Source organism: Podarcis erhardii (assembly GCF_964252035.2).
Source record: "Podarcis erhardii genome assembly, chromosome: 15".
NCBI lineage: Eukaryota > Metazoa > Chordata > Lepidosauria > Squamata > Lacertidae > Podarcis > Podarcis erhardii.
In genome coordinates, this window is record NC_138505.1 from 39,843,546 (window position 1) to 40,419,622 (window position 576,077).

The 576,077-nt window shown below is 43.7% G+C and overlaps 14 protein-coding genes and 5 long non-coding RNA genes across 60 annotated transcripts; 9 read left to right on the plus strand and 10 right to left on the minus strand.

Moving 5' to 3' along the window:
• Nucleotides 1–3,120: 3,120 nt before the first annotated feature.
• ANAPC7 (anaphase promoting complex subunit 7) lies at nucleotides 3,121–14,104 on the minus strand. Of its 3 annotated transcripts, none has more exons than XM_081842364.1 (11): nucleotides 13,849–14,104; nucleotides 10,374–10,515; nucleotides 9,774–9,893; nucleotides 9,284–9,395; nucleotides 8,170–8,323; nucleotides 7,340–7,482; nucleotides 6,539–6,656; nucleotides 5,688–5,884; nucleotides 5,220–5,444; nucleotides 4,338–4,488; nucleotides 3,121–4,165 (listed from the first exon to the last, which is right to left on the minus strand). In XM_081842364.1, exons 1-11 carry the CDS (start codon nucleotides 13,947–13,949, stop codon nucleotides 3,976–3,978), a joined length of 1,653 nt encoding a protein of 550 aa, XP_081698490.1. In that variant the 5' UTR covers nucleotides 13,950–14,104; the 3' UTR covers nucleotides 3,121–3,975. The 3 variants fall into 3 exon arrangements, with proteins under 3 accessions (XP_081698490.1, XP_081698489.1, XP_081698491.1); XM_081842363.1 differs by having other exon boundaries at nucleotides 10,329–10,515; nucleotides 13,849–14,102; XM_081842365.1 differs by lacking the exons at nucleotides 9,284–9,395; nucleotides 10,374–10,515; nucleotides 13,849–14,104 and having other exon boundaries at nucleotides 9,774–9,895.
• A 4,153-nt stretch (nucleotides 14,105–18,257) lies between these two features.
• ARPC3 (actin related protein 2/3 complex subunit 3) lies at nucleotides 18,258–29,614 on the minus strand. Its single transcript, XM_081842587.1, has 7 exons — nucleotides 29,462–29,614; nucleotides 26,175–26,274; nucleotides 23,296–23,372; nucleotides 22,098–22,166; nucleotides 21,313–21,439; nucleotides 20,325–20,419; nucleotides 18,258–18,535 (listed from the first exon to the last, which is right to left on the minus strand). The coding sequence occupies exons 1-7, from the start codon at nucleotides 29,465–29,467 to the stop codon at nucleotides 18,473–18,475; spliced, it is 537 nt and encodes a 178-aa protein (XP_081698713.1). The 5' UTR covers nucleotides 29,468–29,614; the 3' UTR covers nucleotides 18,258–18,472.
• A 3,114-nt stretch (nucleotides 29,615–32,728) lies between these two features.
• Nucleotides 32,729–49,324, minus strand: GPN3 (GPN-loop GTPase 3). The gene is made up of 8 exons (XM_081842585.1): nucleotides 49,184–49,324; nucleotides 47,942–48,050; nucleotides 46,186–46,353; nucleotides 45,486–45,610; nucleotides 43,961–44,076; nucleotides 41,653–41,749; nucleotides 34,159–34,287; nucleotides 32,729–33,186 (listed from the first exon to the last, which is right to left on the minus strand). Exons 1-8 carry the CDS (start codon nucleotides 49,229–49,231, stop codon nucleotides 33,124–33,126), a joined length of 855 nt encoding a protein of 284 aa, XP_081698711.1. The 5' UTR covers nucleotides 49,232–49,324; the 3' UTR covers nucleotides 32,729–33,123.
• Nucleotides 49,325–49,374: 50 nt separating this feature from the next.
• On the plus strand, nucleotides 49,375–50,649 carry LOC309330752. Its single transcript, XR_014151574.1, has 3 exons — nucleotides 49,375–49,416; nucleotides 50,251–50,378; nucleotides 50,601–50,649. It is a non-coding gene; the product is annotated as an uncharacterized lncRNA (long non-coding RNA).
• Nucleotides 50,650–50,880: 231 nt separating this feature from the next.
• DENR (density regulated re-initiation and release factor) lies at nucleotides 50,881–61,246 on the plus strand. The gene is made up of 8 exons (XM_081842588.1): nucleotides 50,881–51,072; nucleotides 53,343–53,457; nucleotides 54,515–54,534; nucleotides 55,874–55,958; nucleotides 57,693–57,776; nucleotides 58,933–59,049; nucleotides 59,427–59,566; nucleotides 60,934–61,246. The coding sequence occupies exons 2-8, from the start codon at nucleotides 53,352–53,354 to the stop codon at nucleotides 60,976–60,978; spliced, it is 597 nt and encodes a 198-aa protein (XP_081698714.1). The 5' UTR covers nucleotides 50,881–51,072; nucleotides 53,343–53,351; the 3' UTR covers nucleotides 60,979–61,246.
• Nucleotides 59,557–67,762, minus strand: LOC309330750. Its single transcript, XR_014151572.1, has 3 exons — nucleotides 67,534–67,762; nucleotides 62,797–62,945; nucleotides 59,557–59,688 (listed from the first exon to the last, which is right to left on the minus strand). It is a non-coding gene; the product is annotated as an uncharacterized lncRNA (long non-coding RNA).
• CCDC62 (coiled-coil domain containing 62) lies at nucleotides 64,425–83,068 on the plus strand. 8 transcript variants are annotated; one of them, XR_014151552.1, is made up of 15 exons: nucleotides 65,100–65,364; nucleotides 66,050–66,226; nucleotides 67,050–67,242; nucleotides 68,346–68,512; nucleotides 69,823–69,924; nucleotides 70,907–71,078; nucleotides 72,101–72,202; nucleotides 72,671–72,759; nucleotides 73,629–73,729; nucleotides 74,653–75,357; nucleotides 79,022–79,199; nucleotides 79,914–80,042; nucleotides 80,291–80,383; nucleotides 80,609–80,674; nucleotides 82,729–83,068. XR_014151552.1 is itself a non-coding variant. In XM_081842580.1 (14 exons), the coding sequence occupies exons 2-13, from the start codon at nucleotides 66,191–66,193 to the stop codon at nucleotides 80,375–80,377; spliced, it is 2,061 nt and encodes a 686-aa protein (XP_081698706.1). In that variant the 5' UTR covers nucleotides 64,425–64,806; nucleotides 66,050–66,190; the 3' UTR covers nucleotides 80,378–80,383; nucleotides 82,729–83,068. The 8 variants fall into 8 exon arrangements, 6 of the variants coding, with proteins under 6 accessions (XP_081698706.1, XP_081698705.1, XP_081698707.1 ...); XR_014151553.1 differs by having other exon boundaries at nucleotides 80,618–80,674; XM_081842580.1 differs by lacking the exons at nucleotides 65,100–65,364; nucleotides 80,609–80,674 and adding an exon at nucleotides 64,425–64,806.
• On the minus strand, nucleotides 75,364–77,374 carry LOC309330751. Its single transcript, XR_014151573.1, has 3 exons — nucleotides 77,305–77,374; nucleotides 75,593–76,983; nucleotides 75,364–75,542 (listed from the first exon to the last, which is right to left on the minus strand). It is a non-coding gene; the product is annotated as an uncharacterized lncRNA (long non-coding RNA).
• Nucleotides 83,069–89,853: 6,785 nt separating the features above from the next.
• Nucleotides 89,854–155,687, plus strand: HIP1R (huntingtin interacting protein 1 related). 3 transcript variants are annotated; one of them, XM_081842574.1, is made up of 32 exons: nucleotides 89,854–90,031; nucleotides 116,334–116,397; nucleotides 117,113–117,255; nucleotides 118,467–118,523; nucleotides 119,131–119,211; nucleotides 120,937–121,013; nucleotides 121,813–121,874; nucleotides 124,524–124,664; nucleotides 128,326–128,383; nucleotides 128,900–128,975; nucleotides 129,268–129,408; nucleotides 130,749–130,810; nucleotides 131,858–131,930; nucleotides 134,567–134,750; nucleotides 135,521–135,609; nucleotides 136,001–136,117; nucleotides 136,649–136,750; nucleotides 138,083–138,277; nucleotides 139,167–139,314; nucleotides 139,884–139,970; nucleotides 141,125–141,232; nucleotides 142,103–142,239; nucleotides 143,207–143,317; nucleotides 144,191–144,249; nucleotides 145,787–145,817; nucleotides 146,128–146,190; nucleotides 147,167–147,267; nucleotides 147,369–147,474; nucleotides 148,994–149,117; nucleotides 150,386–150,447; nucleotides 151,573–151,773; nucleotides 152,521–155,687. In XM_081842574.1, the coding sequence occupies exons 1-32, from the start codon at nucleotides 89,939–89,941 to the stop codon at nucleotides 152,557–152,559; spliced, it is 3,192 nt and encodes a 1,063-aa protein (XP_081698700.1). In that variant the 5' UTR covers nucleotides 89,854–89,938; the 3' UTR covers nucleotides 152,560–155,687. The 3 variants fall into 3 exon arrangements, with proteins under 3 accessions (XP_081698700.1, XP_081698702.1, XP_081698701.1); XM_081842576.1 differs by lacking the exon at nucleotides 89,854–90,031 and adding an exon at nucleotides 96,610–96,802; XM_081842575.1 differs by lacking the exon at nucleotides 89,854–90,031 and adding an exon at nucleotides 112,304–112,402.
• Nucleotides 155,688–159,920: 4,233 nt separating this feature from the next.
• VPS37B (VPS37B subunit of ESCRT-I) lies at nucleotides 159,921–186,825 on the minus strand. The gene is made up of 4 exons (XM_081842586.1): nucleotides 186,563–186,825; nucleotides 165,618–165,789; nucleotides 164,610–164,692; nucleotides 159,921–162,091 (listed from the first exon to the last, which is right to left on the minus strand). Exons 1-4 carry the CDS (start codon nucleotides 186,665–186,667, stop codon nucleotides 161,597–161,599), a joined length of 855 nt encoding a protein of 284 aa, XP_081698712.1. The 5' UTR covers nucleotides 186,668–186,825; the 3' UTR covers nucleotides 159,921–161,596.
• A 9,649-nt stretch (nucleotides 186,826–196,474) lies between these two features.
• On the minus strand, nucleotides 196,475–228,629 carry ABCB9 (ATP binding cassette subfamily B member 9). Of its 8 annotated transcripts, XM_081841606.1 has the most exons (14): nucleotides 228,343–228,629; nucleotides 227,150–227,294; nucleotides 220,265–220,357; nucleotides 218,783–219,520; nucleotides 216,504–216,618; nucleotides 215,245–215,375; nucleotides 209,642–209,847; nucleotides 205,785–205,982; nucleotides 202,671–202,799; nucleotides 201,398–201,586; nucleotides 200,975–201,148; nucleotides 200,229–200,388; nucleotides 198,779–198,915; nucleotides 196,475–197,800 (listed from the first exon to the last, which is right to left on the minus strand). In XM_081841606.1, the coding sequence occupies exons 4-14, from the start codon at nucleotides 219,399–219,401 to the stop codon at nucleotides 197,510–197,512; spliced, it is 2,349 nt and encodes a 782-aa protein (XP_081697732.1). In that variant the 5' UTR covers nucleotides 219,402–219,520; nucleotides 220,265–220,357; nucleotides 227,150–227,294; nucleotides 228,343–228,629; the 3' UTR covers nucleotides 196,475–197,509. The 8 variants fall into 8 exon arrangements, with proteins under 8 accessions (XP_081697732.1, XP_081697731.1, XP_081697736.1 ...); XM_081841605.1 differs by lacking the exon at nucleotides 220,265–220,357; XM_081841610.1 differs by lacking the exons at nucleotides 227,150–227,294; nucleotides 228,343–228,629 and adding an exon at nucleotides 221,093–221,178.
• On the plus strand, nucleotides 221,458–231,280 carry LOC309330268. The gene is made up of 3 exons (XR_014151399.1): nucleotides 221,458–221,540; nucleotides 228,972–229,044; nucleotides 231,111–231,280. It is a non-coding gene; the product is annotated as an uncharacterized lncRNA (long non-coding RNA).
• A 9,577-nt stretch (nucleotides 231,281–240,857) lies between these two features.
• OGFOD2 (2-oxoglutarate and iron dependent oxygenase domain containing 2) lies at nucleotides 240,858–251,001 on the plus strand. Of its 4 annotated transcripts, none has more exons than XM_081841634.1 (8): nucleotides 240,860–241,485; nucleotides 242,574–242,809; nucleotides 243,657–243,713; nucleotides 244,852–244,962; nucleotides 245,864–245,963; nucleotides 246,943–247,067; nucleotides 248,513–248,770; nucleotides 250,577–250,749. In XM_081841634.1, the coding sequence occupies exons 1-8, from the start codon at nucleotides 241,440–241,442 to the stop codon at nucleotides 250,604–250,606; spliced, it is 963 nt and encodes a 320-aa protein (XP_081697760.1). In that variant the 5' UTR covers nucleotides 240,860–241,439; the 3' UTR covers nucleotides 250,607–250,749. The 4 variants fall into 4 exon arrangements, with proteins under 4 accessions (XP_081697761.1, XP_081697760.1, XP_081697759.1 ...); XM_081841636.1 differs by having other exon boundaries at nucleotides 241,464–241,485; nucleotides 250,572–251,001; XM_081841635.1 differs by lacking the exon at nucleotides 248,513–248,770 and having other exon boundaries at nucleotides 240,858–241,485; nucleotides 250,572–251,001.
• Nucleotides 251,002–254,390: 3,389 nt separating this feature from the next.
• ARL6IP4 (ARF like GTPase 6 interacting protein 4) lies at nucleotides 254,391–262,608 on the plus strand. Of its 2 annotated transcripts, XM_081841644.1 has the most exons (6): nucleotides 254,391–254,621; nucleotides 255,841–256,055; nucleotides 257,827–258,192; nucleotides 258,512–258,629; nucleotides 259,609–259,678; nucleotides 260,278–262,608. In XM_081841644.1, the coding sequence occupies exons 2-6, from the start codon at nucleotides 255,854–255,856 to the stop codon at nucleotides 260,332–260,334; spliced, it is 813 nt and encodes a 270-aa protein (XP_081697770.1). In that variant the 5' UTR covers nucleotides 254,391–254,621; nucleotides 255,841–255,853; the 3' UTR covers nucleotides 260,335–262,608. The 2 variants fall into 2 exon arrangements, with proteins under 2 accessions (XP_081697770.1, XP_081697771.1); XM_081841645.1 differs by lacking the exon at nucleotides 254,391–254,621 and having other exon boundaries at nucleotides 255,553–256,063; nucleotides 257,844–258,192.
• A 1,341-nt stretch (nucleotides 262,609–263,949) lies between these two features.
• PITPNM2 (phosphatidylinositol transfer protein membrane associated 2) lies at nucleotides 263,950–450,298 on the minus strand. 8 transcript variants are annotated; one of them, XM_081841582.1, is made up of 27 exons: nucleotides 450,279–450,298; nucleotides 444,645–444,747; nucleotides 367,318–367,494; nucleotides 338,464–338,678; nucleotides 337,635–337,756; nucleotides 334,360–334,593; nucleotides 333,061–333,387; nucleotides 326,583–326,678; nucleotides 319,792–319,896; nucleotides 317,519–317,589; nucleotides 315,196–315,440; nucleotides 309,215–309,404; nucleotides 307,704–307,823; nucleotides 305,199–305,410; nucleotides 301,422–301,597; nucleotides 299,827–299,997; nucleotides 295,822–295,947; nucleotides 289,018–289,182; nucleotides 287,339–287,548; nucleotides 282,860–283,008; nucleotides 279,878–279,994; nucleotides 278,310–278,426; nucleotides 275,949–276,097; nucleotides 275,642–275,791; nucleotides 273,180–273,363; nucleotides 271,186–271,314; nucleotides 263,950–269,553 (listed from the first exon to the last, which is right to left on the minus strand). In XM_081841582.1, exons 3-27 carry the CDS (start codon nucleotides 367,393–367,395, stop codon nucleotides 269,206–269,208), a joined length of 4,206 nt encoding a protein of 1,401 aa, XP_081697708.1. In that variant the 5' UTR covers nucleotides 367,396–367,494; nucleotides 444,645–444,747; nucleotides 450,279–450,298; the 3' UTR covers nucleotides 263,950–269,205. The 8 variants fall into 8 exon arrangements, with proteins under 8 accessions (XP_081697708.1, XP_081697706.1, XP_081697709.1 ...); XM_081841580.1 differs by having other exon boundaries at nucleotides 295,798–295,947; XM_081841583.1 differs by lacking the exon at nucleotides 295,822–295,947.
• LOC309330272 lies at nucleotides 375,105–381,714 on the plus strand. The gene is made up of 3 exons (XR_014151402.1): nucleotides 375,105–375,378; nucleotides 377,956–378,065; nucleotides 381,609–381,714. It is a non-coding gene; the product is annotated as an uncharacterized lncRNA (long non-coding RNA).
• A 36,662-nt stretch (nucleotides 450,299–486,960) lies between the features above and the next one.
• MPHOSPH9 (M-phase phosphoprotein 9) lies at nucleotides 486,961–536,490 on the minus strand. Of its 11 annotated transcripts, none has more exons than XM_081841592.1 (25): nucleotides 536,387–536,490; nucleotides 531,483–531,543; nucleotides 522,459–522,591; nucleotides 521,100–521,250; nucleotides 519,029–519,118; nucleotides 515,746–516,263; nucleotides 512,630–512,753; nucleotides 511,927–512,020; nucleotides 509,609–509,712; nucleotides 505,914–506,036; nucleotides 504,361–504,803; nucleotides 502,007–502,162; nucleotides 501,371–501,458; nucleotides 500,011–500,226; nucleotides 498,896–498,943; nucleotides 498,048–498,112; nucleotides 496,744–496,845; nucleotides 494,862–495,014; nucleotides 494,054–494,235; nucleotides 493,027–493,191; nucleotides 492,300–492,420; nucleotides 491,576–491,679; nucleotides 489,410–489,654; nucleotides 488,219–488,287; nucleotides 486,961–487,755 (listed from the first exon to the last, which is right to left on the minus strand). In XM_081841592.1, the coding sequence occupies exons 3-25, from the start codon at nucleotides 522,560–522,562 to the stop codon at nucleotides 487,654–487,656; spliced, it is 3,567 nt and encodes a 1,188-aa protein (XP_081697718.1). In that variant the 5' UTR covers nucleotides 522,563–522,591; nucleotides 531,483–531,543; nucleotides 536,387–536,490; the 3' UTR covers nucleotides 486,961–487,653. The 11 variants fall into 11 exon arrangements, with proteins under 11 accessions (XP_081697718.1, XP_081697717.1, XP_081697723.1 ...); XM_081841591.1 differs by lacking the exon at nucleotides 536,387–536,490 and adding an exon at nucleotides 535,990–536,107; XM_081841597.1 differs by lacking the exon at nucleotides 536,387–536,490 and adding an exon at nucleotides 533,476–533,746 and having other exon boundaries at nucleotides 488,234–488,287.
• On the plus strand, nucleotides 536,440–541,542 carry MTRFR (mitochondrial translation release factor in rescue; the record flags this gene model as incomplete). The annotated part of the gene is made up of 3 exons (XM_081841648.1): nucleotides 536,440–536,631; nucleotides 539,643–539,948; nucleotides 541,288–541,542. The coding sequence occupies 3 exons, from the start codon at nucleotides 536,440–536,442 to the stop codon at nucleotides 541,498–541,500; spliced, it is 711 nt and encodes a 236-aa protein (XP_081697774.1). The 3' UTR covers nucleotides 541,501–541,542.
• A 2,104-nt stretch (nucleotides 541,543–543,646) lies between these two features.
• Nucleotides 543,647–559,961, minus strand: CDK2AP1 (cyclin dependent kinase 2 associated protein 1). 3 transcript variants are annotated; one of them, XM_081841655.1, is made up of 4 exons: nucleotides 559,637–559,961; nucleotides 547,879–547,985; nucleotides 546,261–546,387; nucleotides 543,647–545,002 (listed from the first exon to the last, which is right to left on the minus strand). In XM_081841655.1, exons 1-4 carry the CDS (start codon nucleotides 559,707–559,709, stop codon nucleotides 544,935–544,937), a joined length of 375 nt encoding a protein of 124 aa, XP_081697781.1. In that variant the 5' UTR covers nucleotides 559,710–559,961; the 3' UTR covers nucleotides 543,647–544,934. The 3 variants fall into 3 exon arrangements, with proteins under 3 accessions (XP_081697781.1, XP_081697779.1, XP_081697780.1); XM_081841653.1 differs by lacking the exon at nucleotides 559,637–559,961 and adding an exon at nucleotides 558,860–559,166; XM_081841654.1 differs by lacking the exon at nucleotides 559,637–559,961 and adding an exon at nucleotides 549,321–549,935.
• Between the last annotated feature and the right edge of the window lie 16,116 nt (nucleotides 559,962–576,077).

Here is a 576,077-nt window from a genome sequence, read left to right on the forward strand (position 1 = left end):
CAGTAAACACAGCCAAGGATTCACATTTCTTTGCTGAAGGAATATATACATTTGTCATCAGTAGGTGTTTGGTTTGGTTTTCTTATTAGCTATTTGGCTTTGGTTTTGGGAGGTTGTCGCTTCTTTTGACATGGCAGTGCTCAGACAGCCCTGGGGCAGGTGTCCACCTTGGAGCCTTACGGAAAGATTTAGAAAGCCACTGAATCTGCGACAAGGGAAAGTGCCTTTGCAAGTCCATTAAGGCCCTCTCTGCTGCTGTGCTGGAGGGAGAAGGGAAGGCTGGCAGTAATTTTAATGATGGATTTCATGATATAAACATCCGTCACCAGCTGCAGTGAAATTTCCAACGCTCCTTCCGTGTAGAGCATTAAAAAGCTATTAAATCCATCATTAGCAGCTCTGGAGGCAGCTAGTCTAGAGACATTAGGAGCTAGTGCTTATCGACAGTGCAAACCACCCACCAGTATTGTATTGTTTTTCAGGAATATTAGCCTCAAGGGAGACTTCTATTAGCCTCACCTGTTAGTTCTAAAAGGCTTACAGAAATCGAAGATCCAAACCCAGCTCCCTGGAGAAAGCCCAGCTGCCTGCAATTCAATTAATATCATTTGTTTTAAGAGCAGACTCAAGACACATTAACCATTGCCCCTCCAGCAGCATTTCAGGTTTATTTTTAGCAGAGTGTTGTGCACCCAAGACGAAGGCAGGGGTGATGCACATGACCTGCTGTGTTTTTCCATGCCAGCAACCCCTAGCCCTGAACACATTAAATGTATTTATATCCCACCATTTTCTCTAAGGAGCTCAATGTCATTTATGTGGTTCTCCCCCACAACCACTACCCTGTGATGTAGGTTAGGCTGAGAGGCAGTGTCTGGCCCAAGGTCACTCAGTGAGTGTCTGAGTGAGGATTCAAACCCTGGGTGCCCAGGTCCTAGCCTGACACTCTAACCACTATGCCACACTGCCATTGCACTGTACAGTGGTTGCATAAAATGCACACGCCAGCTTAACTACAGCTTGTGTTTTCAAACCAGAGGGAGGCTGGTTTGAAGGAAAACACATCAATCAACAGAGGTTCTCATGAAACTATGGGATACAGATGAATTGTGGCTAATGTCTTGTTCTTCTCCTCGTCAAACACCTGCAGTGGGAACTCTGTTGCACAGCCAGCAGCTTTGGCGGCCTGACACCTATGACTGTGCAGTGTGGTTCCCAGGCTGGCTGTCAAGGCACTTAAAGATCAGTGCTCAAAGGCCTTCTTACATGTGAGTGGGCTTAATCTACCAGACAATAATCTGGTGTCACTAAGTCAGGCCAAAGACAGGTGGGTTGTCCCACCCATCAAAAATAGGTCTGCAGGGGTGGGCTGCTCATCCAAAAAGGTTCCCTGTCCTTGGTCTAAGTGTCTTTTGGGTCTCCACAGTCCAGGGCATAGGCACACTCCTTTTTGTATGGTCTCCTGCAGGTGAGCTGAAAGAGGCCAGAGTACAAGGCAGCTGGATGCATATTTCCTCTTCCACACAACTATGATGGGAGCAGGAACCCTGGCCTCGTCATTCTTCACTAGCAGCAGTCCCACTAGCTGAATTCCACTCTCCCCAGGACCTCTCAGCAGTCCCTTTTATGTACCATTTTTCTTAAGTCTTCTTCCAAAAGGATGTGATGAGCCGTCTTCCTCATTCTCCTTTCCGTTTATAAAGACTGACATTATGAGAGGGTGTGTAAAGGGTGGCACAGAACTTGCTGTATTACACCACTAGTAAAATTTCAACCAGCAAAATGTCTAGCTGGAGCTCTTTATCAGCATTGGATCTGAATTGATTTGAACTATGTGCTATTCTTGTTTTAAACTGTTTTCATTTCATATATACAACTGCTTTTACATGTGCAACTGTTTTTTTTTAAAAAAATGTTTTACTGTGGGATGCCTCATAGGAAGTAGTTCATAAGTGAAATAATTTTTTAAATCACAGGACAAGGACTAGAGTGTTTTCTTCCTTGTTTATGAGTTTTATGAACCATTGTAATGTAATGGTACTATATAAATAACAATGGACAACTAATTTACATGCTCCAATTAAGATAGTTTCCCCCCAGAAAATAAGAATGCCCACACATTGAAAATCAGCAGCTTGTCTAGCAAATAATTGTGTGCCTGATTTTACTGGTGGTGGGTGATTACAAGAGCTGGAGTGGCATCACAAACATGAAAGGCCCCAATTCAAATCTCATCTTAGCCACAAACTGATTTTGACAAGCCATTGTTCCCTTTCATTTATCTACTGGGCCTGGAATCAGGAACCAACTGTGTGAACCAAAGGGTGATTTTAGACATTCTCCTCCAATTTCCAAAACGGTTTGTGGAAAGGGGGGAAGAGTGGTGCTTCTTCTGTTTAAAGAGAAAGCAATACATTTCCATTGTAACAGCACTATTCCCTTAAAGTATCTCTTTGTATCAACGTGCATCTGGCATCCTGTGTTCAAGAATGTTTCTGTACAGGTAATGTTGTATCTCCATTCACAAGAACCCTATAACAGTATCAACAACCACTAATTCAGTGGCGTAGCGTGGGTTGTCAGCACCCAGGGCAAGGCAAGTAATTTGCGACCCCTCACCCATGGATTTGCGCCCCCTAACGCTAACCCCCAGATGTTGCGCCTGGTGCGGCCGGCCCCCTCTGCACCAACCCACGCTACACCACTGCACTAATTCATTACCTTCATGTTTCCTTGAAGGCAACTTACTTTTCCATCCTGATCTTTGGTAGTATTAGTAGAGTTTTCAGCAGATGATCAAGACACGTTGGGTCTTTTAAATTCTTCTGTGATTCAAAAGAGGAGGGTGGGGAGCCATGACTCTCCAGATGTTGCAACTTCCATCTGCTTCAAGCTGATGGAGTCAATTACGGATAATAGGAGTTGAGAGTGCAACATCTGGAGGGCTGCAGGCTAGCCACCCTTGTGAAAGGGAAGGTCACATCATTAAAAAAAATAATTACTTAACAGAGAACACAGCACTGTGGTCTTGTGCAGATGGGGCACCCAACAGAAGCTGCTGCTGGACTGTGCTTTGAGGAAGTTATTGAATGCAGCCAAATCAAAGCCAGAAGCACAGTATGTTAGCAAGGCTGCTTTTAATAGTCATGTATGCAGGAAAGGATTATGTGGTTTAGATATTGTTAATTGGTATTACCCAGTAAGAAGTAACCTTAAGAACCTTTCACTGGCTGTAATTTCCTCAACGCTGCTCCATTTCACTTTCTCTAATATCCTTACAGAGGCTTAAAAGGAGTGGCACTTGTTAGCACAGAATGTGAAAATAACCAACTATTTCACAGGCCACAATTTCTTGTGTTCATCAGCTATAGAATTGCTCATCAGTTAGGAGCCTGAAGCAGCATGCTTCTATTTTAGAGTGTGCATGTAAATATCCTGCACAAAAAACACTGGGGAGGCCAGGAAAAGGCTGGAAAGAAATTTACTAACCCTGTGTGAGATTCCAGCAGCTTTCTGGAGGAGTTTGTGTATCTAAAGACACCGTACAGGCTTTGCGAATAAAGCCTCTTTTATAAAAGGATATAAAAGCAGCCTACATTTATGCACCACTGGGGATCAAGCATAATTAGTTTACAACATGATTCTGACATCGTTTTAGTCATTAACAAATGTTTCAGAAATGCTTTATATCATTTGAAAGCTTCTAATTTTAGAAATAAGAACTCAAAATTGCTGCTTGGCACGAATGCCTCCCCAGCACTTAAGTTGCTCAGACTTCACCATGAAATAAGGAGCACCGAGAGCATAACACAGAAACAAAAAAGGGACAGAAGGGGCTGCTTGGATCTTGCCTCAGTCCAGTTCTTGCAGCAGCACACAATGTCCCCTTGGCATTCTTCATTCCAGGGAGAAGAATGTCTTATTGGGCATCACTCATCAAGGGCTATGGTCCCAGGTTAGTTCAGGAAGGCGATTTCACTGCATGCCAAACCACTGTTCCTGATCCGCCCACTGGGCTGCCTCACTGTCACTGCCTTCCAGGTCACCTTCCTCTCCACTTCCTTCCATGTCATCCACATCTTCCTCCTGGGTGGCATCCGTTGGACTTTCCTCTTTTTCCATTTTCTGCATTCCCTCCAGTGACTTTTGATCATTGGGATCCAAACTGGGGGAACAGAAAGTAAGAGAAAGACATCCTGGAGTCAGGGAGCAGTAGCAAGAACAGGACAGGCTGGCTCATGCACAGCTCCATTTCAGCTCAGTCACATCTATCAGCAACCCACAGATAAAGCTCCTACAACTCATGGCCATCACAAGAGGATTTTCCATAAACTTACCTAAGAGCAATACTGTACTGGTCCATGGCTTCCTGATACTCATTAACAGCCACAAGGAAGTCCCCTAACATTCGATGGAGAATGCAATCACTCTGGTTGGCAAGGGCATTCCTCAGCAAAGCTATTCCATCTTCATATTTCTGTTCTCGGCCTGTCAATAAGAAGGGTTATTTCAAGCTATTTATGTTGAGGCTATCACCCGAAAAAGAAATCATAACTGATTAACTGTATGAGGCTTTATTTTAATTTGCAGAAGTATAGATTGCCTCACAGCCAAAAGCTGATCTTGCTTTTTTATCTTGCACAACAAGATAAAAATAAGAAAAAACACAGAAGTCTATGCACCCAGCAAACTAAAACCATTTCTGCAATTATGCATTCAGATACACATTTTTTGCAGTTAGGTTTTCAGAGGAGGAAACAGTTTGTTTCAGAGGATGCCGAGATTGTGTCTTCCTGTGACATATACAAGAAGTTGCCATCGTCATCACCCTTCTCCTGTGACAGAGAAGGAAGAATGCCTATTCTAAACCACCTAATCACCTATGGATTTGCAAACACTTTGAATTTTAAAGAGACACGTTAAAAAATATCTATTTAAAGATAATGACAAAACCCTGCATCTCTAGTTCACATGACTTCTTGCCAAAATGGAAAGCTCGAAATGTAATGAGTAATTCAAGATGGGCATTTTCAGCTGGTTGTTCACAACAGGAGTGAGAGGGTGCTGTAAGTCTGATTATGGCTATAGTATGGAGAGATGTGGGTGAAAATTGCTGCCTTCCACAATCTTCAAGACTTGGTGGGGGTTGCATCTGCATACATCTCTATTCATGCTGAATAAGACTAGCACACAAGAAAAGAGGAGGGGGAAAGACTTACTGAGAAGTTCTGCCTTCTTTACCACTGCTTTGATGTAATCAGGGCGCTGTGTCAGTGCTTTGTCCAGCAATGTCTTTGCTTTCTCCTGTGCAACAGGATCTTCCAGACAAACAGTTGCCAGGAGGGTAAGTGTCTGTGCGTTGGCTCCCAGGGTTTTGTAGACATTGTTAGCCATGACCGTGGCTTCACGAAGACCATTGGATGCTAAGTAGCATTCAATGAGGCCTGAGGGTCAGAGACAAAAGTCATATTTGAGAGAATATTTGCTTTTTTTCAAAACCAGCACTCATCTAAACAATGGTCACCGAATTTAGCACAGTAGGCTGACAGTTCATGACTTTAAGGTGGGGTCTTGGCATGTCAGAAAGACATCTTAGTGGTGACAGTCATATGTGGGCCTATAGAAACTTTCATTTCACTACCAGGTTTAACAACTCCTGTTTGGAGAAGTCCATCCTTTTTACTTGCCTTCATAGCAGTCCAGCCTGCAAGGGGCAAGCCGTATCGCTTCACGGAAGTGGATGATTGCCTCTTGCACTCTCCCCATGTTCCGAAGAGCAGCGCCTTTCAGCAGCAAAGCCTGCACACTATTGCTGTTCAGCTGAATGGCTTTGGCTCCTAAATATAGGGCACGGGAATAACGCTTGCTGTAGAAGCTATGACACCTGCAGAAAGAAGGGGGAATTGTGGTTAACATGCTCAATCTGTTCCACCTCAAGAGGACAAGCAGAGAGTTTTTCAGCCATGGCAACATTGTCATTGTATTATTAAAGGGTGTGGGCAGAACATATTGCCAAAGTAGGATGGGCTATTCTGTTATAGACCCACAGCACCCCCAACTCCTACAACCTTCCATTTCAATTACTTTTGATGATGGGGTGTGGAATATACTCTCTCTCTCTCTCTCTCGTTTTGTAATTTTTGTAATCTGCCTTGAGCAGTGTTGCTGAGAAGGCAGTGTTACAAAATATATTAAAGGCTATTTAGCTCCCTGCAGAATTTTATTTCAGACAGTGGCTTTGGATATTTTTGGATCCAACACCTCTTTGAATTTCAAGAATAGCAAGATGTGCTTTGAAAGTGGCATTTCAATAGTATGCCAGTTAGGGAGACTCCAGGACATCTTACACAAAGCTTTGGTCAAACTCCCACAGACTTCAGTGAATTCACCAACTCCATGTCAGTCAAGATTTTGCTGCCCGACACTAAGCCATTAGCAATAAACCCAAGATCATCTGACTCTCCTCATTAATAGGGTAGATTCTGCCTTCAGAAAGTTCAACGTAAAAGCCAAACAGGAGCAAGAAGCAGCCCATTACCCTGATACCACCCACGGCTCAGCATGCTGGTCAGAAATATTGAAGAGCCGGCAGCCGAGATTCTCCACATCCTCCAGGCGACCCTCGCGGGCTAACAAGTAGCCATATACATCCATCCCTAAAGACAAAGCATGAAGGAGTTGGACACACACACACAAAAGCTACAAAGGAAAAAAGATCAAGGAAAACTAGAGGACAAGACTGTTCACATCTTTCACCTAAAAGGCAGGAACAGTGCTTAGATCCAAATGTTTTCTCAACTTCTATATTCTATACAGGTATTCAAAATGAAGATTCAAAAATATTTTCCATAAAACTGGTTGCTCCAGTTCTAATCAGTTGTCATGTATTTTCCACATTATTTGGAGCTCCACAGTGATTCAAATGTGCAATTTGTGGGGGAAACAAACAGCAGACCTGCCATTCAAAGGCCATTGTATTTCATTGACGTAATGCTGTTGTTGCATCAGCTGTTTACAATATAAATGTGTCTTCAACCAATTACAAGTGTTTTTGAGGTTTAACCATTTCTGATTTTAGTTAAGTGTAAGGACAGAAGGAAAAAATCCCTCTCTTTGCCTCATTTGTACTAGTTTTTCTTTCAATCTTACCAACAAAAAATAAACTAGTGAGAATTTTTTGCTCTGTTAAAAATATAGTTAAGGTTGCAGTACTACAAATACCTACATGGGAATTCAGTAGGATGTTTTTCTGAATAAACATGCATAGGATCGAACTATAAAAGTTGAATACAGAATACAAATTATTCTAACAAGCTCTCCATATTTTCTAGAGACTTACCTTTTATCAAATAAGGATCCAACATTTGCGCCTGTTCAAATTTTAGAATTGCATTCTTATTGTCACCCGCTCTGAAATAAAGATCAGCTAAGCTCCCTAGTATATCCACATTGTCCCTCAGCAGTGACTTTTTCTCCAGCGAGCTTTTGTGGGAAGAACAAATTGAAAGAGAAGATCAATATATTGGAACCTCTTGGAGCATTTTTATTCTATTTTATGGGAAAAGGTACATTTCCTTAAGGCAAACATATCTACATGTCACAATCTATCTTTCTCTACTACAGCACATCTAGAATCAGAGCATCTTCCACCCAAAGAGGATTAAAAGGAAGGGCATGAGACAAATCAAGTCAGTAAGAGAAAGGTGTACGCTTTGCTTTCTTTCACAGTGGAACATCTCCAAATAATACTTGGACTGCACACACTCCTCTAACAACATTAAGAATGCAACCACAATCAACTTGTTTCTAGGTCAGCTTGGTGCCCATGGGGTATAGACTTCTTTGCCCATGGTAGGAGGGGAGGGGGCCCCCGCTGCTGCAGCTGTGCAACCTGGTAAGCCATGCAACTCTGGCTTAGGGGGGGCATGGGGGGGCAGCGGCTGTAGCACCTTCAACAGCATGACTAATAGTTGACCACAGGTTCCCCATCCCTGTTTTAAAAGACACATGTATGTGGGATTTAAATTCCATGAGCATTCAAACACTTCGCATTGTAACTGTCTAGCTGCAAAGGGGAAATAGCCTTCAATACCCAAGTAGTAAATCTTACAAGATACCAGGCTAGAGGTTCTTTGAGAAAGCTCATTTGCATTTGCTCAAGGTTCTTACCAGATGGTGTTGATTGCTCTGGTATTATCACCTGTGTGCACAAATGCGTATGCCTTGATCCAGACTGAAAGCCAGTCCAAGTTTGGGACACTCTGGATTACATTCATTGTCATGGAAGCGACTTCTGCACCTTTCACTGAGAGTGACAGCAAGCCTAAATGAGAAGCAACAGCTGTTGTGACTACCATTTTGACAAAATGTTCTTGGTAGTCCCAAGGAAATTAAGTGCTCAGGCACCGACAACAGCAGATAATTGACCGGAGAACCTGTGATCCTCCAAATGTTGCTGGATCAGTGTTAGAAACTGAGATAGGAAAGCTAGGAGCTAAATGGCACCTTAAACCCAGGCTATGGGTGCAACAACGGAATGTCTAGGCAAGCTTTTTTAATAACAAGAATAGAAAGCTAAAAATGAATGAACTGTAACTCAAATATTTTGTTCATTTTTCACATGATCTAGTCCTTCCCCTGCCCACCTCCCTAATAGTCTTAAGAGGGTGTCTTCTCCAGTCTTTAGAGAGTAGCTGGAAATGGGGAAGCAGAAAAAGGCCTTCCTTTCCTTCCACTCTCCTGTTTTAATCTGAAATCTTAGGTGCAGTACTGCGCCCAGAGCTCAGAAACTGCTCGAGCTAATGAAATTCCATGTGGCAAAAAGCACCTAGAACAATGGGAGTTTTGAGCAGTGCTGGACTACAACTCCTATAAGTCCCAGCCAACATGGCTATTGGTAAGCGATGAGAACTGAACACCAACAACATCTGAAGAGTCACACGTTCCCTACTGCTGGACTAGTGATCAAGTCCTGCAGACAGGTGCATTTTGTAAAACTTATCCACACCAATTGTCTTGCCATCTCTAGCACCACACTCTTCCCTCAGATCAGAAAGAGCATTGCAATGCTATTGTTACTGCCTCTCCCAGCCCTTATGTCTTCTAAGACACAATACATGCAGTCATAACAAGCACCCCTTTAATGTCGTAAGTCATGAGGAGGCCAATGGCGGACTGCACTAATTCATATTTTGTTCACCTGCCCATGCTAAGACTGTTCAGATAGGCCAACGTCTCAATCACAGTTTCAACAATAATCATTGATGGGAAGAAAAGTGGCTACCTAGGATGGCATCAAGGGCTAGTGGGCACTGCCTCAGCACTTCTTTGTAACTCGTCACAGAAGAGCGTTCCTGACCTGCCTTCTTGTACAAATTTGCCAGCATCATGTTAATCTGCAACCCACAGAAATCCAATGATGAGAACAATCATGTTTTAATGTTGACATAAAGACATAACATTTTGCACCACTATGGATTTGTTAATTCCACCTGCTGATGCACAACTCTCTGGGCTTGCAGTTATTAATGGCAAGTTTTTACCTTTATTCAAAAAACCTGGGGATTTGTGTCAGCCAAAGGGTGTTGAAAAAATGGGTTGTATTCCGTACTAGTTTTCCTGAGGGTAGATCCACTGAGGCACATGGCTGTCTTAGGTCCATTGATGTCAATGGATTTATTGAGTAGGAACAGCACTGGTTACAACCCTATAAATTGTATCCATATCTCAGCCAAAGGCTCCCAAGCAGCATAACTTAGCTAGGAAAGTACTACCTTTGGGGTTCTCTGTCTTGAAGGGATTCCATCAAGTATAGCAATAGCATCTTTGTCTTGCTTCAGCATTGTATAGCACTCCGCCATTTTGTACTTCACTTCAATTTCAGAAGGCAGGCACTAAAAAGACAACATACAAAATACAACAGTGGTCCAATAACATCTGGAGGTGCCACAAGTTCCCCACCCCGATATATGGAGAGGATAGTCAAGATCTAGGAAATACCAAGTTGTGTGTTGTAAGGTGCTTGGGGCTGTCAGAGGCAATCTTTACTTTTCAGGAGTTTACTCCAAGGCTGGGACACTTTCCACATACGTTATGAAGGAAAACTACAAGACCATAACATCTTTCTTAGGCTGTCAAGTCTCTGCCAGCCCATTCTGTCTATTCAAGGCGAGTGTTAAACCACATTCAATTATATATTTAATTTCTCCCAGAACTCACATAAGGAGGAAAAAACTTTTCAGATATCTTTTGCCATGTATAATAAACAGTGAATGCAAGACTCTTGCACTGAGGCACCAAGCTATAATCAGAATTTAAGCTATGAACACCTGGCTCTGAGGAGCAGATGCAGCATTCCCAGTTGAGGGTCTCACTTTTGAAGTTTTACTCAATGCTTTCTTCTGCTGCAAAGCCATTGTATACTTGCTGACAGCATTTCTATATTCCTTGTCATGGAAGAGAGAATCTGCGTGATATACAAGAAGCTGATACTTCTGCGATGGAGAAAATAACTCACTGTAAGAAACACAAGGCAAACCAGTGTTAGCTGACCACATGAGGAAATCCTGGAGCAAACATCCCTGAACTAGTGAAAGGTGAAAACAATAAACAGAAACGTGTCTGTATTCAGAAACCACCTGTCCATTCCATTTTCTATCTATGCAATGCTATCCTACAATGACAGCATTAAGCATCCCCAAAATCTATAAAGTTGCTAAACTTTATCTGTCATCCAGGAAACTATGAACTTACCAAGTGACCTTAAGCAAACTATTATTTCAAGATACCTCTTCCAACTATTATTATTTATTAAATTTCTATACCACCCTTCATCTGAAGGTAACAGGGCAGTTTATTAGTAGTACTATTAGTATTACAAATAGGGAGGACCTACAGTGGTACCTTGGTTTACGAACTTAATCCGTTCCAGAGTCCCATCCTTAAACCAAAGCGTTCTTAAACCAAGGCATGCTTTCCTATAGCAGTGGGGGACTCAATATACAAATGGAACACACTCAACAGGAAGCGAAACATGTTCTGCTTCCAAGGCAAAGTTCACAAACCAAAACACCTACTTCTGGGGTTGCAGCATTCTTAATCCAAGTTGTTCATAAACTAAGCTGTTCTTAAACCAAAGTACCACTGTACTTATAAAGCTTTTGTAAGATTTACTGAGATAACAACTATCTCACTATGTGATAAAGCATCACATAAATGCTATCATGCTTGGTTGGCATCCATCTGTCTCGGGAGACAATGGAGGATTGAGCCTTTGGGGGCGAGGTGAAGCTGCTGGAAGGTTGCAGTGCCTGCTGTGGCTGTAGGGATAGATGCGGGATACACGTTTTGTTGCAGTTGGGGCAGATGAAGGTGTTCAGTTGTGATGCTGCAAATGCACCATGGCGTTTCTTGTCTTTGCACTCCTCCGAGCGGTCATTTCTCCTCTGGTCACTGCTATGGATACACAACTTGACTGCCTGTCTACTGTGAAGTTCACTGGATGACCATGGGTAAGCCAGCCGCTCGCTCTCTGCTCTCTGAGCCTAAACTACTCTACAGAATTCTTGTGAAGATAAATGGAAAGGTGTGTGTCCCTGAGCCAACTGTCCCTGTTGGTGCCTTTTGCACTGGTGCTGAAGATGCCTTTTTTAAATATACTAGTATTCTATATGATTCAACTCATTTCCAAGGTCTCTTGCACTTAAACCCATGAGAGGAGAGAAGGGTGAAGCACATGTACATTGAGATACCATGCAGTGCACAGCTTGCCATTTCACACACGCCACAGGCCTTCAAATGTATTGGAACTACCAATAACCCACGGTAGGGAAATTAGGTTTTTGATGGTCTAATTCTTAACCCAAAGTACCAGCGCCCTCTAGGCTTTTAAATCAGTATGGGTAGGTGTAGCAAGCATGTCAGTTATTTCAACAAAAATCAAAAAGTCTTGTAGCACCTTAAATTCTAAACAGGTTGATTAAATGAGCTTAATCTTTTGAGAATACATTCATTTGTGCTTAGTTAATGTAAAGATGCCCAAAAACTGTTTAAATACATGCAGCACAGGCCTATGGATGTTTACTGGGATTTACTACTGTGTTTAGGAAGTGTGCAACAAACTGCAGCCTGAACAGATTTAGTGTAGTCCTCTTAATTAGCTGCGTGAAGTATTATCAGCAGTCATTAGGTACCAGAATTGGCACTACTGCAGGTGCCACATAATACCTGTTCTTCTAACTCTGGTCATTTAGTGTGGCAGCACCAGCATTTTGGATCTCCCTGCCTATTAAAGTCAAGAAAGCGCCATCACTGTTCGCTTTGCGGCACCTGCTAACAACATTCCTGTTTAGACAAGCCTACCCAGATGCTTAGAAAGTTGCGGCAATTTTAATCTGCTTTAGTATTTTAACCTTTTTATGTTTTAAAGTCTGGTTGTGAATTTTTCTTGATTTTACTGTTTTTTCTTCCGTAAACCACTCTGAGGTTTGTTTTTTACAATGACGTAATGTATAATTTTTATGAAATAGATAAACACTATAAAGAAAGATGGAAGAGGGAAAATGGGGTCAAACAACTGAAAAAATGAAAAAGCTACCATCCATGAAGATTCTATGGAGTTCTTTTAATAGTGCGATCCTAAATGTGTCTACCTAGAAGTAAACCCTGTGGAATTCAATAGGGCTTACTCCCAAGTAAACAGGGTTAGTAGGATGGAGCTTAACTCTTCTCTGTGTCTGCAGGCAGGTCGTATTTCCTGCAAAAAATGTGGCACTGATTGCATTCATTACAGACTCCAGGGCTAGGGAGACCTGGGTTCAAATCCCCACTTGGCATCCTGCTCACTGGGTGACCTCAGGCCAGGGCCAGAGAGCCTATGGCCCTCCAGACATTGCAATTTAATTTCTGATGTGCTTTTTTGCTGTTACTGGTGTGTTTGTGTGTGTGCATCTTTATCATTAAAGACCTCATTGTGACTTATGCGGGGGCTGCTTAAATTTTGCTGCATACTTACCAAGATGGTTTTAATTTACTGCTCATGGCTACTTTCTGTTATATTTTTGCAGTTACGTAAATCTTGAGCGCGGTTTTAACTATGGGAAGGGCAGCATGCAAATAGAACGGTGATGAAGATGCTGCAAGGCTCCCTCCTCTCTTTTTCTTCACTTCATTAAGTCAAAATGGTGGGAGTTGGGGGCCCAGTCGACATTTGGGGAGCCACAGGTTCCCCACCTCACACTCTCAGCACAGCCCCAGCCTACGTCACTTGGCTGCATTATTATTATTATTATTATTATGGATTTGACTTCACTCCCAAAGGCAAACTCTTCCATTGTCTCACAGGCAGATGGATGCCATTGCCAACCATCTATTGTTAACAATTATAACAAAAGAAAGGGGGAAAGCGAAACTAGAAGGCGGGGGCACAGAATGGGTGCAACTGCCAAGGGGTTAAAACAACGTGGTTGTTTTTTTTTTGTTCTTGTCATGCATTTTGCGTTTTTATTTTGCCTCGTATTTTTATGTGGCGAACTGCCCTGAGATCTACAGATGAAGGGCGGTTTACAAAAGAAAGCAGAGTCCCGGGCTTGTGGCGAGGGTTGCCTTGAATGTCACATTTAAAAAGGGACCGGAGGCCCCGGCCCTTCCCGGTCGAAGCCTCAGCTCAGGCGCGCTTTCGCCCAACCTGGCAGGGGTGTCGGGACGGCGGGGGGAAGCCAGGGAGCAGAGGCGGAGCGGGGGGGGGGGAGTTCGAGGACGGGGAAGCGCGAGGGAAACGAGCCCTTTGCGGGGCTGCCGCCGCCGCCGCCGCCGCCGCCGCCTCCCTCCTGGGGCCGCCCACCAACTCACGGGTTGTTGCCGCTCATGGTGAGCAGAAGCCCACTGAGGAGCCGCACGTTGGAGTGGAGCCCGGCGGCCGCCATCTCCCGCACATGGTCTACCACGCTCATCGCCGCGGGCGAGCCGAGAGAAGGGCGGAGGAGGAGGAGGAGGAGGAGGAGGCGGCGGCGGCGGCGGCAGCGACGAACTCGGCGGCAGGGAAAGCTCCGGGTCGCCTCAGGAACTCTAAAATGGCGCCTCTCCGAGGGGTCCTCGCGGAGAAGGCAGCCATGACACCCGCGCAGAAAACGTCATTGCACGAAGCGCCAGCCCGACCGCGGGGGGGGGGGTAGGGGCTGCCCTCGACCTTCGCCTGCGTAGGATATGACCCAGTTATTCACCGCGGGAGCCGCAACTCTAACTCTGGTCTCGCTATGCGCTTAAAAAAAATGCTGTATATTCTTGTTCACGCAGAAAAGCGCGATAAGAAATATAAAGAAATGAGGCATTAAAGTAGACACCCTCCGCTAGCTAAGACCATTAGACTTAGAAAGGGGGCGGCGAAAGAAAGGCCTGAGCATGCGCGTTAGGCGCCACTGCTGTACCTCCAGAGCCACAGGCAGCCCTGGCAGAGGGCGAGCGAGAAAATATCTGAGCATGCGCGTTAGGTACTCCCAGTTATGCCTCGGCTTGGTACAAAGCCCTTTGGCGGATTTTACCCACATTTCAATAAAAAAGGCACGCCGTTGGTGGAGGACAAACACTGCTCGTCTTTAATTTGACACAACAATAGGGCTTTCTCCTAAGATTTCACTGCTAAAACACAACTGTAGAACATGAATAAGTAAAGGGGAGATGTTAATACAAAACAAGGAACGGGAAGGTAAAAATCAGCTACTAAAAAGCTGCACAAATTTAAAGGTGTTGAAAAGATACAAATTGCCTCAGACAAAGCCTCTTGTGAGGTGGGTTCCTCAAGAGTAAGAACATCAGAGTTCTGCTGGGTCCCATCTAGTCTAGCATCATTTAAATATATTTGGTTATGGAGGCACATTTCTGCGGTAGAAATGTGTCCTGCATTGCTTAGCTTTATAAATATAAATATAACCTCGGAGGGATGGTCAGGACAGGGAGAAAGATAATAATAACCAGATGCAGGTAAATTAACAATCTCAGAACTTAAAACTTGGCAGAGGTAATAAAATAATAATAATAAAACGTAAAGATAATAATAATAAGATCCTAGGCGAGGAATCCGGGTGACGACACTAATGTCATTCAGATAGCAGCTCTCAGTCTCATTGCTCTCTCGATAAATTTGGCAACCTTCTCTGTTGTCGAGCTGTTCTGGTCAGCTAGGAGTGAGAACAATTTGGCTTCACAAGAACGGCCCGGAATGGCAGATAGGAGCGGCGTGATGGTCTCGTCCCTGAGATCTTTATAAAGGGAGCAAGACAAGAGAACGTGTGACACAGTCTCTACGTAGCCAGCTCCACAGGGGCAGAGCCGGTTTTCGAATGAAATTTTTTGATATCTACCTTCAAGAACAGCTGAGGGTAACATATTTAGTCTGGCCAGTGTAAAGGCCCGCCTGAGTTTTGGAATGGTTAAGGTAGACAAATAAGGTGCCCGAAAATCAAAGTGGGAGGGGGGCAGATAAGTGTACCAAGCACTAAATTTCTTAATACAGTGGTACCTCGCAAGACGAATGCCTCGGAAGACAAAAAACTCGCAAAACGAAAGGGTTTTTCGCTTTTTGAGTTGCTTCACAAGACGGATTTCCCTATGGGCTTGCTTCGCAAGACAAAAACGTCTTGCAAGTTTGTTTCCTTTGTATTGCAAGTTTGTTTCCTTTTTCTTAAAACCATGCATTCACTTTGAGGAGCAACTCATAGCACGCGGTGTGGTAGCCTTTTTTGAGGTTTTTGAAGACTTTGGTGATTTTTGAAGCTTTTCCAAAGTCCGTGCTTCGCAAGACGAAAAAACTCGCGGAACGAATTAATTTCGTCTTGCGAGGCACCACTGTATAGGCCAGATTATTCTGCTGCTAAATATCCTTCATGCGCTGGTCAATAAGGGTTTTTGCCTTGGGGAGACCCATTTTCAGGAGATGCTGTGCTTGGAGGCCACATGTAAGTAGTTTTTGATGCACTACTTTGGACCACCGACTTCTATGAGCATCTCGTGCTACTAGAGGTAGTAGTCTGGATGGGTTTAAATTTAAGCGAAGCCAATAGTTGAATGTTCTTAACCAGGTCCGGGTTTCGACGGAGAGGAGGCCAGTCTCCAGCCGTAGGGCCGCATTTGGTGCGCATGGTGGAACGGCTAGAATCTGTCCTAAAAATTTAGACTGGACCGTTTCAAGTGTGCGGCAATGATTTCCCGTCTAGATTTGGGCCCCGTAGAGTAATTGCGCCAAGGGTTTTGCTTGAAAGACCTCCAGAGCTGCTGGGATATGTCTGCCCCTCTTCGTAAAGTAAAAGCAAGACAGTATTTTGGCGCTTTGAGATGCTTTTTCCCTAGCATATTTATGATGGGCCTCCCAGGCCCCTGTTGACTGGAAAACTACTCCAAGGTATTTGAATATTTTGACCTGTTCTATTGGCTGATTGTCCATCTCCCATCTGTGATGTCTGTGTCTCCCAGCGAAGACCATGACTTTGGTTTTTTTGGTGATTAACCACCAGTTGATCTCTCCTGCAGTAGGCTGAGAATTCTCTTAGTAGCCTTTTGAGGCCTACTTTAGTTCGTGATAAGAGTACTGCGTCGTCCGCATAGAGGAGCGCTGAAATTGATTTTTCAGCTAATTTGGGGGCATGAAACTCCGGGGATGTTAGGTATTTGACCATGTCATTTATATATGTTGAATAAGGCCGGGGCTAAAATACAGCCCTGCTTGACTCCTTTGGTGGCTGTCGGCTACACAAATAAAGTCTATATCTATCTTGCTTAGCTTTGTTGCAGGATTTCATTATATTTATACCCAAATAGCTCAAGCTGATGTGCATGCTTCTCTCTTCCTGTTTTATCCTCACAACAACCCTGGGAGGTAGGCCAGGCTGAGGGTCTGTAACTGGCCCAAGGTCACTCAGTGAACTTCACTGCCTAGTGGGGGATTAAACCTTGGTTTCTCCCAGGTCCTAGTCTGACATTATTCACTGCACCTCGCTGGCTCTAGCTGATTTATTGTCTGGTCTGAAAAGCTATTCCAAATTTTATGTTATGAGTTTAGTCAGGGGTCACTAGCTAGGCAGCCACAGCATGTTTCCATAAATATCCCCTAAAAAATATGGTGCGTGAGAGGACACAGAGGATGCCCCCAGCAGACTGTGCACCTGTCTTTTTCTGCTCTTTTAGATATGGCAGCCTTCTTGTATTATGCCACACACCCTGCAGCTGCCATTGTGTTATGCCATATCCCGCCCCCCCCTACAACAGCCATTTTGGGACTGGCATCCACACTCATGGATTTCTAAAAATGCCCACTTGCTGAAAAGTTTGGCAACCCCTGAAGTAAATTTACCTTGCTCTTCTTAAGCAAAAAGAGAATCCTTCGCCCACACTTGCTGGTCTGTTTAACAACCCCCAGCCTGTCTCCAGCGCTGGCCCAAGCCATTTTAGCACCCAAGATAAGGGATCCTCTTTACCCTGCTGCAACTTACTGCAGGCATTGCGGAGAAGCTGTCGCAAGCCATTTGTGTGGCTTTGCCTGGCCACAAAACTGCCAGCAACGGAAGTTCAAGCAGTATGACAGCAACAGACAAGCAGCCACACTCCTTCTGACACACAGGTGGTGTGCACTGGGGTGGGTGTCCTGATTTTGCTGCTCCTCCCAATCTGCCAACTGAGATAAGCATTTGGGATGAGCCAGCTTGTCTCCCATAGAACCCAAAAGATCCTGGGATGTATTATTGGTCACACAGTTCACTGGTGTGTGGGCTTTGCAGCCAAGCTCTCAGCCAAATTGAGCATGTGCCCCAGCTGTGCTGGGAGATTCGCAGTGCTGGGAAAGCAACTGTCTTTCAAGTAAACTTGTTGATCGCTGCTGATCTTCCAACTGAGAACCTCCCCAATAAGCTTCTGAGGATCCCCAGGGTACTCCAGAACAGTCTGAAAGGGGTGGAGAACCTTTTGCAGCCCGAGAGCCGCATTCCCTCCTAGGGAACCTTACAGGGAACAATATGAAAGCAGCAGGCAGGGCGGAAGTGGGCAAAGCAGGGGATGTGGCTCTTACTTTTGTAAAGTAGCCACATAAAAGCCAGAGGTGTTATCATAGTTGATGGACATACTCCAGCCAGGCAAAAGCAATAAAAAATACAGAGCAGGCCAGTGAGGATAATCTTAAGGGCCAGACAAAAAGGCTTGGAGGGCCACAGTTGACCCATGGCCTAAAGGTTCCTCACCCATTTTTGTCAAGGACACAAGAACAGCCAAAACGATGCTAGAAACCACATTTTATTCCTCATCGTCATCAAGCTCCAGTTCAGCAAGGTTTGCACATGATTTTAGCTCCACCTTTTCATCCACCGGTGGGTATCTTTCCCCCACAGAAGCGCTTATTCTCTCTCTCGGTAGAAAACATATATTAAAACAGAGGCAAAATTTTATACATCTGGCAGCAAAGTGCTTTGGCAAGACAGCCACACGCCGCTCTTCACTGCCCTGGTCCTGACAGGCTCTTGTTCATGAACTGCCTTTTCACAAAACACATCCACCACTAGGAGACAAAGGGGAAAGAAGACAAGGTGTGAAAATGGAGCGAAGAAGTGGAAATACACCCAAGTTTCCACCCTGCAACTTGTCTTCAAAGACATCGCAGTGAAAAAGACATCCCTACACTCCCCAATCTCTCATTAACGTCTAACAAAATTCATAATGTGACATGACATTGTCACACCAGGAGCACGTGATTGGCTGGTGTAACATCTCAGTGAGATGACATCACATCATACTGTGGGTTAGTATTATCCGTGCTTTTACTTCACAATGTTTTGTAAATTACTTTACAAAATAAATAATAATAATAATAAAAAATTTCTATACTGCCCTTCATCCGAGGATCACAGGGCAGTTTAGTTTTAAAACACAGGCATACTTAACATAATAATATACAGAATAATAACCCCCTCCATAGTTTAAAAGGCCATAGATTGTTTAACCAGCCAAAGGCCTGGGATAAGAGGAATGTTTTTGCCTGACGCCTAAAGATATGTGAAGAAGGTGCCAGGCGAGTCTCCCACCAATGGGGAGCCACCACAGAAAAGGCCTGTTCTCATGCTGCTACCTTGCAGACCTCTCATGGAGGAGGCTCACAAAGAAGGGCCTCAGACGCTGATCTCAGGGTCCGGAGTTGTTCAGGTGGGGAGAGGCAGTCCTTGAGGTGTTGCGGTCCTGAGCCACTTAAGGCTTCCAGCACTTGGAATTGGACCCATAAACTAATTGGCCAGTACAGTTGGGCCTGGATTAGCATTATATGCTCAAACTGCCTTGCACCGATCAGCAACCTGGCTGCTTTCCAAACAGGCAGCCCCAGGTATAACTAGACTTGATGGCAGACATGAGGCTGCTGTGAAAAACTGAAGCTGTGTGCCACGTTCCTCTCTGATCTCCCACAAGAGACTTTCGGGGGAAACTAAACACACAGCTTCTGTTTGGCAGCCATCCTGGCTCTGCAATCAAGTATGGTTCTGCTCTAGCTAGATGTTGTAAAGTAAAAAGATAGTCATACAACACACCCTGATTACCGATAGACTCTCTGTATTTATTTGGTTAATATACCACACCATATCCAATTGGATTAAGGTAAGGTAAAGGTAAAGGGACCCCTGACCATTAGGTCCAGTCGTGGCCGACTCTGGGGTTGCGGTGCTCATCTTGCTTTATTGGCCGAGGGAGCCGGCGTACAGCTTCCGGGTCATGTGGCCAGCAGGACTAAGCCGCTTCTGGAGAACCAGAGCAGCGCACGACTTAAGGTACAATGCCATAAAACAGCCTGCCCCCGCCTGGGGCTCTCCAGATGTCCTTGCACTGCAACTGTCATCATGCCTGACCAGTGACAATGTTTGCTGAGGCAGGGGGTTGGGAATCCAACACCTTGAGGGCATTGCCATGGATGTACACAACTGATACATAGATATGAACAGAGGATTTTAATTTAAATATATGAATAATTTGCCAAATTCCGCTGGTCCTTCTAAGAAACCCAAAAAACATCAAGGCAGAGGTGGGGAACCTGTGGCACTCAGAAGGTGTTGGACTTTATCCCTCATCAGCCTGAGTCAGTGTGGTGGCCAGTGATCAGGGATGATGGGCTCTGTAGTCCAACATCTGGAAGGCCACTGGTTCCCCAGGCCTGACAGAAAGGAAGCACTTCTGTTCTGTCAGGAGTCTGCCAAGACAAGGATGGCTAACTTGGCTGGGACTGAAGGGAGTCCCCACCGCTGCCGCCACAGGTGAGCCACTCCTAGCTCAATAGAACCAAGTCACAGAGGAGATCAATATCTGACCTTGCTTGGTTTGTCGCTCTGGGGATCAAAGACCTTTTCACAAAGCCTCAGGCCGGTTTCCTGCCGCAGCTGCTGCAAGTAGGCCCTCATAATCTCTGAAAAACAAAGATGTACACTCCACAACCAAGGCCAGATCATATTAAAGCTCCCATTCAGTCACACGGTTTTGATGAATTTAATAATAATAATAATAATAATAATAATAATAATAATAATAATAATTCCATTTATCTGTTGATCCCAAAAATTTACAGTAGATATAAACACATTAAATATATACACACAACAAGTACAATAAAAACAATGTTAAAAGATTTTCTCTCATTCTCATACTAAACAGCCTCATGGTGTCCTGCTTTCCCAAATAATACTTTCAACACCCTGCAACTAGTTTTGCTATGCCACCTCCCAAAAGGTGGTTTTGGCAGCCAGCCTGCAGCTGAAGCTGGCTTTGCTCCTCTCCTCTCTTTGAAAGCTCCCTGCAAAACAAGCTGGGGTGTTCTCTGCTGGACTAAGTGAACACCTGAAGCCTGTGGTTCCTAGGAAAGTGATGCCGGTTCATATGCAGCAAGCTGCCCTGAAATGTCTCTCCGATCAGATGGAGAAAGCCCATCTGCCCATTCCGTTGCCCAGGCAGAGCTGCTCTTTCCACCAGACTGCATGGGGCACAGGCACACCCAGACCTCTAAATCAAGTTGTAGGTTCGCAAGACTGAAAGAGTAGAAGCTTGAGGAAAATGAACACTGAAAATGAGAAGAAAATGAACACTGAAAATGAAGTTGTGGAGAAATGGGGGCAGAAGCTGCTTTGTGTCCTACTCTAAATGCAATGAGAGGAAGGATCCAATCCTATACTGTACACCCTTAATCCAGAGGTAAGCCCCCTTTAATTCAGTAATGCTGATGAATGAGCATGTTTAAGATTCAGATGTAAGTGGATTAAATCCACCAATTCAAGCTTGCAGTCCACATTGTTACCTTGCCCTTACCTTCTTCCTGTTTGCTGCTAGGTCTGGCATAGAGAGCGTTCAGTGGAAATCCTGGCTCTCCAGGGATGGGGAAATTTGTTATTCCTAATGTATACATTTCTTTTTCTCCCTGGCCTTTGGAATTACACTGGAGGAAAAGAGAGAACAAGGAAGCATGAGCCACTTAAGACAACACAAAACGTAATGTACACGCAACACACAGTATTACAGCAGGATCCTATGTGTCTTTACTCAGAAGCAAGTTCTGCTGTGTTCAAAGGGACTTGCTCTGAATTGGGGCTACAGCCTTAAGAGCTAAAACTCTACAGTGGTGATTGGCACTTCTTGTGGCTAGGATTTCTGCATAATAAATAATTTCTCTCTCTCTCTCTCTCTCTCTCTCTCTCTCTCTCTCTCTCTCTCTCTGTGTTTGTGTGTGTGTGTGTAAAATCCCTAAGAAAGGTTACAATTTTATTTTGATTTTCAACCCCACCCCCCAAAAGGACAGACATAGGAAAATAATACATTTATATTTTCTTGTTTTTAAACTTTTCTTTCCTTCGGCTTAAAAGCAACAACCAGCTCTCAGCACATAAGGAACACCCTCCTGGCTGGTCTGAAAGCAGTATCCTGTTCTCACAGTGGCCAACCATTTACTCCTGGGAAGCTCACAAGCAGGGTGGGGACCCAAAGGCATTCTCCCCACCGGTGCTTCCTGGGAATGAAAGCAACATCCCGACTCATTACCCTTGACAGACAAAGTTCATGGAGGCAGACAACGCCAGTGCCCTTTTCAATGCTGTTACCTTCTGTAGCTTTTTCAAGCACTCCGTAATGTAGAGTGTTATGTAGATCAAAGTTCTGTCAGCCTCATTCTAAAAATAAAAATAAATCCAAGTCATCTCCTGGGAAAACTTAATATCTCTTCTCTTCACCTCTTTCTGCAATCTTAGTTTGCCCAAACCAACTGGCACCTCCTGGTTGTGTTAAGATGGCGCCATAGTCTCTATCTGTTTATTTAAAATCTGTAAGCAGCATACAACCCTTTTTAAATAAAAAAATAGTTCCTAAAAATGCAGTCTAGAGTCAATAAAACAGCAATATGAAAGCAGATGAAACAGACAAAGTGGGAGTAAGGGGATTCAAACAAGTGAACCCTAAGCATTGCCACTCATCGTGTGAACGTCATGCATGGGGATTATTCGACACACACTCCGTTCCTCTTCTATAATACGAGAGCTGATTGAAAATCATTGGGAATGTATTTGTTCAATACATGATTAATGCTTCAATATTTTAAAAGACTTTAAAAAGGGATCAGACGAGGGACAAGTTTATTAGCCATAATAATAATAATAATAATAATAATAATAATAATAATAATAATATAATTTTTATTTATTCTCTGCCCTCCCCAGCCAAGCTCAGAACGGCTTACAAGCAATAAAAAAAATAAGTTGAATGATTACAACTTAAAAACAAAATTAAAATACAACATTAAAATATTGAAACATTAAAATATTAAAATGTAGCCTCATCGCAAAATGGATGCAAAATGGAGCCTCCTTATCCAGAGGCAGTCAACCTCCGCACACCAGCTGACGGGGGGGGGGGGGAATTGCCTTCTTCCCTTATTGGGGGCCTGCTGGAAACTTCTGGCTGGCCTATTTTGAGAAAAGAAGCCCTGGATAAGGGGAACCTTCCAGCAGGGCTGTTCTAATAGCAGGAACAACTGATCCCTTTAATATGCAAATCACAGGTTGTTTTGTTTTGTTTTTGGGTACTTAAGTCACTCTTATGTCTGTATTTATTTTCTTTGGGTTGTGTCCATTTAAGTTCTACTCAGAGCAGAACCACTGAAATTGATGGAACTAAGTTAGCCATGCTCATTAATGTCAGTGGGTCAGCTCCAAGTAGATACAATCCTATGTTTCCGAAAACAAGTCCCTGGCCCTCCAGAATGCACAGCAAGCATTTTAAAGCAGGTTTTTCCATCCTCCTTACCTTGATTTCATAATTTTTAAAGAAGACATTTGCTTTGAAGTAGTAAATGGCTTCATCTATGATGTCTGTATCTTTTGCTACCAAGAAAGAGAAAGAAGATAGATGTACTCGGAATATTATAAGAAAACAAGGCATCCCAAGAAATGCAAGCTGACTCCTGAAGATGTCTGATTGACAATGCAAAAGTACCGTATTTTTCGCTCTATAACACGCACCTGACCATAACACGCACGTAGTTTTTAGAGGAGGAAAACAAGAAAAAAATATTCTAAGCAAAACAGTGGATGTATGATTTTTGTGGTTCATGCTGTGGCCACAGACATGTGATCTGACGGTGAGTTTGGGGTAGCCCAATGCAAAAATCCTGAGGATCCATGTGGATCCATGCTTTATAACCACGTTTTTGCGCCATTGCGGCCCCATGAAACAGTGGGTGCGTGTGTTTTTTGGTGCAGGCTGTAGCCATGGATATGCTATGTGATCTGATGGTGAATTTGGGGTGACCTAGTGCAAAAATCCTGAGGATCCATGTGGATCCATGCTTTGTAACCACGTTTTAAGTGGGGAGGGAAGGAAAAGAACTCAAGGGACAAGGAGCACGCGTGGGGGGTGTGGAGAAGGCTGCTGCTGATAATGCAGGAGAGGCTCCTCTCCGGCTTTGCTCCTTTAGAACAAGCAGGCTCTGCGTCTCTCCCTCCTCCCCGGCAAGGAAATCATGATAGTAACCACTCTGAGACAAATCAAGAAAAATTGCGACCAACACTATTCCCCAACAAGTGCAGTGAGGTCAAAACACACACACACGCAGAGAGAGAACTGGCCCTAAAGTCGCAGGGCGCTGGGGGAGTGAACGGGAAGCAAGAGAAGGAGAAGGAGCCCTCACACACAGAGAGACACACAGAGTGTCAATTCTAAAGTCGGAGGGACAGCGCAGGGAGAGTGAAGGGGAAGCAGGAGGAGGAGAAGGAGCCCTCTCTCTCACACACAGACACACAGAGTGTCAATTCTAAAGTCGGAGGGAGAGCGCAGGGGCGCAGGGAGAGCGAAGGGGAAGCAGGAGGAGGAGAAGGAGCCCTCTCTCATACACACAGACACACAGAGTGTCAATTCTAAAGTCGGAGGGAGAGCGCAGGGGCGCAGGGAGAGCGAAGGGGAAGCAGGAGGAGGAGAAGGAGCCCTCTCTCACACACACAGACACACACAGTGTCAATTCTAAAGTCGGAGGGAGAGGGCAGGGAGAGTGAATGGGAAGCAGGAGGAGGAGAACGATAGCTCAAGCACACACACACACACAGCCCCTATAGTGGCTAATCCAAAATCGGACAGCAAAAAACTGCAGGCAGGGACAGAGAGCAGGGGGTTGTTTTAAAGCAGCCAATCCCACTCTGCTTCTCTCCCTCCTCCCGGCTAGGCTGGCTGAAAAGCTTTGCTGCTACTTAGCAGCTCAGTGGGGAGGAGAGACGAACATAGAGGACGGGGGTTGTTTTAAAGCAGCCCAGCCCGCTCTGCTTCTCTCCCTCCTCCCCAGCTCGGCTTGCTGACAGGAGCCGCTTACACCCGCTTTGCTGTTTCAAAGCGAGCCACAGACTGCTCACAACTGCAGCAGATTCCCCCGCCATCTGTAGGCATTCGCTCCATAACACGCACAGACATTTCCCCTTACTTTCTAGGAGGAAAAATCTGCGTGTTATGGAGCGAAATTTACGGTAAGCCCCACCAAGTTCAACTGGACTTACTCCCAGCTAAGAATGCATCTTAAAGGATTGCAGCTTCAGTTTCTAGCACTTTAAATAATACACATAAGGTTAGGGTGGTGCTATGTTCCAAACCACAGAGCCTAGGGCTTGCCGGTTGGCAGTTCGAATCCCCACAATGGGGTGAGCTCCTGTTGCTCGGTCCCAGCTCCTGCCAACCTAGCAGTTTGAAAGCACGTCAAAGTGCAAGTAGATACAGTGGTGCCTTGCAAGACGAAATTAATCCGTTACGCGAGTCTCTTCGTCTTGTGGTTTTTTCGTCTTGCGAAGCACGGCTATTAGCGGCTTAGCGGCTATTAACGGCTTAGCGGCTTTAAGAAAAAGGAAACAAACTCACAAGAACTCGCAAGACCATAGGGAAATTTGTCTTGCGGAACGACTCAAAAAACGGAAAACTCTTTCGTCTTGCGCGTTTTTCGTCTTGCGAGGCATTCGTCTTGCGAGGTACCACTGTAAATAGGTACCACTCCGGCGGGAAGGTAAACAGCATTTCTGTGCGCTGCTCTGGTTTCGCTAGAAGCGGCTTAGTCATGCTGGCCACATGACCCAGAAGCTGGCTGCGGACAAATTCCAGCTCCTTCGGCCAGTAAAGCCAGATGAGCGCCGCAACCCCAGAGTCGTCCGCAACTGGACTTAACTGTCAGGGGTCCTTTACCTTTACCTAGGTAGAATACAGAGCTCAGGAAGTACCCATGTGAAATGCATGCCTACACAGAATGCTTTGACATGCACCCTAAGCCTCATTAATGGTGCTGCTTTTCAAAATATGTTGCCTGACAACAACACAGAAAGGGGACTTCTCTGTAGGGGAGTCCCCTCTTAGAAATACCTCTTCCTATCAGGGCTCTTCCGAGAACTATTAAGAACACATTTGTTTACATAGGCGCTTTTTTTTCTAGACCCAATTTGCAGTGTACCTTTAAAGCAGTACCATACCACTTTAAGCAGCTTCCCCCAAGAATCCTGGGAAGTGTAGTTCCCAAGCAACCCAGAGTGGCTGGGGTAACTCTGTCAGATACAAATGATAAACTGCTTCAGGATCCTAACATAGGAAGCTGCCTTATACAAAGCCACAGCCCTTCCGTGTTGCGGAAAACACCCTTTTGAGGCCTGCTGTGAACTTACTTTCCCTGGGTGCCGGCCCTTTGAACTGACTCCTGATAGGCAACAACGCCATGTTCCCAATCAGTTTGGTGTCTGGGTCCATAAGAGTAGAATGATAAGCCTGTAAGAGGGAAGAGAAGGGATAATCAGTAACAAAAAGCCACAGGCACACAGAAAAGCTGTTTCTATGCTTTCCCAAACATGTACAGAACCATCAAAGTTCCCCAGTCCCTGGAGGCTCTTTAGATGGTCACAGCACCCAAAGGTTAGAATAGGGGTTGGCAAATATTGGCCTCCTGGCCCACAAGTCATGTGGCCAAGTGGAAATGAAGGCAGAGCTCCTGCACCTTTACTAGTTGTGTAAAAGTGGGGGTCGCAGCAGGTTCAAGCTTGCTTCACAAAGCAATACCTGTTGAAATCCCCTCTTCTGCTGCACAATTATTAAAGGTGCTACCTGAGTGCCACCTGGGTTAACAACTGCCAGGTCCTCCAATATATCTTCTTTCTCTGTTTCTGTTTCTGTCTGCTTCCAGCAAGGGGAGCAAATGGGAAAGAGGCAGCGGCAAAGAGCAGCATTCATGGGAAGAGACAGCTCATTGGCAGAGCACCTGCTTTGTGAGGAGCAGGGTCCTGCTACAATCCTTGACATCTCTGGGTAGGACTAGGGGTGTCCCCTGCCTGGAACCATGGACAGCAGCTGCCAGTCGAGCTGGGCCAAGGACAGTGGGACCTTTTTTATCCCGAGGGCCGCATTCCCTTGTGGGGGAACTTTCCGGGGGCCACATACCAGCAGTGGGCAGAGCCAGGGGCAAAAGTCTGCAGGGCAGTGGAAGCCCCTCCTTCCTGTGTATGGCAGGCTTCATTTTAGCCACACACAAGTCAGAGGGTTTCTCCCTCCTCTGTTAAAGTCACACACTTTTCAGCCAAGCAAATGTACTCAAGGAGAGTATGAAGAAGGTCCAGCGAGGGGTGTGGCCTGAGAATAATCCTGAGGGCTGTGGAGAGGGGCCTGAGGCCTGTCTCTCCCCAGTGTAGACAGTACAGATGAACCAATGATCTGACCCAAATAAAGCAATTTTTAAAGTAACAACCACCTAAGCATTCTCCTCCTTGTGGTGCAGCAATAAAACTGCTAGCATGTTTGCAAAGCTAAGCAGGGTCCGCCATGGTTTCAAATTGGATAGGGAACCACGTGCCAAAATTCCTGCATTGCAGGGGGTTGGTCTAGACCCTCGGGGTACCTCCCAACTCTACAATTGGAATTATTATATTATTCTTGCTCCAGGTCAGTGGGTAGCCAGTGTGGGACCCTCAATGCTGTAGCCTACAACTCCCATTATTCACTGGCATTGGCTAAACCAGTTGATGCTAATGGGGCTGGTAGTCCAAAATATTTCAAGGGCTACCCCTGTTCTGGGATGGGCTTCACTCCCTCAAATTGCTCAGCTGCTCAGTGGAATAGATAAGTTGTGGCTCTCCAGATATCCTTGGGCTCCAACTCTATTAGTCTCAGCCTTGTTGCTGGCATCTTGAGACAATGGAGTGCACCTCTGGGGGTTAAGACAAATTGCTGCAATAGCAGCACCAATGTGACCTCCCTGGGGCGCAAGCCTGGGCAGTGTGCATTGAGGTATTGGGCTGCCCAGACAACAAGACCCCCCTCTCAGCCTCACTGATGTGGTCCAAAGGAAAGCAGAGCAAGACGTTTGGCATCAGCTTGGCTGCAGGAGTCGCTGGAAGGAGGCGTACAAGGCGCCATCCAACCCCCTTAGGGACTCCACTCTGGATTCGTGTAAGGTTTACTTACTCCTTAGCCTTTGCTTCCCCCAAAGATATCCCGCAAGGCAGCAGAGGTTTAATGTCAGTCTACAAAACCAATAACTGGGGATGATGGGAGTTGGAGTCTTATGACATCTGGAGACCCAGAGTCAGGTTTCCCACCCCTGGGTGAGAAGGTCAACAAATCCAACCTCTGTTGCTAGGCAGGACCAACCCACATAATACAGAAGTCAATGTGTCTAAAGCATGGGGGGGGGGGACTTTTGGGTCCTCCAGATGTTGCTGAGCTACAACTCCTGGGCAATATGCCTTGCTTTCTGGGTCTGATGGGAGTTGAAGCTCAGCAACATCTGGAGGACCCAAAGGTTCCCCACACCTGGTCTAGAGTGAAACATAAGGTGTTCATTAAAGTACAGTGGTACCTCAGGTTACATATGCTTCAGGTTACAGACTCCACTAACCCAGAAATATTACCTCGGGTTAAGAACTTTGCTTCAGGATGAGAACAGAAATTGCGCACCAGCGGTGCGGTGGCAGCGGGAGGCCCCATTAGCTAAAGTGGTACCTCAGGTTAAGAACAGTTTCAGGTTAAGAACGGACCTCCAGAACGAATTAAGTTCTTAACCCAAGGTATCACTGTACCTGGTGCTCTGGCTGATGTAGGTCATTTGGGGCAAATGAGTACAGTTAAATAAATAATAATAATAATAATAATAATAATAATAATAATAAAGCACTCTGGGCAGTTTACAAAATAGATAAAAACATAATAAAAGATCAAACACTAAAAAAATTCCTGATACAGGGCTGCCTACAGATGTCTTCTAAATGCCAGTCTTTTAAACTCCAAGAAATCTGATAAACGGTACTGATTCACAGGGGACCCAGCAAACCAGGGATGGATCAGGGTATCAGCCTAGCGTCCTTTTAGTAACCTCCAGCCCACAGGTCCAGACACAGGACTACAGGTATCAAAAGTTGTATTTGGGTCAATGTTTTTCAAATAGCAACTTTTAAAAAAAGAAAGAGCAACTGACGTTTCCTTTGCCCTGCGAATTTACTGCTGCCGAGTGTGATTATTTGATGCACATTTAAAAAACATCCCTTATTTTTCAACAAGGATGTTGCAGTGCGAGAGAGGATGCTTTTTTTTATAGAAAAGAAAAACCCGCTGGCCATATAAGGAAGTTCTTCTTTCCCCTGCCATCGCCAGCAATTCACAACACAAGGCTAATTCGGGCGCAGAGACCCAGAAATTAGAAACCCAAATGGATCTATACCCTGAGTGGGGAGGGGAGGGTTTTAAAAATACACCCCAGCTTCCTTGCGCACGTTCTGGATCACAGGAATAAATCAAAGGGGCTCAATTAACAGGCCGCCTTCCATCTCTCCCCGGGCCCAGCATCTCACGCCCACAGTTCCTGTTTTTAAAAATTCCTATGAACTAACATTTAAAAGAATAAATAAATGCTGTTTCAGGCAAGTGGACCAGCTGCAGTTCTAAAAGGAACGCGGATCTTTCCCCTTACCGGCATATTTGGGGCGCAGCAACGCAAAGCGACCCAGCAAGGAGAGGTGCGAGGCGCCCTTCCAGCGAGCAAGGCAACGAAATCTTGCAAAATGCAAAGCCCTTCCTGCTCCACCCAGGCAGGAAGTGAGAGGCAGGCGAGGCGAAGGCAGCGCACGCGGAGAGCCAGCAGGGGGCAGCAGAAGCCAAGTCCCATTGAATTCCACGCAGCTTACTCCCCGGTATGTGGGGTTGTTAATGATTGACAATAATACAGGAATTAAAAAGGCAACCACCTCTTTTAAACCTCATTGAACTAAATTAAGCTTGCTTCTGAGAAACCCAATTTAGGACTGAAGCTTCATGACTAAGTAATGTGTAAGTCTTCTGGTGTGCTTACTTCTGAGTAAATGTGCATGCAGGTCAGGCTCCACATTTGTTTTCCCCACAGAAGCCTACATCAATATTTGCTGTTTCTTTCTTCTTCTTTAACAACACAGAAAACTGTACATTGCAGCAATGCAAATAGGATTTAATATGTACAGTTCTGAGGCGGCAGAGAGAGTTGGACCATCAAAACATAGCTGTCAACATTTCCCATTTTTTAAGGGAAATTCTCTTATTCCAAATAGGATTCCTCGCAAGAAAAGGGAAAAGTTGACAGCTATGCATCAAAGAGCCAGTGCATGAGGAAGCAGGCCTTAGCCCCTCTTTATCTATCACAGGGGTGTCCAGCTTCCAAGAGACTGCCATCTTACTCCCACTATAAATAAACTGGCAGTGATTGAGCTGTATTTGAGAGGGGTGAGCCAGTTTTTTCAGGGTGGTGGCGAGGCGATTGCTGGAGATCATGTAACCAACCAGGATCCACCAGGGCCTCCCATGATTGACCGCCTGATCTCTCACATTGGCATCATACCCTTTTTCTAAGTAGCTTTGGGGAGTGTATGTGATATTGCTCAATTTTCTCCTCACAAGAACCTTGCAAGGTAGGCCAGCTTGACACGACCTCCTGAGCTTCACTGCTGAGCAGGGATCCAAAACCAGATACTCTTCTCATAGTCAGGGCTGGTCCTCCCCATTCCTTGTACAGAAGCCAACTAGACTGGTGGCTGGATCTTATTTCAATGATTTTGAAAGGACAGCATCCTTCATCACACCTGAGGCTGTACAAGTTTAGGGTGACTCCCAACACCTGCCAGCTCACTCTGCCTAATGGTAGGGCTGGCTCTGTTCATATTTATCTGAATTAAACACGCACAGACCTTGTCCATCAGGAGCAAGGAATCTAGGAGAGAACGTGGGCTGGTGGTGGAGAGCAAGAGGATGTGTGAATGGGGGTCCGGCAGTGCAGGTCTACTCAGAAGGAAGTCCCAACAAGTTGAGTGAAGCTTGCATACAAGGGGTTGCTTGCTTAGACCCATGATATCTAAAGCAAGGTCAAGGAGGCTGTGGGCTTGTGTCAGCCTCAGCCAGCATGGCCAACAGTAGTCCAGCAGGATAGGGGGGGGTCACAGGCTCCCCCTCCAAAGGACCAGCTCCTCTCACATGAGCCTGTCTCCTCATTAAGATAAAAAAGAGAGGCTCTCTTTGAGTTCCACCATCTCCTGAACTGGGGAAGGTCTCTCCATATATCCACACAGTGACCCTGTAACAGAGGGGTCATCCTCTGAGGCGGATTGACACCGTGCAACATCATGACGTCATGGCATGGCCACCTTGACATCGTACGCTGCAAGGAGCCAGGAGGCAGAGCTAAATGCCTCAAAAAATACAGGGGGGGGGGGCTGAAACTGTATTGGCCCCTAGGAGTTGGCGTGCCTGTGCTGTAAGGTAGGGCACTGTTATTATTCCCCGCCCATCTATAAGTGAGGAAGGAGGTGCCTTGAGGTTGGCAAAGTGGGGCTTAAAGGTAAAGGTAGAGGGACCCCTGACCATTAGGTCCAGTCGTGACCGACTCTGGGGTTGTGGCGCTCATCTCACTTTATTGGCCGAGGGAGCCGGCATACAGCTTCCGGGTCATGTGGCCGGCATGACTAAGCTGCTTCTGGCGAACCAGAGCAGCACACGGAAATGCCGTTTACCTTCCTGCTGGAGCAGTACCTATTTATCTACTTGCACTTCATGCTTTCGAACTGCTAGGTTGGCAGGAGCAGGGACAGAGCGACGGGAGCTCACCCCGTCACGTGGATTCGAACCACCAACCTTCTGATTGGCAAGTCCTAGGTTCTGTGGTTTAACCCACAGCGCCACCCGTGTCCTGCCCTGTAAGGTAGGGCACTGTTATTATTCCCCACCTATCTATAAGTGGGGAAGGAGGTGCCTTGAGGTTGGAAAGTGGGGCTTACTGAAGGCCATTACAGCATTTCTGACGCAGCCCTTCCTGTTCCAGAGTCCAGCCTAAGATGCTACTTCACACTGACCTCTTTATTGACTTAACAATGCAGCCTTCTGGGTCTACTCAAAAGGAAGCCCCATGGAGTTCAATGGAACTTACGCCTAGCTAGGCGTGCACCAGATAGCCTAGGATGCAACAACATATTCCTGCTTCCCAGGCATGCAGAAGAAGCAAAAAGATAGTTAATGCAGGGACTGCTTCTGCTGGATTGTGGGAAATAATTTTTAGTGCAGGCATGGAAAGTCTGTGGTCCCCCAGATGTTGCTGGATTCCAACCCCCTGAGCCCCAGACAGGATGACCAATGGGCAGGAGATGATGGGAGTTGAAGTCCAACATCATCTGTATGGCAACAAGTTTCCTCCACCCCTGTTTTACTGGAGGCTAAGGAGAGGGAGAGGGAGAGAGTCCCATGGACTGCAAGAAGATCAAACGTATCCATTCTTAAGGAAATCAGCCCTGAGTGCTCACTGGAAGGACAGATTGTGAAGCTGAGGCTCCAATACTTTGGCCACCTCATGAGAAGATAAGACTCCCTGGAAAAGACCCTGATGTTGGGAAAGATGGAGGGCACAAGGAGAAGGGGACGACAGAGGATGAGATGGTTGGATGGTGTTCTTGAAGCTACCAGCATGAGTTTGATCAAACTGCGGGAGGCAGTGGAAGACAGAAGTGCCTGGCGTGCTCTGGTCCATGGGGTCACGAAGAGTCGGACACAACTAAATGACTAAACAACAACAAGAAGGAGAGGGAAAGTTCTGTCTTAATTTTCAACATAGGCCATGGAGGGAATGACCTGAATATACATGAGAATTATTTTGTTAAAAGCTGCTGCCCTTCACAAAGCACAGAAAGGCAGTGCTGAGCAGCAGGACCACAGCACTGCAGTTCAGTTCAGATTAAACACACTCCCAATTTATTTGTACATATTTGCTCCGGTTGCTTAAGTAAATACCACCATCAATGGTTACAAGGCTAAAATGAAAATGCTCCATCTTTTTTGTAGCTCAGAAAGCAACCAAGAAATGCAGAGAGTCAATAATTTATTTCTCATGATGCCCCTTCTTTGCCTAGTAACTTCTACAAATAATACAACTGTGTGAAGTGGCATTATATACACTTAATGTATTACACACATATACACATATTAAAACGCTTTGCAGTGGGGGGAAATGCCCCTACTTCAATTGCTGCCTGAGATTTATCAAACAGTTTGTTGTTTTCAAAATACAATGCATAGAAAATCTGAAGAGTCCTTTTTCTTTTTACAAAATAACCCCTTAAATCTTCATTCGTCCACTTGATCTTGGAAGTATTCATCAAATGCAGATGATTTATCTTCCTCATTTTCCTGTTGGGGGAAAAACACACACAAACCTTTAACATTTTGAGTAGTTCAAGACAGCAAAAGATACACACGCTGTCAAAAAAAGGAAGAAACCCTGTTGTAATCTTTCCTCATGAAAATAACAACCCCGACACAAAATTTCTTATGGTCCATAATCCACAGTGAGGACACCAGAGTAAATATTTCTACCTGAAAATGGTGATAGGTTGTCTTTTCTTTTGTCTCTCTCACCATTTGACAAGATTTAAAAAAGATGGAGAACATACTGAATGGACCCCAAAAAAAGATGCAACACCCACAATTTGGGGCAGCCTTCTTTCATGGCAACCCTATACATGCATACAGTGGTGCCTCGCAAGATGAAATTAATCCGTTCCATGAGGCTCTTCGTAAAGCGGTTTTTTCGTCTTGCGAAGCAAGCCCATTGACAGCTTAGCGGATTAGCGCTATTAGCGGTTTAGCGGCTTTTAGCGATCAGCTGTTAAGCGCGTTATCAGCGGATCAGCTGATAAGCGGCTTAGCGGCTTAGGAAAAGGGGGAAAAAGGGGGAAACCCCGCAGGAACTTGCAAGACATTTCCCCATAGGGAAATTCGTTTTGCGAAGCGCCTCCAAAACGGAAAACCCTTTCGTCTAGCGGGTTTTCCGTCTTGCGAGGCGTTCGTCTTGCGGGGCACCACTGTACCTGGGAATAAACTCCACTGAACAAAATGGCACTTCATGCATGAGACTGTGCTTTTTAGGGGGCAAACTCAAGGTTATTCAGGTTAACCCCCCCCCCCATCGAACAGCAGCTAACCCTTTTCAGGCTGAGGTCTACCTTGGCACAAGGTCACCCCTCCTGGGCGTGGCCAGTACTGGAGGGAGATCATATCAATGTCTACTAGCCACAATGGTTAAGGGCAGATTTGTGGTATTAATGTTCAAGGCTGGCTGAAGCCTAGCTAATGTTGCAGGAGGACCTTGGAACTTTTTACCTTTGGCTCTTTGAACTCCAGATCCTCCCCGTATTGAATGGAGAAGTCTATGTGCTGCAGTACAATATTAATGCTTTCCTCATCGGAGCGATCAAATGGCAAAAAACGGACCATGCTGTAGTCGTCAATCTAAAAAAGAGGCAATAAACAGATGTGGAGAGAGTGAGTGGCAATGACTTCAAGCAGCAACAGTTAACAAGCAAAACGCTTAGCCCCAGAGTGCTTTACAAGTGGGAGAGGCAACTGTATTGTGAATCAAGCCAGGTTATGAATGACCCTTGTGTTTGCATGTCCACCTTCTTCTCTCCTCCCTTTGCACCACACCTGGATCTGGTGCAGAAGTCTCCAATTAGCCACGGTTTCCTGTTTCATCAAAACCAGGACACTGTGGTTACTGGCTATGCAACAATACCAGATCTCAAATCAACTGCAAACCACAGTTTATGATCCTGGCTTGTTCTGAAGCTGGGAGTTAACCACAGTTTCTTTTTTTTAAATAAATTATTTTTATTCAATTTTTCCAATACAAAATTTATACAAATCATACATCTTTTTTATATCCATTCTCTTTTTGACTTCCCTCAACTTGCCTGATACTCCTTTCCTTCTTAATTTCTTACACATTTCTAAAGCCTTTCTTCAATTATTTTTATAAACTATTTCTTAGTTTTACTCATATTCTAACATTTCTTCTTACAGAGCTTCATTAAAGCTTACAAACGTTATTTGATTATCACTTAATTTATGCATATATTCTGTAAACTTTTCCCAATCTTCTATAAATCTCTGATCTTGTCGATTTCGGATCCTTCCAGTCAGTCTATCGAGTTCTGCGTAGTCCGTCATCTTCATTCTCCATTCATCTAGTGTAGGCAACTCCTCTTGCTTCCATTTCTGAGCCATCAGTATTCTTGCTGCAGTCACTGCATATAAAAATAACTTCTTTTCTTTCTTATTAATCTCATTCCCTGTAATACCAAGTAACAACGCTTCTGGTTTCTTAACGAAAGTGTACTTAAACATTTTCTTCAATTCATTATATATCATTTCCCAATTCATTATATATCATTATATATCAATTCATTATATATCATTTTTACTTTCTTACACTCCCACCACATATGATAGAATGTACCCTCTTTTTCTTTACATTTCCAACATTTGTTACATCCTTTATACATCCTTGCTAACTTCACTGGTGTTACATACCATCGATACATCATTTTCATCACATTTTCTTATTGTTGTACATGCAGTGAATCTTAAACCTTCTTTCCATAATTTTTCCCAATCCTCCATTTGTATATTATATCCAAAATCTTTGGCCCAGTCAATCATAACCGATTTTATCTCTTCGTCCTTTGTGTGCCACTCTAGTAATATCTTGTACATTTTAGCCAGCACTTTAAAATCACAATTTATTATTTCTTTCTGAAATTTCGACTCTTTATCCTCAAAGCCTCTTAATCTTAAATCTTTTTTAAACATTTCATTGATTTGAAAATAATGCAGCCATATCATTAACGTATTCCTTAACTACCTCAAACTCCATTTGCCTTCAATTTTTGTTATTAGGTTCTGATAAGTTGTCCATCCCCCTTTCATATTGATTTTTTTCACACTCAACACCTCCAATGGTGATAACCTATTCAGAGTTTTGGCTTCCAACAAGTTTTTATACTTTTCCCAAGCCTCTATCAGAGATTTTCTTATGATGTGGTTTTCAAAACCTTTATGTACTCGCTTTTTGTCATACCATAAATAAGCGTGCCACCCAAATCTGTTATCAAATCCTTCTAGGTCTAATAAATCAGTATTTTCTAATTTCATCCATTCCTTCAACCAGCAGAGACAAGATGCTTCATAATATAATTTCAGGTCTGGCAGGGCGAAGCCTCCTCTCTCTTTCGCATCTGTCAATAGCTTAAACTTTATTCTCGGCTTCTTACCCTGCCATATAAACCTTGAAATTTCTCTTTGCCAATTTTTAAAAATAGCTGCCCCCCTGATTACTGGAACGGTTTGGAATAGAAATAGCATCTTAGGTAGCACATTCATTTTTATTATTGCAATTCTTCCCCAAAATGAGAATTTCATTCTTCCCCACACCTCTAAATCTTTTTTAATTTTACTCCAGGTTGGTATATAGTTGTTCTGATACAAATCAATACTTCTGGGGGTTAACCAAACTCCTAAATATTTAACCTTCTTAACCACTTCTATTTCTAGTTGTTGCTGCACTTTATCAATAGTTTCTCGGTCCATATTTTTACTAATCATTTTTGTCTTTTTCTTATTCAAAATAAATCCCGCTAATTGGCCAAACTGCTCTATTTCATTCAGAACTTCTGTTACAGTGTTTGTCAAATTTTCCAGAGTTAGTACCAAGTCATCAGCAAAGGCCTTAACCTTATATTGTTTACTTCCTATTGTTATCCCTTTTATCTGTTCATTACCTCTTATTGCTCTTAAAAAGACTTCCAGGACCGTGATAAATAACAATGGTGAAAGTGGACACCCCGGTCTTGTACCTTTGGTTATTTTTATATTTTCTGTTACCACATTGTTCACTATTAATTTTGCTCTTTGATCTCTATATATTGCACTAATACCATTCATAAATCCTTGTCCAATATCCATGATCTCAAAGTTTTTAAACATAAATTCCCAAGAAATATTATCAAAGGCCTTTTCCGCATCCACAAATATCAACATAGCTTGCTTGTCATTCCTGGCATTCAAATACTCCAAAATATTAATTACATTCCTAATATTATCTTTCATTTGTCTGCCAGGAAGAAAACCTGCTTGATCTTCATGTATCAAACCCTTCAACACCTTTTTCATCATGTTAGCAAACAGTTTATAATCATTATTTAGAAGCGAGATCAGCCTATAATTCTTAACTTGAGATAAATCTGAGTCTTGTTTGGGTATTAAAGTAATATATGCTTCTTTCCAAGTGTCTGGTATTTCTTTTTTTGTTAATATATCATTCATTATTTCTCTCAGTGGTACAACTAGGATGTCCTTCATTTCTTTATAATATCTTGCACTAAATCCATCCGGCCCTGGAGTCTTTCCGCTTTTTAATTCTTTAATTGTGTTTCTTATTTCTTCTATTTCTATCCTCTCATTTAGTTTACTTTTCTCTTTTGTCGGAATCTTCTGCACCCCTTTCTCTTTTAAATACCGTATTTTTCGTTCTATAAGACGCACCAGACCATAAAACGCACCTAGTTTTTGGAGGAGGAAAACAAGAAAAAAAATATTCTGAATCCCAGAAGCCAGAACAGCAAGAGGGATTGCTGTGCAGCGTAAGCAGCGATCCCTCTTGCTGTTCTGGCTTCTGGGATAGCTGCACAGCCTGCATTCTCTCCATAAGATGCACACACATTTCCCCTTACTTTTTTAGGAGGGGAAAAACGAGTCTTATAGAGGTTCTGCCTTTTATTTCCACTCCCTTGATGTCTGTGGCTGCTCGGATGCAGATTGCTAAGGGTTCCAGAGCCAGGATAAATAAGAAACGAGTCTTATAGAGCAAAAAATATGGTATTTTTCTATTTTCTTTAAATTGTCTTTCTCCTTCTTCTTATATAGTTGTCTATAAAAGTCCACAAATCCTTTCCTTATTCCTTTCGGGTCTTCTATCTCTTTATCTTCAACCACAATCCTATGTACCGTATTTTGTTCTTTCCTTTTTTAAATCTGTAACGCTAGTAATTTCCCAGATTTATTTGCATATTCAAAGTTCTTTTGTTTCATCCTCTTGATGTTCCATTCCACTTTCTTATTTATTATCATAGAGAATTGCGCTTGTAATGTCTTTATATTAAGTTTCAGTTTTTAATCGTTAGGTCTGTCAATAAGTTTCTTCTCGTTTTCCATAATTTGTTTTAGGATTTCTTTTTTCCCTTTTTCTCTGTAATTGTTTTTGATTGCATTCTGTTGTATGAAAAAACCTCTCATAACTGCTTTGCCAGCGTCCCAAACCATACTTGTTTTTGTTCCTTGATTCATGTTGTTTATAAAATAGTCCCTCAAATATTTTTGCACATTCTCTACTATTTTTTGATCATCGATCCTCGAAAAGATTTTCATTTATTCTCCACCGCAAAGATTTTTCTTCAAATCCTTTTAAGGTACATTTTATTGGATTGTGGTCCGAAAGACCTTAGGTTGTATTTCGATCTTTAAAATTCTTGTTGTAAGATTGTTATCCAAATTTGATCGATTCTTGACATTGATTGATTTGCTTCTGATTGATAGGTAAACTGCTTTTCCAATGGGTGTTTCAATCTCCAAATATCAATTAAATTGCAGTTTTCTACCATCAAGAAGAAAGTCTTTGGTAATTTCCTTTCTTTTGATTTTCCTGTTGCTCTTAATCTGTCCATCTCCATCGAAACCACTGTGTTCATATCACCCATAATTATAATCTTTTGATCAAAATATTCAAATAGTTTCTCTTCTAGGTTTCTAAAAAAGTCCATTTTGTTTTCATTAGGTGCATACACTCCAACGATTATTATTTTTTCACCTTGCCAATTGACTTGTACTGCCACAATTCTGCCTTCTTCATCTTAAAAAATTTGTTGGGCTTCTATTTTATTTTTAATATATAGAACCACTCCTCTTTTTTTTAGTTTTATCCGATGAAATAAATTCGTTCCCTAATTTTTTATTTATCAAAATTTTTCTGTCTTCTCATCACATGTGTCTCTTGTAAACAAATAATGTCCAAGTTTTGCTTTTTCAAATATTGTTGAATTTTATTCCGTCCCCCCCCCCCCATTTATCCAGGTCCTTAATTTCAGCGCCATGGTGTCTTCTGGTTAAATTTTTAATAATAGTCTTTAATTTATTTTCCCTCTTCTTCCTCTTCCTCCGCCTTCTCTTCTTCCGAATCCTGCGAGTCCTCTCCTTCAGTTCCTGCCCCCATTGGTGTAGTTTCCTCGCATCCCAATTCTTTGTATCTTCTCAGAAATTTATCCAATTCATCCGGTCTTGTTATTCTGTGTCTTTTCCCTTTGTAAGCAAATGATAGTCCTTCTGGAAACTCCCATCTAAATTCAATATTGTTCTTCCTGAGAGCTTGCACTAACTGTTGGTATTGATTGCATTTTTTCAACAAGCGAAGTGGTATGTCTTTAAAGATAATTATATTGTTCCCACCAATATTCAATCTTCTCTCCCTATTTTTCTGCAAAATTATATTTCTCATTTCTCTATCCTTAAATATTACCAAACAATCTCCTGGGAATTTCTTTGCTTTATTTGTCCTTACTTTGATTCTAAAAGCATTCTGTACCGTCCTTGCCACATCTTCTTCTTGCATTTCCATCCAAATGGCAATTTCTTTGATCAGTTTTTCCTTTATTTCTTCTCCTTGTGTTTCTGGGACCAATCTGAATCTCAGATTAGTCTCCCTCTGTCTCAATTCATTCATTGCAATAGCATCCCACAGTTCTTCCTGAGTTTTGTTAACCTCTAACACCTCTGCTTTAATTTTTTCCTCCCCTTTCTTCAGTTCTTTAATCTCCATTTTATTCTTTTTAGCCCCCTCTTCCAGATTTTGTGTCCTTTTTGCCATATCTTTCATCTGGCCCTTAATTTCATTAATAGTTTCATCTATTTTTTCCACCGTCACATCTATTTTTTTATCCACTTGTTCCAATTTTGTCTCAATATTCTTTTCACTTTTATGTATTTCAGATTTAAGCTCAGATTTAAGTTCAGTAAACATCTTAATTAAATCTCCTTTAAGATCAGATTCTTGCCTAGAGCCTTTCCTTTCTACTGGTGTGCCTTCTCCTTTCTTTTGTGTATACGCCATTTCGAAACTATATATAAAAAAAATGAGTTGTACCACTAAATTTGTCCACCAGGGGGAGTTGATCAAATGTTCACAGATTATATAATTTAATGTCAATAACAATAAAAATCCACCAGGGGGCGCTCGAAACCTCTCCAATCGAATTAATTAACGCAATGGTGTTTTTGTGTCACTTAAAATAGAAACAAAAAATATAATTAAATATATTTAATTTCTTCTTTTCCCCCCCGCCTCTTGGATGGCCAAATCCAATGTTTGGTTATTTGTAATTGTGTCCCACTGCACCAATATATTTGTAATCCACTTCCGACTATAAAACAAAGACAAAAAATCCAACTTTCAAAATTATAATCTTCAGGACCTTCAAATCCCCAACCTTCAGTCAGTCCCAAGCTCTCCTTTCGATAACGGATGTTATAAGTTCCCAAAAAGAAGGTTGTAACCCCCACTGCTTGTTGCAGGAAAAGACAGTAATCACAAAGGAGAAAAGAGGAACGAAAAAACAAAAAACAAAACAAATCCCGGTTCTCTAAAGTCTCTTACAATGGCGGTTCTTTGTTCCCTTTAGCAAAGGAAATAAAGAGGGGCGGTCTTTCTTTCTCCCTCCATCAAAGTAAAATATAAAGTACTTTTACTAAGCTCAAATCCACTGTAATCCTCAGTCCAACCAAATCAGTCACTAAAAAGAATTCTTCTCTTCCTTGTCTAAATCGTTTCAAGGGCGAGAGTAAAAATTATAAATAAGAAATGGAGTTTCAAAACTCATTGCACAGTTCTTTTTGAAATCGAAAGTAATGTAAAACACTCCACTCCAGGGATCCTTTTTTCAATGTTCTAATATATCTCTCAGATGAGAGGAAAAAAATACAATCGAAGTAGGGGAAATAAAAATATATCTTCTACCCCCTTAGTTCCAAATAGTTTTTATACATCAGCACAGGGGATAGATCTTTTTTGCCGAAAACAACCCCCGTTTGTTTTTTACTCACGATTCCGTTCACTCTGTAAATAGTCTTTGTGTGTTCTCCGGAGTTCAGACAAGGTTCACCTCCTGTTTATCTCTTGTCTACATCGAATTAGATCCGAATCTGTTATTTTTAATCCTTTTTTAAAGTTACCAATTCGATTTCTTTAATTTGGAAAGCCGCTCGCTCCAGTGGGAAGGCTCGGGGCTTCGCTCCTGGAGGCTGGCAATGGCATCCCGCTGTCGGCCCATCTGCCCGCCGTTCTCGTCTCCTCTAAAAGGAGAACCCGACGGCCGGGGGAATCGCTCTTCTGACAGCACTAGGATCCTGATCCACTGAATCTCCTTTCAGCGGTTTTTGGGGGGTTACGGCGCCCTTGTAGCACCCCCTTTTGCCTCTTTGGAGCAGGTTTCCCTCTCCCGAGGGAAAACTCGCCTGTTTCCACCTCGCGATCCGACCGGAAGTCGTTAACCACAGTTTCTTGGTGTGGATGAAACAGGAAAATTGTGAAACAGGAATCTTCCATTGTAGCTGTGGCTTAAATTAAAGCCAGAGCTGCAAAGGAAGAACTAGAAAAAACAAAAACTAGAAGCTACTGCATTGGGTTATTGCAGGTGGCAATTTTAAGGTATCAACTGCAGAGCAATAACTGTACTAATCTCCACTGCCGGATCTTAAAACACATCAACTTACCAACCCACAAATCGCCTGAGTTAGCTTCTTAAACCGTTTGCTTTTGAGCAAATCTGTAGAATCCTCCAGGGTAGAATACATGTCAGGGTCCAGATACCTGAAAGGTGTTGGTTGAAAAGTTAAAAAAACACAGCAGTTTGAGAAGATCTTCATACTAACTGTCCATTAGCTGTGCCTTATACTAGTTACTCCCCTCCCCAAAATTTCTGTTTGTGTTCCCTGACACAGGGGAAGAAGTCGATGAGGAGCTTTTGGTAGATCTCTGGGTGATTTGCAGTTAATCAGCAAGCGTTTACAACTCCCAGCAGCTAACAGAACAACTTTCCCCACCTAAGTCAGGCAGCTGAAATGAAGAGTGCTAGTCAAGAGTGGATTTGTGTGAATGTGTGTGAGATGGAACTGCGAGCTCAGCTCAGTTCTGATACCACAAGCAACCTGCTTGGATTCTAACTGTACATCTTTGACAAATGACTCTGCTTCAGCAGATCTTGGCGTTCTAGTAAACAAACAAACATGTAAGTAGATCCCAGAAGTTCGTCCCTGCCCTAAGCGGCAATCCAGGGCTGTTTCCCCTCACAAATAATTGTGCACAGGATCAGGTGCACAAACCACTGCAAGCTGTCACAGGGCTAAGAACCCAACCCTGGAGGTTTTGTGAGTGGCACCAGATGTCAACCTCCACCACATGTATGAAGGTGTTCTGTATCTCCAGGTAGATAACCTGTTGCCCTCTGGATGCCGTTGGACTCCAGCTCCCATCATTCCCAACCACTGGCTATGTTAGCTGGAGTTAGTCCAACTACCGTATTTTTCGCTCTATAAGACACACTTTTTCCCTCCTAAAAAGTAAGGGGAAATGTGTGTGCGTCTTATGGAGCGAATGCAGGCTGCGCAGCTACCCCAGAAGCCAGAACAGCAAGAGGGATCGCTGCGCAGCGCTCCCTCTCGCTGTTCTAGCTTCTGGCTTAGCCCCTCAGTCCCTTCCCCCACCTCCCGGAAAAGCCCCCAAGAGCCGCACTTTCCTTGGGGGAAAGCCTGCAAGCGCCGCACACACGCGGCTCGCGAAAGGGAGCACTGAGCAGAGCCTGGTGTGCATACAGGCTCTGCTCAGCGCTCCCTTTAAAGAATATTTTTTTTCCTGCATTCCCCCTCTAAAAACTAGGTGTGTCTTATGGTCAGGTACGTCTTATGGAGTGAAAAATACGGTACATCTGAAGGGCAAGAAATTAGCCCTTTCTGCTCTTCCGAGACTTTTTTTTTTTAATTCATTTTTATTTTGGGGTAGGGAACATCTTCACCCCTCCCTTCCATTAATGCAGTTTCCTCCGTTCATTGGAAGCTGAACTCAAGTCTTCTAGTGTGGCTGGACAGTTCTGGAAGGTGGAGCTGATGGGAGTTGGTAGTGACAGGTTAGGAATATGCTGCCATATGCTAAGACAGGGTCATTGGTGCATTTAGCTTAGCACTGTCTACACTGACTGGCAGTGTCTGTCTAGGGTTTCAGGCAGGGGCCATTCCCAGCCTGACTGGGAGATGCCGAGAATTGAACTTGCTCGGGACTGGAAACTGCCACTCAGTCCCTTCCTTCCCAGATAGGTCTCAATGATATAAACTTTGCTATATACAAAGAAGGATGGGAATTACCATATTTTTCCATCTATAAGATGCCCCCAATTTTTGGGGACTCCGATTTAAGAAAGTGGGGGAGATGGACCCCCTTTATAAGACACCCCCAAGTTTTGGACATTATTTTAAAGAAAAAAAACCTAGTTGGAAAAATAGTACTTTTTTTCTCCTTCTCATCTCATTCCTTTTGCCTTTTTATTATTGCATCGCTTAACCATTAATTTTTTTCCAGTTAAGAGTCACCTTAAACACTTAGCTTTTCTGCCAAACATGTGGTAAATAGGGCAGCCTGAGCCTCATGCCAGGATTTCATCCAGAGCATGATGAGGGAGGCTTTGAGATTGTGGCAGAATTGAATGTGCTGCTGCTACCTACAAACAGAGTCTTCTGTATTTGGTGGGTGGTTGTCTCTGTGGTATTCTGGGTCTGCTAGTTGTTACTGTGTTCCCCATATCTTATTTGTTTCATCTTATATTACTATTTAAGAGGATATTTTGCATAACTGATATCTATGCTGCTGTATTTTGGTATTTGACTTTTATTTCCGACATTTTTAGGATGTTACAAACCACTGAGAGATTTTCTTTGAAATATGAGGCAGTGTGTAATTTGCATAAATAATAAAACATGAGATCTAGCCCCACAGCATTGAGGCAAAAAGGCCGCATTTCCACATGCTTACTTTTCAATTTCTGCTTTGGCTTTCTTGCTCAGCAAGTCCATCTTTGTCATGACATTGACTTGGGGAATCTCTAGTGATATCATTGCACTCAGGGCAGCCATGGCTCCGGAAATAAACTGGCGAGAGGGAAACACACAAAAATGAACGGCATTTGAGAAGAGATGTGAAGGTGCCCCGTTCCGAAAATGCCGCCTGTTTAACCGCTGCTGCAGGGATGTCTCGGGCCAGCCATTCAGCAGGGTGGAATAGGTGGCACCTGGAGGTCGCAAGGGATAGATGAAGGCAGGGATATTGTAGAGCTGGAAAGGGTGAAGAAGAGGGCAAGCAGAAAGATCAAGGGGGTGGAGCAAGCCCCCTGTGAAGAAAGCTTACAAAAATTGGGACTTTGCAGTTTAGAGAACAGGCAAGGAAGAGGATGATAATAATGATGATGTTATTATTTGTACGCTGCCCATCTGACTTATGCATGATGTGGAGAAAGCTGATAGAGAAAAGTTCCACACTTTCCCATAATACCAGAACCAAATGAAGCTCAATGCTGGAATATTTAGGAGACACAAAAGAAGGCAATTGTTCACACATAGTTACACTATGGCATTCACTCCCCAAAAGTGGAAGTGATGGCTATCAGCTTTAAAATGGGGTTAGGCAAATTCATGGAAGATAAGGCTATGTACTACTTCCAATATCAGAGGCGGGATAGCTCAGTTGGTTAGAACAGGGGTAGGCAACCTAAGGCCCATGGGCTGGATACGGCCCAATCGCCTTCTCAATCCAGCCCGCGGACAGTCCGGGAATCAGTGTTTTTTTGTACATGAACAGAATGTGTCCTTTTATTTAAAATGCATCTCTGGGTTATTTGTGGGGCATAGGAATTTGTTCATATTTTTTTTCAAAGTATAGTCCGGCCCACCACATGGTCTGAGGGACGGTGGACTGGCCCACTGCTGAAAAAGGTTGCTGACCCCTGGGTTAGAGTGCGGTGCTGATAACACCAAGGTTGCAGGTTCAATCCCCGTATGGGCAGCTGCATATTCCCAGGGGTTGGACTAGATGATTCCCAGGGTCCCCCCTTCCAACTCTATGATTCCCGTTGCTGGGAATCACATATGGAGAAGAGGGCTGCTGCACCCGGTCCTGCTTACAAGTTTCCTTCCCATAGGCATCTGGTAAGCCACTGTGGGAAAAGGATAGGCCTTGAGGCAAAACCAGTTGCATTGCTCTTATTTATGTTCTCATCAACTGGTGTCTGAATGGTGCAGTGAGACTTTTTGTAGCACTGGCCCAGCGGGGGGGGGGGGGAGGAGATTAGGGCTCCACTTGAACCAGCGCAAAGTCTTCCACTGTCCAGAAATCCAGTTGCTACAGCAATACAAGAAAGCAAGCAGCCAGATGGTTAAGACAGCAGGTTAATTTTCCTCAAGAGTCATATTTAGATGCCAAATTGTGTTAAGACCCTAAAAAGAAAAAAAGGGGGGGTGTCTAGATTCGTCACTTGTTGGGCGTGGGCAGAATTATAAGTTACCTTAAAGGATTCCACCATAAACTGAGAATCAACGAGAAAAACGCCACAGACGCGGAACTCCCACTGCTGAAGCTGTTCGACAAGCTGCTTCATCACTGGCAGGTGTGTGTAGAGCTCAATCTGACCTGAGGAAGGGGTCACAACTTTTAAGAAATGTATTCGTTTCATGGACTTGCACCCTGCCCTTCCATAAAAGGTTCAAGGTAGCTAAACTTCTTCATTTTTTAAACAGCCAACCTATTTGAGACCAATAAAAACAACAATATGTAATTAAGAACTGAAAACAGAAATAGACAAAAATGACAGTGGCTTAAAGACAAAGGCGAAAGCAAGTGGGGCTCAGACTCAGAGCAGCAGGCATGAATTTTACCCTTATAGAGCAGGTGACATTCTAGTCACAAAAAAGCCAAATTGGGTTTCTAAAGCTCCTACACCCGCCACCACACCAGATCTTTTTCCGTTCAGGCAAGCAAGAGGAACGATCACAGTTCAAGGCCGGATTCCACCCAGGTAAAAGCACCTAAGGAGGGTGCAGAACAGAGCTGAGGGAGGGGTTGCACTAGTGGAAGGAGGCGGGGCCTGGAGGGGCTCCCAAGGGCTCTGCTGCAAAGCAGTGGTTCCTCCCCCACAGTGTGTGTACTAGGGCTCCCCCACAACTGTACTAAGCTTTTGTTTTGTTATTTTAAAATTATTTGCTCACCCGGGCAATCAAAGAGTATATAATCGTCTTCCACGTGGCCAAGACATCCTTCCAGCCAGTCAAAGTTACTTGCAAAGTATTCCATACAAAATACTAAGCCACCATTGGGGCCAAACCTTAGAGAACTGTCTTCCATGACATCGTCCACTTCAATTAATTCCCGGATATCTGAAACAAAACAAAAAAAAGGGGGGGGGACACAACAGTTTTGCTTGATTTCTCTCTCTCTCGTGTGTGTGCATTATATTTTTTTATATCCTGCCTTTTCCCTGGACCAGAACTCAAGGTGGCTTACAAATAAAAATACAAAATACAAAAGGCAGGGGCAGGAAGGAGGAGGAGGAACCTCATGTCTGTAGTAAATGACTTGGGAGAAGGGTTTCTCTGTGCATGACAGTTGGTGACTGGGGAAGAGAAAGGAGGAATGAGAAAGGGAAGTTGGAAGTGGGTGAAGGAAAATGTGGCATTTGGCAGAACGAGGGGGCATGTGGGAGGAAGGGTGTGTGTGTGTGTGTTAGAGAGAGTGTGTTTTAAGGCTCTTTAGATGGAGAAGAAAGCTGAAGAGAAGGAATTGGGGAGGAGGCAAGTGGAAGTGGATGGGGTTAAGGGGGCATTTGGAGTGCTGTGAAGGAGCAACAAGGAGAAATGAGGAGGAATATATCAGTGTCCATCCCTTCTGATTGTTGTTGTTGTTAACAACAGATCTTACAACAGATCTAAAATATAATAAAAACATCAATGCTTAAAAACTTCCCTAGACAGGGCTGCCTTCAGATGTTTTCTAAAAGTCAGATAGTTATTTATTTCCTTGACATCTGAAGGGAGGGCGTTCCACAGGGAGGGCGCCACAACCGAGAAGTCCCTCTGCCTGGTTCCCTGTAACTTTGCTTCTCGCAGTGAGGGAACCAGCAAAGACCCTCGGAGGATGACCTCAATGTCCAACTGTACTAAACTGTCTCCCCCTGCCATTTCTCAGCTGCCTCATATGAGAGAGATAAAGGATATGGAGCCCTCAAATATTCCTTAGTATCTTCACACAACATATTTTACTCCTGATACCATGTGTTATCTACAACATGCAGTTCCAGATTCAATGAAGTGATTTAGCAGAGATATTTCATTAACAACCAAACACCTAAACATGTACATCAACAAAATATAACCTCTAACCAAACAAGCTAACTGACAGGCTTGCACTAAAGACGCTATTCATCTTAAATATACAATAACATGTATTATCATGGGTGGGTGTGCAAAAGGGGCCGCAGAATAGGAGAGTTGGCAGCATGGTAATGATAGTGGTCTGTGTACAAGTGGGAATTGAGATAAGGGAGCAGGAGGAGGGAGAAAAAAAGGGCTGAAGGTGAAAACGGGGGTGTGCAAAGGGGAGTTGTGAAAAAAAGGAGGCATGGAGGTGAAGACGAAAGCGAGAGTATTAGAAGGGCTGTAGAATAAGAGGGGGTGGTGGCTTCATAATTGGGCAGAAAAGGTGAAAAGGGTGCTCAGTAGCTGCAACATGTGGGAGATGGAAGATTCCAGAGATTCCCATGTGAGTGGTCTGTGTGCAGGGAGGGGCATTGCAGAAAATACCAGCTGTTGGGGAACTTGAGTGGGAGGCTGCTATTGCACTCATCCTGTGAGAACAGAATTCAGCAAGCCTCTGCTTATCATAGAACCATTGGTTCAACCCCCTGCAATGCAGGAATCTCAACTAAAGCATCCATGACCCGCTGCATGCTTCAAGCCTTGGCCTTACCTGCCATGACATCATAGTCAAAGTGTTCTGCAGCGGGATCAAGGTTCACTACCTGGACTGAGCGATTCAGTTCTTCGCAGTGCTGGACCATGGTGGAACAGTAAGTGCTCTGGAATTTAAAAAATCCAGAGCATTAACAAACTAGCAAAAGTCACCAGGAGAGTTTCTATCAGTGGGCAGGAATCCAACATCTGAGGAGAGGAAATAATTGAGACATCTCTGCCGACAGTCTCCTTTGGAACATGGGGCAATGAATTATGACCCATTAGTCATTTGCTTTCCATAGAATAACACTGAGCACAATCTGTCTGGGTCCCTAATAGGCATGATCAGACGGTTTTACAGGAATTTTGTTTAAATTTTATGAATACCACCATGGTTATTAATTTTACAGAGAAAATTGGTATTCTGAAAAGCTCTGAAGAAACAGCTGCCTCTACATCAGAATGTCCATGTGACAAGAGGATCCAAGGCCTCATCTGTGTGTCTCTACCATGTGAGGCCAGATGGGTGAGAAATGTGGAGAAGACTTTCTCAGTGCTGCCACCCTATTTATGGAATTCTTTCCACCAGTTTGGATTGCCTTTGGCTATCTTTTTAACACCAAGTTTGGACTTTAAAAGAAAAGATTCTAGGCATTATTATTTTTTCTAGGCAATGATATCCCTGCCAGTTTCCCCCTTTCATTCAGTTTTATCCCTTTAAATTTTTGCTGCTCTTTCCGCTGCACTGTTGCTTTTTAAAAAATTTTTACCGCCAACCCCAGCCAATGAGAGTTGTGGTCCAAAACAACTGAAGAGCAGCAGCAGGAATAAGCAGCACTTAAAAACCAAAGTATACTAAGAAGCTTTTACTTTGGTAAAATCGACTGAAAGTGGTTTTCGTCTGCCATCAATACTGTACATACAACTTTTTGGAACGGTGACTTTATTAGACTGGGTGAGACAACACTGACTTTATTTGCCAAGCTCTGTATTCCCTTTTTGACGACTGTTTTGTTAGCTTCTTGTTAGCTTCAATATTGTTAATTTAATAATTCGAAAATCGATTAACGAGGGGTAAAACCCCTTAAACGGGCAGAAAAAGAAGCAGCAGCTTTTAAGAACATCGGTTATAAACCGAGTTGCTGTGAATAGCAAGGACGGCATTTTTGGGTAGCTGGAGAGGATAATCTAATGCAGAGCCCCTTTGCAGGGCTCGAGCCAAGGCCAAAGTATCCACAAGGCCTCGGCCCGCCCTCACCTTTCCGCTCCCCGCGGGACCCATAACCAGCTGCGCATAGCGAGGCATCTCGGCCTCCTTTCGAGCGCAGCTCCTGGAAAAGACCGAGCGCCACTACTTTGGCCCAACGCGCCATCCGTAGCGCGCACGCGCTTCAACTTCCTATCCGGCTCCACGGTCTGCACGTCACATCCGCAACTACGGCAAGCCCAAGGGCCCAACCACAGAAAGTCAAACCTGGAGCCTTTGGGCAGGTTTAGTAGCTGTTTGAAGAGCCGCCAGAACCCGATCGCTCTTCTGGAGTGTTGAAGAGGGGGCGGGGCTGGGTTTTATTTCATGCCTTGGCCCCGGAGGGTTGAAAATGTGGTGGGGTTTTTGGTTGTTTTTTTTTTTGCAAATAAGGCTCCAGTCCTTAAAAGGGATTTCTGATTAAGTAAAAAATATTTTTATTATTTATTTTGGACTCTTACTTTCTGTGATAAATACACACACATGTATCTTTAAAAAAATGTCCTGTAAAGCCCCACAGAGCTCATCTGCACTTACTCTAGGGTCAGGGAGCATCATAGGATTTCTATATTGGGCTGCAATCCTGCATCCACTTACCTGGAACTAAGTTTCATTGAACTCGACACATATTTAGAGTTGAATTAGATACAATACATATGTATGAAAGTGTTCATCAGGGCATATACAGAGTACACAAAACCAAATGCCACAGGGTTAAATGAATCCATAGGTCTTCTAAGGTGCCCGCAATTATTTTTTAAAAAACAAAAATTATTTATTTTACATATTTTCCTGATCGTGATAAAACCTTGCAAGCGGCTTGCAAGAAATATTAACATTATTGGTTTAAAAAAACTGGTTAAAAACCTTTAACATAATTAAACCCTATAAAAATTATATATATATAGGTGCAGAATAAAAAAAAGGTCTGCAGTAGTGCAGATACAGTATTTTAATTTTTGAGGTTAGTAAGTAATAGGAAAGCAGTAAATCAAGTAAGCAATGGAACAAATAATAATTTACTGCCCCACAATAGACCCCCCCCATAAAATAAAATTATTTTTTGTTTTGTTTGTTAGCAACCTACCCAACAGTGCACCTGCCAGAACCACATTTCCAGCAAAACTCTTGGTTGCAAGTGGGAATAAAGAAGATAAGACCAGAAGATAATGGGGGTGTTGTGTCTGTTATTCTTGTTGGGAAACGGGTAAAAGGCGGATCCAGCTGATTTTAAGCAGATCCTCGTGGATTCATATGATTTTTTCTTTCAAATTAAATAAAACTCCAATGATACTGTAGACCATGTCTTAGTCTGTAGGCAGCATCAAAAAAATCATGCACCCACTTTTTCGTGGTACCACAATGGCACAAAAACATGGTTAAAAAACACGGATCCTCATGGATCCTCATGATTTTTGCACTAGATCAGCCCGAAGTCACCATCAGATCAAAAGTGTCCAGATCAATGGAAGATAATAACAGAATGAATAACCAAAGATAATTAAAGTTCATTTCGACACAGAACATTTTAACCACAATACTAAAGTCCAGCAACACGAGGCGGGGCTCGAACCGCCGCAGCGCAGCCGAAGGTGGGCGGGAGAGGAGGAAGGGAGGGAGGGAGGGCGGGCTTCGCTTGAGTACGGCGGCCGGGCCGGCCCATTCCGCGCAGTCGCAGGGAAGGCGGAGCCGCTCCTAGAACGAGAGTCATCGGCAGCCGGGCGACTCTCCGGAAGGAACCTCGCGAGAAGCGGGCGGCTCTCGCGATATCTCCCTGTCCCTACCTGAATCTGCTGCTTGCTGCTGCTGCTGCATGTGCCACTCAGGAGGGTGGGAACGGCAGGAGGAGGAACCACCGCCCCCTTCCTCCCCCCAGAGCCCGGCTGAGGGCCCCCCCTCGGGTAAGAGACGCGCCCCCCACCCGCTGGCTCCCCCTTGGCACTTGGTGGGCAAACTTCGGCTGCTGCCCAGCCCCGAGGCTGGCACGGCTCCTTCCCCCCATGCCCTGCCCTGCCCAGCCCCTCCCTGGCATCTCCCTTCCTCTTCCCCAGCCCCCCCAAAAAAGTTGGCACCTGCAGCCCTGCCTGCAACGTGGCCCCCCACCCCTTTGGGCGACACCCCACCCTCAAAAATGGCTCTGCTGGTGCCCGGCATTCAGGGCTGGGTGCTGCCCCCCCCCCCACCCTGGGCTACTGTTCCGGTGCCAGCGTCCCAAAGCCCTGCAGGTGGCTGTGGAGAATTGGCCCCCACCTAAATCAATTCCTGAAGAGCTCAGTGTGAGAGAGGGGAGGTGGGCAGAAGCGATGGAGGAATGAAATGGAACCTAGCATAAAGCAGTTTAAAAATATCAGATAACAAGAAGAAGCAGCTTAAATTGAAACCGCTTTGGTTGGTGGAATTGGCATCACTGAAGGTGCCACATAATACCCGTTCCACTTTTGTAAGAACTTTGGAACTCCCTGCCTATTGAGATCAAGCAGGCGCCTTCAGTGTACTCTTTTTGGTATCTGCTGAAAACATTCTTCTTTAGGCAAGCCTACCCAGATGTATAGAAAGTTGAGGTGATTTTGCTCTGTATTTTTAACCTATGTATGTTTTAAAATATGATTGTGAAATTTTCTCATTTTTGTTGTTTCATCTTTCTGTAAACCACTTTGAGGTGTTTAACAATCAAGCCATGCATAAATTTTATTAAACAAACAAACAAACAATCAGATGACCTTACACAACAACGTAATGCTGTAAGTGTAGTGGCATCTGCTCAGAATTAAATCCTGTTGAATTCAATGGGGCTTACTACCAGGTAAGGGTTTAGGACTGCAGCCTTATTCTGGCTCAGCCTGTTGGTTGCCTTGATTTAGACTTTAATTTCAGAGTCGTAAGCTTCCTGTAGGGATATTAAAAGACAAAACAGTCCTTGATGCAAAAAGAAAAAGTAATGGAGAGGAAAGAGGAAAAGTATCAGATTTATTTACTAATAGAAAATTTATATACTGCTAATTCTCCCTCCTGTGCCCCATTGTGGCCCATTTGCTCTCTGTTCACTTTGTTTTATTGCGTGATTTCTTTCTTCTATGACTTGATTTGTTGTAATGCAGTTTGGAAAATTGTTTTTATCATACTCTATTCTGCTATGGGACGTGGGTGGCGCTGTGGGTTAAACCACAGAGCCTAGGACTTGCCGATCAGAAGGTTGACGGTTCAAATCCCCATGACGGGGTGAGCTCCCATTGCTCAGTCCCTGCTCCTGCCAACCTAGCAATTCAAAAGCACATGCTGGACACATGACCCGGAAGCTTTACGCTGGCTCCCTTGACCAGTAAAGCGAGATGAGCCCCACAACCCCAGAGTCAGCCACAATTGGACCTAATGGTCAGGGGTCCCTTTACCTTTACATTCTGCTTTAATACATTGTGCAAAAGGTGGTATATAAAACTTTTTATAAATAAACAAATTAAAAACCTAGCACACACACCACCCAGATCCTGGCCCAAGCTCCCTCATACTGTAACATCCACACACCCCAGTGCCCAAACCTCCTTGTTTTGCCAGGACCTATCTTTCTTCTAACTGGTTCAGTTGCCACACACACTCCTTTTTTGGCTCACGCTTGGTATTTGTAATCAGTAATTATTGTTCATCTCCCACCACTGTGCTTTGCCTGCCTCAAGATTGGTACCCCGATTTATAACCACCACTTTCACATTCAGTATCTCCCCTCCTTATTCAAACTGGTACCTTGGGCTGTTCCTTCGACACACAAATGCCAGTCCTTTGGCTTTCTCTACTGCCTCTGCCCCAAAAATTCAGATCCATCTCCCCATTCCCACATCTGTGCTTTGCTTCCTGGTGGTAGTAGCAGCAGCCACAGTAATCTCACTTTGCCTCGCACACTTACATCTATGCTGTCATCGCTCAATACCTTCTCCCTTCACCTTCTCTTTTTGGGCCCAAATCCCATATACAGGATTGCAGAGTAAACCAGCCATCTCTTACCACACCTTTGGTCTTGAGCAGCCTGTTGTCGGTTATTACATTAATTCAATTTATATCCTGCCCTTCCTCCTGAAGGAGGCCAGGATAGCAGTGCCATGCCAGCTGCCGCCTCTGGTTTGCGTTGGTTTCTAAGGCTGAAATATGTACTGAGCTCCTCTGCTTGTGTGATTCCTAGACTTGTGATATGGCAATGGATGCACCTGAGTCTGCACTTCTTGATTGTAAAGGAGACCAAAGGTGCCACGCGAGGCCAGACGCAGACTATCCTCTCCGAGTTCTCTACTGTGGAGGCAAGTACTAACTAAATTGTTACTGTAAATAATAACAGCCCAGGATAGTTTACAAAAGAAGGCAAGTTGCTGATTATTTAAAAAACAGAAAGGAGTCTTGTGACACTTGAGAGCCTAACTATTTTTTCACTGTGGCTTCTGTATATTTGATCAGTGATTTGTACCCCCTGATTTGTACTCAGTTATGAAGTTTGCACATTTGACTAAATCGTGATTTAGCATAGTGAGGACTGGCTGCACCAAAGCCTTGGGATTATCTTCTCCCATCTCCTTCTCCCCCCCTCTCCCCAATAGTTTTTATTAAAGTTTGAAAAAAGATCTACAAAGATTAATATCAAATATCCAATAAACGATTTAAATAAAAACACAAACCAACAAGAGGAAAAGAAAAAATAAAAGGGGAAAGATAAAAGAATAGAATTTGTGGAATGCCCTCCCTGGTGAGGTGCTTCTATCTTCCTCATTATGAACTTTCAAGAGGAATTTTTAAAACATTCCTGTTCAGCCAGGCATTTGATCACTGAAATATACTGTTTCCTGCAACCTTGAAGTTAGTAGTTGTGTGAGGGTATGTTGCTGATAGTTTTAAACAAGTATCTATTTTACTTTAATGGTTATTGTTTTTACTGCTTTGTTGTTTGCTGCCCTGGACTCTCTTATTTCCTTGGTCCTTTGCTATAGCTTTGGAGGAAGTCTGTGGCATCATTTTGTCAGCTTAATGTGTAAAATGAGTAACAAAGGAAGCTGTAATATACCAAGTCAGTCCATTGGCCCATTTAGTTTAGTATTACTTACACTTCCTGGAAGCGGCTGTTTAGGCATTCAGACAGGAGGAGACACTGCTAGCCCTACCTGAAGATGCTGGTGACCTTCTGCATGCATAACAGGTGCTTTTTTGCTAAGCCGCAGCCCCTCCTTGATTTTTCCTCAGAGAATTCCTCTTAGTAGGAATCAATAGACTATTTAGAAGTGTTTGTCTTAAATGTTAATTTTTTAAAAATATGAAAACTGCAGAGAAAACAAAGAGAAAAAACTTGCTTCTTTTTTCTTTCCACAGTCTGCTCGTTGCCAACAGAGGTGAGTTGCCTTAATTTTGATTAATTTAGGCCTGGTCTACCTATGGAAGCAGTGGAATGAGGCAATTGCCTGGAGTGTGTGCCACTTCTTCCCAGGCTTGTCTGATGTTCTAGACAGTATATCAGCCCCTTGCTCTTTTCTCTCTGTGTCTTTCATCATTCTTCAACATGATGCCCTTAAGTGGTTGCTGGAATACAACTCCTATCGTCCCTGACCACTGGCCATGCTTGCTGTGGCTGATGGGAGTTGGAGTCTAACAAATACTTGGTGGGCCACAGCTCCCCCCCCCCCTTAGATATTCTGGGCGGTCCAAGACTTTACTGATTTTGGTAGTGAGAAGTGGCAAAAATAGAGGGGGAAATTACAATAGACACAAGTGCTGTCAGTGATGTCAGGTGCAAGGACAGGTGGGCATGTTTTGCTGGACTTAATTAGACCTGCTCCTGAAGGTTCCCCACCCCTGGTTTTTAGCTTTCCCTCCCTGCACGAAAGCCAAGGATAACAAAACATATATCAAGATTGAGCGAATGTGAGTTATGCCAGGTAGGGCATTCCACAGAGCTGCGGCCATTACTGTAAAGCAGGTCCCCCAGATGTTGTCTAACTACAACCCTTACCATCCCTGGCCATTGGCCATGCTTGCTAGGGTTCATGGGAGTTGTAGTTGAGCAACATCTGGAGGACCAAAGGTTCACCACACATGCTGTAAGGCAGGGGTCGGCAAGGCTTACCGAGCATGGGCCGGATCACTCCCGCGGAGATCCTCTGTGGGCCGGGCCGGTGCAGCGCGACACCAGAAATCCCGTCTGTGGTGCTGGAAATTGCTTCTGCACATGCCCAGACGCCAAAAATTGTGCCTGCACAGAAGTGATTTTCGGCGCTGCAGACATGCGCAGGTGCGATTTCCGGCGTTTGGGCATGTACAGAAGTAATTTCCGGAGCCATGGAAGAGAGTCCCCACGTCGTGCTGCACCAGTTTAGTGCAGTGCATGGGGACTCGCTGAGCGGGCGGCTTGGTTCGGGAACAGCTCTTGGGCCGGTTAAACGGCCTCCGTGGGCCACTTCCAGCCCATGGGCCTTAGGTTGCTGACCCCTGCTGTAAAGACTCTTCCCCCCACTGGTGGGGTGGGGAATTTGCACCAGGAGCAGAACTTCCTTTGATGGTGCTCAGGAGTGGGAGAGGCACGCTTTAATAATATGCTGGACCCAGGGTGTGTGTCAGCTCTTATTGTACAGGGACACTATCATCAATGCTACTATTATACCCTGTGAAAATATGTGTGTGTCTGTGGAGGGGTTCTCTCAACTAACAAACTTATTCTGTGTGCTTTTTCCTTAGTATTGCGAATACATGCCGGATGTGGCAAAATGTAGGCAATGGCTAGAGAAAAATTTTCCAAATGAGTTTGCAAAACTTACTGTAGGTAAGAAGATCTCTGTACTGTTTTTAATGTGAGATTGCAGGACAACGAAAAGGGTTGAGATGCTCAAGAGAGGATAAAATCAAGGGAAATTTTGCCACAGATATAAATAGGAGCAGGATGTGCGTCTTTACGTGTAAACGATCTGTAATTATACTACCTGTAATTAGAACTGAGCATAACTGCACAAAAGTCTTCCAGGATAGTGTCCCTAGTGCAGCAGGGGCAGGGAGACTTGTGGTATCCATGCTTTCTTTTACTAGAACTCTGAGATCCGCCAAGCAGAACCAGGTGGAAAATACGTACACTTGGGGCTGAAGAATTATGATCACAGGAATATGTTCTGAATACCAGCACTGAACTGAATCCAGCCCTTCCACACAATCATCCAGTGATGGAGCCTTTGCCAAAGAGGTGCCCTTCAGATGTTGGTGGACTACTGCATGCTGGGCAAGGCTGATGGGAGTTGTAGTCCAACAATGTCTTAAGGGTGCCAGGTTGGTCAAGGCTGCACTACTGGCTGCCTCACTTCCCTTGCAGCATTCCACATTTCATGGTATGATTTCCACCCCCAGGTAGGATAGCTATTTTATTTTGGCCATTGATAAAACATAGGGCGTCAGAAACCGTCAGCGGGCTACATCTCACTAGTAGTAACTAACTGCTTCTTTCCAAACTTCATATCCCCTTTCACTCTGGACATAACTGTGTATTACTCCTGGATTTACTGATACATGCCTCTTGTATCCCACAACCCTCTGTTTGGATTAGCGACAGACACAGAAGGTCTGCTAAGCACAACTAACCTGGACCAAGGCTTAAATAGATTATCTACAAGAGCCTGTGTCTTAATTAATTAGTTTGTCTTGAAGGTAGCCCAGGACTACCTGGGCTACAACAGGTTTTTGCTACAACAGGTCAGCATCACTACTCTTCTGGAATATGTTCCATGAAAGCTGTGTTACACTATCCCAAATTTCTCTTCAATTTCTAGAGAAGAGGTAGTCTTCCTTTCTATGGCGGATGCTTACTGGGGAGTAAATCCATCATTTTATTTGTATGCCACCTTTCCAAAGTTAAAACTGAAGGCGGCTTACAACATATAGGCAACCCCTGTTTTGCATGGGGGTTACATTTGGGGTCACAGTGTGTCTCTGTGGAGCATGCGTAACCCGTTCCACCCCATTATACCCACTTTTCCAGCAACTTCTGAGTTTGCGACAGTGCGTGTGTACACAGTTGCACATTCTTTGAACACACGCAGAATGGGAATTGCCTGTATTTAAAAACTTCATAACTACAAACATAACAAAAGTAGTCACAAGCAATAAACAAATCATGAGAAAGAATATAACCAAACTGAACAATTTTCACATAAATAATAAGATAAAAAAATAAAGCTACAAAAAATTAACAGCAGCAACTCTTCCCCTGCTAAACAATACCCCAGCCCAAGATTCTGTTCAGCCGCCTCAGCTTTTATAGCTGGAGTCAGTCAGGGACCTGCCTTCCCAGGCCAGGCGAGAAAAGGTCTGCAAAGGGAGGGAGCAGGTCTTCCAGGACTCACAGCCAAGATGGTCACTGTTGATGTTCCACTGTTGTGGGAGTGTGTGTGTGTGTGTGTGTGTGTGTGTGTGTGTGTAGCCAAAGTACCGTTATTTGCAAAGTCACTTTGCACTCAAATTTCTTTTCTCCCCCCAAGCTCAATTAATTAATACCATTTTTTTCTTCATACAGAAAATTCTCCTAAACAAGAATCTGGTGTTGGAGAAGGACAAGGAACAGTGGGTGAAGAGGAAGAGAAAAAAAAGCAAAAGAGAGGCAAGGTCTAAACCAGGGGCAGGGGATTTTTTTCAGCCTGAGAGAATCATTTCCCTCATGGACACAGCCAGGGGGGTGTAGTTGTTAGAGTGTCAGACTAGCACCTGGGAGACCAGGGCTTGAATATCCACTTGGCCATGAAACTCATCGGGTGACCTTGGGCTAGTCAATCACTCTCATCCTAACCTACCTCACAGGTTTGCTGTGAGAGTAAAATGTGGGGGCAGAGACCTATGTACACCACCTTCAACTCCACCACCACCAACTCCTTGGGGGAAAAGGTGGGATATAAATACAATAGATAAATAAATAACCTTCCAGGGTTGCATGCTAATAGTGGGCAGGATGGGGGGGCAGAAATGGGGGGGGGGCTAGAGGCAAAGGGTGTGGCTCTTAACCTTCTTAGGGTAGGCCACAGTCAAGCCACATAAAAGTCAAATTATCACACTTTAAAGAGACATGCCTGGAGAAAGAGTGAGTGGCCTGGGGAAAAATAAGTTTTGGTATGTTTAGCCTGGAGAAGAAAAGACTAAGAAGTGATATGATAGCTGCCTTCAAATGTCTGAAGGGCTGTCACATGGGAAATGGAGCAAGCTTGTTTTCTGCCGCTCTGGAGGGTAGGACACGAACCAATGACTTCAAGTTACAAGCAAGGAGATTCTGATCAAGCATTCTGAAGAACTTCCTGATGGTAAGAGCTGTTCAGCAGTGGAACAGTCTACCTGGGAAGGTGGTGGTCTCTCCATCAATGGAGGTTTTTAAACAGCACTTGGGTACCTGAGATTCCTGCATTTCAGGGGTTTGGACCCTTGGGGTCCCTTCCATCTCTCCAATTCTGTGATATTCCTGAGGGTCAGATGAAGAGGTCTGGAGGGCTGCATTCACCTCCCGCCCACCCCAAAGGCCTGAGGTTCATCTCAGGAATTCTTGGTCTAACTAGCTGATGATTTATGAGTTTGATAGAATAGCAATAATAAGGGGAACGTTAAAAGAATAGCTGGGTCTCGGCTATTTTGTGTTGGGGTGGTGGACAGCAGTGCTGGGGGAGGGATAGGAAACTACAAAACCCAGCCAATCCCTGACGCTTGTGTTTCTTTAGACTGAAGAGCAAAGTGTGGGTTCTGAGGTGTTTATTGATAATGATTTCTGTTCCTAGGTGGAAGAGGTCAGATAAAGCAGAAGAAGAAGACGGTACCACAAAAAGTTACGATAGCGAAAATTCCTAGAGCAAAGAAGAAATACGTCACAAGAGTGTGTGGTCTTGCAACTTTTGGTGAGTCAAGAAAGGGCCTTGTTCACATGGAGGTATCTGTGACATTTAAACAATTTTTTCATGCAGAGCATAGTTAAACAATGGAACTTGCTACCCCAGGAAGTATTGATGGCTTTAGAAGAGGATTAGACAAAATAATGGAGGATAAGGCAGTCAGTGAGCCGTGATGGCTTTGCTCTGCTTCTGAATATCAGTTGCTGGAAACAGCAGGAGCAGAGAGGTGGTCTTGCTTGTGGGTTTCCCAGAAGAGTCAATTGTTTGGCCACTGTGAGAACAGGATGCTGCTGTCCTGATCCAGCGGACTGTTCTTCTGTTCTTAGAAGAAGCAAAGATGAAATCAGTATTGTTTTATTTGTGTTCTTTTCTACTCCAAACAGAAATAGACCTTAAGGAAGCACAAAGGTTCTTTGCTCAGAAATTCTCCTGCGGTGCCTCAGTAACAGGAGAGGATGAAATAATCATTCAGGGGGACTTTACAGACGACATCATTGACGTCATCCAGGAAAAGTGGCCTGAGGTAAATAATTTCTCTCCCCATGTATTTCCTTCCTTATCCACTTGCATCCAATTGAACTTCTGGTCACTGTGAACTTTTAAGTTTTGCACTACCAAGACACTTCAGGCAACATTGTCAAGTGTCTGTGAGAGGAAAAAGAGTAAGCGTTGGTGAGAGGAGTTGATGGCTAAGTTAACTACAAATTTAGATCTCATGACGACTAATAACTCTGCATGACACTTTCAGCAGGGTTGCCATATTTCAAAAAGTGAAAATCCAGACACAAAAGTTGCAAAAAAGTTTTTGAAGTTTTTGAGGTAGTTTTATGGAACATTGCCAAAAACAATGCTGCTGACATGGGTTGCCATATGACCAGATTTTCCCAAACATTTTAAGCAGTTTTTGCTCAGCAGTTTTCTGACTGCAGTATTCTAGCTATGTCCAGGAAATTCAAGACGTATGGCAACCCTACTTTTAGGATTCTCTGGGTGTGGAGCCACCATAAATTTTTGCAGCCTAGCTGTGGTCATGCATGTTCCTAGATGAGCAACACTCCAGAGTTTCTGACTGGAAGCTCTGCCGTGTAGCCGATCCAAACAGGGCTTGGAAGTCACTGCCAGTCAGTGGTGCTTGGCTTGCTTTGAACCCAAGCTGTGCTGCAATGGGAAAATGGGTCTCCTGACATAGAATCATAGAATCATAGAGTTGGAAGAGACCACAAGGGCCATCGAGTCCAACCCCCTGCCAAGCAGGAAACACCATCAGAGCACTCCTGACATATGGTTGTCAAGCCTCTGCTTAAAAACCTCCAAAGAAGGAGACTCCACCACACTCCTTGAGTGAGACTCCACCAGCCCCCTTCTACCATGCTGGCCAAAGCTAGTGAAAGCTATTCAAGGCCATCACCACCACCATCATCTAGACAACCAAGTAATGTTGGGGTCCAGGATTTGATTGATTATATTTCTATGCCACTTTTCATTCAAATGAATCCCAAAGCAGTTTACAAACAATAAATAATATGATAGAACATAACAGAATATCACAAATACAGCATACATCATTTAGAAAAACTAGCAAATCGACATCATGACGACATGGGACAAAGCAGTGGTGAGGGACCTCAGTTTCCAACCTGCTGGGCTGAAAAGGCTCCCCACCCCGGCTCAAAGGAAAGGTGCTGCAACTTCTTTGTGTGTGGCCCCCGAGAGGCTTGCCAGGTGCCTCCACTGTGGTCTTTTAAGCACCAGCTGACCTTGTTACCTTAGGCCTTTTTAATTACAATCCATTGAGTGCTTTAGCATTTGCACCAACTTCTCCCTTGTTGGGTTTTATACTGATTTTAGTTGCTTTTTGTGTTTTTGATAACAGAATTTCGTATCTTGCAGGTTGATGATGATAGCATTGAAGATCTAGGAGAAGTAAAGAAGTGATGCTGTTTTTTTAAACGAAGAAAAACAACACTGCCTTCTAACAAACACCAAGTTCTAGTCAACGTAGCCAAAGCAAGGCTTCTACGTGTGTTCGCCTGACAGCAGAACTGTTAAAGGGGCACCCTTATTACTGTTGGCATTTTCACTGTTCTGTATTGGCTGCTTATTTTCTGTTTGTGATTTTTGCCAAAGTTTAAACCTGGGGGAAGTGAGACACTCATGCCTCCGCATGAAGTAGAGACTTAAATAAAGAAGTTATTGTTCCTCACCAAGTAAGCGGTTCCTTTTTTCCTAACACAATTCTCAGTCTCTCAGAAATACCGATGTATTCTCTCAAAGCTCAATCTACTAGGTATTTAAAGTAGCCTTTAAATCGGGCTTTTGTCTTTGAGGTGCTGCAAAGCACTCTCTTTTTTGTGTCTGTGCTGCAAGAGGCTAACCCAGTTGTTCCTTCTGGGATTTGTAGGTGCAGAGTTTGCCTTCAAGGTGCTTGGCGTTTTGCATCTGCACAGTCACCAGAAGAATTCTGGCCTTCATGGCTATCGAAAGGAACATTTGAACATAGGTTCAAAAATCATCTTGACAGATCTGTGTTGGTTTAGGGAATGGGTAGTGATGAGGACTTACTACATTGGCTGGCAAATTAAAAATCCATGCCACAGTAGGGTAATACCTTTAGACCAGCTAACCTGCCACAGGATATTGAGCAAGATAGGGAGTTCTCCATAACTATTGACATCACGTGGCTTTTGAAAATAGGTAATTTTGAGAGGTTTGCAGACCTGAGGAGGGCTTCCAGCAGTAAATGAATTGGGGTTTTCATACCATGCTTACCCCTTCATTTCTGCCCACAGCTAGTAGAAGGAAAATGAAGTATGCCAAATAAGCACTATCGCACCCCTGTTCTTGATATACAGTAATACCTTGGTTTTCAAACGTAATCCGTTCCGGAAATGTTTGAAAACCTAGACGCAAAGGGCGGTCTGCCAATTCAATAGAGAAAATTACGAGAAACAACAGATACACGTAGTGGAACCCGTTCAACTTCCGAGGCACTGTCAAAAACGGAAGCATTTACTTCCGGGTTTTCGGCGTTCAAAAACTGAAACATTCGCCAATGGAAACGTCCGAAAACCGAGGTACCACACTATATGTTTTTGGTGCCTTTCATTTTGGATTTTTCTTGGCATGGAACTTTTGGGTGCTTTCTGGTGTTGTTGTTTACTATAATACATGGATGTGCTTAATGATTATGTTTACAGCTGCTTAAACCGTACAGCTGCAGTCTTTCAGTATGCCATATTTACTCACCCTGCAGAGAAGAATTAATTCTCTTTACATTTGATCTGATAAAGAGTTGTGTATGAACTGAAAGTTCACATCTTTCTACACTGTGACCAAAAGCTGGTCAAACAAAGGATTATCTCCATCTTTAATTAGGACCTTGGAAACAAAATTTTAATATATAGATGTTGTTAATTTCTATGTTTCATTTCATTCTCATGATAGTACAGTTTTTGGAAATTAAATCCCAAATATATTCAGGGAAAGTTGTGTGATCCAGCTGCCGTATAATATCTGAACTGTGTATTGCCTTGGACAAGCACAATTCACAGATCAGTTCTACTATCACACCTTCCACCAGTCAGGTGAAAAATGTAGCTATTTGCTCTGTGACTTGAGCTATTTGGGGAGACGGCTGCTATGCTACCATGACCTGTTTAAAGAATGCAGTTCTAAACAAAAGTGGGATAAATCAATCTGGTTAAGATATGTATGTTAGGAAAGAAGTGTGTAGTGGGAAGGGGTGTGCTCTACCTGGAATGATTTTAACACAGGAATAGGAAACCTGTGGTCCTCTGGATGTTAGGCTACAGTTCCAATCATTCTTGACCATTGGACGTGTTAGCCAAGTCTGATGGGAGTTGGATTCCAGCATCATCTGATGGGCCACAGGTTTCCCACTCCTGTTTAAAAAGATGTAGAATCTGGGGTGAATTTGTATATGTGCTTATGGACAAAGTGTGGATTCTGATCTGTAGCAGTCATTTTGAATTAATTTCGAGAAAAATATGGAATAAATCAGTGTGGGGTTAATGCATGTTTTAACAGGGCTTGCCTGTTAGGAATAAATTCTGATTCTGCATAAACAGCTAAAGCGTATTTGGCGGAGGAGGAAGCAAAATTTTAGTCTGCAATAGTCACTCCAGGTTATGTTCTACCTCTGCTTGTGAAGGCAGCATGCCTCTGAACGCAAGAGCCCTGGCAGATGCAGCCAAGAGCCCATCTATGCCAGCATCCTTTCCTCACAGTGCCCAGCTAGGTGCCCATGGAAAGCGGGGCCTGAGTGTGACAGGATGCTCCACTGCTGTGTTTTACAGCAACTGATATTCATAAGCACGCTCTGAATACTAGTTACTGGGAATTCAAAGTGGGCTTCCCATGGGCCTGTGGTTGGCCACTGTAAGAACAGTGTGCTGGCCTAGATGGGCTGTTGGCTGCATCCGCCAGGGCTTTATTTTGTTCTTACTAATTAAACAGGAGTACAATCCAATGTACGGGACGCGGGTGGCGCTGTGGGTAAAAGCCTCAGCGCCTAGGGCTTGCCGATCGAAAGGTCGGCGGTTCGAATCCCCGCGGCGGGGTGCGCTCCCGCTGCTCGGTCCCAGCGCCTGCCAACCTAGCAATTCGAAAGCACCGCCGGGTGCAAGTAGATAAATAGGGACCGCTTACTGGCGGGAAGGTAAATGGCGTTTCCGTGTGCTGCGCTGGCTCGCCAGATGCAGCTTTGTCATACTGGCCACGTGACCCGGAAGTGTCTCCGGACAGCGCTGGCCCCCGGCCTCTTGAGTGAGATGGGCGCACCAACCCCAGAGTCTGTCAAGACTGGCCCGTACGGGCAGGGGTACCTTTACCTTTACCTTTACAATCCAATGTGCTCTGGTGCTAAAACACAGCTGTGGCAGAAGAGGAGATTCTAGTCCAGGATAAAACACTGGGAAACATACATACGAAGAGCTCTGCAGCTGGATCAGGCCAGTTGCCCATCTATCTAGCCATCCTGTTGTCACAGTGGACCACCAGTTGCCCATTACAGGAAGTCAGCAAGCAGGGCATGACTATCCCAAGCTGTGTGGCTCAGCACCTGGCATTCAGTGGCAAAGAAGAAGAGCTGAGTCTCCAAGACTGTCTCTCCCCATATGAGCCAACCTAGACCCTGCAGTCATTTCCCAAACTTGGGGTCTCCAGCTGCTGTTGGACTACAATTCCCATCATCCCTGCCCATGGATCCTGCTAGCTAGGGATGATGGGAGTTGTAGTCCAACAACAGCTGGGGCCCCATGTTTGGGAACCCCTACAATGGGGTTTTTCCTCCGGAGGGTGACATCCTGAGGGGTCCGGAGGGTGAGCCATCCTTTTCGGTGGTGGCTCCCCGTTGGTGTCATGTTTCTCTTCCCCCAGGTCTCAGGCCGATGAAGGAATGTGTTGGACGGGGCTTGTGGGTTTGCTTTTCTTCTATTTTGGGATCTTGATGTTGCGGACCGCCCTGGGATCTTTGGATAAAGGGCGGCGCACAAATTTAATGGACGATAATCGCAATGATCTTAAGAATCGTCTGTGCGGCGGTGGCCACTCCGCATTAAAGAAACCGGAGTAAGAAAACAGAAGCAAAGCCACCCCGGTAGGCGGGTTAAAGAGCGGCTGGCGCGGGTCTGGGGGCAGAGCAGCCGTTGGAGGCGGAGCGCGGAGGCTTCCCGGGGAAGAGGAGACGGGAGCTCCGAGGCCGCTCCGTCCCTCTTTTCCCCTCGCGGCGGGCGCCGCAGGCGGGTAAGCGGCAACTTCGCCCGCCGCCATTTCCCTTTCCCTCAGTGAGAGAGAGAGAGAGAGAGAGAGAGAGAGAGAGAGAGAGAGAGAGAGAGAGACGCCCCCTCAGTTTTCTAAAGTTAGGGTCGGTCTCCCGCAGCCCCACCCGGCCTGACTCCCCCCCCCCCCCGCTCCGCACCCACTTTCTGGGGGACCCCCACTCCCTTGGGTGCTCTGTGGGTGAACTCTCTGCCCCCCCCGGTATTCAGAGGCGCACCTTTAGAGCACGTTATTCCCCCCCCCCCGTATCCTGGGATCTGTAGTTTATCCCCCTCACGGTGCTGCAATTCCCAGCACCCTCAGCAAACCGCAGGGCCCAGGATTCTTTGGCCGGGCGGGGGGGGGGGGGATACTTTAATTCGCCCGGGGCCTGCCTTAAATCCTCAGGAGACAAAAGCGTGCCCTTAATATTTCCTCTGCTCCTGCCTGTCTTTTAAAAAAAAGTCTTTATCAAAAGATTTGCATAAGTCACAAAAGTACATTCAATGTCCCTGCTTTCAAATCGTAGAATCTTCCATACAGGTTAGTTACAGTCCATTTAAGACATTTTTTTGGTGTAGGCAATGTGGGGGAGTGGGGGGAGGAAAGAAAGAAAGAAAGAAAGAAAGAAAGAAAGAAAGAAAGAAAGAAAGGAGGAGAGTGAGAGAGACAGTATACTTTCATTCTTTACAGAGTATTTGAGTGGTGTGCCTGTCTTATCTTTCTAAGCCACCTCGCACTTTTCATCTCACATGTCCCTGTATGTAATCGATTTACTTGGAAATTTCTGCTATGCCTCTTCAGTTAAAAACTTGGGGTGGTACACAGTTACATGTATAGGTGGGAATGTATGTATTATGTGCATGTATTTGGTTATAATACACATGCACTGCATTCAGAATGTCTTTCACTGTAATCTACTTTTATGTTAATTGTGTGTTTTAGAATGCTTTAGGTGTTTCATGTCTGAATTTTGGATGTGGCCTATAACAAAAATAAAAAATAAAAAATGAGCAAATGTTAAAATTGATATAACTATATTAAAAACAAATTAGTATATAATAAGGCAACAACAAACAAATTCAGCAAACATTTAATACAATTCAGTGTCTCCTTCCTCATGAGTAATTAAAATTTTCCATAATGTGAGGTGGCCTCTTACTATAAACTTACTATAAGTTGTTAGGACACTTTTTGATTTATCCCCACTCAGTCTCTCTTACAGCAGTTACCCTCTGAATTGCTGAGTTGCAGTGCACAAGAATAGGGTTCTTCATTGCTCTGGGAGAGCGAAACTACAGTTAGAAATTGTCCATACCATTTCTGCAAGAATTGTACCTGTTACGGTCCTGACCCCAGCACAGTCCTTATGGAATCATCATTGCCTCTCTCCACTTCACAGCAGGTAACAAAACCAAGTAAAATCTGAAAGAAGTATTTAATACCTCACATTTCACTAAGCACCAAAGACTGATGGACCTAGATGTGTATTCATTTTTGTTTCAAGGTTACTTCTAGATTAGAGTCTAGGAAAGGTCTGTGGTGGTTGTATGTTTGTAACAGCTTGCTGTATTAGGCCACTGGCCCATCTGGTCAGCATCCTGTTCTTGCAGTGGCCAAGCAGGCCAAGACCACAAGCAGGACCTGAGTGCAACGTAACTCTCCCCTCCTGCAGCTTCCAGTGGAGGTAGAACATAGCTACTGTGGTTAGTCACTATTGATAGAATTACAGTGGTACCTCTGGATGCGAACAGGATCCGTTCTGGAGCCCCGTTCGCATCCTGAAGCGAACGCAACCTGCAACTGCGCATGCGTGGGTCGCGATTCGCCACTTCCGCACATGCACATGACGTCATTTTGAGCATCTGCGCAAGCGGCGAAACCCGGAACTTTCCCTGTTACTTCCGAGTCACCGCGGAGCACAACCCGAAAAGGCTTAACCTGAAGCGACTTCAACCCAAGGTATGACTGTATTTTCCATTAACTTCTTTAATCCCCTTTTAAAAACATACAAGTTGATAGGCAACTCGTCAGAGTGAATTCCATAGTTTAACTATGCACATGTCTCTGAGCTTTCAATGAAACAGTTGCAAGCTTTTAATGGAATAGAAACAAGCCACAGCGCTGTTAATAAATGCTTCGTATTTCGAACTGCATACTTCTGTAACAGCTACCTAATTTGTGATGTGATGTAGGTGGGACTGTTTTCTCCGCCCTTCCTCTTGTAGAATACAACCTCTGAACTGGAGAGCAGTACCATTCAGAAGCAGAGGAAAGAACTTCAGCTGCTAATTGTGGAGCTGAAAGATCGTGATAAAGAACTCAATGATATGGTTGCAGTTCACCAGAGGCAGCTGCTGGCTTGGGATGATGATCGTCAAAAAATACTGACGCTGGCGGAACGGTGCAGCAAATTGGAGAGTGAGTGCCATGCAGACTACAGGCTGAGGAATTCAGCCTGTACAGTAGTAAGAGCATTGTGCCCGTTTTGCAGATGAGGGAACTGAGCCTGACAAGCGACCTGAGAGCACTGGTTAGGTTTTTTTGAACTGTGATTTCCTGGTTTACATCTCTGTCCACAGCTTCATGGCAGTGGGCATGGCTCAGTGGCAGAGCACATTTCACATGTAGATATCCCCAGGTTCAGTCACTGGCATCTCCAGTTGAAAGGATCAAATAATATCCCAGAAGAGGGGAAATGTCTACCTGTGCCTGATCATCTGCATAGCCACTGCCGGTCCAAAGTAGAAAGCAGTAGAGAAGATGGATTAATTGACTGACTCTCTATAAGGCAGCTTGATATGTTCAGTCCCTTAGCGGTTGCGATATGATTGTGCTCTAGGTTACAGACAAAAGACATTAAATAAAAGGTAATAAGCCCTATTAAAGCATATGATGTGCACCTCTTCTCATATACGCCCTAAGCTGTTGGTTGGAACTTTAAAGATGCTGCAGTCCAGGGGCTTGGAGAATATTTGGCTGGTCCCACAGGTGCTGGCTGGCTACAGAATGGAGTTTTTATCTGAACAGAAGCACCATGGAAATGCTAGAATGTTGTGAATGGCAGGAAACATGTAGAACCTTTCGTAAGTGATGCTGTAACAATAGCAAAATGTCAGTAGTTTCCTAAAAGGACTGATATCACATAAGATGGGTGCTGTTCAAAAAGAGCTTCATGTTTTTGTATTGGGTTAATTTTTATATGCCTAACATCTGTATGTAAAACCTTCAAATATAACCCCAAAGATGTGCTAAGAATTCCATTCAAACTCCCAAATTGTGGAATTTAAAAGGGGGAAAACATGGCAGGTAAAAAGATCCAGGAGAACATAAAACATTTTTGGATGACTCTTAAGTAGACATTTCTTTATAGAATTAAAATATCTGTACCTATCTGTACCTCTCTCTCTCACTCTGCCTTTTTCTTAACATTTCAAACGTCAGCTCAGTTTAAGGAAGTTTTGTGTGTGCATCGTTGCTCTCAGTTGCTTTCCAAGAAACAGTACCTGTCATTTATCCCTCAGATGAGCTGCACAAGAGAAATGAGATGATTAGCACACTGACTAGAAGGCTAAAGCACCTTGAATCCCAGCAAAATGACCGCAAAATAACACTTGAGAATACTCAGCAGAAGCTCCAGGAACTCTCTCGGAAAGCCTCTGATACATCACTTCACTGCCAGGCCCTTGAGGTAAGCTTTAGTTCGTGGCTAGATTCTGAATGCTTTGGGTGAATTTGAATGTAACTCTGAGTAAGGGACACACTTGACCTAGCGCTGCTCCCAGGTGTTTTGTGGGTGGTCCCTCCAGCAAGATGCTCTCAGCATGCCTCCCTTCCCTAAGAGCAGCCCCTTCCCCTCCCTCACTATCATTGCACCACCCCACCTCCCTTAGGAGAGGATAAAGTCTATAGGGGTTACTGTTCCTTCTTGCTCAAGATGTTTGAAGAAGGATTGAAGAAGGTAGATCAACAGAAAGGAGGAGGAGGACCAGGAGGCTCCAGAGATCAGCAGTGCACCCCATACATGAACTTAGGCCTTGGAAGGTGCCCAGAAGTTCCCGCTGCTGGCCCTGACTAGGCCTGACATTTTCTATGACTGACATATCTCAGTTTCTTTATTTGGCTGAAGACAGATGCACGGGACATGTGTGTGATTGGACTGGACCATAGACAGGATAGTTTATGAAATAAAACATTTGCCTCCACACAGCTTCCCCTATGAAATTTCTTATATTGTAGGTTTCCTGTGTTTTCTCCTTTGTGGCTCATGCCAACTTTAGGGAGGAGGGGAGTAGCTGCTTTTAGCTAAAGGACAATATTTTGGGAGATCTGGCCATGGATATTCCACTTCTAGGTTAGTGTGCTAATAAGGTTCCGGTGAAATAGGAACAGCAAATGCAGGTTACAGTAGGTGGATAGGAAGAATGGGAAGTGAGGGGGAGAATTAAGAGCTAGTTCACATTGAACAGTTTGGGGTTGTTGTTAGCAGACCTTGCAGCATGGGTGAATTAGATTGTAATAATCACTTCCAGTTTCTGGAGTTCAAAGGCTTTATTTATGCAGAAACTCTTTGCAGGAGGAATAATGATGAGAGAGAGAGAAACAGCAGGCATTGTCTAGACAAGTTGGGAGAGAACAACAAAATGGCTCAACTTTTAGGAGTGGAGTTATCTGACAAAGAAGCTACAAACGGGGTGGCTAGATCACTAGACAAACAGTGCCATTGTGTGGTCTAAAGTAACACATGCATTAACCACAAACTCAAAAGAAGGAAATGTATTTGTTTTTCTCCATCAGATGTTGTGAGCTAAGATACTGCGCTCACACCAGTGTGCTGAATTTGCAGTAAGGTGGCTCTTCTTAAGTCATCCTTAAGTGATCAAGGATGTGGGCTGCTAGGGTAGCTTTCTGCTTGTGGTGCAATAGGGCTGGGAAGGCCGCACAGGGCACAGGGTTTAGATTTCACTGTCAACACTTTTTCCTTTCTTATCTGTTTCCTAGGAGAAAAATCAAGCCCTCAGTTGCTCAGTGATGGAGCTGTCCAATAAAGTAGGACAGCTGCAAGCCAGAGAGCAGGAACTGCTTACTATGTTAAAGTTAAAGGTAATTTTACAACAACAACAACAATTTATTATTTGTACTCCGTCCATCTGGCTGGGTTTCCCCAGCCACTCTAAATGTTAGGAGCACCCCTGTTTCTGGGTACACTTAAATAAGACAGGGACAGGGCTCAAACCGGATGCTGCTGATTTCCTTCTAGAGCCGGGGAAGACGACTGGTATTTAAAATGCAGCATCAGTAGCAGGGAGTAGAACCTTTCCCATCGCCACCCACTGTCTGCAGTTCTCTGTCCAAACTGATTTTTAAGCTGGTTTCCCACCCCTGCTAGTAGCAGGTTACTTTCAATTACGGGGCTCTACATGGAGAAAAGGGAGGTAAGAAAACCCTGGAGGGGAGGGAGGTGTTCAGCGGGACATGAAATCCCCACTCCCAATACGAGGTTTTAAATTTCTTGGTAGGGATTTGGTGAAAGGCTTGGTTCTGCTCACAGGTCTGCTGTCATCGGGGATTTCAGACGGAAGTCTCTCCTGGCCTTACCTGCAAATGCTGGGGTTCCAACCTGGGACCTTCAGCATGCAAAGCAGTGTTCTTCCACTGAGCTTGGGGAAAAGACAGCAACTTTGGGAGTTTTTAATTTCTTTGTTTTGTTTTCGAGTCCAGTATTTTAAATGGTCCCCCCCCCAACCTGTTCTCTTCTGGTCTCCCCATTCCTCCCCTAATATCTTCATTCATAGATACATTTCTTTCATGGTTTTAATTTTAGAAGCAAAAGATTATTAATGGAATAGTTCTATTTTGTGAAAATTGTGAGCCAATTTTGGGGACTTTGGTCAAAAAGCAGGATACAAATCTGTTAAATAAATAAAATGTACATTCAATCAGATGAACACTGCCAAGCTCTGAGCTAGTTTTTGAAATGAGACTAAAAACTTGCAGCATTCAACATATAAAATGAAAGAGGCACAGATGGCAGCAAACAAGGCAAAACAATGGACCAAATTGTTTTTGTTTTTGTTTTGGTTAGGATAATGACATACTTGAAGCAACGAATCATATTACTGAATTTACATGTAAATTTAAAAAATTAGAAAATGCTCTGCGTGCAGCAAAGATGGAGGAATCAAGCGTCAATAGGGAAAAGCAGGATTTTAAACTCAGGCTGAAGGAACTTATGTTGGAAACAAGCAAATTAAAAGGTAAACGATGCTTAGAATTTCATATTCATACTCTAAAAACTGAGTTGGAGAAGGACAGTGTTCCTGTTTGCATTTGCTCCAGCCAAATGAACCAGGCTATCCATCAATCAGAGAATTTTCAGTTCATTAATCACCTGCCTTCAGATTTAAGTAAATTTGAAGTTTTCCCCTAAACTCAATATGTAGGTGCCTTTTTTCAGATATTGAATATACGGGGACTTAGAATTTAAAGAGCAGAAACTACAACAATTTTTTTAAAAGGAAAGAGAAGCATTTAATAATTTTCCCCCATTCCTTCTTGTTGGAATGCATCAGAGACAAAAGATCCCCTCCAAAAAAAGTATATGCTATTTTCTATAATCAGACTGCAAGTTAACGTACATTTATTTTATTTAAAACCTTTGTACCCCACCTTTCCACCAATGTTGGTCCCAGGGCAGCTTTCAACAAACCTTTTACAAATAGCTAATTGTATAAATACAATCCATCACAATGAAAGAGACAATAGAAGCAGGAGCAAAATAAGACAGCAGATTAGCTGGAAATTTGAGTGCCACCCAAAGTTCAGGCATTAAAAAAAATAAATTGCTGTGCTTAATGATAATATCATGGGTTCTTGACGGATGTTCCCAATGAGTGTTTGACCACAGAAAAGGCCCAATGCCTGGTCACGACTCCCTCACTTCTGACGGTGGGGTACCCAGAGCAGAAAACCTTAATGTGTGTGCAAGCTATTACGGTAGCCTGCTGTCCTTCAGATACCCTGCAATGAATGAGCCAGTTATAGTTAATGTACAATTTTGTTGGTAATACTGTACAATAAACTGCTAATGATAAACTATATATTCAGTGTATAGTTTTAATCCTTGTTGCAATGATAAGAATTTTAGTGTTGCATTTGCAACAAAAAGTTCTTGCCGGACATTTGGTTTATCACCTCATGCTTATGATAATTTAAATAGATGTGAACTGTCTTTAGAAGATATTTCATCTCAGCAACACCCTCTCTTTTTGTTTTATAGGTGACCTCAGCGAGAAAACAAAAGAAAACAATGAGCAGAGGGAAGAAATCATACGCCTCAAGCAAGAAAACAGTTATTTGAACAATGAATTGATGCTTAGTGGTGAGTAGACAAAAACTAATGTTTGGACTACAGTCCATCTGCCTCTGATTTAGCAAATATGGTGTTGGAACTTTTGCCTGTATTCTTTTTTTAGGTATCAGCTGTTGATCAAAAATACCCAGCCAGATATCAGGACTAGTTCCCATATGGAGTGGAACCATTCCCTCCAACCTTTGATCGGATGTAGGTGGACTCCAACACCCTTCAACCTGCATGACCAGTGGTCAGGAATGATGGGAGTTGTAGTCCAACAACATCTGGAGAGCCACAGAATCCCCATCCCTGCTTCCCAAGAGGGGAAATCACTCCCCTAAGGACCTGATTCTAAAGAAATCCCTGTGTATAAAAAAAGAAAATGTTAGCTAAATTAGCTTTCATTTTCTTTATGATTATTGCTTATTTATTGTTTCTCTGTGCAATTCTTTGTTGTGGAAAATCACCAACCATTCAACCCCTCTCTCCTAACAGCTGAAAGAGCAAACAGAAAAGACCAGCTGCTTCAGTCTGCTAAATCTAAACAACTGCGAACTGACACAGAACTGAGCAATTTGCGACAGGTTTGAATCCAGTTTCTGGGGGTGGGGGGTGGGGGAGGGGATTGCACTTGTTTTTGTCCTTTTATGTAGCAATGAGGAACATAACAAAAATAAAACGTGAACAGAATTGGCTGTTGCAATAACTTGTTTGAAGAACCTGTTTTTGATACTGGGGCTCAGTCTTGGAATATGTGAACTAAACAGAAAGGCGGAATGTCTCTAAAGCATCTCCAGTGAAATATAGTAAAATATTTTAATTTCAAATGCACTGGAGGATATCTCCAAATGCTTGTGGTTAAATAACAGCTTGGTATAGTTTATTTGTACATGGTGTTAATTATCTGTATGCTGCTCTGAGAGAACAATAAAGTAGCTAGATAGTCCAGGCCATGGTATAGCCATGAATCTTATTGGGAAACGGTAGTCTGACCTGATCTTAAATGGAGGCTAAGAATGGCCAGAACCATTCTGGAGATCCTCGAAACAGAGTGGGATACTTAAATAACTAAAATTGGAGCACTACTTTTTACATGTACAGAGGAATTTTGTTTTGTTTTCTTTTAGTCTTGAATTCTCTATGAAAACAAAACAAAAAATTTCTCTCTCTCTCTCTTTTTTTTTTTACACAAATCTTTACAATTGTTATAGGAGCATGTCCTGAATATGGAAAAATTGGAGTGGGAGGTGTTTCTGATAGTTCTCTGAAATCTTAAAAACAAACCATTTAAAATTTCTATGAACTCTGTCTGGAATGCCCTCATTATTATGGTTTTTATTTTAAATTTCTTGCTTTGTGTGTCTGTGAAGAGAAAAACAGGGCAAAAATAGTGTATCAAAGGGAACTGCTTGCTCTTCTGAGGTTTGTTGGTTGTTTTGTTGTCTGCCTTCAGATCTATGTGAAGCAGCAACGAGATCTGCAGTTTCTGCATTTCAACTTGGAGAGTTCCCAGGAAACGAAGCAGAAACATAAGACACAGGCACACGAGGCCAGGTAAAAGTGGCAAATGGCTTTCTGGAGAGAAGGTTGCTTTTAAAGGGGACTTACATGTTGCACAGAGGCAGAGTTAGGAAAACATTTCAAAATCCTAACCCTGGTTCTTCCAGCCCTGCATAGAGCATATTTAAACACTAATACATCAACACTTGTTAAGAGGAAACCCCTAGAAATGCACCATACCAATCCTAGTACAGCCATAGGGGTTGGGAGAAACAGTATTTGTTGAAATGCTGCCTTCTGCTCCATTCTTGGAGTGGGGTCACTTAGCAGCTGACTATGCTCCTGCTCTTGGTTCGACACACAACTTGAAGCAGCCTTGAAAAGACCAGCAGTGGAATCTGTACAGCCAAAAGACTGAATCGGGGTGCCCCAGCTGTGCCATGTTAGAATGACTCTGTTCTCCTAAATTAGAGCCACTTGGCATTGCCTGCCTTGAGAGCCACCAGGTTGCTAAGCTGTCTCACAGCATGTAGTTCATGTAACAACTTTAATTAGGGCTAACTGATGACATTACAAGGATTTTCCCTTGGGCTCAGCTTAAAAAAAAGATGGGGGCAGATGTTTCTGTTAAGTTCTGTAGAGTTTATGCCAATCTGAAGAGGAAACTCTTGCAGGCTAAATAGGCATGCTAGGGCAGAGAAACAGATAGAGGTTGTCCCTTTACAGATCCAAAAACCAGCAGTTATTTGATTATGTATTTAGCAGTACCCGCAACTCCCAGTTCCCTTGAAACTTATTGTGAAGCAACAGTAGAAGCCGAGTGGGGCAAATCCTCAAGGGCTGGAAGATCCTGGATGTCTGAAACAGAAATGACACACCCTTGGGTGCAGATTGATGGGTGCAGATCAGATAATGTATAGGCTTAAGTTGTTAAATGCAGTCTTGATAACGTGAGTTCCTTATTGTGCCCTTTATAGCACAGAGATAGTTTTGTCAGATCCTGGAAGTAGCGGCGACAAAGACACAGTGTGTAGCGAAGCCCATCAGAAGATACACACCCGGTTTGTGCATTCTCCCAGCTGTAGTTCAAAAAATACCTGCGAAGCACACAGAGCCGAGAATAGGCAGCAAAAGGGCCCCGAGGAGAGACAGCCAGCAAGCTTGGATCAGTTTCAGGAAGGGCTGTTTTATGGGCCAAGAACTATGCATAGGGAAGAGCTGGATCAGAGCGGATCCTTGAGTTCTGGGGAGACAGACAGCAGACCTGCCTCCCAGTCAGACAGCATGTGGAAGGCAGAAGGCAGGGAAATGGCCCGGGTGCCGGAGCAAAGCTTTGCGGCATCTTTACCAATTCATGAGCATTGGCTCGACCTAAATTGCCACACCGAGCCCACAAACTGCCAGAGTCCTGTGTTGAAGCTGTCTGACAAATCCAGTGAGGATTGTAAAGATAAGGAGATGGGCACATGCGGGCTGAGTCCAAGCAAGTCTCCTAGTCCATTTAAAGGGCTGGAGTCGGGGTACTGCTCCCGCAGCTCCATAAACAAAGTCGCACTGTACCAGCCTGTAAGTGACCAGCGGTGGATGCAGATTTTCAAGCCTGTGAAGGGAGAGGCAGGTTCATGGCACGGAACTTTTCCCAACGGTCCTCAGGCTGCGATTAGAAGCGGCAAGTCGAAAAGGTTCAGTATTTTGCTAATTGCCTACAAAATTAGTCCATTCTCTTCTTAGCTATGACTGTCCCTACTCCAAATGAAAAACCTATCAACAGTCTTTTAATAAACCTGCTAGCTAGTCTTCATCAGACTGTTTAGAGCAGGGGTCTGCAAACCTTTTCAGCGGGAGGCCGGTCCACTGCCCCTCAGACCTTGGTGGGGGGCCGGACTATATTTTTTTGGGGGGGTGGGGGGAATGAACGAATTCCTATGCCCCACAAATAACCCAGAGAGGCATTTTAAATAAAAGCACACATTCTACTCACGTAAAAACACCAGGCAGCCCCCACAAATAACCCAGAGATGCATTTTTAATAAAAGGGCACATTCTACTCATGTAAAAACACGCTGCAGGCCGGATTTAGAAGGTGATTGGGCCGGATCCGGCCCCCGGGCCTTAGTTTGCCTACCTATGTCTTAGAGCAAAAAAGGAAAGGAAAGGAAAGAGGCAGGCAGGTGGCTACCTGGCTAGTCTGCTGCTAGACATGGACAAAGGCTGTTTTAATCAGATTAAACTGACAGGCAGCACAAAGCTTCTGGTCCAGCCAATCTTGGTCTGTATCTGAACCGCCGGAGTCTTTTGTCGCTGCTTGCTCAGCAGAATAGTGCCTTCTGCCTGCTGCACTTCAGGCAGCAGCTCCAGCTCAAGTCCTCGGCTCCTCTGGTCTTCTTTGTCATAAAGCATTACTCTAATTATTGGGGGACTGGGCAGAGGGGAGAGAGTCCTGGATGAAATCCACAGGCCTCATTCTGGGACCCCCCCCCCCATTTTGGTCAACTCCTGCCCTCCTTGACCAGAAACTAAAGGGGCAAAATCACCACCCTGTGATTTGAGCACTCTTATAACAAACCAGTTGCAAACATGGCCTGCAATTTTAACCTTCACACTTTGCACTTTTGATATGTGTGAGCTTCTGTTGGCCACTTTTTTGCGGGGGTGGGGGAGAGAATCAAGCTGTGCAAAGGGCCTGGGGCTGGTCAGAGCAGCATCGGTCAGCCACACAGCTGCTTTCAAGGGCGCATGACTTAAAATGGAATGTGGATCTGGAGCAGCCCCATCTAGCTCACCTTGGAATTCATACCCAGTCCCCTCTAACTTAGTACACCAGCTGTAAATAAATCTCTTTACTTTCTTCCAAAGCCCATAAAAAGACCTGAGACTTCACATTGCTTGTAATCTCCTTTCATCACATGACCCAGCAGCAGAGCTGGTTTGTGCACCTGGGTGAGTCTGGCCATTCCCCTTGCACAGTTGCAGGGGCAGATCTGCGTCCCACTGAATGCTGTCAGGCCCCAGGCCCCAGCAGCTCCACCAGCGTGGACAAAGGTCAGGGACTGGAAGTTGAAGCCAAGCAACATCTTGGGGGCAGGGACCACATTGGCCATTATTGGAAACAAGGTGGTAGTCCACTAAGTGTTACTCAGAGTAGACCCATTGAAATAATGAACTTTTCCCCCCTGAGAATTTTGTTCTTTTTGTAAACTGCTTCAAGGTTTTATTACAGTCAAGTGGTATATAAATGTTGTGAATTAAATAAGCATGTCTGAGTTACGGTAGGTTCCTTTATTTCAGTGGATCTGCTCTGAGTAAAACTTACAGTGGTGCCTCGCAAGACGAAATTAATCCGTTCTGCGAGTCTCTTCGTCTAGCGGTTTTTTCGTCTTGCGAAGCAAGCCCATTGACGGCTTAGCGGATTAGCGCTATTAGCGGCTTATCAGCTTATCGGATCAGCTGATAAGCGGCTTAGCGGCTTAGAAAAAGGGGGGGGGGAACCCGCAGGAACTCGCAAGACATTTTCGTCTTGCGAAGCAAGCCCATAGGGAAATTCGTTTTGCGAAGCGCCTCCAAAACGGAAAACCCTTTCGTCTAGCGGGTTTTCTGTCTTGTGAGGCGTTCATCTTGCGAGGCACTACTGTAGTTGAATAGCACCCATATCCTGCAACTACTGCCATTCTTCATGGTTCAGCTCGCTCACCAAGAGAGAGAGAGAGAGAGAGGCAGGCATCTTGTCCCTTTTTGGCCCCCTCAGGGTTATGCAATGGGGTGCTACAGGGCACTGTTTTATCCTCAGTGCTATTCAATGTCTATATGAAGCTAAATGAATGAATGAATCTTTATTTGCGTCAGCCATTGGCCATAGCAATAAAACAACAATACGATATAAAAAGAATAGAAATACAAATAAAAAGTCGATTATATAAGATACATTTTAGGGTTTTGAATCAATAGTCAAATAGTGGATCTTATTCTGATTGCCCCAGCTAAAAACCTTGCAGCCTTTGCTGTCACCTGCTCATCTTCATCTGCCAAGAGAAAGGACAGTGTGGCAGTGGCTGGGCTACCCAGAAGGGACAATACAAGAAGGGTGATAATCTCATTCCTCAAGTTTTTATAAAGAGTGCAAGCCAGAAGGGCCTGCGCCACTGATTCGGTACTGCCATCTCCACAGGGACATAAGCGTTTTTCGTGTGGAATCTGTTGGAATCATCCCTCAAGAACAACCGAGGGCAATACATTCAATCTTGCGAGAGTAAAAACGTGTCTACGTTTTAGAATTGCTAGGTTATGCAGATAGGGTGCCAGAGAGTCAAAATGGGAATGTAGAAAATAGTCATACCATGGACAAAATTTCCTTATTGTGGCCAAGTTGTTCTCGTTCTCGATATCATTTAGGCATTGACAAATTAGACTATATGAAGCTGCCAGGAGCAGTCACTGGGAATTTGGGGACAAGGTTCTATCAGTATGCTGACGACACTCAGCTCTGTTTCTGCATAACATCTGAATTGGAAGAGGCTGTGTGGAACCAGGACACAGTGCTGGGAGGGATGAAGGAAAATAAGCTGAGCTTGAATCCTGGCAAGACGAAGCCACTGTTACATTTCTTTGCTCCTAGGCCTCTGGCTAACTACACAATCTATGGCCTTTTAAACTCCGGGGTGTGGGGTTGTTTTTGTTTGTTACTATGTTGTGTATTTTTGGGTTTTTGTATTGTAAACTGTCCTGGGATTCTCAGATGAAGGGTGGTATAGAAATTTAATAATAATAATACAGGTGCCACACACTACTTGTTCTGCATTTGTCATAAATTGTTCTTTTAGTATGGCAGCACCTACACTTTGGAACTTCCTGCCTTCTGACCTCAGCCTTTGAAATACCCTTTTCAGTACCTGCTTAATGCATTTTTGTTTAGGCCAGCATTTCCAGAAATGTAGGTCTTGATGTGTTTCCATTTCTTTCTCTTTTTTATTGCTGATTTTAATTGTCTTTGAAATGTTTTTAATTATTTTTATGGGTAATTCAAATACTTCTTGTAAGCCACTTAGAGGTTCTGTTACAATTAAGCAGTATGCACATTTGGTAAATGAAATAAAATAAAGGGCCCTGGTTCCTCCACTGCAAACCAAGTTTCTGCAGTCATAAGAAATAGAAACTTATTTTTCTTTAAAGGGAGTTTAAATTAGATTCCACCAGTCCAGAATTGCCTTATGAACCTGCATGTCTGTTGCTTTCTCATCCCCTTTATGTTTTAAAAAGCATGGTGCTGTACCTAACCCTCATATTTATATTCTTTCCTTAAAATGTGTGCTGGAGATGACTTTCTAAAAGTATTATTTTCAATATTCACAGTGACCATGATGTGGACCTGCATTTTTCGGACTTGGGTGCTCCCTGTCTGACATCCACCCAAAAGACAAGCGGGAGCAAGGGAGACGAAAAGTTGTTTGAAGAAGAGCTGCCTTCAGAGTTCATGAGCTTAACAGACATCCAGGCAGCCAACGGATGCTGCCATCTGACCATCCACAAAGTGAGTGTCTGGTTTTGTGAGGCAGCATGTTTTGTTGGGTCATCCCTGGCTATTGTAGCACTCTTGATCTACATCCATCTGTTGGTGGCCACAGTTATCCCATTTATCACTTGTGCAGAAGTCTCACAGCTGCCCATTTCCCCCTCCAGCTCCTCGCTAACCTTTGCCAGAGCTCCATCCTCGGGCATTTTGCTGGGTCTGGGGCACAAGGATGTGGGCGTGTGACTCCTAAGTAGCTACACCATCTGCAATGCAATTAATAATTTTTGGGTTACATTCCCCATCTTGCCCTGAATCTGGAACTCGGAACCTTAGGTTTCATTGCTAGGCTTGGCCCAGGGCCGGCCCAAGTCACCTTGGCACCTGAGGCGAAACCACAAAACGGCATCTCCTCAAGCAGGGAAGAAGAGGTGAGTGAAGATCTACATCAAGAACAAAGGTACAATAAGACAATCTTACTCAGCTACGAGTGTTTGCCAAGGAAAAAGGCTGCCAAGGCAGTCCAAGGCTGCCACAGGTTCTTGATCCTGCTAATGCTGCTTCCCATTGCTGCCTGCTTCCAGAGTACCTGCTGGCTTCCCTGAAGGCATGTTGAAATATTCCAAAGTTAGGCTGTCTCTGTGCTTTCCTTCCCAATGATCTCTTGTGTTCAAACCCACCTTGTGTCTCTGGTTCCAGGTCTTCCTTAACACATTTTGTTCTGGTTCATCCTAGGATTCTTGCTCGCCCACCAGCAAGCTGCAGCGGCTGCTGGCAGAGTCCCGCCAGATGGTAGCAGACCTGGAGCTCAGCAACCTGCTTGGTCCCAGCCCTGGATGCAGTCCCAACAACAGCCTTCATATGGTAATTTCTGGCTTTCCAAACAGTTTTGGTGACAAAGAGAATTGACTTAGAACAGAAGTATCTATATCTATCATCTATCTATCTATCTATCTATCTATCTATCATCTATCTAAACTATACTAATTGCATACTGCAAAACAAATGTATTTATGAGTAGTTTTTAACCTAGCTTATGCCCTCAACCACACATTTCTTTTTCATGGTTATTTTCTTAAGGATGTAATACAGACGTTAATGTCCTTTGACAGGCAGGAGAGTATAGCGAATCCCTTTGCAAAGGGCGATTGCCAAGTGCGGAGGAAAGCGAGATGAAGCTCTCCCTTTTTTCTTTATGACTTCAGGTCAGTCGTTCTTGCCTTTCCTCTCCATATTTGTTGACTTTGCACAACACAGAGCTGAAGAGCACAGTAAAAAAATGTATATGAACACCTGCTGGTATAAAGTTCCAAGTGCAATTGCAAAGCAGCATTTCGTGCGAAAAACTGTTGTGCTAAAGTTATCTCTAAATTGTCTGTTGTGTTTTATACATATGTTCCCTACTCATAACAAGTTATTTGTTTTTTGAGTATTTGCAGGTGAAGATGTGATATGCAGAGAGTAATGCGTGTTGGTTGCCACAACATACATTTAAGGTACATCTAGCACACATTTAAAGCGCTAGAGTTAGTTCCTGAGCTGTAGTTTCCTCTGCACAGAGCCACATTTTTCTGCATCATTAACAACCCCAGGATGCTTTGGGGAAAGTTATGTGCACTGGATGTGCTTTCAATGTATGTTGTGGAAGTTTGCCCTTAGGTTCCCCAAAACCACAGCAACAGTATTATGGCAAGCCTGTTGCTCCTGGGCTGCCAGACCCTTTGAATTTTGTTTGTGTGATCTGTGGGCACTTAAATGCCATGACAGTGGCAGGATTTCCTTTCAGCAGAGGCTGGGAATCAGGTTCCAGTGTGCATACAGCACTTGCCCCCAAGATTTAAGTAATTTTAGCCATATTACCTAACTGCACTTCTCCAATGGAGCACTGCCAAGAGTACTGCATGCCCCCAGGGTCCACTTAGTATGCACTAGAAAACAGACTTTTAGTGATGCAGATGCAGTCCTCTGGAATCTAGCAGGGGAGCGCAGCTATCGTATACCCTTGACCGAAGAACGGTACACTTCTTCTATCTGGGATGGTCGTCCTCTTCCACCGAGCGCGCAGCTTCGGGAGGGACGCACATGGAGCGGTGAGGGAGGAAGGGGACACCCGCCTAGCCAGCCAGATCAGCCGAATCAACCCTGGCGATCAATGGGGTGACAGATGTCGCAGCCAGTTCGCCCTCACAGTCCTCTGGAATCACTTACTGACTAAAATCTGGCCAGGACAGGTGGGCTGAGCTTAAGAGCAGACCAGTGTGGAGCAGGCTTTGCTCTGGTCTGCCCCCAGCCGATAAATGTCGGCTGCACCTGACCTCAGGACTGTAGTCAGTTGAAGACCAGATAAGGCATTGGGTGGAATCCTTTAGTCAAACATCAGGCAGCGGGTGAAGTGGTGCGTCACTCCAACCTCAAAAGAGGTGTGTTCACTGGGTACCATGTTAGAGGGGTCTAGTTGGAAGTCTCTGTCCAAAGCTGAGGTGTACAGCTGGTGGGCCTTAGAGCTGCCTTCAGCGGCTTGGGAGTGCCACCTGTAGAGTCTTGCAGTTGACTCATTAATCCTAGGCTTGAAACAAAATAAAAAAATTCCCTCCAGTAGCACCTTATAGACCAACTAAGTTTGTTATTGGTATGAGCTTTCGTGTGCATGCACCCTTCTTCAGAAAGCTCATACCAATAACAAACTTAGTTGGTCTCTAAGGTGCTACTGGAAGGATTTTTTTTTATTTTCTTTCGACTACGGCAGACCTACCTGTAACTAATCCTAGGCTCGACCCTGTCATTCCTCAGCTCTCCACCAGGAGGCTGGGAGCGCTATACACCTAATGCCTAAGCCAAATCCTATCTACCGTATATCTGGAATCAATAAAGTTGTGACCAGTTTTTTAAAAAACCCCAAACGTTGTCTTGTCCGGTTTGTTCACCGTTCTTAGGTTAGGCCTTGCTCCCTCAGGAGCAGTCACTGCAATTAGGTCTGCCATTGGTTTTATTGCTTTTAGTTTATTGAGTCAGTAATCTTTTGTCTTTTTATTTTATTTATTCTTATCGTACACAGTTTAAGCAGCTTTTGGTTGTGAACCATTTTATAAATGTGCAAATAAAATGAATAAATAAGTCGATCTGCCACAGCCTAGGCTTGTGTTGGAAAGGAGTTTAGACAAATGTGAAAGAAATTAGAAATATGTTACACTGCAGCCCTTGGCATCTCTGGCATGCCTCACGGCTTGTAAATGCTGATGAACCTGATGTCAGCCGTGAAGGAAAAATATCTTTGTCAACATGGAAACTCCTCAACTGCCAGCTGTTTGCGGAGCACTGGAAATGAAAGTTTCCGGCAGTGACACAAAGGCAGCTTTGTGGCAGACAGTTCATCCCATGAAGTAAATACACCTTTAAAGCAAACAAAAAAACCCTCCAGGCGTCACTGAGGTTCTAACTGGCTGTGTTTTTCCATATGCTGTCATAAAACTGCAAAGCCTGGAACTGAATTGCGGTGTGGAGTTTCAGCGTGTTTTGCTTCTTCAAAACTTTCCTTCTCTTTTCAAAGCAGGTGTCTCCCATGTTTTGTCCACAAGAGCAGAGAAATGCACCCTTTCTTTCAAAGACAAAGATAATCATGGTGTGTTAAACTCAGTGGACAGTCACTCAGCGTTCTTCTACAGCTCCGTTTATTTAAATCTCTGAAAAGCTCTCAGTGCCAAAGACCCGTGACAAAATGCTGAGATTCATTCCCTAATTTTTATTTTAAAAACTAGAATTATGCTGAATGAATAAAAACGACTTCATATGCTCAGATTAACTGCCAGTATATTTTCGGAAGGTTATTTAAATATGTAACTGGTCATTAATAGGTGATTTTTAAGAAAAGAAATAAATATGTGTTTGTGGCTTTTCCTTGTTTTTGTACAGATATTTTGCATTTACCGTAGGACTACAGTTAATTTATGCTCAGTGTTTTTAACGCCAGAATCTTTCATCCCTTATATGAAGTATTTCTAACTAAGGTCACATCCACATCATACATTTAAAGGACATTCAACGTACATAGCTTCTCTCAAAGAATCCCAGGAACTATAGTATGTTGAGGGTGCTGGGAATTATAGCTCAGGGAATGTGAAACTACAGATCCTCCATTGTGCTTTAAGTGTTTGGTGTGGGTGTAACATTTGTATAGTAACAAAGGAACGCTCTGTACAGTTTTTGGAATACATTTTATATGTAAAAGTCATTATCCACAATGTGGAGGAAATATTTCAGCCACAATCCAGGAGGAAGTTCTCTGACACAAAGCTAGGGCTGCCATACGTCCAGATTTTCCTGGACATTACTGGAATTTCAATGGCAGCATTGACATCTGGGGGGAATTTCCAAAAGGCAGCACTTTGTCCTGGATCTTAGGCAAGTCAATTGAAAATTTGTGTTTTTGTAAAAAGTTCAACATTAATTTTGGGCAAAACAAAATAAAAAAATTCCTTCCAGTAGCACCTTAAAGACCAACTGAGTTAGTTCTAGGTATGAGCTTTCGTGTGCATGCACACTTCTTCCGATTAATTTTGGGGGTTTCCTAAAAAAAAGCTTTTTGAAATATGGTAACCCTACACAAAGCTCCACTGAAACCGACATGACCTGTAGACTTCAATGGGTTTTGCTCAAGGGAACCTCTTGCTTGATTATGCATTTTTGCTTCTTCTTCTTTTAATATGATTTTTATTAAATTTTCTGTATTACAATTTCAGATAAACATTTTACATAAGATATCAGTGACTTTCCTTCTCTTTCCATGGGTCATTTTACATATCTTATATTTTACAAAAACTATACCAATTGGTTTTCCATTATTACCGTATTTTTCGTCCCATAGGACGCTCCGTCCCATAGGACGCACCTAGTTTTTGGGGGGGGAAATAAAGGGGGAAAAAATTCCCTTTATTTCCCCCCCAAAACCAGGTTGGGGAAACCGAACCAGGTCGAGGAACAGCGGGATGGCGGTGCTGTGCCTCCCTGCTGTCCCCCGAGCTTGTGGGGCTGGCCGATGTCTGCCCGGCGCGCGGGGCGCTCTGCTTCAGGGTGCCCCGCGCGCTGGGCGGCAGGCTGCTATCCGCACCGTGGGGAGCCCTGCAGGGAACTCCTGCAGGGCTCCCCACGCTGCGGATGATAACCTTTTGGGGCCCATGTATTCCAGGAGTCCTACCTCCAGCAGAGTTTGAGAGGCATTGGTCTTTTCCAGGAGAAATGTGGCCAGCAATTTCGGGTGCTGACGAATGCCAGGCAATTAGGTCTTTCCCCATCGAGATGCAGTGGTCGAACTTCTCTCTCCACTTGCTCTGTAGCCCAGTCACTCAAACAGCAGCTTTCAAGTTGGAACTAGAAGCCTTGAGAGCTGTTTGTCAGCCAAATACAGTATAGTTCTGTGCATGTCGCACTACAGCTGAGGAGAGTGATATGGGAGAATTCTGGTACAGAATTCTGGTACAGTTAATGTGAACATACCTAACCCCCACTTTGCAAAACAATATGCAGACCAAAACACAGCTGTGCTTCGAATTATGCACTTCTCCAAATTTTGTGATGCAGTTCTTCAACCCAATAACATCACGTTTATGTTAGGGGAATGTCTGCATTCATGAAAATAACACAAAAGAACATTTTGTTATGGGAAATTGCTTGCAGAAATGTGTATATTAGGAAAAATATGCACTGAAAGGCTGGTGAATTTTCAATAGGACTTTTGGTTTTTTGCAAACTGTTAATAGAAATGTTGTGTACTGAAAAGGCTGGAGAAATGAGAGACTGAGAAAAACCAAAATTCTGCATCCCTACCTGCGGCTCACAGTCATTTTTGTGTGGACTTTGCATGAGTTTGCTTTCAAACATTTGTCAGAGGTGTCCCAAATGTGTCCTGGTATGTGCTTCAGCTGGCTTAGAATGAGGGCGTGTTTTGGGAAAGGCAGTAAATGAGGGTAAGGCTGCCTGCCTTGTGTTCACATTCTCTATTGTTATTCAAGGAAAACAAAGCTCCCATTAATTCCTGCCTGCCTTCAGCTTGGGTGTGTAGGCTTCCCCCGCTCCCTGTCTTGTGTTTAATTAGAGGGTCAAGACACAAGAAGGCGGTAGAATAGAGTGGTAGAACAGAGCTGGATCAAATATTCAATCGTTTCTGTAGCAAAGCGAAGCAAGAAAAAGCAGAATAGGCACCACCTTTTCTTTTAACAGCTAAGCAAAAAGCAATAATCAGTCATAATATCAAGATTGGGGCAAAATGTACAGACTGTTGAGATGAGTTTTGCTACCACTGCTACTATTTATCCTACACCATCAATGCGCACAGCATTTACATAGCAGGATTAGATAGGCCCTGCCCTGCCACAAAGAGCATATACCGGTAATTGAAAATCTGAAACGAGACAACAGAGGGAGGGGATGTGATGGGACACATACTGAATCCTCATCTCCTAAAACAGCCTAAAGTTTGTGCCAAAGACAAAATTCAAAAATACATGTACAGTATTTACAAGGCTCCTGGAGCAACTGATGGTTGCTGCTTCACATATGGCTTAGGGCATTCCACAGCCCATGGAGGATTGACTGGAAATGCCCATTTTGAGGTCACTGCCCTATAGTATTCTGTAGGTTTGCAGTGCCATGAGTACAATTTCACCAAATTAGCTAAGTGATCCTACAGATCTCTGTAGGGGCAGACAGCCTTACAAGGTATATTCAGACTTGAAAGGCCACTAACTACCATTCTAGAAATACAGTACTTTGCCGGTAAATTACTGCTGGAATATTTGGGACTGGTTTTCCACTCCCAGCTTGGAAAGCTTGATGGAGAAAGTGTAGTTCGGTTTGGGATTCGGTTTGCAATTACTGCTGTTCTTTTGGCCAGAAATAGCTGGGCAGAGTGACATGATCAAAGACTTTTAACAGTTTATTATAATGATTTCTGGACCATCTTACAGGCCACAAAAGTCAGGTGAGAATCTACCGTAAGTAATGAAATCTTAAAGGCTGCACCCTCCCATCTACAAAAGGAGAGCAACATGGGGAAACCCTCAGCAGCAGATGAATTTTTCATTTGCATTCCTTCATATGACATCTGCTAAAGTTCACTGTGTGTGTAAAATACTCATTTTTGCAAAAATAGTTATAAACATACCATCGTTAGGTGTGTTTGTATCTCTTACTAATTTCCTTTAAATTGGCAGTGTGGTGCAATGAGCAGAGGAGGGAACAAGAAAGAAGCCATAGTGCCGGTAATATCTCTTAGGCCTATGGGTGTTCACAGTGGGGCCACCTCCCCTACCCCAAATGAACCACGACCTCTTTTCTTGAGAGAGCAACTTTCTAGTGTATATAGAACCTGGTCTAACCCTATTTAGAAACCTCAAAGGAAGGAGAGTCCTCCACCTGAAGTTGTGTGTTCCACGGTCCAACAGCTCTTGTGCTCAGAAAGCTATTCCTAGTGTTTAGCTGGAATATCCCTTCTTGCAATTGGAATCCATTGGTTTCAGGGCCATCAGACTAAAGCATTTCGGTACCCACTCGCTGCTAGGGAAGAAGGGGCAAGGAAAGGTCTGCATCAGGAACAAGGAGGGGGGCAGAGTGACATTGGGATCTGCTGCCCTGGTGGATCCTGCTGCCTGAGGCAATTGCCTCACCTTGTCTCATGGGTGGGCTGAACCTGACTGGTTCAAGTCCTGCCCTCTGAAGCAGCAGAAAACAACCTTGCTCCATGTTCTGTGTGACGAAATTAGCCTGCTCTTTCCCCAGCTCCATAAAAATCCTTGAGGACACCCGTCCCCTTGGCTTCCATCCAGAAGGAGTCGCATTCCAGTGATGGGTGGGGCCAGAGGCAAAAGTGTGTGGGGCAACAAATGCAGATTTTGACCTTTGTACACTAGCCTAGTGTCTACCCAGTCCTACATCCTTCTCTAGCCTCCCACGCAGGCAAGTAAGAGTCATCATCAGAATTCAAGGACACATTTCCAGCAAGCGAAAACACACAAGGTACAAAGGTTCTACGAGGGTATAATCTGACAAAGGCAAACTTCACCTTCACAAGTGTACACACTCTCATTACTTGGCCGCTGCAGCTGAATGTGTTGAATGAGATTCCATTGCACTTGATTGGATAATAAAGTTCTGCCTCTAATATTGTCGAGCAACCAACATTTGTGTGTGTGCAACCCACCTTTAGGAAGAACAGGGCCAGGCAGGTAAATTATGTGATATCTATTTGCAGCCAAATCCTAAACTTGTTTGATTTGGTCATGATTTAAGTTGTTCTAGATGGTTTTTAACATTGTTTTTAATGCTGTAACCTGCCCTGAGACCTTAGTGAAAGGTGGGATGCAGTCAACTAAGTAATAATAATGTTAATTAATAATTTGACTGTGACTGTCAAGCTACAGTTTGCAAACCCCACATTAAAATGGTCAAGGAGCTTAACCGGTAAGGTCCAAGTAAGAGGATTTGGCTGTATTTAAAAAGTCACTTAAGCGGTTTTTTAGTCCCACTAACTTTTGAAATAACAATGCAGGCTATTAATTGTGCCTTCTGGCCTCATGCCCTGGAGGTCTGATAGAGCCATGAAACCAAATAATATCTTATTAGTGCATGCACATTGCAAGCTTCTGAATATCACTAGGCTCTTCTTCAGCTGGAATGAAAAAAAACTTTAGGTCATTAACTACACTCAATTAAATTAAACTGACACCTGTAGGCATGTAAACAGGTCTTCTAAAATTAATACATCCACAGAGTTTTATTAGTCTTGAACACAAGCAGATACTATCAAATGATTAAAGTTTCATCTTCTCCAGCATCTTGTTTCCCATGGTGGAAGTCCACATATAAAGGCAACAGTCTTCGCTTGTTTGCCCCCAGCACCAGATATTCAGAGATATATTACCCCTGAATATGGAGGTTTGGGTTTGTCATTCTAGCAAATAGCCACTGAGAGACCTATTTTATGCAGAGTTTGTAAGACATTGCATCCTTGTTTTGCTGTGTAACTTTCTTTATAGATGTCCAGGTTACTTTAAAGGTAAAGGTACCCCTGCCCGTAAGGGCCAGTGTTGACAGACTCTAGGGTTGTGCGCTCATCTCACTCTAGAGGCCGGGAGCCAGCGCTGTCCGCAGACACTTCCGGGTCACATGGCCAGCGTGACGAAGCTGCTCCGGCGAACCGGCACCAGAGCAGCACAAGGAAACGCCGTTTACCTTCCCGCCAGTAAGCGGTCCCTATTTATCTACTTGCACCCGGGGGTGCTTTCGAACTGCTAGGTGGGCAGGCGCTGGGACCGAGCGACGGGAGCGCACCCCGCCGCAGGGATTCGAACCGCCGACCTTTCGATCGGCAAGTCCTAGGCGCTGAGGCTTTTACCCACAGTGCCACCCGTGTCCCCCCGGTTACTTTACTTTTTCTTAAATGAAAGCTAAGAGTCCAGGCCCCCTGAAGACGAATTAGAAATTGTTCCAAGTTCTACCCCAGACTGAACTTAATTTACCATTAGTTCACTTGGCAATTATGGGAACTAATTTCAGGTGTAGTTTGGAGATGTTTGAACTAGATTAGAGAACTTTTGTTCAGCCAAAACCTTCCAAGTCCTGGCCCCCATGGCCAACATTCTGGGATTCTGGGAGTTATAGTTCAGCATAGAAAGCGTCATGGATTTTCCACCCCTGTCTATAGGCAAAGACTCCATCAGATACAACCCTTATAAATTAAATATAAGAACCAGAACATCAGTACCTACAAGATGAAATAAGACAAATAAGATAAAATTCTACATACCCAATTTTCCTTGCTCGAGTAATGTTGTTTCCAGTTTTTTGCGGGGGGGGGGGCTACTGCAAGTCTAAATCACAGAGCCTAGGGCTTGCTGATCAGGTCAGCTCCTGCCCACCTAGCAGTTTGAAAGCACGTCAAAGTGCAAGTAGATAAAGAGGTACCGCTCTGGCAGGAAGGTAAACCACATTGCCATGTGCTTTTCTGGAAAAAAGGTGGGGGAACTGATCACAAAGTTAGTTTATTGCAGGCTCAGTTGCAGTGCCGCCACCCTACCCTGGCAGAGGCAGAGGCTAAATGTAAAATGTAATAATGAACTCAAGCAGACAATGATCTGGATTAGAAGTGGTCACAACTTTAATGATTATATACATATAAACTTTAAAAAACAGAGGCGGGTGGGTATCAAGCTCTACATGCCCTGCGTTCCTTGCAGGCCGGGCCGGATCCCGCCGCCAGAGGCAGCCGCCCCACCGGGCCTCCAGGAAGAAACCTGCGCGCCAGGTTTGTCCGGCTTCCTTCGCCATGAGGCAGCTTCCGAGGAGGCGCCGCCGCCGCCGCTGCGCCAGGCGAGCCTTTTGCAAGGAGGCGCCTCCTGCCCGCCGCGCAGCCCGGGGGGCGGGGCTCGGCAGGGAGGCGAGGGCGCGGGTTGGCTGCCGCTCGGCCCGGGGGCGTGGCCCGCTTCGCCTTGTGAATGGCCGGCCGCTGCTCTCGGGCCAGAAGGAGCGCCTCGAGGAGGGAGGAGGGAAGAGGCGGAGCAGCAGTTCTCCGTCAGGCCAGCAGGGGGCGCCCTGGTGCGAGCGCGCCTTGGCATTCCCGAGCCCGGGAATAATCCGGCCGAGTCTCGCAGGCCGAGCCGGAGTTGTTGCTGCTGCTGGTCTGGCGGGCGAAGCGAGCGAGGAAGGGAGCGGGGCCGCCGAGAGCAGCTGCTGCCAGCCCGGGCCCAGGAGGCTTCCTGCCGCCGGGCACCATGAACACCATCAAGAACGTGCCGGCGCGGGTGCTGAGCCGCCGAGGGGGGCACAGCCTGGAGGCGGAGAGGGAGCAGTTCGACAAGAACCAGGCAAGGGATTTCCTGGGGCTGGGGTTTTTTTGGGGGGGGTGGCCGGGTGGGGGGCGTGTTTGCGTCCTGGGGGTGGAACTGCATGGCAGACCTGGAGGTGGCATCGAAAACGGGGTGCAGAGTGGGTGTTTGTGTGAAGGAGACGGCGCGTGCATGTTATTTTAGTGGGGGGCGAGAAGAGAGACACCCCCCCCGTTGCATGCATCTCTCTCTCTCTCCCCCCCCCCTCCCCCACTTGACCCTGTGCAGGATCCGTCCTTCTTCCTGCTGGGCTGCCCCCCTCCCGCCGCCACCCAGTGAAATGAATCCTTTAGCTTGACACACACGACTTCTTCCTTAGCGGGGGGGGGGGAGTCTTGCCAATAGGAAACACCCCTGCTTCTCAAATATTGAATGCACCCGGTGGGGGGAGAATGGAGAAGATCCGTGCACTGCGGGGGGGGGGTGTCTCTGTGTAGGATTTGAGGTCGATTTGCTACGACTATGCACAGGATTTGAAACATGCACAGAAGCTGGGAAGGGAGGGGGCAGGAGAAAGGCAGAGCGGGCGGGGGGGGGGAAATCACCTTGATCAGAACTAGGTGAGAGAGAAGGAGGGGAGCAGGGAGGTAATCCTAAGAATAGCCGGAATCCCAGATTTCATTTAAAATTATTAATATTAAGGTTGCAGTCCTCGTGGTAGGGAGTGGAAAGAGAAAGAACTCTCCCACATCCTGGGAGGAGGGCAAGAAAATTATTTTTTTCTTCTGAGGTGGCAAAAGGAAAATTGAGAGGCTATTCATTGAAACATACGGTTATAATTAATCATAATAATGTTGTAGCCCTCTTGGTCACAAGGAGGAGAAAGGAGAGCAATTTTCGCATGTCTTTGATGTTGCAAAGGGAAAATGCTTCTGAGGAGGCAAAATAAAAATTGAGGGGCATTCATTGTTGTTCTGCATGACTGTGAGTTTTTGAAACTTAAAAATTAACAAATGCACACGTTTAAAAAATAGTGTGAGGAGGTATTGGTTGGAACAGCATGTGTTTTGGGTATACATAAGGCTGAATAAAGGGTGCTCTCTAAAGAATGTATTGGGGATTGAGTGATACTTGCAGACAGGAGTTTCGGAGAGGGAGCGGGAGACTGTCTATCATGACCCCCAAATGTAGGTTTGTGATTGTCATCCACCTCAGCCCACCTGCAGTCTCCATGCCCCTCAGCGGCCTGCTTTTTGAAACATAGAATAGTTCAGTCATCAAACCATGGAGTTGGAAGGAGCCACAAGGGTCATCTTATTCTAGTCCAACCCGTTGTGATGCAGGAGTCTTTTGCCCAATGTGGGGCTTGAACCCACAACCCGGAGATTAAGTCTCTCTTGTGGCAGAAAAGCACTGGTGTGTGTCTTCCTCTGCTGAGGATTGGGGTGTCCCCTTGTGCAGCAATGTGTTCTGTGTTTGTCTTATCTGTGTGTGTATCGTCCAGGACATTCAACCCTGATGGTTTGAGGTGGGAGGCTAGATTTATAATTTCCAAGAATGACACTTTTCTTTTTTAAAGGGGGATGGTGAGTGGAACAAACACAAACTTGAGTTGTGACTTTGACTTTCCATCCATTTGTAGTACTTTGCCTCTGGCCTGGCCTGTTTTTGGGTGTGTCTGGGGATATTGCTAATAGATTCAGCCTGTACATTTCTCTTTGACATTCCTGGGCTATCATGTTTGAGGCTGGGGTGTAGCTTCTCAACTTTAGAGGAGGTTCTGGGGTTCCTACAAGCCACACCCTGTGAACCGGAATTCCTTTCCCCTGATTCTGACTGGGTATGTGACTAGTGTTTGTTTCAGTGGTGGTGAGGGGGGAAACAAGGCACTCTGCAGATGCTCAGAAATGCTGGTGTTTCTTCCGACAGAGCCTGACAATGAAAATAATGTCTGGGGCCTGAATCCCTGTCTGTGTGAGATTCCCATGGCTTCCTTCGTTGCCCGTATTGCCCTGTATGGCCTTTTTGATGTTCTATGCATGTGTAGATCAGGGATGTACACAATCTCTCTTCTACCCTGTAATTGAATTTTGCATGTATCTGTGGACGTGTGTATGTTCTTACATATATACCACTGGGATAAACAATATGGATTTATATATGGTTTGGGTAATAAGAATTTGTCTATTGTTTCAGGGTTTGTAGGGCTGATTCTGTGTAGATTATCCTGTGTACACTTTTTGGTGTGTGGCTTTTCCTAGAGACAAACATCTGGTCATGTTTCTATCATAGGCAGAAGTTGCTTAGTTTTTCTGAAAACAAACAAATCAATGTTTTGTTAGTTACCTGTGCAGTCTTGAAGAGGAACGTATATATTGAGGCAGAAGTTTGTGCAACCTGTGCAGGAACCTGATAAAATGACCCGTATTCCACAAAAGCTTCCAACATGCCATATCTTTTCCATATTACCATGCCACAATGAACCTGCTTCCCCAATCTGGAGCCTTTTCTGCTGGCCTAGATCTTTCGCCATGCCCCAGCTTTAAGGAAACAGGTGTGAAATAAGGTACAGTGAAGTGGAGTGCCTCTGAACATGTGCAGAGTCCCTTGCCTTCACCAAAGACAGCCTTTCCACAAACACATAGAATGAAGGAGGGCCCCTCTGAGGCAGATGGCACGCATCTCAAAGCAACAGGCTCATGGCACCAGGCAAGATGGCGACCCTTTTCTCTCTCCCCGTTTTGCACTCTCAGTTCCATATACAGAAATGGACCATTGCTTCAACCCTGCCAGCAGGACATGCATCTGGCACTGGCAGCAGTTTTGAGGGTGCAGAAAGCAAAGGCTGAGCTCTGCCTCACCTTTTATCACAGCAGAATCTAAACACTTTTATTTCCTCCTTAGAAACTGTTGGAAGCAACTCCCATCATTCCTTGCTATATTGGCCCTGCTGGGCCTGGCAGGGGCTGATGGGGGCCGGAATCCAACAAAGTCTGGAGGGTTATAGGGTCTCCAGAGCCATTCTGAAGCTTTCTGTGATGCTCCAATGTCTCTTCTTAAACTTACAGCCACTGACTTTCGAGGAAGGTCATTTATGTCCATTTCCAGGCAGGGAAAACCAGTGCTTTTTGGGTGTGAAATACGCTGTGTTTATTGCCTCAAGGTATCTTGGAAAATCCTCCCTTAGAAGGAGAGGGAGGGTGCTTTGACAGCCCAGCAATTTTTCACTGCAGCGCACCTGTACACCATAGGTACTCAGTGAACAGCCTATGTTGACTCTGTGCCTGTCTGTGTGTCAGGGATTCAGTGTGTGTTTCTGAGCCTCGAGGAGAAATAGTGAGAGTGTTTGTGGGCAAATGTCAGGAAGTGTGTGTGTCGGGGGGGGGTGTCTTCCTTGAAACTCCCATCTTTAGTTGTCAAAAATGAACACTGGTGGCCCGCTGGAATGTGGAGTTAACCAGGGCTATTGACTGTTTGGCTCCGAAGCGCCCTCTCCGATTGCATGGAGCCCGGAGAGCCCCGTGGTTTTCCACGGATCTGAGGGCAATGAAACAATCGTTGAGACGGCTAGAGCGCCGGTGGCGGATAACTCATTCTGAAGCTGACCGGACACAGGTTAGAGCTCAATGTCGAGCCTACCAAGTGGCGGTAGCGACGGCGAAGAAAACTTTCTTCGCCGCCTCTATTGCATCTGCAGAAAACAGCAGCAGGAGACTTTTTCAGGTGGTCCGCAATTTAGCGGAACCACCTGCTACATCGGGGCCCAGTACGGGCCACATGATCTCCTGCAATGATTTTGCAAAGTTTTTTGCAGATAAAGTCGCTCAGATTCGGGAAGAGGTAGATGCCACCGTGGGAGCAGGGCCGGGGCGGGAGAGTGCTAGAGTCCTGTCTAGTCAAATTGCATGGGATCAATTCCAATCTGTTACCACCGAGGATGTGGACAGGCTGCTTGGACGAGTGAAACCAACCACCTGTCTCCTTGATCCTTGCCCATCCTGGCTTATAAAAGCTAGCCGGGAAGGACTGGGTGATGGGCTTCGTGGGGTGGTGAATGCTTCCCTCCGTGAGGGAGCCTTCCCAGACCCACTGAAAGAGGCGGTTATCAAACCACTTCTTAAAAAACCATCTTTAGATGCGGCCACGATGGCCAACTATCGCCCAGTCTCAAATCTTCCATTCTTGGGCAAGGTGATTGAGCGAGTGGTTGCTGAACAACTCCAGGCACGCCTGGAAGAAGCGGACCATTTGGATCCCTTCCAGTCGGGATTCAGGCCTCATCATGGGACTGAAACTGCCTTGGTCGCACTGGTTGATGATCTCCGGGGGGCCAGGGACAAAGGTGAGAGCTGTTTCCTGGTTCTGCTGGATCTCTCAGCGGCGTTTGATACCATCGACCATAACATCCTTCTGGACCGTCTTGAGGGGCTGGGAGCTGGGGGCACTGTCATACAGTGGTTCCGCTCCTTCCTCCTGGGCCGTGTTCAGAAAGTGGTGGTGGGGGATGAGTGTTCAGACCCCTGGGCTCTCACTTGTGGGGTGCCTCAGGGTTCTGTCCTCTCCCCCATGCTTTTCAACATCTACATGCAGCCGCTGGGAGAGATCATCAGGGGGAGATGATCACTCGAACAACAGGGGGAGATGATCATTGGGCTGGGTGTTCATCAGTATGCGGATGATACCCAGCTCTACCTCTCTTTCAAATCAGAACCAGTGAAGGCGGTGACAGTCCTGTGTGAGTGTCTGGAGGCGGTTGGAGGATGGATGGCGGCTAACAGATTGAGATTGAATCCTGACAAGACAGAAGTACTGTTTCTGGGGGACAGGAGGCGGGCAGGTGTGGAGGACTCCCTGGTCCTGAATGCGGTACCTGTGCCCCTGAAGGACCAGGTGTGCAGCCTGGGAGTCATTTTGGACTCACAGCTGTCCATGGAGGCACAAGTTAAATCCGTGTCCAGGGCAGCTGTGTACCAGCTCCATCTGGTACGCAGGCTGAGACCCTATCTGCCTGTGGACTGCCTCGCCAGAGTGGTGCATGCTCTGGTTATCTCCCGCTTGGACTACTGCAATGCACTCTACGTGGGGCTACCTTTGAAGGTGACCCGGAAACTACAACTAATCCAGAACGCAGCAGCCAGACTGGTGACAGGGAGCGGCCGCCGAGACCATATAACACCGGTCTTGAAAGACCTACATTGGCTCCCAGTACGTTTCCGAGCACAATTCAAAGTGTTGGTGCTGACCTTTAAAGCCCTAAACGGCCTCGGTCCAATATACCTGAAGGAGCGTCTCCACCCCCATCGTTCTACCCGGACACTGAGGTCCAGCACCGAGGGCCTTCTGGCGGTTCCCTCACTGCGAGAAGTCAAGTTACAGGGAACCAGGCAGAGGGCCTTCTCGGTAGTGGCGCCCTCCCTGTGGAATGCCCTCCCACCAGATGTCAAAGAGAACAACAACTACCAGACTTTTAGAAGACATCTGAAGGCAGCCCTGTTTAGGGATGCTTTTAATGTTTGATGTATCATAGTATTTTAATATTCTTTTGGAAGCCGCCCAGAGTGGCTGGGGAGGCCCAGCCAGATGGGCGGGGTATAAATAATAAATTATTATTATTATTATTATTATTTTGCTTCCTAGTTCGTCTGGTCTTGATTCCAGTTTGGCATTCTCCAAGACTGGAGAGGTGAAGAGTTCGTCAAAGGTTCTGTCATTGGGGCCCAGTTAAGCGGTGTACTTATTGAGCCCTATAGCCTTGCTTTGAACAGTTGGGTGGCACAGGTGTTTTGCATTTTTAAAAAAATCAATTTACATACACTTTTTTTTAATTAGCTGCTTTCTTTGTAACAAATTGGCTGCCCTCTTTTTAGGAGATGAGAACAATTTATATTTCATGCATAAACCTCTGGGCAAAAAATCAACTCTTACTCAGTTATTTATTGCTTTTACAGTCTACCTTTTCCTCAGTGAGTTCAAGGGAACCTAATTAGTTCTTTCTATGCCCTTAGGATCTTTGCAACAACCCTGTGAGGTAGGGTAGGTCGAGAGAGACGGGCCTAGTTTCCACAGAACACTAAGCCATGTTTAATGCTAACCATAGTTAATAAACATTTGTTAAACCTGGGATTCCTGGCAGTCAGTCACTTAAACCTCATTTCATTAACCCTTCCCCCATTAAAGCAGACACAAGCCAAGAAGATCCACTCTTCAGCCATGGCTCGGCTGCTTTTGGGTGGTGACAGTTATTTATATAGGAGGTTCAGGTTCGTACCTCTAAACTCTGGTTAACTGAGGTTTGCAAACCAGCTGGGTTAGGTTCTCACTTAATGCTAAGCCACGGTTTGCAAAAACATAGTTTGGTGCTGTGTACAAACCTTTTTTTATATGTATATACCTTTTTACAAAACAGGCCAGTCATTGGCTTAAGGTTCCCAAGTTAGCTTCATGGCTGAGTGAGAAATTGAACCCTGTTCCCACATGGACTCTCTACATTGGAACTCAAGGGTGTGGATTGTGAGATATGGCTGATCTCAAGCCGCTGTTGATTGGCCTGTCTGTGCAAATGATATGCAAATGATGCAAGTTATTAAAATAGGCAAATTGTCCACAGCCCTATAGCTTACAGAGTGGTAGTTCTGGGTGTCACGGAGGTTGTCTGTTGAAGCTGCATTATGGTTCTGGGTGGTGATGGAGTCCTGGTAATGATTTGCTGACCTGCTCTGATGTCAGAGAAGGACAAAAGGAGGAGGGCCATCAGACACCAGGATCCTAGGAAACAAAGAGCGGAAGATGAGCGTATACACAGGAACAAAGGTAAGAGGAGAAGATCAGAGTGAAGAAAATGAGGGGGTTATTTTGCTGACCTATGCTTACAGCCTCTGGTGATAACAGTAGATATTTAAAGTTTAAAATGTGCTGCTTTTTTCTGCCACCTTTGAGCCCCATTTAGTCACTGAGTAAATTGCCATCATGTCACGAAATCTTTACAAACAAACATTTAAGGAGGATTATTTTGACAGGAAGATTAAAATCAGTGCAGCTGCTGCAAAGGAAGCAGAGCATTCATTTGGCAGGGTGAAAACCTTGCATGGGGCCTAGAGATGGAAGGGATAGGGATAGAGATGGAAGGGATAGGGATAGAGATGGAAGGGATAGGGATAGAGAAAACGAAGGAATATGGCGTGCCTGTAAGGCCAGGAAAAAGATGGATTAAAAAAAATATAGAATTGTTCGGCAACTGAAGTCACCTGTTCTAGATGTGGCCCACCACCTCACCCCTTTGTTGATACCTGAGAGGCAAAAGTGGGTTGCCAATATAGTGGCATCTGTGGCAACAGCCACCTGAGAGGGTGCCCCTATGGAAATTGGGAGATGAGGCCTTGGTCTTTCAGCCCAATTCCATTGTCGAAGTGGTTCTCTGAGAATAAGCACACACGGCCGTCAAGGCAGCTATCAAGACAGACAACTGGTCCGTCTTGCTAGCCCAGTACTGATGACCCCCCACGTCCAGGAGTTCTGCAAGATCTCAACCACAGAGGCACCTTTCTCAGCCCTCTCGCGAGCAAATCGGCTTGAGCTGGCGTGACCTAGAACTTTCCACGTTCAAAATGTGTTTTCTGCTACTGAGTCCCTGTAGTTGCTGACCAGGGAGCAGCAGAGAGATGAAGAAGCTGAATGCTTATAGGCTGTAAGGAAGCTGGGGGAATTGGGGCAATAACGGCCTGCGGGGGGGGGGCACGAGGGTCACATATTCTGTGCTTAATTGCTTCTTAAAACGAATCCATCCCTGCTGAGCAAATCTGGATTTATTCATCTGTTACAATTAGCATTTTAAAATACCCTTGTGAGTGTGGAAGATTTGGGTTTCTCTGGGAAGATCTTCTGCCTGTGGGGTTTATTAACTGAAGTCCAAGGTAGTTGCTAGATTTGAGTAATGGAAGCAGTGGGCAGAGGGGGATATGTGTTGCCGATTGGTAACTGTTTCCTTAAATACCTATTCACTTGGAAGTAGGGAAGGGGGATTTGATTCACTTCTCATTTAAACGTGAACCTACCTTATATGCTGTTTTCAGAACAATACAGGAGCTGAAATGCAGGCACCTTTCAAAATCTGCTCTTCTCTGAATTTTTCAGTGCTGTTCTGCACCCAAGGAATGTGTACCAAAATGCATATACAGTGGTATCTCAGGTTACAGACACTTTAGGTTACAGACTCCGCTAACCCAGAAATAATACCTCTGGTTAAGAACTTTGCTTCAGGATGAGAACAGAAGTTGCATGGTGGCGGCACAATGGCAGCGGGAGGCCCCATTAGCTAAAGTGGTACCTCGGGTTAAGAACAGTTTCAGGTTAAGAATGGACCTCCAGAACGAATTAAGTTCTTAACCCAAGGTACCACTGTACTAGGACACAGTTTGCACCAACAAACATATATCACTGAAAATAACATACACGTATGCATTATATTAGGAGAAAAGGCATACCAAAACTTGTATGTTATGAAAATCCATCAGCAAATTTCTCCTGAGGATTTAAAAATATGTATGTTTTCAAACTGATGTGAAAATGTGGAGAACTGAACCTCAACACAGGAAACATAAGAAACTTAGAGAAATCTAAATGGAGAGATTTGCCCCACCCTGCGTGGATGTATACGGTCCTTGTCTCCCTGTGAATAACTACCCTGCCTTGTCTGCCTGTCCCCCTCCCGTTCTGAACTGAGGAGAAGATTTAGGAGTCGTAATACAGTGGACAATCTCTTTCATCCCAACCCAGTTTATCTGCTACTACAAACATGCCTCAAGTGTTTGCGGAGAAGGGATTAGAAAGTTTTATGGCAGTGTGCTAAGAAGGGAGAAAAGAAGTGGAATCTCTCCCAGCAGAGAAAGCCCTCTGAAGGTTACAGAAACAGCAGCCCTGGCAGCAAAGAATGCTGAGATGGCGGTTTGTTTGCTTGCCACACGTCCAAAGCACAATTCGGGCAAATCCCTGCCCTCCCACTGACCTGACTGCTATTGCAGTTCATAACCCTGGCTGGAGATGAGGAAATCTCAGCTGTTTTTGTCCCAGCAACATATTAAAAGATGTTGTATGGATTTTATGGACGTAAGAGTAATCGGCAGTTTATAAGCTTCAGGCACAATCTGGCTGGAAGCTTTCCTGGAAAAGGTCTATTAAAATGAATGGTGGCTTCCTGATGGACTTTTATCCATAAGCCACATTGAGTCACTATCAAAGAAAAAGCTTGAGTATAAATAAATGTACAACAACAACAGCACCCTGTGCACCAGCCAACACACAGGTATTTCAATCCTGCTTGATTTGGGTAAACTGAGCAGAAAGCAGGATTGAACTCTCTGCTCATCGTCATCTTATGGGCAGAGAGGTCAGTCCTTCTCACTCTCCTTGGGCCACCTTGGACAGGTGGACAGGATAGTCATTTGATGCCTTTATGACATCAGAAGAGTGATAGATTTGACCCCCCCTCTCTCTAGGGCATTAGAGGAGAATCTTTCCCAGCCATATTTAGAGATGCCAGAGGTTGCACCTGGGTCTTTTGTATGCAAAGCATGCACCCTGCTGCTGAGCTTGGCCTCCCCGGCAAAATGTACAATTTTAAAATGCAGTGGAGCTTTTGAGGTGGAGCAGGATATAAATTAAGCAAATTATGTAAAACAGAACATGCAAGGGATAGCACTGGGAATCCCAGGAGCAGATTTGTCCCTATGAGTGCTGCAGCAGCTCCTGCCTGCTTCCCCTCATTCCAGGGGCAAAAGAAGTGTGGAGAAAACTAATGACTGAACTAGTAGGCTGCTTTGGCTAGTAGGGTTGACATGTAAGATCCCTTACCTGTGAGCTCATCCTCCATGGCTAGCAAAATATCTACCATGGAACAGGGACAGGTTGCCGGTCTCTTACTTTCAGAGCGAGGAGAACCTGGAGGCAACATCAGAGGTGGAGCACAAGTTACAGGCAAATTTGAGGGGACGAGGTCTAGCCACCACCAGTGTATCTTGTGAACAAAAGGGGTTCATTGGGTCCCTGACAAATACTCATTTCCAAGTCCATGACTGAATCATTCCATTTTCACCCTTGTAAAAGTTTAGATTTTTAAAATGTTGTAAATAGAAACCATTTTTTCTGCTCCAAAAGAAAACGGAAATCTTTCCAAAATAGGTAAGTTTGCATATAGCACAAAGTCCTAGTTTAAATTCTTAAGAACACCCCCACAAGTCTTTGCTGTGGTCAGCCGCACAGAAACATGTTTAATCCATTGTTTTGGTATGCGGCCCCTTTTATTCTCATTCCATTTACGGTGGTGCCCCGCAAGACGAATGCCTCGCTAGACGAAAGAGTTTTCTGTTTTTTGAGGTGCTTCGCAAGACGAATTTCCCTATGGGCTTGCTTCGCAAGACGAAAATGTCTTGCGAGTTCTTGCGAGTTTGTTTCCTTTTTCTTAAAGCCGCTAAGCCGTTAAAAGCCGCTAAGCCGCTAATAGCCGTGCTTCGCAAGACGAAAAAACCGCAAGGCGAAGAGACTCGCGGAACAGATTAATTTCGTCTTGCGAGGCACCACTGTATTTCCTACCTTTTTCCAAGCTCAAGGTGGTGTACATTTCATCCTCCTCTCCCAACAACCCCGTGGGGTAGGTTAGGCCGAGAGGTAGTGTCTGGCACAATATTACCTAGTTTGTGTCACGTCTTGAGCAGGGATTTGAACCCTGGTCAGCCCGTTCCTAATCTGACATTCTGTGATACGCTGCCACTTCAGCATACAAGTGAGTAGAGAGGGACAGCTCTCACTTCCTATTCCCATTTGAAAGCTGCCATTTTGATGACAGGAGTGTATTCTAGACAGGTGGAGGAACTCTCTCCTTGTATCTTTATGCCAAATTCAGAGGTGAGCTGCAGCAAGCACAGGAAATGGTGGCCAAGCACAGACTGAAGCTGCATTTCCTCTTGTTGGCCACCGAAAACCTTTCAATAATTACTGTAACTGCTGTGGGTGCACCCATTTTGGGGGAACCTGTTGGGTCTGTAATAATTCTACTACTAATAATAATCTGTAATAATACTAATACTACGCTTCCCACCTGGCTGGGTTTTCCCCGCCACTCTGGGTGGCTTCCATCACATATAAAAACATAATAAAACATCAAACATTAAAAATTTCCTGATAAAGGGTTGCCTTCAGATGACTTCTAAAAGTTGTATAGTTATTTATCTCCTCAACATCTGGTGCGAGGGCGTTCCACAGGGAGGGTACCACTACTGAGAAGGTCCTCTGGCTGGTTCCATAGCTTTCAATTCAAACCAAAACTGGCCCAAGCAATTATTTTTGTCACACCAGCAGCATTATTTGGAAAGCCTAAGCTAAAAACAAACCTCTTTGCTCCCTTATTCATCTCTGTTGTTGGTTCTTCCCACTGTGATCACGAGGACTATAGCCTTTCATTGATGCATACTGAAATCTGTGATTCTCGTGGTTTTTACATTAGCTGGTTTAGTGTTGGAATGGCAAAGCTGCAGAAAAGTTATGATAATAATTTTAAAAACTATGAATTCAGCCTAGATTGGGTGGCTGCTGTGTGCCAGAGTTACCCTGGAGACTCTGCCTGTCACAGCAGACGGTATTGGGCCCCAATGGACTAATGGTCTGACTCAGTTTGAGGCAGTTTCCGGTGCTTGTAACTAGTACAACCTGCTGAAGACTAGAACTCGCAGCTGCTGAAGAATGTAACTCAGCACGTGAGTTAACCTCTGTACTCTTTGCAAGCTTCTTAGTCTGCAAACGTTGTGCAATGTTTTGTTATTTGGAAATGGTATCTATGAGCTAAGCACTGCTCATTGGTTCTCCTTCACCCCCTGTGCCTGTCGCTTAGTGTGCACACACAACTAGGTTTTCCATAATTGCAGGTCTAGTCAGTCTTAATTGTATCTGTTTTAACGGCAGGAAGGCTGGGTGTTGTGGGGGGCAGGGAGACACAAATTGACTTTTTAAACCAGAAGTGGGGATCCAGATGTCCCTGACCATTAGCCATGCTGGCTAAAGGGGCTGGTGGGAGCTGCTGTTGCTAATTTATTTACCACATTTTCTCCAAGTTTATACTCGGAGCAGTTTACAATGAAATAACAGACCAAAACAATGCCACAATAACCACAATACACACAATTAAAATTATAATACAATTTACAACACCAAATGAACAGTTCAGTAATGACCAATTATTGTTGATTCAGTTAAAATGCATCCAGAAAATGAAACCTTAAAGACATCAACAGGCCAGTTAATACACCCCCCAGTAGCCATAAAGCTGATGAAAGTGGGGACTACAACAGTCAGATTTCTCTTCAACAGATATATTCATGAAAGGGAGCACCAGGGATGGCCTTGCCAATTCTTGTGGGTAGCCTTGCAAGACTGCTGAGCCAACTTATAGTTCAACAAGAGCTGGAGTGCCTCACGTTCCCCCTCCTGCGTTTGGGGCTACAGCTCAGCTGCTGACGACAGGCGTTGCGCGCAAAAGGTCCCCTGTTCCGTCCCTGCTGCCTCCAGCTAAAAGGACTTCCAGTTCTGAGAAAGTTTCCCTCTTGGGGAAACTTGCATGAGAATTGGACAGCAGGCAACTAGATGGACAAGAGTCCAGAACTAGCATTAGGCAACTTCCTTCGCTTGTAGATGCTCAGGCTGACTGATAGCTGTGATGAGGCCTGGTCTGGCTTTGGGCACATCCACACCATACATTTAAAGCACACCCCAGAAACATTTAAAGGATATGACTTCTGCCAAAGAATCATGGGAACTATAGTTTCCCACCTCACAGATACAGTTCCCAGCACCCTTAGCAACTGACAGATCCCAGGATTATAGAATCATAGAATTGTAGAGTTGGAAGAGACCCTGAGGATCATCTAGTCCAACCCCCTGCAATGCAGGAATATACAGCTGTCCCAGACAGGGATTGAACCTGCAACCTTGGCATTATTAGCACTGTGCTCTAACCAACTGAGCTGTCCAGGCTTTAAAGGTATGGTGTGGATCTGCTTGGAAAAGTTTGAATGGCACTGCGGGAAATTTTTAAAAACAGCAAGCCAAAACAGACTTATTTACACCCTCATTCTTTCTGTTGAACTTTGAGTTGGTGATCAGAAAGGAAATGAGGTCACGTTGAAGGAAGTATCCTTTTCTTTTATTTGCAATCAGGAAGGCTAAATGCGTTTGCCACCTGCGAACCAGAAATACCAGTTTAGTTTTGAAAACAAAGCAATTACATCCTTGCTTCGTGACTGCATCACCACTGTGGTTCCGAGCTGTTTCTGAGTCACTTCCTTTCCCTGGGTTGGCTTGGGAGAGCAGGGTGGGCGGGCACATTGGCTTCTCGGAAGCTGGAGAGTGGGGCTGGCACAAGATGCTTGGACCTGGGTAACACATTGCTAAAGAATCGGCCAAGCATCTGGATTGTGTTCATGGAGGAATAAGTGTCTGTTAGCTTGGATACTGATGCAAAGCTTAAGAAGGGACAAATCGTTATCCAAATGAGGAGGTTAATGCCCAGATCCTATTTACCATATTTACTTGAATCTAATGCTCACTTTTTTTGGCTAAATTACGTTGCGAAAATTTAAGATGCACATTAGGTTTGATGTCATATTTACATTCACCAGCAAATACTTTTTTTGATTTCACATTTATATCCCACCTCTCCTCCAAGGAGCTATATACAGTGGACCCTCGGGTTGTGAACGTGATCCCTGCGGGAAGCACGTTTGCAACCTGCAGCGTTCGCAGCCCGCAGCGCCGCATGTGGGTCGCGATTCGGCACTTCTACGCAAGCGCTGAAACCTGGAAGTAATCAGCTCTGGTACTTCCGGGTTCTGCGCAGTGTGCAAACCGAAATTGCACAACCTGAAGTGTCTGTAACCTGAGGTATGACTGTACATAGTTATTCCCCTCAGCATTGTATTATCACAACAACAGTGAAAGGTACGTTAGGTGCACACACACACACACACAGACAGACAGAGAGAGTCACCCTGTGAGCTTCATGGCTTGTCTAAGTGGCAGTTTGAACCCTGGCCTCCCAGGTCCTAATCCAACACTCCTCCACTGCACCATGTTGGCTCACTTCATTTGGATTTTATTTGAGTTTAGTTGGATATAAGTGCCCCTTCTGTGTGTTCTACTTGCCTTGTTATGCAATGCTTTGCCTAGTATGCCTTCAGCTGGGGACTGTGAGCTTTGGGGTGTCCTGTGGTGCTGTAACGAGCAATTCGTCTACGCAGGGAAGCATTGCCTGCTCTGTTTGTCTTTGGAGGCTGCATGCCAGGGAAGGCCAGTTGCCAAGGAGCCACAGCAGGAGAGGGCTTTTGTGCCCCGCTTGTGGGCTTCCAGGCAGCATCCGGTCGGAAAACAGGGATGGAGCTAGCTGAACTTACACTAGGAGAGCCTGCTGGATCAGGCCAGTGGCCAGTCCAGCATTGTGCTTATTGTCCCTGCCACATCCTGTTCTCACAGTGGCCAACCAGATGCCTGTAGGAAACCCGCAAGCAGGATTCAAGCATAAGAGCACTTGCCCCTCCTGTGATTTCGAGCAACTGGTTTTCAGAATCAGTTCAGCCTCCAACTCGGAAGGCAGAGCATAGCCACCTTGGCTGTTAGCCATCAATAGCCCTGAATTCGCCCAATCTTCTTTTATAATATATGTTTTTATTGGTTTTTGAAAATACAGCTGTAAAAAGATGTACAGATCAATAAAAGGAGAATAGAAAACCATAGCTGTAACAGTGTCCATTATTCTTTAAAGCCATCTAGATTGGTGGCCACCACTACCTCTGCGTGAAGAAGCGCTTAATTGTGATCTAATCCACCAGGGCTCTTTGTATATCTTTCCCTATTCCTTCCACTCCTCCCTGGCTGAGAGACCTAGCATTCAGAGCCAGTTTGGAAATAGTTGTGGTACTTTAAGGCTGCTATAATCCTAAGTCTTCATATTTGAGGTTGCTCCTTTTCAGATGTTGTGCAGATGAACAACCCCTACCTCTTACTATCCAGAGGTGCATGCCTCCAATTTTCATCGCATCTCCCAATAGTATTTCAAAGGCTGGAAAGGCTTGGTTGTGTTAGATGGCAGGGACAATAAGCACAATGCTACTCTGCCTTGCATGCTGCCCTTGCTGAGCCTCTGATCTAGCTGTCATGGAAACCTGCTCATTAAAGATACTGAGCAGCAAACAAAGCGTAACTTTAATAACGATCAGTGTATTTGCATACTCCGTGCACAATTTGTGTCGCAGTTGAACCACCTTAGTTACGCTCCTGGCACACTTATTCAACAATGTACAGTGGTACCTCAGGTTACATATGCTTCAGGTTACATATGCTTCAGGTTACATACGCTTCAGGTTACAGACTCCACTAACACAGAAATAGTGCTTCAGGTTAAGAACTTTGCTTCAGGATGAGAACAGAAATCATGCTCTGGTGGCACGGCGGCAGCAGGAGGCCCCATTAGCTAAAGTGGTGCTTCAGGTTAAGAACAGTTTCAGGTTAAGTATAGACCTCTGGAACGAATTAAGTACTTAACCCGAGGTACCACTGTAATGGAATTTAACACAAAACCGAGGCCTTTTCAGTATCACACCATATTGTAAAAGGGGTCTGGCAACTTTGTTTTCCTCTTAGAGGCCACACTCCCGGGGGGTGTGTGTGTGTGTGTGTGTCAGTCATTCTCCTGCTGATGGACAGAGAGGCTAAAAATGTCCTGGATTTTCAGTTTTCTCTATGACTACCTCATATTAGTAGGTGTCTATGGGGTGAGGTGCTCTTGATACTTTTATATTTACTTTGTGGGAGCCTATCCTGGCCTAGCTGTTGAAGCAGGACATGTTTGTTAACAGATCTTAAGTTTACTTTTTTTTTTTTAAAGCAAAGCACTGGTGTAAGTTTAATTTCAAAATTTACTACAGAATAGCTGCAGATCAAACTCCTCCAGGAATATTTGTTGTCTGGACAGATAGATGTGAAGAAGGGAAGGGTCAAAGAAAATAATGCGCAAGGCAGTTTGTGTGTGTGCTTGAACAATCACATGAACGAAAGTAGAGATGCATGTGGGGCCCAATTTTAAAGTTGATGATGAGAGCATAAGGGGGGGAAAACAGCATATTCATTCAAGATCCTTGTTCTGGGCCGATGATCTATCCTGGCAATGGCTGAGGGCCTGGTTTTTACTGAGTCACCAGTCTTTTTACTGAGTCACCACATGGTGGTGGGGTTTTAACTGATGCTGTAATCTGTCTGGAAAGATGCGCAGGGCCTCCTCCACCACCCCACTAGTGGGTGTGGTGGACTGTTCTGTTTTTCTTTTCTTTGGTGCTAAATCAAGCTTCAAACTGTTCACTCCTATAGCTTAAGGGGTCAATATAAATGCTTGCCAGATGCTGCTTATTACGCAGAGAACATGATGGATCATGCATGTGTGTGTCTGCAGAGAGAGGTTGCCTTGCTTCCCCTCAGCTGAGATGCACTAACCGCAAGACCTTCCACAGAAGCATCTACATTAGTATATCTAGTCTCTGTGCTGGGAGTGTTGTTGGTGTTTTTTTTAATTACCCACTCAGCGAGGAAGTTTACTGCTGTGTCTCTGCACAGCCTATACCTAAGGTGTTGCCTTCTTAATGACCCAGTTCACACTTTAATGCTTTGCTGTGAACACACCTAAAGTGGACTTCGTCTTTTCTGCACTTGTGCTGGGAGGAAAAAAGCCATGATGATGCCTGCTAGGAAGGGCAAACCTGTCTGTTTTGGCTTCTCTCACTTCCTCATTTTTCCAATATGAAGTTCAGTTCTCCACATTTCCACATCAGTTTGCTATAACGAAAGAAAGAAGTATTCATCAGCATTTTAAGGTGAATTTCTCCTAAAATCACATTTTTGCAGAGCAAATTTCCCCAATATAATGCAGTTTTGTATGCTTCTTAAACAAGTATATGCATTTTTTTCACACTTCACCTCAGTAATATGCAGTTCTGTACACATTGCTTGGCTGAGGAATGGCCTTGCTGAAGTTTGAAAATTTTGAAGGATGGTTGTGCTCCGGTTCTCGAATTTGTTTTGGAAAATGCAAATTGCATTGGATTGCACATTACATTGCAAACTGAATCAGATTTCTTCCCCATCCTTATCCCTGGTGTAGCGTTGTGTTCCAACCAGGGAGTGTCCTTTTGTTTATAAAAGTATTTTTGCACTGCCATTCCATAAAGTAGAGTGGTGTGCAACATTAAAACATAAAACACAATTAAAAACAATACAGGCAATAAAGTGACTAGCTAATTTAAAAAATGAAAAATGAGATGGCTACAAAGACCTGTTGGTGTAAAACAGCCTTCAAGAGCACCTGAAAGTCAAAAACAGGGTTTGCCTCCTGAATCTTTGCTAGAAGAATGTGCCACAAGATGTACAGTGGTGCCCCGCAAGACGAATGCCTCGCTAGACGGAAAACCTGCTAGAAGAAAGGGTTTTCCATTTTGGAGGTGCTTCGCAAAACGAATTTCCTATGGGCTTGCTTCGCAAGACGAAAATGTCTTGAGTTCCTGCGGGGTTTATTTCCTTTTCTCCCCCTTTTTCTAAGCGGCTAAGCCGCTTATCAGCTGATCCGCTAAGCCGCTTATCAGCTGATCCGCTAAGCCGCTAAGCTGCTTAACAGCTGATCCGCTAAGCCCGCTTATCAGCTGATCCACTAAGCCACTTAACAGCTGATCCGCTAAGCTGCTAAGCTGCTTAACAGCTGATCCGCTAAGCCCGCTTATCAGCTGATCCGCTAAGCCGCTTAACAGCTGATCCGCTAAGCCGCTAATAGCGCTAAGCCGCTAATGGGCTAGCTTCGCAAGACGAAAAAACCGCAAGACAAAGAGACTCGCGGAACGGATTCTTTTCGTCTTGCGAGGCACCACTGTATATCACTACAAGAACCTTGAACCTGTTTGCTTGTTCTCAGACAAACTGCAGATGGTAAGTCAAGAACAACCCTTGACTATAGACACTGTTTTTGGGGGAGTAAAACAAACCGCAGTCCCTGATTTCAAGAGAACGCAAGGCCAGGGATTGTGGTTGGTTTTGTCCCAACACAAGCAGGGAAGAATGAAGTGGGTGCAATTCATTTCTGCACAGTAAGCCTTATGGCTTATGGCCTTCTATGAACAGGCAGAGTCGAGTGCTCTGGAGGGCAGGCAGTGCAGCTGTATTTCTGGAGCATAGATGCACAGGAGCAGAGAAAACTGTCCTTTGCCCACTGGTCCATCAAATCAGAAACTGGGACGGGTTCTCTAAATCAGGGACATCCCTGGAAAATAGGGACACTTGGAGGGTCTGTGCTGTGGCTCACCAACTGATGCAGTAGACAGGCAAGGGAAATGCTGAGGATTGACCCAAGAACCCTCCCAATATATAGGTCTATAGGTTTGCAAGTGGTGGAATGGCAAGCATGCTGCTAGATCCATTAAGAGGGAGTGCTGTTCAGACCCGCCTTGTGTTGTCTGGCCATCTACTTCCCCTGGCTTGCCTTACGTCACCTGCTGCCGTGTGGTTCAACAGCTGCCACTTACGATATTCAACACTAGGCAACAAATCTGGTACATATTACTCCGAGGTGGAAAAAGATCACAGGTGCGGGCAGTTCTTATTTTTCCAAGGCTATCTATGCTTGCATTTGTGCAACCTATAACTGACTCTGTTTATTTGCAGCTTGGATCAAAATGTGGAGCACTGCCAATTTTGTAGGTTTGTGAAGGTATTGAGGGGTTCCTAACAGAATGACAAAGCTGAAATGCATAGGATTCTTTGCTTCCTATTTTATATAGATTTTTAGTGGGCTTTAAAAATAAATAAATAAATAAATAAATAAGCATTTGCTTCCTCCAGTGCCAAGCATGATACTTATGTACAGTATTTATTTTTAACACTGATAATTGACTGTAACAAAGAGATTGATTGAATTATGCACTTATTATTTGAAAATTTACAATTCTCTCTTGCATAAAATACTGTATTACAAGATGGCTTACAATACGTATATAAAATACAATAAAATACGGTAAATATAAAACATAAAAATATCAATAGATACTGCTTGATTTAAAGAAAAATTCACATTGTGAAGGCCTGTCTAAACAGTGCAGTTTTCAGAAGACGTCTGAAAGAAGGCAGGGATAGTTCCTATTGAACCTCTACTGGCAGGGAGTTCCACAGGGCAGGGTTGTCACTGCATGTGTCCTACAAATGAGCTGTGTGGTTCCTCCCCCAAAATGAACCAGGTCACGCTTCCACGCACAGTATATGCTGTTAAAAGGGTTCCAAATATTAGCTGAATCCAGAACTTCTGTGTCCAGATGTCGGCCATCTTGATGTTTCCAGAATCTTTATGAAGGCAGACTATGATAGTTACCTGTTATTACTACATTTACCGGTATATCCTACCTTTCTCTCAATATATGTGCATGGTTCTCCCCACTCTCCATTTTTATCCTCATGACAGCCTTGTGAGGTAGGTTAGACTTGAGAGACCATGACTAGCCCAAAGTCCTCCAGTGAGTTTTATGGCTGAATTGCAACAGGGGTAAACTGATCCTGAATTTCAGGGTTCTTGTTAGTTGCTGTAGATTGTATAGATGGTTAAAGTTTTATTGGTTGTGTTTGTTGCAGCTGGTTTTCATGCTTTATTGTGTAAGTTGCTTTGGGTCACATTTATGAGGAAAGTGACTAATGACTAATGGTCTGTGGTAGACTTGTCCTGGATTGAATTTCAGTGTTCTCTAATTTCGGTTTCTGTGGGTGGTGAATGCTAATTAACATCATCTTGGGTCATCTCCTTCGGCCACCCAATTTCACTGGCTCTGGGAATGTGCTGGTATCAGTGAGTGACATATTTACATATATTGCTGAAAATTCATTTAAAAATTAGCATTTCTACAGCACTCTCTAGCTCTTCAAAGTGCTTTGCAAACATTTACAGCTGCCCTTATCCTATCAGCAGTGTTATCCCTGTTTTATTTTATTTATTTTAAAGATTTATATCCTACCTTTCCCAGAGTGCGACCATTCCCAGAGTGGCTCAACGAGTATTAAAATGAAAAAACCGAACATTATAAAAAGCTCCAAAAATAAATGGATCCAAATTTTATTTATTTCAGGTATTTCTTACATGCTCTTCACCACAAAGTCCAGGGTGGGTGATATTTTAAAACAAACAAACCCAATTTATAATTAGTATAACAGAATATGAAAGAATATGAACGTACAATTTTGAAAGAGAGGAGCAGGAGAAACTCAGCCACAGCAGAATTAATGTTTTATTTATTGGCTGATGGGCAGCGAGCTAACCCTACTGGGTTGCCTGCACGACCCAGTTCTGCATGGGGAACTTCATCATGTACCTGATCCCTGAAGAAAGCAGATTTGCTAGCCCTGTGCCCAGTGCTGTGCTTGGAAAGACCCAACTAAGGGACTTTGATAGGTGGGCAGGATAACCTACCTTGCAATCATCTGGCAGCTTAATGATGCCAGGTGATTGACAGGTGGGTCATCTCACCCACCTGTCAGAGTTTACCTGGCTTTCCATGCCAAAAAGGTTCTCCACCCATGCTTCAGAGCAACTGAAACAATATTTTAAAAATATTGTTCAGCTGCTTGAAGAGTGGGCAGCATGTGAGGACCATAACACACAGGTATGGGACTTCAACCCAGAAGATACCAAATTGGCAGTGTGCCATCTTCAAGGGACTGGCACCCATTGCTTGCTTCTTCTAGACTTGGCTGGGTTGGGATGGTTGTTGGTAGACCAGCAGGTTTCTCTGCCAGTGTTTGAGGGCTCATCCAGACTTCCACTTGCCCTCTCAATCAGAAAACCACGGGAAAACCACTTAGACCCGTGCCTAGAAAGAATGGGACAAGCAGAAAACCACTCATGGGACATGTGGAAGTGTGGATGAGCCCTTGAGTCTGGCAGAAGGTTACCATGTCCTATTAAATTCTGTTACTGTATTGTTATTATTTTTTAAAGGGCCCATTGAAGTTGAGCCTGCTTAAGAGGTTGTGCCAACTGCTTTGAGTTGCACAAGGCTGACAACCTTGCTAGCCTTTTTAAAGCGTAATTTCTTAGCAAAGTGCCTTGTTAAGTATTTAATATCGCATAGAAATGAGAGAGAGGGAGTTTTATGTGTGCTAGGCCCACCTTGCTTGGGTAAAACTCTGTCACAGGCAGGATGCGGTGGTGACGTTGTAGAGGAGTGGTTAGCTGAGGAAATACTTTGGATTCTGAAATCGAGTTCCTGGTAAAATGACAGCTTAATGAGAAGGTGCCAGAGATCAAAGGCGGAAGGAGCTTGCTTAAATTAACCGTCACAACTTTGCCCTAAATCTGTAGGTGGGGAGTTGCCCTTGTGGGCGTTTTTTATCATAGGCTGTGTAAATACTGTTTCGGTTTTTCATTGTGTTGGCTGAGACTAACCTATCTTCAATTTGCATAACATTTTAAAAAAAAAGTTAAAACACTCTCATTTAACATGGTCAGACTAATCTCTACCTCCTCGCTCTTGCACAAATCTTTGAGGAGATTCCAGTTTATTGATTTAATATTTCTGGTATTTTGATGTTTTAATTGAGATGGCTGTAACCATTGTTTGTCTTTATTTTTATGCCAGTAGTTTGGCTTATGAATTGCTTCTTGTTTTTACAGTGTTACCTGCCTTTGATTTTCTTCTGAGTTTTATTAATAATATTATTATTTGCATTTTTTATTATGAAGGAAGCATTATATGTTTTGAAAACAAATGGTCAACTTTTCCAAGTATTGTACAGCAGCAATCCCTACGCCCCCACATGTGTTCATTTTGATGGTATATATTGAAAGTGGGGGACTTTTTTTTTTCACCTGAGGGCCACATTCCCTTCTAGACAACCTTCTGAGGGGCCACATGCCAGCGGTGGGTGGGGCAGAGGCAAAAGTGAGCAGAGCTGCAGGTGTGAATTTTGCCTTTTGTTCAGTCAGCCAGTTTCTACTCAGGCCCAGAATCATAGAATCATAGCGCTGTAGAGTTGGAAGGGACCCTGAGGATCATCTAGTCCAACCCCCTGCAATGCAGGAATATGCAGCTGGTCCATACAGGGATCGAATCTGCAACCTTGGTGTTATCAGCACCATGGTCTAACCAACTGAGCTATCCAGGCCCTTTGTCCTCCATCCATTCAAGCAAGCAAGAGACATTCCTGTTGTTCAAGGACACATTCCAGTCAGGCAGAAACAGTCAGGGAGGGTGTGAAGCAGGGCTGGTAAGAGGCATGGCCAGAGGAGGGGGGGAAGAGTCCAAGGGGCCAGATAAAGATACTTCGGGGGCCACAGTTGCTTCTGGTTCCCCATGCCTGGTATGAACAGGATTCCCGTGAGAAGGAGTGTAATGCAGGGCTTTCTCCACACAATTGGGGAACCTGCTTTTCCAGGGTTTCTGATCCTGTGGAGAGAACCCTGCAGTCATGTAGAGAGCCTTGCAATAAAGATGAGTGCAGAGAGGTTGGGGTGCTGCCACAACTCCCCTCTCACATTTATTGAATGTACGAAAGGGTGAATATTGGCATTCACCCTTATTGATCCATGAGGCAATAAATAATGTTGAAATATCAATCTGGCGAGGAAATAATTGTATGTAAAACTTCTAAGAATTCAAATTCCATCTGAATGTGGAAACAGAGTGTTCCAGAAGTTTCCCCACAAACCTTGTTCTAACTCTACTTAACAGACAAGATATTAATAATGAGCGCCATGACAGAAGTTTATGTCAAGTCAAGCCAAGAATTCACTCTCCCTCGCTCTGCTTTGACAACCAGAGCAACAAATAGCAGTTTGCACTAACAATGTGTAAGAGCATGTCTAAGATGACTCTGTCAGGAATGGATATATAATGCTTTTTTTTTTTTTTTTTGCTACTGACCTGTGGAAGTTTTGCAGGTTAAGAAGACAGGACAATTAGTCATATATAGCTCTCCAAAGAGACATCTTCATTCATTTATACAGTTCAGCTGCAGGGCTAGTTCTTGGAATCTAAATGAATTGGTGCGACAATGGACTTCTGTATGAAACGAGGTCAGGCCTGGAGCGATTGAAAGGGAGCCCCTCTGGCTAGTCCTGCCAGTGACGGAGAAACGTCCACAGAAGGCCATCATTTTTGGAGAGCTTTCAGATAAATGCTCATCCAAAATCTGATGGCTGAATTGCACCTTTTAAATATCTCAGGATGTGTGCCGACAGCGAATTCTGTAAATTAATCACATGCTGTGTGAAGATGGCTGCCCCGAATCCCATGCCATTCAGCTTCTTTGGATTACCTCAAGTTGTAGTGTAATGAGAGAGAAGAAGAATAAATTCTCTCCACCATAGCTGTCAACTTTTCTTGCAAGGAATCCTATTCAGAATAAGGCAATTTCCCTTAAAAAAAAAAAAGAAAACGTTGACAGCTACGCTCTCCACCCAAAGCATGCATAAATTCTATAAATCTCTTTCATGGCACATCGGTATTTAGCATCCTTTTTAGAAACTAACACCACCACTGCAAATATTTTAGTCTTTCCTGTAGTCCTACTGTTGACACTGAATTTTAAGGTTACAGTGACCCTGGGGAGGATATTCTAGTATCAGTTACTCCTGTCTTGTTCTTGGTTCATGAATGTTTTAAGATGGCTGCTGCAGCAGCTTTGACTTTTTGCAGCAATATTGTGAGAATCCTATCTTTAAGGTAGAAAACAGGATTTTGCATATATATATTTTAAAAAAGAGCTTAATAGGAAATTTATCCTGATGCAGGGATAATGTTTTGGACGTGGTCCATAGAAATCTGGGTTTAATTCCTCTCCCAGCCAGGTATCTTGCTAGATGATGTTGGGACAGTCACCTTCTCTTGGTCTAAACTCAAGCAGTGACAGAGCCATATGAATCTCTCAGGGCAGGGAGTTCCTTAGGCAGAGGGTGCCAGCCCAGAAAAGGCTTCCTGGCTCATTGTCACCCTGTTAATACCTGAAGGGATAGAAAGAAAGGGTATCTGTGGTTGATCTCAATTCATCTCAGTGTTTTCATAAATAAATAAAATGTCAATTGGAGTGGTGCTTAGAATGGAGTGAGGCATTTTGTGTGTCTGTGTGAGAGAATGGGGAGGGGGCAGCAGTCCCACATGTCAGATGAACATAATCTCAAAATCCTCTGCTTTCATTTAACCAAAGTTTGTAGCATTTGTAGAACCAGAGACGTGAAGCAAAATGTTCTCATTTTGCTGTGAGAACATAGCTTGCTCCACCTTTCAGTGTTTTATCCCCACCCCACTCCCAGAGGCAGGGGGATTCTGAAGATGCTTTAATGACAGGTTAGGTAAAAATCTGCCCTGATGAACATGGCTCGGGTGGTAATTCTGTCTCGGTGGGGGATGCACCCCGTGAGACCAGCTTGAAAGATTATTTTTGGCACACAGACCTTTGTTAGAAATGTTTCCTGAATTGTGGCCACAACTCTTGTCCCCAAGTGTGTGGTTTTGAGACTAGTAGAGCCTTTTTTAAAAAAGAGATGTTCTGGAGTTGCTCAGCAATAGAATACAGAAGGAGCCCTGCTGGATCAGACTTAAAGGCCCATCTAGAGTCCAGCATCCCATTTTCTACTGTGGCCAAGCAGGACATGAGCTCAGGAGCCCTTGCCTGCCTCCCCCCCCCAAAAAGGCCTTAGGCTGGGGGTGGTACTCGGCCATCTTGAATAGTACCCAGGAGTAGATGCCAGCTTTCATTCTTGTAAATGCAAATGTTTTCACATAGACTGCAACCCTTTGAGAGTCAATGCATCTCCTTGATTCTGTGTCCATGTATACTTTGAGCATTACAGTTTTCTCTGCAAGCATGAGGCCTAGAAAGCTATTTTTTTAAAAAAATAGAGGGAAGAGTTACATTTACTCTGCTTTGAGGTATTTTCCCTGGATGTAATTTACTGGAATAAGATTTTTTAAAGTCCTATGTTAACCTTTGCAGTGCGAAGAATTATTTTTGTGTGTCGTGTATCCTGCCCTTTTCCCCAGGGAGATATAACCAATGTATGTGGGAATATCTCATTTTATTTTTCTTGCAGCAACCCTGTGGGATTAATTTAGGAGAGTGAGTGGCTCTAACGTCACTTAAATCGAGATTTGTGATGGAGCTAAGATTTGAATTTGGGTCCAAGCCCAACATGCTAACCATTATGAAAGAATGGCAAATATGCTTGGGTGTATTTTTTCTTCTAATTCAGAAATGGGAATATTTTGAGCACAGAACCACTGAATTCATGCTTAACTATTCTGAATGGTGCTGCCTCCCCCCCACCCCAAGTCTTATCGAAAAGCTCCATCTGTTCTTGTATTTCCTTGGGTTAAATTCACAAACATACCTGCTGCCTGATTTTCCAGTTCAGCCAGGATAAGTATTTCGATTCAAAATGCACACTTCAAAACATTGACATGAGAAACTAAGATTCGTACAGTGTGAGAGTGAAGAGCAGAAAATAGTGTGTATGGGTGTTCTCTTTCATCAGTGGGCCACAGTTGAAAGGCAATTTGTCATCCAAGAGCTGGAGAAGGACCTTTTTGTCTCCAAACCTTGCTCAGGGGCTCACAGAAGTACAGTAAGTGGCTGCCTAGTGCTGGAAACAGGATGTTGGGGGAGTGTGATGTGATCATCAAGCTCAGTGGGCTTCACACTCTCTTTTGGGGAACTCTTGGGTTCTTCAGAACATTCTTGGGCATACCTCAATTAGATGATCAGTAACAGCAGATAAGCCTCACTGGAAGATTGGTCATCCCTACCCATCTAGCTGTGACAGTATTGCCATAAAATTCATTTCTGATGTTGTTGAACTACCTCTCCCATCATCCTTGCATATTGGCTATCCTGGCTGGAGTTGACAGGTTGGAGTCATGAAACACCTTACATTTCCCACCCCCGATTTATTGGGGTGGCTTACTCACAATTTCGATATATTCAGTGCTTTTTGTGGTAAAAAATGAGCTCCCGGTACTTATATATTGATAAGAGGCTTGTGTACTAGCACAAAATGGCTGCCATGCGCAGCTGATGAAAGGTGCCAGGACTCTGTACCAGTGAGTATGTCACCAAAAAGCCATTTATACATTTTATTTTAAGTTTAGGAATCCTGTGGGATTGTGCACTTAGTCATAGTGTTATCGTCATTGTTACTAGTTGATAATTAGATTCCATATAACTTATCATTGTATTTGCTAGAAATGTAAACATCAGTGCTATTCTTAATACTGGCTTTCTCTCCCCTTCCCAGGCTATGAGCATCAGCAAAGCAATCAACACACTGGAAGCACCAGTCAAAGAGAAACATGCCCGCAGTATCCTTTTTTCCTCCCACGTCACTTGTTCGCTTGGCTTTCTTAAGTTAAATTTGTTATTAGTGTTATTTAATAATAACACTAATTTAATAAAGTATTAAATTTCGTAAAGTACACTTAAGTACAAATTTATTAAAGTAGACATTTAATAAAGTACACATTCAGTAACGAATATACTATCTGGTGGTTTACAGAGGAACTTCCAAAAATGACAGACCAGTGTCTCATTTCCTCCTCTTCCTCTGTAATATGTAATGCCTCATGTTCTGGGTGCCATTTGCTGTGAGTTTTTCCCACTTACATATCAGAAGATGAGGTAAACCATAGAGTGTATCACAAGAGGAAAACTCAGCAATGCTAAAAATCAAATCCATAAAAACTGTTGAAAACAAACATATTTCTATCAAATTTTGGTGAATACAGAATACAGGATTACTTATGATGTTCTTTATTTAGAAGACAATCCTTCATTGATTTGGTGATGTTCAGAGCAGTGACTCAAAAGCTGTGGTGGAAATTAAGATAAATATTACATATTTATTACATTTATACCCCGCCTTTTCTTCAATGCTTAAATGTTTCTAAGTGCTTCTGGGGCTGTTTTTCCATTGTTGGTGATGGGAAAGTCTCTTAGGAGGGTGGCCATGTTTCGTTGTCCTTCCTCCCTGCCCCCTTAAACACCTTGAATTTCAAACTGCCCTTGACTCCCATGAAGGAATTATTCTGGGGACTCATCATGAGAAAGGAGCATTTACTTTTTGGTCATACGCAATTGGTCTCCCTTTGCCCAGCAGCGCCATCCTCAGTTGGAAGTTCTGCCACGTTCTCCACAAAGTCCTCCGCGATGGGCATCCAAATGTAAGTTTGCTGGCCTCCTTCCATTCAACCAGTGTGAAAAAAGACCTTTGATAGAAGAGAAGAGGCAATGTACTTGAAACTGTACACGTAGCTGACATTCTAGGTGGGACGGTGTGTACACTGTGATTGAGAAAACAACAGAAACTATGTTCAGAAATTATTCACCCCAATAGCTTGATGGTGTGACAAGAAAAGCTGGATTTTGCAACCTCTGTCAATTATTATGACCTGTCACTGCCCTTAAGCTTGTTAAGTGTATATGTCGAGATCAGCCCTGCAGATGTCCAAACAGGATTCCACATGAGGTGGGTGCTTTTAGGAACCATGTTCAGATGCAGCCAAACCAATGCATAATACAGTGGGTGTATATCCTTCAGGCTCGAAGTATAAGTCCATAAAGGCTTGCAAAATCCTCTTTTGTTGTTCTGCTGTTAGTCCCTGTACTATAGGAATATGATTTAAAAGTACATGCATCTGCAAATATCAAGAATATTGCCAGCACTAAATTGATTCAGACAACAACTTCAGATGCTGAAGACTAGATCATTGGAGAAGTCCATATCATGTGCCTCAATTAGACCTTTTCTGCATTATACCTCCAACATCTATCTGTATGAGGTGTTGCCTTCTTACAAAGGCATTGTAGAGTTCAGTATACAGGAAACATTAATTTTTGCTGAGTCAATCTCAGTTTCAAACCTAAAGAAACATTCTTTGTGGTCCCTAAAGCAGTTTTCCATCCTCTGGGTTGTATGATACTGTCTAATTCCCATTCCACATCTCTCTAACCCTATCGGTTGCCTATTGGTATTAGGCAGGTACCTTTGCTGTAGTGTTTCCAATGCCTGCTAAAACCTTTTTGCTTTTGTACATTGCCTACTCAGTCATGTAATTTCATCATGTACATTCATTTTCAAAATCTGTTTATTTTTACCTGTTTATTTTGATAATGTTATTAAATCTACTGTTTTTTAAGACTGTTTTCCTATTTTTTTAGTGAATATTCTATTTCATGTAAACTGCTTAGATTTTTTTATTAAGTGTTCCATAAATCTTGTAAAAAATAAAAATTAATTAATTAAGCCTGGTTGACCTTTTGTGGAAGGACAGGCAGGGATCAGTATAATATCCTTTGGAAAACAGGTCCTGAATTTCTGATGTGGCCAATTTTCTTGTGCTCCTAAGTTTTCTTCACACTCTGTCTTCTCTAGGTTCTTCAAGATTGTCAGCGATATCGAAGTAACATCCGAGAAACTGGGGACCTCTGGGTGAGTTCCAGAAATGTGCTTCCAGCTGGATGCTCCAACTTTGAATTTTATACAGGATTGAGAACACTTTCTTCAAATGTTGTCCTGGATATAGAACAAAGATCCCTAGTCAGCAACTATGCCTGGTCTGCCCTGTTGGGGGTTATTTTGAGCTGGAAGTGTGGAATTAGCAGGGGGGGTGGCGGCGGCACAAGGCTACCTTCTATCTTTCTCCGAAGACCGGGTGCTGCTGATCTATAGTCTTTTTGTGGTTTTTAAAGTTTCCAAGGGGAGCGGGGTAAATGTCATTTCCCAAGAGACAGATTTTGTTTTGAGGCTATCAATTGCTGATCTAACCAGTGGAGTTAGAGAGCCAATGTGGTGTATTGCTTAGATTGCTAGATTAGAACGTGGGAGACCAGGGTTCAAAGTTGTCACACAGCAACAAAGCTCACTGGGTCACCTTTGGCCAGCCACCATCTTTCAGCTTCACTTCAAGGTGGCTGTTGGGTGGGGAGAACTGTGTACAGCAACCTTGGAGAAAAGGTGGGATATAAATGTAAAAATAAATAAATAAACTTGACTCCCCCCCATCCCTTTTAATGAAACATTTATTTTTCCTTGTTAGGGCCACCTACATGATCGATACGGCCAGCTCGTCAACATTTATACCAAACTTTTGCTCACCAAAATCTCCTTCCATCTAAAGGTAATTTCTGTTTATGCAGCTCCTGTACACCTTATCTTCTCAGTGGTCTTTTCTGTAGGGTTGCTACTCTCCAGTTTGTGGGAAGCGGCTCATCTAGTTTCAACCCAAGAGCTGCATCCCAGCATGGGCATTATGGGAGTTCCCTCCCACTGCCTGTTTCTCCCTCCTGTCAAGCAGGAAAGATTATTGTAGCTGTCTGCAGTGGACCTCCACAAGGAAATTAGTCTGACTTACGAGGGTTGAAAGGCATGCGGACCTGCCTTAAACTGTGGTTGTCTCCCAGCTGGGATTCTGCTTAGCGTCCTTCCAGACTGGTGTTTCATTGTGGACGTACTCGGCAAACATGTTATTGACAGAATAATAGTGCATTAGTAGTAGATTTATTTTCTGTGATGCTTCCCCAATGCTACCACATTATTGCTGTTCAGAGGGGCTGTAAGCACAACTTTTGCAGGAAATTACAGGATATGTACTTCTTTAGAAATTAAGCCTCTTTTCTTCAGATGCATCTTGAATGCTCAAAGAAAAGGATGTCTGGAGGGGCTCTAAACTGTGTTGGGTTAGGTAACTAGTACTGAAAATCTGGTAAACTTGAGATTCTTCCTAGCTCAGCTCAGCATTCCACTTACTGTTTCTAGCCATTGCCCTGCCAGATGGCACCTTAGCTCTGGCCTCCACCCCATTACCTTTCTGGAGAGAAGCAGTGTTTTCAATGTTTTGGCTGAATCACATTGTTTAGTTCATGTTACAGGTAACTACATAATACTCATTCCACAGTTGTAAGAAAATATTTTAGTAAGACCACCTACACTTTGGAACGGCAGGTGCCTTTGCTGTATTCTTTTCACTATTCTTTTTGCTTAGGAACACTATCCTACTCCTATCCAGACATGTAGATGGCAACATGCTTTAATCTATTTTAATGTTAATTAATTTTAAATGTTCTTAATTTTTAACATCTTTTTATTGATAATTTAAGTATTTATTATAAACTGCATAGATGTTTTACTACAATCAAGTGGTATATAATTTTTAAAAATTTAATTAAATATGCACCCCTGAACTGTCCACTCTTACAACCACATCCTTTCGTAAGATAGCCAAGTAAAAATATTTTTCTGGGCATGAGAATTAACCTAACGTGTGAATGCACTGGGGACATGTGGGCAAAACAAGGAAAGCTGTCTTATACTAAGGGTTTATCTACACTTACCTTTCCTCTGTGCGTTTTAAAGCTCTGTGTCTGAGTGCCTTTTTTGTTTACTCTGGAGGTTTCCCCGCAGTAACCTGCTCTTTAAAGCTGAATTGAAGCAAATGGCAATCTGGGGAAAACTTGAATTGCGGCTTGTTGCACCTCAGCTTTAAAGAGTGGGCTTTTGAAGGGAAAGCTCCGGGAAAAGAGAAAAAGGTGCTCAGACACGGAGCTTTAAGGCACAGACAGTGCCTGGAAAGAACAGGATAAAAGATAAGTGTGTGAGTCATACCATTTGGTTCATCTAGCGCAGTATTGTCTACAGCGACTGGCTGTGGCTCTTGAAGGTTTCAGAGAGGGTCCTCTTCCAGTTCTACCTGGAGATGCCAGGGATTGAACCTGGGACTTTCTGCAAGCAAGGCAGGTGCTCTCCCACTCTTTCTGTGTCTCTTTGTCTCTCTTTGGGTTTGGTTATGGGAAGGCAGCCATCTCCTAGTGAATGAATGCCAATTCTTATTTTTTCTCCTCCAAAGCACCCCGAATTCCCCCCAGGCCTGGAAGTGACTGACGAAGTGCTAGAAAAGGCTGCGGGAACAGATGTGAATAACATGTAAGTTTCCCTGGCCCACCCAGTCCCCCACCTTTCTGGTTACTTGACATCTTCCACAAAGCATAATGGCTGCCTTTGTTCCCTGGGTACAAATGGACTGTCCGACGTGTGAAATGTACCTCATTAAAGATGCTTTGGATAGGAGCCCAAGTAGCTCCTTGGCTGCGTAGTTCTGATATTAACTGATCCTGCCAGATCAGTGTTGCCTAAACTTCTGAAACCTAGATTACAATTTTGTGTTGTTCTCATTCTTCTGGATTAAAACTAGAGGCACAGTTTTGCTCTTGCACTCAACAAGATCTGTCTGTGTTCTCAGTCAGCTCCCAGAATGTTGAGCAAGCCTCATTCTTGCAGCTGTGGGACAGCCCAGTTAATATTATCTCTTGGCATTTCACACTCCCCTTTAGTCTAGGTTCCCAGGAATAGGACCATGTTTTCTTGGCCATGGGATGCTTCAGAGATTCCCCCATGCCTACCAGCTGAAATGTAGGCAACATCCAGGAATCACTCTGGGTTGATTCAGATGTAATGCCAAACCATGGCTTCCTCTATCCATTGTGTAGACTCCAAGCTGTGACTTTGTGTTTTCCCGATGCGCAGGCAAACCATAGATTGTGAGGTTTGTGTGTCTCAGCCATGCTGGCTAGGGCTGATGGGAGTCCATTATCACCTGGAGGAGACAAAAGATTTTTAAAAACATGGTATACCATTTCTGAAAAGGCAGGCTAATGGCAGGATATTTTGACAGTCGATGGTCCTTGTTTTATGTCTCTCATTAAAAAAAAATTTTTTTTTATAGCTTTCAGCTCACAGTTGAGATGTTTGATTACATGGATTGCGAACTCAAACTGGCAGAATCAGGTAAGCTGACTTCAGTTCCTTCCTTTGTTTCCAACTTTCTTTCTCTCTTTTTGCTCATAAAATTGTGTGTGCTCCAGGATTGTCAACAGTGCCCCCACTCAAAAGTTCTGGCTTACTCCTATGATTGTAACAGCAGCAGCTGCAGAAAGTGAGAGTCAGAGCTTTCCACAACACAGCCATAGGCGTTATTTGTGGGTCAAATGGCTGCTAAAAGTACAGGAGCAAGACAGACTAGTAGTTTGTTTGTTTGTTTGTTTGTTTGTTTGTTTGTGTTTGTTTGTTTGTTTGTTTGTTTGTTTGTTTGGCATCCCTTAGCATATTTTGTGGATGCTAGTGTAATTCCAAAGTACATATTCTGCACAAAGACAGTCTGAATTCAGCAACCTGTGTAAATTACGCATGCTTTTGGAACCCTCCCTCTCAAACAAAACCCCTCAGACGTCTTTCTTTGACAGCTTCGCTTCAATTCTCCAATAAACAGAGGCAGAGCGCTTTCTCTGCCCCACCCTGGCTTTGCTGGTTTGTGGCTACCAGCCAACAAACGTGTTAATACTCCTTTAGAAATTTATTATTATTATTATTATTATTATTATTATTATTATTATTACTATTACTATTATTATCACTCAAAGTACAACTCACGACTTACTCACGCTAACTTTTTGCTTTGCTCTTTCTAGATAGAGGTCTGCACTTTAGTGCTTTGTGTCCAAGTGTGTGTTCTTTTTGCCCTAAGCTTTTACAACAAAAACACTCTCTTTAAAGTTGAATTGGAGGAAATGTCAATTCAGGTTTTCCACAGCGTAACGTTTGCTCCAATTGAGCTTTAAAAAGTGGGTTTTCATAGGGAAAGCTTCGGAGCAAAAAAGAAAAAAAAAGTGCTTGGACATGGAGCATTAAATAATGAACCATTCCTAGAAAGAGCAAAGATAAGAGTGGATGTGCCCTCTGTTGGCCCAGAACCTACAGACAGGTTCAGAAACTACTCTCAGGTTTAAGCTCCTCCTAGCCATCAGGGCGCATTATTTCTAGCTATTTGCTGTGATAATGCTAGGCAGAAGCCTCTCTTCCGCAGGAACCAAGGCAATGATGTTCTCATCCCAGACTTCCACATGTGGCATTTCTGAGCACAGTTTCTCTTGGCGCAGAGCATTGAATGGGCCTTTCCTTGGGGTGTTGCAGGTCATGACTGTGCTGCTTTCAGTCGTTTGAATGACCTGGTATTCTTTCTGTTGCGAGGCAAGGCTGTGTGCACTCCTAGTTAATGATAAAGCTTTCATAATCTGAGAAGATTGTGCTTGGTCCTGCCCAGCAGCAACCTGAGTAAACAAAGGTGATAGGAGCTGAAGCTGCCAGTTCAGTCACGGGGAAATCACAGTCCTCCGGTGCGCACTGGTTCCTTTAACAGGCCAGTTGTTCTATGCCTTTTATAACCTCAGATGTTAACAATTTCAGAAACTAGGAATCTCCCTGCTGGATTCCAAACAAAAGCCCCCATAGATTTTCCTCCCCATCTGCCAAATAAAGTGGTGACTGGTGCTCTTTGGGACTGATGGAGCAGGAGGAACCAGAGCCAATCACAGGCAGGCCAACAAATTCTAGTTTGTTCCCCACCCTCCTCCCTGCCAAGTTCTACATGGGCAATACCGAGACTAAAGAGGAAGCTGATATTATCAAGGTCACCCCCTGAGCCACTTGCAACTAAGAAGGCAGGCAGGTGAGCACTGACTAAGTGCAGATTGATGTTGATAGGGCTCCGTTTGCCATAACAGACCAGCCTCCACTGGCCAAATACGTTATCCAACCTTGCTGCAGGGTGTGAAGGAGGATGCCAACTGCTGTGTTTTGTCCCTGGCATCTGGCGATTGGAGGCATGCTGCCCCAGAACAAGGAAGGTTATTTATTTAGAAGATTTACATCTCTGTTTTTCTAGACTTGGTTACAGCAGTTGTGGAAGCATGCACCATTTTATATAAGCTGCAAAATTCAGTTAAGCTTCCCATTTGATTTTTATGTATTATGCACATAAGCATGTGTATGTGTCATTGGTTTTATTTAAATATGCACAGGCACACACATACAGGGGTGTATATACTGCCAACTTGTTTGCTGTGCTGTTTAGTTGTGTTTAGGACTAATTGATTAGAGATACTGTATAGAATATATATATATATATGTATATATACACACACACACACAATCTTAGAAGCAGCCAAACAGCAGATGAAGAGATCCTGTTTCCTGTAAGTACATTCTCAAACACTAAGTAATAATATATGAAAAACAAATGATCAAACAGAGAGAGAGATAATGCTGTTTAATTAAATGTTTCAGCTGAGGAAGGTCGAAACCAAAATGTTCATCTAAATAGTATTTTAAATCTCTATTTTAATTTTTAAACCTACATATAAATAAGCATACACACATACAATTCCATGTTTCTAAGAACATGCGCACAGATACTGGGGTATCCAGAGACCTTCCAATAATGCTGCTGCTGCTGCAACAGCAGCAGCAGCAGCTGTATTTGTTATTATTAAAGGCACCATCTCAGTCTCAGCTTTCCACCCATAGAGGATACTCAAGGCAATAAAGTGCAATAAAAACAGGCCTCAAATCAGTATTTGAAATTTCCTTTCCTCTGTTCAGTTTTCAGACAGCTCAACACCTCCATGGCTGTCTCCCAGATGTCAGCCGTTCAGTGCCGGCTGGCTCCTCTCATTCAAGTGATCCAAGACTGCAGCCACCTCTACCATTACACTGTGAAGCTGATGTTCAAACTCCATTCCTGTAAGTCGCTCTTGTGGGGGTGTGGAAGCATACCATGGTTCTGGCGCAGTTCTGGGACATTTGGGGAAGGGTCCATGGCTCAGTTGTTAGGGCAGATGAATTGCATGTAGGTTTGTTCTCTCTGGTTCAGTCTCTGATGTCTCCCAGTTAAAGAAAGAATCTCAGGTGACGGGAAAGAGGCCGACCAGAAATTCATCAGCCAGTTAGAGAAGGGGTCAGTCTACCAGAAGATGTTGCCACTGCTCTTAAGGTGGCCATACTTGAACAAGGAAACTGCTAAACCACAATTTGTAAAGAAGTTAAACTCTTATTCATTTGTGGCTGAGTAGAGACAGTGGTTTCATTTCCCATTCCAGATGTTAATTAACTCCCCGTTGTCAGTTCAATTGTTTCATCACTTGTCACTGCATTCTACCTCTCATTGAATTCTCACTCTCTGTACTTTTTGTATTTAATTTTTCTCTGACCTTACCTCCTTACGACCCTCCTCATCCCTTATAACTGTCTGTGTGCATGCATGTGTGAATGCAACCAAGGATTACACTTAATGCAGTTGATGAGATGGACTCTAATTCATGAAAGCATATGGTGTAATAAAATATTTTAGTTCTCTTGGTTGATTTTTTCCAGTCATAGTGGACAATCCTGGATGAACAAAGAGTCTGAGCTAGTATAAGGCAGCTTCTTGGGCTCACAAGTTCAAGTTGTCTTTGCACTCTGATCAGGGAAGTTTTGGAGGACTTCAGATGTTCAGCGAAGGTTTCTCAATAAAAAGATGAGTCACTGAGCTGTGGCCCTTCCCCACAGCAGGGGCTGGGCACAAAGCTGATTGGGGTCTGCTAGAAAATCACCAGATGGATTGCAGTAGATAAGTACTCATCATCATCATCATCATCATCATCATCATTTATTAAATTTCTATACTGCCCTCCACCTAAAAATCACATGGAAGTTTACAATATAAAACCACAAAAATAGATACCGTAATAACAAACAGAAACAATAACACACACCCCCACAGTTAAAAAGGCCATAGGGTTTCTGACTCCCTGGTCCACATGGCTTACCTCACCTCCTGTCACTGCGGCTCACTGAGAGGGAAAGGTTGACATGGTGCAAACACACTGTTGGGAGCACTGGATTGGCTTCAACAGTGCATTTGCACCCTGCTGACCTTTCCCCTGCAGTGATGCTGTCTGGTAAGCCTTACCAACTGCTGCTGCTCCCAGTAGTTTACATAGGGAGTGAGTCAGACCATGGGCCCATCCAGTTCAGTATTGTCAATTTTGACCAGCAGTGGCTCTCCAGGATTTAAGGCACTGAGTCTTTCCCAGCTCTGCCTCAAGGTGCTGAGTACTGAACCAAGGAGGACCTTCTCTGCATGCAAATCAGATGTTGTACCACTAACTGCTGAGCTCTGGCCTTTCCCCAAAGCAATGAAAAAATCAGAAGAAGCAGACTCCAAATGCTTGAAGGAAAACTGATTTCTTTATTTAAATCTTCCTTTAAGCACCTGGATATTATTGCTCTGCTTTCCCCCCCTCTATCCATGTTTTCTGGGTTTTTCTGGTTGGTTTTTAACAATAGCAAGAACAACAAAAAGGCTTCCCTCCCGTTCTAAATTAGGCTGGTAAAATTAAAATAGCTGGGGGGCTGGGGTTGGAGAATCAGGTGTGTGGAAGGGTCAGCTGTAGGCTCACTATTGAAAACTAGTCCCTGAGCTGAACATCTATCTGCTCTGAGCATCATGGTCTTTAATTTTAAGTGTAGGTCTGTGTTCTGAGGATGGACCAGTCAGTCAGTTCCTCATTTTTACAGGCTTAAGCTCAGTTTCCTTCCTTTCCACATCAGTTTGCTTGGATTATTTAAAAATGAATTTAATGAAAATTTATCATTTTAGTGTGCACTTCTCCAGATATACACATTTTAATACAATTTTACCTAATACACTCATTTTTGCAGTGATTTCCTCTAAAATTCTGTACTTTTATATGCTAATTTCACCAACATATACTTGGCTGGAGAACAGCTTTGCTGTGTCCTCTGCAGAGTATGAGGGAGTGAATGATTTGCCTAAGGATATGTGGGAAATGGGTTTTTTGGGTGGGACAGCTATGGTGAGATTTGAACTCAAGATTTCACAGTTCACAGCATAGCAGCTGTGTCATACTAGCAGCTCAAGGGTTTTAGCCTTTGGTTACCTCTTATTCTTTTAGGCTCTTCTGCCAAACAAATGGGCTCTGAATGGAGTTTACGGATAGTATTCTTTAAAAAAAGCAAAGCCATAAATAACACTCGAAATCAATAAACCATATAGTCCAGACTTTCCCAACCTAGTGCCCTCCAGATGTTGCTAAATTCCAGCTCCCATCATCTCTGACTGCCGGTTGAACTGGTGGGAACTGGAGTCGAACAAAATGGCAGTTAAGATACAGACTGCCCTTTAAGGCTATGTAGAGCCTGTTATTTGTATTCCACAATGAGAAAGAATTTTCCTTGAAAAGTGGGTAATAATAACATCTGTCTTGCTGATGTATGTGAGAGAAATCCCTGCTGATATTTATCTGCTCTTCCCCTTCTTCACTAGCTTCCTTCTTTACAGTCGCCTTTCTCTCTCTCTTCTTTTTAATTTAAAAAAGTGATTCCCTAGGGGGGAAACCAGCATTCACAGGTTTTCATTCCACCTTCCGTTAGGGGGGTTAGGAATATCCTGCCATTGGCTTTTCTGAAACCAGGATTCAGTTCCCAGAAGGACAGGACTAACCTTTAAATATGTCATAAGTTTTGCACAAGACTTATGCTAAGGAAAGCCGGAGGATTATTAAGCATATTTGTGTACAGTTGGCCAGATTTGCATTAATTTTGCTGAAGCCATAGAGAGAGCAAGGGAGAAACTGTAGCCTGGAAATACCTGCTTATTTTGATTGTGAACGATGTGCTTCCTTAAGAGTTCCAACAGCCAAGCATTAAATCAGCCATATTATTTATTTCATAAAATTTATACATTGCTTGATTGTTTAAAAATACTCTCAAAGCATTTTAGAAAACATAAAAGAGTAAAGGCGATAAAAGATTTGCAGCCAGAAGCCACATTCCTTTCTGGGAATCATAGAATCCAGCTCACTGTATGTGTTTAAAGATGAAAACAGAAGGACCAAAGCTTAGTAGCATTGCTTGCTTTGCATGCAAAAGATCACAGATTCAATCCCTGGTATCTCCAGTTAGGGTATAAAACCATCAGTGAGCTGAATGGAGTTTTTCTTTGGTATAGCTGCCAGGCCCTCTGCTTTCGGAACCATGACTTTTCCAAAAGTGCTTCTCTTCCTCTTCTCCCAAACTTTCAGAACCTGCAGCTCAGTGGCAGAGCATTTGCCTTGCATGCAGAGGGCTTCAGGTTCAATCTCCAGAGCATCCACATAGAACTGGGAACACTCATTGACCGCAACCTTGGAGAGCTGCTGGCAGTCAGTGTAGGCAGTACACTAGATAGACCAATGCCCTGACTCGGCATAAGGTCACTACCTATGTTCCTAGCAGATTGTGAAAGCCTTGCTTGGGTGCCAGTTGTGCTTTTCTCTGGCTCAAACCCCTGTGTGTGCTTTCTTGGCAAATGGTCCATTAAAGTCTTGGACAGCCCGTTCCTTTCTTTTGTCTTCCTCAGGTCTCCCGGCTGATACTCTGCAAGGGCATCGTGACCGTTTCCATGAGCAGTTCCGCAGGTAATATAATAATTAGAATTATATTTATTTTTGTATTTAGCTTTAATCCGCCTTTTCCCCTGACAGGGCTCGAGGCAGCTTACAGCTAAAAGCATATTTTAAAAGCAGTCATTAAAAAAAACAAATAAATATGCATGGGACTGTACTGTAAAACATTATTTTAGAGATAGGAGAGAAAAGTAAGTTTAAAAGAAGCGTATATACACCCTTCTCTGGTGAAAACCAGGTAATGACTTGTGACCTGCTTTTCAATCTGTGCCTGGGCTGAACTACATCACATAGGATGGAATGGAAATCTTTGTGGTTAAGCTCACCATTGAGATTTTCAGAAAACACCACCCCTACTAGTGGGCTTCTTGGACACACGGCTTCTGGTTGGCCATCGTGGAAACCACAAAGCTGGAGTAGATGGTCCCTTGTCTCATCCACCAGGATTCCTCTTGCGTTCTTAAGAGTCAGACCACCTTGCTGTTGGTTTCAGTATTGACAATTCTGTTTCCCCTCTCCTCTCTGTAGCCTCAAAAGCTTTTTCAAAAGAGCATCAGACATGCTGTATTTCAAGCGGCTCATCCAGATCCCACGGCTGCCTGAGGTACAGTCTCTCTTCTGCCTTCTCCTGCTGCTTCCCAACCCTGACAATCTGGGGCTAGGCCACCCACTACCAATGCCCCCAACTACTACTGTTTGTAAAGCATTTCCTGAAATTTACCCTAGTTTACCCTAGGAAATTCACTGTGTGAGAGAGGGGGGCCGAGAGGGAGAAAGCACCTGTCTGCCCAATCCATTCTCTGGGTGTGTATTTGTGAGGCTGCATTTATGAGGGTGCCATCTAGCTTCACCTGCACTGTAAATGTGCCTGACTCCTTTTGTTCCTCCTCCACTAGAACCCGCCTAACTTTCTGCGGGCATCAGCCCTAGCCGAGCACGTGAAGCCTGTTGTGGTGATCCCAGAAGAAGAAGCTCCTGAGGACGAAGAGCCAGAGAACCTGATTGAGATCAGTACAGCCCCAACTGTGGAGCAACAGGTGAGAAATGCTAAGGGGGTCTCTGCAGTGGTGAGCTCCACCCACCACTTTTAGGTGCACCCCCACTAGCACTGGATTTAGGGCTGTGCAGATTGTTCCCCACACAAGGTGCTCAGCTAAGGGAGCACAACACTTAGAAGATCCATGGGTGGGGGGTGCAATTCTGGCCTTGCACAGGGAGCCATATTATGAAAGATTACCAAAACTGCCCCTGCCCCCACTAGAAGGTGCTTATGAGGGAATGTGGCTGTAGGAACTGGAAAAGACCATTCTCTCCCTTCTCCCTTTAGTGCATTTGCTGGGTGGGACCACACCATTTTGCTTTAAGGAAAAAAATTATCTGAAAAAGAGTAGGAATTGGATGCCAAGTGCAGTAGGTATAGGAAAAACGATGCCCAACCTCCCACCAAGCTGCATCCCTTCCCTTTGAAAAGTGGTTCTTCGTTTCGTTTCATTTTTAAATGGTTTTAAGATGCTATTCTTAGCTGACTTGTAAATGCCTTACAAAGTTGAAAGGATGGCTAAGCTTAAAAAGAAGGAAAGAAAGAGATGTGTGTTGACTGCACTTGGAATAAAGCCAGGAAACAAACTTGGCCATTGTGCTTGGGCAATGCATTTACAAAGCTGTAAAAATTGGACACACAAAATTATTGGCAGCGATTGCAATGTATTCCAAATGGAGCTTTGCTTTCGTTCGTTGTTTCCTGGCTGCTGATGTTTGCTCACTATGTGATGACGTTCGCAGGCTAAGCTGGAAGTGCTGCCAGGGCCAGTCTAGGAGGTGCAGGTCTGGGAACCCTGCAGAACCCAGAGGGCTGTGCATGGGCCAGGGGTGTTCCAGCTTGGCATCTTCTCGTGGGAGGCAATGCATGGTCATGTGGGCTTCCCAGTAAGAGCTGTGGAGCTGGAATCCAGCATGACAGCTCTAACTTCTGCAACACAGCATTTGAAGAAAAATAAAGACACCTTTGTCCACCCCATATGGTAAAACAGTGTCAGTGTGTGGTGCAGTCCCACTTTCTCAGATATGAGTGGCCAGGGGGCAGGGGTTGGAAGGCACTTGTTTCAAGGGTCATGCTGACATTTCCATGGCTTATTCTTTTACCATTGTGGCATCTCAGTACTTCCACACAGAGGAGCTTTCAGAAGCATAATGGATCTCAGGCGTGCTGCAGAAACAGTTCCATGTGCAATAGTGCATTTTATTTAGTTGTAGATAACATGATAAAAAAAATGATGTAATACTGTATCTCCCTAGGAATACAAAACATTTATACCATATAGCCATAAACATGAAGCTTCCCCTTTATTGTCAGTCTTTTTAATATTTGTTTCTGCAGAATGTGTCCTCTGATATATTTGAACAAACTTTTGGACCACCCAATGGAATAAGAGATGATAGGTAAGGGTGTTTATCAGCAAAATCTCTCTCTCTCTCTCTCTCTCTCTCTCTCTCTCTCTCTCTCTCTCTGTGTGTGTGTGTGTGTGTGTGTGTTTGTGTGTTTAAGCCGACATCTTAATAATGAGGTTTAGCATTTATGTAGCATTCGGACTATTTAACAGAAAAAGTTGTATGCGTATTAACTGTCCTGTAAAGTAGATCATTATTATCATATCTCACAGTGCTGTTGTTTATGTAGCCAAAAGAGTAAAACCCATTACCCAAGGAAGAGATAGTTCCTTGATGGTTCACACCCAAGGTTTGCAGACATTTGTGGAATTTTAGGCAGCATGTGGGGCAGAACAGTCCAGTGGGAACTGAACCTGGTCAGTGGGTGTAAAATACAGGATGACTGTTGGAGGGTGGTAGTCAGATGAAATGGAGTACCCCAGAACAGGGTGGTCCAATGTGCAGTTGGCCCTCAAGGCCTTTTTTTGGCAGCCTTGGCAACAGTGGATGCCCCCACCCCCCAGCCCTCTTGAGGCTCTGGGCTTTGGGGAGGAGGGATGAGGGTTCTGACAGGGTCCTAGAGTCCTTCCTCCTCCTTCGCAAATCCTATTTGGCACTTTCCCAGCTTTGGAAAGGAGGTGTGAGGGACCCCAAAGCCCAGCGCCTCACTTAGCTGGCTTGGGGGCATCAGTTTTTGGCCTTACCCACCCACTCACCCCCCTTGTGACAAGGCAATAAGTGGTCCACATGTTCCATGTCAAAGTAATATTGTGGCTCACTTGGTATAAAACGTTTGTCCTCCCTGCCCTAGAAGAGGACACACCTTGAACCTAGTATGGGGGTACTCCATACTGAAACTTTTTGGTTACAGACCCCACTATCCCAGTATTGCTGGCAGGAGGTGGGTGGTTTGAGGCTGAGACAAAGAAAAGGAGAGGCTCTGAAGCCTTTTGCAGCAGAGGAGAGATTTTCCCTGGAGGCCTTGAGCTCATAGTTCTTCATCACTATACAACATCAACTCAGAGCATTCTTGAGTTTTTAAAACCTTTTAACCCTCAGGGATCTTCAAATTGAAAACCTGAAGAAAGAAGTTGATCTTCTTCGAGCAGAGCTGGAGAGGATTAAGCTTGAGGTAACATGGGACACTCTGTGTGTTTGTGTGTGTAGGCAAAGTGAAAGGTCTTACTTCAATTAATAACTATGATACATTGGAATTTAGTGGACTCATGGAGATTGCATCATCCTAAGGAAAAAAAAGCATATACATATTTTGCAGGAATTCATAATACCCAGCATAGAATTGATTTCTTTCTAACATCAGCATCATTATATCCCTTTACTAGCTGATGTGACATTGATATTCCCATTATAGCTGATCACTCAGCAGTAATACTGGAATATAATTTATCTAAAAGCCAGGAAGGTATGAGGAGATGTATCTTAATATATCATTATTAAATGAAAAAAACTTCATTTAATATATAACCCAAGAAACACAAATATATTTTAAAAATAACTCCAAATCTTCAATGTCAAGACTGATGGAATGGGAAGGATATAAAACTTACATCAGAGGGAAGATAATTTCCTTCTCTGCCAACAAGACCAAGCTGCGAAGATTAAAATAAAATAATCTAAAAATTTCTTTAAAAACACTATGGGGCAATATAGCAAATAACCCATCTAAGGTTACATATGAAAGAATACAACAACAAACATTAGAAATGAATAATATACTAGCTCAAAAAATTGAATTAAGCCTACTAAGTCTAAGAGAAATATATTGGGAACAGGGAGAAAGACCGATATTGAAAGATATTGAAAGGCAGGGACCTCTCCTCTAAACCTCTCCCTTTGGGGAAAGTTTAATGTCCTCAAAATGAATGTTGTTCCAAAGCTTTTATACATTCTTAGAGGATTACCAATGTATATTCCCAAATTATACTTCCAAAAAATAAATCAACTATTTAGATCGTGCCTGTGGGGTACAAAGCCACCAAAAATATCACTACATAAAATGCAACTTCCAACTAAGGAAGGGGGCCTTGGGCTCCCAAATCTGGAATTGTATCACCAGGCTTACTTGCTGAGTAAGACTAATTATTGGGGAGCTTACCAGGAATCCCAACTGGGCTACTCTCGAGTATAGTTTCTTTGAACCTCTTGTAGTGTGGACTAAACTCGGCTCCAATTTTATGAAATATCCTATTATCCTGGAGACTATTAAAGCACTTATAAAAATTTGAATGAATATAAATAAAAATAATAAGGATGACCGCTCTCAGCATGAGAAATTAACAATATGGGCCAACCCAAAATTAAAAATTGGAAATCAAGTAATAATTTGGCAAAATTGGATGAAAAAAGGTATTTTGACATTGAATCAATTAATTGATGAAAATTACAAATTTGTGGAATATATGACTTTGCAAGTAAAGTATGGATTAACCAGTGAAAAAAAATGGCAATACATCCAGTTGAAACATATGTTGGAAAGGCAGTTTGGCTCTGACGCTATAGCAGTTTCGGAAACACCCATGCTGCTACAAGATTTAACCTCTGCAACAAAAACAAAAAACTCTATACTTGCTCTATATAAAACCCTACTCAACAGGAAGAAATATGATTTAGAATATGATAGACAAAAATGGAGTGAAGAGTTAGGCGTACAGATAACAAATTATATATGGGAGTCAAGTATAAAATCAACAGAAATAGCCTCTGTGGATCTAAGACTAAGACTTATTCAACAGAAAATAATATTCAGAGTCCACTGGACTCCAGCAAAACTATACCAGAAGAAAATAACAAGTGCAGACAACTGCTGGAGATGTGGGAGTAAAAAGGCAAACTTAGTATATATGCTGATTAACTGCCCCATGATAAGATCATTTTGGTGCGAGGTGAGGATATTTATAGCAAAAGTAATAAAAAGAAATTGTTATTTAGGGGAACTGAATTTAATTCTAAATTATATTCCGGAAATGTGGGAGATTTCAAGGGGTCAAAAAAAATATGGATGTATATTAGAAGCAAAAAAAATTGTTTTGATGAATTGGAAGAGCCGCAAAAAGATTTCATTGAGCACATAGATTGATATTGACAGATTAGCTACATATGAATGAATTGCATGTCGATGCAAAATAAGAATGGATACATATGAAGAAATCTGGAACGAATATTTAAGTGATTAAGTGGTAGGAAGTATGGGGAGGAGAGAGAGGTGAGAAAATATTGTTTAAAAAAGGTGTAGTCATAGGTATATCAGTGTATTCAAATCTGAATTGTCAAATTGTATTATTGTTATTATGGTTTTTGTTGTATGTGTCTTTTGCGGTTGATTTTATCAAAAAAATGATTAAATAAATCATTTTATTTAATCTTATTTTGGGTGCTACGAAAAGGAAGTAAACTGATATTTTTTTTATTTTTTTTATATTTTTACTGCTAGGGAGTAGGGAAGAGGCACTTGTGAGATTTTGTATGCCAAGTGCTAAATGAGCACTGCTTGCCTTGAACAATTCGGCAGAGAGTTGCTGATTGGCATCCAGTGAGCTTTATGGCCATGTAAGGATTTGGTCCCAGGCTGACATTCTTACCATTGCACCACATTGACACTTGCTGCTTCCCCCAGTGGCCAGCAAGATGCCTGTGTGGGAAGCCCAAAAGCAAAGGGCACAAGAGCACCCCTCTTCTGATCCTGCAGGTAACACACGAGCTGTCATAATTATAGCCATTGCATTGTATGTGTTTTGCTGCAATACTCAGGCTCAGAGATACATCACTCAGCTGAAGGCCCAGATTAACAGCCTGGAGGCGGAGGTGGAAGAGCAGCGGAAGCAGAAGCAGAAGGCCCTGGTGGACAACGAGCAGCTCCGGGATGAGCTGGAGAGGCTGCAGAAGGCCAAGCTGGAGGGAGACAAGAGTCGAGGGCTCTACCTAGAAGCAGAAAGTAGGTGGTGCCTTTGGAAAGCAGGTTGTGTGTTGACCTGTGCTTTTCAAACAGCAATAATAAGTAAATCCTATCTATTGTGCTAAGGAGTGTGCACTTGGCACTGTCTACCTCAGGGATGAGGAGCCTTAGGCCGGGGGTCCAGATATGGCCCTCCAATTTCTCTGCCTGGCCCCTGGAACTACCCCAAGGCCCACACACTCTTCTTAGGCCATGCCCCTCATTGGCCCTTCTTCAAACCCTGAGTGTTTCTACTAGGTTATGGAATGGGACCTTGGGCTCTGATGTTGCTTCTTCCTTCTGTGGATGGAGGATAGAGAGAGGTGTGCAAGTGTGTGCAGAAGCTAGCCTTCTATACAGAAGTAGCGATTCACATTTGTTCCTCTGCCTGCTGTTGTCTGTGGCCCCAGCCACCACTGTCATGCGGAAGGCTGCCCAGAAGGAAATGTGTCCCTTTAACTGGAAAATGTTGCTGACTGCTTATCTGCATAAAAAAGCATGTGTGCTTTGCCTGAGTTTTGACACACCCACCCCAAACACACCACCAGCCGGAAGCAGTTTTTGATGGCACAAATCACTTCTTCATGGTCCTGCGGCCTGTGGAAGCTGGAACGGCTGTTGGCAGTCATCTGTAACACCCATTTGCTGTTATACAGGCCGCTTGTTCCTTGGGACAGGCTCTTCTAGGCAGCTGGTTGCCCACCATGGCTTCCAAGGTTCAATAGTTGGACTGAGAATGCAGCTCATGACAATCTCATTCCTTTTTCCAGAGAAGGCCAGCGCCACAGAAACCCGCTACATCAAGCTGAAGGAGAAGCACAATGAGTTGATCAACACACATGCAGAGCTCCTGAGAAAGGTAATGACAGTGCTGGCTGCCAACTTCCCACACTGTTCCATTGGGTATTTGCCATGCAAGAGAAGATGGGAGGGCACCTCCGCATTCACAATCCACAAGGGCTGGCTTCTCTCTTAGTCAGAGCCTTCAGTTCCAGCAGTGGTAAAGCATGGCTCTAAGTCTCTGGCTTCTGCCTGCTTCCAGCCCACCTCGCACACACAGCTCTGGCTTTTTGTCTTTTTCACTACCACCCATTTGTCCTCAGGCACAGAGCAACTTCTTTTGCTATACTAACAATGGTACTTGCTGGATCCAGGGCCCCAGGAATTAGAAGGGACCCAGGCACCATACAGACTATCCCTGCAATCTCAAAATGATACTTAAAATATGTTTGATGTTTTTTAATACCAAGAATGCAGACACGGCCAAGCAGCTGACAGTTACCCAACAGAGCCAAGAGGAGGTTGCCCTAGTCAAGGAGCAGCTGGCCTTCCAGATGGACCAAGTCAAACGGGAGTCAGAAATGAAGGTTTGCTGCTTTGATCTCTCTTCCCCTGTAACAGGGCAGGGCTCTCCCTCTTCAGAAACTGCTGAGTAGCTGTTTTGATCTAGGGGTGGGCTGAGATAATGTTTGGTACTAAACATCTAAAGCACCTGACTTTCTCCCAAGGAATCCTGGGAACTGTAGTTTGTTAAGGGTGCTGAGATTGTAGGCCTGTGAGGGGTAAACTACAGGTCTCAGGAGTCTTTGGGGAAAACGGGGTGTGTTAAATGTGCTTTAACGGTATGGTGTGAATGTGACCATGGAGCTCAGGACATAATTGAGGGATGGCTCAGCAAGGTTGAGTCCCAAGTTTATAGTGCCAGGCCCCTGATTCCTGCTCCCCCTCCCCCCCTTGTTGACAGTAAAAGAGAGATATTGGAGGGCATAGTTAGGTGCACTGCAAAATGCAGTGGTGTTAAGAACTCAGCCACACACCACCTTGATTTGCTCAGAGGCATCTGAAAAATTTGCACATTTTTACAAGGATGCACTTTCTATTTGATTCCCTCTGTGTAGTTAGAAGATCATATGTTGCAGATGGAGCAGGTGAAGAGAGAACTGGAATCTAAGAAAGAGGAATTGGCTCAGCTTCAGCAGTCACTCAGCCGTTCCAAGCAGGTATGCAGGCTGGGGTTGTTTGTGGCCTGTGTTGTTTGTGGGGCTGAGGGTTAAAATCTTGCAGTGGTGCCTCCTTCCCACATGATGCTCTTCTGAGGAGTCTCTGATGTATCAGCCACTGAGAGGTAACTTTTTTATACAGGTCAGCTCCTTATTGGTTATACCCCATGTTAGCTATACTCAGAGTAGACCCATTGGCGTTAATGGGCATGACTAACTTGGATCCATGAATTTCAGTGGGTCTGCTCTGAGTATGATTTAGTTCAAAAGAACTCCATGCATTGTGAGTTAGATTTATGTATAACCTTTTTTTAAAGACACCTTTCAATTTAGAAAACTTTGAAGTCATCTGACAACTATATTAAATTATATATAATGTGTTTGTATTATATTGCTTTTGTTTGTTGCTGTTTCCAAGTTCTACTTTAGCTTGTTTGACTGCATGTATCTTTTGTACCTTTGTATGCCGCCTTGAGCACATGTAGGTATAGTCAGGTAGGATTTCAATCCTGAAATAAATCAGATTAAAACCGCATCCACTCGGAATAAAAGCCAGCATTAAAAATAAAATAAAATAGTAGGGAGCTCTCATAAAAGAGCAGTGGGGGTATTCCTGTGGGTTGTCTTGCAAAAAGCCATGAGGCATCTGTCTCCACTTTGCTGCCCTGCTGTGCACAATCCTTTGCCTTAGGTGGCCCATCTTGCACTGTCCCAATGTTAAGGGTGCTTTGGTTGTGTCTCCCCTGAGAACCCTCTCCACTACTCTCTAGAGAAGCTCATCTCATGCTTTTGATGTGCCCAGTTACTAGACTGTTTATTGCTTATTGTTTTTTTCATTTTATTCACAGCATTTATATGCAGCTCTTTAGTTGCAAAGGCTCATGGAGCAGCTTGGAAATCATTAGAAATAACACAAGCTTACAATCTAAAAAGCCATGATGTAAAAAGGAAAAGGGGTGGGGATGGAAGAGGAACTCAAACTGGTGTTTGTTTGGAGCACCAAATTGTTGGAAGGCTCTGATAATAACCAGCTTGGATTAAAATAGCCCATTTTTCTTGTCCCAAACACACCAAAAGTTGAGGTTTGTAACTCAAATCCTTCACCTGTTAAGCCTCTTGCAGTGTCATGTGGTTTAGGTGGAGGAAACTCCTCTTAAGCCTTCCCACCCAAGTCATTTAACCCTCTTAGGTTAAATTACCTCATGAAGGGGACAATGAGCATGTGAAAAACCGCATTAGCAGGGGGAGGTGATTGAGAGGGTGGGGCCAAGCTGAAGCAGGAGAGCTGGGCAATGAAGCTGTGAGCCAGCAGGTCGCTTGTCCTCCATGCAGGCCGGTTCAGACCTCAACACCCAACTGGAAGCCCTCCAGGCCGAGAAGGAGACACTGAGGAAAGTGGTCAGTGAGAAGGACTGTGAGCTCATCTCGACAAAGGGCCTGATCCAAGAAAAGGAGCTGCTCTTGAGCCAGGAAGCAGAGAAGAGAGTAAAGGAGGTTCAGGAGCTGCAAGGGAAGCTCTTGGAAAAGGTACTCAAGGGAGAAACGAAGTCTTGGCAGCGGAGGCTGGTCCATCGGGTGTGTGGGACACTGCCCTGACAACTCAGTCTGTGCGTGGCCAGACCTCTCCTACCTTCTTCCCAGGGGATGATCCTGGCTATCAGCTTCCTCCTCCCCAGGGCTCCTCCAAAATGGTGCTTTTTGCTAGTGTATTCTGAAACATGTCATTGACACAATAATAGAGCATTAGTGGTGAATTTATACCGGACCATCCATACTTCATTCTGTTTTATTAGCCATTCTGCGATGCTTCCCCAGTGCTCCTGCATTACTGTTGTCTTGAGGGGCGCTTCTGCACTGTAGGGCAACAAAAGTGAGGCAAAAGGACCCCTAGAACATTTGTGGCATGAAAAGTTACAGGAATTTCTGCAGAAGGTTACAGGACATGCACTGTTTGGAAATGAAGCAGGATGGCTGCCCTGAAATTTTTGTAGGTGTGAACAGTATTGAAAATGGGGTCGTGTATAACCACCCTTACATTATCATGAGCACAAACCATCATGAATGCACAACAAGGATGTCTGGAAGGGCCCCTTCCTCCCAGTACTGCCATTACAAGAGTCCATATGAGAACAGGGGCAGCACTAGAATGCGTTGGCTCTGCCCGTCATTGGCTCTGGTTCCAACTGCCATCAGCCTCCTTGCCAGTCCCCAAGAGGCACTGGGCACAACTGAGCCTTGGAAAGCTTTTGTCTGGTTAGGGAAGGCAAGGGAAAGAGCGGGCTGAGCGATGGAGAGAGGGAGCCAGCTAGCAGCACTGTAGGCCTCCCCTTTGCCCAGTCTGGATCATGTCAGAGCAGTGAGTATGTGGGTCCCGGGAGGGCACTGTTAACTTAAACACTTTGGGCCAATCCCACAGAAAGGTCAGGAACAGAACCTGCAGCAGAAACTCCTGGAGGAGCAGTTCAGCATCCTGCAAGGGACAGTGAAGGAGGCTGAGAGCATCATTCAGGACGCCGTTGCCAAGCTGGACGATCCTTTGCACATCCGATGCACCAGTTCACCAGGTAGGTCTAAAGGCCCAAGGGCATGGATGAGTCTGACAGTGGCTTGGCTTTGTTTTGTTTTGTTTTTCTTAACCTATTTTTTAAGAAGAGCAAGTGCCTGTCCCTTGTAACAGCCCAGGAATCCTTGAGTAAACCTCTCAAGCAAGCCTGGCATCATTCAGAATCCTGAGGCAGTGGCCAAGGCCCTCCCAGAGATGCCTCAAATCCAGCCCCCACCCCGTGCTCCAATTAGCAACCAGGCCTGAGAGAGCTGCCTTTTCAATATCCTACAATGCCCCAAGTGATGCTGCATCAAGGCCATTGTGAGACATTTAAATGGCAGCTGCCCCAGACCTGGTTGTCTGCCTGTCTTGGAGCACTGCCGTTGCCAAGGAATCCCGCCAGGGCTGAGCCCCACAACCCCTTCCAGGCATGTAAGAGGGAGCCTACCAGAGGAAACCTGGGCAGCTGAGGCTCCTTCAGCCTGGAGCTGGCTCTGCTTCTAAGGCACAAAAGGCACCTGCACAAGAGTCCATTTTATCTTGTTTTCCCATAGGCCTCCTTCTCTGCCCTTGCTTTTCTCTCTGCAGATTACCTTGTCGGCCGTGCACAAGCAGCACTGGAGTCAGTGAACGCTGTGGAAAGTGGACATGGGCGCTACCTGTCCAACCCGGCAGGTAAACATTGCTGGGTTGCCGCTGCAGTTCTCCTACTTGTGGGGCAGGGTGGGAGTGCAGGGAGTCTGGTGTTGCTAGCAAAGACAGATTGTGCCTCTCCTGCCATCACAAACGTTGTTTCTTCAAATGTTTCTCCCCCCTTCCCCCCGCTGACTCCCTCATCAAAAAAGAAAAGCTAAATGCCTGGTGACTACATGGAACATTTCACCAAGTGTTAAAGCTTGAGGTTGATTTTCAATCCTTGCACTTTTATCTATGTTCTAAGCAGGAAGCCTGGGGGGGGGGGGGTTTAGGTCTGTGGGATGGGTTTGGATGGAGTCAATAAAAGGTGCAGCCGCAAAGCCCTGCTGCTCACAAGCTATCCAGTCTTGGAGGTGTTAAGCCTGTGCCTTCTGTTGCTGGGGAATGCAGGTGGGGAAAGTGCAGGTCCTTCTTGTGAGCTTCCCAGAGACACCTGGCTGGCCTCTGTGAGATCCAGGTTGCTGGACCTTTGGCCTGAACCAGCCGCTGGGTTCTTCTGATTCTTTTTTCTTTTTTCTTCTCAAATGTTTTGCATCGAATTTTAATAACAACAAGCAAGTTACAGAATAAAGAAAGAATTTTTTTTTTAAAAAAAATTAAGTTGTCACAATTGCCAATAAAGTATAGGAAACAGCTGTGCGATTTGCGGAGTCAAAAATTAAACATATCAAGAGGAAGAGGATGTGTAGTCTACAATTGCAAAGGGTTCCATGGTCTGAACTGTAACAATTACGAATTGTTATTTCAAAACAGAAGATTAAAATACCTTGAACTGTACTAAACCCAGACACTTGCACAGCCCTGTTTAACCTGATATTCCTGAGCTGCTGTATTTGTGTATAAAATGAAGTTGGACCAAATGACAAAGATCTTGAGCACACTGGCCCCTGAACTCTTCTGATGTTCTTATGGGATGGCCACAGTTCAGAGCTACAGTGGGGTTAGAAGGGAGAAGAACTGGGGGAAGAGCTGGACTGAAGTTAATCTATGTTTAACCTGGAGAAGCATTCAGGGTCTCTGCTCCTTGTGGTGCTTAGCTGAATGCTGCCACTCTGGGCTTATCTCAAATGAGACGGGTTATCCCTGTGGTCCGCTTCTGGATTTCCATCCTGCCATTTCTCTTCGTTTCTTAGATGTCACTGGATTGGTTGGTGCTCTGGCCCAATTTGCCCACCTGACTGCAGACACCATTGTGAATGGCAGTGCCACTTCCCACCTGGCGCCCACAGATCATGCAGACAGTGAGTAAATTTGCAAAGGTTCTTTTCCCCCACCCCTGAAGTCAGAAGTGATGCAACTCTTTTCACACGATTTTCCTGAATGCGAAACCTAGCTTTTAGAAATGGTTGGAACCCAGTGTGTAAGGACCAGGAGACTTCAAGCGCCTCTTTGCTGTCTGGTCTTTTTCTTCTTGAGTTAGCCAGACATGTTGCAGTCCATTCATGCATCCTCTAAAAAGGGGAGGGGCAACTTTTGCCTGGCTGGAATGTGTCCTTGATCTCTGAGAATGCCTCTTGCATACCTGGATGGGAGGATAGAGAGAAAGAGAAGCATGAATGTGTAGAAACAAGCCTACCATACAAAGGAAAAACCCACATTTGTTCCTTTGCCCACTTTTGCCTACTGCTGGCATGTGGCCTCTGGAAACAGAGGAGGTGTGCTTACTGTGTGCAAATTTGAGCATGTTCATCAGTCTCTAAACTCATAAATTTAGCACTGAAGGCTTCTGTAATTGGGTGACAATCCTAGAACTTACTATGGGGATAAGGAGACACAAGCATGGTCATGTTCAAGAATTAACATCCATGTTTCTGAGGGATTCCCTTTAAAAAATGTGTGTAATTAACTCTGCTCTTCCTTGGGGCTTGCACTGGGCTCTTATCCAGATTACAGATCAGGCCAACATCCTCATAGCTCCCACAGTCCTGCAATATCTGTTATTCCCAAAGCATAGCCTGAGCCTCAGGACTTCCACATATTTGTTCTGAAATGCTTCTCCTGTAGCTCCTCTGATGAAAGCTAAAAAATGAGCTTATTCCTGAGCTTCCCACAGTCTTGCTAGTTTCCCTTGTATGTGTGTAATTTTTATTTTATTTTCTTCTTCTTGCCAGAATTGACTGAAACCTGCAGGGACTGTGGGAAGCAGAGTCTGGACTATCTGAGCAAGCTGAAAGACAAGCAATCTCTCCGACAAGCAGATCTGGCAGACGTGAGGAAGAGGCTGCAGGGACTTATTCAGCTGGGACAGGTAAACAGAGTTGAGGAATAGAGTGGAGAAATCCATTGGGGAACACGGTAATCTCACAGTTTATGCTTATTAGTGTACTTCTACACTTCCCTAACTTGGCCATGGCAGTGAGGAGGCAAATCATAGAATTGTAGAGTTGGATGGTCCAAGGGATCATTTCATCCAAGCCCCTGCAATGCAGGAATCACAAGTAAAGAGCCGCTGACAGATGGCCATCTAACCTCTCTTTAAAAGCAGTGAAGGAGAGCCCACCACCTTCCAAGGGAGTCCATTCCACTGTTGAGAGATTCACTGTCTGGAACTTATTCCTAATGTTTAGTTGGGACCTCCTTCCTTATAATTTGTATCCGTTGACTAATGGTTTCTTTCAGTAAAAGAGCAGCTAGTTGTGTAATGCTGGTGTGGGGAAACTGCAGCGCTCCATATGTTGTTCGACTACGTTGTCCTTAGCCGTGGGCCATGCTGGCTGGGGCTAAGGGGAGTTGGAATCCCAAAAAACTTGAATGGAGGGCTGCAGGATCTTCACACTATGAAGTGTTGGTGTTGACCTTTGAAGCCCTACATGGCTGAAGAAGCGTCTCCACCCCCATCGTTCAGCCCAGACAATGTGGTCCAGCACTGAGGGCCTTCCGGCAGTTCCCTCACTGCGAGAAGTGAAGTTACAGGGAACCTTCTTGGCAATAGTGCCCTTCCTGTGGAATGCCCTCCCAGCAGATGTCAAAGAGTTAAGCAACTATCTAATTTTTCAGATATATCTGAAAGCAGTCTTGTTTCAGGAAGCTTTTAATATTTGTTGTTGTAGTAGTAGTAGTAGTTGTTGTTTGCTGTATTTTTGTTGGAAGCCTCCCAGAGTGGCTGGGGCAATCCAGTCAGTTGGGCAGGGTATAAATACAAAATTTCTTCTTCTTCTTCTTTTCCATTTTGAGCCAAGTGTCCCCTTTAAGGACTCTCTTTCTCTTTTGGCCAGGAATTGAGGCCCAAAAGCTTAGACATCCGGCAAGAAGAACTTGGCGACATGGTTGACAAAGAGATGGCCTCCACCTCTGCTGCAATCGAAGACGCAGTCAGGAGGATAGAGGTGAGATGAACCTGTTTGGTTGGTTGTTTTATTAATAGTCAACCTTTTAGGGAAGGCCGTGTGCAACTAAAGCATATCCACTTGAAATACATTTGAGTGGTAAAAAAACCAGAACAGTGAGCAACTACCAAGATTCAAAGGGCATAAAAACATTAAAGGAAGGCAGACTGAACAAATGAGTCTTCAAGACATGTTTGAAGGCCTTTTGTCGTTCTGAAGGGAGTTCCGCTGCACCAAGAAGACCCTGTCCTTTCTCCTCACCACCCTAATTGACAGCACTTGTGGGCAGTCAAGTAAGAGCCTCTGTAGTTGAACTCAGGGCTTTTTTTCAGACGGAACACAGTTCAGAACCTCTTTTTCTAGAAAAATAACATTGTTTAAACTTAATAAAATGGGCAGGTCTCATATGGGTGAAGAAGTACTTGAGTGGCAAAAGGAGAGTACAACTCTGCTCAATACACAACTGCTTGACTTGTTATTTGTGATATTTTTAGAATGCAGTAAACTGCTTAGCAATTTTCTTTGACGTGTCAAGCAGTATATAATTTACCTAAATGAAACAAATAAATATAAATTACCCAGATGAATGATTAATAGGTGGACTTCGTTGCCACAAGATGTAGTGGTTGGTTGGTGGCTTTAAAAGGCGGTTAGACATGTTTGTGAAGAAAGAAGCAGGTCAGTGACAATTAGTCCCAATAGCTAAATGGAGGGGGGTGGGCGTGGGGGGTGGCATCATTGTCCTGCTTAACGGCTTCTTTGAAGCATCTTGCTGGCTGCTATAAGGACCAGGAGGACCTTTGTCAATTAGACCCTAACTACAGGCCTGTGGTGATGCCCGACTGAATGAAGCTCTGTTTGATTTTTCTGCAGGAAATGATGAATCAGGCCAGAATAGAGAGTTCTGGCGTGAAATTAGAAGTAAATGAAAGGTGAGTCTGCAGGATCAAAGATCCACAAGGATGTAGTTTATACTTGGGCTACATTTCTTTTTCATTTGCAACACTTCCAGCTAAAAAAGAATTTCTGATAGCACAGATAGGAAAGACTTTTGCCAGGGACCTGGAGAGAGCACACTTGGAATACCACTTGGAGATTTTGAAAAAATTAAGTGTAGTAATGATGATGATGATGATGATGATGAGTTATGGCCATCTTGCCTCAGAAACAATATTGTAGGCCTGGAAGACTGTGATGGGCCTTTGGCCTGACCCTGCAGGACTGTTCTTACATTCTTATCTGCTACCTGTATTTCTTTATTCGAAGAGTTTTCAATACAATCACATTTCAAATCACTTTTCAGCCATGAAGCTCACCCTGAAGGTATATATGGAAGGTATATTTGGGAAAGTAGTTATCTCTCTTGATCTAAGCTGCTAAGCTTGCAGGGTTGTTGTGAGGATAAAAAGCAATAATCCACTGTTTGTTGCCTTGAGCATGTGGATTTGCATAATATTGTTAGCACAGACTGAACCCCCAGCACTCAGCATTTGAACTGAATGAAGCATGAGTTTTCCTGTTTGTTTTGCTACTGATTAACCTTTTGCTGTGCTGTAGAGGTGATTCCTTTTTACTGAAGGGTCTCTTCTCCCATGGTTCAGCTCGCCTGTCTTTTGTTTTGTTTGTGTGCAATAAGTGTAGTGTAGTTCCAGAGAACTGAAGAGGCTTTGCCACAGATAACTAAGGAAGGGAGACGCTGTTAGTCTGCATGATTATTTTCCCCTTCAATATGTTCTTGGGTCCTGTTGCTGTGTTCTGTCACTAGATGGTAAAGGGACGCAGGTGGCGCTGTGGTCTAAACCACTGAGCCTCATGGGCTTATCGATTGTAAGGTCAGCAGTTCGAATCCACGTGATGGGGTGAACTCCCATTGCTCTGTTCCAGCTTCTGCCAACCTAGCAGTTCGAAAGCACCCCAGTGCAAGTAGATTAATGTGGTGGGAAGATAAACAGCGTTTCCGTGCACTCTGGCACTCCTCACAGTCCTCCGTGCACCAGAAAAGGTTTAGTCCTGCTGGCCACATGACCCAGAAATTTGTCTGTGGACAAATGCCAGCTTCCTCAGCCTGAAGTGAGATGATTGGTGATTTTGACTGAACTTAGCCACCCAGGGGTTCTTTACCGTTACCTTTACCTAGTAGATGGTGCTCCACTGCTGGCTGTTTACCTCTTTTTATATCATAACACAAACAGCATTGCAATGATCCCTGGCGAAAGAATTGAAGCAATTCACCAACAAAGAGAAGAGTGAAATAACCACCCCATGCTTTTTCGTTTACTGTGCACCCTCAGAGAATCAATTTCAATGTTCCTTGGGAGAAACAAGAAGAAGTGGTTTTAAACTGTTTTCCCTTGGTAGTGTAGATGCAAACAACAATAGAATCATCATTATTTAAAATGTTATTTCCAAATTTTAGGGCTTAATCAATCCTTTGAGAGAGTTAAGCATCTTCTTTTTTGTTTCCCACAGAATCTTGAACTCTTGCACAGACTTGATGAAGGTGAGTGCCTTTCTAATTTATTAAAGCCCCACCCAGCTAAGTACTTGAAAAACCCAGCTGTTACCAGATGGCTGGACTTCTGGAGGGTGTTCAACACTGCATGGTTAACAAGATCTCTAGATATTCAGCATGACCTTTTATTTCAGGTTAGCATTGCCACTAAGGGAAGTTTCAGAAGTATTGTACAGTACTGTGCCTGGAGGGGTACTGTGTCTGGAGGGGAGGGTCTTTTTTGTTGTACTGGAATCCCTAAAGCCATAGGGAGATCCTTCTATTAAACAGAGTGGTTTGTTGTTTTTGTCTCTTTCAGGCAATCAGGCTTCTTGTGATGACATCTACACATTTACAGAAGGAGATAGTAGAAAGTGGAAGGGTGAGGCTGTTCTTTTTGGACCTTATGTTCTTCCTTTGCATGAAAAGTATGGCAGGGGCACTGAACATCTGGCAGGGAGGAGCCTGGAAATGTGGGCTGCACCAGCTCCTTGTGTCACAGCATTACTTAAGATTGAAGACTCCCAAGTAATGGTTTTGTCTGTTTTCTTGTGGCCTATATGAAGCATTTAAAGCTATATCAAATGCTATTCAGAAATTGCCTCTTCCTTCTCTACAAGAGAACCTGTTTTTATTGCATCCCCAAACATTGGCTATGCTGGCTGGAGCTGATAAGAGTTGGAATCTAGCAAGCCCTGGAGGTCCAGAAGATCCCCATCCATGCTCGAGAGCAGGGTTTACCAAACTTGGGTCCCCCAGCTGTTGTTGGACTACAACCCCCATCATCCCTAGCTAGCAGGACCAGTGGTCAGGGATGATGGGAATTGTAGTCCAACAACAGCTGGGGAACCCAAGGTTGGAGAAAGGCTGCTCTAGAGTAAAGAATGCTGAGAAGGAACTCCCCTGACCCCACCTCTTCCCTCTCTTCTCTTGAGTCTCTTGCTGCAGACCTGTATTAAGCACCCCACCACGGCCTCCTCTTGGGGGAACCACTTCCATCAGGAATTGTGAGCCTGTGGCTCTCCAGACGTTGCTGGACTACAACTCCAACCATCCCTGGCTGTTGGCTGTGCTGGCTGGGACTGATGGGAGTTCTAGACCATGTTCCTCCTAATTCCTGAGCTAGATGGACTTCCTGCCACCACTTGCATCCGTCCCCAGTATAAGGTGGCTTTGTTTACCCATTTGTGTCCTTTCAGTAAGCACACCTGCCACCCCAGTCTTTGAAGAAGCTACCAGAGGGTGTGTTTTCCAGGCAGAGTTACATCATCTTTTCCATTTTGAAGCATGTTTTGCTTACCAAATAAAGCTCAGTCTTACTGTGAAAGCTAAGTGTCCTATCTCTTGTGGAACACTAGGGGGCAGCAACACCGCAGGAGTTTTATGCCAAGAACTCTCGTTGGACGGAGGGACTCATCTCTGCTTCTAAAGCCGTGGGATGGGGAGCAACACAGCTTGTGTATGTATCTCAATTGCTTGGGCTTCCTTTTCCAAGCCACTTGCTTTGTGGATCGAAAGAATGGCTTCACTAATCCTGTGTCTTTTTGCTCCCCACTTCAGAGAGTCTGCGGACAAAGTTGTCCTACACACAGGCAAATACGAGGAACTGATTGTCTGTTCACACGAAATCGCAGCCAGCACAGCTCAGCTTGTAGCTGCCTCCAAGGTAATCATCCCAGAAGGAAAAATAGTCTGCACTCTTCTCTAACTGTGCAGAACTGGGTGCATTTCACATGCCTACAGCCCCATCTCAGAAGCAGCATGCTTTGCATTGGGCTGAGAATTCTGGATAACCTTTTTTGCTCTTAGGACTGTACCTAAAACTTCCAATCAAATCTCAAATGAGAAAAGGAGAGTAGAGTGAGGGTTCTGTTGCCAAAGTAGGCTCTAGTGTGCTCCAGAGCCCCTTGCAGAAGCTACTTCCTACATAGGTAAAGGTAAAGGGACCCCAGCCGTTAAGTCCAGACGCAGACGACTCTGGGGTTGTGGTGCTTATCTCGCTTTACAGGCTGAGGGAGCCGGCGTTTGTCTGCAGACAGCTTCTGGGTCATGTGGCCAGCATGACTAAGCCGCTGCTGGCGAACCAGAGCAGCGCACAGAAACACGGTTTACCTTCCCGCTAGAGTGGTACCTATTTATCTACTTTCGAACTGCTAGGTTGGCAGGAGCAGGGACCGAGCAATGGGAGCTCACCCCGTTGCGGGGATTCGAACTGCCGATCGGCAAGCCCTAGGCTCTGTGGTTTAGACCACGTGCTCAGGTACAAATATGCTTAACGGCTATAACTCATAAGAACACCGCAAGACCCCTGCTGGATTAGGCCAATGGCCCATCTAATGTCGCATCCTGTTCTCACAGCAGCCAGATGCCTGTGGGAAGCCTGCAAGCTTCCCCACCCATGATTCCCTCAGGGGACCATTTCCCTCTGCTACCATCTTCATTTGAAGCTTTTTGCATTTCCTGGGTTCGTTCTCAAGGCCCCAAACCTGAACCCAGAAAAAAGCACAATGCCAATCCTCTCATTTCGCCTCTTTACTTTTGCAAAGTGGCTGCAGTTATCAGAGGCTGGCCCTCGGGGAAAGACGAAGGTGTAAGCTACCAAAGGAGAGTTCTCTCCCCCACCCTCACTCCTCACTGGTTTCCACAAATTCACAGAGAAGGTTGAGGCTATCAGTGCTGATAACCATAAGGGATACATACTACCTCAAATATCTGAGGTGGGTGCTAGTAATCTCAGCTGGGGAGAGTTGTTGCACTTGGGTCCTGTTGTGGGCTTCCCATGGACACCTGCTTGTCTGCTGTGAGAATAAGAGTCCCCATTTCAAAGCGACTGTGGGATGGCACACTCCTTTCCTACCTCTCTGGTGGTGCTCAGCTGAATGCCTCCACTTTGAGGAGTGCCTTTGCTCACTTCTCTTGAAGGATTTCCATCCAGGATGTGGGACTAGATGGCCCTTTGCTCTGATGCAGCAGGACAAGACTTATGTCCTTAAGCTGCAGACTAGGAAATAAAACAGCAGAGATTTTTCAGCATCCTAAACTCTGCCTCTAAGTGCTTTACTGTAACAACTGAACTGGCCCCAAGCTGCTGCTGCTCAAAGCTTTAGGATGGACTAGCAGACCTTTTTTTGCTCGTGTTTTCCCTACGCCTGGCGAAAGATTTGAAATATTCTTGATGATGGCAGGTGAAAGCCGAGAAGCACAGCAGAAACCTAGGAAAGCTCCAGGAATGCTCGCGCACTGTCAATGAAATGGCTGCCAATGTTGTGGCTTCCACAAAGTCAGGCCAGGAGCAGGTTGAAGACAAAGGTGAGCTGCTGGGGTCTGGGCACGGAGGTGGGAAAGGCAGTGTGAAATGGCAGACTTGCGTTCTTGAAAATGCTTTTTTAAAGCCTTTCTGGTGCTTGCAAAATTATGAGAAGGAAAGTGTGACATGAGGAGAACAGGGCTAATATGAAAGGCTGACAGAGTAGCACCATTACTGTATTATTTATTTCTATTACCCATACTCAGGATGGTGTACATACTGCTCCTCATTTATCCACACAACTCTGTGTAGGTTGGGCTGAGCAACTGACTATCCTGGGCCCATTCAGGCCGCAGTCTTAAAATGCAGTTACCAGGAAGTAAGGCACCATTGAGACTCACTTCTGAGGAAGTAGTGGCAAGGAAGCACAAGTGGGGAGGGGGCTGTTGCCTTCAGGTTCTGCCTGCAGGCTTCCTATAGGTATCTGGATGATCTCTGTAAGAGGAGGGTCTCTCTGGAGTGAGACCAGTGCTTTAATCACTGAACTGGACTGACTCCACAGGCACTTAATAGGGACTTTGTTTTTTATTACGTTATGTTACACAGCACACTGTGGAATTTGCTTCCACAAAACGTGGTGCTGGCCACCAACCCAGGTAGCTTCAAAAGGGGATTAGGCAGTTCCATGAAGGAGGAAGCGGCGGCTATCCATAGAGAGTAGTCATGCTGGCTCTCTGGGGCTGGCCTTGTGCCTCTGAGTTCCTGGGGAACACAGGTGGGGGAGGGTGACTGCACTCCTGTCCTGCTTGTGGGCTTCCCCTCTAGAGGCATCTGGCTGGCCTCTGATGTGGCCCATCTTGTCTTCTGTGGATCTCAAAAAGAAACTACTAAGCTGTTCATGAGATAGGAGTTATTTTGCATATAAAAAAACCTGCCTAGCCTTTTTATAGCTGTGAAGTTTTATGCTTGGTGCCATGTGCAACTTCCAGGGAGATGGAGGCAGAACTTCATTGAACTGCCTCGTGTATTGGACTAGATGTGTTGGGGGCAAATATGTTCTATTGAACAGCAAGAGGCTTTTCTAAAAGGTGCAATTGCACAGAAGGCTTTCCCCGAATGCTGTTATTGCTCAAAATGGTGAAGGTTTCCAGTCTTTCCTGCTACATACTAAGTTGCTCAACACGCCTACTGAAGCAAGAACACACTGGGTGAGGGGCTGGGTTTAGGGTAGCAGAAAGTGGCAACTTTTGAGTTAAAAAAAATGCCCCCCACCTCCCTGCTGAAAACATATGTAGTTTCTACAACAGACTTGCTTTTCTCTTCCTTTCAGAGACGATGGACTTCTCTGGAATGTCTTTAATCAAACTCAAGATGGAGGAAATGGAGACACAGGTGCTGTTTGGGTTCTTTGGAAAAACAGGGGAAGTGTGGAAAAGATTCCTGGGGAAGTATAAAATAGAAGCTGGGTTAATAGTTCCCAAAGTGACTCTCACACAAAAGCCAACTGCCCCTTGAGCCATCTGAGGGATGAGCTGTCGTCAATGGGACATCTTTAAATAGGCCATGCAGACTGGGGTTTCATACTGGTGTTATGTAAGCCATGATTTGTTTGCTGAAGAGTGAGTTGAAAGCAAGCCTTAATAAGAATGGGCAGTTGCTGCCTCCTCCCACCGTATTTAAGGCTACAGAGGTTGAGCCTGACTCTCCTTGCCCAGTAGCCCTTCTTTGGATCTGTCCGTCTACTCTAATCCTTACCTTTTCCCACAACAGTGGCTTGATTTCAGCATGTCAGTTACAGCTGGCAGAGCTTGGAAACACAACTAGCCTTTCAGATGCTGGTGTCCTCCAGCTGTTTTGCACTACAACTCCCATCAGCCCCAACCAGCATGGCTGGGGGTGATGAGAGTTTCGCATGGTCCAAACCAGTTGAACAAGCTGAGCAAGGGGTGGACTCTGTGAATGTTTTAGTAACACATAACAGCCAAGGGGATACTACAGTTTGAATATCACAGGACAGACAACAGAGCATGGAGAGAGAAGCAGAGGTAAATGAAAACAGCGTGTCTTCGTTCGGCTACACATACCGTAATTTTCCATGTGTAAGACTAATTTTTTCCCCTAAAAAATAATGTCAAAAATAGGGGGTGTCTTATACATGGGGGCATCCTATAGACGGAAAAATACGGTACTTGGTCCCCAGACCCTATTCTCCAAGCCTAAGCAGTTGTGCCACGGAAGACAAGGCAGTTGAGAAAATGAGGTGTGGGGGACGTGTGGGGCTGCGTGTATGCAATCCCAGGCATGAGGAGGAGAAAAGGCAGCAGTGGGAGACCTTTTGGCCACCTGGGAGTAGAGATGCCAAGTTAGAAATATTCCCGCACTCTGGCCATGAGAGTAGATCTATGGATAACATGTGAACTAAGCAACAGTGACTATGTTCAACAGCTGCATAAGAAATGGGGTGTCTTTGATATTTCTCACTCCCCATAGCTCAACAGAGAATGTTGCTTGTTGCAGGTGAAAGTGCTGGAGTTGGAAAAGACCCTGGAGAATGAGAGGCTTCGCCTTGGTGAGCTGAGAAGGCAGCATTATGCCTTGGCTGGTATTGACTATGAGAACGCAGAAGGGGGGAAACCAACAGTTGCCCGCAAGCCAGGCAGCTTAAAGAAGCCTCCGGTTGCTCAGAAGCCTGTCCAGTCCCTGAAGCCAGCCTGTGAGGTACAGTACACTTTCCATTTGGGGTCACCCTAGTGAAACTGAAATTAGCAATACAGGAAAGTATTTCTTCACACATCTAGTCTGTGCATTCTGCTGCCTCAAGATAACTGCCATTTGCTGAATGAGAAAACACAGCCGAAGTTCACAAGCTGCGGCAAAGGTGGACAACTTGTGGCTCTCCAGGTGCTGCTGGACTGCAGCTCCCACCATCCCTGGCCATGTGGGCTGGGAGACCAAAAGCCTCTGGAGGACCAACACAGGTTCCTCATGCCCTTGGGCTATAGTACCCTCATGATTAGAGGCAACAGAAAAGCATTGGAAGGCTGTGAACCTCCTGGGGTGGAAGATGCAAGATGCTGGACTTTTAGAATAATCCTCTGGGAAAGGGTCACAAGCTAGAGGGAGCTTCTTCATTTTCATTTATAGTACACCATCCAGGCTACAGGACACCCTTTCCAGGCCCTATCACTCCTGCCCTTTGGATCGTTGGAGGGCATCAGCTTGAGGGCTGGCATCAACTGTTTTCCATTAACTAAATGATACATCCCTAACTTAATTGGACACAAGATTTTGCCTTAAAAGCATCCCCTCTAGTCTCACGCGCATAGAACTGACATGCGTCATCCAAAAACAGTGTGTGTCTTATAACAGTTGCCACAAATAGATTGATTAAATCTCATTGCATTAAAATTTCTTTTAGTTGGGTAGTAACGATCCATATCTTATCATTTTCTGTACCTGGTTCAGGAGGATGGTGTGTTCCAGGCACATGTTGTCAACTTCTAAGGTGTAAATGGCAAACGACTCAACCTAGCAAGGAAGAAAACAGCAGCAGGAGCAAAAGGCATGTGGGATTCAGCTTCTAGCCAGCTTGACTCTTCTTCCTGCTGCCCGGAGGGGTTCAGGCACTGTGCCTTGCCTGCTGTTTTCCTGCAGGCTCCAAGCAACAGATTTCTGGGCGGAAGACTCAAAGACTGTTTGCCTTTCCACAGAGAGGGGGCTGCTCTGGAAGGCCCTGAACTATAGACATTCCAACATTTAAAAATGTCTGTGTTTTAAACAGATTGGATAAATCCTCAGTTGCCTTGTGTCTGGCATTGCCTTTACACTGAAAACTTACTTCCATGACCAAGAAAGAAGCAAAGATACCTTTGAATTGTATAGCTTGACCTGATCGGTAGTATTAGAACGACTGCTTTCTTAAAGCAACTGTAGGCTGCCTGTTACCTATGTGGAACACAGATCCTAAATGGGAAGAATGGGGAGGGTGAGGGGAGAGTTTACTTTGTGGATATCAGTTATTTATAAGCAATAGGAATCTTGTGCTGTTTCGAGTAAACGTTGGTGTACCTATCACTGTACTACAGGAGCCTTTTTAAAGAAATGTGACCCCCCCCCCTTTTTAAGTAGGCTGCTTGGATTTCTTTGTAGTGTTTATGCTACAGGCTGAAAAATGTTTCCCCCAGGATGAAAACTCTGAAAAGGATAACAATCTTTTTAGACTGTCAGTTTTTGTATATGTATTAAAAAGGAATAGGATTTATTTACTGTACAGAAAGGTTTGACAACTTCTAGAAGCACTACAAGCAGAGAAAAAGTCTACACTGGTTTAAGGTTATAAAATTCCAATTTAGGAATAAAATGTAAAAAACGACAACCACCCAACTCCTATCACAATTATTGATGGAAACAGTTGTAGAGTTTGACGTTTAATAGGGGTGGTGGTGGGGAGCAGGAGGATTTGCAACTTATAGGAAAGCTAAGGGGGTGGGAAATGAACCAAATGCTTAATTTTAATAGGACTATTTAGCTTATTAAAATGGATTAATTGCCTGAAACCTTGTTCAGTGTTCTGTTTTCCTGATATTTTTCTAGATCATATTTTTACAACTATTACTTAGTACCACTTCCTTGAAGCTGGCTGGCTTCAACACATGGGCCTCTTCTCTACCAAGTTGTCCAGCTTGGCTTCTCCATTTAAGCCATTAATGATATTGCTGAGCAGGTACTTTACAACTGCCAAGTTCAGTCCTTCAGGCCGACTCTATATAAAGGTAGCTTCACTGGGACATTGTTCTTGCCAAGTGTATCTAGTAGAATTGTAGCCAGAGCAAGATTTCTGCTATTGGAACTGAACCATGGCCATTATTTTTGGTGCTCGTTGTACCTGCAAATTGCAAAGGACTTTAGTACCACAAAATAATTATCCTCTCCTTTGGAGTGTTTCTACTAGCAAAAACAATGACATTTTAAGCAAATAGCTGGAAGTCTGCCTTGATTTGTTTACACTTTGTGGTATTCTTGTACATAAGCAATAAAATAAGACAAGTGGTGTGTTAGGATACTGAAATTGCTGTGTGAATGTCTGAGAAAACAAATGGGTTATTTCTTGCCTTGACATTCCAACAGTGGTAGCTGTCAAAATTAAATGGTGCAGTATTCTTTTACAAAGTCAAACCAGCCTCAGCACAGAAGCAGTTATCTGCATAGTTAACATATTTCAAGGTAATATATTTCCCTTTTGATCGTTAACTAGGTGGCTCAGTCACTTTTTTCCATCTTTGTCAATGGGAGAGGAAAGCAAAGCGGCAAAGTGGTACTTTACTGAGCAGCAATCGCACAATGTACACGCATGGGGAAAAGAAAGTACACCCTCTTTGAATTCTCTGGTTTTGCATATCAAGGTGTTGCATTGGCCCAGTTGAAGTCCAGACCTCAACTCAAATGAAATGCTGTGGCAGGACCTTAAGAGAACTGTGCATAAACAAATGCCAACATTGTAAAGAAGAGTGGGCCAAAATTACTCCACAATGAAAAGATTAGTTCAAGTTATTGCTGCTAAAGGTGGTCCTACAAGCTACTGAATCCTAAAGTGTACTCAGTTTTTCACACATGGCTTCTCCATTTTGGCTTTATTTCTGTTAAATAAATCATGGAACAGTGTAATGTGTCATGTGTTGTTGTTCATCTGAGATTGTATTTACTTAACAATAATTTGTTCCTTAGCAGGTTTTAAGATTATGTCCTCATATATGAACCCACAGAATTCAAAAAGGGTGTACTCCCCCCCCCCCCCGCGACTGTAAGAGTTGTAAAAGGTAATTTTGAGAAGACACACATTTGTACAAAATCTAGCATTTTTTTATTCGGTAATCACTGCAATCTTGAAATTGTTAACAGCCAATTCTACAAGAAAAACAAACAGCTTTCAACACTGAAGCTCGTTTTGAAACCACATCCTCATCAGTTGTATAGCACAAAGGAAACTTTTACAGACTTGTTACATTAGGAACAGTCCTACTTCCAGAAGTGAGATTCTGCTAGAGGCTTAGTTAAAAGTATCCAGTAGCTTCTCTGGGGGTTAGAGGCAACATGCTGCATGTCTACCTAAGACTAGTTTACCCTGGGATGAAGTGTCAAGCAGCCTGCCCCTGAGGCACAAGCGACAGGATAATGCCTCAGAATACAGCCTACTACAGAGGATTACCAAATTGCCAGCATCTGACACACCTGCTTCTTTATTGGACTTAAATACACTGCCAGCCTCCCTTAGTAAAACTAGTTACCTATCCTAAGTTTGACTCTTCTTACGTACTAACCCCAATCCCCACCCCTTCTGCATTCTGCTGCTACCACTGGATGTATGAAGATAATCCAGCAAAATCCACTTATACTTTCCCCACAATATATACAATTACGAAATAGGCATGGTCTAATGTCAAGCAAGTACACTGTGAAATTCCCTTTCACAGCAGACATCCCTCCATGTGTATACTCTTATAGAAAGGGCAATTAAGACAGTTGTGTATTAAAAAAGTGGCTCTCCCCTCTCCAAAACACACACACACAACCCTGGCCAAGGGAGTATGGCTTTCTTCACCTCACAATAGTGTATGTTCAATGGGTGTTTTTTTTTTTTTTTTTTTAAAAAAAAAACATCACTAGCTGCACAATACAGGTATAATGAACAAAAACACATTTGCAATTTTTTAATATAAAGGTTAGCAAAAGAGTAATATCTGAAATGGAACACTGAAACAGTTTATATTCTAATGCTATTTAAACTTATGAGCTCCAACTGCTTTTGTTTATAAAAAAAACTTGGAAAGTTTTCAGGTAACATTTGCCACTTGCAGGCATCTGAAGTCATATGTTGAAGTGTTTTGAAGAAGGTTATGACCAGGCGGCTCCTAAATCTTTTGCCACTACTGGAATCAAGTCTACTCCATAAAGGGGGAATGATTGCTCAACACTTGTTCACAAGGTGGCCTACAGATCAAGAAGCCCCACCCACGGTGGAGTGCCTCCCATTCAAATGCCATTCTCACCTTTGTTACCCCACAACTGGTTGCCGGTGGCCAAGCCCCACATGTAATACTTCCTTCTGTATGAATGCAGAATAGAAGGAAGTGGGGTGCAGGATCAGGGTGCAAGCAGCAGGTATTGGTGGGGAAGAAATCATTCATCCATTTGCATCTGACTCCTTTGGTTTCATCTCCACCCAGGTCCCACTTAATCAGAAGAAATGTCCAACAGTGTTCTCTCGTAAGAAGCGTTGCATTCATAGGACCTCACAGGACAGCTTGCTTTCTGCGCTCACCCCCCAACATTTTGCTCAACATTTGCACTTCCACCATGCAAGAGGGAACAAAAGATCTTGCCCCCCTTCATGCAGTTACAAACATTTGAAAGTATGCCTTGCACAATTAACAACTGCATTTCCTGCTACCACCATTTTGAACACAATGACGTCTAACAAGTGCTCCACTGTAGCAGCAGCCAAGCGATAACCCCTAAGCCACAACTGCAACACCTTCCTCCCCCTGCAGCAGAGCCCCAGGTGGCTGTTGCCTGCATCCTCCTTTAACTGCCACATCTGAGACAAACAGAAGTTCTTCTGGCAGGCTTGATTTACCAGCCTGCTCACCGGAAGGCCTACTGGATCAGCCCTCCCCACTTTTTCCTTGATTACAGCAGTTTAGTAACCACGGCTACCAACCACATATTTACACTTCTCACCACAAGCAAATTGCAGATACTGCCTTGTGTTTGCTTTCAAAATCCTGCATCATAAAAAGAAACCCTCAGAAAGGAGCCCTTAGAAAAAGACAATTGAATGGCCACTGAATTGAAAGATATGCAGATATCTTTTATCAGCAAGTCACAAACAGTGTTCCTAAGGCACACATCAGCCATGATGCACTGCTGCTGGATACAAAGAGAGCCCACTTTTGTTGCTGGTAGTGTGGTTGTCTTCTCCACGAGGAAACCCTGAACAGTCCAGCAATTGCAAAATACATTGTTGCTGCTTTAAAAGGCAAAATTTCTTTAAAAACTAGTAATGGGCTTTGGGGTTCTTTCTTGATAGGGACAATCACTGTCTAAAAACACTTTAGAAAGTATATAGTTTTGTGAAATTTGTAAGTGGGCTTGGGGCCGCCTCTGTTGCACACAAAGGATGCTCACATGAGAAGCTATCAACTAAGGTTATACCACCATTACAAACTAGAGAAATATTTAACCCGTTTAGCCCTGGAGAATCTGTGAGAATGCCAGTAATTCCACCACCAGCCCAGCACATGCTATCTAAACTTAAGATGCCTCTGCCTCAATTGGTCAACATTTCTACCTCAATTTAGACATTTGCCTCAAGTTTTTTTCTTTTGAGTGTGTAATGCTGAGGGTGGTGGTGGAATAAAGATAGCCAACAGTATACGAACAACCAATTTCTATTGTTAAACAAAACCTATTTTTGAAGGGGTGGGCAGACATAATTGGTACCTACATTGTGTCTAATTTGAGGGGCAACTGACAGAGTTATAGCACCAAACAGAGGTCTGCCTTTCACTTAGGCACTCAAATGTGAGCTCTGAAGCAGCAGGAAAAAGATGGCTACATTAGCTCCAGTGTTTGTATTCTGGTTGCTGGAAAAAGGATGACTTATCATCATGCTGAATGAGTAACACGACTGGCTGAAAGACTCACCCAAGACTGAACTTCTGGGAGAATTTTTAATCAGATCTTCAAAATTAAGTAGTGTTACAACCACGGAATGGCCTTCACAAGCCACTCTGGCACCCCAAAATGCATTCAAATGACTCATCTGAACAAGTAACAGACAACTTATTTGAAACATAAACCAATTATTCAAAGGCTGTTTCAGAAGCTCCAGTTTATGGCTCTGTCTAGGATTAAGTCAGGCATCTTACTCATTCAGCCCCCTTAATCTTTTAGGACACAGAAGTGACTCGTAGGAGTCCTCCATGCGCCTCCGAGTACACAAGAAGCATCCTTTACAAGAAAAATTATTAACAGATGATTAAAGGAACCAACTTTTCAAATTCACCAACCTCCAAAGGTTCATACACACAATAAGCAGCACAGAAAATGAAAATGAAAAAAGGGCACAACTCAAGTTACCATGCCCAAATAAGATTATAATAGATACAGAATTCAGCAAATACAGGTATACTTTTGTCACCATTTTTTTAAAAAAAGAGATCTTGTGTCATCCATGGAATACTAAAAGCTCATACCTGATCAGACCCTAGAAACCATTTTTCCTACATCAAGCTAGAATTTCACAGTTCCCCAAGATTTGCACAGTAGGACTTAGTCATACACCAAGATCAAAATCTTGGCCCTGGCAGAATTAGCCTCAGAGTCCCACAGCCAGATGGGAAGCGGATATCCTGTTCCAAGGCAAGTGTGAATGGCCTCTAACAGAAAAATGGCAGTTCAAGGACGGGCACAAATGCACACGGATTTCCCATGTTTCATCTTTTATCTTCCAACAGAAGATTATGGCTTGAAGAAAGAGGCTTCCAGGCTGAAAGGTTTTTGCATTTTGCTCTTTTAGCCAGCTTACCCAAAAGGGGCAGTGATCAGAAGAATGTAAATATGATACAATATAAAGTTTATTATGGCCATTTTGTTTTGCAAAGCTGACAAAAAATTAGCTCCTGTCGTAACAAAAAGGGCACCAGTTACAGTCTAGGATGGCGGGAAGAAAAGTGGCAGAAAGAAAGTTGGAGGGTTCATAAGGAGGTCTAGATTGGCAACTGCAGCTTGGCTGGTTGGTTTTTAAGTAAGTGTTAAAGGGCATTATGCATTAACAGCAGGCCTTCTTGAGACTTCCACAGCAAAACAGTTAAGGCAGGCTGCTAATGGATGTGCTGCTTCAACAGCTTCACACTTTCCTCCTTGCACTCTTGAGCTGTGAGAAATGCACGCTTTGTGAAAAGCTGATAGAAATGAAGAGTGGATGGCAACTGTTTTACTTCCATGTTCTTCACAGTCAAGATGCACAAAGCCGCAAATTAGTTTGAAGCATGTTTTCCTGCCACAAATTATTGAAGTCCAATGCAGATTCTCTCTCTCTCTCTCACTCACACACACACACACACACACACATGCACGTACTTTACTTAATTTGGAATTAAAGTAGCTGTAGCTGTAAACATCAGTTTCTTCTTACTTCTACAGCCTATATAATTTTTTTAGTGCATAGACACAAGTTTGGGGGTCTTGCTCATCCATTTCAACAGTGTTCATAGCTAGAATTCCCACGGTCTATTTTCCTAGCTCGGTTAAGAGGGAGTAAATTGAGGAAGATGGTATAATGCTATGAACTAACCCATGACTTTGCACTGCATCTGAATCTGGGCCCATGGTTTATTTCCCCCAGACAAACCACAAGCAGCAAACCAGAGAACAAGCCTTGGCTACAAATCTTGTTCCTGGCAAGCCATAAGGCCAAGTCTGAATGCAACCCAAACTCAACCAGGGCTCAAGCTTATGGCAGGACGCCAGCAGCAAGACTAGAGGAGGCGCTTCCTTAATGGTGGCCAGTTTGAAAATCACACTCATGCCAACTACCTTGAGATACACCATTCAATAGCATACAAGGCAATCCTGCTGACTACAAAGAAAGAGCAGCAGCAATTTAATCTGCATTTCGCTTCAACTAATTTCATAGCCCCGTATAGAACAAACTACTCCTGCAAGATGCAGTGCTGAAAAGCTTAAGGGAAAACTGGTAACAGAAGCATTTGAGAGCGAAAGTAGCTACTCTGCTCTAACTACATTGTGTGTTAACTACTACTGTCTCTGTATTCAACCCTATACCTCTATCACACCTCAAAAGATTTTTCTTTTTTCTCTCCATCTTAGTAAGCTTCTGCTAGTTTTATGCTGAAGAATGCAAGAGCATACAAAGACAGTAATCAGCAAGGTTATCTTGACCTGGAATGTGGATGAGTCCCCTGAAAAATTTAAGGCTCAGAACCATTTCCTACTGAATTCAGCAACAACTGTCTCTCTCCAAACACTCTTGAAACGTTATTCATTTTACAGCTATCCACGCTTATTAAAATGAGAGATCAATCAAACACACCAATGAGCAAGGATGTGAAATTGGTGTGCTAATCCCTCTACAATCTTTTACCCTCTGCTAGACTCTTGGAAGAAACTCCAATGCAATGAAAAATTGCATTTAGCATATTTAGCTGTTATTCAGGGCTCTGACACAGACCCATCTGATAGCAAGAGTGAGCCCCCAGAAGGACTAAAGCAACAATGAAATTTCAAGACTCTGAAGCTGTCACATGACTGCAAAAGTTAATTAAATACAAAAAACTAACAGCCAAGATTCATTCAAGAGCAGTCAGTCTAGAAAAGTTTGTAAATGGAAGCAGGTCTTCAATTTTAAGAAACAAAAGGTTTGGAAGACTAGAGAGGCATGGAGGAAAGAGAAAGCTCTCTCCCGGCTCAATACGAAACAGATTCGAGGTTCTCCACTGGGGTGGGAGTTTTAGCTTAAGACCAAGATGTGATGAAAATATAAACTGATAGAACTAATTGCCCATCAGATTAGTCAGAAGTCATGACACACAAAAGTGTGTTTGACAGAATTTGCTCTCCACAATGCCAGAAGACAATACAGGCCAAAAGCCTTTTTAAGACGACCCTCTACCCTACATGCCACAATGAAGGAATTTAGGAGACAGACTGATGAGGAGAGAAGGGTGACAGCAAGCAGAATGGGGAGGCTGCAGAAGGTATCCAATGGAACAAAATACAAAGTTTGGATCTGGTCCAAAGATCCAACAAGAGGAGGAAAAACGGGTGTCCGTTCACGACTTATTTTTTAAAATCCTGAGACTTTCTGGAGGTCATCACGTTTAAAAAAAGTTCGATCCCTACCACCCATTTAAAAAAGGCAATTTAGGGACCTACTTACACTGGCATCATCTCACTGAAATGAATGGGATTACTTCAGCATGGGAAGCACCTTGTCCTGCATTAGGTGCTAAAGCCTCAGTTAGCAAACACCGAGCACAAGCACCGAGTCACCAGGGTTGCTGGCTGGTCCATTTTGCTGTGTTTTCATAGTCAGAATGTATATGCAACAGCTACCATTTAAAAGATCAGAACAGAGATCCCCCCCCCCCCCGAAATAGATTGAAGTTCTTCATGCGCAAATCAAGTAGAGAAAGAGACACGATCCCTTGGGAAGTCACAGTCATTCCACACTGACTTGAAATCTCTTAAGAGCTATGCAAGTTCCCACTTAATATGGAAACAATCAAATTTACAGTTCGGCTGCCCCACCACCCTTCTAAGCAAGTGTTTTATGCAGTTGTTGATTTAAAACAAAACAAAACATGGTGATGTTTTGCAGGATGCACTGGTGCACAAGTTGTCAGCTATGATTTCTTGTGTGCAAAGTCTGGAGATTTGCCACTACTTAGGTTTAGTTTGTGGGAGATAAAGAGTAAAAAGTTCAGCACCAAAACACAAGAGTCAGGGCATGATGGCATCTTCACTGTAGGATAAAGCCAGGGTTTGGTGGGAGGCGAGGCGGTGGTCTTTGGGGCAACGCTGGTGGGTACTGTGGGGTAAATGGAGCTGAGTATCCTGGAGGGAGCATTTGAGTAGTAGATGGAATTCCTGTTCGAGGGGGGAGCGGAGGGTATGGAACACCTGAATAGGAGAGGGCTGGTCCTGCATTCATTGCTGCTGTAAAGGGAGTTGGGAAGCGTCCTGCTGGGACTCCTGGCGCCAGGGGTGGCGGTGGAGGATTGCGGCGAGGCACAACAGAAGGAGCAGCATTTGCCTCTGAAGTCTGAATTGCTGGTGGTGTTTCAGTGGCTCTCGGCTGAGGTGGCACCAGGGGAAGTCTTGGTCCCTTCAGCACCATCTCCTGGAGTTTTTCTATCTTTACGCGTCGCAAATGAGCCAGTTTCCTTTGGCTCTGATATTCATCAATGAAGGTGTCCAATGGAACTTCACCATCCAGAAATTTCTCAGCCATGTTCTGTTGCAAACAACAAACAAACCATTAGGGGAGGGACACACTGCAGAAATATATTCCCTAATCAAAAAACAAGTCTACTCCAAGCCTCCATCCATCACTGCATCTCTTTCTGCTAAACAGGGAAGGAGAACCTGGGGGCCTCCAGATGTGGTTGGACTCCAGCTCCTATCAGCCGCAGCTAGTATGGCCAGTGTCAAGGATGATGGAAATTGTAGTCCATAGTCATCTGGAGGTCCACAGGTGACCCATCCCTATGCAAAATGAAAGAATATAACCGTCTCAGCTTGCAGCAGCACAACCAATGAGCTGTGCTGCCAAGGCTCGATCCTTTACCTGGGAAGCCAGACAGTGGCTCAGTAGGGCCTATTGTAACTGGCAGGAACTTCCCGAGGTCTCAAGACAGAAATTGCTCTCAGCCCCACTATACAAGATTCTTAACTGCAGATACCAGGACTGAACCTGCTACCAATTACATGCAAAACATGATGCTCTGCCACAGATCAGTGAGGCCTCTGAAACACTGAGCAGCTCTTTTTAAAACATTTACTGCACTTATATCCCAGCATTTTTTCTCCAAGGTGTACATGGTTCTCCTCTTCCTCATTTAATCTCCACAACAACCCTGCGAAGTAGGTTAGGCTAAGAGGCAGTGTGTCATCAGCTCTTTTCAAGTACAGATCTGCATCCAAGCAGCATTATAAAAGCAATAATCACCTCCCTGTGGCTTTTGCTAGGAGGGTTCAGTTGGTGTCTCCCTGTCTTTTAGAGACAGGAATGTACCGTGACATAATTTTCCAAATGGCCAGCCAAGTTGTGCAAAGCCACGGGGTATGCTAACTGGGAACATATTAATAGGAATATGGATATTTTAAGTATACAGGCACATATGAAGCTGCTTTATACAGAACCAGGCCAAATAGTCCACCTAGCTCAAGACTGCCTACATTGACTCCCAGCCTCGCCTGGAGATACCAGGGAGATTAAGTCGAGGACCTTCTTCATGCAAGGCAGGGGCTCTCCCTCTGAACTATGCCAGAGAAGACTCTTCCCTACTTCAAACTGGACACATGAAACAAGTTACACAGATGGCGTGAATATTGTGAGAGTATATGCTTACTGTATATACTGCAAATCTCCCTGGAAATTTATTATATAAATTTAATAAATAATGCTAAAAGTAATAAAGGAGAATGTTTTTCCCAGCAAAGAGCTAGAAGAACAGCCATGAGGGACAGTGGACTATCAGTGCATAGTCTGAAGCTGACTATTTTCCTCCCACTCCTCTTTCATCTTCAGGGGATTTTCTTTCCTGCAGAAGTTACTACTAGCTTTTCTTAAGGCTTCTGAGGCACTTGGAGGCATTGGAAACAGCCTGGGATCGAAGAGAACAAGGAAATTAACTTCTGCCCCTCACCTCCTCCATTCCCTCTCTGATCTGAACCTCTAGACACTGTCCATATGTTTGCAACCATGACCACCAGAGTACTTTTTTGTTTTTAATATAAGATTCTCAAGATGATTTGCTTAAGAAATTTCGCACTGTTTTTCTGCCAAGAACCTGGCATTTAAGCCAACTTACATAATTGTGTTACATGCACCACACACAGAGCCTTGAAAACATGCAGCTATTTCTTTGCACAATGTGACTGATACAGCCAGGTTCTCTGCACTAACTCTGTAGTGCAGTGACAAAGGAATTTGCTTGTTTTCAACCCTAAGCAGCTTAAAGCAAGGATAGAGTTTAAAGCAAGGAGGCTGCCATCTGTGGCAGTTATGTAGGCTCTGGACAATTTTTCCAATTCATTTTTTTCCAGTAAAAATTTGCAACCCTACAGAATGATTTAACTATCATTTAATAAAACAAAACTTTGAAACTACCAAGCTCACTTAATATTGGATTTGCAGTTAGTACCCACTCATAGCAATGAATTTATGGAACAGAAAATCTTCTGTGAAAATATTTTGGGGAAAATGTTGTGCCCCACACCACTGATCTGCAGTGCTTGTGGCCTCCTGAACTACATTAAGATCACAGGCTGGTGGTGGACCAAGCAAGGTGGAAGGAACTGTCCAGCAGTGCCCAAAATTCAACTCGCCAACAGAGCCAGGAGCACAATTTCTGTAAGTGCTCCGACAAGCTGCTCTGTCCTCCCAGCTAGATTCTCATGCTCATTTCCCTGGCTAAATCTGAGGAGGAATAATGTCACATGCCCACATCTACAAGGTCAAGCTGCAGCACAGAATTCTGGGTTCAGAAGGGCTCCAGCAAAACTCCTTATCATGAGACACCCTTCCCTACTTCCCAGCTGAGCCACTGCTCAAGCGGTCCTGTGAAAACAGTCATACTCAGGGAAATATTTAAGTCGGTGGGCTGTTAAAGTAATCTGTATTTTTCTGCAAGCTCTTTTAGGTGAAGTGATAAGCTTGCAAGATTGCATTGAGAACCCAGAGGGGATAAGAGGTCTTCCAATGCCAGAGGCATGTTGGCAACTCGATCTCCTAGGCTCTTTCCACTGACCTCAGTGTCTTCTTCAATTTTAGCCCCTTCTGTTTGAAGCAGTGCTAGAAGGGTCTCCAAGGAAGCATTGCTGGATTGTCGGTCTAAATGGAACAAAAATCAGTAAGAGATATTAATCAAAGCAAAATTGCTAAATGAAATATTAAACTCCAGACATTTTAGGAAAATAATTCAAAAAATAAAAAATATCCCCAATAATGGTTGATCTACTGTATTTTTAGCCCCATAGGACGCACCGGCCCATAAGGCGCACCTAGTATTTTGGGGGGGAAATAAAAGGGGAGAAATTATTTTTCCCCCAGGCGCGGGGCTGGGGCAGGGGAAGCCTGAGTTTCCCCGGACCCCAGCCCCCAGAACAGGCAGCTCTCCACAAGCCATGGGATCCTAGCGCCGGGCTCCCACCGCTTGCAGAGAGTTGCGCGAAGCTTGAAGCCTGGGCGCGCGGAGAGAGCTGGGCGCGTGGAGAGCTGCGCGAAGCCTGGAGGGTCCGAGAGTGATGGCGAGGTTGCGCGCAGCTTCGCCATCGCTCCCGGAGCTTGCCGGGCTGGGGGGATAGCTCCTGAAGCCTGGAGAGCGAGAGGGGTCGGTGCGCATCGACCCCTCTCGCTCTCCAGGCTTCAGTGAAAGCCTGCATTCGTCCCATAGGACGCACACACATTTCCCCTTCATCTTTGGAAGGGAAAAAGTACGTCCTATAGGGCGAAAAATACGGTAACTCATGGGTGGCTAACCTGCGGTTCTCCAGATGTTGGCCATGCTGGCTGAGCCTAATGGGATTTGCAGTTCAAAAACACCTGGGAAGTCACCAGTCAGCCATCCCTGATCTAACTGAATAAATGTGGCAGCCTCAGCTACTTACATTTCTACTGACCCTTAGACAGCAACACCCTGTATGCCTTTACACCAACTAACTTAGGAATGATAAGTATGGTTTGCCACAGAGTTCTACTGCATGCCCATTCTGCCAGACACTTCAAATAGGAAGATGCAGAAAGAAGGGTTCATTACCTAACTTCGTTTTCTTTATTTGATATGCTTCGAAGATAACCTGCAGTTCTTGATATTTTTGCGTCAATGCAGCCTTCAGGGCATCCAGCTTTGGCTGGTATAAGAGATTGCCTTCTGCCAGGCTGCGGTTGCTGGCAAGAGTCATGTCCTTGCTAAGCTGAACGTTTTGAGCCTGCAAAAGAGAGAAAGTGTTAAATGGGCAACATTTCTAAGGATTCTATTACTGACTAAACATAGTAGTCAACACCACATGCTAGTTGTCTAGAAGCAGGTACACTACCTAGTTGCAGCAAAGGAAAATATGGGACCAGCTAACATTGGCTCCTTCCCTTCCGGTGAGGGAAGGAGGAAGACGGGATGGCAGGGTTTGGATGCGACAAAAGACTGCAGAACAACACAGACAGTTGTGACCTAGAGGCAGCATTAGGTATTAAAATGAGGGGCCCCAGTGAAAACACACAGAACTGGTGTTAATTAGCAGGAGGAAAGGATGTGTTGCTATCGGATTTTCTGCCTCACTTGAAAAAGCCTGTATGTGAAGCCTCAAATCAGACTAGCCAGAAATGCTAACTCTCTAAAAATAAACCTGCCATTTTAATCTAGTGGACGAGGGAGGGCAGAGAGAGAAGATAGGTTTACAAGAGAGGGGCTTGAAAAACCAAACACTACATGGAAAGTTGGCTTGGCAGAATCTTGCACGAGATCTCTAATAAGATTTGTAGATCAAAGGGGAAATTGTAAGATCTGAACTCAGTCATTCAGCAGAAGTGAACAGCAGGATACTGTTTCCTCTAATGGGACAGGGGGGACAAAGCCCTCTTTCCTTGATTATACAAATCTGATAAAGAGCTCTTTATTGCATTCAGGAGTTAGCATGCACATAAGCTGCGCTCAAAAAAGACTGGATATCTTCATTTGTTGCCTATATATGCTTCCTACATTTTAATGTACACTCACACCCACACAATTTCTGTCAGTCATTCAAGGCAGCATAAAATAAAAAAAAACTGTATTACAATCTGATAGGTAACACAAATACGGGAACGGAAGGAAAACATTAAGTAAGTCAGCCTTACACAAAATGGACTGTATCCAATTAAATTTACTCATAGTGAACTCACTGGAATTCATAGAATCATAGAATCATAGAGTTGGAAGAGACCACAAGGGCCATCGAGTCCAACCCCCTGCCAAGCAGGAAACACCATCAGAGCACTCCTGACATGGTTGTCAAGCCTCTGCTTAAAGACCTCCAAAGAAGGAGATTCCACCACCCTCCTTGGCAGCAAATTCCACTGTCGAACAGCTCTTACTGTCAGGAAGTTCTTCCTAATGTTTAGGTGGAATCTTCTTTCTTGTAGTTTGGAACCATTGCTCCGTGTCCGCTTCTCTGGAGCAGCAGAAAACAACCTTTCTCCCTCCTCTATGTGACATCCTTTTATATATTTGAACATGGCTATCATATCACCCCTTAACCTCCTCTTCTCCAGGCTAAACATGCCCAGCTCCCTTAGCCGTTCCTCATAAGGCATCGTTTCCAGGCCTCTGACCATTTTGGTTGCCCTCCTCTGGACACGTTCCAGTTTGTCAGTGTCCTTCTTGAACTGTGGTGCCCAGAACTGGACACAGTACTCCAGGTGAGGTCTGACCAGAGCAGAATACAGTGGCACTATTACTTCCCGTGATCTAGATGATATACTCCTATTGGGGTTTAATTAATGGGGAATTAATGGGGCCTGCTAGTCACATCCATCAATTCCAATCACCAGCACTGGATACAACCCAGTGTTACACAGATTTTACTTTCTTGTCCTTGTGATCTACCTCAGATCTTTTCAAACGGTGTGGCAACATGTTAGCATGTCAGCTGCAGTGTGTAGGTGTTTCTCACAAAAGCTCCCCCCGCTCCTCCCTGGGCTGGAAAGGGGTTAGTTTAACCTCTGGTTTGCTAGTAAAACGGAATTACTGTGTCACAAAATGATGCATGTTTAAAAACTGTGTCACTGACATGAAAAGGACTGGGGTGTGCGTACACTCAGTGCTCTGCTGAATCATGCCTCCTTTAATCACACACCAAATTGAAACACCATCCAAGATGTTAAATCACATAATGAATCACACCAAACTCCCATCTAATCCTATCCTGTTAATAGGCCTCCTGGAGAAAAAGGGCTAATAGCTGCTGAAAGACCCATGGTGGTGAATTGGGAACTGGACAGCAGCTATTTGGACACTGTGGAAAATAGATGCTTAGTCAGGTGGGCCATTGATCTCATCAAGCCAGACTCTTTTGATGGCACTCCTGAATGGGGTTTTTTGGGGGAGGATATTCCAAGTTTAATTATGCCTAGTCCACCAACATTCCTTAAACCCGAAGTTTAGGATCTACTTAAGCTAAGAAAAAAATGGAAAGCGTATGATTTAGAGCAGTGTTTCCCAACCTTGGGTCTCCAGCTGTTTTTGGACTACAACTCCCATCATACTTAGCGAGCAAGACCAGTGGTTAGGGATGATGGGAAGTGTAGTCCAAAAACAGCTAGAGACCAAAGATTGGGAAACACTGATTTAGAGAGTGGATTTCTTCTTTATATAAATTGTTTATATATGGCTCACTGCACGATTCCCTTCACTAAGTCTTCTTATGTGACTTGCTCTTAATAATTATTTCCAATTCATCTGTCTGCTATCTCTCCCATCTATTTTTATATCTAGAGGACATTATACACACTAACTCACTCACTCCCAACTAAATATTTATATTATGCAAAAACCCCAAGCTAATGTCTGCTGACTCTGGACATTTAGCTTTCAGAAGCCAGTGTATAACTTAGCATTATCACCTTAAATATTTCTGTTAGAAGCAATAAATATCTCTGTGCTCCCAACTGGTAGCACACATGGGTTTGCAAATGTAGCAAATATAGGACTACATTTCCACCCCATAAATTAACAAAGCTGAGTGTTCCTGCCAGCGGCTTCCTTGTCACATGGGAGCAATAACTAAAGCTTACTAGGTTTCTCCAACACAGTTACATCAAGAAGGGTAAAAGATGCTTTCCAAGACATTAAAAAGCAACATTACATTCCCCAAAATTATTTTTTTAGATTAAATTAAATATAAAATCATTATTTTAAAATGATTGTGCACTAAGTGTCAAATACACCATCAAATATACCAACAGTGGGACACAGCCAAAGTAAAAAAATTATCAAGGACACCAGAGGGCCTCACATGAGAGCCAGTCACACTTGAAATTAGGATTAAGGTCCCATCTGAACTAGATGTTTAAAGTAATACTATATACTACTTTTGTTTGTTTATTATTATTATTTAATTTATTAGATTTATACAGTGCTTTTTTCTGGGGGGACACAGGGGGATGCATACTCCTAAACATTTTGTGAATCTTTGTACTTTTGTCCATTTACTATATTTATTTCTTCCAATTTGAACTATAAAATAGTGAATAAGAATACCCCTAAACATTTTTTAAAGGAAAAAAAAGCACTGGGTTTATATACCACCCTCAGGGCAGTTCATAGCTTCCTGCAAAGAAGAGTCGCTAGGAGATTCCCTGTTCCCCTCATAGTTAGTTCCCAGAGAGATTTAGCAATCAATCCCTCTTTCCAGGGAACTCGGTAAACTGTAGTATTGTGGGGGGAACAGGGGTCTCCTAGTACCTCTCAGCACCTTTAACAAACTACAGTTCCCAGGAGTCTTTAAGGGATGCCATGACTGTTTGAAAGTGGTGAAATATTGCTTTAAATGTATGGTGCAGATGGGACCTCAAACTGATGAGCAAGGAATACACTCCCACAAAAGAGGTGATGCATGAATGACTACGATAAACTCCACCAAGCTAATGACTGATGTTAGGCAAGGAGAGGGAGATTATGTAATTGTCCTTTTTATTACTAGATTCTAAATAAGAGTCAATTATGAAACAGCAATTGGGTTGCTTAGTTCATGAGCCTTTCCTACCTGCAACAGAGGAAGCAACTCATACTAGTTAAAGACTTTTTGTATCCTCAAGCACGTCCTACAAGTTCAGACACAGTGTGGTGGAACAGCATGTCAAAAGGAAAGCAGGGATGCAATAAAGCAGATCTGCCCCATGCCAGCTCGGTTCCTCTCCAACCCAGCAATTTATAGCCCCAATCCCTGCATGTCCCACCCAATCTCATTATATTTATGCAGTTTCCAGCTCCTGTCAACATCACTAGCTGCTGCTTGCAGGAAAAAATACTCAGCTTAACAACTTAAGGACACAAAGTAAGTTATGTGATGAATCTGATTAATGAGACAACTTCATGTGATTACCTGCCATTTTACGGTGCCTCAGCTCCATTTTAGGAGGCAGCTAGCTAGCAAGTAGCCAGTTTTAGCAGAATATGTCTGTGTCTTATTTTATTTTAAACAACCTGTAAGTACAAAGTGTTTCTCTTAAGTTGTACCACACATTAAGGGTCTGGAAAACTCAAGACTGTATGTTGGCCCATATATTACTGGGACAGGATGAGTTGTCAAATTCTATTCCTATCTTCATCACATACATACTTTGGGAATTCAGTTATGGCACTAACTTCTAAGACACAAATTATTGTGTTAGCAAGCACCCTACTCTTGCTCAGAATGATTCCAGTTTAATGTCTGGGGAAACTCTTGACCATGTGAACAAGGACTAGCATGACTATAAAAGATGTAAAATATACTTTAAGTAATATACATGAGAATGATCTCAGGTTGCGTTATCCTCAAGAAACCCATGCCATGACCATGGAATTCTGCGGCCAAGAGAAGGCAATCTTTGTCCGAACATCCCTTTGGAGGATACCAGTAGCAAAACTTTATTATTTTTAATAATAATTAATAATAATTTTTAAGAAGCTGCTGAATTGCAACTTATCACCAAACTTAAAACTATGGAGAGACCTGGTTTGAACAAAGACATTGGATTCTTATCTCATTATACATGACAAAGCCATTTTTCACCTTCTCACCCCTTGCTTTTTCCTGTTAGACCTATTGCAGTCGTTAAGAGTCGTCAACAGGCTCATCGCAGCTATCTGCCAATCACCCATTCCCACCACCCTTCTGAGTAATACCCCTCCCCACCTTCTCACTATATAGAAAGGTCTGGTGACTTCTGTTTCAGTGTATCTGAAGAAGTGTGCATGCACACGAAAGCTAATACCTAGAACTAACTCAGTTGGTCTTTAAGGTGCTATTGGAAGGAATTTTTTTATTTTGTTTTTATTATTTTTAGTTATACACATCCAGAAAATCTAGACAAACTAAAACTGGATTTTTTAGCTTTAACATGCTTATGTTAGTTCTCTCAAAGCTGATGTCTTGGCATGGCCTCAATGTCACTCTTCTTCCTCTTTGGCAATCACTCGTAGCCGAGTAAGATTGTCTTCCATAAACACAATTTTAACAATGAGTCCGTAAGTGACTGTGGAGGCCAATTCTGGATCCACACAACCCCAGTGGGGACATTGGTTTCCGGGAGTTGATCACAGTGTGGATTTGCCAAGCGTGCCTTCCTCTTAGCACATTTCTCCCTTGCGTCCTGAGTTCGAGTGTCTTCAAAGCCCATGACACCTTTGGTAAAGGCTGTTCTCCAACTGGAGCACTTGCAGGCCAGTGTTTCCCAGTTGTCAGTGTTTATACTACATTTTTTAAGATTTGCCTTGAGACAGTCTTTAAACCTCTTTTGTTGACCACCAGCATTACGTTTTCCATTTTTAAGTTCGGAATAGAATAGTTTCTTTGGAAGACGATCATCTGGCATCCGCACAACATGACCAGTCCAACGAAGTTGATGTTGAAGAATCATTGCTTTGACACTAGTGATCTTTGCTTCTTCCAGTACATTGATATTAGTTTGCCTGTCTTCCCAAGTAGGAGGAGTTGGAGATGGCGTTTATAAGTGGTCCGTGTTTCACAAGCATATAGTAACGTTGGTAGTACAATAGCTTTGCAAACAAGCATTTTGGTTTCCCTGTGAATGTCCTGGTCCTCAAACATGCTGCATTTCAATCAGGAAAAAGCCGCACTCGCAGAGCTCAGGCGATGCTGGATTTCGACATCAATGTGGGCTCTTGTGGAAAGATAACTGCCTAGGTAGGAGAAGTGATTGACATTTTCCAACGCTACACCATTGAGTTGGATTTGTGGCACTGCAGAGGGGTTATTTTGTATTTGTTGGTGCAGCACTTTGGTTTTTTTTTGGATGTTGAGTGATAGGCCAAGCTTTTCGTAAGCTTCTGCAGATATTTAGGATGGTTTGGGGTCATCCTCTGAGTGTGCGCACACTACATTGTCATCAGCATACCGAAGCTTTATGACGGTAACCTTACTCTTTGCCTGCTCAGATTGAAGAGCTTTCCATGGACAGATGGAAGGCCTCAATGTCACTAGGCACAAAATGGCAACTGCTGTCTATTTCTGCTCCTACAAATTTCCTTTTCTTACTCCTAGAACTAAATAACTTTTTACCACCTATGAACTCTTTGTCAAGTACAGCATGTTAAAACACCTTTCTACCACTTACAGAGCTTTTCAGACTTTTCAGTGCTTTCTCACTTCCCCCAAACCCAACCAGTTCTGCTAATAAGAATCACTTGTTGGCTAACTCACCGAGGCCTGAAGCTTCAATGTTCTACCCATATTAAGTTTAGCTTATATATCCATTTGTTATAAAGCTCTTTTGCAAGGTAAAATCACAGAAGGCAAAGCTTCCAAGATAATGTGCAGGGGCATTCATATAAGCAACTCAAAAACCAGTGGAGAATAAGCTGTGGGCCCACTTACAGCATTACAACACCCAATTGCACCCTCTGTCACAGCAATTCATGTTCTATTTACGTAGCGCTATTACTAAATGCTCAGAAATAAACCACACTGCCTCAGTAATGTTTACAGCAACAAATATGTTTAATGTCCATATTTCTTGAGGAAAATCAAAGAAACTTTTTTTAAAAAAACCCACATATATACTGTACAGACAATATAGTATAGCTAAGCCTCATGGGAGTCTAACCTCACCCCCGTCCCTGCCAGACACAGAGCAGAACACAAGAAATGTGCATCCCTCCCAGCCACCTCTTAGTGACATCGCATTGAAGAATTTCATAACAACCATAAGAAATGGCTCTATTTAAGAACACACAAAGCACTGGCTGATTTTGCTTTCTCAATGGCAAACACACAAAAAACCCTTTAAAAGCAAAGGAGTCCAATACACATTTAGTCATATGAACCTATCCAAAGTCATAGTAGCGTGATATGGCCACAGTTGAACAATTTCTCTTGGCAACGCTTAATTTTTCAAGGCTTGATGAAAATTACTTCACCACTTTCATTTCCCCACCTTGCTTTCAAGTATTGTAAAAACCACAAACCAGAGCCACTTTGATGGATTTTCAGGTCCCTATAAACCCAAAATTATCAGCTGTGACTAGCATCCTCGACTAATTTTGTGGGCTTTGAGAGTTATTTGCATTTTTCAATATTCAGCAGAGATTGATGTGGATTAATGCTGCAATTCATTGTTGTTCTGAGCTGCAGTTAACAGTAACATGAGATACAATAATAATAACAACTATTATTTATATGCCACCCATCTGGCTGGGTTTCCCCAGCAACTCTGGGCAGCTCACAGCATATATTAAAACATTCTAAAACATCAAACACTAAAAACTTCCCAGTACAGGACTGTCTTCAGATGTCTTCTAAAAGTCAGACAGTTGTTTATTTCCTTGACATTTGAAGGGAGTGTGTTCCACAGGGAGGGTGCCACTACCAAGAAGGCCCTCTGCCTGCTTCCCTGTAACTTCGCTAATCGCAGTGAAGGAACCAACAGAAGACCCTTGGAGGACCTCAGTGTCTGGGCTGAACAATGAGGAAGGATACTGGTATACTGGGCTGAGGCTGTTTAGGGCTTTAAAGGTCAGTACCAACACTTTGAATTCTGCTCAGAAACACGCTGGGAGCCAATGAAGATACTTTAGGACTGGTGTTATATGGTCCTGGTGGTCACTCCCAGTCATCAGTCTAGCTGCCGCAGTCTGGATTAGTTATAGTTTTCAGGTCACCTTCAAAGGTAACCCCATGCAGAGCGCATTGCAGTAGTACAAGCAGGAGATAGTAGCACAAGCAGGAGATAACCAGAGCATGCACCACTCTGGCAAGACAGTCTGCGGGCAGAGCAGATAGGGTCTCAGCTGGCGTACCAGACGGAGCTGGTAGACAGCTGCCCAGGACACAGAATTGACCTGCACCTCCATGGATAGCTGTGAGTCCAAAATGACTCCCAGGCTGTGCACCTGGTCCTTCAGAGGCACAGTTACCCCATTCAGGACCAGGGAGTCCCCCCAGCTGCCCGCCCCATCCCCCTAATACAGTACTTCTGTCTTGTCAGGATTCAACCTCAATCTGTTAGCTGCCATCCATCCTCCTACCACCTCCAGACACTCACACAGGACATTCACCACCTTCACTGATTCTGATTTAAAAGAGAGGTAGAGCTGGGTATCATCTGCATACTGGTGAATGCTCAGTCCAAACCCCCTGATGATCTCTCCCAGTGGCTCCATATAGATGTTAAAAAGCATGGGGGAGAGGATGGAGCCCGGAGGCACCACACAAGTGAGAGCCCAGGGATCTGAACACTCATCCCCCAACACCACTTTCTGGACATGACCCTGGAGGAAGGAGCAGAACCACTAAATAACAGTGCCCCCAGCTCCGAATTCCTCTAGATGGTCCATAAGGATGTCATGATTAATTGTGTCAAATGCCACTGAGAGATCCAACAGGACCAGGAAACAGCTTTCACCTAGGTGTGTGGCCTGCCAGAAATCATCAACCAGTCCAACCAAGACAGTTTCAGTCCCATGATGAGGCCTGAATCACGATTGGTGTGCCTGGAGTTGTTCAGTGACCACCTGCTCAATCACCCTGTCCAAGAATGGAAGATTTGAGACTGGGCGATAGTTGGCCATATTGACTGGGTCCAAAGATGGTTTTTTAAGAAGCGGTTTAATAACTGCTTCTTTAAGCAGGTGTGGGAAGACTCCCTCACAGAGGGAGGCATTCACCCCCATGGAGCCCATTGCCCAGCCCTTCCCAGCTCACTTTTATGAGCCAGGATCAAAGAGACAGGTGGTCAGTTTCACTCATCCAAGGAGCCTGTCCACATCCTCAGAGGTAACAGAAGGAAACCTGACTATTTCAGTGTCTAACATGGTATATAAAAGGAAGCCAAATCCATTTTTATAAAGAATGAGATTCAAGGAATTACAACAAAATGTTGGCCGGGGACTTCTTTACAATCAACTAAAAATATGAAGACAAAAAAAGAAAAAGGACTGAAATGGAACTTTTTCAAATTCAGCTTTTTAAAAAGAAGCTGACATCGTTCAATTTACACTGATTAGCTAAGAATACTTACCACCTGCTTTGCAAATGGAAGTGAAAGTTAAAGGAATGGATAAGACTCCTTGGAATATTAGCAATGCAATGGATTCAAAATCAAACTTCCAAATGGTATCATAAGCAAATTCCCTCTGGACCTTTCCAGACAGAAGAGGGAACATTCTCCTCATTTATGGCCCCATTAATTTTATGCTGGAACTCTGGTAACATCCACATCATGGCTGAGGGAAAGATTAAGCACACCACAAGCAACAATCTGGATTCAATCCAAATTGGAAACTAACTACAGGCCACGTCACATGCGCCAAGAAAAGGGGTAATTCAATAAGAAAGGGAATACAATCAAACCTCGGTTGTCGAATGTAATCCGTTCTGGAAGTTCATTCGACTTCCGAAACGTTCAACAACTGAGGCACGCCTTCCAACTGGTTGCAAGAGCTTCCTGTACTCAAGCGGAAGCTGCGTCAGATGTTTGGGTTCCAAAAACGTTAAAAAACCGGAGCATTTACTTCCGGGTTTTTGGCGTTCAGGAGCCGAAATGTTCAAAAATGGCGCCGTTCGAGAACCGAGGTTTAACTGTTATTTGGTGGAAAGGTAAAATTTTTCAAAAGCACACCTTTCTGTCAAGGAAGCAAGCCAGCCTAACAGAAACAAACTAGCCTTGTACTAATAATAGATCCTTATATTCTGCCAACAAGGCAGGAAAACAGAACAAACTCCTGAGATAAGAACAAGACCAGATTTCAAAACAGACTGGATTCTAATTATATAAACAGTACTTTGGATCAAAGATAGGAAGGTGCGGTGTGCAAAACCCAACAAGCTCAATTTTTAAACTGAACTACCGGTTCAGAAAGAAGGCTGACCAGTAAGCCTAAAGTGGACAGGACAGCTTAACACAGGCACAACAGAGACTCAAACTGCAGGTGCACGTGGGCCATGAAAACCCCAGTTGGGGTTTTGTGATGGTTGCTCATGCCCTGCCTGTATCACTGTGGACTGGAGCAAAGCACTTAGAGTGCAAAGTCCAGCTGAGGTACTGACACTAATCCCATTTCCATTCTCACATTTGGGTGTGTACGTATATAGAGAGGTGCAGATGGGCTTGCACTCCAGTTTGCTTCAGAACTGTGTGATTCTCTTGTTAAACAGATTAGGAAAACTGGCTTCTCCCCTCTTAAAAAATCTTAAGTCTTATTCACAGGGCTTAAACAAAAGTGCTTAGATAGCAGGCCTAGACTTATTTTAGAATAGGGTAGGAGTTTGGGTATTTTTGCTGTAGGTTATGATTAAGTAATAACCCTATTAGCAAGCAGCTGCCATCTGGAGCTCTGACCTTTCCCTCTCCTGCTAGAATATACTTTTATTTTGTGTTTTGAAGGGGGAACGGAGAATGGGAAAAACTGATGTATGTAAAAACAACAAGTTTCCTACCACAAAATTATCAGATAACTACAAAATAGTGATTCATACGCAGGATTTGCCAAGCTGAGTTGTGGGAAACAACAAGGAACTATACTAAGGGTACAACTAGAAATACCTTCTGAAATGTGATATCTGAATGAGACTAATCCCAACTGCTCATCACAATCTGGCAAACCAAGTTATAATCATAACCTTGCTTTGGGAGAAGCTACAGAAAGGAATTCTGTCAACATTTCCATAAGAATTAAAAATAATAGTAACAAAGGAGTCTTTCAACTACTCTCAACTTTTTACCAGGATAGCAGCTGCTTAATGTTAATCTTGATTTTTAATTTCAGAGACCCTTCTCTCTTGCCCCAATACTAGAACTGCACATTTAGTTCACATACTTCCACATAACAGTAAAAAACAAAAAACGCAGCTGGATACAATCCCAGAAAACATTAACTACTACTCTGATGGATATGTTTTTAGTCAACCGAATCAGAGGTTTTTGTGTACATGGACCTTTGGGTATACTTCCTTCACTGCTGCCACATCTGTTTCTAGATCAAGCAGAAGAGGCTGTCTTACCCTTCAATGTGCTCCCTCTTCTCTTTCCTCTTCTGTGAGGATACCTCCCTGCGCCCATGGACCTTTACTCCTCTAGAACTACCACCTTCAGCCGTCTGAAAGTCTCCTATTCCCTTAAAGAGTTGCACCTTTTCTCCATTACTGATCCTGACTGCCTGGAATTGCCTCCCACTTGTGTGATGACACTTCTCACTTGCTTTTCCCCTTCCCCACAAGCTTCTCTATCAACCCTCTGGTTCAATCCCCAGTTTCCATGCCCTACTACAACCAAACCTTAGCACAGGTACCTGTTAACAGACACCATATATTTACTATTTGTTTTTATTGCTTTGTTCTATTTATCAATCACTCTGGGAATTTAATCGATGGATGGTATAATGTACTCTTCCTGTTTACCCCTGCCTCCCATCTCATCATTTCTGTTATGTTAATTTTTATATTGTAAGCTCCTCAGGGTATCGACCTGTGCACATCTAATTGTGCACTCTATCACTGAAGAGAATGGATTGCAGCATGAACTCCCCTTCTCCAACTTCACAAAAAGAAACAGTAGGAAATACTTCCTGTTTTAGGAATTTTGGTGGTGGGAATTTTGGAAGTGTGGGTTTCTTCTCATTATTAGACAGTATGTGTGCTTGTATGTGCAGTACAGTGGTACCTCAGGTTACATACGCTTCAGGTTACAGACTCTGCTAACCCAGAAATAGTGCTTCAGGTTAAGAACTTTACTTCAGGATGAGAAAAGAAATCGTGCTCTGGCGGCACGGCAGCAGCAGGAGGCCCCATTAGCTAAAGTGGTGCTTCAGGTTAAGTACGGACCTCCGGAATGAATTAAGTACTTAACCCGAGGTACCACTGTATGTGCACAGAATATGAACTTATCTTCAGCTGGTATGCCTGACCTAAGGTGGGTCAATAACATTTCATGTTCTGTTTTTGTACGTCCAGGAGTTGGGCAGAAGATGGAATTTCAGTAGGTACCGTTTCTTGACTTTGCATAAGAACTACTATGAGTACATTTCCTTTTCATCTGGTCACGCAAGAGGAGTGGGGAACCTGAGGCCTTTCACTTAATTTCATGCAGGGAGAAGAAACCGGGGGGGGGGGGGGACTCCCCTAGCAAGTAATAATTTCAGATCTCTGAGAAGAGGAATCTACTGTCCCCACAGTGCAACCTTAGAGAGGGTGGTCCCTCCCGCTGCCTACATGTGATCCAGATCAACCTAGGGGGAATGCAGCCCTCAACAGGAAAGGGGGCCCTCACCTCTGTCCTAGAGACAAAGCAGGAAGGGGGACAAATATAATTAAAAATTAGTGGGTAAAGCATTGAAAGGTTTTCTGGTCAGTAAAGGTTGGAGATCTAACAGGGCTGCAGAAGAATCAAAGGACAATTTTCTGCAATGCTGCTATTTAATGACCCATAGTGTCCTTGCCTTGACTGCAAACAGAGCACATCCTGGCATCCCTCTTCCCTCCCTAACCCAGACATTTTTTGTTCTCTATATAACAAGGAAGTGACCTCTGTTTACAAAGCGTAGAGGGAGAAGCCCTATTACGTAAGACAGGCAGCTCAGATTCTATTGTACCAAGTTATTTTAAGGTGGTGTATGTTTTTATCTAAAAGCCCCTTTGAAACAGCACTCGGTCAGTCCAAAAAGCTTCCTAGAAATATGGAGCAGGAATTCTTCCACAGGAATTCCACCTGTCCCCTAACTTGAATCATTTGGAGTCGGTTCATGCTACTGCAGGAATCAAATCAATACCATGACTATTGTTTGTCAAAAGTCCAACCCATTTGCAAGATTCTGAGACAGAACTATTCACCTTGAGGAATAAAAAGTGCATCATAAACTTGGATGTGGAACCAATTTTACATGTATTATACAGCTTCAAATTAGCGGCAAACCCAGCAAAATACTGAAATTCAAAGCAATATTCAGAAGACATGGCTGGAAAAATCCAGGATAAAGTAGAAACAAAGGAAGCAAAAATATATCTGCATCACTGCAATCCAACACTCACATGGGTCTTGATTCTGAGTAGGTTAAGCATAGGATTGCACTGTATATCTTACAGAAGAGAACTGGGCCTTTTCACTGAGGCTAGGTACAGTAATGTTTCACACTTATGCAACTGATCACTGAGACCAATTTTAAAAGTTACATTTTGTGATTTAAAATAATCTTGCTGAACTATTTTTCAAGGGAAGAAATACAGCAGATATTAGATATACAGCAAAGAATCCTCTGGTACCTTTAAGACTAGAAAGTTATAAGCTTTCACAGACTACAGTCTGCTACATCAGATGCAGAAGATTAACATTTTCCCCGCCCTCCCTAACAGGATATGGTTTCAAAATTTTCTGCCCTTTTCCCAGTGCTCAAGCTTACTACAGGTCCAGCAGCTTCCATTTTGGCCACCCGGCAAACATTTCACCCAGGTCCTCCTCTGAATTCTCTCCCATTTCAGAGAGTTTATTGTGTTAGATTGCAGGTACACATAACACTTGTGGTGCCCTCAAAGATCATCAGATTGTTTCCTAATTTTTCATAGACTAATGCCAACCCCTTCTGATGCATGAAGAAATATTACGCACATACACAAAACATTACCCTGTCTGCACACATTTTAAAAATCAGTTGGCAAATATTCTGTGTATCTTATTTAGTTCAAGACCACAAAAGCTTGTGCCACAATAAGATGCCAAAGGGCATGCTTTCATATGTCCAGTTTTACTGCTTTTTTCCCTATTACTGCCTTGTGTTGGTGCAAAACTAAGCCTTTGCATTATCACCCCAAACTGCACCTAATGTCTTATTCTGGATAATCTCACTAGAACTGTGCAATGAGACTGTATTATTATGCCAGGGTGACATAAGTTTATATCTTGTAGACATAGGCTTTTCCTAATTGATGACCACAAGAGAGAAGAGAAAGCCTGTAGTTATAGGCATGTTTAATTAGTAGCCTTAAAACCTAATTTAATGTCGGCAAAAGAGAACATGACCACATTCATAGTTGAGATGAGGAACAGCACTATGGAGCCAAGGACTTCAGGCATCTATTAACTTGTTTCTTCTTCTTTTGACATCTGTCTGAAAGTACACAAGGGACTGTCCATTAAAGCCCTACCAAATTTACCATCCCTAAATCTTTCAGGGATTCAGTCAAGAATACAATAATATATAGCAATTACAATTAAAATCTTGAAAGAATGATGAACAAATATTGACCACAAAGTCAAACTCCTGTAACAAAATCCAAAACAGCCAACGAAACTAAGACAATGATATACCAGTAAAAAACAACCCACCAGGTAAAAACCTTTTTAAGCTTCCATATTTTCACTAGTCACCTAAAATAATAGAGTGAGAATACAGCTACTGGTAAACACAGAGTACTCATGCGGGGGACAGGGGGGCGGGACCTAGTCATTCCAGATTCAAGGGCTAAGCATAGGTCTAAATATCTTAAGACAGTAATAAGAATGACAGCTCAAGATCAGTGTGGAAGTACCGTACCAAAGGAACGGAGGAAAGCTTGGATGCTGCTGAGAACAGGGGGAAATTCAACAACAAAAAGCCACATCATCCAAACGCCTCCACACAAAACTCAGAATTCCATAACCACTAGTATAGCTTGAGAAAGAGACTGCACATGAAGTACACCTACTGATTTCATTTCACATGCACATATTCATTTGCTGAGAAGTCACACAACCCCACAAACACTCCAAATGGCATCTCTGATGCTTGCTAAGCAACAAAGTAAGAAAACCTATCAAGCACACAGAATTAGGAACCTGCCTTATACAGAGTCAAATAATTGGTCCATTTGCTCCAAAGTGTCTACCCAGACAGGCAATGACCTTCCAGACAAGAGTCTTTCCCATGGCTCCCTGAGGAGGCAACCACATTACAGCCCTATTATGCAAAAGACATAATAGCACAAGAGACCTTTTGGACACACACTGTAGAACAGCAAATCAAAAGAGGTACAAGCTGTTTTAACACAAAATTATTACTGAAGACGTTCCACGATAACCATGGTAACTAGTTCTGGGCATTTCCCATTACAATGGTGGAAAGGACAATTTACTATCACTTTTTCATGAGCATCTTTGGTCGCAGAAATGCTTTCCCTCAGAAGTTAGAGGGACTGGAAATTAAAGTTTTGCTTCATCTAATCTATTACCCAAGGCTGGACATTTCTCAGATGCTTCGCTTTTCATGCCCCTAAAAATGTAATGCTAGTATCTAGGAATTCAGAATATCTATATTTACTCTACCTAGGCAAGGTTGACATTCGTAACATTTCAACTTGGTTCCTAGGCAAACTAATCAAATATTTTTCCTGCCCAATCTTCGACACTGAGTGAATGGTATTCATACAATGACTTTCACTGGTTAAGAGCCAGTGAAATTTGCAAGAAAAGGCTGCACTGTAGAGTACCTCTACTCAGGACTCCAGTGAGCCATGCCTTTTTTTGGGGGGGGTCATCTTTTTAACAATGCCCTCTAGTTTCCCTCCTCCCTCTGACAGGCATCTGCATTCTATAGCCACTAACATGCTCACTATATTCTTTTTAAGGTTCCCCCCTTAAATAATTTTTTTGGCTCTGAAAACCTTGAGGTAGCCCAAAGCCTGCCAATCCCTTCTTTCTGTGCATGGATGGTGCTGTTTTGGCTATACAAAGAGCCACACTCAGAGAATGAATGCTTTTGCTGTATATAGAGGGATACCAGCTTACCATTAGTATGCTAGTATATAGAAGAATACTATTACCAGCTTACAATTCAAAGCAAGAGCCTCAGGCAACATACATGACTTCTCACTTAATCTAAGGCACACTTACTTTGAGAGAGAGTCCTACTTGAACTCAGTAGGGCTCACTTCTAAGTGAACACAGTCAAGCTGAAAAGGACTTTATATTAAGCTAGCCTTTGAAAATAAACAAGTTATTGAATAAACCTTAGCCCACAGTGTCTAAAGCTACTACCTGCTTCCCACCAAAATAAATTATCTTTTCAAGATGTCAGAGGATACAAGACAAGAAGCACCTGAGTGTTTGCATTCCTTATGATTTTTCACTTCTTGCTTCTTAAGGCATTTCACTCCTATTTCTATTACTATTTGCGTTTATTTATTTATTTTAAAAAAATATTTATATACCTCTCTCTCATTAAAATATATCAGCAGTTTACAACAATATAAAAACAAAACCACTAAAATCATAAAAAGTGGCAAACAAAAATAAATTAAAAACAAGCATCAATAAACCATTGTGGCAGATATATGCCTTCACACGGCGGAAAGCAGAAAAGGACAGTGGATAAAGCAGCAGGGAAGGGAGGTGGGACCTTGCAGAACATGCCTGATCGCTTAAGCATGGTTAGGGAACCTCACACTTGTGCTGCACCTACACAGATACAGTGGTGCCTCGCAAGACAAAAAGAATCCGTTCCGGGAGACTCTTCGTCTAGCAGTTTTTTGTCTTGCGAAGCAAGCCCATTGACGGCTTATCAGATTAGCGCTATTAGCGCTATTAGCGGCTTTTAGCAGCTTATCGGCTTAGCGGATAAGCGGCTTAGCAGTTTAGGAAAAGGGGGGGGGGAACCCGCAGGAACTCGCAAGACATTTTCGTCTTGCGAAGCAAGCCCATAGGAAATTCGTTTTGCGAAGCACCTCCAAAACGGAAAACTCTTTCGTCTAGCGAGTTTTCCGTCTTGTGAGGCATTCGTCTTGCGGGGCACCACTGTAGTATTTTGGAAGGTTCTTTTGACCAGAACACATAGAAACATCAAGTTACATGTATGTATACACACAGAGAGGATCAGCCCAAGCAGATTCACAAAACAGGACAGCTCATGCAGCGGAAGGAAAATTTACATCTATTCTATGAGGAATAGACACAACATGCAAAAGGAAGAGCAAGTTTGCAATTAAGACACTTTTATTTCAGACTTGTATAAAATAAAAGTAATAGGCAATGAAGAGTTCATGCAAGATTCATATCTAGGTCTGATTTGACAATCAACTTTCTTCACAACCCTTCATTTATGCTGGGGCTGTATGGTTCTCATTTTGATAAATATTAACCCCAGGAGCCTCTGCACCTGCAGAGCAGGAAGTGATGCCTTGATTTGCAGGTGGACCTTACACCTCTGCCACACTTTGTAAGCATCATTTTCTTCCGCCACCAATGCAAAAACAGTCATGCAAAAATATTGTAGAGTAATCAAACTACAGTACAAAAGCACAGCCCTCTGAAAACTAGGTTTGCTTCACCCAGTTCAGTCTCTGCAGAGATCTAAACTTCAAAATGTATAGGGGGGGTTCTTCATTCCTGAAATATACATGGCTGTTTTATTTATATTTTACTGACTTTGTGAAATGTAAGCCTCCTTGTATTGGCTATTCCTAAAGAGGTAGCAGATAAATAAATTTATACATAACTTATGCAGACCCTCTTAACACTTGGGCACTTTGCTTTTTTCATGTTTGCCTTAACTGAGAACTACAAACAGATCTTAGTTTCATTCCCTTATAGCCTTGAAAACAAGAGGAGTATTATCAAAAAGCTGGATACAATCTTTAGTTACAGTGAGCATTTCTATAGCTTAGCACAATGACTTTTCAGACCTGTGGCCTCCCCACTCTCCCCCCCCCCATAGGCTGGCTTTTGGGTTCTGTACTAGCGGTTACCAAGGAGTGACTGGAAACTAGAGATCCTCCCTCCATTTATAAATTCCAGACAACAAAAGAGCACAGAGAGAAGCAGCAAAGATTTCTGAGGATTCAAAAGCCCTTTATTTGACAAATGACTACATTACCCAGATCCCAGAAACCAAATTAAGTGAGGAGTGGGTGGGAGGGAGGAAAAAGTTGACACTACATTTATGAGCCTCAAAACTGCAAAACAAATGGAAAGAAAGTGAGAAGACTTGTGTCTGAAAGGTGTGGATCTGGTTAATTAGCAAAGCTTATATTTGCTAGATTAAATAGAAGAGAAAAGAGATAAACTGTTTTTCTAATCTCCAAGGGAGTTTGCTTTTACAAAGGACAAATAGCTAGATTAACTTAAACTGAAAATGTTTCAATGCATTTCCTTGTGTTTGGAAGTCCAGGACACTGGTTATGTAGTCAACTCAAAAAGCAATGGAGAACTGCTTTTGTTCCTAGACAAAATGGGGAGGGTCCAGCACTCAATTCATAGAGAAGCAAAGAGGGCTCATGATATTCCCCTTAGTTACAATTATTACTGGAGTGGAGTGGTATGATTTAGCCAGAAGTGAAAGAGTCAAAAGGAGGGGGCTTGTGAATCTTACCTTCTCCCTACCTTTCTCTCATCTTCCTGGAGAAGAGGGGGCAGAGAAAAGAGAACTATTATCTGTCACTGAAGCGAACTGAAATTAACAATGAATTCAAGCTACCCCCATGGGGGTAAAATTACCGTATGTCCTTCCTTTTAAGATAGTGCCCTTTATCTCAAATACATCACAACTCCAGGCCATAATGGGTGCTTTCATTTTTTCAGAACCAATCAGGTTCTACAGGACAAGAAAACACAGATGGGGTAGCTCTCATTATAAAGTTTTCTATGAGGGTATGTCAGACCCACAAAGGGGAAGGAAGGAGAGAACACTTCTTTGTCAATTCATTAGCTAAATGAGGAGTTTAAAGGCAGAGTCAGGCAGTGGAGGAGGGCAGGCTTCCGTGTATGTTTTAATTCCTATTTTATTTCCGTGTATCAGAAGGCAGTTGCCTAGGCAGCTGCAAAGTCTCAGCTTCTCTCTCACCTACCTCCACAACACCACATAATTCTAAACCACTCTCTTCTCTGCTCCCTAATCACTCATAGACAGACACCTCTCACCCACCAAACAGATTCTAATCTTGCGCTAGAAAGACAGCTGCAAGGCCTGATCCAACTCATGTGAGGAGATTAGTCATACTTAAAGCGGAAGGGTCATTCTGAAAATGGAATTCACTAAACAGGGACACACCTGCCCCTTACAGTTTGCAGTACTGTATCTCTCAATGGGGTGGGAGAAAAGGTCAACACACAGTTGAAGAGACCCCTAAAAGAAAAATTGCCCAGATCTTAACACACAGTCCCAAACATTTCAATAAAAGGAAAGGAGGAATATTAATTCAGCATTAAAGGTTGGAGAAGGACAATGAGGAAGGCTAGCTAAGTTTCATGACCACCCGCACATCCCAATGGCAAGACAGCAAATAGTTTGGGAGAAAAAAAGGCAGATCTAAAATGGTTAAGGGTGCCCTAATCTGTCTATGTCTCTACCCAATCTACCCCTAACCTGAATCCCTAAAACCATACAACACAATGGGGCTGGACAGGAAAAAGAACACCTAAGCACTGATTTCCCAGACAACAAAGACAAAAAAGTTCAGTTGTGGAACATAAGACTCAATTTCAGAGTCATGGGTTCAAGCCCCACGTTGAGATTCCTACATTGCAAGGGATTTCATACAATGCTATGAATCTATGAAATGGGGGCAATTAAGACTAAGGTCCCTGCACTACCAACATGAAGAGCAGGGGACTGCAGATGCCATACACGCATAATCTTCCTTCTTTCGCCATCAAATTTTCATTGGTCTAAACTAGTATGAACACTACACACAGGGAAGTAAGCCCCACTTAACTTGATGTGACTCAACCAGAGTCAATACATACAGAACACTGAGCAACTCAATATATTTATTGTTGGAGGGACCTTAGCCTAGCATAGAGGCAACCCTGTGGATCCTTCCTTGGGAGTCAATCCCATAGCCCTACTTCCAAGTAACCACATACAGTACATGATCAAACTGCAAGCGTATTAAACAGCATTTGGGCTCCGTTGTTCGCTTTGTAAACAGGTTTGTGCTTTATGGACATTAAACATACCTTCTTCCCCCTCCTGTTAACAAAAGCAAACTAAAAACGCCTAAAGCCCAGAAGACCATCAAGGATTGCTTGGTATGGTTTTGTTTAATGAACTTCCTCTGTGGCTTCTGAGCAGAGAAGCAACTACCGTAGCACCTTTACATCCCAAGGATGGCAAACAGCAGCAACTGCCACCACTAAATATTAAGTGCCAAGATACTCGTGGCTAATATACTAAGCATTCCACGTCAATACTGCAAACTTATTTTATTTGCTTACAGAATTTACACGCCGCCCCGTTTTCACAAAGTCTTCTGGACGACTTTGCACTAAGTTGTGTGTGTGTGTTTTATATTATTATAAAAAAACCACAACTTATTCAGAGTAAAACCTTAAAGCCTGAAGTTACAGGGATCCAGCAGATATGAAAACCAACCGCACCCTTAAAGTAAACACATAAGATTTTAACGCCGGTGCTGAAGGGGGGGGGAGTAAATTTTAAATTAAATTAAATTAATCTGCTGGCGAGGGGAGACAGACAGACACCCCCAACCCGCCGGTTTCCAAGGCAACGCGACAAGGCGGGCGCCCCCCCCCCGCTCCCCCGCCTACCTCCTCCATCTCTCTGGCCAGGCTCTGGAGCTGCTCCTCGTCGTCCAGCAGCTCGTTCAGCTGGTGCAGGCTCAGGCCCTCCAGCCGCCTCACGTCCACCGCCATGGCGGGAGAGCAGGAGGGCAGAGCAAGGCGAGGAAGCCAGCTCTCGCCCGGACTCCGCGCCTCTCCGCTCGCCTCCCTCAGCCAAAGCTCCGCTCGCCCGCCCGCCCGCCCGACTCCTGCGGCGGAGGCTCTTCCCGCCCCTCCCGCCGCCGCCTGGCGCTCCACCGGAAGTGCTGCGGCCGCTCTTCCCTCCTCTCCTCTCCTCCCTCCGGGTTTCTCTCGACGCCAGAGGGAGGGGGAGGAGTGTGACGTCACCTGTCACTCCCTTCTCCCTTCCTCCCCCCCGCGGCACGTGACAGGGGGGAGGGGAAAGAGAAAAGAGGCGGGAAAAGCGCGCGCGCGCTCACTCTGAAGAGAACTTTCAGCGCCGCTTTTCTTTTAACTTTGTTTGCAATTCAGTATTTAAATTTATGAGTGTTTCTATTTTTTATTATTATGTTATGTTTTATGCATATTCCCTCCCCCCCCTCTCTCGCTCTGTATATTTAGTTACCTCTTTTCCGTCTGAAGATGCTTCAGCTGACTAACGAAAGTGAGAAACAGATGGAAAAATAAACAAATGAAAAACGCAACGTTATTGAAATTTAAAAAATGAAAGTTTCCCCAAAGAATCGTTCTTGTTAGTTTATCATATGTAGGGAAAATGACTGTGTGTATACTGTATATTGTACAAAATGAAGTCAATCTGCATTTGTGGCTGAGGAAAAGTTGGTAAAAAATATATAAATACAGTACTCTCAACAATAAACAAATCAAACCCGCAGGAAAAGTGTAAAAATACAGAATGCCATCAGAAATAAAACTTGTTTTTCTCATTAGCTGTGTAATATTTCTGTTTTTCATACAACTTGAAGATTTCTCTTTCAGTGGCTTTTCAACACCTTTCTGATCAGCTGTTTCAGCTCTTCCTCTCAACTTCTTGCTGATCAGCTGCTTAAATTCCCACCTTGTGCTGATCTTTCGTTGCTGTTTTAAACTGGGCGTTGGGGCATCAGCATTTTAGGGGTTTGCTTTTCTTTTTAATCTTGCATTCTCTGCTGCCGCCACTGCCGACACCTTTTTTGCCTGTTAGCTGCTTTGGTTTGTTTTTGATAAAAGTGAAATCAATGCTAATAACAGCATGCCATTTAAAATTGTCAGAGATACTGATATGAAAAGAGATTTTTTTAAAAAAATAATATTTATTACTTTTCCAACAATTTCAACACTACAAAAAACAAGAGCAATACAATACAATACAATACACAAACACTACATAACACTAACACATTAAACTAACAACACAAAACAAAAACAATTTAAAGCACATCAAATAATTTCAATATCTTATTTCCACGACCTCCTCACACCTCCCTTTTTGTATTCCACTTCTGTTAATTGTTTCAGCAATTCCTTTCAATCTTCCTCTGTTTTCTATCCTGTGATTATCTTAGCACATTCTAACCTTATTTTCCCTTTAATACTCTATTAATCTGTTTATACTTAATTCCTTATAACATTTCTACTAAAGCCGTATAACTTCATTCCAACATTTTTCTATCATTCATCTTTAATACTCTATTAATCTATTTATACTTAAATCCTTATAACATTTCTACTAAAGCCATATAACAACGCCGCTCACCCCACGTCGCTCCAGACCCCCGAAACCGGGTTTCCCCGCAAGTTGGGGAGGCGCAAAAGGTGCCCGCCGAATCCCACGCTCACAGGCTTCTCTTGCCTGTGATTTTTTGCGGGTCTCCGCCTTGAAAAGATAGATGTTGTTATCTGGAAGGCAAATTTTCTACAACCTTGGTGCAGCCACAGAAAAGGCCCTACCTGCCTGCACACCAACAGAAAGAGGCACGTAGATCAGGGACACCTGAATGTACAAGGCAGTCCAAGTGCCAGTCTGCTTTTGAGAACTTCTCAAAGTGATGAAGGCCACAGCCACACCACACATTTAAAGCACTCATACCACTCTTAACAGTCATGGCTTCCCCCAAAGAGGGTGCTGAGAGCTGTTAGGAGACCCGTCACAGAGCTACGATTTCCCCAGGAGTCTTTGGGGAAATACATGATTATTGAAGTGGTATAAAGAGTGCCTTCAAATGTATAGTGTGGACATGATCTAATTTAGGCCCCTGAAGTATGGCACGTGTCTAATGACAGCAAATCTGTATTGATTAATTATATGAGTTTTAATTGATTAAACATGCACAGTTTTACATATGCATAACACAAAACATGAAATGGGAGGAAACACATTTTCTTTAGTTTGAGATTATGAGATTATTGTAGAAAGTATAATTTTAGAAGACACGATTCAGAAGGGACTAGCTCTAAAAAGAGGACTTGTTGTGTCTCCCATTTTTATAAGAACTATTTGCAACCAATCAGAATTTGCCTCCCTTCTTTTCCTTTTTGTTACGTATGATCAATGCAGGGTTGGGGTACAATCTGGATATATGCCATTAATTTTAGTTACATAACTGGGAAACCACCTGTTCAATGACATAAACTGAACTTCCTGTGGCAAACTCCATCAAAAGCTTTTCTCTCTCCCCCTGCCTTCTTTGTGTGGGCTGATTAGTGACTGGCATTACATCTTCGCAGCTGCTGCTACCACACAGACTTTATTATGGTTTTTTAAAAGCGCATTGTTGCTATGACAGCATGAGCATCACTTAGCACCCTTGCATGTGCCAGTTCTAGTTAAAAAAGGAATGGAAATGCAGCCAAATTAAAATTACTTTTAATCACACCAAAGGAACTCAATGGGAAGAATTTAAGTGCCTCTCTTTATAATAAAATATAATAGTGGACTTTCTTTTATTGTGGTAGAGTTCTTTGAGGGGGGGAATGTGCTTCAAATGTGCTTTAAATGTATAGTGTGTACACAAACTAATTTTACTTCAGCACTGGAGGTGGAACAGCATCCTCCAGAACACCTGAGCAGGCAGCAGGCTAGTTTAGGGACTTCAGGGCAAGCTGTGGAGAACACAGGGACCTTTTCTCCAATACCCCAACACTCCTTCCCACCCCTTGCCCAGCCGCTTGCTCACCCTGCCTGCCTAGTGGTAAAGCCAGCCTTGCACCTTGACCTCTGCACATAATTCAATACAATGTATACAAGTCTTAGGGCAAGATTTGCTCTTCTTTTACGATCCAAAGCCAAGGTTTGTTCTCAGCCTGCCAATTGTGGCTTGTTTGAACAAAATAAATCACACTCCCTGCTTTGGATGCTACACTAAGCCAAAGGTTGCAGATTTTTGCTCCTGCTCATTAGCAGAAAGGAGCAAAGCAGGAGCGGTAAATTTCATGGTAAAGTCAACAGGATGTAGTCACAGCTAGCTTTAGTTGGATTGGGGCCAGTGACTATTGGATCAGCTATATTCTAATTTAGGGCTGCAAACTTCCATCTATCATACGAATTGGTTTTTAAATCTTTTTAATGAACTAAAAAGGCATCACATTAATTTTGTTAATTTAAATTCAGTATCAGTAAGGGGGAGGCTTGTGGGACGCGGGTGGCGCTGTGGGTAAAACCTCAGTGTCTAGGACTTGCCGATCGTATGGTCGGCGGTTCGAATCCCCGCGGCGGGGTGAACTCCCGTCGTTCGGTCCCAGCTCCTGCCCACCTAGCAGTTCGAAACCACCCCTAAGTGCAAGTAGATAAATAGGTACCGCTTTATAGCGGGAAGGTAAACGGCGTTTCCGTGTGCTGCGCTGGTGCTGGCTCGCCAGAGCAGCTTCGTCACGCTGGCCACGTGACCCGGAAGTGTCTTCGGACAGCGCTGGTTCCCGGCCTCTTAAGCGAGATGAGCAATCAACCCCAGAGTCGGTCATGACTGGCCCATACGGGCAGGGGTACCTTTACTTTTAAGGGGGAGGCTACTAATGAAATCTGCAGGTGGCAGTTGCCATCTTGGAAGGGGCATTTACTCTTCACACAGGAGGGAATAGCGCCTGTAAAATTGTACATGGTGCAGCAAACACATGGACTTTCTAAGAGCATATTTGTCTTCAAATTTATTATTTTAGGAAACGTAACTGTATCATATATATTTCTCATCTTAGCAGTTTGCAGAACAACTTAAAGGACAAGGCTTTGAGTGGAAAATGTGTGTTATTTAAGCAAGGTGTGGTTTCTTGTTTGTCTGGGAATAATTTGTGTGTGGACAGGATTATGAGTGCATTCACTTGTAGACATGTCAACAACTGAACAGCTGATCAATTTTAGCCAGGGTTTCCTGGTTGTATAACTAAGTTGTATAACTAAATATGCTTGGCTCACATAAAAAACATGGAGGGGGGTGCATTTAGAGACTCAGGAAAAACCATCACAAGGTAAACAAGAGAGTTACTATTCAATAAAAAAAATCTATGCATAGAAGCAGACAAAAAAATGCTAAGTTCTTAATACCAATATAGAAACTACTTCCAAATGTTATATAACACTTCAGTGTAACCAAGAAACAGAATCCAGGACGCATCCATGCAAATATGATTTAATTCCAAGTAGTTCTCCCCCATTAAGGTTTATGGACACAAAAAACTGGTTACAATTTGGGGCACAGGTGAGAGGATAAACTTTAAAGCACAACAGAACTACAAGGAAGGAACATAGGAAGTTGCCTTATACAGAATGAGACCCATCGGTCCATCTAGCTCAGTATTTCCCACACTGTCTGGCAGCAGCTCTCCAGGGTTTCAAACAGGGAGTATATCCTAGCTGTACTTGGAGATGCTTGGGATTAAACCAGAGACCTTCTGCATGCACGTCAGATGCTCTCCCTCTGAGCTACAGCCCTTCTCCAAAACTGAACCCTTCTTTTACCAAGTCTTCCTCTGATACCACTTTCTTGTAGCTGATTTTTTTAATGGTGTGGTTTTTTTCCCCCTGGTTATTGAGTCCTATTGAGAGGAAAATGGTTTAAATTGGTTTGGGTGGAAAAGGAGCATGGGGAGAATAAATGTTTAGCTCCCCACACCTCTGTTGCTTTAGTAGTCCTCTCCAAACCCTTGCTTTGTATGCCTAGTTTGGGCACCAGTCTCTCTGCATGTACACAACATGAAAATGGCGTCTGACTGCGCATAATGCTTAGCAAAAGCTCTTAAAGTGCAGAGCAGCCCCACTTGCACATCACAGTAAATCAAAGTGAATTATTTACAGCCATCTCACCTCTTTCATTCTCCCTGCTTTTGTTGAGGAAACAAAATCACATCCCCCAATTTCACATTACATCCAAAACCAGGGATCACAGTTTGTTTCATTCCAGTAAACCACAATCAGTAAGCCAAGAACAGATTGCGGTTTGTTGGAAATGAAACAAACCATGACCTCTGGTTTGGAAGTAATTTAAAGCCAGGCATTATGGTTTTTTCCTGCATCAATGAGGAGAAGTGGAAGAACCCTAATGGGTGCATTCATGGTAAACTATTTACTGTGACATACTGTGGCATGCAAACTAGGTCAATGTGGCTTCAGTACTACAGGACCACATGTACGGTGATTGCTGGGTTTGCTGAAAATGGCACAAGAGGCTCAGCTAGCAGAAGGACACTTCTAAGCAAGAACTATTGGTTCTGTTTGTGTTCATTAAGAGAAGGTGGTGCTAAGGCCTACAGCAAAGATTGCCTGATTGGTCAACTTCAGGACGGCTTTTCTGTTTCATCAGTAGAGCCTTCCACTGAAGGTCTCTCTTCCACCTGAAGATCAGAGGGACTGACCACCCTCCTTTACTGAAGGTGGTAAATGTAGCTGGAACTTGTGACTGATTTGTTGTTTAATCAAATTGAGTTGTATCTTTCTCCCTTTTGCAGTTTGGATTCCTATGGCATTATCTGTTGAATCCGTAAGCTGATATGTATCTGCACTTACAATAAGTGCATTGCGTGTATATGCATATGCAAACACAGCATCCTTGAATACCCCACCCATTATAATTACAGGCCATTTGTTCATTGGGAAGAATTGGCATCCAGCCAACTTGTATTTAACTGTGATGTGACCTGATTTATTTGTAAATGTGTTCTCTGCATGCTCACCCACACCCTTGACCTGGTATCCTTTCAAGGTTGACTTCAGCATACTTGTTGGGTATATCTGCAATCTATGAGTCACTTTCACAACAGTCAGTTTGTACTGGAAATTTCAGAGGGAATTTAATTTGCAAGTCTAATCTTTGGAACTTTTTAACCCTCTCCTGAGGCGGGTTGCTAAATCCACACAGCCTGCTCAAGTTGCCCTAGAGCACATTTGCTTTCTGCTTTCCAAAAGAATGCTAGTGTACAAACATGTTTTTTTTCTTCGTGGTGCTACAAAAACAGAACATCCCTCATAACTCAAGATGTGCATAACCTAAATGAGGCATGTCTATGGAAAAAGGTGCACAAATAAAGCTTTATGTGAAGACAGATGAAACATTTTGTAGAGTGTTAATACAACTCTGGAGCACCATCACTCAATTTCAGGACAGAATCAACTCACTCTCTCCTACAATAAAGTCAAACTCTGAAAAAAAATTAATACATTATGCAAGTGTGGATATCGCAGAACGACAAATGTCTATGATGTCATCAAGACACTGCCCTACAAGCCTCAGCTGTTCTGTAAGTTTTATTTTCTTACAGAAGGCAAACTGGAACTATGAATGACAAGGTGCTCACATGTTGTTTTAAAAAAAATAGTGGATAGCAGGTCTTAAGCATGAATAGCGGGACAAGAGTGGCAGCTGATTCAATGTCTGATGTGATGCAGTGGAGGGTGGTCTATACTGAGTAAACTTGGCTGATTAGAACCCACAGTCTATTTGCTTTGGACACCCCAGAATAAGACACTCAACTCTTCTGAACAGGGTACAGAAAACACATTCTAAATTAATCCCATTAGGAATAGGTAGAGCTTTGCCCATCTGATACCAATAAAAATCTATATAAAAACCAAACCAATAAGAGGCATTAGGGCCTAGCCCTGGGGATCATATTATTCTTGTCCCTCATTAGGGTGCCTGTGGCCTACATCACCTCTGATAAGGATCCTTGCCAACTGACAGTTAAGATATTTGCTGAAGCATCTTTTCAGAACACAGCCTGAAATTTGTCACAAAGTGACAGGAGCATAAAGCTTATATACAAGTGTGATAAAAATAATATTCAGGTCAGAAGTATTTTGTCTGGATGTATAGTCACTTTCGCAACTACTTGCATACCTCCCCATGAATTTTTATTGCTTTTCAAAATTGGTAACAAATTAACATCTAATTAATGATATGTAGTAACCATGTACTCTCCCCCTCTTTCACTGTCCCGCCTTATCAGCAATAAACCTGCAATTAACAGTCCAATAGTCTCCAGCAGCTTTTGTCATGGTCGAGTCGACAGAGGGACCTTTTCACTTTAGCCCTATTGTCCAAAATCAAAGGAGATTCGCAGCAAACTTGGTTGTTGACTGATGCTTTCTCCAGAATGGAGTCATGACATAACCTAGCACCTTGCGCCTCATTTCTCGGCAAAGTCTTCCATCAAAGACCAAAGCAGGCATTAAAAGGTCTCTGTGGGTTTTTGGCACCCCCCCCCCAATGACTGCATTGGAAGGATCAAGGGGGATGTTAGACTCTGCTTTCCACCTCAGCCCCAGCCCCAACCCTGAGCCCAGGGGAGTGACTTTCCAAGTTCACTACTGGAACTAGGTGCATACCTCCCTAGAAGAGCCATCAAGGGGTTTTCAACTGCAGAGCAAGCTGTTTTCCTGCCTATGCTTCTTCTTTTTAATGACATGTCCTTTTAATGACATGATGTTAAACCTAGGATGGATATTTTTGCTGCTCTGGGCATGCTGGATTCATGATTGTTATAAGGTCCAGCCAACCTGCGCTCTGCACAGCCAGCTTCAGCTGGAGACAGGAAGAACCAGATGCTCCTGAGCTGGATTCCATTGGTGTATCTGATCAGGAAGGAGCAGGTGGAGATTCCTGGAAGACTCGCTGCTCAATATACTTGGCTGTGTCAGATGTGCTTGAGCACCTCATTGTGAACCACTTCCTCCTGGCTTATATCTTTCTTTTGGCAAGTGAGGCAGGATACAAATTCACCACTATATGGGAGAGACTGCCTAACTGCAAATACAGAGCCTGGCTTGAGTGTGTCCTTGAACTCTGATTATACCATACCTCTTGCTTGCCCTGAATGCAAGGTAGAGTGCAGTGGAGGGTAGTCCATTAGGGCTAATTAGTCTTGATTCCTCCAGCTATATTTTGGTCCCCATGTGCCAGACTCTCTATTACAGAAAAACTGTATTTTAATTGTTAGATGCAGATTTTGCTGAGTGATTTTATTGTACCAAACCTTTCAGAATTTGGTCTATATGCCAATAAAGGTTTGAGACTGATTGATTGTAATGAAAAAGGTTCCCCACCCTTGGTTTGCTATGAAATGCAGAAGGCTTCAACCTCATTAGTAAAGGGTGAACCAACAGCATTACGTTGGGCAGCATTTACAACCTGTCAATAATTATGTGATTATCAGCAGTAGACCTCACGTTTTCAGTTGTTTCAAAACAGTGACACTGGCTTCTGACTAGCAAATGCACACCAAGCAGCCAAACACATGGTGAACTGTTCACCATCAAGAACAATGTCCCCTTTTGTTATGTGAGTCACTGGAAAAGCATGAGTGAGAAGTTCCACCACTGGTAGACTGCAGGACTTTGGAGGAAGAGGTCCAGGACCTCACCAAGCAAAGTGAAGGAGGGCTCTCAGGTGCAGCATAGCAGGCTTACCACATTCTGAAGTAAAATACACATTGCTATTGAAAAAAGAGGGCTGCCATAAGACGATTAATTCCAAAGACTAGCATAACCTAAGTGTGCCACTGAACACTGGCTCTAATATATTGAGAAGAGGGGTTCTCTCAAGCACCTGGCCCTCCGTGGGATTCCCTTTTCCCGAGGAGGCGGAATGTGCAGGAATTCTATCCCACTGTTTCACTGAGTTTTGTGAGTGCTCCATGCAAAATGAGAATAGCTGGTCTTGTGTGCTTGGCAAATGCCGAATCTCTTGCCCATGTGGAGGTAGCCATGCCAATAAAACACAGAAAACAGCAATAATCCTTCAAGAGTCTCAATAAGCTGAGTGTCAGAGGTAGTCTTTATTTATTTTGTAAAGTGTTTGTAAAACATCACTATTTATAATTTGCCAACAGCAAAAAAAAAATCTGCCAAAAACACAGCAGCATCAAAATATCAGAAAGGAATTAAAATGAGCTAAAGTGCTTGAGCTTATTTTGCAACTGAGTGTAACTGGAGAGACTTGAAAGAGAAAGATTTTTAAAATTGCTCAATCCTCAATTCATAGTCTAGTTATTTTGGTAATTTCCCACCCCGCCACCTGACTCTTTAAGCACAGTTTTGGATGCCTGTGAGCTCTTCCAAATCATTTATGAAACTGTAAAACGACTGGGCCAAATTAGGCAGTGCAAAGTGGAGGTATAACATATTTCCTCCTTGCCCCCCCTTGCTTTGCTACAACAACAACAACAAAACACAACACCAAACAACAAAATGAACGGAATAATTCAGGCAACCAATGCCTGACAATTAAAGAATGTAAAAAATGATTCCCAACCCCCAGCAGTTATTTGGGATTGCTGGCAGAACCCACACCTTGAACAAGATCTTGTTGGGTTTCCCCAAACAAAACTGGTGAACAAGCCATTGGGAAGGTCTCTTCTGCAAACCTCATTGAAACAAATAGAGAAGAATTGGTACACTGCTCTTACTCACGTAGGAAAGTTTCCCAGTGGATATTTTTTTTTGGTGTGTGTGTGTGGGGGGGTGTTTCCTGCCTGACTTTATGCATTGAAACCAAATGAAAAAGCCTTGACTGCCCTCACAAAAACAAAGTTTTGAAAACAGGATTGTCTTATTCGCTGCAAATGTTGGTACACAGACTGACAGTATGCAACAACTGATAAGTGCCAACATATATTTAAACCATTTAAGTTGTTTCTGTTTTAAAAGTGTGCACCTCCAAATATCAAAAGCTAACCAAGGGAAGAAGAATCCCTCTCAGGGTTTATTATCATATATGTAATTGTCTGTAGGCCAGGGACACAATCCACCATTTATCCCCATCTGCTGCAGTGCCACTTAGGGGACTGAAAGCATGGCTTTTCAAAGGAATGATTCTGAATGCTTCCTTACTTCTAAAAAGCCATCATGCATATTATTCACTATGTGAACATGGCACCATATTAATTTGCACACTTCAGCTCAGAGGTATCTAGAACCACTAGTCATTTTTGCAATTTTGGGGTCTAAGATGGTCAAAACCTGAGCCAAGTGCCCTAGAGAATGTCTGTTTTAGTGAGGGTGCCATACTTGAGGCATGGCATTAGCAAGGGTATCTACAGGCACTGGAGTGATCCCAAAGAGCAACTGCTGGCTTAGTCCCAAGGCAACATTTCCTTTCCCAGTCCACACAATCACCCTCAGAGACCCTCAACTGATCACCCTTCTTCCCATACAATTGCATGCACCTAAAAGAAACAACCGTTTATAAATAACAGCAAGTTTTGCATGCGTATCAGTGGGAAAAGAAAACACAGGGGCTGTGGTGGGAATTGTTGGCCCACTGGTTCTCCTCTCAGATCAGCAGGATACTGCCTGCTGGGAGTCATGTGCACCGGACATTTAGTGCATAACACTGTAAACGGTCAGAAAACATTAGTGAAGCTGTGCTAAAGAGGAGAGGTTGACTCTTCCAGTGGGATGCCAGTTGGATTCCATAGTGCTTTCACCTCTGAGCTCAGCTGACAGCCCATCTGTGCAGTTCAAAATTTTCAAGTCCGGCACACATGACATCAAACTCTGAACTCTTCAGCCAGTCCTGTCTTTGAAGACTCTCTCCGGATTCCAGGCAAGCTGCCATCCTGACAGCTGTCCCCCGTGCCGGACTCATGGCCGAGAATCTGTCTTTGCACTAGCTTGTAATAAAGGCCACCTTCTTCCATGAGCTGCTTGTGTGTCCCTTGCTGTACCACACAGCCCTTGTCGAGAACAATGATATTGTGTGCCTTCTCCACAGTGCTCAGTCTGTGGGCTATGACAAGCACTGTGTGGCCCTGGACATCCCCATAAATGGCTTGCTGGATCTGCCAAGAGAAAGAGGTTGTTAAAGAAATGCCTCACAAACGTCGTGTTGATTTCCTTGTGCACATGTCCAGACAGACCTGCCCCAGAGATTTATGACAGGGAAAGGGACCCCTGACCATTAGGTCCAGTCGTGACCGACTCTGGGGTTGCGGTGCTCATCTCGCTTTATTGGCCAAGGGAGCCGGCGTACAGCTTCCAGGTCATGTGGCCAGCATGACTAAGCCGCTTCTGGCGAACCAGAGCAGCACACGGAAATGCCGTTTACCTTCCCGCCGGAGCGGTACCTATTTATCTACTTGCACTTTGATGTGCTTTTGAACTGCTAGGTTGGCAGGAGCAGGGACTGAGCAGCAGGAGCTCATCCCATCACGGGGATTCGAACCGCCAACCTTCTGATCGGCAGGCCCTAGGCTCTGTGGTTTAACCCACAGCCCCACCCGCGTCCCCCGGGTGACAGGTAAATTAAATGACAGGTAAATTAAAACAAATAACAAAAATACCACCAAACCCCTCCCTCTCAACACACACACAAACCAGGTTTGAAAATAGCCAGCCAGGGGCAAGTAACAGCAGCCTGCAGTTGACAAGGCAGGGAAGCTGATGTAAAAAAAACCAGTTTAAACTGAAGCCTCTGAAGTCCACATCAATACTCGCGTTCCCATATCTCTGTATTTTTTGCTTTGAATTTGCCCTGGCTCAATGTTTGCAGCCAGATTCCTCCCTCATTCTAAGGAGGGGGCTATAGCCCAATGGCAAACCACCAGATGTTGCACAGAAGGCCTGAGTGTCAGTCCTTGGCATTAACAGGCAGGGCTGAGAAAGACCTCAGCCTGAATTCCTGGACAGCTGCTGCCAGTCAACAGTGGGCAACATGGGTCCATCATGGTAGCACAGTATGGCAAGCCCTTAAAACTGTATAATTGGCACCCTAATGCTATGCCTGAACAAGAACACTCCCTCCAAACAATCATGCTCACCGCATGTTCACTCTCTGCATCCAGGGCACTTGTGGCTTCATCCAATATCAGGATTGGTGGGTTTCTGATTAAAGCTCTCGCAATAGCCACTCTCTGCTTCTGACCACCAGAAAGCTGGGTTCCCTTTTCACCAGCTTCTGTTGGTTCAAAGGAAAGGGAGGAATCAGCATTAAATCTAAAGTAGCAGGGAGGGTTAAGACAGACAAGGAAGCCCTAGGTTAAAAGGTGCTGAGAAGTCAGCAGGGAGATCTTATGCAAGCCACATTTCTCACTCTCAGCCCACCCTCCGTCATCTGCAACGTGAAAATAAAACTGACAGACCTCATAGGCCTGCTGTAAGACAGGAGTGGGGAACCTCTTTTGCTTCATGGACCACATGTTTATCAGGATCAGCCTTGTGGGTCAAATTTGACAGGTGGGTAGAGCTGCCCTCTCAGTGACATCAGGTGCAAGTGGTTTGAAGTCCCAAAGTTGGAACTTCAAAGCACCTTGCAAGGCATTGTTAAAATAAAGTCCCCCCCCCTTAATTCAACAGGGGATTCCATTGCAAATCCCTTGTTAAATGAAGGGGGAAACTCTTTGTTGCAAGGTGCTTCTAAGTTCCAACTTTGGGATTTCAAAACACCTTGCATCTGACATCATGGTGAGGGCAAGTCATTCAGGAAAGGGTCTGCATGGAATTCTGCCTATTTGAGTGGGGTTTAACCCCCACTAATCAGTTGATGAGTGTGCGCTAAATACTACTGTTGTGGCCGTGTGCCTGTTTCCTGCTGAAACCAAGGGTGCACAGCCAGTGCAGGATTTAACCTCGTCCTCCCGCCTGTCACAATGGCCTCACAGGTCAACATGAACCCCTGGTGGGCCAAGACTGGGCTGGAGCTTCCCCACCTCTGCCCTTACCAGGACATATTAATGTGCTGTGAGGGGATGGATTAAAAAACCCCACACCAAACCCTTACCCACTACTCTTATGACTGTGGTAGTGGGAAGGCCTTGTATTAGTACCGATTCCCTCTGTCAGTAACCACTAGGATTCTCCAGCATATCTTTGCTTAAATATAATCTGCTTAAATATAACCTGAAACTTTTTCATTTGTTTTTTGTGTGTAATTTCAGTTTTCATGTGAATGTCTTGTTTCCTCTGTACTGTATTGTTTCTTTATATTAATATGCTATTTAATCATGCTTTTGATTAAATCAAAGTGAGTATTTTTAAACAAGTGGTTAAATATAAGACCAAAATATGCATATGTGTGTATGACACAGTTTGAGAGGGGGAAAATACAGGAGCACACACTTGTTTTAGGGTGTCTAGGAGCTCTGCACACAAGAAGCGGAGGAGCCCCCATCTCCTCCTCCATCCCACAAGATCACCACCACTGGCAAGTAAGTATGAATCTGGGCTCAGCTGGTGATTTCTTCAAGACACAGATAAGCAGAGTTTCAATACCTGTGTGGTAGCCATCCTGTAATTCCGTGATAAACGTGTGGGCGTTGGCCTTTTGGGCAGCATGAATGACTGACTCATAAGGGACAGAGGCCAAGCCATAGGAGATATTTTCTGCAATAGAGCGAGCGAAAAGGACCGGTTCTTGGCTCACCAGAGATATCTGCATAGAGAAAGGGAGGAGGGAGGGAAGGGAGGAAGAAGAGTCATCTTAAATGACTATCCTTGCTTGTGAAGGCATCCGTTGTTAAGCAGAGTGAATTCCAAGCATTAATTACATGACTTCATTGTCCTGTGTGAGTAATACAGCCTCTTACAACCTCCTTTTGCAAATATCTGTCATTAGCCCCTGCACTGCACTTCCTCACCAAACACTACTGCAGAGTGCGATGCTCAATGGCTTAATAGCTACACAGTACTTTCATATCTGAAAGGTAAGAGGGAGAGATTCTGAGCAGGTTCATTCAATTTAATCAGTTCTGCAACCTGTATAAATTATATTATTTTCCATAATGTCTTCCGGTTTTGCAAAATGTAGGGAAGAGGTACACAGGGCGCTACCTCCAAAAGCTTGTTCAGTTTCTGAGGTTTCAAACCTATTTTCGCAGTCATAAGGACTAGAAACTCTCTTTCTCTTCTTGAAAGTAAAGTAATATTTTCAGGAAGCTCAAGTCTGCTCTTCAACAGAATTGGCTCAGCCTTGCCCAAGGCCATTTAAGAGCTAGAATACGGTTACCAGCGAGTCGTACCACTGAGTGCAGGTACTTGTGCTCGTACATGTTAATAGGCTGTCCATCCAGCAGGACTTGCCCATCTTCAAGTGGGTAGAAGTTTTCCATAATGCTGACACAGGAACTCTTCCCGCTGCCTGAGGGCCCCACCAGCGCAGTCACTTTCCCAGGATGAAGCGTGAAGGAGACATTCTGTAAAGCAAAAGGGTGTCTCTGCATGACCAATAGGGGTTATTTCATCCTTTCCCTAACCTGCTGTAGTTTTGGACTACAACTCCCATCATCCCTGACCATGGCAGTGCCACTTTGTTCTTTGTTTATAATATATGTATTTTATCTTCCCTTCCCACTGCCAAAGTCTTTAAAGTAACTATTAGAAACTGGCTATCCATGGCAACCAAAGCCAAATGTTCAGCAACAAGGCAGGTGTGAGAAGCTTACCTGCAAGACCTGGGTTGCAGGTCGAGTGCGGTAAGCAAAGGTGACATTCCTGAACTCCACTTTGCCTTCTAGCTGGTTGGGGGCCAGAGTGCCATCGTGCACCATGGTCGGCTTGCGGTCTATGAACTCAAATACTTTCTCGGCAGCTCCAACACCTTGCATCAGCCCACTGTAGACTGAACCAATAGACTAAAAAAATAAAAGAAGTGGAGGACATTACAATTCTAAGAACCTCTTAAATTACAACAAGGAAGGAACAAATCAGGAACATTTCCTGCTTTTGAAAAGATGTTTTGCAAATAAGTCGTCATGCTGTGAGAAGGTTCATTCAGAATTAAAAGGAGGCTGTCCCAAGTGGTCAAGCCAGGAAGGCATGGTCAATGCTGACATTTACTCAAGTTGCCTCACTCAGTTTTGGACACACCTTCACTAATGGGCATTGTTAGAGGGTGACGGTAGCCCAGGATGTGTGTGGCTCAGGGCACCTGAGCGTTGGATCTTTCGTGCTGGATCCTTCTTCACTTCTTTTGCCTTTTATCTAACTTGGAGGTTTTACGAGATGGTCTTTTAGCAGACCAGTGGAGAGGCACTGTGGCTCATCTCACCCTCCTCTCCACAGTGGAAGCCACTGTGAGAAGCTGGACTATTAAGGATCTTCAGCAGGGCTCTTCTTACGTACTTAAGCCATCATGTTTAATCAATAGCGCTTTAAAAAAATGATTATTTTGTGTATGTTTGAAGCTAGCTAAGTAGTTGCTGGACTCCAGCTCTTATCAGTCCCAGCCACCATGGCCAATGGTCAGGGATGCTGAGAGTTGTGGGTCAAGAGTATCAATTTTAAATTATAATTTAAATTAAATAAATAAATTTGGTTGCCCCTAGATCCTTCTTCATCAAAAGCATGACTGCACATATGGCCCATCTAATTCAGCATCCTGTTTCTCACAGTAGCCAGCCAGATGCCTAGGGCAAGCCCCAAAGCTGGACCCAAGTTCAACAGCACTGTCCCCACTTTCAGTTGCCAGCAACTGGCATTCAGAGACATACTGCCTCTGACAGCAGTGGTAGAATAGATAATCTGCTAGTACACTTATGAAGATATAACTATATACCCGAAGCTCAAGCTAGGCTGGAACCCCACATAAGACTGGAAAACAAACACAGTCCGTGGGAGAATGCTGAAGACCCTGATAAGAAAGAAACTCCACATAGATCAGTTACTTTAGCTCTCTTAAGACTGGGACATAGATGCTTTCAGATGGGTGAAACTTACCTCCATGCAGTCTCCAAGGACAAATTCATAAATAATGAAGGATATCAGGTTCCCACTGGTCATCTGGTCAGTGATCACCAGGTGGCCTCCGTAGTACAAAATGCTGACTTGAACAATGAGGAGTGTTAGCTGAAACCGAGCATAGAATCCAGATTCAAAAACAGGAGACAGAGTATCTCCTGGGTTCAAGAAACCAAGGTTTCACCTTAAATGGCAACCATGTTTGGGTTGGTGTAGACAAGATGAAGGCAAGGGACAAACTGAAGCAGTGAGGGGATAGAGGGCATTGGTCTGAGCAGAAATGCACTATACCAGGAAGAGGAGAAGTTAGTGACATGTTTGGTATACAACTGATAGCGTGTAAAGCATTAAGATTCATGAACAGCTAAATGCAGGAATAAGGACTGGATGAGTGGTCTTTTGGCAACAAAACAAGCAGGGAGTACAACAGTATCGAAGGAAGACATCCATTGTGCTGTATATAAATATCCAGGCCTGGATCAAACTCAGGGACAGGCTAGTTTGTAGTAGCAGGAACCAGCTGTGCACAGCACCTGTGGCCTGGTGTTTGCAGTATCACAAAACAGCATTTCCCTCCTCCCTAGAGCAGAGTTTGGTCTTCATTTTAAATATAGCAAGACTGATACCTAACTCCCAGTTGCACTGGACTTGAATTGACTTTATGTATGGTATTGTTCTAATTTTTATACACACGCACACATATTTTTATATATGCAGCTGTTCTAAATATGATTTTACTGTATTGTAAATCACTTTGGGATGCCTCATGAGAAGAGATTCACAAATGAAGTACGGTAGTATAAAAATAATAAATTTCATGGACCGGAATCCACCTTATCAGATGCATGAAATGTTATGCTACGTTAGCAGGGGGGCATTTATGCATACACACGCTTATCTGCTAACATAAATATAAATATTTTTAAACACTTAATTGTCATAATCATGCAACAAATATATATTGTTATTTGTTGGGGTGCCAGAGTTTTGTGGGTGTAAGGCACCAATAATTCTTGGGTTTAGTAAAAGTTAGAATTAATCAAGGTTTGATTAAACTGTGCCAAACGTGGCTGGATGCAGTTTATGCTAATGAACCAGCCTGGCAGGTCTACATGAGTGTAAGCCATTAAGAAACAAACACCAATGACCAGTGGCCGAGCTACCTGCTCCGGCACCAGGAGTGGCGTACATCCGGGGGCGTGGCTGGCGTGCCCACTGCGGGGGGGGGGGCATGGCACGCATTGGGGGATACGCAGCAGGTGGCGCATGTCCCAGGGGGCACGGTGCATGTTGGGGGTGCACGGCAAGTGGCGTGCGTCCCAAGGTGTGAACAGTGAGTGGCGAGCGTCCCAGGGGGCAGGGGTGGCCATGATGTCACCCCTGGTATGGCGCCTGTGGTGGGCGACCCCCCACTCCCTCCTTCATCTGCCAGTGCCCATGATAGCCCATCAAGGAAACCATAAATAGAGAGCAAAGACTGCCAGACAAGGAGGAGAGGGGCCCCTCTCTCAGTTGTGCGTTGGTGGGCACAGACCAAAGTGGTTAGGATTTCTGGGGAGATTTGACAAGCAGAGAAGGGGGGGGGGGCAGGACACGATGTGTGGATGCTCCACAATCCCTTCATCTAGCTTCAGGTTGCGTATGTGTGTAAATAAACCAAATAACATGAAGATACCACACACTGTGCTGTGCCTTATTCCCAAAGGAAACACAGACCTGGGTGAGGGCCTGGAACCCCTCAAGCCTCTGGCACTGCTGAAAGGGGATTGGGGTGGCGTGTAAATCACACTCTCTCTATATTAGGCCTGGGCGATATATCGATACAGTGGTACCTCAGGTTAAGTACTTAATTCGTTCTGGAGGTCCATACTTAACCTGAAACTGTACTTAACCTGAAGCACCACTTCAGCTAATGGGGCCAACTGCTGCTGCGCCACTGGAGCACAATTTCTGTTCTCATCCTGAAGCAAAGTTCTTAACCTGAAGCAATATTTCTGGGTTAGCGGAGTCTGTAACCTGAAGCGTATGTAACCTGAAGCGTATGTAACCCGAGGTACCACAGTCTTTTGCCCAGGACTGGTATGAGGAGAAGACCACAATGTTGGTTTCACTCAGCTGATGAAACCGCCAACCGCCTGAGTCCCTCTGCTAGCAGCGCAACTTCATCCAGGGGTTGCTGCTAGCAGAGGGACCCGCAAGAATGGCAGTTTCACTTGCAATATACTGCTGAATGAAACCGACTTCGTGGTCTGCCCTCATATAGCACAGAGGGAGAAACAAGCTGTACCATCGAGGTGCTGATACGACTTGTTCCTCCCTCCGCATCTTTAAACTGCTCAGCCAAAGGGCGCCTGGTTGCCATTCCCTTCAGCCAAATATTTAACAGAGCCCCCAGTCCAGTGCTAGCTTCCCAAGCTGACAGTGAGGTAGGGGCTCTGTGAAACTGCCGCACCCAACTGAGCACCCCTGACGCCTCAGCAGCATTGGATCAGCTGGTGTGGGGGAGGCTTCTTCTACACCCCAGCTGCACAAAGCCTGATGCTGCTGAGGAGTTGGGGCTGACTCAACTGGGGTGGGGGGAGCCCTCCCGCCGCCAGCTGAGCAGCGGCCTGGGCCAGCTGCATTGGCCCTAGCCTACAAGGGCTCGAGCTCTGGTGGCGAGAGCTGCGGCAGCTTCACCTGTGTCTAGCTGGCTGGGGCCAATGCAGCTTGTTTTAACATTACGGTATATTGCCAATCTGCAATGTCTGGCTGGTGATACATCACACTGTTGAAAATCGAACATCGCCCAGCCCTACTCTCTCTATATGAAACAATATATATATATATTTATCCCTGACAGGGACTCACGCAACTTCACATGCATGCATGCATGCACGCACACACACATTTTTAACAGAAACAATTATCATCACCAGGCATCTACTGACATGGATGAAAGTTTGTGCCATGATACATTTGTCAGTCTTTAAGATGCCATAAGACTCTTTTTGTTTGCACAGAACATGATTAAGGGGACAGGTAAACATGACGACAATGAAGGTGAAGACAGTAACCTACAAAGCAGCAGGGGGGGGAGGAGTTTCCACCTACCCCACTGGACCACACATAGTAGGTGTAAGCCATGGCTTCTTTTTTGTTGAGTTTGTAGACTTGCTGCAGTTTGTCCGAATAGACGTTCGCCTCCACTTCCTCATTGGCAAAGCTGCGGACAGTCTTCATGGCTGATATGGTTTCTTCAGCGGTGTTGTTGGCTTTTGCCAAAGCATTCTGGACCTCTTTGGAGAGTTTCTAAATAGTGGGCACAGAGAGAGAGGGAAGAGAGGAGGGCTGTCCCATAACCAAGAAATGGAATGAGCCTACTTAAGGGTTTCCCAGACTTTCAGAATTTGGGAGACCCCAACCAGTCCCAGCAAATGAACTACTCCTCCTCCTCCTCCTCCTCCTCCTCATCATCATCATCATCAGGTTACTAAAAACCTCCAAGGCTGCTTACAACCACATTCATATAAACTGTAAACAACTAATACAATATCAGAATGAAAACCAGTAAATCCATATTGAGGTTTGGCAGCAACCATAGTCATGGCTAGTGAATTCAGGCATAACAACAAGAACACACCAAACTATACAGGTTAATATCCTGGTTTGGCAGCCCCTCACAAATATGTGAGCATAGATTCAGACATCACAGTTTGGCTTTGTGTTCCCGCTGATTCTGAATGCTACCACTATATCAGGGAACTGTATTATATAAGCCACCACCAAGCAAAACTTCTCCCCTCTGCCCATCCCTGTTGCTGCCTGTGTAAACTGAAAGCTGAGGCACCCAGAGCAGGGCCTGAGGAGCATATCTTAAGACAACCTTTCCCAACCTTGTACACTCCAGATTTTGTTGGACTTAAGCATCCATCAGCAAGCGTAGCCAATGGTTAGGGATGAGAGGTTGTATAGTCCAGGAACATCTGGAGGGTCACAGGTTTCCTATCCCTCTTGTTATCTGCTCAGCAGGTAAATCCATCAAGGCCAAGAAATAAAATAAAAATCCCCATGGGACCTCTGCAAGGCTTCCTCCTTCAGAATTTTATGAACAGCAGCACTGTACACCTCTGTCGCTTCTCTGCAGCTCCTTTTTGGGTTGGTATTGTACATGCAATACTAGAGAACAAAATCAGGAATCCACAAACCACCAGCCTTTTTGAATTCAGATGATAAAATGCACGAGCATGAAGACACTATAAAGTGTTCAGATTTATTTTGTTATGTTTTATTTTCTATGATTAGTTTTGTAGTTCAAAATGGAACAAAAAGTACGGTATATCTAGAGAGAGAGAGAATGAATACATGTTGATATATCTGTATTCACACACAGAGAAGGGATGGATGAATTCTATTTTTGATTCTATATTTTCTAGGCTTCAATTGGGTTCTCCACATTTCTGCAGCAATTGTTTTTGGAGCAGATATTGGGGAAAAATCTCATGAAAATTGACAGATTAGTGCTAATTTCTCATAACACACACATTTTTGTATGCAGTTTTGACTAATATACACATTTTTGCAAGCAATTTCCCCAAAGGTAATGAATTTTTTCTAGGTTCTTTTTACTTTTATGCACCCTTTCCCCATGCATAGGCATCTCTGTGCGCATTGTTTGGTTGGACTAAAGCATCTCCAAATTGGGGAAACTGCAAATTCCAAAGGCTAGCTGTGTTCTGGCACTAGTATTGGTTTGAGAAGTGCAGATTAGGTAGTTTCTCATTAAGATACAAAGACAAGCAAATTTCTCCCCCACCCCTAACACCCCCCCAACAAAAGGCCAATAAACTATGCATACCCCACAGACCAGGATGTAGCAAACCCCCCCCTCCCCTGTTCCCCTCAGTGCTGAGTAGCATTAATCTTGCAGCATGAGAGCCAAGAAACTTCTGTTGGCTGAGAGCCAGGCATTCAGTGACTCAAGCAGAGCCTTACTGAGATTGTGTGGCGCTCCATGGGACAGCCCCCCTTGTCTCTGCAGTGGGAGCCAAGCTGGGGAAGCATGAAGGACGAAGCAGAACAGGAAATGCACATTTGCAGACTTAAGCACTCCATCCAGCAGCCGATGACCTCAGGCAGCAAAGACTCACAAAGAGGCAAGCAGGCAAGGTCAGCAGCTCGCAAAGGACAAAAGATTAGCCAGGTGCGCAGATGTCCCAACTGGTATTACAAGTTATGGCAGCGAGAGGAGAGGAAGAATGAATAAATCACACGCAAGAGAACAATCCCCCTATACCAGAAACAACTAGGAAAATAAAGCAGCAACAAGAGGAAACCTTGGATGCATCAAAATGGAGTGGCAAGAAACCAATTTTTAGAAATTTTTTATTAAATTTGTTTTAATTTGTGGCTGATTTGGTAAAAATTGGAATATCAATAAAAACAAATTGGCAAAAAAAGAGAAAGGACACAATCCCCTCAATCCCAGCTCCTGCAGGCAAGGCAGGAGGGGAGGGGTGGAAACTTGTCATGAAACAGATGGTCCTGGATTTAAAAGAAAGCATACAAAAGGTTTTCCACAAATAGGTAATGTGCTTTTGCAGGAAATAACAGTAGTGATGATGGCAGCATCAAAAGTTGGGTGGCTTTCCAGAGAGCTTACAATCTATCTTTAAACAGCAACCTTTAGGATTCACATGATGTTTGTTTTGTTAAAGTTCAGTGTACTTCACAGAGTGGCTGGGGAAACCCAGCTGGATGGGCGGGATATAATAATAATAATAATAATAATAATAATAATAATAATAATAATACACAGTCTCTTGAATCCTTACTGATCTGAGCCTCATGTGGAGGTGTATGGAGGACATGGTCAGACCCTGGGAGAAGCTCAGATAGTTGGGGATGGAGGACCCTAGGGAGGGTTGGCCAATATTGTTATCCTTACCTTACAACACACACTTGGCCGTTATGCCCTCTGTTTCAAAGGAGATGGCTCGGGGAAAGAGCCTGCCATGAAAATGCAGCAACATTACCACAGAGAGAACGTATGTATAATATTTGGAAGTGAGTCCCCCTGCCCCGAAAGACGCAGCCCTAGGACTTCCTCTCTAGAGACAGCTCTAATTTCTTTTCAAGTCATCTGAGAAGGTAAAACAACCTGCAGCTGCCTATGCCTCTTCCCCACTTGCTTTGGCAAGAGAGACTGCAATTCCGCTCCACAGGGAGGACAAGGCAGGCAGCTGGACAACAGCGCTGCCAAGGCCAAGAAATAAAATAAAAATCCCCACAGGACCTCTGCAAAACCTTCTCCTTCAGAATTTTATGAACAGCAGCCCTGTACATCTCTGTTGCTTCTCTGCAGCTCCTTTTTAGGATGGTATTAGAGCAGCCAAGAAAACAAGGTGCATGGGCTTGGAATATAGGACCGAAATTGTACGTGCAATATTGGAGAACAAAATCAGAAATCCACGCACTATCAGCCTATCAGCCATAAAATGCTCATGCATTTTATTTTTTAATGCTTTCTTTTCTTTTGATGATTAGTTTTTGTGGTTAAAAATGGAACAAAAAGTATATGAGAGAGAGGCACTCAAGAGATGGTGTGTGAAAATAGGACAGTTCTCAGAAACTGTTCAAAAGAGTCTTTGCCAGGAGATTGCTAAGGACACACCAAATTTGCTGTGGGAAAGGATATTAGCTCAGTGGTTAAAGTATCTGTTTTGCATGCCAGAGCTCTCAGGTTCAATCACTAGCATCTCTAGGTGGGGCTGGGAATGTTCCCTGTCTGAAATCCTGGAGAGCCACTGCCGGTCAGTGTACTGAGGCAGATGGAGCTATGGTCTGACTTGGTAGAAGGGCAGCTTCCTATGTGCCTGTGTCCCCAAAACAGAGCACCCACAGGCAAACAGACAGACAAGCTCTGAGAATGAGCTCTGGGGTCAGGCTTAAAAGCTACAGGTAACACTAACCTTGTAGTACTTCCCGTAAAGATCTGACATGAGCATGATTATGGGGAATCCCATGAAGGTTACCAGGGAGAGCTGCCACGAGAGGCTGAACATGAAAACTATCACCCCTGTGGCCTTGACCATATTGCGCAGGAAGATGTTGATGTTCTGCGACACCAGGTCACTCACAATCGTCGTGTCCGACGTCAGTCGGGAAATAATGTCACCTGAGAGAGAAAGAAAGAGAATGAGAACAGAAGCAATGTGTGAAGAGCAAGATCCATGGGCTGGAGGGTGCTGGGCAGGGGGCAAAATAGGCTTTCTCTGCTCACAGAGAGAACCCTGCCTATTTGTTGAAATATGCACATTCTCTATTAATTATTCTTATTATTAAAAAACAAAGTGCTACAGTTTAAGGTCCTAATGTGCAATCCTGGGAAATATGTATTTGAAAAATGATCTATGGGTATCAAGGATGCAAAGCAATTTTCTTTGAAAAAAGGTCTAATCAAAATGCAATAAATAATTGTGAAAAACAGGAATAAAATTAGCAAATAACAATAGTTGTAACAACAACAACAAAACCCCAGCCAATCAATTACATTTTCTTTAAAAGAAGAAACAGAAAACAGAACTTGACCCCACTTATAGGCTGGACTGAAACCAAAACCACGGCCTGTTCCAGCCAATGGCTTCTCCCACTTCAAACCGTTTGCACCAAGGCTGACTGATCTGGCCCCTCAAGGAAATTTTTCTGGCTCTCACACTGATTTTGGCAGCAGCAAAAAGGAAAAATAATACAGTGGTACCTCGGGTTAAGTACTTAATTCGTTCCGGAGGTCCGTTCTTAACCTGAAACTGTTCTTAACCTGAAGCACCACTTTAGCTAATGGGGCCTCCTGCTGCTGCCGCACCGCCAGAGCACAATTTCTGTTCTCATCCTGAAGCAAAGTTCTTAACCTGAGGTAATATTTCTGGGTTAGCGGAGTCTGTAACCTGAAGCGTATGTAACCTGAAGCGTATGTTACCCGAAGTACCACTGTAATCAGTATGACACTGAGGTACACAGAAAGTTTTAAACCTCTCAACCCAGCCCAGCTCCCCAACGGGGATGCAAATTGTTCCATTCACACCCTGCATGTGTGTCCTGTACATGTGAGTATGCTGTAAAAGAGTGTGGGTGGGTGGGTGTGCGCTCACACGTGTGAGAGTGTGGGTCTAGCATGCGGCCCCCAGGAGGTGGGACAGTTATGAATGTGGCTCTTGGACCCCGAAATGGCTGGGTATCCCTACTTTACTTAAAGAAAAGGATCATCTAAATGGGGATGTGACTGACTATCTGCACTCAGGTGCTCCAGTCAGGTTCTGGCCACCTCCACTCCCAAGAAGGAAACCTACGCCGTTGAGAGGTGAGTGTCTACCGAAGAGGAAGGGACATAGTGCATAATTCTAGGTGTGTGATTGTGCAGTTTCTCAACATAGCCTGATTCACTGGAAAGTACTAATCACTTTTCTGCATCTGCAACACAGAAGTACAACCAAAGACTACAATAAACCCTTCCCTAAATGGTTCTTTGACTTGCAGAGGGGCTATGGATATGGTAACACACAGGGCCTCTGTGCCTTTTAACTGAGCCCCAGTTCATCATTTGCTTCCTGCTGCAGATCTGAGAAATTCAGCAAGTGCGCTCTCTCTCTCTCTCTCTCTTTCTCCGGAAGGCAAGGAGCCAAGGATATTGTGGTGCCTTCTGGTCAGAGAAAAGCTTGCTGCCAGAACCCTCAACACAGAGGGCAGACCACAGAGAGGCTGAAACACATCCTTAACTCAAAAACCCTTTGGGCCAGAATCCAAAAAAACTGTGCAGCTAGTTGCATCTATGCAAGTGTTGTGTGTGTTTCTTTAACAGTGACCTCCCCTCTATGTCATGAGGGGACCAAGAGGAGATCCAAAAGTAGTTTTTGACACAGACTGGTGTGCAGGAGGGAGTGGCTAGATCCAAGACAAAATGGCAAAGCAGAGTTTATTCCAAACCCATATTTGCACCTTGAGCATTTATATCCAGAGGCCAATGTTCTGATTGCTTCAAGGAACGTATGAAGCTCTTATACTAAGCAGGGGCATCAGTTCGTTTAGCTCTATATTGCCAACACAGACTGGCAGTGGCTCTCCAGGGTTTCAGACAGGGAGCCTTTCCAGCCCTAACCTGGAGTTGCTGGGGATTCCACCTGCAGCCTTTTGCATGCAAAGGAAGTGCTCCACCACAAGTGGAGTACCTCTACAGACTGCTATAATGCTGTGAGATGCAGTTGGCTGGATCACTGATATGGCCAGTGTTTTTTTTTTCCCCTTAAAAAATGTTTAGGGGTAGTCTTATTGTGACTCAAGAAAATCACCATTTCATAGTTCAAATCGGGAAAAATAAATATAGTAAAGGGACAAAAGTACAGATTCACAAAATGTTTAGGGGTATGTGTACCCCCAGAAAAAAAGCCCTGGATATGGCAGAGCATGATGTCCGCAGCAGGAAAAATACATCGTGGGCTCTCCAGGCTTCCTTAAGTGGCTCTGCTCACCCGGCTTGCTACCACCTGCCTTCTCCCCAAATCCTACATGTGGCCTCATGTTTCCTTCATCCATCAAATCCTACTTGAAGCTCAGCTCTGCCGTGAAGCCCTTGGGCCTCACCCGCAGCCAGAATGGAACCTAGCCATGTGTACCTGCATTTCCACATGCCAGGGCCATTAGCAATGCACATCCCACTCCTTCCTGCTCTTCATTGTTCTCTCACACCGTCATCACTTAGTTCAGGGCGGCCCAACTTCTCATACCTAGCTGGGGAAACGCTAACTAGGCTTTGGGAAGGAGGAAAGAGAACTCTAAGACCTGTCACAGCTCTCACGCCTCCTTCCCAAAGCCCAGGGCTTCCTTATCTAGTTTTGGAAAGGCAGTGCAAGGGCCAGGGGTGGACATCAAATGTTGCCAAGGACTTCTGAAAAGGCCTCAGGGCCAGGCCTCGTGTTGGACCACCTTGATTTAGATCATGAGCTTCTCAAGGCAGTGAGGGGGCTTATGGTTCTTGGAAAAACATTCAGAATACAGTGGTACCTCGGGATGCGAACGGGACCTGTTCCGGAGCCCCGTTCACATCCTGAATGGAATGTAAGACGTGACGGCACGTCTGCGGGTCGCATTTTGCCGCTTCTGTGTGTGACGTCATTTTGAGCGTCTGTGCATGCGCGAGTGGTGAAACCCGGAAGTAACGCGCTTCGTTACTTCCGTGTTGCCGCGGAGAGCAACCCGAAAGCGCTCAACCTGAAGCACATTCAACCCAAGGTATGACTGTAATACGCATTTCAAATTCTTGAGCACTTGGGCCATGGGTCTTTGAGCACATTCCTATCAGCCTCAGTCCCATGGTCACTTGCACCTTCTTAACTTTTCGAGTGAGGCCAGCTGCTCTATTTAGTGCCGCTGTTAGGCTGTAGGAGTAGAGTAGGAGAGCTAGGAATACATGTGTACATAAAAATAGATACCCTCCTTTTTTCCTTTTTCCTTGTTCCTGGAGCTCTGAAAAAGGAACTTGTTTCCTGAATGTAAAGTTTACCTTTATGGCAGGCAAGCAAGAAGCATTTTCAGAGTTCAATGTTAGATCCCAGCCAGACAAAAACACTCAGATTACAAAGCAGGGTCTGGGAGGGGTGTAGAGAGGCTTGGAGGCCTGGATTTGGCCCTGAGGCTGAGGTTCCTCCTCTAGGGGGTTGACTGAGAAACAGTGATGCAATGAGTCAGTGTCTTAGCCAGAAGGTTGGTGGTTTGAGCCCACCTAGGGACTGCTGTGGGCAGGATTCCTGCACTGCAGATTGCTGGACTAGATGACCCTCAGGGTCTCCTCCAACTCTATAATTCTATTCAACAGCCTGGGAAGCTTCCTTAAGCCACAGATCACCCCATAAAAGCACCTTTCTGCAAGGATGAGAATGAAACAAAAGTTTGCACTGCTATTGTATAGATCTGTGGAACTCACATCGACAGGAAGTAGCTGCTATTCTCAGAGCCACCAAACAGACTCTTGGGCTGGGAGTATTGTTTAGAAGGTCTTGTTGCTGTTGCTAATACTAATTTTTGTATCTTTCTTTTAGATCTTATTATGATGATTCCTGTGAAAATTGTTCAGCTTGGTTGTGTGTTTTTTGATGTTTAATTTATTTATTATGACTACCGGTACTTTTGATGTTTGTAAATATGTCATTTCCTTCATGTTGTAAGTCAGAGCATGGTTTGAACTATGGAAAGGGGGCGTACAAATTAAATGATGGCTGTAAAATGGGAATAATGAGTTGCTGCAAGTACTAAATGTCTGTCCTGGACACAATTAAGTGGCACTGATAAGCAATCAATATTGCTGTTTCCTTGTGGATTATATAAAACACTTATAATTTGTTTTTCCAGTGTGGAGGGGAGGGGAGAATACTTAGAAACAATTGTAGTACAAAAGAGAAAAACATTATTTTTAAAAGATGCCAAAGCATATTAAATTCAACCAGTGCCTGCTGAAGTAAAAGGAGAAAGGTGTGGAGCCTGTTGCCCTCCAGGTGTTGCTGAACTACATTTCCCATAATTCCAAACCATTGGCCGTGCTGGATTGGGCTGCTGCCTTAAAAGAGGTTCAGAGTGAGTGTTGTTAGCCGCCCTGAACCCAGCTTCGGCTGGGGAGGGCAGGATAGATATAAAATTTATTATTATTATTATTATTAAGGTGTTTGTTTCTGGTCACTCCAAAACAAAGGCCTCACTTCCCCTCAAGTCACAGCTATCACAGTCAAAATCTCTTCTGTGAGGCCATGTGGAGTGGAGGCTTGATCATCTGAGCATAATGCCCATAAACATATGGGATTACCAGTAAAAAAACCACAAATGCATGATTACCAGACAGGCACATGAGGGGCTGACAGCCATAGAGTTCTTGAATCAATATAGAAAAGACTGCATGAGATCACTTCCTTAATGTTTTTGTGGGAATTTCTAACAAAGGAGATATTTTGTACGTCTTTTTTGCCTGAGTGCGCTCTCACTCTCTCTAGCCAGCAATATGAGCAGACGTACATGCCTTGGCTTTGCTCAGAACCCAGACTCCATTTAGAAAATTAATTTTGTATTTTGTGACTAAGAAGTGTTTTTACCTGCATACTACTGTGATGTATTTCCTCCCTGCACTGAAATGTAAGTAAACCTTTTTGCTTTTACTAAAATATGTGTTTTCATTCTCAGCAATGAGGACAAGGAAAGGAGAGGTCAGCAGACCACAAATAAACAGGGATAAAATGTGTAATTGCCTAATTCCTAGCTTCCAATAAGCTGCAAAAGTGCATGTGGTTTTCATAGCCTGTTTACTCTCATATTTCTCCCACATACATGGGACAGGAGGTTTAAATTTAAATTTACAGATTTAATCCTCAATCCATCTCCATCACAGCTGATACAGGGGGAGGTCATCCTTCAGACCCCCAGTTTAAAGCCTCCCCCACCCCAATAGTTATACTGGAGCTATTCCCTGTTGTGTAATTCTATGTGTCTCCATTTCCTGACATGAAAAGATCTCACAGCACAGATAAAAGAAACCCACCAGTAAGGTTTTCATCAAAGAAACTCATTTCCTGTGAGACCAGCGACCGGAACAGGCTGTTGCGTAGCCGAATGTTCAGCCTAGCGAACACAAGGGTGAAGACTCCGCCCCGGATACCTGCGGCAAATGAACTGATTGCAGATAAGAGACGTTATAGGACAGACAGACACCGACACACCGACACCTCAGCCCAGTCCTACCATGCAAGAGGAAGAAGCCAAGGCAGAACCTGGGGACAGGCCCAGCCAATGTGGTGCCCTCCAGATGTTGCTGGCTCCAACTCCCATCAGCCCTGACCTGGGACTGATGGCAGCCGTGGTCCAGCGACATCTGGAGAGCAGCACAATGGCCACCCTTGTCATGGGACACAGGAGCACCAAGTGCTTCAGAGGCTCTGACAACCACCCCAAGAGTTTCACATTTCACTGCACTTGCTCAATATCTGGAGTGAGCCAGCAGTCTAGATCTGGCCTAGAAGCCGCTTCCTCAGCCTTCTGGAATCCCTATGAAATTTTGGTCAAGAGGTGGTGGATGTTTCTTTATGAAAGCTTTCACTGCTTGGGAGGGTGGAAGATGTTTTCAAGTTGTGAAGCAGAAGGTCAGCTGTGTCCTTACAGATGTTGTTGGACTTCAGCCCCAGCCAGTCTGGTCAGTGCAGTAGAGTTATTTTAGTTTTTAAAAAATGAAGTGCCAGTACTCGTATACTGTTAAAAGTTTTGTGGGTGTGATCACAAAATGGCTGCCATGGGCAGCAAAAAAAGTCATTGAGAGACATGCATGCAACATGTGATTCCTATCCAGAGTGTGTGAGAGGAGTTAAAATGGACCCTTATTTTTAAAAGTACGCAAATCACTGCCTCCTGAGCTGTTGGCTTATGTGAACATCTTCCCAGGGTGCCTCAGTCTCTACACCAATGGTAGTCAATGTGATGCTCTCAACATGCCATTGGGTCACTTCCTCCATCATCCCTGGCCACTGGCAATTGCCACTGGGGTTGGTGGATGCTGCAGCCCAACAACATCTGCAGGGCACCACAATGGCCACCCCTGCTCCACAGCTAAGAAAGGAATTCTGGGATTAAATTGAATAGGATCCTCTCTGCAAGTTAAAAGAAGAAGCAGGGAATGGATTCCTGTACCCAGGCCCCAACTATATGGAAGATAACTCCACCACGTCACATTATGCAACATGACAAGATTTTCCAGCCCGCCTGTGGGTCAATTATTCCAGTTTGGTCCAACTGCTCAAGTAAGGCTACCTTCCTATGGCCAGAAGGGCCATGATGACCACCGCTGTGGAGAACTGCTCCATACTCTTCTGGATTACTATTCCATCAATGGCCCGACCTGTGTAGTACGGAAGGAATGTCTCTCCTGTTGGAGGGGATGACAAGGCAGATTAAAGGCAAAAACCCAAGAAGGATGTAAAGACAAGAATCCCTGTTGTTACCTTCAAACACATTTGGCCCCTTGCTGTCTTCCCAAGCCCTGAAAAGGAAGAGCAGCAGAGGCCCAAGGGGCAACGGGGCCTGCATACTCGTGATGCGTCCAACCAAAGGTAAAAGTGGGAAGGGAGGTACATGTGAATCTTACCTCTGTATAGCAGGCTAATATTTTTTTAAAAAGTTTTAACTTGGGGAAGAATTCAGTATTATGCTAAGGTGATTCCGTCAGGGCAAGCATTTCACTTCGCAAGACGGAGCAACCCACCCCCTGCATGCTGTTTTTGGGGTCCTCCCAACCCCCCAAAGTCAAATTTGGGGCCACAGAGAGTGTGCTGGGGGAGAAGAGGTGGAAGCAGTGTTTCCGCTAACAGGCTTCAGTTGAATCCCACCCTTTGATTTTTACTGATTATTTTAAGGTATATTTTATGCTCTTTGTAAACAGCTTAGGGCTGTTGCTTACAATTAAACAGTATACACATAACGATTAAACTTTGAATATAAATATAAAATTTCAACTGTACAAAAAGCAGAGATTTACGAGCACACAAACCATTGTCCAGGCAAGCAAATTGCATTACTGTGGTTCACGGGTGCCTTCTAGCCACAAAGTAACACTTGAGGAGGATGCGATAATGAGGCCAGTGAGGGATGTGGCCTGCAAAAGGGACAAAGGATGGGCAAAGCCCTAAGGTCTGAGCTGCCACACCCCTGAAATTTACTTGCATCTGTCAGGGTAATGTTGTGGCCAAGAGCATTGGACAGAGGACCTGGGAGAGAAGCGTCCATACCTCAACTCAGACATGAAACTCACTGGGTGACCATGGGCCTGTCACAGTCTCTCAGCCCAACCTTGAAGGTCCCAAGCCACAGAGAGGTTAGGCTGGCCTCAACTAGAGCCAGGGCTTTTTCGGCTGCGGCTCCAACCTGGTGGAACGCTCTCTCACAAGAGACAAGGGCCCTGCAGGACTTGACATCTTTCCGCAGGGCCTGCAAGACAGAGCTGTTCCACCTGGCCTTTGGTCAGGGCGCAGCCTGACTCCCTCCTCTGGCAATCTTTACAAAACTTTAGTTTATGGTTGCCATCAATTTTGATTTTAATTCATTTTAATCCATTTTTATAATGTTTTATAATGTTGTACTGTTTTAGTGTTGTTAGCCGCCCTGAGCCCGGCTTCGGCTGGGGAGGGCGGGATATAAATAAAATTTATTATTATTATTATTATTATCATCACAGTGTGGCTTGGGAGGATAAAAACGGGAACAGCTATGCACGGGCTCTTGAGCTCGTTGGAGGAGAGGGATATAAACACAGTAACAAACCAGCTGCCTGCAGTCTATATACAACTGGAAAGCATTATTAGGGGAAGGGCCACAACTCAGTGATAGAGAAACGACTTGCCATGCAGGTGGTCTCTGGTTCCATCCCCGGCACCTCTAGGCAGGGATGGCCATGTCCCCTGTCAGTAATACTGGAGAACTTCTGCCAGTCCAGACCTCTTTGTTTGGCCCTTGGACTCCTCCCAGGCCACACTCCCTCCTCTGGTTGTTTTCCCTGGCGGGATTTATCCTTGAACTGCAAAAGTGCCTCTCGCTTGCTGGACTGGAGAAATGTATGCACCAAAAGCTCTCACTTTTGTGTGGCTGAACTATAGCCAACTATACAAAGTTAGCAGTCTCTCCGCTGCCTCTGTAAGTCTGACCCTGAGGGAATGCTGCCCTCAGGCTCCCCACACCTGGGGCTCATCCACACTTCTGCTCGTCCCATGCCTAGAAAGCAAGGGGCTGAGAGGTTTTCCGCTTGTCCTGCGCTTGCTAGACAAGAGACCAAGCAGTCTTCTGTTTGCCCTGCCACTTTTTCTGGGAAAACCCACTCTTTAGCAAACAGGTTGTATCGGAGTAAACATCAATCCATGGAAAACCTGATTGGCATTTGCTAGAATTCAGCAGTAATGATTGGGTTTCCTGAGGAGAAAATGGCAGGACAAGTTGAAGACTGAATGAGCCCCTGGTGTAGACAACAATGAAGTAGATGGTCCAATGGTCCAATTCAGTATAAGGCAGCTTCCTATAGTCTCACCAATGGATGTACTCACCTAAAGCAGCCACTAAGAGGAAGAAAAAGGCCACTACAAGGAAGTGAACATCTGGTTTGGTGTAAGACAACAGCTTACAAATGGTGGCTGCTGACGCCTCCTCTTTCTTTTCCTGGGCATCAGGCAAACTTGGATCCCCAATTTCTTCTGCTTCAGTCCTAGATTCAGAATTTACTCCCAGAGTCTCCCTGGCAGGTCTCACCGAAGAAAGCAGCTGCCACAAGGAGAAGGTGGCCGCCAGGGACACGTATGTCCAGGCAAACAAACCCCAAAACCAGGGGTCTTTGATGGTCTTCCTCACCTCCGAGTAGAGCAGCAGCTTGACCAGGGCATAAATCCCCACCGCAAGGCAGACAAGTGTGATAAAGATCCGGGATCCTTTCAAGCGCTTGGGACCATAGTTAGTGTTTCTCGCAACCCCAATGGCAGCACCCAAAAGCACACAACTCCGGTACAGGCAGGCCCCCCAGATGTCCAGCATGGAGTCGAATATGTTGAAGTGCTTCAGATCCTGAAGGAAGCTGCCACCACTGCGGCTGTGTTTGTACAGCAAGGTGGTCACTGTCACATCCAGGCCTGTGAAGGCCAGAGTGCCGACCACGGCTTTCCAGGCATGCATAATTTGGATGGTCCTGGCGAGAGGTAGAGGCAGAGAAACAGCTGGAGACCCGGAAGGGGAAGGAGGAACAGAAAGCCTCCTAGTCGAGGGTCAAAGCAAACATGTTTGATCAGCCCTTTCTGGAAGAGAGAAAACAACATGCTGGTATAATGGAATGTGGCACAGGGGCACTTCAGGCTGTATCACCCTCTCCAGCCACTGTAGGAAAATACTGCTTTATGGCAATGTGGTGGATTAGGAAATGTTTACAACCTATTTGAATTCAATAGGCCTTATTTCTGAGGAGACATGGTTAGGACTGCACTGTGAGTTTATCGACTCAACAGGAGTTGTATCTGAGTAAACATGCTTTGGATTCTACTCCATGGCTGAAAAAGAGCTTTGTGTTTCTTCCCACAACACACACAGCAGATGAAACAGAGATCCACATTTTCCACAAGTTGCTGGTAGAGTGAAGCGGCTTCCCAGAAAAGGGGGGCTCAGAAAACCAATATCTGCAATCCTCTGAAGTGGAGGTTGTGCTTTGGGTTCAGGCTGTGTGCAGAGGTTCTGTCACAGTAAGATATATTGAATTTTTCAAATTTCAAATTCGAAAAATGAGGGCTTCTAAAAAGTTGTTACGTGACTTGGGAATTTGAAATATATTTTGGTTAAATTAATATAATTTAGTTTTGCTTGGTAAGTGAATGTGTAAAATTACATAAAAATCATTTTAAATGGTTGCCAAGTACTTCCAGTTATATTATATATTAATATTATATATTATTATTATTTAGCATTAGCTGACATTTTCAAAGGTAAAATAAAAATTTGTTGGTTTTCCTAAAGTAGTTTTTGTGCTTCTTCATCAAACAGAGACTTACCAAGCTAAATGTTGTCAAATCACAAAAATAACACCCTCTGTGTCCCATTCCCCATGATTCACTATCCTGTCCAAGCACAGCTGCCTCACAATCCTTCAGGGATGCATAAATTCATGGTTAGCAGGCTGTGTTAATAAGTGAAGGGGTAGAGATTTTTTAAAAAGGGTTAAAGATAATAAATAGCACTATTCCCCCCTTTTTTTGCCAATAACAATTATTTCTGTAGCAGATAAAGCATTCCAGTCCACAATAACTTGTGTATTAGCACATGTGGAATTGTACAGTTCCTCTCTGGGGTAGTTAGGGTTTTTAAAGTCATATAAGCATTTTTTCAAAAGGACTGCAGACTCCGCATAACTCAATATCCCAACCATCACCACCCCACTAAAATATCCTGCTCTGTTAAGTTTGGCTGGCACAGATGCCGTTTCCCCAGCGGTGGAAGAGAAGCAAGCAGCAACTCTGGCCAGGTGAGATTTGGACAAGGGGCTCCTACCTTTAGCAAAAAATCAACAGGGAACCATCCCTCACTGGCCCTGCCATTGCCCCCCACCTGCCAGTAAAAGACCAGGTGTGAATAACTTCTCTTATCAATGCTAGGTGTCAACATTTTCATTTTTTTAAACAGAAACAAACAAACAAACAAACAACACTTCACCCAGGTTACCTGATACTCCCCTCATCTTTCGGGGGTGTTAGTTGGGTAGACTTTTAATGCCAAAATGTGCTTAAATGCCACCTGGCAACCAAGTCCTGCCATTACCATCTATTCACAAGAAACCCTAAAACTTTTAAACACTGAAGAGAAGAGAACTCAGGATAACAGACCTTTTCCCCTTACAGGCCTCCTGACTGTTGCCATGGAGATAGAACAGGGGAAGAGGGTTGGTTCCTTCCTGAGCAGTTTTTAAAACTAAACAAAATGGGGAGCCATTCTGCTGGAAAATGTGGCAACACCTGTCCTGAAACTGGGGTCCCCATTGATACAACAGCGATGGGGAACCTGTGGTCCTCCAGATCTTGTTGGGACTCACAGTGCCCCTGCTGGAAGGCCACAGGCTCCTCATCACTAATATAAGAGAGACTAGAAACCAAACTCCAGCATGGAAGGAAGGGGCACAGAAGAGAGAGAGGCGGTGGGCAGCTGAAATAACTCCTGGGGGAGCAGCTGTGCTAATCTGCTGCAGCAAAGGCCATTTTTGAAATGGCAGCAGGGGCTTTTGCAGACAAACAGCAGGATGCTTCTGTCAGATTAATGAAAGGTTCGCCTCAGCTGGTAGAGGCATTTAAGTTATATATTTATTTGCATGCTGCTGAATGCCCAAATAGGCTTCCAAGTGGTTTTAACAAAGTATTTAGAAGTATACAAAGTATATGGTGGGGGAGGGCAGAAAAGGTCCTTTTCTGTGGAATCCCCCTGGCCCCATCTCTTTATAGTTTTAGGCAGCTGGGTAAGACGTATATTCTTCAGCAGTATTAGCGGCTGTTAGTCATTGGTTATGTGTTTTTAAGGATTATGTGATTTTATGTATGGAGGGGGCCAAAAGACCACAAAGAGGTATAGTCTGCATCATAAGAGCAGAAATGTCAGACTGCACCTCTCTCTTTCATTCATGCTCACTGAGTCTCCCTGTTTTACACTCCCTCCTCCTCTAAACCCACATACATGTATACAACAATAGGTAAGGTAAAGGTAAAGGACCCCTGGATGGTTAAGTCCAGTCAAACCTGACTATGGGGTGTGGCACTCATCTCGCTTTCAGGCTGAGGGAGCCAGCATTTTTCCACAGACAGCTTTCCAGGTCAGACTAAACCACTTCTGGCACAACGGAACACAGTGATGGAAGCCAGAGCACACAGAAACACCATTTACCTTCCTGCCACAGCAGTACCTATTTATCTACTTGAACTAGTGTGCTTTCGAACTGCTAGGTTGTCAGAAGCTGAGACAGAGTAGCAGGAGCTCACCCCGTTGAACGAATTCAAACTGCTGACCTTCTGATCGGGAAGCCCAAGAGGCTAGCAATAATACTAACAATAATAAACCTGGTGTTTGCTGCATTTGATGACGTGGGTTAAACATCCTTTTTAAAGGCTGCAAAAAATATGCTCCTCCCCCCCCCAAAAAAGACACACCCTCCTTAAGCTCCTTTGAATTAGACATTTTTGTCTCCAAAGGCAGTGACAACAGCCACTACACACCCTCCTCCCACCTAAATCACAATGTTTTAGCACAGATGTGCTAAAGGGAGGCGGGCAGAGGATTTTCTGCATGTAACAGTGTCCCCTGCTGGTAAAATGCACACATGAATGGAATATTCTTTCCCTCTCAAGCATCCTACCTTCAAGGACTCCTTCCTACTTAAGACCAGCATGCTGAAGAATCTCTCCATATGTGTCATCACACTGGATTCTGGGATATGCCGCTGTAGTGGTCATAACAAGGATGGCCCTCTGAATGTTCTTAGATCCAACTCCCATCAGTCCCAGCCAGTGTGGCCAATGATCAGGTGTGATGGAAGTTGTTGCTCAACAACATCTGGAAGGCTATAGGCTCCCCATTTCTGGGTTAGGGGGCTGGACTAGGACTGGGGAGATCCAGGATCTCTGGGTGACTTAGCCCAGGCACCGTTTCACAGCCCAACCTATTAGCTCACGCCGCACCAATTTTTTTTATTGATAAGAAATACTTTGGAAAACAAAAAGCGCTCGATTTATAACGTGGAACACACCAACTTTATAATATGATCATGGGGTATTTAGAAAGTATAGAACAATGTAGCTATATTAGAACATGAATCATTCCCAAAATACAATTATAAACAAGCCTCTTACCTATGTACCTTATGTATACAAACATAATGAAAGGTGTGAACTTGCTTTCGCCATGTAAGCTCTCGCATACTGTATATATATATATATGGTCTAATTTGAGACAAAGAAACTCTCATCCCATCATCAACACCAAGAAGTCTCTCTCTTTTCTGTTCTTTCATATTTGTCAGAGTTGGAAACCCTAGTTCACAACAATATGTCATTGAGAACTCTAGAAGAATAGCCAATGTTATTCTCCAGCACTCTGTTTCTGGGCACATATGCAGAGAGCGATTATGGATCACAACCAGGATTTTCCTCAGCATCACTTGACGCTTTTGCTCTCATTTTGAAAAGATATCTATCCATGTTCTGCTTAATTTTTTTAAAAAATACTATGCTATGCTATATTGTAATGTTTAAATGTTTATTTGATTGTTTATTTGATATTCCCACCACACTTGCCACCCTCTCCTGCCACAACAGTGTGATGCACCACACTCTTTGAGAACCACTGCTCTAGACACGCACAACCCAGGCTTCTTGGAGAAAAGGTGAATTACAAAGGAATTCAATAAATTAAAAAATGTTCTAGGGTGCAGCCAGGCCACAGAGATTGCTGCCTGTTGCTGTCCCACATGAAAAGAGAATGATCCAAATGCACTAATCACTCTCCTTCCAGCTTCACATTAGAGATGAAACTGTAGCGTTTTCTAGTTGACCAACTCCTTATCTATAGGGCTGCAATGTTTAACTGTACTGTAGTTAAAAAACTCTTATTAATACAGTGTAAGCAGTTTAAAAGCTGCACATAGAAGATCTTTCCTCTTTTCCCCCACACTTCAGAACAGATGCCTCTTCTAAGATGCCACCTGCACAGATCATCCAAAAACGGAGTGGGGAGGAGCATATGCAAATTTAAGCAATTGATTGACTAGCACACACTAGGGCTGTGGACAAGATCTGACCAAGTCCTGAGTTGAATAGGGCCTGTTTGGAAGGTCTCAGGCAATTTGAGCAGGCACAGACACAGATCACTGGTTGGATGAGCCAGAGCAACTTGTGGCAGTCAGGGCATCAGGCAGGACAGAGAGGCAGTGTGGGAAAATCACGTAGAAAGGCCGAGACCTACCTGACCGGTCACTGCATCTTCCAGGGAGAAGGTAGGCCCAGCGCCGTGGTTCACCTTCCTGCCTGACACCCCCCAGGACTAATGTCTCCATGCAACAGCTTTTGAGCAGAGAGATCAGTCCTGTGGGGTGCAGGGCTGCTTTGCAAGCAGCTTTTCTGCATTGGATTCTTCTTGCTTACCAGCTAGTAAGCAGAAGGATACCCATCCCGTGTGATGTTGGCCGCATCACCTGCCCCCACCCTGGGAACAGATATGGGGTGGGTGGCCCCCGGGATAGCACAGGGCAATTTGGCCTGACCCAGGGACCACATCCACAGGAGGGCAGATTGGAGTGGGTGTCTGTACACAGTCCTAGCACACACATAACTGACTGAGAAAGCTTGGGTCATTACTTGGGGAACAGCCCAACTTTTTAAATGGACTTTAGGTATAATTGTGTGCAGGGGTTATATTTTTATTACACATGCATCTGACCCTACCTTCACAGAATTCAAAGGTCCTCTCCTTCCAATTTTATCCTCACAACCCCCCTGTGAGATTAGACTGAAAGAAGTGAAGCCGCCCAGAGTGGCTGGGGAAGCCCAGCAAGATGGATGGGGCATAATAAATAAATAAATAAATAAATAAATAAATAAATAAATAAATAAATAAATAAAAATAATCAGCTCAGAGTTACCTAGTGAGCTCTGTGACTGAATTAGCCTGGCACTATAACTCAGCCTTCCCCTGCCTGGCTGGTGCCCTCCAGATGTTTTGGCCCACGTCTCCCACCATCCCTGATTAGCTGCATTGGCTCAGACTGATAAGGGTTGTAGTGCAAAACACCTGGAGAGAGTACCAGGCTGGGGAAGGCTGCTCTGACCATTAGTCATCTCTTGACTCTCAATTAAGTTTCCTGAATGTCTGGGCCCCTTTCTCTCTTCCACCCCTGCAAAAAACATTCGTTTTTATTTTAGCTGCAATGAAGAAAACCTACCAACATCACATCCTTGAGCTTTGTCTCTCTCAGCGTAACAGATCAGGTGCCCTTTAGGCAGCATATTTGAGGTTTCATGTTGCCTTTTTTTTTGCTCAGGTTGTAGAATCAAGAATCCTCATCAATATATTTTAACTTCTTTAGTCAAATACAAGGACTGGAGAATGGGGGAATGCTTCAAAGGGGGTGGGGGGATGCTTCAAAGGGGAAAAAATGAATTCTAAAACACACTCACATATGCACACAGCAGTGTCAACTCTGAGTACTGCTATTTATGACACGGCACATATTTTGGGCATCTATTATTATTATTATTATTATTATTATTATTATTATTATTATTGCTGGCCTTAGTCTTTTTTACACCGAAGAACAAGGCTTATTGAAACGCATCATTTTACAAAAATAGTGCAATCCACAAAACGTTTACAGTTTTGCAAATTCTATTATTCAGAATTTGAAGCCTACCATAACCACTTTGACAACATCTTATCCTAAATGTCTGAAGGCAGGATGAGCTACCTTAGTGGTAAAGAGCAGAACCCTGCACATCCTCAGAGATACCTTATTGCCATCATATAATCCAGGACCGAATTTGGTCTCTCATAGTTGGGCTTGGTACATATGCTAGAATCAAAATTACACCGATTTCTAAAAAAGAATAAAATCCTAGTTATTCAAACACAAAAGAATGAGTATGGTGCCGCACACCCCCAACTCAAAGCAGAGGTGCTTTGCTGTTAACATCTACATAACAGACAACTATTAATCTGCTCAATGTTTTACCATCACTGCAGCTTCAAAACCAGGAAACAGTTTAGCTGTTTTAAAGTCCAAAATCTTTGATTATACACACACAAACACATATTTTTTTTGGAGGGGGGGTTGTTTGTCATCAAATTATGGTGGAAAGGCTCACTAGATCTAGAATATGTTTTTGCCAAACTTCTGGTCAAAACAATTAGGCTTGTTAACAGCATAGTAAACACTGACCAACTCAGCTAAATATCCAGAGGAATCTGCCAAGTCATCCCACTTAAGATAAATCTACAGGGGAAAAAGATTCAAATACGATCTTCCTGCAGAAAAGCCTAAAGAAGCCCAGTAAATCTACCAGCTCCATTTAACACTCATCTGCTAGAGCTGTTCTCATTTTAATATACTCCTAACAGGCAATTAAATGTTGTCTGATTTTTATTGTAGTATTGCTCAGTTTGGAAAATAAATCTGTGTTATCCACAGTCTGCTAGGGGGATGGACCTCCTTAGCTCAGTAAAACACCTTGCATTTCACACAGAAACTCCCAGGATCGATCCCTGGCTTCTCCTGATAAAAGGATCCAATAGCAGGTATTGTGGAAGACCCCTCTCTGTGCCGGGAGGGAGTCATTGGAGCTGACAGTCAAATGGCGGAGATGGGAAATTAATCTGCCCTGAGTTGCTAATAAGGCAGTTTCCTGTGGTCTTTATGCAGCACCCTGGCAGCCAAGGTGCCAAAGCACTTTGCAACAGATTCAAAACGTAACCGAGGATGAGAGAAACTCAGCCAGAGCAAGCATCTTCGTGGAAAAAGAAAAACACTTTTCTAGAGGAGAAAGGTGGTGAATGACTTGCAGAGAAAAGGCTGAAAGGGGCTGGGTACTTGAGGTCATCTTCAATCATACAGATGTCCCATAGATGATGGAGCAACTTTGGTTTCTGGTGCTGCAGAGGGCAAGACCAGCAACCAATGGATTCAAAACATAGAAAAGGGATTTAGACTCAGTATTAAGAAGAGCTTCCTGAGGGCAGAAGCTGATCAACAGTGAAGTAGGTTGCCCTGGAGGATTATTAAAACCTGGGACCCCAGAGTTCATTTTGCTTGTGTCTTCTTGCAAATGCTCAGTCATTTTGCAAATGAAAGGCACTTTAGCATCAGGGGCTCCCTTCCTATTCCCAAATGTCTGGGGGCAGCTGTGACTTACCAGCAGCAAAGGTGAAATCACTCTGCACGTGTCTGGAAGTTCCAGTTTTGGACTCTAAATCAATGGTGTTTTCTCCCCAGCTTTGCACACAGCAAAATGTTCACCTCTAACATACAGTCTGCAACTTACGTTCTGGGGATTGCACCTGAAGGCAAAATCACATATAGTCAAAACCCACCAGGTTCAATGGCAGGTGGAATTGCCAAAGTCATTTTCCCCACATCCCCACCCCCTTTAAAAAAAAATAAAAAATTGTCATGCATGTAAAGCTGGATGTGCATGAGTTAAATGCGTCTAAATTGTGGGCTTACTGTAGTCTGTATGAAAGTATTGCCGTCTTCATCCTCACAATAAACATGCAAGGCAGGGGAGGTCAAGAGACAACAACTATGTCCACAGAGCTTCAATTTAAGCAGATATAAATGGCAATTTAAGGGAAGGTGCCATGGCATAATAGGAGACTGTCTGCTATACGTGGCAGGTTCAATCCCTGACGTCTGTGAGTTAATTTTGTTTAAGGGTCTCGGGTACCAATCATTGGGAGAAGCCCTTTTCCGCCTGGGTCAGTTGCTGCCAGCCAGAGTAAGAGGCCATGGAATATTCTGTGGTGCTGCCTTCAGGGCAAGTGAACACAGCCGGGCTGCTGACTTGCCACATTTTGGGAAGGGAAGCAATACACACTCAGATAGGGCTTTCCTCGGAGTAGGCATGGCTGGTCTTGCTTGCCCTGTGAGATTTCTCAACTCCATCACTGGGAGCAAGGCAGCACCAGACCTTCCCGCATGTCTTGAACTCGGACCTGCCTGGTCCTGGGCCAGCTGTCCTCTTCGCCCCCGGCTCGAAGGGCTCAGCGGCGGCTCTGCTTACTCAGACTTCGCTCGGGGTCGAATCTCGGAGGAGGAAAAGGCCGGTTGCCGGGATCTGGTTGCAAAGGCAGCGTCGGATTAAGCGCTGCCTTGCACTTGCGTCGGGGGGGGGGGGGTGGAATGAAATGGAAAGCAGCTTTCCAGGGCTGGACCACCCCGGGGCTTGGGGATCGGGAGAGAGATCGGGACCGGGAGGAAAAGGAGCCACATCCCGAAGCTCCCCGGGGGGGCGCGGGGGGGGGAGAGGAAGGACCGGCCCCCCGCTGCGCGCCTGCCTGCCTGCCTGCGACGCCGAGCCGGGGAGCGAGAGGAAGGCGCGGCTCTTACCTGCAGACCAAGGCAGCGCGCAGGATCCTGGCTGCGCAGGCGGCGGGCGAAGCAGCGGGACCGGCTGGCGGCGGCTCCGAGACTCTCCAGGACAAGGTCGGAAGTGGGCGGGGCATTCCCGGGACTGCATCATCAGGCCACGCCTCCTCCCACCTTTGCAGCTGGTGATCTTGTCAATTCATGGAAGGGATCCCCCAGGGTCATCAGGTCCATGCTGAAGCTGTTTTCAGTCGCCTCCATCTCACAGAATCTTAGAATTGTAAAGTTGGAAGGGACCTCATTGGTCATCTAGTCCAACCCCCTGCTGCAATGCAGGAATCTCAGCTAAAGCATCCATGACAGACGGCCATCTACTTAAAAACCTCCAGATCGGAAAGGCCTTCCTTTTTCTTGTCAATAATGTGTTCAATCTCACTGTCATTCTCATCAAACCAGTCCTGGTGTTTCTTGGTTTGGTATCCAATAGTTGGTTCACATAGAATTTTTTTGGTTGGTCCAGTGTTCCTCAATGTTATCAGGGAACTCTGAAAGCAGATGGTCCTTAAGAGTCGTTTGGAAGCAGTCCCACTTAATGGGATCTTGAAGGGCTTGAGTGTTCATTTTGTGCCTTAGTTTCCTTCCTTTCCTAGGTATAATCTTGATAGCCATTGTGGAATGTATTAATTGGTGATCTGTCCAGCAGTCATCGTCATCATAGCTCTGGTAAGGAGGACATCACAGTGATCTTCTGCCCGGACAATTACATAGTCTAAGAGGTGCCAGTGGTTCAACCAAGGGTGCCTCCATGATGTTTTAAATGTATTTTTTTGTTGAAAGTGTGTTGGTAATAACAAGATTGTGAGCTGCACATATAGTAAAAGGTAAGATTCTGTTCTGGTTGCTGTTGTCAATTCCTTCTTTTCCAATAGTTGCAGACAGCAGGCTACAAATCTCGCCCGATTCTTGCATTAGAATCACTCAGGAGGATAATTTTATCCTCCTTAGGCATCTCTGATAGGATGGCATCCAGCTGAGAATACCATTTTTCTTTAATGTCTTCATCGACATCCAGTGTTGGTGCATAAGTGCTTAGAATAGTAGCCTGTTGGGTTTGGGCAAGTTTTATTTGAAGGCTTGAAAGTCGCTCATTAGTGCTGGTAGGGACTTCTGACACAAGATTGTTTTCGATTGCAAAGTCTACTCCATGTCTTCAATGTTCTTGTTCAGGTAGACCAAGAACATTCCAGAAGAATGTGTAGCCTCCTTTTTCTTCCTTCAGTTGCCCCTCTACTGCTCTTTTCTTGAAGCACTGCAATATTGATGTTAAAACGTCACAACTCTCTTGCAATGATGGCAGTCCTGCATTTGGGATGCTCATTATCTGTGTTATGCAACAGTTTGTATATTCCATGTTCTAAAGTTCTATTGTCTTTTATGACCACTGGGTGGTGACCCCATTGGGCCCGGTAATCCAGTCAGGGAAAAAGGGAGACAGACTATGTTTAGGGCGCCTTTTCTAGCCCCTCCCCCTATTTGGGGTGAGCTGAGTGTGGATCCTAAACAGGACTGCTCAGTCATGCATACAGCTGCCGAACTACTGAACTGCCTCATTCCTTGAGTCAGAATGACTGAATCTGTATCCACTGCCCATGTGCCAGTTCATGACTAGGGGCTTCCAGATATCACAGTACTGCCCGTTACCATTTGTCAATCACCATGAAAATTGTTTGGGTTTGGGATGGGTTATTGGAAGATGCCTGTGCATGATTTTGTTTTATGTGTGTAGATCAGTGCATGCTAACCAACACACAGTCTTTGCAGTAAGGCTCTATTCCGATGGATTCTTATTTGCTGCAGACTTCATCCACCCTCACAGCTGTTGTAACATACCACTTGTTATCTTCTGCCTGTTCCGCTGTTGAGGACTTCTAAGATCATTCTTTGCCTAGCTCCTCCCCTTTGACCTCACCGCCTTGAGAGTACGAGACTCCTGATGGCTTCGCTCACAAGGGTCATAGGAACATGCAAGCCCACTCATCACGACAAGGGGATGATCCAGCGAGTGAGCCCACTGGAGTAAAGCTGGGCCAAGCCCTTTGACATCTGATGCCCTTTTAAAATGTGTTGTGTAAAGAGGAATTACTGGGTTGCCTTTGCTTTCGTTTTTCTTGTGTTTTCCATTTTCTATATTGTGATTTTAAATTGTGAGCCACCCTGAGATCTATGGGTATAGGTCAGCATAGGACAAGCAAGCAAGCAAACAAACAAACAAACAAACAAACAAACAAACAAACAAACATGTAACACTGAAGTTATGCAAATTAAGTGTGTATATATTTGCATGATTCAGTTTACTGGTGCCAAATCAAGTACATAAAGAGTCCTCTTGGATCAGACTAAAGGCTCCTCTAGCCCTGCATTCTGTTCTCAAGCAGGCGACCCACAAGCAGTGCATGAGCGCGACAGCCCCTTGAGGTCCCCAGCAGCTGGTGGTCAGAGGCACCCGACCTCTGAAAAAGGGGTGAAGAGCCAAGCAGGGCACTCAAGGATAGTCCCCAATAAATCCCACCCCTCTAGTTTCTGAGATTTCACCAAGGATTGCTGATAGACTTTAAAGTTCATCTTCACAGTCTTTGGACCTAGAAGCTGAATAGAAAATAAAATTCACAGGATGTTGGATTTTTCTGAATTTCTGTGCCTGCCCAGGGACAATCAGGAATCTAGTACATAAGGAACTACTGGGTCTGGGGGATTAGGGGCATGACCAGGGCCATTCTGTGTTTTTGTAGGTGATGTGGAATTTGAAGTGAAATTTCCAACACTCAAGAATATGCAGGTGCTGTGCAGAAGATGCTCATGGATGGCTCAGTTCAAGATACTGTGTCCTTTGGTATCAGAGTGGCCATTTTCAAGAAACTGCTGGACTCCAAGTCTTGATTAAAGCATATATTTCATTACATATCAGTATATACATTTATAAAAACTAAAGTAACACAATAGCATTCAGCCAGTTTTCTTCATGCTGGGTATACTCTGTTCCGGAGGTAAGACAGTTTCAATTTGAAATGACACAAATTGGTTCTTCTTCAGCTTTTTCAGGGCCTGATCTTCATGAGTATCAAAAACACCATCCTCCATTTTGTAAGTGAGAGACGAGAGACCTTTTGTTTTCCTCTTCATACTTTTCTGTTCCTGTTTATATGCGGCAGCCATGTTGGCAATAACCTGCGAAGGACAGGATGGGCCTAGTGTTCATTTAGATAACTAACCCACCCTACCCAGAGGGCTCAGGGCCTGTAACAGCAGCTTCAAATTCATTTTATTCACTCCCCCCCCTCCATTCATTTATCCCACACTTCTTCCATGGATCTCTGGATAACATAGTTTACTCTCAGAACAACCCTTTGAGGTAGGCTAGGCTGGGAAATAAGGGCTTGCTGAAGGACTGCCATTCAGCTGAGTGGGAAATTCGAACCCAGATCTCCCCACCATTATCTGTTACAGTGCACCGAAAAAAGTGTTCATGATTCAAGCAGGACAGATAAGTAAGACAGTTCCAAGAGCTGAACAGGATAGTGGATGGGAGAACAGAGTAGGCAGGAACGTAAAAATGTTGACTGTGATTATTTTAAAAGGGAGTGTTTTAAATAGAAATAGAAATTCATATTCCCAGCAGTGGGAATCAGAACAAAATATCACCATCTCCACTCACCATGCCACATTGGGTGTTGTGGGACTCCAACCCCCATCAATTTCAGCTAACACAGCCAATGGTTAGGGTTGATGGGAGCTGGAGACAAACACATCTGATCAAGCAAATTTTTCTGCCCCCTTAAGTCACCTCCTTCGCCAATTTTGGTGGCATTTTATTTTATTTTGCAAAGTAAAGTAAAGTAAACATTGGAGCAAGGTGCCCTGATAGGAATGCAAATTGTCCCTCCTCTGTCACCAGATCATAGAATAATAGAGTTGGAAGGGACAATCATTGCACAGATCAGGAGGGAGAGGGGCTGTGTGCTTTGTAAGACGTGTGTGTGTGTGTGTGTACACACTGCACAAAAGTGTGTGCTAGACTATGTGGTGGCCACACCCACTGTTGATATTAGCCTAGTGTGAATTTGGACTAATGGTAGGCACCCCTCTTACATGCAAATGCGGTGAATATCTGGGAGCCAAGGCACTTACAATCTCTTTCACTGCATTCTGTTGCTCCTGAACAGCAGCGGTAAATGACGGGGGGACGCTGGTTTGGAAGGGACTAGAACCTTGCTCTCTGGAGGAGTCCTTGATGCATTCAGCCTAGGAACAATGAAGGTGAGATGTGGGGGGTAGGGGGGGGATTTGGAACCCAAGCTGGCAAATGACTCAACACTGTGGCATCTGGCTGACAGCCCCCTGCTAATACACCCCCCCCAACGGCCTTCAGTGAGGATTTGATGCCACTGTTGCTGCTGCTGTTTTATTTGACAGTGGTGGCCTTTGGCCAAGAGCTGTAATATTTGGAATGCTTTGTATCACTAATTTATTGTTTTTACAATCGGTTGGCAAGACTCAGGCTGGCTTTAAGAGGTGCAGCAGAATGAGCTGGTTAAATGCTCAATGATAGAGCACCTGCTGCATTTGCAAAAGGTCCCTGGCATCTCCAGGAGGGGCTGAAAAGACTCCTCTAGACACAGGGCTCATCCACACTTCTTTGTCCCATGATTTCTAGGCAAGGGTTGTTGTTCTTTGTCTCACCGTCCTCCCTGGGAAAACCCACTGTTTGCTGTTCCTCACTCCTTCTTCCCAAAGCACAGTGCCTGGCTTACCCAGCTTTAGGAAGGCAGCATCAGGGCTTGGGGGTATTAAATGTTGCCAAGGGCCACCAAAAAAGGCCTTGAGGGCCACAGCCCTCAAGCCGCACATTGGACCACTCTGGTCTGGGGGGAGCTGTCCACAAGCAGGACAGGATGGCAAACAGCCCTCTTCCTACCTGTATCCCTTGCAAGTCGTATCCAGAGTTTTAACCTGGAGTTTTAATGGCTTTACATAAGAACCACGGACAGAATTGAATTTGTTGAGTCTGGTTGGCCACTGCGCAAGACAGGATGTAGGACTGGAGAAACCTTTGGCTTGATCCAGCAGGGTTTGTTCTTAAGTTCACTGCACAGAGGTGGGGAACTGCTGGCCTGTGGGAGCCTAATCTGGCCTCCCCATTTGACCCAGGAATCCATTTTGGCTGTGCTACACCCACCTGTGGCCACTGCGTTCTGCAGTAGAGAGGCCCTCTGCAAATTCCACCTTATCAGGAGGTTTGTTCTGCACAATACAAGAACCAGGCTTTTAGCGTCATGGAATTCTCCCCCATTACATACTAGCCTGGCATCACCTTTTCAGCATCTACTGAAGACCTTCCCTTTCCAATAAGCCTTTTAAGGGGAGAGCTTTCCCAGTCTGCATTTGTACTGGAATTGTTATCAGACGTTTTAAGTGTTACTTCATTTGTGTTTGCTGCTCTGAGCTCCTTCAGGGGGCAGGAAGGGATATACATTTAATAAATAACAAATAACATACTGATAAATAAATTGTGTCATGGGTGGGGCTGCAGCTGAGCCAAAGGAGCTTTTGCAGACACTGACCATCAGATTACATAAGATTATCAGTACTTGGCCCAGAATTGCCAGTTGCTGAGGCTGCCTTGAACACAGAGCAACACAAATATAGACATTCTTTCACTTTTGTAAATTATCTATTGTTGCTTCAGGATTTCTGTACACCACTTAAGAGAATTTTTAAATATATTAAATGGTATAGAAATTAAATAATCAATCCCGTTCCACATATTTCACACATCTGATGAAGCAGGGGTTCTTATCTAGGCGTGCCGATTCTCTCCATGACCCCTGCCCCCCGTTAAACCTCTCTTGAAGCAGTTTTCTGGATTTTACTTTCAAACAGAGAGTTACCTCTGAGGACAGGCAGACGTATCTGTTATACAGGAGGAAAAAGGGGGTGTACTTGGTCACAGAGCTGACAGACGTACGGAAATCAAACAGAATCGGGTCAAGAGATTCATCCCACTCGCTTGGTTTCTCGTTCACAACATTGCAGAGGGAGGATTTCAAAAGCTCATTGGTCCGACTGTCCAGGACTGTGCAGTTGACTGGGGTCAGAATCTGGGAGATCTTCCATCTTTCTGATAAAATTCTGGTCACCTGCAGGCAGAATGAAAACCACTTAAAGCTGGGTGCACATGTCCAGGGCTTGCTTTAGTTTTCTGTACCTAGAAAATATTTCAGCCCAGGTTTGAACTCTGTATTCACTCTGAGGTTTGCAAACAAATAAATTTAATAAATAAATTTAATAAAAGTTTCATCACTTAGAAATTATAAAGACATTGCTTAGAAATGCCAATGATTCTATGGTATATAAATGCCTTAAATAAATTTTGGTTTCCTGAAAAGAGCACCAGCCAAGTTGGGGGTATGATACATAATTATATAAATGTCAAGATGTGGGGATCCTGTGGCCCTCCATTTATTTTTGTCTCCAACTTCCACCATCCCTTCTGGTTGCTAAGAGACTTATACTTCTAGCTGGAAGGATAAATGCTCACCATCCACTATGCAATGGTTGGAGAACCTCATGGTCCTGGCTGCAGCTGAATGTATTTCATGTGTGGATGCCTATCTGGACATTTGGAGGGTTTGAGATTAACTTAAATGTTTAACTTAAGTTTCTATATACTGATGGCTCATTCTTAATTATTCACCATGCTGGCTGGAGATGATGGTAGTCAGAGCCCCAAACATCTGGAAAGCCAGAAGTTTCCCATCCCTGCTCTAGTGTGTCCTCTTGCAGCTATGAAGGTGGATGTGTAAAGGCTTCTATTTTTGCTCTTTTGCTATGAGTATGAGAATTGTTTTGAAGTGGTGACATGGAGTTATGCCACGGTTGTTTTACTATATTGGGCTGAGAGGCTCAGTGTGTTTATTTTCAATATATTTACAAGTGAAACTGGCAGTGGTGACAAAGAAACACTGTGGCCAAAAGTCCTCCATGCCTGTTTATTCTGGTGAAAAACAACACCAAACCTTGCCTTACGTGAATGTTCATTCTAGTGATGCATCAAGATGCTTGTTTTTAATTTTTGCAGCTACAATGCTTTTTTAAAATAAGAACTTGAAAACGTGTTAAATACTTTATTATATCAAATATTCATTTTTAAAAATTGCAGCCTGCTTTCCCCATGTCTCAAAGTGGCTTTGTAAAAATAAAACAACATACAAAATTTAAAAACATAAATTAAAACATCAGAGGGCAGTTGCTCTTACATAGTTTTTTATGGTTGAGTTTTATCCCCTTGAAACTTTTCCTTTACTCTGGGTTTCCTGAAAACAGGAATGGCCTTCATGCTCTTACAAAACACACCAGCTGGCATCTGACTTACCTCTTCACAGAAGTCCCAGCTCAAGCTGCAGAAAATATTCTTGGATGCCCCGAACCTAATTAATAAAAGGCATACAAAATACATCAATAGCAACAGTAATACAAGACACAGAGTTTTGTACTGGCATACAGTACAGAGGCTTCGGTGGGGTTTCTATAAATAGGATTGAAACATTTGCTTCCCATGAAACGCTCTCATCTAGGAATGGGGAACCTGTGGTCTTCCAGATGTTGTTGGACTACAACTTCCATCAGTCGGTGCAGCCAGGATGGCCAATGGTCAGGGATGATGGGAATTGTAGTCCAGCAACATCTAGTGGGCCACAGGCTCTTGCTCCTTGCTCTTGCGCTAATCCAGCAGGTTTTAAGATGCTGCTTTTGCACACAAAGGGGTGGAAATAATAACAAAAAGATAACCAACATAAAAACCATTCACAAATACAATACTGAACAGATCATAAAGGTTATCTTGTCATGTTGGTTTTAAGCTTTCTGATTGACTTTTGTGGCATATCTCAGCCGCCACCAGCATGGTGCCCTCCAGATATTTTGAACTACAATTCCCATCAGTCCTGGCACCACATGACCATGCCAACTAAGGAAGATGAGAGTTGCAGCCCAAATAACCTGGAAGGCAGCAAGTTGGCAAAGGCCAGTGCATTTTAAGGTGTGAACTGTACAAATAATAAATAAATAGCACCTCCAGAACAGGATCCCTGACCTGCCTGAAGCAGGCATGTGCAGAAAATGGGTTGATTCTGATTCTTTTCTCTCTCTCTCTCTCTCTCTCTTGCACACACACACACACACACACACACGTCCTGAGGAGATCCTGCAACATCCTGGCCCTCTCCTACCTGTCTTAATAGTGAGTATTTTGCTATTCAGCCCACTTATTGTTTCCTGCTTGGCAGGGGGTTGGACTTGATGGCCCTTGTGGTCTCTCTTCCAACTCTATGGTTCTATGATTCTATGATTATCACCTACATTAAACTAAAAATCAGCACAAATGGAGCACACCTGTAGAATAAGGAGGCGAGGCCTTTGGCCACACACAGAGCGTCCCTCTTCTGCAGAGGGATGGCCTCAACCCACTTCGTATAGTAATCAGTTACGGCGAGGATGTGCGTCTTGCCCTGGACAGACTCTGGGAAAGGTCCTAGGAACATCAAATCCAAAACAGTCAGTCAGTTGTCATGCTGGCATCACAGAGGGCAGGTGCTATTGCAGAGAGGTTAGTGACTGAGGGGGGACCATCACTTTGGAGGTCCCATGACAAAAGCCCAGCCTCCTCCCCCTGCACGTATGCCACACCTTGCCCCACACCTTTCCACTACTCTTGGGTTAGGTTCAAAATTAAGGCTTATAACAGGCACCATTTTGCTGAAACTTCAAAGGTTTTGCAAACGGTTGCTATCTCCTCTCCTTGTCCATTCAGATAAAGTTCACAGATACACACCCCATCAATCAAAGAGACTGTGCACAAACTAATAAGAATGATAATAGAGGCCAGCTGGAATGGCAACCACATCTCAGCATCACAGTGATGGAAATAGGCCCCAATGCTGAATGAACTGGCATGTACTGAGCAGGGTCCCATGACTGAGGGTTGGGGAAATGTCAGGCCCTCTAAAAAGGTAAAGGTAAAGGAACCCCTGACCATTAGGTCCAGTCGTGACAACTCTGGGGTTGTGGCACTCATCTCGCTTTATTGGCCGAAGGAGACGGCGTACAGCTTCCGGGTCATGTGGCCAGAATGACTAAGCCGCTTCTGGCAAACCAGAGCAGCACACGGAAATGCCGTTTACCTTCCCGCCGGAGCGGTACCTATTTATCTACTTGCACTTCGTGCTTTCGAATTGCTAGGTTGGCAGGAGCAGGGACCGAGCAACGGGAGCTCACCCCGTCGCGGGGATTCAAACCGCCAGCCTTCTGATCAGCAAACCCTCCCCTTGGCTATGCTCCACATCGTTCTCTTTTGTGTGGCTGGAATGTGTCCTTGAAGTGTGCTAAAGCCTCTTGCTTGCCTGGATGGAGGGTGCAGAGATGTCAAAACCTCTCACTTTTGCATGGCTGGAATATAACCTATACTGGACAAAGGTAAAATTAACATCTGTTACTCCGCCTACTTCTTGCCTTTGGCCACACCCACCATTGGCATGTGTCTTGGAGGGAATGTAGCCCTCAGGCTGAAAGGGTTTGCCCACCCCTGCCATGAAGGGTGCAATGTGTCTCTGTAGAGAGACGTATTGCCTGATCCCTCACTTGCCCAAGGTTCATGCTATATTCATGAGACATCCTCCATCAAAGCCAGCCAAGGATCCAGGAGAACTCAATGCTGCACCTCTTTCCTGAAAATCCAGGATAAGAGTGCTGGGCGGGAGCAGGGGGTGTTGAGAAAGAAGGAACAGAGAAAACTAGAGCCTTTAACAAAGATGACTTAGCAGAAAAGGCACTTAAGAGTGAGAAACTGGGACCAGAATCTGATATGAAGGCGACGGGCACAACTGAGTAGTGCTGCAGCTGTGTTGCATTGAGAAGGCCCCTGGTTCAGTCTCTGACATCTCTAGCTAAAAGGACCTCAGATATGAGGCTGGAAGAAACCATGGAGACATGCCATCAGTTGGAGTGGACAACCACCACTAGGCCAGGTAGGACGGGGGCCCACATCAAACCCCAGCCTGGCTGTCTGGGACTGATGGGAGTTGGCATCCAACATTGTCTGAGGGCTGCAGCTTCTCTATCCCTGGCATAAAGGCAGCTTCCTATGGTCCCACGACGGGCATTTCCATAGCCCTGTAGTGTAGGGTTGCCATATTTCAAACAGTGACAAATCCGGACAGCTTTTTTTCGGCAAAGTTGTTGAGCTATTTTTATACCAAATGGGCAAAAACAACACTGCCCTCATGGGTTCCCATAGGTCTGGATTTTCCCGGGCATTTTTGCTGATTTCTGCCCGGACGCTGCTGCCAACTGCAGTATTCTGGATATGTCTGGGAAATTCCAGACATATGCCAACCCTACCACAGTGCAGATGTGCATACAGATCCCCCACCACAAGCACATACCATAGACATCAAGTCCTAGAACTTCCCAAGGCGACTCCACTTTGACAGGCCGGGTTTTCTTTGACAGACTCTTGTTATGCTCTGTGTTTTGGCAGGTTTCACACATCTTGATCTGGGGATGGGACAGGGGAGGAGGACAGAGAGGGAAAGAAATCAATAGGTGCCTAGGATTTTGGAGAGGTAATGGTGTTCCCAGCCAGACCATGCCAACCACTTTGCTAGCACAAGAACAGTAAATGAAGGTAAAATCTGACAAGGAAACAAATATAGCCCAGCTCCTTTTACTTCCAGAAAACTCTGGGAGGTTTTCTGAACATTATTTACCCAGTCCACCACATCCTTGACAATGCCCAGCCAGTAGTATCTGCTCTGAATCCGGTGCACTGTCTTCTTCTGCCCAAGATGGTTCCCAATATCGGAGAAGTGGCTTTCAAGGAAGACCTGCCGCCGCCTCTCTGGATCAACCACGACTTCACGTTTTTCCTCTTTCTTTGGACCCACATAATAGAGGCAGCCCCCTGTGGGAGGATGACAGAAAAGCCTTGTAGTTCAGATGGGGTCATGCAATTGGTTCTGGATGGGCTAAAACGCCCTCTGAGAGATCAGGTTCATAGGTTGCTGTGTCCTTCTGGAGTTGGCTCCATCTGTAGAAGCACAGGTGTGCCTTTTGTCAGCTTAGGCTGGTACACCATCTACAACCTCTCTAGAAGAAACAGATCTTGTCTCCAATATTCATGCTCTGCTTACATACCAGCTGGACTACTATAATGTGCTCCACCTGGGGCTGCCTTTAAAGAGTTCCAAATGCAGCAAAATGTAGGAGTCCAGATACTTGTACAGGCTAAATGCTTGAAGGGATACCCAACATGGTGCCCTCAAAACTTCATTGGACTACAACTCCCAACAGCCTCTGCCAACATGTCCAATGTTTGGGGATGATGGTAGCTGTACTCCAGCAGGCCACTAATTGGCTATCCTTGGTTCAAAAGAAATTACAAAGATTCTGTACCAGCTGCACTTGTTTCCTGTTCATTCAAAATGCATGTTTGGGAGAAGGCCACCTGAAGTTCTGCTGTCTCTGTACTTCCCAGAGCTCCAAGATGAGTCACAGAGGCTCTCCTTGTATGCCCACTAGTAAGGTCAGTTAGGCACAAGAGATGGGGCCTTTTGGGAGGCTACTTGGACCTACGGCACCTACCTTTTTAGGAATTAATCTCTTTCCATTTCCAACTCTATTGAGGGAATTCAAAGCTGTTAAGGCTGCAATCCTAAACACACTTACTGGGGAGTAAGCAAGCAAGCTCCTTTGAGCCCAAGGGGAACTGCTTCCTAGTCAATGTGTGCAAAATTGTGTACACTTTGCAATTTCATGGAAAAGCAACTCATAAAACGTGCACAGTGACATCATGGTACAGTGGTTTTGAATCACTGCATCTTTAGAGGTCCCCATTCCCTCCTATTAAAGCCTTCAAGCTTAAAGAGAGGATGGTTGGTCAGGAAAGTAAATCCGCATGGGAACCTGGATAGCTTTGGATAGTCTAGATTCAGTTTCAATGGAAAGTGGTCAGGACTCATCCCCGCTGCTCGGGTGAAGCTGGACATTTAAAATGTCTTGAAGCAGCTCTTTTAAAAACAGCAGCCACCCAGTGACAGGAGGAGCCTCGCTGGGGATGCGCATGCAACAAAAGCCTTGCTTGTTTGTTTTGTCTCCTGCTCTGCCCCCTCCCCCGCGTTACCTTCCACAATGAATTTCTGAGCGTAGCGCTTCAGGTTTTTCCTTTTGATGGAGCAGAAACTGTGGGGAAAGCAGCCCTCGGACAGCAAGCGGAAAATGTCCTCGAATTTGCTGGTGGGGCTGCAGGACTCCACCACCTCCTCCTCGGCCACTTGCAAAGCAGAGTCCATGCTGGGGGCTGGGACATGTCCCGGGCAGCAGCCCCAGGTCCCGACTGGCTCCAGGCCACGGGCAGGAGGCTCCTCTCAGCCGCAGGTCAGCCCGGTAGTTCAGGGACCCAGTCCCCAAGCTGGGAAGGCAGCGACCCGGACTTGTTTCAAGGAGACACAACACCTGCGAGCCGAGGCGAAGCGAGAACGCGGCTCAAGGGGCCGTCTGAAAACGCCCGCCTGCATCACGAGGCCTCTCGCGACCCCTGCCCATGCTGAATTGCAGGTTGGAAGGCATCCTGGGGGTCATCTAGTCCAGCCCCTGCAATGCAGGAATCTCAGCTAAAGCATCCGTAACAGATGGTCCTCCGAGCTCTGCTTGAAAGCCTTCAAGGCTTCTGTCCTCCTACATCCCACTGCAGACTTCATGGCGTATCTCCTCCACAGGCTCCTTTTCTGCCGGGCTGTGAGGTGCCTGGGATACCTTCCCTTATACAGATATTTGTAAACCTGCCTGTACCTCTCCAGGGGCTCAGCCTGGACCCGCCCACAGCTGTCAGGGATCCAGACACTCCTTCAGGAAACGAACAAGTTAATTGTTTGCCACAAAGGAAAATGACGGAAGGTTGCTTGCTCCAAATGTTCAAATGCCCTCTGCGCTTTCAACTCCTTAAATAAGGTTGCCAATCTATCCCACTCCCTGCACTGGGTCAGGGCTCCTGTGCCTTTAACAGCTGTATGACAGGCAGAGATCCAACAGGTACAGTTGTTCCCTACATGACAGGTGAGAAAAGCTTTGCATGTTGCATTCAGCAGACGAAGCCTAACAGATACAAACAGTGGCAGCCCCTTCGAACCTCTTACTCAAGAGTAGTCTTGGACTAAGTGGAGCCTGCAAGCCTTTGTAGTTGCCACTACTCAGTGGTCTGCAGATCTTACTGCCCTTTCTGCATTGGAATGCCTGGCTTGTAATTATCAGTCGTATCTGGATACGTGCTTGGACAAACTGACTGCTTATATTAATTTATATGTTATATTATAACTGATGAAATATTCTTATTGTTAAGGTAGGCTGATGATGGTACCGCTGCTTAGTTGCTATGTTTGCAAATTAAAAATAAATTTAAACACTTGAAAGAAAGAAAGGGTAGCCTCAATCGGATCAGGTTAAGGGGAAAGGGAATCCTCTTGCCAGAAAACAAGAGAGAATCTTGTGGTGCCTTAACAAATTTATTAAGGCATAAGCATTTCTGGACCACTACACTAGATGCATGAAGTGTTACCCTGAGATATATATGCATATGACTGGAGGGAAATGTTCTTTTGCTTCTACCTCTTAAATGTTTGCATGCTTGTACATTGCTCAGTGAAACTGACTATCACAATATGCTGTCGTGGTCATTAGGTGGTTTTTTTAAACACAATAATTCAGCTGTCACTGGCCACCACAGCCATATGGAGCATCGCCATGTTCAGAGGCAGTGTCCTTCTGAGTGACGGTCAGGGAGAGCAACAAAAGAAAAAGAGGTCTATTGCCTCTTGGTCAACTGGTCAGCCACTGAGGTAGACAAGTTGCTGGGCTATGCGGACCTCAGTTCTGATCTGGCAGAGCTCTTTTTTAATTCTTACTAGCCACGTGACAGTATAGAAATGGAACCTCCATATGCAGGCATAGCCTACCCCACAGTGGGGAACAAAACTGCTGTGCCATACGGCTCTATTGCCTTCATGTCCTGCCTGTGCGCTTTCTGAGGGCGCCCGATAGGCTACTGTGGGGAAACAGATAGCCTGGGTTTGGGGCGATGTAGTAGCAGGTTTCATTCATTCTTCCTTCCTACAAGTCTCAGTGTAATTTGTCGACGCTCCCTTAAGGAGAGCGCTCGTTTCCTACCGGGGCGTTTTCGCCGACGGACCCGTTGCCCCTGGAGATCTGTTCCTTTCCTCTTCGGAGTCCGGCTGGAATCATGGAGCCCAGCGGTATGCGGCCGAGGCCAGGGCCGTTCCTGGCCTGTGCCTGCTTCTTCACCGACAACCTGTTCGTGCCGCGGTATGGGCTTCACCTCCGCTACCGCGGGGATCCAGAGCAGCTGCGGAGGGATTATGGACCGGTAAATCCATAGCGCCGTGGACGTTTTCCGGAGAGCAGAGACTTTATACACGTGCACCCTCCTCTCCCATCGTTAGTCCGGATTGGAGTCATAATTCCCTACACGCAACGAAAGCAGGGGCGGGGGGATAGTACGCATATTATTCTAACAATGCAATGCTAACCGTGTCTACTCAGAAGTAAGCCCCATTGGATCCAATGAGGCTTACTCCCAGGTACTTGGGGAGAGGATGGCAGTCTCAATTCGCACACTTTAGGGAGTAAATTCCTCTGATCCCAGTGAACTTTTTTCCAGACTAAAAAGTAAACACGTTTAGGATTGTACTGCAGAGCTGCTTACCGTTACAGTACTGTGTTTTAGAGTTTTAAAAAAGTTCTCAGAATGAAGCAAATACAATAGCAAGTAATAGTAAGCAACCCCCTATGTTGAAATGGCCATAGTAAAGAAATGTATCCACAGGGCTTACGTCTAGGTTAAAAGAAAGAGGAGAATTGGGCTTTAATCGTATAGGAAGTCCTATTGAGCTGAATAGGGTTTACTTCTGAGTGAGCACATAAAGCCTTCTCCAACAGTGTTTAAGTGCAAAAAATGGGTACACATCAGAGACTACTGTTGCTTTAATTTTATCCAGACTGGCGTGCCTTTTAAAACAAAAAACCCTACTGTATCTGGAGAGGTACAGAAAGAGGTCTTGTCTCTGGCTTATGTAAGTCTTGTGGGTTAATTTCAGGGACAGTCCCATGCTTGTCTAGACCATAGCGGCATTGGTGTGGAAGGACTGGGACTGTAATGTAGAAAACAAAAACATGTGTCACACATATAAACTCAGCATCTCTCTATCCTACAGGTATTAAGACAACGGGGCTGCAGAAGCGTGGAAGAATTTGAGGCAGTAATCCAAGAGGTACTGTACCTGGCTTTGATGTGAGAGAACTAACAGTCTGATCTTGTGTACATGCTATACTTTATGCTGTGCTTTTCAACCAGATTTGGCTACCAATAGCTACCAATTAAAATTCACACAGATGTGTAATGGAGGCAGGGGGAGAGCTGCTGCTTCTGGCCCCAGGTAGTTGGTGATACAGGTCAGGTTCTCAGCTCTTCTCTCCAGAGGAAGTGGGTAAAAACAGTTACATATGGTCTCAGGATTGGCTTTGTAGTAAATATGTCAACAGCCAGAGACAGCCTTTGCATTGATATGCAGAATATTCCAGTGACATAATCCAGTTTTCAGAGCGCTCTGTAGACTGCAGTCCTATACACAGGGACCAGATGAACTCTATAGAACTCATACGGTTTGCTTCTGAATAAAAGCGCACAGAGGTGGGCTAAACATATATAAATAATATTGATTACACAGCCCTGGCATTTCTGTTGCTTAAATATGGAGCCTGGACCTATCCACCCAAACATGGTGAAGACCAGAGTGATACATCTCCATAAGCTGCCTTGTACTGAATCAGACCTTTGGTCCACCTAACTCCCTACTGTCTACACCAGAGGTTCAGAACCCATAGCCTGGGGGCCTAGATGGAAAGGTGTATATCCAGGCACGTCCAACAGGTAAATCGTGATCTACTGGTAGATTACTGGACGTCTGTGGTAAATCACTGGTAGATCACTGGCTCCCCCCAAAGAAGCTCAACAACTTTTCCTCCTCCCTAAAAATCTCAACCTTTGACCTGAACCCCCCAAAAGGGGGTAGATCATTGCCAGTTTTTAGCTCTGTGAATAGATCACAGTCTCTTGAGAGGTGGCCACTCCTGTACTATACTATGTAAACCTTTGACTTTTGCATGGCTGGAATACAGCTTCTTGTGTGATTCGCACCCACATCTCCACTCACTTTTGCCTCTGGTCTGGCCCATGACTGATATGTGGTCTCAGGAGGGTTGCCCATGGGCTGAAAAAGGTTCCCCTCCTCACCTCTGGTTTACATTGACTGACTACGCATTGAGCTATTGAGCTTAGAACTCTTTGCATGTAAATTAGGTATTCTACACTGAGTTACAGCCTTTCAGCTTCAGAATGAATTTTCCTAGGTTGAAAAAGAAGTCCAGAGGAGAAAGGAATTAGAGTCCCGCTCTAGGGAAAGGAAAGCAATAATTTCCCAGAACTACAAGCCAAAGCATCCTCAACTGTATACTTTACAGGTAAATAACTTGTTTCTTCTATCTGCATGCAAGTCCATAGCTAGAGATATTTTAGGAATGGCCTCTACTCTGGTGACATTTCCGTACAACAGTTTAGCAGTAGGGTCAGAGTCTATACTCCTGCAAGTTGGTGCAGACTTGAAGATGGTTAGCGATCACTGGATAAAATGGGACCTGCATACTCTTAACACACTGGCTAATGTTGGTCTTGATATACTGTGGTTAACGGGGCACAGCTAATGGAGAGGGGTAAATTTTGGTTTAATATTTGTATGCTGCTTTTTCAGTAGCAAGGTTTATTCTCAATGCAGCTGAAAACGACAACAAAACATTGAGAAAAAAAATCACACTTTCCCTCCATTTAATAATATCTACAAAGGCTAATGTATCAGCAAAGCAAAACCAAAACAGTTTAGCAAAAAAAATATCAAAAAAACAGTGCAGATTCAGAATTCAGAATTGTTCATTAGAAATAGTTGCTGAGTAGCAGCCCATTTTCAGCTGACACCATTCCTCTGGGAAGGGGCTTCCTCACTGGGGAGTGGACAAGACTCTGCCTGTACTTTTAGCAGCACAAATAAGAAAAAGAGTTGTCACAAGAGTTGTCCCAAAGCAATTCTTCTACAAGGCACACAGTGCTAATCTTACTCAGCCCTGCATGGAACTTGCACCCCCTTTTGGGAATTTGTCCTGGGCGGGGTAGAGTGTCATGTAAAGAGAGGTGCACACCTTTGCAACCCCACTCCTCCTCCTCATGGTTAATTCTGCGCCAGCCGCCATTATTCACTCTGTCCAAGAACAAAATTAAAGTTGAAGCACATTAAAAACAGGTTAAACAGAAGTAGCTTGTGTGTGTGTGAAAATAATTGTTTTCCACCCTCCTCTCCTCTTCCAATACTAGGAATCATTTCTGGCACCAGAATTTTTAGAAACAGTCAGATACTCCACATCGAAAGGTGCAGATCTTCAAGGCCTCTTGGAGCGTGTGGAATCTATATCAGGTGGGGAGACTGAGTTAATTTATCAGCAATATGTGTACATGGTAAGGGGCTGCCCATATTATTTATTTTTAATATATAGGTTAAGCATATGTGCAGTTTGTATTCTTTGAGGGAATTAGTGGTATACATATTACCTTCACGTTTAAAAAGATGCCCAGAAGGTGCTGGCTTTTAAAAGGCTGTTTCCTATTCTGCAAAAGGAAATGACTGCATGCTCCATGTTGTCTAAGTGGCCTCTTTGGTTTCGGTTTGAAAAGATGCAGACTTTTTTTTTTTTTTACTGGTTTTTACTTCGGAAGGTTCCAGTTCTGAAAATAACAACATGGTCTGTCTCCACAGTTGGGGGTAGCATGTCTCTGAATGCCAGCTGCTGGAAATAACAAGTGGGGAGATTACTGTTGCATTCAGCTTCCCATACATTTGCTTGTCCACTGTGCTCAATTAGACGGGCCACTAACCTGATCCAGGGGAGCTCTTCTTATGTTCTGTTCTTCTTAACATAGATGATCTAGCCCAGTGCACTCTGTTTTGACTGGCAAAGGCTCTCCACAGTCCTGGGCAAAGAGGTGTGTCTACCCCAGACTTTCCAATTATAATCATTTTAACCAGTGCTTTTCTTCTAGGAAAAAAAGTGCTGGTATCCACCATGAAGTTGTTACAATCAGTGCCACACTTTTAACCAGTGGTTTTCTTCTAGAAAAATGGTGCTGGTGCTTTGAGTATTCTCAGAAAAAAGCACTGGTTTTAACCAGAGATGCCTGGGGCCTTCTGCATGCAAAACATGGTCTTTGCCACCAAGCCAAGGCCCCTACCCATTAAAGAAGAACAGAGAACCAGCTTTTCTTTGCACTTACAAAAACCCCACCACCCCCCTTCCCATTCTGGTCGCCAGGAGGAGATTTTCTTCCACTACAGGTGATTAAGCAAGTGGCTATGTGCTATCTTCTTCCGATTTTATTTTCCATCTTCCCCACAACAGATAAGAGAATCTACCGACTGCCAGTGTTTGCCAAAGAATTCTGTCAAGCTTTCATTGAGGAGCTAGAGAACTTTGAACAATCTGAGCTACCCAAAGGGAGGCCCAACTCTATGAATAATTATGGGGTAAGAGTCACTATTTAGGATTGTACTGTTAGACAAGTTGCTTTCTCTTGGCAATCCCCCCATCTGTAGTAATGGGGTTAATAGCAATTACAGTCTTGTAGTATAGATCACTGTAAGGATCACAAGAAGATAATCAATTAGTTTGAGCCCTCCAAAGTGCTAGGTGAGAAGAAGGGACATTGTTTGATGCCTGGTGGACTTGCGAAAAATCTAAGGCATACTGGGGTATGATTCATGAAGAACTTAAAAAAGGTGTTAAAAGTGTCTTTACAAAAGAAACCAGAGGCATATCTACTAGGTCTGATATACCGCAAAATAAGAAAGGAATTTTCTTATATGCCACAGCAGCTGCCAGGATTGTATTTGCCAGTAAATAGAAGAGCGAGACAATACCTTCAAAAGCCGACTGGCTATACAAACTAAGCGAATTCATGAAAATGACAAAGCTAACTGCTTACATAAGAATGCAATCAAACCAAAAACTTAGACAAGAATGGCAATGTTTTGAAGAATATATGGATAAACACTGTTCCAAAAGGAACGTGTTGATATGCTTAGATTAAAAGAGTAAAGTGAAACAAAAATCATTAATAAAACGTGATAGAAACGAAATAAAAGGTAATACCTTAAAAGATTGCAATGTGTACCATCCAATCTAAAATATACAGAAGTCAAGATGGGGTGGAGGGAAGTTGGGGAGGGGGTGATGCGTTGTCACAGGGTTGGGTTCGATTATTATATGTGTAAGTTGTAGTTTACTTTTTGTTTGTCTATGTATTTCTTTTTTCGGCATTTTGTACATTCTAATTAACAAACAGACAAACAAAGTGCTAGGTGAGTGCTAAGGTTATTATTATGCTTACCTAGACTCACCCCATATTATAATGAATTTATATATTATTACTATTATATTATTAATTATTAAAATTGTATACTGCTCTTCATCCATAGATCTCAGGGTGGTTCGCAAGATAAAACTGCAATATAAAAGACACAAAATACATAATAAAAATAAGAACGGAAACAGGCCAATAATCCCCCCTCCCACAACACATTTAAAAGGACAGTGGAACCAGGTTCCATTCCTCTGCTGGGATAGTTAAGTCAGTAGAGCATGAGACCCTTGATCTTAGGGTTGTGGGTTCAAACCCCATGCTGGGCAAAATATTTCTGCATTGCAGAGGGTTGGACTAGATGACCCTTGTGGTTTCTTCCAATTCTATGATTTGTTGATCTTAAAGTCCTTACTGGGCAAAGAAGCAAATCTTTACTATCCAAATTGAGAGAATGTAGCATGTTAGAAAATGGAGGACAGTTTTTTGCCATCGCAAGAACCTGACCACTGCAAAATGCCCTGACCCTTCTGCAAAAAAATATTTATTTTGCATTCTGTTTGGTTCCCCTTTAACTCTTTCTTTTGCATGTTCATATATGACCCACTGCAGGTTCTCTTAAACGAACTTGGGTTGGATGAAACTTTCATCACTTCTCTGCGTGAAAAATACCTACAACCCCTCACAGCTTTGCTTTACCCAGACTGTGGGGGAGGCTGTTTGGATAGCCATAAGGCCTTTGTGGTGAAATATGCTTTGCAGGAAGACCTGGATTTGAGTTCCCACTATGACAATGCGGAAGTGACTCTCAACATTTCCCTGGGGAAAGAGTTCACTGAGGGCAACCTCTATTTTGCTGAATTCAGAAAGGTGTGTCTTCTTTTAATGGCTTACTTTCACTTTATTATGCCTATTATTTCACAGAATTTGTAAGAAACATATGCAGTTCACTGCCACAAGATGTGTTAATGACTTTGAACAGAAAAACCAGTCTCTTGGACCCCAACTCTCATAATCCCTGATAACTGCCTGGGGCTGATGGGAGGTGGATTCCAAGAATACCCAGAATGCACCATGTTGGCTATGCACAGACCCATGACAGTTACATGGAACTTCCATGTATAGTAGCAGTATAACTCTGCTTATTGGCTGCTGGGTTTAAACAACAGAGAAACATGCTGCCTCCCTCTCTTGCCCTCCTAGGGAATTTCCAGAGGCAGAGTGGTCCCTACTGAATAAGTAATGCTAACCTCAATAGACTTTGGTCTAAGGTTCCATTTAATCCAATGGTGAGGAATGTGTGGCCCTCTGGATGTTGCTGAATTCATTCATCCCTGACCATCCCTGGGGCTGATGAACTTTGGGATATACCAGGTCTTTTCAAAAACACCTAAGTCACCCACCATATCCACAGCTTGCAGCAGTGAGTTTCTCATGTCAAAAGATGTGAAGAAATCCTTCTACTTGTCCAATATGCTTTGACCCAAAGCAGTCTCATTTTACTGGACCATCATGAGTCACAGAGGCAGCTGCTAACAAACAGTGGCCTGGAAGACAGCCCTCTCTGTGGAACCCCTAAGTCAGTGGTGTCCAAACTTTTTTCAAAGAGGGCCAGATTTGATGAAGTGAAGGGCCGTGAGGGCTGACCAAACGGCCAACCAAAGTTGTTAACCTTTTTTTAGTATTGAAGTTGTTGAGGTGTTTTTAGGATTTTACCCCAGGAAATATACTGCCACAGGGGCCGGATTAAACCAACCAGCGGGCTGGGTTAGGCCCCCAAAACGGACATTGGACATGCCTTCTGTATGTTTTTCTTCTTACAAAGAAGCCAGCTATCTCCCCCTCCATCATCCCACTGGCATTGCACCCTCCCACAGCCCCCACCCCAAAATGCCTGCTGCACCCCCAAAGATTTTTGCACTCACCTGGACCCTTGCAGGGAAAGGGGCGGGGCACAATGGGCAGGGGTGGGGCGACCGGGCTGCTTAAACCACGCCCCTTTTCCAACGGAAGCGGCATGGGTGGGGTCAGTATCCAGCACCCCCTTCTCTGCTTCTCTTGAACTCTTTGACTTTAACCTGTGGAACTCCCTCCCCAGAGAGGCACATCTGGGGCCTTCAGGATGAAGCATTCAGCAAGTTCTTTTGCCACCTAAATGTGTATTTTTGTAATTTAAAGCTGTTTTAAACTGTTTTCAATATTGTGCCTTCATTGCTGTAACCTGCCCTAGGACCTTTGGGTGAAGGGCAGGTAATACAATTTCAACGACTACTACTACTACTATGTGGAGTTAGGGAGACTACTGCTGGTCTGGATTGTCTTGAAGGGGAGAATAGCTGGACTTCAGCCAACTGAAAAACAGTGAAGATTTAAATTGCTATGAAAGGGTTATAATAAGTTCAGTCAGACAGTTACTCAAGTACTAAATATGCTGCATTGATCACCTGATTTATAAAAGTGTGAATGTTGCAACTGGAGCTGTTCGACAGTGGAATGGACTCCCTTGGAAGGTGGTGATTTCCAAGCAGACGTTAGACGGCCTCCCGTCATAATGCTTTATTTGCGATTCCTGCATTGCAGGGGTTGGAGTAGATGACCCTCAGAATCCCAATTCTTCAGTTCTATGATTCTAAATAATAATAACATGTTGCCTTTCTTATTTCTTTTCAAGGACAGCAACCCAGTGCCAAAGTACATCGAAGTTGAACATGTTCCCTTCCATGGCTTGTTCCACCGGGGAGGACAAATTCATGGGGCGCTGCCTATCGCCTCTGGGGAGCGCTGGAACCTGATTATCTGGATGCGATCGTCCATTGTCCGGAATTATCTTTGCCCCATGTGCAACAGAGAGCCTGAATTGGTGCAGGCAGAGGGATTTGGAGATGGGTTCACCAGGAATTCTGAAAATATACAGCCTGAAACTCTGGATGTGTGCTCCTTAACCTAAGGAGGTGATGTGCGGCAAATCCTGTGCCTTGATTTCACTGAAGACGTTGCTAGAGGGGCTGATGACAATACTGGCAGTAGCCCCCAAGCTGTTTTCTGTAGGCCAAGCTGAGAGAATGTGTCATACATTAAAGTCATACATTAAAGGCACTGAACACACTCTGAAAAGCTAACTGAAAAGGTTATGCAGAAGCAGATGCCACAACAGCTAATCAAAACACTATGGTTGTGATCACGGATTGTAAAAATCAGCATTTATCCCTAAAAGACAGGTGTCTGTTTTGCAGTATAGGTGGCACACAGTAGCAGGTATTTGTCAACAGGAGCAGGAAAGCAAATCTGCTTTGCTAAAGCAAACAAAGCTACCCTTTTAGGGAGGACTTTTCCTGTTTTTGAAAGTAGGCCCTCCCCTGTACAGCTCTGCATCCCCTTTTTATCCACCCGAGTTATGCAAGCTGAAACACAGGTAAAAATCACGAGGCCTCTCCTGTTTTGCACAAAGGCAGCAAATCAAAATCAGCAGCTGCTGGCTGCATTGCCCTAGTTTTTCTGTAGCTTAAAGAATAAGAAAAAGCAGGTGGTGGTTCAGACACCGAAAGGCGAGTTGGCAATAGTGCTGAGAGCAGCAAGAAGGATCTCAATTGGCTGGGGTCGGTGTTCCAACTGCTGCAAGTCACTGAGAGACTTCTTCCAGCCTTGCATCAGTGCAACTACATGAAATAAAAAGTGCAAACAGACCTACAGACCACAGGTTGCTGACTGGGAAGATGATGCCAACTTACTTCGCTTGCCAATTATGCTGGAGCTAAATTCCTGATGTACAATTCATTTTGAATTTGCCATATTTTGGACAAGATGCAGGCAGCAGCAAGCGCTGGAAGTGCAAAATGGGAAACAGAAGCCTATCATGTGCATGGTGAGAAAGGGAGTTAAGGAGCTCTTTGCTGGGTTCCAGGGAAAGGTGGTTGCAGTGGGTGCATTGTAGCCAACAGTGTGCTACATGAGGATTGGAGCCTATGCTGATGGCTAGATGTCTTCTGTGACTTACAGTTGACAGTCACCACGTGAAAGGGTCAGTAATAATCCCTTACTCTCCCCTCCACCTCCTATCAAGCTGATAGCTCTTACAATTGCAGTTATCTCTAACCTTAAAAAACATCATTTAATTCATTTCCAACTGTCTACCTTGATTTCCCAGCAAACTAATTTCATACAATTTCCAATTCAGAGGCCAGCTCACAGCTGTCTTTGCTCGGTGCAAGCCTCTAGATGCAATCAAATGTCCACTTTAATCTGCACACAGCTATTAATGCAAAAGTAACCTCCTGATGAAAGGAGGCAAAAAAATCTCCAACACCATTCATTTCCCTGTGAATGGGATGAGAGAATGGTTGTGTGTTTTGAAATGTCGGTGTTCTGAGTCAATTATATTTTTGTCCAGCTCTATTCTGTCAAAATCACATCTGGCCATTACAGTGATGTATAATAAAGGGTGTAGGAAATGAAATGATTGTTGCCTTTTCATTGTTTAAGGATGTTTTGTTAAGACTTTTGATTCAACACACTTATTTCAATATACAGTTGTACCTTGGTTTTTGAACTTAATCCGTTCCGGAAGTCCGTTCTTAAACCAAAGTGTTCTTAAACCAAGACGTGCTTTCCCATAGCAGCAGGGGACTCAATTGACAAATGGAACACACTCAACAGGAAGCGAAACATGTTCTGCATGCAAGGCAAAGTTCACAAACCAAAACAGCTACTTCCGGGTTTGCAGCATTCTTAATCCAAGTTGTTCATAAACAAAGCTGTTCTTAAACCAAGGTACCACTATATAAGCGTCAATAGACTGACCTTTTAAATAGGAAGCTACTCTTTATGTTTCTAAGCAATTTTTTACCTTTCAGTTAATTCACCAATTTTATAATTTTATAATGGCTCTTAGTACCATTAAATAATGCTTTACAGTGGTACCTTAGTTTACGAACTTAATCCGTTCTGGAGTCTGGTCTTAAACCAAAGAAGTCTTAAAACCAAGGCATGCTTTCCCATAGAAAGTAATGGAAAACGGATTAATCCGTTCCAGACGATGAAAAACAACCCCTAAAACAGCAATTTTACATAAACTTTACTATCTAGCGAGACCATTGATCCATAAAATGACAGCAATAGACCAGGCTGCAATCTACTACCCAGTATAAAAACCTTTACCCTGCCCATGCCATCCTGCGAGGGAATGCCGCGGCAGTCACTTCTTGTCAGCGAAGCTCAGATGCTGACAGGAGGAGAAGAAGCAGGCAAAGAGGAGGGGGAGGGCAGCTGTAATCTGAGCTCGTTAAGCAAAGGGGGGGGGGGAAACCAAGGTGCCAACAAAATTCTATTGTATTTTTTAGCTATGCTAGAAAGACCAAAGCAGGTTGCAAAGAATTTCATTTTATTTTTTAAGTAACAGCAACACTCCTGAATTTCCCTCCCTCTCTGCAGCAGCTGGAGAGATAACCTAACCTACAATAAGTCATATAAAACTTGTCAATAAATAATAGTCAATTATATTTTTGTCCAGCTCTATTCTGTCAAAATCACATCTGGCCATTATATTTGTAGACAAATCCCCATGACAATTGCTAATATGGCTGTTTTCAACAATAATACACAGTTCTTTCACCAACCCACTGGGGTACAGTTTGACATGCATGGAAGTTATAGCATATTTTCATTAAAGTCAAGGGTAAGATAATAGTGGTACAGAATATAAATTCTATTTTGTTGCGTTTTGTGTGGAAGAAATAAGAAAACTGAAGAAGCAGGACCCAAATATTCACTGTTCGTATAAGAGCTGGACTAATTAAAGGTTGCAATCCTATATACACTTTCCTGGGAGGAAGCCCTATTGAACTCAATAGTAGACATACTGTACCTTAGAGTGTACTGTACAAAATCATTATAGTAAAGCCTTTGTGGTTAAGAGTGTTAAACAGAGATGGGGCAGGTTTTGTTTTGTTTGCTTATTTAGCGTTCAAATCCAGGCTTGAACCGCTACTGACTCAAATCTGCTGCCAGATTCTGGGCTATGCTCAGCCTAACCTACCTTACAGTATTGCTGTGAGGATAAAAAATGTGTTGTCTTGAGTTCTGTGATGAAAAGGTGGGATAAAAATGTAGTAAGTAACTACTAAATGCATGTTTTGCCAATTGTTAAAAATATGGATTATACTGCTGCATTTTTAATATTTATTTTAAAAGATGCACGCTCCACCTTCTGATTTAAACTGATCCCACAAAGTGGTTTACCATTTTATTTTATTTTTTTGCTTCTTTTTATGATTATTGTTCTTGAACGCCACTTTGGATATTTTTGAACAAACACGTACAGAACACAAAAGGATAATTTTTTTTCCCTTAAAAATTGAAAGAAAGAAAACGGGGGTCCTCGCTCTTTGCCTCCGCTTCCCCCGATTTTTTTGGTTGCAGGGATCCCCCTGGGCCACTCGGCACCCTCCAGATGTTGGCCTGACCTCCCGCCACTCGCTCCCGGGGCCGATGGGGTTTTCGGGAGGCTGGGAACCAAGATGCTCGGCCTCAGTGTTCCCCGCCGGACACTTCATGGCGACGGACGAGGCGCAGACAGGAAGTGGCCGAGGAAACTCGAAAGAGTTGCTGGGGGCCCCGCTCGGTTTCCGGGGCTGCGGAGGCGCAGCCCAGCCATAGAAGCCCAGCCTCTGCAACGACGCTGCTCCGCGCGCCGAGTTCCCTCGGGGTGAGGCCCTGACCCGGCTCGGTGAGTCCGGCGGGACGGGGCGAAATTGGTTCCGCCAAGATCTTGCGAGTAGGCATCCAGTGCGCATGCGCGTTGGCTGCCTGACGGAGCCCTTATCTGGCAGGCGGCGGGGCGGGGCTTAGAAAGAGGGCGGGGGAGACGGAGCGCAGGGATTGGGTGGAAAGGCTTTGAAGGACAGCAGAAACCGCGCGGGTTTTCTTAAAAGGGTCAACGCGCGGCTGGGTGTTAAAGGGGCCGAAGTGCGCGCGCGCGCAGATATGTAGATGCACGAATTGCACAGAGGAACGTTGACACCGATTTGTGTTCCCGGAGTGGCTTATTATTATTATTATTATTAAGATTTGTTAGTCACTTAATTATGCCCAAGGCAGCCCAAAGCGACTTACAAAGTAGTAGGGAATAAAAAGTACAGTTAAGAAGAAGAAGATCAGGCAAACCTACTAGAGCCAAATAAAACGACAAACTGAAACGGCAGCTGCCAGTTTAAAGAAGACAATAAAATCAAGCTGCTCTTGAGTTACGAAAAAGAGGGTTGTGCACTAGAAATTATCCAATGCTAATGATGAATGAATTATTGTGGTTATTTTATTTTTACATTTCCTCTAGTCAACTGAGGGGAGTTGTTGTTGCCCTGAGAGAAACAGCCCTGGCTGCTGAGCTCCAAGGCTGCTTTAATCCGAGGAAGGTTGCCAAGCTTGAAAAACAAAAAAACCTGACCCCCATTGTGGCACATGAAAGGCTAGCAAAGATCTTGTGTTGGGATGTAGGGCAGGGATGTGGGCCTCCAGTTGTTGTTGGACACCAGCTCCCATCAGCCCCAGTCGGCGTGGTCAGGGATGGTGGGAGTTGGTAGTCTAGGAGCTTCAGGAGGGTCACAGCCTCTCCCTCCTTTCATTTTAAAGAATGAACCACATGGCATAGAACTTTCAGGGCCTTGCAGTCACCTGTAGCCCCAATGCCTAAGGAAGGATTAGATGACTCCATGCCGTGGCTTCCCATCTGAACAGGCCAAAGTGCAGTCCTTGGCTCTGACTAGCAACATGGAGGGGATGCTGCTATTTTGCAAACCTTGCAAGACCAAATTTCCCTAACCATGACCTTTCTGAATGGACATTTACTTCTGGCTGGTTTGAAACTTGAGTAAGACTGAGTGTGATCTTCAAGGGCAGGATGGTCATAGGTAGCCAAGCAAGTAAATAGATCTCCTTGTTTGGAACAGACCTGAGAGTAGGATGGCTCACAGCCAGGCGAGGAAAAGGTTTCGGAGCAGGAGCCGAAGCGTCTCCCAGAGCAGGCGAGATGTGGAGGAGGAGGAGGAGGAAAGGAGGAAGAGCAGCAGAGAATCCCAGGGGAGGAGGAGGAGTTTGTCTCCTGCCGGCAAAAGAGGATCTGAGCCCACAAGGGTCCGGATGGGCTCAGCCTCCAGCAAAGAAGGTAAGGATGTGGGAGAGGGTGTCAGCTGCTTCTGAAGCAATGGCCTAAGAAATGCAGAACTCCGATCTCTCAATGGGGTAGCATTTGCCAGTGTTGGCCAGTAGTGCAGTTTGCTGGGGGAGCTATTGTCACTTTCTGGTCATGGAGGCTGCTCCCCGCACCCTCCACCAGGGCCCCCTTGTTTGCTTAGGATGAGACACTTGTGTAGAATGCAGCCTGCAGAGCAGAGTATTTCTCCTGTGGTTGTTGATTTTTTTAAATTATCACTGCTTTTGCTTTCATAGAACTTCCCACCAGAACCACCAGGGCTTGAAACTGCCTTCTTAAGCTTTGTCCCTCAAGCAAGCGATGGCTGCACACTGACAGCTGCCTTTTGTAACATCCAGGTGTGTCTTAAAATCAGTGCCTCTGATTATATCATTTGTTGGGCACTGACTTCAGAGCCACATCTATGCAACAGATTCAAATCATATGAATGGGTTAGAAATATGTCTTGGCTGCCCCAACCCCAGGCAAAGAATCCCATGGAGACACTAGACTAGTTGCCTCCCCAACCCCAGTTACAACACCTAGGTTATTCTTGGAGGTGAAGCCACAGCAACAGCGGCATAGCGTGGGTTGTCAGCACCCGGGGCAAGGCAAGTAATTTGCGCCCCATAACCCGGGGCAAGGCAAGTAATTTGCGCCCCTAACCCCTAACCTGCCGCCGCTGCCAGCTTCTTGCTGCTGCCTGGGCTGGGGTATTCACAGTTCTACAAATCTTTGGCGCTGGCTTGCTCCATTAGTTTAACTTGGGGGGGGGTGAGAGAGAGATTGCAATCGTGCTATGTGCACCGAGGGGGGCACGGTTGCAACGCAGTGGGGGGGAGAGAAGAAGAGAAACTAGCAGGAGAACCTTGATTTCCCTCTGCAGCTCTGTGGGGAAGGAGGGCGCAGACTGGGCTCCTTCCTCGCCACAAGATCCTGGCTGCGGGGCGCAATTCGGGAGGGCTCGGCTGGCCGGGCCCAGGCCCCGCGGGGCTCCTCCGCGCTCCCTTCCCCCGGCCGGGCGGCGCCTGCAAAGGCTGCGGGTTCCGCTGCACCTCCGTCTCTCTTTCCACTGGTAGCGAGAGCGGGTGAGAGGAGGACACCTGGGAGCCGGAACCGGGCGCCAAAAAAGGAGAGCGGGGCGGGCCTGGATCCTGGCCTTGTTTGGCGCTTCCCCTCGGCCGGCGGCCCAGCCAAGCCCGCGGCGGCGGCGAGGCGATGCCCTCGCAGGGGGGCGCCCACCCCTCGGCCCCCGCCCGGCGCTGCCGCCCCAGCACCCGCCCGCTCCTCCCAAGGGGCCTCCTCTCCCTCCCGCCTCTTCGCAGCAGTCCTCGCGGGGGGGGGGGACAGGCTCGACTCTCCCCTCCCTCTTGCGCCCTGTCCTGCGCGCGATCCTGGCCAGGCTACAGCTCCGGACCTCCTTGCTGGCGCCTGCTGCTCCCCCTGGTCGCCCAGCCTGACCCCTCCTCCCAAAGGAGCTGAGCCCCGAGGCTCTTCGGCGACTCTGGAGGCGGCGAGTGCGCCCCCCCAGATGTTGCGCCCGGTGCGGCCGGCACCCCCTGCACCCCCCACGCTACGCCACTGCACAGCAATTAAGCCAAACAACAAGTTCCAGTTCTGGGTTCTGTCCAGGCTGGAAAAGAGAATTCCCTCAGTTTTTTTCTCCCTTTGGGTAACAGTTCTGGTGATGTATTGCAACATGATAGATATTCCCTGGTGACTTCTGATTGATGCTGGGTTCCAGTGAAAAAGAAGAAGAAGAAGGAGAAGGAGAAGAAGAAGAAGAAAAGGAGAAGAGGCAGCAGCAGCAGCAGCAGCAGCTCCTCCTCCGAGACCAGCTCCTTATCTTCTGGATCGTCCTCCTCTTCCGATTCCTCTCCAGATGTGTCAGGTGACGATGAATCCAACCGCAAAAGGAGGAAGCAGAGCAAGAAGAAGCTAAGCAAAGAGAAAGATAAAAAGCAAAAGAAGAAGAGGAAGAGGAAAACCAAGAAGAAAGCAAAGAATAAATCAAAGGGGAGGGAGAAAGAGGGAGCAACCAAGGGGGAGGCACTCCCTGGCCCTTCCCTGGACCAGTGGCAGAAAGAGACCCTGGGAGACTCCGGGCCAGGTAAGATCCTCCTCCAGGCAAGGTAGGATTGGAAAACAATAACAACACTGTTGGTTAATAAGTGGCAAAATGAATGTTGCAGTTTTGCAATAGTGACCTTAATTAGATCCATTTTCTGTAAGTTTGTTTATTACTAGATGGATTTTTAAAAAATCATTACTAAGCTATTTGTACTTTTAACTGATAGTGCAGTGATTTTTGAACACACTGGAGGAGCCTTTTTTCTGTGGGATTGAACAACAAAAATGCTCTCCCTACCAGTGGTAATACCAGAGCTATTGGTGAGACCACTGTTTTCTGACTTGGGTCTGCCTCTCAGCCCTGACAGATGAGCAGAAATCCCGCATCCAAGCAATGAAGCCCATGACGAAAGAGGAGTGGGATGCTCGGCAGAGTGTGATAAGGAGAGTCGTTGACCCTGAAACAGGAAGAACAAGGTGTGTTGTGTGTGTGTGGGGTTGTCACTAGAAGATCATCACTAAGTTAAATTTATGTAGACCCTCTGGGTTTTCTCTCCTGTATCTGCATTTTCCTCTGAAACGACCACATAGTTCAGTTTCTTTACAGAGCTCTTTGTATTTTCTGTTCTTAAGTTCCTTCATTGGCAGTTTATTTTTGCAAATGCTGACCCTGATTAATAGTATCATTTTAAAAGCACCACACACAGAGCTTTTACACTTTCTTTTATTTTCCCCTTGCAACATCACCATGTGCTCAGTCACTGTTGTTCCCATCTTACAAATGGGGAACTGGACGGTGATAATTGAGTGGGCACAACAAGCCATGTTCTCCAGCTTATGAACCTTTCCTTTCTAAACTTAAAAGCCCCTAATGTAGGGAAGGTGCTCCAAACTTGCGGTTATGTTGTGTCCCCTTTTCTGCACCGTTCACAGGATCCCTTTGCGGTTTGGTCCGAAGTGCATCATGAAACTGGTAGCTGTGGATTGTATACAGCCTTAGTCATACTCAGAGAAGACCATTTGAAATGTGACAGTTAGGGTTCTTCTCTGAGTGGAACTTCGTTGAATACAGCCCTGCTTTTAATCCTACCCCTCATAAGCTCCAGCTTGGAATTTGCTTTTTCTGTTGCAGCTGAGTTGGCATTCTTTGTGGCTGGCCCCATTGCAGCAAGGCGATCCCTACATTCTCACATTCTTAACTATGGGAGGCAGCTTCATACTGGCCAGACCACTGGTCCTCTTGGCCCAGTATTGTCCACACTGACTGGCAGAGGCTCTCCAGTGTTTGGGGCACAGGACATTCCCATCCCTTCCTGGAGATGTAGTTGGGGGTTGAGTCAGGGACCCTCTGCATGCAAAGCAGGGAGCTATGGCCCCCTCTGTTGATAGGAAGGGCATATAGACATCTACTGTTTGTGCAAGTTGGCCAGGACTACAATCTGAGTTTCAATTCCAGACTTATTAAAGGTGATGGCGAGGTCCTTGAGGAGATCGTTACTAAGGAGAGGCATAAAGAAATTAACAAGGTATGTGGCTGTTTATTATTGCAAAATCTAATGGATGTAATCTGGCAACTGTAGACTTGAGTATTTAGAGGACAAGGCTGGGCTTTGTAGGCTGGGTTTTGTTTATAACTGTTCAGTGGCTTATTAATTCCCCTAAAGTGGTTCCACCGACTTCAGTGTTATAGAATCATAGAACTGTAGAGTTGGAAGGGATCCTGAGGGTTATCTAGCCCAGCCCCCGCAATGCAAGAATCTCAACATGCAGTCCCCCATCCAATTTGAAACCATACCAGACCCTGCTTAGCTTTGGAAATATGCTAGCAGTTTTATTGCTAAAAGAGAGAATAAGCTGACTTTTGGGTTGCTGAGACTTTCCCATGTAGGTCCTCTTTGCCTTTGTTTCCACCAGTTTGTAGATCTAGACATTTTCATATCCTAGATGAGAACTAACTTCCTTCCTTCCTTCCTTCCTTCCTTCCTTCCTTCCTTCCTTCCTTCCTTCGAAGCCTGCAGAGTGTGGGGACATTGATGCTGTTCCCCTTAAAAGAATAGAACTTCAGAAATTGCACCAAAGACTGATAGGATTTGCATACCTTTAATGCATCTACTTTTGTTCACAGCAAGCCATGCGGGGAGATGGCCTTTCCTTCCAGGCGAGGACGGGGATGCTGCAGTGATAACAGGATGGTCTTCAGAGATGGTTTTATTCCCAGCTGCAGAAGCTTTGCCAAAACCAGGCACTGCACTCCCCACACCCAACACCCGTCCCCATGGAATTTGCATGCCAGTGCCATCAGGACTGAGAACTGCTGGGGCAGGAAGATGCCCAGATTCATCAGCTCCTAGTACAAATCCTTCTGTTTTGCAGTTCTCCCCTGTGAGGCTCTCCAATTGCTGCCTCCAGCTTGTTTCCTCATCAAGGCACCTCCCTTAGCAGTGAAAATAATTATCCCAAAGCAAAAGGGAAGTGAGCAAAAACAGAAGACCCAGGTCACGGGAAAGGAAGCGACGGAAGTCTGACAACAAATGCTGTGGAGATCTTTTACCGCTCTGCCTGCCTCCAAGGCAGATGGACCAAGTGCAAAGTGGGCTGGAGGCTTCTGGTTGTGATCCTGCTTGCCTCTATCCTGTGTGGGAGGGGACTTTTTTCTAAAGCTCAGCCCAGCTACTTCCCGGCTGGCTTCATGGTGTCCAGGCTCTGAAACCTCAACATCAAGGGGCAAGGAATCAGCTAGGGTGCATCTCTAAATCCGCTGTCCTAAGAAGGCGGTAGGAGGAGCACCAGCAGCTGCAGCCTACCTCCTCCTGCTCACGGCTGAGGGAGTTTCATGCTCTTGGGTTCTGCTGGGAAGAGTTAGAGCGGGGTAAGGGCATGCAGTTCTCACACAGGTCCACTCTTGCTGTGCCCCACCTCTAGCATCTCTGGCTGAGCAGCATCTGCTCAGGTGTGGGGCTTGGCAAGGTGGCTGGTCAGCCATGTTCTGCTGCTACCTCACCTTTTCTTGTGCTGTAGCCTGACACAACGCAGCCTCTGCTTAAGGGCAGAAGGGCACCTTAGTGGTGAGATCTGGATCGCACTTCAGGCTGTTCTGGTGTCCAACTTCACACTTACACCTACCTAATATAGGAACAGGAATGCATTGAGGCTTCCTTATCAGGTCCACATGGTAACACTTTTCTGCTGCAGCGTTAGCTAGATAGGATGCATTAAGCTCTGGATTCTGAAAAGTGCTGACACCTGCTGTGTTCACGGGAAATTCAAAGCCTTGACCCTTTAAGGGTGCCACACAATTTGCTTCCTTGCTAGAGGGCCCTTGTGTGTCCTTGTGCCAACAGCTATGCAATTGGCAAGCATGTCATCCTTTCAGGAGCGACTCTGTCCATGCTGCTTTGCTCTGTTTCCAGGCTCCATTTGGGCAGATTATATATCTGGTGTATCTCTGTATGCCAGGGGTAGCCAAATGTTTTTGGCCCGAGTGCCAAACATTGCCAATCCTCTGAGGGTTGCATGCCTGTGACACACTACACACACAATCACACAGGTACACAAAACATCTCCATCACTATGATGGTTATTTCCTTAATGAAGCACTGGGCTAGGTGGAGAGGTTTAAATCTCTGTTCTCAGGGCAACACTGTGGTAGGGTTGTTGCAGAGGTTTAAAGTGTGCATGTTGCTGGCACAAGCAATTGATTAAGGGGGGGGGGCCACGAGAGAGGCTACAATGCCAAAAATGTCCGGGGTGGGGGCAGGGCAGGAGGAGAAGCCTGCTGATTCTGCCAGCAACCCTTAGAGCAACAGTGTCGTTGCTGGGGTGCTAGACCTCACACCCACCCCTTTCCTTAGAGGTATGGTAAGGGAACTGATAAGCAGGTCTCCTGAGACAAGATGGTGTAGGAGCTGGACGTGGTTGTTTGCTCACCAACTTTTGGTAATCAAACAAATGTTAGTCAGGCATGTTTGTGTGAAATTCATTTTACTTATATCCTGTTAATTATCTACCCAGTGCTGAAGAATAATTCACACTTTGGCCTTATTCCTCCAAAGAAGAGCCAAGCCAATGAATTGTTGCTTTCACTCTTTTTCATCAAAACTAACAGAATGATTAAAAAAATGCTTCACTTTACCTGGATTGTGCCCTTTAAGGGTGTGGTCTTTGTTTTGCAAAATCACAGCACTCCTATTTAACTGGTAGCAACCAGGTTTGTCCAAGTAATAAATGTCATGTCATCAACTTACACAGGCTTGTTGATGCAGGTAATACCAGGCCTGTTCATTATAACAGCCTTCCCTATCTTGTCTGTTTTAGGGTATCATCTGTTTATTATGGTTTTGTGCTGTTCTGGGAACAGGGTTGTTCCACTGAACCAAGAAGAACTGCCGACTCAGCCACATGTAACCAAAGTCATGCACATAAGACCGAATAAAGCTTTCCTGCTTTGCTTCAGCGATTCAGAGTGGGGTATAAATGCATCCATATTGCACATACTGCATAACAGCTCCGTAAAATAGGTAGTGCTGAGAAGTTGGGACTCGCCCAACCCAGCTTCTGAACCTCCTGGCTGAAAGGGGGATTTGCACCTGAGATGCTTCCTCTGGCTTGCTCTTTCTCCTCCCTGACAAGTGGGGACACCAGAGAACTGGACCAATTCATACTTGGCAGACTGATAAACAGATTGGATTGCAGTTATAATTTTTGCACTTCTCCATTTTTTTCAATACTGCTCTGTGCTCAAAAAGCATATAAAATTTCTATTTTAGGTTAAAATATGCAGTGCAATACAAAATGCTCATTTTAGGATAAATGTGCAGCACAATTGTGTTTTTGCTTATGGAAACAAGACAGAACCAACTTATTAATGAACATCTGCTAACCTGACACTGGGCAGAAATTGATCCCTACTGACAAGCAGCTCTAATTTAAATGCATTTCAAGCTTTCTCCATGGCATGCTAGTTGGATGTTGCATGAATATCTTGCCGGGCACCAAAATATTACTGTAACTCTTAGCCATAATAGCTTAGTGCAGGAATGATGATGAACTTCAGGTCTGGAGGCCAAATATGAGTCCAGGTCTCATCAACTGGCCCTCAGAAATTGAGCCAGGCCACACACACTGCATCTTCAGGCCATTCCTCTCCTCAGTGGTCCTGCTTTGCCCCCTGAATATTTATGTTGCTATCACATTTATATCCCACTTTCTCCAAGGAACTCAGGATGGTGTACATGGTCCTCCAGCTCTGCATCTGAACTCCACAACAGCCCTGTGAGGTAGGTTAGGCTAAGAGGCAGTGACTGGCCTAAGATCACCTGGTGAGCTTCATAACTCAGTGGGGATGTGAACCCCGATTTTCCCAAGGCCTGATGCCTTAGAACACTGGAAATCTCTCTTGCCTGTTTGGAGGAGAGATAGGGGTGTTATGGGTATGTAGAAACAAATGTATAAAGGTAAAATTCATATGGCTCCACCCACTTTTGCATGTGGCCCTCAGAAGGTTGCTCAGAAGAGAATGTGGCTCCCAGGCTGGAAAAGGTTCCTTGCCCCTGGGCTTAATGTCATTGCTGTGTAGAGAGGCTCTTTGTGCCTTAGTATCTGGAGACAAACAACAAGAAGGGAGACCCATTGCCATGGTGTCCCGATTGCGGATTTCCCCCGGAAATCTGGCTGTTATAAAGACAGAATGCTGGGATTTGGTCTGATGCTTCAGGGCTACTTTCTTGGGCTCTGAAAGCAAGTCGCTTTGAAGCTTTATGCCTTTTGTGGACTTTGCAAAGAAGCAGACACAGCAAGAGAGCCTTCCCGTTTCTTTTAATTGGTGTTAACGTACAAGGGATAACCATATACAAAGCACAACCAGGTGGCAGGACGAGGCGGCAGGACCAGCAAGGAAGAGGGTGGTCCTCACATACAAGAGCAAGGAGACAGACAGGATCATGCAGACACAAACGCAGGTAGCTGGACTCTGGGCTGATTTGCCCTTGTGACCTTTCCATAGGGAACGTTCTTGGAGTGCTGCCCCTCCAGCCAAATCTTTGAGAAGCCTGCCCTCCGCCCACCATTCAACAGAATGAACATTGTTGAATACAGAGCAACAGTCACGGAGGAGAAGGAAGTGTGGGGTGGGGTCTCAGTGATGAAGGAGAGGGAGACAAAACCGTAATGCTTTTGGAACTAACAGGAAAAACTGCAGCAATGGTGGTAAATACCTGAACGAGAGGGATGACTCCAGTAAAGCCCGGGATAAAACTGTCTCGGAGGAGGAGGGTTTTGTTTGTAACTGACGTCGCTCCCCACCCTGCCTTTGGCAGACAACTTCCCTTCAGCTAGCTTTAAGATACAAAACTTTCATCAAAATTAAAGTTGGTTTGTCAAAAGATGCGAACAATCCGGCCCCAGTGCGAATTACAGGGAAGCTATCTTGTTTGGGAAGAATGTATACAACAGGTTGGGCCTCTTTTCCCATCAAACCATTGATTGTTTTGTACATTTATATCCTAATTTTCTTTGAATGGAATTCTGGGTGGTATTTATGGGGTTCTTAGGTAGACTCTCTGCCATCTAGATCTGCTTCATTCCAGCAGGCTGGTGTTGTCAGTGCCCTTTTGTAATGTTTGGATATCTAAGGCTTCAATCCTAAACACACTTATCAGGGAGTAATGTGGAGCAAGGCCACTGAACACAATGTAAATTATGTCTGGGTAATTATGCATAGGATTGTGTCATAGGAATGCCACCTAGAACCTATGTGTGTGCTTTTGTTTCATTTGTTTTCTCAGACTGCAAACATTTTAGGAGCTTTCCAAAATTTAGCATGCTCTGGCAATCTTGGGGGTTGTGCAGAGGTAAGCTTTACTAAACTCCACACCCAACTTGGCTTTTCAGAGCATTAGGCTTTCCCCCACCCATCTGCAGCCATATGGATGAGAAGCTTGCCTTTTTTGGCTTAAAAGAAATGAAAGTTTAGTCCCATGTGATGCCTTTAAACATTTTTAGCCAAGTTTAAACACTTCACCAAATTACCCTGCAAAACTTTCCCCCAAACGCAAGGTCTGTTGATATGGAACATCTGAAAAGAGTAAATTAAGTCTATGTTAAAAAATAGACCCAAACTCAGCAAAATTCTTGTTCTGTGCCAAGGCAGAGCCAATTGTGCAGTGTGAATACATGATGTAAACCATACAGCACTGCATTGTGCAAAGTTCCTTGGCTTATGACAGGAGGATAGGAGATGTGGACAGAGCACTTGATCTCATGGGAATTCTAAATGCCACCCAAATGCCAGGTTGCTGATGCAAGCTCCTCTAAATATTTGCAAGGGGGGAGTTCCTGATCTCTTGACCACTCCTTTCCTCAAATATCACCCCAATATGTATCCCTGTCTTTGAAAAGAGGAAACCACTTCAGAGTCCAAATTACTTGCAAAACATACTTCAAAGACAACAACAAACAGAAGTTATGTGATCCCAAGACAAAAAGTGCAAGTTTTACCTGTTCCTTGGCTGGCTGGGCCTTGCAGCTAAAAACATCTGGAAGGTCTCAGGTTGGGAAAGGCTGATCGTCATACTGGCTGAGTCCTAGGCACGTCCAGGTGGCTCTAATATACGCAATGTTGAAACTGTTCTCCCTGACCACTCATCCATTCACCAGGCTGAGAAGACTCTTGAGCGGCAAGTCTGCACACCTGAGGTTCCCACAGCAGGAGATAGCAGACCTGCCCTTTCCAGGGGCATTCCTGCCTCCCCACTCCATTGAGCTGTCAGAAAGTGCCACAGAGACACAGCCTCATAATAGACACTTACTGGCCCTTAAGGTATAAACTGGATCTGGGGCACTGATCTCAAGGAAAGACAATCACTGAGGCTACAGCATTAAATACAGATGGCTTCAGATTCCACAAATCAGTCTTTGCATTTCCAACTGGGATGGCGAATGCTGCTCTCCAGATTCATTCCAGAGGGAGCCACGCTATTTTCTAATGAAGCTATTGCTATTGTTTGTTTAATGCCAGAGTAGCAAGTTCAGCTTTCAACATCAAGGACAACACACGAGGGGTATACATACATAAGTCATGGACCAGAATGATGGCATCCTGGGGAGCTTAAAAAAATGAAAAAAGCCTCCAGCCATAATGTCACTTGCTCGCCACTCACTTAATTCAAAATAATTACAATCGCAAAGAAGGATGAAGAACCACCCCATCCCCTTACACACACAAAACAACCACAGGGAGAATGGCTGGAAGAGAGGAGATGCCCGGCCAAGGGGGAGCGGGGTGTACACAGGAATGACTGTCCCTCTTACGGATCATTTGTTTCAAATATGGATTGGTGAGAGGCAATGAGAAGATTTCTTTTAGCATCCTTGGGCAGTTTGAACTTGGTCCATAAAATGAGTCTGTTGTAAATTATGCCTGAAAACAAGGGGGAGGGGAAGCTGAGTCTTGAAATGTTAAGAAAACCTGAAGGTTTATTTCCCTCCAGACATAGGTTTTGTAAATAAAATAAATTACTTTCACTGCATATATCTCACCCACTTCCTCCCCAACCCGTATCCAGGCATTTTACATTGTTTTTTTCCTTTACACTATCTACTCACACACACTCACACACACACACTAAAAAGGAGCCACTGAACGTCTCAAAGTTTGAATAATGTACATGTCATGTCTTGACTGTTCGGTGGGAGGTCAAATCAATGAAACACAAATCCAGATCATGTGGCCGCCTAATCTGTTTTTGCAATGATGGTCAGATGATACACTGAGCTAGCAAAGAGCTATAATGCAATCCATGTGGATTCTGCATGTCAAACACCACCACCCCCTCATTTTTTTAAATGTATATTTGCAAAGAGCTAGGCTGAGGAGAAAGGGAAGTCAATAGTGCTTGGGTTTTTTTAAAAAAAAAAAGTAGTAAAAACTCGCCAAGATTTTCTTGTTGACTTCATCTGAGATAAGAGGCTTATAATCTTGCAGTATGGCTCATCATCAACCATTTAAGAAATGCTGGGAGTTGCAAGCTTCATTTGAAAAGAGCAGCAGTTTCCATGGATAAATAAATGGATTTTACCCCTTTTGGACAATCACATTCATATGGATGGAGCACACCATTTTAAATTTGGTGTTGAAACCCATGTAGCAAAGTAGCTTTTTACACGTCCGGATGAGTTGTTGAGCCTCGTGGCTTGGAAAGAGGCTGTAATTCACAGTGCTGCCGAGTCTTGGTATTGAAAAGAAGAAAAAATGAAAGAGATGTTGGTCTGGGGGGGGGGGATGTTTTACGTATAAAGTGGAACACTGAACAAAGAAGCACACCTGTGCAAATATAAAAAATGCCAGAAGCTATAGGCAAGAAAGGGCAACCCCAACTCTTGGAGAACTAGTCCATTATCTCGGGCTAACCGCGTTCTGCAACAGCTAGAAACTGAATCTTCAGGGTGAGGTGGAATGACGGTGGCTAGGGAAATTTTGCAGACCCTTCTTTGTAGGCCTATGTTCCCTTGTGCAATTTACCCCCATTCTCAAACAGCTACCATAAGGTGTTGTAAACCAAGCACATTCTTTTGAACTCGGGGCAGAGCTCGCAAATGTACTTCACAGAACTTTGCAGCAAACCCAAACCATCAAACCCGCAACTCCTGTACAGAGAGTAGTTAGGGAAATTTAAGATATGTCTATCCTCTCCTTTTAAAAATCGCATTCCCTTGGTTTGTACCTCTAAATTTGTTGCACTTGTTCTTTTTAAATCTCCTTACATTGTTGGTGGGGAAAAGCCCTGTGTGTGTGCATGTTTGCATTTGGGTAGATGCATCCTGGCTTAGCAACATTTGACTGTCATGCGCTATAAATAGGGAGGGTGTAGCTTCATAAAATAGTAATAGGCCTCCTTTCTAAAAATTATCAGTGCAAAACAAATAAAAACAATGAGGTTTTACAGTTGCATAACTATAGTTAAAAAGAAAAGCAAAATTTACATCCTCCGCTGAAAGCCACTGCAAAAGTTGGAAAGAAGGACGGACCTCCTTCTGGAAAAGAGGCAGAAGAGAAGTGGGCGGAGTGGGGAAGAATTTGGACTTCGCTTTTTTTAGGCTGAGCAAAAATAGCACTCTGCTATTTGTTTCCTAGATGCTTGAAACTAACTGTTGGTACTTTCCAAAAGTACAAAGTAGTAACTGGATAACTGCCCAACTTCTTTCACCCTGCCCCCTCCCTCACACACCAAGGAGCAGAAAGCAGCAGATAAAATCCTTTCTCTGCATTAGTACAATCCACCAGTTTCCAAAATCTGGTTTTTGTTTTCCCTCCTTTTTTAAGATGTTCACTTAAAAATAATCATAGGAAATTGTACCCAAATAAAACAATCGGATCCCATGCTTCTCGCACCAAAGATGCCTTGAATTAGCCATTGCCAACATGACTTTGCTTCCTAGCAGAATAGGAGTGTGTTCTAAGCATCCTTTGCTTGTCTTGAACTCTTCCCTGTGTCCAACCCGAGTCTCTCCAGATTCCAGAAGTGGAGCAACTTATTTCAAAGCGGTGGCAGGATGCAGCTCCCTTCACTTCAGATAGCAGAACAAGCCCACAGTCGTGGCTCCCCCACCTGACTCCTCCAGTTCTGCCCGCACATGGCACTGGGACGCTCCCACCCTCCGTTGCATCTTTGACTGATGGCTAAGAAGCTGAGGAGGCACATATTTACAATCACCAAACCTGGGTAAGAAAGGGGGGGGGCAGGAAAAAGCTGCACCCAGAAGCTGCCAAAGTATTCATCTTCCCCTTCCTGATGCCCCTCTGCTTGAAAAGGCAGTTTTCTTGTTCCTGTTTGCACAGTGCTCTGCAAAAACCCAGTGCCCCCGTCACCAAGGCCTGTGTGTTTTGCATGGGGGGGGGGGGAAACCAGTCTGTTATCGCCTCATAAAGTTAGGACTGCCTCTCTGGCAATGAGTAGCACCATGTTTGCCCCACTACCCCACACCACAGGCCTCGGTTGTTTCACCTCCGCTGCTGCCGCCATGCACGAGTGCCTCCTGCTGCTGCCGTCCGGCTGCTCTACTTCTGCCCCAGGCCCCCCGGCTCCAGTCTGGAGGCTGTGCTCCGGCCCCAGCACCCTGTGGCAAGGCTCATGCTCCTCTGGCTGCGCTCCCTCTCCCTCTCCCGGTCACTCTCTGACTGACTCTGGCTTCGCTCCGGCCTGTAGCCACTGCTTCCGCTGCCTGCCGTGGCCGGCTGAGATGAGATGGTGCGCAGCAAGTGGTTCCTCTTGCGCAGGAATTCCGTTTGGCCCGGGAGGCCAAAGCTGCCTTTCCGAAGAGCCATCCGGGTGGTGTTCTTGGCGGGGCGGGAGCGATGGGTGTATTCCAGCTGGGCCAGGTGGGCTGCGTATCCCTCGGTAATGAACTGCAAATTTAATTAAAATGAAAGCTTATTTTTGGAAGACATCTGCAGTCCAAAACTTCAGTCTGGTTTCATTGCCAAATGCAATTTCACAGCTGCCATTTCAGATGCTGCCAAGGCAACTGTTTGCCAAGTGACAAATTTATCTCAGGTTGCCAGACCCAGAGAATAATCTGCCATACAGGATGTGGTTCTCACTGCTGAAGCGGGGTAAGTGGAATGTGTGAACCCCTCCATCTCTACCTTCCTGCCAAGTGTCAAGGAGAAGTCTCTCTGACACACTAGTTCAGAAATCGAGAAGCAGGCACAAAAATCTCCTCAGCAGTTGGCAAAACAATATAGGCAACCAACTTACTTGTATGTGCACCAGGATTCAGCAAAAAGCCATCTAAATGTCAACCCAAATAAACAAATTTGCTAAACATATTAATGCTGTTTCTGCAATGGCCATTATTCATCTTTGATACACTTTGTGTATATATGTATTTTATTTAATATATGTCTAAACTGTGTTTCATAAAATGGATTCCAAGGAAGTGTACAAGATCTGGGTACTCAGTTTTCTCCATCACCTAAGCTTGGACCATGCTATTAAAAGACCCAAATAAAAAAAAATAAAAATCTCTTAAAGCACACTGGTGAATCTTGATAGTACAAATGTAACATTGATCCCCTGAAAATTTGGACTGAAATATTCTTCTGTTTTCAGAAAGGCATATAGCCAGGCAAGGCACAGGCAGGCTTGCTGCTTCTCCCCTATCCAATGACTTCCCATCTTGTTCCAGGCCTACTGGGCTACTTGCCTGCTTTTCCTGCGCATCCCCTGACTGGGTCCGTTTTTGTCTCTCCATAGATGAGGCAGATACCTTATATGGAGTCAGCATTTGGTGCATTTAGCTCAGTATGGCTGACTGGCGGAGGCCCTCCAGGATTTTAGGCAGGGGTCTCTCCCAGCCCCACATGAAGATGCTGGAGACTGAAGAAGCTGGGATTTTCTGCATGCAGAGCAGATGCTCTACCTCTGAGCTACAGCCACTTCTGCAACTACCTCAGGAGATGCTTGGCTTTCTTCCCACCATTCCTCTCCTCCATGCCAACAAAGATGGCACCATAAAGGTAAGATCTGTGCTAGTCTGCTGGTGCTCCAAAACGCCACCCCCCTCTACATCTTCTCTGGGTATCTCTTTGGAGCCACTTCTCATGAGCCCCACTGACACAGAAGTGGCACCAGAGGCATAGCTGGGGGGTGCATGGGCACTTGGTGACCACACCACGGGGGCGGCACTGACCGTGGGGCCTGCAGCACGCCTGAGAGTGACGTGCCACTCCCTGGGAGTGATGTGGTGGCTCAGGCGCCTGCAGGCTCTGTGCTGCCCAAAATGGCAGTGTTTGGCTTGTGTCTGCTCACCGCCTCCCTCTCACCTGCCCTACAGCTGAGGGGGAGGCAGTGGGCAGACTCGTTGGAGGCTCCGTGCAACACGCCCTGCCCTGGCTCACCTTGCCCCGCCTCCAAGTACAGGCGCTACCCCAGGCGCCTGAGCGGCTAGCTACACCGCTGAGTGGCACAGCTTCCCCCAGCTTCATCATACAGGCACTTATCTATCCCTTGTGAAAGCATCTGAATTCTGAGGTTACCTGACAATGGTTCTGTAACTTCTTGGTTGGCCGCCCAACAATGTAGATCTGCATAGGCGGCAGGCTGATGGAGGTGTAGACCGAGACATCCTTGGTGGATCCATAGGCTGCATGGATCTTCATGTCGAGCTGCAGGGTGCGGGGCAAGAAAAGGCAAATCATTGGCAACTGGGAGGGAAATGTACCCTCTGGGACAGCACCAGACCCTTGGTTTTCACACAAAGATGTTGCAATGTAGCATCTTTTGTAGGATGCCTTGGGAAAAGGTTGTAATGTTAAGAGTAAGGATGCATTTGAGGAGAAGTGCTCGGGAAGGCAAACACCCTCCTTAAATGCTCAAAAGCAGGATTGGCGTTCACAAGGTTCACCCTGATCCTGCAAGCCCACCGGCACAATTTCCCCCAGTAACGTACGCTGGGCCAGGAGGAAGGCAGCGGTGCCAGCTGCAGCAGCTGCTGCTTCAGGGCCTTCCATCTGGGAAGGGCACAGTGAGGGGTCTTGGTCACAGCCTGCCCAGAAGTGGTGCCACTTTGGACAGGGTTTGGGGGCATCATTCCAGGGCTTCACCTAGCAAGATGAGCCGTCTGGCCAAGTATACATGTTGTAAACCACTCTGATTTTTTTTTTTTATGAATAGCGGCATATGAAAATAGATAGATAAATATGATAAAAGTAATGTGCTTATAATAAAAGCTGCATAAAAATGTGTATATTATAAAATTTCATGCAAAAAAGTTATTATAAAACTGCTTTGTGTACATCAGACAAAATTGCATTAAAATGTGTACAGTGGTACCTCTGCATAAGCACACCTCTGGTTGCGTATCCTTCAGAATGTGAACACAGCAAACCCGGAAGTATTTTTCCGGGTTTTGCCCCGCGTGCATGTGCAGAAGCGCTCTACCGCGCCGCATGCATGCGCAGAAGCAGCACCTCCGGTCGCGAATTCCTCGGGATCTGACCGGAGCTCCGGAACGGATCCTATGCGCAACCAGAGGTATATTGAAAGAGAAATCTGCACTAAAATTATGAATTTTCATCAGGCTTCTTTTTAAAAAGTTGCAAACTGATGTGGCATTGTTGAGAAGTGAAGAATGGAAAAATGAGAAACAGAGAGAAACTTGAACCTGACACATTTTCCTATTTCTATTACCAAAGAGCCTCTGACTTGGAGTCTAACATTGCCTAACTGGGCAACGGCACCACAGCCTGCAGCCGCCACCTCTGCTTCTTCATTGCCTGCCCAAAGGGAAGTTTCTTTGTCCACTGGCAGGGGAAGAGGGAGGGGGAGGAGAGTGCTCAGCGCTTTTGGAGGGATTTCGCACATGCTCACTTGGAACATACACCATCCACAGCACCTTTTGGGGAAAATGAATGGATGCTCCTGCATCCCTAGTTAAAATGTCTCAGGTGAATGTAATGAAGAGGTTGGATGGTCATCAGTCATGGATGCTTCTGTTGAGATTCCTGCATTGTCGGGGGTGACCCTTGTAATCCTTTCCAACTCTACAATTCTATGAACTATGGTTAAAAATTGAAGCTCAGTGAACAGAGTTTGTCAAAACTGTGTTTGTTAGATGTTCAAGAGGTTCTGATCAGCTGATTAGTTCTGAGGGAATTCTCCTCTGCATTAGTAAATATTCCTGTTATGGACTAGAGCTTAGCTACTAAGAAAGACAGAACACCTCTCTATTTCTCCTCATATGATATTCCGGGGGTTTTCTATTCCCCAAAGTATTATCAGTTTCTTTTCTTTCTGGACTCTGTTTGCTGTATTTAAGTGACTTCGCTAACAACTGGCCAGTGCCTGGAACATCACCAAAAATCTTCCAATATCTGTTGGATACTTAGTTTGTTCAGGATGACACCTCCCCACCCTACCCACAGATATTTCCATGCACTGTTTGGATAGACACAGCCTCTGGGCCTTTGAGAAGTTCTCCTTAAACCTGCTGAGAAAGAGAGAGAGAATGAACCCTGCTCTGCTTGCTTACGTCTGTGAGTAGGGACTTCAGGAAGTTGGCTTTGTGCCGCAGTGGGTCGTGAACCAGACCATCGCAGAACGAGACGATCCCATGGGGGAAGTTGTGCTGTGCTAACCAGGCAACCACCCGTTGCTTCTGCATGTCAGGCCGGCCCGTGACGTAGATAATGAGGTAGCCAAGGTCTTGCCAGTGCCTAAGAAGGGGAAGGGAAAAAACAATTAATAAGAACAGGAGGGAGGGAGGGAGCATGTATGCAGCACATTACAGGCTGCGGATCTGGCAAGGGGGAGTGGGAAGGGCTTTAACCATTTGCCCGCTGCTGTAGTCCTGAACCATCGTGGCACATTCACGAGCCTATTTGTATTAGAAATGCTTCTGACGAGATGATTTCAGAGGAAAACTCTCCAAGTATTGCCAATAGGTGCTTTGTTTGTACTTTCCCCCAACTTATAACCAACACAAGAAGCTGCCTTATGTTGAGTTAGGCCGGGAAACTCCCAGACCTAAATCGAGATTTCAGAGAATGAACCTGGGAGCTTCTGCCTGCAAAGCAGGTGCTCCACCTGTCACTGACCCAAGGCCCTTCCCCCACCAAGCAGCGGCCGCTCCCTAAGTCCTGGGAAATAAGTCCCTTAGCACAAGAGAGAACATGCCCTTTTCTTTTCTTTTCTTTTCTTTTCTTTTCTTTTCTTTTCTTTTCTTTTCTTTTCTTTTCTTTTCTTTTCTTTTTTACTAACAACTGAGATGGAAGTGGAATCTTAGCTGTCCACAAATATAGAGAAGATTTTGCCAGGAGCCGGCCTGCTGAAGCTGCTATATGTGAAGCTAAGTGATCAATAGAAATTTCTGCAATATTTATTCCCTTGCACAGCACTTTGTAACAAATAAAGGAGAAATATATGCTTGCTCTTCTATCCCCACAAATACCTTTTGTAAACATATTATCCTAGTCTTTCCTTCTTAAATTTGATATATTTGCTAAATTCATTCAGGACATTTGTAACCTACTTTCCAATCACATCTTTTCCCATTTTGTGTTCTCAGATGTTTTTGTATGTGCAACTAAAAGGACCAGGAAATGAATTTTGGAACCCCAAGAAACTTGGGTGGGGAACCATTACCTCTAAGAGTCTCAGGCCACAGAAAAGGGGCCTTGGAACAGGGATGTGCTATGAAGAAGCTACACCCCTGGAACAAAGGATGCTATTTTAACCCCCCTACTCTTTTATTATTAACAGAGGGGGAAAGCAAAAACAAACAAACAAACAAACAAAACAACAACAACAAAGAATAAAAAATGTAAGCCATAAAGAATCACAGCTTGGAAGGAGAGAAGTATAAAGGTTCAGTGCAGATCCAAAGGTATAAAAAAGTATTAACTCACACTAAATTTCCCTTTACAAATACTAAAGTTTTTAAAAAATCTCCACCTGTGATTTCCTTCATTATTGAGAATAAAGGTTCTATATACTCTTAAATAAGACATTTGCATATACTGATGGCAGTGAATGACCCTGTACAAGAAATAAAATCATGCGGGGTGTGTGTGGGTGTGGGTGTGGGTGAGAGAGAGAGAGAGAGAGAGAGAGAGAGAGAGTCATTATGACTTCTTTTCAAGAAGAATTCTATTTTGCACCAGAAAGGCAATGTTTTTTAAAAAGCAGATGAACATTTGAACCTCCTAGGACATGCTGCCATAAGATGACTATTCTCAAATAAAGGAACTTCAAAAGAAGACTGCAATGTGAATTCATCAAGAGGTTCAATTTTAACATTTGTAGCTTGAACTGGGATCAGATTTTTTATCACTCTATATGTTGATGTGGTTTTTTTATTCATAGTTTATGGGTTCTTTTAGAGGTTTTGTAACAATACAAGTAACAAAAGATGAACAATAAAGGTAAAAAAGCAGCATGTCAATTCACAATATCATTAAGAAGTTCAAACATATGCAACCAAAGACAAGAGTAAAAATGTGTAAAGAAATAAGAAAAACGACAAATTAGGAGAAGGAGAAGGAGAAGGGGCTGGGAAGTGAAAGGGGAGGGGAAGCCCACATAGTGGACAGATCATGCAAAAAGTTCTAGACAGGAGCCCTAGATTTCAGAGTATTTATTTGTGCCACAAAACAAAAGTAGCTCTTTAATATGTGGCAAAGGAGGAGTGAACCATCCAATATACAAGAATTAGCTCACTAATGCCAGAACATTTATGTTACTGCTAACACAGTTTTGTGAATTGTCACTGTCTGGATTCCCACCCCCCTATTTTATGTACATATCAACCCCTCAGGACAAATACTTCATGACTCTAATAGACTCTGGCTCACAAAAGCATATGCTATAATTAAGGTTTCTCCCTGAAACCCTGAGGGCCAGCAGCTTCCCTTTTAAAAATGAAAGGGGATATTTTCATAATTTTGCACTCCAAAGCACAACTGCAGACACAAAGCATTTCCAAATCCTTCATACCGTACTACATCAACTGCTCCAGCTCTGACTTTGGGGTCACTGCCCATGATTGAAACACTGGCTGCAAAGGAACCGTCGATGCTGAAGACCACAAACTCAGTCCCCCTGGGCAGAACAGTGATGTAGCTGTCGGCATACGTGTGGTCGCCTCTAAAGGAAAAGGGAAAAGGGCGGTACTGAGTTAGTTAAGAGACTGATCAGGGAGCAAACATGTTTGGGCCAGTCCCTTGCCCTCAAACATTGTAGCTCCAAGTTCAAGTTACTTATAAAGGGATGCAGAAGCCAAACATCCTGCAGCAAAACTTACCTGACCACCATCTTGACAGGATACACGCCAATGCCCAGCCGCCTGTTTTCGGGGATAACGTAGGAAATCCTACCACTGCTGTTGGTGACCTCTGTGTCAAAGTAAGCCCATTCTCCTGATGGGGGTTGTGTCATGATATGAATATCCACCTACGGCACAAGGGAAATTGGGAGGAAGAAGTATGTGGAATCATGAACATGCGTAGCAAGTAACAACCTAGCAAATTATCTTGTTCTGATTTCAAGGTTTCAGGACATTCATTCTTTGTCTACTATCTTCTTTACTGTCTGCACACAGTATTAAAAGTATCTTAGGTAGCAGGGCCAGGAATAACTTCTGGTGCCTGAGTTCTTACGAAAGTCACTGCCAATCATAACAGACTATAATAAAAATAATAATTTGTTAAATTTATTAATTTATTATTAATTAAATATATTTATATACCACCCTTCATCCTAAGATGTCAGAGCAGTACACAAGGGAAAAATGTATACCGCCCTATACCTGTAGATCTCAGGGCAGTTATAATGAGGGGGTGGATCAATTGTATACCGTGGTTTAAGCTATGTCTCTTCCATTTTTGAAATGAAGACTATGAACTCCTTGGGGACATTTGACATTTATCTAACGCTTAGGTTACTCTGCAGAGCACCCTGAACACTGAGGGTGTTACTCTCTCCTCTAGCACTCTTATGACCCCTTCCAATATTAGCCTCAAGACTAATTTCAAACACCCTGAAGCAAGGCTGAGTGTGCGCCTTTGGTGAAAAATCAGGACGCCAATTATAATAAATAAATATATACATGCCACCATTCCTGCCAAGTACAATAAAGAAAAGGTGCTCGTTTTATCCTGCAATGAAGACAGGGCTTCTCAAACTGTGGTCTGTGGACCATTAGGGGTTCTCAGGTGGTTGGTGAAGAATACATACAATTTTAATTTATGGAATTTGAACTGTAATGCAAGAACATACAATATAAGCAATAAAAGAAACAATACAAATGTGATTAAAAATCAAACAGCATCTAGCACAGCACACTGCAGTTGCTATAAGAGACAGAAAAACAATGAGGTGGTCTGCTAAGAACCTCAACGATTTTAAAGTTGTCGGGGGGGATTGTTTGGAACCACTAAGCATTTGACATTCCTAAACAATTTCTCCCAATAAAAAGAGAATTTGAATAGTGGATCCTGGCCTGAGTAAACATGGGAACTACAAAGAAGAAAAAGGATGACAGCAACAATTCCTAATAACATGGGATTGTAAGAAGGTGAAGGGCTTCTGGGAAATGATATACAATGAGATGAAAAAGATGTTGAAATATACGTTTGTTAAGAAAACAGAGGCTTTTCTTTCAGGTATACTAGGAAATAAAATAAATAGAAAGGATTGTAAACTTTTTCAATATGCAGTAACAGCAGCGAGAATACTACTGGCCCCAAAATGGAAACAGGAACAATTGCCGACGCTCGAAGAATGGAGAATGAAATTGATGGATTATGCAGAACTGGATAAACTAACAGGAAAGATCAGATATATACGAGATCAAAAGTTCATCGAAGACTGGGGAAAATTTACAGATTATCTGAAATGTGTATGTGATGAGCAAATAACACTAGTGGGATTTCAAGAAGCTCTGTGAATGTTAGAGGACTATTGTATTGATGAAAACTAAGAGGTGAAGGTTTATAAAATGCAATATAAAATTAGGAAATGCGTTTTTAAAAATTTGAATAATGGATGATTGTCAGAGAGGTTGAAGGAAGTCAAAAAGGGAAAATATGTGACAAATTCAGATTGGATATTATAAATGTATGTTGGAAAATTTAATAAAAAAAAATTTAAAAACCACAATTCCTAATAACAATATTTGCTATGCCCACATCAGAGGCAAAAGCACCTTCTCTGTAGCACTTGCAAAAATGCCCTTACATGAAGTCACAAATCAAGTTTCTGAGCGCACAGAAGCAGACCCAGTTAACTGATAGAGAGAGTATTACATAGCACCACTATATAGTAACTTGGTGCCTTGTGGATGTCTTAGATTACAATTCTCACCACTCCAAGCCAGCATGACCTCATTTGACAATGGACCTCTTGGATTCAGGTCATCGTGTGTGTGTGTGTGTGTGTGTGTGTGTGTGTGTGTGATGATGATGATGATCAGGCTTCAGGTTCTGATTATGCTGAATAGCACCAAGTACATTTCAGTTTCAGTTGATCCAGACATTAACTCTAACTGCAAGTTGGGTGTTTAAGATTTATACTCTGACCAAAAAGTTATTGTAGAAACATAAATGGAACATTTATTTTCTTCTTTGTTTTAAAGGGATCCGATTAGATCTGTAACAAACAGTACCTTTTCTCCTGTGAGTGTGACCATGTCCAAGGGGCCATACATAAACCTTCCAGTTAACATCTGGGGTCCGTCCTCATTGGCAATAGCATCATTTATTCGGTGATTGGCTGTGACGTTCTATGAAGAAAAGAAAAACAAGCTTGTTTTTTCCTGCTCTGGAGGTGAGGAGCCAAAACAATGGATTCAAGTTACAAGAAAAGAGATTCTGACTCAACATCAGGAAGGACTTTCTGATGGCAAGAGCTGTTTGACAGTGGAAAGGACTCCCTTGGAAGGTGCTGGACCCTCCTTCATTGGAGGCTTTTAAGCAGAGAATGGGATGCCACCTGTCATGAACACTTTATTGAGATTCCTGACTTGCAGGGGTCTGGACTAGATTACCCTGAGGGTCCCTGCCAGCTCTACAATACTATGATTCAAAGCCTGTCCTTTCTGCAAGTTAGGTCTATCACCTACCAGCCTGAGGGTGCTCTGTCTTTACCACAGCATCACAATCATTTATTTACTTATGTAGACCCACCAATGTGCATGGTGCAGAGAACAAATAGTTAAGGAAGACACTGTTCTAGAAGGCAGGGCATAAACATTTAAAATAACAACAATGACAAATATTTATTTACATATTTCATTTTTAAAAATCGAAGTGGTTTGCAACAAGTGCACATTAAGCCATACAATAAAAAAACACGTAAAATGTTAAAATTGGACGCCAATCAGTTATTGGAAATATTGGAGTACAATATGTGGAATGCTTTGAGAAGCAAGACAGGCTGCAAATCACTCACCCATCAACAGGAGAAGAAAAGAAGAAACACAGAGGGGAAGAGCAGGATGGCGCCAATGTCCCTATTTCAAATCCTGCCTATGCATGAGTGGCTTGGGAGTGCATGAATGGCAACTGAAATTGTTAAGTGGCAGCCAAGGAGACCTCATTTCCACATATCTTATAGGACTTCTTATGCCTTTTACAGAGTTGGACCATTGGCCCATCTACCTCAGTACTGTTTATATGTACTAGGAGGTGCTCTTGAGGGTTTCAGACAGGAGTCTTCCTTACCTACACCTGGAGATGCAGAATTGATTCAGGAATCTTTTGGATGCAAAGTACGTGCTCTATCACTGAGGTACAAGCATATGGTTGATGGTTAAACTAGTCAGCAAGATGTATGTGGGGGTGTCAGACCCAGGTTCAAGCGCCAGCTCAAGTCAAGAACCTCACTGGGTGTCCTTGCATCAGTTCCTAACTCTAAGCCTAACAGGGTTGTTGAGACTGAGGATTAAAAAGTGGAGGAAGAGGAACCATTTACAAATAAAACAAATAAAATTGTTTCATGCTCAGTAACAAGTTTCACAAGCGACTGTCTTTTTTTCATGGTGACACAATCAATGCCAGATGCAATTTGCTAGAAAGCCATGGGGCAATGACTTAGAGGGGGAAGGTGTTCCTCAATGAAGCCAGTGAATTAACTTGTGTTAATGAAACCCTTGGACTGGCCAAATGGAGTGCATATTGCTTTCAATATAGAATAAAATTAAATTTTTCAAAAACAACGGAAGACTGTCCTTACCCTTAGCTTCACGTGAGTCCTCTTGCGAAGCCACTTCTCCCTGGGCTTAGAAGGAGTAAAGACAGAGACCTCCTTCCCGTCCAGCTCCAGGATGCTGGCGTTCTCGTGCCTCATCACCTGAGGAAAGCATAGCCTGATCAGGGATTTCCACAAAGTGCAAGAATCTACTACACTTTGTTTGCCAAGTGGAAGATGCCTAGCTCTGGTGGCAGCAGAAGTCACTGGAGCAGCTGAAATCACTGGACAATTCTGTTATCACCAGATGGGCTCTCCAATATCCAGTTCTTGCCCTATGCCTAGCCAACCCTGCAAACTTGTTGTAGCCTGTTTTTGCGTAAGTTGCAGCCTGTTTGCACCCATATCTGTTTCTGAATGTCCTTTGTTCCATTATTGGGGGCCAGGTGCTTTGCACATGTTGCACAACTGAGTGGCACTAGCTGGGGTTCTGCACTTATTTAATAGGAAAGGTTTGGTTTTTTGTACTCCTACGTTTTCCCTCTGCCATTTTTATTTTTAAAGAACTGGTAGTTATTCTAGATTAATTAAAACAGAGCCATGGGGTGAGTGTGAACAGATGGTATTTAAAACAATCAAGAGATGGGCAGAATTGAAGTGGTCAGGAGAACACTTTCAATTGCGGCTGGAGTTTCCATTTGCGTATTGAAAGTGCTAAATGAATTATTAATGGCAACAAGCAACACTCTGAAGTGTCTTTGATGTCACTGTGCTGATATAATTAACATTACACTTTAGCACATCTGGTGACATTTGGTCAGTTGAAAGACCAATTATTTTTTAGACTCATCCAATGTCCAATCCTGATTACTTTCAGCTGTCACAACTGTCACTCTGTCCTACACCAGAAACACCAAGACAATCACAGTTTTTGCCTGACGCGGGCACTACCTATCAGCTCCACAGACATGGCCACTCTTGGAAGCTGCTGCTGCTGCTGCTGCTGCTGACCTCATCTGCTGGAGAAAGTCTGTTTGGCTCTTCCTGTTGTATTTAGCGGGGGGTGGCACCCCAGTGGTGGCTGGTGCCCTCAACTATGGTCATTTGCAGCAGCTTCCAAAACTGCCTTCTTTCCGTTCGTAATGCTTCTTGCAAATTGAATGCTGGATCAGGTCTCTGAATCTTAATGTCTCTCCACTTGTTTTAGGGAGTAGATATACTTAAAAAATTATTTTAAAACAAAGTATGTATACTTTTATGCCTATCCTTCTGTTAAAAATGTATATAAGTTTATGAACATTAAAAATAAACAGTTTGACAACTGCTTTAGGGATAGAGGAAAGCATGTTGGTGACATCACAAGTGCTAGTCTATAGGAACCCATCATACTCAGCTTTTCCCTGATTTGCTGAAAAACTTGCAAAACTCACCCATCCCTTTCTTGCAGCTCACTCCAGGATGAGAAGTATGTACAGTGAAGTTGTGTGCAGCCATGTCTGTCACATTCTGCAAATGTTTTATTCCTATAGCAGGAAAAGCTTTCTTCTACTGGGGAAATGGATGCAATCCTTTGTCATCATTTAGTCTGCTGTCCTCGTGCTAAAGCTGTGTACTCATTCTGATGGCATCCTAACCCTTTTCTCCCTGCTCTGGGGAAATCTTTTCTTCAGAAATGCATTATTATCACACATTGCTTCCAGATCCACTGACCTCTTGACTCAGCTTCTGCAGTACCAGACACTTCCTGGGATGACATAAGATTCCAGCAGATTCAGCAATCAGACTAAGGCAACTCTGGCTCCAGGATTCTGGTAGAAATGTGTTTCAGAGACCAATCTATCCTCTTGCCCCTTTTCCTGATTCTATCATATTGAGGATGGCAAGCGCCTAGATAACTCCATGAACAGTGCAATCCTATACAAGGCTTTTCTGAAACAAGGCCTGCTGAATTCAGGGGGACTTACTCCTAGCCGAATGCATATAGGATTGCAGCTTAAAAGTAATGAATTTCATGAGCTGCAAAACATTCATGCATTTAAACTGCACGCTTTATTTTAGTTACAGATAGGTAGCCGTGTTGGTCTGCCATAGTCAAAACAAAACAAATTCCTTCCAGTAGCACCTTAAAGACCAACTAAGTCAGTTCTTGGTATGAGCTTTCGTGTGCATGTATTATCACACTATCTGAAGAAGTGTGCATGCACACGAAAGCTCATACCAAGAACTGACTTAGTTGGTCTTTAAGGTGCTACTGGAAGGAATTTGTTTTGTTTTCGCTTTATTTTAGTTAGCCAATCTTAGAGGTTTTGCTTTTACAGAATTTTTGTTCCAATTATTTTTTGTTATGATACTGAAAAGTTGAAACTAACAGAAAGTTTGTGAGGGGAGGGGTATGCAGGCAAGAAGGCTAGAAGATGTCACATCACACACATGCTCACAAATACTTAAGTCAAAGCCCCCACAGTCCCCCCCACTACCATCATGAGCACTAGAAATATGAACACTTTGCCAAGGGTATCATAAGCTACATTTATTAAGAGGGAGAGTCATTCATTATATCTGGAGCTTTGCATCAGATATTTTCAGCTTGTAAAAATGCAAAGCAAAATTGATGATAAATTAGCTGTGTCCAGTTTCCTTGAATAACTGTGATTTCCCTCTGCAATTTAATTCTTACAGAGGACTGAGGGTGTGTTCACATTAGAACGCAGTGAAATAGTTTCACCGCTCTATCCCACTGGCTGCTCACATCAAATTAATTTCTGTTTGTGTACACAACAGAGGATGTTGACAGGGAGGGGATGCCTTTACCCTACGGCTTGGCTAGAGATGGACTAGGAACTTAAGGGCTCCAAACTGGTGCAAAGCAGGCTTGAGAAACAGTACATCAAAGAGTACTGTTTTGGATAATGTTGTGTGAACATGGATTAAAGACTGGGACCTGGAAGCACAGTGCATACACTGTAAATGGGAGTATGAGCACAGTCCCTGTGTATGCTGGAGATTTGCAAACCAAATAGGACTGACCTGCCTGAGGAGGAAGGAAACCACATCTGTTGACTCCCAGTAGCTTGCATGGAAGAGGTGCGGTAAGGCCACCGTAGGGAAGGCGGTGAGGGCATCGGGGCAATAGAGAGCATAGTCTATTCTTTTCGTTCCCCACCATTTGGCAGCAACTGGGAACAAAACAAAAGGAGACAAAACCCCAACATTTGAATTATTCCTTTCATGGAAAAGAAAAGAAAAAAATAATTCAAGTCTACATTTCAGGCCCATTGCTTTCCCAACTAAAATGTCAGGAAACTCTCTTTCTGGGTGTAACAACTTTGGCCCCATCTCCACTATACAACTAAAGTAGTGTCACACTGCTTTACACAGTCATCGCTTCCCCTAAAGAACCCTGGGAAGTGTAATCTGGTTTAATAATTCATTCCTCTTCCCAGGGAACCCTGGGAATTGTAGCTCTGTGAAGGGAGTCGTCGTCTTCTTTGGTGATCACTCGTAGCCGAGAAGATTGTCTTCCATGAACACGGTCTTAACAGTGAGTCCGTGGCTGTGGAGGACAATTCTGGATCCACACATCCTTCCACAGCGGGGACACAGGTTTCCAAGCAGGAGTTGATCACAGTAAGGGTTTGCCAAACGTGCCTTCCTCTTAGCATGTTTTCCCCTTTCATCCTGAGTTCGAGCGTCTTCAAAGTCCATGACACCTTTGGTAAAGGCTTGTAAAGGCTGTTCTCCAATTGGAGCATTTGCAGGCCAGTGTTTCCCAGTTATCAGTGTTTATGTTACATTATTTTAGGTTTGCCTTGAGAGCATCTTTAAACCTATTTTGTTATCCACTGGTATTTCGCTTTCCATTCTTGAGTTGGGAATAGAGTGGTTGCTTTGGAAGACGGTAATCAGGCATCCAAACAACATGACCAGTCCAACGAAGTTGATGCTAAAGAATCATTGCTTCGACACTGGTGATCTTTGCTTTGTGCAGTACACTGGCATTAGTTCACCTGTATTCCTGAGGACAGTTGGTTGATGGAATTTTTCAAAGAGCTGGAAATGGCGTTTATAAGTGGTCCATGTTTCACAAGTGTACAGTAATGTTGGTAGTACAATAGCTTTGTAAACGAGTATTTTGGTTTCCCTGCGCACTCAAACACTCTGCACTTCAATCGGGAGAAAGCTGCATTCACAGAGCTCAGGCGATGCTGGATCTCGGCATCAATGCTGGCCCTTGTGGAAAGGTAACGGCCCAGGTAGGAAAAGTGATTTATTTATTTATTAAACATAATTTTTATTAACAGGCCAATCCAATCACATTATTTCTAAATCATATTACTTCCAAAGTATACAGCCAGATTTTTAAATTTTGTTGGGGGTACCCTTACATCAAGCTCCGAACGAGAATCAAAACATCACTTCTGTTACTGCTTTTATCAAACGATTCTATCCAGCTCTGTCCAGATAGTCTCTTTATTACTTCTTCATCTTCTTGTTGTTATCATGTATTCCTTTCTTTGCAATCTCTGATAATCTTCGCAAGCAGGTTAAGAACAAACAACATCTGTGCGGATTTTGCACACTCCAAAGGTCATATCTCATAAGGACAGCCGCCATTACTCCCCTTCTTCAAAAATTTATCCTCAGTCCGTCCTATTAATTTTCCCCAGCTTGCCACATATATCACAAAGGGGCTCTGCCAGGTTATCACATTACATCCATCATTTACATTCCAATGACCCTGGTCCTCCTCCCCTCGTCTTTCTTCGACAAGCCTGTCTTAGCAAGACGCCATTAACAACTGCGTCCTAGAATTTTCCTTCCGCACTCCATATTTACCAGTCCTCTCTTCAATCAATAATTCACTCCACACAGCTCTTAAATTCTTGCTTGCGATTAGTAAAAGGCGACGATTCGTCTCTCTTGGGGTGGAGGTTTATAAATACTCACATGAGGCAAAGAAAATAAAAGTTTTTTCCTCCACCCCCCCCTCTTTTTCGCTCCGCACATACCAGTCTCGTAATGGTGGTTCATCGCTTTATTTGTCTCCTCCCGTCACTCCAAACACAGAGATGAATTAATCAGCAGCCTTATGTCTCAAACTTTGCTTGATGTAAGTGCTTCAGCTTCATTCCAATTATATACTTCCAATTATAATTCCGAGCTGAAGCTAACCAGCGCACGCTGATTGGAATCGGCGTCAGGAAGAGCTGACTTCATCAAGGGCTCATGCCAAGTGACCGGCACCCCCCGACTCTCGGATCCGGGGGTGCATTGTGGACACCGCTGGCAAGGCAGCCCCCCCATCTCCTGGGGGGGGGTAGGAAGACTGCATACTTCCCATAGCAGCCTCTTAATTACCTCGTATGGGTCAGAGAGATGTTATTGTCGGCCATCTTCCAATGCGCCACCTGGTGGCCCCCGGTAGGAAAAGTGATTGACACTTTCCAGTGTTACACCATTAAGTTGGATTTGTGGCGCTGCAGAGGGGTTGTTTTGTGCTTGTTGGTGGAGCACTTTGGTTTTTTAGATATTGAGCGATAGACCAAGCTTTTCATAAGCTTCTGTGAAGATATTTAGGATGGTTTGGATATCATCCTCTGAGTGTGCACACACTACGTTGATCCCACTGTGAATGGTTCATTTTGAGAGCCATTGTTATCTGTGATTGTTGCCGTCATGTTATCATGGAGGAGCCGAAGGATGTTCAAAAATTTATCTGGGCAGCCGATTTTCAGAAGGACAGTCCACAGGGCAGTACAGTGTCGAAGGCCTTATTCAGGTCAAATTGCCATGGCATTCTTCACTATGCATTTGCTTCAAAAAAACACCCTGCCTCTCTCACAAGAAACCCTGGAAACTCAAACTGCTGTGAAGGGCAGGGTGGTGCTGGTGTCAGGCTCAATCAATCCTCCTGTCAGCCACATTCTGAGGGAAGTGCTGATCTTTATGTTATCAAACTGGCACCACTCACATACCAGAGGAAGGTATCAACATTATCAGGGGAATCCTGATGTTTGCAGAAGAGGAAACTCTTGGGGCGAGCCCCTACTTCCAACATCCCAGTGAGGATGAACATAGCCAATGCTGCCTATGGGGTGGAGAACTGTAAAGAAAGGAGAAAGTCAGGTGGGGGGGGGAGAACAACGTATCCTAGAAGAGGAGGCTGCTGGCTGGCCCTCTGAACAGGAGCACTCCATGCTGCAGCATTTGGTTGCAGATCTCACTTGTAGCACAGCATTCTCAGTCTTGTCAGCACAAGTGTGATTCCTAGGATTCTTTGTGGGAAGCCACGGCAGTTAAACAAGTATGAAACTACTATAGATTTGTAGTATGGCCATGTCGCATAGTAAGAGAGAAGGAATTAATTGTTGATTCTTAGAAGTTTCAGAACATTTTATGCTTCCCCCAAATTGGTGCCCTTCAGATGTTTTGGCCTAGAACTTCCCGTCAGCCTCAGCCAGCACAGAAAGCCTGTCATGGCCTCTGGAACAGAGGTAGCTGGGTTCAAACCACATATTAAACTGGGCACCAAAGTTCTTTAGGAACAAAAGCTGAAATTGTACTTCAGTCTGTCACTTACCTGTCTTATCATTATAGATATGTGTCAGGAGACCACCACTGAGGCACCTTAGCACCTGCAAACTTACCATTTCTGGGTGTCTAATTTTTAAAACCCACATTCCCTTACAAATTTCTAAATCAACAACAGCATCTCAAAAGCTGCTGAGTGTCAAAAGAAAAGGCAGGAAGTGTATTGTTGAGAAAGGATGCCCCTCGTCTCACCAATTCCCACAGCAGATCCTCTCTAGACTCCTTGCTATAGAATTTCAGTGCAAAGGCAAAAGGAGGAAACCAAACATTGTCCTGTTAGGAGAACTGCCATTTAGTTGCATGGAGGTCATAAATTGCCATTCTGACAGCATAGGTTCAATTGTCCTGCTGGATTTCTCAAATTTATTTATTTGCTTTACCACAAATGTCCATCATAGAACAGATTGTGTTGTACCAGACCAGCAAGAAAACCAAAACTTCTGGAAAATCCTGCCAAAAAAGACTTCTTTCCCCCCAGATTCTGACATAAGAGAGGAGTAGTTATCGAAACAAACTTGCAATTACTTCTTCTACTCCCAGGCCAAAGCCATCTCATAAGTGGAGGTGTTCCAGCTTTCTATTTGCAGTTCAAAGCATTTATGGCCTGCAGCTGTGATTTTGGGATCCTCCGAACAGGACAGTCAAGAATAGCTGCTTCCTCCTAAGAAACAGCAACAACAGTACTGCAAGTGCTGTAGAGGATTTTAAAATTAATCAGAGTGTGCACTACAAAGGCAGGTGGCTGTTAGAGGCAAGAAAGTTAGTCATCAAAGCAGAGTGGAAGCAAGTGTTGTTTAAACTATGCCAAGATGGTGGAGGAGTCCCATGAAAAGCAGACCCATTTGGCTCTGGAGAGAGCGACAGAGGAGGTTAGTCAGTGATGAATCTTGCTCCCCTTGTCTCTCTCCAGAATACCTTTGTCGATGTCCAGGTCCGGGATCTGTAGAATGGCATCCACTTCCCAATGGGAGGAGCTCCCAACCCTTCTTCCTAAGGGGTTCTGGGAAATTTCAGGTTTAGGTGCCCTATGCCTTTTGGGCGAGGGTTGGGTGGGGGCCTTGTGTGGGAGGGCAAGCAGGGCTAGAAGGCTAAACCCCCTGGAATGGGTGAGATGGTGTTTGTTTTCTAAAAGGAACATTTAAAACAATAGGGGGAAAGACAAAACAAAAACAAAACACACACCTGTTAAAACACAACTCATGCAAAGAATGAAACTTTATTTTTGTCCTTTGATGGTGTGATGGGGCTATGAAGGAAAAGCACCGGCTGTTTAAGCAACAGCTATAATCCCCTCCCCTACAGACACCATACACATCAAGGGGCAAAGTGTGTGGAAGGGGGCAGTGGAACCTCTAGCTCTGCTCCCAGCAACCTGTGGCTCTTCCTGGCACCATCATCCACACCAATGATCTAAGCATCCATGTCGTTTCCTTCCCCAACTGCCCCCAACCCCCGCCGTTGCCTCAAATGCTGCTTGCAGGTAGGATGGAGAAGTTTATCGACAGACTTTTTTCTTTCCTTAAAAAACTAAAAGCGTTTTAGTCATAACCATAAGAAATATTTAACTCTGCAACTAATTAATTCAAACCCATAGTATTATCAACTAAGGTGTCTTTAATGAGGTGACAACCTTAGAAAGTATTACATGTGTAGCTCTGTGAGTGTGTGTGTGTGTGTGTGTGTTTGTATATATGTGTGTAATGGTTGTAAGGGGTTACTTGTGCATAAGTTGCCTTCAATTTCGGTTAGATTGCCTGGTTCACCATGCCTTGGCTGACAGCTCACACTCCGTGGCCGGTCAGTCACTTGCAGAATCCGTCAGTGGGCGTTTCTTGAACCTCTTCCAGCATAAGAGCTGTTTGATGCCTAGTCTCCTCCTACTTTCCCTACGCGGAACTCGTCTGCGCAAGTAAGGGGAAGGCAGAGGCGTGTCAGCGCTCTCCCCACTAGTCTCTGGTGAAGGGTCTTGGAGCCCTGTCTCCAAATCCTCCATCTCCTTCTCTTGTCTACTGGTGTTACGCTGAATTCCTTCCCCCCTGCTGGTCCCCTCTCCTGCATCGTTTTGGAGCCTTGCCTCCACCTCTCGTTCTGATGTCAGTTCCCTGACAATGTGTTTCAGATGTGGAACAGCTCCAGCTTCTGATCCCTGAGATGCAAAGAACTGGTGTAGAAATAATGGCTAGAGAAACCTGAGCTATGAATCAGCAAGCCTGTGTCCGGATGATGTGGCCTTAGGCAAGACACTCTAGCTCACTCCCAATCTCTCCATTTGCAATTTGGAGGAGAACAACACTGACTTACCTTACAGGGATGGTGTGAGGATTTCAATCAGATGATGCATGCGCAGCACTTTGAATAAATAAGTATTAAAAGAACTGAAGGAGCACTGAAGTGAAACCAGATTGCAGCCCAGACCCTCCTTCTTTTCAGATGAGAATGCTTGTTCTTTTAGGCCTGCAGTTTGGAGACCCCGGAATCTCAATGACAAGAATGAAGCAGGACAGGACATCGGTCAGTCCTTCAAGCTGCTCAGAGACCTGGTGTGGGGAAGCTAGTGGTAAAGGACGACATTTCCAGGGGGGAGGAACACTTACTGTTGGCTATGTTGGAAGCAGTGTAACTGTCTGCCATTCCCGAGACCTGGCTGGCAATGCTGGCCTCGCTGGCTCTCCGGAAGCCCCTGAATTGGGGGGCTGAAATGGGAGCCGAAGGGGATGCACTTTCCATGAAGACGCCACCATGAGACTGAACAACATCCGCTACGGAGACGAAACAGGGAAATCAAAAATATTAGACCAAACGGACATAGAGCATGGTGAGATGAACAGGGTGCAAAAATCAAATAAAATCAAGCAAAACATGCAAAACACACAAAAAGGCAGAAAACACCGCAACTGATGTCAAATCAAATCTTTCAAAGTTGGTTAGATGGAATAAGCATTTCAACAGCACCCAGATTGGAAAATTAAACCAACACCAGCACAAATAAGCATAAAAAGGGTCTAGGAGCTCTGTAGCCATAAACAAAATAATTGCCTCGGAAGAAAACAGAAATATGTGACTGAAAGAACCTGAGTTGCCTATTGGATGGGCTCACACCAATATACACCGCTTGCACAGAGCAATGTATATACAAACTGTGTTTCTGGGAAATCGGGGCAGAGGGTCTTTCAGAAGCTCCCCAGGGATTCTTCCATTCAAACATCATTAATGGCAGACAAGTGTCCGTGAAATACATTTTGCCTGTCATTACTCATCAGCTGCATTTGAGTTTTGGGTGCAAATTATAACTAGGATGCATTCGAAGTTCATACATGGAACTCCCAAGATCATGTGAATTGAATCTATACTCTTGAATAGGGATAGCCAATGAGATGTCCTCTAGATGTTGTTGGGCTACAATTACCAGCAGCTCCAGCAGCCAGCAAGGCCAGTGATCAGGGAGGACAGGAGCTGAAACCCAGCAACATCTGGAGGGTACCATGTGGGCTACCACGCCCCATAATATATCCTAGAAACCTCTGCAATGCAGCTGAGTTGCTCAGCCATTGTAAAAAGGAGTGGTGTGGTATTGGCTGGGAAATATTTGTTTATTTAGACAATTTATATACTGCTTAATTAAAATACAATACTCAAGAATTATCCAGAGATAAAATCAGTTAAAAGCCAATTACAAAATCAGAAATGACTTTAAATTTTATTTTATTTATCTAACACGATTTATATAGTGCTTGGTTGTAGGAAGACCTCTAAGCAGTTTAGGAAAATGTAAAATAAACTTTGAAATTATCAATAAATATATTTAAAAACTGGTATACAAAATTATTTAAAATATTAAAATCAACGTTAGCTAAAACGAAATGAAATATATGTAACTCCTACATGTCTGGACAGGCTCTGAAAAGAATATAGTGAAGGTACCTGCCTGATGGCAAGCTTCCTAGCTGATAGTTACCTGGGTCTTCTCCCCCCCCCCCTTTTAAGATAGGGGCAACATTTGCCTCTACCCCAAGGACCCCACTTGTTCTCCAAAAATTCTCAAGAATTACAGACAGAAGCTCTGAGATTACATCAGGCACTGGAGATTTCAATTCCGTTAAACCAGCCAGGTGTTCTATTACCACCTCTTTTCCTATACTGGACTGCAGCTCTCTCTTTGCATCATTTATTCTTTTATCACCAGGATAGGCACTGCTTTCCCTTTCAGTGGATGTTCAGCAGTTCTGCCTTCTCTGTCACCCACCTCTGTCTTCTCCATCTTCTCAATTTCTCCACCTACTTGCTTGTTCTTCCTCTTGCTTTGAACCTAGCTGAAGAAACCTTTTCTATTATTTTTAACCTAACTATCTTGCAAGTCTGAGTTCATTCTGAGCTTTGGCCCACCAGACCTTGCATCCGCTGGCTACTTCTGCATACTCTTCCTTCATGATTTCTCATTTCTTACACATCACCTTCTTAAAATCTCAGCTCATCTGTAAGCTCCTTATGTAGCCACACTGGTTTCTTTAGGTGCCTTCCACTTTTCTTTCTTGTTGGAATTGACAGCCTTTGTGCATTCAGTATTTCACTGTTAAAAAACTCCTATCCATCTTGAACTCCCTTCACTTTGAGTATTTCTGACCGTGGGACTTCACACAATAGTTCCTCAAGCTTTTTGAAACCAGTCCAGAGTGTGTGTCTGACTACACTCAGCTTTCCCTTGCCTCTGTATAATGAAACCCAAGAAGACATGATCACTTCCTCCCAAAGTTCCCAGTACATCCACTTCATCAATCAGTTCCTCCCTGTTGGGGAGGACCAGGTCCAAGATGAGATGATCCCCTTGTTGCTTCCAGCAGATATCGAGATAGTTGAGGTCTCCTATATCCCTCCTTTTTGACTGTTTGGTAATCTGCTCTAGGAAGGCATAATCCAAGTCCTCAGTAAGGCTTGAAGGTCTCTAGCAGACACCCACAGCAAGGTCACTGTTGTTTCCCTCTCTTATACAGTGGTGCCCCGCAAGACGAACGCCTCGCAAGACGGAAAACCCGCTAGACGAAAGGGTTTTCCGTTTTGGAGGCGCTTCGCAAAACGAATTTGGCTTGCTTCGCAAGACGAAAATGTCTTGCGAGTTCCTGCAGGTTTTTTCCCCTTCCCCCCTTTTTTCTAAGCCGCTAAGCCGCTTATCAGCTGATCCGCTAAGCCGCTAATAGCGCTAATCCACTAAGCCGTCAATGGGCTTGCTTCGCAAGACGAAAAAACCGCTAGACGAAGAGAATCGCGGAACGGATTCTTTTCGTCTTGCGAGGCACCACTGTATATTTTACCCATATATTCTTCCTTCCATGCCCCAGGCCATGGATCTCTTCCCAACTATATACATCCTTTGCATATAATGCTGCTACTCAGTTCTTTTTTCCCTAAAAAAATGTTCAGGGGTACTCTCATTTTGACTCAAGAAAACACCATTTTATAGTTCAAATCAGGGAAAATAAATACAGTAGAAGGACAAAAGTACAAAGATTCACAAAATGTTTAGGGGTATGCATACCCCAGGGTCCCCCCCCCCAGAAAAAAGGACTGCTGCTACTCCTCCTTTCTTTTGAGCAGGTTTTACCTCTCAATTTCTACATTCCAGTCACAAGTCACATCTCACCAGTTTTCAGTAATGCCTATTAGGTTATATTTGTCATCCTGTATTAAAGAAATTTAGTTCTTCTTGCTTGTTTCCCACACTTTGCATATTTGTGTAGAGACATCACAGGTGTCTGAGGTGAAGGCATGGAATCGATTTTATAGCTCCAGAGAAATAGCATGGCTCCTAACAGTCTGGCTTTTTACATCATGTTTCTCCAGCCGTCTGTCCCCAATATTGGGCGACCTTCCTCATTCCTGCATCTCTTTTCCAGGACGGTCCACTCTGGTACATCAAAACTTCTGACTCCAAGTTAGTAAGTTAACACAGGTAAGAAAGATTGTGTAATTCAAAAATACAGTGGCAAAGAAACAAAACTCTTGCAGCTAATGGTATATGACCTGGCCCACAAATCCATAGGGGGAAGATGTAGACATAAAAATCCAAACCCATAAGAAATTGTTGCCCCTCCTACCACTAGATGGCACTGTGTGAATCTGATAGAGCCAATACCAGTTGCTGGTAACCACAGGTGGGCAGAGTGTTGATGTTCGGCTTGCAGGCTTCCCACAAGCATCTGGTTGGCCACTGTGAGAACAGGATGCTGGAAGAGATGGGCATTCAGCAGCTTTGCCTTATGCTCTTAAATGCAAACAGTGTTCGTAGTGCTAGGGTGAAAAGGGCATGGGAAACTGTCTTGCAGGGGGAGGACTGTGTAGTTTAGGGGTGGAATAAACTGTTTTGGCTGCAGAGGGTCCCAGTTCAATCCCTAGTATCTCCAGGTAGGTCTGGGAATGATCCCTGCCTGAAATCCTGGCAAACTGCTTCCAGTCAATGTGGAAAAATCTGAGCTGGAGGACCAGTGGTCTGACCTAGCATACAGCAGCTTCCTGTGTTCCTGAGTCTTAGCTTAAGAGAAGAACCAGACTGCTGCATTCTCCATCTCCATCTCACACATTCTCAGTCTTGGACCTATTCTGCAGTGGCTCCCTCTTGGCCAGCTGCCATTATTATATATATTTAGGCAGCAGGCAAAAACCTTCCTCGGTAACCACACTTTTGGCCTATAACCACCTGTGGCTTTTAGAAGTGGGAAGGATGTTTTAATTTTTTTATTTTCCTAAAATTTATACACCCCTTGGCAACAACAACAAAAAAACACCCCTCAAAGTTGTTTACAAAAGATAAAATAGCAAAATCAAGAAAAGTTTGCAACCTTATTTTAAAACATACAAAAATTAAAATACTAAAACAGATTAAGATTACCTCAACTTTCTAAACATCTGGGTAGGCTTGTCTAAACAGGAATGTTTTTAACAGGCACTGAAATTTGCAATGACATCACAGCATGCATAATCTTTCAGTGTTTATTTCTAAATTGATATACTGCCCTTCAGTACACAAACAGACGAGTTCCGTGCTGTTTTGGAAGTCAATAAAGATTTTAAAACCATATAAACTCTATAAAAACAAAAGCAGTCAGTAGAAACAGCAGATAAAATGGTACTAATTTAAAATCCCATCAGATGATAAATTATTAGATGTTATTGGTCAACGACTACCATGCATCTTCTGTAAGCATCAGGTCTTAGTTGGAGGTCTTTACCTTGCTTCCTAAAAGCTGTGATTTGCACAGTTTTGAAAATAAGTATGAAGGAGGAACGATCCACTCCAATTATTTTCACAAGTCAACCGTGATCTTGCAAACACCCCTTTGATGCAAAATTTGAAAAGAAATGCAGCCAGGCAGAAAATCAGCAACAAAAGGAAACTCGATTTTGGAAGCAGAAGCCATTAGAGGCACCAAGGTCTTGAAAGCTTTCCCACATAAACGTTGAATCCTGTACATGATTGGTGTCTAAACTTAATGCTGAGCATATTTGGAAACTGAGCATATTTCAGGACATGAAAGAAGTTCCTACAAAGGGAGTTCCAGTGAGGATGCAGGGAACTTCCTTCTGCTTTTAGACTTCCATGGGAGCAGGAGCTGCCTAGGGAGGGACAAATCTGCCAATTTCAATCTCTCTTTCTTATTTTCCACTTTTAAGTTGAGTTCCCCACATTTCCACAGTGGTTTCTGATTTTTAAAAAGTCTTCATGCAAATTAATCTGCATTTTAGTATGAATTTCTTCTGATATGTGCATTTTTGCAAGGCAATTTCTCCTAAAACAATGCATTTTGTATGCTATTTTCACAAATATATGCACATTTTGTTCCTATTTTATCCTAGCTATATTCATTTTTGCACGCATTGCTTGGCAGAGGAACTCCACACCTCGGCCCCCTAGAGTAGATACATATCGCATAAGCAAGCAGTGCAATTTTACAGGGATTTTAATAGCACAGGAGAGGTGTGGGGGAAGTGGATATTGCCAGCCCCTTCCTGTGCTATAAAAGGGATGCTGGATGGCCACCACCAGAGAGCCCTTCAGGGAGTTTAAACTTCTACAGAACACAAAGCATGCACTTCATATCCTAAGCAGCAGGGGGAACACTTGGAATCCAATGCCAGGTGGATAAAATTTGTATATGCTAATTTATATATACAGATGCAAATTCAGAAATAGTGACTAAAGTACCACTGCATCCTAGTAGAGAAGACAGTGCTGCTATTTTGTTGATGGGCAACTTCAAGGTTCTCTCTGCTGCTCTCCCTTCTTAGGGCTCTTTATCTTTGAGCTGGATTGGGCAGGCAAGCCCTTCCAATAGAGAACTGTCCTGTGTAAAGTAGGGCAGATGGCCACCCTAATCAGAAACATTTAACGCAAAGTCACGAGTTCTCAGTTCCTAGACCTAGCAGTGGAAATGAACTAGGAGTGCAGAGAGGAATCTCTTCCTTCCGCTAGCACTGCAGGCTGGATAATGACTCAGCTAAATGCTGAGTCACTGGGATTTTCACCTTCTCCTTTTTTGCTGTTGTAGCATCACACGACCTCCCTTGCCTCTTGCAGTGGGTCACTTGGTTCCTCCTGCCCAGGTAGAAAATGTCTCATCACTGTGAACATCAATCTGCAACTTTGCACCTAACCACACGCAAACCCCTCCAAAGTGGACTGAGGGGCAGCATGAAAAACTGCAAGCCTATACATTTGTGTTGAGCACCTTGGACAAGCTTGTCTGCGTGAGCTAGGCTGAAGGCAAGCAAATGATTTTTAAAAACTCTCCAAGCAGAGGTGGAGGTGTGAATTGGTTCTTCTCGGCTCAGCGGGCATCACCTTGCGCACAGTGTGTACCTCCACCCCTGCAGAATCAGGCATGCGTGGCCAAGGGGAGAAAAGAGGGTTGCTTTGCTTGCTTGTCACTTATCAGAAAGGGAGGTATACCAAACAGATGATGTAGTGCCTATGCACTAATGCTAAAGGTGCTGGAGGTGAACTTTTGAGCAACACAGAGTTCTTCTTCAGGTACCAGTGTCCAAAATAAAAAATTTAAAAGGGGCAGGGAATATTACTCCCAATTTTAAACATAAAATTGCTACCTGTTTTTGTATTTGCTTATTTCCCATTTCTGCTGTGTGCACCATATCTGAAAAATTCTGTGTAACTCCAACATTCTGTACAGGTAGTTGGTCCTCTGAAAGAATACCGTCCCTGCCTCTGCCAATTTTGTCCTGGGGGAATCAACCTGGCCACTAAGGCAGTAGGGAAAGCTTTCATGATCCTTGGGGGCGGGGAACCAGCTGTTTATCAAGCATCACCCACAATCCCAGGAATATATGTCACAAGACAGTATGGGGAGGGAGAAGGGCACGTTACACACACTCAGCAAATCCAGAATTTTTACTGGAAATATCTTGCCAATTCAGGATGGGAACAGGGATACTGGTTTCCATGAAGCTGTCGTGGTTCTGGAGAGCAACCAGTGGGCTGCTTTCTACGAGGAGGACAGGGTTGCTCTGGACTGTTTCAACTAGAAGCAGATGAGGAAGAAAACAAATAGGGGCAAAAAAACAACAACAAACCACAGAAAGTGTAACAACAAGAGACCTCACAATTGATGTCAACAACAGCTCAGGACCTTGCCTAAAGGAATTCAGACACAGGAAAGAAAACCAAGGGCTCTAAGGTAGATGTGATGGTGGTCAGGTCTGAACAGGTGTTAAGAGGGTGGGGTGCTAGTGGCTTACAGCAGAGAATCAGGAAGGGGTGCCGAACCACTTCTCCCTGCCAGAAATAAGAGATTTCAGCACCTTTTCACACCTACTTCACCTAGGGCTTGCTCACATTTCTGCTTGTCCTGTGCCTAAAAAGCACACTTCCAAGCAGTTTTCTGCTTGATCCACTTTTCTAGGCATGGGTCCGAGCGGTTTCCCCCTTGTCCTGCTCCATTCCCAGGGAAACCTGCTCTTTAGCTCTAAACTGGAATAAATGGCAGCCCATGGAAAACCTGATTGCTGTTTGCTTCAATTGAGCACTAAAGAGCAGTTTTCCCTGGGGAAAAGAGCAGGACAAGAGGAAGTATGAATAAGCAGACAAAGCAAAGTCATTTGCAGATAAAATCGCTCAAATTTGGAAGGAGGCAGACTTCACAGTGGGGCAGGGCTGGGGTGGGAGGGTGCCAGCACTCTGTCTAGTCACGTTCATGGGATCAATTTCAACCTGGCCAGGCTGCTTGAATGAGTCTTATTGACCCTTGCCCATCCTGGCCCACAAAAGCGAGCAGGAAAGGGCTGGGCAATGGGCTCTGTGGAGTGGTAGAGTGTGGGTAAGTCTTCCTGGAACCCCTTAAATAGGTGGTTATTGAACTGCCTCTTAAAAAAACATCTTTGGAACTGGCCACCATGGCCAATTATCACCAAGTCTCAAATATTCCATTCCTGGGCAAGGTGATTGAGTGGGTGGTCATGGAACAACTCCAGGCACATCTGGAGGATGCAGACTATTTGGACCTCTTCCAATCGGGTTTCAGGTCCCACCATAGGACTGAAACTGCCTTGGTTGTGCTGTTCAATGATCTCTTGCAGGCTAGGTAGGGACAGAGGTGAAAGCTGTTTGCTAGGTCTGCTGCATCTCTCAGCAGCTTCTGATACTATCAACTACAGTATCCTCCTGGACTGTCTAAGAGGGCTGGGAGTTAGGGGCACTGTTATGCAGTGGTTCCACTCCTTCCTCCTGGGGCATGTCTAGAAACTAGTGGTGAGGGATGAGTGTTTGGTCCTCTGGGTGCTCACTTGTGGGGTGCCTCAGGACTCTGTCCGCTCCCCCATGCTTTTCAACATATGAAACCACTGGAAGAGATCATTGGGGGGTTGGGCTGGGTGTTCACCAACATGTGGATGATACCCAGCTCAACCTTTCATTTAAATTGGAACCACTGAAGGCAGTGAACTTCCTGTGTGGGTGTCTGGAGGTGTCTGGGGGGGGGTGGATGGTGATCAATGGATTGAGGCTGAACCCCAACAGAAGTATTGTTTCTAGGGGACAGTGGGTGGGCAGGTGGGGGGACTCCCTGGACCTGAATGGGGTAACTGTGCCCCCAAAGACCAGGCGCACAGGCTGGGGGTCATTTTGTATTCACAGCTGTCCATGGAGGGGCAGGTTAATTTTGTGTCCAGGGCAGCTGTCTAACAGCTCCATCTGGTATGCAGGCTGAGGTATCTGCCTGTGTACTGTCTTGCCAGAGTGCTAGACGTTCCGGTTATCTCTCACATGGACTACTGCAATGCACTCTGCGTGGGGATACCTTTGAAGGTGATTTGGAAACTACAACTAATCCAGAATGGGGCTGCCAGACTGGTGACTGAGAGCAGTCACCAGGACCATATAACACCTGTCCTAAAGGATCTACATTGGCTCCCAGTATGTTTCCAAGCACGATTCATAGTGTTGATGATGACCTTTAAAAGTCTTAGTTGGCTAAGGCTCTGTACCTGATGAAGCATCTCCACCACCGTTGTTCTGCCTGGACACTGGGATCCAGCTTCGAGGGCCTTCTGGTAGTTCCCTCAGTGTGAGAAGTGAGGTTACAGGGAACTAAGCAGAGGACATTCTTGATAGTCATGCCTGCCCTGTGGAACGCCCCCCCCCCCATCAGATGTCAAGGAGATAAACAGCTATCTGACTTTTAGAAGATATCTGAAGGCAGTCCTGTACAGGGAAGTTTTTAATGTTTGATATTTTATTATGGCTTTATAATTTGTGGGAAGCTGCCCAAAGTGGCTGAAGCAACCCAGTCAGATGGGTGGCATATAAATAAAAATAATAAATCATTATTAATTATTATTACTATTATTAGCCCCTAGTGAGGCTTTTCCCCAGTCAGAGTTTAAATGTGAGACAAACAAGGGATGGGGAGTAGTTTCAAGGGGGTGGGAGTGTGGTGTGGGGAAAGGGTTCAGCACCCTCTTTCACACGCTCCTCCACATGAAATGACTTCAAACTCTTATATACCTGTTCAGCTGCGACCAGAATTCTGTAACATAGATCTGCTGACATCACATATACTTAGAACACAAGGAATGTTCAAGTCAGGGTTATTCACATCCGTACTTGCCTGTGCCACGTGGAACAAAATTAGGGCACTTGGTGGCATGCAATTTTGGTGTCTTTTGGGTTATGAACTAAAGCATGCTCACTTGGAAAAATTCAATAGACATCAATGCACTTTACTTCTAAGTAAAGTTCAAGGTATCAGAATCACCACTCTCCTTGCTCAACAAGGCACATTTCTAGATTTCAGTAGTGCAGAGGGAAATATATATATATATATATAAATAAAAAATATATGGTTGTTGCTAAATATGAAGAGATTCCAGTGGGACTGGGTCATGATGAAAAAGGTAGACCTCTGAAACTTAGGGCTTTTTATACCACAAATGTTCCAGTTTATTATTTGTCCTGCTCCTCCAGCAGGCAGCAATGTGGTAAGGTTCGGGGAGCATCACAGAACAGCTAAGATGAGTGGAATAATGTGAAGACCATCAGATACAGTCCACCATTAAAGCACTGTTATTGCATCAATAATTATTGGTGCAGAATACAGCCGCAAAAGAACCAAACAACCCAATCTGGAAGGACTCCAACAAGCAACAGAACACATTGAAAAATGTAAATGTTTTCCCCCAAAAAACTATTGGAATTGTAGTTTGGGAGGGTGCTAGCAACTCTATCTTATCTCCATCTCAAAACCACAGTTCTCAGGCTACTTAGTTGGGAAATTATCATGACTCATGTCAGCAAAATAGGTTTGGGAGAGGCTTAAACTTGTAGCGAAAACACACACACACACCCCCTGCATCAGCTGGGATTCTTTTGCTCTATACCTGTGGGCTCATGGTGGGGAGAGGGGAGGAGCTCTGAACTTTGCAAAGTGCCCCTCCCTTAGCACTGAGTCAACAAAGCCAGATCACACACTTCTTGGGTAAGAAGGCGGGTCTGCAGAATCCAGTGAGGTGGCCTAGAGCCAGGCATATTCAACCCAGCAGCTCTAATGCTAACTCAAACACCGCTCCTACAACCAAAATGCCTGTTGGTCTCCGTAACTGTGTGTTCCATCTTAGACTGAGTTCTTCCAGAGGTGAGAAACCAGTGCATGAGGTATACCACTTCAAACAGCAGACAAGGGTGCCCATGATTAAATACTTTTTCAATACACTAAAATCCCCTCCACTTGGAAAACTAGATGTTGGAGGGAAGGGAGGTCTTAGCCTAACCTTCTTCCTGACTCACTGGCTTTCTACGTGGAAGGATTTTCACTCATATGCCTCCACAACCTGAATGCCGAAGTGGCTTATCACTTCAATGTGGCCATAGATGCCTTTTGGCTTTTGGAATCAAAAAGCTGACTTACCCAGGAGGGCTGAATTGCCATCCCCGAGAGGAAACCTCTGGTAGCGCGGGACATTAAAGGGTGGTAAAATGTGGAACTTCTTTTCCAGAAGAGGTTCCAAGCGTGAGGCGGACGGGTCTGCAGGGTGGAACAGGTTATAGACTTGCTGACAGGCTGGTCTCAACTGGAAGACTGAGCAATAGAGAGGGGAAGGTGCAGTGGAAGATACAGACAAGATATTAAAGCTGGAGACTACCATCTTACTGCTGATCTCATCACATTGACAACATTGGCTGTTTATGCAGGCATACCTCAAAGATATTGCGAGTTCGGTTCCAGATCACCGCAATAAAGCGAATATTGCAATAAAGAGAGCCACACAACTTTTTTTTGTTTCCCAGTGCATAGAAAAGTTATGATTACACTATACTGTAGTCTTTTAAGTCAGACTGCCCCCCACCCCTGGCTGCCAGGGAGGGAAGGGAAAAATCCAGCTTCAGCCCTAGCTAGCTCCACTCCCATGGCCAGAAGAGGGGCAGTGGGATTCCTTCCCCTGGAAGCAGCCAGGCTGCCTGCAATTGCACCCACATCCTCGTATGGAGAAATATCTGTGAAACACAGTAAAGCGAGGTGCAATGAAATGAGGTATGCCTGTGTATTCCCTGGACATAGACACTATGGTGCTGCTTACTGACACAATATTTTTCTTAATGTTGGCAATACAGAATTTTTGTTTGCTAGGTAAATAAAAACAAAGTATTATTGGTCAGCTTGTCAAATCAGAACATGTAAGTAATATTTAAGTCAGCTGATATTTATGTGCACAGTTTTTACTAAGCCCTGGTCATACTGTTTATTGCATAGTCCTAGAGCGTTATGAAGTAACTGCGTAACCAACTTTTCATTTAATAAATCAAACAGTTGCTTATTACGGAGGGGAAGGGTTGTATCCCACTGGGAGAGCATCTGCTTTGCATGAAGCAGCTCCTGGATTCAATTCCAGCACCTCCAGGCAGGGCTTGGAAGCCACTGCCAGTCAATGTCAGTATAAGGCAGTGCCATATGTTCCCATGAAGATGGACCGAACACTGAAAGAGAATTCCCAGTGGATTCTGCACTTATTGTGTAAGTCTGGCTTAGCAATTTGCACAAGAAGTCTATGTTCCACCAAGCAAACTCAGGGTTGGCAATCAATCTTACTCCACCGCCCCTCATTATTTATGCAAACTGCCTGCCTTAGAATAATTTTTAAGTGCCGCATCTCATTTATCACCCTTTTAAAATGGAAGCACTTTGAAGAGTTGAGATGCTCAAGGGTTTGAGGTGGGTGCCATGGTGACATCACGGACACTAGCCAAAGCAGGTTTGCTGAACATTTACACAGCTCATTATTCTTCAGAACTCAGCCACAGAGAGAAAAAGATACATTCGGAAGTAGTTACAGTGCTTCCAAAATAACTTCACCGCTCTAAAAACCGTACATTTGTCTGCTTTATAGTTTGAGTTTTCCATATTTGCGTCTTTGCTCACAAAACCTTTTAACAATTATTTTACAAGTATGTACAAATATTTTGCAAGCATTTTGAAATACCCCTTTACCCAACACGAAAACTTACTGTCAAGAGTTGGAATGACGGTTTTTCGCAATGCGAGGACCAGCCCCAAAGGAGATCCAAACAGGAAGAAGTCTGTGATCTCAAACTCAAATTTCCCAAGATTTCCTCCATCCAGCACAGTGGAACTGCTTGATGTCCTTGATCCCGCATAGTTTTTTAGAGCGCTAGAATGTAAACTGGAGAGAGGTGAAAACAGACTGTAAGCAACAGCGAAGAAAGCAAAACTACAAGACAGACAACCATGGATGCATATCATGCTGTGGTTAATGTTTCATGCTGTTCTTAGGAGTTCTGAACGCACAGGATGATGCTCATAAGGAAACATGTTTGTTTGGACAACTGTAGATTCAGTGCTGGACTGCGGACACTTAAATTGGTGGAAGAACATTTAACACAATGTAAGAATTATTTTGTGCCAACATTATGCAAGATGCTGTACATCATGTAGGATTTGCTGTGAAGTTGTTTCTAGCAGCAAAACAGCAAAACAAAATGAAACATGGTACCCAGGCTGCTTTAAAAACAAAAAACAAAAAACCCCTCAGTCCTCTTTCCAGACGTCATGAAGGGAAGTATCACTGTTTGTTCATATAAACACCAGGTGTTGCAGCCATATTGATCCCACAGAATGTAAGAAACATAAAAATGATGTACTATGTGGCCCAACTAGCTTTTCCATTCATTTATAACCCTTTGAACTGTACTGTCTCCACCCTCCACCCCAGTCTAGACATTTTGGAGAAAAGCTGTTTTCATTTCTCCTGACATTCATGATGGGGGGGAAAAATCATAGTAGGTTTGAAAGTTTGCAGAACATCTAAGCAGTCAGTTGGTCCAAAATAACATTATCTTTTAAAAATGTATTCTACTGTATATTCCTCTGCATGCTTACTTGAAAGTCAATGCCAATGTGTTTATTGCTGCTTGCTCCCAAGTAAATATGCAGAGGAATACAGCCCAAGATTCCCCCTTTTTTCCACATGTAGTCCTCCAATGCTCTAGATTTCTCTACATTATGGAAAGCTGTGAATGGTGCTTACCTATTTCTTCCTCAAAGAAGTTGTTGGGACACAAGTGTTAAGGGATTAATAAAGGAGAAAAGAAAAAGAAAAGAAACAATAAGAGAGGAAAGAGAAATAGAAAGATCACAATTGGTAGGAAGGGAGTCTTGCATCTTTGCATGCTGCCTCTGTCTCATCGACCAGCTCAAAATGTATATGCATCAACTCACAGATTTATAGCACGTGTGATATGAAGCCTTGTGCAGCTCATATGATTGATTATATGTCACACTACGCATCCTGCCCACAGCCCACCAAGGTCAGGAGAGCAAATCACTCCCCTTCACATTAACGCTGTGGGTAAAAGCCTCAGTGCCTAGGACTTGCCGATCGCATGGTCGGCAGTTCGAATCCCAGCGGCGGGGTGTGCTCCTGTCGTTCGGTCCCAGCGCCTGCCAACCTAGCAGTTCGAAAGCACCCCCGGGTGCAAGTAGATAAATAGGGACCGTTTACTGGCGGGAAGGTAAACGGCGTTTCCGTGTGCTGCGCTGGCTCGCCAGATGCAGCTTTGTCACGCTGGCCACGTGACCTGGAAGTGTCTCCGGACAGCACTGGCACCCGGCCTCTTAAGTGAGATGGGCGCACAACCCTAGAGTCGGACACGACTGGCCCGTATGGGCAGGAGTACCTTTACCTTTTTAGCAGGACTTTTGATCAAGCACTTCTGCCTCTGTGACACAGCTGGGTCTCAGCTGGGTCTCCCATCCACCAGGAATGCCACAAACCACTGCTGCCTTTGCCACTCTGCTGCAGGCTGCTGGACACTTGTGCTTTAATAAAGTGGCTTCCAAACTGTTCTGTCGGGCACCCCAGAGTGCTGTGGTAGCAGGTTACTGACAATGCACAAAGCTACTGAGTTGAAAGGCAACTTGCCCACTGCCACCAATCTTCCCTTGCAATGTACAGATGCAGGAGAGAATCAGGGATATTCTACAGTGCTCCTCCTTTGCACATGGGACAATTGAGAAGGCCCAGCCAGTGTACTCCATGAAAAGTGCATTTGACCTACTACCTTCCCCAGAGTCCCCTGCGACATGCAGGAATTTTCTTCACTGATGCTCAAGGGATCAACACAACAGGTTTCCTAAAGGTAAAAAAGTCCGAAAGAACTATTGCCTCCCAGCAGCTTCTCAAGTATGCCCTTAGTGGCTGAGCACATCTGACTTTAAAAATGCCCACTGTTTCAGGTCTCCTACTGGATAGGTCCCAAATCTCCTAAGGGCAGGTGGGAATTTCCTCCTTTTCATGGGCCACAGCCTCTGTTCAGTGTAGTGTAAAATTCCAAACAACCAGAAGCCCCATCTGCATGATTTACAGAGCAACACGCAGAGTTAATAACCATGAAAGGGTCTGGAGGCAAAGGAAATGTAATTCTCTACTCCCTCCAAGGTTTGGAGAACTGGTGAAGACAACAAGCCTGTGATATTGTTTAGTGCCAAGAGCAATACAAACAGAAGCTGCAGAATCCACTAAATCTTTTTAATATATTACCAAGAGGTACTTTTTCCCTACAGAAAATACGTGGGATAAATAAAATATATGACTTCATGGTTGGAGAGAAGAGTTTTATGGGCACAGGCTGGGAACAGTCGACAACACAAATTTCACAGCAGCTATGCTTGAAAGTATTTGTGGGTGAGGCTTGTTTGCATGTTAAGCTTTTGGTGAGTTCCCCCTCTCCTCCCACCAAGGTTCACGTGTTCTAAAAAAAGGCTTAGCAAATACGTGGGACACAGCATCTCACAATCTCTTTATCATTCCTGGAACTTTCAGCATGGTGTCATTTAAATTTCTTTTACAGGCAGATCATAGCTACTCCCATTTCACAGATTAGAGACTGAGGCTGGTAGATAGGGAATTGCTCAAGACCACTCAGTATTTTTTTCCTCTCTCCCTTTTCTCCCTTTTGGGGAAGAGCAACTTAGATCAGGGAAACAGTTAAACACTTGCTCCCAAAATGGTTTGGGTTTTTTTGCCGGGGGGGAGGGGTCCTCACAGGAAGGGGACTACAGCTGAATGCTTCACCTATAAAAGGTTCCAGGTTCAACCCCCTGCATCTCCTGTCAAAAAGTTCAGATCCCTCTCAGTCTCAGACCCCAGAAAGCCAAGCTCTCCTGGGTTAAATGAACCATAAAGGTAGCTTCCTGTGTCCCTATCTCATCACGGATCTCCTATGTTACATGCAGCTTGGCCCTAAAGAGGTGGTTATTTACGTGCCAGGTGTGGGGAACCTTTGGCCCACCAGATGTTGCTGAACCACTGAATCAAGCTTGCTGGGGCTGATGGGAGTTGTAGTCCAGGAATGACTGGAAGGCCAAAAGTTCCTCTATACAGTGGTACCTTGGGTTACATTCGCTTCAGGTTACAGATGCTTCAGGTTACAGACTCTGCTAACCCAGAAATAGTACCTCAGGTTAAGAACTTTGCTTCAGGATGAGAACAGAAATCGTGCTCTGGCAGCGCGGTGGCAGCAGGAGGCCCCATTAGCTAAAGTGGTGCTTCAGGTTAAGAACAGTTTCAGGTTAAGAATGGACCTCCGGAACGAATTAAGTACTTAACCCGAGGTACCACTGTACCTGGTTTACATATACACAAGACTGTACAGAAGCATCCATTAATCTGAAAATGAAAATTATAACAATACTATAAAGCACAGTCTATTGGCAACAGTCCCAATCAGCCAATCAGCCACTCTTCCCTCCCGTGGCAAACCTACCTGGAGAGGAAGGCCTGGTGCTGCTTGATGGTGTCCACTTCGTAAGTCGACGAGTCGCTCCTCTTCCGCGGCAGCTGCTTCCTGGACTCCTCACCGTTGCTGCGAGGGATGTCAATGTTGCTCCGGCTGAGGTGGCGGCTGGCTTCCAGGCTGGAGCCCCCTGAGCAGTAGCTGTTGTTCACAATGATTCCAGGAGACAAGAGGTCAGTGTCCTGGAATTTGAAGGGCACAAGGCCTAGGCGTCAGAGCCCTGACAAAGGGCAATCGCGTTGACACTCCATCGGAAAGCAAGCACAGAAGACCCTCAGCCCAAAGACGTGCCCCGTGGGCTGTCGCTGGGCTTGCCGGATGTCAGTGTTTGACCCCCAAGCTCCTCAAACTGTTGCGGGCCAGTGACCCAGCCATCAAAGTAATTAGCTTTAGTGTAATCATTATCATCATCAACATCATTAATGCACTGTCGCTGTAAGAACATAAGGGCCTGCTGACTCTTGTAAAAGTCATTCAAGTTGGTGTCACCACTGTCTCCTGAGGCAGGGAGTTCCATAGTTTTAACTAGGTGCTGCATGAAGAAGTACTGTCCTTTATACGTCCCGCATTTTCCAACGTTCAGCTTCATTGGATGTCCTGGCGTTCTAGTGCTATGACAGATCTCAGTCCTTCTCTCCTCTTAGAAACCCTGCAGGCTTCATTACGGGCCCTTCGCCACGTTTCACCCAAGGGATGGGCAGAAGGTTGCCATATGACAATGTGACTTTTCAGTGGTGTCCCCCCAACCTCTTTTGTGGAATGCTCTCCCCAGGGAAACACGCCTGGTGCCACCATCCACCAGTTTTTAGGGACCAGGCCTCTGGGAGATTAACTAGGCCTCCTCCATAGTGTTCATCCTTCAGTCAGGTGGCGTAGGACCTGTTCTTTTCATTGTTTTGTTCAATGAGTATTTTAAGAATTTTCTATTATACACCATTATGCTTTTTCTGAATTTTAACTGATTCTGTCCATTCATATTTTACCTTGTTGAGATTTTCTTTTTTGCATAAAGCAACTAAGAAATGTAGTAAATTATGATGATGATGATGATGATGATGTAATTAAGAGAGTGGGCATGATACTTCACAGTGCCCAAATGAGCTTTCAATCTAAAATTCAACACAGGGGAAACAATAGAGGAACAAGAAGGAAGGGGAGGCAAAGGAAGAATCAGATGGTACAATTATTTCATGGTTTGTCTTAGGCTGTGAACACACATACATTTAAAGCCCATGAATTTCCCCAAAGAATTCACAAAACTTTAATTCCTAGCGCCCTTAACAAACTACAGTTCCCAGGATTCTTTGGGGGAGGGATCAGTGCTTCAAATATACAGTGGGTATGCAACCTTAGTTATAGTGGGGCAGGGATAGCAAACAAGGCGGCCTCCAGATGATGCTGTGCTCCCAACTCCCATCAGGGATTTTGGGAACTGTAGTTCAACAGCATTTGGAGAGTACTACCTTGGCTACCCCTGCAGTGGAGCTTGAGGATGTGAAGGTTATGCCAAAGGCCTCATGGAAAAGGCGTGTTTGGAGGAGCGGCTTTAAGAGGGGTGGCAGCAGCACAGAAGGGATTTGGGAGGTGGTTCCAGATACATGAGCAACAAGAGAGAAAGCGCCAACACTGTTTAATGGAGCCGAAGTCCTTCAGATGGCTGAGGATGGAGGCTATGGATGTGCACTGGCGGAGGACGAGGACTGCGGGGGGAGCGCTCCGCCCCTGGCAGCGCAACCCCCAGGGTGCCCTCGTGGCTTCTCCCCACCCACCCCTGCAGATGGCGTACCCCGCCCCCCCCCCGGACATGCGCCCCGCCCCCCAGGACGTGCATCAGCCCCTGGTGCAGGAGCATGAAGCTCCGCCGCTGTGGATGTGTGAACGTAACAGGCAGAAGTGTGTCAGGAGGCAAGGGCCCAAGAAGCTAGAGCAAGGAGAAAGCAATGGAAGTCTTTGAAGATAAAGACAAGCCTGTGTGGGATCTGGAAATGGATAGGAAGTCAAGGGATTTAAGGAAAGGCGTCAGATGCTCAGATGAATGAGAGAACAGGGGAGCACTGAATTATGTGAGGCAACAGAAGAGGACTGTACTTGAGGCCAGAGATGGTGGTGACACAGACTAGCATTTCACTCAGTGGAAGTGTTTTTGTACTTTTAACATGCCCTGTGCGTGAAACAGGTAGTAAAGTACAACAGAATACTGACAGGGTTTACTGAGTCCACACTGAAAGTGTAGAGCACAGTGTCGCTCAGGTGTCCCTTGGACCGGCAGACTGATGCTGCAGGAGAAGAAAAAATGAAGCAGTGTCTCTGCCTCTTTTCTGGAATGGAGGGAGGCTGATGGGATTATTGAGACAGCACAGGCAGAGCACCCTTGAAACGCACCATATAAATTAATGCTCAGTATTCTTCTGCGGTGAACAGTGAACTTCCTTGCCGCCCCAGAATGGAGCACTGTGGGTGGGTGTATGCCTTTACCTGAACACTTACAACGCTCCCACGCCGGCTACTGTTCTGACTCTCTGACATGGTTTGGTTGCTGTAGCACAGAGCGTCAAAAGCCAGGATCCCTCCTACGCAGTCCCCAACCAAACACACCTGGGCAAGGGAAAACAAACACCCATTCACTGCTCTTTTACAAGGAAAATTCATTGTTCAAATTCCAGGATTTAGAAGTTTCCCAGTGATCTCCCTGCCAGCTGGGACAGTTGGGACCTCCGGGTTATGCATATGTTAGCAGCTTAAAACGCAGCAAGGTCGTCAGTCCGTCCCTCTCTACCAGTGAGTTTCAAATTTCATTTGCACTTGCTGTACACACCAGGGAGAGGGTGGGGTGTCGTCACCCAACATGCATTACCTCATTTGTTTCCCCACGCCTTCAACTCCCTTCAACTCTCCTATTCAAGGCAGCTGGCATCTGCACATGTGCAACAGCTGTCTGAAGTGTATGCACTTCAACTTAACCATGGCTTGCATTTTCCAATTGGATGCAAGCTGGTTAGAAGGGAAATGTGTCAAATACAGGATATTCATAAATGAACTGTGGCTAACACCATGTGTACTCAGCTTTAAATACCAGTGGTGGGAACACATTGTAGCTGGAGTAAATAGTAACATGTACACAGCTGTAGCTCAGAGGGCACCAGTCTGGGGAAGGCTGGTGTAGAATTTATTCAATTTATACAGCACTGCAGCACAAATCACACAAATCCATATATTTTGCTCACTCCTCCCCAGCACTCATACAGACAGCTGTCACCTGTGGTAAAGGAAAGGTAAAAAGACTGGTGGGGGAAACCTAGCCAGATGGGCGAGGGAACAATAACAACATTATAATAATAATAAAGGAAGCGTTCTTTTCAATTGATCAGAAGCCTTGGAACCAAACGTGGCTCTTCGGCCCCTCTCTCACTAGCCGTCAGAACTCCCCCCAGTTCACCGCTCCCACAGCCCTGCATCCTGAGTGTTTTTGCCTGTCTGAAATGTGTCCTGGAACACACTCTTGCCTGTCTGTGTGGAGGCTGAGAGGGGTGCTGAGCATGCGTACAAACTAGCATGCTGTACAAAGATACAACTTCGGTTGCTCTGCCAAGTTTTGCCTCTGGCCACTGGCATTTGGGCCTTGGGCTCTCAGAAGAAAATGCACCCCTGGGGTTAAAAATGGTTCCCCACCTGTGATTTAAGACGAAGTGCCTCTTTGGAGATATTGCCTGCTGATTTAACGTTGGAAAAACAAATGATTTCCCTCCTTTTCTCTAAAGCTACTACTTTACTTACACCCCAAAATATGCAGATGTATTCAACTTGATTAACCTATTAAAATTCATTGCGTAATCAACTAAGAATTATTTAATCAATTATTTCTATTTAATTCTCCTGTGTTAATTGGGACGTTTTGTTTTATAAACTTTCACACCAAAAAACAAAATACAGAAAAGCTTTCTGCTTGCTCTCCAGTTCACTGCCACCAACCAAGGCAGCATGCTAACCTGGCCGCTGAATGAGGCGCCTTCCTGGGATTTGATGAACTCGCTGTACACCTGATTGGCTCTCAGGATCACCGTGGCAACTGCCTCCTGGTACTGTGGGGATGATGTGGCCAGCAGAGGAAGTGCTGCGAGTGGAATGTGATCCTGGCTATTGGAAAGGCAGCCTTCATCGTAACTGTAAGGACTGAGGCTAAAAAAGAAGAGAGATAGTTAAGGACTTTTCCTTTCTGTGGGCATTATGGAGCAGTGAAACCTCTGGAACAGACACCAAATCTATGTTGCATGGGTCAGCCACAGCCACGCTGGTTGCTAATATTGCTGCTTTGAGCTACTTTAGTAAAAAGAAAAGTGACTAATAAGTTTATTCATCATCATAATATATGGGAACTTGTAGAGATGCACAGCAATGGGATTGCACTGTAGTATTATTATTGCTATTGTTATTATAATATATATTGTCTCACATGCTACGTACCCAACTGGTCACTGAAATATGCAGAAGGGGGAATCCTCTATCCACCATCCTAGCAGGAGGGCAGCTACAAATTTCAATCTCAATCTCAAACCTTCATTAGCATATAGACAAAATTCCGAAAGGTTCAGTACTATAAAATCACTCAGCAAAATCAGAAGGCAGCTACATGTGAAGTAGTAATCAGACTTTTAGTGTAGAAGCAATACCTGCCTTTTGGCACTGTCTTCTCTATTGTCCTTTGCCTGTTGAAGATATTCCTCTTTCAACAAACCTCCAACGTGGAGATTTTATCCCACCTGGTATCTGTATTTGAATGGATTATATACACCTGTTGTTGTTTTAAATTGTTTTTATATATGTAATTGTTCTATATATGGTTTTATGCCATTGTAAATTGTTTTAGGAGGCCTCATGGGAAGGGATTCATAAATAAATAAATACATTTTCTGTTCTGCTCTTTCTCTTAAAGGAGCCCAGGGTGGCAAAGTAGCAGAACAATATAATTAAAAATAAAACAAAAACATCTCTAAAGCATTTAGAAAGCAAGGACATCTAAAAACATTTAAGGGTAGTTCCCTTACTTCCACTTTCCACCAGTCACATGCATACACATTGGAAGAAGATGCTTAGCTTAGTTTTTGAGAGAAAACACTAATTTACCATCTTCTCTGCATATTCCCATTTACTACAAAGCAGCATGTACTTTTTTGCTTCTTCATATTCTGCACCAAAAGAATCAATGTGGTTTAGGGCACAGAATGCTAGACTTGGGTTCAAATTCCTCACTCAGCTGCAAAGCTTGCTGGTTGAGCTGAGGCCACTCACACTGTTTATTTTCTCTGTGAAATGTACCTCACAATTTAAAAACAAACATCTGCAGACTGCCCAGAGCTCCCTGACATAAGAGCAAGAAGCAAATGTGAGTGAGTCATCCCTTAGTCTTAGGCTCTGTAAGTTGATTTAGAAAACAATTTCAAGGGCACATTTATGCACATATACATCCTTCAACTTATAACTTTCCCCCCAATTGCCCTGGGTGTTGTGTGTGTGTGTGTGTGCGTGCGTGTGTGCGTGCTGTTTGTAATGTTACAGACAACAATCAAAATTCATTTTGAAAACCCATTTATTTCAAGCTGCTTTTAGCAGAGATGCTATCCAGATGAACAAGATATTTGAGGCTTGCTTTACCCTCTGCTTCAGGATCCCAGTGTAGGCCCAAAGGGGGACTCTGATTCACAGGATGCACCACTTGCCCCACACTCAAGGGGGAGCCCTCAACATCCTGCTCTGCACTGCCCCTGCCTGAGGGATGTGGCTCTTCCACCACCCTCAGAGTCTGAGAACCATTCCCTGCAGCCTCGTTTATTTCACAAGCATGCAGGAAACACGAAATTCCTTTAAAGAGCTCTCCCAGAGGGCAGGGCCATTGAATGCTCAAGCCCTGCCAGCTTTCTAAGGCTTCAGGTGACCTAAGCCAGGGGTTCTAATGCAGCACCCACAAAGGCTTCATTGGTGCCTGCAGGCAGGGACCCCAGACTCTGAGCTTTCATGGAAAAAAAGCCCTCCTAAAAAGGAAGCTATGAAGGGAAATTTCTGTGACTTGATCCAGCTGACTGCTCCTGTGTGTCAACGGTTTTAGCCAATGAGTGAAGCCAGAGCTGTGATTGAGAAGCGAGCTCTTAGGACTTACTTAAATAATTTGTATGCTGCATGTTGAACCCATGTTGAATGTATATTCTCAGGGCAGCCAGCAGAACAGTATGAAATTTAAAAAGTAGAAATTTAAAATAAAGTGCACACACTAAACCACTAAACCATTGAGCCTCTTGGGCTTGCTGATCGGAAGGTCGGTGGTTTGAATCCCTGCGACGGGGTGAGCTCCTGTTGCTCTGTCCCATCTCCTGCCAACCTAGCAGTTCAAAAGCATGCCAGTGCAAGTAGATAAATAGGTACCACTGCAGTAGGAAGATAAACGGCGTTTCCGTGCACTCTGGCACTCGTCACGGCCCTCCGTGTTCCAGAAGCGGTTAGTTCTGCTGGCCACATGACCAAGAAAGCTGTCTGTGGACAAACGCCGGCTCCCTCGGCCTGACAGCGAGATGAGCACTGCGACCCCATAGTCACCTTTGACTGGACTTAACCGTCCAGGGGTCGTTTACCTTTTTTACCTTTAGTAACAGCCCTTTCCAAAAGGGCGTAAAAGCAAACTGCTCTAAGTTAAAGAAACCCCAAATGCCTGGGAAACAGAAATGCTTTTGCCTGGCCCATTAAATGACAGAAATGAGGCCTCAATAGAGAAGGAATTATGTGCCATCACTGGAAAAGGGCACACTTTGAGCTTATAATACTGAAATGTTGTTAAGAAGCAGGCGATGAGACAAATTATCTTTTAAGCATTGAACCAAATCAGAAATAATTTAACTTGCTGTGCAGATGAACCTCATGACAACTAACCCCTGCATGATTCAAGATTGCAAGAGACCTCTTTCCGCCTCCCTCCCTCTCTCTCTCTCTCCAACCACAGCCAGTAGGAGGTTAAAAATCAATCCCTCCATCAAACTACAATTTCATCAGCTAAGGGAAATCTTCCAGGGCTCAAGAATGACTTTCCCCCCCTCATACCTGAAGTCACAGAGTGACAGCTATTATCCAAGGGCCTCTTGCTTGCCACACAACTCTACAAATCCACATTTAAACCTTCACCTGATTAGTTTGAACAAATCAATTGCGGCTCTCCAAGTACAATGTCATTACATTCATTACAGTCATGCATGAGATCAAGAATGGATAGCTTAGCAGATAATTAATAGTGTGAGCTCTTGACGCCAGGAGAATGGACCTTGTTGGCATTATGAATTGAGAAAATGGGCCTGCACAGGCTGTGTTCCTAAACACATTGATATATATAAAATAATTTTATTAAAGATTTTCTTTGTTAATGACCACTCACATTATAAAGAACTTATATCCCACCTACTCTCAGCAGCCAGAAGCCTCATAGCCAGACACTCGAGAGACCTGTCAGGAGTGAACATGGTCCAATGGTAGCAAATTGTTTGGGAAACAACCATAGAAAAGCTAACCAATAGACTGAAACTGACACGGGGACAAATAGAAGAGGATGCTTCACCCCAGTATGGCTCCCCTTTATAACATACACAGCCCAACAAGACAACGACAGTAATCCACCGACAGCGTACGAAACACACTGACTTATGAGGATGCTTGGTTTTGGTTTTGCTACAGTTCCGCTTGTGTAATACTGATATTTCAGGCTGGAAGCTTATTGAGAGGACCAAGGGGATGGCTCAGGAGGTGAGTGAAATAGCTCTGCATGGCTCACAAGGCTATTACTCAATCACCATGTAATAAAACCCACTGGCAGGGACATACCAATATTTCAGCCATACTCCCGCTGTTGACTTCAGCAGGAGACAGAAAAGTCATTTTAAAAAGAGCTGCATATGATTTTTGAAATACGGCCAGCCAGGGACATAAGAAGGCATCATCTTCAGTTCTGTCCTGTCTTCACTGCAATCAGCACTGTTTCCATTCTGCTGCGGTCAAATACTACATTATTCATCTTGCTTGTCATTATGTTATTCCATCCCATTAATTTCAATACAAGGTGGGGGAGGAATGATATACTCAATTATGTATCATTTGCAGACTGAAAGCAACAACTTATTGATTTGCATTCTGGTCATGGGACAAATAAGTGAACATGGGCGATTTCTGTTTTTGTTGAAATTTTCCAATATGCCTACAACTCACATGAATGGCATCCATTAGACCATAGGTGACAGGAAGACAAAGAGGTAAAGAGTAAGTCTAGGTGAGTATGAGTTTGTACTGGAGCATGGACAAAGGTCTGGCAGAGATCTAGAGTAAATAGCAAGAGCAGGGGTTGAGAGGCAGAGGCTATGTATCAACCCAAAAGGCCAGCAACCAGAATCAGGAACCAAGAATGGTCAGAAAAAGGCCCTTCAGCACCCTGGACAGGTCCTAGGGAAGAGACAACTTGTTTCAACAAGTCATGGAAGCAAGCTGAACTTTAGTGGTGGTGTATTTGTGGTCCTCCAGGTCATTCCTGACAATGGGCCAAGCTTATGGGGCAAGTGGGGTGTTGGCATCAGAGGAGATTCTCCATCCCTGGCTTATATGGTACCTGACTGCTAGTAGTACAGTGGCAAATTTCAAAAAATGCATGGTCCCTTCATGACAGTCACAGCCATGCCCCTTCTAAGACTATGCAGCAATAACAATAATTTGGATTGTGCTACCTTTCAACTAGGTCTACTATTTTCTGTGCACATGCACCAGCAAATTATTTGGAGTGCTCTAATAATTTCTCCCAGAGAGACTTAAACTGTTTTTTCCTTGAAGTTCGTACGTAACAGAACTTGCACACCATTCTTTTGCAACTAAAGCATGCTGTGTTTTCAGTGTTCCTAAATGCTTAGCTTTGGAGTACACAGGACAACTCCTCTGCATTTGTCAAACACACCTTCTCCAGAGTGACCCTATGAGCTGATTCTCAGCAGCTAACTCACCTTCTTTCACTCTGGCTTCGAACAGCAAAAAGGGAGAAAAAAGTTCTTCTCAGTGGCTATAAAGCTCCCTTTTGATGCTGACTGGATGGCTCTAGGACACTGGAGACATGGACTCTACCAGGACCCTGATGTAGAAATAGTAACGGGTTGTTGACCCCCTGCAAGCCCATACCACTACACCTCGGCTGACTGCCTTTCCTATGCCCCACCTATTTGCTGGAGTTCTTTAAAGGGCCAGCCCTCTGCCCTGGAACCAGACGCTCTCTCACCTCTCTCTGTTAGATGTCACTGGACATGATGCTTACAGTGCTGAGCAGCTTGGCATGTGAGGCTCTTGGAGATGAAGATGCTAGGTCTGGCTTGGGAGCCTCAGGTTTGGGGCTGAGGGTGGATAGATATGGTACCTAAGCTGCTGGACTCAGGCTGAAGGACAAGGGCTGGACCACAATAGTGCTTTCACACAGCTGTCAACATTTCCTCTTTCTAAGAAGCAAGCAGTTGACTCTGTCTAGACTAACTTGATTGATTCACAGATTTCTCATGTCCCCTATGGAACTGTGCCATGTGAATTGCAGCGTAATTGGTCCAAAGGGGGCCTCTGCAGCTGCAGTGTAAAAAAGGGTCTGTCTGGAAGAGACAGAACAGTCAGACACAGAATGAGGAAGCCTCTCTGCCAAATCACAGATGCAGCTAAGGGTACATCTACACAACAAAAAAAGATGAGTTTTCTAAAGCTTAATAGTCATGGTTTCCTCTAGTGATTCCAGGTGAGATGCTGCAAATTCTGTTTGAGATGTCTAGCCCAACTCACATATTCATGGTTCTCAGCAGGATATCCTGGGAGGAAGGAATAACTACTGAAATTGGTATAAATGTGCAGCATAGATCCATCTTTGTTCTCCCTCCCTCTTCCTCTTTCCCAGCCCCTTTAAGAAAACTAAGCAGTAACTCACTTAGAGACAAGTGAAAATGCTTCAGAGCAGATGGCTGGGCAAGGGACCAATCTGATGGCTATGCGCCCAAGGGCCGCTGGGTAATGGACCCTAATGACCGTGTCAAAGGCGGTGGCTATGGTGTTGACATCCCCTTGCTTAGAGCTCTGGTCACCACTTCCTGTATCCAAAATGTTGCCTCCATGCAGCACCAAGAGCAGGACATGGATCTTGCTTGGCTGCACTAGTGGAGGCACAACCTCATCCTGAAAGAGAAAACAAGAAACACAAGATTAGTTTATAATGGCAGATATGGATTTGAGGATCAAAGGCACTTCCATTTTTTAATATGCTTCATTAATAAAAACAGAGCATTACTTCGGCCCCCAGGGACATACGCCTCTATATGGTGAGGCTACCTTGTCACCCTGTGACTCTTGCTTCCCAAATGTCCCTTTGTGGAATCTATTTTATTATGATGTCTGCATAATAACTGCAATACTGTGCCACACAATCATTAGTCATTGTTTCTTTATTGTTAGCCTTGAAAACCCAATAAACACTTCTTCTTCTTCTTAAGTGCTTCCTGAAGAAGAAGAAGAGTTTGGATTTGATATCCCGCTTTATCACTACCCAAAGGAGTCTCAAAGCGGCTAACATTCTCTTTTCCCTTCCTCCCCCACAACAAACACTCTGTGAGGTGAGTGGGGCTGAGAGACTTCAGAGAAGTATGACTAGCCCTAGGTCACCCAGCAGCTGCATGTGGAGGAGCGGAGACGCGAACCCGGTTCACCAGATTACGAGTCTACCGCTCTTAACCACTACACCACACTGGCTCTCCTGCTGCAGAACAATTAATTATCAATTGACCAGAAACTTTTAGACTGTACAATATTATAGATAAGCAGGGTAGTTGAAATAGTCAAAGCCCTTGTTATTACTGGAAGAATCCAGCAGCACCAACAGTAGATGTTTGGACACTCTAAATGGCTGCACTTGCAGTATGTGAGATGATGATATATAAACAAAGGGATAAGCTGGAACAGTTACACAAAACATGAATTTTCTGGACCTCTTTCAATTCCTGATTGCTTTTATGTTCTGTTTGATGTATCCCTCTGCCTTAATTGTACACTGTGATTCTGCACGTTTACTCTCCTTTATAATTAAGCATCAGCGCACCATAAAAGCTGACGTTCTCATGCAACACAATGTTATTGCCAGGAGGGAAGACGAAAAGGGCAATGGCATTGCAAGTTAATTATGAAATTCAATAAAGTTTAAATTTTAAAAATTAGGTTATCAGGCTGGTATGTTTTCATCTCCTAGGAAGTCAATGGCCTTAAGAACAGAGGAGGCAACAACTTCTCTGCACTGAGGTTTACTTCAAAGACCCATTGTCAAAGCGGAGCCTGCAGGACAACCCTGACAGAAAAAGAAAGCAGCCCATTGCCGGATTTGCGGGTTTTCATTGATTCCACCCTGGATTCAGCACCACCTCTATTGCTGATGGATCCCTAGAATTCCTTCTAAACTTGCCCAGGGTAAAGAAATAGGTTTTCAATGAAGACACTGGCTGTGTACACACTGCTGGCTGAAAGAGCAGCTAGGTCGTTCTCTTTCCCAGCAATTTAGACAGGAGCTGGTTTAAGGGGGAAATGCATCAAAATGCAGTATTTCCTAACAACAGGCTAGATACAAATTATGGATAACGCCGTACATAACCACTTCCCAGACCTGCGGTGGGCATGCACAGCATGCAGAGTAAACCAGAGTGTGCATACGCCCACTATCAGTTTCTTGTGCTTTTCCATCAAATCAGGGGTGGCCAGTGTCTGAAATTCTCAGAGATCACAGTACTCAGTGGCTACTACTCTGAGGGCAGGAACAATTTATATCCTATGTATAATGTTGTAAAGTTCTGTAATAAAATTGGCATGAACCAGCAGCTTCAAGAATGTGGAGCACGTCCCCATGGTAATGCAGCAATGTATATGTGTGCGGGGGGGGGGGGGCAGGAGTGAGGGTCTAATGTGTTCCCTAATAGATCCCTACCACCACCAAGAGGCAGACTGCAAGTGATATATGATACAAAAAGGGTAAGGAATGTTTCTTTTCCTTGCAGGGGAAACCAGGCAAAAGTGTGAATTGCACTGTGGTTAGATCAATTCAAGAGTCATATCTGGCCACAGGCTTCAGGTAGATTCCAGATTTTGTTGCCAGATTACAGCTGTAGGTATGGAGTGTTTCCGCTCAGAGGGACAAACGTGGATATAGAACACACATAAAAGCTGCACCTTTAAAAAATATAAGCCGGAAAAGGGAATTTATTTAGACACTGTACCTCAATGATGCTTAGCCTTTCCACGCTGGATCCAACATGGTACTCTGCTGCTGATTCAAGACATGGATCGTCTAGAAGGAAAGACGTATGGTCATATGAGTTTGGGTTGTTTCCTCCACAGACCATGAAACATTTTAATACTTCCCAAGGTTTAGTATGTGAAGGGGTATCTGTCACTATGTTTGCTGATATGGGAAAAGGGGAGAGAGACATGGTGGGGATTGCTCCCAACTCTTCATTTTGGAAAATCTGCATAGAACAAGATCACAAAATGGCCAAACCTATGAACAGATGTAACAGGAGGACATGTGAATTTCAAAAGTTTTTAAAGCTTTTTCTTGTGAAAAATTGTTACCTAGATTGTTACCTAGATTGAGAAGACATTGTTACCTAGACTGAGAAGACAGGTTGGGGGCAGGGCTTATTAAGTGACTATCCAAATTTATCCATTTTTTTTCAACTTGTTGCATTGCAGATTAGCAAACGCCTCACTCCACACTTTTCAAGGAGGCATCCCTGAAAATGAGCACTATCCTGTCAATTGCAATGGTCCACTTTTCTTCCTTCTTCCCCACCTCTTTCTCTGTCCCCTTGCACTCAGTGCAGCTGCACATGCCCTCCTTTTCTGTTGCTTTTTTTCAGTCCATTGTGTTCCTGTGCACTTGCACACAACATGTTTTCTGGAACCCCCAAAGGGGTGTGCAACAAGTGAAAAATAGACTGTACTTTAAAGGTAAAGGGACCTCTGACATTAGGTCCAGTTGCGGATGACTGAGGTTGCAGCGCTCATCTCACTTACTGGCTGTGGGAGCCAGTGTACAGCTTCCGGGTTATGAGGCCAGCATGACTAAGCTGCTTCTGGTGAATAAGAGCAGTGCATGGAAACGCTGTTTACCTTTCCACCGGAGCAGTACCTATTTATCTACTTGCACTTTGATGTGCTTTCGAACTGCTAGGTTGGCAGGAGCAGGGACCGAGCAACAGGAGCTCACCCCATCGTGGGGATTCGAACTGCCGACCTTCTGATCGGTAAGCCCTAGGCTCTGTGGTTTAACCCACAGCGCCACCCGTGTCCCAAGACTGTACTTTAATTGCCATTAAAGAAAGACCACCCATACAGCCGATAATGTAGAATACTCGAGGTGGCAGTAGCACAAGGCACTGACTGCCCCTGCAGTGAAAGAAGGGGGTAAATTTGGATGATGCACATTCCCCCATCATTCCCAATGCTTGCATTGTGGTTGCACATCCAACACACATTGGCACTGGAAAGGGAAAAAGGGAAACTGCTTTCGCTCACATATACCTAGCTGATCACAATGCCTGTGTGAGCACAGGAAGGTGTGGGTGGAGACAGAAGGTGTGGAGGGGAAAGTGGAACACCCACAACATTGTGCCACAAGGAAAAGTGTTTATCGTTCAGTTTTTTTATATATACCCAAAGACCTTCACAATAAACAAAGATGGCAAATCACACATCAAATGTCTATAAAAATCTACAGCATAAAAGTCTATAGCACAAAAGTTTACAGCATAAAAATTTAAAATTACACTGCATTATCAGAACTGGAATGAAGCTTCTTAGCTGCCAGAGCAAACTTGGCTACCAGATGTATAATTTGTATATGTTTATCAGCTAAGAGTTCCACTATCACTTCCTGAGGGGATGGACCTGACAACCAATAAAGAATAGACACAAGGGAAAGTGTGTGTTTCTCTGTTGAGGAGTAAAAAAAGAAAGAAAAAAAGAAGGGGAATTAATTTCTATTTGGATTTTAAGTAGACTTTCGTTTGTTCTGATACAATGGTAAAAAGCGGGGGGCATATTGCGTTTCTGTGTCAGGATATAAATGAAAAGCTTTTGGACCAGTTCTATTGTTTCAGTGCAAATTCTAAGTAAGTGCAGGACGAATGGAAGCATGAACAGGCCCCAAGAGTGCACAACTACACTGCAGGCTTACTCTGGTTTTCTACCTGTCCCCCTCCACCACCACCCCAAAAACCCTGGGAAGTTAACAGCTGGCTGAAAAATAACTGGACTTGGCTAAGATGGCTAAGCTAACATGTTTTAATTAGAGAAATGTTTTTGTATACATTAGAAGCCGCCCAGAGTGACAGGAGCAACCCAGTCAGATGGGTGGGATACAAATAATAAAATTATTATTATCATTATTAAAGGACCCGTCTTCTATTATTCACCTAAGAGTACAGCCATTCAGTGGAATAACTGTACAATACTCTCAGCTGCATCCCATTCCACACACAAAAATTACCTGGTACTTCTTCAGATTCTGGGGTTTCGATCTTATCCATGAGATCGTTTGAACTCCATTTGGTAATTTCTTTTGGGAACACCTCTTCATTCTCAGACAAGTCCTCTTTAAAGAGAGAGAAGAGAACAATTAGGTTCATAAATACAGACACAGAATATGGTGTCATGTGGTCTTTGTTAACACTGTGCCAGCTCTTAACAGCTGGAGGCTAGAAGGGCAGACATGGAGAGCTGGTGCTAAGAAAATCCACAGCAGTTCATAAGGCAGGGAAATCAGAGGCTTTCAAAACTAAATCACAGAAAAAAGCCTTATCAGTTTCAAACACAAACAGGCGTTAACAGAGAATTTAAGGGCAATCGCTTTAAACCATGTATTGACAAAGCAGAATCTTAACTATGGTTAATGTTGGGAGTGGTTTTTTGAGCTGCTTTGGAACTGCTATTGTTACACGATGTATTGCTTTGTGCTGTATTTTCTGTTTTATTAATTTGTATGTAGCCATTTTACTGCATTTTAAAATTAAAAATTGAAAAGAAAAAGAGAGAGAAAACCTGCTCCAATTCAGCAGTAATGAGGAGGTTTTTCTAGGGGAAAGCAGCAAGACAAGTAGAAGTGTGGATGAACCCAAAGTCACAACAGCGGCAGGCAGAAGTGTGAGGGGGCAAAGGTGGCGAGATGGGGGTAGGGATGGCATGGGGCATTTAAAATAAAGCATTGGTCTCTACGGGGACTCTCCTACCTACCAGTTTACCGAGGGTACTGTGCCTTTCTGGAGGGAATGCGAGGTGGAAGTGACAGGTGGCCTTTCAAGACTTGGAACACAGGTAGCCCTGCTCCTGAGCACAGCCAGTAGCTTCGCACATGGAGCTTCAGATTCTGATGAAAACTGATTTGGCTCCAATTCCCATCAGTCCCAACCAGCACAGCCAATAATCAAGGAGGATGGGAGTTGCAGTCCAACAATATCTGAAGAGCATCAGGTTGGGGAAGGAGGTTTTAGACAACACCGAGCTAGATAAACCGATAGTCTGACTTAATTTAAGGCAGATCCCTATGTTCCTGTTGTCCTTATAATACACCTGATAGCAACTGTGCACATGGAGAATAGATAAATGGATTGCACCTCCAACAAGGCTATTGACTGCTGAAAGAGAAACTAGACAATTGAACTCTCTTCCTGTTTACCAATTAATTAACCAGCTAAAATAAAGATTACAAATGCAAGCAACTGCTGAAGTCTTTGCACTGGGGAAAATAACTCTTTCTCTGGGATAATGCCAAAGATAAATCATTAAATAGTCAGAACAGGGTTCAATGAAAAGATGATAAAGCTTCCCTACATCAGTACACTGGTGTCAATCACCCTTCTCACGGCTATGATTAACAATGTGCATATTTCTAATCTGCAATTAATGAAAGTATTGCACCAATTAATCCAACAAAGCTGGTGCATCTGTTGAATGTCATGCACAGGGTGCGGGGAGTATGCATTGTCAAAACCGTAAAGAGCGAAGAGGAGTGAATTTACATTCCAGGCTTGTCCCTGCTACTTTATCTAAATATTGAACCCAGTTGCTTAGAAGGCTTAATTACAGCTCTCTCACTGCTGCTTACCATGATCACTGAATGGCTTCTTGCTCCCATTATTTGCATTTTTATGGAACAGTTATTCAGTGTTAATAATTCGGTTTGTCATACTTTGCCAGCAACTGAGAACATGTGAGAAGTCTTGCAATATATATATATATATATATATGCAGGTTTTGGTGTCCTCGGGTGTCTTCCCGTGTAAAAGTTGGGGTGTCTAGGCGACGTTTCGACGAGGTCTCACTCGTCATCTTCATCTTCGACCTCGTCGAAACGTCGCCTAGACACCCCAACTTTTACACGGGAAGACACCCGAGGACACCAAAACCTGCATTCCTGTACCCGTGAAAATCTACGAAAGCATATATATATATATATATATATATATATATATATATATGATCAAGATCCTTTTGTGAGAAGATAATGCAATCCTCATGCCGCTAATAAAAACAGCTAGAATATGGCTAGGGTATTATTTGTTATGTGCCCACTTTCTTTCAAGAAGCTCATGGAAACAGTACACAATGGATTTTGCATGTGACCTCCTAGTGTAAAGGGGCTACCCCCTCCCATCTTTACTCAGCTTCAGAAACAGACATCTACATTAAGATGCCTTATAGCAGTGTTTTTCAACCTTTTTTGGGCAAAGGCACACTTGTTTCATGAAAAAAATCACGAGGCACACCACCATTAGAAAATGTTAAAAAATTTAACTCTGTGCCTATATTGACTATATATAAAGTAATTCTCTTGAATAGGAATCAAATCAACACAAAGAAAGTATTTTATAATTACTTTATTATGAAATAGTAAGTAAACAGAAATATGAAAAATTATAAAATACTTTATTTTTAAATCTTTCAAATTTTTCCCACAGCACACCAGGCAACATCTCGCGGCACACTAGTGTGCCGCGGAACAGTGGTTGAAAAACACTGCCTTATAGGGCAGTTATGCCTGGCTCCTCTGGGGTCTTTTTGGGGACCTATTATATTCCCCAGAAACAACTTCAGAGGCTTGGGCAATTGAAGCCCCTTGTGGATCACTTCCAGGAGACCTGTTTATTGAGCATTCATCCTGATGAGACAACACTGGCTACTTATTCAGCATTCGTTTGATTTGTTTGCAGGGAGGTAAGACTACATTGCCTCAAGCAATGTTATTCTACAATTCCCAGTGCATTTCCCCATCACTTTCCTTATTGCAAAAAGTCTGTGTTGGTTTTTTGTTTTTGTTTTTTAACAAACAGAGAGTTTGTAGCACAAGAGCACCAAATAAGCTTTAATTGCACATCCTGAATTTCCTGTCACATGAAAGAATTCCATCTGCATAACTGTGACAGCCTGGAAGTGCCATACACAGAGAGGGAGTTGCAGGGTCTATAATAATGCTGGATTCATGGGTATGGAGTACATGATCTTGTAAGGTTGCATTAGGAGACTAGAAATAATTACGGTAGATAAGGCACAAAGGTGTGGGTATTGTGCTTTCATGATCATATTGTGCTTTCATGATCATTTGTGCTCATGAAGGTATTGAGACAGTTATGCATAATCCCACTTTCAATACTGTTTGCACCTGCAAAAGTTTGGGTGTGGACTTACTGTTTGGTTTGCACTAAGTGTATGCCTTCCTACTGGAATCCTGTAACTTTTCATACCCCAGGTGTTCCAGCCCCATCCCATCCCCACACCACACATAGTGCAAGAGTGTCCCTCCAAAAAGTAATAATGCAATAAAATTGAGGAAACTTTGCAGAATGACTAATAAAGCAGAATGATGTATAGACAGTCTAGTATAAATCTACCCCTAATGCACTATTAGGGAAGCGGGTGGTGCTGTGGTCTAAACCACTGAGCCTAGCGCTTGCTGATCGGAAGGTCGGCAATTCGAATCCCCGTGACGGGATGAGCTCCTGTTTCTCAGTCCCAGCTCCTGCCAACCTAGCAATTCGAAAGCACGTCAAAGTGCAAACAGATAAACAGGTACTGCTCTGGCGGGAAGGTAAACGGCATTTCCATGCGCTGCTCTGCTTTTGCCAGAAGCGGCTTAGTCATGCTGGCCACATCACCCGGAAAAACTGTATGCAGACAAACGTTGGCTCCCTCGGCCAGTAAAGCAAGATGAGCGGGGCAACCCCAGAATCGTTCGTGACTGGACTTCCATGTCAGGGGTCCTTTACCTTTTTTTTAATGCACCATTATTATGTCAACGACATGTTGCAGAATGCAGGAACCATGTTCAAATCCATATCCCATTGTTCTTCCACCTTGGGTCCCCTGATGTTGTAGGACTACGATTTTCATCATCCCTGACAATTGGCTAAGCTGGATGGAGATGATGGTTGTTGTAACCCAACAACAACTGGGGGAACCAAAGTTCAAGAACACTGCCTTATTCTATACAGGGTGTGAGAAGTCACAAGACAGCCTTCAGCATGTTACATGTATTTCCACGGCTTGTAATGCTCATCTCAAAGAAGAGTTCTGCATTAGGAACCCTGAATTCTTCTCTGGTTTGGATTTTAAACCACAAAACTATATTCAGCAAGACCTCTCTTGTTCCTTCTCCCTGTGACTGGGGTGCTGCTGCTGCCATTGGCCAGGAAGTGGGTTCCACAGGGAGGGGGGTTGGAGGAAGAGTGGGTAGCTGGGTTAAAGAGAGGGAGGCTGGGTGGGAGAGAGCCTTTTTCAGTGTTACATTACATTACGTTACATTAGCTAGGGAGCAGATGAAGCTATCTCACAACTTTTGGAGAAATACTGAGGCTTACGTCCGAGCCAATTCAATGTTGGGCAGTCACAGGCAAGTCACTCACATTCCTCCAACATCTCAATCTCAAATCACCTAAAATGGGAATAAACATGGCCCATGCATTGAGAACAGGGCCCCTCTGCTTTTGAGAGCTGCAACAAAGAAGACAGATGCCACTTCTCCCTCTAGTATAGAACTGAAAACCTTCCTTCAATGTACCTATCAAGAGTGCCTGGGATGTTTTTTAAAAAAGCAAAATCCCATGCACAATTGCTGAGGAGTTCCACTGAATTCAGCAGGGCTTACTTCCAGGTAAATATATATGGGATCAGGTTGTTAAAATCTGTAAAGCATTTTCAAGTGAAAAAAGTGGTTGACAGAACAGAAATAAGAACGTTACTCTGTGTCACTATAATGCTATACTAAACCTATGATTATCTGAACATTCTGGAAGTATTCCAGACTAATTAGAACATAGAATGTTCCCTTGCAAATATAAATTACAATTACATTTATCCAAACGGTTGAGGTGGGGGAGTCCAAAACATTAGGATAATCAGTTGTCTCGACATGAGAATGCTATTGAGCAATGATATGTGGTTTCACCGAAGAGGCTCTGAAGAGGCTCTCGTTGGTTCAGTTTTGCTAGTTCAAGAGATGTGCCTGCTGTATCATGATCAAGAAGTTCTGAAGGGTAGAAACTCAAAAACAAGACTTTCCTGCTCTCAAGAATCCCACTCAATACTCAAGTATAGAAGAGTGGTGGACTTCATCCAGGGACATCTTAGGGCAAAGACAAATGCAGTGCTTGCAGAGCAGTGAACAGAAAAACACAAGAGGAGTCCTATTGGTTCAAACCAAAGGGCCATGCATTCTGGCAACCTGTTTCACCCAAGGACCCATCAAATGCCCCTGCAAAGACTAGAAGCAGGGCATTCTCCTGCTGTTGTTCTCCAGCATCTGGTATTCAGTGACACACTGTCTCTGAATAATAATAATAACAAGAACAAGAACAAGAACAAGAACAAGAACAGTAACAATAATAAGACCTTTTAGTTGCTTGTTACCTGAAGGTCTCCAAGTGACTTACAACACATTAAAAACTTAAATATAAATACATTTATAGCATAAAAACAATCTACTGTATTTGCATTATTAAAGCCAGCTAAGCTGGTTGCCATCATTGCACCTTGTGGCAGTGGGGCTGGTTTGGAAGTACCCTTGGGGAAAACATGTGTTAAGGAGACAACCTTCATCCAAAAGCAGGTAAAGAATGTAAAACAACAACCCTTCAGTCAATATGAACCAACAAAATATGAAAGCTATATAACAACCCAACTTATTGAACTACATTTGGTTTACACTTTTACACTTATACCTTGGACTCAACTAGATTGTGATTTATATGCGTTGTATGTGCGATACAACATTGTGCCATCAGATGGCGATGAGGAGCCCCATTTTTCTCTACAGTACCTGTTTTCCCTGTTTAAATTTACAACACATTTTACTGAAACGCTTCTTTGATGTGTCTAGATCCAGCCCTTATTGTTCCGAAGAGCTTCAGTAGGAATCTATGGGGTTATCTTTTGTATCCTTAGGACAATTCTAAGAGGCATGCTTAGGCTGACACTTTCAGACTGCAAGCTTCCTGGCAGGGTCTTATAGTTTTTAACTGTTATTGTACAGCAGCCACTGTTTCAGGCACTTTTACAAAGAAAGTGATGCTAAGGAGGAGAGACAGCAATTGATCCAAGGCCACCTAACTGAGGAGATCTGAATCCATGCCTTCCTGCTCCAAATAGTCTAATGACTATACCGGACCGCACTATCTCTAAAAAATAATATTTCTTGTCATCTATCTAAGCCAACAACAACAAGGTGACATCAAGTTACACTGAAGCAGACAAGCTGTTTATTACAGCCACACCTTTTCTGTCTGTCTGTCTGTCTGTCTTGCTGCATACCCTCCTTCCTCCCTTCCCCACACTATCACTCCCAGGGAAACATAGTGTTTCATAGGCTGCAAGCACGTCATAGCTATGGTAAATCATTAGGTATGGTAGATTAACTCACTTCAGGGAACAGACTTTGGGGCACCATTAACGGGCAGCAAATTATTAATGATTAAAAAAAACATTTTACTATATTTTTACCACCAGGGGTGGGGAGGGTGGGTGCGGATGAATGGGTCACTTCAGCTAGTAAACAAATGCATGTCTAAACTCAAAAGATGCATCTGGATGAACCTGAAAAGTGTCCACAATAACATAGAAAGGGTGGAGTGAGGAAAGTCCAGGCCTTCCATCTGGAGCGATGCTGAAGTGACACAGCTTCATCAGAGAAAGGACAGCTTCTCTCTCATGCAAATGGCTGCACATATACACCATGGCACTCACACACCCGTTAACACAGCTTAGCAGCTGCTCTTTCTATGCCCCACCTACCGTGTGCATCAAAGAATTCGTCGTCGGAGCTCTCGTCTGAATCTCTTGCAATGCTCTGCATTCTCCACTCCGATATGCTATGGCGCGAGGGGCTTGCTAGGAGAAACAGAATGGGTTTGTGCAATCAGCGATGCTCAGGAAAAAGCAAGGGAGGTCCTATTATGCCCTCTGTGGCAGAGGCACACTTCGGTGGTCTTGGTGAAAATGTGTCCACTAAGTGGGGCACACAGCAGACCCAATGATGCCAGTGTGATATCAAACTTTCCTTCCTTAGTCCTGCATAGTTTATGATTTTTAAAACCCATCGCCGAGACGCCACAGCAGTCTGCAAGCCTCCGCTGCTGTTTCCAAAGAGCAGCTATCTATTTATAAGCATCGGAAGGATGTGTAAAATCATTTCTGTTTTACAGGTTTGCAATTAAAAAAAGGAAGCTGCCTGATTATACATGGTCTTCTCCTCAAAAATCACAAGGACCGCAAAAGAAATATCTTTTATCAGGAAAGCAGATATTCACAATGGTATCTGCAAGCTTTTGAGTCACAAAAGACTCTTTCTCACACTGAATATTGAAAAATAAAAAGACAGAAGGAGAGAAGGGAAAGGGCAATGCTGGGACTGATGTTAGACCACATGTCAAAGTATTTACACTTTAAACTCCAGCTGTTGAGTCTTGACTGAGGCCGTATTTTATGGCTTTCTGTGGCAGTTGCCTCTATGAACCAAGCTGTTTGTTGGTAGTGGCATTAAACCAGGTGAAGAGCACTCTCTTTGAATCACCACATTTTAGTGGCAAAAGGCAAGGTGGTTTCTACACACAGTGAGATGCAAAAGAGATGAACAGGCATGTGCAACTTAAAGTGACCGCTGTGGGGGTTGCTGTGCAGTTTTTGCCACCCATGAAAAGTGCTCACTGGCCACCATGGAATGTTTCTGCTCCAGGATTTTGGAAACTCTCCTCAGGCAAAGCATTCCTAGTGGTCCAATTAAAACAGAAGAAGCAAACCGAGAATTCTCTTGCACTGCCCCTGGCATCTTGGGTGCTACTTAGTTGTGCTCCCCCCCGGCAGTTAGCTGTTTTATGGAAAGGCAAATTTGGTTGCTACAATCAGGACCAGAAGAGTAGTGTACAGCTCCAGTGGTTAAAGAAAGCTTAACTGCGTTCTGCTGTCAGTCCACTCAAAATTACCCTCTCTGTTACAATTACCCCTATAACTTTCCCCCTGCAGGGACGGAATCAGCCTGAGTGTGGTTTTGAGTGGACAAATGGAAGGAAGGAAAGGGCTAGAATCTCCTTTTCCTATTTCTCATGGCTACCTCTGAGACAGCTTTCAATAAAAACCACCACCAAAATAAACAAACCAACTCCAAACCCATCATAAAAATAAAAAGCAAGCACTGGCTTTTAGGAATATTGAGAAATCTTTCGTTTCACTTTCCTAGTTTCTGATGCTTCCATAGTTAAATTCATTTCTCCACATCTCTGCAGCAATTTGTGTATTCTTCAGCATTTTAATGTGAATTTCTCCCAACGTACACATTTTTTACACTGTTTTGACCAATACACACTTTTGCAAGCAATTTGACCTAATATAAAGCACTTCTGTATGTTATTTGCACTAATATGAACATTTTAAATCCACCCCACTCCAATATTTGCAGTTGGTTGGAGAACTGCATTGCAAAATTCAGAGAAGAGCAAATTTTGAACGATAGCTATGTTTTGGTTTGCATATTGATCCGAGAAGTACAGATTAGATTATTTCTGATTAAAATGCAAGCAAAACAGAATTTCTCATCCACCCCTATTGACATAACACTTATAGTTTGGCCCCAAGGATGGCAGTGCTATTGTGCTGCTGGACATTTCGCCAGAGCCCTTATCTGACCTCAGCACTCCCCTGAGGAAACCCTGGTTTTGTTCCCCTTTTCCTTTATCCCCACTTAGTGAAGGTTGGCATTGCTGGGTAACAGACACTAGAGAATCCACACTAAATGCTACAACCACATATAATCTAATAAAGGCAGCCAAATAGCTTTTAGCGTATTAAACTCACATGGAGCCACCCAGAAGACATGTAGTGGTTCGCGTTAAATGACATACCAGCAAGAAAAACCCATTTATTATTGTACCAGCAGAAGGCAGCCACACGTGCTGGGATAATAATAATAATAATAATAATAATAATAATAATAATAATAATAATAATATATTATTATTATTATTATTATTATTATTATTATTATTATTATTATACCCTGCCCATCTGGCTGAGTTTCCCCAGCTACTCTGGGCGGCTCCCAATCGAGTGTTAAAAACAATACAGCATTAAATATTAAAAACTTCCCTAAACAGGGCTGCCTTCAGATGACTTTTAAAAATTGGATAGCTGCTTATTTCCTTGACATCTGATGGGAGGGAGTTCCACAGTGCAGGCAGGCGCCACTACCGAGAAGGCCCTCTGTCTGGTTCCAATGGCTTTGGATTCTACTTTTACTAATTGTCATGTAGAAAGGCCACTGCTGTAACACTCCCACCCCACCACTGGATCAACTGCGTAGCTAATTATGGCTTCAGCATTCACTCTGTCACCCCTGACTATTCCACCCCATTCCTTTAGGAATAAGGGAGCCAAGTGATTGACAGCACACAGCTAAACCACACTGGACTGACGTCAATGGCCCTCGCATAACAGCTGCTAAAAATAGAACAGATAATAATACAGGCGTGCGTGCGACAAGGGTCCCCGCTTACACCAGGGGTCTCGCTTACACAGCAGAAGACTGATCGAGCCCTCATGCAGGAGACAAAAGAAGCCGCTTTCATCTCATCTGTATCAGCAGGAAACTTGAGGAGCAGCTCCCTTGGTGGTCATGCATGCAAATGTGTGGCCATCTCCTAAAAAAGCTGAGGAGGAGATTAAAAAGACTCTCATGATGTGCTTCCCTAACTTGACTCACTGCAATTTGCTTCTCTCACTGGCCAGATCCAGTCTGATGGGGGCGCCTGGCTAGCAACAAGGCCACGATGCAGAGGGGTGTGCTGGATATGCTCATGGCTTAGCTCTGCCGAGAGTCAGGTGGAGGATCGCTGGGCCTTCTGGGAGTGGGTTGGAAGGCAGTCCTGTAGTGAACATCCTGCTCTGTGCGTATGAAATTCCATGCAGCTTTCTGCATGCATGCAACTGTGGAAAATGACTGACCGCTGGGTACCAAAGCCAGGGCTTCTCAAAAATGCTGAGCCAGAGCTCCACCTTTTAAATGTGTTGTTCCTGGACTCAGCACCACAGATGAGTGTGCAGTGGTCCTTGTGTGCAATTGCAGTCCTCTGTGGTGCACAAAGATCTGTGTATCAGGAGCACTAACCTAAAACTGATTTTAAAAGTGGAATGGAACAAATAACTCCCCCCCCCATTCTAGAACTAAGCACAGAGAAGCACCCTAAGAGCAAAACAACAGCTCTTTGTTCCAAATCAGGGTGATATGATGAGGAAAGGAAGAAAAGTTGTCCCACAAATCCACCGTAGATTATTATGGCCTTGTCTAAGGGACGATTCATTCCAATCACACATTGGAATGGGAGAAGGCTCCAGTTGATTCAGAATCCTATCTCATCTTTAAATTGTCTCTTTCTCCCCCTCCAGTGAGCACAGAAATGCTCCCTTGCAAGACCAGGTTTGCAATGCAGTTTGAGCTCCATTTTATTAATTTATAATCCTTGGAGAGAGAAATGGGAGGGGTGTTGATAGTGGAAACACCTTAATGTATAAACATGGTGCGGTACCTTTGCTATGGTCACTGGATTCCAAAGAACAGGGGATTAAAGGATCCAAGCAATAACAGAGCCTCTTGGATGAGTGCCGCTTGTTTTATGTCTAGCATTTCACATTAGACAAGCACATGTCCAGGAAAAGCACATCGCTTGAGGCAGTCATGCCACAGCAGAAGTTTCCATGCCTGGTAAATCGCTAAGCATTTCTATTGCTCCTACCCATCACCCACACTTTCCAGTGTACAACCCTGCTCCTCTTGCCAGATAGAGAATGTGCCCTGACAAAACCCTGATGCCATGAAGCTATGGCTGTCACACAATTAAAGTAATCTTAGCTGATGAATCATATTAGTAGGTTAATCAATTAATTGATTAAATCTGCATACATTTGCACATAAGAACACAGCAGTTCTAAAGAAAGCCGAGAGCTGTTGCCCTCCGTTTCTGCTTGCATTCAGTCTTTCCTTGGGCACCTGGTTGGACACTGTGAGAAGGGAGGACTGGACTTGATGGGCCCTTGGCCTGATCCAGCAGGGCTCTTCCAATGTCCTTTGTGATAATAAGTATATTTTAGTTTTATGGTCATCACATCTTAGAAGAGGCATTCCCCATTATGTCTCATATCACAGAATGCCCCTTCTAAGACAGCGCTTGCCACCTACAGTTTTTATAAGTACTGGAATGCAAAATAAGCTTGAAAACATTAATGTCAGTTGCCTGACTAACCAGGGACACTTCTTTGGACAAACAAATTGACTTTGGCTGACAAAACAAAGCAACCCTAAAAGAAGCAATTGGCATATCTGGATTCCTCTGTGTTCTAGTGGTGGAAAAAAGACTGGTGGTTTCAAAAAGTGATAGCTATAGAGCAAGTATGAGAAACTTGTGACCCTCCAGATATTGTTAGGTTATCATCCCTCACCATTGGCCATGATGGCTGGGACTAAGGATCTGTACATTTTGGTTTTCTCGGTGTTTCATTTTCACAGTCTCAAATCCAGTTCTCTACAATTTGCAAATTCTTTTTTTGTAAATTCCTCATAAAAATTCCTCAGCATTTTAGTCCAAAACCTTCCAAATAAACACATTTTTATATGTAATTCTGACTAATGGACATGTTTTTGCAAGCAATTTTCCCCAATATAATGCATTTTTGAATGTTATTTCAAATAATATCTTCATTTTCATGCACAACTGTCCTCTAATATATGACTTTTTTGAACATTGTTTGGGGAATTACAGCGTGAATGTTGAAGGATAGGTGCTTTTCAGTTTGTATACTGTTTCAGAAAGTGCAGATGTTATAGGATCAGCTTTAAATTCTTCTTGAATTATTTTTTCCTGCATTCTGATCTGTGACTAATGAGAACTGGTGTCCAATGACATCTGGAGGGCCACAGGTTCCCCACCCCTGATTCAGTGCCATGATTGTCCACAGTCTGGACATTCACCCTGTTATACTCATCCTTCATATGGTTTGTGCTTTTTTGCAGTGTTTAAAAGATTTGTTTGACCAGATCTTTAGTAGACAGGCAAAAGAACCAACTGTACACTATAGACCATGATAGCTCTATTATACAGTCCATATCGGGGGGGGGGGGGAGAGGACCCAAATCCACTACTGTCTCACAATGAAGGATGGCTGGAAAAGAACACCAACAAAGAAGGGAACCTGACCTGCTGAAACATTTTCTTGGCCTGTAGATTTTCAAAGGAACGAAACACCTCTAGGTTGTAAACCTATAAAGAATTCATACTGCTGTCAGTCAGGGAGTATAACATTTCTTCAGAATAGAATCAGCTTCTACCGAACTAAAAGGAAACTCTCTCAACAATGCCTGCTATGCTCTACGAGGGCTATTCCTGTGGCATGTCCACATGGAAACGTCTTCCATTCACTGTTTGAAGAGCACATCAGGAATGCAAGAATGTTCGTTTTGGGTTGGGATAAACCCAGACTTGGTTAAAGCAAATGTCCTATCTGGGTCCTCAGAAGCAGGTATACTTTGGAGAGCATGGCCTAGTGGTTTCATCAGAGCTGGGCTTGGATCTTGGAATTGTGGGATCAAATCCTATCTCTTCCAGGGTCACTATATAAAGCATATCTCCACTGAAGGAAAACAGGGTCGGTAGTCAATTGCTTCCCAACAAACTGCAGTAATTTGAGGGGGTGAGTGGCTAGCAATTAGTGATTGGAAGAAACTGATTCAGTTCTCATTTAAAGCCAAATTTATCAAATCTGTACTTTCCAAACAATATGAAAACTGAAACACAGCCATTCTACATAATTTGCACTTATCTGAATTTTTCGATGAAGTTCTCCAACCAATCAAGTTTCACAACAAAGCACACACCAGGCCGAAATGAACATACAAATCAATGCTGAGGGATTTGAAGGAAAGGAACTGTAATAGGCAGGACGATTCCATAATGCTTCCTCTAACAGGAAACCAGCCATTAACACCTTACAGAGAGGGAACTAGCCGGTGGTGGCGCTCGGCTCATTTTGGTGGTGGATAGAGGCTGGAGTGTGACAGCTTCTAGCACCCCACCCACCACAACACACAAGCAGGTGCTGTGGCACTGCACTGCATCACTCTTTCAGCTTTATGCCACAACCAAACGCTATGACTCTGTACATCAACCTTCAGAAGCTGTCAGCTACATACTCTGTTCCTTTTGAAACTAACCAGGTGGGTGTGACTCACCTCCTCTTTTTGAAGAGGACTTGGAAGACGTCGACCACTGCTTGGTCAGCACTCTCCCCGGCAAGGCTTCACCGATATTGCTAGCAGTGTCCACCGCCTCGGTGGATGGAGATATGGCCTTTGTTTCCGTATCATTCTCATCCAGAGGGTCTTTGGGAAGGTGCTGCTCCAGCTCGCTCTCATTGCAGCTGAACTGGGCCATCTTCTGCGCCAGCATCAGTTGTGCCTCCTTTTCCAGCTGCCGGATGTCCTCAATGGTAAGCCCGTACCATTCATCCTGCCAGCACCAAGCTTGCCTATGGGCCCGAACCATCACCTTCCGCAAGCCTTGGGGTTGGAGACAGGGAGACACAAAAATTTTCAGCAATCCACTGATCTAGCTAATAAGAACACACATTAGGGGGCATCACCACATTTCAACCCATTGTTGATCAACAAAAGCGTCAGTGCTACACTTGGACGCTGATTCCTGTACATACCCAGATCTCCCCTCCTGGAATTCTGGACTTAGGAAGGTTTATGTTTTTCTTAATAAATCTTAAATGCCTCCATAACATTCTGTAAGCTAGACCTCTGCTCAACATATGGCCTAGAGTTCCAGCCTTGGCTTTTCAGCCCTGGGGTTCTGCAAGGACTCTTTGATGTATTTGAGGACATTAAGTTGCAATGCAGTCTCCAGGGCTGGCCCTACCATTAGGCAGAGTGAGATGGCCACTCCCAGTGCTGGGTGCTGGGGTGTGTGGGGCAGCGGAAATGTGTTAGAAGCCAGAGCCTGCCTTGTATGTGTAAGCTAGATGCTGCCCTCAGGTGTGGTGGACAAAGGTGTCTTATCACCAATGTTGAAATAAAGTTAAATTGCTAGCCTGGCTGTATGTGGAATGGGTGTGTGTTTCAACTTATCTTTAATCTCAGGCAACAAAATGTATTTGGCCAGTCCTTGCATTCTCCCATCCAAGCACTGACCAGAAACTACTTAGTTTCCATAAGGCTGCCATGTCATGTGCCTTCAGATCATGCCCTGAACCAGTTCATGCAGATTTAACTGGAACTTTGTTCTTGGGCTTAGCTCTGGTCTGGCTCTGGGGCCAAGCCCTGCCAGCACCCTCCTAACACCAGCCTTTGGTAGGAAGGTGTGGTCTATGGGTGAGCCCAGGGACAACAAACACAGTGGCCCTCCAAATTGAGTTCAATTCTCATCAGCCTCAGGCAGCTTTTCAAGATTCTTCCATAATGTCAGCCTCTTAATGGCTGAGCCAGGAGCAAATATGCTGAGCAGAGCTCAAGGAGTTAAAAACTTACCAACATCATGAATGAAGCGCTCAATTTTAGACTGCATCCCCCAATATCTGAATTCCACCTTGCACAGCTTGTATGCACACATCATAGGGTATCTCCCAGGGTTGTTCTTGTGCTCTTTGATCCAGTCTTCTGACAGAGGACCCCTTGTGGTCTTCACTGATTTATATAGCTTTGGATCTTCTTCTGATTTGTATTCGTGTGGAGGGATGGGATCTTTAACAATATCAATGGGATCTAAGTCCAGAAAAGTAGTTTAAACAAAAACATTGAAGTGCATGGAACTCTAAACATAATTTAATCAAAGCTTTGTTTTGTTTTGATAACTGTTTAGACTTAAACAACTGGTATTTAAACACTTTATACAAGTGAGTCAGAGGCTGGCGTTTCCTTTCTCTGAAGAAGTCTCAAAGAGAAACTTTACTCCAGGGGTGTGTGTGTGTGTGTGTGTGTGTGTGTGTAGCAGGCAATCAGAGAATTCTCTGTACGATTTGACCACAACATCTCTTCTGAAAAATGCTATGTCTCAGAGGTTTAAATCATAGAACAAACAAATTGGCTACATCAATATCAACTGACCATTTTCTAATGTGGTTGTAGAACACAGACGATTTAAACTGGAGTTCCACAAGTTTCTACAGCATGAAGGTCAAACAGACCGAAAACAACATGTTGTTGCTCATGTGCACCAAGAATCATTCATATAGGTGAGGACTTGTAGGACATTAACAGCAGGTTGAAATTTAGGATTTAGAAATATCAGAAGCTGCCTTAGTCATACTATTGATCCATCTACTGTAGTATTGGCTACATCAGCTGTCCCCAACTTGGTGCTCTCCAGATGTTGTTCCTGACCTTTGAGCATGCTGGTTGGGGCTGGTGAGAGCTGAAGTCCAAAACATCTGGAAGGCATCAGGTTGGTGAAGGTTGTATAGAACAGCTTGGGAACTGCTTCTTTGTGGGAAGTAATGACTGTTAAAGTGGTATAAGAGTACCTTAAATGTACAGTGTGAATATGACCTTATTATTTACTGTAGGTGTGGCGAACCCTTGGTCCTTCAGCTATTACTAGACTCCAATTCCCATCAGTCCCAGCCATCACAGCCAATGGTCAGGGGAGGATGGGGCTGAAGAACTTCCCTCATGGTTCCCTCATGCCTGATTTAACAGAAGGAAGGGAAGCATCTACATTTTCTGCATTAGACACAAAGCAGCTGGCAGCCCCACAGACAGTGCAGACACACTGTTTTGTTTGCTAATGCTCCACCACAGTCTTCCTGCAGCTCACATTTTCTGCCTTTTTAAGCCTTGAGAGTTATTTAACAAACACTTAAACAAAGGGAAGAGGTTTCATACAAATGTAGTAGAACTAATTAACTATCCTCTTAAATAAACCTTTATGCAGAAACTGGTGTCAGGGGTACATTTAAAATTCCGGTTGAAAAACGTCTCAGCATTTCAGTTAATTTTCTCAGAGAATTAACTGGTCTGTGGGTTCCGAATGACACATCCATCACCATCAACTGTACATGGACGACTGAGGTGTTATTGCTACACTAGTGCTAATCAGGTGTTCTTTACAAGGAGATGCAGTCAATAAGTTGGCTCCAGAGACTCGCCTTTGCCATAATCTTGCTTCTGTGTGGATGGTGAGGCTCCACACTCACTTCAGAACTTTGGAAACAGAGGGAATGATATTTGGGTGAGTACTGGCTGTTCAAACACTATCCCCCAAAGCAAGCTTTTGCCTGATTATGTGCAGGAATGCTTTAAAGATTGAGATACAGTTCAGCGGTGCCAGGAGGATTTACAAGTCTCCAAGCAAAAGCACCAGCCCTCCCAAATATTGACACTGGAAAAGTCAAAGCAGTTCACTGACATCACCAGACCCTGTGCTTCCTCTCTGCCTCAGCCAGCAAGTTCTGGTCTTGGTGTGGCAGAGACTGCAGCCAAAACTAATTAAGATATCTGCTGTCACCGGCACACTCACACACCATGTGTTTGAGGCCCAGGAACAAACATCAGCTTCACTCTATTTTCTTGGTGGTCCAGAATGCAATCCTTAAGAAAGAGCCCAGAGATGAAGTGCATATTCCCTAGTTCCCAAATCTGACACTCAAGAATGGTACCTTTGTCACCTAGTAATGAGGAATATGACTTTGATATGTATGGATGGCACACAGTGAATGTCCAGAATGGGGGAACATTAACATTCAGATGGTGACAAACATGTTTATTCCCTGTCACCTCATCCTCTCTCTCGGCATTTCCATCTATCTCCCAACTTTCCACTGTAGAATTTGATGTGTATGCCCCTCAGGGCAGCAGCTTGCTTTTTGCATATGCTAAAGCACCATGCACATTGGCACTATAATATGCCCTGCACTGAGTTAAACAATTGCTCAATCTAGGGATGAGAAACCTCAGGCTTAGGGGATGAATGCAGTTCCCTGACCTCTGTCCCTGGCCCTCCTGAGCACTCCTCATCAATCCAAATTCTTCAGCATTTTAATGCTATTTATCCTAATAAACACATTTTTGGAAAGTATTCTTTTGCATTTTATCCATATATTCCATATAAAAATAGAACTTCATGAGTCAAACACATAAAAACTGCAGGGTTCCATCCTAGGCCCATTGCTGTTCATTTCTTTTTTTAAAAAATAAACAACTTATATGAAGGAATTGAGGGAATGCTCATCAATTTTGCAGATGACACCAAACTGGGAGGGGTAGCTAATGCAACAGAAGACAGAAGTCAAGATGAGCTTCTCCTTAATAGATTGGAGAACTGGGCCCACACTAACAAAATGTATTTCAATAGGGACAAAATTAAGGTCATTTAGTCAGGAAGAATCAGCTGCACAAATATAAAACATCTGGCTTATCAGTAGTACATATGAAAAGGATCCAGGGGTCTTAGTAGATCACACACTTAACATGAGTCAACATGAGTGTGATGCAGCAGCAAAAAAAGCTAATGCTATTCTAGGCTGCATCAACAGAATTCCAGCAACCCATTCAACAGAAGTCATACTCCTGCCCTATTCTGCCTTGCTCAGACCACACCTGGAGTCCTGTGTCCAGTTCTGGGAGCCATGATAAAGGGTCTGAAAAGCAAGTCTTATGAGGAATGGTTGAGGGAGTTGGGTATGCTGAGTCTGGAAAAGGAGAGACTGAGAGGAGATAGCCATCTTCAAACATATAAACGGTTTACATGCACACACAGGCAACTGTTAGGCAGAATGAAAGATTGGGAGTGGGAAGAAAATACTCACCAAGAACGGTCTGCCTTTTCTCTGCAGGGGAAAGGTTGAAGACGTTGGCTTGCTCTCCTGAGTCAGATATGTAATAGGTTTCAATATCAATAGAGAACTTCTCCACAAATGGGCACGTATACCTGAGAAAGAAATAGCATCAGGGAAGCTTAACCTAAAGCTTCTTCACACCAAAGTGCTTCAAAAAATAATGTGAACACCCACATAAATACAGGTGCTTTTCTTCCAGAAGAGAGGGGGGGGAGCCTCAATGACTTATAGTGTAGCACAGATTTCATTAGCATCTTAGTTTTCATAAGATGAACATCCAGAGTTTGCTACCTTGGCAAAAATATATTATTTTAGAAAATATACTACTTTAATGAATGTATATACTTTTGTGCACACTTTCCCCCAAAAGAGCATTTTATACACAATATTTGGTGGAGAACTGCACAACAAAATTAAAAGTGAGAATTTTGAAGAACAATTGAGTTTTGAATCACACATTGGTTTGAGAAGTGCAAATTAGATAATTTCTCATTAAAATGCAAAAAATTGAAGTTCTACCCTCATTCTCAGGCACCACTGCTACTTTTGGCAAAGTTAGACAACTCCTTTAGCATAAGCCAAATATCAACACGTGCACATGCCCTTGAATCCATGTGTGGTGAAGGTTAATTAAAACAACAACAAGGAGGGTGTTTATTTTACCTGTTATCTTCAAATCTCCATTTTACAAAATGGGACTTTTTGTGGCCTATCTACCACACAGAGCTGTTGTTAATACAAGCCAATGTCAACTGTTAAGTGAGCTACAGAAATGAAAAGCTATTATAAGAGGTAGTACCTTGTCCTTGTATAAGGATACGCATTCCATGACTCCTCCTCAACTCTTAAAGCTGCCTTTGGCAGTATAGACCGAAACCAACTGGGGATATGCATACCAATATGGTATACTTTGTGGGTATACTGCCCATTGCCACCAGGACCATCTGTATATGGTCTGTTTTCCAAAATCTCTACACCACTGCCTTCACCACATGTCTCTTCTCGGCTCTTTTTCTGAAATTACAAAATAAAACAGGGTGAGCAGATTCAACATTGCCCCATGCTAAATCAATCGAGACCTGCCATCAGGTACCACAGTGGTAAATCAGGATCTTCAGAGCTGTTTAGTTAGCCATATCACCAAGGCAGACCTCTTGGTTTAGCTTCGCCTCCTCGCCTGACTCCATCTTCATCCCCACCTGCAACAAGCATTTACTTATACATACTGTAACTGTATTTGTTCACACCCATCCACTGTTACTCCTACTTTTGACCATCTCTGTTCTCTTTCCATTGCCAACATTGTAAGCTCCTTGGGGCGAGGATCTGGGTTTGTTTATTTTTTGTTTATGGGTAAATGTGTGTGCATTAGAGTAAGGTTGAATATTGCTTCTCCACATTTTAAAATGACCATTCATGTCCTGCAAAAGTGGTGGGACCTTTTGGGGGGGTGGAATCAGGAGATCCCTATTGCCCTCAAAAAGTTAGTGTTTCCAGAGTACCCTGAGAAGAAGGATTGCTTGTTAAAGAGCTCTGGCAGTTCTGATTTCTGAGGCTATTTTCCTTAAGAATGCAAATTTCTAGCTCTTAGGGCTGCAAAGATAGGCTACAATGTGCTGCCTCATGAAATCTCAGGTGCCAAAGGGGTGGCTGAATAAGGGAGAAACTACCTGAGATATTGGTGATCTCCTGTCTCCCAGGGTTTTGCCGGCACAGACACATAATGGCCATGTCAGGTGAAGGGAGAGCCGCAAGAATGACACAGGAGACTGGTGTTGGGTTGAATTAGGCTACAACTTTATTGGTTACAGGAAAGAGTAGGTTTGGCTAAGGCATTGGGGATCTGGCAGCCCACCTGCTACCTGATAGGAACCTGGTGGGATCAAACCTGTGCTGGGGAGTCGCCTCCAACATGGATTGGATGCCATGATCCTGCACGGGCCACCGTTGGGACTCCCAGACAGAGTCACCCCTCCTGGACCCCTCTAACGGAGTCACCCCTTGTGACTAAGGATCCACCCCAGTGCCTTATCTGCACAAGTTGTGGTGGTTGCTATGAGGTAGGTGAAAACCTGCAAGGCAGCCAATTTGCTTGAAGGAGAAAAATCCTCCCTGGCCCTGAATACGGTGACCGAATAAACCACAGCAAGGTCCATAGGCAATTTGCCAGCTTCCCCCCCCCCAAGTGGGCCCCTAAAGACTGGGTGGGTGGAAAATCCCAGGTTAACAGACCCTTAAATAGGCTGGGGATGGGCTGCTCCCAGCCCCCAGCCCCTGCCTCAGATTGGCTGAGTGGGCACTGCCTGCCCTCACCTGTGGGCCTGACAGAAGATGGTGGCCTCCATGGACCCACCACAACTGTGCCATGTAGCAACGGCCACCAATCTGGAGTCCCAGATGAGTAGATATTTCTTTTTTAAAGCATCCATTCAGATAGTGACTGTAGAGCTGGGGGAGGTTAATTAAACTTTCCCCCTCTGCTCCGTTTTCTGCATAGTATATCGTTACCAGATTTTTTCAATGGATCCAGGGACCCCTCTTTTAAAAAAAATATTCATGCTTTATTATCCATAATTAAAAAGTAGAGACATCACCTTGCCAACAAAGGTCCGTATAGTAAAAGTTATGGTTTTCCCAGTAGTGATGTATGGAAGTGAGAGCTGGACCATAAAGAAGGCTGATCGCCGAAGAATTGATGCTTTTGAATTATGGTGCTGGAGGAGACTCTTGAGAGTCCCATGGACTGCAAGAAGATCAAACGTATCCATTCTTAAGGAAATCAGCCCTGAGTGCTCACTGGAAGGACAGATCCTGAAGCTGAGGCTCCAATACTTTGGCCACCTCATGAGAAGAGAAGACTCCCTGGAAAAGTCCCTGATGTTGGGAAAGATGGAGGGCACAAGGAGAAGGGGACGACAGAGGACGAGATGGTTGGACAGTGTTCTCGAAGCTACAAACATGGATCTGACCAAACTGCGGGAGGCAGTGGAAGACAGGAGTGCCTGGCGTGCTCTGGTCCAGGGGGTCACCAAGAGTCGGACACGACTAAGCGACTAAACAACAACAACAATGGAGGCACAAGGGGTTCATAATCCACACTAAGACGAGCTATGGACAGGCCCTTAGAAGTTTTGCCCTGGTGTAATATTATATTCCTGTCATTTAGAAGCACCGCTTCCATCCAGGGGCAAATGTAGACTTTATTTCACCTGGGTCAAAGACCCAGTTTGGCACACACATTTGTGTACATACACACATAGGCAAGGGGCCTGAATGACACCCCTCCCGGAGGCTCTATCTGGGGCAAAAAACCCAGCTAGCCACTCTCCCCCGGTAATTGTGGCACTGCTTCCACCAACACAACAATTTCAGCTTGAGTTGGCTTTTGTAGACCTGCTGGATAGCTGTGAAATGGATATTCTGCTGATTTGACATATAAAAGTATACTATATTTTTTTATTGCTAAAATTCATAATTGCCTCCTCCCACAGATATTACACTGACATCCATCCACATAAGTTGCTAGCAGAGCCCCAAGCTCCTTCCCAAGAGGCCCTCTCATGGGTATTCTCTGTTTTCTCAGAATACACAGTTATACACATATTTTTTTCCAGTCACACTCATCTCATGATAAAAGAATCACATAATTCTAGAGTTGGAAGGGACCCCTGAGGGTCATCTAGTTTAACCCTCTGCAGTGCAGGAATCTCAATAAAAGGTCTCCCATCCAATGTGAAACCATACCAGACCCTGCTTAGCTTTGCAAACGTGCCAGCAGTTTTATTGCTGCGCCCATTCCTACCCATGATGCCCTCCTGAATTGAGGATTCCGCTCCAGTTCTGCAGAGCTGTCCCCTTCTCACCCCACTGCTACTTCCTGAACAATGGATGATAAGGTGCCCTTGCGCTAACCACAAGGCCACATGTCCTCTGCAGAGGTATCTCCCCACTCTTGAGAAACCCCAGAACCCCAAATTCCCAGACAACTTCCTCTAACCTACTACTACGCACTCGGTTTCCAAATCCCTTTTCGGGAGCCAAGATTAATTTTACTTATTTCCAGCAGGCCAGAATGCTTGCAGCTGGGATTTCAGAGTGCAAGCTCCCCTCCCAGCAAACCAAGACTTTACTCAGCAGTGCCAGCCAACCTCTGATTCCCTTCTGCAACTTGCACGGAGGGCGCGGGGCTTACCCCACCACCCAATCTCCCCGCATACTCTCTTCTGACTTTTTTAAAAAGAGTCATGGAAGACAGAAACTGTCCAGAACGCATCTGTCTTTGGGACTGAGGAGGCGCCAGTCAGCAGCTGCTGCAGGCAGAAGAGGAGGAGGCAAAAAATAAAAAAGAAGAGCCTTCTGATGGTGAAGAGAGAACTCCCAGGCTCGGATCGAGATCAGCGGGATCATCAGCCGGGAGCGCCGGCGCCCCCCGACTCCCAAGTGTACCCCAAGCCTGGGGGAAGGGGGGTGAGCTCCACTTTGCCGGTAGTGCTGGTAAAGCCCCATACAGCTCATCCTCTCTCCTGCCTGCCTCCCTCCTCCAGCTGGGAGTACGGGGGCAACAGCGCACGTGACACAACGAGTGTCACCCTCGTCAGGATGGCACCCGGAGCACGCGGCACTTGCCTCTGCTGCCACTGCCACGTTTCCAGGGGACAATGAATGAAATCCAGGGACATTCTGGGGATGGAATTTGTCCAGTGACAGATTTGCAAATCTGGGGACTGTCCCGGGGAAACGGGGATGTCTGGTAACCGCCAGCATAGTATCTGTAAGTTTACTCCCATGGAGCACATAGCGCCGGGGGGCTTGCTTTTAATTGGAAAAATGTTTCATGGAAAATAATCAAGTCACACCCCTTTCAGTACTGTGATCTATGATTCCGCCAGCTACTATGAATTTAAAACACCACCACCATAAGAACCCTAATCATGTTCTCTCATGCTATGTCAAGTTGCTCCCTAAAATTCACCATAATCCATAACTTTGCTGCTGTGAGTCCTGGCATCCCTAGCTGATGCCATCAGATGTTGCCCCATCTAGAGGAAGACATGGGTTGTTATGTGGAGTGCCCTCTCTTGCTTCTAGGACGAAGGCAGCTTTCCTACAAATTGAGCCCTTACAGGTGGATATATACCTTGGCTCTGCCACTCCTGTTGACCCTTCATGGTGATAAAAAAGACAGAAAGCTAGCACAAAGTTAAGAGACAAGAGAATGTGTCTTTCTTGAAACATCCTGAGGGAAAAGGTTTCATCAACCTGCAAATCCAGTTTGGAATTTGGAATCTAATTTTTGATCGTGCCTACCTACTCTAATTATAAGGGAAAATCCAGTCATCCTCCCAGTGCCCATCAAAAAATTTCTAGGGCAGATGGTGACACAGATCTATCCTGGCTAAAATAATAGCATTAAATTACTTGTAACGGGGAACCCAAAGGAGCAGATGCGCTATGATTAGCAAGAATGACAGTTACTTAAAGGCTCTTATTAAAATAAATCTCTGGGAATAAACATGGAATGGGACATAGCACATGACCTCATGTAAGCAGTTATGGAAAAACAATTCTGGTGGATGTCATTGAAGCATCACACATCCCTGCTGGTATCACCAGCTCTTCACAACAGAAAATGAAAAGCCACAAACAGCTGAACAAAAACAGATTGTGTCATAGTCTTTTGGATCCACTTCAGCCTTTCCTCCAACTAAATATGCAGGTCAAGGAGGGAGCCCCAATTAAATAGACAAGTCACTAAGGGGGTTCTAATGGCCCCTGTTATTCTGGTATATTGCAGAAGCACAATAAAGAATTTATATGGCTGCCAATTACAGCTTTCCAGGATGTTTCCACACAGTAGTACTCAAATACTTGCACACTGTTTTGTGACATTTTGTTTGTATGAATTTTGGAAATTTTCTTAAGGGCCAACATGGCTACCTTTACTTTTATGCGACACACTTTCTATAAAGAGATTTAGTAGGGTATAATAACTTCCCCGAGTATTCTGTAACAAGCACTTCCAAATTCTCTCACAAATATGACTTTATTGGAGATGTTCTCTGTGTGGGAGCCTGTGGAATGTTTTCGCCTGGCACCTAAAGATATGCAACAAAGGTGTCAGCTGAACCTCCCTGGGGAGAGCATTCTACAAGTGGGGAGCCACTGCAGAAAAGGCCCATTCTCATGTTGCCACCCCCTGGACCTCCATACCCACCAAATGTCCCATTTTAAGAGGGGCACTCCAGATCACAGAAGCTAATCCTGGCTTCTGTTTGAATCCTGGAATGTCCCATTATTTGTACTGGACCAAAATATGCTCTGGTATTCTGGCACAAGTCAGCAGGATTGCACCAGAGCTGGCATGACCCTGCTGACGAGTGTCAGAGTGCCTTCCAGTCCAGCGCTCTGGCAATCATCAGCAGGGGCACGCCAAAGTGTCTTCTGGTCCAGCGCTCTGGCACAACTCTGCTGACGATCGCAAAAGTGCTGGACCAGAAGGCATGCCCCTCCTAGCGTCCCAATTTTGGGATGAAAATGGACCTCTCATGGGGGAGATACATAAAGAAGAGCCTCAGATGATGATCACAGGGACTGCAGTAGTTCATATGGCGAGAGGCAGTCCTTGAGGTCCTGAGTTGTTTAAGGCTTTATAGATCAAAACCAGCTAGCAGCCTGTGCAGTTGGGCCAGGATTGGCATTATATGCTTAACCCATCTTGCCCGGTGAGTAACCTGGAGGCCCAAGTCTGCTGCACCTGATATTTCTGAACCATCTTCAGAGACAGTGCCACATATAACGCATTGCAGTCATTTCCCCAAGATTAACTGGGGAAAGGGACTAAAGGTAATTGGCTTTTAAATTAAATAGGATCAGGAACTAAGTTTTATCTGGTAGCCTTATGCAAACCTGTGCAACTGTCAACTAAAGAGATAGTAACCTTATTACAACAAATATAAGTCTTAATGGAGCACTAATAAATCAAAGTATAGTATTAGCTTTATCATACCTTTGTAGTTTATAATAAATAAATAATATATTGTTACCTTTATTAAATTAGGTTGAGTTTGAACATCTAAACTACCACAGCTGCTGGAATATAGCTAATGGTGCTGGAAAACAATAAATTATAGACATTTGATTGTAGCGATTAAAAGAAGAATCAACAGCGGCAAATACAGGCAGAGAACCAGCTTTTAAAGAAATAGGTGGCTCTTTCCACACAACCACCACATTTTTGTGGTTTCATCAAACTGGTTAAGGACACTTCTGAAAACAGCTGCATTTATATCATTATGGGTGGAATGATTGCATGTTGTTGCAGATTTGAAATGTATTCAGGGGAGGAATACACGTTAGAAAATATTGTTTATTGGAATAGAGAAGTCTGGGTTCAATCCCTTCTTAACTATGAATCTCGCTGCTCACTATATCAAACCTAAACCTACCTCACAGGGCTGATGGGAAAATAAAATCAGGAAACCTGAACTACCCTGTAAAATGGAAATGCTAGCTTTGTTTGCAGGCTTACAATCAAAAGACAAAGCGAGGGAGAAATGAAAGGGGAAGGGAAGTCACTTGGGAAACCTAGGATTAAAATGCACTTAAATGTAGTAAGAAAAGAGAGCTGCACAAACCCGGGGAGATAATAGCTGAGCCAGGCATTTGCCTAGATTTTAAACCAGATGAAAATAATTGTTCTCCCGTTTACTGTAGATTACAGCGTACAGAGCAACCTTTCAAAGGTAGTCAAGTTAGACAACATTTACAATCAGCACAGCACTTTTGTTTCCATGGATCGCTGAGATGTATTTTGCTTCAAATGAAAGGCTTGCAGCCTTGCGCCGATATATAATCCAAAGTCTCACAGCAATATACTCACGAAATAAAACCTGTTGCTTATAAATAGCCAAGTCACAACAACATAAAGGCTGTTTGGTAAGAAAGTCCTTGCGGTGCAAGAATCATAAGCAAGGTCAAGGCCGTCTTAAGTATATCCGGCACCGTGGTGCAAAGATTCCTCCCGCTGCCCCCCCCGGCCCCCGTTTCCCAGAGTTGCTGACCTTTTTACAGCGCTGCCGGCAGCTTTGCGGGGCTGGAGGAGACAGGCAGCGGCTGGAGGGCGGCTCCTCCAGTGGGGAAGAGGCGGAGGCTTTGGGTGCGGTGCTGCTTCAGCGAGGCAGGCAAGGGTGGTCGGCCAATTGGTGCCAAAGAAAGATAGAACGTTTTTTATGTATGCCACAACAGCAGCAAGAATACGTATTGCAAAGTACTGGAAGACGCAAGACCTACCTACCAGGGAAGAATGGCAGATGAAACTGATGGACTACATGGAAATGGCGGAAGTGACTGGTAGAATCCGAGACCAGGGAGAAGAGTCGATGGAAGAAGATTGGAAAAAAATTAAAGTATATTTAAAAAAATATTGTAAAATTAATGAATGTTAGAAAGATGCTGGAGTGAATTTACATGGTCTGAGCAGAAAGGTTGTAAAGAATTAAGTTAAATTGGATTGTGAATGGGTTAAAGTGAAAAATTCAAGGTTAAATTGTGTTAAGATAAATTTATGGAACAAAATTTGAGAAAGAGGGAAAGGACTTGCTGAAACAATTATGAATTAGAATACAAAAAGGGAGGTGTGAGGAAGTCAAGGAAATAAGTAAATGAAGGATAAAGATACGAAAATACTGGATGTTAGTGTTTTTTAAATGTTATTGTTATTGTTTAGTTGTATTGTTTTTCGTTTTTCTTTTTAGTATTGTATCTTCTTTATAGTTTTGAAGTATTGTAATTCCCTCCCCCTCTTATTATTATTGTCTGTTTCTCTTTTATTTGTAATTGTTAAACCTTAATAAATATTTTATTAAAAAAAAAAAGGGTGGCGAGCTGATGCTGGGAGGTGGTGTGCCCAGCCTCCGTCTCTTCCCTGGCGCCCTTGCCACGGTGGCCACGGCAGGCGGAGACTCCAGGCACGGTGCTGCTTGGGCGCAGCATGGCGGAGATGGGTGAGGGCAGTGAGCTGATGCTGTGAGGCGCCTTGTCCAGCCTCCGCCTCTTCCATGCCGCCCTCCAGAACTTGGTGCCCTGGCGTCACTTGCCTCTATGGGCAAGACACCCCTGAGCAAGGTGTCAACCCAAAGATCAAAAACTTTTTACAGCCTTGTTGATTCCAATGGAAGAGAGTTAGCTAGTAGGCAAAGGGAGAGACCACTATCTTTCCCTCAGAGCAGAAAGAATTCATAATGCCTGCATAAACATCATACATTTAAAGCACATTTGAAGTAACCTCCTTGCCATATAATCCTGTAGTTTAAGGGTTCTGGGAATTATAGCTCTGTGAGAGGTAAACTACCATTTCCAGGATTCTTTGTGGAAGGGGATGTGCTTTAAATGTACAGTGGACACTCGGGTTGCGAACATGACCCGTGCGGGAGGCACGTTCGTAACCCACAGCATTCACAACCAGCAGTGCCGCGTCTGCGCATGCGCAGGTTGTGATTCAGCACTTCTGCACATGTGCGAGCGCCAAAACCCGGAAGTAACCCATTCCGGTACTTCCGGGTTCGGCGCGGTGTGCAACCCGAAAACACGCAACCTGAAGTGTCTGTAACCCAAGGTATGATAGTACTGTTCGTACAAAGCCTGTTAGCATTGACCTCTGGACTGCCAGTTTCCTACCTGTCTCCCTTCCTCAAATTGCCAGCTGTTGCCAACAAGGCTCAGCTCTGTCACTTAGAAAGTCTGCTAGTAGCCAGCTGCTTCAAAAGCTGCTGCTTCTGCATGGTACCCAGCCTCAGTCCCTGCCTATGTATTTTCAGCTGCTTTCTCATTGTGTTGGCCTTTCAACTAAGTGAATATGGCAACCAGGTACGCTGGCTTGCCCCCGTGATTGAGGGGGCAGGCGCTGCATGCTGTGCATGCACATGTAATGTGACGATGTGAGCACACCACGAGGTGTGTGAGAGTGACATGAGCACATTTCACAGTGTGTACACATCATCATGGAATATTGAGGCCTAGAAAACTGGGGAAAGGGCGGGTGCCCCTGAGGCCACCAATGCTGCTTATAGCCACCCACATCCCTGTCTAAGGGCTAAAGCTATATTCTCCATCAAAATTGTGAGTTTTGATAAGAAGTTAATGGTCCTAGACATCCTTTGCCATCTGTCAATATCCTTCTTGGTGTATGGCATTCATTAATAACCAAAGAGTCAATGAAAGTTGTTTGGAAATAACTGTTCTGTACTTCTGAGCAAGAATTCTGAGCATAAGGGCAGTACTATTATTTTTAGCACATAATGGAAACAATGTTCCTGTTGACACAACTTCAGATTGCTTTGGCCTTGTAAGCTACAGCAGCACATGACTAGCACATGGCTAACTCATGCTCACTTTGTTATCTGCTATATTGACCTTGAATTCTTACTAAGAAGTGCTGCTCCCCCATGTTTTGAACTTCTAAATTGGACTGTTCTCTTCTGTGACATTTTGGATTCACCCTTGCTCCATTTCTTTGTGCACAGACCCACACCGTGCATTTGAAGAACATCCAACACACCTGACTTTCCCCAAAGAATCATGGGAACTGTAGTTTGCTAAGGGTCCAGGGAATTGAAACTAAGTAAGAGGAACCTACAGTTCCCAGGATTCTTTGGGGGAAGCATGTGCTTTTAATGTATATTGGGTGTGCTTTAAATGTATGGAGTAGATCTGCCCTCTAAGGTACTATCTGCCCAGCTTCTAAGGTTCATTTCAGAACACAAGTATAACCTTTATCATAGTAAACGTAAGAATTTTCCTTGTACCAGGTCAAATTGGTAATAAAATTCATAAAGCCATGACTATCTACCTGCCTTCTACCCAACTTTGTACTGCTTCTAAATATTCTCCCTTGATGCTTCACTTCTCTATAGCCCCAGTCATTTCCCTTTTGTATATTTACATGCAATCATCATGTTTTGTCATTGAGTAATTGCAGTGTAAGTGAATGAGTTGACAGGGTACCATAAATTGCTGTCTACTATAATAGGCAAATTTGTGTTTATTACAGAACACAGTTCTGCCATGGGAGGGGGAGCGGAGAGGAGAGAACAATAGGAAAAAAGGTGCCTCATAACATGAAGAGTCTCTCCTCACCACTGAGGTTCTAGGAGTCTCATTTTGGCCACTGAAAACTTCCAACCTGTAACCTGCTCAGAGAACTCTTCCCACACAGACTCATCGGCTGCACATTTTGCCACCAATCCCACCCTGTCTATTGCAAAAAAATCTGGACGCATTCTAAGGCACATTATCAGTTCATGTAGGGCAGTGTTTCCCAACCTTGTGCCTCCAGCTGTTTTTGGACTATAATTCCCATCATCCCTTGCACTGGTCTTGCTAGTCAGGGATGATGGGAGTTGTAGTTCAAAAACAGCTGGAGGCACACTGATGTAGGGTGCTTTCCAAATCTGGAGCCCATGAACTGATAGTATGCCCTGCAACTAGGGATGGAATCCAACATTGCTGTGTAGTGCTTCTGGTTTTACTCCAGAATTGGGCCGGGGGGGGGGGGTGTGTTATTAACACATGTAAGTTTTCAGTCTCTCTTATTCTGCTTCTTTATATTGAATGTTGTTAACTTTTTAACTAATAATGTTCCAGTATTTGTTTCCAATTCCTGCCAATACTCACCTATTAAACACCTTGCTTCAATTAACAAATGGCTAATAAATTCACTTTCTTATTTTACACCCATTTTGTTCAGATATTCCAGAATTATCTATTTGGGATCCAATGGAACTAATATACAAGTATACTGCACTGCCTCAGGGAGGTCTACTCAGGTAGCAAATAAGGCATTGGGTTGGGTCCTTAGCCTAATGAGTACCATACTAAAGAAGTATGGGGTGTGTAGATCTCTATCCGGGAGCCCACAAAGGGGATAATGGGCCATAGCAACCCTCCAAAATGGCGGCCATGGTGGGATTGCCCTGTTGGGTGTAGGTCATAGGATGGCCCCTTAATCCAGGACCGACCCAGCCAATTAATCAATCAGCATGCGGGCTGGTTGACCCAGGATACACACCCAATGCCTTCACCAAAGCCTACTTACAACTGTAGTCAATAAAGTTGTGGCCTATTTTAACCCAATACCAATGTCCTGTGTCTTATTTATCTCCCTTGTCCTGCCCTGTGCTGGCTGAACACTTCCTGCACCTGGAAACCCTCTTTCTTCCATTGCAGAATTAAGGCAGCAAACATGGCATTTCCAAGCAATCTCCATTCCAAGTACTGACCAGACCCAGACCTACTCCTCTTGAGCAAGGTGATTGTATATGTATTTTCAGATCAGGCTCTTGAAGTGCAGATATACATGTAATAGAATCCTATGAGGTATGGACAGTAGCATCCCATAATCATCTGCCATATATTTTGGAAAGTTGCTTGTCTGTTGGCTATGCATATGGACATCTCTTAAAATATCATAATCAAGTTTTGCATGGTTCCCGAGATCAAGGAGGAGGTTTATCTATGCTTGGATACAACTGGGGGCCTTTTGACTCAATAAGGCTTGAAAGACAGAACATTTCAAAATTGCACTGATTTTAACCACTGATGTCAAAACTGCGTTGATTTGTTAGTTTCTCAGAATTCCCGAGCAACACCAGGAAGTTGCTGATTGCTATTAAAGCAGAAAACTGAAGGAAAGTAGGATAGATTGAAATAATAGACTCCTCCTTTCCTCCCCCATTTAGAGCTGCCTCTCCTGGATAGATAGATGGTTGCTCAATGTATTGTAATTGTCTGAAATGCTGGTGTGAGCAAAAGGAAACAGCAACCAGCCAGCCTCAAACACTCCAGTCAGTATGTGCCTGTTGCAACAGTAAGATTTGTGAAGTCTAGCAGCATTTGAGAGGCACGAATAAATGGGATGACAACAGACAGCTAGGCTTTCAGCTTCTTGTGCTGGGAGCTGTAATTAAGTAAAATCTTAAAAACAGAATGCTACTGACACTTATTGACTGAACTACATGCAACTAAGACACAGTTGATTTTCAATTGGTTTTTACATTGCAAGCTCTCTTAGATAACAATAACTCCTACTTGTGCAGCAGCAGTCATTTGCACGCATATACGAGTACCTGTTTTATCCTGGGCTGTCTGTTTCCATGATGTGAGTAAGACCTGGGTATCATTAACCACTTCTTTTGAATCATTCAATCTGACATGCAATTCATTAGGAGCAATACATCTACAGTGCTGTCTGCTTTCTGATGCGGGTATAGAGACAATGACAAAACCAACTATCTTTATGTCACACCAGTTTTCAGTACTTCAAGTGCTCCAGAATTATCAAAGTGAGGGCACTACTGAGGGAGGATTGGAGCAGGTTTATCCTCTCCATATTTTGGACCATCTGCAATTATTTCCTAGGAACACCTGTATTCCAAGTCAATTCACAGACTATTGTTACAAACAAGTAGTCATATGTAATAAATATGCATGTTAAATAAGTCACAACACTGGAACATAGGATACACCTCTTATACTAAGTCAGTTCACTGGTCCATGAACTATGCAGCCAAGATATGTACCTCCTCTATGGAACACCACCAGGATATTAGCTAAAGCCAGTGTGGTCTAGCAGTGGATAAAACACTGGAGGCTCAGGGATTCTGGAGTTCAGATCCCCACTTAGACATAAAACACATCACCACTGGGTGGTTTTTGCCTTGTTGCTCGAAAATGGGCCTGGGTTCAATCCTTGGTACTTTCAGAAGGGGCTAGGAAAGATCTGCCTGAGAGGAGAGTTACTGCTAATCAATGTAGACAGTACTAAACTTGGTGGACTAACAGTCTGGCTCAGCAAAAAGCAGCTTCCTATGTTCCTAAGGCGATTAATTCCCTCTCTATCTCTCTGACTAATTCACAAAGAGTTCTTGTGAAGTTAAAACAGGGTAACTTGAAGGAAGAAAAGGGAACAAAGGAAGTTGCCTTATTTGTACAAGCCACAACAGTCTATATTCAACGATTGTTGCATGTTCTATTTGTAACATAGAAATATATTGGGTTGGTAAAGGTAAAGGCGCTGTGGTCTAAACCACTAAGCCTCTTGGGCTTGCTGATCGAAGGTTGGCAGTTCGAATCTGATGGGGTGAGCTCCTGTTGCTCTGTCCCACTTCCTGCCAACCTAGCAGTTTGAAAGCATACTAGTGCAAGTAGACAAATAGGTACTGCTGCAGCAGGAAGGTAAATGGTGTTTCTGTGCGCTCTGGCTTCCATCACTGTGTTCTGTTGTGCCAGAAGTGGTTTAGTCCTGCTGGCCACATGACCTAGAAAGCTGTCTGTGGAAAAATGCCGGCTCCCTCTGCCTGAAAGTGAGATGAGTGCTGCACCCCATAGTCACCTTAGACTGGACTTAACTGTCCAGGGATCCTTTACCTTTATTTACCTACCTATGTTGGGTTGCATCCAATGTTAGCTCTATTCAAAGCAGACCCAGTGAAATTAGCAGACAAGACTAACTTTTCCATGCATTCTTTTCCATGAATCTATTCTGAAGAAGACTGGCACTGGACACAACCCAATTTGTTTTTATATACATATTGTACATTATGTAGTCTTCCCTGAGTGTAAGAACAGAGAAAACCAGAAACCTAAATAAAATACAATATACAAAAGTATTCACTTCTATTGCCTTCGAAAGCTAATTTAAGGTTTGTTTCATTGCACTCCATCTCTTTACCATTCATCATCACTAATGCAGAAAGATACTGATCAGAATTTAAAACAATGCTTATAGCTCAAAATAAAAAGAATCGTTAAAGGGGATTTCCTTGTTTGTCTGCTAGTTATCATATTCATCTACATTTAAGGTTTACTGCCCCCCCCAGCCTGTTTTTGTTTTAGTTATCCAGCCAGCATCCCGTTATAGACAGAAGCAGCCTTAAGCTCCAGCATCTGTTTCCATAGCAATGGATTTGCATCAGCAACCCAATGGATTTGGTTCAGGCCAGCCTTGGTCAGTTTTCTGCGTAGCACATAAATTGCTAGCACTAATAACAAATTGAATGATGTCACTGGCTACCACACACAAGATCTGTGTACGTCATTTGAGTCAAAACATGTATTTTTTTACATACGACACACAAAAATAAGTTGGATTCCATTTGATCCATGTATGATATATTACTTTAGAAAATGTAATTAATACAAGGAGGTCACTTAGTAAAAACAGGGGATAAACTTGAGAAAGGGCTTAGCCCTTAGAGATTTTAGACTAACCTGGCTACAATTTTAAAAAGTTATGGCAGTTACACAATAGTAGTATGCTTAAACAGATGACTCTTGAAAAATAATGTCAGAATTCCCTTTGATACTGTTATAGATAAATCCAACATATCTCTACCATGGCTACAATATTGTTATATGTATTAAAATTTACCTTTTCTCTATATATGTTTCCAGAATCTTCAGACAGATTAAAATCAGTTGAATAAAAACAAACAAAATAAGGCTGAGTTAACTTTGAAGTTAACTTTGGCTCAATTAGGTGTTAACTTGAAAATAAGTCCATTTTGTGGTGGTGGTGCTGTTATTAAAATGAATGCTGAAAATTTCCAACAGCTTGCTTATTTATTTTTCAAATAATGTGGTGTTCTCCGTTAATGCAGCTTTTGATGCCCTTTCTACTAGTTACAAGTGAAATCCAGTGTGGCCAGCCCAGTTAAACCACCTGGCTGACAAAAACCTGGGGGGGGGGGGAATCCCATTGTTAATACATTGGGTTCAGTGTGCAGGCCAGAAAAATAGAGGAATGACTCACAGATTCCCAAAGGTAATCTCTGACTCTGGGCAGAGGGGGAAAGCATGTACATGTCTGTTGACTCACATTCTTTTTTTAAGAGCAGTGCTTTTTTGGTTAAAAAAATGAGGTTCCGGTACTCATATCTTGATAAAAGTGCTGTGGGTGCCAGTACAGAATGAATGTCATGGAAAGAAAAAGAGAGGTGACAATACTCTAAACTAGTGAGTACTGTCACACACAAAAAGCACTGATTAAGAGTATTATTATTATGGTTTATTTACATGCTGTTTTTCAGCCCCAATCCCCCCCCCCCAACAGTGAACAGCATATTAAAACAAATATATGGTTTACAGTGGAATAAAACACCATTAAAGAAACAAAATACCACTAGTCCAGTGAAAGATCCATCCCCTATATAAAATTCACCAATTCTCTTTTAAATCAATTTAAGCTATTGCCACATTTTCTGGCAGTAAATTCAGTATATTAATCACTTACTTTATGAAAACGTATTTTGTCTGCAACACAGATACAAAGTAGATTGAGAAGGAGAGTCAGGTTGTAAAATCTAGCAACCAACTGATAGCCATAGATATGTAGAGCTTGGTCAGTGGACAGACTCTATTTATGTTGCAGTTGGCAGCCTTCCAATTACTTTCCAAATCTATGATTTTATGGTGGTCACAAAAGGCTTGTTACTAGTGCATCTGCTGCGCAATCCATGCAACCTTTGCAACTATGACGGCTCTTTTGGTCCCAGCCCACGTGACTTATTCTCCCCGTATCACAACTTGGGCAGATGGTTCGGGGCAAGTCTGGCCAACGGAAACTAAGCTGCATTGTGTATTGTCTGGGGACAGTCAGCTAGGCACCGACATGTGTAAAGTGTGTATGAGAGAGTGGGGGACGTAGCTTGCTAATAACAACCGTCAGGGATTGCTCTTTTTCAGCCTGCCCATAACAGATGGTCACATAATACGGTGCTATTCATCTGGATACCTTACAAGGACATATTCCACACACACACACACACACGCCACACACAGCTGTTAGGAGAGGAAGCCATTTGCCCAGACCTTGCTGTATCTCTACACACACATAAATAAAGAGCAGCTGTGCAAAGTGGCATGGGCCAATGCCCAGGATGAGAGCCTTGGACTGGATTTCCTGGAAAACTGAGAACCAAGATCAATACCAGCAGAACTCGGGCAGCTCCAAGACAGTTGTAGGGATGCAGGCAGAATACAAACAAGGAGCACTCAGGTAGATATAGCGATGCAGTGCTTATCTAGAGGCAAGGCTATTGGTGTAAAAATGACAACAAACTAGCATCCTGTGGCCAAAGGGGCCTGATTGTATGTGCAACATAAATTATGCAAATCCTTAAAATACCCAGACATTTATCTTACAGAAAAGCAAATGGATAGTTGTGAAATTTTGATTCTTCCCCACCCCCCATGGGAAAATATGGTATCTGGAAAAGATGTACAGTGGTACCTCAGGTTAAGTACTTAATTCGTTCCAAAGGTCCGTTCTTAACCTGAAACTGTTCTTAACCTGAAGCACCACTTTAGCTAATGGGGCCTCCTCCTGCTGCTGCTGCGCCGCCGGAGCCCGATTTCTGTTCTTATCCTGAAGCAAAGTTCTTAACTTGAAGCACTATTTCTGGGTTAGCGGAGTCTGTAACCTGAAGTGTATGTAACCTGAAGCGTATGTAACCTGAGGTACCACTGTATTAGTAAATGATTGGCAGTAGTGGACAGGAGAAAGGGGACACAGCTGGAGGCCCAAATCTTTATTTCTGTAAAGATGCACGTCATGTGTCAAGAACAATAGGAAGCTACATCCTCTAACGTTGGGGATTTTGACAATACATTTTGGCACCTGAGGAGAACTGCAAAATGGTGCCCCCAGCCAGGGAAGAAGGAGTGAGTGAAGATCTACATCAGGAACAAGGGAGTAAGAACCGCCCTGAGACCTTGAATAAATAAATTCAAAAAATAATGATGATGTGCATCAGGATGTTGCCCCTATTGATCCTGTCACCTGAGGAGGTCGCCTCACCTTGCCTCATGGGCAGGCTGGCGCTGCTCTGACAGAGAAACAATCCTCACCCGAATGGGCATGCATATGCTCAGCAGCCCTGTCTTCTTTGTATAATTCCTTATACTCCAGACTGAGCCCTGGCTTTCAGAACGGTTCTGGGGTTGAGAATAAGATACCAAGGGGGTTTCAGTCTGGATACTATGGCCAGCCAGACCTGAATAGCGTTGTGTCGCCAGAAGAAAAAGTCTGATTTGCTCTCTGCTGCGCTTGGCCACCACCAAAGTAAATGGCTAGAAGGTGTTGCTGCAGCTCATTAACCGTGAACCCAAGGGGTCAACTGAGTTTCTTAACACCTCAGGCTTTGGCCTCAGCCTGAGCAGCTCATGTCCTGAGCAAAGACAAAGCTGCTGTCAACCTGCTTGTACCTCTTCCTCAGTGTACCTGCCTGCTTGCCTGCCTCCCTCAGCTTATTCAGTAGCAACCAGGCTTCTGCTTTTCCCACTCACAGCAATGCCTTTGGACCTCTAGTCACATAACTAAGCCCCAGTTCAAACTGAGACCTGTGGAAGCCATGAAGGAAGAAGAAGCAGCCATCTGATACACTGAAGCTCTTGGCTTCTAAAACACAAGAGTGTTTTATTTAGCAGCTTGTGCTTCTTTGCTCTACGCAGCTGTTACTGGGTCTTTCTTCACAAGGCGTTCAAGTCTCTACTGTAGTCACACGCAGCACTGTCACTTTTCTGCTGCTGTTTGTCTTCCATCAAAAATTACATCGTTTGTCATTGTCACTCTGCGGTGAAATTACATAACCTATGTAAATTGCATAATTAATTACACAAATGTCAATGTCATTACGTTATTCCACCCCATTCATTCAAATGCAAAAGAAATGCAATGCAAATGGAGATGGGGAAATGTAATCAATTATGTTTTGTTTGCAGGCTGAAAGCAACAATGGCTTGATTTCCATTCCAGACATGGGTCACAAAATACAAGTTTTGGCTATTTCTACTCATGTTTCCATTTTCATGAGAATGATCTGACACCCCTAGTAGTCACTGGATGAAACAGAGAGAAATGAAAAAATGAGAAGCTGCTTTGGGGGGAGAGAGAGAGAGATTTGGAGCAAAGAAGCAGCTGTGGGGGGTGGGAGGAAAGATACTTGACCCTTCTGCCCTCCACTTCTCTGCTTCAGATTACTATCCAACCAATTCTCCCTCGTAAACACATGATTTGTTTTTGCAGAAGGCATTGGGATCCTCTTACAAAGGCATTGTGTAGTTGGTTGGCCACTACACCCCACTGAAATAAATAGAGCACTTAAATGCTTATGAACCTTTCGGGTATGCCTGATTTAAATTTTTATAAAGCAGAGATTCACGGGAATTTGTATCAGATTCTTTGAAAAAGATGACTAGCCCTAATTATATAGCTCCCGCTGTGTTCTAAGACAGAAAAGAAAAATGTGCATTCTCCAGATGGCCAAGCATACCAAAAGATCAATTGCTTCTTGATCAGCATTCAAAAAAGAAACCACACACACACACACACACACACACACACATGCAAGAAAAAGTGATGAACTTTCCAAGTAAGTGTCAACCACCAAATGCTAAGATAGGAAATGCAAACACATTTTCAAAGGCTGGAGACAGATGCTCATTGCTTCAGGGATCTGCAGGTGCACTAAGGGGGCCATCATTGCTCATGCTTGGCACACTCACTTCTGTGCCACTATCATCTTTGGTCAAATAGGGTTTCCATCCGACATAAATGGGGTTCTTAAATAGCAAGCAGATTTATGGTTACCTAAGTTTTCGTGGAAGCAAAAGGGCTGTGGTTCAGTGGCAGAGCATAACATTTGCATGAAGAAGGTTCCAAATTCAATCCCCAGCATCTCCAGATAGAGCGAAAAAGGATCCCTGTCTAAAACCCTGGAGCAGAGCTTTTCAACCTTTTTGAGTCCATGGTTCCCTTGACCAATTACATTCTTTCTGCAGCACCCTGTGGGGCTCAGGAGCCCAGTTATGTCACTCCTTGTCTGCAGAGCTGGCAGATTCTTACCCTTTTTCAAGCACCCTCTCTTGTGGAGTGTTTCTTCAGCCTCCTGTCCCTGAGAGACCTCCAGGCGACTGCTGCTGCTTTCCCTGGTCTCTGGGCTGCCCCACCCGACCCCAAAGAGAGGTGCCTCCTCACACTGCCACACTGTGGCCTGGGCATTTGTCTGTCCATTCCCAACAGCAAAGGCTGGTGGACTGGGGTCGCCCACTTGCTTGCTTGCTTGCTTACCCAAAGGCCACCTCAGTTCCTGGCAACCAATACCCCCCAACCAGCCCCAGAGGCACCATTCACCTGGGAAGCTTGTAGTCAGGGCGGTTGCAACAAACAGCTACACAAGCCTTTGGGAGGCAGAAATGCGAGAAGGCATCAGCGGAAGGGAGGGAAGGAAAGAGGGACAGAGGCCAGTGTTTCACATGGCACCCCTGACCATCATTCAAAGTGCCATGGCACACTGGGTTGAAATCCAGTGCCCTGGAGAATCACTAGCAGTCAGTGCTTGCATGCAACACTGAGATAGATGGAGCTTTGATCTTTAAGTGTTATTATGGCCCAGGGACTCTCACTTCATCTGACAAATGAAGCAGCACAGGCAGTGTCAGAGGGCGAGGAGCACCCCCACCCACCCCAGTCTCCCAAGACATGGAACTAAGCCCATTGTGGTTACTGGAAAAATATAGTTTCCGTATCACAGTTGTACCTTGCATCCCAAACGCCTTGCGAGTTGAACATTTTGGCTCCTAAATGCTGCAAACTGAGAAGTGGGTGTTCCAGTTTGCGAACGTTCCTTAGAGCCCAAATGTTCGACGCGGCTTACGCGGCTTGGTTCCCAAACATTTTGGAAGTCTAAAGGATTCTGTTCGGCTTCCACTGTAGGTAGGTAGGTAGGTAGGTAGGTAGGTAGGTAGGTAGAGATAGATTAGATAGATAGATAGATAGATAGATAGATAGATAGATAGATAGATGATAGATAGATGATGATGATGATGATGATGATAGATAGATAGATAGATAGATGATTAGATAGATAGATAGATAGATAGATAGATAGATAGATAGATAGATGATAGATAGATGGATAGATAGATATAGATAGATAGATAGATGATAGATAGATAGATAGATAGATAGATAGATAGATAGATAGATAAATAGATAGATGATAGATAGATGATAGATAGAAGCAGAGCCACAATCCTAGGCATGACTATTTGAAAGTTAACTCCAGCAAAATCAGCAGGACTTCTGAGAAAACCTATTTAGGATAGGAATGCTAATGTGAAATATATATTTCTCTTTCAAAAATCTAACACATAGGCAAAGCAAATCCAACTCCCCAAATCCACATCAACCTTCCCTTCCCCTGTTTTGCAATAGGTTTGTCATATTTCTATGTAAACTATACCAAGTTATAAGAGAGTAATGTTTTCCCAACAGCAGTCCCTAGTGATAATGCTCTTTTTCTCACTATGCTAATTTAACCCCTCAAGAGGGCAATTATTTTTTGCCATGGGAAAGGTATCCCCTAAGCATGACTGCAGTGTATCAAGAGCAGCAGCACTCACTGGGTAATTTGGATTTTTTGCTTGTTTCGACAAGGAAAGATTTTTTTACTAGCACATTTCAAAGCGTGTGTTTTCAAGGAATTGTAGGTTCATAGAATTGTAGGATTGGAAGGGACCACCGGGGGGGGCGGTAATCTAGTCCAACCCCTTGCAATGTGGGAATCTTTTGCCCAACGTAGGGCTTGAACCCATGACCCTGAGATTGAGGGCCTCATGCTCTGTCAACTGAGCTATCTCTCCACCACAGTTTTAATACCTATTTTAAAATATATTACTTTGTAATGCATTTTGCTGCAATTTAGTTTGTATCAGGACACTGCCAGTCTGGGCTGCTGCTGCTGCTGCTGGGATGCATTAAATGTCTAAATACAAAGATGAAGTAAGTGCATCCATTAGCCAAGTAAAAGCTTTCAAACTTAGCCACATCTCACCCGTGGCTTTTGCCATTGTTGTTACCACAATTATGACTGGAATAGGTTGATAACAACATAGCCGTCATTATAGGAATAAAGATGGGAAGGAGACAGAGGGAGAAAGCAAATGTTAGCCATTATCCCCTTAACATGCTGTTACCACAGGAAATGACAATTGTGTGTCCTGCTCCCCGCCCCTTGTCAAATACAGGGAAAACTAACATAGAACCCTCTAGATAGGGATAGCTAGATCAGCCAATTTCAATTCTCTCCATTTCTCATTTCTCCGACCTTACATTCAGTTCTCCAGATTTATGTAGCAATTTGTGAACTTAAAAAAGAATCCTCATAAAATTTCTCCTAATAAATAATTTTTTGTCTGAAGAACACATTTAGAAAGAGATATCTACTAATATGCTTCCCCCCAGTCATTTATTCATTTCCAAGCACATTTTCCCCTATACATGCACTTTTGTAAGCATTGTTTGGTTGGAAAAATGCATCCAAAAAATTGAAAAAGTGCAAATTTTGAAGGGTGATTGTGTTTCAATTTTCATATTGTTTTGAAAAGTGAATGCTTGATAAATCTAGCTTTGAATGCACAATGAATCATATGTCTCCCCCATCCCTGTCTCCAAGTGATGTTGGTCATTGACTGTGCTGGCTGGGACTGAAAGGAGTTGAAATCCAAAAACGTTTGTATGCTGCTGCATTGGTCACACCTACCGTATTTTTCGGCCCATAGGACGCACCTAGTTTTTTTCTTCGTGGGGGGGGGGGGGAATAAAGGGAAAAAAAATTCCCGCAGGGCTCCCTAGGCTGCGGATTTCTGCCCGAAGCGTGGGGTGCTCTGCTTCAGCGCGCCCCGCGCTCTGTGCAGCAGGCTGCTATCCGCAGCCTAGGGAGCCCTGCGGGAACTCCCGCGGGCTCCCCAGGCTTGCTGATAGCTTCCTGAAGCCTGGAGAGCGAGAGGGGTCGGTGCACACCGACCCCTCTCGCTCCCCAGGCTTCAGCGAAAGCCTGCATTCGCCCTATAGGACGCACACAGATTTCCCCATCATTTTTGGAGGGGGAAAAAGTGCGTCCTATAGGGCGAAAAATACGATAGTTAGTGGAATTTGTTTCATGTCCTGACCTTACACGGCCTCAGGTTTTCCCACTCTGTAGGCACTGGCATCCAAATGTGTGGAGCAGGGGCAGAAAAATGCAGAATATCGTGAAAATACTAGGCTATGAGATATTATGGAAGGGGATGCAAACTTTGGAAGTAGCTGGACATTTAGAGCACGGCCTACTTGGGCCCAGACAACTTTTACTGTAGTATGTTAGTGTCTGGAGTAGCAACAAATAAAACCTGAAGCATGCTCAGGTCCATTCTACTCTTTGAAGAATGCACACAAGGTAGCAGAATGTTTTATGCGAAAGACTTGAAAGAAACTGCCTGCATGTATTCCCTCCTCCCAACTTAAGCTGTTACAAAAGAGGAACACTCCATCAATCATGATTCCACCACTTTCTCATAGTAGGTACATAAGGACTAGAAATGGGTCCTGGAGAAACAGCTCATCTGTTTCCTAGGATATCAATTAGAAGAGGCTTTAACTTATAAGGTAATGCTCCTTAAAAGGGGAGGGGCTAATATGAACTACTAGGAAGCTTCTGCCCATTACATGAGAAAAAAGCTGGTGCAGTTTTGAAATCAGTGGTTAAAATTAGAACAGTTTTGAAATGTTCAGTCTATCTTAATTCAAAATCGCATCCAACTGTATCAAACTTAAGAGAGAGAGAAAACCCTGCTCCTTAATATCAAGAACTATCATGCAAAATTTGGGTACAATGTCCTAAAAGGTTGATTCTAAAAGAGGCCAAGGAAAAAGAGTAATTGGCCAAATGTACAGAGGGCTTGAAGACACCCACTCCAGAGAGGCAACTATCCCATGTTTCTTCGTGAGCACCTCCACTGAAGGCATGAGATAATACTGTTTAAATATGCCCAGTCTCTGTGGCATACACACAGACGATGCTTCAAGCAGCGCTGCTGTGCCAATCCATACAGTTGCCAGGAACAATGAAGGCTGGGCACACATACTGCTTCCACCACTATCTCCCCAACACAGTTAAGGCCTCCTTGCCAAGAACCCACAAAAATCTAACTGGGAATATTTATTGATTATCTGAAGATATGTTGTAAATATCTTAAAACATTAGCAGGATTGACATAAACTCATGCAGTAATAATTAATTAAATGAGAATGTAAGGGGGAAATAGTAAACAGCTTTGAATTGGATATGCAGTAATAAAAATATACAAACTAAGTAACTGCAGAAAGGAGGGGAGGGAAGTCGAAATAAATGCAGACTAATTTTGTTGAGATTTTGTGGGTTTTTTCTTGTTTTGTTAAAATATTTGTAGAATGTGAAAATGAAAAAAAAGAATTAAAACCCCACAAAAATAATAAACCATTCTTAGATTCATAGCAGCTATAATGAGTGCCATGATAAAGTGATCATAAAGACAGAAAAGAGAAGAAAAGGCAAGACTAACAACATGCACCCTGCACTTCTTGTTGCTGTTTGAAAGCTGACATTTGCAGATAGGCAGAATCGCTCTGTTCTCACATCTCTGAGTGACAGTATTAGAAATGGATTGTACCCAAATGGCTGCCTTCAACTGGAAGGTAAGAGGAAGTGATGAACAAACGGCATTGTGTGCCCAACCACTTTGGATGAAACAAAGGCTATTCCTGCTTCCTGACGAAGGCATCCCCTTTCTTCCCATGAAAATAAATGATGAAAAGGGAATCTCACATACAACTGCATTATAAACTACTCCTTTTTACAATTCTAAAGCATCAGCAGTGTGGCAGTAGGGGAAGCTCATTCTTCTTTTACAAGCTCTTGGTTAATTTAAATATTTCACTCTGTTACTGGTTCTATTTTTTAATTTATTGTGTTTTATTTAGTAATTTTAGTATTTTAACTATTCTGATATTTAATACTGTTTTAAATTATAAACTGTCTTAAAGTTCAAATTCAGTTTCCAAGTGTGGCTTATAAGTTAAGAAAACAATAAACCACAAACAAGTGTCCATAATGCTCCACTGAAAATGAGAGCGAAAATGCTACCAAACCGAATTCTCTAACACTGCATTTGTACTAAGAAGGCACCTGATGGGAAAACGTTGGTATTGATGGAGTCTAAAATCTAATAAAGACAACAAAGTCAAGTTCACATCTGCTGATCTGCAAGCAAATCCAGGGTACATTAAGTCCACTGCTGTAATGTAAAATTAATTCTAATTGATGGAAGCTGTTATGTGTTCATTGCAGAATGCCAAACCACCAGGACAGCAGGCAGCCAAGGTGATGAAAGCTCTAGGGGGAAAGAATTGGGGAGTGGTGGGGGAGGGCAGTGACAAGCACTTCACAGGTTACAATTAATCCAGCCTCAGCTTTTGAGCACTTGAAACCTCAGCAGGGGATTCCAGGAGGAGAAACGATGCATGAAAGTGAGAGACACAAGATGATTCATTGCACACACCCTCTAGAACAGAAACAGCAAAGTGATACAGAACAGAGGACCAATTCCATACTTCTTTATGGCCCTCCACCCATTGTGCACTTCAAGGGAAAGGCCCCAAGGAACTTGGTTAACAAAGCATTTTGAAGAAAAAATTGCTTACATCCCCTGACCTTGTCTCTAGCAGATGAGTTTCAAGTGGTGTCCAAAGCACTGTCTAGTCCTGCTGTGTTAGATGAGTTAGTAAGGCTTGAGGGCATGGAAAAGGTGTTTGGTTTGGTCTGGGGAACCTCAGAGCTGAAAAAACTAGCACTGAGGGGACAGCCAGCTGAGCCAGGGAGGTGATTAATGCAAGGCAGTGGCCCCTTCCAGCTTAAAAGAGGCAGTGGTAAGACCACTCCTTAAGAAATCCTTCCTGGATTCAGAAAATCAAAGTAATTACCAGCCAGCTGCTAATCTCCCCTGCTTGGACAACTGTTTTTTAGATCCATTTCTGTCGGGGTTTCGACCCAGTTTGGGCATGGAAGCTGCCTTGGTCACCCTGTATGATGATCTCTGTTGGGAGAGAGGCAGGATGTGTATTTGCCCTTTTTAATTCTCCTTGATCTCTCAGCAGCTTTCAATACCATTGACCATGGTTTTCTTCTGGAATGGCTGTCTGAGAGTGGACAGCACTGCTTTGTGGTAGTTCCGGTTATTTTCAGATGACAGGGCGTGTGCCTAGTCCCATGTGCCTTCAATGTGGGGTCTCACAGGATTCATTACTATCTCCCATGCTGTTTATATCTATCTATGAGTGGAATCATTAGCAGTTTTTGAGTACGCTGTCAGCAAAAATGCTGGTGACACTTTTTTACATGTGCAAGTGTGTCAGTGGATGTGCTAGATTGATGTTTTGCCTTGGTTATGGAATGCATGAGAGCCAATAAACTGAAGCCTAATTCAGAAATGACTGAGACACTGTTAGTGGGTTGTTTTCTAGACCAGATGGTGCAGATGTGGACTACTATGGATGGCATTACACTCCTTCTGAAGGAGAAGGTACATAGCTTAGGAATACCTCTGGATCCATTATTGTCACTAAGGCTCAAGTGGCCTCAGTAGCAGAGTGCCTTCCATAAGCTTTGCCTGGTGGCTCAGCTGATCCCCTATAGCAGGCTTCCTCAACCTCAGTCCTCCACATGTTTTGAGACTATAATTCCCATCATCCCTGACCACTAGTCCTGCTAGCTAGGGATCATGGGAGTTGTAGGCCAAAAACATCTGGAGGGCCCAGGTTGAGGAAGCCTGCCCTATAGGGACAGATACAGATAGGTAGCCGTGTTGGTCTGCCATAGTCAAAACAAAACAAATTCCTTCCAGTAGCACCTTAAAGACCAACTAAGTCAGTTCTTGGTATGAGCTTTCGTGTGCATGCACACTTCTTCAGATACACAGAAGTATCTGAAGAAGTGTATCTGAAGAAGTGTGCATGCACACGAAAGCTCATACCAAGAACTGACTTAGTTGGTCTTTAAGGTGCTACTGGAAGGAATTTGTTTTGTTTTGACTATAGGGACAGAGACAGTCTAAAAGTCTATGCTGGACTGCTGTAATGTGTTATACATAATGCAACTTTGAAGATGTTTCAGAAACTTCTGCAGGTGCAGAACTCAGCAGCCAGATTATGGATTGGGGCAGAACCGTCTGAGCATATAACACTAATTCTAAGATGACTGCACTGGCTATCAATTAGTTTCTAGGCTAAATTCAAAGTGCTGGTTTTGACAGAAAACAACTTATGCAGCTCAGGATCCCAATACTTCAAGGGCTGCTTCTCCCCACATGAAAAGTACCGGACCCAGCAATCATAATCTGAGCCCCTTGATCACCACCTTGAGGTTATTAGGACTACTGCCTTAGCCACTACCTGGGCATCTGGACAGAAGCACCTCCTCCAGGATCCCTTTAACGGGACATCCCTTCTCTTGGAGCAGCAGGCAGAGTCTTGTAACCTCCCCTCCAACCATGACTAAGGCTTACCCAATGCCTAAATTGCCCACAGCTGAGCTAGGCTAAACCCTCAGAAAGTGCCTGTTACTCTGAGGGGGAAATTCCTACCCAGCCCTGAATACAGCAAATAACTTAGTCCACAGCAAGGTCAAAAACATACACAATTTGACAAATATAGAGAGCAGAATACAAAGGGAGGGTGGACGGAAGATCCAGTGACAATCTGTGTGCCAAGGCAGACCTGTTTAAATACCCAAAGAGTGGACCTGAGTGAAGCCTGCAGCTCAGTTCTGCCCCTTCAGGAATGCCCACCCCTAAGCCTGCCTGCCATTGGCCACTTTGGCAGGCAGGCTACATTCAAACCTCCTGCCATGTGCAAACCTTTCTGGCACCCCAACGGCCAGGATCGTCTGGCAGAGACAGGAGAGGTGTCACCGGCCGCATTGGGAGAGATGTCACCGGCCGCAATGCCGCCACACCTCAAGAGAGGTAAGCGGATTTCCAGTAGTGTGTAAGCCTTGTGGCACCTTAAAGACCAATAAATTTCACTGTAGAATAACATTTTGTGGACTGCAGTCCACTTCAGGGAAATATCAGGAAGCTCTGGCCTTGTTTCTCTCCAAGCCCAAATTAAGGCTCATGTGAACACTGGCAGTTGAAATTTGTGTGGGTGGAATTCTCATAATTGCATGAAGAAAGAGAGACAACTAAATAATGTAAGGTAATCAGAAAGGCTGTGTAACTGGAACACCCCAGAATTAGTGGTTTGTGTCGGCAGAAGGCACTACCTCAGGATAATAACCTCTAAATTTTAATTGTGCAAACAAGCCTTAAGTATGCCTAAGGCTAGGATTAGCCTTACAAAGATCTATAACAACATGTGCATAGCTATTAGCCAACTGGCATGCTGCAAGCCAGTCAAATCCAACCACCAAAATGATTTTTACAAGGACATTGCATGGAAAAAATCTTTGTCCCTACAGGCAGAGGGGGGCAGCCAACTTGTTCTCCTCAGGAAGGGACTGCACATTATAACCGTTACTATTTTTCTATATTTATTTATACCCCACCTTTCTCCCTGACAAGGACTCAAGGCAACTTACAGATAAAAGGACAGCTAAAAATATGGGAGGGAACAATGATTTACACTCACTCACTCACTCACTCACTCACTCACTCACAGCACCAGCCCCCTCATTAACAGCAGTCCATCTTGAAAAACCTGCCAGCTGAAAGACAGCAAGGAGGGAGCTAGTCTAACTTCTCTAGGGCGGGAGTTTCAAAGTCTGAGAGCAAACACTAAGAAGGCCCTCTCCTGTGTCCCCACCAAGTGTGCCTGTGAGGGTGACGGGGCCAATAGAAGGGCCTCGCCCAAAGATTTCAAAGTCTGAGAACGCTCATACGAGGGAATACAGTCTTTCCGATAGCTTAGATCTAAGCCATAAGGATCATAACCAGCACTTTGAATTGTGTCTGGAAATAAACCACTTCATGGGACCATTTAAAAATATTTCTTGACTGCATGGACACAGTGAAGTTACCAGCAAATCCAAGCAGGTGCTAAATGTTAGAAAAGAAGAAAGGTAGTCCTTGGACACCTCACCAGTATATGATTTTAAATTTTTGTAGAACTATGTGGTGCTGTTAACACCAAAGTTGCAGGTCTGATCCCTGTAAGGGAGAGCTGCATATCCCTGCATTGCAGGGGGTTGGACTAGATGACCCTCAGGTCAGGGTCACATCCAACTCAATGATTCTGTTCTATTATTTTTTAATATATACATAACTGGGATGGCACAGACCAGTTTTTATATAGGAGGAAATGATGCAGGATGGAAATAAACTGATTCATCTATCCCTACCAACACAAGCTACTGAGTCTGTATCTCTCCCCACCTTCTCATTTTACAAGTTTGTGAGCCTCCCGTTATTTTTTTCATAGCTTCCTCTCTGTAGCATCACTACAGAGTGCTTAGCAGCATTTAAACATTTCAAAACATATTTAAACATCATACAGAAACGCAAAAACGGACAAAACTCCATGAGAAACTGTGTGCTAAACATGCCACTTTCATGGGTTATTTTTAAAGTCATTCATCAATTTATGCACTCAGTTAATCACCCTCGCCAAGAGGTAAGAGAGATTTCTGCGTACCTCAGAAGCTGGCATTCCTCTGATTACACACTGGCTCAAAGAAAATTCACGCCATTTATGGTTTTACCATACAATCTGTTATTCTGGGACAGCATGTCAACAATTGTGTGAACCAACCTGTATCATGTACAGCTGGGCAATCCTATATTCATCCACACTCATCGGAAGTGGAATGCGATACTCTTTTATAAGCATCTTGAAATCCAAGCAGCCCTTTGGTCTGGTCAGAAATGCAAGCCAGAGGTGCTTCCTGGAGGCTGCTTACATAACAGTAAGCTCATGCATCGATGCCCCCTGAAATGAAAACAGAAAGAGAGGTGCATTTAATTTTGTGAATGAAGTTCTTTTTAAAAACTTGTCATTAATCAAAGGGTAAGTACTTCCTGAATTACACTTTGGAGTGCAGCCCAAAACAACAGATTTATTTCCTAATAAATCACAGGGCTAGAACCATTACACAACACTGACAGAGATCTGAGATAAATTCCAAATTACATGTTTCCCAAAGTAGGGACACACACACACACACACACACACACACACACACACACAAGATCAGATCTCATCAGTCCTTAGTCACAATGCTAGAAAGTAAATTTGTGTTGTGGGGAGAGAAGTGCACAGTGAGAGCCAGTGTGGTGTAAAATGTTAGAACAGGGATAGCCTGTTCAGTGCTTCTTAGACACTAACTCCCATCAGTCCCAGTCAACATAACCAATGGATGGGAATGCTGGGAGATGTAGTTCAGCAACATTTGGAAGACACAATATTGGCTACTCACAGGTTAATATGTTGGACTAGGTCTTGGTAGACCCACTCACCCATGAAGCTTACTGGTCCCTCACTCTCAGCCTAACCCACTTCATAATGTTGTTGAGAAGTCAAAATAGAGGGAAGGAAACCACCAAACACCATTAAAGGGGGCTCTATGTATTTAGAGTCTGGCGCTGTCCTGGGCAGGCCAATCCATAAATTGTCTGTGTGGGGGGGAAATCAAATTCTCAAATTTTTAGCTTTCCTCTGCAAGTTTCTAGTCCTTACGGATATGAATTAAAACCTCAAAACATGTAGAAGCTGCTGGTGAGAAAAGGAGAAGAACTAAGCAGTACTTTTATTCATAGTTCCTTTTTCCTCCCCTTGGACAGCTGAAGCAGAAGCAGAAGCATGCAAATGTGTATAATCTAGATTAGTTTTGTTTGGGTTCACTCTCTTCCAGGACATCATATACAGTGGTACCTCAGGTTACATTCGCTTCAGGTTACAGAGTCTGCTAACCCAGAAATAGTATTTCGGGTTAAGAACTTTGCTTCAGGATGAGAACAGAAATCGTGTTCTGGCAGTGCGGCAGCAGCAGCAGGAAGCCCCATTAGCTAAAGTGGTACCTCAGGTTAAGAACAGTTTCAGGTTAAGAACGGACCTCCAGAAAGAAATAAGTACGTAACCAGAGGTACCATTGTACAGGGACCCATACACAACCTGAAATAATTAGAGGTATGTGGCCTCAGTACTAAGCAACTCCTGAGTGCTTTCTTCTGTCCAACCCTCATGTAAAAAGGCATGGAGTTTGGGGTAACCTGGAGGGAAGTTAGTAGCACGCAACACCAGGATTCTTTGGAATCTTTTTGAGAGACTCAGTAGTGGTGGTCAAGCTTTTCCAATAAAGTAACTCACCCACCACCATCAATCTTTCCCTGCAATGCACACCTGTAGATTAATGCTGAAATTTTGCAGTGTACATCCTCAGTTCCTGAGGGGTGAGGAAGAGACCCAATAGGTTTGGTTAGTATTCCACTTGAAACATATGTTGAAATGTAAGAAGGCATTGATTTCCATTCTGCCCCATATTCATCACATGCAGAGCACTGTTTCTATTCCACTGCAGGGCATCTTCCAACAAAAACAGCATTGTTTGTTTCGCATAATGTCGCATAATTGTCTGCTGTGGCATAATGCTATGTAATTAATTGCATTATTCTGAACCATTCATGTCAGTGCAAATGGGGAGGGGGAATCGTCAATTACATATTGTTAAGTTTAGTTTGAGGACTGAAAACAACAGTAGCAAATGCTGATTATATTTGATTTTAAAAGGGTCTCACAATGGCAGAAAGTTTGAAAACCACTGCCATAGACCAGCTTACCCAAAGCCATGGTTCGTCACTGCAGAGGTGCCTTGGTGCACCACCAAAACAATGATCAATGATCAATCGCCTCACTGAACTTCACAGGCTTAGCTATAAAGGGTTTTCTGTGCATCTCTCAGTAGATGGTGTGAAAAGGCTTTTTAAAAAATTAAATCGCTGAAAGCTTTTATCAAAGTGTTATGCTTGATAATGGCATCCTCTCTCTTAAGGAGGTCACCTGTTTGAGGAATGAAGGGTAAGCCGAGGTGTGCAAAGCAACAGTTTCAGCTTTTGGGAAGTCACAAAGTGAATCAAATTCCACACATGTCTGTTTTCACATTACACTGCAACATCTACAATCCACCTGACTATTCATTATCAACAACAATTCTTTATTGCATTCCAAGGACCAACAGTACGAAATTCAGTGCATTTAAAATACATTAAAAGCACACAAACTACTAGGACAGATCATAAGACTAGGCTAGTTTCTGACTTTTGTCTAATACAAATTGATCCTGACCACCTCAGACAGAAACTTGGCAACGGCCAAAATCACAACTTGAATCTTATTGTCTAGTAGAAACTTGGCATAGAATTGAGCAGATTTAGCTGGTAGATTTGCCATTAGTGGATTAATCAAATGTTGTTGGGCATGCTTATATAATCTGCAGGACAGGAGAATGTGCTTAAGGACTTAAGAAAAGTGGGAGAAGGAACCCATCCTCTCACACATTTGTGGTATGATAAGTTACAGGATTTCAGCAAGAAGCTATAGGGCATGCACTGATTGAAAATAAAACAGTGCGTCCAACCCCAGCCTTTGCAAACAATGTTGAAAGGATCGTGAGAAGAAATAATCATGAACGAACAATGAAAAGGATGCCTGGAGGGGCCCTCTGTTAGGGTGCTAGATGTACATGATGTAACTGCATAAACAAAAGTCTCAGTATAGCCCTGTGCTTTTGTCCTATGCCATTTGATCTGTTCCCAAGTATAGTTCCTTCATAACTTTCCATGTCACAGTAGCAGCCATGAAATAGGCAAAGATCAGATTGTTACACACCAGCCTTCACGGTTAATCGCATTAGCCTCAGAAGGCTACAATCCCACTCAAAGTGACAAGTCAGTAATGGAGCGCATCATCTTGGGAGAAAAGTGTTCGCCTCTCCTTCCCCCCACCCTCTTTCCTACCCCCATTTGTTTCAGCACCTTTGCCAAGTGCTAAGTACTTGCAGCTCACAGGAGAAACCAGCACTTGCTGACAGCTCACGGTACTTCATAGGGACACAGGGCCTTGATTCTGAGCAAGAAGTCAGAGGAAATTACCCAGTTAAAGTATCTGGAAGACCTCCTCCTTCCTTCTTCTCTACTGGTTATTGACAGACAGACAGACAGACAGACAGACAGATAGATATACAGTGGTGCCTCGCAAGACGAAAAGAATCCGTTCCGCGAGTCTCTTCGTCTAGTGGTTTTTTCGTCTTGCGAAGCAAGCCCATCAGCGGCTTAGCGGATTAGCGCTATTAGCGGCTTAGCGGCTTTTAGCGGCTTATCGGCTTAGAAAAAGGGGGGGAAAGGGTGGGAAAGTCGGAAAAACTCGCAAGACATTTTCGTCTTGCGAAGCAAGCCCATAGGGAAATTCGTCTTGCGAAGCGCCTCCATAACGGAAAACCCTTTCGTCTAGCGGGTTTTTCGTCTTGCGAGGCGTTCGTCTTGTGGGGCACCACTGTAGATAACACCTCTGTCCTTACGGACCTTCCTGGGCTTTACCTGCTGCGGAGGGGGCTCTAATGGTAGTTCCACCACCCTCAGAATTGGCTGCCCAGGAAAGGAGCAAACAGTTCACATAAAGATAAACCAATACATCCCGCTGCCAAATCCACCAAATGTATTTATGGCATGAAAACTGGAAGGGGGGAAGTCACTATGTGGTCACTCCCACACTTTAAAAAAAACAAGAAAAGAAAACAAGGTCAGGTGGAAAATGGTGTACATAGGGAAGTGTGCAGGCCCTTGACCGTTTTTGAGATGAGAGCGTAAAGCAAAGCAAAACTTTTTTCCCACCTCAGTTTTTCATATTTGAAGAGCTGAGGGCTAAGGTTTTACGTTTGTGTTTGCTGGTTTGTTTACAGGGCATGTTTTTGGTCCCCAGAAAAGCTCTCAAACTGACTCGCAGAAAAAAAATGAAAGTCAGCTAAAACACAGTAAAAGCCAACAACAGAATAAAACAGAACAGGATCATCAGTAAGGAACTTCTTCCCGTATTATAAACACTCCAAGGGCTGGAGTATATATTATCATTGCTCCATGGATGCTGCCCAAACCAACTCTGTGGTAATAGTTGCAAATAATCAGGTGTGCTGTCTCGACTGTGGGGTATCAAAACTGAAGAGGAGTGTGTGGGGAGTACTTGACCAATGTCACCGCTGGACAGAGTTTGCACACCAGGGAGACGCCATTTTTAGTGGCATCCCCGTGGCAACCGTAACACTGGCTCCAAGTCTTTTTCATTAAAGTGGTAATAAAACAAGCCTATCTTGTCTCCCTCAGAAGCTCTAAATAAATTAGCTGTCTAGCACTGCATGATAAACAACTCTTCCCCTCTTGTTTTCAAGACCTCGTTTCGTGCCTTTTTACTGCTTTTAAATTGCTGTTCTACCTACCATCAGAAATCCCAGAGGAAATTTCCCTGGTGTGACTGACCCGCCAGGAAAGCAGGTCTCTCAACGCAACTCATCCCCCACTTCCTTCCCCTGACAAACTGACCCACAGAATTTATCTGACAGACTCAACCTCCAGCAATAGAATAGAATTAGTCCACAGACCATATCAAAACTATAAAAAAACTACAGTCACCACCAAAAATATGCATACAATTAAGCAATAAAAATCCTAAAAAATAACAGGAAAAATACATGTCAGAATATGTTTATAACCTTCCACGCTGACCCACATAATTTATTTGACAGGCTAATCCACCAAGAGAACATTCCAGAACACGGCAAGGATAATCTCATTAAGATGCTCTTAATTAATACTCTCAAACATACCAATAATATTTGTATGCAAAATGGGCATGAATCAAATTCCTCACACATTGTGGGCCCACAAGCCCAAACGGGGGTGGTGGGGGGAAATAGTTTACAGCCCTTAGGAAATATGTTTATTTCTGAAGATTTAATTAAGTGGTCTCATCCTACTATGGAAGCAATTCAAACATTTTCTTTTGGGGGCAGGGGGGCATTTGGACTTTTAAAGAGCATTTTAAAAAAGTGGAGGAAAGAACAATAGGCCATCAACTTAAAAGCAATAAAAGCCACAGGAACCATGGGTCTGGGGCAGGAAAAATATTACACTTATAATGAAGTGACAGAGGGAATTTCTCAGACAGACATGGTGAACCAAAGTGCTAAATTGTGCTTCAGAATGAAAACAGGCATTAAACCCCCTACCATTTAGGGTCTGTATAAACGGAGCCCCTTTAGGGGCTGTAAAAGAAAGCTTGCGGGAAGCTTGGAATGAAATCCTATAATTAGAGAATAAGACGTTAACGATCATAAAAGGTAATAACAAAGTCTTAAATGTAAGACCAAAAGGCCAAGCTGAGAGAGGGAAGTACTGAAGGGGGAAAGTAAAAGCTCTCTATATAATTCTCTCACCTGTGTAATTCAAAGGTCAGGCTAATATTAGAAGGGTTTTTTCCAGAATGTTTAAGGTGCACGTTGATAGGGTGTGCTGCTCAACTCACAATCACAGACAATAGCAGAATGTCAGGCTTGTGAAATCTACCGGGTACTTTGTTTTCTCATTAGGATCCTGAGACCCACCAGCCAAGGGGAAGTGCAACAAAGGCCCAGGAGGCAAGTCTATTGCCCTCCTGAGTTAACGGGATGTACAAAAAAGCACAAATCTACAACTGAGTTGCAGCAGGCCAGCGATTCCAACATCCTGATTTAGAAAAAAAATATGTTGCTGTTAAACAATTGGGATTCAGAAACCCTTGCTGATGTACTGCAAATCATCAAGATCCACCTTCTGCCCACCACATCAGGTTGGGCTAGGTTTTTTTGTAGTGTTTTTAAAAAACTTAATCTCCTGTGCAACTACAGACAAGATCGAGACAAAAGAACCACATGTACTCACCTCCATCACATCACTTTCAAAACTCCAATGCAGGCAAAACATGGTTTGTTTTCAGCCTGACCGTGGCCGTATTTGGCTGTTGGGTCTTAAATTCACACATCTTCTCTATCTCTGCCCCAATTCCCTTTCTGACTCCTAGGTTTGGACAAACCACAGCTTGCAATCCCATCTCAATCAGCAAACTACAGTTTGAACTCATTCTCCAAAGCACAACTTCCAATTCTGCTCTGGAGGGCTTCCATAGTTTGGTGAGTTGGAATATAACAGCAAACCATGGTTTGGAGATCAGGGAGAGAATGGAAACACACAAGAGGAAGAGGGGAACACACAAGCTCAAGGTCAGTCAAACCATGGCTTGCCATTACTCATGAACTAGTCCAACAGCTTTTATTGTACCCATTTTCAATAGCAAAAAAAGGCTAAGCTTTTGACTTAGAGGGGGGAAACCCTGCAATGAGCACAACTTGTGGAAGCAAGAGAAGTGGGATTCTGTATTAGCTTTGGTAGAGAGGGTGCTAAAAAAAATGAAAAGAAATTTGCACCAAAACAGGCAGCAGATTGCAGCAATCTACAGCAATTCAATTCAATTAACTTCTCCTCATACTGATCATAAGGCTTCATCAATGTTTTTCAAACCTGGGTCCCCAGGTGTTGTTGGACTACAATTCCCATCATCTCTAGCTAGTAGGACCAGTGGTCAGAGATGATAGAGGAGTTATAGTCTCAAAACATCTGGAGGGCCGAGGTTGAGGAAGCCTGCCCTGGAATGAGTTGTTTGCAGCTGCTTCCTCACCACAGCTTACCGAAGCTCAGGAGTTGCTTTTCCACAATCAGCTGGTAACAGAATTAAGACAGTGGTTGCATATCACACTTAATATAATACTATATTCCCCACAGAAATTCAGGAGCGTCTGTCTTCATTTTGCAATTACTATCTTAAAAGATAAAATTAATGAGAAATTGCTCTGGCTGCAAGAAACTAAGACTAAAATCCCTGCCACCAACAACTCTCACAGGGAGCAGGAACTGACAAATTAAAGGCCAATTCATGAATGCCACAATCACAAAAGTAAACAGGAAGCCACTAACTAAAAAGGCATAATCCCCTCTAAAAGTAATGGGCGGAGGGAAGCTACTCATTAAAGGGACTGTCATGGAGACGTAGGGTCTTGTAAGTAAATTTCCTTTACTCTGAGTAAATGCAGTAGTGTGTTACGAGGGCAGGCATTTTTATGGGGAACATAATGCTACATTAAGTGAAATAACCCTTTAAATTATGAGTGCAGCTGACCTGTGGAAAAACAATACCTCAGTGGCATGAGAGGGCCCTAAGTCTGTTAGCTACATTAGTGTTCATAACTCATGAAATCATTGATTTCTCTCAAAATAGCATCACACAAATGATTAAGACGAAATAAAAGCTGGAAACAACAGTACTCAGCAATAAACCCTAAGTAATATACATTAATAGGAAAGCTGCCAATAGGACAACTAGGACTTCCAAATACTTCCATTACTGCCAAATTAGTAATTTATAGTTCTTGGCTATGCCCAATGTTCAATTACGTGAATCAGCACAATGGGGCACCAACATTCCCAAGTCTGACACAAAAGACCATACCAGGTATGAAAGTCACCCTTGTAGACAGAGACACTTCACTTAAAGTGGCCAGGGATTAACCTTGATTCAAGCCAGGCCTGCACAAGTTGTTATCTACCAAGTCAAATGCAGCCCATCAGTGACCAGCTGCAATTTGCCAAGATTTTGATAACCTCCCTGATTCTGCAATCTCAAGCAGACAGCAAAATCATAACATTCACCAACCATTTTGCTGAGCTGCTCTGCACAAGAGGTGAACTGCATTTTATCACACAAGATGTACAGACCGGCCTTGTATATTCAATACATGTATGTATATAATGCTATGTTGTCCATACAAATAGCTGGATTTGTCATTTTTTTGTTTCTGTCCATTTTGGCTTCTCTACATAGCTCTTTTTTCCAGCCTTAAGTTCAATTTACCCTATTTCTGCATCAATTTACAATTCCCCCGTAATGTTGGCACAAATATTTGTTTGCATTTTCATTCACATCTACCCTAATATATGCAATGTTGCCTAATATACATATTTTAGCAAGCAACTTTCCTTGACATAATGTAGTTTTGTACATTTTCACTAATATATGCATTTTTAAGCACACAGTCGCAGTACAAAATCTGGAGATGTGCAAATCTCAAAGGATTGCTGTGTTATGGTTCACTTGTTGATTTGGGAAGAGAGAATTACACAGGTTTGCAATAAAATATTAACTGAATTAATTTATCCCCAATCCCTAGTTCTATTTTAACACTTTATTCATATATTTTAGCACTCATGACAATAGCTTTATTCAGGCAATAAACCATTTGGTGGTTTATCGTTCCAGGAATGAGCTGCAGCAAGCTTTACATGTCAGCACCCTCTTCTCCCCTCTCCTCCTCCGGTGTGGCCAAGAGCCATTTTTTTCTAGTTTAGAATAACAGCAGTAAGCATTGCGCCTGAACCTGGATAAACTGTGGTTAGTTTTAACTACAGTTAAATTGAATAGAAGATTTCACTTCCCATTTCTGTCAACTAAAGTTAAACATTGTGTTGCAGCCCTAAGCTCTGGTTAATCTTAGCTATTATGCATTGAAACAAGCCAGCTTCATAAACTATGGTGAAACAGGCTTGATCTCTTCCTCATGGTGGCATCAGAGGAAAAGATGGGAGACAGCACAAGCCTGAGGTCTGTGCGCATAACATTAAATCATTGTTTCTCATTATGTTCTAACTGGGCATAGAGCTTCCACATCTGAAATCTATGAGTCAACAAGTCTCTAGTTCATTTCTCACCTTTGCCACAAATTCATACAGTGGATAGAATCAGGCCCTTGGTCCAGCTAGCTCAGCATCATTACTAGTAGCAGCTTTGCTCCTCCTACCTGGGGAATATTGTTTTAAGGATTGCTGACTTAATGTATGTGGAGTCCTTTGAATAATCAAATTAATATTGAATATTTTTATTATGAAAGCTCATTGATTGTAACAGACAGAAGAGTCAAATTTCAAAGGAGCAAGTTGATGAATCACAAGGATTATAACCACTTTTTCAAACTTAGCAAACAGATTCTAGTACAGGAGAAGAGAAAGTACAGGAAGAGAGGATGAAGCATTTTACAGTCTTTCTCTTTCCCTTACATACACACAAGGAGCGCAACTATCAGCACTATTGGAAGAGATGGTGTAATAATTAATAGAGAAAAAACAATACATTATGAAGGTTTCCTAAACAAGGCAAAACAAACAACTCCCCATTTAGGCAGGGGTTACGTTCCGAGGCACCACACATTTAAGTGAAATAGCATATATATATTGCGAACACCCTTGAAAAAGCCTGCAGAAAGCCTGCAAATGCTTGAAAACCCCTTTTAAAAACCAGCAGCACTTACCAGACTCCCTCCAAACTTCCTTGCTCAAACTCCAACTTTCAACAGGCCTCAAAGGCTCCTGGGATTGCACTTGCAATGACTTGTGGGATTGCTAGGCGCTGTTTTCACACCATTTTTGCTGTTTCCATGCTCTTTTGGGACTGTTTTTGCCCCTTTAAGTGCCACTTCTAGGTTCGCAGTGATGTGTGTGTGTGTGTATGCGCGCGCAGTCACGTGTGATTTGAACACGCATTAATGTGTTGTTGCCTGTATATGTTGCTGTTGGGACATCAGAGTAGTTTGGATAATCAAGAGTTCATCAAAAAGAAAAAGAACGGAGAGCCACAAACAGCTGTCTGCTTTTCAAAGATTGGAAGATGGTGAATGTTTAGGGCTGGGATATATATCAATATATCACCCCAAACTGGTTTGACGTGCATATTGTGATATTGGTTTCATAATTTTTGATCTGGCACTATATTGTGAATCATGATGTGTGGGGGTGCCAACCTGAATTTTTAGTGCTGCCTTGATATAATCCTTCTGAGTGCCCTTGGTGGCATTGTTGGTCCTAACATAAGGCTCTGCAGATGGTGAGAGGTGTTTCTGTGTTGGCGATGGGGGATAAATTCAATTCAGTTCACATTTAAAGGCAAACTTCCTAAATTTGCACTTTACAAAACAAGTACATGAACCAAAGGGCGATTGATTGTCTTTCAAAATCCTTCAAACTCTGCCATGCAGTTCTCCAGTCAAATCATGTGTACCGAAATGCATATGCGCGCGCGCACACACACACGAGAGAGAGAGAGAGGGAGTATACACACTGCCCTGCACTGTAGAATGGTGTGTTTCATTGTCAACCCTGCTATGAAATTAGAATGGAACAGGCTGAGGGGCTGGTGTTTGAAAAACAGTTGGAGGCTGGAGCTGTTATGTTTGCATTGTGTTGCGTTACTGAAAACTCACTCTGTATTAAAAACAAAAACAAAAACCCTTGTTTGACTCAAAAGAAGTGATGAAATGCATTACAGATGCAGTACTGGTATGTGGCCCCTGATCTCTGAATCTGCTATCGAGAATGTGAAGATGTTTATCTGAGTTGCAAAGAATTTTAGCGAAAGCCAGCAAAGGGTGAGGCAGGGTGAGCACGTGTCCAGATGAGGAAAAACTCTGGGCCATTAAGGTACAGAAGGGAACAACGCCATTTGACTTGGCCCCGATGCTTTGCACTGATTCACAGCAATCTGTGTAAATCCAACGTCACCATCCAGGAACATTTTCTCAATCCAATTAGTAACCCCTGCACAGAGAATTAGGAAATTGTAGGGAGGTCTAATAAGAGAAGAAAACATTGAAAAACTACACAAAGAGACCGAAACCTACAAAGTGCAATTGGTTAGACACAAGAATCACTGCTTCAAGAGAACACTAAAAGAAGCAAATGCATTTATGGGTCTTAATCTTTTTTGTGCTGTTAGATGAAGTCTGACGTCACCTTCTGAATTTAAGAGCTCATTAGGAGGCCAACATCAATTACAGCAGAAGGATGGACATGGGCCATATGCCATACAGCCATGCTGTAGCTATTAAATCTCGCTACAGGTCACAGGGCAGTCAAATACCTACTTGCAGCAGAAGAGAAAAAGAAATACATTCCTAAAAACCAGTTTTTAATTGAAACCCACAAACAGGAGCTCTTATTTCTTCCACCAACATTAATGGAAAAAGAATATTGAATTTTGGCCTTTTCTGCCATATTAAATGTGGCAGCCGCACACACACCCCTTGTAATGTTCCCAGCTCCGCACTGGCATTTTAAAACTTTAATGGCAGAAAACGTTGCAGCTAAATAGCCACTAGAAAATTAACAGAGAGTGTTATTCCATGCCTGAGAAAAGAAATGAAACAAAAACCGAGTGATGGGTGTTCCAAGCCTGCTTTATATAAGCGACACAGTCACGAATCGGGTTGGTGAGCAGTGAGGATAATCAAATAAGATTTAATCTCCACACAGAATAGCTGCTTTAAAGAAGTCCACACATTTTCCTACAACGGGAATGGGATGCACTAGTAGCATAGCCAATCCAAACCTTTTTGCTGCCTGTGACATAGTCAGTTGACGTTTAATGACAAACGCACCCAATCTGCACTTTTGGAAACAGTATGCAAACCGAAATGCAGCCATCCTTCAAACTGTTCACTTCTCCATGTTCTCCAGTCAAGTAATGTTTAGAAAAATCACACATTCCGCAGCTTCCTGCTGAAATTGTGTAACTTTTCATATGGCAAATGTGCTGGGGTTGTTGGTGCTTTTTTGTCCTGCTTTTGTTTTGTTACAGCACTCCAGGCAGCAGTAATGCAGTAACACTGGGGAAGCATCTCAGAACAACTAATAAAACAGAATGATGTGTGGTCCATTATAAGTTCAATACTAACACACTGTTAGGGGTCAGGAACATGTTGCAGAATACACCATGTTTTTTTTAAAAAACCACACAGTCTGGAGGGTCTTAGAATCTGTTCACATGCCCTAATTCTTTCAATTTGAACTTCCCTGTCTCCACCTTCCTCTTCTCTTTTCTCTCCATCATTCTCTTTCTCTATCGTACTCCTGACCCACGCCCTTCTGAAACATGAAGCTAAAAATACCTAGTTAAATATATACGTGAACAACATTGAAAAAGAAGGAAGGTAGGGAGAGCTGAAAATAGTCCACAACAAAGCAGCAGGGAAGGAATCTGCTGGAAATAGACACTGCAAAAACTCAAAAGGACATATTTGAAGAGGGTGCGTTGGCAGCTATGAGATGGCGAGCCTGACAATCAAATAATTGCCAAAATTACTGTTATACAATAATGGATCCTTGGAAGATTAGATTTTTCAAGGGCCAGCTGTGGAGAACTGGAAAGATATATGAATTTCTCAGAAACGCCAATTTATAACTGAGGCTTCGGTGTTATGAGTTTGGCCTTTGGTAGACTTTTAAACAAGATTAATTGTTCCTGAAATAACAGGAAACGTTCTGTCTAGGGGTTTCCTCAGCCAACCCCATTATTACGCCCATTGTTTCTCCTCTATCACCACCATCCACACACCTGCCAAAGGTATCTTTGGGGAAGCAGCACTTTCCAAAACAATATGCAAATCAAAACACACCCATCCTTTGAAATTCGCCCTTCTCTGAATTTTGCAATGCAGTTCGCCAGCCAAGCAAATAACTACAGAAATGCATATACTGGGGGTATGGTCTGCACAGAAATCCACATATTTGTGAAAACTGTATACTTTGATGCATTATATTTGGGTAAGCGATCAGTCTGAACACCACCAAAATGCTGAACACCCTCCATGGTCCACCTGTTCTGTGTCCATTGTGGGCATTTGAAAAAGACTGTCAAGGTATCACTTGACACTTCCCAGTCTTTGAAAAGAAGAAAGATGTTTGTGGCTCTCTGCTCTTCTTCTTCACTAATATCATTCTCTTTTTATATGAACTCTTGTTGTCCAAACTATTCTGATGTCCCAAAAACACCACATAGAGAAACTTGTGCTGTATATGGCTTTGTTTAGGAAACCTTCATCATGTAATGATTTTTCTCTGAAAAAGAAAAAGAAAACCCTTTTAGCAACCTAGGAACCATAGCCTACCATGAGCAAACCTTGGCTTTGGCTCATGGATACTGGGGAGAAAGCTTAACCACAGGTCTTGGTTCGGACAACACACTTAGCTCACTTAGAAGGAAAAGGACACTTAGAAGGAGAAGGACACTGACAAACTGGAACGTGTCCAGAGGAGGGCAACCAAAATGGTCAAAGGCCTGGAAACGATGCCTTATGAGGAACGGCGAAGGGAGCTGGGCATGTTTAGCCTGGAGAAGAGGAGGTTAAGGGGTGATAGGATAGCCATGTTCAAATATATAAAAGGATGTCACATAGAGGAGGGAGAAAGGTTGTTTTCTGCTGCTCCAGAGAAGCAGACATGGAGCAATGGATCCAAACTACAAGAAAGAAGATTCCACCTAAACACTAGGAAGAACTTCCTGACAGTAAGAGCTGTTCGACAGTGGAATTTGCTGCCAAGGAGTGTGGTGGAGTCTCCTTCTTTGGAGGTCTTTAAGCAGAGGCTTGACAACCATATGTCAGGAGTGCTCTGATGGTGTTTCCTGCTTGGCAGGGGGGTGGACTCGATGGCCCTTGTGGTCTCTTCCATGATTCTATGATTCTATGAGCTCAGCTTGCGTGGTCTTGTTAAGTCAAAGTTTGGCTTAGAGTGTAAAGTAAAGAGGACACTGATTGACACTGCTACCATTTTTTCAAGATGATAGGCATGGAAATGTTGTTGTGTTGTTACTCCCAAACAAACACTTCTAAAAACTTCAGTTTGGTGGCAAAACTTATCATGTTGAGTTTATTTTTTTAGTCAAGAAAGCCAAAAGAAGCAATAGCACTCTGCTAAAATCATGTCTTGTAACAGTGCAAATGGTGTACAATTAGAAAAAGAAAGAACATACCATAACGTATGTTTTCCCTTCTGTCTCTATATATAATAGGGAAAGGATATTTTGGCTGTCTTTTCTCTTGGAGATGCAAGACAGAAAAGCATTATGCAGCCAATAATAGCCTTTTAATTGTCAACAGGTGCAAAGTGACTACTTATTATACCTATTATTTCCCTTTGTCTGAGGTTGCTCTGAAAAAGCACTAAGAAGAAAAATGGGTGTGCACGGAACACAGATAAGAGAATTCTGTAGATTCCGAGGCTGATCAAAGTTTTCAGGAAAAGACCAGAGTTTTAAAGGGATCAATTCTCATCCCTATGTGCCAGTTACAGCTAGGTAGCCGTGTTGGTCTGCCATAGTCAAAACAAAACAAATTCCTTCCAGTAGCACCTTAAAGACCAACTAAGTCAGTTCTTGGTATGAGCTTTCGTGTGCATGCACACTTCTTCAGATGTGTATCTGAAGAAGTGTGCATGCACACGAAAGCTCATACCAAGAACTGACTTAGTTCATCCCTATGTGGTCACCTTGAGGAAGTTCTTACCCAGGAAAATGTCTGTTTACAGTGGTACCTCGGGTTAAGTACTTAGTTCGTTCCGGAGGTCCGTTCTTAACCTGAAACTGTTCTTAACCTGAAGCACCACTTTAGCTAATGGGGCCTCCTACTGCCGCACGATTACTGTTCTCATCCTGAAGCAAAGTTCTTAACCCGAGGTACTATTTCTGGGTTAGCGGAGTGTGTAACCTGAAGCATTTGTAACCTGAAGCGTATGTAACCTGAGATACCACTGTACAAGCCTGTAATAACTTTTGAATCTTCACTAGGTAAAGCTTTCTGTCAACAGTATCATGTGAAAGGCTTTGTATGAATTAGAATCTTCAGAAATATGCTTCTGGAGGTTTATAGCAGGAGTAGTCAACGTGGTGCCCTCCAGCCAACATGGGTGCTGGGATTTGCAAAACATCTGGATGACACTGAGTTGGCTAACTCTGATTTAGAGGGTGGTGTTTCTTTGTTTCTTTGTTTGTTTGTTTAATTTGCTTTGCCCAGCACCCTTCAAGACTGATTTCTCAGCTAGGCAAAATAAATGTGGGGAAGAGAACGCTCCAATTATTAAATCACTGAGGGTAATGAATGCTCACATAATTTAATTGGTGCTTCAATGCAAGGGCCCAATTTCGCTGCAGTGGTCTAAATGTTTAATATCTGTGTCTTCATGCCTGACATTAACAGATTAGCAACACAACACTTCTCCCAGTTTGTCTCAAGAAGAACTATTGAGAATAAAAGCATTCAAAAATGATCAAGTGAAAACGAAAAGAAGCATCTCGTAGCAACTGAGACCAGACTTCCAAATCAGTTTCTAATATGGTTTCAGATCCTGCAGATTCCTCATTACCTTTTCAACGGTGTGTTCAACTTCTCTCTTTCTCTCTCTCTCTCTCTCTCTCTCTCTCTCTCCCTCCCCCCCCCCCCCCGCTTTCTTTGTTTTGTAAACCATGATTTGGTGTCACTACTGCTGCAAATCACTATCTACACCAGCACTGACATGAAATCCAGACTCTAATAGCTTCTAAATAATTCATAGGCTTCCAGAATATGTTCAGGCTGTGAAGCAAGGCAAGAGGCACTGTGAGGACTGAGACAACATGGCGCTCTGCTTCTGGTTGCTGTACAAAACAAGGCACATTCATCTGAAAACATAGATGCAGAGAAGTCAAAGCATGCATCTGCAAGGGTGTGTCTGCTTGTCTTCTGCCTTGCTCGAAATTAAGAAACAGCGCTTCCCTCCCACCCAAAAACCTGTATTTTTTATTTAAGTCTCAGACAGTTTCACTGTTGCCCTATCAGGCATGCAAATGGCTAAGGAACCAGCATGGCTCCAGGGCCAGACTGGACGTGACTAGAGACACAGAGCAGGAGCAGCTCTATCTTTCTAGGAACATCCAGTTCTGCCTGAAATTGGTGCATCTAAGCTCAGCTGAAACATGGAAGAGGTTATGAAGAATCAGTACAGATACACAGCGCACCCTTGCCTCCCCATTAGGGTGAGCTCATCCTTCTTTCTTTCATTCACTGAAGATGCTCATATTAGCCTTTAAACCTCTAAACCATTTGGGACCAGGTTATCTGCCGCCACCCATACAAGCCTGCTCAACTTAAAGTTCAGCATCGGTGATCCTTCTCTCTGGTCCATCATTGAGAGCCACCAGATGAGAGATAACAAGGCACAGGGCCTTTACTGTGGTGGCTCCACATCTCTGGAATAACCTCCCCCGACAAGTACATATAGCTTCCTCTTTGCAGGCTTTTAGGAAGACGTTAAAGACTTCTTTATTTCAACCTGCATTTGGTTAATTTTAGTGAACTGTGCTTTTTAATGAGTTTTTATCTGCTGTTTGTCATTTGTCATTTAATTATGCCTGTATTTTTTAATATAGTTTGGGGTGTTGTGTCTTGATTATTTGTGGAAGGAAGGATGAACAAGGATAGGCTTATAAATTAGTACAGAGGTGAAAAAGAAATAAATAAAACCACACGCAATGAGAACATTGATCTGGACGCAGCCTTGGGAAAACCTCCGCCTCTCTCCATTAATCACTGGATAACAAACCAAGCGGACTTAGCAGGTAATAGAAATTCTGCAGGCTCTCTGCCAAACCAAAAATCCTTTAAAACGTGCCTAGATGAAGAAAGGTGGTACATCCAAAACCATCCTCAGAGGTTTGACAAGGTCTCAACTAGTTTCGTTCCCCATTAATGATGAGCGCAGGGGAGGGGTTTAATAAAAAACGGCTGGCTGGCTGGCTGTGAGGGACTTTCGTTCATTTATCTTGAAACAATCTCTATGCCTAGCAGGGTACTGTTGACAGAGCTGTGGCAATGACTTGAGCACACAACTGCAGCCTGGTTCTTCCCCCTGCCTAGCCACGGCTGGTGACTGATGCAAAACAGCGTTGTCTCAACAAAAAGTATTTTCCCATCTGACTCTCCAGACAGACTATCAACAACAGCATAGACTGAAAAGCAGGCAGAAAGTCGGCCTTTAACTAAACACAAGAGAAAGTATTGTGTTTAGAAGCAAGTTTGCTTATTCCTAAAGGAAGACGTGTCAGCTCTGATTTACATGAATCATGTCCTGCAGTCGGAATATTCTGACTAGTAAAAACTGATCCAAGAAAGGGGGGGCAACACCCCACCTCACCCCACTAAGGATGATGGGACCTAGGTATGCATGTGTGATGGTGGTGAAAAGGACAAAGGAGACACAGTCTGCCATTTTTTTAGTTTTCCTTACTGGCTGGGACTGATGGAAATTATAGTTCAGAACATCACCAGGTATGCAAAGGCTGGACAAGACACAATGGCCACATGTGCGCCTCATATTGAAAGCACTATTATACCACTAACAGTCAGAATAGTTTAATAGTCAATCCCTCTTCCCAGGGAATTCTGGGAACTATAGCTCAGTGAGTAGAATAGGGGGTCTCCGAGCAACTCTCAGCACCCTTAACAAACTACACTGCCCAGGATGCTTTGGGAGAGTGCTATATAGTGCAGATGCAGTCTATGATTTCTATAGGCTGGAGGTGTTTTAGAGAGCTGAAACAAATCTCTGCCCATAGTGTGTATATTCATCCTACTGACGCATTGCACAAACAGGCACTGTAGGTTTATACTTTCTTTGAAAAAACCTGCAAAATTTGTTTGACCAAAGGTGATGAATATGTGCAGAAGTGGGAAGCGACCTCTCTCTTACTCCCAAACCATTCTCAAGTCTCTTCAAAAATATCATCTGTCTTCCCAGTGGAATATAAATTTGCAGAAAGCTCTTTGAATGCTGGAAATTCACTTTATACAGAAGCAAGCAGCAAGCAGTTTTTTCAAAGCACATTTAGGTAGCTGCCTTGACTTTACCATCTGCCCTAATAGTTGGATTATTCACAAGTGTTTAAAAAAATGCAGCTGCTTTATCAACATGAGTCATCAAAGAACCCCCCAAACACTGGTGCTGAGCAATGTTGCTGGAAGAAGCAAATGGCCACGGAAGGGTCTATTTCCCCGGTACAGGAAGGCTGGAGACTGGGAGAGAGCTCAGCTTGAAGGTCTGGGAAGGGATGAGTCGCAGCAGAATGAAGCAGGCCAACCCAGCAGATTAATTTTAACCACATGACTAATAATTGACTACAAAAAAAGCTGAGTTGTGTTAAAAAGCAGGGACTGTCCATGATGCATCACTGAGCTGCCTACACCTTCGACAAAACTGGTTTTTACACACAAGCAGAGCATTCCCCTCTCCATTAGACTTGTATTCGCTAAAGGACTCTCCTACTTCCCCATCCCAATTTTAAAAATAGTTCAGCTTTGCATGATGAAGAAACACAAAGGTAGAACTATTCTGGACATCTAGTGAAGTACTGGCTGTGTATATTCCTTTTTCCTTTTCTTTTTGCATAAACAAACTGTCTGGAGGGGAAAGGCACATGCACAGTGACGAATGAGAGAGAGAAAAGAATCCAAATATAGAAACTGTAGATGCAAATGACTGCACCCAAAGCAAAGCAGCCCTATTACTGGACTAGGGAACCACAGGAAAGTGAGGCAATTTGAGGACACCAAAACAGAGCCTATAAGCCACACAAAAGTTAGTGGAGCAGCTGGATGGGCAGCAGTGGGTGGGGGGTGGGGGGCATACTTTGGAAAAGGTTTCCTGCCTCCTTGCCCAGAGGTGATGGTTGCTTTTGAGCCTGGGCTAGACAGAATTCAAGGAAAGATTTGAAGGTATCCTGGTTAAGGGGGACATCGCACTTTCAAAAAGCAAATTAGTAGAAATACTTCATGAAAATTCATCAGCAACTTAATGTGAATTTTTCCAAATATAAACATTTTGGAAGCACAATTTTGTCCCAAATACACATTTTTGCAAAGCCATTTCATTTTTCTAAGCTTTTTCGCTACTATATGCATTTTTATGCAGATTTTACCATAGTATGTGCATTTTTGTAAACCTTACTTGGCTGGAGAACTGCTCTGCAAAATTCAGAGAGGTGAGAACTTCAAAGGATGGCTGTGTTTCAGTTCATTTATTGTTTTGCAAAGTGCAAATTAGGTAGGGTTGCCTTTGAATGCCAAGAATCAAATTTCTCCAGCCTCCCTACTCACGTAGAAGAGTCATTCCCACCTAAGGGACGAATGCAGCACCTCCAAACTCAAAGTATACTTCCCCCACTTCAAAATTATTGTTTTCATCATATGTAAATGTATGCAGGCTTACTCAATCAATTAAATTGATTTTTTTCATTCAGGTGACAGCCTGATACACAATTTATATTAGTATTACTAAATGTCATGAGAGGGAAATGTAGTTCTGTCACTTTCTTCAGCAATCACACAACAGTTGCAAAGGTCTAAATGCCCATTTTTTGTTTAAAATTCAGACCTGGCAAGAGCTGGGATTGTTCCCCCAGAACTAGGCAGCCTCCACCAGAGACAGATTTGTGATGTGTGCTCCTTGCAAATCATAGCATGATATCAAATGTAATTAACTTGAAATCCAGGCCAGTCGCTTAGCATTAGTAACCCAAGCAAGTCACCATGAATTCTTAAGACATCAAATCCTCAAACCCCAGTTTAGGAACAAATTGGCAGCTGTGGTGTGTGTGTGTGTGTGTGTGTGTGAGAGAGAGAGAGAGAGAGAGAGAGAGAGAGAGAGAGAGAGATATTTTTGGCTGGCTAATGCTAAAAGGGGGGGGGGGTTCAGTACTTGAGGGAAAGGAGACTATAGTTGGATTACAGCTCTTCTTGGGATTAGGAAACCACTGTGCCAGTTTCCAACCCCCAAGACCCTTGCAAAATAAGTCAGGCCGCACATTAATAATGCTACATTGAATGTCAAAACAAGAGCACAAGTTTTGCTTAAAATAGGTTCTGCCAATTTTGGGGGTTGGCAAAACCTGTGTAATCCCTCTAGTTTATAGAGCTCTCAAAACAAATATACTACAGTGCATTTCCCCTTTCTATTTAAAATAAAAGGAAAAGGAGGAATATTCAAGCCACCTGCTCAAGAATGTTAGGGTGGTCTAACAAAGTATTGTGGGGGAGGCGGGGGGGGGGGAGGAGAATGAACTAGACGTAGAAATTTATTAAACAAACTGGGAGTACAAACACACTCCCCTCCCTGCTTTTCCCTACCAACTCTCCCTGCATCTCATATGCAATTCCCATCCAACGACAGGAACATGGTTCAATTCCTTTCCCTATGTCCCCCATGGGAGCCAACACATTGAAGAGAGAGAAAAAGGTATGTCCCACCAGGCCTGCATCAGGACCAGAACTCAGCCAGCATCCTCTGCACACGAAGCAATGACCAGGCTAGAGACGAAAGAGAAGCAGGGTGTGGCACACTGGACCTTTGCCACCCAGCCCAAGTCTTGCTTGGTGGTGAATACTCCGCAGGTCCTGCTTGGGAATATGTGGACTGAGCTGGGCGTCTCTGGGAAGCTGTCCTAGGTCCTGTTTTGGCGTTTAACTGTAAACACACTAAATTACTGTTTACTGCCAAAGGAGGCTTACAAGTATAAAAACCAATTGCGCAATCATTAAAATATAAACATAACCAGAATTAAAATACACAATAAAATAAACTTGTTAAAACTCATTCACATATACACACCTATAATTAAAATGTGCAATAAAACAAGCCCATTTAAACAAAATAGGAAGTGTGGGTTGAGAAATTTTGCCTGGCCCCCCCACTGAATCTCCGCATGGCCTGAATAGGACATTGTTGCTTACTTGTTCATAGCGACGGGGTTTGGAATGCATAAACTACAACCAGAGGGCAAGATCCTGCTGAGGAGTGAGGGGGCTACCCCAGATAGGGCTCCGTGTCGAGTTTTTGGAGGCAGAGAAGCAAATTCTCCATTAAAGAGGAACACACAGCAAACGCCTCATTTGGGGCTTTTTTAGTTTAGGAAAAAAGGCAGGTAAAATGGGGGAAATGACATAGGTGTATAAAATTATGCATAATGCAGAGAAAGTGGATTTCCCCCTTTCATCATACTATAAGGGTCACACAAAATAGCACATGGTTAAACTGCAGTTAAACCTTGAGATGTAGCAAGGGCCACTATTTTGGGCAGCTTTGAAAGGGTTTTAATTAACATCAATTAACAAGGGATACTGGGAACTGGGCAGAGCTGATCGAGGTGAACCACGATAAGAAAGTGGCTGCCACAGAACGCTCTGTGATCACCTAGCAAATCAAGCACCTGACCTTGGACTCCATGACCCCGAAGACCAAGGAGGTGGAGAGACGGCTACAAGTTGAGATGGCTGTATTCCGCCTCCAGGATCAGAGGCATACAGAATACAGTACCAGTCTCTGTGGAACAACTGTGGGAAGGGGTTGTGGCACTCAGCTCCTGCTCTGCCTTTGAAGAACATGTGGTTGGCCACTTTGGGAAAAGGATGCCGCAGGTTGCATGCCAAGACCCTGTGACTCCACAGTTCCCTAGGAAAATGAATAACCACACTGGACAACAGCATATTGGCTCTTTGACTTGAATATGGCCACATATTTTATCGGTTACAGTAGAAAATGTTTTGGTGTGGGTAGAGTGTTGCTATGTCACTCCAGTCCATCTGCTGGGAGTGCACGTAAGGGTAAAACACATCTTGGGAGGATGCCCTATGTTCCTGCATCAATTAGGGGTACCCCTCCGTGGGTTCCCTGTTGGAGGAGTCGTATGGCACCAGCCCCTGTCTGGGCATCGGACAGAAGCCACGCCTCCCGGATCCTTTTAACAGGATACGCTTTTCCAAGGAGGGGCAGGCAGAGGCTACAGCCTCCCCTCTGACCAATAATAATAATAATAATTTTTATTTATACCCCGCCCTCCCCAGCCAAGGCCGGGCTCAGGGCGGCTAACAAGCAATAATAAAAACAAGCTGAATGAATACAACTTAAAAACAAGATTAAAATACATTAAAATATTGAAACAATAAAATATTAAAATGCAGCCTCATCATAGGAGGAGAAAGGAAAAAGAAAAAAGAAAAAAGAAAGGGGGGAGGGAATCAAATTGGCCCCAAGCCAAGAGCTATGTTTCCCAATGCCTAACCATCTTATAAAGTTGTGACGATTGCTACGAGGTAGGAGAAAACCAAATAGTTGGTGCCAATTTGCCAAACGGAAAAAAGCCCCCAAAATGGTGGCCGACTTGGTCCATAGCAAGGTCGAAGCAAGTAAAAGGCATAAAATCAAGGGAGGGATGGTGGAAGATTCGGGGAAGAAAAGCAAGGAAGGCTGTAATGGTTCTAGGGGTTGCTCGTGCGTAAATTGGCGCCACGCTTGGCTGAGTTCCCTGGGTGAACCCTTTCTGTCTGGACCCGTGGCTGTCTCAATCGCTGGCAGAATCCGTCAGTCGGCATTTCTTGAACTTCTTCCAGCAAAGAAGCTCTTTGACGCCTAGTCTCCGCCTACTCTCCCTGCGCGGAAGTCTTCCGCGCAGGGAGGGTGTGGGCAGCGGAGGACCCGTGCTCTCCCCGCTGGTCTCTGGTGAGGAGTCATGGAGCCACCTCACCGATTCCCTCATCTGCCCCCCTTCTCCACTGGTGCTACACTGATTTCCCTCCCCAATAGCTGGGCTGCTTCTCTCCCTCCTGGGACGCTCTCCGTAATCCCTCTGGAGCCCTCCCTCCTCCTCTGGCTCCGATGGCAGTTCCCTGACATCCACCTCCTCCCCAGGACCCCCTCCACCCCCGGCGCGATTTTCTGATTCAACCTTGTCTCTTCCCTCGCCAGATGATGGGGGGAATCCCCTGAAGGAGCTGTCACCATCCTCTGAGGATTCAAACTTCTTGCACCCTCCCTTTAGGGGTAACCCTTGGGTTGACAACCACACCCGGTCTCCCACCCGTATGGCCTCCCCCTCCCGACGGTGCTTGTCCGCCTGCCTCTTGTAAACTTCCTTGGCCGGCTCCAAGTTCATCTTGAGTTGCTGGTGCAAGGCCTCCATTTCTTCTACAAACTGCTCAGCCACAGGTACACTCCATCCTTCCTCCCCCCTCCCCGGGAAGGCCCTGGGGTGACACCCATAATTGGCCATGAATAGGCTCATTCCCGTGGACACATGTTCAGCGTTATTGTACGCAAATTCAGCCAACGCTAGTTTCTCTACCCAATCGTTCTGTCTCTCGCTGATGTAGCAGCGTAGGTATTGCTGGAGTATACCATTCGCTCTTTCTGCTTGTCCGTTGGTTTCTGGGTGCCTCGCCATTGAGAAGCCCACTTCGACCTGCAGCAAGCTCATGAGCTTCCTCCAGAACCTGGAAGTAAATTGTTTCCCGCGATCTGAGATTACCCTCGAGGGAGCCCCGTGCAGCCTGAAAATGTGATCCACAAACAACCTGGCTGTCTCCTCTGCCGTCACCGCATGTGAGCAAGCTATGAAATGGCACATTTTTGTCAGTAGATCGACTACTACCATGACTGCTGTCCTCCCCCCTTGACTTGGGGAAATCTGTCATAAAATCAATGGACACCACCTCCCAGGGCCTTTCCGGTGTAGGTAAGGGTTCCAGTAATCCTGCGGGGGCAGCCCTCTCCCCCTTTACCCTCTGGCATCGGTCGCACCCCCGCACATATTCCCGTACGTCTTCCCTCACCTTTGGCCACCAGAACTGCCTGGTGACGAGCAGCATGGTCTTGTGCTGTCCAAAGTGCCCAGCTGTTGGGTTGTCATGGAGTTGTTTAAGTACCTTCCCCCTCAAGGTCTCCCCCGGTACATACAGTGCCCCCTTATAGTACAGTAGCCCTTCCTTTTCCTCAAACCCTCCATGGTCTTCCCTTCCGTCCCGGAGTTCCCTGATTTTCGCTTGAGCGAACACGTCGTCTCTAGTAAGTCCTGCCAGTTCTCGTTTCCCAACCAACGCTCCCCCACACACCCATCGGTCCTCGGGAAACACGTGTCGGACCTCCGGTGGTCCCTCTCCTTCCATGTACTCCGGTTTCCGGGAGAGAGCATCTGCTCTTACGTTTTCCTCTCCCAGTACGAAAACTTGGAGAACTCCTGGGCCCATCGAATCTGTCTCTGGTTGAGCACTCGGCGGTCCGCCAGTATTCCAAGTTCTTGTGGTCAGTACAAACCTGGATCTTGTGCTGCACCCCTATCAACAGATTTCTCCATTGCTGAAAAGCCGCATAGATCGCAAGCAGTTCTCGGTCGTACACTGTATAGTTTTGCTCTGACTTGCTCAGCTTCCTTGAGAAAAAGGCACACGGCTTCCAGTCCTGCTTGGCCCCGGGCTGCAAAAGGACCGCTCCAACGGCTCAGTCGGACGCGTCCATCTCCAGTCTCATGGGTTTCTCCAGATCAACATGCAGGAGCTGCTCTTCCGAGGCGAACACCTTCTTCAGTCTTTCAAAGGATTGCTGGGCACTTTCTGTCCACACGAACTTCTTTTTGCTACTGAGACAATCTGTGATGGGCGCTGTCAAGTGAGCGAAGTTCTTTATGAACTTCCTGTAGAAGTTGCTGAACCCTAAGAACCTCTCCACATCCTTCCGGGTTTTGGGGGCTTTCCATTCCAGCACTGCCTTCACCTTGCCTGGGTCCATAGCTAGGCCCTTGTCTGACAACTTGTACCCCAGGAACTCTACCTCTCTGGTGTGAAATTGGCATTTTTCCAGCTTGACCCACAACTGATGCTTCTGCAGTCTCTGTAGCACTTCCCTGACGTCTCTGACGTGTTGCTTCTCATTGTCCAAATAGATTAAAGGCTACACAATTCTTGTACAGCAGGGGCCCCAACACGTGGTGCATGAATCCTTGAAAGCAGGCGGACCCCGATTGTAATCCAAATGTCATGACTAAGTACATCATCCAAAAAGGCTACACAATTCTTGTACAGCAGGGGCCCCAACACGTGGTGCATGAATCCTTGAAAGCAGGCGGACCCCGATTGTAATCCAAATGTCATGACTAAGTACTCAAAAGCCCCCAGGGGGGTGAACATGGTAGTTTTCCATTCGTCCCCCTCCCTTATCCTAATCAAATTGTATGCTCCCCTGAGGTCCAGTTTGGTAAAATTTTCCCCCTGCCTCACTCGTGTTCAAATGTCGTCAATCCTGGGCATTGGGAAGGTCACGGGTTCTGACACCAGGTTCAAGGCCCGGTAATCAACTACAAGTCTGGGCTGATTAGTGTCTTTTTTGTCCACAAAGAACACCGGACTGCCCCCCACCGCCTTTGATTCCCTTATGAACCCCCTCTTCAGGTTCTTGTCAATAAACTGCCGCAATTCCTGCATCTCCCGGTCGGACATGGCATACAGCTTACCCACCGGCAACTGAGCCCCTGGGAGTAAGTTGATTTGGCAGTCAAAGGGCCTGTGGGGGGTAGTCTATCTGCCTCCTTCTCGCTGAAGACCTCTTTCAGGTCAGCATATTGTGGTGGCATCTCCCCCCTTTGTTCCATGGCCAGCCCAGCCACCCTGGCCACCGTCATTCTTGGGTTCTCCCCTCCCAGACAGTGTCCTATGCAGTAAGCTGACCCAAAGGTGAGTGACTGCTGATACCATGACACTACCTGATCATGCAGTGCCAGCCAGCTCATCCCCAGTATTATTGGGGGTCCTGCCAGTGTGGCCATGTGAAAGGCAATGGTCTCCGTATGCCTGGAAACCCTCATTCGCATTGGCAGGGTCTGGTGTGTCACTCCCCCCCCCAGAAGTTCCCTGCCATCGATGGTGGTCACTTGCAAGGAAAAATCTAGAGGCAACAGGTGGAGTTGGTGCTCCAGAGCAAAGTCTCTGCTGAAGAAATTACACGAGCTGCCCGAATCCAGCAGTCCCTTAACCTTGACGGGGTGCCCATTCGGGAGTTCTAGCACCACTTCTATGGCTATAGCTGCCTTGGGGGGGTCAGGCTAGGGCACTTCTATTGGTTGCTGGCCTGGCTGCTGCCCCTGCTGGTTGCCAGCCAGGCGTTGTCATTTCTCTGTGCCTGCCCTTCCTCCTCCTTCTCGTCGCAGCCAGCAGCCCCCACCATCCCTTGCCAGGCTTTTCTTTGAGGGCAGACTTTAGCAAAATGTCCTGGTCGTTGACAGAGGAAACACTTCTTGGTAGTTTTCCACTCCTTTCCCTCCCTTTTACGACCTTCACTGGAGTTTGAAGCCACGCGCGCGCCATCAATTTCCATTGGCTCCACCGCCTGGGAAGGCTGCCTCGGTATCTCAGGAATGCGGTAGTCATGGAAACGTTCCCCTCTTGTTTCCCGCTTCTCCTGAGCCCGCGCTTCCTGGCGTACGCCTATCGCCAGCACAGCCTTTGTGAGCTCATCCAGCGACCGTGGTCGGGGTACGCGGGACAACTTGTCCTTCACTGCGGGGGACAGACCCTCCTCGAACAACATTTGTATTGGTTCAGAGTCCAGATCCCACCCTAGTCGGTGGACTAACATCGCAAAACGCGACCAGTAGTCTCTGACGGACTGGCTCCCCTGCTTGCACCCCATCAGTTCCCGCCAAGTCACACTTTGCTCTACCTCACTGGAGTACATCGCATCCATCGCCTGGAAGAATTTCTTAAGGTCCTTCAAGGCATCATTTTGCGTCGCCATTAGGGGCCTGATCCATTCGCACGCCCCATGCTGCAGATGCCCCACAATGTAAGCCACCCTCTCCCCGTCATCAGCAAAGTCATCTTTCTGCAGTTCCAAAGCGTACTGTACTTCCGTTCGGAAAGCATTGTAGTCTTGGGGCTTCCCACCAAACTTGTGTACCAGCCCCGGTACTTTCCTTGCGATTGGGGTGGGTCTGACCTGTGCATCCTGAGCCTGTCTTTCGTCCAGCCGTGCCATCAGGATAGCTACACGCTGCTCCAAGTCTCGGTTCCTCTCGACCAGACTCTGCACCACAGCTGGTCGCTCCGTCTCTCTGGCTGCCCCTGTTCGGCTCATCGTGCTGCCTCTCCGGGGCTGCGCACAAGCAACATCAGGGACTGACGGATTGCTGTAATGGTTCTAGGGGTTGCTCGTGCGTAAATTGGCGCCACGCTTGGCTGAGTTCCCTGGGTGAACCCTTTCTGTCCGGACAGCCACTCACTCGTGGCTGTCTCAATCACTGGCAGAATCCGTCAGTGGGCGTTTCTTGAACTTCTTCCAGCAAAGAAGCTCTTTGACGCCTAGTCTCCGCCTACTCTCCCTGCGCGGAAGCCTTCGGCGCAGGGAGGGTGTGGGCAGCGGAGGACCCGTGCTCTCCCCGCTGGTCTCCGGCGAGGAGTCATGGAGCCACCTCGCCGATTCCCCCATCTGCCCCCCTTCTCCACTAGTGTTACGCTGATTTCCTTCCCCAGAAGATGGGCTGCCTCTCTCCCTCCTGGTACGCTCTCCGGAATCCCTCTGGAGCCCTCCCTCTCCCTCTGGCTCTGATGGCAGTTCCCTGACAAAGGCTGTTGGGCAGGCCACCATATATCTACGCCTGGGAGTGGGACCAAGTGTTCCCATTGGCCGGTTGGGCCCACTGCCAGCGAAATGCCCGTGAAAGACTGCCAGCTATGGTCAATCAACCGGCAGCCGAGCTATCTGGCCAGCCACTCACCGTATCACTTATGTGATCAGAGGCCTGGCCGCAACACCGTCCACCGATGAAGGTGAGCGGACTTCTTCCTATGTTCATGCTACAAAAAAGGAAAAAACAAGATGTATTAGCCTGTCCACTCAGAGAAAGAACATGGAGTTGCTAACATACCCCTTCAATAATCTTCCAAGGCATGCTACAATCTGCCTGAAATAAAGAGGAAACAGGGGAGCAGGGGTGGAACAGTTTGCCAGGTTCCCATCTGCCAGAAGTTATTCTGGATCCTTATGGGGGGGGGGAGGCAGGGTGGAGGGAGATCAGCAAGAAATCCAGTAATTAGACTGCTGCATGCCATCTACGTATTCTTCTCCATTGGCCTGACATCTGGGAGGCACAGCTGTCTAGCTCCACCAGCTTTCTTTTAGGAGGGTGATGACGGCAAGAGAAAGACAAGGCAGCGGCACCAACAGCCCCCCAGAGAGAGACACAGCAGCCAGTCAGCATTTGCAGAGATGCCGTAAATGCATTAGCAGACAGGCGCTTGGTGTTATTTGATTGTGGAAGGGTTTTGCCTGAGATTATTTATTCCTTCTTTTCTTTTCCTGGCCCTCAAGGCATTCTTCTCTCCCTTTCAGATCAGGGTTGTCAGTCACCAAATTATTCTGAATCCTGCCCAGCGTGGCCAGCCTTTGGCTCTGTGAGCTGCCTGGAGAGAAAAGGCTCATTCAACACCAGAACCAGCAGCTTCACATCCCCACCTGTGTCCAACCTCCAAATCCTGAACAAAAGAACAAAGAAAACAAAATGGTGCCTGCCAGAGGGAACAGCTCTAGGAAACCTGATCTTCTGGTAGCCATTTTGGAAGGCCCTAATACTTGCCATTGAGCTTGATGGTGGTGAGGACCAAAGAGTAGCATGACTCGGGCAGTTGTCCAAGATATTCCACCCCTCCGCTGTCCCCTCACCCCAAATTTCCTGCCTGAGGGGAAGCCTTTGAAATGACTGAGCCAGCAGGAAAGCTGAAAAAGGCACTTTGTTTAAGCGACTTGCATAGTCTGTCCATCGTTGCGCATTGGTTCAAGGCAGATGCATAATCATATGCACACACAATCACAGAAGTGTTTGAGGATTGGATCATGTTAAAATCTGGTGGGGCTGGTGCCTGGCATGACAACAGAACTCCTAGCACAGTGGCTCCAACACTCTTTCCTGGGAACCAAGGGGTCATTTGGCACCAGACAACTGCCAATTTAAATTTCCCAGAATACCCAGAGCAATACCACACTGCATGCTGCAGGGCACTCTAGGAAATTTAAAATGGTGATTTGTAGTTGCCCATCAAAGGGAGCCACGGGAGAAGACTTAGGATGCTGGGCCCTTGAGGATTCTGGGTGCTGACTCTAGTCCTGTTTGAGGTTCATGTGGTTCAACCCTAAAGTGAGAGCATCCAAGCCAGGTTTTTATCACATGCCTTAACAGAAGACAAATAATTTATTTATTTTGTTCAAGGAGAGCTGTGCAGATATAGATAGTAGGCACATGATCAATATCTTGCAGTTTTGTGAAATGTCACTACTGAGAGTTGAAGTCTAGACAAAATTGGTCACGTCAGGCACTGGAGCCGAGGCCGGGGTATATAGGGGCTGTAAAAATAGAGGTAAATCAACACTCTGGCTTTATGACAACCTCGTCCCCATTTCCTGAAGGAAATTTCAGAGCTGGAAAGCTGTGCAAAATGACTAAGTGGGGGAATTGAAGCCTCTTCTCTGTGAGAAAAGGCTAATGCTTCGGGGACTTATTAGTTCAGAGGCGAAGGGCTGATGGAGATTTATATAATTGGCATATTGTGTTGGGAAGCTGGATGGAGATAAGTTTTTCTTCCTCTTTCATAAGGCCAGAACTTTATGGGAATCTACAGGCAGAGATTCAAGATGAACAAGGGAATAGCCTTCTTCACACAACACAACATCCCTTTGTGGAACTCACCCTCCTGAGGCATGCCAGTGGCCATCACCTCAGACACATTCAAGGAGGAGGAGGAAGAGAGCCCAATGGAGCCTCCAGGTTCAGAGGCAATATACCACAGCACACCAGTTGCTGAGGGGGACCAGAATGTTGCCTTCATGGTCTGTCTGAGAGCTTTCCAGGGACATCAGGCTGACCACTGTCAGGAGGAAGGTGCCTTTGACCTGCTCCAACAGGATCCTCTTATGCAATTTGCACATCCATTGACCACACTTAGCATCCATCCCCACCAGTAGTGTGTGGTCTCCTGCCACATAACGCCTATGGAAAGCAAACATTTATGTCTAGGCAAAGTGATATAAAACGCTGCAAGTGCCCATCAGTCACCAGGGCTACATGGAACCTCCGTGTCAGAAGCTGCAGGATATCTAAAAGGCCACCACCTTTTTTACAGTAATTCCCAGGACAGCTGAATGCCTGCTATGCTAATACACATCCATCTCTTTCTTCCAGGGCAGCTGAATATTGTGCTGCTGCATGTAAAACTCACCAGGGGTTAAATTTAGCAAACTTAAAATTTTGCTTCCTATGCCTGGCATTTTATAGTATGATATTAGTTCTTTTTATTGCTATAGTATTCTGCTTTGGCTGGCATGGCATTATTTTATATATTCTTTCTGAATATTGGCCACTGGCTGCAATAAAAAGATAAGACTGATTCAAAAGCATTGGGTGATGGGAACAGGAGACAGGGCCTTTTCCGCGGCTGCATCCCAGTTCCACAATCGCCTCCCAAAAGAGGTGTTCTGAGCACAGCCAAGGGAGGAAAAACAGCCGGTAATTATTGACAAAGCACAAACATACTGTAGCTCCTGAGGTGCCCTAAATACGCACACATGTACTTCTGATGGCTAGATAGCTGGCACCCTTCCCCGGCCTTGCGTTCTGTGCCAGATGGTTGCAGCAATGGTGTGGCCACGCCCAAACACAAGCTTGAGTACCCTCGCCTGAAGGCACGACGCAAGCAACCTGTGACTTCTCCTACCCAAATGTTGTTGCTGTGCTTGCCTCTTCAAGCCCCTCCTGGTCCTGGGGGGCAGAGGGGGGAGGAGATTCTGCCAGCTCCCTCCCTTCAGGCAGCGTCTCTTCCTCTGCTCCCGGCACATCCTGTCCCTTCTCCAACTCCGGCTTCTCCCCTGCATCCTGCACTTCCTCCCCCATCTCCAATGCTCAGACCCCTCCCCATCCTCCAACTCCTGACTCATAAATTGCTACCTGCTTCCCCTCGGTCTACTACCTCTTCCACCCACTCCTCAGAGCCCTGCCGGTCTTTGACGTGATATTAGACCTTTCCCTGATGACATTTAGGGCAGGCTGTGAAAGCATAATTATTATGCATGGCTTTTGATGGTTGCTAATATATGATTGAAATCTTTTTTAAAAGCAAAAACTAACCCTACTCCTTTTTTCATTTCAGTAATTTATTTTTAAATTTTGCTGCTTGGCAATGTTTGGCTTTCTTCTTTTATGTAAGCTGCTTTGGGGGCTTTGGCAGGGCAGAAAAGCAATACAAACGTGATTTTATAAATAAAAATAATGATCATGCTTTGCTTGTGCATTTCTGGTTTGTGACTGTTGGAGACACACTTGGACGGGCCATGTTCAGAGGAAGAAATTTTAGTGTGTGTTCAGAGCCCACAACACCCGCAGGCTTTGAAACGTGGGTCTGGACCCAGTTCCCATGAGCTCTGGGGCCATTTGGCTTTGCCAGATACTCTTGCAGATGGAGCTGGGTGGACCATGAGTCAGATCCAGGATGGCGACTTGAACCTTCCCAGCTGAACAGGCTTCCAGTAGCTCCTTTTGCTGCCAAGCTGGCTCACTGCCTCACCGCCTGTCTACAGTATCGCAAAAGAAATGGTCTTTCCAAAAGTGTTTGAGCTGTGAGTGGTTGAGTTCCAGTATTCAGAGCTGTCAGAGCTGCATGCGAGAAGCACAGGAGGGAGGGGGAAGACTAAGAATGAAATGAAGACGGCTATGGGAGGATAAACATGAGCCAGCAAGTCATCAATCTAGCATTCATTTGACTTTGCAGCTTAATTGCACAACATAAAATTGAAAAATTGCTAGAGCAACAGCTCAGAGCATATAAAAAAAAGGTTCCTAGCAGTATATTCTAGAAGTGTTGCGCGTTATAAAGGCTGCTTCTATCAGATGCATTTGCCTTGATTTCAGCAGTTGATTGTTGATGGGATATCCCCCTCCGCTTTTAATTAGCTCTGTGTGTGTGTGTGTGTGTGTGTGTGTGTGTGTGTGTGTGTGTTTAAAGGATAGCTTTACAGTCGCTCTTAATTTTCTGCCAAGTAGACTAAGAAAGAGAAAACAGGAAGCAACGTTTTGTTCTTCAGCCTCGTTCCATCCAGAGAAATATTCTTTCTGGGAGCAAACGCTGCAAAGGCCTTGTACAACGACCCCAGCCCACTCCTCCTGCGCAGCTAAATCCAGGACAGAAGAAAGGAGGCAAGGAAGGGTAGCTTGTAGCACACAAGAGCAGATCTCCATTTTTAGTAGGGAAATCCTGACCAGGAAGCTTTTATGGGGTGGGGGTGTTCAGGGATAATCACCCAACCTGATCCTAGACTATTGGCTTCCTTTGCCGTTACCTGCCAAAGCCAGAGCTTCCTGAGGTGCATGTCAAGGTGGGAGGTCACCAGCCCAACACCTGCTGCGGTTTTATCTTATTTGTATTCAAGTAGGTTTTGTATTCAATTATTTTAAGACTACCCAGAGAATTTTATATTATGGGCAGGCACTCAAATACTGTATATAAAATATATGCAAGTAGAAAGGAGAGAGTTCATTAATCCAGTGATAGTGTTCCATCAAGTTGGCCACCATCACCTCTTTGAGAGCAAACTCACAAGCAGTTCTGAAGCATGCAGTTCAGTACAGCCAAGATCTGATAATATAGTAGTTGCCATTTACAATAATCTTATCTCCACAGTACACTCATTGAACTGTGTCAGTTTAAGACTCCATCCATAATTAATTTAATTTCATCACACTGAAAGATGGCAGGCAAGTAAGACATGGTAATTGTTTCTTCCTGCCGTCGGGTGAAAATCCCATGCAATGATCCTAACCCACCTGAAACAGCTGGCGTCACAGCGGAGGTATTTGAACAGCTGGAAAAAAAGGAACGCACCAGGGACTGTTTCTTGGGTGCTTTTCATCCTTGCCTTTCAAAAATGCAGCTCTCAGGGACTATGGATTTGACCTGGGATCCCGTGATGGGACTAAGACTGTACTGAAATGACCTACCATGAACTGTGCATCCTCACAAACAAAAAGAATATATACAGGTATGCAGCATGGTCTTTGCAATTGGCAAGCAGTATAAGAAAGCCTAGAGAGACGCAGGTGGCGCTGTGGGTTAAACCACAGAGCCTAGGACTTGCCGATCAGAAGGTCGGCGGTTCGAATCCCTGTGACGGGGGGAGCTCCCGTTGCTTGGTCCCAGCTCCTGCCAACCTAGCAGTTGGAAAGCACGTCAAAGTGCAAGTAGATCAATAGGTACCGCTCAGGCGGGAAGGTAAACAGCGTTTCCGTGTGCTGTTCTGGTTCGCCAGAAGCGGCTTAGTCATGCTGGACACATGACCCAGAAGCTGTACGCCGGCTCCCTCAGCCAATAAAGCGAGATGAGCGCCGCAACCCCAGAGTCGGTCACGACTGGACCTAATGGTCAGGGGTCCCTTTACCTTTACCTTTATAAGGAAGCCTCCTGATTAAGCAGGTTGGGCAGAAAGCCTGCTGATCCTACCCCAAACAGCCATCATGACACATAGCCACTGATAGTTTTATCCTCCATGAATTTGTCCAACCCCCTTTTAAAGCCATCTATACTAGCAGCCATCATAACATCTCGTAGTAGACAATTTCATACTTTTGTGCACTTGTCTGTCTATGACCCAAATTTTCTGTCATTTTGCTTCACTGGATGTCAAGAACCCATCACTGCACCCTTCATTTCTGCCCGTCCTTGAGGGCACTTTCGCACAGTCCTTGACAGGGCTCATTTTGAGTCTTATTTTAATGTCCAAGATCCAAGGCTCTTGAAGATTTCTGAACACCACGAGATCAAGGCAGCAGTTCTATCACATTTCAGAGGAGCGGGAACCTCCAGCAGATCCCCCACTTTGCCAGTACAGTGGTACCTCGGGTTACATACACTTTGGGTTACATACACTTCAGGTTACATACACTTCAGGTTACATACACTTCAGGTTACTGACTCCGCTAACCCAGAAATAATACCTTGGGTTAAAAACTTTGCTTCAGGATGAGAACAGAAATTGTGCTCAAGCAGCGCAGCGGCAGTGGGAGGCCCCATTAGCTAAAGTGGTACCTCAGGTTAAAAACAGTTTCAGGTTAAGAACGGACCTCCAGAATGAATTAAGTTCTTAACCCGTATAGCATTGTGACACCAGATGGCGACATGGAGTCCTGTTTTTCTCTAACTGTTTTCCCTGTTTAAATTTACAACGCTTTAAACTGAAACACTTCTTTGATGTGTTCAGATCAGGCATAGGCAAACTCAGCCCTCCAGATGTTTTGGGACTACAATTCCCATCATCCCTGACCACTGGTCCTGTTAGCTAGGGATGGTGGGAGTTGTAGTCCCAAAACATCTGGAGGGGCGAGTTTGGCTATGCCTGGTCTAGATCCAGCCCAGGTTAGTGAACAGTCAGCAGTCAGGTTTTCTATAATGTAGGTTCTATAAATTTTATGTGATAGTTGGGACCTGCAACAAAATGTTGCAGTTTGGAGTGTTCCTGTCAAAGGTTCCAGCCAGCTAGCCAGACATGTCATCTTTCAGCATACTCTGTTTCATTTCAAAACACACACACACACACACACACACACACACACACAGAGAGAGAGAGAGAGAGAGAGAGAGAGAGTCACTGAATACACAGTCCCCTCACTGAGCTGTTTGGGGTGGAGTGGGGGTTACCCCCAATTTATTTATTTTTATTTATTTTTAAGTACATCAACAAACCTTGAAAATTTCCCCAAACCTGCTAATTCTTCCCCTTTTCTGCATGGATGACAACATGAGATCTAGAACTGGAGGATGAGCTTGCTTCTAGTATACTACAAATCAGGAATAGGGAAATTTTTGAAGAACAAGGGCTTCATTCACGTATTGGCAACCTTCTGGGGTCACAATGGTGGGTGAAGCCAAATACAAAAGCAGGTAGAGCAAGCAGGTTACACTCCAGCCACACAAAAGTCAGGGATTTCTGAATGCACACATCACAAGCATCTCTCCATTCAGCACCCAGGCCAGCAAGAGATAGCATCACAGGCCACAGACCCATTCCAGCCAGGCAAAACCACGCAATTGGCAGGCAGAGCTGGGCTGGCGTGGGCTGTGGCTTTAGAAAGAAAAGCAGTAAGGTACAAATGAGTTGTGGTTCTTGATCAACCCACCCCACACCACTGAACCAAGTTCTCCAGCAGTGCAGCTGGGGCCTTTAAGTCACCTTCAAGGGGTAGGGAGAGGGGGAAGGGAAACAGGACAAAACCTATTTTAGGTCTGACTTCTTTAGCTCAGGAGCTGACCTAGTTTTGCCTCCTACCAATTAAAAGCAGAGATTCTCAAAAGAGCCTAAGGGGATTAGGTGCCACAGGGGCAGAATTTCAGAAGGATCTGGAAGCCTTCTTAGCATCTTTCAAAAAATCCTGTCCTGTGTCAGGCAAGGACCACTGAACAAACAAACAAACAAATGAGAAGGTGCATGGCATATTCAGTGCTTATATTGAAAATATTTTTCTTTTTCCAAATAAAATGTTACTAATGAATTGGGGAGGCGTTTTAAGTAAAAGAAGAAGCAGCGTTTAATCAATCAAGCAGATCAAAATGTTGCAGTCTTGCAAAAACAGCATGTAAAGGAGAGAATATTAAGCTAGGCTTCCCCCTCCACATTTGTCTGTGGAGGAAATATTTGCATTGACGCAAACACAGGAACTTTGTCCTGCAGCCTGAAATAGTCTGGCCCAGTTACAGGTAAGCCAGGTGGACCTTTTCTGCTTACAAATTGCAGGTCTCAGCTCTGGGCCTGAAGGGTTTCAACATGCTCACTTCCTAGAAGGAAGAGAAATGTTACGTCTGGGTGCACCCATAGCAGTTCTTGTGCCCAGGCTTCTCAGAAAGTTCAGCCCTGCCTTGAGCAGGAGAAAGAAGCTTTCGTAACAGCCACCCACATTTATACACCAAAGCGTCTTCCGTAAGATGTTCTCCGTAAGCTGTCAAACCAAGTAAATCCAACCGTGGAAGATACAGGGAAGGGAAAAGGTTCTTCAATAGTTCAGACACATATCTGTGAGGAGGGAATTCCACAATTTAGGGGATTCTACAGAGAATACAATCTTCTGCCTCCCCCCCCCCCACACAAAAAAATATTCCAAGGGCTGTGAAACTCCCAAGAGCTTCCCCTCTGCTGATCTTAACACCTGTGAGTTCTGCAGGGAAAGGGGAGATCTTTCAGCTATGTGGGACCTAAGTTATTTAGAGCTTAAAACACTAACGTAAGTACTATCAATTGGACCCAGAAATGAACTGGCAGTCAATGCAGCTCTTAGAACAGGGCCTATATGAGGTTATGTTCAGTTTATTTTCATACAATCCAGTTTGAGGGAGTACATGGTTCTGGGACAGTTAGCTTAGCACAGTATTTAAGTGTGCTCTGTATCATTCTGTTCAAAAAGACATAGTATTTTTTACTACTACTACTACTATTATTATTATTACAATTTATTGGTCTTTTTTACCAAGGTAATTCAAAGCAACTTTCAATATATGTACATACAAACACATACATTGAAACCAGCATAAAAGAAAAAATAAAGACCCTAAAGGAAAATCCTATTTTTAAAAGGCAGGATTAAAACATTCCACCCACTCAAGGCCAAAGATAATTAAGAGGCAAAGCCCTGGTTAAAAATGATTTTTATATCATGATGGTGCCAGAACATCCCACAAACAGGGAGTCACCACTGAAAAGGTCCATTCTCCCTTTGCCACCCTCCAGATCTTCCGGCTCTCTTTAACGGGGGGGGGGGGGGTAGAGGGAGGGAGGGAGGGGGAGAAGGCGGGATCTGCATTGTGACGGCCTGCGCAGCTCTCTTTGACAGATTTCAATTTCAATTGAGTGGTGGGTGACAAAAAAAATTCCGCACCGGGTACCACCTGACCTTGCTATGCCACTGTCTACTACTTTTCTTACTTTGCTGGATAACTGCATTTATCTCTCGCTTCCTTTTACCTGCCCTGAATTCTCCCAACCTCCAGCTTCCCTGGACGCCCTCGAGTTCTAGCATTATGAAAGGGAGAAACACGTTTCTCTGACAGCTTTCAACACACCACACACAACTTTAAGGTAAAGGTAAAGGGACCCCTGACCATTAGGTCCAGTCGTGACCGACTCTGGGGTTGTGGCGCCCATCTCGCTTTATTGGCCGAGGGAGCCGGTGTACAGCTTCCGGGTCATGTGGCCAGCTTGACTAAGCCGCTTCTGGCGAACCAGAGCAGCGCACGGAAACACTGTTTACCTTCCCGCCGGAGCGGTACCTATTTATCTACTTGCACTTTTGTGCTTTCAAACTGCTAGGTTGGCAGGAGCAGGGACCGAGCAATGGGAGCTCACCCCGTCGCAGGGATTCGAACTGCCAACCTTCTGATCGGCAAGCCCTAGGTTCTGTGGTTTAACCCACAGCGCCACCCACGTCCCCACACACAACTTTATACACATCTATATTGTCTCCTCTTGGCTTTTCTCTAAACTAAAAAGCCTCAAATGATTTAGCCTTTCCTCAAAAGGGAGCTGCTCCAACCTCTTTATCATTTTGGTGGCCCTTTTCTGGACCTTTTCCAGCTCTGCAGTATCTTTTTTGAGGCGAGGTGACCAGAACTGTACACAGTACTCCCAAGCGCAGTCAGTCACACGGCAGATTTGAACGATCGCGTTGTGTTAGCAGTATGCAAGCATGGCGCACCTCATTGTCCTCCAGCTACTGGCATTTAGGGGTACCCTGTTCCGGTACAATGAGGTTCCATTTAGTCAGGAGAAGACATTTGAGGGCAACGTGTCAGGAATTCTCTTGTGCAAGGCTCACGCAAATGAGGGCACCTGTTTTCTCCCCAGGGCCTGGTTGCTGTTCTGGGATGCAGAAGGAAGTCCAGGGTCGAGAAGCCGTAAGAGTGGTACAGGAAAAGCCAAACCGCAACGAGCTCTTGGAATAACAAGATCCAGACACTCCTCTTCCAAAAGCTCTTAATAGCTTTACAGCAAACTGGCTTCAACCCCACCCAGTTAACCTGTATTAGGCAAGTGAGACTCCCAGCTGGGATGGAAGATGAATTCAATTCTTTCCTGTTTAAAAGCGAACCTACCGAATTTGCACTTTCTGAAACAGCACATGAATAGAAACACAGGCCTCCTTTGAAATTCAGACTTTTCCAAACCTTCCAGTGCTGATCTCCAGCCAAGTTCCATGAACAAAAATGCATTTAAGAGGGTAAAGTGTGCATAAAAACTCACGTGTTGGTGGGGGACATACAACATACAAAAATACACCACTGAATTAGGGGGGAAGCAATTTATAAAAATGTGTTGTATTATGCACAAAACATATGAATTGGGAGAAATGTACAGTAAAATGCTGATAGATTTAATGGGATATATTCTGAAACTGCTGTGGAAATGGAAAAAATTAGAAAGTGCGAGAAACCAACATGAGCAGATCTGCCCCGCCCTACTCCCAGCACAGCTTCAGATAAAGGACTTTAGTCTTGATCCCAGACCCCGTACTCTTGCAATGCCCCAGGTCTTAAGCACTGTAATTCAGGGTGTGTGAAGAGAGCAGCAATATCTTTGTGTTTTGCTATTATTATCGCTCACATAATTAATACGTGCAACAATAGGTCTCATGGAGACGCAGGTAACTTTTCATGGTTTTAATTTTGATAATTGAAGCACCTTGTTGCTATGGCAGCAGTTGCTCTAAAAAATTAACATCTCCGCACATGCAGCAATGACTCAGTTCCACGTCCCCATCTCCCCCCCCCCCGCCCCACAGGCATCCAACAAGAAGCTGTTGCTTTGTGCAACTCGCAAGCCCAAATAGATGCCCGGGGGGGAGACGAAGAAAGGGGGGGGACCTCCACTTTAGTCAACATCTGCCAGGGTCACTGTTCTGCACCCATACCAATAACACTGTTTCCATAGAAACTCAAACGAAGAAGCATCAGGCATAAAAATAGCCCCAGTGAGCCGAAAATAACCATCATGTGTCATAAGCAAGAGATACGCTTCTAGCTGCGAGAGATATTTTTACTATGCCTTGTATCGCAAAGGCCGGACCAGAATTTTCCCCCGATCAAAGCAATGTAGCAGTTATGAACTTCTGCCAGTCGCCCTTCGCTGCCGTCACTCTGCTCTCTATGCAAAGGCTGCCCTTAAGAGAACAATGACGTCAGACTGGAAACCCAGCTGCTTCGTTTATTGGGACCAACTAATAGGGTGCAAGCTTTGGAGCTCAACTGAACTCTTCTTCCAGGAAACACAAATCTCATGAGTCCTGCTTAACTCAAAAGCTTGCTTAATTTTTAAACTATCAGCTTTATAACCAGCAGCTTCATTTAGGGAAGGGCTGCTCAGCCCACCCCTTCCTATTTTTCAGACCTCATGTGATTGGTCTTCTGCAGCACCTATGTAGCTCTTCCTACTCCCAGCGAAATCGTAGTTCTATGGCAGTAACAAGGGATCTTCCATCAATAATTCTGGGCATCTTCCCAAATGGAAGATCAGAAATCTATTTAGACAACGCAGTTCTTTCCTTTGAAGCAAGGAAGCAGGTCAGTTATCGGAGATGACCAGACTATCCATTTTGTGTTGATTTCCCACCCCAAAAAAACCTAGCTGAAAAAATAAATATACCTGACTCTAAAGTCAACAGTTGACGGTGCAACAAGCACTATGACCCGCCACCTTTCAAGCCAAGGGCTATGGTTAGTCACTGGTCCAAAATCTGCTTTAAATCCCGTCTTCCCTTGTTTTGCCACTTAACAAACCAGTAAGTGATTTGCCCAAGTCCACATGCAGGAAGTCAGTGGCAGAGAAAGGAAACTAATCTAAGTCTTCTGAAGTAGTGATCTAATGCTCTGTTTTCAGAGGGTTAGCTAAATTAATTTGCCAGAGCAAAGAATGAATAAAGAATATTATGGCGCTTCAGGGTATTTACAAAAGTTTCTACCACAAAAAAATCAGCTAGTGTTTCAGGTGCCACCAAGCTCTTCATTGTTTTCACGAAGATTCTGATGCACCCCTTTCCTTTGTTTTTTATTAAAACTGTGTTTATTCAAAAATTACAATACAGCTTTGTCCACTGCCATAATATCACAAAATGATCACTTCAATCCTCAATCCTTTGTTTAAAAATTCCTGATGTTTGGCTGTGAGAGCCAAATGGGGAAAGAGATAGGCACTGACAAAGGTTAACACAAGGGCTTTTCATTAGCCAGAACAGCCCAGAACTCAGTTCCGGCACTTCTCAGGTGGGCCCTTTGCCATTACAAGAGAACAAGAGAGGCATTCATGGTGAGTTCTGGCACCTCTTTTTCTAAAAAAATAGCACTGGTTAAAGCCCCCTCTCCTTTGCATCCCTTCTCAAAGCTCCCCCTTTTTATTAAGCTTTTGACTTAAACCATGTGGTGCATCTGGAGAGGGGAACATACTTCCAGGGAGAATTCATTCTGGAAGCAGATATCTTTCTTCTCTGCCACCCAAAAACTTGGCTAGACCCTGGAAGGAAACCCTCACTGACCCTCCAGAAGGGTTTCTTACTGCACCATCACTGCCCCCATCACCCCAATGTTTAGTTTGGTGTTTTTATGCATTTATGGTGTTTTTAGTTTGCAAGTTGCCCTGTGACCATGTCATAAAGGGGGAAGAGAGCTCAGGAAGAACATCTGTTTTGTTTTGCTTTGCATTCTCCCCGTTTCCCTCTACATCACTCTTCAGAGCAGAATCAGACATCCTGCTCTCCTAATCCTGATGTAGGATTTACTATCAAAATCCACAGATCTTTGCGTGCAACAACAGACAGTATGCACAAGAGACAGCTGCCTATGCAAGAACCTCTGCCTGTTCATCTAGGGAACCAATAGTTGCTGCCTAGAAGGTAGTGCAAGTGAAAATTCAGAAGTGGGAAGGAGGGAGATGAATTTCAAAAAAGAAGAACCCAAGTCTTTAACCCCACAGTACCCATCCCCAGCTAAACCCTGATATTCAACACTTTCTTAGCCTTGTCTCTCTTACTGCTAAAATTCAGACTGTAGGTTCCTTGGGGCAGTATCCTGCATTGTTTCATTACATTTGTACCTGGATGGCATAAACAACAACCACAATACATTTTAGATCATATTCACCTTTGGCAGACAAGAAAGAAATCTGGTTTACTCACCTTAACCCCCAACAGTCTTTCTTGTTTTGACTCTGATTAACTTCCCTGGAAGATGCAAGGCTAAATCTCCAACCAAGTTGCCATCCAACTGACTACTGAAAGCCCTTTGCCGGTTTCTGAAGCAATGTTTTTTTTAAAACCCATATCCAAGTAACACAAGACAGCATTCTGGACTGCATCCCTGTGGCTCATGCAGTCCTAGGAAGGGTCATTTCCTGCTGGCTGACTGAACGGCACCAGCCAAAATACTGCCGGGCAGAAGGAGAGACAACCAAAAAATCATTAACACACGCCCAGGCTTGCAGCCCTCAGCCCATTTGCAACCCGACAGACTTCCAGTAATAAACCTCCTTCAATCTGCTGAGGAAGAGTGATGACCCTCCCCAAACCCCGTAGTGAAGAAACAGTCCTGTCTTCCTGTCATTAGTTATTAAGGTAGATATTCTTTCCACAATTCTAATCCACAGAAAGATAAACAGGGAAACACCAGTGGGAGACATTATTAACTCATCTCTGGGCTGGCTCATGTTCTAAAAGTGAATAAGGAGTTTTAGAAAAATGCGCTTATCCCCTTTGCAGGACTGTTGCAAGAATGCATTTAATATTTTACCCACCAAAAAACCAGCTAAAAGGAAACAGTTTGTCTAAGAACCTCAGATTTTCCTTGATTTTTAGACACTTTCAACAGCAGAAGTGAAACAGAATCCCTCCAAAAAAAGAGAGCAATGGATTATTGCAGCGCATGCAGTCTGCATGTTTTTCTCTGTGCCTGTGTGTGTATGAGAAAAACTCTGAAAAGGAAGGAAACTAATTACAATGCATGCATTTGTCCTACTGGGGAAGTGATACAATGAGAACCACAAAACCAGAAGCCTCAGAGCTGACCTTTAAAAACCCATATGGCCAGACACGCTATTCAATGTTAAATAAGTACTGGGGGTGGGGGAAGATTTCATTTAATCAAACCTGCTTCTTTCCACAAAACGTGATAATGACAAATACATTTTAAACAATGGGGTTCCAGGAATTGGTCGTTTGCTGCCCCCCAAACCTCCTTCAAAACATCACAGAAGTTTAACCTTTGCTGACATATATTCTGTTTAGACCTCCCTCACACAAGCTGACCCCAAACTGATGTTTAATGTGTTTAAATATAAAAACAAATCTTGCTCAGCCACGTGCTGCGCTGCTTCTTATTCCACAGATTCTCCTACCATAAAAAGATTGGTTTTTCTGCAGTGCTTCTCCTCCCTCTCCTTTTTATTGTTAGTTTCACTAAAAAAGCATTGGGGTTGGTCAGACCCCACTTAATGGAAGAGGAGACAGCTGATAACACTGAACACTCAACGTGCCGTAGGTCTAAGGGGGTGACAGGACATGTGGTGAAAAAAATCACAGAAAAGCTGTTCAGACAGTAAATCTAGCTAGGAAGGTCTATCATTCTCTCCTCCTTTTTTAAAGAATCGTGATTCTGAGAGAATTCTCAGTTGAAGGTGGGGGGACATGAGCAAAGGGCGCCATAGGAATTACCGCGGCGGCCATTAAGAGAAGCCTGACATCAGCCCCGCATAATTGTTCCCCTGTACTATGAACCATAATATTTAATGCAATTTTCTTTTGGACATTAAATTGAAATCACTGTCATATACACCTCTTTACAGTATTTCACTTATGACTTATGAGAAAAGTCTGTTTTAAAAGCCAGATGTGAGAGGAAAGTGCATGGGGCGGGAGGGGGGAGGTCGCAAATCCTGCTTTGCTTCTGAAAGCAAACTGGAAGACATGCTCTTTCCAAAATGAAAGCACTCTACCATCGAAATGGGGGGGGGGAATGGGAGAGGGGGGAGGTCTGTAGCTCAGCTGTAGGACATGTGACCTGAATGCATGCAGAAGGTCCCGGGTTCAGTCCCCCGCTGGCGTCTCCAGGTAGGGCTCGGAGAGGCTCCCTGTCTGAAACCCGGGAGAGTCACTGCCAGTCTGTGTTGGCAATATGGAGCAAGAAGCAATTGGTACAAAACAGCTTTCTATATTTCTGGGGGTGGGATGGGGGACTGTATTAAGACTGCAATCTAGCAGAGACATTTAAAAAGAGGAGAAAAATGGTGACAATAGATGAAAAAGCAAACATTTCTTTATCAGTACTTAAAAATACAAAAAAGAGAGTAAAAAACATGTTACAAACGTCTGTTAACAAACCTCGACTCTCAAGCTGCAGCAAGAAGCTCTCCATCTGCTCTCCTGGCTATATTTACTTTTCCCAAGCAACAAGTCATTTAAGGATCTACAAGAAGACAGCTGGGGTTTTTTTAAACCCACATTACAAAAGGATCCTCCTCCAGTTCTCTTACTGAACTGGCAGGTAACTCTGCGAACGATCCAGCATCTCTCCAGTGGAAGATTCTCTCTAAAGCAGCCCTCACAGCAAATGGGTACCACACCATCCTAGCACCTCCCTCGTTCCTCCCCTGTGGACCACGTTATCATCGCATGAGCAGTGAGAAGTTCAAGGGGCAGCAGTATTGGGTTGGCATTTTGGAGCGCTCAGTATACTTAGAAAGCAAAAAGAGCAGAGGGGCAGGCCACCAGCAACCACACTCCTAGCAGTTGGCTGATCCACTGCCCCGAGCTCAAAGAGGGCCTCAGACTGAGGCACAGGCTAACTTTTCGGCATTTGATCAGTTTTACCCCTTGCTTCCGTGCACATTGGACCAAAGTATGACACTCTCTCAGCTAGAAAAGCATTTGTTAAAACAAAGAAATATACCAGATGCTCCCAGAACTTTTACTCCCCACTTAAAAATACAATTTCTTTCACACTAATACCTTAGGATCAGTTCCCACCCCTTAGCTGGGTGGAAGCTGCACTGTCTTTCCCGCAGCCTTTTCCACTTAGAAACCACCAGCCAATAGCTCAGTCAGGAGAGCATGAGGCTCTTAATCTCAGGGTCATGTGTCTGAGCAACACGTTGGACCAAAGATTCCTGCATTGCAGAGGATTGACTAGATGATCCTCGTGGTCCCTTCATACTCTGCGATTCTATTATTCTACCTCCCTAACAAAACAAAGGCATGGGCAGGAATGGCTGGCCATGGGCATCTCCAGGTGATCAATATCATTAGGCAACAAGCAAAAACTTCACCCAGGCCTTCGGCTAATTAAACAATCTATGGCCTTGTAAATTATGGTGGGGTATTGTTTTTGTTTGTTTCTATGCTATGCATTTTGTGTTTGTATACTGTAAACCTCCATGTGGTCCTTGGGTGAAGGGCAGTATTGAAATTTAGATAATAACAAGCAAACAACAACAATCTGTTTATTGGATATTTATCCTGATTTGTTTGCACAAATGTTATGCAGAGAGTAAGACAGGCTTCATATGGTCTTTACTGAGAATGCATTTGATTTGTTTGCAGGGGGCGTTATGTAACAATGAGCACTCATCCTGATTTGCCTCTGGGGTGTTTATGTGCCTTCCCATTAATACATTGTTCATCCTACACTTTTCAGTGTTTCCCCAGCACTTGCCCAACAACAAGAAGTCAGACTGTTTTTTTAAAAAAAGAAACATCGTTGTGCCAGGGCAACAGAGCACTTCAATCCACTTTAATTGCACAAACCTACTTTTCCAGTGGGCACTTGAATCACTCCTGAAAAGGCTAACAGTCTGGAGGCAACCCATGAATGATTTTTATATGTGTCTACAAGTGTGCTTCCACATGGAGGGCTGATTTTCCAAACAGGTTATTGAGATATTTGCAAGAAGGTCACTGGCAACAGAAGTTTTTTCTTTTACTTATCTGAGTTTCCCTGGATAGGGTAAATCTGCATTAAGGGGGAAGCAGAATATGGGTGACCAAAAAAATACCCCCCCAAAACACCCTTTCATGCCTGAGGCATTTGTCCCACTATAAACACCTGTCTGGAAATACCCTGGTTTTGTATGAATGAGTTCAAGTTAACTCAGCAGGAGGTCTACATGAAAATCGTGTTTTAGCCACTAAGTCCACAGCCTGCCACCCAGTTGCTTCTGTCCTACTCAACCTCTGTTGACAAAAGGGGGATGTCAATGCCTTACTGCACTGGCCCTGCCTTAAGTATGGAAACATCACCATAAAAGAGGGTTTGCATACTAACAAAATGTGATAGAAGCATGCAACAGCTTCAGACACTTTGGCCTCAAATGCCATCAAATGCCAACAGTGCCCTTCAGCTCTCTATATTGGACAAACAGGCCAAACCTTACGCCAAAGAATAAACGGACATAAATCTGACATCAGGAATCACAAGACAGAGAAACCAGTAGGAGAACACTTCAATCTCCCAGGACATTCTATACAAGATCTCAAAGTAGCTGTTCTATTACAAAGGAATTTCAGAAATAGACTGGAAAGAGAAGCTGCTGAATTGCAACTTATTACCAAACTTAAAACCATGGAGAGACCTAGTCTGAACAAAGACATTGGATTCTTATCTCATTATACATGACAAAGCCATTTTTCACCTTCTCACCCCTTGCTTTTTCCTGTAAGACCTATTACAGTCGTTAAGAGTCGTCAACAGGCTCATCACAGCTATCTGCCAATCACCCAATCCCACCACCCTTCTGAGTAATACTCCTCCCCACCTTCTCACTATATAGAAGGGTCTGGTGACTTCTGTCTCAGTGTATCTGAAGAAGTGTGCATGCACACGAAAGCTCATACCAAGAACTAACTTAGTTGGTCTTTAAGGTGCTACTGGAAGGAATTTTTTTATTTTGTTTTGACTTTGGCCTCAAAGGACAGTCCACTGGAGTATGGAAATGATAAACAAATAGTTAAATGTGCAACCAATTATGGAAAAATCAGAGAAAAACTTTAAAAAACAACAACAATAATTCTCCTCCCATTTATGGAACCTGTTGACCCACCCCTCTGAAAACAACATAGAAATGATTTGCTTCCTCTCTTCAAAAGTGAAAAAGAAATCAATACTAAAAACTAAGACTAAAACCTATCCTTTGAGGAAAGGTTAAAGCATCTGAGACTTTTTTTTAGTTTAGAAAAAAGGTGTGCAAGAAGTGACTTGGCAGAAGTTTGTAAGATGATGCATGCTGGGTAGAGAGTGGATAGAACATGTGGACCTCCAGTGGCACTGAATGTTGAAGATTCAGGACAGACTAGAGAAAAGACATTGTTTATTAAATTTAAATACCGCCCTATACCTGTAGCTCTCAGGGCAGTTCACAACATAAAATCACAATATAAAAAACACAAAATACATAATAAAAACGAAGACAACCCCATAATCCCCCCATTCAGGGTATAGTAAAACTACGAACTCGTTCCCACAGGAGGCAGCGATGGCCACCAACTTGGACGGCTTTAAAGGGGATTAGACAAACGTATGGAGGAGGAGAGGGCTATCAATGGCTACTAGCCAGGATGGCTATGTTCTACTTTCACTGTCAGAGGCAGCAATGCTTCTGAATGCCAGTTGCAAAGAAGCCACAGGAGGGAAGAGAACTCTTGTTCTTGGATCCTGCTTGAAGGTTTCCTTTTGGGCTTCTGGATAGCCACTACGAGAACAGGATCCTGGGCAAGATAGGCTTTTGGCCTTATCCAGCAGGCTCTTCTTATATTCTTGCTGGGAAAGGTCTTGCTGCTGATGCACTGGAGCAAAAGCCTCTTCCCGGTTTATGTCAACTGGAACAGGGCTGCTGCTCAGCAGCTATTTCTGATACCTCAAATCACTATGAATTTGTATCGAATTGCATTGATGTATTTGCTTTTTGCTTTATTTATACACTAGCGCATGTTCAAAAGTATTATGGTGGCTGTAATGTTTGTTAATTTTAAATGCTGCCGTTATCAACTGCTCTGAGCGCAACATTTTGTTGTTTTGGAAAAGCGGAATATAAATAGTAAATCATCAACAACAACATCAGTTAAAAAGTGGGTTCTAATTGTGCTCTGAAGCAGCTAAGCTACCCTCATGCAGACAAGGAAGCTGACATTTGGCGCACTTGTTGTTTTATACACATGCTTCAAAATGTAGAGACAGAACCCTGAGATGGTAAGATGGATGGTAAAACTTCAGGATGCTGGTGTGTGACCCCATTTTTGTATATTCCTCAGGTAAAGCAAGAAGCAAAATCAAAGTCACCCTGGAAAATACAGAACTAGTCTATCAAGGAGAAAAGTCCTAAATCAGCCAGCTCCCTGCTCTGCTAGCTTTTTTAACACCCCAGAGTTTTTTCCACAAGGGAGTTTTGCAAAATGCAATCCTTCCACCTCCAGTCTAAAATACTACAATTTCTACCACCTCATTCCCACCTCATTTTGCTACAACTGAAGAAAAGGCCAAATTTTCTATGTGGGATTTTAAAAAATCCTAAGGAAAGGAATTGGGTGAGCACCAAACTACACTTGAGTGCTTGGAGCATTAAAGCACTCCAAGCGAGTTTTCCCAAGAGCTGGACTTAATGGTCAAAGGGCTTTATGCCAGCTCTCCTGTCTCCACCTCTCAAGCTTTTGTTCTAATAAACCTGATTGTGGTGGAAGGAGAATAGATAAGAACAAACTGCCTTATGCTGAGTCAAACCACTGGTCCACCTTGCTCAATGTTACCTTTTTCATACAAAGCTATATAGTTAGCATAGGCATAAGCAGCACATTCCATTAGGGTGTGAAACCCAGGGAATCTTGCAAAAACACTCAGGGTGTACGGCTTGTGGGGTGCTCAGGTGCGTCAAATCAAGCACATCCTTAAGTCTGCTTGGAGGGGTGAGCCCTGTTGCTCGAGGTGATGAGCAATGCAGGGCTGCCACATGCAAGCGCACCATAAATGCAGCCCCTCTCTGCACAAAAAGTGGTGGGCAGTTCTCACAAGCCAGCCAAAGTGCGCTCCCATTCTTGCAAGAACAGCTCTCCCATGCCTCTTCTGCCTGTATGCACCACGATGCTCATGGCTTGGACAAACAAGGCAGTCTATCCCATTTTGCCACTTGAGGCAAACTGGGAAGGTGCCACCCCTACCCACTGGTGGGCCAGCCTTGTGGACAGAGGTGGGCATGGCTGGGGGTGCAGGGTGCAGCTGACTGGAAGGTGCAGAGAAGCAGCCTGTTAACCACGATGCACTGCTACAACTGAGCATGGGCAGGGACCTGCAAAGCCACTTTTTATTATTTAGATATTAGGTTTGGCCCGGGCCCAGCCAACTCCCCCCATGCACACACCTGTGATGGGAAGGGGCAATAACCCCCACCTTAACAAAAAACAAAAAACACTTAAGGACACAGTATTTCACACACTGTGAAAGGGTTTTAAAAGGGTTTTAAAAAGGCAAAGGTAAAAGGAAAGGGTTAGTTAAAAATTCTATCTGAAACTAAACAAAAAATAGTAACACCATGACTATAGGGCCATGCTTTCAAATTCATGTCTTGGAAGATTACTATCTTAGAAGATGAACAGACCAAAAAGGCAACTGGGTATTTTGAGCTCTACTTGTGAAACTGGGAGGCGTAAGGTAAGTTAATGAGGAGCGCCAAGTGATTTCAGGCAAGTCAGGCTTGATCAGGAAAAGGGGATGGGGAGGGAAGAGGGAGCATTTTCCTCTTCATAGAATTGTAGAGTTGGAAGGGACCACAAGGGTCATCTAGTCCAACCCCCTGCAAGGCAGGAAACTTTTACCCAAAGTGGGGCTCAAACTCACAATACTGAGATTAAGAGTCTCATGCTCTACCAACTTGAGCTATGCCTTCAATCACTTTTGTGTCATGTATTTTAGACCAAAACCCTGAGAGAGGAACTGCTCTTTTTCTTTATTGGTCAGTAAGCTGCTCTGGGGGCCTTTTGGCTGAAGAGCAAGATAAAAACAAATAGTAACTTTTGAGAATATATTAGTGAAAGTAACATATAAATATACAGATTATAGCTGAGCAAATAGCTTACAAAAAATCCATACATTAGACAAAATACATACTAAAATGCTGATGAATTTTCATGAGGACTTTTTTTTAAAAAAAGTCACAAACTGATGTGCAAAATCTATTGTGCTGAACTTAAGGCTGGCAAAGTGAGGAAGAGAGAGAAACCAAAACTGAGGGATTCCCCCATCTCTCACTGCAAATACTTTGAACTACTTTTCAAAGGCCTGCTTTGAACTGTTGCTAAGAAAGGAAAACTTGCTCCCCCCCCCCAATTCATCTTTAACCCTAAAAACAAACACACACTCTTTGTGGCTCTTAAATCAACAGATGACAAACTGCTACTGAGTAGAGGCAAGTGTGAGTGTGGTGGCAGTGCTGGGGGGGCGGGTGCTGATGAAGTTGGTTCGGTGCAAAAAGAGAGGTTCTGCAAGCTTGTTTTCCTGTTCTCATCTGTCAAACATCAGAGGGCCTTTGGATCTTCCCTCGTTTCGACTGAAGCAAACAGCCTTGTGTTCCAACCACACTCTTTCAGCAACCCAGATTACAAATGACGACTCATATTACTCAGTGCAATCAACATCAAAGCTTCTTCCCTGGTTCCAGAGATCTCAGCTGCAAGCACCACGCCCATGAGCCTACCTGCTTTCAATACATCCCAAACACGCTCCCTTGTGTCATACACTGGCATCTGAAAAATTACGGCAGACCCAAGTGAGTGGCAACCCTGATTGATGTCTGACTACTGTGATTCCTCACAACTACTCATTCCCCATCTGCAAGTCACAAACCCCAATTCCACAGCACTGCCAAAGAGAACTGCTAGTACAAACTTCTCCAAGGCAGACACATTGTGGAAAGGCACTTACAGGGCCAATTAGGTTCAAGGTTAACCTAAGAGGCAAGACCTCTTCATCTATATCATGGGAAGCCAACACAATGCCCTTCAGATACTGAGGAACACAACTTCCAGCAACCCCAGCAAGGCCAATGGCCCAGGGCTGATGGGAGTTGTAGTTCACAACAACTGGAGGGCAATATGTTGACAACCCCTTTGAGAGAGTAAGGCCTGGAGACACATAATAATAAAAACTACCAACAACAACAACCAGAACAGCAGCGTGAGATGCACTAGGTTGCTATACACACATTAGCAAGCGATAAGCCATGGGGCAATAAGCCATCCAGAGGTTAGGTTAGGTTCATCGAATGTATGTATTGCATCCCATTATGAAATTCCTCCAGCTATTTACAACCAAGTAAGAAATACAATAAAATCACATCAACATATTAAAAATGGTTTTACCAATGCAATCCAGGAAAATATGTATTTGCTTGGCATCAAAATGAGTACAAGGTTGATGCCTGGTGGGCCTAACATGGGAGAGAAAAGGCCCATTCTCCCATGGCCGCCCCCCAACCACCTGTGGAAGGCTTTTTTAAAAAATGTTTTTAAAATGTTTTAATATTATTCATTATATTTTAGACACTTTGCTGTTTTGTTAATGCTTGGATTAACTGGCCAGTTTTTAAAACAACAACACTGTTATTTAACTTTTTTTTTACATTTTTCTTGTTTGTAACATGCAATTTTGTGTCTTATTATATTTAAGTGCCTTCCAAGGCATATACCCAAAAATAAGGCCCATAAATAAATTTATAGCTAAATAAAATAATAATAAATGTATTACAAGTGGTACATATTCATTACCATTTTCACCTTCCTGGGGGAGAGGAGAAATCACAAGCATATATAAACCATGAAACATGGCCCCAGGGTCTGGTGATGTTAGAGACATTGCCCAATAGGTGCTCTTTGCAGCTAGCTGCTCCCAAGTTGATACTCAACTGTGTCAAAAACCTGCAAATCCATCCATCCCCACCTACTGAAAAACAAACCCTCAGGATGAACAATATACACCTAACCTGTACTACAAGGGTAGCAATGTTGCTATCAAATTACTCCAACATGTAAAAATACTTTTTTGCCCTAAGCCATATTATATTTTCACAGTCTTCCCCATAAACTGTTCAAATAAGAGCCACCTTTGTTACAAGGCAGCAATAAGTGAGAAGTAAAATACGTACAAGTCACTTGGTTACCAATGACTCACCTGCCGGACAGGTTGGAACAATACTAGCCCATTAAAAATTTCCTCTTGGAAAGGCCAACCTGCCTCCCTGTTGTTCCACCTCTGAATCAGGTGTGTAGATATTTATTATCAAAATTGCTGGTGGTTTAAGAGAGAAAGCAAGGGTGCCACCCCTGATGCTTAGTTTTACCAGCTGACAAAAACCAACCGTGTTGTCACCCTGCATTTGCAAATTACCTTTTGGAAAAAACCTGAGAGCGGTGTTTGATCGCGTTTCTTTCTCACCCTGGCTCCCAAAGCGTTCCCTCGTTCTGCCATCCTTCACTAAGAAGCCTTGCTGAACTGCTGTGGCCACCGGTCTCATCACTGCACACTCTGGTGACAGACAAAGCCCAGCAAAACATCCATGTCCGTGGACAGGAAAGCCCAGTTGAAGAGAAGGGATGGGGAAGGGAAGGGAGGGGAAGGCAGGGGAAGGGAAGAAGGGAAGGAAGGGGGAAAGACACGGGAAATAAAACGGATTCTCTGCTCTGCAGGGAACACTAAGCTATGTTGCCATGGAGAAGCGGGGAGCTGTAAAAAATGAACAGAGGTACTCCTTGGAGAGCGAGACTCTGAGGCGGCTTGCAAAGGCACCACTTTGCAGGGGAATAATCCTGAGTGAAAGGCAGGCAGCAAAAGAGGCAATGTCAGAAACCAAAAGAGTCCCAGACTGCAAGAACAAGAGGCTGGAAGGATGAAACAGTGCCCCAAATGGTGCAAAGATCTGGAGCACTGGCACTGCCCGTGACAAAAGGACGCCTTTTGCTTTTTCACCTATGGGACTTTTTACTAGTTTGCAAATGGTGGGAGTGGGGAGATGACAAAGGGAGGGCAAAGTTTCTACAATCAGACATAGTGTGGAAGAAAGTGGGTATTGCTTTATTTTATTTATTTGTGTACCTTCCATTTAACAACGTCTCTAGGCAGCTAATAATAAAAAGTTATAAACCACTAAAAACGAGCCAGTGCGTGAAAAAGTTAAAAAACAGAGCAAAACAACCACAGTATTAAAGTAAAAGAACTAAATAAATAAAATCAGCAACAGCAAAACATAACCCAGCTGAACCTGAAGATGCTGAAGTTTTGTGCTTTTTTTATTAAAAAAAAAAAAGATTGGAGGTTTGTTCTTGGTACAGCCAGACATCAGGGTGCTCATTTCTGATCCACTGTGGGAGCCTAATCTTGCTGGGGGAGAGTCAAGAAGGGGCAGCCCCCACCACTCCTGCTCCACCCTTTTTTAACACCCCAGGGTCAGGCAGGTAGTGTACTAAGGTGGAGCCCAGTAGTAATTGATAAACTGAAAAAGGTGGTGATACCCACAAATGAATCCTGTGTGCTTAAGGAATTCTACTGCAGCAGAACTTAAGAAGGACCAAACTGGAGGAGGAAGGGAGGCACTGAGGGATAGATAAGCACACTGCAGGGAGAGCAGAAATCTGAGAATACCTAAGCAGCCAAGGGCCAGCAGGGAAGCCTTACCCAAGGGCACGGATCTGATTTTCCAGAGCTAAGAGTCACTTGCTCTTCTCCCTACCCACTGAACTGCAGACAGGTACGTCTTCCAGAGCTTAAGAAAACTGGGCCAAAGGCCAGCATCCCGCTCTCACAGTGGCCAGCTCCATGTCCATGGGAGGCCAGGGGCTTTATGAAGAGAATCAGCCAGCCTTCCCCAGCTGCCACATCAGAACTGAATTTTGGGGCAGCTGCAGACTTGCTGGCAAGCTGCTAAGCATAGGTGTGGAGGACGGCTTCCTTCTCCCTTCTCAAAGCAGTCAACCACAAAAATGAAGAACATTCTGTCCAACATTTCTCCGATGAAAATAGGAATGTCCTATTCTATTATTATTTCTTCTTCTTCTTCTTCTACTACTACTACTACTATTATTATTATTATTATTACCTTGCCCATCTGACTGGGTTGCCCCTGCCACTCTGGGCAGCTTCCAACATATATAAATCATAGTAAAACTATCCAGGGCTACCTTCCATTGTCTTCTAGAGGTTGTATAGTTACTTATTTCCTTGGCTTGGGGGTCACATAACTCTATATCCTCCAACGTTTCTCCGATTAAAATAGGGACTTCCTAAGGAAAAACGGGACATTCCAGGATAAAATCAGAAACCGGGACGGCTTCTGTAAATCCAGGACTGTCCCTGGAAAATGGAGGCACACTTGAAGGGTCTGGAAGAACAGGCATGTGGCTTGCAGTGTTAATATATAAAATCTGCTGCATGCCTCTAATATGCCGCAGGGAGCCTGGGGTGGGCCACTTCATGCTTGCATGGTTATATTTGACAAAACACACTGCCTGCACACTCCTGCGTTTGAATCACAAAGAATGAAACACAAAATTGCATTTTAGGTTTCCATACAATGACGTCAGACCATTCTTGTTCCTCCAGGCCAAATAAGTAAGCTAATGAAAAGGCAATTGCTGTGTGAACTTCAATTAATACTTGCAGCCATAGCTTATCTTTGTGGCAGTTTCAGTAACTCCTGCTCTCCCACAGGGCTAACTTCCTAACCCCAGGAAACCCTATGAATCCCTCAGCCAATAAACCCCAAGCGTCTTTTGCAGAACCCTTGCACACTTGGGAAAGGGCCAAGGTGCAGTGGCAGAGCAGGGTTTTGCATGCATGATTGAGAAGTCTTATGAAAGAAACCTGCTTCCCCAAAAGATCTGACTTTTCGCAGTGAGGAAAGTGACGCAGAAAAACCCAGAAGTGTGAGGTAATACTGGTTTTGAACCAACAGCATTTATCCTCCCTGCAAACAAGTCGGCATCAATGCTCAATAAGCAGGTCACGCTGTGTTCTAATTCAGAGGACTCTGTGACATATTCTAGAGTGTACAGACTCCCATTCGACATCACAACAATCCTCTGTGTTTGTGTAATGCAGGGGGAAGATGGTTCAGTTAATTAAATTAACACTTTTATATGCTGCCCTTCAGTTTTAACTCCTTCCCAGGGTGGCATCCAACAATCATAACTGGTCAACGACTAAATGACACATCAAAACAGCAGAAAAAATAAACAAGATCAAAATTTGTGCAAAACAACAACTTGGATGGCATACATAGGAAGGCTCCGGCCAAAAAGGGAGCACAATCTCAAAATGATACAGGGAGAACTGAATTTACAGAATAGTAAAATGCTCTCATGGAGCTGCTCTGACTCAGAGTAGACCATGCTCGACTGGGTGGACAAATAGTTTGACCTGGGATAAGGCAGCCTCCCTAGGAAAGTTAGGGCCTTTTCTGCTGTGGCAACCAGACTTTGCAACGGCTTTTCTACCAAAACCTACCTGGCCCCATCTTTCCTCACTTTTCAGTTGACAGCTAAGAAGGAACCTTTCAAGCAGATTTTTGGAACTTGCCTCTTACCCTGAGTTACTGCTGCTTTATTAACTATTGCTGCTGTTTTAATATGACTGGAGGGGATTTAAACTGTTTTAAGCCACGACATTTGTCTGTAATGCCTTTGTTTATAATATCCCAGCATTGCTCAGGAATTCTACGAATTCTACAAAACCAAAAAACTACTTTCAAAATTTTTGGAATCAGTGATTAAAATCAGTCAGGGCCGGCCTGCCCATGAGGCAGGATGAGGTAGCTGCCTTGGCAAGTGGAACCACAAGAGGTGGTGCCCCACGGATGCCTCACCCACCCTGCCACTTCTGCCGCCAGCAAAAAAGGTGTGGCAGTGGCATCCAGTGAGATCTCGTGAGAACCTGCCACCACCATTTTGTGGGCTACTAGACCCAGGTAAGGAAAGCTTCCGTGGCGGGGGGCGGGGGGCAGCAGCTTCCCATTTCTCTTCAGGACAGAAATGGGACCGTCTGCCCCTGAAATTAGTGCAGTTTTGAAAAGTTCTGTCCTCCATCTCTATTAAAAATTGTGTCCAACAGTTCCCAAAGAGAGATGAAAAGCTCCTCCTAGACTTTGGGAACTATCATGAATATTTTGGTTACAATATCTTAAGAGGTGTCCAATACATAGAGGGCAAAAAGCTTTTCAAAATATATTGTAGATATTTTATAGTTTCTTTTGTTCTTTTGGATACTTATTGACTGTGGCCATTTCTTGACACAGAGATAGTATACAAATATTAATAAAACATTTTGTTATTTGTTCAACAAAAGCAGAGCTGGGAATGGCCGCTTACCATCTTGCCAGTGAGCGGCTGTTGCAGCCCAACACCTCCCCTTTCACCCGGACGCATGGTGCCATTTTAGGAATGTTCTTTCCGCCACTCCAGCTGACATGGAGGCTCACGGGTTGCTGCCAAATTTGCAGCGGCCCTGGAGGGGACGGGCCTTGGCCATTTACTTAGCCCAGCCAACCACTCTGCACAGCATCCAGTCGATGGGGAGCGTCACCCACCCTTCCCCTCCCTTCATTCATACTTGATCACAGTGATACCTCGGGTTAAGAACTTAATTTGTTCTGGAGGTCCGTTCTTAACCTGAAACTGTTCTTAACCTGAGATATCACTTTAGCTAATGGGGCCTCCCGCTGCCGCCGTGCAATTTCTGTTCTCATCCTGAAGCAAAGTTCTTAATCTGAGGTACTATTTCTGGTTTTGAATTATGGAGCTGGAGGAGACTCTTGAGAGTCCCATGGACTGCAAGAAGATCCAACCTCTCCATTCTGAGGGAAATCAGCCCTGAGTGCTCACGGGAAGGGCAGATCCTGAAGCTGAGGCTCCAAGACTTTGGGCACCTCATGAGAAGAGAAGACTCCCTGGAAAAGACCCTGATGATGGGAAAGATGGAGGGCACAAGGAGAAGGGGACGACAGAGGACGAGATGGTGGGACAGTGTTCTCGAAGCTACCAGCATGAGTCTGACCAAACTGTGGGAGGCAGTGGAAGACAGGAGGGCCTGGCGTGCTCTGGTCCAGGGGGTCACCAAGAGTCGGACACGACTAAACAACAACAACAACAACTATTTCTGGGTTAGCCAAGTCTGTAACCTGAAGCGTCTGTAACCCGAGGTACCACTGTACTGCTCTAACCCTTTCCTTTTCAGCTAGGAGCGCTTTGCTGAGGTCTTTTGGCGGTTACCGTATTCAGAGCCGGGAAGGAATTTCCCCAGCTCTGCAGGTTTCGCCTTCTCCACAGCACTAGTCAGAACTCTGGCGGTTTAGGCCTTGGGTGGAATCCTATAGCATGTCTTCCACCCCGTCTTCCCTGTGGCGACATTAAAAGGGTACCCCATTAGAGGGGTCTGGAGTGAAGTCTCTGTCCATAAAGCCAAATGCGTAGGGCTAGCGGGCCACAGAGCTTCCCTCAGTGTTTGGGGGCCATGCGCGTAAACCTGCTTTTGTGATGGGTCCACCCCTGAATAGAACCTGTCATGCCTCGATCCTCCAGCAGGGGGGCTGAGAGGGACACACACCCAGTGCCTATGCCAAACCTTCCTACGTCTGAAATCAATAAAATTGTGCCCATTTAAATCCCAGACAGTTGTTGTATCCATTCATTTTCCACTCAGCAGTTAGGCACGCCGGGAAGGGGGACTCTGCGGCTGGGAACCAATTTGCACCATAAACAGATTAACAGACAGAGAGGATGAACAAATGAAAGAAAGGTACATGCAAAACAGAGAACAGGGATCCAACATCTGGGTTATATTCTCCCTGTAATGAGCACACTGTCAACAGGACAGAACCCTGTCAAGCAAATTACAAAGCAATGAGGTTTTATTCACAGGGTGACAAGTCAACAGCCCATCAGTTAATTTTAAGAACTGACTACATACTCAGGCCTTAAATAAAATAAACGAGCTGTCTTCGCACACACACACAAAATTGGAACATAAAACAGAAGGCGACTAGGACTGGTTTTTCTTGATTTGACACCCTGGGATTACAAGGGGGGGGGGCTTTACATCAGTTCAGTCTCTTGACTCCCCATAAGGACTGCAGTGCTTTAAGTACAAAGTCCATTTCAACCACTATATACGGTATTTCAGTCTCACAGCAACTATGCAAGTCCAGCCTCCCTGCCAGCTGTGCCTTTGAAAAGTCACGGAGAACAGCAGTTTCAGCCAGTGTAGCTTACCATGTCAAGGCACCACAGAGGGAAGGAAAGTTACACAGGCTGAAATTCTGTATTTCCCCCATTAATTAAAGCTGCAAAAAATTGTCCTCAGTTATACCTGGGTACCTATTTTTGTTCCCATTTTGCAACAAGGAACTAGGGCTGAGAGAAATAATTGGATAACATCAATATCACAGCAATCCATATGTATCACAAAGTGCTGTTTGCAAATCCCACTTCAGATTAGTGGTGTTTGGAGAATTTGATATTTGCAAATTTCAGCATTAATTGACCTGACCTGTACTTCCCAGACTAATGCACAGGTCAGAATTTAGTTATCCAGTGGCTTTAGTGCTTTCTGAATTTTCTGACCCAATTCTAAGCTCAAATAAAGGTATCAAAATGCAGTTTTTGAAATGGGTGCTTTAAGAGAAAATAGGTTTAAAATATATATTAAATAAATTTAAAAAGCAGCTTAATGCAGAAACAGGAGGAAACACGTATAAAAATGGCACAGTCCAGAAATATGCATCTGTCCATTCTTAGTTATGAAGCAACCACAAGCTATGGTTTGTCAGTTGGGATGTCTTGCCAAACCATGGTCAAGCTTCATAAACCATGGTTCATGGTTTGGTTTGACATGTGAGCAGAACTAGTGAACCGTCCAAGTTTACACCAGAAAAACCATTAATATGGTTCAGATATGATGCCAAACGGTCTGTCATAATGTTTGAACCACCATCATCCAAACCACCATACTTTGTGAGTGGCTATGAAACAAGGTTCTGCAACCATGATTTTCAGCTGCCTTGTATAATACAGTACAGGCCAACTGTACTTTGACGATGCAACTGAACCAACAAATCACAATTTGGGGTGTTGGCACCCTTGGAGACTATCATTTAGCAGGGAAGGAGTGAAGGCAGGGAAGGAGTGCAGCCAACCATGATCTGCCTGGATGACAGAAACACAAATCATGTTTTGGAGTATAGACACCTGAACTAAAAGTATTGGATTAGGATTTGAATTCAATCAATGTAAATGCAACACTTGTAATTTTTTACCTCCTCACACCTAAAGCAGTTTTACAACTAAAATTAATTACGCTAAAGTTCATAGCTCACTTGCCTACCAGTATCTGCACTAATGGTTGTTGCATGGGGGGGCGGGAATTAAACATCTGTAAACACTTTTCTTTCGCTGGAAATGATTCTTGTCAGAGCTTACCAGACAGAAAGGATCTTTATTTACAATAAAAAACAGAAAGAATTAATGAACTGTTCAATAATAAATTTAGCTCAGTATTCTGAAAAAGCTAAGGGTCGGGGCTTGTCCAATATGGCAGGATACTGCTTAAATATTAAATGCCTAGCAGTGCAAAAATTGTCCTAGGCCAGCAGGACATGGCGCCACCTGCAAGCATGTACACCAAGCTGAGCAGCATGACAAGTTGGATATGTGTGTGAAAGATTTCGAATCTGCCAATTCCTTCAGAAGCTGCAAACCCAAGTGGGTGACTGTTAGCATGAGTTGTGCCATCTGCAGCTAAGATTAGGGCTAGCAAGATGCAGGGAGGTGTAACATCTTCAACAGCCTGTGCATGGCTCAGAACATCTTCAGCCCAAATGTGCTGCTAATTACAATAGGTTGGGGGGGGGGAATATATATAACCAGATCAACAACACGCAGATGGTCTTCCCCCTCTACCTCCGTCAGATGTGGCAGTGCAGCTAAATTCATATTCTCCATCCTCCAGAAGTGACAGCTCTGAACCCAAAAATTCTCTTACATGCATGGGCAATTTAAAAATGACATTTTGGAGCACGGGGCCTGTGTTTTAAAGTTTCATCAGAGGCAGGGTTCTGAGCCCAAACTCCCCACCCCACCCCTCACCTCTGGGCCACAGCAAGCCCAGCTGCAGACACAAGATCAGATCTCTGCAAATGGTGATTTGCATTGGATTGTAGTGGGTGGGGGCTGGAAGAGCCACTCTGCAATGCCACTCTGTGAATGCCAATCCCAAAGCAGCATATTGTTTACTATTACTACTACTAAGAACATCAGGAGAGCTTGCTGGATCAAGCCCCTGGCCCATCATAGTGCAGTATCCTGTTCTCACAGTGGCTGACGAGATGCCTCTGAGAAGCCTGAAAGCAGGAACTGAGCAGAACAGCCTCTCTGTTCAAAACACCTGGCTTGAGAGCAGTACATGTGAAAAGGATCTAGGAGTCTTGGTTGACCACAAACTTGACATGAGCCAACAGTGTGACGCAGCAACTAAAAAAGCCAATGCAATTCTGGGCTGCATCAATAGGAGTATAGCATCTAGATCAAGAGAAGTAATAGTGCCACTGTATTCTGCTCTGGTCAGACCTCTCCTGGAGTACTGTGTCCAGTTCTGGACACCACAGTTCAAGAAGGACACTGACAAACTGGAACGCATCCAGAGGAGGGCAACCAAAATGGTCAAAGGCCTGGAAACGATGCCTTATGAGGAACGGCTAAGGGAGCTGGGCATGTTTAGCCTGGAGAAGAGGAGGTTAAGGGGTGATATGATAGCCATGTTCAAATATATAAAAGGATGTCACATAGAGGAGGGAGAAAGGTTGTTTTCTACTGCTCCAGAGAAGCGGACACGGAGCAATGGATCCAAACTACAAGAAAGAAGAGAAATTTAAAGACTATCTACAGAAACATTGTAAAATTAATGAGTGTTAAAATGATGTCGGAATGAAAAGAAGCGGTTTTAGCAATAATGTTAAAAAGGAATATGTAAAAATGGATTGATAATAGATGAAAACATAAGGCTATAATATGTTAAGATAAAGAAATAAGATAAAAACAAAGAGGGAAAGGATTTGCTGAATTAACCATTAGAACTGGATTACAAAAAAGGGAGGTGTGAGGAGGTCAGGAAACAAGTAAATGAAAAGTAAGACATAGAAAGAGGGATTTATTTTTAATTGTCTTCATTTTTTCTGTATTTTGTATCTTTTGTTTTTTTTTTTCTTTTTATTCTCTTTTTATTACTTTTGTAACCCTTTTTTTTGAAATCTTAATAAATATCATTTTAAAAAAAACTACAAGAAAGAAGATTCCACCTAAACATTAGGAAGAACTTCCTGACAGTAAGAGCTGTTCGACAGTGGAATTTGCTGCCAAGGAGTGTGGTGGAGTCTCCTTCTTTGGAGGTCTTTAAGCAGAGGCTTGACAACCATATGTCAGGAGTGCTCTGATGGTGTTTCCTGCTTGGCAGGGGGTTGGACTCGATGGCCCTTGGGGTCTCTTCCAACTCTAGGATTCTATGATTCTACCCTCTTGGGATTCTCAGCATTCAGAGGCATTGTCATCCTCATCTAGTCGATTATAGGCTACTTGCAACACAGAAATTTCAAAATGGTTTACGGGAAGGAAAATTAAAATACACGGAGATGCAATAACCACAATTTCAGATAATTTACATTAAGGTAAATCTAATCATATAAATACACAATAACCATAATAACACATGGTTAGTGAAAACTATTAGGCAGCATGATACAAACTTCCAACCAACATAAAACCCACTATTCACACAACCACCCAGCTCACCATTCCACATGACCACTGCATTCACCACTTCATACTAAGACTAGACAAATTGACATTAATGGACATAAATAACTTAGGTCTGTTTCAGAATAAATGTTAGTTGGACACAACCCAGTACCTCTATCTCCCACTCTTACTCAACAATACTGAAACCCACATATGGTTACGACACCCTTACGTTCTTCTTGGGCGGGATCAATGTCAAGCCTATTATCCATACTGATGCAGCACTAAGGCCCTGCCCCAGTCCCTCTCTCGTGGTTAGCATTAAGCGTGATTTGCACTGAATCAAACGCCACTGAAAAGGCAAAAAGGGAAGAGAGAGGGCAATGTGTGGCTCAGAAAGGTGAAGGGGTGTGCATTCCCAAGGTTACAAGTTAGTATTTTCCAAAAGCTAGCATAACTTCTGCACCCGACCCCACTGAAGCAGAGAGCAAGACTTTAGTGATAAAATTCCTAAAATTCTGGAGGAAATATATATAAAAATCAAGGAACAATAGATATAAAACCATGAGCAATTACATACTCTCAATAGGATATGCATTATTAATATCAAATTGTTCCAGAATGAGAATGAAACTTTTAATTAAAGAATTTCCAAGCGCAATTAAAAAACAGGGATGGGGAGGACAAAGTAAAAAAATTAAAAGGGGGAAAAGGAAAAGAGTAGCAAAACTGGAACATAAGAATGAAAAATTCAAGTATATGGGAAGGTTATTTTACCCGGGTGGTGGTGTTGTTTTAAACTTCCCTCTTTAAATAAGAAATGATTGATTTTACAGATGTTATTTTAGAACGTGCCAATGTCATGCATGGCGCTCTGCAGTACAAGCACAAAAAGACACAGAGTTCTGCCCCAAGCAGCTTACAGTTTAAAGTCAAGAGAGACCAAAGGGCATTGAGACGGATCTACGGTAAGTGTTTCCACTTGAAACAGAAACACAGCAGAGGCTCTGCTAGCCAGCAGAAGAGAGAAGGAGAGGGTCAAAACATTTCTGCTAGGCCTGGTCAATCCCAAGGCTTCCTGTTGTCAGCTCATCCCTGGGAAAGGATTCCCCTCAGTGCCTGAAAAGGTCCTGAGGCCTCAGCGCACTCACTCTCACATCTCTTCCAGACAGCTTGCGTATTGGGCATTCATCCTGATTTGTTTCCAGTGAAGTTAGACAACGAAGTGTCAAGCAATTGTTACCCCACACTTTCCAATGCAAGTTCCCATCACTTTCTTTATCACAAAAACTCCCACCTTTGTGCATGTTTTATATTATTATTATTATTATTATTATTATTATTATTACTACTACTACTACTTATACCCTGCCTTTTTCCCCCTGACAGGACTCAAGGCAATCTACAGATGGAAATAAGAACCACTAAAATGTAGAAAAAAACAATCATTTAAAAAACAACTAAACATTGATGGAATTAAAACTATATACATATACAGGGCGAGTCTTTTAAAAGAGGCCCTGTGGAACACTGTACTCTATATAAAATCTATTAAAACCATACCAATAATGACAATAAAAACAGCCACATCACCAGCCCGTTCATTAGAAGTAGCCAGTTCCCCAAAGCCTTTTGGAACAAGAAAGTCTGCATCTGTCAGCGGGAGGACAACAAGGAGGGAGCCAGTCTAGCTTCTCTAGGGTTTCAGAGTCTGGGAGCAGCCACCACGGAGAAGGCCCTCTCCTGTATCCCCACCAATTTGTGAGTTTGTGATTGAATCCTACCCAAAAACTGCAACAGTCTGGAAGTGCCCCCATGGGGGGACCATGGCATAGATGGAGGGGAGAGCAGAGAACAATCCCGTGATGAGGAACTTGTAGCCTTTCAGATGCTGTTGGACTTCAACTCCCATCAGCTCCAGCCAGCATGACTAATGTCAGGGATGTTGGGAGCTGAAGTCCATCAACATCTGGAGGGCCAAAAGCTCCCCAACCCTGGGAAAACCCTTCCACCTCCCTGAGAAAAGTGGTCCAACTCTACAGTTCTGTGATTCTAATGGCTGTGGCTCAGTGGAAAGGCATCTGCCTTGAATGCAGCAGGTCACAGATTCGGACCCCCCAAGTGCCCCTACTTTCCAGGGACAGTCCTGAATTTACAGAGGCCCTGCCAGTTTCTGATTTGATCCCAGAATGCCCCACTTTTCCTTATGTTGTCCCTATTTTCATCAGAAAAATGTTGGAGAGTATGCAGATTCCTTCTCTGGCCCTTCTAGAGAGGGCTGGGATAGATCCCTGCACGGCACATGGGAGAGCTGCTGCCAGCCAGTGTAGCCAATACTGAAGTGGACAATAGTCTGACTCAGTATACGGCAACTTCCTCTGTTCCTATGAATTTAACGGGCTGTGTCGCTTGCCTCAGGCCATGAATTACAGAATGTTGAAGCCCCGACAGAGCGGGAGAGAATTAGACCCAAGAAGCAGTACTTCCTGCTCAAACAATGACAACAGTCCAGCCTCCTTCTGTCGCTAATGGAACAGGGCGGTTAATGTCTTTACTCAGCAGAAAAAAAAACCCCTTGGTACATGCGACAGAAACAGGGTGGGTGCAGGGACTGAGATCACACTGGACAAGCTCCAACAACCACAGTTTGCAAACAAAAGAAGGAGAGACCTTTTTTGGGCTGCAATCCAGAAGCAGATTGTGACCTTTAGCTGAGAGAAACGAAGGCTCGGAAGAGAGAGACAGGCAGCTGCTTGTCCTAAGGTGCGTATGAATCAGGCCTATGATTCTCACTCTGATCTTACCATGAAGCTAGCACCCCACAAGTGTGGGATGTGAACTCATTGGGTGGAGAATACAGCACCCCAATAGTGTCAGCTTCCACTTTCACTCAGCCCTAGAGCTCTCTGGGTGACCTTGGCTTCCCACCCACATTGCTCAGCCAAGCCTACCTCACTCGGTAGTTTCAAAGATAAACTGGGGGGTGGGGGTGGGAGAGAAGCACATCTACAGCCCCCAACTGCTGGGAAAGAGGGCAGATAATAATAAAACAAATAGCTTTAAAATAGAAGTTTCATTAGGGTTAACATTAGGGTCACAGTCAAAAGTCACAATATGGCTTGGTTCATACAGCACAGTAGTACAAACCAAGGCTTACTGGAAGAGTGTGAATGTGCAGGCTCCCAGAGAGAATCTCATGGCCACTTTGCTCCTCCATGGCAAGAGTAGAATTGGAAGGTACCCCAAGGGTCATCTAGTCCAACCCCCTGCAACGAACATGGTGGTAGCTGAGACTGTGAGTAAGGTGTCCCTGTTAATCTGCAATAACACACAGTTTGGCTTACCATGGCATATGAGCCAGGCCTGTCACACAAGTAGGTTTCTAAGGCGCCAGGTGCACTATATACTTAAAGTAGCACCAGGCCACTGTAAGCAATCATGGGAAAGAATTTTGGGAAGTGTAGTTTGTAAAGGATGCTGAGAGTTGTTAGATCCCTATCCCCCTCACAGAACTACAATTCCCAAAGTTCCTTAGGAAGAGGGATTGGTTAGAATTGTAGAGGGGGATGTCTCCTAACAACTCCCAGCACACTTTACATACCACAGTCCCCAGGATTCCTTGGATAGTGCTGTGACTGTTTAAAGTGGTATAATCCTGCTTTATGTACAGTGCCGGTGGGGGCTACAGCTCCTACCCACTACACTATGCCACCCCTCTACCACTAGCCGAAACACAAATTGGCAGCTTCTGCAATCCATCAAGCCAAACTCACTTGTCTGTTTTATGCTCAGTCATGAAAATCTGCCTTTATTATCCCCAGTCAGGATAACACAAACTGGTTGATTCAGCCCTTGGAAGCCTAACACCATCCATAGTTTGTCAGTGGCTTGGTGGGTCATAAATTGGGCAGGCCAGAACGAAATTTCAATCAAACTAAAAACTGAGGCAGGCAGGTGTGCACCATCTCCACTCATACGGACTACAGTCTGAAACGATCCGCTCCTCACCAGACAGAAATAAAAAGCAATATTGTTTCTCTTGCTGTTTTTCCCCGCTTCCCATTAAAAGACTTTTATTGCTTCCTTTGCCCTCACAACCCCAACATCCTCATGGGAGTTCTACCCAGGCAACTGATGGAAAATCAGATATGCTTGAGGATGAAATTTGGACACGACACAGTTTTAAAAGAGTTTGGAAGTACAGGGGAGGGGGTGGCAACAGGGAGAAATAATTTAACCAACATTTATGTGATCGCTGTTTCTAAACAAAAAGTCTGAACATACTTATCTTTTATATTACAAAAAGGAAACTGGAGTAAGGATCTACCTCAAAATATCTGACATAAGAACATAGGAAGAGTGTGCTGGATCAGGCCAGTAGCCTATGTAGTCCAGGATCCTGTTCTCACACCAGCCAACGAGATGCACCACTGAGAAGTCCGCAAGCAGGACTTCCCTGCATGTGAAGGCAGGCTCTGGCAGATAGAGAAGACGAGACCAAGAGTGACTCCAATGGTCAAGAAGGCAGTTTCTGTACTTTCCGTAGAGGGAAGTGAGGGGCCGGTGGGGCTCATCAACCTGGGAAGGTACAGTGGTACCTCGGTTTTTGAATGTAATTCGTTCCATGAAGTCCGTTCGAGTTCCGAAACGTTCAAAAACCGAAAACTGAAAGCGGAAGCCTCAAAACAGAATATTCAAAACGGAAGTCACATTTCCTGTTCGACTTCTGAGGTGTGTTCAAAAACTGAGGCATTTACTTCTGGGTTTTCGGTGTTCGAGTTCCGAAATGTTCGACTATGGAGGTGTTCTAGGAGAAGGAAAACTCTGATCCTAAACTTGGTGAAGAATTCGGCGGCCAAACTACTTACCGGGGCAAGGTGGTTTGAGCATATAACACCCCAATCCTGACCCGACTTCACTGGCTGCCAATTAGTTTCCTAGCACAGTTCAAAATGCTGGTTTTGACCTAGAAAGCCTTAAACGGCTCAGGACCGCAGAACCTCAAGGACCACTTCTCCCCACATGAACTGACCCAGACCCTTCGTTCATCATCGGAGGCCCTTCTTTGTGTGCCTCATCCATGAGAGGTCTGGAGGGCAGCAATATGAGAACCGGCAGCACAGCACTTCCAAAGCAGTTTTGACCTACAGAGCCAAAGGTTGACATTGTTATGCATAAATGCTGCATTATAATTTTAAAAATATTGTTACTTTCCCCTAGTCTCTGGGAATACAGAATGGGTTTCTTTAATGCCCATTAAATATATTTAGAGTGTAATTTAGCCCCATTATGGCTAATGGTAGTTTTGCTATTGACTTCAGTGGGAGGCAAATTACATTGTTTAGTCGTTAAAATTTTTATTTAAAGAGGTGAACTTATCTCCTCAGTCTGCTTGTGGACAGATATACTGTTGCTGCTTCTGGAACACAGGCAATAAATAATGCAAAGAGAATGCATTTTGACTAATTGCAGACACACACACAAATGTGTTTTTATGTGGAAAAAATAAATCCACAAGCCCTGCTTATTTCAAATTTTATGCTGAAGTATCTTCTGCACATCTTGTAATTGTGTTCGGTGCTGTAGCAAAACAAGCCATGAGAGGATTGGAGAAGGAGATGGTTCACTGGATGTGGTAGAAGCAGAAATGGGCTTAAATGGCAACAGCCAAAAGGGCAGCTGAATCCTGTAGACGCCCCCTCACTGCTTTATTATATTCAATTTTGCAAAATTCACTTAATTTCCTTTTTAGATGAAGATGAGCAAGAATCTAAACGAGATTTTGGGTGCTTTCCTGCTCTTATAATGACTGCCTATTTAGCTTGGCTAGGATTCAAAAAACCTTGCTGCATGCCTCATTTCAGTAACCAAATGGGATTGTTCTGTTTCTGATGCAGGAGTCCTGATTTGTGCTTAACATCTAAGAGAGACTTCACTCCTTCCCACTTCATAGAACCATTGAATTCTAGAGATGGAAGGAACCCCAAGTGCCATGTAGTCCAGCCCCTGCAATCCACATGTCACAGATACCATGAGCTTGTTCAGAAGCAATACCAAACTAAATTTTAGGACCATGTAAATGAGTCTTGGGCTAATGTGCTCCTTCCCTTCCTAAGTTTAGAGAAAACCATATTTTGCTGTTTGGTCCAGAGCAATCAAACCATGGTTTTCCAGGTACAAGCCACAGTTTGGCCATTTGAATGAAACAGCAAGCATTGTAAGCTGAGACGGTTCCCGCAGCTCAGCGGACCTCCCTCGCCTACGAAGTCCTCAGTGGGAGCTGATGTCTAGCAGGCAGAGGCCAATGGGCAACATCTAGGAAGATTGGCAGCAGTTCTCCAGAGTTTCAGATAGGGACTCTTTCCTAGCCCGACCTAGTTCAAAAGCAACCCAGGGCAAGTAGATAAATAGGTATCAGGGCAGCAGGAAGGTAAACAGCGTTTCCATGCACTCTGGTTTCCATCACGGTGTTCCACTGCGCCAGTAGCGGTTTAGTCCAGCTGGCCACATGACCCGGAAAGCTGTCTGTGGACAAACGCCGGCTCCCTCGGCCTGAAAGCGAGATGAGCGCCACAACTCCATAGTCACCTTTGACTGGACTGAACCGTCCAGGGGTCCTTTACCTTTTACCTTACCTAGAGATGCTGGGGATTGAACCTGGGACTGTTGCGTGCAAAGCACATGCTGTACTACTTAGCTATGGCCCTTCTTTAAACACCACAGGAACACCATGTTACTTCTGTTCCCAATACAGTACAAGACTTAAATGTGATTTTTATTGCCAGGTTCTTTTGTAGACTAAATTTGTGGGGAACAGACCGGGGGTGGAAGTGACTTTAGTTACTGGGTAAACATGACTTTATCTAGAGATAATTTTAGGAGTAATGAATGGGGCTAACCAAAGCATCATTGAATTGTCTTGGAGTAGGATGATCTGTTGAGAAATTAACTGAACTGAATAGGAATTGGTTTGGGATGATCTGGTATGGGGTGGAAGCAAATATAAATTCTACTATGGGGTAACTTTGAATGGGAAATTAGGTGGTTTGCCTTCTGTCAGAGTCAGATTCTAAATTTGCCTGTATACATATTAATTGGCAAATGCAATTTTTTGCAAATTTGTGACTATGGAATCATGCCACAAATCTTTTAAATACCAAGCTATTCCTCCGGCCTTCAGCAAACAGGTAGTGGGCACTCAAGAGCTAGCAGCTGATAAAAGCATTTTGCTTATGCATCATCCCCATTACTGTTTATATACAAGGTTCTTGTTCATTTTAAGATTTTCCTTAAAAATTAATGCCTCTTCTTCCTGCTGCTCAGCTACAGACATACAGTATTGAGGGATTGGGGATAATATTGCGCTCTTTCCTCTCATTCCATTTTTCATCTGCTGATGCAGACCTGCCTTATATTGTGTTTCCAAGAGTCTTTCAAAACCATTAGTGAGTCTCCTCAAAATTACTTTCCCCAAATGCTTTTCAGATGGCCTTGGTTTCCTACTTTAAGTGCACCTGTACTGTATGTTGTAACAATAATATATAAAAAACTGTAGATAATTTTAATGAAAGCAGCAAAATTAAATTAATGATGTGGATCTTGAAGTCCACAGAGACTGTCCAAATGGCTCGTTCAGGAAATTTATTTTTCTGAAAGCATCTGTGTGCTGGAAGAAAGTGAACAGATCATTTCTTTTATTTCTTTATTTTTAATAAGAATTTATTTAATCAAACAGCTTCCAGATGACTTAAAATGATGAATGCACAATTTTCAGGTTCTCCTTGCCTTAACAGAATTTAAAGAGTGGAAAGCAAGAGGCAGGGAAATAGATGAGTGTCATTTTGTTTGAACCCGACGGGCATGTGAGACTGAGGACCTCTCCTCTGAAATACCCATCACCATCAGGAATTAATTTATACACCACATAATGGTACTGGGGCCCAATACTTGGAAGCCATGCCTTCTGCCAGGAAACACTGACCCTTCAACACTGGTTGTCCAACTCAATCTTGTAGGCTGCTTCAGAAAAACTGTTTCATTCCAAAGCAAAGACCTGAAGCTCTGAAAGCAGGCCAGTGGAGGTGAAGCTGCATCCTGTGACAGCTGACTCAACTTGTTCATTTTTGTGTTCGTTTCAATGCCAAGAGTTCCCTTACAAATTAACCCTAACCCTTATTAACACGGGGGGGGGGGGGTTGAAACCGTAATGAGGTAGAAGGAAGTCACCAACACGATAAATTGAAAAAGGATTCAACCCAAAACGAAACTTACAATGTATAAAAAACACTAACATTGGTTTGAACTATATTAAGTATTACTTATCAATAAATAGGATTTTGAAACATTCTTGTTCACCCAAGAATCATCATCATCATCATTATATTATTATTATTATTATTATTATTATTATTATTATTATTATTATTATTATTATTTTACTATCTTCATTTATTACTTGCCCTTCACCCTAAGGTCTCAGTGTGGGTTTCAGCAACGTTAAAAACTGTTTAAAAACTTACAAAAACATACAACCACAAAAATAGGGTGGGCCCTAAAAATATATATCTCACGTGGCAAAGACCAGGGTAAAGAGGTGTGTCTTCAGCTGTATCACAAAGTTACCAGATGGGCAACTCTCTGGTAGGCAGAGGATTCTCAGTTTAGGTGCTGCCACAAAGAAGACTTTCCTCCAGATCACCCCCCCCCCAAAAAAAAACTTCTGAGGAAGGAAGAACTACCACGAGGGGCCCTCTTTGTCGATTTGAACACCCAAGAGAGTCTGTAGGGAAAGAGGCAGTCTCTCTCATGAGTTCATGTTCCTGGCAATACTGAAATTATTAGCTGTGAAGATATGCGACTCTTTTTAAACATTTCTTATATTCTTAATGTTTTAAATACATTGCTAATGTTTTTCAAATGTTTTTGATCTTTTGGTTAAATTATTTGATTGTGTGGTTTTTGCTGCTTGGTGGTTTGCTGCCCTGGGCTCTTTTGGGGAGAAGGGCAGGATAGAAATTTAAAAAATAAAAATAAAATACCAGCTCCATACTTCTGGCACCTTCTGAAGCCCTGGTAGAGTTTGCCATGGCACTGAGACCTGCCCTGGACCCTCTGTGCCAGGTCGCTGGGTCGAAGCTGCCATTTGAATTTTCCACACTCCTACCAGTGCATTGTTGTTCCGAGGCATCGTGAGAAAACATCATGGCAGCTCAGGCCCAGGTCTGTGGCATGAATGGCAAAGCTGCCAGATAAGCTCACTTGGGCACAGCAGTGCGTGAGGAGAGGTAGAAGAGGAAGCCACTTTGACAGCAATTAATTTCATTTCCATGATGTTTCCTTAAATTATAATTTTCATGCTTTATGTGATCTTTCATACAACACAAGAAGCTCTGGTAAATCTAGTGCAAGTTTAGCATTCATGGTCACACTGACTGCTTCGGGGGGGGGGGGAATCTGTTTACCGCAACACCGCGTGCCCCCCCCCAAATCACAGGGTGGTACTCCAGTATACAGCTCCTTCCTGCCATTTTCATGCGTGAAAAATGGGGGAACGGAACCGCACGTGGGCATAAAGGGTTTGGGAGGGTGACATGCCTAGTGACATCTGCTGTTGTGTCACACCACAACCCACTGGCCTGGGTGAAATTTAGCATGCCAAGGCAGCATAGCGAGCAAAAAGCCACGGTTCCATAGCAGCAGTGTAAAAGGAAGTATTATAACCAGGACAACTAACACAACAATCCCAACATCTGGCTGTACCCACCAAAAGAAAACTAACAGCCAAGATAAAACCCCAGAACTATTGGCAACTGGGAGCTCCATTTTCCTGTTCCCTCAACCGGTATCAACATAGTGTCCATCTGAAGATATCTCTGCATTTCAAACTACTTTTTAAAACTGGCTTAGCTGGAAAGGCTTCATGGCTGTTCCCAAAGGAAAACTGGGAACTGTAGATTTATTTAATGCTTGGGGTCTTGCGAATTCTCTGTTCATCATCCTTGCTTCCTTCAGAGGGGTTCAATTCTGAGGAATCAGGATTAGGGGAGGGTGGAGAAAGCCCAGACATGTAAACTACAGTGTGCTTGAAGCACCATTTAGAGATATATCCTAATCCTATCCCTGGTTAGAAACTAACTTTAAAATGTCAAAGTGTTCCCCTCCCCCCAAAAACACTTCTCATTTTAAAAGCAGTTGCTCTACCTTTCCTCCTTACAACAAAATAGCTTATTTTCACCAATCATTCCCACTATTTTGAATTTTTGTTTATTTGATATATAGCCATCAGGGGTCAAACTGTTTCCGAAACCTGAAGGTAATCAATCCAAGACTCTCCCATTTCCAGGAACCAAAAAAGGAGAAAGTCATGAATTTCTTTGAACTACGGAGGCCACATTAAGAAGTAAGCAAGAACGGCTTTGAGAGTTTCTATAGAAACAAAAGTTTGTTTTACTTACTTATTACACAGCTTACGGTTGAAAGAATGCTCCAAGCGGTTCACATGAAAACAATAAAAGTACTGCTCTCAATAAAATGTTGACAAGCTGGAAGGTGTGCAGAGGAGGGCAACCAAGCTGATTAAGGCTCTGGAAATCAAGCCTTATGAGGAATGGTTGAAGGCACTGGGTATGTTTAGCCTACAAAAGAGGAGACTGAGAAGAGATATGATAGCTATCTTCAAATATCTCAAGGGCCTTCACATGGAAGATGGAACAAGCTTGTTTTCTCCTGCTCTGGAGGATATGAATCTTACAAGAAAGTAGATTCTGACTAAATATACTGAAAAACATTCCGACAGTAAGAGCTGTTGGACAGTGGAACGGTCTCCCTTGGGAGGTTGTGAATTCTCCTTCCTTGGAGGTTTTCAAGCAGAGATTGGATGGCCATCTGTCATGGAGTCTTTAGCTGAGATTCCTACATTGTAGGGGGTTGGACTAGATGACCCTTGGATCCCTTCCAACTCTACCCTTCTATGATTCTATGATTCCTTAAAAAGAAGGCAACTGGTTCAGCAGCTAATGGGCAACCAGTCCAGATGTTTCAACACTGATGTAATATGTTTGACTAAGGTCATCCACTGGGGCAAACAAGCCAGATACTGTCTCAAAACTAGGTCTATCAGTTTAATCCTAGAGCATATGCAGCTGAACTGCTCCCATCTTCTCAATCCTCCTGCCCTCAAAACCGGAGGCCAGGCATTAGTCAGTATAAAACCTCTGGGTTCAGGGCGATGGCTTTTCCCAAGAGTGACTACATAACAAAGCATTCACCTCACTCTGGCTCCATCCAATCAACCTTTCATGGCTGATTCAAATTAGCCAGGGTGGGTCTAGGTCACCATTTCTCCCCTTTGGTCAACAACCAAGGACTACAGGGCAGACTTCTTTAGCTCATGCTGATAATAATCTTCTGTAATCTTTTTTTAAATTTCCAAAGATACAGTGGTACCTCGGGTTAAGTACTTAATTCATTCTGGAGGTCTGTACTTAACCTGAAACTGTTCTTAACCTGAAGCACCACTTTAGCTAATGGGGCCTCCTGCTGCTGCCGCACCGCCAGAGCACGATTTCTGTTCTCATCCTGAAGCAAAGTTCTTAACCTGAGGTAATATTTCTGGGTTAGCGGAGTCTGTAACCTGAAATGTATGTAACCTGAAGCGTATGTAACCTGAGGAACCACTGTATTCTGATTTTTATTAAGGAGAAGGATTGCATTCTGGAGGAATTATAATAACAGTTTGGTTTTTCTCCCAAAATTATTTCCCCCACCCCCTGAAAAATCCTTTCTTTAAGCCCACTTTTAGAAGCAGTACGTCACTGATGTTCAAAGGCATCGGCAAGAGAGGGTGACTGCCCTCATTCCTTTGCTGTGGGCTACCAGTGAGAAACAGGATGCTGGACAGAATCAAAGTTAGCTCACCTGTGGCCATCCAGAAGTTGTCGGACTACAATGCCTATTGTCCCTGATCACTGCCCATGCAACAACTCTATCTGGATGCTACTAAAACCTGAATGATTATAAATAGGCCTGTAATTGACAAGGAGATCCAAAAAAATATTTTGTAATTTAGAAGACTATCCTTTTCATTTGCAGACGACTGATGTACCACAACTTAGCTTGTTGCAGGCTGGCTCGATTAGAAGAAAATGATGTGCACTAGCAACTTTGTAGGCTTATGTACTTTTCAAATTCAACTGGTTGTTTTATTTAAAACAAAATTTTCACAAAATTTATGAGTCCGTAGCTTTTTTTTTTTTTAAAGCCCTATAAGGGTAGAACCATCCCAGCGCTAATTTTCCACAATACTGAGAGACATTTTTCCTTCACAACAACCAAAAACTGTTTTGTTTACATTCCTCCCCCCACCCCCTTTCTTGGAGACGCCACATCACAAGAGCAGCAGGACGTGTGACCCGGCCAAGATATTATTTACAACACAGCAAACCGCAAGGGAAGGAGCTGTCCAAGTTTTCCTGCTGGATCAGGAATAGCAAGAGAGAACGTGCTCTTACATCCGGAGGCCGTGATATTTTACACATTGCTGGGAGGGGGCATGGAGGGGCATTCCGTGGTGATGTCAGAGCCCAGGGCTCTCTTCTGCTCAGTTACATAACCCTTATGAGAGTGACTTTGGAGTTTATGTTTTTCACAAAAGCCCTTTTTAGGACAATGCCTGGAACTTCCCAAAGAGTTGTCAGAATTGTGTTGCTTACCTCAAAGGCTAGTGAAGGTGTCGGTAGCTTTCTGTTTCCAGGTGATTCAAAAAGACATGTCAATGCTCTTGGTATGTGAGATTTGAGTGCAGCTGGCTTTTATTGTCAGGCAGAGGACCAGAGTGAAGGCATCTGCATTCTGGTCCACCACCTAAGTTTCACCTCCCTTGCATGCCCCTGAGTGGGCAGTTCAGATTTTGGTGTTGGTGGGCTATCCCACCATCCACAGTGGTCAGCCAGGGGAGGACCCAAGGGCCAGCCATCACGGGGAGCCTTTTGGCCCCCGGGGAAAGAGGGAAAGCCCGCAACAGGCCACAACCACCACCCACCCTGGAGTCAGGGAAGGAGCCATTACATACCTAAGAGAATGTAGTTATGAAGTACCAAGTCACCAAATTTAGTGAGTCAGACGGCCACAAGTACCAGTATGACACTTTCCAAACCAGCAGAGTCAGATTGTTGGCCTCAAAGTCTCTTGCCAAATCTGTGTGAATGGGTAATCTGCTGATATCCTCCCTAGTGCTTATATATAAACCAAAAGGTTAAAAAAAGGCAAGGCTTGCCTAATGTGCATGTGAGATACAATTTAGAGTTGGATAAGGTTCAGAAAAGGGCAACTGAAATAATCAAGGGAATGGAGTGGCTCTCCTATAATATTAATATTTTATTGAAATAATTTAAATTATAAAGAAATACAGGGGGGAAAGGGGGAAGTGAGAGGGAAAAAAGAACGAAGATGTGTCTGTGTGTGTGTGCGCGCGCGCGCGCGCGCACACACACACACACACACACACACACACACAAAATGTAATATCCTCCCATACATTCTAATATGAATTGATACAGTGTTATTAACCTAATATGTATGTAAAGGTAGAGGGTAAAGGGACCCCTGACCATTAGGTCCGGTCATGACCGACTCTGGGGTTGTGGCGCTCATCTCACTTTATTGGCCAAGGAAGCCGGCATACAGCTTCCAGGTCATGTGGCCAGCATGACTAAACCGCTTCTGGTGAGCCAGAGAAGCGCACGGAAACACCGTTTACCTTCCCACCGGAGTGGTACCTCTTTATCTACTTGCACTTTGACGTGCTTTCGAACTGCTAGGTTGGCAGGAGCAGGGACCGAGCAATGGGAGTTCACCCCGTCGCGGGGATTCGAACCGATGAACTTCTAATTGGCAAGTCCTAGGCTCTGTGGTTTAACCCACAGCGCCACCCACGTCCCAATATGTATGTAGATAGATATTAATATCCTACTCATTGCAAATGTTGTCATATTTATCCAAACAAAGTCTACATCTGTAAGCAGTCCATTCCTAAGTTGCAAGTGTTGTCATATTGTCAGTCCATTGATTAAAGGGTATCCTATCTTTATTCTTCCAGTTCATCAGTATCAGTCTCTTGGCCACCATTAGGGCACATAGATAAGTGCCAATTTTGATGGATGGCTGTGTTTTGGTTCTCATATTATTTCAGAAAGGGCCAATTTGATAAATTCAGCTTTCAAAGAAAACTGAATCAGATTTATCCCCATTTCTAATCATTTTGAGCAACTGAATCCTGTCATGACTATCTTTTGCAAAATCACCAGAACTTCTCACAGCATACAAATCTGTTTGGGAAATGGAGCTTCAAGGTTTAGAAGAAGGAGGAAACAGATCCTTTGGGAATCTTCTTCTTAGCACTAGCCCAGACGGGGCAAAATGTTTTTTCTAATGTTTAGTTGTATAACCATTTCTATAGTGCATTTGTTCTCTCCTATGGACAACCCACTACAAGCATGGCAGACATTTCAGGCGTCTGTTTTCAAAGACAGAAGAAAATCCCAGATTAAAAGCAAAAGAATAAATTTAAAACCAGCAAAGTTAGTTGGAGCCTTCTGTTGATAACAGGAAGTACGCAGTCAGTCAACCCTGCGCTGGGAGCCCACAGGCATCAACCCACTCTTTCCTCCTTAGTTCTACCCATGAGGTGCCTGAATCATGTGCAGAGCTAGGAGTTTTCACTAGAAAGGATACAGATAAGGAAGCAACCCCAAACTAACCACATTCGGGAGATATATTTAGACCTACAGTACTTCACATGTTGCTGGAATGGCAGAAAGAGCCACTTCGTCACAGACAGACAAGTTCCACAGAGTTCAGACATTTGTAGAGAGGTTCACACAAACTGAGAGACTCCTTCTGCCCTGGGTGCTCCTGGCCTCCAGCAGAGGGGTAACTTGGAGGTGGCAAGGAATTGTGCCGTCCATCTGCCCTGAGGTTTCCTTTCTATGGGTGTTACAGGGTTTCTGTGGGGCTGGGCCATGGAGAAGTACCTGCCGAGGCTCTCCGGGACTATATGAATGCTGGACCTTGTAAGAGGGAATGGATCGTGTAAGTAATTCCATCCCATTTCAGTCTCAAAGGCACTCAGTTTTATGTCCTTTCCATCCAAAACTATCCTCTGCATTTGTTAATTTGTTTGGAAGACGCACCTGAAAAGTCCACATCTGAACTGTACATGTATTTTATGTAAATGCACATGTTTAAAACGTGGAACATCCCCCGAAATACACATCTTTCATGTATAATAATATTTATGTGCAGACGTCTTATGCACTGAAGCTGCATCACAAAACCCAAATAAGTTTGCAGTGCAGAGATAGTTGCTGTGTTGCGATTTGCACGTTTGGGGGGCGTCTGATCAAATCAGCCTGCTGTGAAAAGCAGATCAAATTCCTCCTCCCTCTCTCCCTCCTTAGGAAGTGTTGCTAGAACCTTCTAGCTCTTCTATTATTCCCAGTGAAATCTCAGAAGCCCTGGAGTGGCAGAGGAGGTTAAGGAAGATGGATGGATAGGAATTCCTGCATAAAGGTAACTAACTATGTGTTGCATAGATCTTTGTCCCCTGCCACAATTAGCAGAAACAAAACCAAGATATACAAATAATATTTTCATGATTTATATGGATTGTAGTTATTTAAATGAATTTGCTTATTCTGTTTTTTTGGTCTCTTTTCTCACAGAGCAATCCAAAGTGACTCACACTGAAACCAAATAAGAACATCCAATGAAGTTCTAAAAACACAGCTGAACAGATCAGGACTTACAGATCCTATCACACTAAACGAGGCCCCAATGTCACCTTTCAAATTGAGGTCTAAAAGCCCCAACAGAGAGAAAAGCCTTTGCCTGGAACCTAAAAACAGCACCAGGCGTGCCTCCCTGGAAATAACATTCAACAAGCATGGCCCACTACTGAAAAGGCCCCATCTCAGTTGCATAATTCCACCTTTTTCCGCACTATACACAGCAGAATATTGTTTTCATACATGCAAGGCTGTCCATATGCTGCAATTTATGAGTGGAGAATCCAAAATGCGTTCCCAGAACAGTTTCATGATGTAAAAGCTTTCGTTTTCATTCTTTTTTTAAAAAAACATTTCCCGCCCTTATGACTGTAAAAATATGAAAGCAGGTGGGCTGAGGTCTCAAAAGCCAGAAAGGTAGCCAAATTACATTTCCAGTGATCAGGGGGAGGAGGGCCAACAAAAAATCATTGTCACAATCTGTCCTGAACTGCAAGCAGCAAAAGCTGAATAAATGACACAAGGAGAAATTGTAAGTATTTTGTTTACCTTACCTGATTAATGCAGTCACAAAGTTCATATATCCTTGTAGCTGGGTACAGAAAGTAACCCCCCCCCCCCAGCACAAACAATATGCAGCCAGAAATACAGCCTTGCTAGAATTTGGAGGGAGAGGGAAACAAAGGAATCAGATGGCAGAGAATGTACATCTTCTCTTTCTTGAGGTACGGCCACATAACTTACCTCGGGGGCACAAGACAACCACCTGATGTGTCCGTATGCTGGAAGAGCTCAGGGCAGCATTGGCAGTGGAGGATGTCAGCACCAGTCCCTGAACATCAGTCTCCTAGAGGGAAGCCAAAGCAACATGGGCTTAACAAGCAAGCAGGAGGGAAATCAGGAGCAGGCAGCAAATGCATTGGCTAATCACCCCTGTACAAACAAGCAGGAGGCTGCTAGGGAGGCTTTTGAACTCTGCATCATCCAAGAGGCTCGGCAGACTTCCCCCTGGTATTTTAGAAATTCAATACGTGACAGCAGGCGGCCAAAGGAGTGCTTTGGGGATTTCGGCTCGCTCCAAGCTGTGAAACATCGTCATCGCTCTAACTCATGGAAATTTAACCGGGGAGGGGGGAGGCAAGGGACAGCAGAGGGCAGTGGCCACCCTCACATGCTCCTTTCTCCCTGTCCAAGATCAACAGACAGTCTCCATCCACACAAACTTCTCCAACGCACTTCCACGCAGAGACCATTTTAAACATGCAGCTGTTAAGTTAGATAGACTGGCTACTGTACCTCCATGCCTGGTCATTCTCCACATACCCCACCACACACACACACACACACACACACACACGGTCACTAGCTTTCCAGTGCATCTATTATTTATTATTACCTCCCCTTCATCCTAAGGTCCCAGGGCAGGTTGCAACACAGTAGTAAGAGAAATTTTAAACTTACAACCCTAGAAAGTAAGGTGGGTTCCAGAAACCTGCTGCTGCTGCTGCTGCTACACCAAATGGTGGTAACCAAGGTAGCCATGCAATTAAGTCCATCAAACTAAGCAGCCCACAGTAATTTCTGCCTATCCAGCTGTATGTGTTCTCTGTCTCTCAGGCTACTCACGATTGATTTTTGTGGAGCCTCTCTGACTGGTCACCTAGATGCAACTCCTACAAGCCTGCAGTAAGAGCTGGTCTGCACATGGGCTCAGTCCCCTGGCTCAGCCACAGATGAGGGTGGGATCCTGCACCCATGCAACATCAGCCAGCCCTTCCATATGATAGTGTGGAATGTATATAAACTGGTCTGGGAGGACACCTTGCAACTGGATTTGAAACCAGTAGCATGCCACCTGATACATGAGAGATGAGACTGATACATGAGAGATGCATTTAATGTAGCAAAATTAAATTTAAATAAAAAGATAGTCTTAAAAAAAATATAAAAACCAAACCCTAACATTTCCATTGCCATATATGACATATTTCAGAAACAAATCAATATTGAGGCCATAAACACGGGAGTGACTGTGTGTATGTCTGGTTTTCCCAGCTGTTTCGCTGACAATAAAACATTTTTACAGCTGGTGTAGATTGATACTGCGAGGACTCCCAATTTTACTATGGAAAATTTGAGCCCTTAGCCTCAATCCTATATGCATATACAGAGGAGTAAGTCCCACTGAACTCAGTGGGGTTTACTGCTGAGTAGAGGATTTGCACTGTTAGCCTAGCACATGATAAAAACTCTCCTGCAATTTCAAAAACTAAATCATTGCATGGTCCCCTGGCAAACAAAGAGCCCAGTGAATTGAAGGCATAAGTATATGAAGTTCATCTTTTAAAAAAAACAACACAACAACAAGAAGGAATTAAAAAGGAAATCAGAAATTTAAAAACACGGGGTTATGTTTACAGCAGATTGATGAGCCACCTGTTCTAGAAGGGGGGGGGGGGTAGAAAGCTCATCCACACAGGCACATTGCAGTTATTTCAGACCAGTGGTGCAAATTCTGATTGGTTATTTTTTTTTCTCTGTACAGTATATAAGAGAACAAAGAACCAAGTTTTAAAAAACATACATGGAAAGACCATGCACTTTGGTCCCCTTTTTTTTACCTATGCCTGCTTGTTGTTTATTGGATTTTAATGCTGCTTTATTTAAAATGAGTTCTGAGTAAATGTGCAAACTGAAAGATTTTTAAAAACCACAATGTAAACAATTCACGAGGAAGGACTGAATGCTGATTTCTGTTTGAAAAATATTTATTGACAACAGACAGTATCTGTATACTGCTGTTTAGAGAATGTTTGAAACATTGCGAATGCATGATGCCTGTGTGGTTTTTCTGAAAAAGGCAAGATACGCTAGTATTATTCTTTCTAGCTTCCAATGACTGGTGTTGTGACATGGGGAGGGGTACCAGAGGCAGAAAGAGTCTGGCTTGCCTAAGTCCAAATACTATGTTCAATGCATGTCTGATATCTTTGTCTAACTGTTTCAGATTGTTTTGAAAGTGAAAGAGTGATTCAATACTACAGGGTCTAAATAACAAGAACTGACTTTGGACACAGACCAGGAAAAGAGAGTTCTTGCTCCCCCCCCCGCCCCACCCATGAGCGTCATATTTTGCAAGTGAAAGTCAGTGCAAGGGTGTTTTTCCTGTTAGCAAAGCCACTCAAATAGTACAGATGGAGTCCGGGGGGGGGGGGATATTTATAACACTTCACTAAGGGAACTGAAAAATATGGAGTATAATTTGAGAAGAAAGAAACAAAGAGATTTTGTCTGGGGAAGGGCTGTAGCTGGGAGAATTTAGTAATAAACTGACTAACATTTTATTTGAGAATTCCAGGACTGCAGACAGATAAACTAGTGAGAAAGCGCCTGCTGTTGATAATGAATTATAAAAAATGCGCCCCCCCAAAAAAAATCAGTGAAGTTTGGAAAGGTTCCGTCCACCATCTTGATTCAAAATGGTGCCCAATTTTATCCAAACACAGATGAAAACCTGCTCCTTGATCTCAACAACCTGAATGCAAAAATTGGGTTTCAATATCTGAAAAGGTGTCCAAATGCGTAGAGGACAACAGCTTTCCAAAATATATACTAGAAGTTAAGAGTTTGAGAGTTTTTATATTCAAAAGCAGTAGTAACTAGTTGATCAATATGGAGTCAAACTAGTCACAGGCCACAGTTGTTGGGATTACAAACCTCATCATTCCTGACTACTGGCCATGCTGACTGGGGCTGATGAGAGTTGGACACCAGCAAGGTTCTATCTTCCCTTCTCAAGAAAGGAACATACTGGGTTGCACAGAAGGCCACAAAAAATTAGTTTAGACACAAGGGACACCACTGACATCTTGTTTCACATCATGCCTCGTCAATAAGACTTGCGTTGTCCAGAAAAGTTCATCGGTTTTGGAAATTTTTGAAGGCTAACCCGTTTTCTTTGCTCTTCTGCAATAAAAATTATATATTCTGAACTCAACAAGTAAAGAGCTAGCAAACTTCTATGTACTACAGAAATTGCATAATCAAGCGCTGCAGTGAAAGTCCCAGATCTCAGCAAACAGTCCTCCTTCCCAGTCTGCTCCCCTGTTTAAGACCTTTTATTTGCACCTCTGATTATTTCTGCGTTAATGTGCCAATTTTATCTCATTTGTGATAAACTCCACCTGTTTCCCAACATGTTCTGCCTCCTGCTTCTCTGGGGGGGGAAAAGTGCTTTAATGTGTTTTCCCCTCCCCCCACATTACATTTTGCTCCAAAAGAACCAAGTCCTGGCAGGGATTTAACAAATTAGTGCTGACTACTGTGCCGTTAAAGCAGACATGTAAATAACCGCCCTCCCAATCGCCTGTGGCGAGCTAAAGGAAACCAGGCGTGTGTGATTTGGTAAACTAGGAGAGAATGGGCTCTTTTTCTTGCCCCTCCCTAGGTCAGAACTGTTTAAGGACTCACTTGCAAGGCTGGGTTTTAAATGTGGTATAGTGGGGGATATGGAACAGTTGGCCCCCCAGTTAGTGGTGGGCTACAGTGCCCATTACTCCTCACCACTGGCCACGTTGGCTGTGTCAAATGGAAGCTGGAGCCCAAGAGAGTTTGAAGGACTACGGGTTACCCACTCTTGCGCTACAGGAGAACTAATCTGCCCTACCTTGAATGGGACTTTCCAAACCAGAGAGGCATGGCGGTAGAGTGGGAGTGTTATAAATTGTGATGATTGATCAATGGCAACTTGCTCCAAAGTAATCCACGTTAAGCATGATGTGTGCGTCATGTGTAGGTAGGAGGTGACTTGAAGGAAGGGCATGTAAGGGGTAAATAGGGCCTTGTTTTACGTGAGTGAGTGATGGGAAATCAATCAAATTTCAGCATAAATTTTAAAGAAGTGAAAAGAATCTTCTCTGGCCCTTCCTCCTTCCTTGGTTTATAGATTATTTCAAAGCAAAGCCAACTCAAGAGTTGAGAGCACCATGGGGAAAATGCCCCCGTTGCAGCAATGGTCTTTACCAACTGTCCTCTGATTAGCATCTGGTGAAGCCTCCATTTTAAATTTAACATAATGCGCTGGTGTAAAGGTAAAAGGTAAAGGACCCCTGGACAGTTACGTCCAGTCAAAGGTGACTATGGGGTTGCGGCGCTCATCTCACTTCAGGCTGAGGGAGCCGGTGTTTGTCTGCAGACAGCTTTCCAGGTCATGTGGCTAAACTGCTTCTGACAGAACAGAACACCATGACGGAAGCCAGAGCGTATGGAAACACCGCTTACCTTCCTCCTGCCACCCATTTATCTACTTGCACTGGCATGCTTTTGAACTGCTAGGTTGGCAGAAGCTGGGACAGAGCAATGGGAGCTCACCCCATCATGCATATTCAAACAGCTGACCTTCCGAACTGCAAGCCCATGAGGCTTAGTGGTTTAGACCCCAGCACCACCCGCGTCCCTGTGTAACATTATGTCAGGGGGTATTGTGAGAAACTAAAACTGAACTATCCAGAAGCAGCCACTGATTTGAACATCAGAAAAATAATAATATAGTGGTGGGCTAGTAGAGGCATGAGGGGTGGGTCCTACTGACCAAGGGTACCCCATGCTGATCCCATACTTATTTTAAAGGTTGAGATAGCATTGGAGATTGTATTCCTTGCCACTAAAGAAAAGTTGCAAAGCTTGGAAACACATTGGCCAATAAACCACTGTCAGTGCACCTCAGAGATTTTCTCACTTTTTATTGCCTGTCCTCCTTTCCTTCTCAAGTTGTGGCAGTTGTTATTATTATTAATTATTATTAACAGTACACAAATTTATAGTCTGCTTCACAACATAAAGCCACCAAAGCAATGCACACAATAAAAACAGAATAAAACACACAAACAGAAACTCTAAGAACAATAAAATCAGTTCAACAAATGCTAGAAACCAAAAAGGCATCCATACAAATTCTAAAAACAACAAAGCAATTTCAGCAGATATAAAATAGATGTAACCCACAAATGACTGGGTTACACTGCAAGGAAAGCCTTCCTAAGTTAAACAATGTCTTCAGTGGGTGCCTAAACATCACCACACTAGGCACTGGTCTCATTTCGGCTGGTAACTGATTCCAGAGAGCTGGAGAAGGAACTCTCAATGCAGGCTAAGCTCATCTCTGGAGCATACGGTACTCTCCACCATGCGCCATCTGAGGAGCGCAGTTGCCAGGCAGGGATACGGCGGGCGAGGCAGCCCCTTAGCTACCCTGATCTCAAGTTTTTCTAGCACTTAAAGTGCTAAAAGCAAAAGCCTGAACTGTGTCCGATTGCATATTAACAGCCAGAGCAGTTTACAGATCCTTTGTCACAAACCATAAAAATAACACTTTCCTACCTCTACTGAAATCAGCTATGTGCTTCCATTCCTTTCGCGGTCGTGCACCCAGGCAACACAGGAAGCTCCCCAATGCCAGATCAGATCAATGATCCCTCCCGTTCAGTCATCCCCACACCAAGCGTCAAAGCAGCTCTCCAGGGTTTCAGACAAAGGTATTAATTCCCCTGTTCTATCTGAAGATGCCAGGGATTCTGCATGCAGAGCATGTGCTCGGCCACTTCACGGCGGCTCCTCTTCAAGTTCTCAGTGGATTGTGCCCGGTGACACTTCACATTTGTAGAGATCTCTGTTGGCTCTTTAGATTCACCAACAGCTTGCAGAAAAGGTTTTAATCTTTTCAACTGTATACTAAAAATTCCTGCGCTGAAGTGATGCCCTTCTGTTCCATTACCCTTACACAACGCTGCTTTGTTTATTCAGAGCCAGTCTGAAAGAACATTCAGCTAAGAACATTCAACCAGGCCGGGCTTAGACCAAGTCTCCTGCCAACCTCCAATTCTACCATTTTGAAATGAAGTAGAGATTCTAATGAAGTGGGTTAATGGATTAAAGTCAGGTATAGGTGAATCTGGAAGTTTTGGTTTCTCTCAGTTTCTCAATCTTAAATTCAGTTTTCTAGGTTTCCATATCAGTTTATTTTTTAAAGTCCTCAGAACATTTATTAGCATTTTAGGGTGAATTTCTCCTAAAACACCGATTTTGTATGCAGTTTTAGCTTACATGCACATTTTTGCAAAGTGATTTTCCCTAATATAACATGTTTTGCATGCCATATTCACTAATATGTGCATCTATATGCACACCTCATTATCGGTTATGCTTTTTTATTTAAAAGTTATGAACACATAACTTGACGGGAGCACTCTGTTGTAAAATTCACAAGATTGTGAATTTTGAAAGATGGCAGTTTCAGTTCACACACTGTTTCGGAAAATATGAATTAGGTAGGTTCACTTTTAAATGCAAAGTAAATTGAGGTGTAGAGGAACCAATAGTGGCAGTCATGAGATGTGGGAGCACCACTTTGGGAAGAAAAACACAATTTTTAATGCAAAATGATTTCCTGTACTGAATATGCACAAACTATTGAGCATGGCTTCCAACCGCCAGTTGGAACACTGTGGAATGACACTTTCATCTGACTACCATACATGCAATGAACCACAACGGGGTGGTTTCAGGTTATATTCTCACCTCTTTTTGTGATGGCTCTGTACTCCAATTTGTTGTTACTGTTGATATTATTCTTTCTCTTTCTTTCCTTTTTTAAGATATCTAATTCATTTGCAAGTGGAAAATCAATGATTTTTTTAAAAAAGTGGATTAAAGTACTCTGTTGCCCTAGTGTAACAAATTCACTTTTTAATAAATGCACTTAAAATTGTAGGGTGAATTAATGATTAACAGGAAGTGTAAACACATTGCAAGCAAATCTGAAGAGATTCTCATTGTTACATAACCTCCCCATAAACAAAACAAAATTAATGCTCAGTAAAGGTTAAACATAGTCTAACCACCGTGTAAGCTCTGTACAAGCAAATCAGAATGATGGCTGAATAAATAAGTTGACTGAAGAAGCCTTTACTCAAGCCTTGGTGGCAGTCTAGAGACTTCTCAATGGTGTTCTGGAGTACCATGAGGTTCCTCAGTTTATCACAGGCTGACAAGATCAGTAGTGGTGAGACTCCAGCATTGAAGGTGGTTGGATTAATGACCCTGGGGACCCCTCCAACTCTATTCTATAATTCTATGATTCAACAACAGATTAGAGAGAGCTTGCTCACCACTACCAATCCTCCTCCACTTGGGAATTACAAGTAGGGAGCAGGGCTGGGTGATACCTGGTATTCAACATTGTGATATATCACCAGCAACACATCACACTATACCGATATATCATGGTGCTTGAAATAAGGATGGAGCTATGTAGAGGCACTGGCTGGCTTCACAGTTTTCCCCACATCGTGATTTTTGCAGCGCCTTCTCTTGTGATTCACTGCCCCCTTCATGAGGCAGGGGAGAGCTGAGCTGGCAGAGTTAACAGCGGCTGCAGGAATCGAAAGAAGCATTGGCTGGCTTTACGGTTTTCCCCACATCGTGATTTTCGCATAACACCCACACACATACATCATGATTCACAATATATTGCCAGGTCAAAATTATGAAACCAGTATCACAAAATGGACTTCAAACTGGTTTTGGATGATATACTGATATATCTCCAAGTCCTAGCAGGAGGGTGCTGCTGTTGTCCTGCTTGTGGGTTCCCTACGAGCATCTGGTTGGCCTCTGTGAGAAGAGGCTGCTGGCCTGAGCCAACAGGCCTCTTATTTTCTTCTCATGAAAAGCAGACCACAGAAGTGCTGAGGAATGTCCTAGTTACACTCTCTAAGCTCATGCAGGCAAGCAGCGTCAAATCTGCATAAAATTTGCTAATATGTACAGGTGTCTATGTATAGATGTTGAGTAAGACATCAAATGTGTCAAAAGGCAACCCAAATGATTTCTCATCCAATCACTTGATTGCGGGTGAAATGGAATAGAAAAGGCCATGTATCGCACTCTGTCCCTCTTCTCAGTGGAGTGAAACAGTGATGTGTCCTTACCCCTACTCTCTTCAATTTTTACATAAATTATTTGGCAGGAAGCCTACCAGTGAAACACACTCACTACCCTAGTCTGTCAAACAAACCCCTGCAGATTTTATTATGTGCAGACGATGTAGTACTTTTTTCTTTGACAAGTGTGGGCTTGAGGCATTTGCTGAGAGCTTTGGAGACTTACTGCAATAAGGAAACATTACAGATTAACTATGATAAAACTCATCCAAATCACTCAGATAATTTCTCCAATTTGAGCCCCCCTTCCCCAATTCAGATTCTCTTTAATTCATTTACCCCCAGTTTATTTCCAATAGATCCAACTCAAAATCATTTCAATTCCCCTTCTATTACTCCCAGTCACTTCTAAAGCAAGTTTAATACCATTAATTCCCCCAAATCAATATTCTACTCCAGTAACTCACCCCCAGTTCAATTTCCACTGAATTAATTATCCACCCAAAATCACCCAGGGCACTTAGATATTCGACATCTGTGCCACAGCTGGGTAAAGAAGGAACAGACAGGACCCCCAGGCAGGGATGGGGGAGGTTCAATTCAGTTCACATTTAAAAGCAACCTAATTCATACTTTCCAAAACAGTATGTGAATTGAAACCCAGCCATCTCTCAAAATCTGCACTTCTAATTTTATGGCACAGTTCTCCAGTCAAGTAATGTGTAAAAAAAAAATGCAGATCCTTGGGTAAAGTGTGCATATACATGTACTGCATTAGTGAAAACAATAAAAATGCATTGTTAGGGGAAACTGTTCAGCAAAAATGTGTATATTAGGTAAAACTTCATACAAACATGTATATTTGATGAGTGTTCCTGATGACTTTTAAAAAAATAATCCACAAGTTGATCTGGAATTGTAGGGAACTGAACTGAAAACAGAAAAATGAGAAACCACAACTTAGAGATTCACCCAACCCCACAGTCACTGCCTTGCATACAACGGGCACTTGTTGTATGAGGAGCGCAATAAAATGCCGTCTACCAGTTCAGACTACCTGCCTGGCAGGTGGCTCTCCAGGGCCTCAGACAGCGGCCTCCCCCCTCCCCTGCAGCCCGATGCTTTTCATTGGGAGATGCCCCAGACTGCAGACACACTATACAATTAAAGGACGCTCCCAAAAAGAAAGACTACTGGGAACTATAGTTTGTTAAGGGAAACATAGTTTGTTAAGCCGGAAATTGAAGCTCTGTTAGGGGTTCCCAATATTATTGGGTGTGAGTGTGCTTTAAATGTATGGGGGGGTGCAGCCCCGGACTTCTTTACAGACATGCAGTTCTTCAGCAGACAAGCTGATGTGGAAAGTATTATCTTCAACACACTGGCATAGAAATAAATGCTTCGGAAACAACATTTTGATGCTTCCATGGAACAGCAACCAATAAATGTAGTTCAACACCTCCGTTGACTAGACGGGACTTCAGAAGCAGCTGGAGGACGGTGCTAATTGATCATGGCGTGATAAACGCCAGCTCTCCTAGCATCAGCTCTGCCTTTTGTACCTTTATTGATTTTTAATTTGAACAGCCCAAGTATGCCCCTACCTGCAAGGAGACAGAACAGGATTGCAGTCATGTGTATCAGGTATAAGATCTGGCTCACCTGGCCCATCTAGTCCAGCATCCTGTTCTCACAGTGGCCAACCAAATGTCTGTGAGAAGCCTGCAAGCCAGACCCTAACTCCTTGGCTTCTCTCCTCAGACACCCGTGTAGCTGGGAGAAGGAATACAACACCAGGGTTGTGGCTGTTGATTCAGTCTCATTGCTCCCTTTCAGTTCCACATTTTGGAGGGTCCTGGGGCAAGACCTGCCTCAGGGACTCTACTCCTCACTGCAGCAAGTCTAGAGAGTTCTTGTCAGTGGGCCCCCTCAAAAGAGTAGCCATGTCAGTCTTTTGCAAGAAAACAAAGAGTCTTCTGGCACCTTTCAGCAGGTGCAGGGAACCTATGGACATCCAGATGTTTTTGGACTACCATAATCCCTGACTACTGGCCATACCAGGGGTTGGGCGTTCAACAACATCTGGAGGGTGCCAGGTTCCCCACCCCTAGGGTAAGTGAAATCCACAATTCGTGTATAATTTGGTCTAGAATTCTGGAGAACCAGAAACTCAATTTTTCCTTTCACAAAGAAGCTTTGAGTCCGTAAGTGTTGCAAAGATAAGCTTCGAAATGCAATGCTGCAGAAAAGTTAACTGATCAGAGACTTCTTTTAGAAAAAGAAATCAATCTACATCTAGCTTGAGAAGGAAAGGAAGATCGGCAGTTAAGTTACCTTTTAAAGTAAACATGCACTCACACAAAGGACACAGCTGGATTGGGTTGACATAGCCCCCTAAAACCTTTCGGACAAAAGCAGTGGCTCTGTAAGCAAAGCAATAAAAGAACGATTCAGGCACAGGAACATGTGGCATTAAGGAACTGGGAACAAAGCTCTCTTAAAGGCAGGCTACACGACTTGCAGCAGAGAGCATGGCACTGCTGCTATTTTTAAGAACCACGCCTACAGTATGCGACGGCTCCACAAAGCAAAACAACTACATTTAAAAATAATACACTTTGAAAAATCAAAAACAACCGCGGAACACGCTCCAGCCGCTGCACTGCCTAAAATGAATAAAGTGTTTGTGCTGGGCAGGCAGATTTCCCCCATGTTCAAGCTTAAGGATCTGGAATCCTATTCATGGAAAGGAGAAGAAGAAAAGGCCTGAAAATAGAGAACGATTACATTACGCACCTGAAATAAATTATGCCGAGGTGAAGCTTGGCATGTGCCTATCAGCAACTCACATTTGAGATGAAAGAAGTATACTGGTTCTGGAAAATTAACGGCCTTGTCCTCAGGATCAGCCAGCTGACTCACATACATTGAGGTGAAGATGTTTGGCCGTTTAAAGTGGTATGACACTGCTTTAGGGTGCAGATGAGGCCTACTGTAGGTACATGCCGCTGAAATAAATGAAAATATTTCTTTTCTCCACCCCTTCACTCTGCCTCCTCCACCTTCCTGAACTTCCTCTGTGTGGTCTCACCTGTTTTGGATTTTAGGCTGTAAGATCCTTGAGGGCAGAGGTCTCTATTTTTTATTTTTATTTTTTTGCAAGAGAGAGAGAGAGAGAGAGAGAGAGAGAGAGCGCTCAACAACATTGGCCAACGGTTTTCACTTTTTGAAATATAGCAACCCTAATGTAGTCCAGAATCCTGTTCTCACAGTGGCCAACCAGGTACCTAAGGCCGAGGTGCCAAGTTCCACTTGACATTGGGGGTGTGTATTGGCTTGTCACATGTGCATGACATCATGCATGCGACACACATGTGTGACGGCACATGTATCGGGAGGAGGCCACAAGGCTGCCACAGTGGGTAGGCATGACGAGGCCCTCTGCCACCGCAGGGAGGCCCAGTGGGGGAGACCTGGTGTGTCCTCGTCCCTTAAGATCGGAGGGGCTCAGCCCTGCATATGGGGGGAGGGGCTGAGCTGTCCTCAGCCCCATAGAGTTGGCACCTATGGCCTAAGGAAGGCTGCAAGCAAGACGTGAGAATAACAGCACCCAGCTATAAAAAGAAGACATATAGTCGAAGTCCTAAGAAAATTTATTACAGCATAAGCTTTTGTGGACTGGAATGACTTCAGGAGTTGCACATAACAGTAGCCTTCGTTGGCAGGTAGTGTAAAAAGTACAATCTCTGTGTACTTTTAGATCCATAATTAATGTTGTTACGCACACATGCAAGTAACGTTGCGCTCGTAACAAATGACCATTTTTAGTAAAGCCATTAATTGTGTTCAACTTTCAGTAGCTAAAGTATATGTTATATACTTGCACAGACAATATTTAACAGCTGGGACAAGCTGTCCAGCCAGAGAACATTATATAGCTATAGCAAGTTGAAGCTGCCACAAAATGTTGCCGTGCAGGGCAGCCCTATTGAGGGTTCCCGATACTTCATTCCACTCCCAGCAAAAAAAAGGCAACCAGTATTCTGAGGCTGGACACTGAGCATGCTCAATTTGCTGTGGGCTAATTTGGAGGGGGAATTCCCACCTCCCCTTAGTTTCCCCTAAATATTTTGGTACTTCTGCAAACTTTGGGGTTGCTATGAGTCTGCTAACAAGGCTGCCATGCTAGCAACTTAGAATTAGAATATAGGATGATTTCTCAGCTCATGGGACACAACTGCTGACAGATGGGCGGAAGTGACTTTTGCAAATTCCACCTTCCCGCAGTCCCCAGTGCCACTCCTACACTTTTCTGAAGGGTTGGGTCCACCCACGGAAAGCGAAGTCTGGATCCAACCCCATGGACCTTTTCCAGAAGAGGGCATTTTGACTGTTATCATCCCTGTCTGGCTCTGTGACGTGACATTTTGCCCTGCCAAGGAATCATCATCTCCATGACATCAAACTGGCTTCAGGTCCAATTCCTCACTCAGCCATGAAACTCACTGGGCAACCTTGAGCCAATCAACACCTCTCAGCTTAACCCACCTCAAAGGTGACGAAAAAACAGGCAGCTTGGGGAGCCACATTGAGCACCCTAAGCAACTTGCAAAGACGGGCAAGATAAAGACCTAGAGAAACATTTGAAGTCACAGCCTAAAAGCCCTGAGCTTTGTTGCATCTACCTGAAAATGGAAGAACACCAAAGAAAAGTATACAGCACTCACTTAAAAGCTTTTGAAATAAATAAAGGAGACACCCACAATGGGTTGTCAGCTCAAGAGATAGTCAGAAGACAGAAAATATTTGGATTTTGATTTTATCTGCAACAAACACGCAACTTCGTCTATTTATATGAAAGAAGGGTGGAAGGAGAGAAGATGGAACAAAAATGTAGCATTGAGATAAGTAAGCCACCCACACAGAGAAAACGATTCCATATTGTGTCAGTTCTTTCTAAAATGAGGGTACTTAAAAATATACACAGTGTATTATTTTTTACCTGGAATGGCATAAAAGGAAAAAGAGTTCCAAGAGAAAGACAACTTCTACTTCAGAAATAGTTTGAGACCTCATCCATTTGCCCCTCTCCTTCCAGGCAGTGTGCTTGTGTCTTTATTGCAGGCAGCAATCCAACAGGCAAAGCTTCCTGCAGCACCAATGTATCCCCATTATCTCTAACCATTGGATTTCTGCCTGTTTAACCGCTGTTAGGCCTTCTGGCGCAGAGCAGGGTAAGCAAGAAAATGACAATGCTGACCTGAGCCCATTTGGTTGTCAGGCCAGAGAACCATAAGGAACAACTGTTTTTCCCTCTCTGGAAAGGAAATATTAAAATTGTATTATTTGTTTGAAGGTCTAACACATTCTTCCCCAAGGATAGGAAGGAGCGAAGAGTCAGTAGAAGGTCAAGTTAATACCAAGGGAGAGATGAAGCCATCAATTTCACTTCTCTGTACAGTACTTTTCATTTTCCCAACCTTAAATTCGGTTCACATTTCCACATAAATTTACTTTTTATTTTTTTAACATCCTTATCCAAATTCATCAGCATTTCAGCACTAATTTCTTCTAGCATTTTTGTATGGTGTTCTGACTAGCACATTTTTATGAGCAATTTTTTCTTATGGTATTTTCACTAATATAACACATTTTTATGAGCAAAACTTTTATGAGCAAAATTCTCTTATGGTATTTTCTGCCTTTAGTGAATGCTTTCCCCTATTTTTTGTGCACATTGTTTGGTTGGAGAGTGCAAATCTTGAAGGATAGTTGTGCTTTGGTTTGCATATTGGTTCAAGAAGTGTGACACTGACATTTTCTCATTAAAATGCAAACAAAATCAATTTCCCCCTCCATGTTTGGCCACAGATCTGAGAGAGGCTCAGGTGCCAGCCAAATCGTGGGGGCCTTATTGCTCTTTAACTATTAAGCAGCGTTTCCAGAGCAAGTCTTAACATCAGGCAGGGCAAGGCAGCTCGACTCAGCCGTGGCAATACTTGGACCCCATTCAACAGCAGGTAATTGCCCACTATTTAGTTGAACAATTCTCACTATATAATTTATGAAGCCATTTCATTGGCGCCATTTGACTTTTCTGCTACAGATGACAAAACGTCCCAGTCAGTCTCTCTCGAGTGTTTGCCAAATTTTGAGTAGCTAAGGGACCTTTTTTATTTCTTTGCATTAATATGGTAGGCAAGCTTCATTACAGTACTTGAAAGGGTTCTTCGTTTAGAGTGGGAAAGTATGATTCACATCTCCGCAGTGGAACTCACCAACCGTAACTCTGTGAGAGTCACTGTTCTGGGCATCTCTCTTCTGAAGGAAGGCAAATCTGCTGCACCTCCACGCCAGGAGTGGTTGAAGGATCCAGTCAGACCCAAACCAGAGCCTGACTTGAGCCCAAGCCAGAGGTGTGTGCCAGCCTCATCTCAGCAACTTAGGCTCACAGGAGACTTTAAAGAATCAATGCATTTCTTACTGCCCATGCAACTGTTTCTTCACCCCATAATGTTGGAATTGCTGCAGAGCCCAAATGGGAAGTAATTACATGGGGGGGGGGAGCTGTTTTGTCCCAGGAAAATTAAGACAGATGTAACAGCAACACTGCCGGCTGCTCTAAGAAAGCAGCGCTGCTCATGAGCGTAGACGTACATCATCCAACAAGTGTGTGACTCACCAGCAGGCCTGAAGCCCGAAACCAGATTTTCCAATGATGACTAAACATTTTAAAAGGCGCATGGCTGTAAGCTGACCTGTGAGCTTGGCACAGCCTTAATGCAAAATACAAAGCCAAGTCCTCCCGTTACCCTTTGTTAAGGCCCATAATGGAATTAAAGGACCTTGTGACACATCCTGGGGTTTAAATGGTCTCCTAATGACTTGAATGCCCTCCTCTCCACTGCTTCCCAAATTAGCCTCCTGGGAAAGGAAGGCCAGTGAGGGTGGGGGCACAGATAAGCAAAGGATGCAATGCTGCAACCTGGCTGGGAGGACAAAATTAGGTTGGGGGGGGGGGCAGGGACAGCACACAGTGGCAATCACAAATTATATTGGTTGCTCCGTTGCCTGCCAAATGGAACCCCCACTTCCAAATGGAATTCCAATTACTCAGATGTCGTCCTCGTCAAATGCACCAACCAGCCCCACTTTCCCTGGGACAGCACTGCCTGCTCCAAACCAACACAACAGTTTAGACTAGAAGAGGGCTGCAGCCAAAGAGGATCAAGATATTGGAGATTCTTCGTGCAACGCATAGGCCTTCATTCATTTGTGGAAGCTTAAGCTTTTTAAAAATAAAGATGGCCCAAATGTAGATGGTATAGATTTTGCATGGTTTCAAAGATAGAGCAAAGAACCCAAACTGTGCCTGCATTAAATACTTATACTGATTTCTAATTGTATTTTCTGTTCCTTTTTTCTTTTTTCTTTTTTACTGTATTACAATTCTGTGAAATTCAAATTGTAATACAATAAAATGCAATATAAGAAATAAAGGAAGCAAAGAAAACCAATTAAAAATCATACAGCATCTAGCACAGTGCGTGACAATTGCTACAAAAGGCAGAAAAATCAGTATCTGGTCCAACATGACCCTCAGTAATTGGGGGGAAAGTTTGGAAACCACCAGGCCAGAAAGATGTTTTTCTACTTCTCTTGTCTATGAGATAAACAGCAGTCAGAAGGAAGCACTTATCGGTTAACTGTTGAAACTCACTGCCACAAGATGTGGTGACTGGCCGTTAGGGAAATTAATGGAGAATTTGGCTATTCTGCCATTGATTGTGAATGATAAATGGAACCTCCATCTTTAGGAGTACCACTGAATCAGTGTCCATAGAGGTTGACCGCTGTGAATTTCTCCCAGAATTACTAAACTGATTTGAGAAAGAATCTGTGTGAATGCATCTCCTGTACTTGCAAGTTCAAGGAAAACATTTCTTGGGCTCTTACTCACGACAATCCAGCATGTTTCTTTGGCACATGCAAGTCACACAGTCTGCATGCACAGGGCTGGCTTCCTACAATGAGCGCAGCAACAGCAGCAGCTTCCTGGGGAGGCAGATAACCCGCTTTTTCTCCCAGGTTGCCTCCAGGGCTGGCCACAGGATGTGCCCTGGAGGTCTACTGTCTGTTGACATGAATTCTTCCAGCAACGTCACAACCATTTCTGAGCACAGCTGTCCAAACATAACATGAGTTCAAAACTACAAAAGGGAGGTCATCGCGCACCATGTTGCTCGATTTGATCTCCGGAATGCCCCCGCTCTGTGCAGCCTGGAGTCACCAGATCCAGGCTGTACAAATCTGAAGCATATTGTCTCAGGACTCCCCATTTCCTCAAGTGGTGGGATGTTCCAAAGGCAGTCTTTTACAGGGTCCATTCACTTGCAAGAATGGAGGCTTACCATGCTGGTCAATTTTATAAATAAATATTCAGAATGGTGCACAGAGGAGTAAGACAAGCAAACATCCGAACATGTTCAAATATATAAAAGGATGTCACATAGAGGAGGGAGAAAGGTTGTTTTCTGCTGCTCCAGAGAAGTGGACACGGAGCAATGGTTCCAAACTACAAGAAAGAAGATTCCACCTAAACATTAGGAAGAACTTCCTGACAGTAAGAGCTGTTCAACAGTGGAATTTGCTGCCAAGGAGTGTGGTGGAGTCTCCTTCTTTGGAGGTCTTTAAGCAGAGGCTTGACAACCATATGTCAGGAGTGCTCTGATGGTGTTTCCTGCTTGGCAGGGGGTTGGACTCGATGGCCCTTGTAGTCTCTTCCAACTCTATGATTCTATGATTCTAGGTAATGCTTGTCTTTATAGCACCATCAGTTCTCACAAAAGCAAACAGCATGCATCAGCAACCCAGCAACCTCCAAAAGGCCAACCAGCCACAAAACTCAACTTCTGAATCTTCTGCTGGGTCCATTCTCACCAGCAAGTGGTTCTTCTCCAGCTCAGAGCCAAGCAGGTGGAGGTGCCCTGTACAAAACACCCAGCAACCATTCAGGACTATTGCTCCTTGGGGGTTTGATTCCATCACACACTGGAAAATTCAGGTTGTGCAATTATAGTTGACTGGCAGTGTTAGAAACTTAGATGTTGGTTGTTGTTTAGTCGTTTAGTCGTGTCCGACTCTTCGTGACCCCATGGACCAGAGAACGCCAGGCACTCCTGTCCTCCACTGCCTCCCGCAGTTTGGTCAGACTCATGCTGGTAACCTCGAAAACACTATCCAACCATCTCATCCTCAGAAACTTAGATATATAAGCTAATTGCCAAATGGCACCTTAAACCTGGGTTACTGTCACCACAACAGAATGCCTGGGTGCCTTTCCCCCACAGTGGGATCTATTTTTATTTGTTTCATTTCTATACTACTTTATATTTTAAAGATAAAATCTCAAAGTCATTTGCACCACATTAAAACATAAAATAAAACAACCCAGAGTAAAACAAATTCAAGTTTCAAGCAAAATATTTCAGATTCTTCTCTAAGTGACATTTTGTTTTTTCCTTATTTATTTATATAGTTGCCCCATAGCAGAAGTACTCTAGGAAGCCAGTGTGGTGTAGTGGTTAGAGTGTCAGACAGACTAGGACCTGGGCAATCAGGGTTCAAATCCCGACTCAGTCATGAAGCTCATTGGGTGACCAGTCACAGTCTCTTAACCTACCTCACAGAGATTAACTGAGAAGGCGGGGTGAACCAGGTACTCCTTGAAGAAAAAGGTGGGATATAAATGCAATTAAATAAGCTCTTCTGCTTACCTGCTTAAGAAAGCTGGAGGGGCCAGCCAGATGGAGATGTCAGCTGTCAATCTGGCATCCAGAGATCTCCACATGGACACAATTGGACCCAAGCCAGTCGCAAAACGCGCCTGGCACCTGGCTAATTTCAAAGGCTGTTGACTGGGAGTCATGGAATATATCCACTCCCCCCAAATCACAGGCTTTTTGCAATCAATAAAATGTACTAAAAAGTGTGGAGTAACTCTTGCTTTGACATATCATGTAACCTCCCTGCAAACAGATCAGGATGAATGCTAAACATTGAAACAGCCAGAGACACATCAGCAGAGTTCATTAGCACATCAAGCTACACACAGAGATAGCAGACATTCCCTACACTTAATGTAACTCAACAACATTCTCCATTGCAATAACTGTCTGCTCAATTGGGTAAGCCAGATGTAGTAAATGGGGACAGGCTGGGCAGTTATAAAGGAACATGATGTTAGCAAAAGCCATTTCAATAAGGCACTGGAATGTTCCTAATACTAAAAGTTTAAAAGTTTCCCAGCAGGGGAAGCAAACTGAATTTCTCCCTCCCACCGTCAGCTCTCTATAAAAAGGATGGTTATAAACGAAGCTGTGGCTTCTGAAAAACTATTTTGCGGTGTTGTTTCTTGTACAAAATAATTACTGGAAACTCGAGAGCAAACAATGCGACGCCCTGCTGGAGCGAGGAACAGAGCAGCGGGTATGCACCATAACACAGCCCAGAAAAGAGGTCATTTGCAGATACAGATATTGCAACCAGTTTACAAGGAGGAGAAAAGCACACACAGCCTCCTCTAAGGGCTTGATGGGTACACAGAGAGGGACCATGAGGGGTACTTGGCAATACTCTTTGCTGGAGAAAATTGTGTTCCTCCAGGCCAGCATGAGAGACAAAACATAAAATACAAAATAGGAAAATAGAGAGTCTGTCTTATACCAAGTCAAACCATCTGGCTTAGTATTGTCTGCACTGGCTGGAAGCAGCTGTCCCTGCAGGCAAAAAGGGCTGCTCTCTGTGGAGTTCTTCTTGGTGGCTGCAATATCCCCCGTCCCCTGCAAATGCCATTGTGATGCCGTTGTGCACATTATTATTATTTAATTTATTAATTCGTTAATCTTCTTTCATATTAAGTCACAAGGTAATTTACAAACATAAAAGAAAAACAAAGGAAAAATCTCTCTTTCTCTCCAGTTGTGAAAGTTTGTTGAAGCAAACATATCTTAGATTCTTTCCATAAAATATAAATTGTGGGTGCTCCTGGTGGCTTTTGAGAGGGGGAAAATTTGATTCTCAAACTTTCGGCAAATTAGGTTTCAAAATGCGGCAGAGGGGGAGAGGTTTTAAACTCCTTTTTTTATAGCACTGCTAAACTTCATGTCAGTGTTCTCTGCCTGTCTATACCTGCTCATTTTCACCACCTCTATGCACAGAAAACGGGAGGTTAACCCATAAGAAAAAAATTATATCCAAAAGTAACAGCAAGTTAATACATTTATTAGAACTAGATAAATATTCACAAATAAGTGAGCAGATTTTTGAATTAGCTGACACTTCATCAGACTAGAGAAAGGAACAGGTTATGAAGAAAAAAAATCAGAATGCCGTAAATTATAATGTATTTATTAGATTTCTTACCCACCCTTCACTTTAAGTTCCCAGGGCAGGTTAGAACAATGTAATATTAAAATTGTTTAAAACAATGTACAATCAGAGGATCGGAGTGAATCCTAAAAGTAAGAGGTGTGTTTTCACCAAACAACGAAAGCAACAATGGAGATGCCGCTTCATTCGTCAGGTGAAGATGAGGAGATTTTACACAGACTAACAGAACGATCCCTGTGAATCTTTACTCAGAAGTAACTCCCATCATGCTCGACATGGCTTACTGCAAACGAAATGACTTAAATTTAAATGAAGAAGGCAAACCAGCATGTGAAAAGTGGTGTTAGAAAAATGTTAAGCAAGGGAGAAATTGTTCTGTTAGTTCAATTAAACGTACAAATGTCCCATCATTTTGATGGCTTCCCCAGTCACAAGACGGCTAAAGCACCATTTCCTAACCTGTCCACTCCCTATGAGACTTTCAAGCCCAACTTTCTTTTCCTCTCTTTTTTAAAAGAACTTCTCCATGGTTGAATACTAAATTGCCCCAACTTTTCAGGCAGTTGCCAACGGCCTAAAATTAGGAAAACGACAAAGAACTCCCACATACCAGATGGCCAAAAAATCACAGCAAACGTTTCGGCTGTTAGATGCACAGCTTCAGTGAACACATGAAAACACACCATGAAAGAAAAACCCAAAATGAATCTGAAATTCGTGTGACACCAAAAAAAGTTGTTGCTGTTCACAGGTGTGTGTGTAGCTCCACCTTGAAGGTAAGGGGGAAGGAGGGATTAGGACCCTTCAACTTTATGTAATATTTAAAAAGCAAAGACTGTTACATGAAGATCTGATAAGATGTCTATTGCTCCGTTCTGAGTAATGGGGCTATGGAATTTTCCCTCCCGAAATGTTGAGGGTATGCAAAGTGGGGGGCACACACACGCACCATCCCACCCGCCTGATCTCCGCTCTCCGCCCATTCTCCCACTTCCCTTGCACCCTTGCCCACCTGCCGCATGAAATCAGGGCGCTCTGGGATGAGAAAGTGGGGCTGTCCCACTTAAAATGGGGCGCTTGGCTGGTATGAATTTATCACAGTATTATTATTTTTTTAATAATATTTATTCGGAGTTTAAAAGTTACAAAAAGAAAAAAGAACACAAAGTACAAAAAAAAGAATACAACAGCAACAGAAAAAAAATATAAAAATACATTCACTTTAAAAAAAAAGAACAGATTAAACCTTTACATAATTTTCTTCCTTTACTTATTTCCTTGACCTCCTCACACCTCCCAATTTTGTATTCTAGTTCAAATCGTTATTTCAGCAAATCCTTCCAACCTTATTTTCATTTAAGTAATTTAATTTAATATATTATAATTTAACGTCCTCTCTTTCGTCAATTTCATCAACTCGTTTTTACTTAATCCTTTATATCCTTTCTACCAAAACCACCTAATTTTCTTTTCCCAACATCTTTCTAACAGTCCTTAATTTTACAATATTTTTGAAGATATACTTTAATTTTTTTCCAATCTTCTTCCACTGACTCTTCTCCTTGGTCCCGGATTCTGCCAGTCATCTCAGCCAATTCCATATAGTCCATCACTTTCATCTGCCATTCTTCTCGGGTGGGTAATTCTTGTGTCTTCCAATACTTTGCGATGTGTATTCTTGCTGCTGTTGTAGCGTACATAAAAAAAGTTCTGTCCTCCCTTTGCACCAATTGGCCGACCATGCCCAGGAGAAAGGCCTCTGGTTTCTTCTGGAAGGTATATTTAAATACCTTTTTCATTTCATTATAAATCATCTCCCAGAAGGCCTTAATCCTAGGTCATGTCCACCAAAGGTGAAAGAATGTGCCCTCAGTCTCTTTACATTTCCAACATTTATTATCGGGGAAATGGTAAATTTTTGCCAGCTTGACTGGGGTTAGATACCACCTGTAAATCATTTTCATTATATTCTCTCTTAAGGCATTACAAGCCGTAAACTTAATACCTGTGGCCCATAACTTTTCCCAGTCAGCCATCATAATGTTATGTCCAAAATCTTGTGCCCATTTAATCATAACAGATTTAACCGTTTCATCTTGTGTATTCCATTTCAACAGCAAGTTATCACAGTATTATCACGCCAACTAGAAAACTGAAGTTTTGTAACATGCAGCACAGCATTCCTGAGCTGTTTTTGCCCGGGATTATCTTAACTGAGCAGCTGAAATTCATGGTGCTATGTTCATTTTGCTTATAATGTGTTTTATGGTCTTATGAAGAAAAGTGTAGGGAAAGGGGAGAGATTCAGCTCACATATTAATGCAAACCTACCTAATTCTCACTTCCTGAAACAATATGCAAACCAAAACGCAGCTTCAAAAATTGAACTTATCTAAATTTTGTACTGTACCTATCTAAGCAATGATGTAAACAAAAATGCAGATATGATGGGAAAGTATGCATATAAGTGAAAATAGCATACAAAAAGGCATTATGGTGGGGCAAATTGCACACAAAACTTTGCCAATTAAGCAAAGTTGCATTAAAAATGTGGGTATTATGAGAAATTTTCATTAAAATGCTGATTAATTTTCATGAGAAACACTTTAAAAAAATCAAAAACCGATGTAGAAATGTGGAGAATAAAACTTAAGTTTTTTTGGGGGGGGGGGGAATAAGAAACTGAGAGAAACAGAAGTTGACATTTGTGCCCAACCCCAGCTGACTTTTCTTCAAATTCAAAATCCACAATGGGGCAATACCTTCACTGGGACCAACCAAAGTGTCAAAAGATAGTGGCAAGTTTTCAAGTTCTCCAGATCTTTCCCTCAGGCAAGATGCTACACAGCAGGAATTGATGTGGGATGAGCAAAAAAGAAGCCAAGAAAGTGAGCCCATATCTTAAACAACACAGGAGTTTGCTTGAGAGACCACCTTATGTCATGTATTCCCAGTAAATCGTTCATTTTGAGATATGACAGACACCAGCTAGGCATACTTTCAAGGAACAACTGAAGGCATTTTTGTTTTGAAAACTTTTTTCAGCTGGATGAAAAGATCTCTGCCTTAGTTGTTCGTTTTGTATTGTTTTTAAATGTCTCTTCAACAATTTTTTGCACTAGTTTAACTGTTTTTACATGTTTGTACACACATTTTCATAAATTATGAATTCATACAATCCATAAATTAATTTTTTAAAAATAACTCACAGATTCTGGCTAGGCAAGGAACATAAATTTTAAAAACCCATGGGAGTCTATATTTCAGCAAAGGATTAGTTTTTAGGTGGTGTATCACTAGTATAGTACTGTATTACTTAGTGGTTAGAAGGGAGTTAATCTTAAAAAATGTGGTTATTATTATTATTATCTTCAAGTGGTAGGAAAAAATCAACAGAACTGCAAGATACAAATATTTAATCATTCACATGTATCTACAAAATATACAAATATTAAATCACCCACATCTACAAATTTAAAAACTCCCATATTGCAGCACAGCCCAAAGCAGAAAGATAATAAACTGCTTATGAACAAATCTTAAGGCGTCCATAATAATGCAGATTAATTTGTTTAAAGCCTCGTTTCAACACGCCCTGGGCACTTAAATTGCCATCTACGTGATGCCTAACCTTAGGGTAATAAACCCACAATGTTTCCTGTAAATACAGCCTCAGCGCCATGGCACACGTTCCAGGTTTTTCCTCTTCATTAAAGAGATCTGTTTCACAACACAGTTCTTAATTGTCAAACACAGGTAGAGGGGAAGGGGGAAACAAGTTGCCACTTAAAATAAGTTGTCATGAATGTACAGCTGTTGCTGGATGACATTCAAAACGTCTACAAAAGCAACCACAGACCATTAGAGCAAGTGCTAAAGAATTGCAAAAATATTTTTATTCCCAAATAAAAGTCTTACATACACATATATACATTCATTAAGGCTGGCATCAGCTGGCCATTTAATTTTAAAAGTTAGTTATGAAATCTTAAATAGAATTAGCAGAAACTAACAAGCTAAAAGGACTCTCTTTCAACCTTTTTTCAACAGCAAGGAATGCTAATAAGGTAAAATTTCAGTCCTTGACGCTCTGTTGTTTGCTTTCACCCCATTGGATCTTCCAGCCCTCCAGACACACAACTGATTCTTAATCTTTGTTTCACACTCAGAATTTAAAGGTACAGTGGTACCTCTGGTTAAGAATTTAATTTGTTCTGGAGGTCCGTTCTTAACCTAAAACTGTTCTTAACCTGAGGCACCACTTTAGCTAATGGGGCCTCCCGCTGCCGCCACCACACAATTTCTGTTCTCATCCTGAAGCAAAGTTCTTAACCCAAGGTACTATTTCTGGGTTAGCGGAGTCTGCAACCCAGTGGCGTAACGTGGGGGGTGCAGGGGGGGCCGGCCGCACTGGGCGCAACATCTGGGGTTAGGGCAAATCCACGGGTTAGGGGGCGCAAATCCACGGGTTAGGGGGCGCAAATTACTTGCCTTGACCCGGGTGCTGACAACCCACGCTACGCCACTGCTGCAACCTGAAGCATCTGTAACCCGAGGTACCACTGTACTAAGGTTCATATGTGCCTGGAGCTTTACTAAAATATCAACTATATCTTTTTGGAAAGCTGTTTGTTCTCTGTGAACTGGACACCTTAAGGTATCCTAAGCAACTTTTGCATAATAGCTCCTGAGACCAACCTCCTGAGCAGGTTTTCGTCTATGTTTGGATACATCTGGATGCCATTTTTAATCAAGAGGGTAGTCTCACCCTTTCAAAACTGCACTGCTTTTAACTGCTGATTTCAAAACTGCACTGGATTCATAGAATCCCCAAGCAATGCTGGCAGAAGGCTGCTAGATGAATCAGAATTGGTATTCTCTAAATCTATCAGTTGCTGGGGGGGGGGGGGACTGCCAGAAGAGTGCCCTCGCCTTCAGGCTCTCCTTGTGGCCTTCGCAGGGCATCCGCTTGACCACTGCAGGAAACATGATGCAGAACGAGACTGGCCTTCGCTCTGATCCAGGTGGGCTCTCCTTATGCTCTTATCTCATATTAAACACCAGCAGAACTTTTGTATCTCTCCAAATACAAAGGCTTTTCAACAGATGTCTGTTCACACATTCAGTTGTGAATCATCGCTTGTGTACTTGTAAACCTGCCCTTAGCTGGACTCAGGCCTTAACTTGGGGGTGGAGCACATACTTTTTTTTGCATGCAGGTTCAATCACTGGCATCTCCAGGCAATAAGAGGGTGGGAGGTGGGGACCTCCCCCTTGAAGAGCCACTAGCAGTCTCAGTAGACAATATTATTTGTTATTTATTAAAGAGTGTTACTGTACTGCTTGTGGGATAATCGGCCTCATATAACCAACATGCTTAAGTCGAATTAATGCACGAAGGGGTTAAAACCATAGAGGAAGCTGTCCTGCCAGACTTAGCTATGTCACTTTCCCTCACCTTGGGAGAAAATAGGCAATCAAGTCTTGGCTTCCTTCAGTCTACCTGATAATTTGGTGTGTGAGGAGGTCGGGGATGGTTGCTCCAGCTCAGCTGCATGGCTTTAACCAGCCTCTTTTTCCAGACAAGAACAGAGTGTGAAATGAACATTCTCCTATACCAATAGTTTAGGAACTTGAACCATTTTGTAACCAAGGTACACTTTACAGCCTGTGCAACCATCTGTGATGGTTGGTAGAGCAGGGGGTTTGAGCCCCATGTTTGGCAAAGATTCCTGCATTGCAGGGGGTTGGACTAGATGGTCCCTTCCAACTCCCCCTCGTGGTCCCTTCCAACTCTCCATGTCTATGATTCTGTATGGAAAAGCACATGACTCTGACCTTTGGAGAGTTCGTAAGTAAACCATTCTTAAATTACCAGATTATGGTATCTTTCTATGCTAGGGGAAGTGGGAAACTTTGGTAGGAACTTTAAAGGGCACATTTAAGGTTTAACAGCCTATATGTGCACGCTTTATTTGCTGCATGTTTTGTGATTTTGAATCTCTGCTGGAGTTCTTTCACCAAAGAGCACTTGCCCCAAACTTGGATCTTGGCATCCAGGAATTAATTATTTTCCCCAACACTGCTTCCCATTAAAACCTGGGGCAGAGTTTACACGCTTAATGTTTGATGTTTTATTGTTTTTTATATATGCTGTGAGCTGCCCAGAGTGGCTGGGGAAACCAAGCCAGATGGGCAGGGTATAAATAAAAAATTATTATTATTATTAACAGCAGCCTTGGATGAGAGAAAACGATGGGCTGCACATGAGGGAGACACAGGACCCAATGATTCACTTATTCACAATGGTATCCCTCCCTTTTCTGGGCATAACGTGGGGCTTTATCATCACAACAGCCCTGTGAGGCAGGTCAGGCTGAGAAAAAAGGGAGTGTGAGTTGCTCTACAGCACAATGTGAAACCCCAAAGTTGAGGTTGGATGGCCATCTGTCATGCATGCTTTAGCTGAGATTCCTGCATGGCAGGGGGTTGGACTAGATGACCCTCAAGGTCCCTTCCAATTCTACAAGTCTTTGTTTCTATGAACTGGGAGGATTTCCTCAGTCTGACACTCTTATCTGACCCAGGTATGAAATTCCAAAAGAGCCCTACAGGTATCCCACACCTGACAGTTGTCATGTGGCTTCTCACCCTGCCAGAAAAGCCAAGGGCGCCCAGAAGATTTCGAAGAGGCAAGCAGGGCTCTGAAGGGCTACCCATTGTCCTAGAAGGAGGTGCTGAAGTGGGCCCAGAAGTTATCATTAACACAAGAATTGGTGGCCAGTTACCCTGGGAGAGCGTCTCTTAGCAACCCATGAAGCCTCCTTTGTTTCCACTGCATAAATAAGAAAGGAGTCTTATAGGGGCAAAGCGAGTTTAGGAATAAACAAAAAGGGAAACAGCACTGGATCTATCACTGCCTCACACTTCCCCTCAGGGCAAGATTAAGAATCATGAATTTAGTGGAAAGAACCATAAAGTCAGCAGTATGCAACACAAAGGAGAAAATGAACAACAACAGAAATAAACCTGGAGTTATGCAACTCCATACAAAACAAGGAAAGAGACAAGACAGCCACTCGACATTTCCTTACTTTGCTTCTCAGTTGTTCTTCAATGTGCAGCGCAGCAAACTTAAGACCCAGTTCACACATGACACTGGGCAAACCTGGGTTTGTAATCTTGAAAACACACTGTGCAGAGGGATACCAAAGTCACACACCACACACTTACAGCACACTTCTACCACTTTAACAGTCAAGGGTTCCCTGCAAAAAAGCCTGGGAACCATAGTTCACCCAATTTCATAATTCCCAGTAGCCTTAAAACAAACTACAGTTCCCAAGACTCTTGTGGGGAAGGCATGTGCTTTAAATGTAAGGTGCAGATGTGACCATCCATGATTCACTATCAGCAGATGTTTGCAAAAGGTATGTTTGTCCCTAACTGATCTTTGCAGTTTGCATTTTCAATTATACATCTAAGGCATCTTTATGGCACAACCTTTTTAAAAAGATTAACTGGGAATCAGGAAGTACTGGGTTAATAAGCTGCCTTAAGCAGGATCTGATTCTTGATCCATCTTGCTCAGTATTGCTGATACTGGGCATACTATATATAATTAATATTGGTACGGTCATTTTCCTTTATTCCCCTCTCTGACCCTGATTCTCTTACAACAGCACAGCACACCTTTAAAGCATATTCAAGCATGGGCATAGCCAGGGTTTTTGTTGCGGGGGGACAGAGAACCTCAATTAGCTATGTATTTTTATTGACTGATTTGGGGGGGAGCTGCCCCCCGCCCCCTCTTGGCTACACCCATGTATTCAAAAGACATTCTTTCCCTCAATTATTTCTGGGCATTGTAGTCTATTGCTCTGGGAGTTACAGTTCCCAGGAACCATTAACGAACGACAGTGCCCAGAATTCTTCGAGGAAAAGGATGTGCTTTGCACCTTGAACACATCATCTGTACCCAGTCCGAGTGGCAGCAGCAATCCAGATTTCTGGCACGGAGCCCTACCTCAAGATGCTGGGACTGAATTAGGGACCTTCTGCCACAAAGATGCAGAGCTCTCCTCCTGTGGCCCTTTCGTTTCATTTCACAAAAAGCTAGTCTGATTTGTTGGATGAGTTTTTAGTTGGTTAACTGGTTAATTTGTCAGCTGAGGCCACATCCACAACTATGGTGCCACTTTAGACCGTCATGCCTTCTCCCCAAAGAATTCTGGGAGATGTAGTTTCTTAAAGGTGCTCAGAGTTGTTAGGAGACCCCTATTCCTCTCCCTGAGCTACAATTTCTAGAATGATATAACATCCAATCCCTCTTCACAGGGAGCTCTGGGAATTATAGTTCTGTGACAGGTCTCCTCTCAGCACTCTTAGCAAAGAGCAGCTCCCAGGATTCTTTGCAGGCAGCCATTTCTGTTTAAAGTGCTTTCAATATATGGCGTCAATGTGGTCTAAATCTAGAATGTTGTTCTATTACAGGCTTCACAACTCCCACCAGCCCCAGCCAGTACTACTTGTGGGGCTGAGGGGGTTGTGGGGGGAGGAAGTTAAGGCTTTTCTTTTTAAAGAACCCTTTTGAGCCCTCCTCAATATTTTAGCTACTATGCTAGCTTTGGTGTTTCCTACTGTTCATTTATAAAGCTTTACTGTTTTCAGTGCATGCTAGAATGATCTCCTTAGAGAGGAACAGCAGTATATAAATGATTTTAAAATAAAGAAATGAACTGTAAATCACACCCACACCATAAATTTAAAGCAGATATAATGCTGCTTAAAGCACATGGCTTCCCCCAAGGAATCCTGGGAGCTGTAGTTTGCTCCCCAAAGAGCAACAATTCCTGGCTATGTGACAGCATCATCCACTCCACCTGAAGCACACTCCCCCCCCCTCAAAGAATTATGTACACCACAGTTTGTTCAGTATTGCTGGGAATTGGGAACTCTGTGAGGGCTAAACGACAGTGCCCAGAATCTTTTGAGGGAAAGAATGTGCTTTAAATGCCTCAGTGTGTCCATTCTGCACCTAAGACCATCCTACAGAAACCAGGGTCCATTTCACTCACATACTTTGCTCAGTTACCAAATGCCTAGTGGCTCATGCTTGAATCAGTTCCACTGTGAAAGGCCTCTGGGTCTCATTTTGTGCGCCTCCCAATATTCCACCAGAGTTCCTTCCTTCCTGTTAATTTCCTCTTCATTTTTACCAGCTTCTTAACATTTCCCGTACCCCCAGCTGTCAGAGAACAAACTGGCAGGCTTCTGCACACATACTCTGTGTGTGTGTATATAGATTACCAACAGTGTGGCGTAGGGGCTAGACTGCTGCACTATAACCTAGCAGACCTACTTCATAAGGTTGTTGTTTCTCAGACTTGGGTCTCCAGCTGTTGTTGGACTACAACTCCCATCATCCCTGACCACTGGTCACACTAGCTTGTAGTCCAACAACACTAGTTGTAGTCCAACAACAGCTGGAGACCCAAGTCTGAGAAAGAATAAAAATGAGGAGGAAGAGAACCACATACACTAACTAGAGCTCCTTGGAGAAAAGGTGGGATATAACTATAATAAATAACAATCTAATAAAGTCAGAAAGGGATTGCTTTCACTTGCTTTCCAAAACAGTAGCAATATTAGTCTATGGTACTACTGACTTGCCGATCAGAAGGTCGGCGGTTCGAATCCCTGCGACGGGGTGAGCTCCCGTTGCTCCTGCCAACCTAGCAGTTCAAAAGCACGTCAAAGTGCAAGTAGATCAATAGGTACCGCTCCGGCGGGAAGGTAAACGGCGTTTCCATGTGCTGCTCTGGTTTGCCAGAAGTGGCTTAGTCCTGCTGGCCACATGACTCGGAAGCTGTACGCCAGCTCCCTTGGCCATTAAAGCGAGATGAGCGCCACAACCCCAGAGTCGGCCACGACTGGACCTAATGGTCAGGGGTCCCTTTACCTTTACTTTTACAGTGGTTCATTCACATGCAAGGCCAGAACTCAAGAGGCCAGAGCATCTGCTTACATTCCAGGTTCAAACCCCGGAAACTACGGTTAAAATACCAAGAAGAAGGGATGGAAATGGCCCTTCTTTGACTGAGCAGCTGACCTGGCAGGAGGTGGCTTCCTATGCATGGCCAGCCCACCTATGAGGCAAGCTGAGGTAGCTGCCTCAAGCAGCAAAATGCAGAGAGACAGCAGATTCCAATGTGGAATCCCCATGAGGCAAGGTGAGGTGACCCCCTCATTTTGCAGGGTCCACAAAGGCAGCAGATCCCAATGTAGATCTTTCTTTTGCTCTTGTTTTTGATGTAGATTTTCCCTCTTTCTTACCTGGCGGGTAGGGGGGTACCATTTTGGGGTCTGCCTCAGGTGCCAAAGGGGCACATATTGGTTGCTAAATAGGGGAAATTTTCAGCTCACCTAAACCCCACTAAAGATGGATTTGTGCTTCTTCCATTTTTCTATCCCAGGGTCCTTGGAACTCCCTGCCACAAAAACTCAGTTTCCTCCACATGACCCTTTCCTGCTGCCAGCCATTCCCGCAGCTACATCCTATTGGATTCGGGGAAGGAAACCCTGGATTCACCCGGCGATTCCCTTTCTGGTTTCCCCCGGCGCACCTGGCACGGGCGCATCAGGGCAGCCGCCTGGAAGCGGCCAAACAGGACCGAGGCAGCCGGACGGGGCTCCAGTTCCTGCGCGCCGCTGCCACGAAACCCTTTTTCGAAGCTTTTCCGAGGCGCCCCGTGGGCGGGCTGCCCCCCCCCCACCTTTTCTTCTTTTCCTTTCCAGCGTCACGTGAGAACGCTCCTCCTCCAGGCGAGCAGCGGGCGCGTGTCTTCCCTCCCCCGCCCCCGCTTCGGAAAAGGACAGAGGGGGTCGGCGGCGCCCCGTCCCCCCGCCCCCCCGTCCCCCCGCCCCGGCCCTCCTCCGGGCTCCCACTCACCTCGGCGCCGGGGCATCGCGTCCTTCCCCTTCGCGGCTGGCCGGCCGGCCGGCCTGCTCTGCTCTGCCTTCCCGGGCGGCGCACCAGCCGGCTGCCGGCTCCCTGCGGGGCGCGCGGCTCGGGCTGGCAGGCTCCCTCTCTATCCGGCGGGGGCCAGCTCCATGCAAAGAGCCGGAGGGCGAGCCGCCTTCTTCTTCTTCTTCTTCTGGGGCTGGCCGGGGGGCGCCTGGCTTGCCTCCTCCTCCTCCTGCTCCGGGGCGGCAAGAGCAGCAGCAGGGAGCGCGCTGACAGCTCCGGCGCGGCGGCGGCAGCGGCTGCTACTTCCTTCTCCTTTGCGCACATTCCCGCACTGGGCGCCGCTGGGCTGCGGGGAAGAGAGCGGCGCGCGCGCGCCCCTTGCTGGAAGGGAGCCCTCCCGGCTGCAGGTTATTACAGTGGCTGCCAAGAGTACGAAAACAAAACATGCATATCAGTATTTTATTCGAATTCTAGGCAAAACCGTGGACAGTGCAATGGATGCAACGCATCTGAAGGAATACTTTTCTATGTGCAGTGCACTTGGCAAAGGTTTTTATTGTTAAAACTGCTCATCTTAAATCAATCGTGCGGTTAACAATTCCTCACTGCATTGGAAAAGTTAAAAAGCATAAAAAGCAAAGCAAACCAGAACACTGTTATAGGCCAGACAGTGTGCTAGAACTAAATCAGAAACATCTAGAATGGGAGGTTTTCAAAGAATATCTGAAAAATAAATATAGTAGTTTAAATTCTGTTGCAGCATTCGAGGAACTTCAGTAATAGTTGATAGGTAGATAAAAGAAATTAGATTTATTGAGAATAAGTTTAATTATGAAAAAAATGTGTATTGGCAATAAGTAATATGAATTTGAAATAAGTAATAGACGGGAAGTTGGGTCTTTAGACCAATAGATGTTTTATTGTTTGCCAAGAAAATTATGTGTCTATGGTTATTTTTGTAATTTGTGTGTAATTTGGTATTTGTGTTTTTTGTGGGGGTTTTTTTCTTGTTGTATAAATAAATATTATTTGAAATTAAAAAAGAACTAAATCAGAAACATCAAGGTTATCTGATTCTACAACAGTTGAATGTTAACTCTTGGTTTTGCTGTTTTCCTTCTTTTAATTTTGTTTGTAAACTAACATACAAGCACTGACCGTAGATGATGAACCCTAAGTGGTGAAGATGCCACAGTAAACCTAATGTGTTACACCTTGTCATCTGTGAATGACACCAGGCTGGACAGTCTGTTTATTTGCATTACCTGTTCTCTCTGTACTTATAAAACCCAATATGAACAACCAGAGCACTAACCATTAAGTAGGAGGGGCTGCAATCCTACCCCCGTACCCACTTATGCCCAACTCACTATGTTGGGGGGGGGGGAGGTAGGAGTGGTTTAGGATGCAGCAGAGAGGAGGGCAATTAATGCAGAGTGTGTGTGTGTGTGTGTGTGTGTGTGTGTGTGTTGATGTTCCACTCCAGCAGAGCCCAAGCAGGCAGTAAGTTTATAAACCTGTAGCAGCCTACAGAAAGCCCCCAACAAGGTGTTTCAGGGCTTAGACACTTTCATTAAAGCACAGGTAAAGTCACCTGTGGCAAATAGGCCTTGGACCTATTTATCTGGACTTGGCAGTTTTCTTACCAAGAGACGCCTCTCGCAAGTGTCAAGTTTTCAAATTGATTCTTCACCCGCATTTTTCTGAAACTGGCTGTCATCAGAAGGGGTGACCATGTCTGCAATTTGCATCTACCGGTAAGTCTGGAAGAAAAATTAAAAAGTTAGAGAAATATCCTTTAAAAAGGAATTGGCGGAGGGATCCCTGCCTGAAAACCTTTGGATGGATCTGACTGAAATTTAGCAAAGAAAAGAAAATGTATATAGGCAATTTTAGATTCCCCATTGCAGTTGATGCGGAGGAAACACAGCTTTAGATTTAACAAATCAGACCCAAATAATGAATGAGAACACAGATCAGGTCTGAAACAGATCAGACGGCTTCCAAAGGCTTACAGATACTGTACAAGGTGAATGTACTGGTCACTTGCACACCCTGATAAATAATTGTAATTAATTAATTTGCATTTGGGGCACTCATGGTTTGAAGTAGGAGTTCACCATGCTTCCTGTTCCACCACCAATGTTCCAGTCCTGTTCCAGCCCCAGCCAACAGCCATGCATTGTTACTCTTAAGGGCTCTTGTGCAGATTGTGTGGGGTCCCTATGCACCAACAGATGCTCACATGCAAGGGCTCTTCTGCAGATAACGGTGCTTAGTGCATTGATGACAGAGGGTGGGGTCTCTCCGTTAGACTGTGAGTACCTTACACACTATTATTACCCACCTCCCTTTCACCCTAAGATCCCATGGCTGGTTGCAACAATTAAAACATACATCTCAAGTGTCGAAAGCCTGGTTGAAGAGGTACATCTTCACATTTGCCCAAATCTGTATGATGAAGGTGCCAGTCACACTTCTGTGGGAAGGGAGTTACACAACAGGGGCCACCACAGAGAAGGCCCTCTCCCATGAATTTCTGAGGCAGCAGAACAACCAAAGAGGGCCTCCTCTGCCAATCTTGGCACCTGAAAGGGTCCAAAGGCAGGAAGCCACTTCAGATAAGCTCCAACATGAGCAGCTGGAAATGGGTCTGGAAATGAACTGGCAAACAGTACGCCTGTTTTAAAATGGGGGTTATATTACATCCAAATGGACCCCCCCCCAGTAATTTGGCTGTTGCATTTTGGATGAATAAAGTCTAAAAGGTTAAGAGTCCCTTAGGGTTGTCGCCAACATGTTCACTTCAGAGTAGACCCATTTAAATTAGTGGGCATGACTCACTTAGATCCATTAATTGTAATGTATCCACTCTGAGCAGAACGTAGCTGAATTAAACTCATATATTGATGTGCTTTGGTAGGAGCACTGTTGAAACATAAAGAAAATGATCATTCACGTGAGAGCCAGCTTGGTGTAGTGGTTAAGAGCGATAGACTCGTAATCTGGTGAACCGGGTTCGCGTCTCTGCTCCTCCACATGCAGCTGCTGGGTGACCTTGGGCTAGTCACAAGTCTCTCAGCCTCACTCACCTCACAGGGTGTTTGTTGTGGGGGAGGAAGGGAAAGGAGAATGTTAGCCGCTTTGAGACTCCTTCGGGTAGTGATAAAACAGGATATCAAATCCAAACTCCTCTTCTTCTTCTTATTGCAGGCTAAGGAAAGGTGGTTGTTTATTGGTGGAATACACAGGGCAGAACCTGAAAGAAAGTGGGGCTGAAGAGGTCTGAGGGTGAAGTCTTGCTCCTGTAGTCTTTGTCTAGGCCAGAAGTTGCTTTCCCTCGGTGACTCCACCTTGTTGAAAAGTGTGCAAGAGAGGGGTTGTCTTCTGTCCTTTCCATAAACACACGCGAAGAAAGTGAAACACTGAACCGAAACCTGTGGCTCCTTTTAGGTTGCAGTGAAATCCTTCTGCATATCTAAAAGTGAAGATACATCCTTTGCACAATGAGCATGCATTTATAAAAATAACCAAATCATGCATAACTGTTGCATGTGCAAATCTAAGAAAATACCTGACTTTGACATTAATGCTCAGTGTGCTTCCCATGGAGAGTCTCATTTGGGGAAGATGAAGAGCAGGGCACCTTCTTCCCATGTGAGGCTGTAGAGGTAGACTATGATAACCTCAGCTACTGTACAGCAACACCCACAGAGGACAAGGGAGGAGAAGCCCGCCATATCTTGGCTATGAGTGTTCAAACCAGCAAACATCTCACCCATCTACCCTGCAAGAGGCAAATTGGGGGCGGGCAGGAAGTTTCCTTTGGTTGTAGGGATTGCTGCTTCTGCAACAAGGAGACAAAACTGTCCAGCTGCCCGACAATCTTTCCAGTTCCAGGTTACAAAATGTTATTTGCCCAGGGATGGTGTGGTCTCTGCTTCACCTCAATACTTCATGTCTTTATTATGTTGTTCCATTACCCCTAATTTTTATGACTGGACACTGGAAGGATGGCTGATAACATTTAAAAATAAAACAAAACTGCTCAATCCCTATGAATAAAAATAAGGTCAATGCCCATGGTGGAGCAAGGCGGCTAAAGTAACCATGGCATGTCCTCCATTGTGACACGTCCGCCCACTGGATGACTTGGTGGAACTTTGGTAAGAGCAACTCTTTGAGGAGAGTAAGGTGAAAAAGAGCGAGGCGCTGTGTGTGGTGGAGTTCTTAAGTGCTTTTTGTATTCTGGTTCTATCACCATCCATGTTACCATCCCTCCCCAGTCATGGCGAAATGGTTTTTTAAATATTGTTCTTGGGGCCGGTTTAAATACGTTGTGGGAAACAGATTGCCTTTTCCCTTGTGGGCTTAATCACAACTAGGTAACCTCCATAGGCACCAAAATATGTGGGGCTGGGGCTGAGGGGCCCTGCCAGGCCTCTTTGCAGCTGTGGTGGGCCCTACCAGGCCTCCCCACGCTGACGGTGGGCCTTGTTGAGCCTCAGCCCCCTCCCCATGCACATGACAGGCAGATCCAGTGCCTCTGGGCGTCTCCAAGTTTGGGAGGGTCTTTTGACAATATGGCCGTGTGCATCCAACTCATTGCTGCACTTTTCATAAGACGCTCATAGCAGCAAATTCATTAAGAAAATGAATTTTCTATTTTACATAAACAAGTTAATTAAATAAATAAATAAATAATCCCTTTTGACTCCCCCCCCCCCGTATTGTGGATCTTAATGTAATGATTTTCCCCTCTGCGTCTCATAACTTTATTTTTATAAGTCCTTTGTCAATCCATAGTTCAAGTTTTTACTACAAGTTTTCTGTCAATCCTACCTACGTATGTAATTGTTTAGAATAGCTTTTCAAATAGATTATAAACTTCCCCCATTCTTTATTAAAGACCTCTTCCTGGTTTCTAATTCTCCCTGTACGCTTTGCCATCTCAGCGTAGTTCATCAGTTTTGTCTGCTACTCTTCTTTGGTTGGAGTTGTACCATTTTTATTAAATCTGAAACCTGCTACCTCTCCGAATTCATAAATTTGTTCTAAAACCCAAGGTATGGATATCACTGCATCATCAGCAAATGCCTTGAGCATGTATGCTCTCTGCCCCCATAGCAGCAAATTCAGTTGTAAGGTGCCCAATTTTAGTGCAGCAAGAAAGAGCATGAAGACATTGCAACCCAGTTTATCCCCTTCTCCTCATTCTTCCCTGGGTTAAAAAGCCTGTGCATGCTGCTGGTCTCCTGCTGCTGGTATTCTAAACTCTATCCCCTGGTTTGTCTAATAAATGGTGATTTGTTTTAGAATACAGATTCCCATCGTGGGAAGACATGTTTTAAGAATTGCTCAGGCAGAGTTTACCATTAAGCCATCAGGTTGGCTTCGGGTTCATATGGCAGAGCCTGCCAGGGCCTTGTGAGCCACTCATTCCTCAAGCTAATTCAGACAACTCAGCTGCTGGGCAAAAAGGAAAGAGAACCCAACGGGTACATTGAGGCCCTGCCCCCCAATCATCCACACAGCCTGGAAACACATCAGTGGGTGAAAATTGGACTCAAGGAATGGCACAAAAGGTTTCCAGAAGTCTGGTCCAGTTAATTAACACGTCAAACTGGATTTCTCAGGGGATAATGTAGCGAATTAGAGAAAATGCAAAAGGGCAGCTTAGAGAGGACATCAGCTGCTGGGTGGTTTGGGGGTAGAGTGGATGATCCTTTTCATTATTATTTTTTAACTTAGTGTGAAGTGAGGTCTTGTCCAGGCAAGTTAATTTATTTGTTTGCTTTGTTGTGTTTGCAAAATGTAGGCATTTGCTGTGATCGATAAGCCCCTCGGAGATTGCTCTATAACTACAAGGGCTTCTGGGTAGAGGGTGCGGCTTTATTCCAGAAGCCACTTGGGAAGTGAGGCTTAATTCTGCACCAGGGCACAGCTTCCAAAATTGTAACCAGTTTTTTGTAGTGGTTAGAGCATTGGGCTAGGGACCTGAGAGAGATGGGTTCAGCTCCCCACTCAGCCATGAAGCTCCCTGGGTACCCTGGGGCATGTCACCCGACCTCCTCGCGAGCCATGAGGACTTTCCAGCTCTCTTGAGAGCCAGTGTGGTGTAGTGGATAAAAGCGGTCGTCTCGTAATCTGGGGAACCGGGTTCGCTTCCCCGCTCCTCCACATGCAGCTGCTGGGTGACCTTGGGCCACTCTCTCAGCCCCACTCACCTCACAGAGTGTTTGCTGTGGGGGAGGAAGGGAAAGGAGAATGTCAGCCGCTTTGAGACTCCTTAAAGGGAGTGAAAGGCGGGATATCAAATCCAAACTCTTCCTCTCCCGTCGTTTCAGGTGAGAGTTGAATTATTCATTTGCCAGTGCCACATGTGTAGGGCAGTCATGCGCAAGTGGGGAGATGCCTGTACTTAAACCTAGATTAGTTTTTTTATATATAAAATAAAATAAATAAATACTGAATTTATTATGTGTTTGTTAAATGGTTTGATTTTTGTCATTTTTTAATTTACTTACATGTATGCTGCATATTTGTTTTGGGAGGGGGGTGGTTTAACCCTTTGTTCCCCCCATGCTTGTCCCACTATCTAAATTCAAATAAAAAGCTTTCATTGATAGGCATGTGAACTTTTATGCCATCACAAATAACAGGTGTGGGTTCCTGATCTGGATAAGGAAACAAAAGCATAAAAGCCTTTATTCTCCTGACATGTCGGGTCCCAGTTTGGATCCCTCTATACCTATTTCCTTAAAAAATAAAAATAAAAAATCCATTCAAGCAATTGCTAAGTGAGGGAATGGCAATTTGTCTAACTTGGCCTTCAGAGCGTAGCACTTTCTCCTCTGCTACAGGCAGTTTATTGTGGACATTAATATCAAAACAGAATTTGTTTCACAAATTTCCAGGTTTTTGTTTTTGTTTACATTCCATCACACACACAAAGGGTAACAGGTTTAAAACCTGGAATATTTATTCCTTATTTTAATTAGCATGGACTATGCTCCTCATATGATTTGATAGGGACAAGTGCTCCGTCCCCTCGTCTGCCTGTGTGCAAGGCCTGAGCAGAACCAAGTGGAGAGGGTATACATCAGCTGGTGTGAAACCCCTAGGAGATTTTGTGACTAAGCCTCTTGAATTACCGGAATAAAGGCAAAGAGTTTGCTACAAGGAGTGTGTGATGGAGGTAAATTTAGGCCTGGAATGACGGGAAGGGAGAGGTAATGGAAACTGGTATCTGAAATTGGAAAGCAGTGGGCATATCCATTACCCAAGGAAGATTGGTTTGGCTGCAGAACTGAGGGAATGAGGCCACAATAAAAACAAGATGACAAGGAATGGAGACCAATCCAGAGAGAGATTCCTCAGAGACAAAGGTTTCTGAAATGGAATTTTAATAGCACAACAGAAATCAGGGCAGGGCTGGCCATTATGTGCTGACTTCCCCATGCCTGCCAACTGGAATTAATGCAATTGTGCTTTTCTATAATAACATATATTTGCTATCGGCCTGTTGCATTGTGTGTGTGTCTGGTTGTCTTTCAGAGCTCAGAATACAATAGGCCAATGTGGTGCAGTCCGGATGTTGCTGGACTACTGCTCCCATCATCCATGGCAGCTAGTCAAGTTGGATGGGGCTGATGGGAATTGGAGTCCAGCACTAACTTGAGGGTCACGGTTGCCCCATCTCTGACAACTCTCCCATATTTAGTGGCAAACATGTGGCTTTAAAAAACAATCACATTTCTTGTGGTTTTGAAAACTGCATCTCCCACCCTTGCTTTGTTCCACTTGGGTTCATTTTACATGCACCTTTCCTGAAATAATCTTTATTGCCAACTGGCTGAGAAGTAGAGCTGGGTCTGGAAGCCTCAAATGAAAACATGGGCTAAGCAGCAGTGTGAATGCTCACTTACCTTACCTATAATCCCAGAATTAGCCAGGGAGGTGAGTCCCATGCCTCCAAATCAGCTAAATTATGCCCTAACGGTTCAAGTGGCATATAGCGAGAACTACGAACTTGGACAGCGTCAAAAGGGATTAGACAAATTCATGGAAGCTAACAGCGGCTACTAGTCTCAATGGCGATGGAGATAGCCTCAGAATGTTAGTTGCCGGGAATTGCAGCCTGGTGTACTGGTTAGGAGTCTTTCTCAGCTTTGGGTTCCCAAAAGTTGTTGAACTACAACTTCAATCACTGTTGGCCCTTCTCACTAGGGATGATGAGAGTTGTAGCTCAACAACTTTTTGGGACCCAAGGTTGAAAAAGGCTGGGTTAATGTGTTGGACTAGGACCAGGAGACCCAGGATCATAGAATCATAGTATTGTAGAGCTGGAGGGGACCCTGTTAAGGTCTGCCTGAATCCCTATTCTGTCTTCTGTGGCATTAGGTACCCCTTCCAGTTTGGTGTCACTTGTAGAGTTCATGAGCACCCCCTCAATTTCTTTGTCCGATGGGCACAGGACAGAACCCTTTGGCAGCCTGCTTGCCACTTTTTTTCCAGGATGATGAGGATCCATTAATGAGTATTCTGGGTTTGGCCAGTCAACCTAATAAATCCACCAACAGCAAGCCCAAAGAGGGAGGCAGCTACCTGTCAGAATCAAAACATCACTTTGAGACAAATCCCTGCACAGCCAGGATGCTCACTGGGTGACACTGGGCAAGCCTAGCTCTCTCAGCCTATTACTAGTATTACTATTTAGAAAATTTCTATACTACTCTTAATTCAAGGATCACAGGATAAAACATAAAAATGCATAACATAGTAAGAAACAAAAACAATACCCCACAGCTTAAGAGACTGTTTAATTAGCCAAAGACCTAACCCACTTCACAGGGTGGGCAAAGGGGTGAACTGTGTGGGCTACTTTGAGCTCCTTGGAGGATGGGTGGGATAGAAATATAATAAACAAAAAAAACTGTTCTGCTTGTGGGCTTCCCTAGTTGGCCACTGCAGGAGTTTGATGCTGGACTAGGTGGTCAGATTGAGCAGGGCTGCCCTCAGTGCCCGGTCCAGCACCAGCGGATCAAATGGCCAGTGGATTGCATCAAAAGTAATTAATAAAATATTGCTTATTTGTGGTGCTGGTGGAAGGCTGGAAGAAAAAGTTACACAGCTGATTTTTGAAGACAAATGAAAACATTTGGCTGATTTGCGCCAAGTCTCCAAGGAGAAAAATAAATAACAATTTACATTAACTGTATGTATTTATAATGTATGAAAGCGCTCCACTGGGAACAGAGACAGGCCTGCACTTGTGACTTGCCTCTCTGCTGCACATCTATAGCACCCAGGCTCAGACTAAAGTGTGAACACAGCCGCTGGCACTTAATTGATGCCATTGGCCTCCCTTAGCAAGGTTTGGGGAACCTTTTCCACAAGCATCTCCAAGATGTCCGGAGGGATCTGTGCGTCAGTTTTCCATTTCCAGTTCATAGATATTTTTGTAATTTACTGTTAAAGTGTCTTTTGCTTTTCATTTATAAATAATCTCAAAGGCAGTTCACAATCTAACGCTAGTTGTTTTGCTTTGGGTGCTATTATAAAGCATTAATTCACTTAGGGATGCAAGCGCAAACTCGACAGGAAACATTACAAGGTGTGTCTGAACCCACATGGGTATGCAGGACTTGTGTGCAATGGAGAGGTAGTTTGCTCAGCAGAAAGGGTCAGCGGGAGCATTTGTCTTGGGAAGGAAATAATGCAAAATAATCTAGCTGCTTTAGAGCCGCCCTCAGGTCCTGCTTGCAGGCTCCCCATTGGGCAATTTGATTGGTCACAGTGAGAAGAGGATGCTGAGTTTAGATGGGCTCTTCTTAGCAGCCTGCCTTTTGTCCATAATACCCTTAGAAATAGGCACAGAGTAAACAAATAGCAGGAACCTGCTTGTACTGAGATTGATGGTGCCAAAATGTTATGGATTCTTTCACTTGAGAAGGCAAGGTCTCCAGCCTGGTTGATAATACAGCAGAGGGACGGGGAGCACTCTTACAAATGTCCTTCTTGGTGTTCAAACCTGCTTCCTTGAGCCACCATCCTCTGAAATTGGTAGAAAAGTTTGTATTTGATATCCAGCCTTATCACTACCTGAAGGAGTCTCAAAGCGGCTCACATTCTCCTTTCCCTTCCTCCCCCACAACAAACACTCTGTGAGGTGTGGGGCTGAGAGACTTCAGAGAAGTGTGACTGGCCCAAGGTCACCCAGCAGCTACATGTGGAGGAGCGGGGAAGCAAACCCGGTTCACAAGATTGCAAGTCTACTGCTCTTAACCACTACACCACACTGGCTCTCTTCCCAATGGATTTGCAGATGTGCATTATATATGGGGAAAGCCCAACACAGTGGTGAGATATAAAGAACTTCCATCTTTCTTCCACTGATGAAGAATGTGTTCTTCTGGTGTGTGAGCTAAAGTTTGGACCAGTTCATATATGTGCATGCATTACTTCAGCCACTCACTGCTCAGTTGATTTGGGGGTAGAGGACACACCTGAAAGTCATGTTTAAGGTCACATGACAGTTCTGCAATAATTAGCTAGCATGGGTCATTCACACATGCAAAGCTTCCTCTTCTTTATTGCATTTATATCCCATCTTTTCTCCAAAGAGCTCAAGGTGACTTACATGTTTCTCCCTATTCTCACTTAATCCCCACAACCCTGTGAGGCAAGCTAGGCTGAGTGAGTGATTGGCTCATGGCGATTCAACACTGGTCCCCCACGTTCTAGCCTGACAATCTAGTCGCTACCACATTGGCTCTCAAATCAAGAAAAGAAAAACACTCCCAGTCCACAACTACCATCAGTCCTAGCCAGCATAGCTAATGGTCAGAGGTGAAGGAAGTTTAAACCTTATACCTCCAAATATCACACGAGTCAAACAATAACATTTAGAAGAGTTCAAGCACCCACTTGGACATGTTCACTCCAGAGAGTTCAGTATGCTCAGGATTACAGCCTAAGGGGATGTAGCATGTATTTCAGTGTCTCCAAATGGTGCTGCTAAGATGATGAAGGCAGCAGGGAGGGGAAGAAACAATATCAAGTGTACTTGGGGACACACTTCGTTAAATTTTATGACGACCAATTCAGAAATGCTGTTAGCAGCACCTGCTACCGTAGAACATTTTATCAAGGAAGAGAGGCCTTTGTGGGATCTTCTATTTAAATGATTATAGCAATAGTTATTTCTAAATGATTCCAGGTGGAGTCTTTAATTGGAAAATATGGAAGGTGGGGGGTGGGGTGCCAATGACTTACTTTTCCAACTGACTTAAAGAAGAATCAATAAAAGAAAGATTCAAGGGAAACAGCAGGGTTCTGCATTTTAGACTACGACAGATCTGTGGGGTGGAGTAGGCTAATTTGCTAAGTTCTATAAATAACAATCGCTTAATTACAGATGCAGCCCTACATGCTGCTTCACTGGGTGCCTTGACTATTGGAGGGAGAGAGAAGGAAAGCAAAAGTGCCAAGGGACACAAACTGCTAGAAAGATAGCAACCATATGGTTGCTATCAGGGCCAGAGAAGCCTCTTAATGGCGCTGCTTAGGCGCTTTTGCCCATAGCTGCTGATGAGCAAGGAGCTGCATACTTTCTCTTTTGGTGGGTAATGATAAAAAACTTGATCTTGCAAAGGTCTTCATGCTTTGTGGAGCCACCCCAAGTAGCCAGAAATAAAAGTCCCCCCCCCCCGTAATGTTTCCACTGAGATCCGCCCCCCACAAATGACAGACAACTTCATTTTAGACAATTCAGTTTTAATTAATATTTCAGTGACAAAACATGCAAAATAAAAACTCTTTTAAAAAAGAGAAACATTATTTTTGCCTTTCTAAAACCCCTTGCTGTGCATACTGTTATTTAAACTGACATTTGCAAACTGGACTTGTGCAGCTGTGGAAAATACTGTGCTGCAATTGAGCAAGAAGTTGAAGAAAGGATATGCAATTTCCGAACTACAAGGTGTGTAGCATTGGTGTAGCATTCACTTCACAACAAGAAGCTATGTGTGCATCATGTTTAGCATAAATAAAAATTCAATACTTCATTGTAACCTACTTTGCAAGACAGGCTACAAGCTCTATGAAAACAGTGAGCCTGCTGCACCACAAAATCGATTTCAGCATGATCACATTTTGAAAATAAGCTGCTCCTGTTCTTATAAAGAATTCATGTTCAAGGTTTCAAAAAAACTATTAACACTTCTTCAAAAGTAGCAAAATACAGAATTGACAGATTGATCCCTTCAGGTGTAACAAAAATAGGTTTTAAAATATATGTGGCTCAATACAAAATAGTGTGTAAAGGGTAACATGATTGCAAAACTGCTGCACAGGGCTTACAAAAGATACAAAACAATTTGCATTTTCAGAGTGCATAATTATTATACTTTTAGTGCAAACAAAAGGATATCTAAATTTAAACAGAGACATCTCAAATATTTGCAGAGGTACGTAAAACATGAAATCTCTTCAGGATCATGCGGATTGAGCCCAATTCTCTATTGACCCTTTCCAAGCGATCTTCCAAGGCTTCCTAAACAAAATATTCAAACACACACATTAAAGACCAGGAAAAGGCAAAACCCAGCTCTTCCAAATTGGAAACTGTATGTACTCTTTACCCCACAAGAACAACCCATTTAGAAATTTTGCTGCCCATTGGTACAATTTGGGGAAATGTGAGAATCCCAACCACCTCCAAATTGTTCTTCATTTAGCTTGTAAGATTCTGCAGTGGCAAATATCCCTCATAAAGGGGACATCCTTCAACTCCACTGTGAACAAAGCATGAATTAAAAAAAAAAAACTGTGCTTGAGACAAATATAAAAATAAATCTGCAGTGGTTCATTCCCACATGGAAGTCAAACATTAGAACTCCCAAATGAGGCACATGCTTAGAAGAGAGAAGGGAAATATGCTTTTACTATAGTTTTCAGTTCCACGCAAGATTCAACTTTCCCCCTCCCCATCAGGATTTCAACATGAGAATTTAAACCTGATTTAGTCTTGCCTGCAGAGTCATTCTCCCTCCAGCACAAGGTATTCGACTCAGTTGGGACTCAATCTGGGAAAACAAAATAAATGCCAGTGAAAATTATGAAAGCTACAAGAGTCGGAATAAAACTACCTTGGAATTTCATCTGCAAGGAAGCCACAAACTACTTTTCCAGCTCAACAGATCTTAGGATAGTACCATCCTGGGTTGTGTTAACAGATATGCCCACATCTGGATATCCCATTTCACTTCCCATTTCCCCCAAAAGGCAGTTTTGAAATAGATACAACCACTGGGTGGCTTGAAACAAGAAGTGCTGCTTTGCATCAGCCCAGGTCCTGCTCAGGGTCATAGCCAGTTAATTCAGCCAAGCAGGGTAAAGGCTTCCCATTCCTCTTCCTGCCCCTCAGTTCTGCTTTCCTTTTTTCCAAAAGCCACTCTACAGTTTGTAGCTCAAACCTTACTGGGCAATTATTTTGCAGAGGGTTGCCCCTTATCTGCAAGCCTTGGGGTTTCCCCCAAGCATACATAAAACTTTCCTCTGGTTTCTCAGTGGCCATGTTTTGGTTACAATCCTGCTGTCATTCATACAAATCAGAAGATATAATGGGGTAGAAGGTTGGAGAGGGCACAGAGCAAATCAAAGTGACACCACAGCAAACATAGGCTTGCCCACATTGACACTACTCAAATTAGAAGAGGGCATTGCCACACTTCATTCTTGGTTGAGGCAAGCCAAGTTTACTTGGCATGGGTGCAACCGTAACCCGGCTTAAAAAACAGATAACCAAGTTTAACATACTTGCCTCCTTTTCCTTGAGCAAGAATGAATTAGTCTGCTGAGACCATGTATTTTGCTTAGTAGGCATTTAAGGCCATACTGTGAGATAAGAGTATCAGAACAGAAGTCATGGATGAGGCCAAAGGCCCACCTAACACATAACACACTGTAATCACAGCAGGCAACCAGACGCCTCTGGGAAGCCCGCAAACAGGACCCGAGAGCAGCAGTGCTCTCCTCACTTGCAATTCCCAACTACTGGAATTCAGAGACATACTGCCTTGGATGAAGTTTCTGATACTGAATATTAATATACAGTACCTTAAAGACAGGTACTGCAGTGGTAGACATTTTTCCAAAACACAGAACTTTAACAAGAAATGTAAGAAGTCAAAGCACTTGGTTTCTACCTGCTGCTTTTCCTGTGTGAGCTCATCAAAGAGTCTCTCTGTTTCGGTCAATGTCTTAATCCTTGACATGTATTTGAACTCCGTCTCATAAGGTGCTGGTGCTGCTGAAGACAGGCTTGTATGCACAGAGCTCTCGTCTTCCCACGTTCGCCCTGCCATACCTCTCTTTGCTTCTGCATGCAAAGAATCTGTGGAAGAGGAAGGCTTGGCACGGCTGCTTTTGCCAGGGCCAACATGCTCCAGTTCTGATCCACCACGAAAAAGAAAAGAGCAGAAATCAGATTTTAAGCTCTTCATGGAAAAATTATTAGTACATAGAATATATTGGACAAGCAAGAAAAAATTGAACATGAACAACTTCTAACTTCAGCAAAGCCCTCAAGAAGGTCTCGGACACTTCCAATTTAGTCAGCTCCATGGCATGTGGCAAAGTCTTTTGGAGCATGTAGCATCTTCTGAGAGTCAAATCACCAGCAAAAAAGAAACAATCCAATAAATGATTTTGGATGCATGTTTCCAAAGAGCCTCTTTGATTTCTCTCCAATGCTATGCCACGGACTCAAGGCAAATTATAGCACCTCTGAACTGAGTAACTAACCAAAAAAAGTCAACACACAAACATGTAAAATAAGTAAGTAAGTAAGTAAGTAAGTAAGCAAATAAATAAATAGAATATTACCTACCGTAGAGCTGGGTCCAGACTAAAGCTGCAGTCCTAATCCTGGTTACCAGGAAGTAAGCCCCACTGAATTCAATGGGACTTACAACTGACAGGCTCTGTTCGCAGGGCTCCCACAAGTTTAACGGAGCCCTCATCCTGCCTCAGCTCACGTAAGCCAGAGGCAAAGTGGGGGTTCTGCTACACTTCTCCGCTGAGGGGCAAGCAGCCAGGCACCCCTGAACGGAGAAGTTTAAAGCAGCTGCCTGCCCACATAAGCAACTGAGGCAGGAACAAGCTGCATCGGCCCCAGATGATGTAGCTGGTTCCTCCCTCAGCAGTATGAGGGCCAGAGGCAATGGCTGGTTCACCTGGCCGTATATTGCGGGTGAAACGGCCACTGCTCCTGAGCCGCTCTGCCACCAGTGCCTGGCTGTAGCTTGTTTCTCCCTCACGTGCTGTTGGCACTCAGCAAATGTGGTTTCACCCACAATATACTGCCAGGTGAAGCAGTCATCATGGTCTGGCCCTCATATCAGTCCTGGGTAATCGATACATCGCCCAGGCCTAGAACTGTGCAATTAATTTACTCTGGGTCCAACCCTATATATTTAATCCTGAAGAACATAAAACATGACTGATGTAAATTCAAAAGCCTTTATTACTCTAGAAGTACACCTGTCATTATACAAAACAGATAAGAGCGGCAGGGATTAATTAAAACAGGAGCCCCAAAATGCAATTAGTGCCACAGGTTTTGTCAATTTAATTTAATCTCGGAAAAATTTAAACAGTAGAATTTTATAAAGATGAAATATATATATATATATATATATATATATATATATATATATATATATGTGTGTGTGTGTTTGTGTGTGTGTGTGTGTGTGTGAGAGAGAGAGAGAGAGAGAGAGAGAGAGAGAGAATATTATTATTTCTAAGTATAGTAAGTGAAGAGCTACTTCTGGGTTTGATCTTACAGCATTTAAAAATGTTAATCTCTATTGTTATGGTTCAAGAGTTGTTAAAAACAGACATTACATGTGTGCATGTTTAAACTTACAATTCGGTGAAATTTTAAAACCAATTGCATGAGACCAATCTGACTCATGTAACCATATAAACAGACAGAGAAAAGTGCCAAAATCCACAGAAACAGACTGAAGGAGAGAGACTCCAAACAGGATGTTGCTCCAAGCTGAGACAGCAAATGAACTGAACCTCAAGAGCAGAAAAGTATTTTGTGGAAGTTTTGGGCATTTCCTGCCTCTGAGCTGCAGGGTAGGCAACACAACCCACTTGGAGACCTGTGACATCCAGAGGTAAGTAGACCATTCTTATATTTATAGTTCTCTTGATCATGTCTGATGTTAACAGCAAAAGCGACTATCAATTTTTATACTTCTAGGCGGCATCTGTGGGTACAGCTGCAAAGAGGCAGGGCTTGGAAATGCAAAAGAATATTTATTCCAAAGAACAGAATCCTAGCTACTGTGAAGTGTTACCTTCAGTATCACCTACTGAGTGAAACTGGAGCCTTTTCCTTGGATTGCTGTATTGCGATGTAGGTGTGGGAGCAGTTTCCAACTCATCAAGCAGAATATCAAATCTAGTATTTTAGGGAGAAAAGACACAAAAGCACTTGTAAAATATTTCTCAGTTTCCACATCACTGAGTCCTGGTGAGATTTACCCCTTGTGGTCACAGGAAATGGCTAAATGGAAGGATTCCAAAGGCCATTTCTGGTCAGTTAAAAAAGGAAGAAAGAAAAACAACTAAATGGGAGCTTGAGAAATAAGACTAAGGTCTGCTTGTGCAAAATTCTTACTTGAATGGCAATTGCTCCAATCCAGTAAATGCAAGCCACAGGTGGACTGGCAGTATAAGCTATATCCAAAGCTTGCTGAGTAAGGGACAACAGAGTAATGTAAGAGCAATTGTTTCGTGCATTTTCCTACAATGGAGGTGGCTGTCCTTCCAAAGGGTTACTCCTCCTTCTATCTTCAAAACAAAGGGTCATTCCTCCTCCATCATCGTTACTGACACACAGGTTCAAGAAAGCAGCCTGTCCATTGTGTATCCAGGGATGCAGAAGCTCCTGTGGTTTTTTTGCTGCTCCTGTGGTTTGTTTTATACAACTATTTGTGCAGATTGTGAAAATATTTTTAACACCACACAAACTCAACTCTCTCCCCTACAGCCCTTAAATGAGTATTGGCAGACAGTTACCTTGTCACCATGTTCTCAGTTTTGTTGAGCAAGTGGCTAAATCCTGGAGACAGGTTCTCTTTTGGAGACCGCTTTGGGCTGTAGGTCACAGCAACTGGAGTCAACATTATCTCTCTCCTTGCTGCCAAGAGAAATAGCTTATTAGAATTTAGTTATGTCTTAGAACAAGCATCAGATGCTTTGTAATAATATTATGCTCCTGTTGACTTTGCCAAAAAATGTGTTATTCAAGCATTTTCCCACAATACCTTCTGCTTAAATAGTATGCTATGGTAGGGAGCTGGAAGCCTATGGTCCAATTCCATCTCCCAAGAGGTGTATTAGCAGCCCCCTCCAGCTGCTAAAAAAGGTACATGGAGGAAGGGGTTGCTGTGGAAATGGACTTCCTGGTAATTTACTGTGGGCAACCTTGCTGCTCCCCCCACCCTCAGTGTAGTTCATCTTAAGGTTAGCTAGATTAATCAAGGTCGTGTGGGAGTAGTCATTAAATATCAAAGCACCTTCCTGCTCTGTTTATATACAGGATTTAAAAACAAAACCTTTGCCACTCCTTGAAAGTTCACATTTTAAAAGAACAAGAGCAGCAGAATAAGACATATTCTACAATAGCAAGGGCACAGTAAAAACAGAAGCCATGGAGCTATGAAAGACTCTTAACATCACTTTAAGTAAGATGGCTCTGTACACCCTAATTATAAGTTGGGCAGCCTGCAGCTGCAATTCCTACTTGGAGTGTTTGACTTCCTGTTTGAAGGTGGAAGAGATGAGGACCTCTGACCATTAGGTGAGCTGTATCTTTTGTGTCTGAGTTGGTCTTTGCTTTTCTCTGGGGACCGGCTGGCACTGAGAGCTGTTTCATCAAATCCAACAGTGGGACGTCGAGTGGTTGCTTCTGAAATATACAAGCAATGCAAGAAAGTGGCTTTATTTTTCTTAGGATTTCCCGTCCTGCTTTCCCCCTAGAAGAAAAAAATGGAGTGTTCCCAAATCAGCTTAAGAAAATTAAAACTAACAAGACAAAGATAATCAAACCAATTTCAAAAATTAAACAAACTTGGAAGATACTTTCAAATTGGAGGGGAATCATAACACATTGCTGAAAGCAAGAAAAAGATCAAAAGCTCACTGAAAAAACATGTATGAGTCCTGTGTTATGGGTTCTCAAGACCTCCCCACTTCTGGAGAACGTGCCAAAGAATGAGTGATCCAGAATAAGCTGAAGGAACGGCACCAGGGGTTTCTTAGAAAAGGTCTGAGGAGTTTTGCTAGGGGGAGAAGACTCAGGAAAACTGAACACCCACCACTACACTTCCTATGTTTTAGGCACACAAGAGCTTGCATCTCATTTATGAGTTAAAAAGCTGGCTTTTAGCTGGCTTGGCTAGCAATCTCATACAACTCACTTTTTGATCCCTCTCCTGCCTCCTCCTCTTATTAACAAGACCAGCTAATTTTATAAGGCTAGCTTCCTTAATACAGTTGAATGACTGGGTCCATCTAGCTTAGTATTGTCGACACCAACTGGCAGTGGCTCGCCATAGTTTCAGACAGACATTCCCAGGCCTATCTGGAGAGGCAGAGGACTGAGCCTGGGCCCTTCTGCATACAGACAGATGCTCTGCTGTTCTTGCATATTACATCGCGGCTCTCTGTCCTTTAAAGACTGAGCCAGGCTTATTCTAATCCCTGGGAAGAAAGAAGTAGCAGCAAAACCCTGGGACTGAGGAAACCAAGGAGAATTCAAGGTGACTTACTTGTAGGAGCAGCTGCTTCCTCTTTCTCTGTCTGAGTGGCCCAGTTTTTCAACGTCTTTCTTCCTTCAAGTTCTTTAAAGGCTTTTATGATGGGCGTTTCTGCGACTTGTGTTTCTTTTTTTGAAATATCACTTGTCAGCGACGGATCTGGGGAAGAATCCTTTTCTGGAGGTGTATGGTATCTAGAAACATACAATGGGATGACACACGTTCAACATGGGCTGTAATCATGTTGATGACATGTCAAAAGTGTTGCACTCAAAGGATGAAGAAATTTCATAAGCACCAATTTAAATACTTGGGGTTGGAGCCACACTAAGGCTGCAATTCTAGTCCAATTTACCTAGCAGTAAGCCCTAATAAAATCAACATGGTTATGGTTTTTCTGCTGCGTTCCATTGAAATCAGAGGCACAGCTAATTCAATTCTATCCACTTAGGATTTTGGAGGATTTTGGAGTGAAGGGAGATGTACTGGATTATTTGAATTTCTGTCACTGTTGTTGTAAATGTATTTCCATGTCAGGTAAAGGGTGGATTATAAGTATTTTAAATAAATAAAATAAACTCAAGTCTGGATCCAACCCATGGTATACAAGGGAGACAAAGGGACAAAAGGGCACAGAAAATGAATTCCCACCTAACTGCAACGAAGTCACAGCAGGCTCATTTTATATCTCCTCCCTGATACAAAGCCCATGAGTGGTGGATTAGGATGAGCCACCAGTGGAAGAGCTCTCCTTATGCTAACAGAGTCCTCTCCTTGGGGAAGAGATTATTTGCCAATTTAGCATTCAAAGCCACCCTACCTGCAAGAAGTGTATGTTTCTTCCAAACGATTATCTTTGGAGCTCTCTTGGGCTTCTAACGGCTGGCCTGTGAAGATTGAATACTCTGATCCTGGTATCAACCATTTCCTTCTGCTCACATCAGAGCTTGCTAGCTTGCTTCTAGACAGAAAACTTGAGAATTAATGGAAAGCTCATGTTTCATTTCTCATACAGTACAGCATTTTACTAGCCAAAATTAATATGATCATTCCCACACCCTCACAGAGCTAGCTGAGGAAAACAGCTTTAGGAAGCCACTTTGGAAAGTACACAGTAACTAAATTCAAGTGGGAGAAATCTATAGGAAGGTCAAACAGTCACAGGGGTGGAGCATGGTGGGGGCTGCTGGGGGGACTGTCCCAGGCACATTTTTCTGAGGGCACACACTACTCCTGCTGCCCTCTCTGAGCCATTCCTGCACCACTTTGTGAGATATTTCAGTCCTTTCGCTTTCCTAGAGGTTTGGGACAATCTCATTTTCTTTTTTAAACTAGCCCTCTACATACCACCCTTCATGGCGGTCACTGTTAAGCACAATATGAAAGGTCCATATAAAGAAGTCTTAAGATGAAAAAATCAGCAGAATTTCTTTATAGGGAAATGCAGAATTTATTTACCAATAGACATTCTGAAGGCACCAATTTTAGTAAATGCTCTATCATTTTAGCCAAGTATTATTAAACTTAAGCCAGAATGCTAGAATAATTCATTTGGGGGACTAAAGAGTTGATGTAAGGAGCAAGTGTTTTATTTGTACTGACATAATAATTTATACACCAGAGGTTCGTAGGTAGTGTATTAAGACTGAAATAAAATATTGCTGGGTGTCAAGCATAGCAACCAGGTCTGAGACTATCTGAAGAATAGTCAACATCCAAAAGTTGAAGTAAAGAACTTTCAGGGATAGTTTGAGAACCGATTTGCTGTAATTCATTAAAATTACTGTTTGGGGGCTGAGTTTTGTGGGGTAGGAGAGAAAACATTTTTAGAGAAGTACTTGTTACCCCTAGAGCTGTGGTGGGGTGGGAACTTCAAGCCCAGGGATCAAAGGCAGCTTCCCAGCCTCTAGCCTTCTCCAGGCCACACTCCTCACTGGCTTTAGTCTGTGCCCTCTTTGAGCTCCTGCCTCTTGTGAAGCTATCAGCAGTACCTGCTAAGGGCACCTCATTAAGGGCACCTCTCCATGCCTCTTGCTGGCCTGGAAAGAGATGGGGTGGGCGTATGCTGAAGCCTCTGGCGTTTACATGGCTAGAATGTAGGCCACTATTCCAAAATGTAGGCACAACATCCATTGATCCATCTGCTTTTGCCTTTGGTACCCCCAAGTGGTTTCTCCAGGAGTGGAATAAACAGTAATAATAATGTGGGGGTTTTTTGGGAGGGGGGCTATTGAGTTGTTTTTATTTTTATTATGTATTTTGTGGTTTTATATCTTGATTTTATTCTGTGAACCACCGGGGTATAGCGGGGTATATAAATTCAATAAATAATACTAATAATAAATGTGACCACTGGGCTGAAAAATATCACTTAACCCTGGCAAGAGTCTTCCTTGGCTGAAACAACGCCTGCCTCAAGATGATCTTGCATGGTTCATACAACAGACAATCAGACCACTGTACATACAGCAAGAACACATAGTATCATTGCTACATTACTGAAAATTGATAATTGCAGTAAGTCAGTGGGGATCTTGCTATATCCAGAAAGCCTCTTATTAATGCTTTATTATGCATCTGTTTTGTTGTGATTATTCTGTATCAAGGAAAACTGACTAATAGCTATGTTTATCCTTCTCAAAAATCACAGTTTTGTAAGACACGTATCCTTTCTCACAAGGTCATATTTATTATTTGCTTACTTGGCATAGGATGTTCTGAAGTGACTGTCTGCAAAATGACGAAATTTGAGCAAGTTTTCATGTTCTAACTGCTTGATCTGAGCTTCAAGTTTCGAGACAGTTCTATAATGGAAGCAAAAATATATTCAGAAACAATGGCATAAAATAAGTTTGCTCCAACAACTCTGCCAATCACTGTCAATGCAGACATTTTATAAGCTGGTCTGACTCAGTGCAAGGCAGCTGCTGACGTTCTCACACATTTGTTGTGCCTGCACCAGGAAACTCAAAGTTTTGAAATCACCACCAAAGTGTCATTGGACTTCCACACACTTTTTTAAACAGTCAAAAAGAACAAAGTGTTGTACACAATTTGAGCTGCAATTCTAGGTGCAAGTACCACAAAACTGGGGTTTACTTCTGAGAAGAGCTACATAGTAGTTTAAATATGTTGCATGGTATGAATGCTGCAAATGAATAAATAAATCATAGAATTGTAAGGGACCCCAACCCCCTGCAATGTAAAAAATCTCAACTAAAGCATCCATGACAGATGGCCTTCCAACCTCTGCTTAAAAACCTCCAAGGAAGGAGAGTTCACCACCTTCTGGGGCAGTCTGTTCCACTGTCAAACAGCTCTTACCACCAGAAAGTTCTTCCTGATGTTTAGTCAGAATCTCCCTTCTAGTAACTTGAAGCCACTGAATCAAGTCCTACCCTCCAGAGCATGAGAAAACAAGCTTGATCCATCTGCCATCTGACAGCCCGCCAGATATTTGAAGATGGTTATCATACTCCTCAGTTTCCTATTTTCCAGGCTCAACATATCCAACTCCCTCAACAATTCCTCATAAGGTTTGGTTTCCAGACTCTTGATCATCTTGGTTGCCCTCCTCTGTAAATGTTCCAGCTTTTCAATAGCCTTCTTAAATTGTGGCACCCAGAAATGCAGAGTTATCCAGGTGTGGTCTGACTAAGGCAGAATAGAGTGGTACTATTATGTCCCTTGATCTGGACACTAGACTTCTGTTGATGCAGCCTAGAACAGCATTAGTTCTTTTTGCTCCTGCATCAAACTGTTGGCTCATGTTAAGCTTGTAGTCCACCAAAACCCCTAGATGCTTTTCACGTGTATTACAGGCAAGCCAAGTGTTCGCCATCTTATATTTCTGCATCTGGTTCTTCCTGCCTTACATTTGTCCCTGCTGAAATGCATTGTTAGCTTGGGCCCAGTTCTCCAATCTGTTAAGGTGATTTTGAAATTTTTACAACATTATTTGAAGAAGTAACATTTCCCCTCACACAGGATTAAATGGCACATTTACCTTTTCAAATCAGAAATCTGAGTTTGTGCATCCAACAATTTGTTCTCAGTGATGTTTAAGGTATCCTGTAGGGAGGCAGAAAAGGTCACATGCTAAGTGTGCATAAAGTGTAAAGCAAATACAGAATTGGTCTCTCTACTAATCTTGAAAGATTACACCATTTATAGGGGCATCAATCCAATTTGGCTTGAGCTTCCTCTGGAGTAAGTTCAGCATATGTTTTGCTTCATTGTCACTTACCAATAATTAATCTTCATACTTGTACTCTGTCAGGATTGCTGCAGACCAGCAGATCATCTTGGGCCTTTCTTTCTTTCTGGCTTCCTACATGCAGCCATGTTCACTTGCTGAAGCAATCTGTCTTCCTAAATGATTCTCTGGTGCTAAGCACCTTCAGGGCAGGCCTATCTAGCTCCCTGCTGCTCTCTCAGCTGAGAGACACTATAATCTGCACAATATGGCTAAATGAATAAGAAGCTTGGTGCACAACAAATTCTATTTATGGCTGGATTAGTGACCACTGGGTAGTTATCATTTCTGATATAGTTAAAATGTCTTGCAGAAAGGCTGAATTCTGAGGAGTAAAAAATAATAATTTACCCTCCCTCCTTAATGTGTCAGTTTTTGTTGAGAGTACAATGCACATCTGGAAGATGTCCCTTATGAATTTAAGGCAATAATCTAGAGAGTGTACATCCCACGGAACTCAGTCAGGCTTTCTTCCAAACAGACTTCCCTGCATAAGACTTCAGCCCTCGAAAACCCCTCCAGCTTTTGGTCCTCTCTATTTAAATAGACAGAAAATTCCATAGAATAAAAATTTGGTACAAAGTGAATTTGCTTCTCACCTTTACTCTTTCATGCTCCTTCCCAAGGGATTCATATTCTCCTAAAAGCTACAAAGAAATAAAAGTAATTACATTTTCCTCCCTCATCAGATAGGTAGCCGTGTTGGTCTGCCATAGTCAAAACAAAATAAAAAAATTCCTTCCAGTAGCACCTTAAAGACCAACTAAGTTAGTTCTTGGTATGAGCTTTCGTGTGCATGCACACGAAAGCTCATAACAAGAACTAACTTAGTTGGTCTTTAAGGTGCTACTGGAAGGAATTTTTTTATTTTTTTCCCTCCCTCAGTTAGTGATTATACTTTGAAACAGACATCATAGAAAGAAAATGTTTTGGGTGGATAGGATCAAGATGCTTGGGCAAGAACCCTGCCCTCCTAAAAATAACAGCAAATGTTCAAATAGGCAAGGATGTTACCTTTGTGGTGAATATGAATACTAATGATCTGCTCCCCTCTAACATTAGAGAAAATTCCTCAAGACTACAGATTTCAACAACTGCAGAGCTATACAGATAACCTACTAAGCTTTACTCACTTCTATTATCAGGCATGTCCAACAAAACAGAATTGAAACAAATTCCCTCAACTTTTTGATGAATTTCAGCCTACCCCTAGTTGTTCTAAAAAAAAATACCCCAAGGAGGAACCTAAAATTAGTTTAGAAATACCAGAAATACAGAGTGTGAACTAAGACAGCACATCTATTTAGCGGCTAGAGACAGAAAAGAAACTGAGTAGGCAGAGACACCAAAGATCTGCCTCCCCAGCTGCTGAATATCAACACTTAGCCATCTGGAATTAAACAGAATAAAAAAATGCTTCCCCCAATGCCTATAGAAGTCACAATTTCTTTGTTAAAAGCTGCATACCACAAAGGTACTATTGTTTTAGTAGAGACAATTGTAATACAAGTAAGGAGACATTTCCACTAAGGGCTAGCCAAATCTGCAGTGTTCAGAAAGTGGTTCCTATTACAAAGTTCCAGGAATATCATCTCAATTAGAGGTTCATTCAAGCAGCTGCTTGATTACAGTGGGGCTCTCATCTGACCTCACAAATGGATTGTTCAGGTGAATTTACTCAAGCATCCAAGTTACCCTGTTTTTTCCAACCTACATTTTGGAACATTTTATTTTCTTCCTTTAACTTGGCATCTTTGTTATCTGAGAGCTTGTAGGCTTTTTCAAATGCTTCTTCTAGATCTTTAAGCCTCCTCTTCAGGCGGCTGATGGTGTTATCTTTCTCTTTACCACTGGTGCGCATTTCTTCAATACGTTCCTGCAAGGCCTTGGTGGTATTGCTGACAGCACAGAAGCGCTCTTTCCAGTCTGTCTGAAACAAAAGAAGACCAAGTATCAGACAGGTACACACATAAACAGAAAACAGAAGCCTACTTTGAAAACAGAAGGAGAACCAAAGCTAAGGAATATAATGTTTTGAGACACAAGATATAAGATTCAGACAAAACATGTTCTCGTTTTTATTATTGCTTGCAAGCTTTAGGAGAGATACCAGTTAACATGCAGTGGATATAAACACAGTAGAGGGTAGATACATCGTCTGCAGAGAGCTCACACAGGGCCCAACAGAGCTGTGTCCGTTTTCTCCCACATGTAAGCTCACAGGCGCCACAAGGAGACACTGCAGTCCTCCCTCTATGTGCCATGGTGGGTCAGCTGGGACCAACAACCATTGGGTTCCTCTCCCAGGAAAATCTCCTGAGTTGCTATTCCACATGGGCATTAAGAAATAGTTGCATTTTCATTCTACTTGTTTCTTCTCTTCCCTCCCCATACAGTGGTACCTCGGGTTAAGAACTTAATTCATTCTGGAGGTCCGTTCTTAACCTGAAACTGTTCTTAACCTGAGGTACCACTTTAGCTAATGGGGCCTCCCGCTGCTGCTGTGCCACCACTGTGCTATTTCTGTTCTCATCCTGAAGCAAAGTTCTTAACCTGAGGTACTATTTCTGGGTTAGCAGAGTCTGTAACCTGAAGCGTCTGTAACCTGAGGTACCACTGTATTGCTTTTCTTTTCTATCAAACCTTTTAGAATGAAAGTCTGGGGCTGGGCCATTTTTAGTCTTTATACAGCACCTAGAAAAACATTAAGTGCTTTAGAAATAATAGAATTATCCACACTTTAAGTCGTAATGGGTTGTATTAAGGTTTATTATCAATTATATTTTAGTGCTTATATTGCAAATAAGAAGCTTTCTGGTGAAAGGCAAGATTGACTGACTGATTATTTATTTATTTAAAGCCAAACTTAATAACTAGGATTCTAGTAGGGAATCAAGGAGTCCCCAGGGAAAGGAGGCATCTCTACAAGAACTGCTGACTTGTGCCAGATAAGGACTCCCAAGTTCCAGCATAAAAACATACAGCTCAGAGGGCTGACAGATCAGACTTGTATCATCTCACTTGGTAATCTTTCTATATAACTGAGCTCAATTTGACTCATGACATGCACTTACCACTTCTGTTTCCAGAGTGCTATTTTTATCTTCAAGTGCTCTCATGCGATTATTAGCTTTATCCAATGCTGCCTGTAAGTGGTCACATCTAAAAATGAAAATAAAGCCATGAAAATGATAGAAATGAAAACAAGATTTTTCAGTATTTTTAGCTGAGTTGCCTAACTAGGCTATGAGAGTGTGGCCAAAACTGCATTTGAAAATGATTTGAACCCAAGCACTGTATAGCTAGTTTCTAAAGCTACAATAGTCTTCTTTCCAAAAGTGGCATGTACAACAAACATTGAAGAAATAGTTCGACTTCCAGCTAAGCAGCAATAAACAAGTTACCTTGAAGATTCGTGCTAGAGGAATTCTGTATGTGAATAACAGCATTTATCTCTTTTCTCTGTCTAAAACTCACCACTAATTAATGGCCATCTCAAAGATTCCACATTATGTATTTTCATGTAGCCATCAATATCTGTGCCCTAGATCTTAAAAGTGAAGGAAGCAATATACAGAAAGAGTTGCTCCAGGAAACAACAATTTTGAAAGGAAATGGAGACAGAGAGACAGACAGACAGACACACACACACACACACGGGGGGGGGGGGGGTTGAGAAATATGCACATTGTTCCAAGCAGCTCTATTACCTGTCAGTAAGATTTTGATTGATCTTCTCAAAGTCTTCTGAATGAGGTTTATGGCTTGCCTCCAGCTGCTGTTTTAAGCTTTGAATTTCTGAATCATAATAAGCTCGTAGATCAGCAATATGCCGGGCATGTTTTTCTCTCAAATTCTGCCTAATCCTGTTTTTTAAGATTAAAAATATGTCATAATGCATTTGCAACACTATTTTTTAGAGACAGAAAATGACCATCCTAGCACGTGTTTTCCACAGATGGTAAACTACAGCTACTGAAATTTGCCTCCACAAACAGATGCCAAGTGATTTTCCCCACCAAAGCACTTGTATAACAGGGCATGTGTACAACTAGTTCTGAATGCAGAAGCTTTGATGAGTGTTTCTTGAACAGTAGTGTCCCCATGGTACATGGCAAGCCTTTTTTGAAAGAGAGGAGTTAAAAAGCATCTTGATATAGCCAAAGATGTGGGAAGCTCTACTGTTCAAGGAAACAAGCCAGAGTCTCGTTCAAGCTCAGACATTCTGAACTAACTCTCCAAATTAAGTACCACGGCTGGAATATCTGTGCAATCCAATGACAATATAAAGCGAAACCAAATGCTTCAATTTCTAGTCTCTGGTTCTCAGATTTTTCATGTAAGAATCGTAGTCACAAATCAAGAGTTTATTTCTTTCCTTTTCCTATGCATAAGAACCACATAAAGAGTCCTGCTACATAAAAAGCAAATCTGCCATGTCATAGGAAGATGTCAGACCAACTGGTGCATCTAGTTCAGTATTCTCTACACTGTCTGCAAGCAGCTCTCCAGGATTTTAGCCAGGGCTTTCGTCCAGCTCTAGCTAAAAATGCTGGAGATTGAACCTGGGATTGAACCACACACTGCACAAATTGAGACTGCAAGTGTCAGTAAAAAGAACAGCCTGTATTTCCACTTGCACAGATACTGCTTTTTCTGCTAAGTAGCAAAGCTTTCAATTGAAGCAAATGCATTTCCTTCTTTGAAGTACAATACAAAGTATTTTGAAGTTTCTTGTAGTCTGTAAGCAAAAGAAACTTCAACTGGGCTTCCCTTGCTGCAAACGTTTGGTGAATCGGGGCAAAATATATTCTAATAAATCTGAAAGACAGCCCGGGGAGGTTGCTACTTAAGAAAAAACTGCAATCTGAAAATCACTATTGGGAAAAATACCTTGTGAGGGTTCTGAGGAATGACAGCCAGTGAGGAAAAGGCAATGCACCCCCAATTTCCACTCAAAATTACAGTTCCCTAGGCTGCTTTTGATTATGAACATTCTGAGCCATTCTTACATATATTTTTAAGGTGTAGCTCACTTGCAGGGTGATAGGTGTGCTTTTTTAATTGGTTAAAACAGGCATGATAGCAGAAGACTTGTTCATTTAAATCCAGGTCTGCCCAATCATGTGTAAAATAGATAGGGGAGTGAGTAGTGTTTAGAGCAAAAAGGTGGCACAGATGAAGAGTGCTAACCCACCTCCTTCCAGTTTAACTCCCCAACTAAGTTCCAAGTATCCAGAAGGGACATAGCTCAGCTCCCTTTGTCCACGTTTCCCCATGTTCTAAACAGGCAGGTCTGTTGGCATCATGTCTAGTCTGGTCCTTAGTCTAAGATCTCCTCAAATGACATAATCCAGCCTGAATCCAAGTTAGTCACTTTCCACAAAACTGAAATTCAAGCCTTGCAAATAAATTTAGAATAAGTTACCGGGCATGGTCTGAAGGCACATAAGACTTTAGCACTTTGCAGAAAGACTTCATGAGACCTCCTGTGAACCACAAGTATGCCACTTGGGGTTCCATGATGGAAGAACAGTTGAATATAAATGTAGAAAAATAGATAAGCTACATGTTTTCTAGCCCCCCCCCCAAATGTTTACTATAATATTTGATCTCTAAAGAACGTTTCGCCAGGTTTTGTGGCCTGGTCACCTGACTACAATTCAAACTCATCACAGGCAGCCAGAAGTGACTGCTTTCAGGCCTGTAATAATGCTTAGTATTTTCATTTAACTCAACGGAAGGCTTCAGGAAAGGAAAGTAAGCAGACGTTTCAAATTACAGTGGTGCCTCGAGTTAAGTACTTAATTTGTTCCGGAGGTCCGTTCTTAACCTGAAGCACCACTTTAGCTAATGGGGCCTCCTGCTGCTGCCGCGCCGCCGGAGCACAATTTCTGTTCTCATCCTGAAGAAAAGTTCTTAACCCAAGGTACTATTTCTGGGTTAGCGGAGTCTGTAACCTGAAGCGTATATAATCTGAAGCATATGTAACCCCGAGGTACAACTGTACTGAATACTGCAATGCTTATTTAAATGTCAACATTCTTACTGACATCAGCCTTACTTGGAGAATACCACAGGATCTTCCATGCATGTCACTGAAATATTGTATTCCGGCAAACTATTACTGGCAGATGGAGGCTGGGAGTGGGCAGCTGAAGATGGCGTGAGTGTCAAGTTGTCATCCTCTTCAGTGTTTAAGAACTCACTGCTTGGACGACAAGAACTGCTGGCATTAGTTTCATTCTGGAACATGCAAGTATTCCAGGGGTCACTGTGCAAAGCTGTTGCACTCAGAGTGTATTTTGGAGACCCAGGAGACAGAGGTGATGTTACTGTGCTTATGTGAGACAATGAATCGGAGTCTGAATGCATGAAAAAAGGAGGATCTGCCATAGAGTCTGGAGAAAACATAACCCTGTCATGTGTCCCGTAGAAGGAGGGCGGAGGCGGTCCTGGATTCTGATGGCCAGGTTTCATGTGCAATGTTGGGTCGAGGGTCAGGATCTGGGAAACAAAGATCACAGTGATTAGAATTGAAAAATATCTGCGGTCAACCATCTGGTGAAGCAGCTTTCATTTTGATATAAAAAACAGGAAGCTTTTGAAATTTTTAAGAGAAAAGTTACAGCTGTAATTTCATAATAGTATGTGCATAGCTCGGGAGAGAACAATGTTAGTTACTTAAATCTGTGAGCTGCATTTAAGCTTGCAGCTTCTGCTTGAAAGTTAAGCTGCTCATTTCTTGCCATGTTTTGTTAAGTGTGGAAGGTGAAATTATTGACAACGCCCCCCCATTGTTGTGTGTTCCTGATTTAATAAGGAACAAAGAACCATCTGATTTTGTGATCAATAGCACAGGGGTGTATGTGTGTGTATACCGTATGTTTCGCTCCATAAGACGCACTTTTCCCCTCTTAAAATCTAAGGGGAAATGTCTGTGCGTCTTATGGACCGAATGTGTGGTCCCTGGGGCTGGGGGGGGGGGGCGGGCTTCCCTTGCCATCCCTGACCTGCTCTTTGGGGCTGGGGGAAACCCGGGCTTCCCCCGCCAGCCCCGACAAGCTCCTGAGCAGCTCTGGGGTAGCCTGCAAAGCCTCCGCAGGGCAGCGGGGAGCCTTCATCCTGCTGCCCTGGGGAGGCTTCGCGCGACTATCCCTGGCTTTTGCGGGAGATGGTGGAAGGGACAGAGCGAGGCTCTCTCACTTCCCCCACCTCCCGCAAAAGCCCCCAAGAGCCGCATATTTTTTTTCCTTGAATTCGCCCCCCCCCAAAAAAAAGTAGGTGTGCCTTATGGAGCGAAAAATACGTTAGGTATGTATACACTTTGCAAAGATCTAATTATTGGGCTTGTGTCAAGGGAGTACTTCACTATATTTTGGAGTCTGGAACAGATGAGTTTTGTCAAAGAAAAGGGTGATATTTTTATATACATACATACATACATACATACATACATACATATACACACACACACACACACACACACACACACACACACGCAGAGAGAGAGAGAGAGAGAGAGAGAGAGAGAGAGAGAGAGAGAGAGAATCTTAAGTGTGAGGAAGCATAGAAGGCTTCCAATCCAACATATGGCACTGAAATACAAACAATTACCTCAGGAGGGTGAGTTGATTGTGAGGGGGAAAGGTTCCAGTCTACAAACGGTTTACATTCCCTTTGTTTCTTATGATAAATTTCCTTTAAGGATGATGGCTTCATTTCATCACCAGAAGACAACTAAAAAAAATAAAGTAATTAATGCAAAGATGCCAAAGTGAACTTAAACATTTGGGGGAGGGGAAGGGGAAGTGAATACAGTAGTGCCAATTCAAGTTCCAATGTGTGGTCTAAAGTATTATTGTTATGTTATTAGTATAATAATTATTAATTTATTGTTGCTGTATTTGTCATGTGCTTTTCTCACAAAGTGACTCAAAGCAACTTACATTAAAAACCTTTAAGAACAATCAATTGCAAACCTAAACACACACACAGCTATTTTATGTGCCTGCCCATTCATACCAACAGCTCTAGATACATATGATGTTAAATCAAAGTCTGAAATAAATCTTGGTTTACCATGAACAAACAGCATACTAGTGCCCGCTGCTCAATCGTGCCTGCTTTACTCCTCCCCTTTCAAAGAGAGGAAACAAGCCGCAGAGGGCCTGGCTTACTGTTATGTGTGAACGCTCACTTAAGTTAGTTTCCTACCAAACCAAGAATAAGGGATCGTACACAATGCTAAGCTAGTCACTTCATAGTTTGTTTTCTCATGCAATAAAAGGAGACACAAAGTAGGCACAATTGAGGTGTTGGCCCTAGCATGCTGCTTGTTCAAGGTAAACCATTATTTATTTCTGATTATGACTTACCGTATTTTTTGCACCATAACACTCACTTTTTTCCTCCTAGAAAGTAAGGGGAAATGTCTGTGCGTGTTATGGAGCGAATGCCAGCGGGTGGCGGGGGGGATCTGCTGCAGTCGTGAGCAGAGGATCCATGGTTCCCCTTCCTTCCCTCCTCCGTGGTTACAAAGCATGGATCCACATGGATCCTCAGGATTTTTGCATTGGGCTACTCCAAACTCACTGTCAGATCACATGTCTGTGGCCACAGCATGAACCACAAAAATCATATATCCACTATTTCATTTAGAATATTTTTTTTCTTGTTTTCCTCTAAAAACTACGTGTGTGTTATGGTCTGGTGCGTGTTATAGAGCGAAAAATACGGTGCCTTTAGGGCCATGAGTAGGCTCCTCCTACTTTAGGGAAATGGGAAAGTATGTGCCCACAGTAATTCTATGAGAACATAGCCAAAAAAGGGGTGGACTGTTGTAAATTAATGATATAATAATAATAATAATAATAATAATAATAATAATAATAATAATTTCAGTTTATATTCTGTCTTTCCCACTGAAGGTGCCCAGGGTAGCAATCACATCAGTGAGCAATTTAAAAAAATACTCTAAAAGCTGAATAAAATCTTGGAAATTTTCTAAGACCTTTCCTGGAACTGTCAACTTTAATAAATAAATAAAGGGAATAAACCTATAGCCTAGGAGTAGCTCACATAACACCTTCTGGATATTGCTGGACTACAGCTCCCATCATCCCTGACAATTAGGCCATGTTGCCTGGAGCTGGAGCTAGGAATCCCAACAAGAACTGAAGGGCACAACACTGGCTACTTCTGCTGTAGCCCTTTCATTTATGGAGATGTACAAAAAAGCAGAAGTCTACCTCGATTCTTAGTAAGACACAAAACTGTTTCTGCCTCCTAGTGTTCTGGACAGTAAGTGCAAGGATACTTTGATTTGCTTGGATTGCCGTAATCAATCAATCAACAGAACAACATAAGGGCTCCCTACAATCAGGTTTCTCTTGTTTTGTATTAACTTACGATGCCCCACTCCTTGGTACTTTCATATTCCTCCAGCCCAATCCCCTACAAAAAGTCTAGCTACAGGCATGGAGCAATGTATGGCAACTAGAGCATATGTAAATGTCAAGGATCCCTGGTTCAGGCCAATTTCATTCAGTTTTAGCAAAAGCAGTTTTCTCCTATTTTATCTGGGTTGTTTTTTTAAAAAAGGGTACATAATGCTTTTGGTTGATAGTGCAGCAAATTCTGCTCAAAAGGAAAGCAGAGCTCAGCAACTCAAGTATTTGTTGTATAGTTTCTTTTTAAAAACAAGGAGTGATAATAAATCAAGAAGAGGCAAGCATAACTTTAAACAGGGCCACACCAAAGGAGGCACTGATCATGTAATTTAAAAATCCATTCATACAATTCTTGAAGTAAATGGGAGGCAAAGGGGAGACTGATCTGGAATAAGACCTCGGGGGTATAGAAAAGATGTAATAATCTCCACCCCCACCCCCGTCCTGATATGGACCAGCCACCCTACACTTGCTATTTATTTTATTTATTCCTTTTCCATATATGCAGGATTAGAATGACAGAAGCAAACTGCTAAGTGAAAACCACTGTTCCAAGGCATGATTGGCTGAAAAGGGAAAAAGGGAAATTATGACTCTTTTCTTAGCACTGAAATTTAGCCATCTAGGTAAACATAATAATACTGTAAATCACAGAAATGACAAGGCCTTCAGAATTTTTTAAAGGTCAGCTATTATTATCTGCTGTAGCCAGAATTCAATTATTTGAAAGCATTTCCTTTCATGTTTTCTGCCTCTTTTTAAAGAAAGGTGCATCAAAGTCTCATGAAACAGAACTTCAGAAACCATCCATTTCTGTCAACAGATACAATTTGCAACAGCAAACCTATAGCAAAGAATTAGAATTAGAAGCTTGGCACAAGAGCTACTGGAGACAATATATTCATTTTAAATGAGCCCTGAAGGTCTTGAAACCCTTTTGCTAAGGCCACGTCTTGCCTTCTCCTGTCCTGTATTGTCTCCCTGCCACCTTTTTCAACACTCCTGAGTTGCTACATGGATAGTTCTCCTCTCTCATTCCCCTTCATTCACCTCCCTAGTCACTCTACACAAGTATATCCATTTTTATTTTCCAACTCCTGTGGCAGTTCTGAGTAAAAAATAATAAAATGATTAGTCACATTTATCAGAACCTATCAGTTATGAACACTAAATAAAAGTTTCAGGAGGTGGCTAAGAAAGCACACAAAAACTGTTCCTGTGTTAACTGCTAGAAACAGACAGGATCATTAAGGCTGTCCAAGAAAATAGCAACAGCTAATGAACCCAATTATGAACCATAGCCATTTGCTTTTTAATAATAATATTTTATTTATATCCCACTCTCCCCAACCAGACTCAGAGCGGCTAACAATAAAAATAACACAGCATTCTAAAATCAATTCATTTTAAAATCAATTGAAAATCAAATTAATGGCAACCATTGGGCTAGAGTTCTGTGAGGATTACCAAAGGAGGGGGGTCAGACTGTGCCTTGGCCAAAGGCCTCTGTCTTGCAGGCCTTGCGGAAAGATGTCAAGTCCCACAGGGCCCTAGTCTTTTGTATTTATCCTGCCTCTGGGCCCGAGTCAAATGTCTCTTACTGAAAACAATCCTTAACCCTGCAGCAGGTAATTCAAACCCACCCATTCACAACCACTTGAACAACGGTCCACTTTCTCAAATGCCCTAGATCCTTGAAGCAACAGGAGAGAGAAAAGGGGCCTGTTTCTCGGCTCCCCTAAATAAACTGGCTGTGCAGCAAATGCCTGCCAACCGATCCAAACAGCAACAGCAGCTGAACAGGAGGAAAACATTCTAACATCCATTAAACTACCAAAGCAAACACTACACAAAAGATACCTGGTCCGAGGACATCTTTGTTGCAAATGCACTAAATTCATTTCTGAAGTTCTCAGGCAAAGTATGGTACGTTTCCTTCTCATCTAGTTTCCAGTATGTCAATCCTGAAATGGAGAAATATATCAAAGTTTACTTCTGTATAGAAAAGAGCTGTGAAGCCTGACATTACTTTTTTTGATTTTCACATTACGGGTGCAAATTCGCAACATTATGAAAAACTCATGTCTGAAATGTTTTGCTTCAGAGCTTTAGCAGTAATAGGGTTTGACATGAAATAATGCTAAAGATAATGTATTAATATTGCAGAGAACTCTGGGGAAACTAGAGCTGAGAATGTAATGAGAATATTTGTCCTTAACCATATTTCAACATTATCTCCATCTAAATCAGTCCTTCCTTAACCTGATTTAAACAGCAACACTAGTTCACTGAATCTGAATAAAAAATAGTTGGCCTCCTTGCACTTTTCACTCACATTTGCAACATGAGAAGCAACATCAAAGCCGTTTGCTATGAAAATGGGGCATAAATTCTATAATAAAAGGGTTACATTTTAAAAACAATTGGCATTCTTCAGGTTTTTTCTCTGATCCTACTCTCCCAAGCTTATTGTGCTTGGGGCAAAATAAAGTCGTTTGCCAGTTTTACTATTTGGAAGGTGTGCAGAGGAGGGCCACCAAGATGATGAAGGGTCAGGAAACCAAGCCTTATGAGGAATGGCTGAGGGAACTGTGTATGTTGAGCCTGGTAAAGAGGCTGTCACATGGAGCAAGCTTGTTTTCTCCTGCTCTGGAAGATAGGACTTGAACCAATGGATTCAGGTGTTTTACAACCCAGTGTATATTTTATTTATAAACAAAATAAACCAAAAACAAATAGCATAAAGAAATACTATTACAGCAAGTTGAAAGAAGCATAAAATTGAACATTATCATTGAAAATTCAAGAACATTACAAAAAAATACCCATTTCCCCATAAACCTGTTATGCTGATTTATATGTATACATTTGTCATATTTTAGCTTAATCACAGTTAAAGGTAAAGGTACCCCTGCCCGTACGGGCCAGTCTTGACAGACTCTAGGGTTGTGCGCCCATCTCATCTAGAGGCCGGGAGCCAGCGCTGTCCGCAGGCACTTCCGGGTCACGTGGCCAGCATGACGAAGCTGCTCTGGCGAGCCAGAGCAGCACACGGAAACGGCGTTTACCTTCCCGCTAGTAAGCGGTCCCTATTTATCTACTTGCACCCAGGGGTGCTTTCGAACTGCTAAGTTGGCAGGCGCTGGGACCGAGCAACGGGAGTGCACCCCGCCGCAGGGATTCGAACCGCCAATCATGCGATCGGCAAGTCCTAGACGCTGAGGTTTTACCCACAGCGCCGTCCGCATCCCCTAAATCACAGTTACTATGGACCAAATTATCTCATTCCTGGCAGATATAGTAGGAGATATGCTTCTTTCCCAATGTTTATGGGGTAAGGTTTTTATTATTAAAACCAAAATCAGGGCCAAGCTCTTACAAGGGGACTTTCAAGAGAACAACATTGTTTATCATATTGATATTTATTAAAAGCAGAAAAATAGCAGCATAGTGCCTTACAGTACAATCCTATACATATCTGTTCAGAAGTACATCCCACTTAGTTCAAGGGTGCTTGCTGCTGGGTAAGTGGGTACAGTCAACTTGCACCTTGCGTGGGGCTTACGTTCCAGAGATGGCACATATATGCAAAAGCACGTCTAGTCAGACCATCTCCTTGGAACTGCCCCCATGCAAGCAACCTCTTCCAGAGCCAGCACACCAAACAGGTCTTCTTCCCACCTTCATGCTCTCCACCTTGCTTACAGGGCTCTGGGAAGTTCCCAGGAAAACCCTGAGCAAAATGTTCTCTGTTATCTGTGCTTTAATTTGTGCCATTTCAACCAGCCAGCCATCAACAGCATGAAGTTGAAATTATTAAATTATACATGCACAAGTTACAAGCTGACTGTATAGGGCAAGGGTAGTCAATGCTTTTATACCTACAGTCCACTAATGCGTCTTTCTTTATGGTAAAATTTCCTTACCACCCACCAGTGCTTGATGGAAGGAGGATTCAGCTTGTGCTGTAGAACCCCTTCCCGCCCACCTAGCAGGTTGACAACCCCTGGTATAGGGTTTATTTTTGGGACTGTGTTCTTAATCTTACCAAACTGCAACATACAGAGTCACCAAAAATAAGGAGAAACAGACACAAAATCGGTCACAACACAATTTACATTTAGTTGCAATTTTGAAATAGTAACAACAAAAGCAAAATAGAAAGCAATTAACTATACCTGAAGTACCAGAACTGAAAGACATTTGGCTTCCGTTTTGTTCACTGAGGTAAAAAGTGTAAGATGATGTTGGAGCAGCTGCAGTTGGATTAGTCTACAATTCCACAAAAAGAGGGGACACAATGATTTATAGACCAATAAAAAAGTTACATAAATTATATCAATTAAAATAAATTATATCAAGTAAAAAGAAAAAGTCAGCATCAACTACAAAATATTGAAAAAATATTTTACAAGCGATTGTCCACAGCCATTTAACCAAAGTTCTCACTGAGGTCTATGACCTCACTCCCAGGAGGCAGTGATGGATTAGACAAATTCATGGAGGGCTAGCCATGCTTGAGAATAGAATGCTAGACTGGATGGGCCACTGGCCTGATCCAGGAGACTCTTCTTATGTTCACTAATAGCATATATTATATTAAATCCTATTGTATTTGTTACAGAGAAGCTCAGGTGAACTGTAACTCATCACATGAAAGTGGTGGGGATTTCAAAACCAGTTTGCAATAAGGAACAGGTGAGGAGAGGAACCTCAATGCTGTTCAAAAACTGATGAAAGCGGGTTACTGTTGGGCATGTGCACATATACTTAGCCACATCTAAATGTAGCTCTTTGGATCCCAGAAAGAAAATGTAGCTCAATCCTATATACATTTACTATTCCAATGAAGGGGTTTAGGTGGAATGGTGGTCCACTTACATTCTCCAATGTTACAGTCCGTGAGTGCTCTTTTACTTGCACAGAATGCATATCCCCTTCCTCCGCATTTGTTCTTTTCAGCTGGTTTTGCTTTAACTTTTGAGCCCATGATGTTAAAGATTTACTACAATAAGGGAAATAGAAAAAGAGAAAGAAACATGTTTGCCCCAGCAACATTTATTTTAGATCTATTTCATGCTACAGCCTGTAAGGTACTATGGCCTTGTGCAGGGGAGACTGGACAAACTCCCCCACCCCGAATGGTTTTCAACAAATAATATTGGCAAGAAAGCAATTGTTCCCTGGAGTCTACAACAGGACATCCTGTAATTTATTTAAAATAAGATCTGTACCAAAATGAAGAGATGATGCAACTCAAACCCTGCAGTAGCTCAAATTTCTGGGCAACTGTAAAAAACTAACCATACTGAAACACTTACAGAACTTGCAGAATATGAGTAAACAGACTCAGGAAAACAATGGTCAGATCCAAAGTACAAATGACTAGCTCCACCTTAACCAAGGGGGCCTTTGGATTTTTGTTTTTTGAATAAAAATAGTCTTCCATGCCATGTAGCAATCCCAACTAAAGGAAGCAAAAGCAGTATGTCACAAGGGAGGTCTGCTGATCAGTAGAAAAATATCAGAAGTCCCACTAATTGCATCCCAAACTCTAAGCATCATAGTGAAGACATCACACACACAAACAAACCCAAGTGTATGTGTTTTAGAAACTTCACCATGCTATAAATATCGGTGTGAAGAAAACCAAATATAAATATAAAATATAAACCAAAAACAATCCAGATAAAATAATGGCACAACACTAGAAGATAATCAGGAGACTCATTCAGAAAAGAATTAGGGAAATGAAAAGGTCTGAAGTCTGTGTCTGAAAGATTAGATTGTTGAAGCTGCTTGTCTCCTCCTTGCTTAGTGTTATGTTCAAACCAATGAGTATGTCTTCTTCCAACTAACAAAGCCAAGAGCAAACATCAGTTACAGAATTTTTGTTGTTGAGAGCAAGGCATCATGGTTTGTTTCCTTCCAGTGTGAGCAGAGAGGAGCTATGAGGTCAGGGCCAGTGCATTCACAATAAACAGTTAACTATGGTTTATCAGGATGTGTGAATGAGGCCACTGAATATTCCTATTTCTTAAGCATAGAAGAGAAGGCTATATAGACAAGGATGACGTTCTAACAATGGCCAGTCAGATGCCTTGGAGAAGGGCCATAAAAAGACCAGGAGGGCAATCGCCCCTCCCCTCACAGTGCCCTACTGCCCTCCAACACTGACTCGTTTTTTAATCTATGATGACTAAATTGCCACTGATACAACTATCCTCCAGAAATTGGCCTAATCTTCTTTAAAACGCTATTTGCAGCTAGTGGCCATCGCCACATCTTGCCACTTCAAATTTCTAAAGATTAATAATACCCTGTGCAAAGCAGCACTTTCTTTCGCCTGTCTTGAGCCTACCGAGAATCAGTTTCATTGGAGGACCTGGAGTTCTAGTATTTAAAAGACCACATCATATAGAGCCCATTTTAAACATGTTTAGAGTCTGCAGCTTACGCTTCCCTCCTATTTCTACTTTCAGTCATATCAGGCAGTTATCCAATGGGTCTAGCAAGCGGAACGTTCAAATCCTAGGAGCACACATCCACTTTTTAGCATCAAAAGGCTAGGTTGCCACATTCAGCAGTTAAGTTATCTGTACCAGGAAAGCTTAAAATGAAGCAAGTATATATGCAATTGATGTTTTCTCAAGTGCCATAGAAAAAAATATGAATAAAGAATAATGACCTTATGAGTCAGCTTAGTAATTTCTTTCTTTTTCATAGAATTAATGAACAATCACATGTCCCCATCACTGTTTCCTTGGAAATAATGTGCAAGTGAAGGCATAATGGCATTCTGTCCATTAAAAAAAAGTCATCAGACTGCATATACTAAACTATCTGGTTGACAGCATGTAATTGTCACATTTCAGTTCATTCACAACAGAATGTAAATTTCATCTCAAGAATTCTGAGGGCTAAGCACACCCAGAACATGCTCTCTTTGCTATATAGTTTACAGCTGAAGCAGCTGCTTTTCAGCCAGGTCCTCTCAGACTTCAGGGTGTACATATAAGTAAGTTCCTTTCGTCTTTAAACCTCCACAATCCAGTCTTGGGCTACTTCTAAAGCTTTAGAGGATGAAACTGTTTGAAGAAAGTGCTAGACTGAAGCAGGCTATACTATTTCACATTTGTAAGAACTCAATCATTTTGTGTGGCAGCAACACCACTTTGGAACTCCCTACCTATTGATATCAAGCAGGGATACAGTCTTTACTGTATGCTTCCTGCTGAAAACATTCAGATCCAGATACTTAGAAAGTTGAGGTGATTTAAATATGTTTTAATATTTTAATGTACTGTTTATTTTTTTCTTGATTTTATTGTTTAAACTTTTTGTAAACCATTTTGAGGTTTTTGTAATCAAGTGGTGTACAAATTTTATGAAATAAAATAAATGGGGAGACTGTAGCTCAGTAGCAGAGTACATGTTTTGCCCGCAGAAAGGCCTGGGTTCAGTCTTTGGCACCTCCAGGTAAGGCTGGTAAAGACCCGTCTGAAACCCTGGAGACACATTGCCAATCAGTGTAGAATAGACGCTGTTAACCTAGGTAGATCAGTGGTCTCACTCAACAAAAAGAAGCTTCCTGTTATTTTAACACCTCTCTCCTCATAGACTTTCAATGCAGAATAGCAAGATACCACACACCTACCAGGAATATGAAGTGCCAGGAACATTTCTGCCTGCTTAACATAATAATAATAAGAAGAAGAAGAGGACGACAAAGCCTGAAAATTTCCCTGGGAATAAGCAAGATTTTTAAATATAGACACCCTCATTACATCAGTGATAGTAAATCAGGTATCACAAACGCGAGGAATGTATCATAGATTTTAACGTAAGCAAACTCAATTGCATGCTGAGTGGCATATATAGGCAAGTAGTGAAACTACCTTTCCAAACACTACTGCCTGTGTTAAAAGCAGAGTAGACATACTAAAACCTTACCAACTCTAAATATAAACCTAATGACTCCAAGATTGGCCACTTACCAGTTTGTTTTTCCACAATGACCTTCGCTGATCTTATGCTCAAATTCATCAGAAAAACCTTTATCATCTTTTTGCAGTGATGGACAATGTTCTACACCTGTTTGTGTATATTCTCTTGTGTTCTGAATACTGGCTGTAACTAGACTTTCCGACACTGGTGAGGCACCTTCCTTTCCTTTGGTAATCTCCTCTGGGTCTTCCATGCACGTCTGAATGTTTTTATATTTGCTAGGACTCAGTTCTGCGGCAGAACATGTGCCATAGCCACTGCTCATTGAAACACTATTCGTGAGGCACTCCGGAGGCATGGCCGAAGCTTCCAGATGACTCTCATGATCACTGGTTTTGAGATGACTGGTAAAGAGCTCATTTTCTTCAAAGGTTTCAGACTGCAACCCCATTTGACTTTCTAATGAAGAGGAACTGTTCACCAATTTGACCTGAGATGTTTGTTTCTTGCACGAACACACATTCTGGCTTTGCAGCTTCATCAAGTGTTTGATTTCATTCTGTATGCGCTACAAATAAAAATATGTGATTTAAAATAAAAATTGGAAATCATTGTGGAAATTGCACACAAGGGTTATTTTAACCTTAACTTCCACAAGACCAAGCTACAGACATAACATGCAGAAATGTGTTATGGGATACAAATGAACACCCTGAGTTGTTCCACTTTTGCCATTAAAACACATGCGTGTGCACATTCAGTGTTGCTCAGTTAAGACTATATTAAAGGTAAGTACCAGAAACCAATGGAGAGCAGAAGAGTCCATCCCATACAACTTTAAATGAAACAAGGAAACCTTCATGTCCAGAAATAATTGTTACTCACCCTGCAAAGTTGACCTAATAAATAAAATTAGTAAAGTTTTAAAGCCATGGAAGCCAGCTTTTCCAGTGATACTCATAGCACATCCATGGGCAATTCTGGAGAGACGCAATGCCACTAACCACTCCTAATTTGCTTTTCCTGCTAGCCTGCCTCAAAATCCATGTATAGTACTTAAAATATCCACAATTCTTATTCCCAATCTCTACCACTTTCCCCCAGCTATCTCTACCTCCCCAAGCAGACAAATAGTAGCTACAAGCCTCCAATTGGAATTACTTGTTTAATGAAACCACTGGTTTGCTCAGGACCAATGATTGGTATATGTGTATTGTGTCTCTAAATTCGGAATGAAGACCCATTAATTTTAATTAAGCATATTCCACACCAGGCATAGTTATGGTTGCATTTATTCTTCAAAATAGAATGCTTAGAAGAAGTGAAGCTGCTCATCTTTTAAAACATTTCTGGACCAGACCTAGCAAAAAAATGTTCAATTTTAATATGAGGTTTTGTGGTCTCATTGCCAAAAACAAAACATATCTTCATGGGAATTAGCCAAATGCAAATACAACCATTAAGTTTTCAGCCTAATATATAGCATGATTGCCACGTGTAACCAACATGTTTCTGTAAGGCCACAAATAATGAGAACATTTCTATCTTCCAGAAAACTCAAAATACAGAACCAGTCTCTCATCCTAAGAAATGGTGTTCAGGTGTGACCAACGCTTTTCAGAATTACACACAACAACTTCAATGAATCTGCAAAAGAAATGCCAAGTGTTGATCAGGCAAACTTTGTGCATCAGCGGCGCTTCCACCAGGTTAGTTTTGAAAACCAGCAACCCTGGCAAGCACCCTTCTGTGAGCAATCAGGCCTCTCCATAGCAACACATGATCATAGACGCCTAACACAGAGAAGAAATAACAACATGGATGAAAAAAGATGCAAGACAAAAAGAAAGTAAGGAGGAAGGAAACAGGAAGGACGGAAAAAGATTGAAAAAGAACAATACCTCTTTGTTATTTGTTTCAGGAGCTGTTGGTTACTATTAGTGCAGAGGACCATCAGGAAATGGAAGGGAAAAACAGTAACCAAAAGGGTATAAATATTAAAAATGTACTGAAACATCTATTAAATGTATCAATTATCGGTTTTCACATACAGAAAGTGACTCATATATGCTGACTTCATTGTGAAATAGGTATGAGGGAGAATTTGAACTTAAGAGAAAAAGATATTATTTATGCCAAGTAACAGTTTTCACATATTATAGTAAAGAAATGTAGAAATATCCCAAGCATCTGGTCACCCAGATAGCAAGACAGTTTGCTGAAACATGTGTTCAGTTCAGCGCAGAGCATATGTCTAAATAATTGTTACCTAGGAATTGAACTACTTTTGTAGCCATTATTAGAATGGCTGCTATACCATGCTAAGCTCCATATGGCCCTACATAGCTAATGAGAGAGTTGAGGCTGGAGACGTACCACTGCTCTTGAACAGGACCTCTCCAAAAGGCATTTAGTTGAACTCTTATTCTGCTGTTAAAGACTCAGTTCATCCTACTCAGCTATTCTAGATCTGTACTCCTGATGCCCTGCAATTATGGGATAGCAAGATGAGAAAATTTAATTCAGGACTGTAAAGGACAAAATATTCCTTTATATATACCACATGGTGGCAAAAGCATGCATTTGGTCTCTCAGAATACTGCAAATTCAAAAGCACATTATCACTTTCCTTCTTTAAAAAAGTCAAGGCTAAGCTACCAAGAACTCTTTATAGTACACCAAAAATGAATAAGAGTTATTCACTTCTCTACCGCGTACACACACAAGCACGCACACAAACATACAAACCTGCTGACACCTAAAACTATGTTAAGCAGTTAAAACGAGATCACAATTATGGTCCAGAAGACAGCCATCAAATGCTTCATGTATTAGCCTAAAAAGTGCACCAGGTGGGGCTCACACTTCCCCCTAGCTTAAGGGCAAAAAAAATCAGAAGCAATGAAAAAGTGAAGAACTGTGGTCCACAGTGGAGAGGAAAATGGTTGCAAAAAAATTGACTGCTAACCCCATGCACCAGAAAGCAAGAATATTTTCTACGGTGCAATAATCAGGCTGACTAACTTCAAGATACTAGCAAATATATTGCAATAAAAACTTTCAAAGTGAGATAATTTCAACAAGTGTATGAAATAGTATCCTAGGCTGACAGGAGTGTATGTGCTTGTACACAAAGCTGTTACATTTGTAAACATTTTTATCTGTACCTATGCACACACATCTCTGCCAGCTTAGGACATGTGATGCATCTTATGTACTAGGAAAGCACAGGAAGAAGCATTAAGAGCTGTCTTTGCCTCCGTAATGACACCAACCTCACACTAATGAGAAACTGCTTCAATTTAAAACAGTCAAGCAAACCAAAATACTTACATGGATCTGATGATAGAACACTTTTTGCTGGGCAACTATTTGTTCTTGACATTGCTTCTCCACCAGCTGGAACAATCGCAGCCACCTGATCTATTAAATATGAATTAAAAGAAAAAAGATGAAAAACACATTTTCTTCCATTTTTGTTTTACATCTAGCATAGGAGAGGCAGACAATGAAATCTCTCATGCTGTCTAGGACTGTGTATGGAGCTATGGAAGCCCTGACAATCAGTGGTGTCTGCAACCCAGCCACTTCTTTACCTGTCATGTGTAGGTTAACTGGGTCATGTGTAGGTTAACTGGGTCAGCCAAAATGGCCTTACAAGTCTAATTGGGCCTGTGGACTGGAGGTTCCCCAATTAAAAACAAACCATGGTTTAATGGTGAATATGCAGCATGCTATTGCATGCTGCTGAAAAATTCTCAGCCTATTCCTCCCTCTCTGCACTGCCAGGAAACAAGTTAGAGTCTGGCTTGTTGAGAAGTTCAAACCTTGGCTAACGGTTTGTTTCTCCCTAGGTAAATTACCGGTAGAAGCGACAAGTTGAGAACAGACCTTGAGTTCTCTATCAGCTGAGAGATAGAGAGTGCTGCTGATTGAACAAGAGGGAAACTTAAAATTGAAAGAATATGATGAAATAAAAGAACATCTACAAAGCTGGCTGCATCATAGACAATTAAAGGATATATTTAAAGAGGATAATAAAAAAAGGCTTCTCATATTCAGTTTCCAAATTCCAAAAGGAAGTGATAGAAGAAAACACAAAATTATTGAAAAAGGCATATAATATTCTCTTGGAATGGGAAACTAAGGATGAAGAAGTAAAATCGGTAATGATCAAATGGGCGCAAGATATAGGCCATAACAGGATACAGGACTGGATAAAATTGTGGAAAGTAAATTTGAAATTTACAGATTGCATATTATTGAGAGAGAATTATATGAAAATGATGTGTAGATGGTATATATCACCAGTTAAATTGGCAAAAATGTATAAAAATGAAAAGAAAGAGTGCTGGAGGTGTGAAGCAGAAGGCATGTTTTATCATATGTGGTGGGATTGTAAAAAGGTAAAAGCTTATTGGGAAATGATATATAATGAATTGAAGAAAATGTTGAAAATAACTTTTGTAAAAAAACCAGAAGCCTTCTATTTTAGGCCAAGATATACCGAAATAAAAGAGGACTTTATTTATGTATGCTACTACAGCAGCGAGAATGTTGATCGCACAGAATTGGAAGACTGGAGAAATACCAACTAAAGAACAATGGCAAGAGAAGTTGATGAACTATGCAGAACTGGCAAAAATGACAGACAGATTAAGAGAAAAAGACAACAGTGACTTTGAAAAAGAATGGGAACCATTTATATTGTACTTGCAGAAACAAAGAAAGTCTATAGACTTGATGGCAGGATTTAAATAAACATTCACATTGTTAGTATTAGAAAATGTGTAGAAGATAGAGAAATAATATGGTGCATTCATTGTTATTTTTATGTTTTTAGGTTTGATGTTTTTGTATAAATATGTTATTAGTAGCCTTTTCTTTTAAGAGGCAGCAAAGTGGGTAAAAGGAGAAACAAACCAGAAGCGGACGTTGGGGGAAGCCTAGGAGGGGAGAGAGGAAGGAATGCATAGTAAATGTTATGAATAAATGATGTGTAATGAATGAAAAAGAAAAATGAATAAATTTTTTAAAAAGGAAAAAAAGAGGGGGGGAAAGGAGAACAGACCTTGAGTGTGTTTGGAGGGGAAAACTTCAAGCATTGGACATCACAACAAGCTAGTCTGGCTTATTTCCTGGGAGTGCAACGGCAGGGGCAGGGTTTTTGAGCAGTGTGCACTAGCATGCTTTGCGTTCACATTAAAACTTATTTTTTTTAAAAAAAAACTATGCTTCAATGTGAGATTCACACCAGTCCTGGAGATTGTGTAATTAATAGAATTATATACTTTCCCCCTACAATCACAGTATAGACTCTTACAATTTTTCATAACACGATGCTTTTGTAAGATTTCTTTTAATGTTTAAATGTTCTTGATCACTGAGAAAAAACGTTACCTACCTCACAGTTTTTCAATAGTTCTGAGTCACTATTCCGTTGAGCGTTTTGCATGAAGGAAGACAGAGGACCAACATCACAATGTATTACTGGAGGGATGGTTTTCCCTGAGAAACTGGAGATGCCATTTGGGTTTGAGAAGGGACTGCTGGCGCTGAAGAAAAAAAGTGAATTATTTATTACGCCAAATGCCAGACAAAGCTGTCTCTATAGTATTATGCTAGGAGCATAACTGCTTTGTGCTGAAAACAAAAAAGAACAGACCACAGGAAACACCTACAAAGAGGTAAAGAATTTCCCAACCTTGACAAGAAAGTTGTTAAACAGTGAAAATAACTGTCTGATCAATGCGAATGAGTGTATAGCACTCAAAATATACAATTATTACTATACTATTAATATCCAATAGTGTGGCTTCATTAGCAAACTAGTCTTTAGTGAGACCAGTGTGGTTCAGACATAACTAGGGACACACACATTCCAATGAAATTCATGAGACAGAGCTACTTAAGAAGATCTCTTCCCATTGAGTTTTCCCTCCAATTCTTCACAGCAGAAAATACAGAGCAGATCTCTGTACCTAAACTAACCTCCTTGGAAAGGGCATCTAAGACAAATAATGGTGACAAGAGATGTGAGTTCTAGGCCTGACCAATTTAAGAATTGACAAATTACCAGGCCTGGATAGCATCCACTTGAGTGTTCTCAAAGAACTCAAATATAAAACTGCTGATCTTTTAACAAAAATATGCAACTTGCCTCCAAGATCAGCCTCCATACCAAAAGACTTTTTTCTTGATGACTGACACATACGATATTTTTCCGAGTATAAATATGCCCCCATGCATAAGACGACCCCTACTTTTTTGAACCCAAAATTAAGAAATCAATATTTTAAACATCAAACAGAACTTTGATATTTAATAAAATATTCAAAGTTGTTAAGCTGAGCACACGGGACGGACAGTTCCACCCTGAGGCCCAGGTACGCCCAGTGGCACCCCCACTCCCACCTAGCTACACAACGGAGGACCGGTATATTTACTACCGTATATTTAAACATCAGCAGTGGCAGTAATGGTTAGCTGAGGTGCATGCATTGGTTGGCAGAAGTGGTTAAGTGAAATGACTGGTTGTTCCAGCAGCTTCTTCACAGCAGCCACAGGAAGGTAAGTGGTGCTTTTTTAAACTCCTGTGCATTCATCATCTGTTCATTTTTGACTAACTTTTTAAACAAAAAATCATCTTATACATAGAAAAATATATTAAGTTGCACTGAGTGTTGCACTTTTTGCTGAAATGACTGTCTATGCTAGAGTGCCTTTCTACTCTATTTGAAAAAAAAAAGCCTATCACATTTACCTGTTATTACCGACATCACAGCCAACAGAGTTCTGATCATCTCTCGTATTGGTGTCTACAGAAGCAGCCTCTTGATCAATTTTCACCAAGTCCAGGTTTTCCATATCTCATGCTTGCAAAGCATGTGGTCATCCTTTCAAAAAGAAAAAGAAAAATACGTGACACACCCACTTCAAAAAGAAGGAAGGAAAAGAAGGTACATCAACATTCAGTGTTCAAAATCATGGCAACTATTTACCAGTTCAACTTCATTAAGGTGCTTTCAGAATCTACGCTTGAAACTAGTATCTTCAAAGCTTCAGAAATCAAGTTGTTACTTGGCTGAACCCAAGCAATTGTTCCACATTTTCCTACACACGCCAGTCAAAACTGAGTAGTTGATTGTTTTCATCAAAAAGAGTGACTTCAGCAATTCAGCTGAAAATTCCCATGTCACAGATGAAGCTAAGAAACAGTTCTAAAAAGTCCCCTAAAACAGTTAATTACTCTATTTTGATTTGAGCCTCATCCACTCTTCCTATTACACCACATGCACATCAACACCTGCTATATGCTCATGACCAGTCAACATCTCCTGGGAAAATCATTTATTTAAACAAACATTTTCTAAGCACAATAAAACAATTCTACCCATCATGGATATCCACAACATTCTAACCAAATTCCCTGTCACTTCCGTCAATCTACCAATGCAGCTGAATACATGAATGCCACATCACCAACAAAGAAGAATCCTTAGAGGTTAAGACACCACATTGAGAAAGCAGGAATTAACCATTTTCCAGCACATAATGGCTGACCTACTTCTTCCCTTCCTCAATTCTGTGTGCATTAATTATTTGTGCTACATCCTCAGTTTCTCACCATACTGCAAACATAACATTTCCCTTCAAAAACTAGCTAAACCAGTGCAATGATAGTTGAACACAAGATTAGCCAAGAAATTAAACTATAAAAGCAAATCGTAAACTAGTTGCCAAATGTCTCCTAGGCCCACCTCAAGTTACTTGCACTGATTTTTAAAGCCCTAAACAACTGACTTTAACAATATGGGGTTGCAACATTAGACAACATTGGAGGAGGGATGTCGTTTGAGAAAATGAAAAAGGCCCACTCATATCCTGAGCCCAAGGGCTTCCTGAAACATGGAGCCACCCCTTGCTGTATGGTAGGCAGAAATTCAACAGGTTAAGCTTTCTCTAGTGGGGAAAAAGCTTTACTATTACTGTGCTCTCTGATTTTATGTTTTTGTCATACCCCCTAATCAGCAGCCATTTTGTGACTGGCTCCAAGAGAACTCTTTCAAAAGTTGTGCACTGCATGTGCACTGGTCCAAAAAGGTTGGCAACCCTTGTATAAATATAAAGGTAAAGTTATGCCTCTTGCACAAAAAGTTTCAAAAGTCCTAACAAAGATTAGAAATGTAATATATAATACAACTGTTTATCAAAGGCAATGCAAACAACAGGGTGATTGAAATGGATAAAAAGCTTCCTATCCCAATGAAGAAGGGGAGAAGAATGATAAATCACTCAGGTACAAACACCCTTCAGTGTAAGAAATAACCACGTATGGCAAAGGAACCAGGTTACCAGCCAAAGAAATGATCACATCCCTACATTTTCTCTACCTCAGCCTTTGGCTTCTCCTCTAGCTACCATCCTTCTGTTTGTCTGCTCCTCCACTTATCCATTTTCTTTACTGCAAATTTTCCCTTCAAAAATCAACCCCAAACCCCAGCCACTTAGTCCACAGGATTAGGGACTAGTAACCAGCAGCCCCTTGAGCTGGATCTAGCTTCTCGAAGGGTCATGTCAGAAGGGATGCAGAGACACACACAAGGCAGTTGAAAAAAAACTTGAAAAAAATGTTTAAAAAACAAGTAAAGTAATAAACAATTATGACTGTCATATTTAATCAACTGATTGGTTAATTTAACTCATTTTTTAAAAACCTTAATTGATTAAATAGGTGCCCCCAATTCATTGGGCAGATTTTTTTATTAAAAAAACTTATTCTTAATATATGTGGTTATAAAAACTGCAAATGGCAAGTACTGTGGTGAAAGTGGCATTCTCTTTTCTCTCACACAGGACGAATGCCTTTACAAAGATGCTATTTGCTATAACGCCTGCAGCATTTAAAATCAAAGCAAGTATGCTTACTAGTTCAGAAATAAATTCACACACCTCCAAATTTAAAATTAGATGAATCAGTAAACTAAAACTCTAAAGACTGGGTTCCAGCCCTACAAATCTGTGTCATTCATGATTACTTGGAAATAAGCCAATGCATTATTCCAGCATGGTTCTAATGTGAGGTCAATTTAATAGAAAAATGGAGAAAAAGGGGATGGAGAAAGCAAAAGAACTACCAGATTCATAGCCCTGCCAGTCTTGCATGAGTCAGAGAAGCTGGACAGAAGTGCAATGGGACTTAGGGCTGCAGCCTTAGTTCTGAACAAAGCAGTTAGGATCAGGTACAAGTGCCGTATTTTTCGCTCTATAAGACGCACCAGACCATAAGACGCACCTAGTTTTTGGAGGAGGAAAACAAGAAAAAAAATATTCTGTTTTTTTTTTTTTTAATAATTTTTATTGATTTTACAACATAAACAACATAAACAAAAAACAAATAAACATAACACGACTTCCCCGAACCTCCCCTTCACTGCATCCATATTTTAAAATTTTTAGCAATTCTTCATCCCATTTTTATATTTAATTCTCTTTAAAAAAAAAATTCTATTTTATAAATTCCGATTTATAGCTGTAATTCTTTGTATCCAATCCCTTGACATCTTAACATTCCGAAATTTTACAACAATTTTTAAGATAGATTTTAAATTTTTTCCAGTCCTCCTCCACTGTCTCTTTCCTCTGGTCACGGATTCTGCCGGTCATCTCTGCCAGTCCCATAAATTCAGTCACCTTGGTCTGCCATTCTTCCAGAGTAGGTAATTCTTTAGTCTTCCAATACTTCGCCAAAAGGATTCTTGCTGCTGTTGTTGCATACATAAAAAAGGTCCTATCTTTCTTTGGTACCAATTGGCCGACCATGCCCAGGAGAAAAGCCTCCGGTTTCTTTACAAATGTCCACTTAAGGATTTTCTTAATTTCGTTATAGATCATTTCCCAGTAGGCCTTAATCTTTGGGCAGGTCCACCAAAGGTGATAAAAAGTTCCTTCACATTCATTACACTTCCAACAATTGTTATTGGGCAAATGATATATCTTTGCAAGCTTGACTGGGGTCATGTACCACCTATAGATCATTTTCATTATGTTCTCTTTCAGGGCACTGCATGCCGTAAATTTAATACCTGTGGTCCATAACTGCTCCCAGTCAGCAAACATAATATCATGACCAATATCCTGTGCCCACTTAATCATAGCTGATTTAACCGTTTCATCCTGTGTATTCCATTTTAGCAGCAGATTATACATTCTAGACAAATTCTTAGTATTGGGTTCTAGCAATTCTGTTTCTAACTTTGACCTCTCCTTCTGAAATCCTAGTTTTCTGTCCTGCTTAAAAGTTTCATTGATCTGGAAATAATGTAACCAATCTCGGACTTTAGGTTTCAATTTCTCGAAACTCTGTAGTTTCAACTTTTCACCATCATATTCTATAATTTCACAATATTTTGGCCAATCTGTATCCATGTTCAGTCTTTTTACCGCCTTGGCTTCCATTGGTGACAACCACCTAGGGGTTTTACTTTCAAACAAATCTTTATATCGATTCCATACATTATACAATGCTTTCCTAACAATATGGTTTTTAAAATTTCTATGTACCTTTACCTTATCGTACCATAAATATGCATGCCAACCAAAGTTATTATCATAACCTTCCAGGTCTAGAATGTCTGTATTCTCAAGAAGTAGCCATGGTTTCAGCCAGCAGAAAGCTGCTGCTTCGTAGTAAAGTTTTAAGTCCGGCAGGGCAAAGCCCCCTCTATCCTTTGCATCAGTTAGAATCTTAAATTTTATTCTGGGTTTTTTGCCCTGCCAGACAAATTTAGATATGTCTTTCTGCCACTTCTTGAAACAGTCCATCTTATCTAGGATTTGCAATGTCTGGAACAGAAACAACAATCTCGGCAATACATTCATCTTGATAACAGCAATTCGGCCTAACAAGGAAAGTCTCAATCTTGACCATATATCAAAATCTTTCTTCACTTCAACCCAACATTTCTCATAATTATCTTTAAATAGGTTCACATTCTTAGATGTTAAATTCACCCCCAGATATTTTACCTTTTTAGTAATTTCCAAACCAGTTTCTCTTTGAAAACTGTCTTTTTCCCCCACCGTAAGATTTTTTTCCAACACCTTTGTCTTATGTTTATTTAATTTAAAACCTGCTACCTGACCAAATATTTCAATAAGTTCCAAAACTCTTTTTGTACTGGTTTCTGGCTGTTGTAATGTCAAAACTAGATCATCTGCAAATGCTCTTAACTTATAATGTTTAGTTCCGACCTGTATACCTTTAACCAGCTGGTCTCTTCTAATCATATTTAGGAAAACCTCCAGTACCGATATAAACAATAGAGGAGAGATTGGGCATCCCTGTCGTGTCCCTTTCTCTATTGGAATTTCGTCCATAACCATACCATTTACAATTAGTTTGGCCTTTTGCTCAGAGTAAATTGCACTTATACCATTTTCAAAGTTCTTGCCTACCCCCATCCCTTGGAGATTCCTCTTCATAAAGCTCCAACAAATATTGTCAAAGGCTTTCTCTGCATCCACAAAAATCAAAACAGCTTTTCTATTTATGTCAGTTTCCAGAAGTTCTAGAATATCTATAATATTCCTCACATTATCTGACAATTGCCTGCCTGGTAGAAAGCCTGTTTGGTCCCTGTGAATCTCCTCTAACAACACTTTTTTGAATCTTTTTGCTAAAATGTCTGCAAAAATTTTATAATCCACATTCAAAAGTGATATAGGGCGATAATTCTTAACTTGATGTTTCTCAGTTTCTGTCTTCGGTATAAGTGAAATGAATGCTTCCTTCCACGATTCGGGAGCCTTTTTCCCTTCCAAAATTTGATTGCAGACTTCTTTCAATGGTTGTATTAACCAATCCTTCAGTACTTTATAATATCTCGCGGTTAGTCCGTCTGGTCCTGGTGATTTTCCCAGCTGCATATCCTGAATGGCGCTCTCTATTTCTTGATCTGTAATTTTCTCATTCAAACTCCTTCTATTATTTTCAGAGATTTTTGGTAGGCCGTATTTTCCGATAAATTCTTCTATCTCCTGTTCGTTTTTTGGCCCTTGTTTGTATAATTTCTTGAAGAAACTTTGAAAACAATTGCTTATCTCATTTGGTTTATTAATAAACTTCCCATCTACTTCAAGTGATGTCACTGTATTCAATTTTTGCCTCTTTTTCAGTTGCCAAGACAGTAGCTTCCCACATTTATCTGCGGACTCAAAAGTCTTTTGTCTCATTTGTTTAATTTTCCATTCTATTTCCTGATTCATCAATTCCATATATTGTGTTTGATAGAATTTTATTTCTCTTAATATCTCATGAGATTTAGGCTTAGATCTCAATTTCTTCTCCCCTTCTTTTATTAGGTTCCAAATTTTCTCTTTCTTCTCATTCTGTTTTTTCCTCTTTATTGAATTCTGTTGTATTAGGAAGCCACGCATCACGGCTTTACTTGCATCCCAAATAACTCTTTTTTCGGTGTCTGATCTCATGTTAATCTCGAAGTAGTCTTTAAGTGTTTTTTGGGCCTTTTTACAAATTTCCTCATCTCCAAAGAGGGTGTCATTCATTCTCCATCTAAAGGTTCCAGCTGTTGTCAGTTTCATTTCCATCTTGACAGCATTGTGGTCAGAACAGGTCTTTGGGCAGATTTCTATTTTTTTAACCTTCGATGCCAGATTACTAGAAGTCCATATTTGATCAATTCTAGTCCATGTCATTTTTGCTTCAGAGAAAAAGGTCCCCTCCCTTTCCAGAGGGTTCCTAGTTCTCCAAATGTCAATCAGGTCCATAGTGTCAGTCAGTTCAAAGAAAGTCTTTGGTAGTCTTCCATCATTAGATATTGTTTGTCTTTGGGCCTTGTCCATGTTTGTGGAGACGACTCCATTCATATCACCCATCATTATGATTTTAAAATCCAAAAAGTCCATTAAAGTCTCGTGCAACTTCTTGAAAAATTCAGCCTTCCCCTCGTTTGGTGCATAAACTCCAACAATCAACATCTTTTCTCCATAAATTTGAATTTCCACTGCCAGGTATCTTCCTTGGTCATCCTTAAAAATCAGTTTTGGTTCAAATTTTTCCTTAACATAAATCACAACTCCTCTTTTCTTAACTCTATCTGATGAAATAAATTCTTGTCCTAATCTCTTGTTTATTAAAAGTTTTCTATGTATCCTGGCAATGTGGGTTTCTTGTAGGCAGATTACATCTAGATGTTCTTTCTTTAATAGATGAAATACTTGGCCCCTTTTTCGAGGGTGGTTCAAACCATTACAATTCCAGCTGTAGAGTTGCAGAGACATTTTTGTTATTGGGTAGCTCTTCCACCGACTGCACCAAGTTGTTGTTCCTCCTCGGTCGGTGCTCGGTTCAGTCCAAATGATAGATTTGAAATGTCCGGTACTTCCCCCTCACTAACAGTTCCTTTCTGAAGATCCTCTTGATTTCTTTCCAAAAAGAGTTCTTTATCCTGGTTTGATTTTATTTTAATTTTCTTCCCTTTAAAGTTAAAGGACAGCCCTTGTGGAAATTCCCACCTGAATGGGATATTATTCTGTTTAAGTAGATCAACTAATTCTTTAAATTGAGATCTAACCTCCAAAAAATATTTAGGAATATCCTTGAAAATCTGGATCTGAGAATTTTTAATGACCAAGGCCTTCTGGAAATGTAGGTTCAGTATTTTGTCTCTTTGTTCCTTTGATCCCAGGGTAATTAAACAATCTCTTGGCTTCTTCCCTTGCTTCCTGCCAATCCGAAAGGCTGAGGTTATCACAAATTCATCTTCTTCTCCATCTAGCTCATCATTCCAAAAATCTTGAAATTTATCTGTGAGGAATTCCCCAAGCTTGTCCTCTTCCTCTTCTGGAACCAGTCTTAGTTTCAGGTTCTTGCTTTTCCTTTCCAGTTCTAGTAGGGCTAATGCTGTATCATGTTCATGTACTTTTTTTGCAATAGGCGCAAACTTTCCTTTGGTTTCTTCGGCAGTAGACCTAGCACTCTCAGCTATTCTCCTTGTTTCCGTAGACTCTTGAACCAAACGGTTTATAGAATCTGTGTTAGATGAAATTGTTGTTGTGTTCAGGTCTAATCTTGTTGTCAACTCCGTCAGTTTCTTAGAGTTCTCTGTAGACTGTTTAGTAAGTTCTGCAGATTGCTTGGTGAGTACTTCTAGTGACTGATTTATTTTGAGCAGAGCCTGTGTCATTGACTCCATTGATGCTGCTGTTATTTTTTCTTGTGCAGCTGCTGCTCCTGATAAAGAGCCTCTTTTTTGAGCTTGTTTTTGAGCCTGCTTTGTTTTACTTCTTGTTGAAATCTCTTCTGGCGGGTTGCTCATAACTCAAGGTCATTCACACAGGAAAGTTGCAAGTGGAAAGTCCCGCTGGATACACCGTAATGCAACTAAAGCCCTCTAGAGGGGGAAATTGTAACCATCCAAAGTCACCCACAACAAAGAAACAGAAAGTCCAGAGGCAAAAGTCCCACTAAGAGTCTTTAATTTGTAGCACTTTACTGTTAAAATTGTAATCCACCAAAGTCCCGTTAATATGTTTCAAATAAGTCTTATTTTATAACCACTGTCCTTTGACAGCTCACTTGACAGTTCCTTTTTCAGGCGATCGCTGCTCCGGCAGCCTGACCAGAAGTGTCGGCAGCAGAGGTTTTTTATTCCTTATCCCTTTCTATTGCAGGTTAAATTAATTCTGTTTCCTCCCCCCCTTCCCCTGCACTACAGGGGGGAGATCCTTTCGATGTCTGGTCTAGTAAAAGTTAAAAAGAAAGTCCATTTAAACACAGCTCGGTCTTTTCATTGCTCCGTTAATCATGCAGATCCGGGAGGCTGACTTCCTTAATTTTTACCTTCCCGTTTTCAGCCAAATCTTCTGGATTTTTAAGTCCCGTTTTAATTTTGCGTTCTTACTCACGGGTATTGTTGTTGCCAATCGTTAGTTTCAGAAAGAAATCGGCGCTCTCCGTTAATGGCGACGCGGCTTCACTCCGTAAGCTGGGTAGCGATCCTCAGCACCGCGCTCACCCCGATGCCGCTCCGGAGCCTTTAAAAAAGGCTTTAAAAGGCTTTAAAAAGGCTCTTTCACGATGCCGGGGGGGCGCAAAGGTGCCCACCGAATCTCCTTGCTCACAGGCTTCAGCGCCTGTGATTTTAGGGGTCCCCCGCTTGCCGTAGCGGGTAAGACCCGAACTTACGGAGCAGTCCTGCCTCGGAGCTCGAGGCTAGGACCGCCATCAAACGCTGGCGCCGACCGGAAGTCGAAAAAAAATATTCTGAATCTCAGAAGCCAGAACAGCAAGAGGGATCGCTGCGCAGTGAAAGCAGCAATCCCTTTTGCTGTTCTGGCTTCTGGAATAGCTGCGCAGCCTGCATTCGCTCCATAAGACACACACACTTCTCCCCTTACTTTTTAGGAGGGAAAAAGTGAGTCTTATAGAGCAAAAAATACAGTAATATGTGTTGTTTCCATCTGTTTAATTTACACTAAGATTTAATTGTCATTCTTTCACCGTCTTCCAGATTTCCTAGCTATCACCTACCATCACATCCAGTTGGCGAAGGGGTTAGGATATCACTAAGACTGATGAGAATCACACTGAAATATCCAAAACAAAACAAATTCCTTCCAGTAGCACCTTAAAGACCAACTAAGTCAGTTCTTGGTATGAGCTTTCGTGTGCATGCACACTTCTTCAGATACACACTGAAATATCCAGTTAGTGATTAAGCTTGCTGGGTGACCTTGGGCTAGTCACTCTCTTAGCCTAACTTACCTCACAGGGTTGTTGAAAGGATAAAATGGAGTGGGGGAACCTTGTATGTTGCCTTGAGCTCCTTGGAGAAAAATGGAATAGAAATGTAATTAATAAATAATAAAACAAATTTGTGGTAAGCACTGGCATAAGAGGGGAGGACAGTGGTGCTTTGCCTTCACTTATTTACCTGCAGAAGATACATGGAAAGACTTAACAGACTGAAGTTAGACAAAGTTGTTTTTCTTCCATCATGCCAACAGCAAAATCTTTACCTGCTTAATTTCTACCAGTGAGAAAGCTGTTGAAGGCATATGAGCAGAGCCGATTTTCTAAAAGTGGCTTGAGTGTATAACAGCAGTTAAAAATTGAGCCCGCAATCCAATTCATACTGATTTGGGAGCAAATTCCATTGAATTCAGAGCAGCTAACTTCTGAATCAACCATCAAACTGCACAAATGGAAGAAAGGTCCCTGTTCAAACTTCCCCTCAGTCATTACAAAGAAATGGCCGTAGGTCACAGATTCCCATTTACAATATGGAGAGAAAAGTATTGATCTTCTTTATAAGGTAGTTGCGGCTCCCAGTGCTTTTCTTCTTGGGAAAAAAAAGGTGCTGGTACTGTGTACAATTTACCTCCAGGAAAAAAAGCAGTGGACTGGCCTCTATATGTTAAACTACAAGTCTCATCATCCCTGACCACTGGCTATGCTGGCTGGGGCTGATAAAATCTAAAGTTCAATAAAAATATTTTAGCCCCCCCCCCCAAGTCCCCTACTCCTATTGCATAGGGTAAGATACAATCTACAGGAAGTGCTCTGAAAAATCTAAAGCAGTTGAAGTATTATTAAACATGCTCTTTTAACATTCCTGCAATATCAGTACTTTCCTTCAATCCTTATTTTTTTATCCTTATTGTATTTATTGATCCAGTGCATTTCAGACCCTACTGATCCTTCAATAAATGCATTTTTAAGGACGACGCTTTTTTTTGCTTCCACTTCCCCCCTTCTGTCTTTAAATCATTTTTTTAAAAAGAAAGCATGTCCCTACTCACAAAGTTCATTGTTTTTAACTATCACAGCACATCACGTTTGAGGCATTTTATAATTACTGCTGCTTCCATCTTATCTTGCCCTTTTCCCTCTAATGGCTCTAATGCAAGCAACTTATATTGAATATGTATATACTGCCAATCCACATACAGGGCACCGTAGAAAGAACAGTCATCACTATTTCCTACCCCAAAAGGGCTTATCATAAAAAAATAGATATCAGAAGCAAAAGGGGGAAGGCAGTGGGAAAGGGAAGCAGGGACAAGCAGAAGAATAAATGATCGTTTCACTTATTACTGTATACAGTACATACTTTCGGCTTAGTTACAACATAGCATATAGGGATGATCTTACATAAGATAAAGAACTAGAAAGCATGAAAACAAAAACAATAGGAGCACTTAAAAAGCAACCTTCCTCTCCATCTACACTATTTTATTATTATTATTATTATTATTATTATTATTATTACTACTGTATTATTATTATTATTATTAAACTCTCATATCCTCTCATCAAAGAGCTCAGGAGTGGAATCCCGCCCCCTTTTCCCGTCAAGTTGTTTATTTTCCCTTCGACCCTCCTCTCCAGAACCCTGCGAGGCGGGCAGCGCTGAGGCAGCAACTGGCTCCAATTCACCCGGCGCGAGTCGGAGGCTGAGCGGAGAGAGGACTCGAACCCGGGCCGCCTCGCTCTTCCTATTACACGCGCGCCCCCCCCCCTCGCCCCGAGGCTTCCGCCAGACCCACTTCGCGAAGATCTTGCCTCCCAATTCTGCAGCCCAACCTTCCTGCGTCCTGATTGGCTGGCTCTGGAATGTTGACGAGCGAGGCCAGGCGTTGATTGGCTAACTGGAGCGCCGCTCTGCAGCCCGAGGGCTCGTCCGAAGGCCCTGGCCAAACCCGCCCCCGTCAAAAGGCCAACAGCCGTTATATTCCAGAAACATCCGGTCGCTTACCTGCATTTCGAATCGCTGGCCTAGTCGGGGGGGGGGGAGAAAAACAGCGGCTCCCGCGTTTTTTCCTTCCCCCACCTCAGAGAGAGAGACGTCAGGCTGTAAACAACGGCGACCGCGGCGGGCTCTTTCCCCTCGAGCCCCCTCCCCTCAGGGTTGGCGGTTGAGATTCGAAGCTTTTTCAAAGCAGACGCAAGAGGCTCGCGAGGCGGCTTCTCCCGGACGGTTATTGGCTGCTCCGAGCCGCGCGCCGGGGTGGGACGCGGGATGCGATTGGCTACCCAACAACGGGGGGGGGGGAGCGGAGGGGCGTGGAATGGGAGCTTCGCTGCCATTGGGTGGTGCGGGCAGCGGGCTGGCGCAGCTCGGCTGACTCCAGGCTACGCTAGCGCGGTGGCAAGGCGAAAGGCCCGTCGCGTAACGGGTCGTGCTCTGTGATTGGCTTTCCGCCGCCCCTATTGGAGTGGAACCTTCATGGAGTGGCGGACGGGGGCGCTCTCTTTCTCTCCCTCTGGTCAGCGAAGTAAATAGACGGCGGCGCATGCGCAGACAGGCTGGGCCTTCTTCTCTCAGGCGAGCTGACCCGTCCCGCAGTAGGTAAGAGGCGTTGTTGTTGTTTAGTCGTTTAGTCGTGTCCGCCTCTTGGTGACCCCCTGGACCAGAGCACGCCAGGCACTCCTGTCTTCCACTGCCTCCCGCAGTTTGGTCAGACTCATGCTGGTCCAACCATCTCGTCCTCTGTCGTCCCCTTCTCCTTGTGCCCTCCATCTTTCCCAACATCTTTTTCCAGGGAGTCTTCTCTTCTCATGCGGTGGCCAAAGTATTGGAGCCTCAGCTTCAGGATCTGTCCTTCCAGTGAGCACTCAGGGCTGATTCCCTTCAGAATGGAGAGGTTTGATCTTCTTGCAGTCCATGGGACTCTCAAGAGTCTCCTCCAGCACCAGAATTCAAAAGCATCCATTCTTTGGCGATCAGCCTTCTTTATGGTCCAGCTCTCACTTCCATACATCACTACTGGGAAAACCAGAGCTTTTACTATACGGACCTTTGTTGGCAAGGTGATGTTCTTACATTCCAGGTTCCTATGCAATATTTTTCTTTACAGCATTGGACTTTCCTTTCGCTTCAAGGCATATGCGCAACTGAGCGTCCTTTCGGCTTTGGTCCAGCCGCTTCATGAGCTCTGAATCTACTTGTACTTGTCCTCTGCTCTTCCTCAGTAGCATGTTGGACGCCTTCTGACCTGAGGGGATCATCTTCCCGTGTCATAACTTTTATATGCCTTTTTTCTTTGTCCATGGAGTTTTCTTGGCAGGGATACAGGAATGGCTTGCCGGTTCCTGCTCCAGGTGGATCACGTTTGGTCAAAACTCTCCACTATGACCTGTCCATCTTGGGTGGCCCTGCATGGCATAACTCATAGCTTCTCCAAGTTATTCAAGCCCCTTCGCCACGGCAAGGCAATGATCCATGAAGGGGACGAGCGTTAGCAGAGCGCTTTTCTGCTTTTCCTCCGGCCTAGGTGGAAGTGCAATGGGCAGGGTTCCCAGTCCCCACCTCGGCCATCGATTGAGAGGGCTTTCACTCAGTTGCAGAAGAAACCCAGGAGTCCTGCGCCCCCGCCCCAAACCTCCCCTCCCCTACAAAACCGGAATCCAGCAGCCCTTCCCCAAGGAGGACCCAGGAGCCCGAACCTTAGGCATGTATTTTTTGCATTTATAGCCCACCCTTTTGTTCTTGGAGCTCAACGTGACGAGCACATGATTCTTCCCACCTTCCTTTAATCACCACAACAAGCCTGTGAGGTAGGTCAGCGACTGGCCCAAGATCTAATTACAGCTAAAAAGGTCATCAAACAAAGATTGGAGGAGGTTGATTTGCAACAAAATCTTACTACAGGTGGAGGTACATGTTCCCCGATAAATCAGGGCATTACATCTATGTCCCAGATACCTCAATATCTGTCTACCTTATCGGCTGCGTCGCATAGATTCGCATTTGTTAGAGCCAGATTTAATGTGTTCCCCTCAAATGTGCTGAGCAATAGATTTTCTAACGGTAAAACCTCTGTTTTATGCGCATGTGACAACAAATCAATAGAATCCCTTTATCATATCTTGTTTAATTGCCCCTTATACACTGTTACCCGATCAAGGATTCTGAGTTCAATCATTCTGGAAATTGTTGCTAAACCACCTGAATTACATCTAGCTTATCTACTCCAGGACATTGACTCTTATAGAACATTACAGGTTGCCAGATTCCTGATTTCAGTTCTTTCATATAAAAGACTTCATGGAATGCTGCATGACTATTAAAAATCTAGTAAACTCTAAGCACCATCTTTATCTTCAAGGCCATAATACGGTACATCTAGAGATTGTAAGTAGTGTGATGGAGATTATGCGTTGAAATATTTTAGTTGATATTTTAGAATGTAAAATGCTATTTTTATCTATTGATTTGTTTTACCTTGTGGGCTTATAGCCGAATAAAGTATTATCTATCTATCCTCACCTCAGATGTGGAGCTGGGATTGCAACCCAGAGTCTTGCTGCCCAAGTACATCCAGAGCCAAGAATGGAGCCCAAGAGTCTTCTTGTTGCACCTACAGCATGTAGCCTGGAGTCTTCCACTTATAAAACAGAGGCAGGAACATGACAGGCAGGGTGCCTGTTGCCTTTTGACTTAGAAACCAAACCCTTAAAATTGACAGCTGCCTTAGATTTGCACCATGGAAACCATGTCACCAGGACATCAAGGGAGACTGGGAGCAATTGGGCTACTAGAGCAGCATTAGGCTGGAAGGGTCAACAGACAAGTTTGTATTTTCCCCTGGCAGCTGCCCAGCTGCTTGCAGAGCCCTACCTCGTTTTGAAAACCCAGACACAAAAGTATAGCAACATCTACTCACTCTTGCCATGATGAACGGTGGCCAACCTGTGTTTAATCTATCATTTGGTTGCAATGCCTTGCAGTCTTCCTAGGAGGTCCTACAGAGGAAATCCTGATGCAGCCTTTTCCCCTGGCAACGGATGTGGCCAGCAGTGGATTGTGACTTCAGCACAGAGTGAAATGGGGTGGGTGGATGGGAAGATGAGCAGTGGGGAACGTGTCTTCAAAGCAGTGTACTTCATTTCAAACAAAATGCTTGAGGGGGTATGTTTTGTTCATTGCTTCATTTTTTATTTTATTTTTAATTGTTTAAATTGGCATCAGAAATGCATCATCATCTGGAAGACCGCATTTCTTGAACAGAGAAGCTGGAGTTTTGTGGCTGGTGGACATATTCTGTTCTGTGATGGTGTTGCTCTGGAATGGAGCCTTCAAATTGGAAATGCTCTGCTGGTATCTTGGGGGCAGGAGAGAGCAGAATATCATTAACAGATGCTAGCATCAGTGAAACCTTAGAAGGGAGGTGTACTTTAACGTTTTTTGTTTTTTAATTGCCTTCTTAAACTAGAAGGTATGGTATATATTTATTTTAAAAACTCAGTACCATTATTTATCAAATCTCATTATTCCATTGTTTGACTTCAGTAACCTATTTTGGCTGCTGCTGCTTCTTTTTAAAAAATCTGAATCAGCTATATTCCATTTTTGGCTAAGCTTTTCTTTCTTCCACCCACTACTTATTTCTTGGCAGTATCCTGGAATTCAGTTTAAAGTTACTGGGATTAGTTGCCCTATTAATTTAATACTGTGGATGGTAAGAGGAGGAAGAAACCTGCACTATGTATTTAAATTTCCAAATGCACTGAGAGATGAAAAAGCAATATGATCTCCTGCCCTCTCTCCTTTCAGTTCTTGTTATCTACTCCTTCACCTGCCTGTCCCATTATTTATTACAGTTGACATGGGAGGGACTGGACAACAGAATAAGAACATAAGAGGAGCCTGTTGGATCAGGCCAGTGCCCCATCTAATTCACCATCTCACAGTGACAAACCCACATGTAGGACCTAAGCACAAGAAGACTTCCCTCCTGCGGTATTCAGCTTGTATAGGTAGCCTTTGCCATCATAGCGCTTTTCAGATGTTCAGACTACAATCACCACCTGGCTCAGTCTAATGGGAGTTGTAGTCCAAGACATCTGGATAGTAGAGCTGTAAGGCATTGTTTTCTATTTCACCCTTTATTCATTGCAAGCAACGCTGTTTCTGTTGCACTGCAGCTTATCTTCCACCAAAACCCACATTCTTCATCTTGCTGTCCACTGTAGCAAAATTACATAACTTAAATAACTGATGATGTAAGTTACATATCCATGCAAATGGAGAGGGGAGTAATCAGTTGCATATTGTTTGTATAGTCAAAGCAACAACAACAGTGAATAATATTCACTGGATTGATTTGTGTGCTGGATGGGGCAAATAATTGGCAATTCCTGTTTCCATTTCTTTTTGGTCAGAATTCTCCAGCATCCCCTGTGAAAGGTACTGTGCTAGCAAAGGGGAAGGATTTGGTGGAAGAAAAAGGGTTGAATCTGTTTTCACTGCATTGTCAGGGAACATAAAGTTACTTCGTAGACCAAGTTGCAGCCTGGCAGTCCTAAGGAAGAGCAAAGAGCTGCTTTCTTCCCATTGCTTGATCACTTTCTTTGAAAACTTTTATTACTTTTGCCAAATCCAGACATATTTAAGCTGGAAACCCAAAAGGCATATATTTAGAATCATTTTAGCAAAATGAAGCGCCTGTTTGCCCACAGACCAGTTCAGGGTTAAGCATTCCAGGGCAGTGCCATCATGGAACATGTGACCAGCAGCTGCAGCATGACCTCCTACTTGTCTGTATAATCGGTGCTCTTCTGGGTGAAGATGTGTTTTCCACTTCTGACTATTGCTTGGAATTTGTCCAGACAAATCAGTAGTGATATTGGTGATTTCTATAGCCTTGTAATTTTATAATAATTACAATTCTGGTTTTGCAAGGAAGCATTTACTTCCTCCCCTATCTCTTGGTTTCTGGTGCCACCAAGTGAGCATTTTGGCTCATTGAAAATATTTGGTTTTTCTGTACCCTTTGGATTAGCAATTGCTAAGGGGTACTGTGAGCAGAAACCTGTTTGGTCTTCCTCTACAGAAATGGAAGTCCTTTCAGTTTGTGTTTTTAATTTAAGCAAATAAATGATTTACAATTGGTCCAATATACATAAAACAGAGTTGGATAAATCACTCAAATAAAGCAAAAGTTTCCTAATAATGTGTGTGTAGCAGCATTATCTTGACCCCGAAGCCTTTTCAATTTGATCATGTGAAGATTGGGGTACCTGTGGATAAATACTTCCAAGGCCACATTCCACAATTTGTGTGCTGGCACAGTGGCCAGGTGAGTGTTCAGATGTGGCAGGTGTTAGAATCAGGCTGTTAGTCTTGCTCCCTTAATCATAGAGTGGCTTTGTTCTCAGAAAAAGAGACATCAAGCTGGAAAGGTTAATTGCCACTTGTCTGAGTAACAGAAAAAGACCGTGGCCAGTTTTTTTACTCCTCTCTTTTTTTTTCCATGAAAAGATTAACTTCAGCCAGAAGTTGGAAAAGCACCCTGTACTGTTTAGTAACAAGATGATATTTCAGTTTGGGGACTGGGAGAGGGAGAGAGTTCAGGGGTGGAGAAGGCTCAAAGGAAGGATAGCAACTACCGGTATATCCAAGCCCTACCCACATCATATGAGATGTTGGTGTTGTGTGGTGTCATGGGTGGGATTAAATCATCAGACAGGATATCATTTCTTTTGACAGTTAAGTCCTCTCCTGCTACCCTGGAATGTAATGTGAAGTCAGCAGAGTCAATGAAAACAGACAGCTTGTATTCCACACTGCAGTGGTGTAGTCTGAGGGGAAAAATAAAAAAGAGTCCCATCCTCCACCACCAAAAGCACAGCACCATAAAGTGCATGTGTACAAAAGGCTGTGGCTGAATAGTAAGCAACTGCTTTGTGCCCTCATGGTCACAGGGTCAATCCCTGGCAGCTTCAGATAGGGCTGGGCAAGAACCTTGCCTGAAATCATGGAGAGCCTCTGCCAGTCAGTGAAGACAGTACTGAGCTAGATAGACCAATGGTCTCACTCAGTATAATGCTTCTTCTTATGTTCCACTGGATGTTAGGGCCAGATATACTGACAGTTACTTATGAGTATTTTCTTGGCTTTTCTCCTATTGTTTAAATTAGGAGTCCTCATCTCCAGAGTTTTCTATGCCTCCCTCAAGTTTACCGCTCTTGACAAACACATTGAATGGACTAAGTGGTTTCCCTCTGGCATCAAGGCTTTGGTGGAAGTCGCGTTTTTTAATGCCTTGGTGGCCCAGACCGTTGCTCCTTGAAGTGGGAAAGAAGAGCTTCAGAGACCTCCTTCCTCTACATGAGGCTGACCTAGAAGAGCAGTTTGTCCGTGGCTCTGGACCTGGAGGCCAAGCAACCAATAAAACCAGTAACTGTGTGGTCCTGAAACATCTTCCTTCAGGAATTGTAGTCAAGGTGAGTTGCTTGACTTTGCTCCACGTCTGCTTCTGTGGCAAGTTTCACTAGTTTTCTGCTTCACGTAATACAGTGTTTAGTACAACAGAGATTTGTAAAAAGCTTGTCCACTGGAGTGAGAGTTGTGTTCAGGTGATCAGCCAGGAAGCTTCCATACCACAAAAAACTATATACTGTTGGATAGGCATATGGGCCAATAAGGCTGAGGTGTGCGTTCTTCACATTCCTGAGAAGCCCCATGTGTAGCATCCAGGTCACATCAGCTAGAATGGGTAGAGCAGGGATAACTAACATGGTGCCCTCCATACATTTTGGACAACAATTCCATTTTCATAAAATTTGTGTATCACTTGATTGTAGAAATAACCTCAAAGCAGTCTTCTGAAGAAGTGTGCATGCACACGAAAGCTCATACCTAGAACTAACTTGGTCTTTAAGGTGCTACTGGAAGGAATTTTTTTATTTTGTTCAGTCTTCCCTGACAGTGATGTTGCAGCGATCCTGGGAAATGTAATCCAAAACATCTGGTGAGCACCATGTTGGCTATCTCCAGTCAGATTCATGAGAAAATCTGTTTTGGGAGTCTAATTCAAAGGAATTGTCAGCATGTGGTGCATCCACCAAGAGTCTATAGGTAGTTCTTGAAATCATGATTCTGTGAGGTAGGAAACAGATGACAAAGGCACCTTTCAACAGGCGGAGACTGAACTGCCATTTCATCAGTAGAGTAGGGGTGGGCAGTGTCAGGTTTTCAACACTGCAGTGTATCACCAGGCAAACGTTGTGATCTGGTGGTACATCGCAATGTTCAAAACCCTGCTTCCTACCACAGCGCTACAAGATGGGGTGAAATCACTGAGGTCATTTCACCAGGGCGCTTTGCCACACCAGAGAGAAAAGAGCTAAGCAGCCCCATCCTTTTCCGGCTTGCACTTGGGGGGCAGTGGCCACGTAACAATCCTAGCTTATTTTAATGGTTTGCATCTCCCCCACCGTCAGGAGCTGCCAAAAGTGCATAAACATGGAGAACAGTGAGGCTTGGTCCATTGTACTGCCTTTATGTCTCTAGCCCTTGCCTTTCCTTCCACTCATCTACAAGACTTCTGCCGCCTTCCAGCATCCTACAGCCACATAGGGATGGCTCCATAAATCCTCTTTCAAGCTTCTAGAGTCCTTTTGTGCCTCTCTAGCCTTCTCATCTGCTTCCTTCTCTGAGATTTTTCTTTCCCAGACAAAGTAGTTCTGTATCACCAGGCCTGCAATAGCATTTCTAACTTTCAGGATGGGGCTGGCTCCAATCCCCTAAGCAAATTATTTTTTCTCCCCGCCCTCCTCCTAGTGCCATCAGACAAGATCAGTGGAGCAGAACCGTAAAAAAGCTAGAGAGATCCTCCAGGAGAAAGTGGATGTTTTCTACAAAGGTGAAACCAGTGATGTTGTTAAGGAGAAACTGGAATTTCAGAAGAAAAAGCAGGAGAAGAAGAGGCGAGCAAAAGAAAATCTTGAAAGGAAAAGGCATTTGAAAGAAATGCAAGCATTAGAGGATAAATAAACAGGATTGGGCAGTTGTGGGTTTTGGTTGGGTTGTTTTTTTTTTTTAAAAAAACCCCTCATCCAATTTGGTGTGCCTGGGAGGGGGACACCTGCCTGGTTGTGGTTTTTTAGAATTGTGAGAAAAACTGCTTCCAGTTCAGAGGCAAAAATGCAAGTGATGGTACACTGTGACGTTTGTAGATGTTCATCATTCCATCGTTTCAGATGGAAAAGAGCTTTTCTACCTTTGCGGTAACCAGCAATTGAGCCTACAAACCAACCTTGCCTCACTCTTAAGAAGTTACTGCATCAAACATGTTCCAGATGGAACCAGATGGATGCCCCTTGTTTTAAGGCAGGAGTAGGGAGACTTCCTGTCCACACTTTCAGGAATTGGTGCCCAGTTGCCTTTCGGTAATAACACATCAGTGGTTTTGTGGTTGTGGACAAGCAACGCTTAGCTGCAAGCCCTGCCCTAGCCTCTGTCATCAGGTCATTACCCAAAATAGGCCATGCATGTGCTGGCCACTCTACTCTGCAGCCATGAAGCAGTGGGTGTGGTGTGTTCCCAGCACTGTGTCAGCATTCGGCACAAGGCATGCAAAATGAGAACTGCACGACGCCCAAGCAGAGCCATAAAACTGGAACAGCATGGCATGCAGTGGAGTATGTGGTGTCTAACCCTGTGTTCTTCAACCTTGAGTTCTCAGGTGTATGTGTGTTGGGAGCCCCCATTTTCCCATCATCCCCAGCCATCTTAGCCAATGATCAGGGATGATGGAAGTTGTAGTTCAACAGCAGCTGAGAACCCAAGGTTGAAAAAGAGTGGCCTAGCCCAGGATTAGCTGGATCTCTTACTTTGCTGCCTGCAGAATATAGCAGCGAGGCATTAATCTCAAGCACTACAGCAGGGATGGAGAACCTGTCATGCTCTAGTGGCTTCTGGACTTCTTTTCCCATCAACCCCAATCATTGGCCTGGCTGGAAGAGGCTGAAGAGGGTTGGAGTCTGACAACATCTGGAAGGCCATATGTTCCCTCCATAAATGTTCTGCTTTGCCTCAACAGTGCTGGAGTGGATGTCCAGTGGGTGGCAGAGACAAGGGAACAAGCAAGTATGGATGCTGAAACAAACTAAAAACCTCAAGCTGAAAGTTGCTTTCAACCAAGGTGGAATGATGCTTCACTATAGGGACATGCTAGAACAGTGGTCCCTTTTTGTCACCTGCTGCTGACCTTGAAGCTCCCTCTGGATAACCTAAACACAGCAGAGAACAGAGCAGCAACTCCCTTTCCTGGCAAATGGTGGTGGCACTTTATGGGGCCAGTGGAACCCTCCAAGGCAAGGATGTGGCCCTCCATATTTTGTTGGGCTCCAATCAGCCCTGTTCATCAAGGTCCAATGGAAAAGGGTGAAGGGAACTGTAGTCTGATAGCTAGAGTGTCCCCAATTTTCCACCTCTGCTCTATATAATGTATAAGGAAAGCCAGTTCTGCTAAGGCTTCTCAGCTCAAGTGAAGGTGTCAAGGTGGCTTCTGCCACTTCTTTCAGCATTCCTCAGAGTTTTTGGGTGGTTGCATACACTCTGGTCAGGTAGAGGTCGTCAGTCAGGAAGGTTGAACACCCACCAGCAGAAGCCGCCATCTCTTTAAAGCAACAGTTGACAATGCTGGAAAGTGGATTTGGAGGGAAATGGGAACCCATGAGTAGTACCGGCTGACCACCAACTATGTCATAGACCAGAGCTTTTCAATCTTTGCATGTTGGTGACAAACTTTTTAGACATGCATATTTCGCAACAGGGTAATTCACTTTTACTAACAAACTGACAGCCAAACTAACCCCTTATAAGAGCATTCGTGCAACACACCTACACTTTGCAGCCAACACACTAACGTGTTGTGACACAGTTTGGAAAGCTCTTTTATAGACCAATGAAGTTCACTGAGCTCAGTGGGTCTGTGTGATGTCACTGAATATTGCATGTTCAGAATGGTGCAAGGGGTAATTCCCCCATCATGCTTGCTTACCTTATTTTTATCCTTTATGCTTCCACATCACCAAGTTCCTATGCTGGATTTCCTGAGGGATCGCTCAGGTGTTCCAATAATTCTACGCTTTAATGCTTTTGAGTAATTGGGCCTCTGCTGCTTAACAATACCAAATTGTTAATGAAAATAAGCTTTATTACGTCAAGTAATAAATACATACAAAGATGCAAATAACAGTTTTAGTCACTTATTTGGAAATTATTTTTTTTTTTGGCAAAGTTACAATTTAAATCTGGGGGAATAGAGTTGCTTTTGGGGCCTGTGACAGGTTAGAATAGTCTTTTTGTAGAACTCATGCACTTTTAATGGAAACACTAACAATCATGCAAAATGGTGGGGAGCGGGGATAATTTTTGAACAAAATTTATGGTGCGTGCACCAAATTAGAAATTAGGCTGTCAGCTGGTGAAATAAGAAACAATATCTGTACTCAAACTTAAAGGAGTCTGGTAAGGAATGGTTTAGTGGTGAAGCCAAATGAATGCTTTGAGGATTAAGGCAGCTGTTTTCAAATTTTACTTTCAAGGAGCCCTTTACTCCTCTGCTGTTCTGCAAAGGCTGAGCGTTTGCCATAGGAAGTCTGCTGCACTGCAGAGGACTCGGGGTGCGTACACCCAATCCATGGGGTGTGATGTCTGGAGCTGCTTAGCTTTGCCAATGCCCCACATAACCATACCTTGCAACCTAGAACATAACCAGCGCTCCTTTTACATTACACAGGAATACTGGCGGCAGCAGAGGAGCTCCCTTTTCAGGGGAGCGTGTCCAACATTACCGATATTGTTACTGAGAAGTCCCTAGAAAGCTAAGGAGTCATAGACCTTTCCTAGAATGCAGTTTGAAAACCACTGGATGTGGGGAACACTGTTAGTTGAAGGAGCAACCTGAGGCAGAACAGAGAATTAAGAGAGAGGAATGCAGTTGTTTTTAAATAAAAAATTTCAGCTAATTCAGGGAATGCTTCAAATGAAATACTGCAAACTCCACTTTAAATGAGAGGAAGAATAATCTTCTTGACTATGGCCAGGATCCAGAAGAAAAAAAGACAGCACATGTTTTATCCACCCAAGGGGACCTTTGGACTTTCTCAAACCAATGCCCCCCATGCTGGATGGTGAGCTGCTTTTGAAACCAAGCGGCATTTCAGAAGCTGTTTGAAGTATGGCGCAGAGTGGATGTATTAGTTGGGGGGATTCAAACTTTCCACTGGGCACAAGCCCTTGGTTGCCTCCCAAGTGCTACTTTGGATTGCGGCCCACATTCTTGGAAATGGCAGTGGGGGGGGGGGGAAGTGGTAGAGTCAAATTAAGGGATCTCTCTGAATGCCTTCTGTAGTCTCCAAAGGAACTGGTGTCCCTTTTTCATAAGAGGTGGAAAAATCTTGCAGCCATGGGAAGAGATGCTAGGATCTTGCATTGCGCTCAGTCTCTGCCAAACACTCTCGAACTAGTCCTCTGGCGTGAATGATGCCTGCAAAATAAGTAACATAAAGTCTGCTTGTGTTTACTTTTACAAAAGCAATACAGTGGTACCTCAGTTTAAGAATACTCCTGTTTACGAACAATTTGGTTTACGAACTCCGCAAAACTGGAAGAAGTGTCCCGCTTTGCGAACTTTACCTCGGTCTAAGAACGGAATCCAAACGGTGGAAGGGCACTGGCGGCAGGAGGCCTCATTAATTTAATTATTTATTTAATTTGTGTACTGCCCTTCATCCGAAGAACTCAGGGCAGTTCACAGCAATTTTATACCATTTCACATAAACTGCTTAATTTTTTATATATATATATATATATATATATATATATATATATATATATATATATATAAAGCAGTATATACATTTTGCTAAATAATAATAAAGAAGCAGGTTTTTCTAAGCCCAACACATTACAGAACCTTGTTTTACTGAGCCCAAAGGTCTCTAGGGTGTCAAATAGTTCTTTTTATTGGGTAATATGGATCAAGCGTCTCAGTGCCACTGTATTCTGCTCTGGTCAGACCTCACCTGGAGTACTGTGTCCAGTTCTGGGCACCACAGTTCAAGAAGGACACTGACAAACTGGAACGTGTCCAGAGGAGGGCAACCAAAATGGTCAAAGGCCTGGAAACAATGCCTTATGAGGAACGGCTAAGGGAGCTGGGCATGTTTAGCCTGGAGAAGAGGAGGTTAAGGGGTGATATGATAGCCGTGTTCAAATATATAAAAGGATGTCACATAGAGGAGGGAGAAAGGTTGTTTTCTGCTGCTCCAGAGAAGCGGACACGGAGCAATGGCTCCAAACTACAAGAAAGAAGATTCCACCTAAACATTAGGAAGAACCTCCTGACAGTAAGAGCTGTTCGACAGTGGAATTTGCTGCCAAGGAGTGTGGTGGAGTCTCCTTCTTTGGAGGTCTATAAGCAGAGGCTTGACAACCATATGTCAGGAGTGCTCTGATGGTGTTTCCTGCTTGGCAGGGGGTTGGACTCGATGGCCCTTGTGGTCTCTTCCAACTCTATGATTCTTTGGGTGGGACTAGGTGGCGTTTTCGTTTCTACGCTGGCTTAAAGTGGGAGCTCCTGGGCCACTAGAAGCCCAACCTGGACCACTCTTATTAATAAACCTTTATCAGATACTGTGTTTTTTGACCTTTTCCTCATAATCTTCTGGACTAGGTCATTAAGTCAAGTGATTTAGTGTAAATAATATGGCCTAAAATATTTCTCTCAATATTAGCTTCATTACCTCGTTTTAGCCTTTCCATGGCACTTTTACTTCCAGCATATGTAGGCCTGATTTCTTTTCCTAATTCTTCTATGATGGCCAAGAGTTCTGCATACTTGCTCTGTGGTACTTGACTGCTACTTGTTCCCTGGCAGCAGAAAGAGATGGGGTCTGAATTAGAGCAGAGCAAGTCACAATAACCACCACACCACCACAATAAAGCTCAAATTAATCAATTCATTAATTGATTACACATGCTCTGATTAGTGGGGATTACTCTTGGGAAAGCATGCATAGAATTGCAGTCTAAAAGTGGCTGTTTAGTACAGGCTATATTATTTTATTTACTGTACTTTAAAAAAACATATATTGCTTGATTGTAAAAATCCTATTAAGTAGCTTACCAAATTATCAAGTATTAACATTATCAATAAAAACAGTTAAAAACGGGTCCTTTAAAATATTTAAATGATCATTAAAATCAATAGTAGCTAAAAAGAAAAAAGACATTTCAACATTTCACACAGAATATTAGAGTGGGAAGGGACCCCAAATGTTATCTAGTCCAACCCCCCGCAATACAGGAATCCTGCCCACGGCCATCTGCATAGGCTTGCCTAAACAAAAAGGTTTCAATCAGACGTCCGTCTGGTGTTGAAAGGCTAGGAGTTGCAATGTGTAACACCCCCCCCCCAAAGATAACTATTTCTTACAGGTGTTCCAGTTCCACATATCAAAGCAGTTGAGTGGGCATGTAAGGGGTCAGGCGACCCTGCGAGTAAACTGGTTCCCAGCTTGTTGAGGGCTTAATATGCTAATAACAACACACTGAGCTTGTCTGGGTAGCAGATGGGAAATGGGCAACTAATGCAGATCCCTGAGCAGAGGGGTTCTGTGCAGACAGGGTCTCATTTGTGACAGCAGCCGTGCTGAAGCATTCTGCACTAGCTGCAGCTTCCGGATCAAGCCCGAGGGAAGCCCCAAATAGTGAGCACTGAGCCTTTAAAGCAACTTGAACGTGAAAGCTGCAATATTTATTAATGCCACCATTGAGGCGAGCAGGTTAAAAGTAGAGTCGACGCTTGTGAAAAACAAGCTTGTTAACAAATAAACATGAACCCTTAGATGCCACACCCACAGCAAAAACGCTATGTACCTGAATCACATAATCACTCAGTGCTGAATTTGGTCAATATCACTTCTGTTTGGAAACTGTAATATTTATTTTAATCCATCCACTTAAATTTAATCTATTAAGTGACATCACGACCAGTTTGTTGACTTACACAGGCATTTCCTCGATTTCTCAGCCCATCTCCAGATTTTAATTGCTGCACTGTTTTAATTGGGGACATTTATATTTTAACTTTTCTGTCACTCTGTTTTTATATTTTGCAAACTACTATTTTGGAACTCTATGTGGCGTACGTATATAAATTAATAATATAGACAACTTCCCTTTTTTTCAACAAGTCTTTTCAAATGAGGTTCTTATCCCAGTCTGTTTCTGTCGGATTTGTAATATATGTTTTTTATTGTCAAACCCGTGGGGATGTTTCAAGAGAACTCATTCATAAATGAATGAATGAATGGCATAAGAGGCACACTGCTGGCAGCCCAGAATGTTGGAAGTTTTTACCTGCACTCCTTGTGTGTAACCTAGAGATGGGGGTCCGTAGTCATTTATAAGCTGTCTGTATTGCCCTGAGCCTGCCATGCTTGTGGAAGGAGAGTGGACGTTCCCAGCTTTGGAAAAAGAAAACGTACAAAGTCAGAATGATTACCAAATGTTGAGTAAGATACAAAACTAGCAGGTTAAACATTCTGGTTTTGAAAGGTCAGTACCTATCTTCCTCATTCCGCTAACAGTTGCCAACTATGCTAATGCAGTGGTAAAAATAAACACCACATTGTCCTGATCAGTAGAAGCACGAGACACCATGGCAATTGTAACACATTGACATTTGCTGTCTATGAAAGCTTTTCCCAAGCGCTCAGAGTTCTTCACATAGATTATATTGGACATCCTAACAGGAACCCTGTAAAGTAGGTCACCATTATTCTCCCCATATTGCAGATGGAGAGACCGAGTCCAACAAGTGAACAGCTCACCTAAAGTCTATATGTGGTATAAAAATAACTGTTTATTGATTTAACTGATGTGGCAAGGTTAATAGGCCTTTGTCAGAAATGCTGGTCTCTTGTAGGAGCAGAACGGGAAAGGGAAGTGGATGGGAATAAATAAAATGTTATTTGTAGCCTTGGCATCTGTGTCCCAGACTGGGAGCTGCTTCGCTATCCCCCGATCTATCACTGCAAAGCTCTTCACCTGGCCATGATAGCCCTTCCCCTAGACTGCCAATGAGTGCTGCCAAAATGGAGAACACTGGCCATTTGTTGGAGAGGTGTGCCCACATAGGTAGCCTGTTGTTCAGCTACACACATGAAGACCAAAACAGACCACTGGTCTGTCTAACTCAGTTTTAGCCATGCTGATGGTCAGCAGATCTCCCCACCGAGAGAGGCTGGGGATTGAACCCCCGACCTTCTGTAGACAAAGCAGATACAGTGGTACCTTGGGTTAAGAACTTGATTCATTCTGGAGGTCCGTTCTTAACCTGAAACTGTTCTTAACCTGAGGTACCACTTTAGCTAATGGGGTCTCCCGCCGCCACCGCACAATTTCTGTTCTCATCCTGAAGCAAAGTTCTTAACTCGAGGTACTATTTCTGGGTTAGCGGAGTCTGTAACCTGAAGCGTCTGTAATCCAAGGTACCACTGTACTCTTCACCAATAAGGAACTACGGCCTCTTCCCTCTGTAAAACAGAGCGCAACATGCAATGTTCAGGAAACATGCGGGGTGGGGGAGGCCACACGGTGAGAAGGGAGGCCCTGAGGATCTCCAACCGGACTGGCATGTCATCTTCCCCCCCCCCCCTGCACCTTCTCCTGGGGCCGTCTTCCCCCATAGCGCACCTAAGCTTGCCCTAGAGGCTGCTGATGAGTCTAAGCCAGCCTCCCTGTCCCCCCAAAGCTCCCCCCTCAATGCCAAGCCACTGGGTAACCTTGGGTGCCTTTACCTGATCCTTTGCTGTCTGCCTCAAAGACGTCGTAAGACATAGTGGCCAACACAGAGCGCGCCTTATCAGCACCGCAGCAGCAGGCCCCGGGAACAAAAGGAGCGTTTTGGACTTGGCTGCGGTGCCAGCCCTCCTTGCACAGTGCAGATGGCCGCATTAGTCGCTGTGCCAGCTCAGCTCAGATGGAGGGTGCGGGTGGGAGGGTGGAAGGAAGGAAGGAAGGAAAGAAAAACATAGCCATGCTTGCTTTGAAAGCCCCGGATCTTGAAAGGGTTCCTGCACCCCAAAAAGGACATCAAATCCAGGCCAAACTTTAAAAGGGCAACCCAGCTCCGAGATGTGGCCAGCTTTGGAAAGCAGCAAAGTATGGTAGGAGGTCCCGAGGCAGATTTGGGGTGGTTTCTGGCAGTGAATTGCCAACTGCAGTCAAAGGCATAGCATGGGCTTGGCTTTGCTCTAGCGAAGGGCCCCTCGCTCAGTGGCAGTCTGCCCTCACCCAGCCCCCACCTGCTTGCCTTCCTCAAAGCTAGTCTTTTTGGGGGGGCTGGCACTGGCATTCCCTGTCGGCTGCTGTCTCATCAGCCTCAGCGCTGCCCTTGCAGAACTCAGCAGGGAAAAGGAGGCCCCCCGTGGACAAAGGTAGCATGAATTGCCTGTGCCTGCCACCACCTTCTGCCCCACCAGTCCCAACGGGAATCAGCTACTCCTGATCCTTTGCGTGCAGAAGCCCCCAGGGTCCATCCCTCCCTGGCATCTCCAGCAAAGGCTGGGAGAAAACCCAGCCTGAAGTTCTGGCAAGCTGCTGCCACACAGCAGAGACCACCCTGAACGAGAGGAACCAATGGTCTGACTTAAGGCAGTTTCCTATGTTCCTTTCATAGAATGGTCATAGCTCAGGGGCACTGTTGTTTTTGACATCCGTCTGTCTCGAGACAATGCACTGCGCCTCCAGGAATCAAAGCAAACGGCTATATTAGCGGCACCAAAGCAACCTCCTTGGGGAACAAGCCTGGGCAGTATGTGGAGGTCCCAGGCTGCCCAGACAACAAGACACACACACTCGGGTCTCACTGATGTGGTCCAAAGGAAAGGAAAGCAAGACATTTGGCACCAGCTTGGTTGCAGGAGGTGCTGGAAGGAGGTGTACAAGGCACCATCCCGGTGGACGAACCCTCATTTTTCTCTACAGCAGTGTTTCCCAACCTTGTGCCTCCAGCTGTTTTTGGACTACAATTCCCATCATCCCTTGCCACTGGTCTTGCTAGTCAGGGATGATGGGAGTTGTAGTTCAAAAACAGCTGGAGGCACAAGGTTGGGAAACACTGCTCTACAGCATGTGCAGAAACCACCTTCTTGACCATTGGACCTGGGTGTAGCCAGGATTCATATTAGGGTGGGCAGGATCAATGTTAGGGGGGCAGAATCAAGCTATCTGCGACACAATTGGTCACTTAGTTAAGTATTATTATTTTTTATTTGATTTAGAGAGAGGTAGTTGCCTCCCCCTTTTGCTACGCCCATGGTTGGACCCACTATTGGTCTTGTCCACTCAATCCGCCAGAGTTTGTCTTTGCATGCAGAGAAGTCCCTAATTCACTGAGGGTTTGTGACCCATCAGCTAACCTGGCCTGGTTTAGCAAACCAGTCAAAGCCATTCCTGGGCTGTGGCAGCTGTTGCATATTGACAGCTTCCAGGAGCTACAGGTGAGAGCTGAGTGCAGAGTGGGGACCATTGGTGGACAAACCACCCCACAGAAGGAGAATGACGCGTCCCCCACCAGAAGTACTACCAGAGGGAAGCCTAACATCCCATACACTGGGACATTACTCTCTTATTATTGGTGCTGTTTCCATTTATAGACCGCTTTACTATCTGAAAGATCCATAGCAAGTGATTTGCGTAACAAAATACATAAACAATATCCATAACCATAAAATACAAAATATCATAAAAAATAATATACAACTGTATCATAAAAATATATCGTAGCAGTTTACAACAATATAAAAACATAAAGCCAGACAATAAAATCAAAAAAAGTTAAAAGCAAAGAGAAATGAAAAACAAACATCCGTAGACCATTGTGAGGGCGTGTACCTCTCATCTGCCTGCTTAAGCCTGGAGGAATAGAAAAGGTTTCAGCAAGCGTTTAAAAGTTGGCAACTTACAACTACCTAAATTGTAGTTGGGAATTTCCGCTGGTGTAGCTGCCTATTAAACGTGCAGGAGCCCCACCCCCACTTGCCCCTGGCTACTTGGTACAAGACCCAGAAGCCAGCAGGCACTCTGTCCCAAGCAATCCAGAATGAAGCATGTCCAAATCTACTGCTGGGAGGAACAAAACAAACCCCTCTTGAGCAAGGGTGCCAAGGTGGAGAGGGAGGACAGGAGCCCACCCCCCTCGCCAGGTGCGCCAGTCAGTTCATTCCAGTGGGGAATCCGCGTCCACGGTAATATACCTTAGGCAAAGGTAAGGTATATAAAACTAATAAATAAATAATTTGGGCAGGCAGCATAGTTAGTGGCTTCCAGCTAGGATTTCCACTCTCTTTTTTGATAGGGTTCCTGTGCTATTAACAGCCACATGACTGGCAAATTATTATTGTTAATTACCTGTCCTTCACCATAAGTTCCTAGGGCATGTATTACATTGGTAGCAGTAGCATTAATAGTAATAGTATCATTTGTATACCACCCTTCATCTGAAGATCACAGGTTTATCAACACAAAAATACATCATAAAACAGAAACAAACCACAACTCCTCTCTCCCACAAACACATTTTTAAGAACCATAGAATTTTAATTAGCCAAACACCTGGTCATAGAGAAACGTTTTTACCTGGCACCTAAATACATGTAATGAAGGCGCCAGATGAGCCTCCTCAGGGAGATTTCCACAAATGAGGGGCCACTGCAGAAAAGGCCTGTTCTTGTGTTGCCACCCTCCAGACCTCTTGTAGGGAAGGCACACAAAGAAGGGCCTCAGAGGATGGTTGCAGGGTCCAGGTCGGTTCATATGGGGAGAGGCAGGCCTTGAGGTGTTATGGTCCTGAGCTGCTTAGGGATTTATAGATCAAAACCAGCACTTTGAATTGGACCAGGAAACTAAATGGCAGCCAGGATTGGCATTAGATGCTGAAACCGTCCGGCCCGGTGAGCAACCTGGCCACTGAATTCTGCACCAGCTGGTTTCTGAACCATCTGCAGAAGCAGCCCTACTTAAAAGGCATTGCAGTTATCTAACCTAGAAGTTACCACAGTATAGACAACAGAAGTTAGGCTAAGGATAAGGGTACAGCTGGGCCATCAGTCAAAGCTGACAGAAGACACTCCGTGCCATCAAGGCTGCCTGAGCCTCAAGCGACAGCAAAGGACCCAGGAGGACCTCCAAGCTGTGTACCCAACTCCTTCAGAACCAGTGTTACCCCATCAAGAGCAGACAACCTCTCTGCCATCTGGTCTAGGAAATCACCAACTAGCAGCGCCTCAGTCTTATCTGGATTGAGCTTCAGTTTGAGGCTCTCATCCAGGCCATGAGCAAGGCAAGAAATTTGCTAGATGCTTTATTTATACAAATGTGCATGACTCAATGTGACTTAACAAAATAATATGAAAGATATATTCCACAGGTGTTGCTTACTATCAAACAACTGCAGTGTAGCAATGGAAAAAGATTTGCCTTCTCCATTTCTCCCTCTAAGGCTCAGGAGTCCTGCCAGAACGAAATGTGGCTATTCTTGCAGGGGAACCATGAAGAGAAGGAAAAGAACTGGTATTGAAGTTGCCAGCTTTTATTTCTTTTTACTGTTAAGTGTTGATGCTCCTGTGCCTTCAACAGCAGCCCGATACAGACAAATTCTGCCTTTCCATTGTTTTGCTCCCTGCCAAGAAAAGCCCCACTTAATTTCCATATGCTGGGCTGTTTATAAAGCCACAGGAGCAGGATTTTTTTTAATGTTGGCACCTCAAACTGGTGTTAATGAGGAACTTTGCCAGAGTGATGGGCAACCAATGGGGGGGGCCAGGGGGGCGAGCATACATCAAGGTCCAATGGGGACACTCCTAAGAGAGGTTATACACATCAGTATAGTAAATTTTCCCTTCTGCAGAGCTTGGGAGCTGCCTTCTCTCTGCTTCCTAATTGATGGGGAAATCAAAGTTAAGTGGGTAATTAACAGCAGCAAAAAAGCCCTTTAAAAGCCTCCCCCCCCCCTCACACATCATAGCCACCTGGAATGCATAAGGACACTTACTGGTAGATGCACGATGACACAGGGGTAGAGGAGAGAAAAGACATTACTGAGCCTACAGTGGCCTTCAAAACTTTCCAGCCCCACAGCAGTGGGTGGGTCACAGCTGATGATTATTGGCTTTGGATTTCCCACACATTTGTTGGGGTTAAGTCCCCCCCCCCGAAAACCAGAAATCCTGTGTCTTTAATATTAGCACAACAGGCAGAAATTTGACCAGGAAAGCATTCTTCCTTCAGCCTTTTTCAGGCTAAGAGAGTAAGGGAAGCCACAGCAATCATCATTTAAAAAGCGAAATCTGCCTTCACATCTGCAAGCAAAGTTAGAGTTTACAGGTCTGAATCTGGGTGTGTGTGTGTGTGTGTGTGTGTGTGTGTGTGTGTGTGTGTGTTAAGGGGGGGTAGTATTTCATTTGGATGGCTGAGAGAGGCCCCCTCCAGCCCTGACCGCTCAAGCCAAGCTGCCTAATCAGAGACAGGGAGCATTTGCAGTCATATCACTGAGAATCCGAGATATTCAATTGCCAGGGCTCCTTTGTCTAACTCCCTTGGCCTTACGCCAGGGTGCTGGCATTAGCGCTTAGCGAGAGGAAGGGCTGGTGTACAAAGCAGACAGAGAAACCATTTTGGAAACTGATGAGTGCTCTTTACTTCCCTTCCCCCCTCCCCAATTCCACCTAAAGAGTTTCTCTATAGAATGGATGAGGCACAAAGAAGCAGTACAGGTGAAATGGGGACAGGCTGAGCATCCCTGGAAATGGTTGTGGAAGGGCCTTCAATAACAATGCAATTATTATATTATCAGGTTTCGTTAAAGAGCATAAGAGATTTGGGGAGCGACTGGTTCCAGTTGCCTCGGTCAACTCTTGCACGATGTCCCTCTCTCCAAGCACATCTAAAACATCACAATTATTCTTCTGTCCAAAACACAGGACAAAAGCAAATGTTTTGCTGGGGGCGGGGGGATAGATGGGCAACCAAACCAGCATCCCTACACAAGAAACTGGAATTAAAAACAGGCTTCCACTGATGCCCAAGAGACTCTGTTGCCACCACACGTCTTCTCTCCAAATACCTTGTTTCCACTCAAATTTAGGTGTTTTTTTCAAAAGACATAAAATGTTGCTTCTGCTCACTGTAAGGGGTCCTATTTAGAAGCTCCAAAGCCAAAATGAGGCATCTGAAGAAAAACATTTGCAAATCCAAGGCTCCAAGCATACGAACACACAAGGCTCAGACAAGGGGTCTTGAAGGGCACAACCCGTCAGGACATTCTCCTGCACAAAACCCATTGCAAATTACCAGGATGACGCATGAAGGGAGGGTGTTCCACAGGGAGGGCGCGACTACCGAGAAGGCCATCTGCCTGGTCCCTTTGGACATCACTGGTTCAAATCAGTGCAGACTGAAAATGTTCAGTCCACCATCTTGATTCAAAATGGTGTCCAGCTGAATCCAAACATGGGTGAAAACCTGCAGGTTGATCTTAGGAGCCAACATGCAACATTTGGCTATGGTATCTTAAGGGGTGTTCAAATGCATAGTAAACAAACAACTAGACACAGAGTGAGAGAAAGAGAGAGAACTACAAATTAATTTTCAAATGTGCTCAAACAACTCTTTAATCAGCAGCATTTGCTTTAAGAAACCAAAGTCTAAGTTTCTGCTACAACAATAGATAGTCCCAATTATTAATTTCAACAGGACAGCTTAAACCTTGAAGCAGAGGGGTCTGCAAACTTTCTACCTCCAGGGCCCACTCAAGAGAGCTGAAAACAGCAGTCACAAGATCCTGGCACATGGAGGGCAGGGCTAATCAAGCCGTGCCCTGGCGACTACCGATAGAATTTTCTACAGATACCCAATCCATCTTTGGAAATTGGTAAATTCTTTGCCACTGCTTTTTCTTCAAAAACATTTGCTTTGGAGCTACTGTGACAACCCAACCTCAGTTTTGAGCAGATTTTTCTGAGCCAGAGGCAGTAAATGGAGCAGCTTTTGTTTTTATATGTTCCCCTTCCCACCCACCCCACGCCTCTCAAAGTATTTTTTTACCCATGTCCTATAATTTCTTCTCCCATTTTCCTTTCACACTCAACTTGTAAGTTATTCCCTCCTCTTCAAAAAACTGTCAGTCTTTCCACCTTCCTCACCTTTTCCATTCATTCATTTCTTCTATTAGACTTTCCCCCTCCTCTTTTCAATTCCTTATTTATTTGACTCCATCCTATTCTTGCGATTGCAATTTGTTCTAAACTGTTTTTGATGTTGTATCTTAAATTGCTGAGACCCACCCTGGGACCTTCAGGCCAAGGGTGGGTAAATAACAGCCAAGGTGGCATTATTATTATTATTATTATTATTATTATTATTATTAAATACTAGTGTTTTCTCTCACTTCCTAATTTCCTTCAACACCTCCTCTGGCCCTTTTCCCTCAGTCTCCCCCTAAGCCTCTCTGTCTCTTGACCACTTTTCCTCAGCATGGAAGGAGTTGCTGGTGTTGGCACTGCTCCAGCCAAAAAGCTGTGGGCCGCAGCGACAAGGTGGGCAAGTGGGCAGGTTGTGGCATTTAGGCCTATTGGCAAGTCCTGACCCACTGCCTCACAGCGGGTGTGGGGACTGTTTGGCCCTCCAGTTGCTGATGAACTACAAGTTCCATCAGCCCAGCAAGCATGGCCAATGGCCAGGGATGGTGGGAGCTGTAGCAACACCTTCAAGGACATGCTTCAAAAAGCGATTCCACTTGCTTTGGAAAGAGAGGTGGAATAGTGGACTCAGACTTCGGGGGAATGTGACTCAGATGCCAACTCAGCCGCAAAGCTCACTGCGTGTCACAGGCCCACCGCTCTCTCCAATCCTAATTTGCCTCAGAGTTGTAGGAACACCAAAACGCCAGACCAATTTAGCCTTGGAGACAGAGCGACAGAGGAAATCCCAAATGGCAATTTGAGGCAGATATTCATTCTCAGGGTCCTCTTTCAGTCACAAAAATCTGCATCTGACAGGGGATCTGGTTATCGTTGTAACTCTGCTGAACTTGCCTGGTTTTGCCCACACAGCGGAACTTACTTCTGAGTCCACATGCAGAGGGCTGGGCTGTGCATGGCAGAGAGCGCTGCCAGGCCAGGCCAGGGGACCCGGGCTCCGGGGCAGAGAACAGGCTTTCCGCACAGAAAGCCCCAGGTCCAATCCTCAGCCTCTCCAATGACAAGACTCTCAGGCAGCAGCCAAGAAATGGAGGCAAATGGAAATTGTCCACCAAGAAGTCCCCCGGAGCAACTTTGCATACACTTCTCCCACCCCTTTGCTTATGATTGGAGCAATTTCTCTTTAAAGTCTGGATGACCACAGAAATAATTACACTTGCCTCAGAGGACCTCAGTGGGAGAGGTTGCCTGGCAATTCCCAGCAAAGGCAGGCTTGCCTCTCTCTCGGCCTGAAGAGCTTCCAGCTGCAGTGATGGCCAGACCCACCTGGGACCAGCAGCGCAGAAGGGGGGGAACCGACAGGAGGGTGAAGCCAAGGAGGGGCAGAGCCAACTGGTTCTAGGTTTCTGCCCACCTTCTTCCCTGGTGAGGAAGCTGACTGGCAGTGGACCCTGTCAACTAACTGCAGGGAGATACAAGGCTGGTGGGGCAGTGACCCATTTGCCCTCATGAAGCAGCTTCCACAGCTCAGCTGCCCCCCGCCTTGCCTCAAAGGACTTCAGGGGACTCTGCTGCCTAGTAGGCAGAGGTTGGAAATCCCACATGAATAAGCCATAGAGACACCACACTATTTCTGTTCCCAATAGCAGCCGCAAACACAATTTTTAGTGTGAGGATCTTTGGAAAAGCTGCTGTGAGAGTCTTTCAGGACTCAAGTATGCTAAACCAGGAGTCGGGAAATTTTAGGCCTGCTGTATTTTGTCTTTTGCTGGAAACTCAAGATCAATCAACCAGAGCCATGTGTAAAAGACATACTGTATTGTTTTAAAACAAAGATCAGGGTTCTGTGTGTTTTATTCTGTGTGTTCTGTGTGTATTCTGCATGTTCTGTGTGTTTTACTCAAGTGGTATATAAGCAGGGCTTTTTTTCAGCCGGAACTTCCAGCACCTCTCAGGTGGTCGCCATTACCATTCTAAGAGAATGAGGTGAGTTCCAGCACATTTTTTTCCAGAAAAATAGCACTGGATATAAGTACTGTAAAACACAGAGAATTTTCTGCAGTTTGCAAGAGGCAAAGTTTAACCGAAGGAAATTTTTTATTTTTTTTGGTGGAAGGGGAAGATGTGGAAGAGAAAGGCAAAATAAACTAAAACAGTAGAAACAAAAGTGAAAGTGAAACACAGGTTTTTCTCCAATGAAGTTCTACTCAAAAGTGGACCCAGTGAAATTAATGGACCTTTGTAATGTTTATTCATTTCAATGGGACTACTAGGAGTATGACTAACACTGAAAACAACCCAGGCTCTCTCTTCACACAAATGACAGGTTTAACTGATAAGAAGATTAAGGTCAAAACACCCAGCTTTTCTAAAGAGTAAAGTCTTGTTTAAGGGGCAGTTTACACATCCATGAACAACACTTGGTCACAACAGGCAGCTGGATGTGAGAACATGCACTGAAGTAGATATTGGTGACAATGAAGTTTCACCTGGGGCAATGCCCATCAGTCAGAGATGCACACGTCTCTTGAATGGCACACTCAACAAGCAGTGAGCCTGCCTTGCAGAATGCCACTCTCAAGGCGTCTCAGAGCACCAGTTCCCAAACTTTTCTGCTAAAGGGACCACTTTAAAACTGCTGACAGTTTTGGTGAACTACTTAATGCTTTTCTGGCCTGTCCTAGCAATTCAAATTGTAACACAACGAAATGCAATATAATAATAATAATAATAATAATAATAATAATAATAATAATAATATGCTCTTAAATCACAAATCTATGGACACACTGAATGAAGCTTGCTGACTGAAGCAGCTGGGGGAACCCTGGGTCACAGCAAACGTTTTGCATGCAGGTCCCAGGTCCCGTCTGCCGCACTCTCGGGTACCAGCTGATGGGGAGAAAATTATTCCCTACCCAACAGCCTGTGGCAGTCACTGCCACTCAGAAGACATAGTGATTCGCAAGAAGGCCGCTTCCAAAGGTTCTCATCTTCAGGACGGTGCATGAGATCAGAGGCAGTGTGGTGTAGTGGTGAGAGTGTCGACTAGGACCCGGGAGAGGCCCCGGTGCGAATCCCCTCCACCCCACCCAGCCACGAAGAAGCTCACTGGATGCGACCCTTGGGGAGCCCACCTCCCAGGGTTGTTGTGGAAGTTAAACGGGGAGAGTTGGCAGTGAACCCTGAGCTCCTTGGAGGAAAAGGTGGGATATATATATATATATGCAATAAATAAATAATTAAGACCCGTATCATTTGCGGGGCGCCTGCACGTGGCCGGCTCCCCGAACCCCGCGCCTCTCCCTCCTCCGCCGGCTCCCCGCGCACTTGCGCCCCGCCACCAGCAGCGGCCCTCGCCCAGGCGTGCAGCGCGCCTCGCTTCCTGCCTTGATCCGAATCAATCAGCCGCTCTAGGGAGGCGATCATGGAGGGGAAGGGGGGGGGGAGGAGGCGTCAGGACCGATCCTCCACCCGCCGCTCCTTGATCCCCTCCTCCCCCCCCCGGGCGCCCAGCCCCCGGGTCCCCCTCGCCGCCGCTGCCGGCTTCCCGGGGCGCAGCCTGGCTGCCCGGGGGAGGGGGCTTGGCCGCCCAGCCAAACTTTGCACCCGCTCGGGGGTCGTCGTGTCCCCCCCCCCGCCGCCGCCCCCCAAAGTGCATAATGGCGGAGATGAATCAGCTCGGCGGATCTGACCTGAGCGGGGCGGCGAGAGCCCGTCTCCGGCAGCGGCGGGGCTTGCTTGCCCAGGTAGCCAGGGCGCAGCTCGGCGCTTGCTTCGCCTCCGGGGCTCCGCTCCCCCCCCGCTCCCCCCCCCTTGCCAAAGGCCAGCCGGTGCCCGGGAGCGATCCTGCGTGCGCTTAAGCCGCCGCGCCGAGAAGCCCCGGAGAGGGACCGGCGGAGTTGGCGCCTTACCTTGGCTGATGGGGGGAGCCGCCGCCGCGGTCAAGTTTGGCTTGTAAGACATGCCGAGCAGCAGCAGCGACATGGGCGAGGGGAGGCGGCCAAACGTCCTGGAATTCCCCGGCGCGGCTCCCTCGGGCTCCGTCGGCCTGTCCGTCGCTCCGTCTGTCTTGCCCGAGACTTTGGGGCTTGTTTACTGCCAGAGACAAGCGCCCGCCGCAAATATGGCCGCGTCACATCTGGAGAGAGAGAGAGAGACATCTATATGTACCCAGATTGCCGCTTGGGCAGCGCAGGATCGCACCCATGCATCGCGAGGAGGAGGAGGAGGAGGAGGAGGAAGGGGGGCGAAAAGTGGGGAGAGGAGGAGGGAAAAGTTGAACCTCAGCCCAGGGAGTTCGGGAATCCCGTGCACAAAACGTGGAAGATTTCCCTCCCTCCTTTCTTATTGGAAGGAAGGAATTCCATCTACTGCCTAGAGAGGTGCAAGCTTTATTTTCACCATCAGCTTTTTTTACCCCCTTAAAATAAGTTTTCAGAGTTTTAAAAACAAAAATTTGGGAAAGAAGTTTTCAGATGTAGCCATTCTTGGAGGGATGTTTCAGAAAATGAGGGAGCAGAGGAAGAGAAATTAAAGGGTGGGCATGGAACGGTTGAAAAACGTGTACATACTGCTTGGTTGTTTAATCTCCCCACCAATACAAAAAAAAAGCTCAATATCTGCAAAAATTTAAAATAAATAAATGCAACCATGGTTTAGGATACAGGAAAGGCTTTAAAGATATTAAATAATAAACACAGTAGGCTATAAATAAAAATGTCGTGCTACTTGTGTGGGTGGTACCAAATCCTTTGCTTTTTATATTTTATTCACTTTCAGAACCTATCTGTTTTGTTCTAATAGTTTTATTTTCTCATAGTTTTATTTTATCACCTGTTTGGTCATCTATTTGTAGATTTATCAATCAATACCAGAAATTAATATGGAAATTAATTTATATAATTAACACAAAACATGACCGAGTCTTAAATATTTAACATCTTGTTTGTAGCAAGGTTCTTGAGAGGGTGGGGCAGGTAGCTTCTATTCGGCTTGGCAGAAGCTGGTTGTCCTTGACTCATTTCAGCCTAGCTTCAAACATGGGTTTGTTGATGAAAGAGTTTTGGTAACCCTGATAGATGACTTGCAGTGGGAAGAGAGAGAGAGAGTCTTCTCCTTTCTCTCTCAGCGGGGTTTCATACCATTGAGCATGTATCTTCCTCAAGCGCTGTACGGGTTGAGAGTTTCAGGTGGTTCTGCCCCAACCTAGAGGTGACTTCTACTCAACTCCTTGGCAGTTGTCCCAGTAGGGGTCCATCTTGCTCTCCAACATCTACACAAAGCTATTTGGAGGTGACACCCAGCTGTCATTGGAATCAGGTGAGGCTACTTAATCTCTGAAGGCAGCGATGGGCCACACAATGAGAAACAAACTGGAGGTAGATCCTGACAAGATGCTGTGGGCCGATGGCTCCCAAGCCCAGGAATTCAGTGGGTCACCTGTTCTGGAGGGGGCCTGAGGGCACTGCACCAACAGAGGAACAGGTAACCCCGGAAGGCTGTCCATGAGGGAATGTGACCTCAGCTGAGAAGGTTCTCCACCTTGGCTTATGGCTTTCATGGTTAAAACCAGCAATTTGAATGGGGCCCAAAATTGGACTGGCAACCAGTGCAGATGACAGAGCCCCAGAATAATGTGATCACGATTTTTCTAATATGCATGTTAATGCAGGCTTAATTAATTGAGCAATCAACCAACATTTTGGATGACAGCCCAAATGATAATGATATTTAGCATTTTTATAGCTTTTTCAAGTAGGCTTGACAGCAGATCACAGAAATCTCTTGTCATTTAATCAAATAAATATTAATTAAATTTACATATATTTTCATATGACGCATTATCTGCCATAGTTGTATGCCATTCAGTAACAAAGTTCTTTGGGCACCTTAAAATAAAGAATTTATTTTTAAAAATTAAATACAATTCCCCCTGCCCCATAAAAAACAAAAGCTACATGCATGCAGCAAAAGACAACAGCTACTCACCCTCCCCCCCCCCCAAAAAACAGGCCCAGACTGTATAAGTTATTTAAAGATCTTCACCTGGCACAGAAAAGACAACAAGGATAGTGGCAGTGAAGCCGTTTTGTATCTTGGGTGCCACTACCAAAAAGACCTTTTCCCCTGGTGATTAGCTCCCTTGCTTTCTTTGACAGGGACGCTGGGTGCAGGGCCTACAAAGATCTTAAAAGTTAGGGGGGGTAGCTTTATATGATAGTTTTGAAGAGGAAAAAACTTTTTTGTTTTGTTTTGTTTTTTAAAAGAGCTTTATATTTGTGTGGCAGCAGGCAACATCTTAGAAGCGGCAATTCCTTCCAGTGCAAGTATGAAGAGAAAACTCTTCAGACAGCGCCTGCCATCAGCTGTATTTATATTTATATTGAAAATAATTAACTTTTAAGTGTGTTAGAAGGCACCCCAATTTATCACCCCCCTTTTTCTAAAACCTACTCTTTCTATATCAGCTATCTTATTCAAGGGCAGATTTATTACTCATTATTATTGCATTTTATTTACATACCACGTTGGAACCTCAAAGGCCCCTGAAATAGTGAACAGCATTTTATAACATGTTCAACAGAGTACAAAAAAAATCATAAACTAATCCGCAAGTGGAACAAAAAAATCACAACATTGGTCAAGCAAACAAGAGGGTCAAAGGGTCTTTTGTTCACCCTTCTTTCCACAGGCTAGAAACCTGAAGGGACAATGTGAAATGGTCGACGAGATAAATGACCCCAACTAAAAGTATTAAGGGTGTTCTCAACATTCTATCGGTACTTGAGAGATTCAGGGTAATCCATGTAACAAGTAATCCATGTAATTAACTGCCAAAACTATTTTAAAAAGCAAAATTGGGAATACTTGAAATATTAAGAGTTTCCACAAAAGTGTATGATGTCCTACGCCCATGCCTTCTTAGAATAAAAAGAATGCAGCCTTTTCTTACAATAAAATAGAAGAAAGAAGTCAAGAAAATACAACAGCAGCATCTGAAAGTTGTAAAGCAACAGTTAAAAACACAGAATCAAACCAAATTCAGTTAATGTTTGAAATGATCTGAGGAAATAAAAAGGGGTTTATCTGGCACCAATACCACCACCCCACAAAAACAGGTGTCAGTTGAGTTTTTATGGGAAGAGCACACCAGAGATTAGGGACAGAAAACCTGAAGGCTTCCAGATGCTCTTGGACTCCAGGTCCCATCATCCCTGACTCTTGCTTATGCTGGCTGGGGTTGACGGGGGCTGGAATCTAGACGCCTGAAGTATCACAGGTTCCAATCCCTGCCATACCACCTGCCCTCAGCTTGGAGTTTTGACAATGAACATAGGGTACAGGCAGGTGTGTTTGGGTGTATATATATTTAATAATGATTTTAAACTGCTCAGTTGGGCTTCCTTTTGAGTGGACAAGCATATAATTGCACTCCAGTTGCCCACATAAAACTGCAGTTCTGAACACATGCACACTATGGAAACAGTGGGCTAACTTTTGAGTAAGTGCATAGGATTATACTGAAAATCTTAACATATGCATTTTGTCTGCTAGATGCTGGGGAAGTCATCTTTAACATTTAAAAGGGAAGTCATCTTTAACATTTTCCTGTCGTAGGAACCAACTCCTAGAGGCTAAGGTCCCTTTGCTCCCCAATAAAATATATGAGGGGGCAAGGTCCCCCCAGAGTTGATGGGCATTGCTATTTAAATGGGGTGTGTGCGGTGCATCATAGAATCATAGAGTTGGAAGAGACCACAAGGGCCATCGAGTCCAACCCCCTGCCAAGCAGGAAACGCCATCAGAGCACTCCTGACACACAGCTGTCAAGCCTCTGCTTAAAGACCTCCAAAGAAGGAGACTCCACCATACTCCTTGGCAGCAAATTCCACTGTCGAACAGCTCTTACTGTCAGGAAGTTCTTCCTAATGTTTAGGTGGAATCTTCTTTCTTGTAGTTTGAATCCATTGCTCCGTGTCTGCTTCTCTGGAGCAGCAGAAAGCAACCTTTCTCCCTCCTCTATGTGACATCCTTTTATATATTTGAACATGGCTATCCTATCACCCCTTAACCTCCTCTTCTCCAGGCTAAACATGCCCAGCTCCCTTAGCCGTTCCTCATAAGGCATCGTTTCCAGGCCTTTGACCATTTTGGTTGCCCTCCACTGGACACGTTCCAGTTTGTCAGTGTCCTTCTTGAACTGTGGTGCCCAGAGCAGAATACAGTGGCACTGTTACTTCCCTTGCTCTAGATGCTATACTCCTATTGATGCAGCCCAGAATTGCATTGGCTTTTTTAGCTGCCGCGTCACACTGTTGGCTCATGTCAAGTTTGTGGTCAACCAAGACTCCTAGATCCTTTTCACTTGTACTGCTCTCAAGCCAGGTGTCACCCATCTTGTATTTGTGCCTCTCATTTTTTTTTTGCCCAAGTGCAATACTTTACATTTCTCCCTCTTAAAATTCATCTTGTTTGTTTTGGCCCAGTTATCTAATCTGTCAAGGTCGTTTTGAAGTGTGATCCTGTCCTCTGGGGTGTTAGCCACCCCTCCCAGTTTGGAGTCATCTGCAAATTTGATCAGGATACCCTTGAGTCCATCATCCAAGTCGTTGATAAAGATGTTGAATAAGACTGGGCCCAAGACACACAACAATCTTATGATTGTTTGTGCAGGGCAGGGCTTACCTGGGACCCCCTAATATTTTATTCTAGTTGGCACCTCTGTTTCCTGTTCATGCTTTCAAAAATAACACCCCTAAACCAAATCTACTTAAGAAGATAATAGTGTGTCCTCATTTAAGTATAGAGACAGCCTCATCAATTTAATTTAGCCCTCCTTGATTAAATGGCTCCCCACCAGCCAACATTTAATTGGTTAATTTACCAAACAGTACCAAACCCTAGTGATAGCAGCAATAATCTCCCCAACTCTGCAACCTCCTTGCCCAGGTGCTTCTTGTCAAGAAAACTAGGCAGTGACTTGCATTCCCTTCCCTTCCTTCAGGTTGCTCCCATGACCTGTAGAACTAACAGTTGCCTCTTCTTAGCCAACTCCCATCTGAAGGCAGCCCTGTATATAGGGGAGTTTAAAAAAAAAAAGTTTTATTATGTTTTATATATGATGGAAGCTGCTCAGAGTGGCTGGGGCAACCCAGTCAGATTGATACAATATAAATAGTATCATCATCAGTGCTTTTTTCTAGGGGGACGCAGGGGAATGCATACCCCTAAACATTTTGTGAATCTAAGTTTGGCCTCATTGAGGGGCAGTATTTCAATACAGTGGTACCTCGGGTTACAGACGCTTCAGGTTACAGACTCCACTAACCCAGAAATAGTACCTCAGGTTAAGAACTTTGCTTCAGGATGAGAACAGAAATCATGCTCTGGCAGCGTGGTGGCAGCAGGAGGCCCCATTAGCGAAAGTGGTGCTTCAGGTTAGGAACAGTTTCAGGTTAAGAATGGACCTCCAGAACGAATTAAGTTCTTAATCCGAGGTACCACTGTATGAGTAAGAAATTGAGAGTACCCCTAAACATTTTAAAGAAAAAAGTACATGATGATGATGATTATGATGATAATACGTCCCTATTTTCATTGGAGAGATATTGGAGGGTATGTGAGAGAGGGACTCTGATGCATTATTGCAGCTAAAAAAGTTATCTAAATAGGAAGGCGACTTTCACCCCTCCCCCAATAATTTTAATTGTTTTTCATTTAAATACAAGACCAACCTATAACTACAGTAACTTGCCCAATGGTACATTCTTATTAAGTTTCATATGCAGTACATAGTACACAAGCAATACATTTATTTATGTATTCAAGTAGCCTCTCCGCAGAGATTCTGGTGTTGATGATGGTGGAATTAAAATATTTTCCGTCTCATTTATAAAGGAAAAGAAAGGAAGTTGGCATCCCTCCAAAAGTTTCCATCCATGAAGTGCCTTTAATTACCCTTCTGTGGTGAGTAAGGTGTTCTGGTAGAGCCACATTCCAAATACTATTTAAGTAGACTTCAATGGGGATTTCTAGGGACTGTTTCCAATATCAGGCTATTGTTCAAATCAAATACCTTTATTGGCATCACAGTATAAAACATTTCAAGTCACTGGGATAATTAAAAGGACAAGGGTGAAGTTGTTGAGGGTCATAAGGTCACACTGTGATTGTGTGCACTTAGATATTCTGCTTCGCCCTGTCTGTTCCCCAAAAGGATGAATCGTTAGGAAACCTTTCGGGTAAGATTGTGGCTAAAAAGGAGGCTACTAAAGCAGTGATATCTTTGTCCCAGGATCTGCCAGGAGAAGCCTCATTTGACTTCTTCTCGGAGTTATAGGCTGGAAGTCCAACATTTTGCTCAGCATCAGTTGGCGAAGTCTGCTGTGTAGAGAGCAATCTAAGAAAATGTGGTCCATTGAATCAGGTACAGTGGTGCCCCGCAAGACGAATGCCTCGCAAGACGAAAAACTCGCTAGACGAAAGAGTTATCCGTTTTTTGAGGTGCTTCACAAGACGAATTTCCCTATGGGCTTGCTTCGCAAGACGAAACGTCTTGTGAGTTCTTGTGAGTTTGTTTCCTTTTTCTTAAAGCCGCTAAGCCGTTAATAGCCGCTAAGCCGCTAATAGCCGCTAAGCCGCTAATAGCCGTGCTTCGCAAGACGAAAAAACTGCAAGACGAAGAGACTCGCGGAACGGATTAATTTCGTCTTGCGAGGCACCACTGTACTTCTTGGTTGCAGGCACGCAAACGGGCTTGATATGGAGTATGTGAGAATCTGCCTTTGGTCACTGCAGAAGGGAAAGCGTTTAATCTCATGAGCATAAAGGCCCCTCAATAGGAGGGGAGTAGTAGATCCTTTAGATATTTGGCACAGGTTCCATAGGGTGTTGTGATACCTAAGGCCTCCGGAGAACAGAATCTTGGAGTATGAGGTAACAAGCGCTGTCTTTCGTGGTCGTAGAGCAGCTGCTTGATTATTTGGAATATGTAACTTTTGTCACATGCTTCAAGGCTCTTGAGAGCAATGCCCAAACTACGAATTTTATCTTGAATTGCTCTACATCATCTAGATGAAATCTTCAAGCACAGAGGTTAAGAAGGAGTTAGATGTGGTTCTGAAGTGAACTTTCAGCCAGGCCTTGATTGTATTCAGCCATGCTTTGGTTTCCATCAGATGTTGACCGGTTTCAACACATAAGGTTAAGTAACTCATGCATTTAGGGGCCCCAAGGATCTTACGAAGAAAAGTCGCTTGAATTTGTTCAACTTCTCTATTAAATGCTTGTATCCAAATTGGAATGCTGTACAATAACTGAGAAAGGAAAAATATTTATTGTAGCAGAGACCACCTGGTTGCCTCTGAGGAAGAAAAAATGAAGAACTGCAGATGTGGTGCATTTTGCCTGGATGATCATTCGGCATCTGTGTATTGTCCAGTTTAAATTTGACTGGTAGAATATCCCTAGGTATTTGAAATATTTTACCTGGTCAACGGGGTGATTATCTAGTCTCCATTTGACAATTTGACGACTTTGAGAAAAAATCATAATTTTATATTTTTCGTAATTAATTCCCAGGGAGTTGATCTGGCAGAAGGAAGAAAACAAGTTCAGAAATCTTCTAAGGCCGACCTGGGTATGAGAAAGAATTGTAGTATCGTCCGCATATAAAACAGTTTTATTTTATGTTGGCATAATGTCGGTGGATGCCCATTTACATCCTTAAAGTGATGAGCCAGGTCATTTAATAAGTGGGGTGCCAAGATGTATCCTTGCTTTACTCCTTTGGTTATATTTATTCTTTTTATCAGCTCGCCTTTAGAGTTACATTTAATTTGACAGAATGTAGCAGTATGTAATTTTTTAATTAAAAACAGCAGGCATTGGTCAATTCCCATTTTACATTATTTGTGCCAAAGTAGATCACAGGGGTCAGAAGCTCTTTTAAGTCTAGGAAGGCGGGAATAGAAGCCTGCAGGATGGAAATGGGGTGGGTGGGGACTTCCGGTTTGAATCACAAGCAGCAGGGAGCGCGGAGAAGCCGCTGAAGGGCTTTTCCGAGCCTCACGGGGGCTTGGGGGCAACGCAAGGGCACTGCGACCCCCAAAATCTCAAGGGGGACACCTTTGAGGGACAAGCTGTCCAGCAGCGTTGGAGTAGTTCCGACGTTTTTTCGGTTTGTTTGTTTTTTTAAAAGGACGCGAGAGCGACGGGACTGAGAAACGCGAATGGTAAGCTCTGCGGACCCCGTGTTGCGATGCCTCTAGCTCCCACTGGAAAAGCGACAAACCTCCGTAACTTTAAGAACAGAACCCTTAGTGTTTTTGGAATAATTCTTGGCTAAAAATTTGGATTATACACTAATTGAACTCTGGATGTAAAAGGATTTAATTGAGGAGCCCGACCCGTTTTTCGGAGTGAAAATGGCGCAGGATATATAGCCGTAAGAGTGAAGAAAGGAAGTGATTAGTCACCCGCTGTAGAAACAGAAAAGTGAAAGTCCTCAGCAACTTTTAAGCGAGGCAAAGGAAACTAAATAATATAAAAGTAACGAAGAAGACCTTTAGAGACTTTGTACTCTTTCTGGGGAGAGCTTTAAAAGATAAGAGAAAGAACTGAACAGAGTGGTTACAAAGAGTGAAATACTTCAAAGCCTTAATCCTTAATACGGAAACATAAGGGGGAAGGAGGGGAGAAGAAAGAAGACAAAATAAAACACAAAGGCTTTAAAATAGACATTAAATAATAATCTCCACTTATTTTTTGTTTGTTTGTTTGTTTTAAATCCTGCCCCCCTATATTACAGCTTGGTAATTGATAAACAGGAGTGTAAATTTTTGCTTCTTTTTTTTCAAACCTCAACTTTGGACTTTAACCTCCCCCCCCCCCCAAAGAACTTAGATTTTTGACTTCTTCTTCACTTCCTTTTTCTGAGTCACCTGGAACCCTACATGAATTGAACTTATAGGGCTATATACATATCTTTATGATACTTATCTTTTCTCTTTGACTGATTGGATTAAACTCTGAATACCCTGGACTCTCAAAGGTTGGAGCTTTTTGAAATGGAATTATATACGAACTAAGTCATAGAGGGGTATATTTAAGATTACTGGGGTATATACTCCCCTCCATTTGATAGACTGATTTTGGATCTCTGCGTCTCTTTACAACATAACTCAATATTGGATTAAGCCAGGAAGTGGTTGAAGAGCATAGAACTTAGAACTTAAAATAAACAACCCTCTCTTCTCTACCTTTTCCTTTTTTTGGAGGCCTAACTGTTTGGAACCTACCAGACCGCACATTAGAGACTACGCTTTTTTTTTTAAATTATTCTTTACCCATCCATTTTTTTTCTCTCTACGGACTGTGTTGGCGCTTTTTGTCCCTTTCTGGATACAGAAGAAATTTATTTAGACCGATTTCCAAACACGGATTCCCTCTCTTGATAAAATATTTGAATTGGATTAAGCTAACCAAGTGGCTGAAGATCAAGTAAAAGAAAGAACAGGAAGCCATTATCTAAAACAAAGTCAGATATATGTTAAATTTATGATTTTTCTAATGGTTACTTTACATAAAGTCTTTCTTGTAAGATTAATATTTTATTAACGGTCTTCATATAAGGCCCTTATAATTGCATAAATAATAATTTCTTAATAAGATTATTACTGAATCAATTCAAATTAACCTGTATTAATTGTGAATTTACCTTGGACTTTACCTAAATTCGGAGTTTTCAGATTGTAAGTTTATAAATTGGGATTTTGATTTGGGAAACTAATTGATATTTGGGACTTTAGATTTGGAGTCGGAAATTCTACAAGCTAATTTTGAATGAATAGCATCTTTGTATATTTGTAAGAACCTAAAGGGACTGAGAACAACCTGATTTCTCATATTCACAGAACTACCTTATACGTTTCTTTTTTTATTTCTATTGGCAAAAATTTGGGGGGGGGATTAGATTGTTTAAGAAAATGCTGTTGAATATATTGTCTGATAATTAATTAAAACTGGTTAATATTGTGCACCCTCTAGGGGAGAGAACAAATATTACAAGAAACTCAATTTAAAAAGTCGAGAAGGAGAAAATGTCTGGGGAAAACGGGAAAAAGATAGGAGGAACACCATTAGATAGGAAAGCATCCCTAGGTATGTTGTATGTATGTACGTATGTTGTATGAAATGTATGTTTGTATGTGTATTAATGTTGAATTATTTTAACAATAAAATAAAATAAAATAAAATAAAATAAAAAGATAGGAAAGCATCCCAACAAGAAGAAATCAAGGACTTAGATATCCTATGGCTAAAAATAAAGGAAGAATTCAAACAGAGTGAAATGCATGAGTTGATAGATAAGAAAATAGAGGGAGCAGTAGGAGAACTATCAAATAAAATTAAAGACTTGACAGTTCGGTCAAAGACCATGGAAGAAACAAACAAAAAAATACAAAAAGATATGAAAGAATAAAGGAAGGAGACAGATAGGATAAAAGATGAAATAGGAGAACTGAATAGAAATCAAGATCAAGTTTTGGATAATTTAGCGATGATTGAAATGAAACAGAAGCAGCTAAATTTAAAATTTAGAGGAGTAGGAGAAGAAACAAATGAGAATATTAAAGAAAAAATGACTAAAGAGCTAGCGAAATGGTTAGAACTGAAAGAAGAGGAGGTTGCCTATACAATGGAAAACGCCTTTAGAATAAAAATAAGGTCTAAACAAGTAAAATTTTAAAAAGTTCCAGGAGATTGCCTAGTTATATTTAATTCGATGGAGATGAAAAATATGATATTAAGAACAACTTATCAAAAGAAATTAATCATCGAAGGCAGACCAATCATCATCTTTAAAGAGATACCAACTGGACTCCTACGCAAAAGAAAAGGTTACAAACAGCTAGTAAGTTTGTTAAAAAACAATGGTATACAACATAGATGGGAGTTCCCTGAGGGGATCTCCTTTTTCTATAAAGAAAAAAGATTCAGAATTACTGAGACCCAAGAAGTGAGGAAATTTCTGCATAGATATGAGAAAGATATTGGAAAAGTAGAGGAGAGATATGGAGGAAGAAACTGAGACCCAGAGGAGAGAAGAAGGAAAAAGGAGAAAGGAAAAGAACAGGAAGATAAAGGAAGGGAAGAAGAAGTAGAGGAAGAGGAAGAGGGAGCAGCGGAAGAAGAAGAAGAAGAGGATACAGAAAACAAAACCACTCAAATCTAAATTATTCGTTATTTGTAGACTGGAAAGTAAATACAATAATGAATCTGAAAATTTTGTCATGGAATGTGAACGGTTTGAATGAAAAAACCAAAAGGAATAAAATCGTGAATGTTTTGAAAAGAAAGAATCTTGATTTAATCTGTATACAGGAGACACATGTGACTAAAAAGCATAAACATATTCTGATAAACAAAAAATTAGGGGTTGAGTCTGCAAAGACGATGAAGGAAGGATTTTGGGGGTACAAATTAACTTCCAGGTTGAAAAACTTAATGTGATAAACATATATGCCCCGAACCTGAATAAATTGGAGTTCTTTAAGAAACTGGAACTAATATTACTGGAGCTAGAGTGTAACAAGACGATATTACTGGGAGACTTCAATGGAGTGCCAGCACCAGAAAAAGATAGACAATCAGAAAAGAAAAAATGTAATCAAGGGAAACTGCCAAGATCCTTTAACAATCTGGAGGAAAATTTAGATTTAGTAGACATCTGGAGATACAAACACCCAATAGAGAAGCAATTCACCTTCTTTTCAGAGCCACATAAGAGCTGCGGCAGAATTGATCAAATCTGGGTCTCAAGAGAACTCACATTAAGAACTTCAAAGTGCGAAATCCAACCTAGAACCCTCTCTGATCATAATTCAATAGTTTTCAAAATAAAAGGTGTATCACAGGGCGGGTTCAGATGGAGAATGAATGAATATTTATTAGAGAGTGAAGATGTTATTGAAAAGGCCAAAGCCACCTTAAAAGACTATTTCAGTCTGAATCTCAATAAAGAAACAAGTATAGATGTAGTCTGGGATGCCAGCAAGGCGGTCCTAAGATGGTTTCTTATTCAGCAAAATAGCTATAAGAGGAAAGTAAGAGAACAAAAGAAAGAGGAAATCCTTAGTCAGCTAAGAGAATGTGAGAAAAAATTAATAACAAACCCGAAAGATGAACAAAACATACAAATAATAAAAATGTTACAAACACAGTATTCAATGCTAACAAGTCAAGAAATTGAATGGAAAATTAAGTTAATGAAACAAAAATATTTTGAATCATGCTACAACAGCAGCAAGAATACTTATTGCAAAGTACTGGAAGACACAAGATCTACCCACCTGGGAAGAATGGCAGATGCAGGTGATGGACTTCATGGAACTGGCGGAAATGACTGGCAGAATCTGAGACCAGGGAGAAGAGTCAGTGGAAGAAGATTGGAAGAAATTTAAAGTTTATCTACAGAAATATTGTAAAATTAAGGAATGTTAGAAAGATGTTGGAATGAAGTTACATGGCTTTAGCAGAAATGTTATAAAGAATTAAGTACAATAGATTGTAAATGGATTAAAGAAAAAAATAATGTTAGAATTTGTCAAGTTAAATGATAGGACAGAAAATTGAGGAAGATGGAAAGGATTTGCTGAAACAATTAATCGAAGTGGAATACAAAAAAAGGGAGGTGTGAGGAGGTCGATGAAACAAGTAAAAGAAAGTTAATAACATTGAAAGTATTGGATGTGTTTTTGTTTTTTTAATTGTTTTTGTTTTATTTTTGTTATGTATATGTAGTATTTTTGTCTTTGTATTGTATTATATGGTTTTGTTATGTTTAATTCTTTTTCTTTTTTTCTGTAACTTTCAAAACTTTAATAAATATTTTTTTTTAAATATTTTGAATCAGCTAACAAAACAGGTAAACTATTAGCTTGGCAACTGCGAAAAAGGCAAAAACAAAATGTAATAAATAGGATAAAAATAGAGGAACAATTGATAGAAGATCCAAAAGAAATAAAGGAAAATTTCCTCAAATTTTATGAGAAATTGTACAAAAAGGAAGACGAAGAGATAACCCGGATAGAAGAATATTTAGAAGACTACAGTGGGAAGACCATAACAGAGGAAGAAAGAACTCAATTAAATAAACCTATAAAAGCAGAAGAGATCCAGGATGCGATAAGGAAGATGAAACCAGGGAAAGCCCCGGGACCGGATGGACTGTCAGCTAAATATTATAAAGTATTAGAAAACCAACTAACGCCAGTGCTATGTGACATCATAAACAATATATTAAGAGGAGGTAGGATACCAGAGACATGGAAAGAGGCCTACATTACGATCATCCCTAAACCGGACACGGATAAATTAAATATCAAAAACTATAGACCTATATCACTATTAAACAACGATTATAAAATTTTCGCAGAGGTGATGGCAAACAGACTCAAAAAATCCCTAGTAAATTTAATACATAAAGATCAAGCAGGATTCCTCCCAAATAGGTTACTCAAAGACAATGTAAGGCATATCATAAACATCATTGAATATCTGGAGTGTAAGAATGAGGTACCTGCGGCGCTGATTTTCATCGATGCAGAGAAGGCATTCGACAACGTCTCATGGCTGTTCTTATTAAAAAGTATGGAGAAAGCAGGGCTAGAGGGTGAATTTATGGAAGGAATAAAATTGATTTATTCGAACCAATCTGCTAAACTGATTATAAACAATAATCTAACAAATTCATTCAAAATTGAAAAAGGAACAAGACAGGGATGCCCTCTATCCGTGCTTTTATTCATTATCGTATTAGAGGTAATTACGAACAAAATAAGAGCAACACCAGAGATTCGAGGGATCAAAGTTGGAACGAAGGAATACAAACTAAAAGCGTACGCAGATGATCTGGTGATCTGGTGAAACTACAACTAATCCAGAATGCAGCAGCCAGACTGGTGACTGGGAGCGGCCGCCAAGACCATATAACACCAGTCTTGAAAAACCTACATTGGCTCCCAGTACGTTTCCGAGCACAATTCAAAGTGTTGGTGCTGACCTTTAAAGCCCTAAGCGGCCTCGGTCCAGTATACCTGAAGGAGCGTCTCCACCCCCATCGTTCTACCCGGACACTGAGGTCCAGCACCGAGGGCTTTCTGGCGGTTCCCTCACTGCGAGAAGCCAAGTTACAGGGAACCAGGCAGAGGGCCTTCTCGGTAGTGGCGCCCTCCCTGTGGAATGCTCTCCCACCAGATGTCAAAGAGAACAACAACTACCAGACTTTTAGAAGACATCTGAAGGCAGGCCTGTTTAGGGAAGCTTTTAATGTTTAATGTATCACAGTATTTTAATATTCTTTTGGAAGCCGCCCAGAGTGGCTGGGGAAACCCAGCCAGATGGGCGGGGTATAAATAATAAATTATTATTATTATTATTATTATTATTATTATTATTATTATTATCGCTAGAAGAACCGCAGAAAAGTGTTAGTAAGGCCTTGGAGATATTAGAAGAATATGGCAAACTATCCGGTTTTAAATTAAACAAATTAAAGACAAAAATGTTGACTAAACATTTGGGAAAAGATGAAAGAGAAAAACGAGATACAGAATGGAATCAAGGTGGCAAAAAAAATAAAATATTTGGGAATTTGGCTAACCACAAAAAACCATAAATTTAATTCAGGATAATTATTCCACAACATGGAAGGAGATTAAAAAAGATCTAGATACGTGGAACAGAGTAAAACTTTCGTGGGCGGGAAGGATGGCGGCAATGAACATACTCCCAAGAATTATATTTTTGTTCCAAAACATCCCAGTGATTAGAGGTTCCCCAATGTTTAAAGATTGGCAAAAAACTCTTTCGAAATTTATATGGCAAGGGAAAAGACCGAGAATTAGATTCAAATTACTTACAGATCGGAAAGAAAGAGGGGGATTCTCGGTACCCAATCTGAAATTATACTTTGAGGCCTCCTGCCTCTGCTGGATCAGAGATTGGATTAATTTGGAAGACACTGATCTGTTAGACTTAGAAGGCTTCAACAACAGATTCAGTTGGCATGCCTATTTGTGGCTAAATAAAGAAAAGGTACATAAAGGTTTTTCAAACCACATTATTAGAGGGCCACTATATGAAGTTTGGGAGAAAAATAAAAAACTTCTGGAATGGAAAACACCCTGGTGGTTATCACCAATTAATATTTTAACAACCAAAAAAGCAAATATGGAAGGAGAAAGACTGACATATGAAGACCTACTGATAAGATCAGAGTGTGGATGGAAATTGAGAACATATGAGGAGTTGAAAGACAAATTAACAGGCTGGCTGCAATTTCATCAAAAAAATGCAGTATGGAAGGAAGACAAAAAAGTAGGGATAAACGAGAAAAAATCTAAATTCCAGATAGAAATAATTGAAGGTAAATCCAAGTTATTATCTAAAATGTATAACATATTATTAGATTGGGACACTAAAGATGAAGAAATAAAGGAGGTCATGACAAAATGGGCAATGGACTTGGGATACAATATAGAATATGATAAGTGGCTGAAATTATGGACTAGTGGAATGAAATTCATGGCATGTGTCTTACTCAGAGAAAATTTGGAAAAAATGATGTATAGGTGGTACATCACACCGGCAAAACTAGGGAAAATGTACAAAACAGGAAATAAGGCTTGCTGGAAGTGTAAAATCAAAGAAGGCAATTTCTACCATATGTGGTGGACCTGCGAAATAATGAAGAAGTTCTGGGAACTTATTTATAATGAGTTAAAAAAAATATTTAAATATACCTTCCCTAAAAGACCAGAGGCCTTCTTACTAGGAATAATTGGGGATGAAATCAAAAAAGAAGATAAGACATTATTCCAATATGCCATATCCGCCGCTAGAATATTAATTGCACAAAATTGGAAAAGTCCAAATACCCCAACGATCAGAGATTGGCAAACAAAATTATATGAATATGTTGATTTAGCAAAAATGACACAAAAAATCAGAAACCAAAAAAATACAAAGTTTATTAGTGACTGGAATAAATTTATGATATACATTGAAGGAAACTATAGAGACCTAAAAACTATAGCAGGTCTGATATAAGTCTTACGACGCGTAAACCATTAACAATTAATAGCTGCAGGAAAAAGAAAGAATTTTTATTAAGAAGCCCGAAATCGGGAAGGAAGGAGGTCAATGGGTGTGTAGTGGAAAGGTTTAAATATCTAAAGATATAAAGATTCACGGAAGAAGACAAAGAACTGTAATGGATGTTATATTTGTGCTATGTATGGATATTTATTTTGAATTTGTTGACTTGTTTTTTTTCTTTTGGTTTTTTTA

Coding starts and splice junctions, on each gene's coding strand:
- ABCB9 (XM_081841607.1), bottom strand. CDS start 219,401: ATGCATGCCTGGAAAGCCGTGGTCGGCACTCTGGCCTTCACAGGCCTG. Junction 209,848..215,244: donor CTTTGATGAAAACCTTACTG/GTGGGTTTCTTT, acceptor TTTCTCTCTCAG/GTGACATTATTTCCCGACTG. Junction 201,587..202,670: donor TCCTTGGAGACTGCATGGAG/GTAAGTTTCACC, acceptor TTATTTTTTTAG/TCTATTGGTTCAGTCTACAG.
- ARL6IP4 (XM_081841644.1), top strand. CDS start 255,854: ATGGCTCACAGCCAGGCGAGGAAAAGGTTTCGGAGCAGGAGCCGAAGC. Junction 258,193..258,511: donor CCTGGGAGACTCCGGGCCAG/GTAAGATCCTCC, acceptor TCTGCCTCTCAG/CCCTGACAGATGAGCAGAAA. Junction 259,679..260,277: donor GGCATAAAGAAATTAACAAG/GTATGTGGCTGT, acceptor TTTTGTTCACAG/CAAGCCATGCGGGGAGATGG.
- GPN3 (XM_081842585.1), bottom strand. CDS start 49,231: ATGCCTCGCTATGCGCAGCTGGTTATGGGTCCCGCGGGGAGCGGAAAG. Junction 48,051..49,183: donor GTCCCGCGGGGAGCGGAAAG/GTGAGGGCGGGC, acceptor TTTAAATTCCAG/AGCACTTACTGTTCCACCAT. Junction 46,354..47,941: donor TGACTATGATGTCATGGCAG/GTAAGGCCAAGG, acceptor GTTTTGTTTCAG/ATATCCGGGAATTAATTGAA.
- CDK2AP1 (XM_081841653.1), bottom strand. CDS start 559,151: ATGATCGCCTCCCTAGAGCGGCTGATTGATTCGGATCAAGGCAGGAAG. Junction 546,388..547,878: donor GTTACACACAAGGAGTGCAG/GTAAAAACTTCC, acceptor TTCTGCTGCCAG/GGAACAAGTAGCAGTCAAGT. Junction 545,003..546,260: donor CATGGAAAGGCTAAAACGAG/GTAATGAAGCTA, acceptor CTTATTTTGCAG/GCATCATTCACGCCAGAGGA.
- PITPNM2 (XM_081841580.1), bottom strand. CDS start 367,395: ATGCTTATAAAAGAGTATCGCATTCCACTTCCGATGAGTGTGGATGAA. Junction 338,679..367,317: donor CCCAGCTGTACATGATACAG/GTTGGTTCACAC, acceptor TTGTAATTTCAG/AAAAAGAGCCGAGAAGAGAC. Junction 333,388..334,359: donor GCGCTTCATTCATGATGTTG/GTAAGTTTTTAA, acceptor TCCAACCCCAAG/GCTTGCGGAAGGTGATGGTT.
- CCDC62 (XM_081842580.1), top strand. CDS start 66,191: ATGGAATCATCATTGCCTCTCTCCACTTCACAGCAG. Junction 69,925..70,906: donor TTACTATGTTAAAGTTAAAG/GTAATTTTACAA, acceptor TGTTTTGGTTAG/GATAATGACATACTTGAAGC. Junction 72,203..72,670: donor CAATGAATTGATGCTTAGTG/GTGAGTAGACAA, acceptor CTCTCCTAACAG/CTGAAAGAGCAAACAGAAAA.
- DENR (XM_081842588.1), top strand. CDS start 53,352: ATGGCAATGGATGCACCTGAGTCTGCACTTCTTGATTGTAAAGGAGAC. Junction 53,458..54,514: donor CCGAGTTCTCTACTGTGGAG/GCAAGTACTAAC, acceptor TTCTTTCCACAG/TCTGCTCGTTGCCAACAGAG. Junction 59,567..60,933: donor TCCAGGAAAAGTGGCCTGAG/GTAAATAATTTC, acceptor CGTATCTTGCAG/GTTGATGATGATAGCATTGA.
- VPS37B (XM_081842586.1), bottom strand. CDS start 186,667: ATGGCGGTGGACGTGAGGCGGCTGGAGGGCCTGAGCCTGCACCAGCTG. Junction 165,790..186,562: donor TGGCCAGAGAGATGGAGGAG/GTAGGCGGGGGA, acceptor TCTCTTTTGCAG/GCTCAAAACGTTCAGCTTAG. Junction 162,092..164,609: donor AAATTGAAGAAGACACTGAG/GTCAGTGGAAAG, acceptor TGTTTGCAACAG/AACATGGCTGAGAAATTTCT.
- ANAPC7 (XM_081842363.1), bottom strand. CDS start 13,949: ATGAGCGTGGTAGACCATGTGCGGGAGATGGCGGCCGCCGGGCTCCAC. Junction 9,396..9,773: donor CAAGACAGAGAACCCCAAAG/GTAGTACTTTCC, acceptor TGTGGGTTGCAG/ATTAACATGATGCTGGCAAA. Junction 4,166..4,337: donor CAGTACAGTATTGCTCTTAG/GTAAGTTTATGG, acceptor CTGTTCCCCCAG/TTTGGATCCCAATGATCAAA.
- ARPC3 (XM_081842587.1), bottom strand. Junction 23,373..26,174: donor AGGGCCGGCACCCAGGGAAA/GTAAGTTCACAG, acceptor CTTTCTTGGTAG/CAAAAGATACAGACATCATA. Junction 21,440..22,097: donor GCTTGAAAAAGCTACAGAAG/GTAACAGCATTG, acceptor CTTTTCCTCCAG/TGTAATTCCAAAGGCCAGGG.
- HIP1R (XM_081842574.1), top strand. CDS start 89,939: ATGAACACCATCAAGAACGTGCCGGCGCGGGTGCTGAGCCGCCGAGGG. Junction 119,212..120,936: donor AAATCTCCTTCCATCTAAAG/GTAATTTCTGTT, acceptor TCTCCTCCAAAG/CACCCCGAATTCCCCCCAGG. Junction 129,409..130,748: donor CCCCAACTGTGGAGCAACAG/GTGAGAAATGCT, acceptor TTGTTTCTGCAG/AATGTGTCCTCTGATATATT.
- MPHOSPH9 (XM_081841592.1), bottom strand. CDS start 522,562: ATGGAAAACCTGGACTTGGTGAAAATTGATCAAGAGGCTGCTTCTGTA. Junction 509,713..511,926: donor TTTCAGTTCTGGTACTTCAG/GTATAGTTAATT, acceptor TCTCCATTTCAG/GATTGACATACTGGAAACTA. Junction 492,421..493,026: donor CAGGAAGTCAAACACTCCAA/GTAGGAATTGCA, acceptor TTCTCTTGGCAG/CAAGGAGAGAGATAATGTTG.
- OGFOD2 (XM_081841636.1), top strand. Junction 243,714..244,851: donor TTGAGGCAGTAATCCAAGAG/GTACTGTACCTG, acceptor GAATTTTCCTAG/GTTGAAAAAGAAGTCCAGAG. Junction 248,771..250,571: donor ATTTTGCTGAATTCAGAAAG/GTGTGTCTTCTT, acceptor TTTCTTTTCAAG/GACAGCAACCCAGTGCCAAA.